Genomic DNA, 425,717 nt, shown 5'->3' with positions numbered 1-425,717 from the left:
AACACTGCCAGGGAGGGGGCAGCCACAGCTTCTCTGGGCAACCTGTTCCAGCACCTCACCACCCTCACAGTAAAGGATTTCTTCCTTACATCTAATCTAAATATACCCTCTTTCAACTTATAGCCATTACCCCTCATCATATCACCACACTCCCTGACAGAGTCCCTCCACACTTTTCCTGTCAGTCCCCATTAAGTACTGGAAGGCCGCTACAAGGTCTCCCCAGAGCCTTCTCTTCTCCGGGCTGAGCAGCCACAAGGGAGGTGCTACAGCCCCTTGATCATCTTCTTGGCCCTTCTCTGGACTTGTTCGAGAAGTTCCATGTCCTTCTATGTTGGGGGCCCCAGAGCTGAACACAGCACTGCAGGTGGGGTCTCACAAGAGTGGAGTGGAGGGGGAGAATCACCTCCCTCGACCTGCTGGCCACACTTCTCTTGATGCAGCCCAGGATACGGTTGGCTTTCTGGGCTGCAAGTGCACATCGCTGGCTCGTAGTCAGTTTTCCATGCACTAATACCCCCGAGTCCTTCTCTGCAGGGATGCTCTCAGTCCACTCATCGCCCAGCCTGTATTTGTGCTTGGGACTACCCTGACCCATGTGCAGGACCTTGCACTTGGCCTTGTTGAACTTCATGGGGTTTGCACAGGCCCACCTCTCAGGCCTGTCCAGGTCCCTCTGGATGGCACATCCCTCCCCTCCAGCGAGCCAACCACACCACACAGCTTGGTGTTATCAGCAAACTTGCTGAGGGTGCACTCAATACCACTGTCCATGTCACCAACAAAGATGTTAAACAGCACTGGTCCCAATACTGACCCACTTGTCACTATCTCCACTTGGACATCAAACTATTGACTGCAACTCTGAGTGCAACCATCCAGCCAATTCCTTATCCACTGAGTGGTACATTCATCAAATCCATGTCTCTCCAATTGAGAGACAAGGATGTCATGTGGGATGGTGTCAAATGCTTAGCACGAGTCCAGCTAGATGACGTCGGTTGCTCTTCCTTTAACCAGCAGCACTGCAACCCCATCATAGAAACTTTATATTTACATTATTTTAGCAAATGTTGAATTACTTCTTCCATTTTATCAGATACTCAGTATCATGAGATTTTTCTGCTATCTTTAACACTTACCATTTTTTGTTAGAGAACCCACCATAAGCACAAACATTATGCTACTGTTTACCCCTCTTTAATTGGCCTTTTACGTATCTGTTGAGCAGCAGAGTCCTGCCAGACTCCCTTAGCAGCCTCTGCTTGTTGGAAATACTGGTAATTTATTCCTCTACAATTTGTATTCTATTTTGCAGATACCCATGTAACACTAAGGGACCTATACTCTTCAAACAGAACATCACTAGTTTTTAAAGAAACATCAACCTGGCCTTGTCTACTCAGTGACGCTTTACAATAACTCTGATGATGACAAGGCAAGGACTCTGCCAATATGTAACTACTTGCACATACACTAATTCTAGTCTTTATCAGTTTCTATCAATGTACAAAGAAATAAAACCTAAGCTTGTAGATCCAATTTGAAGCTTTTTAAAAATTGGCATTTTTTAAATTGCTTTTCATTCCCTTAGACATTTTAAAATGCATAATAATTACTCAGATACTCCATTTGTGAGTTTGTCTTAGGGCAGGTTTGGTCCCACCAATTTGTTGAAGACACATTTCTATAGGTGCCTTACTTTGAGAGCAGTCCTCAAGCAACGTGCAGAAACGGTCCTGCTATTCAAATTTGTCTAACCTCTTGCACACTGAAGAAGTCATTTTGCTTGTCTTGTAAATGTTCAGTGGTTTTTGCACCATAATAATGTGATGACCCTTAAGCTTCTCACAGGCTTCCTGTTTAGAACAAAACAAAAGCATGTACAGGTTTTATTGTTCTACATCTTTGACTTATGTATTACATTTTTTCCACATTTTCCACATTTGTCCATTTCTATTAACTTTGACACGAAATACTAACAAAGGTTTTTCCTCTTGTGAGTTCTCTAACTAGCTCCTCCATGACAAAATAATTTATATTGTCCAATGAAAGAGGAAATCAATGCTCGCACTAAAAATTGAAATTTTTATTTGGATTTGCAGTCTCTGCACCATCTTAGGTATGGTTACCACCAGTGAGGGATTTTGCTATATACGGGCTTAATTGCTTAATGGACTTCTTAGCCCATAAGACTTAGACATTCAGTCCAAGGGGAGTCTAGATTATCTGCTTATTTTATTGCTTATTTAACTTCAATTCATACCATGGCACCAGTTTCCAACAGAACAAATAAGTTTCTGTGATCTCTGTTATCTCAATAGCTTCACTTAAAACCAGGTACTCTAGTCCTCAAGTGTTTTTTCAGACTGAGATTTCCACAGAAACACATACACAGTAGGTTCAGTTCCCAGTTTTAACAGAACCTTAGTTACACTGCTCTTTGCCGTTTATTTTCACCAACTTCTATACTATCCTTTTACTAAAATCTATTTATCATCCAAAATCACATTTTCCTTCTCACACATCTACTTTTACCCAGCTCATAGATTTAAAATGCTTACTTTTTTCATTTTTAAGTAAATGCTGTGGCACAAGCCTGGTTTCATTTTGATTTAGGTAAAACCTGCATTTTCTACACATACTATTACTAATGAGTCCAACTCTTTTCATTTCCTTGACACTATTTGTGTAGCTATGCATTGAAATAATGCTTTTCTCTCTCTCTACTCCCCCTCTGCATGGGTTTGGAAATCTACCATGGTCATAATCTTCCAGCCTGACAGTCCAAAGAGCAAGCCAGGGCTACAGTAAAATCTTTATTCCGAAGGAAATGCGTATTTTTTTCAGCAGCAGAAGGAAGAAGAAAAAAAGAGTAATAATCTTGTTCTGTTCAGTGCTGCTACATGAAAAAGCCAAAAAACAACAAAAGGAATTTTCCAGTGAAAGGGAATCTACAAACTATGTCCAAAATCAGCAAGCAGAGGAAGAATATAGAAAATCTTTCCATTATATTTGTGGTCAAGGGTCTAATCTAAAGGTCAGTCTTCTGATCCTGTACTACAACGTGTACAACTAACAGATCCAACTATTTATAGGCCTGTATTTGGGCTTCCTAACATGATCCTCGCTGTCCCCCTAGGGATTCTACAGCAGGATGAACTATTTCTTCCTTTCCTCTTTCCTAAACTGTGTGTTGTTTTTTATATGAAAACCACTGGCCAGTAAGTAATAGGGCATCTGCAAGACACATGTACCATGGTTTTCCTCTCACCTTCGTATTTCCATCCATGGCAAGGAAATAGGAAGGCAATCCTGCCTGTAGATATCTGTTGACAGGGTAAGCGTTTTTATTTATAACTAATAATCTACATATTTTTATATCTTTATATAGATATTTAATATATTTCATATATAATTATCTATAACTAATAATTTATTTATTAATAATATAACATTTTTATTTATAACTATAGAACTACATGGAAAACAGGACTTTTGTGTCCATTTAAGCAGGTGCCACTTGTTGCCTGGAGACAGAGACATCAAGGCAAATGATATTGCAGCATTTGTCTATGTATGTATTAGTTCTCCACTATCAGAGAAATGTCCTCCTGTACAACAATCTTTCACATGGGTCACGTGTAACAATTTCTTATGAAAAATTAGCTATATTCTGAAACCATTTCAGGGACAAACCTTTTTTTGACAAATGTGAAGAAAACATTAATTTGAGGAGTTGAGGTTGTTTTATTTTAACACCTAATACAATTCAAATTTAAAGGATTACTTGCACAAAAAAATAAACACATTTGGTATAAAAATTTATCATCACTTTAACACCTTTTTTCCTCTTATGGCCTGTGTCTTCTCTGGAGCAGAAACATATAAAGACTAATGGCACAAGTTTGTTTTATTCTACAGCATTATTTTTGTTTTTACATACTCAAGTACCCTAGAGGACAACAGCCCGCTGTATACAAGAACCATTTTCTTCAGCCTGCTGAATTAAGTTTCATAAAGAACCAAAGCTATAAAGGCATTTTAAAAACCATTGTCTCATTTTTTTTCCAGAAGCACTGACTTTTTGCACCATTTATATACATAGTGTTACATAACAGCTCTTGAGTACAGTACATGCAGCAGAATATATCTGTTGAATATAAAACATACATTTAAAATCTTGACTTATTGGAATTTTTTGAAGATTGAATAATTGTAGAATGCCCACTGCTTAGAGAAAATGGTTTGATAGTACAAATGTCTGCATATGTTGGCCACTGGAACAATCCAAGGCTCACTGGAATATTATCTGTAGCACATCAATGTGCATAAATAATTTACTTACAATATTAAAACACAACTAGCAAAATCAATAGTTCAAGATCTTATGACTGCTATGTTAATCCTTAAGTGGTTGCAAGGAAGTGTGGTGGGGGTTCCTCCCCCTCCCAAGTCCTCTATAAAACCTTTAGTATGTAATGTGTTTTCCAAATGAACAAACTTATTTATGTCTACTGCCTCTTCTCTTCATTGCAGCTGTACACTGTGGACAGTACCATTTCCCTTTCGGTGCTTCTGTCAGTCCAACACATCCATAGTGGAACCACTCAATAGGGCACTGTAAAAACAGAGTTAAAGAGAGGGTTTCAGATTTTTTGAAACACCTATCACAAATACAATTCTATGAAAATGAAGCGTGAGTGAAAAAAGCATGGATTCTGATTTTCAAACAAAGTCACTGGACAAAACAAGAAGAGAGGAGGATCTCACTTCCTAACATACACTGAATAGACTAAGGAAAGTCATAAAAATCCTAGGAGTCATATACGGACTCCCATAACTAAGTAAAGGTAGTATGCTGTGCTTTGAAATACTTAATCTGACATTATGTGACACAACAGTAATCTTATCACTCACTTTGGTTTAAATTAGTATCTCAGTAACGACATCATTACATTCAACTGTTCTTTTAAAACTTTTTTATTTGAAGGGGACAACTGATATTAGTAGTGACATAGCTGAAGGTTCCTAGAAATAAATGGCATTTTAAAGATGGCAAACTTCCCAGTAAAGGGTGAAGCCTTCTAAAAGAACTTGAACTGTGGAGACAGATGAAGAGGTTTCCTGAAGAATGCTTCAACTCATATGCACACTACCCTAAAAAAACCTCTAAAGAAAAGTAACTCCTGCAAGCAACAGCTACATGCACAAGCCTGTCATGATCTTTTTGAACTTTGTTACTTACATCTTGGTTATCACAGCCTACCATTTCACCATAGGACACCTAGTAAATAAGAAAAAAAACACCTTAATAATGATTATATTACTAATTAAAAGCTATCAATGTTTTCAAAGAGCTAAAGTTCAAGTTTCTTCCTTTGAGGAGTTTTTCCATTAACAGCAGCAACAATATTTTAATTTTTCTTTTGATGCACAACCCAAGGCACATGTTCACAGCAAACTGATTTTTAAAAATCTTTTATGCAAAAGAAGGTATTTCTGCGTATTTCAGGTTGGATTATAAAGGTCAGCATTCAAAATCTGAATGAAAAACATTTTGGTCTAAACAACAGTGCTCAGCACACTATCAGTCTGATTTTCAATATTACGTTAATGTTCGGCATCGCCCTTGCATACATGACAATTTCAAGTACTTTATTTGAAACAATCATATACTTTCAAGAGAATTACAGAATTCTATAAACTCAAAAAAAAGCCAACACTCTTAAAAGTATTTGAAGTAAGAACAGGTATTTTTAAATACAAGTTTCTCAGTTTGTCATTCAGGCTCTCAAGTTTTCAGGTGGCTTTATGTGTTTCGTTGTTTTGGTTTGTTTTTTTTGGTAGAGTTTTTTAGCTTTTGTTCTGTTTGCTTTGTTTTTTTATTAAAGGAAAGTAGGAAAGACAAGGCAAATTCCTTACTAACTTAGAATTTTAACTAAATTCACTGTGAACCTATTCGATTTTTAATTTAAGTATTCCTGAAGTCTTCATTAAAAGATTTCAAACTCTCCAGGCATGTCACATCACTGGAAAACTTGCTTGTTTTTAGATTGAGCAGTTGAGTTCATTATTCATATTACCAATAAGTAAATAAAAACAGATCAAAGCTTCAAAAAAATGCAAATAGAATGTTTTTAAATTAGCAGTTGGAGAAGGAAGTTCAATTACAGTGAAATAGCAGCTCTAGTTGCATTTCAGGTTGGAAGCCATCCTTACCTGATTACAAATACAGTATCGTGGCTCATTTGGATCATAGGTCCAGTCAACTTGGCTATTAGAATCAGACTCCGGTATTACTGCTGTTTGCTGAGACAGTTCTTGTGCCAGTGCAGATGAAGAAGAACATGATGACAGAGATGAAGAAGAGGAAGATGATGAGGACTGCTGACTTGAAGATTTGTTGTTGTTTCTGGAAAAATTAAAAAAAAAAGGAAAAAAGAAAAATAGCACATCATAATTTAAATTCATTTCCTGCCAAGTGAAAGGATCACAAAACAAGTACTTTGTTGACTCTTAAATACTGCAGTATGTAAATCCCAAAGCATCATTCCCTAAGATTTCATTAAACAATTGCAAGAACTGAAATGGACACACTGAATGCTCTTTGGAAAAGGAAACAAGTCTTACCAGCTTAGAAGTGCTAGACATGCTATTCTAATCAATGGCTTTAAGGAATGTTTTTCTTCACAAAATTTTCCATCAACAGCCTTGGTGTAAAGGCCCCATAAAAATTATGTCACCAATAAAACAGGAATTTACATATAAACGATATCATGTGTCATGTACAATAGATAACTGTGTTTTGAAGATGACCGATTCAATGTTAATCTCCACTCAAGCATCACCAATCATTCCACAGGAACAGTGCCAGAATACAAATTCTATACTTTTGCTTATAGGTCAGATCTGACCACCCAAGATATCCACAGATGAAAAATGCTTCTAAGACAAAATCACTAACTGAGCTGTGAACACACAAATTTGTATGAAGAAAAAGCACCAGACAGTTTAAAAGGATGGGCATTTTAAGACAAACTCTTTCAAGTACAACTTGTGATCGTTGTCACAATGTGTTGTGACATTGTGTTGTTTAAAATGTTGTTAAATTTCATTTTGATCAGAAACAAAATTAATTCTGTTTCCTGTCCTAGATGGTCAGCCATGGAAAGCCCTGTGATTATTTGTGAAGTGGCATGAAGCAGATCTCCAGATTGTTTCAAAATCATCCACAAACCACTGCATAGCAATTTCTAACATTTGCCATTAGGTCAAATCTTCTCTCCAGAATACAGAAAAAAAGAGGGAGAAACTAGACTATACTACAGATGAAAAAGCAAATCAAGACATTTATTTAAAACTTTGGAGTGCATTTGCTTGAAAAAGAAGTAAGAGAACAGAAGAAAGCCCTGAACAAAAAAAAAGCCAGCAGGCAATACCTACCTTCTGCTGATCCCCCTCTTTCACCGATATTAAATACGAGCTATTTCTAATATGGCCCATGACCTTTAAAAGAAAGCTTAGCTGTCTTAAAAGCTGTAATTGCAGTCAAGTAAAGAAAACCTACTTGCTTTTTCTGCCACTTCGTGAATCTGTGGTTGATGAACTTAATGTCTGTGTTAATGTAGATGCCAGAGCTGATGATGAATATCCAGTTGAATCTCTGGATAATGAAAATTCTCTTCCAAGCTGAAAATCATTGTTCTTAAATGCTTCATAGCTGGCTTTTAGACTGGATGTTCGTCTTCCTTCCTTCATCTAAAAGGAATACTGATACTGTATCAGATTACACAGTAGAGCTCTTACATAAGACATATACCAGGCTGCTAACTCCTAATTATTTGCATAGGTTCATTAGTTACCCTGTTAACAAAATGATGTACACTAAGTGGCAAAAAGGTGTAAGAATATCCCACAGGAAAAGCTAGAAAACAAGCTGTCTCTTTTGCAAGTTTTACAGGATGAAACTGTAGCATATAAACAAAATTGATGAGAACTGAATCAGGTCAGCTGAAAGTGATCATGGAAATTCAGATTAAAAAAAACCCCAACTAACTAGTCTTTCTTCTTAATCGATAGCAGATGGCAGAATGACAAGAATGTTCTGACGTTACCTGCGCCGTGGCTTGCACTGCTTGAGCTGCTGCCATGGTAATTGCACCGGCCCCAGATCCTGAAGATAATGAGCCCAGGTTATATGATGCCAATGGTTGAGAAGAGTTTGTATTGTATGCATTGTTTGAAGAGGATGATGAATTACTGTTTCGACACCCTTGATGAACAGAACACATTTATGAAATTCAAAATGAAACTAAATTCCTTTGCATTTTAAGAAGAGTTATATATGACAACCAGTGAAAGAGTAGGAACTCCGCTTATGCATCTGACCAATCTGATCATTTGGAAAAAAATTTAAAAAGTCATTTGACACAGCCAGTATTGGCTTAAAGAAAAAAAAAAAGTTTATTCCCCAACTATCCTCATGTGCAAGTAGACCTATTGGAAAGACAGTCCACACTATCATATTCAGCTATCAAAGAACAGACACAGCTGCTGTGCCTATATAAAACCGATCTCCATGGAAATGATGCCGACTACTGTAGCCATCAAGAAAAGGATAAGAATCTGACTGTACACCTATACTGTTTCTGAAGTGAAACTTTTAACAGTCTTAATTCTAAAAACTACAAATCACAGTTTTAAGGCAATGCAGACTTCCACAGCCATCTACAGACTGACAGCTGTTCAAACATAGCCACATTTTATTTGCCATCTCATGTGAAGTTCCTTCAAAAGAAAAGTAAAATGGATATGAGGGGCACTACTTAAACTTGATGAACAGCACTAAATTCCAAAATGTAAGATGGTTTACTTACTAAGACATCTCACAGTCTTCTATTTTCAGGAAAGAAACTATGAAGAACCCTAAAATGGTCAGAAAGTTGTGGGGTATTTTTTTATTCACTACTCAGAAAAACTTCTCACCTCTTGAAATGGACAACACACAAAATTACGTTTTGTTATAGCTGAATGTCATGTCAAACCAATCCTTAAAAAAAGAAAGAGGGAAAATTCTTTTCCCTTATTTTGGAAATTGTTGCGTGTGTTTCTTTTTCCCAAAATATTAATGCATTGATCTCTTATATTTCTACGACTGGCTGAATGAAACTACTGTTATCGTCTTCCAAGCAGTGTAAATAAAGAGAAACAGCCAACATACAGCTGTTAAATGACAACAAAGCTGATGCGCTTCATGGACAACACAGATGAGTAACAATGCCTGCAATTTCTCATGTTTCAAATGACTGAAAATCCCAGAGGAATGGGTATGATTTCAAAAGGCAGTAAACTCACAAATATAACTGGGTTTCTCTTCTTCCAATCAAAAAGCAGCAAAATGCAAGACAATTAAGATTACCTGGTGTATTTTCTTTAGAAGCATCTGAAGTCAGGGTAGATAGAAGAGCTTCAGATTTAAACTTCTTTTCAGGAACATGATCTGTCGTACTATGGTGAGAAGATGGATTGTGTTTCCTTTCTAAATGAAACGAAGGGAACTTAAATGTAAAACCTTTCAGCTTGAAAGTCAAACTATAACTAGACATAATGAAACAGCACTTTCAATTAATCCCCATCAGCAAAACCTTATTATTCCATTCTTACACTTCTGAATACACATTATTATCATTGCATTGTGCCTTTTTTATTTTTCCTCCCCAATGTTTGGAGAAAAAGAAAAAAGTTCTGAACATTTTTTTCCCTAATATTACTCAACAAAAAAAATAAGGAACCATTAAAAGTGGACATATTTTTAAGACTCAAATACTTACTCTCTACTGGAGTGTGCGAATGGGCATGATGGTTATTCACAGGCTGTGATGGTGTGTCCAGCTCCAGAGACCCTGAGAGGGAGGTAAAAAGGATAGGAAAATTTCAGAGACATCACTGGCATGGTTTTGACTTTTATATACTAAATGAATCTTTATAATATTAACCAAACTGCTAAGCAATTATATTTATTTTACTCAGAAGGATTTTTGCTAGAGTTGAAACCCTTCCCATAGTACAACCAGAAGCCAGTGAGAAAGAACAGTTTTAAAATAAAAATTAGTGACTGCTGCTGTTCAACTGTTGAAATCAAGAAGTTAAAATCCAAGGCCAATAAGGAGAACAAACAGCAACTTTGCCCTCAATGTGCCACTTACTCAAATGAGTTGCAGACAAGCTGGTGACAGTTAGAGATTGCTTCAGCAAAAGTACTGGCAATCTGCACCAATATGAATTGAAAAGAAGATGGTAACAGGCAAACTGTATTGAGGCATCTTGTCACACTGAGTCAAAACACCCAAGCACTAGCAACTTCTTTCAAGATGAACTAACATTCAACAGGAAGGGCTTCAGATCAGTATCCAAATTTTCTTAGCATTGAAAATACACAGAGCAACAATCCAAACGCAAATCTATGTCTAAGAAAACATTTCTTATAGTATCAGCCATGAGGCTAAACAATCACAGTACAGGAGAGATTTTGACCATAAATTTCCTTTAGCACAATATGAAACAATCTGTGTATCAATCTTTGGCAAAAAGACTTTGAACTAGCTGCAATAGTTCCCAACTTACATTTATACAGAATACAATTCAAGAAAGTAATTCACATTCATTTTTCAAAATCTGTGGCTTCAACATTTCTTTACCTCTTTTTCAGTGCTTTCAAAAAATACATGAGAGTGTATTACAACATTTCAAAGAAAATTATGCTAGAAGAGATTCAAAGCATAAGGAGGTATTTTGGCTGAGCTAACATCAATCATGTTATGAACTAGCCCAAGTGCTGCCCTCTGGCGGAACCTCAACCATATGTATTTACTCTTAAAGCTAAACGTTAAAATGCTAAAATGTTAAAGAGGCTCACACTTTTCACTTTATTAAACACAAACACCAACACACACCAACCGGAAAGATGCAACATGCAGTCTGGCACGTTTCTATTTTGAGTTCCTGAAATTCTACCTACCTCACCAAACACAAAGCTCAATTGAAGGTAGCTTCGCATCTTAGAAACCGCAGCTGGGATTCCATCTAAAAGATACTAGTCCTTCTCTGTAGTTGCTAGTTCATTAAAAGCACTTACTCTGCAGGGGTCTTTTTGTGCCTGTTATTTGTAATAGCAATTACAAGTAAAATATCCAAAACCTCCCAGCTTTTATGATAAAGCCCCACAAAGTTCAAAGGAAGAATATTTATTCCTAATCTCCTCAAGTGATTTAGGTTACTTTCCGCTATCCGTGGGTATGAGAACAGTCACTGCCTCTTAGCACTGTAACCACAGTAGTTAAATCAACTTAGAAATTTAGAATCAACTTAGAAATCATAATTGCATTTGAACTTGATGTCTAAATGTAGATTCACACAGAAAGGCCAGATTCTTCTACATCAAATTGGTAAAAAAGCTGTAACGTTATGTTTTTGTCCATGTTCTGGATACCAGCATTGCTATGTTTGTTAAGCATGCAGGTTTCTTACCCAAAATGCTTCTCCCTCGCTACTTGCATTACAAAACAATCCATTCTCTCACCTTTAAAAAAAGAAAACTACTGAGTACCTAACTTTACTTGACATTTCACACCCGTAACTAAAATAATGACCTTCCTCAACTTGGTGGCAATCAATTCAAGTAAGAAATGATACACTTCCAACTGGGCAGGAAGCAAGCTTAAGCTCAAGTACATGCCTGAATATCTACAGTCACTAAAAAGAGGTATAGAGAATTCTGTACCTTACCATAAAAATTCACAAGTGCAACAGTTGTGTGAAAAAAGTTACTCTAATTACTCAGTTGTATTTTGACTTCACTGGTAAAAATTGATGTTGAAACTACAATTTGAGAATCACTGACTGATGAAAAGTATGCAGGTTAAACACAAATACTGCCAGCCACAAACAAGTGTATGATATTTTAATTTTGCAAATTGACAGAAAATCTGTCAAGTTCTTTAAAAAAAAAAAAAGTATACGTACGTCTCTCTAATATTTCTGTAATTCCAGCATTATCTGCTTCAAGTTCCATTTTAAATTTAGCGAGTTCTTGGTCCAATTTTCTCAAATGACGGTCTACCTATTTTTGAGACAAAGCAACAATAAATAGCATCCAGTTCTGGAACATGAGTATCTACATCCTTAAACTCAGACTTGATAAGTACTTCCCTTCCAGCAATTCTCTTCCATGCAGCAGTAAGCACAAACAAACACACAGAAGCGTAACTTCTCGGTCACCTTCATTTCCCTACACTCAGCAGAGATACTAGAGTCAACACCAAAATAGTGCTGTTGCTCCTAAGCTGCGCAGTCAACTACAGGATACAACAAGGCTGCATATTGGCTCAGCAGCTAGAAGCCCTCTTCTTACTGTAGGCAATGTTCCAAGACACAGCATTAAGTGATTATTTTGTGAAAAAAGATTAAGACGACTTGGGGGATGTTGTGGGTACGCCTACAGAAAAGGGAAGAGAAAGAACAGTATATGACATGCACTTTAGAAGAGGTTGGCCAGCATTGGGGAAATTTTAAGTTTACTGAACTGCAATTTGTACTGATGTACACACACATCAGTAAACCCTAAGTACTGAGTAAAAGGGTCTCTAAACTGAAAGTGTAAAGACTTCTGTGCATTTGAGTAAACTATGACATTCTCTTGGGTACTGAAAATTAACCAAAATCTCAATATCACAGAAAGAAACACTATGCTCCAAACGCTTCTTCATCTGTGGTCACACAGCAGAATGTACCTGTCTCTAAACTATTAAAAACTGAACAGGTTTTTGCAATTACCAGCTAACCAAAAGAGAGGGGTAAGTTCCAACTTTTGTAACCAACTTTTGATTAGCTGAAGTGAAAGAAAAGCAGACAAGAAATATTTGGTTTATGTCTACTATATCTTAGTGCAGTCTGTCTTGCAGGTTCTGTTCTCTGAGAAAATTTAAAATAAATATACTTAAAATTCAAAATTCATATGCTAAAAGGAAGAGTAACTTGCTTGTGGCCTCTTTACAGAAAAAAAAAAAAAAACAAACCAAAATCAACATGCATGAAGACCTTATTTCTGTATGTTTTGTATTTGTGAGCTTGCTACCCAAAACAACAAAATCCTTAGAAATCAATAAAATACCAAATGTTTACTTAGCCAGCAAAATATCTGTATGAAGCTAACATAACAGTATAGGTAGCACAGCTGTAGAGCTTATCAAAATGTTTAGAACTCCTTAGGGCATAAATTTAGGTAATTCAACACAAGCCCTTTGTGCACTTACCAAATCATATATTTGATTAGCCAGTTGCACTTTTTCATCTGCATCTTCCAAAGCCTTATAATAATCCTGTTATAAAGAGATTTTTTAAAAACTATGAATGTCAATTTCAGTCATTTCAAGCTACTGTTATCCAGCACAAAATCTAAGTTAAAAGGAGAAATTCAAGTCAGCTTCAGAAAGACTATGAAACTCTACTGTAAACAACAATCAGCTAAAGTTTAGATGAGAGATACAATACATACCAATTTATTGTTTGTGCCTTAGAAAAAGCCAAACTACAAGATGTGGACCCTTTCTCCTAAAGTGGTATTGAGATTTCTGCAAAAAATGCTACCAGGAAATAAAATAGTCTTGGATTTATTTTGTATTACACAGCATAAAGTTACAGACTCAAAATGAGATGATGTCTTTCACTTCGTATGGATCTTTATGACCACTGCAGATACTACTGTCCTTCAAAATTATGCCAAACAGTGCTGTGAGAGGAAGCCTTTCCAGCACAGTAGTTAAACAGAGATAAGGATGTCTATAGTTCATAGTTTAAATTATTTTAAAATACATTTATATAACTACTAAGTGTTATAATTTGAATAAAGCAAGCCAATTTTAAAGTCTGCTCTAAGGAAAATCCACAGACAAAACTTTTTTTTTTTAAAAAAAGTGTGTTTACACATTTTTACTCCAGATTTAAACAGGTTTAAGTGCTTATTTATTCTCTATTTCCACTGCAGAGTATCTTCTTTAGGCGAAAACTACTTGAAATTTTGGTTCAACTAAAGTCAAACCAAATTTTTCATTTACTCCAGTGAAGTCAGAGCACTGACTTTTTCTTTTTTTAAATACAGGAATCTATTTGTATTAAGGAAAAAAAAATACCTTGACCAAACAGTGGGCTGAAGTAGCAAGTGTAGGAGACTACAAAGGACTTTCTCCCGACAAAATGATGGACTACCTTGCTAACAATACTACCACCAATGCCCAAGTGTTGAAGGATAAAATGGAACACATCCATCTTCTTATTCCTCCCTTCCTAAAGCTACGTATACCATATTGTACATAATGTACAAGTACATAGACAGAATCATAGAAAATGCTGAAGCTAAGCCTGAAAAATATCCTCTCAAAGAAAGACAATGAACTTGCACAACTTCATGTCATGCAAGCAGAAAAAAAAAAGGTCTGAGCTGAAAATTTAGTACCTGGTTTCCTCATAATTTCAGGGTCACAATTTTTAAAATGCTAGCAGATACTGAATAAAACTTGAGAGAAATACTTGATCAAATAAACCTTTCAGTCATTTTTCTCCTTCTAGGTAGTTCTATCCACCTCTGTGAAAGCCCAAGGGAAGTCACAGTTCTGCATGAAGTCTCCATCAATCATAAGCTATTTTTTCCTAATGTTATCTTTGTTTGCTAAAGAAAAATGTGACCCACTCCAGTGATATCCTTACTTTTTTTATTGATGTCATTTGTTCTTCCCTCCATTCAGGTTTGTTTTTCTTTGCGTTCATAAAAAATTCATTTACCCTCTGCTCAAGCTGATCCATTGCATCTGTATCACAGGAAAAGAGTAAGACAAACATTATCTTCTCATGTACATAAACATTATGAAATAAGGTGGATTTTTTTTCTTAAACAAAGCTGACAGGACTGAGGTGCAAACTATTAGAGGAAAAAAACTAAAAAAACCAAAACAACCAAGTGACAGTAGACAGAGGAGGGAAATATTTACCTTAATTTCCAAGAAGCAGAATTGCATTCTGGTAGGATTCTCATCAAGGTTCTTGTGCTCTCCAGCATGGGACAGGCAGGACTCCAAGTTCTAAAGGTTTTTTGTCCCTAAGAGCAGTGGTAGTGACTTAAAGCACGACCCCAACTCCTCACCCAGGGCTCTAGACTGCTGACTTTGGAACATTCTAGCCAGTTACAAACTGAGCAGGAAACAAAATGTTCTCCTAAGAGAAACAGTCAAATACAAAACCAAATAATTGAAAAAATTAGTGCCTCAAAAAGGTAGAGCAACTGAAGAGTCAAGTCACTGCCTTTAAGCCAAGGCCCTCTCCATTGTATGCTAGAAGGGTGAGGGCAAATTGAAAGCACTCACAAAGTTATTCCCCCCACCTCCACAGGGTAGCACTAAGGGGTAAATGCTCTGATGAAATACTAGTTGGATAGGATTCTCACATGAAGTTGAGAAATGTCATAAGAGAAAACACAAAGCCACCAACTCTCTAACTATCATAAGAAAGGAGAACGTCAACTGTAAGTTAATTGTTTTGTTGTTTATTGACATAGGAATGGGGATTCCCTTCCCTTTCCCTCCATCCTCCTTCAAAAAAAAAAAAAAAAAAAGAAAAAAAAAAAAGGCAGAGTTTACTATTTCGACTGCTGGACACTTGTGCATGCAACAGCTTGCATATTTCCAAAACCATTCAACTGCCTCAGTCTGAGTAGCTCTGACATCCTTTCTAGTCTCAGGATAGTTGATAGTACTGAAAATTTTTTCACAGCACTCTCAGTGATACTGTCCAGACAGCAGTTTCAAATTAAAGGTGACAGTGCACCAATTACCTACAGACTTTAGGCTCTGGGTCTGAAACACTTCAGGTACTTTCAAGAAACCACCATTAAAACTGGATCACAGGATGGCCACCATCTCTTCCCCCTCCCCCCAAAAGTTTATTAACTAGGTCAAGAAACTCATGAATCCCCAAGTATTGTTAATTCTTCAAATCCAACAGAGCCCAAAGATCTTCTCACTGTGAAAATTCACAACTAGAACTAATTGTTCACATAAATAACCAAAAGTCATTCATACTGAATGATCAAAAACATTTATAAATCTTCCCTATGCTAGAAATGTCCGGCATCAAAACCAAGAGGAAACTAACAAGTGACTGGACAGAGCACAATTAATCCCAAACCAGAACACTTGTGACATAGGCTCACGTCAACTTTATTTAGATGTAGGCAAATGAAGTAGTCAGTCTTGGTGTAAAATGGGTTGAGGTAGGAGAATCTGTACAATGAGCATTTTCCACTTGGAGGGTGTTTTTCAGGGAGATTAAGAAGCCTGATCAGCAAACAAGCAGCACACACTTTTTGTAGAGGCTTCTGAAAGCTTTGTTTGACCAAATTACTATAATTTGGTCCATAAAACCAACAGACAAAATGTTCTACCTCCTATTCTCAGAGTGCAAACAGCTTATTCTAATGGCTCCATAAACATGAAGAAAAAAAAAATTCTTCCCTTTTTATTTTTTATTGAGGACACTTATCAGTTCTGTGTGAAACAGCATAAGGGAAAACCTCCATAGAAACCTGGTCTCTCCTAGAAGAGCAGAAATGGCAAAGGGTAATATAGCTCAGATCTAAATTATATGAAAAGTTCTCCCTGGTACCCTCAAGTTCCTTCACCTTTTCTCCCTCCCACTACCTTTTTCATCTAACTGTGATACTATATTCTGAGATACTCATTTCTTAGATCAGATTTCCCAACAGAGGTGCCAGAAATTCTATTACAAGAGAGGCCTTTTTCCAGAGCTTGACATTTTACCGTGGAGGCCCGATAATCCATGATTTGAACTTAAATGGAGAAACACATTTTATGCTTCGTGCGGAACTCAGTTAAACCTCAAGAGTCAAGTCACAGCTCGGAGGGTCTTCACTTTTTCCACAGCAGCCTGATCAGGACATATAGTAGGTACAGCTGGTTTATCATTTCTTCCAACCACAAACAGCAGCACCTACCTGCCCCATTAGAAATCCATGTAATGCAAATAGGACTGAATATAAAGTTAACATTGACTCTAAAACACAGCAGCACAGTTACGTCTGAACTACAACTCACGTAGGTTTCTGGGAGAGCATCACTCAAAGTACTGTTTTCAAGTACTCCCGAGACACTGAATCTTCACAGCAAGTCACTGTGTCACAGCATGAGAACAATCTCCAGGTTGGCATGTAGCATTCAGCAGCCAGTTTTGCAGGTGATGTTGGAGAGATGCTAGTCAGAAGTTTTGTACATGCCTTTGGATGTTTTGTCACTCATTGTGCAAGAATTACAAAAGTACCAAGATCTGAGAGAATTTTTCCTCTGGGCCTAAGATTAGTCTTAGTATACAATAGTCTGTGTGTTATTTGCTACTTCCAGTAAAACAATATGGAGTCTTACTTGTAATTTCCAGTTAGAGCAGAGGAAATGACCCTACTGCAACCTTGGCAGCGCTAGCTGGGTCAGTTCTGAAACACACTTCGAAAAACTACTAGCTTCTTTGCCTGCCTACTGAACAAAAATAAAATTTGTTAACTTACCTCAGAACCATCTGAGTCAGTGAGCCACTTACTCCCTCCCCTGGTGCTCCCTAGTGATAGTTCAGAGGCGTTATCTCCCATAAGGAGTCATTGCCCTGTTCCCACAACTTTAAGTACTGAACTCAAGACAGCACTTCGGCAGTAATATCCAAGAAAATCATATAGCCACTTCAGCATGTGTCAGTGAAGTCTGATAAACACACCTGCTGCGTCCACTAAAGTAATATCCAGGGGAAAGCCTGAGACCACACTTCAAAGTATTATAGGTTAAACTGGTGTTGCCAAGATCTGTGCTGCATTTTGTATTCCTGTACAGCATTCACTTACTATTTCAACCCTTGCGCTTTCTCTCATTCTTCTTTACAATAGTCTGACCCTTCCGTATCGATGATTTCTTATCTTTTGTGCAGTAACTGCTTCATTAACAAAGACCTTTTCATCACAGTTATAGATGAACGTATCAGTTGTGTGTTTAATGACAGCAACACCTAACTGAGCGTTACGGGACACCTAAGTCCCAGACGAGATTACATTAGAAAAGATGAAAAGGCAATGCACCGTATCAGGGTATCAGCAGAGCTATACGAAGTGATCTACACAGAACCTCAGGCAGGCTGTAGACCTGGTTACGTGTCAGCTAAAGCACGAGAGGCTAAGCAAACAGCGCCTTCACACAAGCTATTATGAGGGGACCTGGCTGGAAAGTTTCAGAGACGGCACACCACCACCTGCTCAAGGAGCGGGACATAACTCATGTTCCAAACCACCATCACTGCTCTTAGGGATCAAAAATCTAAAGACTTTGGGACGTGCCACCGAAAATGCCTTTAGGAGCAGCACAAGCCCATGAGGGAAACTCCTGTAAGATCCTACTCGCGCCGGGGCTCAGCGGCGGGCCGCGGGCGGGGGCCGGGGCTCGGCGGGGTCGGCTGACAGAGCCGGGCGAGCGCGCCCCGCCCCTCGCTGCGTCCCGGCGGCTCCCCGCGCCGCGCCGGGCCTCCGCAGCGCCGCCTCCCGCAGCCGCGCCAGCGCCCGCCGCCCTGCGCGGAGGATACGACGCCCGGCGCCGACGAGACGCGCCCGGGCCCCCGCCCCGGAGAGCCGGGGCGCGGGGTGGGGAAGGGGCGCCAGCGCGACCGGCCACGGCGCGGGGGGCGGCGGCGCGGAGCGGAGCTGCCACACAGGTCGGAGCGCCCCGGCGGCGGCGCCGCTTCGCCCCCTCCTTCCCTCCTCTGCCTTCCCCTCCCTCCTGCCCACACCGCGGGCCCGCGCCCTGCGGCGGGGCGCGGCGACCGAGGCGGTGCCCGCGGCCGCCCCCCGCCGGCGGGGCGGGGCGGGGCGGGCGCCGGGGCGCGGGGAGGGGGCGGGCAGAGGCGGAGGGGGCGGGACTCACGTACTCTGCACCTGCAGGTCCATCTCGCGCATCTCGGTGAACCTGTCGCGCAGATCCATGGGAAGCTGCTCGATCACTGCGGGCACAGGGAGGGGCGGGGGAGCGGGGAGAGAGGGGGAGGAGGGAGGAAGTCAGTCAGTCAGTCACCGCCGTGGGGGAGGGGGGCGCCGCCTCTGCGCCGCGGCTCCCCCCCGGCTCCCCTCCACCGGCCGTGCCCGGCCGCCCGGCACCCCCGTCCCGCACACACTCACTCTCCAGATAGTCCTCCAGATACAGCATGGCGGCGGCCGGGCCAGCGCCAAGGGGCTTCTCGCTAACGGGGGCTCGTCCCTTCCAATATGGCGCCGGCGCCAACAACACCAGCGGCTCGACTCAGCGAAAACAACATTGGCGGCTGACGGCGCTCGCTCCGGCCGCGCCGCGATTGGCTGCCCGCGCCGCTGACGCACGCGGCGGTTCGCGCTCCCGCGCGCGGCCTCGCGGGAAATGTAGTGCGGGCGCGGGCGCCGGCCAGAAACTACGGGCGCCGCCGTGCACCGCGCCTCCCGCGGGGCTGCCGCTGGGGCTGCGGTGGGCGGGCGACCGCCCCGTCCTGCCCCGGCCCGGCCCTTACCGTTTCGTCCAGGAGGCACCCCCGCCTTCTGGGATCCGCGCGGTTTTTCTCCGGGAGCCCTCCTTCGCCAGGCGGAGTCCGGGCGTGGGGCTACCGGCCCTCCAAGGGTCCCCAGGACCCGAGCGCAGCGCCGCAAGTCTGGCGAAATGAAGCGAAAAACTTGCGGCTTTTTGGACAGACTTCATGCTTTTGTTTGTTTATTCGTTGTTTTAGATGCTCACAGCTGGTAATAGTGCGTAAAAAACATAAGAAACGAGAAAATAATGGAGTTACTCAAATTTCTGTGTCTCTTCACGAGTGACACAAGGTGGAAGGAGCTGCTCTGTTCTGCACGCATCGGTAACAGGGGTAGTAACAACGTTACAGGCACACAAGAGCATAAATTCCTGTGGGCTTTAGAATCGCTGTTCAGAGTAGCAAAAAATAATTAGCTGATAGCAGTGATTGCGATCCATTTACAGTACTTCTTACTGTAATTTCTTTTGAAATGCCTGGGGCTGAGGTTTTTCATGCAATCTCCCAAATAGTTTATTTCATCACTGTTTTATGACTATCTAATATTTATTGCTCTAATCATGGACTGATGGTTTTATTCATTTTGGTCTTTGACTGGGGAAAGGAATTTTTAGGGTTTGCATGATGTCAGGTGTAGGTAGAGGAGCATAAGAACTGCGATAGCAGAACGGGCTAACTTTCCGCCATGCTTTTTATCTCCTTTTCGTGTTCCCATCTGTGCCATATGTATCCAAGCAAGAAAAGAAAGTGTATGCTTAAGCCAAGTCTGAGTAAAAATTTGTGTGGGATGTTTTTGAGTGTTGTCAGGACCGATGGAAAAAGGCATTTTTTTCTCATGTTTTACGTTCCTATATTGTGAGTAGTTAGCTAAGGATGACTGCATTTTGGGAAGTGAAGCATAAATTTTGTATGTGGCTTTTATGAAGACCAATGTTACCTATGTCTCGAATACACAGAGTATAGATAGGCGCTTTTTTTAAATTTATTTTTTTTTAAATTCTGGTGTCATTACAGATGGAAAAAAAAAGGTATAACAATGACTATCAACTCCATGAAAAAAGTGCTGTGGTCAGTTTCTGTACTCACTCCATCATTAGCCGTGTAGTCTGTGCTGTCAAAACAGAAATACCAACTAGTTTCATACACACCAGTGAACAGTTTTCAGATGGTCATTAAGCTCAGTTAGCCTTAGCTGAAAGAATCTGTGTATTATTGCTCATGCAGATCACTCTTTAATGTACAATTTCTGACACACGTATAGGAATTTTTTAAGTTCTGTGTGAGAAATTGCTTGGCCCCATTTTGTTATGTAGAAGACCAGACTGACCCTTCCTGGGAAGACAAATACCTGCACTTTTATTGAAGTGAAAGGGTTTGATGTAGCAAGACAACTTGGCCTATGCAAAACCACAGCAAAGTAATGATATCCTATATTCATTAGGAGAATAGCTAGGTGAATTTAGGGAAATCTGAATCAATAGGGTCACCGTCTTTTACGCTCATTGGTGGCTTTAATGCTTTTTAAAGAAAAATTTTTTTCATAGACATATTTGGGAGTGCATTTCATGCAGCAGAAGTCTAAAAGAACAGCGTTGTACACAAATACCATACAAAGACTGCTGTTAGAACCCCAACTGAAACACAGTCATACAATAAGTTCTTAACATTTGCTTCATTACCAAAATCATAGGACATGGGACATTGGGACCTTGTTACTTCTCCTATGGTCCAGTTTTCATGCCTGAGTTTGCCACATTCTCATCTTTTCAAGCTTGGGAATAGCCAGCAAAATCTTCACTGAGGGCTATTGTGCAAGGATATTTTTGTAGTGTCGTAGAATGGTTTGGGTTGGAGTGGACCTTAAAGATCATCCAGTTCCAACCCCTCCTGCCATGGGCAGGGACACGTTCCACTAGACCATGTTGCTCAAAGCCCCATCCAGCCTGGCCTTGAACACTGCCAGGGAGGGGGCAGACACAGCTTCCCTGGGCAAACTGTGCCAGTGTCTCACCACCCTCACAGTGAAGAATTTCCTGTTTGTTGTGGTGCCCAGATCAGGCAAACCAAGAACCACAGCTCTTGGGTTTTGTGTCTCAGTCATTCCCTTTAATAATAGCATGTGCGCTGTCTACATTAGTGGAAAAGGAAAATGAAACTCGGGCATGCCAACAGAATGACAAAGACAAAATACTAGCGGGACTGGCTGCTGCCTTCAAGGTGCCCTGCTTTATGTTTCATGGTTTATTGGAACATGCGAGAGGCTTTTATAAAAATAGGAACCTTCTTCAAAAATTGTTCATTGTAGTGCTTTACAGCAGGGGATAGGAGGGGATTATGTAATAGAATACAGATGAAAATACAATTCAACTCTGTTGAAAAGCAAACAAGAATTTATTTGTCTACCTGTAGCCTTCTTCAGCATTTTTTTTAGAGAGATGGAGAAACTGTCCCATTTTTTTATTTCTGTCAATGTTAATTCATATTGTATAGTCAAATGAGTAGCCACACCAACTTCAGTGAGATTGTGTGTATAACTGGTGCTTATCGTGACATACTGATGGAACTGAGTTTATACTGACATTTAAGAAGAGATTATCCACTCAAGCCATAAAAAATAAACTCTTCTTACAATGGAAAGCTACCTGTTGTGTATAACTGTAAATAATTAACTCTATTGATTAACCCAACTTTTAGAACAGCCTAATTAGAATAGCTCCTTGTAAGGAAATGTGGATTAATTACAGTGTTTATTGGGATGCAAATACAGTGAAAAAGAACTAAACACCAACAGTGAACTCAAGGTAAAAAGAAATTCAATTTGTGAATTGCAATTGACATTGTACAGCAAGGGACCTGCTTAGCACAAAGAAAGGAAGAGAGGCCACAGGAGCTGCTGTTTTCTCCTATTGATATAACGTTATTAATGTTGATGGCATTTCTCCAGCAAATGTTTCACATAAATCATGTATCATCACTTGTAACAGAATGATGGCATAAAGGAATATTACAGTTTTCCTGTGATCTACATAAAGCTAATTTCTTGCATAGGCTTCATTAGTTTTCATCTGACAGGAAAAAAATATTAAAAACATGGATTTATGTTCTGATGTACACTACTCATATAGAGTTAAGACTTTTAAACCTTCTCCCTCTCTTCGGTCCTTACCCGTTACAGATCTCTGTAATTTCCTTCTTCTATTATTCCAATTTTTTCTACCTCTTCTCATATGTAGGGTAGTTTGCCACATATCTCACTCCATCCTTCCCATTTTTGTATTCCATCTGCTATCAATCCGTTGGTCTTTCCCTTTCCTTGTTCCTTCCAGATCCATTATGTTCTCGAAGCTATATGGTTTCAGGGGTTTTCTGTACCCATTTAGGACTCTCACTGTTGCGTAGTTTCTACAGTACTCTGTTTTTTAACTCTTGCCTAATCCAGTGTTTCCAGACCTGTAGTCCTTGTTTTGTTACTTTGTTTTCAAGGAAAGGTTTCTAATGCTTTGATTGGAAAAAATCAGGAATGACTTACCTAGCCCATCCCTAGATTGATCCTCCAGGTCTCCTCTACTGCTGGTAGGTTCTTGTGCTTTGATTTCTCATAAGGGACCTTCACTCCCTGTTGGATGCAAAGATTGCTAATGTATGGAGTGCAGAAAGCAGAACCTGTCTGTTACTGAGGGCTAGCCTTTAAGACACAGTGACAACTAAGTGGCACCAGGCAGTGGTGCAACAGAGCCTACGTACAACTACAAGGTAGCTCTCAAACCACTAGAGATGAGCATTTTGATTTTCTTTGGCACCTGCCACTGCTGCACTACAGCAGTCCTGTCTGCTGTGCCAGAATCCATTCACCACAGTTCACTGCTGCGAGCATGTGTTGCACATGACATCATTCCTCGTTGTCTTGTCTGCCAGTGTCAGCATCAGGCCTGCTGGTCTCCTGAAGTGCTAAGGCTTGGACAACTGGCCCAAGCCAGAGTTCACCTATATATAGATGAATCCTGTATATTTTATAACTGAAAACCATTGTGGTAGTAGGTATTGTACAACCCATTTATGCTGATGTAAAAAGTGCTAAAGCATTGAAATACTACAGCCTGAACAATAGGCCCCAAGCTGAAGCTGCTATAACTTAGCATGTAGTCATTAATAAAATATCTAAACTCGCTAGTGAAAGATGCAGCTCAGACAGAATATAATCCATAGTGAGGAGAGAATGTATCCAACTTCCCTCGTTTAGCCTTGTTCAAGGCTGAGAACCCAAGTATCTGGCCTTGTTAGAAACTCCCTTGGTTCTCCCCCTGAGCCCTGGCCAGGCTTTGGGTGGAATCCAACAGGAGAATGAAACCAGAAATTCTCCACTCAAAACAAAGGTGCCAGCTATTCTGGCTTCTCGATCTCTGGTATATAAGGCTGGACCCGCTCACAGCGACTTTGTCAGCCTCACCTATGGGGGACGCACCGCGTAGGATTTCCCCCTTGCCGGGACAGGCTCTCCAAACCCTCGCCGTAACCGGGGCTGCCCAGCCACTGCGGGGCTGGATGATGGTAACGTGTGCAAGGGGTGATGTGTCTTTCTTAATCACTATTCTCTCTCTCATGTAGTAAGGATTTGATGCATTACCCTGTATTCTCCTGTTTGTTGCTTTAAGTGCACTATTCTGCCTTTTCTTACTGCATGTTTCTGTAATACACTGTTACATTGGTTATCACCAGTAAAATACACCTACTCTTTTCACTCTGGTGTCTGAGTTTAATTGGCATGCTTAATCAGCAAAACATCTCCTCACACACTTTCAACTATTTTGTTGTAATTCCTTCTCACTTCCTGTTTGTTGCCTGCTATTTTTCTGCTGTTGCTGCTGGTTTTCTGTTGTTTCCAGTTATCCCAGTCTCACAGTCCAGCTGTCCCTCCCAGCTGCCATGGACTTCACCATCTCCCATATTCCACCCCTTTTGCTGCTGCAGGGGTATCACCCACAACCTCACTCTCCCTCTGCAGGAAATAACTATCATTCCAGCTGTACTACACACCATGGTTATTGGAGGACATTAGTTAAATAACTAAATTGTCTGGAGACTGAGAACCATGTAAGGGTTACAGCATGATCGTATTTGTTCTGGGCAATCAACTCTATGTAATGGGAAACTCCATCCAAAGCTGGATCCTAGGAAAATGCTGGGTGAGACTATCAAATACATAATGTTACCCTTGTCTAGTGTAGCACTCTGCAGAAACTTCACTTTCATGACATGATCCTCAGGAGGGCAAATTTGGCCCAGGAGTATTATGGCTGGATGGTAATCTATCTGAGAAATCACTTTCCTTTTCTAATTATTACAAAACCTTTCAAATACTGAGATTTGCATTTCTATTTCTGGAAACAAATCCATGACCCCAGATAATTAATTTGCTTTAACAGTCAACAGGAAAATGGAACTGCCATTTATTTGTGAGCTTGACTTTGTGTACAGACTCAGGCAATTATAACTTCATCTTTTAGTTAATTTTATCTGCTACAGACTTAGTTAAATTTAGTTGCAGATTTCAGTTATTTCCTGAAAGTCTGCAGGATATGAGCAATTGCTGTTTATGTATTAATCACTGAAATATTTTATCCTGGCTTCCTAAGGAAAAAAAGCTTATATGAGCTATCCATATGTTTGTGTGCACACTTGTTTATCTGTCCTTTCACTCTGCCATGTCTCTATTGAATTAATCGACTAATTTCAACCTATATCTGAAATAAAATTTGTTATTTTAGAGATGAATTGTGTACTCCTTAAATGCTGTGTTGTCCCTAATAGTTTGGGTTTTTTTCTTCCTTTCACTGAAGGAAAGGTTGCAGTATGAACCTGCTACCTATTAGACTCAAGAAAATCCACACACGAGAGCAATGAGTTCCCCAGTCATGGAAAAAGCTTCAGCTGGTGAACACAATTTACTAGGCATTGTTGTAAGCCACAAATGCACAAGGAATCAACTTAAGCAGTTTTCCTGCTTGCAGACTGGTTGATTTTCATAAAATCCTGAATGCTGGGTCATATGGCATGCATGGAAATAAAGTTTGAAAATAGTTATTTTAATGATTATTTAAACACTTCTATTAAATTTTAAGTTTGAAATGCCTTTAGATGTTTATCTGTAATGAAAGACATTTCTTGCCCTTTTATAATTGTCATATTTACAATCATACTTTTTTCCATGAGGTCAGCACATTCTTGTGGCTGGAAGCGGTCCATATCTGCTAGCTTTCCAGAAAAAAAATGCTATAAATGGCTGCTACGACATTGGTAGCACAGGAGAATGTGGGATAGGACTCCATCTATTCCCTGTGCTGCTCAGAGGATGTGTCCTCTGAGAGTCTGCAGATGGAGCAGGTAAACAAAAAGAAAAAAAAAGCTGAAAAATTAGGAGATAAGAGTTCAGTTGTATTACCCCCCACCCAAATTCATTCCCTTGTAGCCTCCTTTGTCCCTGGAGCAAATTCAAAGAAGTTGAATGCAGCAGTAGGGGAAGGAAATGCTCTGAGAAATTTGCCAAAATAGTGACATTATGATTGACTGTAGGAGCACAGCTGCCACAGGAGAGGATGCAGATTTTGAGAGCAGTCATGAATCTTCACTGCTACTGGACATACGCTGTCAGATACATGAGGATAACCAAAAAATAACCTTCTCCTTCATGATCGTTAAGCAGGAGCTGTGCAGTGATCAGGGCACCCAAGAAACTGGAGTTCAGACTTGGAGGAATTGCAGGAGAGGACAGATCCTTGTGTCAGAATGCAAATACTGTAACTTCTTACAAAGGGACAGAAGATCTACTAGGATTTAGCACAAGACTCAGGTCTACCTCTTTGCTGTGATAATGTTGGGTGAAACGGGGAAAAAAGGGGAGAACTACTTACTTTCTTGAAATTTTATCACTGGATGTATTTGAGATGGAAATCACATTGTAGTTGTGATGATCTAAAGATACAATTAATCTTTCTGGGAAAGCTAATTTACGTGATAATTATTTTACTAGACATGTATACAACTGATGAAAATACAGACAATTTGGAGAGCGCATAAGCTTTTCTCCAGCTGTTCTACTGACATTTTTTTGGTGATGTTTTTAACTTTTACAAATATTTCACAAGATTTTAACATCATCTGTTTCATATACTCTCAATGAAATTTGTAACACAATTAAAATTATATCTGCTTAGCTTACAAATAAACTAATATTATTCCCTTCTGACTGGCATCAGCTTACTTTAAGTCTATTGTTTTTAATTTTTGTTCTGAAATGTAAATTCATGGTCCCACCTGTTGGTTACTACAGAAATAAAGAATAAAAGGTGGTCACAGGCTAAGTTAATACCAAATACACTTTTCACCTCATGCATTGGTGGAATAACCTTACTGTATTTTTAGATGACTTCTAAATGTTTGCAATCAATACATAGTGTAATGATTTAACAAATTGCCTAATGTTTGCATAAATGCAAAAATCCTCAATGTAAGCATGCCCAAGGTTATTTGAGATTGCATTGCTAAAACTGAACAGGCAGTAAGTGCCACTGCAGTCCATTTTAGAAGGACTGATCTTGTTTCAAGTTTTCAGACACATACACAATTCTTATGTATTTCAAGGCCAATTCTTTCCAGAAAAGAAATCTAAATCTGAAGTGTGAAATATATATTTTTTTTAGTGCATGTGGAGAGTTTGTCTGTTAGACATCTACTTTGTGTCAGTATTGTACCTCAACAAAATATGAAGAGAGTTACATAGTCACTTTGGACTTAACAGGCATACTATTAGTTGGCAATCATTACAATGAACAATATATTTCCAGTGTAGCAAGTGGTAGGAATCCCAATTCAAAACCAACTTTTCTACTGTGAGCAGGGTATCTTACTCACAAAAGAATTAATTTTTGTGAAGAGGTTCTAATTCAAAGATTTTCCAGCTCTCATTTCCATGCATATTGGTGGCAGAACTATCTGGTCTTTTATATTCACATATGTTTCACCCATTAAATTTGTTGGTATCACAGAAGTTATAAGTATTAAAGGCTTTACCAGAAAAGAGAGCTACTTCATGGAAGGCCACAAGTTGAATTTACAGCATGTCAGCAGCTATAAACTAATGTGGTACAGGAACATATTTTTTTTAAGAAAAAAGCTCTTTATTGTTAATTGTCAATAATTTATAAGGAAAATAATAAATTTACTGCCTTTTTTACCCCAATTCAATTTGAAAACAAAAAGTATTTCTTCCCCATTAATGAGAAATCCTCTATCCCACTTAGTTACAATCTCAGATCTTCTCTGCTATTCTGTGTGTCTCTGCCCTTAAAAATTATGGGAATGCAGCTGACCAGGAATTCTTTAATGATTTTTTTTTTTTTTTAAGCTGGAAAATACTCATTCACTATATACTTGCAAGAACGTATGTGCTTCAACAGGACTTTTACTGAACTGCAGAACTCAAAGAGAATGAGAGGTATAATAAGTCATAGCCTCATGATCATGAAACTCTCTTGGGAGCAGAAAATTCATGAGGCTCTCCTGCCTTATTTAGGTGTTGGGCCTGAATTTTTTTGTTTGTTTGTTTGTTGGTTTTTTTTGTTTTGATCTTAACTTAGTCCTGACTGCTGTGTGTGAGAGAAACTGCTATAGAGCCAGTCCAACGATCATTCTATCTGGGATGTTGGGTACTCAACTTCACAGCTTTGTTGCAGAGAATTTAACCAAAATGTATCAAACACAACAAGCTGCAATTCATCTCCATCTTAGGAAAAACACTGCAGGGTTGATTTCCTAGTGGCTGGAGCAGATTTCTGGGACAGGCAGGAACATCAGACCTGCAGACTGAACCTGAGTCTTTCACATCCTAGGTCACTGTCAGACTATTATCTGTGCATCCATAAAATTGAAAGGGTTTAGTGTCATTTAATAAAGAAAAAGAACATTTAAGAAATCTTAAAAAGTTTCACCAGCTCAGAAAACATTTCCTGGTCTAACCTGATATTGAGCATCTTTCATCAACAAGGGACAGATTTAATAAAAAATATTTATGATTATACATGATTATAAAGTTGTATTATTTCAGTCTCTGATTATATTTATATCCTGATATCATTAACATTAAGAATAACTTTTGTTAGCAATGAAATCTGGTACTCTATGATTGAGTACAACGTTCTGTATATAGAAAGGGACAATCTCACTTGAAAAATTTGACAGAAAACTTGAAGAACTTTATATATCTTCCAAGACAGTGTTTTATAAATTTGTGAGAAAAGTTCAATGGCTCTTGCAATTCTTTGCATAAGATTTAAGTTTATAATCTTAAGACTATCAGGTAACACAATGTTGTAATTTTAAAACAACGTTTAGCTGCTACTTAAGATAGTAACAGATAAGTATTTGGGAAAAACAGAAAGAGGTCTTAATTCTTTTATATCACAGATGTCAACATTTATCTGCTGTGATTACATCTGGGCTATTTTAACATTTTGAGGCTAAACATAAATTCAGATTACAAATGTTTGCTTCTAAAGACTATTTACTGGAAGAAGAAAAGCTTAAAATAGTATGTCTTAACAGGTCTCTTCTTTTGTAAACAGGATTAACACAAATGGTGCTACCACAGTATGATGATTAATGGTTCTAAACACTATAGATCTGCATTATGTAATGCATCTCATATCCTTGAAATGAGGAATGTAATTTGTCATTGTCTAGAGCTAAAATTACAACATGTAATTTAGGGGAATAGATTGTAGTGTTTTATAATTGCATTTTTTTAATTCATACCATCTTATATTTGAATAAATGTTGTATCTCAGAGCAATGCATTCATTTTCTGTGTAGTGACATGCAATGGCTGGATAATCAATTATACATTTGTTTAGCTAAAATGAGCTCTGTTGTATTTCTTATACAGTGTATACTGTTGTATTTCTTATACAGTGGTACCTTATAAATAGCAACACAGAATAAAACCACACTCTTCTCACCAAGAGGCACTCATTTTCTACTTTCATTTCCACATCCCTACTCAACCACGTGACTGGCAGGGTTCGCAGCTAACCCTTGGAGTTTAAGCACATTCTGTCTGCTCATAGGATTTACCTTCTGGTCTCTTGTCACCATGCCCTTACACGGGGATGCTTTCTCATGGGCCCTCCCTGGCAGGTCTCCTTGCCCCTGCTGTGTCCCCCAGTTTTAGACAATGAATAAATTCTCTGACTGGCCTTGGCTCATACCAGGTATATAGCTCATTGTAAGCTGCAGCATTCATTAAAAGGCTCACAATATTTCATATTCTCTGTACTCTTTCATGGAATTACAAAAAATTTATGTAAGAGATGCCAGACAGAAAAACCTGATTTATGGCATTTTTTTGTGGGAATGCACTAAGAATCCAACGTTTTGGCTCATGAAATGGTCGTGATATGGTCTGATCACTTGAATGGGAAATTCCATCAAATTGCTGACTTACGGTTCTGGAATTGCTCAGTGACCTCAAGTGTTGGAGGACAGATGCAGCTTGCCTTCTCTATTTACTGATGCTGGCTCATAAACATATCTTGCTAGCTTGGACAACAGAAACAGCTCCCTTGTGGGCCACTTAGTTGAACTTGACTGAAGAATGTCTGCCCCTGGAAAGAAAAATATTTGGTTTCCAACAGAGATCTGGAAGTTTCTGTCCCAAATGGGACAGTATTCGGAACAAGCTAGAACAGAATGGAAATAAGATTAAATTATCATGCCAGGACTGAAAGTTATTATACAGATACCTAAAACCAAAATACACCTATGCGGGTAATTGTCTACTGTGAATGTTCTTCCTTTTCTATTTTCAATCAGTGTTAACTACTTAAAACTAATGTTTAATCACTCCTTGGTACCTCCTTTCAAAAATATAGGCACATTTTGTTAAATGCATAACATAGGCAGCAAGTGGTATGGTCATGTCAAACTGTTTAAAAGAAGACAAGTGCAGATCAGATCAGTCTTCAAAAACTTTACAGGCTGCAAAATTCATAGCAGCCAGAGCTAAACACCTTTGTATCTACTGTCACATACAATTAAAGTATAGTCTGGAGGTGCTCTGTGTCTGCTGCTTGTCTCAGAAATGTAAGAATTTATTCACTATTAAGAATCAATATATTATACAGCTTTTAAGTTCAGAACCAGCATATTTGAATCAAGGACAAATATTGTCATCTGGCGAGGATTTCAGCTTTAATCACCCACTCAGATCTGAATTTTAATCATCCCATTCCAAACATATGTCCACTCCATATATGTACATGTGTTTGAATGTGTATGTATACATATGTGTGTTATTTTGGCAATGGTACTCAGATCTTGTTCACGGTACTGTTTTCCATTAACTGTCCTTACATTTCTCATTTCAGCTGACACAATATATACTTGTAGATTCAGAATTTGAAAGTGATAGGAAAATAAAAGAATGCATATATTCGGTGAAGGCATCTGTGGGGTTTTATGTAGGATTTTTATAAGACTGAATTGAAAAAGGGCAAAGAGAACATCATAAAGGTAAACCTATAGAATTTAATGGAATGTTATAACTTTGTTATATTTTTTATTTAGCCTACAGATTTCATTAGGAAGTGACAGTCACATTATAGAATGATGTAAGATAATGTCAAAAATAAAAAGGACACATACTTAGATAAATTCTTTAAGTTTTAAAGCAATTTCTGTAGAATCCTACCAGCCTTCTCACCTCTGGTGAGTTCTGAAGGATTTTCTGTGGATACTCTCTTCTTCCATCTGTTCACAGGAAGGCTGAAGGCATGGATACAGCTGGACGATACATGTGTCTTATTCAGTGATTTACTAGTAGCTATCATTTGCTGCCTTGCCACAGCAAAACAGTAACAGAGAGCAGAACTCCCATATCGGGTAACACACACATACCAGCTGTCCCTTTAACCCACTGCTCTCCTCTTTCTGCATATAACCTTTCTTTTCTTTCATGTTTAATTATTACATGTTTTTCACTTACAAATAATACTTGGTTTACAATGTCACATCTTAAGTGACACAGGCTTCAGAATAGTTTTACCTTAATCACCTTCAATTTTTCCATATGTTCCAAGTATTTTTCTCTGCTCAACATAGACTGAACATGAAACATAACAAATCTGTGGGCTGAAGGAGGATACACTTCACTTGCACAACTTTTCAGGCATTGCCATCATGTTTTATTAATAAATTACTTTTGTTCCTATTATTACTTGTATAAAAAAGACAAGTAATGGACAAAGCATATATGTACTTTATCCACATATCTTCAGAAGATACTGTAAGGCAGATATCTGCCACTGAAGCCTTTAACACTTTAAACACTGCTTAAAGTAATGGTGATCCTATAAAAGGTCCATCACTGGTGCCACACTGTGTTTTATGGAATAAAGGAGAATGGTTACTCTGAGAGAGGACCCAGAACCTGTGGATACTTGTCAATTGAGCACAGCCTCTATTCTATCATGTTAAGACCATTATCAAACAATGCTTTCTTCTCTGAATATAAATTTAATCATATGAATGAGCTTTTATTAGATTCTTTGTATTGTAAGATGTTCTCAAAGGAAAAAAATGTACATGATATAATGTACATAAAGAAGAACTCTTTTCTAACAGTAGTGATGACTTGACAAATGTGTCAAATGTACTTATAGAACACAATTCAGATCAATACCTTTTTTTAATCATATCATTCAATCTTATTGGCTACCAGAACTAAGAAAACATTCTTGAACATTTATGCTCTCAGATTTAGAAAGGAATAAAAAGCAATGGTGAAAAAATGTCAGTGTTTAAGAGTACAACATATAGTTGCTATGTATATGTGTTTAATACTGACAATAACATGAAAAAACACCAACACAACTGTAAGTATACAGATACATATTTAAACTATGATCATGTCACACATAACTCCATCTTTGCTGTTCAGCCACCTCAACTTCTGTTTTCTTTTTTGGGCAGAGGGAGTGTGTTATGTTTTCCTGTGTAATAAAGTACATTCTTAACACAGCATATGTGATGATTTGAAAAATACTGTCCAGTCCCAGCTGCAAATGAATCATCTCATGATTTCAGAGAAGGAAGGAACCAGTGTGGACTGAGAACAGGCAGATAGAGAAAGGGAGGAATTTCCAAGAGATGGATTTCACTTGCATCAGCTGGTAGAAGCAAAGTTTTACTGAGGAATGCTTACAAGAAAATGTAAGAGTCATCTGACCTGATGAAAAAATAAAGACAGAGCACATAAGAAATAACAGTATGAGAAATAAAGGAAGAATGGAAAAGCTTACAGTGAGGACTTCTAAGTGGCCATAAGATTTGTCTAGTGAAATTCAGGATACATAAAATGAAAGGAAATTTCTGTTAATAATGTTGGGTGAAGAACAAAAAAGATTCACGGGTAAGAAAGAGAAGAGAGGAAACATGGCAGATGAATAATGCTGGAAGCAGAAATGAGAGAAGACTGAAGGAGAGTACCGCAAAGTGATGGTCACTCATGAAAAGCCAACATACAGCCAGTAAGCATGTGGGAAACAATGGTGACTGGTCAAAAATAGTTTGGATGGCAATCTCCTAGATGGATCTGCATTTAATGAAGAGAAAGCTAAACTGAATGGACATTTTAGTGGGAAGGGTAGTCAGTTCAGAAAAGAAAATCAGAAAAAACATGTCATAGGAGGAGGGAAGAGGTCAAATGAGTGGTCAGAATCAAAAATGCAGTTTTCTTCATGCTTAAGAAATTAAAATGTCTCATTCTAGTGTTGAAATTGTACTTCCACCCAGGCACTTCCCTTTACCTCTGGTCTTCTCAAAACTTGTTGCCAGTGCAGCTTTCCCCTCTCAAGAAAATGTTCTGTGCTTGTCTTGGCTTCTTTAAAAGTCAAACATAACATCTGGCATAACATGTTGCATTAGATTTTGACATGGGTGTGGACTTGTTAGTTCATATGGCTGTATAAATAAAAAGGATGAAATGCACAAAAATTTCACTGTCATTGTAGTTAGTTATTACTTAGTTATGTGTAGTTAGGACAGGGATTTTATAGGCTATAGAGAATTTTTTATGAAATCACAGTCGAACATTCTTCAATGACACCTGCCATCCCAAGTACCAGAAACTAGTGAGGGAGGAGAGCATGCTGGTCAGTAGCTGTGTGCAGTGTGAGGATGTGATTAGCCCTAATCATTTTAGCATCAGTACCAAGAAGTTGTTATCATGTGTATTGGGTCTGGCTGAACTGGAATCGGTTTTCCCCTATAGCAGCCCTCACGGTGCTGTGGTTTATGCTGGGAGCTGCAGGGTGTTGATAGCACCCTGGTGTTGTGGCTGCTGCTGAGCAGTGCTTACACAGCACCAAGGCTCTTTCTGATATTTCCCCCAGTGGGACGGGGTGGGCAAGATCTTGGGAGGGGACACAGCTAGGACAGCTGACCCAAACCGACCAAAGGGATATTCCATACCATATGACGTCTGCTCAGTATAAAGCTGGGAGAAAGGAGGAAGGGGGTGGGGTCACCCTTGGTCCTCCGAGGCAACTACTACGCGTATTGGAGCCCTGCTTCCAGAGAAGGCCCGACATCGCCTCTTCATGGGAAGTAGAGAATAAATCTGTTTGCTTTTGCTTCCGCGCGCGGACTTTTGCTTTGCTTTGCTTATATTAAAACTGCTTTTGTTTCACCCACAAGGGTTAGTTTATCTTCTTTCCCCTCTTTACCCTGTTGAGAAAACAAAGGGAAGGGGGGGGGGGGAAGTGATAGAGCGACTTGGTGGATACCTGGCATTTAGCCAGAGTCAAACCATCACAGTCTATTCTGGCGCCCAACGTGGGGCAAGACAACGGCAGTTTTATATTAAATGTGCTGTAGCTATAGTAGTTATTAAGCAACAAGCTCTTGTGCTGGTCACGGGCTTGTTTATTGCGCTGCTTATCTTTATTTTGTTAAGCTCGGGAACATGCTGCAAGGAATCGGGAACATCATGAGTGGTTTTATTTTGCAGGCTCCCGAGGTACTTAGTCATCCTTATGTTAGTGCATTGATACTCTTTATTAATGCTGTTCGCCTGTTGTGGGTTGTGTGGAGCTCGGTATGCTCTTGGTGTAAGAGAACGCAAATTTTGAGTGAATCGGTGCCAAAATGTGCTCTGAGGCGGCCTGTTCCTGGGTGGCAGGGAGAGTGGAAGGAGTTGGGCAGATTCCTAGGACGGTTATCACCTCCTGTAGCCTGGGATCTCACCCCTGAACAGGCAAGCAACCCCACAAAATTGACACATCACCTGATAGAGGGGTGCCTTGCCTATCCCAATGAGAATCAACAACTTCTAGCACTTTACTGGGGCCTGGCCTGTGCTTATCGAGCTGCAGTTCAGCACTCTCAAAGGGCTGTGGTTGACATGGGAACTCAAACAATAACAACAACAGAGATTGCCCCAGTAGTAAAAAAGAAACAATGGACAAGGAGAACAACAGGCCCATACCCTCGATTAATAAGGGAGGAGAAAGAGGAGGAAGAAGCTGGTCCTTCAGCAAAGGTATCAGAAGAGGGAATAACAGAACTGAAACAGGAGGCAGAAACTACCCGGTCCCTGACGTCATCAGAACTGCGAGATCTGCGGAAAGACTACTGCCGCCAGCCGGGTGAGCGGATCGCTGCCTGGCTGCTGCGATGCTGGGATAATGGGGCAGATGCTCAACAGCTAGAAGGTAAGGAAGCCCAACAGCTGGGTTCCCTTGCTAGAAATCGAGGAATTGAAAGGGGAATTGGAAAGGAGACAGCAATTTGCAGTCTGTGGAGACGGCTCCTTTCAAGTGTTAAAGCAAGGTATCCTTTTAAGGAAGATCTTATGGACCACACCCCAGGGAAGTGGGCTACTGCAGATGAAGGTGTCCAGTACCTGAGAGAATTAGCAGTGATGGAAGTCATCTATGGTGATCCAGATAATGATGAAGCCCCTAAAAATCCAGAGGATGTCCCATGCACACGGGCCATGTGGAGGAAGGTGATTAAAGGTGCGCCATCCTCGTATTCTGCCGGCTTGGCCGCAATGTACTACCCAGAAATGGATGCAGGAGAAGGACTAAGATGTACGCCAACTGCGGAGGCAGTCTCTTCCTGGCTTCAGAACTTTGAAGAGAGTCTTGGTACCTCCTCATCTCTACGGGCGAGTGCCCTGGATGTTAGGAGCTCCCCAAGAAATCATTTCTCTTCTGTCCCAGTCAGGGGGAAAGGAAAGCCAAGGCGCATGACACGTGGCGAACTCTGGTTCTTCCTGCGCGACCAGGGGGAGGACATGAGGAAGTGGGATGGTCAACCCACCTTTAAGTTGGAAGCACGTGTACATGAATTGCGAGGAAAGACCCCTGCCAACAAGAAGACATCTAAGAAGGTTGCTAATGTAGCTGGTGTAAAACCACAAGGAAGTAACCAGCGATCTCCCAGATACAGAAAGACTGAGATCACCTCCCTTGATCCTGAAGAAGGAACCTCCGGCCTGGCACGGCAAGAGTCAGACAGTGAGTACTCCGACCAAGAACAGGAATAGAGGGCCCCTGCCTCCAGCCAGGAGGAGGAAAGGGATGATCGGGTGTATTGGACAGTGTGGATTCGATGGCCTGGCACATCAAATCCACAGAAGTACCAGGCTTTAATTGACACCGGGGCACAATGTACACTAATGCCGTCAAGTTATAGAGGGGCAGAACCTATCTGGATCTCAGGAGTGACAGGGGGCTGTCAAGAACTATCAGTATTGGAGGCCGAGGTTAGCTTGACTGGGGACAAGTGGGAAAAACATCCCATTGTAACTGGCCCAGAAGCCCCTTGCATCTTGGGCATTGACTATCTCAAGAGGGGATACTTCAAAGACCCAAAAGGATACCGATGGGCTTTTGGTGTGGCCAGTGTGAATACAGAAAAGGTAAAACAGTTGTCTAATCTGCCTGGCCTCTCAGAAGATCCTTTTGTTGTGGGACTGTTGCAAGTTGAAGAACAACAGGTGCCAATTGCTATGAGGACCGTGCACCGACGGCAGTATCGTACAAACCGAGACGCTCTGGCTCCCATCCAAGAATTGATTCGTCAACTGGAGAACCAAGGTGTCATCAGTAAGACACATTCGCCTTTTAATAGCCCAATATGGCCAGTGCGGAAGTCTGACGGAGGGTGGAGGTTAACAGTAGACTATCGTGGCCTGAATGAAGTGACGCCACCACTGAGTGCTGCTGTACCAGATATGTTAGAGCTCCAGTATGAACTGGAGTCAAAGGCAGCCAAGTGGTACGCCACAATTGACATTGCCAATGCATTCTTTTCAATTCCTTTGGCAGAAGAGTGCAGGCCACAGTTTGCTTTCACGTGGAGGGGTGTCCAGTATACCTGGAATCGACTGCCCCAGGGGTGGAAGCACAGCCCCACTATTTGTCATGGACTAATTCAAACTGCACTGGAAAAGGGTGATGCCCCTGAACATCTACAATACATTGATGACATCATTGTGTGGGGCAATGAGGCAGAAGAAGTGTTCAAGAAAGGACAAAGAGTAATTGAGATTCTTCTGAGAGCTGGGTTTGCCATAAAGAAAAGCAAGGTCAAGGGACCAGCACGAGAAATTCAGTTCTTGGGAATAAAATGGCAAGATGGACGCCGTCATGTGCCATTGGATGTTGTCAACAAGATAGCAACTATGTCTCCACCGACCAACAAGAAGGAAACACAAGCTTTCCTAGGATTTGTGGGATTCTGGAGGATGCATATTCCAGGTTACAGTCAGCTTGTGAGCCCTCTCTATCAAGTGACCCGAAAGAAGAACAATTTTCAGTGGGGTCCTGAGCAGCAACAAGCCTTTGAGCACATCAAACAAGAGATAGCTCGAGCGGTAGCTCTTGGGCCTGTTCGGACAGGACCAGCTGTGCAAAATATACTTTACACATCAACTGGGGAGCACGGACTCACATGGAGCCTCTGGCAGAAGATACCAGGTGAAACTCGAGGTCGACCATTAGGATTTTGGAGCCGGGGATATCGAGGATCAGAAGCCCACTACACTCCGACTGAAAAGGAGATACTGGCAGCATATGAGGGGATTCGAGCTGCTTCAGAAGTTGTTGGTACAGAAGCACAGCTCCTCTTGGCACCACGGCTGCCTGTATTACATTGGATGTTCAAAGGAAACATCCCTGCCACACACCATGCAACCAGTGCTACCTGGAGTAAATGGGTCGCGTTAATCACGCAACGGGCTCGACTGGGGAAACCCAACCATCCAGGGATCCTGGAAGAGATCATGGACTGGCCAGAAGGTAGAGATTTTGGAGTGCGGCCTGAGGAGGTGGCTCGTGCCCAAGAGGCACCGCCATATAACGAGTTACCAGAAGATGAGAGGCGTTATGCTCTCTTTACTGATGGATCCTGTCGTGTGGTAGGAAGCCATCGGAAGTGGAAAGCTGCTGTGTGGAGTCCCACAAGACAAGTCGTTGAGGCCACTGAAGGAGAAGGAGAGTCAAGTCAGTTCGCAGAAGTAAAAGCGATCCAACTTGCCCTAAAGATTGCTGAACGGGAAAAGTGGCCAGTATTATATCTCTACACGGACTCCTGGATGGTGGCTAACGCCCTGTGGGGGTGGCTACAGGAGTGGAAGAAGACCAATTGGCAGCGCAGAGGTAAACCCATCTGGGCTGCTGCATTGTGGCAGGACATCGCTGCCCGAGTGGAAAACGTGGCTCTAAAGGTGCGTCATGTAGATGCTCATGTGCCCAAAAGGCGTGCCACTGAAGAACACCAAAACAATGAGCAAGCAGACAAAGCTGCCAAAATTGAAGTAGCTCGGCTGGACCTGGACTGGGAGCGTAAGGGTGAGCTGTTTGTAGCTCGATGGGCCCATGAAACATCAGGGCATCTTGGCAGAGATGCAACGTACAGATGGGCTCGTGATCGAGGGGTGGACCTGACCATGGAGGCCATCTCACAGGTCACTCACGAATGTGAAACATGTGCTGCAATCAAGCGAGCCACACGAGTAAAGTCTCCCTGGAACAGAGGGCGATGGCTGAGTTTTCAATACGGTGAGGCCTGGCAGATTGACTATATTGGACCACTGCCACGAACACGCCAAGGCAAGCGCTACATACTCACCATGGTAGAAGCAACTACGGGTTGGCTAGAAACGTACCCTGTAAATCATGCCACTGCCCGAAATACCATCTTGGGTCTTGAAAGGCAAATTTTATGGCGACATGGTACTCCTGAAAGAATCGAGTCAGACAACGGGACCCATTTTCGAAATAATCTTATAAACTCCTGGGCAAAGAAACACGGCATTGAGTGGGTGTATCACATCCCTTATTACCCACAAGCGTCTGGAAAGATTGAAAGATATAACGGACTGTTGAAGACTATGTTGAAAGCATTGGACAATGGGGGATGGAAGCATTGGGATATAAATTTAGCAGAAGCCACTTGGCTAATTAATACCAGAGGATCTGTTAACCGTCCTGGACCTGCCCAAACAAACCCCCTTCATACTGTGGGAGGAGATAAGGTCCCTGTAGTACACACAGGGAGGTGGCTGGGGAAGGCAGTGTGGATTGCTCCTCCCTTGGGAAAAGGCAAGCCCACTCGTGGGATTGTCTTTGCTCAGGGACCTGGATGTACTTGGTGGGTAATGCGGGAGGATGGGACTACTCAGTGTGTGCCTCAAGAACATTTAACCTTGGGGGGAAAGTAATCTGTGGGATGAGTTGTATGTTGCAGGAAGTGATGGAGGAAGTAGGAACGATGAAGAGTGAACCAGACACGTGCAATGACGACCCAAACCTAGCCGGTGCTGGAGTCCAACGGTCAAGCATACTTCTGTCCTGAGCATCTATCTTGACAGATGGAAGCCAAGACACTGAACATCTGAAGAAGTGAAGAAAGCTTATGGAATAGATAAATGAATATTATGTGGGACCTGGGCATAACGTAAATGGTATGGAATAAGGGGTGGAGACTGTATTGGGTCTGGCTGAACTGGAATCGGTTTTCCCCTATAGCAGCCCTCACGGTGCTGTGGTTTATGCTGGGAGCTGCAGGGTGTTGATAGCACCCTGGTGTTGTGGCTGCTGCTGAGCAGTGCTTACACAGCACCAAGGCTCTTTCTGATATTTCCCCCAGTGGGACGGGGTGGGCAAGATCTTGGGAGGGGACACAGCTAGGACAGCTGACCCAAACCGACCAAAGGGATATTCCATACCATATGACGTCTGCTCAGTATAAAGCTGGGAGAAAGGAGGAAGGGGGTGGGGTCACCCTTGGTCCTCCGAGGCAACTACTACGCGTATTGGAGCCCTGCTTCCAGAGAAGGCCCGACATCGCCTCTTCATGGGAAGTAGAGAATAAATCTGTTTGCTTTTGCTTCCGCGCGCGGACTTTTGCTTTGCTTTGCTTATATTAAAACTGCTTTTGTTTCACCCACAAGGGTTAGTTTATCTTCTTTCCCCTCTTTACCCTGTTGAGAAAACAAAGGGAAGGGGGGGGGGGAAGTGATAGAGCGACTTGGTGGATACCTGGCATTTAGCCAGAGTCAAACCATCACATCATGATGAGACACAGATGAAAGTTCTTTTTGCTCGTCTCCCAGATCCAGTAGCTCTTTACAAATGTAAGATGCCCCCAGAAGTGTCCTAGAAGAAAGTTTATTAGTATTTTAGTTTGATAAGTTTTATGTATAAAATACTGCTGTGTGTATAATTTGGTTTTCTTCCATTTTTAAAGTCTTACTGGATTGAATTAAGTATTTTTCAATAGTTGTGAAGCATGAATACCAGTCTGGTTATTCAGCTGCTGATAAACCTGAAAATGAATTCTACTTTGGAAAACTGACTTATTTTTCATTCATTACAAAAAAAACACCAAAAAAAGAGGAAATCACACGCTGAAAAAGTTACCTGAGGCAGGTCTCATTTGCAAAAGTAGCAGCAATATAGACATATATTACATAAAAGCCAAAGCGATTAATATCTGTAAAGTGCATAAAGAAGTAGTTCATACACAATGAGAACCATGGCTATTAAACTAGTCTATTAATCTATAAAGCAAACTTTGTAATCAGTCCAGCATTTTTTCAGTCTCAAATAAGCCCTTTGATGTGAGTCTTAATTAGATTTGTGTTTCAGATCTCAGAATACCATTGTGTGCACTTTTTCTACTGCTTTATAGGCCATAACAAGTTGTTCCCAGGACAATTAACAGACAAGTCACATTTTCATCATTCACTGAAGCCTTGAGTACATTTAGGACATGTCCTGCAGAGCTGTTCATTACAGTGGCTCAAGGACACCCGGTGCTGTGGAACAAATGCTTTATTTACAAATACAGATTTAATGAGTTTCTGATGTGCAGTAAGATATCCTTTGATCCTGAAAAAGAAGAGCTGATACATACTAATGTGATGCAAACAGAGAAGACAACTTAAACTAAGGCATGTCATACCTATCAAAAGCATCCCAATGCTGTAGTACTGAAGTTCTTTGATAAAGAATCCACTGGAACTGTAATGTCGCTTTAACACTTTCCATGGAAAATTATGGATAAATAACAGTAGGTGAGTGTCCAAGTCACTGATGCAATAGCTCAGAGCAGACAATTCTCTTTCATAATGGTGTTTTATTGTTGGACAAAATTGAGCTTTATGGCATTTGGGTTCCTACTGTGTTTTTCAGAATTGCTTACAATGTCTATTTATAATCACTGTGGCATTGCTAGGATGTTATACTGAAGTTACATAGCATTTCTGTACCCCTGGTGTGTGCCCAGTTTATCTTATCTGGTTGATGATGTTTTTATATGTTTTCAGTGCCAATGGGTAGTGGCACAAGAACTGATGATCTCCAGTACCACTGAGTGGCAGTCCAGTTCTATGTCCCTATGTTTGCATTGAAAATCCATGGCCTTCCCTCACCAGGGTGTTTAGTCCTTGGGAGTAATGCATCAACATTTCAATAACACATTGTTTACATGACAAGCAGCCAATTCACCCACTTGAAAAATGGGCTACATTCAGGAAAGGTATTATAAAGAGACTCTTCATGGTGGAATTTTAACAAATAAATGCCATTCATTCTCATCTGCCAATTTAAGATTCAAAATACTTGAGAATTACAAGTGCTTGTGAATATAATGACATTTTGTGTTCAGAGGAAGCTGTACAATGATTCTGCTGTGTATATTTATGAAGTATTGCTGTTTGTCTTGCAGCAAGTGTATAGAGGCTCCAAGGAAAAATCAGAGCCTGTGCAGAGTACAACCTACAAAAAACTAGCACAGAGATGGCTCAGATCTAGGGCACAAGCAACCTAATTCAGATAATATATAGGAAGTAGAAAAAAAATTGGTGAGGAAGTCATAGTCATCCTCTGTCCCATGAAAGATCATTTCTGATTCTGACTTTAATGAAAGCTAGTTACTTGCTGACTCTTGTGATATTAGTGTATTTTATCACATGAAGAATCCTTCATATTGCAGCATGAGAGACTGATTACAATGTGAAGAAAAAATATGGTAGCAACCCTCGTCTCATCATTCCGGGGAGAAAACCAGTTTTGTCTTAGCTACCTAAATATTTTCACTTCTTCTGCACATAAGTTCAAAGCAATTAAAGCCTGCCACTTGACAATTCAAGACATTCAGCAAAATAAATGATGCTTTGAGAGGCATCCTTCTCATAAGGACTTTCCTTGCCTTTTATCTTTTTTCTGTTTAGATAAGTATCTTGGCAGGCGTGTACCTTTGTCCAGTACAGATCTAATTATCACACGTAAGAGTTAAAAAGTCATGGTAAAAATCATTAATGAAGAAAATTGCAGCCAGACAACTTACCAACTAACTCTTTCTTTCTTTCTTTCTTTCTTTCTTTCTTTCTTTCTTTCTTTCTTTCTTTCTTTCTTTCTTTCTTTCTTTCTTTTTCTTTCTTTCTTTCTTTCTTTCTCTTTCTTTCTTTCTGCAACGTACAGTTCACATGTCTTCATATCCCTTGATTTCTTTTTCAAGCCTCAGCACCCCTCCATCATTCTACAGATTTTTACATTCTTTCATCTTACCCATTCTTAATGTTTTTGAATTTCCACTCATTTCTGGCATTTCTGTGTCCTGCTTCATCCTGCATCTCACTGAAGCCTCCAATAACAGTTTCAGCAGCAGTTTTCATGGGAACTGTGAGCCAGTCATGGGGTCTTTCAGATCCAAGGAGAAAAGAACACCATTTGTGTTAAAGCATCTCACACATCCTAGCTCCAGGCTTTGTCATCAGAAGACATTGGTGTAAGCGATCCAGAGACAGCTGTCACCCTCAGACACTTCTTTTATTTGGCTCCTGACTGTCAATCTCATAGCAGAGAAGAATCTGCAGAAGGGGCTGAAATTTAGGAGGAAAAACAGGTTTCACAGCAGAGGGTATTTAGAAAAGAAGAAAGCAAAAACTGGAAATAAAAAGAAGGATAAGGAGAAAAAGAAGAAGGGGAAGATGTCTCCCTTCCCTGTAAGGCCACCGGGAAATTGATGACTTCTTAAGTAACACCAGACTTTGCTTCATTGCCTCTAGTAAATTCTCTGCTAATTCTTAATCAGAGTTGAGCTCTGATTGTCATTAATTTCAGACCAGAGACCTCTATTACAGAAGATAATCCCGTAAGGGTATGTGTCACCCCAACAGGGTGTGACAAGCAACTCTGTACCACAGAGCAACTATGTGCAGAGCTGCACATTCACCTTAGCTAGCAAGAGAATCTTTTCTGCAAACCTATTTCGTATTCACCCTGACCTCCCCAAAGAAAAACTGCCCTAAGAGATAATTTATCAAACACTGAAAAATAAGGAAGTGTCAAGGATGTCTATGAATCTTTAATTCCTTATTAAATTATGAAGCCAGCTTTAGTTATACAGTCATACACATTTTTCTCCTTGACCCCTGCTTCATTATGTGCAAAGAATGAGATTTTTAGTATATTCCTTTAGCTTCATTCAGTGTTTGGTCCATTCATTTTCTACTCTTCAGTCTCAGCTGTGAGGACCGCCATACATTTCCTGCTGGCCTGTTCTGTGGCTCTCATACCACATATATGTTTCATAAACAGTCCTCTCCACAACACCTCCCTGAAATAAAGTTTTATCATCTTCACCTCACAGCTGTGAAACTCAGGCTGTATGATACAAGTATCTGAGAATTCAGGCTGATCCATCTGAATAGTTGACAATGGGTAACATTTCATATTTTCAAAGAGCAGTTCCCAGTAGCTTCAGATACAGTAGTGAATGCTTCAACATTTCTGCAAATCAGCCTGTGAGATCTCAAGCTGGACAACGAAAACATAGAACAAAATAACCACCCGGGAAAAATGTGATTAAAGGAACTTGCCACACAGGAAGTCTGCAGTGCAGACTGACTCCAATTCTCCAAAGCAGCTACTGTCTAGTGATGAGATCTCCCTTGTATTTCCCTATGGCACTAGGGCTTTATGATAAGAAATGTCACGCAATCTTGATGACTAGCAGTGCTACTGGCACATCACAGATACTAAATGTGCTCTTTGCTCATATAAAATCCCGTTGTGCCTGAAAAGGAAGTATAGATTTTTATAAACAAGACTCTGAAGATCACTGTGCCTCTTCTCGTTTCTGGAGTAATTACAAATGCTGAACACCTCCTTACAGATTTTAACTAGAAAAGAACGTCCAGAAAAAACTCTTGTGACTCCCATTATAACATCAGGCACCATGTATTGAAGCAAAGCCACCAGAAACAAATAGAGCAGATTTTTCAAACTGTGTCTTCTAGTGCAGGCAAGATCCTTCTGTTGAGCTGAATCCCTACTTAGGAGAGGGGAATAAGACAAGGAAGAACAGGCACAAAGTGCCCTAGGATAAACAGCAAAGAAATTAATTCTATGGCAGGGATAAAACAATCCAACTGTATTTTTTAGGTCCTCTAGCTGGACTCACATTGGGAGCTCTTTTAGAGCACTGCTCTTTTAGATCCATAAAGCATTCTTCTTCCTGAGCCCTGTGACACATGGCTCACTGACCACATGACATTTTCTTGCTTGCTTCTAAGAAATTCACAGACATACTGTCTACTTAAATACTTTTAGCCATTACTCTGGAAGCAACCTTCCATCTCTCACTGGCTGCGCATAATTTCTGGAATGGATGGGATTTCCAGGCTGTCCTAACAGGGAGTTAACTCCTAAAGAGTTGATATACACCCCTACTAAGGATTCTCATCTCCTGGCTTGTGTAGTGCATCCCAAGGCTGTTGACCTAGAAATCACAGGGACAGATTCATCTGTTTCTGATTATCAGATGCATCATTTTTGTTACTCCTAACATATTATTTTTGATATCAAGGACATATTTTTCCAGCTGAATTAGGTTTTCACATAATTTGACTGGCAAATTTTTATTCATTTTTATGAAAAAATAAATACTGAAAAATGTGAGTTGGTCTTTTTCACTTAGTATTAAGAGCAAATTTGAATCTTCTCATTTTTCATTTTCCCAGCTGCTATATGGTATATTATTCTCATTTTTTGAATATGTAATATTGTTTCTCCCCATTCCTTTTCTTGGTCTAGATGCCCCAACTCTGAAGAATCCATTCTCATCTGTACTTGTATCTATATTCATTTTCACAGAGAAACACCAAAACACATTGTGATGGATGTTATAACTTTTCATTTTCTTGCTCAAAATGTACTGTGTACAAATTATATATTGTGTGTTTTGTTAAGAAGAGTTTTGCTGGCTGTGAAGAGGAAGACTGCCTTGTTGCTGCTGCTGTCCTCTAGTTAAGGAAGAAAGAGGAGATTGCTCCCCAGCCAAAGGGTGACCCAGGGGAGCTTCCAGAGGTACACTGATGGCCAGGACAGGAGACAGAAAGGAAACAGGTAGAAACATAGGCTTAGAGGGTAACTCAGGTTGGAAGAGGCCAGGTGTGAGGTCAGACCATGTTGCTCAGGGAGTTATCCGTCTTGGGCTTTGCAGCGAAGCCTCTGAAATGGTGGAGAGAAGGAAAATTGTCCTAGAGTACCCCTCAAAAAATCTGCTGAGGTGTTATGTCAACTCACAGAGTCATGGAAAGTTGTTGAACTAAGAAACAGGGAAGCCCATCTCCAAGAGCCCATTAATCCAGAGTGTTTTTAAAACTATGATTTCAATCTTTTAATCTTCTGTATTTATTTCAAGTGTTACCTTATTCCAGACTGTTGTCTTCATGTTCAAATAAAACCAAGCTTTAGAAACCGGAAGAAGTTGGTGTCTTTTGATGTCTTTATTTCAAAAGAAAGAAGGGCACTTTTAACTTATGGTCTTGAGCAATGCTGGGTCATATTATAATACAAACATGCATTTACCAGACAGGTTATTCCTGAGCCAAGCAGTACACCTTCAGTTTTATAGATGGATATTTGTGTATCTGAGAATGTTGTTCTTTAAACAAAACTCCATCCTGCCCTTGACATTAACGCTGTCATTAGGGAGGGATATTCATTGAGCAGTCATAACCAGTGCTGAGGATCAGGCAAGAACCAGGCTTAAAAGTAAGGTAAACCAAACCCCAGAGAAGTTAAGAAGGGTACCAAGCAAAGAGCAGAAAAAATGGAAACATGGACAGAAGAGCTCTAGCATAAACAGCTCAAGGAGCAAAGAAAAGGAAACTAAGTCTGAGTCTAGGCTAAGTAGCAGACAGACCTGGTGCAAAGCTGAGAAAGAGCTAAGCTGAGCAGACAGGACCAAAGTACGTAATACCATTACAATCAAGTAACACACTGAAGAAGCAAGACCAAGCAGTGAGATGCCTACCTGAGTTACTGACAAGCCACCAGCTAGCTTTAGAAATCCATCTTCAGAGGTCAGCGTTGGCACAGTTAGTCACATAAAGTACTCATTACAGACAGATGCCGGTTACAGAACTTGTCTGCCCAGGCAATACCTGCCAGGGGCTTGCAATTAAAAAGCTGTGTATAAAAAGGAATGACTTAAGTATCCTTGACACTTTACAAATACAGCAAAACCAAAAGGGATCACAGAATGTTCACGTCTAACAGACAGTGTGGCTGGAACAAATATAGTAAAAATAACACATTAAGAAATTCCCTGGTGCTATCAAAGACACTTCTAGCTTAGATTAAATCTTGTAAATAAATCTGTACATGAACAACTTGCTCATGGGAGTAGACCAAGTTGAGAAGATACCACACAATTAAAATGAATATGTGCCAAAGCACATCCACATAGTATGTTCCTCTGTAGATACTCATCTGAGTAATTTTAAATGTTATAGAAGCATATAAAAGGACATTAACTTACTGCTTTTTCAGTGATAAAGTTTCCTGCCATCTAGTATGAGGCAATTATCACCTATAAATTTACACGCATGCCTAGTGCTATTCCACTTGATCAGGCTATTCATGTAGTTCAAATTAAAGACACAGACAGCTATGTGCTGGATGGGTATCTTTAATATCCACTCCTCTTTTAGTTGGTTTTCCTGATGAAGAAGGACTTAGGAGATAATACTGTGGTATTTATGCAGATGTACATCTGTCAATACACACTCTTCTAATAGCTTTTGAACCTGTTGGCCAATTTCAAGCACATTTGAAAAAGAGGAGCTAGTTTCCAGATATTAAGTTTCCAAACATGAAATTAAAATAGTCAGTTAAGCAAAGGAAAGAGAGATTATTAGAGTTACTGGTGTTTCCATCCCCCTCCTCTGCCACTGATGAAAAGGCTGTAATGAACATTTTATTTAAGTCTACAGAATTTATATTAGAAAGCTATTGTGGATGACCTGTCACAGAAAAAAGCTTCACAATTTGTAATTTATTAGATACTGGAGAATCCAAGCAGACAATACCAATCCACAAGGCTTCAATACTTTCCATGCTCATAAGTCTCTGTGCTACAGGTTAAAGCATTGCTTGCTAACAGCAAACTTCTGTTTCAATATATTATACATAGGAAGAGCTTTACAATTAGACTTCTGTTTGTAAAAAACACTCTCTTGTCTTGTCCTAAATAAAATCTTAAGTATTTGGTTTAAAGGAAAGCAGAAAAGCATATACTGAAGCAGCATAGTAGCTTCCCTGATTTTTTTTTTTGGGTGATCAGCTAATACTTCCAGTTTAGTTACTGTTTTGAATGCATGGGAACTTTCCGTGTATTCCTTTCCCAGTGTTGACATCACGGAAATTTCACAAAGTTTGACAGCCTGGTAGAAAGCAGTATTCCAAAGGGGCCTTTTTCTGGGCCCTATAGCATTTGGCAGACATTCATAAATGGACCTGCTTTCTTTAGGTTCTGAGCAAAATATCTTCTGGACAAATGATGATTACGCTAACAGCAAAGTGACAGAAAAGTTCTTTAACCAGCTAGGTCTTTATGTTTGTAATGGAATTATTGTAAGAGAATTAAAAAAAAATTAGTCTGAGAGCATCTTATGACTAAAGACCTCAAAGAATGGAAACTCAGAGACATAAATTCTTGAAGTGTCATTTTTAGTAGGATTTTTAACAGGAAGTCTAAGAGACTTTTCTTTTTCCTTTCCTCAAATGTCTTATGCACTAGGAACAGTTGAGCTCTAAGCCAAAAAATATCTGAAACAAGTAAGAGAACTTCTCATTTGCTATTTTAGGCATGTTTAAAGGAAAATCACTGTGTGTAAGATAATTGAATATTTTTGTAGTGCATTTTTTTATAAAACCTTTCTCTGGTAATTTGTTTTCTCCCAAGGAACAATCAACACAAACACAACCTCAATTATTTTTAATTTGGTTTACAACAGACTGTATTGTCCTCATCCAAGGCTCAGCTGTAAACTGACGATATTTTTGTAAAGGGGCATGGGTTCACTGAAAATACCGTACCTGTTCAAGATCTGTCTCACTGACTGTGTTCATGTGAAGTCTTCAGTACTAAGAGGAATGAATGGTATGTAAACAGTACAATGAATGTACAATGTCACTTTTTAACAGTATCTATCTTAGCTCAGTTTGCCTTATTTAGGTATGGAATTAGCAATATTCACTGATGATTAGAAATGCGGCATACTACACTTCCTGGAGGGGCTCTTGATTTCAGAAAAGAGGGTCCAAATGGCAGTTAAAGCTTAGCAAATTTCAAGGAAGAAAAATCTTCACACACCCCATTTCTGCAACATTCTTGAGTACTTTCAATTTACTACAATTTTCACATCTATAAATTTAGCATAAATTCCCTGTTTCATGTCCATCCACGTACATTTTACTTTCTTTTTAAGGAGAGATAAATCCACCTGAAGAGTTTGTCTGCCCTGATTCATTACTAATGGCATGAAATAATGGAAATTAAAGCTGAAGTGAAATCCCACCAGCAGCCTCACTGATAAGCATTTGAACTTATGGAGTTTGTGGTTTTTTAAAGTAATTGTTTCTACTGCTTCAAGAAACAGATTTTTCTTCAGCCTCACAAGAGCTAGTTTTCATCCATTATATCCTTTTTCCTCTTTCTCAGCTTTTGCTAGCAGTTTTTAATTCAGTCTTTATAGAACATGTAATGAAGATCCTTTTCCTCTTCTAGTTAAGAAACATTTGTCAGTGCAGTTTCTTCTAATTTTTGTGATGCCTTTACACGTATTCATGGTAAATTCTTTGCTAATCTGCATATAACTATGTTTTAAACTATAATTCTTCCTTTTGAAATATGGAGATATATATATGTATACTGAAACAATACAGATGTCAATAGGAAATAACCATCCTAATCACCAGATGCATGCACACTTGAATAGATTTCAGAGACAGGGTGAATTTTTCAGTTTAGTTGTGACATCTGTACGTACTATGCACAGTATGGGGCAAATCAATGGGCGTTTTGCCAAAAGAGTAACTGAAGATTTTGCTGGTTTCTGGAATAATTTAGCTCCAATATGGTTGCGCTTCTAAATTTGCCGCATAGCAGTGGGGAGCGGGTGCCGGGCAGTTAATGACCAAATTCGGGTTCGATGTCAGCAGGGTTTAATTTCCGACACAACAGCGCTGAAACCTTGCGAAATGTCTGTGAAATCTTGCAAACAGCCCCCGTGTTTTGTGAGGTACTTGCCACTCTGGGCCAACGTGCCGCAAGAGGGGGGTTTCGTGTGCTTCAGCTCGTCTGAGCCCGTTGCTTAACGTCTCCCCCGAAGGGAAAAAGCAAACCAGCCCCCAACCCCGTTACAACCGGGGTTCCGAGCATAGCGTCCGTCTGCGGGGAACGCACTGAACGGGGTTGCCCCTTCGGGCTTTGCCCCAGAGGCCGAGCGCCAAACCCACCCAGGCGGGCGCAGCTCCCCTGGAGGAAACCCGCGGTCCCTCCCCGGGAAATTCGCCGGCGGCCCGGGCGGCCGCTTGCAGGCAGCCCCGCGGGGAGGTTTCCGCACTGGGCGAGCGCTCGGCAGACCGTCGCTGCCCCGCTCCAGGCCCTCAGGGGCTCGGGCCCCGCAGGCCCTGACGGGGCGGGAAGCGCGGCGGCGGCGGCGCTAGGACCCTGCGGGCGGCGGCGGCGGGCGGCTGCGCATGCGCGGCGGTGTCGGCGTCTCTGGCCGCCGCCGGGCTCGGCGGAGCGCTCCGGGCGGGGCGGCCGCCGGGACCTTCCCCTCAGCGCCCGCACCGCCGGGCATGGGCGCCGCGGCTCCGCGCCGCGCTGCCTCGCCCCGTCCCGATGAGTCCTCGGCGGAGCAAGTGAGTGAGGGGGGCGCCCGGGCGGTAAGTGGCCGCTGTCCCCCGGCCGCCCTCCCCGGGGCAGCGCGTCCCTCCCGGGCGGGGAGGGAGCCGGCGCCCCCGGGCCGTGCCTCCGCTGCCCTCAGCCCCGCTCCGCGCCTGGCGCAGCCCGCGACTTCTCCCCTTCCCACGGTTATGTTATTTTAATTAAAACTCGCCCATCGGTATCTCTGGGAGCGGCGGGCGGGACGGGAGAAGAAGGGCGGCTGCCGGGGGTGGGCGACCGGTGGGCGCTGCGGGGGTCCCCGCGGGGCTGGGCCGCTCGCGCCTGGGCGCGGCCGGTCCAGGGCTGCCCCGCGCCTCGGCTCGGCCCCGCTCCGCCGCCTCCACCTGCGCGCGGGTTCCTCGGCAAGGGGGACTCGTCCCTCTCCGCCCTTTCCCCTGCAGGGCGCTGGCGGCCCGGCCTCGGGAGGGAGGATGTGGTGAGAGGATGGGGCTGTCTCCCGCGGGGGCTCGCCATGGCCAGGGAAGACTCGGTGAAGTGCCTGCGCTGCCTGCTCTACGCCCTCAACCTCCTCTTCTGGGTGAGTGGAGCGACGCGGGCCGGGCCGGGCTCCTGCCGCCGCCCTAGCAGGTGGCGACCTGGCGCGGCGGGTGACGGGCAGCGCGGCGGGCACGGCCGACCCGGCCGCGGGGCTCCCCGCGCTTGGTGGAGGGCTAGAAGTTGCCCGCCTCGGAGCCCTTGGTGTACCCCCTGTGCCAGGCAGTTCCCATAAAGGAATCCTGACCCTGGGGGCAAAGAAGAAGGAGAAAAAAAAAATCCGTTGGAAACTAGTGGGAAGTAAAATTAGATTTGGTATTAACCTAGTGTTATAAATACACGTGTGAATTTGTGCACCTGTAATATGTAGAGAGGGAAGTATTCACGGGTTCTGTGGCTTCCTGACTGCATGAGTTTCAGAGCATCCTGTGACCTGAGCTGAACTCCAAGCTCTCACAGGTATCTGAGCAGTCACCTGCTCTGTAGAGGCCTTGCCCAGAGTCTTTTTTTTTTTCTTTTATGTGCTTTCAGTGGCCACATCCTGACTGGCAGGCAAGGCCTGGGGTGATTTATTTCTTTTGTTTTCAGCATTTCAGTCAAAGCTGTATTTATAGCAGCAGGGTTTCTCACTCTTCAGCACAAGTGGGTGTGATCAGCACTTGCTCCTCAAGTTTCACAGCTCTGGACAAACAACACAGTTGAGATTGCTGAGTCCTCCTCACTCACTTGCACCCAATGAAATATGCTTCACCTGAATAGTGGAGGTTTATGCTGGATAAGCGTAAGGGGATGAAAGGGCACAAGGTGTGACATCCCACAACTGTTCACAATGGCTGAGTCCTGAAGTGCTGTAGACTGGAATGATGCAGGGGTAATACATGGGCTGGGACCAAGCTTAGTTTAAAATGGAATTGAAGCCCCATGATTACTGAAAATTAAGTGGAGATCAGATTATCAACAAGAGAGAAAGCCGCATTTGGTACAGAATGGTACTTTTTGTATAATGCGAGTGATCTGAAAATCTGTTAAAGGTATGTATCTTTGTATATTATGTTTAATAGAGGTGAAAAATAAGTTATTTCTGTAGGGCATATAGGAAGAAAGTCCTTTGATAGGAGATGAGGAAATCTTTTTTTAAAAAAGGAATGTGTATTTTTTTTCACATCATACATGTTTTTCATTGGATACTGTACAAAATTTAAAATTTTCTTTTAAGATGCAAGTTGTCTGGGTTCAGATGACCTGAGTTCAACTTTGTATTTTTACACATATGCTGTTAATTGAGCGAATGGACATCCACATGCTTGAAAACATCCTGTCCTGCCGTTTGCCTGTCAGCTGCTTTCCTCTGGTTTCCATGATTCCCACCTTGAGCTGTCCTCATCAGTTCCCATTCACACCTTAACTCACCACTGTCTCTGTCCCCTTAAACTTTGCTCTTTTCCCTTGATCGCCATGCTCATTGCCTGCTGTATCCCACCAGATTTGTTATTCAGCGACAGCTTTTTATAGTTGAAGCAGCCATTTAGGTGGTACCCAGGTTACAAATGAGGTTATACCCTCACACTATGTCAGTTGATCTGTTGTGTGGTGACTGGGGCCTTGATGCTGGAGCAGTGTGCTTCATTTCTCAGTACTGAGATACTTTCTTTGTGTGGGAAAGCCTGCCCTTATCTTTTGGAGGGAACTAGTGCCTTGTGTTAGAGTTCCTTTCTAGGGAGATCAAGGTGTCACCTGGGAGATTTAAATGCATCTGTCCTCTTTGCTCAAATTTTAAGTTCCTTTCTATGTCAGATTGCTCCTTCCTACTTTTTAAATTTTTTTGTTCATGTGTTTCTGTTGTGGACCTCAGTTGTGGAGCTGCACAGCAACTTTGAGCCTGGCAGTGAAACTGCACTAACTACATCTGTAATACGGTGCTGCTGTTAACTTTGTCTATTCTTAATTCATGTCTCGATTTGGTTTAAAGTATTCATTGCTAGAAATAATCTGTCATTCTTTAGATTTTGTTGTCCTCTAAATAATGATGTCTTCGATCAACCTCAACTAGAAACTGTGGGTTTTTGTTGTTTTGTTTTTTTTTTTCCCCTAATCATATAGGAAAAAGTATCTTTTGAGTCTATTGTATGACAAGTCTTAGGGAAGAATATGGTAACTTCCCATGCTTGTCTCCAAACTATAAAAAATGTCTGTAATTAATTTTATAGCTGAGGCCAGGACACTGGAAATTATACCCAAAGAACTAAGTGAAATCTGTATAGTACTGAAGCACTGAATATGAAATTAAATAATGCCAGTATAGGAGATTATTTGCACCACAGATTTTTGCAAAGAAATAAAGCTGAGTTCCATAATGTGTATAAAATTAAAGGTGTTGGAACTTAAACGAAAAATTGGCCAGTCCATTTGGAGTTCTCTGCATTTTACAAAGCAGAGGAATGTAACGGTTTGGTTCAAAACAAATAAATAAGCAAAAAACCCCTGAGTCTGCCAGAATTGTGTGGTAAAAAATAGTATGCGTGGTGGGTGGGTTAAATGTATTGCAGTTACATCAGAATTTTTTTGAGGAATGTGTGTGTTAAAGTCTTTCTGCTTCCTATCTGGTTCTGTTCAGATGTGTATTTAACAGCAAAAAAAAAAATCTGCTACTCAGTGCTTGTAGCAATGAAATCTGCCATATCTCCTCTGTCAGAGCTTGAATTTTCTCCTGTTGGGCTCAGTGGGAGTTTTGCCACTGCCTTTTCTGTCAGAGCATGACCCATGTGGCGAAGTTTTCTCATGAAGAGTTCCCCAGGCAGTAGGTGCTTACCCACTGGTGTGGGCATGGGAGATGTGATTTCCCCATATCGCTACTCTTCCTTCTGTTTGGAAAGCTTTAGTTTGCCTGTTGCTTATGTTAGTTCTTACTTGGATAAATACCAGCCCAGGTTATGGATTGGATGTCAGGAAGTTTAGATTAGATCAGCCCTGTGAAAATGTACAGCTGGGTTCCTCCTGACCATGGTGGGTTCTGTCCCAGCGGGTAAAGACAAGAGTGATGCCATGATTTCAGGGTCTGTACAGACCTCCCTATTTGGGACATGTACATGTGATTCTCTTTAAGCTCAGTCTTGGAGGAGTTTTATACTCTTTCATGCTTCCTTCCTTCCCAAGAGCCATTGCCTCTAAATGACTTCAAGACTGTTGATAATGTGCCCAGTGGCTGTGTCAGTTATCAGTATTTGGCTGAAAACAGTGAGGATGTGCAAACAGCATGTGTTGACTTCTTAAAACCATTGTTTGATTGAGGGTCCTGGCTGGAATAGGGTGACGTTCTCTCTTTGTTTCATTGTGGTGGTTTTCAGCAGTTGGTCTAACCACGTGTTGTGCAGGATTGCTTTCTCCAAGTTGGGGGCTTGAAGCTTTTGAAGGCCTGCCAAAACTGCAAGAGCCAGTAGTCACTGTCTGGTACTGTCTGATTGTCAGACTCTTAGAAGGGAAGATCTAAAGTAAGCTTCAGGCGTGTCCTGTGTGCAACTGTCCCAGCATGTCTGTGATGGGCTCCAGCATTTGTCATTGCCACCCTGGTGAGGGCAGACTAGTGCACGTGAAGCTCCTTAGGAAGATGTTACGTATAACAGAATTTGCTAATCTCACCATCAGTATTGCTGAAAAACTTAAGATGTGAATGGTTGCAGCTACATGCTGGTGTTTTCATAATTTGGTTGCTATCAGAGCCTGCAGAAGCAGAGAAGTGAGAGAACTTCACTCTGCTGCCATACTTGTAGATTCTCTAGAGCATTGCTCATAAGTGTACAGCTGTGTGCTGTTTATTTGTAAAGAAACTTCTTTTACTGGGCTCAGCTGGTGAGCTGTGATGTGGAATGGTGATGTACCTGTGTGTGCGTGAGAGACAGGCAATGTGGCTTGCTACGCTTTTTGTCATTTTGGCCTGAAGGCTACTTAGCTGTAAGTAATTTGTAAGCAATCCACTGGAAGCCCAGGGCTCTGTGTTAGTGGTTCATCCTGTTTTGATAATGGACCGATAAATGTACTGCTTTTACTGCTCCAGAAAAACACTGGTTTTATAGATGTGAATGGATTGGCACTTCTGGAGCTGCAACTTGCAGCAGATCTTGAAAGGGTTTTTTTCTGAGGTGGGAATAAATCTGTTGTCAGTACTCTAATTGTTGATTAAGTGATAAATATGGTAATAGACCTGATGGTACCCTCCTGGAAGGTATCAGGTCAATTCCAAGGTCAGTTGAATCACGCATCTGACTGAAAGATTTCTCTTTCAGAGCAGTGGGAGTTGCAGTTTCAGGACCTGCTCTATCTTATAATTTCATAAAGGTTTTTGTGACAGTGCCCTAGACAAGCAATATCCTTCAGACTAAATCCTGCATTTAACTTCTGGTTTCATTCTTCTGCCATCCTCATGTATAAATGAGCATCTCTTCTTAAAGGAATTTATGAGACTAAGACCCAAATTGATTTCTGCAGGTTTCTCATCTTACACTCTGTAACACTGCTATTTGCAGCTTATTACATTCTGGACAGCCTAATAAAAAGAAGAGACCTCCAAAAATGCATGATTGGGTGTTTTGTAGTCAAGACTTAATGCTTAACTAAGCAGATTATTTTAGTGATGCTCAAGAGAACACATGCTCCTACCTCTTCCTATTTTTCTGTTCTTAGTGGCAATGCTGGTCTTCATTGTCTCTAGATAGCATATGTCAAGACTGGGAGAAATTTAGTTTTGATAGTTCTAAAAACATATTTATGCAGTTTATGAGACTATGGGTTCTTTCCTTCCGGTGAGGCTTTTCTGTATCAGCAAACTCCTGGCACTGTTCCAGCTCAGTATCAGTCATGGATGTTACGAACATCTTCATTCATTTTGAACACTGTATAACTTGTCCTCACAGAAATTTTCCTCATCACATTTTGTGATCTTATCATTATTCTTCTGTACTTTGCTGAAGTCTCTTTCACAATTAAACCACCTTGCAAGTGTTTGTGCTAGGGAGACCTTCAGTTGGAGAACATAGCCGGACCGTAATAATGGCACAGGTATAACAGGAGTGCCCCTAGGATTTGAGATAGTAGATGCAAGTAAAAGCAGCACAACTTTTTGCCGATTTTCTCATTTAAAAAAAAAAAAAAAAAGCAAAATATAGCTAGCATGGAGGAAAAAGTCTGTATAGACTTTCTGTCTTGAGAAAACTGCCAGCTTTTTCTTGTTTTTTTTTTCCTCCCCTGGTGAGCTTATGAGATGGAAAGGAGGAGCAGCTGCTGTTGTGTTGCTTGTAATTGAGGACGACTGTGCTGTAGTGGCTTGGGCAAATCAAGGTTGTAAGTTGCAGATGACTCTGTCATAGGTGGTAAGGATCCCTTAGTGGTTGATTAATAGTGTCAGTGGATGTTTGAGCCAAGCCAGCAATGTTGGCACATCCTTTACCTTGGGAGATTTTTCTACTTGGGGCTATGCTGTTTCTGTTGAGCATTGCCTAACGTTTCCTTCACATACGTAGCAGTACCATCTAATTTTGACTGTGTGGCTGCAGCCAATAAAATCTCCTGGCAGACAGTGGAAATTGTTTTGCGTCTATCTTGAATTTGTGCTCATGAACAAAAAAATCACATAACAGGAGCAAGCTTCAAGTTACTTTTCATTTTGTTTTGAATACTTTGCATGCTTAAATCTTCTAGTTTTGGCTATGTATACCACCTGACAACTCAGAGCAAGGGAGTATTAGTGTTGTGCAAAGAAGCACTAAGGCTGATTGGAAGCAGTGGTCTTGTGTTTTGTTCTTTGTCCAACCTCAAAGTATGTGTTGTATCTTGTAATTATTTTTGTTTCATTTTTCAAGGCTACTGTGACATGAGAAAGAAAGCAGTCTATCCTCCCTTCCATGGAACAACATTCTGCATAGAGGTTGTGTTTCTGCTGCTTTCCAGCTTCCACTCAACATCAGTGGGATTTGTAGATAGTCGAAACGAATAGAGTTAGGGTCAAGTTTTTAAGGAATTTAAGTGACTAGCAATACCCATTGGAATGAATGCTGCCTGGCTGGGTATGTATAGCAGTGTAAACATGGGGTTCATTCTAGGCTAATATACACTGATTTTAGAGACTGCGGTGTAGACATGCATAATTGAAACCTGATTTTCTTAGCATTCTTTTATAAAGAAAATACCTAAAAGCTGTGCATGAATAACTCCAGCTTCTGTGGGAATACAGTGTCTTTTAAAGGAATGTACTCAGCAGAGCAAGCTATAGAAGGAGTTTTAAAGGACCAGAAATACTTTTAATTCTGGTCTTTGAGAAATCTTTTCCTTTTTGGTGTCTTTAGGCTGCATTATTTATATAATATTATTACATTACCAGGCCATGTCCTAACAAAGTAGAGTTCAGCCATAAGTCAACTTTTTATCTACTTCTAGATAACCCTTTATCCCGTGTGCATCTTCGTAAGTGACATAGCATTTCAACAGTGAAGTAGTAGACGATTGTCTGCAAAATGGTTCTGAAAAAGAGTGAATTGATGTGGTAATGGAAAGGAAAAGACCCATCCTAATGTTAGAAATAACATTAATATGCTTAACTAACATTCAGAAATTAATGAGACCACAAACATTTTTGGGGTAATCCTCATGATTAACTGTGTGGAGCTCACTGCACCTATCTTGAGGACAAACCTGTGCTGACTGGATTTGAACCAGTAGCTGAAGGGGAACTGGTTCTACAAGTAAGCCATGATCTCTAGCAAAACTGGGAAGGTCCACTTGGCCCTGCCTTTTTTTTTTTTCTTCTTTAAATTCACATTTCTTTCTGTAGAAGAGAGGTATCCAGTTATTCACAAATCTGCAGGCACTTCTTCTGTACCCTGAAGATCTTCCATCATATCAAGAGTCTGGTAGACGCTAGGCAAGGGTTCATAGGAATAATAAAGATTTTTTTAATCTCTTGTAGCTGTTTCCCAAGGTAAATTTCATGTGATTTTATAGGAATGTGTGATTTAATTAAAAATGAAGGCTTATTTTAATCTTCATGTGCTCATGGGTGTTCATGTGTAAAACAGGAAAGTTAAGTGGTGTAGCCACAATGAGCTGATATGCAGGTCCTGTGACCACAGGAAATACATACCCTTTTCGCATATCAGTCTACCAGTTATATTCCCATGGTTTATAAATAATTTTCCTGCCATCTGTGAGGCTGACTACCACCTGTGAACAAAAGCAAGGTCTTACAGAAACAAAATGAAGGGTATATTGTGTATATGTGAAAATATATTGTATTGACAGTGGTGTGTGTCTTGTGATATGGATCTGGACACTTGGGCTCTGAGCATTGCTGCAAATTACCCACGATCAGCAGCACATGCATTGCCTCCCCAAAGGCAAGAGGTCCCCTGACAGTGAGATGCTTACTTTTGAGGGAAGAGTGTCACAAATCATGTCTTGGCAAGAAATGCAGTGCCTGTGTAGTCATAGAGAGGATGGATGCAGAAATATATGCACTTTTTACCCCTGTTTGCTTCTAATGTACCGTTGTGCTACACAGCCTAGAAGCTGGTATGTGGCTCTGACACTCAGTAGAACTGGCTGATAGATGAGCTGTACCTTAACCTGTTTGCATATTTAGGCTCTTTATGCTGTGCTGCTGTATGACTGAAAAACTTGCTTGCATCTTACAGGAGGGTAACCTGTTAGCAGCCTGTAAGTGCTCCAGCAGTTGTGGAAGTCCAGCCCATGCCAAACCCCAAGCAGGTTGTTAACTCCCTGTTGCAGCTGTGCAAGCAAATCCAGATTCAAAGTGCAAAGAAGTACGTGCTTCAGCTGTTTGCAGGTGGGAGGGGACCAAGGCATAACCCTGTGTAGGAAACGTAGCTAAAACTAAATATTGGCATGTCTGTAGCATAAAAGATGCCTTAATGGGGAATAGGGGAATTTCCTTTTGTATAGGCTGCCCTTCTTTCTCTAAACATGTAAATGCTTTTTCTAGGTAACACAGAAAAACAAGATCTCTGTCCTGCTCTCCCCTGCACTTACACCCCTTCATTCTAAAAAACTGTAGTCCTCTGTTTATCCAGGGACCTGAGTCATCTGTGTTTGTTCAATGATCTGAATATTGAACCTAATTGTGAAAATCCTGTGAAAGCATTGCAGCATGCTCTGTTCATGACCTTGTAGTGATTTATCCTCTCCTGCCTTTGGTAAGCCACAGCTCAGGTTACCCAAATCAATTTTAAGTGGAAAATTTTCTCAAGGTTTATTTCTTTACTAAAATCATATATTCTGATGAATGTTGTCATATCTTGAAAGTAATTTTGTTGGAGCGGGAAACCTTTTTCTGCTAAGCCAGTTGCTCTGTAGTGTTGCTAGTCAGCATTTTGCACGGGTACCGAAGCATAGCCTGAAGTTGTTTACCTCATTTGTTAGAATAAAAAGAACAGTGTATGATTTTTAATATGGAAGGTACTTTTAATCTTTCCTCCAATTTAACAATGAAAAAAACCCTCTTCTCTTAAATTTGAGCACAGCAACTTCCATTGTCAAAAATTATGGTGTTAGAATGTTTGAATGAAAAAAAAAAAAGATGAAGGAATGAAAACAGGTGTGCAAATAGCGACAGCAATTGGTCTTGCTCCCTCTAAGACAGAAATCCATGTTCATTTATTAATTGAAAATGCAGATTTATTTTCCAGTTTAGGTATGGCCTCAAAGACATTGTGAGTACGACTGTCACAATAAGGGCTTAAAATACATACTTAATGAATAAAAGATGATTTGATATTTTCATTTTGATGCATAATTTATGTAAAAGAGTTCAAAAGACAGTTTAAACTATTATTGGAAATGACCACTCCTGATAGTTTGAGTCCACTGTAATTCAGTTGTCTGAGAAAGCTCTAGTAACTTTAAGAACTTTGTTATAACTTAGTTTGGAAATTTAGTATATTATTGTGTGATCTGCATATTGCTTGTATATAAAAAATATAATTTATTACCTTTGTTTAATCAGTGTGAAAATATATTTAAAATGGAGTATGACAGCAGGCAGTTTTGTAAACTCTTCAGTGTCATGTTGATGGCTATATAACATACTGTGACAGTTGAGAATGAAGCCCATAGTGACTTGTTCAGTCAGCTGCAACAAATAAACATGTTTTACTGCCTACAATCATGTTATGTTTACAGCACAGCAGACTGGCTGTCTGTCATCAGAGAAGCTTGGATGAAAACCTTTTGGTGAAATAATGTAACTGCTATTGTGGTGAGAATTATCTTGATAGTTTTATTTTATATAAACTTGTGTCCTTTCATCTGATTGCTTGATACAGATTTCTAACTGTATTTTACATTTAAATTAGTTACAAAACAAAGGCTGAAGTAGGGGCTGCCAGTTTTTTAAGGCTGCCTTTTTTCTATCCTCCAAATGAAACAACAAAAACTGTAATCAGGACCTTGCCCCTGCCCATGACTCCTTGAAAATCACGTGGCAGTGAACTGCGGCAATGTGACTGCTGTTCTTTGCCGCTAGGTTTGGATGAACACCAAGGTTTTTGGGGAGGTTGTTATTGTTCCTGCATACTGAATGCATGGGTCGAGTTATACTTTTGATGTTAGTTTAATTCCTGTGCTGCTGGTGAGGTTCTGCCTCTGCCATAGGTGGTGTGAAGTGGTGGGTGCCTGGAGCCTCCTTGATGTCAGTTGGCACCTGGGGATGTTTAGCACTTTTACAGGGCAGCACATACAGATGTTGAGTCATAAGCAGGAGACTGTGGAGGTCTGGTGTGTGTGTGTTGTGTTCTTGTGATTCCTCAGTGGCTGTGGAGCAGGTGAGCATGTCGGTTGATCAGGGTGTGAGTTTATGTTTGATAATCATTTGTCACTAAACATCGGTCATTATTATGCAGGGCAGTTTGGTGTTGCAAATGCATCTTTCATCCTGTGGGGTGTTTCTGTCCAGAGGCTTGCTTTTTTCTGATCAGAAGGGATACCAGTGCTTCCCTTTGCTAGTGAAGAGGTACCAAGCATTTGCAGGGTTATGTGCAGTAAGCTATACCATTTGTAATCAACCTACTGCGAATTGCTTTTTCAAGTTATTGAGATTTGCTCTTCCATGGCCCTCTTTGTTCAAGAGGAGCTTCTTGAGTATTTGCCTCTTTTTATTCTGAGCCATGTCTTTATGCTGCCCCTGTTCGACAGTGTTACTGACTTTGCGGATGTGAATCCATTGTGTCACAGCACTCTGTCTTTCAGGTCATTTGAAGTAATAATTCACTTTGGAATTTCTTCAAAATAAGGCGCCTCCCAAGAAATTTCTCTGGCTGGCAGGAGGGTGTTGTACAGGTAATCTCTGTGTAACACCTGTGTAGCAGTGAGGTAAGGCATTGCGTGTATACGTTTTCAGAGCAATGCTGAGTGAGCTCGTGTTGATATCATACGTGAATTGTAAGCATAGCAGAAGTCAGTAATACCTGAAGGAGTTAATGATCATGAGATCATTCAGGATAGGTGAGCAGGTGAGCTGTAGCCTGGCTATCAGGGGTTACAGAGGGATTGCATGTAATTTACGTCCAGCCAAAAACAGTAGGAATTGGCTGTTAGCTATTTAACAGCGAAGGAGAACAGCCAGGGGGACCTAAATGGCTAAAAGCTTTTTGAATGAAGTGAGAGACCTTTCATAGAGAACTTGTTCTTATGAACTGAAATAGTGTTCATGTAGTTACATTACTGGTTAAGGTTATGTTTCCAAGGTGAAGGGAAGCAGTCCTTTTCTTCCAGCTGCTGTTTATGCTAAGTGAACAGTCATGTTCCATGATATGGTCATTAAGTGTTTCTGTAGAGGTCATGTGGCCCACATGTTGGCCACAGCTTGGAGATGTATCTGCCGAGACTTTCCCCTTGCTGATTTTATGTGGGTAAAATACATATCTAGGTAGAGAAAACTCAATTTAGGCAGACAGTAGAAGTAAAACTTCTCCTTCCTGATTTGCCTTTGTAGGCAAGTCTTCTAGCTAATTGAATGATTCTCTCAGTGGCAGGACTCTGTTCATTTCTTTTGGTCTTTAGGAAGTCCTTTCTGTCCCCTCTGCCTTTTAGCTGGTGGCTCTGTGATCTCTGTTGTCTCCTAATAACCTTCAGGCTTCAGTTCTTGTGATGACTCTTTTGCCTGCCAAATCTTACCTCTGCTGAAAAAGTGATCTCTTGCCTTCTTCCAAGGAATCCACCTTGTGTCATTGCTGCATTGGAATGTATCACTGCATGCTGAAGGAAGATGAGTGCAGCCTGTAAGTTCCTAATGGAGAGCAGCGACTAGGCAGACTCTGGTATCAGTGGAAGGATATTATCTAGCAAGTGAACATTTTTCTGGTACAGTTTTTGTAGCAGAACATCTTATTAAAAGTTGCTGCGGAATGTGGTTTTGATGGACTTCTCACTCCTAGGCACCACTGCTGTAAAGCAAAGTAACCAAATGTGTCTTTAAATGTTTTGCTATAAACGGGTGCAAGCTAACACTTTCTTTATGTCTATATTTTATGTTGCTTTTTGACCATAAGAAAGTAGGCTATCTGCTTGTAGTCTTTTTTACCTCTCTTTGTGTTAGAAACATGTTTTTTATTAGTTGTGTGGCATATTTGCCTGATGCTTTCTTCTAAGGAGGTAGCTGTTGTTTATCTAGGAGGAGATTCTAGTCATCTTTTCCTTGCTCCTGCAGCTTCCTCTAATAACACAACAGAAAATGCTTTTCACTCCTACTCTTCCACTAGCCGAAATAGATCCCACAGAGCGTAAAAGACATGCATGTACATAGTAGACTTGTAGCATGCACTAGCTTTCAGGACTATGCTTGCAGGATGTCAGATGCCCAGGGCTCTTGCTGACATCACCCATAACAAAGGCAGTGACTGTATTTTGTGCATGAGTTTTAAAAAGCAGGAGGAAGCTGTGGGGTAGCCACTAGGACTTCTCGTGAAATTTTAAAAGCAGAAGTAGCCAGCCGTGGATGTGCTGCAGGCAAAGGAGTCAGTAAGGACACAGAGTGACTTTTCTTACATGTTTGAACCAGTTAACTTGTTCTTCATAACAACTTTGGAGAAATATGAGGGCGTGTTGGAAGTGAGCTGTTGAAGGCAGCGGGAGATTAGCACTTCTCACTGATTTAAGAAGCTGTTAGTATAATGCTGAGGTTTCCTGGCAATACATCTATACAACACATGAAAGCAGTAGTATTCAGGAGAGCCAGCATGCTTAAGTCTCCCTCCCTCCTTCAGCTAGACACTGGTGCTTCTGAAGTCCTGAGTCTGCCAGGTTCAGACCCTGAGTGGTGGTTCAGGCTTAGGTGCCCAGGTGATATTCCAAAATTCTCCTTTGAATGTAATAAACTGGCTGAATTCCCTGAAATGGTTTGAGAAGTGGTGGCATTAGTAACCTTAACTTTGCTCCATTTTGTGGAAAAGCTTAGTGGTTCCCACCTCTCCTCAAAGGAGTTTATAGCTTCACCTCTCACCTTCTGTTTGGGGAGCAGTGCTGTGTGTCCCATGAGTGCAGGAGGAGATGGGGTGCTCCTGGGGCCAGAGAGCATGCACAAAGGTAGGGATGGCTGCAGCTGTTATGTGAGCCCTCATCCTGGAGGAAGGGCATACTGACTTACCTAGCCCAGTGCAAGATGCATTGATAAGTGCTGTGAAGAGTGCCTTTTTCTCTAGCAGTACCTGTGTTACAGCAGCACAAGACCTGTCACCACCATGTGGTGTGTATGTTCTCATCACATCGTTTGGATTTGGCTTCTCAAGAAAATTAGAGGCCACAGCTCCTGTTGGTAGATCCCAGGTGTGCTGGAGTGCATGATGGCATCAGGTGACAGAAACCAGGTTTGCTGAGGTGGTGACTTTATCTGAATGAGCGAGAGAATCATATTCTTCTAAATTTAACCCCAAGATAAATCCCTCCCTCCTTTGTGTTGGTGTATCAGTACTGTTGTATCCCGTTTAGGGCATCAGATAATTCTTCAGTGACTGTGTACCTGAGGGTGGCCTCATGGTTTCATACAGACTGGTGGATATTGTATATGAACCCTGAAAGAGTCGCTGATTTTAGCAGCATAAACTCTCTCTGTTGTTTCTGTGTTATGTTGTGCAGTGATGGGACTTGAGCCATCAGTGGCATCACTGGTGGAAGAGAAGATATGCCAGGCATTAATTGCATACACAAAGAGAAGATTATTGACACTGGCTTCATAAATGCTTGGGCAACAAACCAGCTCTAAGCATACAGAAGTACGGTTCTGGGCACAGTATGCTGTTCAGATAAATGAGTGCATGAAAGATTGATCTTCTTAAATTATGAATGATCTTGCCCATTTTTTTTTAAATGCATGATAAGTAACTTCACCTTTTCTTTTTAGTTGATGTCCATCAGCATATTAGGTGTTTCTGCCTGGATGAGAGATTACCTGAATAATGTTCTCACTTTAACTGCGGAAACGAGGTAAAGCTTTCTTTAAACCTATTAATCTGTGTGGGTGATTGATTGCAGTATATGTTGTTCACTCTGTATGGCAGGTTTCCTAATTAGCACTTTTGGAAGTAAGAAGCCTTCAGTTGAGCTAATTACTGTTTTGTTGAAAGGTGTATTTTTGCCACTATTTCTGGCATTGGTTGAAATTAGAGAAAGGGGAAAGATATGAATTCAATCTTGTTTTATTCCTGTGCCTTTTTCTTCTAACAGGGATCAGGTTTTGGCCCTTTGCCAACATGTAGCCATATTATATTACTGTTTAGTTTTGAATACTTTAATCAGTCCAGAGATTTAGGAATGCTGTTAGTTTTATTACAGCAGTGTGTATGAGCCCTAGTGATGGAACAGGGCCTCATTGTGCTACATACTGTACAGGACAGGAAGATTGCCTTTGCTCCAAAGAGATTTTGGATGGTGCATTACTTTCTGGTACCTGAATGCAGAATTTGACTTTAAGAGCATGTAGAAGAGATTTCTGTGTAAGACACTGGAAAAAACTCATCTGCTAATCCACCGTTTTCATTTTAATGTCTGTATTATGTTTTTCTTCTGTATCCTTTTTGTGTGATTATCCTTTTTTTGATTATGGTTCTGATTGGTTTTAGGGTGGAGGAGGCTATCATTTTGACTTACTTTCCTGTGGTCCACCCAGTCATGATTGCAGTCTGCTGTTTCCTCATCATAGTTGGAATGCTGGGCTACTGTGGAACAGTGAAAAGAAATCTGTTGCTCCTTGTCTGGGTACGTTTCATAACCTCTAAAACCAGCTAATTTCTGCTTCATTTCAACAGTGTAAGAAAGTTTTGATCCACAAGCACTAGATAAATACTGATTATTTTTTATTACATTGTTGAGTTATATCAGTGAGGAATTGTAATTGCAAAACACGCAGTAGGAAAGACTTTATTGCCTTGACTGCATTATGCTGTGACTGAAAGACAAGCAGTGTTCATTTGCAAAGATCCACTTCGTTTAGGAGTTGCTGAAGAGAAAAACAACTCAAACTCTTAAGTACTAATAATTATAGTAACGTGAGTCTGAGTGCTCTGAAATAAACCCTTATGCTACCCTTTGGACTCTTGGCTGTGCAGTAGCTAAATAACCTAGACTTTGCTTTATTCCCACAGTTGATTGTGTGCATAAAGTAACAGCATTTGTAGCTGATGAAAGTTAATTCTGAGGGTATTTAGAAGCTTTGCCTTCTCTTGCATGGCTGTGGAATTTTGCAGTTGCATTTGATTGTGAGCAAATTTTAAAATAAATTCCAAGTATTTTTCCTTTGTTTAGAGGCTATGTAACTGAGTCAACAGCAGCTGAAAAGCCATAGCCTCTCCTGCGCAAGGCTTGATATGCAATTTAAATGTGATGAGACTTTGTCTGTTAAGGAAGTTAAATGTCTTTTTCTTCATTTGGAAGTCAGTGATTTTGAGGACAATAAAAAAAACCAACTAACCAAAAAACCCCACCCCAAAACCAAAAAGCCCATCTAACTTGCACAAATGTTAAAGATTTAGAGTTAAAGAATACTTAGACCACTGGCAACACTGAGATCAAAGAGTGCCATGTACCCATATACTTCTGTCCTGGTTTTGGCTGAGATAGGGCTAATTTTCCTTCTTAGCAGCTAGAACAGTGCTGTGTTTTGGATTCAGTATGGGATTTGCTATGAGAAGAATGTTGATAATACACTGATGTTTTTAGTTGTTGCTAAGAAATCAAGGATTTTTCAGCTTCCTTTGTCCTGCTAGTGTGCAGGTGTGCAAGAAGCTGGGAGGGAGGAGAACCAAAGCAGTGGACCCAAACTGGCAAATGGAATATTCCATATCATGTAACGTTATGTTCAGTATATAGACTAAGGTTGGCCAAGGAATTGGTGCCATCTCTTTTCTGGGATTGCGGTTTTGGGTTTTTCCCTCCGAGATCACTGGCCGGGAGTGGGCTGTGCATTGGTCGGCACGCGGTGAGCAGTCACGTTGTGCATCACTTATTTGTATATTCTATTACTACTACTATTATCATCATTATTATTTCAATTTCTGTTTGATTTCAAATATTGAATTGTTTTTATCTTGATCTGTGAGTGTCCTTATCCTTACCCTTACAGTTTTCTCCCCTGTTCCCTGGGACAGGAGAGGGTGGGTTGAGCAGCTGTATAGTGTTTGTCTGCTGGCCAAGTTTAAACCAGGACAGCTTCTAAGAAGTCTAGCTGGTAACCCTTTGCAGAGTTGGGCATTGTCTTTCAACGTGAGGAGAATAATGATTCCAAGCAGTCTGTAAGCCTGAGAGAGTGGGAGCCGTGGATGTGAAAGGTGTATCAGACTTGACTACCGTGATTGCAGTAGGAGAAAGTGGACAGGTAAAATCCTTCCGCCCTTGAAAATATCCAGGAGTCTTACACAAGTAGAGTTGGGCTCCTGCTGTTTTTTCACTGCTGTGTGTGTTGAGTTTTCCCAAAGTGCATATGCTTTCATTTTTCTTATGGATCTGTGTGGGCTTAAGTATGTGATACCTGGACCTCACAAATTTTGCACAGAATGAACAAAAGAAAGGAGTGAGAGGTTGGCTGAGATTTATGCAACCTTTGCTTTTCTCTGATAGGAAATATTCTAACTGCAGCTAAAACAGTTGAGAAACTGTACTGAAGTTTTGTATTAAAATGTCTTTGCTTTATTAGAGAGGGTTGGAGTAAGCTTTATTTGAGATTTCCAGTTGAAGGTCTGCAGCAGAAGTGTTGCGCAGCTGGAAGAGGATAAATGCTGTTTAACCTTTTGGATATTTTGTTAAACCTGAATAGAATATGAATATTGTTGTTTCAAACCTATATAGTTAGGAAAAACTCTCATTTAAATCTGAATACTTTATAGTAATATAATAGTCATGCATTTTTTTATTTCTAGATTTTAACCTTGCAATATTAAAGTAATGGGAACAAGTTCTAAGATATTACTTAGTTAAGAGCACTTGCATTTAAAAAAAAAAGGATTAATGTAATTACATACCATATAATTATTTATCTAGTAATCTTTCTTACATAGCTTAAAAGGCCTTTGCATATATTTTTGTTTTATATAAATAGTGAAAGTATTAAAAGATAGTGAATTTATTAACTCTTAGTTTTTGAGGTAAGGTTATAAGATTACTTTCATAAAGTGTTTTTTATAATGGTGATAGTTTTTAATGTGAATTAAAAATTACTAAAATGCAAAAGTAACTAAATGATGTAGACCATTGCTACATAGTATCTGGAAAAAAAGTTAGCATTTTTGGTATAAGCCTTTAAAAAAGTCTGAACTAATTCAAAAGAAAATGAAGTTAAAACTGGTTTTGGCCTTCAGTTTATTTAAACTGCCAGTGAAGACATCGTTTATAGTTTTTAATGCCATCTGGAAATAAATTAATTTAAAGTGTGTTTAGGCAGTCAAATTATACTAAATCAAAGCAAAACATTTTTATCATTTTATGTTGCAATATTTCATTTTCAGGAGCCTGAGAATTTGCTTGTTGCTAAGCAAACTGATAAGCAAAACTGAATGATATCTTCCTAAGTATGTCATTGTCTTTGATTAATTGTTAAATGAATGCAATCGTGTTGTACCACAGAAGCATGCAGACGTAAGTCAATGCTTCATTCATCAGACTAATCAGAAAAGTGATGGATCAACAAAATGAGCTTTTGTACAACCAGATGAACTAAAAGAAAAGAACCTTCATGTAAAACATTAACAACCTCTTCAATCATGCTTTTAATCTTCTTTTTGAAATACATGAACAGCCATAATGATGACATGCAGAGATATTTGGATACAAATCTTGATGTTCCTGGCAGCATGCTAATTTCTAGTGCTAATGTTGTTTATTGAACTGGATTTTTTTGAAAATCTAATAAAGCATAAGGACCATAAAGTATATATATTATGCTGTTAGATATTTTTAATACATCTGTATACATAATTATTTTAATTTGTTTTTGAAATTTTATCTTGCAATTAAATTCTTGAAACCTTCCCAGCTTCACATGAGGCATAAATATAAATAGAACTAATGTTTACTCAGCTTAATAATAAGGAAATATAATACCTCAATCTTCCGAGGTGCATGCTCTGAATTATTTGTAGAACTGGCATTTTAAAGCTACTTGATTTTAATTGCCCCAAGAATATGTAGTCCTGAAGTCTAGTTGGTATAAAGAGCCCATGTGTACCTTAAGTGTCTATAACGTAACTTTGTCGTGTGTTGTGAAAGACCGATGTTGTCATGTAGAAGTGGCTGTGATGCCAGCCTAACTAGAAGATTTAGAATCCTCCAAGTCACTGACCTGAATGTATAAAAAGCCCAAAGGTGAGAAATTAGAGTCCAGGTTTTATGGTGCTTCTTACAGTTTTTCAAATGAGATTCTTTAAATTACTGTTTTTCAAATCCAGAACCATCCTTGACCTCTTCTCTTCTGAGGATCTGTACATTTTGGATTGGTTTTGAAGTCTGTTGTGCATGTAGCCTAACTGAAAAAGAAAAAAAGAATCAAAACAAACTCCACACATACATATATCCTTTAAGAATAATAACCTAAAGGGATGTGATTTTTTTTTTTTTTTTTTCCCCCAAGTTCTTGTTTTATTACAAGAGTAAACTCTCTTGCTTGACAAGAGGAGCTTCATGAAAATCCCACTAGAAAATATTTTCCTGGCTGGAGTTTTCATTGCAAATCCTGGCATTTGTAACTATGAGTTTTCTGTAATTACAGCATTCAAAACAGCACAGGATTCAAATATGTTTTCACAAAGGGAAAAACTGTTAGAAATATTTGATGGTCAATAGGGCAAATCCTTTTACTGATTTTTATCATAAAGTTGGCAGAGAAATCAATATTCCTAAATGTTGTTAGACACTGTTGCTGTGTGGTCAAAAAGCTTGTTAATTCAGTTATGGCAGAACCTGGTTATAAATTGGAACTTGGCAAACTAAATTGTCTGTTGAGTTGAAACACAACCAGACAACCCATCATTAAACTGAACTGATCTCTTTAAAAGCAGGCAAATAAAGAGAAAAAAATTAAATGATAATGTTTTGGTTGAAAAGGTGAACAAGACATGTGACAAACCTAACATGAATGTGGCTGTTTCATGTAGGTAGTTCTCACCCAGCTAAATTCAGTGTTGGTGGAACTGGTTTCTGTGAAGTCCACCTGAAGAATGACAGGAAACTACTGACTGTATCGCCACTTGGGGCAGATTATTCTATACCGTACACCCATTTCAGTCCATGTGGATGCAGAAGTGATAGGCTGATTAAATCTGGGTGTCTGCTATGTTGCAAGATATCATAACTGCTAATGTCTTCCTGGAAGGCACTCTGTGTGAAATGTTAGCTGCTCAACGGTACTACAGCACCAACTATTCTACAGTACTGGCAGATACAGTTGGCGTGAATTAGCGTGAGCGTTTAGTGAGGATTATTTCTTTGTCTTTTTTTTTTGTGGCAGCATGTATTTCTGCAGTAGTACATAATACAGGTCGTTTGTTCTGTAATAATAAAGGATATTTTTTCTGACCCATGTGGACTCTTATCACAGCCACAGCTGCTCCAATACCTTGTACTAATATTTGGCAGTGGAATTGTTATTTGCCAAAGCGAAGTAGTTATTAATTATTTAACTATGAAGCATTGAAAGGGAAGAAATAAGACAGACATACTTGGTGTAAATCCATGCAGCTTAGAATTAGACAGGACAGAGACTGAGTTCTCGTATTTTGTGCCTTTTATCAGCCTCTCATTTATGAATGTGGTGTGAGCAGGAAGAAAACAGATTCACAAGACAGGTTGGCCTGCCTTGTTGAAAGACAGTCTTAAGTGGGTTTATAATATTGTAGTACAAGTTTCTTAGGGAGCCAGTACTGTGTTAAAACTAAAATTAATATAGCTGGTGGGTAAGTAAGGGGTTATAAACATTTAGCTTGTGTTTTGAAGTGCTGTTTGTTTGACATTCCACTCATAAGAGAAAATACACTTAAAGTTCACCAATTTTTATTATATCCCAGTAGTTTCAGATGGAAACAACTTTCTCAAGAAAATAAGTACAGAACTAGTTTTTATTTCTGTATTTCTAACTTCCAGTTCAAAGGTGAACTGCTTGGAGATGCCTGTACTAATCATTATTAGACATCTTTTTTCCTTGAAATGGGATAGAGGGTAAGCTTCTTTCCTGTTCAGATCAGGATTTTTAAGGTTCAAACAAATTGTAAGGCTTTGAAATCAGTGTTGGTGATGCCACAGTGTCATCACAGATCAAAGCTTGGCTTTGCAGGAGGGTGTGCGTTCTGCCAGGCTCTCAGTGCAGTGGAGTGGACTGCCATGGCCCTGTGGTCTAGTGCCAACCTCTCTGCCTAAGTATGAGGTGCATTTTGTTGACCTTGTCTTCTCCAACATAATTGTACAGCACTGTGCATGTACTTGAAAGACTTTCAGAGGCAAGTGCTTTGAAACAATGCCTAATTTCCTTAAGGAGGGGGAGCTTACAGTTGAGAAATACAAATTGCCTAGCCTTATGGGGTTATTGGGAGGCATTTAGAGATGAAGGGTGCTGCTTGCTGAACAGACCGCAAGCAAGAGCAGCTATGTATGGGCAGCATGGACGGAAGAGTGTTGGGGTAGAGGAGCATGACAGGAATTGAGCTGGTGGGAGTGTCCAGGTCTGCAAATGCTTGGCTTGAATCCAGATGTTTGCTGTGGTGACAGTGATGATCTGCTTCCTTCATCCCAGCGCTTAGCAGCTGCCTTGAACGCTCAGCCATGTTGTATCAGAGCAGAGACAGCATGTTACTCTCTGGTGCAGTTATCCAGCACCTCAGAGTGAACTGTCCAGCCGCTATTCAGGGAAATGCCTTTGACTTATGACAGAAAGGTTGGGCAGTGCGGTTATGATGCTGTGAATTGAAATGTTTGGGGTTTTTTTGTGTACAGCTGCAGTAGTGAAGAGCCACTTGCTCATCCTTTTGGAAAACAGTGCAGTGCTAAGTTAAAAGGTAAATATCTGTTGACAATAGTAATTTTATGGTTGCAGTATGTTTTCAGCACGAAACGTGCTGCCTGGACTTCTGTGTGATAGTTGTCACTGCATGCTATACTTTTAGGCTCAGATGATCAGGGTGACTACTTTGTCTATTCTTGGGGATGTGTGTCTTTAGTATTGGTTTTACTGGGTGTCGCCATGTCTGGCTCCATGATCCAAAACTTCTGGAGAAAGCCTTGTTCCTTTTATCTTCCTTGTTCCTGTTTTACCCATTCCCACTTGTTGCAGTGTTATTATATCTTGCTTCCTTCCTCCAAGTTCCTGAAAGTCATTGATACCCAGTGCAGTAGAAGAGACTGAAATGGCACCAGAGCTGAAAAGATCTGTGGAGTAATACTCCCTGGTGAACAGAGGAGGGAAGATAGAAAGGTTGGTGAAACGGAATGCTGAAAGTGGGAACCAGCAAGCTACTGAAATGACAGGGACTGATACGGGAGTAGGGTCAAAGGACTGGGGGTTTTTTGGCTGGAGAGCTGGGAGCAATAGCAGGATGGGAATGAGAGGTGCTACATCTTGACTGAGAAAAGAAGACAGAGAGCTGCTGAGATGATATGTGGTCTTGCTGCCATAGTGCTTTATTCCTCTGTCCTTCCCAGCTCCTTTTTTCTCACTGCTTGTTTACAAGCTTTTTTTCCTCTGCTGAAAGGAATAGGGAGTGGCAGAGTCCCTGAAAGCAAGGAAGGAGTAAATAAGTAAACAGAACCACAAAACCCAGCCAAACCTCCATGTCTTGTCTGAAACACAGACCAGCCTCATCAGTGGGGCATGCCTTGACACTGTGGTTCAACTGCATTCTTGTTGCCACAAACTGAGTGTGGAGTGGATGTCCTGTCAGGGAAATTAATCTCTCTTTCTTGCCCAATCTTGCCCTTTTGACTAATTAACCACAGAGGCACTTTACTTTGTATAAAACCGCTGCACAGGGGCTGCAGTTTGGGTTTTATATCTAAGAGCACTTCCTCACACAAAATGGTGAATGTTCAATGTTCAAAGCTGAGGCAGAGTTATTGTGTGTATCACCACCAAAATTGGTCTATTTTGAAAGGAAGAAGGATTTTCTTGACTAAAGAAGAATTTTTATGGTGTTTAATTTCCTTGGTAGAAAATAAAGAAGTAGTAGAGAGGTGAATGGAGCTGTGTTTTGAAAGTCTGTGCAGAACAGGAGACTAGTTTTTTAATATTAAATCCTATGAAATAAGGGGGGAAGAAGGGTGAAGGTAATATTGTAAGCTGTGAGGAAATTATGGTCTGATGTCTATCTTTACCTATGTCCTGTTCAGTACTTTACTATGACCTTGCAACGACACTTATTCCTTGGAGTTCATTGCTTGAGGTAATTGAACCTTGAGCAGATAAATCCTAATAACTGTCTGAAGTGTGCATTTGTTTATTTCCAAAGTATACCTGTTTCCTTATATAAGCAGAAGTTAACTGTTAAATTAAAAATTAAAACAGGTCATTAATATCTCACAGAAGAATTGAGGCTGTAAACACAGTTCTAATTATTCATAAATAATTTTGTTTAGTTTTTAAAGCAGAGGGGTCAATCAAAAGCACTTGGATGCATGCCTTAGAAAATTAAAATGTTCATAGCCATAAAATTTTTTTTTTTATTCAGAAAATTAGTTATGAAGGTTTTGGAAAAAGTGGCAACTATTGGACTTTACAAAGGTCAGAGGCTTTAAGACATTTTGATAAAGTTTTGTGATCTGGGAAACCAAATCTAAAATAATAGAGATATCTGATCATTTTGCTGTGGAATATATTTATTTTGAAGAAGTGGATGACATTCAGTAGCTGATGTTGTAAGTTAGTGGTTTCAGCCCATTTTCTTGTTGAGTTGTGACTGTATGTCTCAAATTTCTACGTTGTCAAGCAAGTAAACCAAATTTTAAATCAGAATGACAAATGAACTGTTAATCCCTTTGGGACAAGGCTGAGGGATCTGGGGAGGGTGGAAGGGGTGAGCAGACGAAAGTTTGTGCTGCTGGAGTGGATAAACAGAGGATTTCAGTTTTCCATGCAACTTGTCTGACTCCATTTAATAAGTGTTTGCTCCATTTAAAAAAGTAAAGATAGATTAGTCATTAAAATAACCTTGTTAGTTTGTAATCTGTAACAAAAATAAAGGCAACGGTATCTTATAATTTATTGAATGGGGAAGGACTTCTTACTAGGTTTTGCACAGAAAGAGTCTGGTTTTGGGTGTTGATCCTCCAGTGGTGGTGGTCATCTGAGGTTTCTCAGGGTGCAGACAGATGTCTGTATGGCTTGTGGCTCAGAACAAGGCTGATGCTCTCAGGCTATTAGCCATTGGGAACTGCTATGCATGACCCTTTTAAAATCTTCTGGCATTTGTTTTACATACCATATACTCCAGTCTTTTAGAGATTCCTGTAAGCTTTCATTCTGCAGCTGCCTTACCCTTAGAATTTCCTTCAGCCCGTGCCCTTCCCTACTAGAGCTTTCCTTGACTTGCTTACATATGGACCACATTGCCCAAGAAAGTGGTGTGAGTGCCAGATAGCAAGTCTGAGGAGGCTGAACTTGCTGATCAGCTACTCTTCATTTGCTCTGACATAAAGGTTGTGGTTTTTCTTAAGTATGAGAGGGGAAAAAAAAAAAAAGTTTTATATCTTCTGGGATAAAAGAAAGATGCTTGGGAGGAGAGTGGTAAAGCTTGAAAAAATATGTTTAAATGAAATACAGAGCACATGAATGATGATTCATTAATAAGTACACTTTCAGAGAAAGGCACACTTCCTCAAAAAGGAAAGGATTACTACAGTCCTGTCAACCACATTCTCCAAAAGCTGCAACACCTACTGTGCTCTCACTTTACTTCACCATGTTGCAACTTCTGACTCAAGTTGTTAGCCCATGTTTGCAATTACCCTTTGCTTTCATATACAGAATGCTCTCTTGCTTTCTCAATCTCTGGAAGTAGGCTTAAGTAGTCAGTATTTTGAGTATGTTATGTAATGGGATATATTTGTTTTCTAGGGATGTGTTCAGTAGCCTGTGAAGTCTTCCTCAGGTTTTCTAGGATGACAGTAGTTAACTAGGAAGCTGTCAGAACAGATGAAAGAGGGTCCTAATGCCAGTAACAGGGGTATCATGCAACATGCGAACCAAAAGGTCTGATGGGGGAAAAAGATTAATTAAGCCACTCTTGTGCCTTTCTAGTTCTGATGAAATTTGGGTTGCTGCAGAACCCTGTCTCAGTTCATGTTTTTAGGAGTTGCCTAGACTCATTTATAAATCATGCTTCCAAATCACACTTCCAAACTGCAACAAAATGATCATACCGTGTTTGGTACAACTAGGATCAAGAGAGCATGACTGGAGATGTGTTCAGGTCTTTGATTCTCCTTGTGCATGGGCTAACAGTCCACTGATTTTACAGGTTATAGTAGCTGAATGCAGATGAGGTGTTCTGTAGGTCATTTCCAAAAAATTACTGAACCTGTCTGTGGCAGAGCAAAAAACCCCGTGTGTTAATCACTTCAGGAATACACTTGGGCATGCACGGCTTTGTAGTACAGCTACCTTTACCTGCCTGGGCTGCTTGGCTCCAGAAGGCCATAGTGACTCATTGGTCACTAAGTACCCTAAGTCGTCAAATTTTAATGAGGGCTCCTGCTCTTAGCTTCATTTCTGGCATAATGCTTACACTAGAGTTTGGAAGGGCACCTTCAGAGGACAGTCGTGGTTTTTCTGTCTGTGCCAATGGGATTATCACTATGGCTCATAATAGGGCACTGGGTATTCCCACTGCCCTGCCTATTGCACTGAAGAAGACTACTGGATAGTAGAGTTTTAACTCTAGTTTTCCTTTGCTAAATTTAATTAGAATTTAATATTTCCACTGTCAAAAGATCTCTGAAAAATTCTCTGTTCTTGGAAATACTTTGGAGAAGGGCACTTAAAATGTGGTGGGAGGAGGAGCAAAATTTTTTACAAACTCTCTCCATGTACTGTGTTTTCTGAAGTCCCAGTTTTTCCAATGTCTGTCTAGTTGCCATGTTTGTAACAAAAATAGAAGGTTATTTTTCCCCTGTTCTTTCCACCTGTTGCCTAAAAAGCACAGAAAAATTGTATTAAGTGATTAATTGCAGGAATTGTGTGTCATATTCAAGATAAACAAAAAGTCTCTAGAACTACAGTAAGAGTTTTGTATTATATCTGTGCAAAACCTGTAAAACATTGTGCTTCGTGCTTTATATCCTTCCTTGCAGTTGCCCATGAGTGCAACAAAAATATCCTGTAGTCTGCAGGCTAGAAAGCCATGAGGGAGAGATTTTATGTTGAGAGGCACTTAATGTGTGTGCCATTCACCAATGCTCTCTGAACAGAAAGGGCATTGTTGGAACAAACAACTTTTAAACAAATGCAAAATATCTTTGATTTGGTAATAGTGATTTTGTTCTTGTATTTGCTGTTATTTTTGGTTTTATCTAAATGGTTGAGTTGATCAAGAAAGAAATGTGTTTGGTGGTGGTGGTCATTTGCTTAGTTTGTTAGAACAAACAGTATAGCAAAAAAAGGTCATAATTAAGATTAATTAATTTTGAGTTTCAGTTTTTAGCTTTAGAGGAAGAGATAGGAAGACATTTTGGGCATATGCCAGAGCGTATATATTTCATGTATGGAGCAGTGGCATATATGGAGCTAGTGCCTTCTTATAGGATGCCACTGTGGTGTGCAGGAATTCTGTTCAGACTAGCACTTTTGATCCTATTTAGACAGGCCATACAGATGTTTCCAAAAATAGTTCCAAATTATTTTGATTTTTTTAATGCATATTTGAAAATACTGTGCAGCTTTCTAGTGGCTCATCAGGTTCAGATAGCCTTTGTGCAGATAGCTATTAGAATTAGAAAGCCTGTTACTTCAGTGCTAGTACCCATTTTTGGTTTCTTTTTTCTGTCTTTGATTATTTTCTTGATGGTTACTTCTCTTCTGTGATGTCTGTCATCATCGTTGGATTTCCATTCAATATGTTCCACTATTCCACTGTCCCTTCTATCTTATATATTAGTTCTCTGTACAAGTGGACTTGTGGCTGTGTGACTTGCACAAGAGCAAGACCTCTCTGGAGACTGTTGTAATGGATGAGTATGATCTGGTAGTATCTCTGCAGTAGCAGGTAGTATTCATTGTGATGGGTTTCCATGCTGGTGATATGTGTGTGGTTCCTCCACTGGAGGTTTCAGGACAGGACGAGTGTGTCGTCTGTGGTAGGTTTTACACCTGAACCACTAGAAGAATATTCCAGCAGAACAGAGTCTGGTGATAACATAGGGAGTATTTTTAATATCTTTTCTTGTTCTGTCATCCCTCTGTCTTTACATCTTTCAGAAAGTGGTTTTCTTTCTTGTTGACTTTCTTGCACCAGAAAGGAGAAGCATTCTCCTGAACTCCACAGTCCCCAGTTCTTTCAACTGTCTTTGAGGACTGATGTGCTGGAAAAGTACAGTTGTTAAAGCCTCCGCAGGCTGTCAGTGCTGCAGCTCTGAGGATGGAGCTGCACACGTACCAATCCATTGCTGCAGAAAACACATCCAGGTGCTTCTGCAAGGTTCCAGGTATTAGAGGAGATGCTCTGATTGGAAAGCTACTGCCTTAATGAGCATCCGTCCGTCCTTCTGTCTGTCCTTCCTTCTGCTAGTTGACAACATCCATTTTACACTGTGGGGATGCTGAAGTTTAGGATCCTGGTCACATGCGTATCTATGACTTAATGAGGAGCAGTAAGTGTCTACTGCGTTATTTTTATATTTTTTAAATTGGAAAATATTATACATTGATGTGTTACTCTGAGTGTTTTCTGGAAGCATTTCAGTCATTCATCTCTCAAGGAAGCAACGTTTTATCTTTTTCACAACGTTGCTGGAGGAAATCCTTCATTGAAACTGGTTCTGCCAGGTTTACAACAGAATGAAGGCACCACTTCAATTCTCTGACAACTTTGCATAGACTAGGGAGAGAATTACTGTGATTAGCAATTGCCTAAAAGGTCTGCAGTTCTTGAAGTGATTCTGGCTTTGCATTAATTGCTTGTAGAATTTTTTTAATTTGAATTTTTTAAAATGATAAACTGTAGATATCTTTGCAAATCTGTTCACTCTCTTTTGTACCTTTCTCTATCCTACCATCTCCCTGCCAAAAAAAATCCCCCAAAACCCAGTAGAAAATACCTCAGCAATGACCAAGTATGCCCTGAGGGAGGCGTGCTGTAGAAGGTAGTATCTGTGACCTGCTAGCACAGTTTTCAGTGCAATGCACAATAGTGCTCCTCAGTGAGTTAATCTCCTTTAAAAAATGTAGCCACTCAGCTCGTAGGAAGAAATATTAAGACTTGGTTCAAAACCAAGTCCCTGTTTCTGGCAAAAAGCAGAGTGTGTAAATGCAGGAAGATGCATTTAAGCATTCAGACTGCTGTGGGAATTTAACTGGGGACAAGGAATAAGCATTGAAGCCAGTAATAATTTATGTATTTGGAAGATAGAAATTAGGGGTAATAAATTTAAATAATGGTTAGAGGGTGGCGCCCCCCCCCCCCCCCCCAATTATATGAGAATTATTTGTTTTGTAAACCATTACAGTTTCAGTACAGAGGTATAAATACTCCCTTTTAATAGCAGAGTGAAACTGAGGCTCCAGTGTGCCAGTTTTGTGAGCCTGCTGTTGCTCAGCTCCTAGCCTGTGCTTACATGTGTGTAAACTCTTTGTGTCTTTTCTTGTCTTTTGTTTTATGGACAGAAGATGTGCTTTCTCAGGACAAGAAGGCTTGGTTCTGCAGTGCCCTGATGTGTCCAGATGTCACTAGTCAGGAGTGCTCAATTCCTGGCAGATCCAGAAGTGGTTTATGAGTGAATCTGGATAAATAGTTTTCTGTCCTGGGCTATATTCAGTAACTGGAGAAAATCTTGGTTTTAGCTCTTCTGTCTCAACACAGACTTTTTTAACTATATCCTGACAAAAATGAGGAAGTTTCAAATGTTAAGGTTGGTGAATGAATGAATGAATGAAATCTTACAAGGAACTGCAAATTAAGAGTTTTCCGGAGAATGCCATATGTACACCTGATCAGTGAGTTTTGTGTAAGATTTGGGGATAGCAGGCAGTTCCAGGCTTGTTACTCAATTAGAGTATAAGATCACTGAAATTTCCTTTGACAGCTGAGAACTCAAATTCGCTTTTCACTGAAATGTTTAGTTGTTATCCCTCAAAAATGTCAGTATTAGCCATAATGTCCTTAAACATTTTTTTTTCTATGAATTAAAAGAGCTAAAGCATGTGGCATTCTCTCCTCCTTTCAAAATGAATATTTTGCAGAGTAGATTTGTTTTTTTAAGGAATCCTTTGCATAACTGCAGTGATAGTGATACATTGTCTGCAAGCTCATGAGCTTATTTTCTAGAGAAAGCATCATTGTTCTTACAAGGTAGGACTCAAGTTTTTTCCTCTTTTGGACCTTTGGAGGATGAATGTATTGCTTATTGAAGGCCTGTACTGGAGCTCTCTGTGTGCTTACAATGGTGATTTGTAAGGATATGTGATGTGTTATTCAACTATAATGACTATGAAGAAGCAGGGTAATGTGGTGGAGACTAGTAAAACAGGACCTCTTCTCTTTTAACACCATCTATATTGAACAGACCTTTGTAGGGGGAAGGTGTGAGTACAGATTTCTCTTGAAAATTCACATGAATATTTTACATGCACAATTTTAATTTGGCTGTTTGCGTCTACAAACCTAATTCAGGGAGTTAAATTTGATCAGCAAGTAGAAGTTAAGGCAAGACACCTTTCAGTAGCTACTAACATATCTGAATTCCTCAGTTCCAGACTGGATGAATGAAAAAGTGCTGTATAGGTGACTGTTAAATCCTAGCACTTGTGGATTTATATTCTCTGTTTTAAACAATACAGTTTATTGACCCTTTAATAGGAAAAAAAAATTCACTTACCCTGAGTACATATTTTGTCTGTTATACCTGTCCTAAATAGATTCCAGAATGAAATGACTAAATTAGAAACCTTTTGGCATGTATCCTACTAATGGAATTACATATTTATTCTGTTCTAGTCTATTTCATATTCTTTGATTTCCAAATAAAATCCATGAAGACTGTAACTTTAAATCTTGTTTACTGAGAACAGGGAGCTCAGTCCATTGACATGGAAGAAAGTTTAGAGTTGAGAGTGAATGGGACTATATTTCTGCTTTAAATAAAAGATAAATGGGGTAAGAGAATACCAGTTAAAGCAGTCTTAATTTCCATGCAGCTTTGTTCTGCAATTCAGAAAGGGTTTGTTGATGCTATTCAGAAGATAGTCCTGCTCTTTAATTGCAGCAACCAGTTTTTCTTAACCATCATTACCGAGACCTGTACAGCTTCTTCATTTATTCATGTGTTGTCTATTTTTAAATAGTTCAAGGATTAGGTCTTGTTAATAGCAAAGATACTTCAATCCATCGCAACAAATACTTGTACATCTGTGCCTGACCTGGGACATCTAAATCACCTTGAGAAGAATGTATCTTTCAAGAACCTTGTTTGTTTCCATCTTGTCAATTTTCTCTTTTTTATTTTTGTTTCTTTTTTCCCTCTTTTGGCTATTAGCATGATTTAGATATGTTGCTTAAATGAATAGAACTGATAAAAGAGGTTTTTTCCATGTTTGAGGTGAAAAAAAAATTTGTTCTCTCTGCAATTGTTTTACCATAATGTGTCATGATAGCCTTGTACTCTTGGGCAACAAGGAAATGAATTTATTTTCCCATTGTAATGTTCATATGCTTCATGTTGAGTTATTAAGGAATGTCACATGACTTAAACTTTTAGAGTTTGTTGCATGAATATTTCCTATTTTGATTACAAAAATGTATTTCAGATTCCATGTCTTCAGTCATGTGAAATGTTAATAATGTTTTGAGATGTCCTTTGTAATTGCTAAGTCTTTTTTTCAAAGTTAACCTGAATATCAGAAGTAGCTAAGACCATTCTGTTTTCTGCAGTACTTTGGAAGCTTGCTTGTAATATTCTGCGTTGAACTGGCCTGTGGTGTTTGGACGTATGAGCAGGAAATAACGGTGAGTCAGAAAAGGAGGCTGCATTTTTTCAACAGAAGAAAACAAAGATTTCCATTAGCTAGCTGTTTTCTAATTGCTGTAGTGTTTATCTTTGTTTATCATTCCGACAGTCTAATTTCAAGTGACTGGTTTTTGGTTTTTTTTAAACAGAGAATTTTCAGTTTGTCTGGAAGGTCCTATCTGGGTTTCTCCCCATCCCCTCTGTATTTAAGAGCCAAATCCTGCAGCCCCTGATTTAAGGACTTTTTGTTAGTTCTTGCTTAGGCAGATTCTCATTGAATGAAATCCATGGAAGTTTTGGGGATGAAGTATGAACTTCAGGCTTAAGATAAGTATTTTGAGAGAGGAGATGTGAGAATTTGAAGGGATTTTGCCCCCAAAGTTCTTAATGTTTTAAAGAGCTGTAGCTGAGTGTGCTGTGTTGTAAACAGTGTGTTCTTTCAATAGAGGACTTGCTGTCTGCTGAAATCTTCACACTCCTCCACAAGCTATAAATGCCAGTTTTAAGCAAAACATCTTAGCTATAAAACACTCTTCTGTACATTTGTTAAGAGATTTTGTCTAGTTTTTATAACTGTACCAACCTTTAATTTTCAAGCTGAAGACTAACTATCATGCAAGAAAATGGGTAAGTGTTGAGCAGAAATTAAACAGCAGTGTTACTCTGCTGGCTGCCTGTAGCCTCACATCTTGTAATCAGTCTGATACATTTTTATGACTAGAGGGACAAATATTTTCTCTGAGCTGCTAAGATATGGCCAACATACTGGTCTTTCCAGCAGTGAGTAGCAATTACGTTGCAGTAGGATGGGAAGGAGCCTTCTTGATATTTACACAGTACTGGGACCAAAGGATTTTCTGATAGATTTGAAGTCTGAAGTTACATGGCAGCACTTTGCATCAGCGTTCATTCTCTTGTGGTACAGATTCCAGCAGGGTGTTCTAAGATAACAGTGATTAAGGCTTATCCCTTTTCTTTAAATGTCAGCTTACATTGATGCATTTTAAAATTGGGAATGCAGACAAGAGGCATGCTTCATCCTATGGGCCCTCTGGGGGGGTTTTGCCAAGCATGACAGTTATAACTAACATCCATCTTTTCACAGAAACCTTGTCAGTGGAAACTTAAATAACATAGCCTTCAAAGCGCTGGTACATGTGTTCTTCAGCCTTCACTGTTCAGTTAGAGAACCTGAAGTTATGGTGTGTTTTAGTGTGATCCTCAAGATTTCAGTTACCTAGTATGCTACTGAAACCCAAACCTGGGACAGTTTGATAAAAACTGGCATAGCCTTGTCATATGTTAAGGCACTGGTGATGCTGCTTCCTTCCAGAATAAAACACACCTGTCCCTGCACATCTTTGCCAAAAGAAGCAATGCTGAGATCCATGTCTGCACCTTCTACAGTGGGTCACAGCAGAGCTAGATACTCCACACTCCTCTGGTTCTTCCTGTTTCTCCCAAGAGTTAAGAGTGTATGAACATGAGCATGCAAATAGAACAGAAAAAAACCCAACTCTTCAGCAACTGCTTTGCTTTTTTTGCCTCTTTTCTCCCTTTATATATTTTTTTATTTCTTACCCCCTGAAATACTGGGACTTTTTGTTTTCTCTTTCCATCCGAATTTCTCCTCTTATTCCCTTTGTCTTAACGCTGCTGCTCTTAGTGTGATGGGGTGGGCCAAACTCGGGTTTCATGCAGCTGAGACCTTTAGGGAATGTTGCAGTCTGGAAGAGCACAGATATTTTTCAGTGGTTCTTTGATACCTGTTCAAGTCATTTTCCTAGAGCATGCTTTCTCCAGTTCTACTTGATAAAGATAAGAAGACTCTGTCTTATAGCCATGATGTTATGTTGGTTTCTGTGTAGCATGAAATCACACGAGCCCCTGGTGGGTTTCAGGGAATTGGTTGGCATTAGTGTAGGTGGGTTGTGGGTGATTTTGTCAAAAATGTCACTGCGGCATAACCACCTCTGCTGATTCAATATGGGCTCTCCTTGGCGTGTGGACAAGTTTCTCTCAGAGCCCTTGTATAAACAGTTTTCCTTCCAGCTCATGATAGCTCTGTGTGGAGTGTGCCTCATGACTAATTTATTCCACCTGCAAGATTGAAAAGCCAGTGTGGATTCTTGGCTTACTTTAACATTGGTCAAGCCTTGATACTCATTAGAAAAATAAAAATGAGTAAGCAGATCTCAACGGCAAACCAAGCTTTACAGAAATTATGCTAAAATCAAACCATCATCTCTAGCTTTTGTTTGTCTACACACTATGGAAAAGTGTTGGTGTATAGTCAAATGATGCAACTCAAGATCATGTATTATTGTGCACTACTGTGCATGAGATGACGGGAAGCTATTAAATAGATATATATTGACGTCCTTAGTGTGACATGTTGGCATTCTCGGAGCAGTCATGCATACAGATTCCGATATCCCTCCATAGTTCCAGGATTCAAATTGCCTTCTTACAGTGGGGTTTAGTTTGTTTTGACTTGCTTTTAATTTCCTTTTACTTCTTGATTTTTTTTCCCCCTGCTTTCCATTGTTTTCATAAAGAAGTTGGACGCCTTGTGTTACGTGTGTAACCTTGGACTGTATTCAACTCAAATAAGATAATAAAAAAACAGTCTAGCAAATATGAGCTTAATTGCAGCGATATCAAATATTATCCAAAGAAAGCAGAATGCTAACTTCCAATGCAGTGGAAAGAGAAATGCATTGAGTACAAAACCAAACTACTTTATTATAGTGACCAGTGTAATTGTGGTAGAAATATTATGTGATACTGTTTTTAAGTGATTTTAGTATTCTACTGCTAACATAAAAAATATGAGGACAACTGTGAGTTCAATGCTTTATAGCTTAAGAAATAAAAATTTCTGCTAACTGAAATGTGCATGAAATTTCTGGGATATTATTAATATATTCATATTCATGATATTTGAGCTTTACCAGAGTGTCAAAAATGTAGTATAATTTAGCAGCAGTAATGAAACATTATCAAATGTTCTTAATTGGATTATGGGGTCAGTCAGGCAGAGATTGTCCGTATATTCTTGTAGAGCATCTAGCATAACAAAGACCAGGCTCCTTGGGAAGTATCTTGATAATATTTTTCTTAGATAACATTTATTGCTATTGGCAGAGTGCTCTTAGTGTTCGCTCCAAATTGAACAGGATAGCTAAGTCACAGCGTCTAGAGGAGATGGGCTTCCCCACCCTCCAAATGAAAGCTGATACTGCAATTGTGATTTCTGTCACCGTGACTATTAAAGCTATTGGGAACAAGGCAAAACTCAGCATGAATGGTATATGTGCCTAGAAGGGCAACTGCAAAGTCTTCAGTTCCTTATTTTAGTTTGGCACACTGAATTTTGTAATGCTGAATGGAAGTTAGTTTTCTATCTTAACTGTATTGTATGCCAGGTGCCACAGCACTTGCTTCTATTGGTTTTAACGAATTACTAATGGAGAGTCATAGTCTGACAGTGTAGAGCACTGATACCTCACTTCTGAGTAGTCAAATTTACTTTGAGAATCCTCCTTTCAGAAGAAAAGATTACAAGGCCATGTGTGTATGTGAAGAAAAAAAGTTCATAGGGCCTCATTGTCTATGCTTCCTTGTTACTGTTCTTGAGCAAGATACTGAAATCTAGTACATTCAGGATACCTGTGTGCAGGACTCAAGACAAAGCCAGAAAGCCACTGAAAAGACTCTCAGGGTACAATTAGTTAATTTTATATATTTAGAAGTTAGATGTTTAGATCTAAGTTTGTCACTTTAGACAGTGAAGTGGATTTGAGACTTCAAGGGAATGATTAATCTGCTCTGTTTGAAATATTTATCTTGAGATGAGTTGCACCATATGGCTGCCTGTTTCCTTCAGTTGAATAAGACGACACCAGGGAGACACCTTAACTGGGGCAGACAGATGCCATCCATGATGGCTTGGATGGGCTTTGGTTCAAGTTTTATACCACGTAAAAAAAATCTGGTAATGATGTAATCAAATTGTGCCCAACTATCTCTGCATCTCTCCAAAATACAGCTCCTTTTCCAGTGTACATTAATTTGTAAGCAAATGATACAAATAACTTTTCTTTTTATTATTTTAATACAGGCTTGTAAAGCTTTAATATAATAAAATTTGAAGCACTTGTTTTCCTGGTTTGTTTGCATACAAAGTTATTTTGGTCATTGCACTGGAAAGATCTCAGAATAGATGGAAGTTCTGGGTTTGGAGCCACAAGCCAACTGATGTGTTGTGTGAATCATTTTTTTTCGTTCTCCAGGTTCCAGTGCAGTGGTCTGATATGATCACACTGAAAGCCAGAATGACCAATTATGGCCTACCGAGGTACCAGTGGTTGACTCATGCTTGGAATTTCTTCCAGAGGGAGGTAAGAAGACAGTTAATTCATGTGCTGAAGTAATACATGTTATTTATCTCGTAAAGAAAAAGTTTTCGTTTTAAGTGAATAGGTAAATAAATGCAAGTTCATTCATGTGAAACCCCGTGTAGTGGTGATATCTTTTAACATCACATGGTACCCACCTTTTGAGCTTTTGTAGGCCCTAGACACTAAAACACAAAAAAAAGGAATGTTACTAAAATAAGTTAAATTGCTACACTGTCATCTTTGCCAGTAAGGTTATTATAACACTTCATAATGTGAGATATATATATATATATATATATGAAAAATTAAAAATCTGCAGGTAAAGTAAAATGAACATTTCTATATTAAACTCTGCTCCTTTTCCTGTAGGCTCTGTTCATTCCTTTCATGGAGCTGTCATGGTTAACATATGTGTTTAGCTGGAAATGAGTGGGAAAGGATTTCCAAAAAGATGCCAAGGCTGTCTCTTTGGCTGAGGTTTGAGAAAGTGAGAGGGATTTTATTTCCTTTTGACTGAGGTGGCAGGAAACAAAACCAAAAAGCTTCCTTGTGTATTCACAGTTTTGCCCTCTAGCCTACTAAAATTCACAACTGTTTTTAAAGAATGAAGTATTATGTTATGAAAGTATGAAATTGCCAAAGGTAAAACCCATTAACTCCAAATATAACTCATGTGCTGGAAGAGAACTCTTTAAGTGCCTGTCATTGTGTTGACCTTGTTGAAACATTGAAATCTCTCATTGTTGCACAGATTTCCTGTTTATTTAAACATTTCCTGGCAGCAATTGGTCAGTCTGTATTTATACTGAACCCTGACAGAAACAGTGAGGACTGCATGAGGCTAAACATTCCCCCACCCTCCCCAGTCCCCTGCCCTGGCTATGCAAGTGCTCTGTGAAACAGTAATTCTACATACACAGGTAGAGTGTTTGCATTTGTTCTGTACCCGAGATAATCAAATGGTCTCTATTTCCTAGAACAGAACTGATACTGTATCTTGGTTTAGACATACAGGTTAATTAAATTAAAAGCTGCCTCATATCCTCCTGGTTGTTTCAGTGTCATCATAACGTCTGGTTTTAATATGAATATTATTAAAAAAGGTTCAACTATGCCTTAACTCTTCCAGGGGAGAAGCAGTTCCTTTCCAAAGTTAGATTTCTAAATTCCTTCTTTGACCAGAGGAAATATTTGGGGAAAGTTTGGTGGACTTTCATTTTATTCCATCTACTCATGACTCAGGTGGTGGATGCATGAGCCTGGTATGTGCTTTATGCCTGAATGAACACTATGTTTGGGACCCTTCTTCAATCAGCATTACAGGGTTTTTTTCCTAGAGAAAAAATTTGTAATTACAATTTTGTTTCCAGAGAATCAGTCCTGATTACCTTTGTGCTCGCTCTTCTCTATCTTTTAACTTCCAAGAGAAATGTATTTTTCCCCACTAATACCAGAGTTGTGACTATGCTAAGGAAGATGGTGTGGGTCAGTTGGGGTTAGGAAGGAAGAAGTGGGCAGGGGAAAGAAAAGGTTTGAGAGTAAGAAAAGGATGTTTAATGAGGTGATCTTTGCAGTTACAATGAGCCAAGGTCTGAGCTTTTCTTAGAAAGTCCTGCATTGGGTGGATTTTGGCTAATGAACTGATAAAAACAGACGTTAAAGCTGTGGTGAAAAAGGAATAGGTGAGATTTGTAAGAAACCTGGTGAAGTCAAGGCACAGTGTGTGCCAACATGGGGTCTGGGCGCTGATGTTGATTGTGACTGAGGAGTGGTGTGGTATACAGGACTCTGGTGCTGAAGTGGGTCGGGGGGAGCAAATGTTCCCAAGCCCATGGGTCAAAGGAACCAGATGATGACTTACAAACACTCAGACTGGTACTGATGAACATCCAGACAGAGAAAAAGCAGCATATTGTTCCTACAGCAAGGCTTTTTTTGTTCATACCAAGTCCCCATCCAATGTCGAAGAAAATCTAATGTAGCTGCTTCAGCCCTTTTTTATGTGAAAGCAGCTAGGAATGTGGTAGGCTGGTCATTTGGCTTTAAATCTCTTGGTGTGCTTTGCAGAGGAGAAGACAGGCTGTTAGTCTTGGTGATTTTTATAGCCAATTATGGCTCATCTGCTTTGCAGCCAGACTTCCTACTTTTATGGCTGGTTCTGTTGCAGTGTTTATTTTACTGTGATACTTCTTCCTTACATTTTCATTTTTCCTTTCAGCATTTGTAATTTCTATACTTTTTTGCTCACTTTTAAATTTTTTTTTCTTTTGTATTCAGATAAAGCTATGTTTTTTCTCATCTGGTTTTCAACAGATGTGTCCATAGTTGTAGCCTTACAGGAATGAATAGTCCTCACTAGTAAGACCTTAATCATCTTTTCCTACAACTTCCTTCAGCTACACATATACTTGTTCATTAGTCACCCTTTTGACATGAAACTATCATGTGTTAGTTCCTTGTAGTAAGGATAGCAGAATTACAGGGTAGGACAATTTCTGTGAAGCATCCTTTGAGGGAGCAGTTGAAATGTAAAGCACAGAGCCATATCATCAGCGGTTTCTGAGATTGCTCACTACACTACATTTTCACATTGCTTTTATGTCAAAGTACAGCAAAAGAAGATGTGGAAGCTCTTATGGATGATTTTAGTCCTACTTAAATATTTTTAAAGTTGCTAATAGGAATTTATTTAGGTTATTTATGACCTACTTTTATGAAGAAGTATCATCAGTATTGCTGATCTTGGCTAATCCTTCCTTTACAGTTTAAATGTTGTGGGGTGGTGTACTTCACAGACTGGCTGGAAATGACAGAGATGGACTGGCCACCTGACTCCTGTTGTGTCAGAGAGTTCCCAGGATGCTCTAAGCAGGCACATCATGAGGATCTCAGTGACCTTTATCAGGAGGTAAGAGGAAAAATGTGGGTATTTCAGAAAGCTTTGTACATTCTTCCTGATCCAGTCATTTTGCAAACTCATCACGTGCAGTGCAGCAGAAAGGTTTGTAGAGTAATTGTGTTTGTGGAAAGTGTTTCTTATGTTTATTTAGGTTTATTATTAATGCTGAAGTCAGGGAGAGGGAGGGAGGGAGGAAGAAAAAAAGTACCCCCACCCACCATTACCTGGAAGTGAGATAAGTTAGTAGCAATGCATAAGTTAACATCGGAGATGTGCTTAAACAGTGAGGTATTTGTTTTATTTTGTTTAGGTTGGAGTTGAAATTTGCTCCAGTCAGAAAATAAAAACTTAGTTTTGGTGTAATGTCCAGTCTTTGGCTTGTCAAACTAAGAGAAATTCTATTTACCCTGTGCTAACAAGGACTCTAGTGGTATGTACAGTGAAGGATGCTTTTGAGAAGTTCTTTGGAACATGAGAGCTCTCTTGTTAGCAAGGCTCATGCAGGGAGGCAGGTAATTCAGTTGCTCCACTGTTAGCATGCATAGAAACTTTGTGTTAAAGTGCTTGTTACAGTATGATGATTATTTTAAAAGATTTAAAAAAAAAAAAAAAAAAAAAAAAAAAGCCTTAAAACCAGGAGAGGACAGGACCTATTTGAACTCAAAGTGCATAAGGGAAGCAATCATGGTAGCAAGTCATTACTGTTCTTAGGGTGAAAATTATAAAACCAGTTATGTTCTCTATTAGAAGTCCACTATTCTCGTAAAAATGTTGTCTAAAGTCACCTTTGTCTGGAGATTGCTTTGCGACCTAACTTTTTTTTTAATGCTAACAAACCTCTGAAGACTTTTAATTGTGCATTCAGTAATACCAGAATGACAAACAGTCCAGGTAGTCCAGTAGTCACAAAAAGCATATCTCAAGTAGTTATGAGGATCTGAGAAGAGCTGCATTCTTCATTTGCCAGTTTTAACAGTGATATAGGGTGTTATAGCAAGAAGGATAGGTCTGAGAAGCATGCTTTCAAATGCTGCAGTATGTCTTCAGTGGACAGCACAACTCTGCATTATGGAAGAGCACCCAAAGAACCATTTTTTGTCTCGTCCCAGTCTCTTAGCACTGTTCAAGACTCTTTTCCTTCAAGAATCTATTATGGGGCTCTTGTTCAGGAGCTAAGGAGAGATACCTCAGAAGCAGGGGAGGTTCACTATGTAAACAAGTCAAGATGAATATTAGTTGTTGCCAGGAAACAATTAAGTTTAGGGGAAATGGCTTCACTGATGAGGGGTTATTTGCTGGATATGTGTGGAATTGATTCTATGAGCAGAAATCATATAATCTGTTCTGGACTTTCAGACATCCATCCTAGGCCTCATGTGCTACCACTAGGAAGAGAGAGGGCAGAGCTGCCAAAAGGCAGGTTCCTCAGAAGGCCAGTCTGTGCTAGGGAACCTTAAAGACAGTGACAGAGGCTGTTTTCTTTCCACCAGCTACTTGTAAAGCCTCTCCTGCCTTATGGCAGGGCTTGCAGCACAGACAGCACTGGTTATGCTTTGGAAGCATCAGTCTCTGAATGGGAAAGCCATTCAGGCTTCTCCTGGGGCCTGCCAGTCTCCTACATGTTCTTGAAGAAAGGCGAAGTTGCTCCCTTGCAATAATGGTCACTTTTTGTAATACTGCTGCCAATGTTGATTCCATACAGAGCAACTGTCATAGAAAGCCTTCAAGGAGTGTAAGTGTATGGAAGCTGCAGAATACTTCATAGAATCACAGAATCATCTAGGCTGGAAAAGACCTTGAAGATCGTCTCGTCCAACCATTAACTGAACATTGACAGTTCCCAACTACACCATATCCCTCAGCGCTATGTCAACCCGACTCTTAAACACCTCCAGGGATGGGGACTCCACCACCTCCCGGGACAGCCCATTCAATGCTTAACAACCCATTCTGTAAAGAAATGCTTCTTAATATCCAGTTTAAACCTTCCCTGGCACAACTTGAGGCCATTCCCTCTTGTCCTATTGCTTGTTACTTGGTTAAAGAGACTCATCCCCAGCTCTCTGCAGCCTCCTTTCAGGTAGCTGTAGAGGGCGATGAGGTCTCCCCTCAGCCTCCTCTTCTCCAGACTAAACACCCCCAGTTCCCTCAGCCGCTCCCCGTACGACCTGTGCTCCAGACCCTGCACCAGCTTCGTTGCCCTTCTCTGGACACGCTCGAGTCATTCAATGTCCTTTTTGTCGTGAGGGGCCCAAAACTGAACACAGGAATCGAGGGGCGGCCTCCCCAGTGCCGAGTCCAGGGGTCAGATCCCTTCCCTGTCCCTGCTGGCCACGCTATTGCTGACACAGGCCAGGATGCCATTGGCCTTCTTGGCCCCCTGGGCACACTGCTGGCTCCTGTTCAGCCGGCTGTCAATCAACACCCCCAGGTCCCTCTCTGACTGGCAGCTCTCCAGCCACTCCTCCCCAAGCCTGTAGCGCTGCTGGGGGCTGTTGTGGCTGAAGTGCAGCCCCCCGGCATTTGGCCTTGTTTGTCCTGAGAATCCTTCCTGCTTATGTAAGCAGTGTTACTCAGTGAGAAACTAATTTTTGAGCTCAGGAAGCTCGAAAAGTTCTGAGAAAGAGTACTAGTCACTGGAGTGCCTTGTTGACACTGCAAGGTTTTCTCATCTCTTCCGCTAACATTTCATTTCCACAACCATATTCCGGGAAAGTGGTTTTTTGCACACTTCACGTGTTCAGGTTCTTTTGGTTCTACTTGAAGAAAATTAATAACCAAATATGATGATGATGTAGAACATAAGGGCTCTGTTAAGACCCACTTGATAAAAAGGATAGCTGCCTGGCTTTTTTCCTAAAAGATAACTGGTTCTTCCCCTACTGTACTCCAGAGTATTTTGGATGGGTTCAGCTCTTAACAGAAAAATTATTTTTGGTTCTGTAGTGCTGAATCCATTCCAAAAAGGGACAGGCTATGTTCTGTTCCACCAGCCACAAAAATACTCCATTGCTCTTTGAGATATGTACAATATTTGGTTGGCAAAGCATTTTTTTCTTCAATGGTGCTTGCCTGTCAGTTGTTTCTCAGGCTCATACAGTATACTTGCTAATATGTTTATCAATATAATGCAAAACCAGCTTACACTTGCAAGGCTAATCTGCTTGACTTGTACTTTGGAGAACTGAAGGAGAAAAGCTTTTTTAAAAAGTGATTCAAAACAAACTTGCATAGTCTGGTGGCTTGATAGGGAGCCTGATGAGATTAGTCTCGCTAGCCTGAAATTGGCTTATGTGAATACTTTGCAAGTCCATTCTGGTACTTCAGAAAAACTCTTTGTAGTACTTCAGAAAACTGAAGTTTGGTTTGGCTGGGATTGATAAAATTGTTTTATTGTAGTTGTGCTGTGATTTTCTGCTGGCATCTCAGAGCTTTCTGTAGTCTAAATTGGAATCCTTCACAATACAATTTTTGTAGAAAGAAAGGTGGCTTACTTATAGTTCTGCTTGAGAGTATTTTTGGCAGAATCATGTTTCCCCTGCTGGATTTTAAAAGCTATTTTCCAAATGTGTTAGTCTTCTTGGATTGCTTTTATTGTGACAGGCTTCAGCTTTGGTGCAGTTCTGGAACAGACTAACCTTAGAAGGAGTGTGGTTGTGAGAGAAGTGTGTCAGATGTCAATGTGGCCTTGAAGTTTGTTGTGGTCTGAGGACAGTGGAGCTCTGCCCAACTTGTGATTGGGAATTGTAGCCTAGATAAAATGATTGGTGGGAGTTGATATCTTAAAAAAAAAAAAAAAAAAAAAAGGTGAGTTCAGTATTTTTTTCTTTTGTTTTCTAGCATAATTTTGAGTATAGTGAAAATTTGAGTATACGACAGATCTGTTGAATATGCTGATGGTTTCTCTTTTCCACTCTGAGAAGTGCCTCATTTAAGATCTGTTCCTTATTCTATAATGTTGTAGTAAATCAGAAATACAGGCTTTGTTTCCATTTTAAGACTGAAAATATAAAATAGCCTTTGTAATAAATATGAATCAGGCCTTTAATGCATAGCTCTGTAGGAGTTTGAAGCTAATTCTTCTGAATGATTACTGCAAAGTTTTATACTATTTTTGAGTTGTCAACAAGAGCTCCCTGTTTAGTGACAAACTTTTACTTTAGCTGAGGAAAGTATATTTATGTACTCTTTAATTGCAGGCTACCAACTATGAATGTGTCATATAAGCAGAAATAAAATGCATGAATATGAGGATAACGGGGGTGGCTGGATATTTCTCGATTTTTGAAACTGATTTTGAGCATGTATTAGAGCAGAACTGTAAGAACATCATTAAATGAAGGGAGGCAGTCTATCTAGATTGGGCATAATTTGTCTCAGTTATGTGTCTGTACTGCAGGAGATGTAGGCATTAATGTTATTGCTTTCTGTTAATAGATGTTTCCTCTAGGCAACGAATGAACTGAATTTGAATACTGCTGTGGTTAAGCATTTTTAAATTGTGACCAGCATGTACCTTCATCCCTTAAAGTTATAAAAAGTATTAAAATGCAGCCAGTTTCTCTGTAATTAAAAACAAATTTGGGAAGTAGTATAATTACAACACTGTCTTCTATGAAGACAGACACCAGTGTGAAAAATTTTGTTCCTCACTGAGTTAAATTACACTGCTTTTGCTACAGTGTTTTTTTCTTTTCAAGTTTCAAAGAATCCACATTTACACCTTGTTTTGTGTCTAAACTATGTTAATATTTAGAAAATGACACAGTAAAATGATGAACAGAGCAAAGACATTGAAATCCTTTAACTTTAGTACAATTATCATTTAGTACATTAATTTTATTTATATCCTAAATGAAAATCTGTTGACTGCAGTGTGAGTTTTGTGTGTGAGGCAAAAATCTGGCCTTTTATCAAATAGATTCAGGGCTGTAACATTTGAAATAGTTGCCTTTGGGGAATTTCAGTTTGATTGAAAAGTTTTATTTATCATGTCCTCTCTTCAGACTCTGTCACTTTAATCAATTGTTTTCTTTTTGTAGAAAAGCTGTAAGAGATACATAGTAAGAATATAAACACAAAAATGACATTTTGATGACAGTGCCCATTTTGATGGGTTCCTGACGTCGTCTTCGGGGACCAATGCTTATGGTACTCGTGATGTTATCCCATCCAGTTTGTTACTCTGAATTTTCCCTTGGTGGCTGTGTTCCTTTGATTTTTTGTGCTGTGAAGCCCTGCAAGGTTTAGAATAGAGAATAAACATTGGCTGGAGTAGCTAAGGGCCTGCTCTTCAAGATTTTATCATTTCTAAGACTGGGCATCACCTTTCCTGAGCAAAAGCTTTGTAGCTTGTGTTTGCACTTGTTATCCAGTAGTTCCTAGAGCCGGTGTCTCTTTGTGGATCCTTGATTCCTTACAAGGGCTTGGGAGCTTTCCTGAAGCCTTGTACAGTAATTAGTTGTCCATGTAAGCAAATTGTGGAGCATGCATTGATGATTTGGAAAGAGCTAAGTTTCCATTTCTGGGAAGCATCCTCTTGTGATGTTTTAACATAGTTTTCATCAGATTTTTTCTGTGTAAATAGCAAGTATTATTACTCTGTAAATAAGTGCAGAGGTGGTGTATGTGACCATCTTCATAGTACAGCATGTGGATGTTCAGCTCTTTGGATCAGGGTCTAGCTGCCTGCCTAGGTTTGTGCAGAGCCTGATGCAAGGCAGGTTGTTAGAGCTACTCGCTCAGCACAAGATGTGAGGCAAAACTGGCTCTTGGTATAGTAACTGTCACAATATTTTTCAAGGAAGTTTCTACATTCAGACCAGAAATTATGCAAGTTAATTTTAAAATGTAGTCTATGGATAGGAGACATATGCGGAGCGTAACTATCATAACTGGATATTTTGCAATGAGGAGATGCTTCTAGTTCAAGAATAAAAAGGAGCTATGCCACATATATGAAGTATAATTACCACTAAATACTAAGGAAAGTCTGTTTGTACCCACTGCATTCTGGAATTTGTCAGAAGTCCTCCATTAAAGGTTTTCTGTTTGATGCTCCTTACTCAGATGGCATCTGGAATGTAATGATTTTTCTACTCCCTGGGGTCTTTATGTGGAACTAATAAACTGGCATACAGTGAGTCCAGATAAAACACTAAAAGAGAAAAGGTAGGAAGAAACAGTGAGGTTATGCAGGTCTGTAGATCTTTCCTAGAATATTCTTTTAGCTTCAGATGGTGATATTTTGTAGAAAAAGTATAGAGTTTAAAAAAATTGACAGCCTTGAAGATCTGCAATATAAGTAGAGAAGAAAGATGATTAAGAGGACTTAATGGCTTTTAAACCTTCACTAAACCAGCTGAGTTTCTTTAAAAATCAGTGATAGTTGATATGAACTCAGATCAACTTTGATTTCTGAATTTGAAGAGTAGCACAGATCTCTTGGAGCTTGTAACATGCAGGAGACTCTTAGTGTAGGTGAAAACTTAAAGATGGCATTATGGAGGAGATTAAAAAGCAGGCAAAATAATTTTCGAAGTATTCTTTGAAAGAGGTGAGAAATTTTGGGGAGCCGGAAAAGCCAGCACTAGGTAGGATAAGCTAAACCTTGGAAATTGCAAGCCAAATAATATTGACTAATTTTTTTTAATCTATTTTTGTTTCATAGGGATGCGGTAAAAAAATGTACACTTTTTTGAGGGGGACAAAGCAATTGCAAGTGCTGAGATTTCTAGGAATCTCTATTGGAGTAACGCAGATCCTGGCTATGATCCTCACTATTACTTTGCTGTGGGCTCTGTACTACGACAGAAGGGATCCCGGGGCAGATCAGATCATGGCCCTGAAGAGTGATACCTCACAGCAGCTGTCATGTCATTCTGTGGAGCTACTAAAACCAAGCCTGACAAGGATCTTTGAACATACATCCATGGCAAACAGCTTTAATACACACTTTGAAATGGAAGAGCTATAGGTGATGCGATGAATCTGAGAAGTCACTAAGGATTTTTACCGGGTTTTGTTGTTTTTGTTCTGTTCCATCAAGTATGCCAAGTATACCAGTCTTCGTATGCTTCAGAAAGCAGTGAATGAATGGACGTGAAGGAGGCCAGCATAGAAAAAATAATAACCCTGTCAGTCTCTTAGTCATGGCCTCAGCCATGAAACAGAGTTGGTTTTGTTTGGTTGATTTTTTTATTTTTTTTTTCTTTTTAAAGGCACTTGTTCACTGGGCACAGTAATAATTAATTTATTGTCACAAGCTGTGTGATGTGTAAAATACTGATTCATTCACAGGTAGGCAGACAACCTCTAAGGAAGCATCACAGGAAAAGAAGAAAAATACTCATCTTCTGAAGAAACGACTCTGCTTTGGACAAACAAAATGTGACTTCAGTTGAAAGTGACTTTTACATTTTTAATAAGCCATTTTGCAAATGTCTTAATCAGGGATCTATGTATATATAATTGTGTGGGTTTGTGTGCATGGAAAGCAGAACTACAATTCAAGTCAATACTTGGATTTAAAAATTTGCAAGTTGTGTAAAAAGAGCAAGATTTTTCTTTTTTGCTAACAAAACCTTTATCTTAGCTGTTATTGTTAAAGATGTTCTAAAACTATTTTTATCTAACATAACTGTTTAATTTTTAATTTTAAATATATTAAACAGGGATTGAAAACAAAACTATAACTCTGGACAATAGTTTTAAGTCTTTTTGAGTAATTCTGGAGAATTCTTGTTTGAAACAGTTTGTTCTATGGACTATTTCTTAGTGAAAAGAAAAAAAACTTTAAACATTCTTTCCAAAATGGGAATCAATATGGGATTAGCACATTTTTATAGATATATCTTTTCTCCTGTCTGTGATTCCCCCAAAGGTAGAAACAAAAGACTACAAGGAAAATGCTTACAGTTCTGGATGCTGTGGCAATAATTGTAAAAATACATAAGGAGAAATTATACTTTAGTGACTTCTTCATTAAGAGGTCTCTAGTGGCTTAAAATGCCAACTGGAAACAGCGTTAAAATGTATTTATTGAGGTGGGGAAAGTGCATTTTACTGTATTTTTATGAACAATGTTTATTTCATAGGATTATTTTTACAATTGGCCACGCTCCTGAAATATATATTTGTTCCACCGAGTTACAGTAGTTTGTGGCATTGTGGCAAATGGGTTTTTACGTAATATTACATTTTAAAAAAATTTCCTTTGTTTTGGAATTTGTAAAAGAAAAAAAAAAAAGGCAAGGTGTGATTTGGTAGACAATAAAATTACTTTTGTCTTAAATTCCATAATGACTGTTTTATTTTGAAGTCCTGGAGCGTGAATGCTTTGGGTGGGAGTTGTGAGGGTCCTCCTGCTAGTGAGAGTTAATTTGATGGGTCTTTACCTATTCTACTTATTCTTTTGTGGAGAAACTGCATTGTGAATTTCATTTTCTTTTTTTATAGCTTCTGAGAAAGCTTCTTAAAGGCTCATGAAATTAAGCTCTTCAGTTGTGTGGGCTGTTTGTTTTTTAACAGTCTATGTGTGGGTGTAATTATTTCATGGGTAGTATTGCAAGTAAGATTACCTTTCTGCTTTTGTACCCCTCCTACAGATGCTAATACTTATTTTGGGAGATAAGAAAAAGGCTAACGGATAGACCTTCCCAAAATTTTGCTTGGAGTATCTTTGTCAAAAATATTTTCTTGTGCACTGTTCGGAAAGCCTTATGCCCAGTGATAATGCACATGCACAGCAGACTTCCATCCTTCCTGCTGCTCAGCCTGGGCAGCGTTGCCATAGCTAAGGGCAAGGGTCCTTTGTAGAGAAAGAGAAGGTGTCCCAGAAAGATGTAGACCTGCTCTAGACTTCAGGGTGCTACAGAGGCCTGTGATGCTACACAGTGAGATTGAGTCATTGGGGTTTTTTCCCTGTTTAAAAAAAAAAAAAAGCCAAACAAACCCACAAACTGTGGAATCTTTTGATTGTGGATTTCATGGATTGCATGTACACAGCTACATTCAGCTGTGAATTACAGCTGAATGTAGAGTATTTCACCAAAACTAATGTAAAAAAAGGGCAGGATGAAGTCCTGCCCTTTGTCTCAGGAAATCCTGACGGTTAAAGTTTTGAAGCTCCCTTGGCCATGCTTCAGCTATCCCGAGTCCTGCCATGGGAGGATGTCCCAGGCTACCAGTGAGGGTTGCTTGTGCATCTTCTTGTCTCCAGGTTAGAGCTCGTGAAGGAACAAATACAGCAAGGTGGGCTAGGGAGATTCATTGAAGTTCATAGCTAGAATTAGAGACACTGACAGCCCAGGTCATTTCAGTTTAGGTTTCCCAGGTGGTGAGGAAGTGCTGGCATTAGGTGTAGTCAGTTTATTTTAAGAGCAGAGGGATTGTTTGGGGCAGGGCTCCTTTGATACAGGACCAACCTCCCAGACCAGTGTTTGTGGACCCCCACATCAGTGAACATCCATGGTCAGGGTAATTCCACTTGGGCTTGACTACCCAAATGCTGAGCCAGTCCACATTCAGTATGGGGCTAATTTCATTAGGGGAAAGACCCACATGTCGGGAATGATAAAAATATTCCCTTCCCTAGTAAGGACTACTGAGAAGTGTTGTGGGAAAGAATGCTTCTACTTTGACCACATTTGCTGAAGCAGGTCTTGGCTGTAAATTGGAACACTTTAAAACGTTTTTTTTCTTTCACTGTCCTCAGGCTATGAGGTGTCTGATTTTCTAGGGCTTGTTCAAAGAGCCTTAAAATTGACTGACTAGGCTGCTTTGAGCCTGTTTTTTTTTTTTTTTTCCTGTAGAGCTCTAGGATACATGTAGGAGAGGCTGCTTGGCAAGAGGGGGAAGTTTAGAGATACTTGCAGCAGTGAAAACTACTTCATCCTTTTATTTAATTTTTCCTTCAGTTTTGCAGGAGTACCTAGAGGAGAAGGGTGGTGTGTTCTTTCTTCTCTGCAGCATAAACTGTATTGAAACAAATCTTTCTTGTTGCAACAAAACTACGGAACTGCTCCTTAATGTATTTTAGAGATCACTTGATGTTGAGGAGAGCAACTGTGTTAGAAAACAGGTCACCCCCTGCCTGCATCAGGTGTTTCTGTTAAGCCCAGTGAATCATGACGAGTCTTGTGGCTCTCCGCCTGTAGCTGTGGAGCCAATTAAGGTTTGTACCACGCGCTCATGACTTGGGAGTATGGAAATGCTTTTAGGAGGCAAAATTCACTATTCCTGATCTTTGGAAAAGTATTGCCTCATCTGCCAGCAGGTTGTATGACAAGGCTTTCTGTCTATGTTTTTTGTTCTTTATAACAGTTCATTTTGTAAAAGCAATCCATAACTATGAGGGACTTTATAAAGAATATATAGTAAAAAGACAGGCTGTTAGTCACAGTGACTACATAGTTAAATAGGATGGAGTAGGGGATTTTCAGATAGGTTTTGAAGTACCACAAAAGCATTATATTGGGTTTACATGACAAGGTTTTAGTAGCAGTGGGGCTGCCGGAGTGCCTTCTGTGAGAAGCTGCTAGAAGCTTTCCCCATTTCCGATAGAGCCAAGATGGACCCACTGCTGGCAAAGGCCCAGATCATCAGTGATGGTGGTGGGGCTTCTGTGATAACAATTTTAAGAAGGGAAAAAACTGCTGCACAACAGCAAGCGGAAGAGAGGAGTGAGAATACATGAGAGAAACAGCTCTGCAGACACGCAGGTCAGTGAGGAAGGAGGGGGAGTTGTTGCTCCAGGCTCTGGAGCAGAGGTTCCCCTGCAGCCCGCGGTGCAGCCCGTGGTGAGGCAGCTGTGCCCTGCAGCCCGTGGAGGCCCATGGTGGGGCAGATCTCCACCTGCAGCCCATGGAGGACCCCACGCCAGGGCAGGTGGATGCCCCAAGGAGGCTGTGACCCTGTGGGAAGACCACACTGGAGCAGGTTTGCTGGCAGGACTTGTAACCCCGTGGGGGACCCACGCTGGGGCAGTCTGTGCCTGAAGGACTGCACCCCCTGGGAGGGAACCATGCTGGAGCAGTTCGTGAAGAACTGAAGCCTGTAGGAAGGATTCACGTTGGACATGTTCACAGAGGACTGTGTCCTGTGAGAGGGACCCCACGCTGGAGCAGGGGAAGAGTGTGAGGAGCCCCCCCCTCCATGAGGAGGAAGGAGTAGCAGAGACAACATGTAACAAACTTGACCACAACCCTCATTCCCCATTCTCCTGTGCTGCTGGTGGGAGCAGGTAGAGATACCTGGAGCAAAGCGGAGCCTGGGCAGAAGGGAGAGGCGGAGAAAAGGTTTTTTTAAAGATCTGGTTTTATTTCTTATTATCTTACTCTGATTTGACTGGTAATAAACTCCCCAAACCAGTATGTTTTACCCATGATGGTAATTAGTTAATGATCTCTCCCTGACTCTATTCTGACCCACAAGCTTTTAATTATATTTTCTCCCCTGCCCAGCTAAGGAGGGGAGTGAGAGTGGCTTTGGTGGACACCTGGCATCCAGCCAGGGTCAACCCAACCATAAGCATTATATTTAATCCATGTGAATTGATATTATTGAAGTGAAATTGTACCTAAAACTTTAAAACTTGTGTATGATTGACTATGTTTCTTTTAAAAAAAAATAATTGTGATGTCCTAAATACTTGAAAATTTTTGTGCATCTATTTGCTTTTTATTCAGTTCTCCTCTACCTACAGTTGTTTCTTGTGCATAGGTATTGTGAAAACGACTACCTTAAAAATAGATAAATAGATAATGCAAGAAAGAAACTAAGCTGTCCAGATAATTATGTATATCTTACCAACTTTGTCAATCTAAATGTTGTTCACTCCTAACTGCTCTTTTAGCCACAGATTTACATATCCCATCAGCTGATTGCTATTACAAAACATCTGGTAATCTTCAGATGTTTCTGTGATCAATGGATAAATAAAGTCCTGGTTCACCTCAGATGCAGGAAAGAGCACACGACCTTCTAGGCACCCTCCCTGCCCCAAACTTAATGATCCTGTGATTTCACTAATTTATCCTCCTCCAGACTAGTTTCCTGTCTGAAAGCCACCCTTCTTCCTGGAGCAGCTGAGGTGGCACCATGCTCTCCGCTGAGAAAGCCTTCTCTCAGGCAGTCAGTGTGTTTCCATAGCAAGTACATGCAAAACCTCAAAATGTAAAGTGTACATTTTCAGTTTGTCTCCTGTGGCTATTTTATGGGAGGACAGTTGTTCTCCTTAAAAATGCTCCGGGGTGGTTGACAGGCAGGTATTACTTTTACCTGTCCCCCTCACGCGAGAGCAGTAAGCTCCTGGCAGAGGTGGCCTTCATGTGTGTCAGTGCTACGGTATACGCAGCTGATCGATCAGCATCATCCGTGCACTAAGATTTTATCAAAGAATTTTGATGTAGGGTTTGAGGAGGTTCTGTAGCCTGGGAGGTTCATCAGACCAGTTGGTGTCTGTGTGGAAAACAGCAAATGCTTTTTTAAAAGTACAGAGGAAGAGTTAGAGTTTATATGGCTGAAAATAATATATTGCCCCAATTTTCTCTGCTGCTGCAGGCTGGGAAGGGAAGGGTGATGGCCTCTCACACAGGGGAAAGGCAGCTCTGTGTTACAGAGCTGCAGCATCCTGGTCTTGGTAGCTCTGGTATGGTTTAGATGTGCTCACGGGTTGCCTGAAATTAATGCTGGGGACATTTGCTGCCCTCACATTGTGCTCCTTCAATCTTAGGGGAAAAAAAAGTTTCATGAATAAGTTATTGCAAAACCAGGTTGACCCATTCAAGCATGCAGATGTTTTATTTAAATATTCCTCAAATGTCTATTTATTCAGCATAACGCATGTATTATGCTGCCTTCTGAAATACGATATATGACTGTCAAACAAAATTGTCAAAACAACAACCTCGGTTTCTTTGTATGATACACAGAAATAATTACATTTCATGTACAGTACAGATGCATTTTACACAGTCATCAACAGTCATTCACTACCAAAACAGCATTTAAATCACCTAAAACACCAAAAGAATGTGTATTTCCCAAATTCAGAATAAATTAATGATTTTTCATGTGACATGGAAATAAAAGACAGGACTGGAATTCTGCAAAATCATACTAAATTATTCCATAAGCTGCATTTTAAAAATGAAAGTACAAGTTGCTTCAGGGGTATAACTGTCATGCAAGTGTATTGCTGTAGTGTTTTCTTTTTAGCCCATATGAAAAGGAGAATAAACGGATTTTAAAACACGTGACCTGACAGAGTCTGTAGGTTTCCTGGGTTGTAAGTAGTTTGTCCCAAAGTGGGTTTATTAACTGCCTTTTTGCATTATTTACCTGATATAACTAGTCAAGAAGTACCATGTGGCATAAAGAAGTTGTTACTAATATCAAGGCAGTTTGTATATCAATAACTTTGGCAAAAGGTGGGGATCAAGCCATTTTCTGTGTGAGTAACCATGGGTAGAAGTAGGATGCAAGTGAAAATTCTGGGTCCATTCTGCCTCTCTTTTAAGCGTTACGTTAAAACTTACGTAACCCACCAGCATCAGCAGATCTAGTGCTATTTTCCAACAGTGTAAAAGGGAGGAGAGTAAAGTCAGGTTGCAGAGTTCCTCAGAAGGAGCCCTCCTCTGGGTTAGAGGACAGCCTGCACTTCTGCTCTCTGTTAAGGTTTGAAAGAAATGTAGAAGCTCAGTTTACAATGAGTAGGTTATTGTGATTTGCAGAAGAAGTGGGAAGTTAACTGCAAAGTAACCAAGTTTCTGAATAAGTAAACAATAAGAGAGTAATGCATGGCATCGTATACTCCTTTTAATTGCAGTTTAAAATGTGATGTTGTATTTTGGTGTATATACTGTAGCATGATAGTCCATCATCTACTTTTCAATCTCTATTGACAGGTAGAAAGACCAGTATTTGTATGTAGTAAAAAGTGTATTATCAACAAGTTTCAGTTTTTAGTGGGTGTTTTCTCTTAATGTAAATTTTTATGTCAGTAGAATGCTAGCAAATACTGTACTGAAACATATACTACTCAAACTATTAAATAACTGTGTTAATCATTTATTGTAATGGCATCTAATGCACTGAGCCTTTTGATTTATATGCATATTTTATTTTGCAGACATGCAATTATTTCTGATCCAGAGTTTTTCATGTATATATGTATGTATCAATATGCACATATTCCATGTATATTTGATGTATATGATATGTGGTATGCCATGTATATAGGAAGCATTATGATACATCTCCTAATGCACTCTCATGAAGAAAAATTACACTTTTTATCAGAAAGGTTTCTGGTAACATCAATGTCTTTTAAAAATGGAGCCAAAACCCCTTAACTAGTGGAGCCTTCATATTAGCTTTTAGGCCTGTCCATGTGGGTAAATTCCAATTGAAATAAATTATATTTTTATAGTGTTAGGACCCAATCCATTATTCTATCAGTATTCTTAGGTAATTAGTCACACAGCATAAATTCTCAAAAAAATTTTAGGATGCAAGTTTACAGATAATTACAAAAAGAGTTTTGCAATCTTTTTTACTGAACATCTTTTGGTGTCTTCCAGTGTAGCCAATACTCTGGATGCTGCAGAATGTCAACAAGGAAGGTTTGGAGATAAGTGTTAGCTGATCCCCAAAACACCTTTATTGTAATTTTAATTCAAATAGGATTGATCCTGCAAGAGTACACTGAGAAGAGAGGTTTGTTCTGCAAATAAAGAAGACAGAATGTCTATGGAAGAAAGGACTGTGTTGATTTGTCAGTAGCCTTGCAATCCCAAATAGTACAGTAATGTTGGAGTGGACAACAAACTGTCATAGAAGTAGAGGGCAGTGGACGAAAAGAACAATAACTGAACAGTGCATTGGTGGTGTTTGGCTGTAAAATTATTTAAATGTTTGCCATTAGAAGTTTATAGTGTAGAGGAACTTGTTTAAAATACTTTAAAAAAATAAATCCTGATTCCTGATACAACAGGTGTACAATGACTTATTGCAGTTGTAACAGTACCTAGGAAGCAAGGTAAACCAATAGTAAATATTGAACTAACTGAACACCTTTAGTTCACTAATGAGTGTTTGAATAAGGAATACTGCATTTTTCAAAGGGAAGTTATTTGTACAACTACCATGAAACATTAACAATCAGTTTGTTGTAAGTGCACGGAAATGCCCCTTTCTACAGTAATATTTTATCATGCCTAATCTGAAAAACAACAAAAGTAAACTGAGATCACAGCTCCAAATAATCAGCATGCATTATGGTTGTAGTTTCAGTCAGTACAAACATATTTCATATGAGCGTTTTTTCTTTCATTTTTCGATAATTTCTCAACAAGTTTGTGGTTTATTAACAGGAAAAAAAAGACACGTTATCAAAATGTTTCTTGTTTTGCATTCAGCAGGAACACAGGTTTGTTTCTATTTTTGTTTTGCATTTTTTTTTTCTAAAAAGAGCTTTCATGATAAGAAGAAGCATCAATGGGGACATTTCATTGTGCTCATAAAGTAAGTCAGGATGGTCACAGAAGATTCCACCACGTGTCAGTTTGGACAAAGGGTAAGAAACTCCTTTTGGTTCACACGCTATGACATCGAAACCCACAGTGTGTTTTGTTTCTCCTGACCCTCTCGCTCTGCGGCCGCTGGCGTACACGTCAAAGGGTGTTGTCTTTGTCAGCTCTCTCATTCCTCGTGACTCATTTCTCACTGCTGGAGCTCAGCTTGCAAGTGGTCTTTATGCTAATTTATAAATAATGCCTTATTTTATAAAGCAGATACTCTGACAATGTTTCCTCCTGAATACTCAGGAGACTCTGGCCTATCATCTCCTTCAGGTGTGGTGACTGGAGGTGTTGGGATGCTAATTATTGCTGTAGTGACGTAAGGCTGCTCACAGTTTAGTTTAACGCATTCTTCCACTTTGGCATTTAAGCTGGAACGGCTGGAGGAAGAAACAAAAATCCATGAAGAAAGAAAGTCCATGCTACTTCAAACTTCTTGTATGCCTGAATCTACTTCCTCAGCTAGCCATCTCTATCCTGCTCTGTTAGAGAGCTCAGAGGTGCAAAGCACCACCACCCCGCACCCTGGCAGCTAGTGGTCCATGACTATATCCATGGAAAGGCCCCCTTTCTCCCTTCCTTCCTACCACTTCAGCAGTTCTAAAAGTTTCTCAGCCCATCACCCAAGTGTTTCTGAACAGAAGAGGTGTTTGAGCAAACTCGGCATAGCCGAGTGACTTGCTATGCAGGAAAGTGGAAACTAAAGGGCAGTCCCAGACTCCTCCATACCATGCTTATTTAAAACATTTTCTATGTTCTGTATCCTCAGTAGTAAGGCACTGTTATATATGCACTAATTAGGGCTGAGTTAACATGTTTGTGGAGTTGCTGCAGTACCTCAGCATCATAAGAAACTTGTAGAAAGACCATTTTGAGGTGAAACTGGCATTTTGTGCTTGTGTTTTTAGCTTAGCTTGTTTTCTAGCACAAAGCTGGTGCATTGTGGTTTTATACACTCTGTCACTGTAAGTATGGTGCAGAGAAAGGATGGATCCAGGCAGAATATTTCCTGAAAAGCTAAAACAGATTGGAGCTTTGTGCTGGCCAGGACGTCTTGCTACACAACAGCAGAAAATCTTCAGTAGCTACAAGCTGCTGTTCATGGAAGTGCAATCCAAACCCGGTAACTATACAAAACAAGCTACTCAAAATGTAACTTAATGAGGCAATCTCTATAGAAAATAGTGCTGAAAATGCTTCTTTTTTAAATGGTGGCATGTTTGACTTCAATAGAAAACCCTTCTGAGTCTCCTGAGACCTTGCTGTGTTTTCATATACCTGAAAGCCAACTGGTTTACTTGTGAGAATACAGAGATTTCAGTCAATTACAGACTCTCAAGCTGCACTTTCCTCACTTTTGTAATAACTCCTCAAACTAGGAATTACATTTTTCTTATCCATTTCATATTTTTTAATTAGAAGAGTCTTTCTTTTGACCATTACACTTAGGACTCTGGGAATCAGTTTTATTTCTCTGCTCTGTGGAAATGTGAGGAAGTCTCATCTGTTCTATACTTCTGAATCAAACCAGTAGAAACAGCAGGGACAAACCTTTCTTGCTCTCCCCACTTGCTCATCTTGTATATCTGAATTGCACTTTTTTCTGTGCTAAATTTTTCTTGTTATGTGTTTGTCCATGGCATATAATATTTGTTGCTCTATTTAATTTGGGGTCCGTGGATGCTATTCACTGCAAATAGCACACAGTAGTTTGTGGGGAGGGTGTGAGAAGGCAGAAATGGTTGTAAAGAGACTATTCTGTTATCTTGGATTAAGCTTGGAGCAAGCAAATGCAGGATGGTTCAGTACTAGTATCCATTTTTGGATGACTATTTGACTTTTTAGCCTGACAGCCTACCCGCAGAGGCCACACCACCTCTACATCTCTAACGAAGAAAGGGGCTTCAGCTCTTGGTGTGCTGGTGCGTGTGAAGTACCTGTTAGACAGAGGCGTCCTCTCCACACATCTGATCTGGATGGTGCTGAGCTCTTGTACACTGCCTGGACGGCTGCCAGTGATGGTGGTGTTTGGGATGCGGTAAGTCTTTTTATGTCTTCGTGAGCAGCAAGTGCTGGTAACACCTTGTTGAGATGAGAGAGAGGGGCTGTGGCTGGGGGGTCTGTTGACTGTGGAAACCTCCATACAGCTTTCTTCATAGACTTGCTCATCCACAAACTCATGATTCTAGCCCAGAGGAATCCAACAATGGGACAAAGCACACACAGAAATATAATTAAAGTGAACATATTAATCATGATTCTTTAAAGGCTTAAATTGACACAAATGAATAAACTGGGAAAGTTAGACAGTTTATTCTTGATTATATTGTTTAGCCCATATTAGCCTGGGCTGAATACCAATACAAATGTAAACGTTGGAACAAAACACCCAGAGCTCTAAATAAGAAAATGTTAATCCAAATTATTTTGTAAAATAGCATGTGATTGTAATGTAGTTTGCATTATCTGTACAATCTATGAAGTGCCACAAAATAGAGGATTATGTTTATTAATAAAAATGCAAGTGGTGCTTATGTAAATTCTCTAAATGTCATTTGGAAATAAATAAGATTTATTATATTGACCTAAAATACAATAAAACTCATAAAAATTTTCCAGATGAGTTTATAAGGCTTTCTTTTGCATTACATGTTAGAAACCAGGATCTGAAACAGTGTGTTTCAAGGTATGCATTTATGTGAAAGAAAAGATTCACTCAAATAGAAATTTTGATTAGAGGAGACGAGATGGTTAAATATGTAAAAGCATCCAAAAAGTTCCTAATTACTGTAGATGGATGTATCGAAAGCAGTTTAGAAGACTGAGCATTTAGTTAAATGAAGTACTCTTTATTCATGCAATCTTTGCTTAATCCCAGCATAGACACAGTAGTTTTGCAGGGTTGTCATAGAGCTGAATCCAAATTCACACAAACTGATGGTTAACATTGACTTAGTAGGTGATTAGGGAGTGTTTCACACACAGATGTGATTTCCACATTTTATTTGTGTGCGAAAGTGTGAAATAGTGGTGTAGTGGTGTTGCTTATAGGGGGAGAGGGGTGGGAATTTTTACAGTAATTTTAAAATAGTAGCCCAAACCAAGCAGAGACTAAGATATGCTCATTTGCAGTTTGAGAAAGCCTCCTTTTTAAACAAAATCTTTCTAGTTACTGCTGGAATCAATCTGCATATCCTGAGGATGGTTTAGGGAGCATGTTCTTGATTGTTTTACACTCAGTTTCACTCACTTCAAATTTGTTAGCCTCCTGCATATCTGTGTATGAGAATGAGAAAAAAGATTTTTTTCCCTAAAGAATAATGCACTAATTGCACAAGTTGCTGATGTTTTTCAGAATTACAGTACAGTGCTAAGATAAAATGCGCGAACAAAGCAAATAGAGTAACAACTGTGGCCAAGTGCGATAAATGGAAATACCTTTATAGGCATAATATTATTTCCCTTTCTTCTGTTCTTCACTCAGACATAAATTTGTGTGGAATTGAATGGTGTTGAAAAATGCCAACTTTAAGTGATATGGAAAGAAAGAACTTGCCTGAAAATTGACTTCTATGAGGCATATGTCAGTAAAATTCATAAAATTCAGTGGACATAAAATTCAGAGAAAAATGACCTAATTTCCATCTTTAGATTATATTCAGTGTCTTGTGGTATGTTTGCCAAGAACTCTGCTAGTTTTCTGATTAAAAGTAACTTTGTGCATTCTAAAACTTTTATGGAGCAACCAATAAGAATTCAATTTGTAGGATCCATTAAAGAGGGTTATTGAGTGACTTTTAATACAGACTGGAAACATTTTGAAATTATATAATGTCTCAAGTTAATAGATTTAATTATACTTATAAATTAGCTGGTTTTAAATTAGCTAAAAGTAGCCTATAAAATATAACTTTTAGTGCAATTGTGTTAATTATTAATATAATTTTCACAGAATTCCATAACATTGCCCACTCTACATTTCTTAGAGTGGAAGAGTTCTTATTCTGTTGACTTAAAAGTGTTGGAAAAGAGGATATATATCTTTGCTTATTATCATCTAGACTGATGTTTATACCAAATGATATTTCAAAGGATGATGAAAGGCTAAGAAGATACCTCACCCTTGCTGTTATACCATGAACCAGCAACTGAACATATTCCACAAACTGATGCCCCAAAATTTCAAGTTCTCACTAATATTTTAGGAATGCATGATCTGCAGAATACAGCTTGGAACTCCTACATACATTTTTGTGTTCATGTGCCAGTAGCAGGACCCAATAAATACGGGAAAAAGAAAGTAGTTTATATGCATATTCAGGAAACAAGATAATACTTCATAGACATTCTTTTTAAAAAAAAAAGAAAAAAAGAAAAGGCTTACATATACCACCATTATGATTAGAGGAAATATGAAACTTTGGGAGCCAAATCCAACTTCCACCAAACGAATAGGATTTTTTTTTCATGATTTCTATGAAAGTTTGACAAGACCTGTGGCTACTACTGGCGTTTAAAAATATGTTTTTAGTGTTCAACTGTGGAACAATTTTTAAGACAGATTGCTATTATCAGGTTCTAGTACAAAATGTCTCAAAAATGTTCCAAAAGGACTCAGCCTGAATCTTGGCAAAGAAACCACATTATACTCTGAATAGGAAGCAAGATATTTTGTCCTACAGCACATTATATAAAAATGAATACTCCAAAAGTAAGAATGGAGGAGACATAAGCACCTTTGGGGTGACATATTACTAGGTGATGTAACAATTGTGCCATTCTCTTTACGAAGAAATGCTGTTGAAAGGAGAACATTAATTTATACATATACATACAGAATAATCTCCCCAGTGAAGTGGTGGATTCCCAAATATTAGACACTTTTAAGATTCAGCCGAGCAGGTTGCTGGGCCATCTTGTCTAGATCGTGCTTTTGCCAAGAAAGGTTGGACCAGATGATCCTTGAGGTCCCTTCCAAACTCATATTCTATGATTCTATGAACGTATTTTAATTTAACAATGTCTGTTGTGGGAAAACTTTTAAATCTCTTTCATTTTTGAGACAGAGCAGAAAGACTTTCACACTATTCATCAAATATAGCAGAAGCATTACTGGGTCTTTTAGTGGAAATCTAAAAGTAGACTATAAAGGTAAGACAAAATAGCATAAAGTTCCTCTAGGTATACAAAACTTAAAGAGAAATCATATAATTTTTTACACGCAACTGGAACTTACATAACTAGATGTAAATTTGTAAATGGTTGTTTAATGGATATTGACCAATTTGCCTACAATGCAAGGTAAATTCTACATGACGTTATAATCCCCACAAAAATATAAAAGTACAAGGAGATAATTTTTGCGTGCCCTATGTGGAATTCCCAAACATACAAAGATTAAATTCAATATAACTAATGTTTATGTTCTTAGTTTCCTTAGGAAATGATAAAAGAGGAAACACCATAAATTTAAGGATGATTAGGATTATTGCTGTGATGTTATCTGTTCAGAAATATACTATGAGTAACCATGGCACTTAGTTATTACTGAATCATAACTCTGCTGTAGTTTACTATCCTTTATGGTTGTATAATTATTCAGGTATTGAACAGGGAAAAATATAGAGAGGACATAATAAGTAGTCCTTCTGATCTGTAGGGAGTTTCAAGTCTAGATGAGCATATTTGGGCTGTTGTGAATTACATCAGTGATTTCTATAGGTATATCAGTGTCTAAACTGAAGTCACAAGACTTTGAATCTTTCCACCTGCATCTAGATTAAGCACTTGAAGTTGCAAAATAGGATGCTTGGGGATCCTCTTTTACAGTCACTTCAGTGAGAATCTCATTCGTGTCCGAGGAAACACTCAGCAGCTCTCCCTGTACAAAAGCCCTACATTTGCTCAGGCAAAAACTTGCTTTGACTGCACTAAGTGTTGAATGCCTAAGGATAACAAATTGTGTTTTATGAACTGTACTGCAGAAAAGTGCAAGTGATTACATTATGGAGTGTATGAAATCCATACTGAAGGTCACATGTACAGTTTGCCTATACTGTGATATCATCTCACTGATGCCAGTGTTTTTCACCCTAGATGAGGCTCTCATCCAGGATCTCTCCGTTATTTATATGCAGTGGGTATAATGCCTTATTAAAATAAGATAAAATGGGTTTTCTTCCCGGCTAACTGCTTTCATATAAAGGCTTATTAATTAGAAGAAATAACTTAAAACGTTCAAAATTAGGCTGGTGTTGGAATTCACAGGAAAATACAGCTCTCTCTTCTTACCGTAGTTTTTTCCAGACAGTGAAGCAGGTGGTGGTGCTGCGTTTCAAAGGAAGAGCCAGATTTGCTAACAAAGGCCTGTTCTTCTTCAGTGGAGGACTGTTAATACATAGAACTCCATATTATTCTCATTTGTGAACAAGAGGGCTCTTATCCAAGTATTTGGTCAGAACTAATCTGGATTGTATATGGTAGCATAACTGCAATGCTCCATCTATACACTATAACCCAAATTGTTTTGGACCTGAGTTCTCTTTTGCTTATTTGTTTTTTAATCAAAATAGTTTCTTTCCTTCCCTTGCACCTCCTTTAAAATGTTTGCATCTTGGGTCTTTTATGAATAGATGGAATAGTACAGTTTACAAGTGCAATCAACCTGTAAGCTTTGAATGTTTAATCAATGCATACTTAAAATCAACATAAATTTAAGTGACAGTAAAATATTTTTTTTCCTGGGAATGTGCCTCATTTGAAGGAAATTAAACATAGTTGTCCTCCTGGGATAATTTCATAGCACTAAAGAATTTGTGGTATTTCTGCTTACACAAAAATTCATGTCAGTGATCCCAATCTGCTGAGTTTGGAAAGCATATAGCAGATGTTACTGACACAGAATGAAGAATTAAGTAGAAAGCATCCACTGTTTATTAATTGCTTTCATAATTATTCACTAGAAAGCAGAAAACTAAATAGGAAGGAAGTGGGATAATAGGAAAGATTACAATTCAACTTTGGGATATTTGAAATCTGCATGGCAATTAAGCTATTTGGTGTCTTTGTAGTTCAAAGCTTTGAGTTCTTTCAAGCAGAAGAGGAAACGAGGGCTCTGACTGCTCATCTTTTGTGCTAGACAGGACAGACAGACAGCCCCTTCCTCCTCTTCTGGCTATAGGTTAAAGCATTCGGCTTTTTAACACATATTGAGCAGAAAGGGCATAGAGGAATGAAAGCCTTCCTGTATCCCTCAGGGAACTGTCTAAATGCCAGAAAATGGCAGGGATTAAAAAACACTGTGTCTTCAGTCCTTCTCAGCTGGCTATAGCTCCAAGCAACCAAGGGGCTGTCTCTGTCAGCATGGGTCGCTGTGGATCCCAGTCCTAGACGCTGCCCGGAGCTCCCACCCCTGGTCCTGATTTCCTCAGCAGGGGTAAGGAGGGAGTCTGCTTCAGGTAACGTTAGATTTCAATGCTTTTGAAGTAATCACCGAGATTCTACTTAGAGCAAAGTAGGTGCTTCCAGGAAATGCTCTGCAACACCCCTCTGTGCAAATGGTACCCCCAGAGAATTACCTCTTTCCCTCACTGATGATGAAGCCTGTTTTTGTCATCCATGTTCTACCTGTCTAAAACCAAATGAGATAAATCCAACATACCTCCTGAGAGGCAAATACTCTACTTTATTAATGAGGTCTTCTACAGAATCTAACTCTAAAAATGTAGGTTACATTTGAACCCAGTATTTCTACCTGGCCATTTCCCTCATCTTTTAATACCTTGTCATCAACTCATATAAGCTTCAATAATAGTAATTGTCCAGTTTATCCTTCCTTAAACTACCTCTAAAGATAACCTTGCCTGAAGACCCAAGCTGACTTGCCCTGGTGATAAATAGAATAAGCTACTGCTGGGCTGTCATTAAGCTGTTTCTCTGGAGATGGAGAATATAAAAACATTACCTGCTGCAGCTGGTTACTCAGTAAGCCATTTCGTTTGCTCTGCATGTAGGCATTAGCACTCCCACTCTTTGCTGCACGAATTCGAGCCAGTCTGGCTTTCTGTGTAAATATACAAAAAGAAGAGTGTCACTTGTACTCATATCCATTATTCTGTTGATCTAAAACTGCTAATTGGAATCAGCTGCTTATGAATACCAATATCATTATGACTGAAAGGCTGCATTGCATCCATCCTCCAGGTGGAGCAAATCATGAGTGTCTTCCCATTTAAAATGCAAATTACAGAAGTTTGTATTTGTTTGAATGCATCAGCTAATATGAACAATGATTTTGGAGAAGGGATTAGACAGATCAGCATGTAAGTGCCTCCTTTTTTTTTTTTTGCACTGCTGCAATTGTGCCTCTTCTTATGTCTTGTGGGTCAGGAGCATAGGCATTCATCTCTGCTGCTTCTGCAGTGAAAATCTCTTTAAAGGGGAATAAATGTTTCAGAAAAAAAACGTAATATTACAGCTGCTGTGAGCTGGTTTCTCAGAGCCTTCTAGGTTTTTAAAGTAGCAGAATGTGGTAGTGGTTTTTATGCTGTCTTCCAGCTAAATTCCTGAATGCTTGCCAGGTCTTTCAAAAGCCTTTTTACTTCTTCATGTCTGTTGGTATAATTGGACTTAATACTTGTCATCATTGGTCCTAATCTGTTCATAACCTGATTTTTCAGAGACCGCAGGCATCAAATTGCTGAGAGAGATTTGAGATTTCTCAGGTGAGCTTCATTGCCTGTGAAAGTGACTTTAATTCCAGAGTTGAAGGTAGCTCTCATCCCAGAGTATAAGGTGGCTCACAAGTGAAGGACACTTTGCATCCACTTTTGTACAGCATTTAGAAGCCAGCGTTAGGGGAAATCATGAATAAAAGACTCTCTCAACCAATAATATGGAAAACAGAAGCTTTTATTGGATTTCTAGGATGGCATCCTGGTTGTGTAATTTTTGTGGCTGCTTACATGTATAAGTGGGAAATCTGGCTTTATTTTCACAGTTAGGTTTCTGATTCTGAAAGGCATATGCTGAGCATCATCTGGACTTTAATGGCTGCTGAAGAACAGAATGAGATCCAGTGAAGAGCTTGAAAAATGGACTTTGATATATTAATAAGAATTTTCATATCTGATAGTTACTCAGTTGATATTTTCAGAAAATCTTCCTCTCCTTCCCCCAATTTCTGTGGCATTAAATGTCAGCATGAAATGATTGAGATTCTCTGAACATTTATAGAGGGAAGCAGCCTGGACACTGCAGCCACCAGATCTCTCTGGCATGATTAATAATTAACTGACTATGAGGAATGGCTCAACACCATGCTGCTTTGCACTCACAACCTCAGATTCACAGATATTCTCAACAGTGAGCCAAGAAATTAATGACAACTAACAGCAAACATGGCTAGAATCTGGCTTATGTCATGTATTTATTATCTTTTAATTGTTCTGAAAGAAAATAAGATAATGCTGTGCATGTGTGCATCACTGAGTCAAAAAGCTCACATGAGAGGCTGTTGGCCTCATTTTGTGATATGTTGCCCTTTTTGGAATAATACTTTGGTTTGTCACCTTCCTTGGTGCAAACAAATTTTCCAGCAATGCAGTTAACCTTATTCTAGTGGTAAGGAGTGAAATGTCTGGGTCACCTGCAGAGGTGAATTCCTACCTTCCCCACACTCAATCACCCTGAGCAGGTCCCCAGAGGCTGGACAGAGGGTAAGTGTCCAGTCAGGGCTGTTTCACTGAGCACCATGGTTGACCAGCCCTGGGCAGCTCGGTGTGTTACAGAGAGCCATCTGAGTGAGGCAATGCATGGGGCTGGCCTGGGGTCCCCAGGAGATGGCCAGTGTGGGGAACAGTCAACAGCTCCCACCCTCCATGCTCACACGGGCTACTTGATGGCACACCCAGGGCAAGTGATGTGGCTAGGACTGAGTCCTCAGGGCTGGCAATTAAAAATACCCTTGGGCAGACAGAAAATAGGTTATTTTCAAGGTGGAGCTCTTGACATGCAACACCAGCATGACGGTCTGAAGGCTGGGGGAAGAGATTTACCTGCACTGCAGAAGAGTTATGGGTTGGGACATGTGCACTTGTTTGTGTTCATAAATATGTTAAAGGTCTCTCTTAGCACTACTGTTTAGCTTTAGTTGCTCAAGATGCTTTAGAGATGCCTTTGCATGGTGCAACATGATGGAGTACCATAAATAAGTGATTTCAGTCAGGTACTTTTCAGTGTGCTCTTTATACAGGGAGATTCATTAGATTTAATGAACAAACATTTTACATACATTAGTTATGCTTTTTCTTTTAGCATGCATATTCATTTTATCTTTCAGTGATTGAAGCAATAATTATTGTGCAGCACCATTTAATAAAGAAATATAAAAATATAACGGTTCATCAGACTATCTTAATATATCAATGTGCTGCAACATATATAATACAAAGGCGGTACTTTTCATGTGAAGATTTTAAATTGCTTGGCAAATATGAATTTATTGCATCTTAGAAGGCTTTTGTGAGGTGGAAAGTAATAGCTTACCTCTTTCTAGCTGAAACTCATTCAGATGGCCTGAATTTACATCATTTACCAGAGAGCCAATAAGTCTGTTACCAAGACAGGAACCAGATACTGTGGTTTCCATGCTTATACTTCAGTTTATAGAAAATACTGGAAAACTGGAGGGATTTACAAATCTGTTAGAGTGATAAGATTTCTTCTCAGTGCTTCTGCCTGATTTATATCAGAGCCTGTAACACGAGTAGTTTTGTGACTCCTCACATTTCCTATCAAGGAATCATTAAAAGCTCATGTCAGCCACAGGAATCTAAAAGCTGTGTGCTGGGAATTGAATTCCCATGAAGGACATCAAAATGATGTGATGACATCAGGAAAACTGTGATTACAGAAGAACTGTATTTTCCTTTAGTCTGTGAACTGCATTCTCTGTCACCTACAACAGAATAGAGTAATAACTGCCCCTTTCAAGCCCTATAAAGCCCTTCGCAACTCTCCCCTTTCATGGAACAGCTAGCAAAATGAAGAAAGGATTAAGTTATCCTGCAGCTTATCACCGTTGCTATGAGGTTTTCCCTGTTAGCCACTGAATGTGAAACTTTTTTTTTTTTAAATAATTAATTTTATTAATTTTTATGTTGTCTAGGACAAAACCAATATAGCTCAAATACAGTTCTTTTACTTATTCTGATGCAATTCCACCATAATAATCTCATCTGAAACTTCCTAAAGAAACTGATCATGAACTCTAATTCTTACTGCATCCCTTGTAATTGCACTGAACTTCTCTTTTGAATGAATTGCTTTTTTTCTAGCTTCAAATTTTACAATTTAGAGATGGATCCATGTCTATGACTGCATTTATAGAAAACTTACAAAGGGAATTCACTCTTACTCAACAACAGCTAGCTCTGTTTTAGAAATATAAACATTTATTTTCACAAGGTTTTAAATGGAGCTAAGTGTAGCACTGTGGTGTATTTACAACATTCAGCTTTTAACATTCAAGATGCCCTCAGCTGTCCAGCTGTTTTAAGAGACAGATTTTATCAGGAACACTTTAAGGCAGGGCTTACTGGCAGTACTGGGAATAATATCTGGCAAGAGCTTCTCTTCAATTTGCTATGCAAGAAGTCTGGATAACCTAGGTAATATAGTAGTTAGCTCCCGTTGTCTCTCTTGGGCTGCTCTCCAGGCTACATAACAATCTTACCATCAAGACTCAAAAATTGCTAAATATTTACCTTATGGGTGTGATTTTTGAATGGTCTTTTATGATTAAAATATAAGAATTCCTTCACAGTCATTCTGTGTGTACTGGTTTTGGTTGGGACAGAGTTAATTTTCTTCATAGCAGCTGGCATGGGGCTATGATTAGGATTTGTGCTGAAAAGAGTTTTGATATTAGGGGAATGTTTTAGTTGCTGCTGGCAGGGCTTACACAGAGTCAAGGCTTTTTCTACTCCTCAGACTGTCCCACTGAGGAGGCTGGGGATGCACAAGAAGTTGGGGGGACACAGCCAGGACAGCTGACCAGAGGGATGCTCCATATCATATGACATCATGCTCAGCAATAAAACTGGATGGAGGTGGAGGATGACAGCAGCTGTCCTTGCTCTGGGACAGGCTGGGAATCAGTTGGTTAGTGGTGAGCAATTGTTTTCTTTTGCATCACTTTTTTTGAGGGGGGGTGTTTTTTTCCTCCTCTCTTTATCTTTTTTTTCCCTCCCTCCTTTAAAAAAAATATTAAACTGTCTTTATCCCCACCCACGAATTTTTGTACTTTTACCCTTCTGATTCTCCCCCACCATCCTGCTGGGAAGGAGTGAGCGAGCAGCTGGGTGGTGTTTAGCTGCCTACCAGTGTTAAACCACAACACTGTGGCTCCTAGAGCAATGTCCAAAATTGTCCAAAAATCCTTCACATTGCTGTTTACATAATTTTTTATTTGTTCTTTCATAAATCCATCCTGTATCTTTCCTTTCAAGTGAAAAATCAAGCCTACACTTCATGCTCTGATTTTGTAATTTTCAGTAACTGCAAATAATTGACTTCAGATTAATTGACAATAATTTATAAGATGTCAGCATGCAGTAGAGAAGAAAATGCTGTTTATTTTGTACATTAATGGATATGGAATTAGAGAAGGTTCATATGTTTGTTCATTTGTGCCTTGCTTTCACAATCTATTCAAATTATTGTTCAGTAAACACAAATTTTACATGCTTTTGTGCTAAATGCAGAAATCTTGGGTAAGTTATTCTGTTAGTTAAGTCTCTGCAACCCCACTGAGATTAATAGCCTATCTTGTTTAAAGAAGTCATAATGACTAGCAGACTTCCCTACTACCAACGCTCAGCTCTAGACTACCAGGTGCTGTTAAGCAGTTGTTGTTGCAATTTATTCTAGAGCTATTTATATTTATCTAGTAACTAATTATTCATAACTTGACAGATAAATACATCATGTACAATCAATAAATAATAAAGCCAAGCCAACCTTCAGGATATGTTTTGCTATGTGAAGATAGAAGACCATACCGACATGAAAGATTCAGGTCAAATTTTACGTATTAAGTTAGGTTTTGGAGCTGATGATAACTGTTTGTGTGTTCTGTTGAGGCACCATGCAAAATAACTCTAGGGAGAAGGTGCTTGGGCAACTAAAATTCAGGTTCCTTCAGTTATCAGGTAGTGAACAATAAAGGGCAAATGGACCCACACTAAGGACTTGCCAGCTAAGAGAATACAAGGCTCTTTGCTTCAAAAGATGCAGAAAAATAGATGTATGGAAAACAGGGAAGGCATCTAGCAAGGAATGCTTCATTCATAGTAAGGACATTGTCAATCACAAGAGCTGCTGCAATGGAGCTTTGCAGCCAAGCTGCCACTGAGAGGCCCCGTTCCAAGGGGGTAGTGACACCTCCTCCTTTCCCTTCCTTGTGCTGCTAGTCATCCCAGTGACAACACATCTGTCATTAACTTTGCCACCTGAAGGCACTGATGGTCAATCAGAATAACTTAGCCTCCTGAAGTTGTCTCTAGCTGAGAAAAGCTCCACAAATAGGATTCCTCAAAACTGTTTTAGTAGTGATAAGGCTACTTGAGGAAAAGGCATAGTAAGACTAGAGGGCATAATTATTTCTGCTCTGAATTCTAATATCTGTTTTCGATTACTTATTTATTGTCAGGATAGGTGACATCTTTGGACCTTATTATCTGATAGAAGCAAATGTTCTGATGTTCACAGATGATTTTTCTTTATTTTTTATTTTCATCTCTTTTGTTTATGTTGTTTCCCACCCAGCTGTCTATAGCACAGTGGAAAGCTGGCCTCTCCTCCTGACATATTGGCTGTATTACAAAGTTGGATTTCAAGGTAATTACAACAATGTATTTCCATAGTTGAAGGCAGGAGCTTCCTTTAAAATGCATTCAGAATGATACGGAATATAAATAAATTTCTCTCTTCCATCTTCTCCTGACCATTAATGTGCAGCATCTTTTTGCCAAAAGGAAACAAATGGCATTGTCTAATCTTGAATGACTGAGCAGAACTCAGTAAATGCGTATACTGATGGTCACATGGCTCTTGAACAAACCTAATATAACTGACAAAATTTTTCTGCTGAAAATTGCCAGTGCTCATGGGACTAGATTTCAGCTCTTCAGCCGAGAGTTTCTTTCTAGCCCAAATGTTTTGCTATTTCTGAAGATTACTTTGATTAAACTTCTGTATGAGATATTGATAAAGTAAGTTGCACAATTCAAATATACAACTCTCAGTAAAATGGAAGCTGTTGTAACCAGCAAGAGGTACCATCGCCTGCAGGGGTTCATGCTGTGCTTCATGATACTGCACCTTCTCTCAAGCTTATGTTCTTCAGCCTTAGAGAATAGAAATAATGTTGGTGCCTAGGAAAACATTTATTTTAGAAAACTGTGTAAAGCTTCTATTTTATTGAATGAAGAATGAATTTCAAACTTCAATAATGTGACCTTTTTGCCCAAATATTCTTATACAGTGCAGTAGAACCCTCCTGTGAAATGCAAGGCTATACTTCATGGTTAAATATGGACTATACATACCAAGAAGTGCTTTCTGTTGATTTTTTTTTTTTTTCAGTCCATCAGACTGAAATATTCAGTTCAACATCTTAGTCATTTTAGATTGAGAGACATTAGCTTTGCAATATGAGATATCAATGAAATACACATCCAGTGCTAAGTTAAGCCATTGTCTCCAAAGCAAGAAAGGCATAAACAGTCAGAGGAAATCTCTCATCTTTACTCTTGGCATTGTCCTGGGGAGCAGAGGAAAAGACACTTGGCAGGATTGCCATTCATCACTTCATATTCCTGTTTGAAACATACAATGAGCTCATTGTTTTGCAAGGAGAAAAAGTCAATTATTAACTCAAGCAGTTTCTATTCAGGAAGGGATTATGGGGAATAGCAGTCAGTGTGCCAATCTAATTTTTGCAGGGTGTTTTCTAGTGTCCATCTCTTTCACTGACAAGTGTAAAGCAGGCATAGAAAATTCTGTTTCAGCATAGGCAGTAGGAGACAATTTCTATCTGAAGTAAGGCTGTTGTGTCTGCAGTTATGAAAGCCCAGCAAAGGCACATTGATTGCTGGGATCAAGCAGATGTGTTGCCCATGACTGGCACAATGCTCAGAGGCACAGTAATGAAGCACTGTCTTCTGGCTGATACATACTGTCCTTGCCATGTCTGCTGCCAATACACAAACAGAAGTGGAAAAGTTCTTGACAAAAGCAACATAGTGCAGAAGTGATGTGTTCTCGGCATGTTCCATGTGGGAGAGGGGAATGCACAGCTGGAACTAGCACATGGGACAAAAAGGCACACAAAATGGTGGGTGAAATTAGTAGATAGGTAAGATATGGTATTTGGATCACTGAAGCAGCTTATATTTGAAATCAGGTTTCTAGAAAGGTATGACATTTCTGTGATATGCCTGGTTTCTTTTATGGCCATTTTCCCATTAAAGGGTGCAATATCTTCAGCCTGGGCCTATGACTGACTTTCTTGGCCACGTACCTCTATTTTTCCCGATTTTAATATAATCTTGCAATAGTGTCATTGCATACATTTACTTCCTTTTTCAGAAGAAATCAGTCATAAAGGTGGCCAGAAAGAAACACACAAACATTTTATATCTTTAAACCTGGTGTTCTTGACTATATGAGGCAGATAGAGCCTGCGGCTGCCTGTGTTCCCTGGTCTATATATGTAGTCCCAGCCATGGCCTGCTTGCTCATGTCTGCGGGCAACAATCCTGCTCTCTCTGAATCACTGGAGACTCAGGACCTCTGAAGAGAGGCCGTGGGACCACAAAAAGCCCAAATGGTGACACCTCAGCCTGGGCAATCTTGCAACCTGTGTTGCATTTCAGCTCCCTTATCAGGGGTTCAGGTGGCAATGGGGGCTCTCTGAGCTGCTTAGCATTACAGGGTTGGGTGAAGTGGATTTGAACTAGTACATTGGCAGTGATGTGGAGATAAAGGTGACAGGCTTGGCTGAATCTCTCCTGGTAAATAGTTCTTGTTGTAGAGCTAGTTGTTATTTTAGTGAGAGACTCAGCAAATCACAGAAGCTGGAAAAACAGACTTTTGCTTTCAGCTTTTCCTGATTAAGCTCTTTTTCTGAAGTCTTTTAAGCAAAGTAGAGCTAAGGAGACAAGTTCCCCAATAATCAGATTCCCCAGAGACTGAATCTGGGAATTAAACACATGGATTAGTGAAGTAGACTGTGAGGACAGACATTAGAAATAATTCTTTTTTTTTTTTTTGTCTGGCTGTTTCTTTTCTCAGAAGACTCCAGTGAAAGAAAGTCTGCCTGAAAAACACAGAAAAATCTTCAGTGGGTAGGACTGCAGCCATTGTCTGAAAATACTAGATCTCACCTAACAAGTGGGATGGATTACCACAATAATCTGTAAATTTTGCCAGAAAAGAGAACAGTTTTTGTTTTGTTCCCCACCTCCCCCACCCCCCCTAAAAATGTCACAGTATTTGCATCTAGGACATGGACTATGCATGTAGCACATACATACAGTAATGCTTTTGCTAAGAAATACGTTGAGGATGCACAGCATATAAAAAGTCGTATTTTATCTATTGCTCAACAACAAAAGGGGGAAAAATTAAGAGCTCACCTTTTGTGCCCTGCGCTTGTCTGCTCGTTGATTCTGGTGGTAGATACGGCTGAAGTTGGAGACAATTACAGGAACTGGCAGAGCAATGACCAAGACCCCACTCAGGGAGCATATTGAACCAAAAATCTTGCCAGCTATTGTCTTCGGCACCATGTCACCGTATCTGGGTTAAAGAAAACAAAACACTTAGTAAAGACAAAATCTCTTCTAAGTATTGAATTTCAAGATGAATTAATTGCAAAATAGCAAACAAATAATACTTGCTGAATATAAATAATACTTTATATACGTATGCATACATACACAGCATGCCTAGTGTTGTGCATGCATAATTTTAATTTGAAGCTGATGTTGGATATCCTGTACATCAAACTGTGGGTATCTATGTTCTACCTCCTGAAGTCTTCTCAGGCTGCCTCTGTTGCAATGGAAAGAGAGTGACCTTGCTAAGGAAAAAAAACAAAACATCAGTGTTGAAGTTAAGTCCTTACTCTGTTTTCTTCTTGGAAGAACTCATCACTTTCCATTGGCAAGATCCTAGGCAGACCACTTGGTAAGTCAGATGTCAAGCTGAATAATCTGTTGTCTCATTTAAACTGATATAATACTTTCATTTAGGATTGTAGCACATTTTTGGAACAGGTTTCCCTGAGTATTCTGGATTTTCTCTCCCTGGAGATTTTCAACAGTTACTTGGCTAGACAGAAGTATGGCTGACCTAAGCTACTGTTGTTGATAGACCACCTTTGAGCGAGAGAGTGGACTAGCTGACCTCCAGAGGTCCTTTCTACAGTCTAGCCAAAAGCAAATATGAAAAACTCAAGCAACAAGCAAGCAACCAAACAAATTCTAACTGCAAATCCTGGTAGTGCTCAGAATTGCTAGGGTTACCACTTTTCTTTATGATGCCGGATATTGTTTTGTCCAGCAAGTAAGAACATAGTGCTACTGAAGTATAGAGTCATTCCAGTGACAGCTTATTAAAAGATACCAGCTTTTTGAACTCTGTAGAGTGCCATATTCTACAGGACAAGTATGTAATTACACACTACAGAGTTTAATAAAGAGATAAATTACTTTCAAATACCATTTGTTTTTTAATTTTACTGGATTTTAAGTCATTATTCAACACTGATTGTAGCATGTGAGTTTAGTATGCTTGTGAGCAGAGAGAGCACACATTCCCTATTACACAGAATTTATAGACTCTTAAGAAAATGTAAGAAATAAAACTTCAGGAGGGGCAGTGTTTGGAAAATGCTATCTGGAAAACAAAACCTGTCTGTTCAGCAGGAACTGGAAAAATAATAGAGAAGATGGGGGGAGTCTTCAAGTCACATGGTCCAAACTGTACACTTCATCATGAGAAGGAGGGGAAAAAGGAATGAGGATATCAGATGATGGAGAATGTATATGGGGTTAGAGAACACATTCTAGCAATTCAGCATATGTCAAAAGGAGATTACATATAGCCTTGTAGGTGAAGATGAATGGTTTGCATTTTGTAAGATAAGATGAAGGTGTTTAACATAAATATTCAAATAAGTTGCCATCCAGGCAGATATAATATAGATGACCAAGTCTTAGACTATTGACAAAAATTATGTTGTGTAAAATAATGTTTAGTTGCTTTACAAAGCATGCCCAAGTGTAAAATATTCACAGGAAAAATATACATTAATATTTCTACTAGTAAACCCTCCCACCCGCTCAGAATTTGAATGCTATTTGTTTCTGATTTTGTGACATGCAGGATTGGAATCCATTATGCAATAAATCCATCTTCTAAATTATTAATATAGCTGTCCTTATTTACAAGATATATAAAATTGAAAAAATACTAGATAGTCATGATTTCCTTCACATCAACATTTACACCTTATAACACAGGCATTTTTAGTGCTTATCCTCCTAAAGCCGGAGCTGACTATCAGCTGTCAGGAGTGATGCATGCCCAGCTGTTCTTTCCTTTGGGCAGGGAAGTGAGTAAATGACCTTTCAAGGTCCCTTTGACAAATGGGATCCCCGACACCTAACCAACCCCAGTTCTTTTCAAGCAGAGGACTGGGCATGGGGCCAGGGTGGTGAGCTTAGGAGAGAAGTACTAAGATCAAATCACTGATAATCGTTGCTGGTTTACGGTATTTTATTGGTTTACTTCTTTCTTTTACATACAATCCAACTATTTTCTTAGATTGAATCAAAGTTTATCAACAGAAAGCTATTTAAAAGGCAATATATATTTACACACACCTGACACAACCAGATCTTCAAATGCAAAATTTACATACACCCAGTACTACTGGAACAGATGTCTTAAATTAGATTCCTAAACCTATATTTAGATATCTATCATTTGAAATGCTAAATTGTTCATCCTTCATAAGCTCACATCGTCACCAATGGCTGCTGTGGACAGAAGGCATTGCTGCCTCTAATTAATTTGGTTTGAAGTTGTTCAGGGATATAGTTCATCCTGTTGATAACGTGATGCTGTAATTATGTGACTCAAGTGAAGACTGATGCTTTAGGAACAGAAACTATTAGCTGATCTGTTCCTAACGTTTATGTGTGGATCTACCTACTGACATAAGGCGGTGCCTTTTCATGTTATTTTACTGTTATATAAAATAAAAAAATTAGGATTGTTTGATACACGGAAGTATTTTGCAATGTTTTTCTTAGCTTCTGGGCAAAATGACAGGTAGATGGATATACTGCTTATTTTAAAATAACTTTCTTTTGATTATTTTTCTATTTCAGTTCGAGTAAGTTGTAGTACGGTGACATTTTCCAAATATAATATTGTTTGCCCATTGTTTAGTGCTAATAATATCTTCCACATCTTTAATAAGTCTTATATAATTAGTTTTTCTCCTGTTGATAAACACTGTGTTGGAGATGTTTAAATAAAATTATGATAAGAAAAAATTACTTTCTAGAAATTAGTCTTCCTGAAGAGGGTGAAAAACATATTTGCTCACTTTTGTGACAAAATGGAATTTTTATTACATTTACCCTGGTTAGCCTTGATCTCTTTGAGGACAGTGACACAGATTTTAGTCTAGTGTTGGCACGACCAGAATTGTTAATGAAGTTGCTCCTGATGGATTAAACATTACCGTTAGTTATACCTCATATATCCTGAATGGCACAAATGGAAGTGGATGACATAAAATTAAGGGAAAATTTCTTCCTTTACCCCATCTGAAATTGCTTTATTCCTTGGAAGTCTAAACAAAAAGAACATAACTCCATTTTCAGATGACAGGGTAGCTTTGTGGTGCTTGTGTTTCAGAGTGGAAAAATTATACTTGATCTCTAAAACAAATTCTGAAGTCTGCAGAAAATCTGATCTCTTCAGTCACGGAGACAACAAATATGGAATCTTATTAAACAATTTTCACAGAGTCGCTTTTCAAAACAGAACTATTTAAAAGTTTTATCTAGTGCTACCCTGCTTGTCTTACTGCTCTTCACACTGTAACTGCAAACATATTCTCCTTTATGTGTTTTTTCCCCAGTTGCAGTTTTTTCATGGCTTTGTATACAGTGTATTCCACATATGTCTATTATTGTGGCCAAAGCTCCAGTTAGTCTTTGGGCATTTACGATTTGTACTGAGTCTAATCCGGTAACATCAGAAGTGTCATCTCAATATTGTATGCTCTGGGTGAGTTGAAGAAAAAGAGATGTTGTACTGATCCCTGTTATCAGTCAGGTGCATTCTACTTCATTGGCCGAAAAGGGAAGGCGAAAGGCTATGACAAACTAGATGTGTCAATCAAGTTTTATCAAATCAGAAGTCAGAAGCGACACAATCAAACTAATGCCTAGTTTATACTAGACGTAGTCCAGACCGGTCAGAAATGTGCTATTGCCTGCAGCCCGTGGATATCTGTTCACTAGGTGACATCATACAGGGATGGATGCATTCAGTGGCATGTTTGTCTCAGTTGTTTTTATTCAACAGGTAACACTTTTACATATTTTTACTGCAAGGCAAGACAGCAAGCCAGTGGATTCCTTCATTTTGCAAATACTGGAACTTTTGGAGTACTGTACTGAGTAACATGGGCATAATTTAGTGCTTTGCATGGCAGATTTGGGGGCATGAAATGCAGCTTGAATCACACACAAAAAGCTGAGCTGTTGTAGGAGGCTGGGAAACATAAATGTATTTGGATTTACAAATGACCAATGTGTAATCTAAGCATTGCCACGTCAGAGTTTATCCGTTGCCATCCACCTGCCTGCTTTTCTAACTAATGAGTAGAATCTATCTGATGTTGCGTACCCATAATTCAAGATCAGAGATGGTATTTGTGGCATCATTGGCTACTTACCTTATTCCTGAATCTAATGAAGACTGTTTTTTGATGGCTCTAAGATGGAATATTTCATAAGACAAAGGTTTGAATTGTAATTGAAACGAGCCATACTTTTTGGCTGTTTTTTTCTTGATGTGAGCAGAGAAGGTATTTTCTTTAACAATCTTAACAAATGAGAGGCACAATGCTGCTTATTTAGTTTATGTTTGTTTGTTTGAAAACAGGAGCAATTTTTATCAAGCAATGAATAAATGTATTTGGACGATAGAGTAAGTAACCACAGAAATTTTAATTTAGAGAAATCTTTATGTGTGTTTGACAGATCAGAAATTCATATGTGTATTAGCTTACTTTGGATAGAAACAGGTGACCTCTACACCAAAACTGTAGGACATATTAATAGGAATAAATCCAGGATGTGTATTTTTACAAAGATCAGTAGTTGAGGCTGATACTGACAGATACAGTTAAGGTAAAAAATCGACAATATTAAAAAACCAACTAGCTGCAATAACGTTTTCTGACACAAGAGGGCATAAACGCCATTAAGAATAAGTGCAAATGCAAAGACATTTTAAAATGCATGTTACAACTGCATGTATTTTCTCCCACCTCCTTCGAATTCATTTACATTCTTTAAAAAAATATTACATTGATTGAGGTCTATTGTCTGCTCCAATCTTATTTCCTGAAAATGAAAGCTAGTAATATTTTTGTTTTCAAACATGTAAAACATGTCAGAAAATAATGGAGTTGTAAAATAAATGAAAAGTCATTACAATTAACTTGCTAATATTTATTTTAAAAACAAGTGGATTTATGGCCACAGAACAATGAAAATAGTATGAAATCCATGGAAACTAAACAATCTTTGCAGAAGCCAACATGGCACATTTTTTTCACGTGGCATACAAACCACGTTTCCCAGTGAATTTAGCATGTCAACCCGGCAGAGTTCAAGCTCTCTGCACTGGAGGTGGTTAACAGAATGGTGCCCTGTCTTTCCAGGACAAGGTCTGTCCTTCCATCTTCCAGCTGCTTGCTGGCTCTGGGCAGGGTCATTTTTTCACACACCAGGGTGGGATGATGATGATGATGATGATGATGCATCTGTCCTCTTGCTTCCCCTTTCAGCTAATGGCCATTTCCTGCTCTCCAGGAGCCAAAGGCAGAGCCCCAGAGGCTGCTCTGCTGGGACTCTCAGTGAAGATTATACAGCTGCTCATCGGCCCATGCATTCAGGCACCCAGCCACCCAATCTGGCACACACTTACATGCTGGCATAGAGGAGAAGGCAAGGAAAGCAGTTCTCCAGCCTCTCTGACACTAACAGTAATCATGATGAATCTGCAGCCTTACCTATGTTTTAAAATAGACTAATGATTTTGGAAAAGTAATTTCTAGTAATACAAAATGTTGCTGTTAGTGTGAGATGCGGAACATTACATAGATTATTCCAAATTTTATTCCAGCCTAGGGAGATTCTGCATGGAAATGCAAATAATCTTTCCGGCTGCTTTTACTGCTGCGAAGGGCCTTCTGTTGCAATAGCCCTCTTTTCTACTCAGCAGTGATGGACATGATCCCCTCTGAGGTCCACAAATGTTCCTCCAAGCGCTGGCCAGAATGGTCATTCATGAATGACGAAAACCACATCTGCTTCTCAAGAGTGGCAGTGCTCCCTGGGCTTTCCAGCCTGCAGGGCAAGAGTCAAACTACTGCCCTAGCACCTGGCTGATTAACCGGTTTCTGAAATACAAAATTTCTAGTAACGTTCAGGGATTTTTTTTTTTTTTTTTGTATGTGCACCGGGGCTTTCATCCAAAAAGATAAAACAGATTTGTAAAGGTGGGCTTTAGTACTTAGAGGTCAAAAAAAGGAACTTTTCCATGGAAAAATTAAGACTTGCCCAAGGAAACGGTCCTGGCTGCTTGCAGTCAAGACAGAGATTCAGATATCTTTCTGTTTTAATTTACCATGAAATATTAAATCCAAAAAGGTAAAAAATACATTTTTTTGTCATCTTTTTCTCACTTTATAGGAAAAGCTAGTATCCTATCTGTTCCTGAGCTGCAGCAAAGCATCACAGAAGTATGACGTCTGGTTCATGTTGTACAGGGGCTATTTAAACTACCAGAGCTACAGCTCAGCTAACTCCTAACAGCTGTATAACATTACACAGGCATACTACTGAGGTGGTGTTATGTTTTGTTTTTTCCCAGATTTTAGAGGTAAAAAATGAGCATGTTTATTTTTAGGAAAAAGAATATTTCTGAATGGATCAGACACTTTTATGAATAAAGAAAGCAACATAGCAGATAGCAGCAAAAATGTTCTTGATGCAAAAGTTACAAGCTGCCTTTCCTAGTGTTATCTAACGCATGGTGGTTCTCACAAGGCACTGGCCATCATCCACACTCATAGGTGAAAATGGGCCTTTTTTAGAGTTTGCAAACAAAGGGATCTTTGCACAACCTTGGTAACAAGCTTCTGCAGCAAGTGCAGGTGCCCTCCCCCTGCATGGCCAGTGCCCAAGCCCTCTCCTGCTGAAAGGTGACTCTGAGACTGTGACAATCACTGCTGAAGGTCTGTACACCAAGGCAGGCATTGGCTTGTGCCTCCAACCCCCTTTCTGACTTTTTATAAAAATGATGTAATGTCACAGCCCATTATGAAGTACCTCAGAACTCGGGCTTCTAGCACCAGCTTCTGTGATGGAGACGCTTACCTGGTGAGAGATCTGCCATGTATTTGGTGGGGTTTTATGCTTAGTACAGTGGATGGAGGACTATGTCAGCAATAAAATTTGTCAGCTGGACTGCCACATGCTCTACAAAGGAGGAGTGACTGGTTAAGCCCTGCCTTTGTGCTATCATGGGTGTGTGAATAAACTGATCTCAAATAACTCCCTTCACCGTGAGGCTAGCTCTAGACCTAAAGAGGATATGCTGCAAGGGAGCAAACATCAGTTAACCACTTTAACATTGAGGCCAGTTAAAAAAAGACCATCAGTGAAGAACAGAAACTATCCATTTTGAGAGAAGAAAGAGAAGTGCTATGAATAAAGCAATATTATAGAGATGTCAAATTATATCTGACAATTGCAAAATGGTGTCCTTCTCTAAGGAGGGTGCTGTAAATTGCTATAAAGCTGTCCCTAGAGCTTCCGTGCTGCTTGATGACTAAATGCTGGCAAGTTGACAGTAATTAGTCATTTATTTAACATTACATCCAACAACAGATAATTTAAATTGCTACTGGTAATAAGTTTAAGTGAAATTTCTAAATAAGCATTTGAACTGTGTTGCCTTAAGGATTCAACCTGTACATTTACAATTTGAAAAGTATCTAAGTTGATGTTTAGGAGCTAATTCTATTTTTAAAACACCACTGTATGTGAATATGAAATGATCCAGGGCTAGATTTGGAAGAATGAGACAGAGGTAAGGAAAAATATCTTCGTTTCCTAAAATCATCTTTAGTCCCAAGAATACTATATCTAATTAACATAGAATTAATTTATTACTTTGTTGAATTACTTCAGAATTCCATGTTTTTAAGATACCATGGTGATAAGCAGAGAAGAAATGCTTGGCTGGATAATAATTCCTAAAATGGTACAAATGATTACAGGAAGAATATACATTTCCTCCATCGCAGAAATACTCTGCATTTTTTGGGGCCTGATGTAGACATTCATATTTTCATTCTGTTTCAGGTGAAGACAAAAGTGACTTAAAGGAAAAAAAAAAAAGACAACTTGATCTCTGCTGCTGTAATTCTAACTTCCCTAAAAGAAAATATTCCAAGGTCTTTGCTCCTAAAAATCAACGACTTGTGTTAATTATTTAGTGAGGACCTAATTTTTCAACAGTTCTTTTGTCAGTGCATGTGCCCACACACAATCACATATATAGCATGAACTGACCAGGTCTTTCAAGGCTTAGAAATAAACAAAAGAATACCAGTAACAGGTCAGACCAAAGTTTAACCTTGCCTACTATTCAGCCTCCAAAATTTAACCTGAAGCAAACAAACATACAGGGAAAAAGAATAGGCTGAATACATATGATAATAGCCTTGAATGCTCTTTTATCCTCCAACCACTTACAAATAACTCTAGAAATACCAGAACTGAATTTTTTCTGTAGTTAGTGATCCTTAGCAAATTGCACTTCCATGGGTTTTATTATGTCCCCTTAAATCCGTGCACATTTTTGGCATTCACAACACTGTTTGGCAGTTCCTTGGTCAGTGTCCTTTTGACTGTTCTGGCTGCGATTCCTTGCTTTGTATGATGCCCCCAACCAGGTCCTTGTATTAAAAAATGCAGCCGGTGTGTGATCTCTAGCTACTTTCCTCCTACCACTTGTGTTTTCATACCTATTTACCTTATCTCTTTTCTAGCCTGACAAGTCCTACTCTGTTCATACAGAATCTATGCCCTATATTTGATCATACCTTTTGCCCTTTTCTGAATTGTCTCAAATTCTTTTATACTATTTACCAGAAAACAAGACAAGAACTGCACACAGCTTTCAAAGAAGAGGTATAGACAAGTTCAGAATAGCTTATCTTCCTGGTGCCAGCTTGGACAGTGAGCCATTATTATTCACAATGTTAATAGGTGATTTCTCACCCTTGTTATTTCTCTGTCCAAATCTTTATTGGTAGGAGCTGGTAAACTTGCCTTATTTCCTAGAACTCTATCACTGGCAGAGGAAAATGAGTTGTTAGCCTTCCAACACAACATGGGCGTCTTGATGACTGTCATGACGTAATCCTTACAAAATAATTGTTGAAATAGCATAGCTCACCCAGCACCTGTGCTAAGCAGAGGAAGAAAATGCACTCCTGGATTTGTACTAACATTTAGGTTAAGAGAAATGCATTTTACTTTGTCCTGTGAATACGATTTTTTAGGGTTTTTTTCCTTTTTTTTTCTTTTTTCTTTTTTTTTTTTTTTCAGAAAATCCTTTCTTGGGAGAACTGAACTAAAAAGCAATACAAAGCTAAGAGACAGTGTTTTATACATCATGGAGAAATAGGAACTAGGATGAATGCACACCAATCCCAAGTGCTCAGCATTTTAAATAAATTGATACAAATACAATAGAGTATAAAGAATTTCCAACAGTTCCTACATGAGACATTAACTGGAAGTGACATGAACATCAAGATAGAAAAAGCTCCACCTTCAAAAGTACCACCACCTCTAGCCACTCTTCACATTAAAGGTTAGGGGTGAAAGATGGGCAATGCCTTCAAGTGAGAGTCTGGCCATAGTGCCTAGTGAAGACTGAATCAAGAACCCATAGTACAGGTAGTAAAGGAGAGCAATGAGAGGTTTATTGCCTGTGCCAAGGTTGGCTGTAAAGAGACTCAAGCTGCAAATTCCATTGATTCCCAGCAGGATGGACTAGGGTTTGACACATCCTTCCTGGGAAACAATTCCAAAGGCAGCTGCTAAATATCACGCATATCCCCCACATGGCCTTGGTTCATGGACACCCTCTGGTCCCTCAGACACCTCAGGATCACATGGAAGATGACAAACCCACACATTTCTGCATTCTTCTAGGAACACATTGTTTAGTAAAACTTTTCAGCATCGCGACTAAAATTAGTATTCAGCTGTGAAGTACAGATTTCAGTGCAGATTCAAATGCACCTTTCTGAAGCCCAGAGTCCACCTTGCTTCAGTGGAGGGAAGGATTTCCCTATTAGTGGTGTGATTAGGTACATTGTGGGTTTAGTGTTCATCTCAGAAATATTGTTGAAAATTTTACTTAATTAACTTGTCCTATAGATTTCTTTTAGTTGCAATACCTGTGCTAAATAACAGCAAAGGCAAAACAAAAAAGCACTCATTTGCCAATCTGTTCCTAATTTTCTCTTCATTATATATTATCCATCAGGTCAAACTGCTGCAAGTATAAATCACATTAAACTAGAAAAACACTGTGGAAGTTTGCAAGGACAGCCATGCCTTTTTTGTGACAGCTACTGGGCACAGCACTGAGATCAGTGAGATGATTTTTCTTGGGAATCAAATCCAGCTGCTCCCAAGTTCAGGTAAAACTCAGACACACAGAGGTTTTATCCACTGCTGGCTTTAATGCTGTACTCTAATGGGCAGATCAAGATCTAGGGATGATTCCCAGCACATTTAGAACTCCTTGTTATGTGGTTTTTTTTGTTTGTTTTGGTTTTGTTGTCTTTTTCCCTTTGTTTTGTTTTTGTTTTGTTTTGATTGTTTGTTTGTTTCGTGGGTTTTGTTTTGTTTTCTTTGGGTTCTTTTTTCAGCAAAGTGTTAACCAAAGTCCCCAGTCTTGAAGTACAGGTTTGTCTTTGACCTTTGGCACATGGTCCAACTTAAAAACATTCTTGTTTTTCTTCCACATATTTAGTCCCATTAGATAACACTGGAGTTTTACATGTTAAAATACTAATAGTAAAAATATTTCAAAAGTGTTCTTGAAATAATAAACAGAATTATTTCCTTTTATTTTAAAATAATCAGAACTCCCCATTATCCCAACTTGCTCTTAATTACCTGTTTTGCTTCAAATATTTTCACCTTATTTGAAAATAGTCTGCTGTGTCATATTCCACACTGGCCAGTTAGGCCAAGCTCATTTTTTAGTTGTCAGCACAACCACTGACAGACCAGTATTATTTTTACATTACTTCAAGCAAAGCTGAAAAACACAAAATAGCTTTGTCAGTGTGACACTGCTACTGGCCTAACTCTCTAGGAATCTCTGCCAAATATTGAATACTTCAGTTAATTTTTATCTAATTCTTACTCTAAATCTGTTCAACCAAGAGTAAAACTAACCTAGTATATATTATATGCTCACACACATATATATACACACTTAGATAAGACTAATAACTTTCCTTTTAAGGTAATTATAATTCCTTTGTACAATTTTTGTGCACTAGAAGATTTATCAAAGTCCAGAATCTTAGTGTCCCTTTCTAGCTAGCAGCCAATAAAGTAATTTTTCTGAGAACATCTACAGTTATTTTGCCTCCAAAATTCAGCCCTTTCCTCTTTCATGACATTTTTGATGCCTATTTGATTTCTATTTAGAATATATTTGAGGAAACACGTCAGTGGAAGTTACTAGTTGTAATGGACTATTTACTATATTTTCCCTTGGTCTAATTGTCTTTTATTTTTTTCTTTTTTCCAGTTTTCAGGGATTTCTGATCTTGCTGAGATGAATCCAGAAAAATGAAACAATTCATGTACTTCAAGTCTAGCAAAATAAAAGTCTCTTCTGAGTGCACTCAAGGCTCCTCACAACTCAGCTTTCCATCAGTGCTAGATCACCCCAAACCTTGAAAGAAGGAGGGGGTATTATAGTATTCAATCCTCTTAAAGTTTCCTGGCACAGTAATTAGTTTCAGCTGAGCATATCTATATCCCCTTTCCTGCAAAGAAACCAAAAGCCTGTGTGAGCTGCTCTGTCCACAGACAGCTTAACCCTCACCCTCCCAGCTGCTGGGCACAGCCTCTGCAGGCTGTAAAAGCTTGGCATTGCATAGTTTATATAATTTAAATAGGAAAATTTGCAATTATTACACGAGAAGTATTGAGTCAGTGGTTAGGAGACTAAAGCTCTCTCTTCAGATTGTGCAGTGTGGACTTTGAATCCTTAACCACACAGGCTTTGAGTCTTGACATGACTTTGAATGGGTGACTTTGGATATGGAAAGGTACTAACCCCATTTCTGTTTGAATTCATGTCCCATAACTGTGAGGTTCTGTATCTCACTACCAGTTCTCTCAGTCATTCAGGCATAAAGCTTCACAACGCTGACTACTACCATTCTTTTCATAGGTGGTAAAGAAATAAATTTTCCACGTGTTTTCTTCATTTTAGAAAATGTATCCCTCTCTGTTATGTAAAACATTTAAAAACTTTGTGCTAGAGCCTTTTCAAAATCTACCTTTTTGGAGATCACTGATAACTCTTGAATTTTCTCATGGATTCAGGAGAAATGGAGCTTCTGGACCACTACACATCCTCTCCACCACACTTTTAAATGCAAACTCTAAAATGTCATTGTTCATTAAAAAGCCTGTAGCTCTGTGGAAAAGTTGCCAGATACCCAATAGTAAAAGCAAGGATTTTGGAAGGTCACATGAGACTTCTCTGCCCAGAGAGATGTGAGTATAGATACCCCACACGTGTACTCAAGAAATCATGTTATAGGGAATTTTCTCAATCTCTTCCTGTGCAGCCTGTGTTTCATAAAATGTTTAAATATTCAGCAAGCCAAGCCTGCAATTTGGTACTGTTTTAAGTGAACAATCAAACTTCAGCTACAAGAAGTAATTTTTTTAAACTAATTACTTTTCATTTTTAAACTACAACATAAAATACTCTACCCACCAACAGTGAGTAATGCTTTTGGAGACTGCAGCTTTCAAGGGGGGTCAAATCCCTCATGCAGAAAATCTTTCTCATTCCAGCTCTCCAACAGCTGGTTCGACTGCACTAAACATTGAGACTGGAATTCAGAGGGAGCACCTGCACCTCCTTCCCTGACTTCTGGAAGAAAAGCCTTATCCTTTCCTCTCCTTTCTTCAAGTTTTGAGCAACAAACATGTTTCACTTAAGAAGATGGCTCAGTATGTATTCCTGGAGGATGTAGCCCTCCTTGTAGCACGGATCTGGATTCTGTGAGTGGATAGGAATTGAGTCCCACAGCACTACTTCGACATTTTTTCCCACCAGTTGGCTTACACTGACCTTCCCCAGACAGCAAACTCCACTTTTAGGTGTCTAATTCTCCCCTCATTATTTGGCACAGCCCATGTACAAATCATTATGCCTAATGATTAGATACTGCAGTTCTCAGGGTTGTGACACAAGACTCTCTGAATCATTAATATTATGCCTCTGCTATAACTCTTTCCCCTTCCAAAGGATGTGTGTCATGCTCAGAGAAATGCTGTGTTACACCAGACATTGGCATGGAAGCACTGTAAAAGTTGCCTTTTCAGTAATGGTTTCTGTGCTGCAAAGAAGAGCTCCTTCTGCTTATGCACCAAGTAGTGAATTCCCCAAACTAGTGATTCTTCAACATTTTTAAACCACACACCAGCTTTCTTTGAACTACTGTGAACCTTTAGAACCACATTGTTAATTGAAAACATTATAAAGGCAATATGCTGCAGATCATTTATCTTGGCCTTGCAGGCTGTGTTTTTGGACAGCGTGGTGTAAATAATAACTAAGCAAGTAAAGCTGCTCCTGACCAGCACTCTGACCACAGCTGAAAGACTATTTCTGAGCAACTGTCTCCAGCTTGACCTCAAGGTCCACAACAGCATCAAGTAATAATCTAAGAGTCTCCACCTCTCTCCACTTCAAGTATAACTATGTTCAATGTATGTATTTTTCTGTTTGCCAAAATCATCAGGAACTGTAACCAATATCTGACAATTTTTGTGCTTAATTTTGCCTGTGCAATTCACTGAAAATTTTGTCCTTGGATTTTAAATTTCTACTCAACCTTTTGGTGCAAACTGTTTCATTTACTTCTACAACACACAGAATTTAATGAGGACTGCCAAACCCTCTCCTTTGTATGCATTTTCAATTAGTTTTGCTTCTCACTGTGTATAAATCTCTTTTTAGAGACCTTTATAGAGCAAGTCTTCTGTCCTTTTCTGCTGTCAGGTTTGTTGCTTTCAGTGTGTTGAACACTGTTTTCCTTAATTTTCACCTTGACTGTCTTATTATAGGTACTTTCTTGTTTGTCCCCACATTATAGCTCCACAGCTCTGCAGATGAAGCAGAAAGCAGTTATTCTGGGAGAAGAGAGTCAATACTGCAATCCTGGTGCAAAAAAGATCATATATCTCAGAGCACTACTTCTCCATGAACTGGATTGGGGCTCTATGACAGTTGCCCCCTGGGTCTGTACAGAAGTTGTGTGTCTAGGGAATGGATGAGGAAATGACCTGCTGGTCTTGAGCTGTTACACTCCTTTGGAGGCAGAGGAGTGACAAGTATGGCTGCATGTCACTGCTGCAAATGTGTTGTGTTAGACACACTTATCCTCAGAAGTTACTTCTGGTCTCCTGTGGGAGATGGGAATTGATGTCTCATGATTGCAAGGACTCTTAAACTGGCTTTCAGCCCAGAGATTTAACACACTGGGTCACTGTAGCCCGAAAATCAGAGATGTTCAATTTTTTCAAGAGTAATTTTTTTAAAAGTAATATTTTCAAGTGAAATATCACTTATGATGAGGACTGGGTTCTGGCCTCTCTATTTGCAACAACAGTTTTACTCTAGTAGGGATTCTTTTATGAGTATCCATTCTCAGCTGTATGTAAGTATCTGATGTCTGTGATCTGGCTTACAACCCATATCTGATTGCAGAGGAGATCCCACCAATTCTGGTGTTAATGCTGCTTCTTCTGATGATAAGGCACATTACTTAATGATATAATTTGCATCATTCCTAATAATTTATCTCCTGCAAGAGACCTCACCACTTTCTCCCATCCCTTTTCAGAATATGCTCTGCTCTCACATTTGTACTGGCTCCTTGCACCCTACTTAACTCCACCTGGTACCACACCAGAGGTTCTCCATGATGCTGTGTTTCTCTTTTCAGTACCCTGCTTTCCCCACCACTGTAATTGCAGCACCCTTCTCAAAGGAAGAGGTTTCTTACAGCCTTTCTTCTTCAGGAAGAAACAGAGAAGGTAGGTAGGGCATGGATCTACCCCACTATCACAGTCAAAATGCATGGCAGTGGGACAAACCATTCTCATCTTTTTCACTTCCATAATTAGGATTCCTTCTAACACTACAAAAACTGAACTAATAATAATTTTTCATAGAAAGAGTAAAATTATTTCGAGCACCTCAGACTGAATAATCACATGGTCTTATTACTGTGACTCCTGTCATATTTGCTGGCTTTTTCTCTGGTGCATTTTAGGTCATCCTTCACCCTGCTGGTAAACTTAGACCATGAGATCTCAGAGTTATTGTGCTGGAGAGCATAGATCAGTTCTGGGTGTTAGCTAAAAAGTGACTAAACTATTTTTCATTATTTTCAAAGTTGGGTGAATTTTGGTTGTAAATATTAGGAGAGTTTTCCTTTATTTTTACTCAAAAGTGTCCTATTACAGGCTCATATGTCAGATAGCAATTCAAGCCCTCTCTCCAGGGCTTTCTTTAATGCGTTCATCAGTATTAATCATTAAATGCATTTGCCTTAGGAGCAAGAAGATCTCTACTTTCTATTACTGACATTATGTCTTTAGTAAGTAGGTGTGCAGGTATATCACTGGCCTGTAGTATATCACTCACCTGAAGGAGTGAGAAGGAATGGAGAAAAAAATCAACAGGAGGTCAGCTCTCACAAGGAATAAAATAAAAGATCAAATTAATGGAAGCTTCTTTGAGAATAAAGCAGCAATTCCCATGTGTGCCAACAATTATCTGAGTAGTATTTTTTCCATCTGATTTTATGTTACTCCACTTTGCTTTTCCCCTCTGCTCCCCAGCCTGAAAATGTTCCTTCTGTGTGGTAATCTCTGATTCTCTCAGTCATAAGAACTACTGTCCACTCATTCAACCGCAAATTTCAGTTTGTAGGATCATGACCTACAGGCTTTGGGATCTTCCCTTCATTTAAATCTGTCACATGAAGATAACCTCAGAGAGAGAGTGAAGAACACGGGGCATAAAGGAAGAGAAGAAAGAGGTGCCCACGGACATGGTTCCTCAGGAATTATTATAGACATGTCTACGAGGACAGACATGTGTGTGGTCCCGCCTGCTCAGTGATTCAGTTCCATGGTGAGGGATCCAAGTGGATGCGCCGGTCACCTTTTCAAGAGATTTATCAGCTTTATCTCAATGCTGTGCTGGCACAGGCCCCAGACCAGGACTGGATTTCATCCCATCAGCTCAAGGGTGGGCAGAAGAGACATGCAACCCGGTGGCTTTACCTCCAATTTGTTTACTACTCGTTGATGCTGGTATCCAGCAGGGAGAGGGACACTGCTTCTGCTCTGAGGAGAGGATGGTCTGTCAGTGGATAATATGGACCACATTTTAGGGTGCAGTTGCAATGACCCAGCTCATCTGCATCCATTCTGTCCTCCTGACATAATTATACAACTATTAAAAATGAACAATCAAACAAAAAAAGTCAATGTGGTTAATTTTCCTGAAATACAGAGCTCATAAAAGTTTAGGAATGAAACATTGGTGCCAAATTCCTGTTAATGCAAATGTTTGCTGTAGTAAGAAGACTAAGCTCTAAATAGTGCTAGAGAAACACTAAGACAATCAAAACTTCATGACAGTCCAAGTAATTGATGCATTTTAGCCTGTAGCTAAGGGATTGAGTAGATTTACTTAATCCTTAAAAAAACCCCCACCTTAAGTAGTTTATAAACCTATAGAACATATTATTTGAAAAATAAATCAGAATGTGACATAAAACAAGTATAATCAATGCTGTTGTTCTTCCAAAAATTTTTTGAGCACGTCAGATGTAATTACATTGATACTTATTTTATTCTATTCCCATAAAAGGGTTGAATTTGTGGAGGTCATGTACTGCATTCTATCTAGCTCTTTTTACTCAGCTGAGCTTTTACGCAAGAAATGCATTAGGGCTACAGGGTAGCTCTTGCCAAAGACCGAGTGGCACCATAAAAAAAGAACACTTAGCAGTGGAGACTTCATTAAAATTTTTCTCTTCCTTTTACAGACAACAATTTTGCCTTGTTGGATTAAAAGTCCTGCTGTTACACAGTCATGGATGCTGTTTTTGGTATCCTAGTTGCTGAAGGTCTTAGGGTAACAGTCATGGAAGCCTAACATAATCTTTTTTGTCCTTTTATGAGGAATGCCCTTGAACCCCATTTCAGATCCTATCAGCAGTATTTGAGGAGCACAAGAAAGCTTAAGAAGGAGAGGGGTATTTTCCCAGCTGAAGCCAATACAAAGGCAATATAGGTGCAATTATGTGTACTATCCGATCTTATTCATTGAATTAGTAAGATCAGAATTAGACCCATAATAGTCTTTTAAATTGGCAGGAGGTGTATTAGGGCTAAAACTACTGATAAAAATCTTATTTCTTCAAAAAAAATCTGCACATGAGTTTTCAGGATTTAAATGCACAAAATATTTGTAAGCACTGTAAGATACTACTTTTCAGTTGAAATTAACTAGGACGATAATTCCATAATGACCAACAATTACAAGTCTTTGTAATGAGCATTCTTTAAGCTCTGGAGATACATTCTCCTTTGACTTCTAATATAAAAATATGTTGTTTATTAAGTAGAGCTTTGAAATCAATGTGATGTGGAACCTAAAACAGGGGTCTTTAATGAAGACAATTTCGAGGTAGTGAAACAAAAAGTTTTGCTGTGACATGGCACTGCATGATCACTGTAGATTAAATTCTAACCTCATTTACACCAGTGAAGTCCCACTGGAATCAATGGACCAGTGCCACAGAAAAAGGGGTAGTAGATTTAAGTCTGAAAGTCTTTCAAATAAGATAGCAAATAAACTCCCTGTGGTGTTGATAAGGTTTTATTACTGTTGCAATGCTAATAATGTGTACTTATAGACAGATATGAAGGCAGTGCCTATGCTCCAAAAACCTTATCAGAGTTTATAGAGACAGGAGATGAAGCTGAAATGGAGACAAACCTGAACAGGGATTAAAGTACATATTGATGTTTTTACAATTTTTGAGAATGCTGTTTTGTAATGGGAACACTCCTTTCTGTAGAAAGAATGGTGGTACACGTGATATATGTTTGTGTAGACCATCACCTGGATTCCCCTCACCACCCTTTGGAAAGCTATCTGAGGAATCTGAGTCAGAGAGCTCTCAATTCTCAATGCATAACTGATCCATTTCCAAAGACTTCAGGGTAACATCATTACCTGAAACCCTAGGTAAACTCAAGTGCTTAATTACAGAGAGCTAAAAAGCAGAAGAGATGTATCTAGTCCATACATTTATGTTCTCAGAAGCAGTGTTCAAGAGGCTCAGAGACCAATGATGGAGTTTTTTAGAAGTTCCTCATATTCCCTTTCCAGTTGTCAAGTTCAAAAACATTTCTTCTCAATAGATCAGTAAATATTCAGGGAAATAAAACCTGTCTTTTGCCCTGAGATGATCAGAATACTTCAGTTGTTCTTTTTTTTTCTTCTTACTTGACTGTGCTTACCTGTCAGTGCATGTGTACTTGAGCATTACAAGTTTAAGTGCATGTATATGTATCAACTTTGGCCAGTCTTTCAGGTAACCTAATCAATAGTATATTTGCTTTTTATTAAAAAGTCTGATATTTGTGGTTGGAGGATCTAATGCCTGGTATTAGAAATTATACTTCTGACTTTGTTTTTGGTTTACAGTTGAGGTTGACAGGTCATTTCTAGTCTAAAGATATTCTACTTCTTTTTATTGCACTTTTTATTATTACTCTGCCTTAAGCAATGGAATATATACTTCAATATTTCGTGTACTTGGTCTATTAAGATACACATGCTCTTTTCCCTTTCCTTTTCGTTTTATATGCTCATACATTTTTATGATACTACTGTAAAGGATTATCTGTAAATCAGATCATGTTCAAGTTTTATATTAGTATGTGCTAATATTATAGAGAAACTGCTCAAGCCTATTTAATACACCAGACTGGAAACTCTTTACTGTGAGGTATCTTACTGGGCAGTTCATAAGTTTCTAATCTCCACTAGCCTGAATAAACAACCACAACCCCCACAAAGCAGCTAAATCCAGGACTGGATTGCTTACTGGGGCAGAAAAATTAATGTTTCTGCAAGTTGGTGTTAGCAAAGTCAACAGAAAATTTTATGTGTCAGTAATATATTGACCAGAGATTGAAGTACTTTCTTATTTCTCTACTTGCCAAAATCATATTTAAAAGAGAATAAAACATAAAGCACTGCTTCACTTACAAGAGCAGCCTGGATGCTCATCAGCGCTCAGCTCAAATGATTTCCTCCAGCAGACAAAACTTTAGTGAAAAATAATGCCACTTCTTAAGTATTTGGAACAATTATTCCAGGCTGAAAATATTATGCCATGGGATTTTTTTCATGATCTGAGATGCTAGTCTCTGTAACTGCTACTAGCTTTATAAAAAGGACCCACAGACAGCGCCTGAGAAATGGAAAACTATGATGTGAGCTGAAAGACACCAAACAAGGCTCCTGGAGCTCTTCAGGGCTTCAGTCATATCCAGTGGAATCAAGATGTAATGCCCATGTTGACGTAAGGAATGGCATGATGTCTGCTGGGGCCTGCAGGGTTTGCAAACCAGAACTCTCTGCAGAAAGTGAAGCTGCAAGTTACATTGGTTTGTGTGTCCCCTTGGGCACAGGCACACTGCTAATGCATCTTCAGTCCAGCAAACCCAGGCAGCATTTTCAGCAAGAAGTCGTATAAAATACCAAGCTGGAGAGAAAGAATGGGATAAGGGAGTGGACAAGAGTGCTATTCCAGACTGTACCAGTGTCTTATAGTGTGAAATGGGTCATGCTTCTTTAGGCCATGCTGTCCATTGTGGCATGTAATGTAATGGAAACAACCCACCTGGAATCACCTGAACCAGGCATTATAACAGGCAATGTGAATGTAGTACCAAACTCCCTCTACTTTAGCAGCGCTTTGGTGGAAGAAGGAATACTAAGAAAAACAAGATCCTGCTGCTGGGTATGTGATGGAGTATCAAAGAACAAGGAAAAGGCTGAGATACTCAATGTCTTCTGTCCTGTGTTCTTTACTGACAATGTGCCTTTGCAGAGAAGAGCCTGTGTGTTGGTGTGCAAGCTTAACATGAGTCAGCAGTATGTTCTTCCTAACCACACGCAGAGCTCCATTAACAGAAGTTTAGCCATCGGGATAAGTGAAGTTATTATGGACTTGTATTCAGCAATTGTGAGATTGTATCTGGTGTAGTGTGTCTGTTTTTGGACTTCCTGTGGCAAGGAATACATTGGTAAACTGGAAGAGGGCCACCAAGATATCTAGGCTGTGGAGTCTCTGCCCTTGGATATATTTGGAATTTGAGTGGAAATGGCATGAGCAGTGTGACCTAACTTCAAAGTCAGCCCTGTTTCAAGCAGGCTAGACCAGACAACCTCTAATGACATTTTTTTCTACAATTCTATAATTATATAATGAGCCAGCAGCTCTTTACAGCAGATGGACTCTCAGCACTCTCCTTGGGTTGAAGTACCATGAGATATGTAGTCTGTACTTCTATTTCCCCTCCCTTTCCTTGACCCTTCCTGTGGTTTGAGTTGCTGTGAGGTTTGAGGTACCTAAGCCACAGGAAAGACTTTTGTATTTACAGAGTGACCATGGAGCACCTAATTACACACTCTGGGGATATTGTACAAATAATAACATAAAACTCTTTAAGACTGCAAAAAAGTGAAGCTTTGGCCCAGAAATTCTAACTCTAACTAACGCAAGGCAGGTAATGTGCCTGGTTAGCATCAGTATAGTATCTTCACTTTTGCTCAGTGTCATTATCTATTTCCTCATCCCCTGCAAAAATTAAGAACAGCTTTTGTTTAGCAGTCAGAGATGACTGAAATACTGATCAGGCTAATACCGTTTCTGAACTGTTACCCTTTTTTTTCTTGCTCCAGACTAACTTTCCCAGTGAGATTCTAAAATTAAGCAAATGATCTGACATAGTACTCAAACCATGACTGACTTTTAAACATGAATTACTGAATTCCTCTTGATTTTATTTCTCATTTAATTGTAAGCCACCTTTTTCAGCTTTGCTGTAGCTCAACACATTTTTTTATACGTATTTATTTACATTATGCATCATAAGACTTTTATGTATTTTCTCTAAAGAATCTCTGCACTACTGAATATTGCAAGTGTTTACAAAAAGGTCTGTTTAAAAGTGTAGTCAGGTTTTCATTTTTGGTAAATTAGTTAGGATTTGTGCAAGGTATTAAAAGGCAACCAAGTTTGTGTCTGCAGGCTACATAAGATCCAGCTGGACTTACTTGGGCCCACCTGAACGTAACTAAATTCTGCTTCTAATGCTACTTTGGATATGGACACAATACAGTTGTATTTGTACAGCACTGGTTCAGTAACACCTAAACTGGCTTGCCTGGAACATGTTTGGACACCACTTGAAACCCAGAATATGGTGGGTTAACCTTGACTGGCTACCAGATGCCCACCAAGCTGCTCTCTCACTCCCCTTCTTCAACAGGACAGGGGAAGAAAATACGATGAAAAAGCTCATGGGTCAAGATAGGGTAGAGAGACTCCTGATTCTTCTACCTCCCCAACCCAAGTGGTGCAGCTGGATGGGGAATGGGGGTTGTGGTCAGTTAAGAATTTTTTGTCTTGGCTGCTCCTTCTTCTTCACACCCTTTCCCTGCTCCAGCATGGGGTCCCTCCCATGGGATACAGCCCTTCATAAACTGGTCCAGCATAGGTTCTTCCTATGGGCTGCAGTTCTTCAAGAACTACTTCAATATGGGTCCTTTCCACAGGGGTACAGTTCTTTAGGAATGGACTGCTCCAGTGTGGGTCCCTGATAAGCCACAGCTGCTGCCAGGATGCTGCTCCTACATGGGTCCTACATGGGCTACAGCTTCCTTCAGAGCATCTCCATCTGCTGTGGCACTGGGTCCTCCATGGGCTGCAGCGTGGATATCTGCTCCAGCATGGTTCTCCAAGGGCTGCAGGGGCACAACCTATCATACAGCAACCATGGTCTTCTCTAGGGCCTGAAGGGGAATTTCGTCTCTGGTGCCTCGAGCACCTCCTCTCCCTCCTTCCCTGACCTTGGTGTCTGCAGGGCTGCTTCTCTCACTCCTCTCTCTCACAGCTGCTGTGCAGCACTTTTCACTCTTTCTGAAATACATCATCAGAGACATCACCAGCAGTGCTGATGGGCTCAGCTTTGGCAAGAGTGTCTGTTTTGGAGCCGGCTGAAACTGTCTCTGTCTGACATGGGGATACCTTCTGGTGTCTTCTCACAGAACCCATCCATTCCCTCCCCTTCCCCTTCCCCTTCCCCTTCCCCTTCCCCTTCCCCTTCCCCTTCCCCTTCCCCTTCCCCTTCCCCTTCCCCTTCCCCCCCATCCTGCTATCAAATTCTTGCCATATAAACCCAGCACAGGGGAACATGGTGATAAGCCCCTGAACTGGCTCAGCTGGAACCAGTATAACCAGAACAGATCTTACTAGCATAAGGTGAATTGTCCTACCTAGACCCATGACTTCTGCTGCACTGAGGCTTCCCATTACCTCTCAGGGGACTATGGAGTACTGGTCTCTACCAGTCTCGAAGTAGGAGATATTTCTGCATGACATATGGCAGCTCTGCATTACAGCAGCTGATGGCAAGTAGCCTGCATGTTGATGCTTCTTACCATGATCTTCTCGGTCTTGCCCTGAACTGGTGTAACTGTGTTCACAGAGATGGTTCAGGTGAACAAAAAAATAGACTGGAACTTTGCTATAGAAGAGTGGGCTAGATTATTTTCAGACTCACTTGGAATGACTAAAACTGTTGGCTACATAACAGCTTGCCAAATACTTCTGAATTGCTTGTCTCTTTGTCGCTTCCACTCCCCTGAGAACAAAGCTCAGAGATCAACACACACAGGTGGGTGGCCTTACAGACAATTTCTGGATTTTGAAAGAAGACAAAGTCTGAAAAAAAGAACTGAAACAGATATATTTTTTTTTTTTGTTCAATTCAATTCACACAAAAATTAGACCTGGAAGACAGGAGAAGAGCCAGGGCAGTCTTTCTGAAGCTTTCCTTAACTGGATGGCAGCAAAGGCTTTCAACACCTCATCTGTTGATAACCACTCATCACAAAAGCAAGGCCATTACCTGCTCAGCTCTAAATTAACTCTCACTAAATTGCACAGATGCTATAAACTCTCACCTGCTGACCAGACTGTCAGAAATAAACCAGCAGAAATGGTCTCCAGTCCTGACTATGAGCTGACACATCCCAGTTCGGCCTCTATTTTTTTTTGTCCTCTGGTCCATAAACCTGCTGCCTTGTTGTGTCTCAGTTTTCTGTTCTGGCTTCCCATTAATTCTCATCAGATGGATTGATGAAATTTCTAAATTTTAAAACCTGCCTGCTGAGAAATTGCATGCCCTGTGCTAACCATTGCCTCTGATAACATTTATGGTCCTCTGAAACAATGGAACAACACCAGGCTGATGTGTGCAGGGAACAAAACTTGCAGAGGATAATGGACATTATCATGCCCTCTTCTGCACAAGATAAGAATATCCACATTATTCTAAAAGCTTTCAGAACAAAAGATAACACTTAGTTTATTTTCCTTCAATAATTTATTTACACATGCATGAGACAAGCATTTGCCCCTTATCACATAAATACGTACAAACACAAGCAAATAAACAGAAACAAGCAGTTTTATCTCTGGGCTTGGGAGGAAAAGAACAGATATAGTTACTGTTCTTCCTGTTTCAGAAAGCCAGAGGGAGAGCCAAAGTCTGTGAATATAAGAATCATTCAATATCAAGACGAAAGTGAAAGAGAGAGAACAGTAATATATATGTAATATGAATCAGAAAGATTTCAGCTAGATTTTCAAATCCTAAAATGTGTTTACATGTCTGCCAGAAATAAAAATTTTATTTTGACCCATAAACTGAAGGAACTTGACATGAAGGCATGTATTTCTTTGAAAGAAAAACATGGACACCAAAGTGTCACTCTGAGGAGAACTAGGCTGTCATGACACCCAGTCAGGTGTGTAATTTGCTGATGAATAAAATAATTTTGTAGACTTCTTTTTTTTTCTTCCTGATATTGTGTTTTTCTGCCATGAATAGGCATTTCTTACTCTGTTTTGCGCCAGGCCTTAGATATGTGAAAGGCTGCCCCAAATGTCCATACATGTGCTTTCATAATTTCTTTCAGCAGAGATGGTTGCTCAGGGAAAATGGGATTATGAAATAATTCAGCCTCTCTACTACCTTGTGGCAATGGAGTGTGCCAATATTAATGGTTCACACCACTCCTTCTCCCCTCCAAAAGCCATTACCAGCCAGGGATCATCAAGGCTCAGGAATTATAAAGCTGCTTGCTGTCGAGGCTGAGCAGACCCCAGGCTGGCACTGAAATGGTCTCTGCTGTTCCTTTCTGCTGGGCCATTTTAGTCCTCTCCATCCAGGTGCTCCCATCATCCCCTGCCCTCTATTAAAAGAAGAATGCACTACTGTTCATTTCTTAATGAATATTCAGATGACAAAGGTTCATTTGGCTGCCTTTATAAGGCATCTTAATTCTGCAGAGACCCAGGTTGACACCCAGTGCTACTCCAGCCTGCGCTGGCAAGACTTGCAGTCCACCGGTGTGTGTACACGCTTGAGGAACAGGGGTCACAGGCGGTACAGTGTTATACAATGAGGCTGTGACTCCCTCCTCTGGCGATGGGAAATTGGGAAATGTTGTTGGTGCTCGGATGACTGAATTATCTTCCTGCTTTTGCTGGAAACATTTTGAGAATATGAAAAAAAAAAAAAATAGTAGAAGCTGATGTGACATCTGATCTATGCCCCTCGACCTCTTTCTCTCTCTCTCTCTTTTTTTTTTATTTTTTCCCCCCCCCCCAGTAACTCGAGGCTGTATTTGCCTGTACTTGTTTTGTCTATGTCTGAGTGTTTTCAGTTTCATGCCTGGTTGCCTGCCTACCTGAGCACCGCTGAGAGCATGTTTTTCTGTGTGAAAGGAATGTATATGTTTGCCTGCCTGCTTGAAGCAGGAATTATTTCTATGGGGAAAAAGAACAATTGCTGTTGAATTACAGGCAGGCACTTTTTTTCTGAAAATTGTTCTTCATGTAGACAACAGCTGAGGTTCACTGAGGTAGATAAAAGGGTGTGTAATGTATTTTTACCTGCTCCAGCCTGTTCATTTTTTTCAGGGAAGGAGGGACTGCAGTTTCTTACACAGAGAGAAGGGACTCTTCAGCTATCCTTAGGGTTAGTTTAGGGTTAGAAGGCATGAAGTTGTGAATGGAGGATTCTGGTTCCTTCCATAATCTCAGCTGCAAATTATTCCATTTTATGCTGGATAAAACCAGCAAAAACCTCACCAAGAAAAGTGCAGTTACAGCTGCTTTCCATGGCTGCAGCTCCCCACAGTTGACTTTTATCCTCAAAGGCCTTGAATGTGATCTGTGTCAAGGGTAATTTAAAGATTTTTTTTTTTTTATTTGGTGTCAAATGGGTTTGTGATTCTACCACCAGAACTGCAGCAAGACTTGCTGTGTATTCCTTCTAGCTTTGTCTTATGTTTTTACCATGTGTATGAAAAGTATGAAATAAAAAGTTCCAGCACTCCTTCCTAAAGGCAAATACTGAACAGCACATCATTTTTAATCTACAAAACTTTGCCAAGAAAGTGGAAAACAACAGGGAGAAACAACATAACCTGTGTTATGCAGAAGCTTAAATCATGGCTGAAACTAAAATGTTCTCAATCACACATGTACGTAAAATGTCCTATTCTGAGGAAACAGGCATATCCATAACTAGGAGTCATATCACAATATTTATTTTTTTAAAAAATATCCACTGTACAGCCTTCCTTGTAAATTCTGTGAATAACTTCAAGACTAAATTAATACAAAATATATGGTTGGCCATATGGAAGTCTGAAAATTTTCTGTGATTAGAGCTCTATGGTAAAGGAAGGCAAATAGAATTGAAGATTCTCAGTTTTTTTAGTAAGATTTCACCTAGAGGAATTGGCTTTGCTCCTTTTTTTTTTTTTTTTTTTCTTTCCCTGGTACTCTCTTTCCCTGGTCAATGAAAACTGATCATTCCAATTTACTTCCAAGTTTATGCCCTGTAACTCTTATCTTACAACAGCTGTCTTTTTCTCGTCTTTGTTATATTCTCCTTTTCCTTAATATACCACTGATCTCAACATACACATTTCCTAAACCTGTTCTCTATTCCTCCCACCCTGCTTTGTGTCACTGTGAAATCAAAGTTGTGAAACATACATTTACACTCTTCACTGACCTTTTTCAAGTGGTCTTGGCTGGTTTTTGTTTTTAGGAAACCAAATGTAGAGCACCAACTGAGGGTAAGTCTTTTGAGCAGGAGGTGGAAGGGCAAATCTTAGTTCTAACCAGAAATTCGGGCTGCCACCTTGTGGGATTCTCAAACTATTTTTTCTCTACCCTTATTTGTGTGTCTGTCCAAATCACTCTGTTAACTCATTTGAAGCTGGACCTTTACAGCATTCTGCTAGGAGAATGCCTGAAATTCACCCAGAGTAAATCACAGACATTTCTCTGAAATTACATTACATTTATAAGAATAAAACACCTCTCCAATCACTTTTCAGGTGTTAATAGCAAAGACTGTTATCACAGACCTAAACTGGGCACTGAGAGATCATGTGTAATTTGTCTGGTCACTTTTGTGTAGTGTTTTCTTGAAGATTCAATGATCATCAATTCAGTTTCAGCCACAGGTGACATGATGCTGTTTATTAATACTGTGTCATCTTCTGATGACTGCTCAGACCTGCTCCTTGTCTTTTCTATGTATTGATTCAATGCCTGTTTCCTAAATGAACTTCCTTCATTTTTATTTCCCATTTGAACCTATTTTGCATAATTTTGGTAGATATTTTTGGTATTATTACATTTAGTCCTCAGCCAACATTTTCCTGGTTAATCCAATCTTCTGAATTGGAAAGAATAAACTTTCCATTTTGTTATACAATGAAGTTAGAGTATGTAGAAGTCATTTTCTTAACTGGTACAGGGGCCTTTTCCTATTTATAGGGCAGTATTTTTAACAGTAATAAAGAGGTCATTTAGGAAGTGAAGCATTTCTTTGCCTATGAACATTTTCCTTGAACAAATGGCAGCTGGGACAGAAACTCCAGATTAGCATATCTTTCTGACAATCTTTAAAATGATCTGGTAAGATCCGGGCTCTTCCATGTCACCAGCTAGGGAGTGTGCATCTCTGAAGTATTTTTACCAAGTTTTTGTGATTTTTGTTGTGAGCTGGAAAATTTTTTTCTGAGTGAAATTTAATAATTCCTATTCTGAATTATTTTTTATTAATTTCTCCCACTTTTTGATAATATTGTGAAAGGGATTGTAACATGTTTTCAATCCCAGATTTATAGATATCTGAAGCTGCATCTCAGTTCTTGGAAGAGAGGTATTACACACTATGATTCTGGATACTGTGTCATTTTGATGTAAATTGAACTATGCAGTTTCTTTTTTGTTTCCTCAAAACCATTATTTTCTTCCATCTATGGGTCATTTCACTTTTTTTTTCTTTCTGAGAACAGATATAAAACCAATTAATATTGTTATATTTGCCATGAATATTCCATAGTCCTATCTAAGCAGCAAAACATTCTGGGGTATACTTTGGACATCTAACATCTAAAGCAACTCTCATTCTTAAGAAAAATAAAAATTAACAAATCATATTTTAAAAAATAAACTCTCACAAGTCATTCCACAGTGTGCAACGCTGGGCCAGTATAACAGACTCATCCCTTCATGCCCTCACAGCATCCAACATCTAGTTCCTTTAATGGCACTAATGCTCAACCCTGGATAACTCTTAAAGGTCCTATTTATATTACATGTATACTGGGTTTTAATTTTAATTTTTGGAAGATATGCTGCCTTAATTTTCAGCCCATATGCTACCTTACCTGGCTTGGGGGTGTGGGGAGAGGAAATATTTAACAAAAATAAGCACACTAATCTTTGTTAGCTTTAGAATCACATTTTTGCAATTTCTTTCAAGCCTCCTCGAGGTTTTGTAAATGTTCATCTCAAATCTTTCCAGTTATTAGCATGTCATCCAGATAACAGACAACACCATTTACCCCCTGCCTTATGTAGCTCATTATTCTTCGAAACACAGCAGGTGCTTTTTCTGTTCTTACCTAAATAGGCCCTTATGTGTGTTTGTTGTCAGAATTTTTTTTAATAGTAGCTGCAAAGCCACCTGCTGGCACTCTTGGGACAAGCCTTGTTTGATTATGTCTTTTCTGCTCAGCACTTTGCAAATAACTCTTCTGCTCTAGGAATCCAATATTGTCCAGTCTGAGCCAACGAGTGGTGGTGATTTCATATTTCTGACACACTTTTCTCTACCGTTGCCCCTGAAATACAGTTTGCTCAGCCCATTCACTGACATCCAGAGGAAGAAACAGACTCTGATTTCCAGTGCATTAAGCTGCTTTTCCACAGGCTTTCTCAGGGCTTATGGCACAGGTGTCCTCCCAAAAAATGCAGAAATGATTTTATCACTAACAGACAAGACTGCAGTTATAGATGTTACTAAACCACATCTGTAATGAACAAAACTATAGTTTGAATTTTCCTACTCTGTTACACAGCTGATTAGCTGTGTAACACTATCCACTATAATTTAAGTTTAGGGAAGCAGTTTCTGCCCACTACTTTCAGTTATGATTGCCTTCAATGTTAACAAAGCATATCTATAAATTACAGTGACAGGAAGACCTACCTGTTAATCATTACTTGTCCTTACCCTACCACTATACACTGCTGTATATGTACATCTTCTACTGTGCACAGCCACTGCTCAGTTATACACAGACAGTTTATTTAGTTGACAGATTAATTGTGCTACAGATGCAGAGACACTGGGGGAGGCCAGCTCAGTTCTGGCAAGATTATTCATGCAAGTGAGGTTCTGTGCAGTTTTTGGTACTTTACTTTCACTGGGAGCACAGTGACCCAGTCAGGGAGGATACAAAGGACAACAGACATCTCTGGCCTGCTCCAGCATGGGCAGGACAAACTGTAAGCCCAACCAGGCACAATATGGATGCATGTGGGAGATGACCCCAGTGCTGTGGTTAGGGCCCACTTACCAGATTGAGTAGGGTAGAATGAACTTGCCAGCCACCGTGGGTCCGGTCCTCGGCAAAAGCTCATAAACCCTCAGAGAGCTGTGGAGCTTAATGCAGAGGAACTCTAAGTAGTTCCACAAAAATCAGCTTAGAATGAACAGGAAACATTAGCTAAAACTGAGGACCAGCCATACCACCCTTGTAATCACAGCCAACTTGCTGGGATGCTGGGATGCTCTTCAGGCCTATGGCTCAGGTTTCTCTGATACCCGTTGTGTTCCAGTCCCTACAAGCACCTGCCCTTCTGGCACTGCAGCTTCTTAAATGAGTGATGCTCCTGCCTTGGGCTGTAATTCCACAGGCACGTTGGTGGAGACACAGTGACCTGACTCAGAGAATGGATTCAGGTTCAAACATCTAGTTTCCTGAGTCAGTTTAAACCAGATTATTTAGCAATTTGGTCCATGATTGCCCACACCTTCTTCCAGTCTAATGGAGTCAGTGGCATGGAGGTGGAAAAGAAGGGCTGGGGTGAGAGGAGGACTGACTCTTTCGGGTGTAGCACTGTTTTGTGAAAATTTAAAGTGCTTGCAGAATTATGAAGTTACTTCTAGACATCAAACTGATTTTTAAGAGCCTTCTGCAAAAGGTTACTGAAACAAACAGTAGCAGCAAACATTTTTTAGCCTTGCCAAATAACCAGAGTACTTTAGCCTTCTAGATATTTTCCAAGATAAAACTATTGTTCTGTTAAAAAAAAAAAAAAAAAAGAAAAAAAGAAAAAAGAAAGTATGGTAAGCTTTTAATGGTTTCCTTAGAAGATCTACGTCTTTATCTCAGTGAGTTCCAGTGTAAAGTATAATTCTTTAAGGAACATTTGTGCTTCGTATCTGGTAATGTCAAGAAAATAACTTTTATATAATGAAACCTTCCATACTGTTTGTATAAAAATGCTGCCAAACCCTGAATGTCTTTGAAAACTTTTCTTACTTGCGTTACATATAGTCCTTTTCACCTAATGCAAACAGCTTATTTTTACTCTTTTTATTTCAAGATCCAATCCTTTGCCAGTTTTCTTGTTCGCGTTTTGCTATATGCAGAGGAGTTAAAAAGTAAAGAATCCACTGATTTTCGTAAAGGCAGGTTCAGAATATGGCTTTATTTTCTTAGGCTGCAAGACAGTAATGAACGCAACTAGCAAAGAGGAATAGCTTTTCTTCCCTTGCTGCAGGAATTGTAAATCATAACTGAAATTAAAGACTAAGTCTCGATCACACACTTTTTATATCCTTGCTCTACAAGAGAAGAGCAAATCCTTGACATTTAGAGTTGAAATTGGGAAGCTGAAATTGTTTAGTACCTGTTGGAAGTGCCTTTCTATGCAGTTACTCTCTTTGGTCCAGTGGCATCACTTAAGGAGAATTTTGTAGTTGTACTCCCCAAACTTGTTGTCCCAACTACCATATGAAGATTTTAAATACAGCTAGAATAAAAATCTCCTTCTAAATTTAGAGAAAAAATATAAATATTGAAGGGAGGTTGAAAATGTGGGAATTAGAAATTTGATCTAGATCTCATTTATAGTGGCAAAAATCAAGAAGTACTCTCATTTCTGTAATGTACATCTGGTAAGGAGCCGGCAATGGAGGTAGAAATGTAACTGCTTTTCTTTTTCTCTGGGCTACATTATACAATCCCAAGCAAGAACAGAACTGTGAGCTGTATTTATTAATGACAAATCTGTGTCAGTACTTTTTTACACCACTGTAAAGAGGTACAATTATAGAGGTGTTGCATTGATCTAAATCCACAGCAAAATCAGATTCAGGTCCCACTTTATAATTTGAAACACTGCTTAATTTGGTCCAGAGATTTCTCACCTACTTTTAGCACAATAAATAAAGGATACCAAAGGATGTTGATGCCTGTTACAGTCTGGCCTAGACAGCTGTGATTTGGAAATGAACAACTTGAAGAACTGAGTGGCAAAGAGTTAGCAACAGTGCTGAGGGGGGGAAAAAAAGAGGAAAGGAAGAGAAAATGGAGTAGACAATCAATGCAGACTAGGCAGAAAAAGAATCCTGATAAACTAGTAAGAGATGGGGTGAGTTTCATCAAATAGAAAAATGTATGTTCATGTGAAATAAAAGGATAGTAGGGATTAGAAACTTGCACTATTTTATGAAGTGTTTTCTGAAACTATGTGGTGAGTATATATTTGAAGAAATATAATATCATTGCTTGTATTGCCATACAGTCTCCTTTTGGGTAGATCAAAGGAATCTGCTCTTTTCCCTTGAGTTTTTAGCTAAAATCTTGTCTTGGGGCAAAACCACTTGTTAGGCTTAATGTCACAGCTGAAGAGTCAGGAAAGTGGTATTCTCTCTGCTGATTGTGACCTTCTGTCTATGCAGCATAAATAAAACAAGTCAGGGGAGAAAATATCCAGCTACATATCCCTGATTTCTCTTTCTAAAGGAAATTATCTGGGAGACTGAAATCCACAATGGGCTGTCTGAAGTATGACAACAGATAGATGTCATTTGTCATTATTAGATAGAATGCATACAAAATAAAGAGGATGCATATCTATATTTGCCCGAGTATAATCTCAGGTCCATTATCTTCAGTAGAAAAATCACCCACAACTTCAGGTCTTTTTAGACTTTTTAACCTCAAAAGGAAATGGCTTAAAGCCCTGTTTCTCTGATTTTTTAATATATGCTCCAATTTTTGAACCTCTAATATGTTTAGATGTTTTCAAAAGACAGCTTGATTACGCATTAATTACAGAAATTCTTAGAGAAAATAATCCACATATGTCTACTGGCAAAGTCAACATAGCTACATGCTATGTGTAAGTGAAGTTCATTTATTTCAATGACTGAAAATGTTAGCTTTGCTCCAGGTATGGCCAAATCATGGTAACTCTTTCAAAACTAATATGCAGGAATTATAATGAAGTTTAAGTGTAGTGCACTGACAGAGTCCATTTAACAGACAAGGTTTATTTTGAGAAAATGGAGCTGAGAGGATGCTCAGCCTCCATTCACAAAAGCCACTTGTTGCACTGATGGCAACAAAAAATGGCTAACAAATTAATGATTATGGTCTCACTATAAGGTATACACAAAAATCCTGTTTAAAGTATTGGACTCCTGATTTGTTTCATGTGCCCAAAAAATAAAACTCAATACTTCTGTATGACATGGTAAAATCCCTTTTTTTTTTTTTTTTTTTTTTTTCCTAAGAGATACAGGTTACATTCAAGGCAATGGGATATATTTAATATTGTATTCTTTTTCTAAACTTACATGTCTGGAAGAACAGGCCAACTTTTTGGTCATGGGCATCCTAAGGACAATCTGCTCCACACAGACTGAACACTACCACACACTATTCAAATGTGCAGTGTTACAGCACCAGCTCCCTGTCTGTTCAACACCTGAACAAGACTGATGCCATAATGAGCAGAGATGAAATGCTCATATGAATCTTGACTTTCTACTGCATCCAGGCTTTTTCATTTGAAATCCAGGTCCAATGAATGATTTCTGACTAATTGCTTCTAGACATTTTTCTCTTTTGAGAAGTTTCAGGTTTTGACAGTTCTAAACTGAAGGAATTATTTTTAGCGGCACTTCATTATAAAACTTCAGCATCTGTGAACCTAGTGGTCCATTATATTTTCAAAGATTCAGAAACAAAGAGAAGAAAAGCATGTATGTAAAATTTAAAATGGTCTGGTTACCATGGCAGATATACATATATGCATTAATATTCCCAAGGAAAAAAAAAAATCCATTGATCGGGGCACATGTTATTTTTTATTCCTTGTCATCTGTGATATTTTGGAACATGTCTTCCTTCCGGCAAAATAGATGGCATTCATAAACACTTAAAACATTATAAAGTAACCATATCTTCAGGATTTTTTTTTTTTTTTAAATAACTGATTTGTGAGATATGTACAATGCATTCCAGTATCTCTTCACTAAAAAAAAGTGAAGTATTCTTTATAAAATCTAGAGAATCTGTGGAGTTCATTTAATTTGTAGTAACACTACAAATTACAAAAGAAAGTCCTGTGATCTGTAAAAACACAGTGCAATTGCAATTAAAAGCTAGGGAGAAAGCTCTTAGATAAAGGAGATATTATTAGAAGTATAGCACAGAAAAGGTCAATTGATTCCTATTTACTTGATAACATTAAAAGCCAATGCATCTGATTCATGCTGGCATAGTTCCACACTTTTCATGGAGTTGATGGTAGCATAATAAAGATCAGGAAGTATTACTTACTGCACACCATGTTTTTGACTGTACCAAAAATGCTGAGTAGCAACAAATACCAGATTTTTGAAAATACCTCTTTTTTTGACTAAACAGAAAGGAAATGAAAGCTCACCATGAAACAGTTAATCGAAGGGTGTTACAGACCTGTAGAACACCCATCTAATTATTGCTATAAATTGCTTCATGAATTAAAATTGTACCAATTGTAGGAACAATGCAGAGAAAAGGGATATCCTGAAGAAGACAGGAGTCCAGTATTATTTTGTGTACTATGTGCCATTCAGAACAGTACTGCTGAAACACTCCTTGACAGCTGCGATACACCTTTTCAGAAACAATCCTTGCTCTCTCCTTAATAAGTACTTATGCAAAGGAAGAAGAACTCTGAGGAACAGTCAATCTGTTGCTTAGCTGGCATGACAAATTGTGCTCTCATCACTCATGCACTTCTAATTTACTGAAGCTAACATGGATTGCAGAGTTAAAAATTGAAGCAGAATATGGCTCCTCAGTAAGTGCTTTTTAAGGCTCTCCTTCTTAATTGCCTACCCTTTTTTATATTTCGTTAGTTCATAAGCACACTTTGTTTTTCATGCAGCTTAGTTTTGAAGCTTAAGATACTCTAAAATTGAAAAGGATTTTTGTTATTGAACTCCAAGAGGTACATCAAGACACTTCCCATAGAATGCATTAGTATTTGGAATATTTTGATAATGAAATGCATGGCATGTTGTGCTTTAGTTACTTTCTTGGTTTATTTCCTTTTTAAGTGAATTTACAGGTAATTAAAGGAACTCTGAATGACAGCCTTGCTTTCTACTGCTGTTTACAGAACAGGTATGAATGTGTGTTTCTTTGCTGCAGCCTTATGCTGAAATATCTTAGCCAAAGATGGGACAAAGTGTTTTACAGAACTTTTCAAACATTGTAAAGCTGGGGAAAAAATAAGTATTTATTAATACCTGCTGCCAACATCACAAGGAGACCATTACCTCTAACCAATACTGAGCTCAAAGTATCTGACAATTCAGTGTATTCCAGCAAACAAAAATCACATGACATTGATACTTTAAAGATATTAATATTCATTTTATTAAAAACACGTTAATAATTAGGATACATATTTACAATACTTATATGTTTGTGATAATTTAAGTAATGTTGTCCTGTGCTCAGGTTCTCTCTCTCATGCTCCAAACATATGAGCCATATGGTGTTTGGGATAAAATGTTATTTAATTTAATCTCTCAAAGCCCATGTATCGTATTACTTGTTTTTTAAAACCTATTCAGTCTGCAAATAAATGTTAACAACTTTTTTTTTCATTCTCATCAGATATCTGGAAGGAATGTCTTAGGACATATTTAAGATCTATTTGCCTTCTTTTGATTTTTGTGGCCTGTCTCAAATTTTATACACATCATTATTTTCTTTCTTCCTTTCTTTCAGGGGTGGGGAGAGGGCCAGGAAGGGTGAAGGGCTGCCAATGCAACATTAACCTCTAGCAGCTGCTACCTTAGTGACCTATAGCAGAAGAAAGGAGGTATCTTGAAAATCATTACATTCCTTTATGCCCTTTTCAATTTGTTGAGACAAGAATGATGTTGGCATGCAGCCTAGTCCTGTCCTAAGGTTCTTGCTAAATGGTAGGGTCTTCAGTTACTGGGACAGTTTTATCTACTGCTTCTGCTTATAGTGGTTCCCCCATGAAAAACATCCTTTCTTCCTCTGTTTCCAGAGAAAGTGGCCTGAAATTACCTGAAAAAATCCACTTTGCTGTCTTTTATCCTCTTCCTCTCTATTATATAGCCTTTTTCATCAGAGAAGGAACTGTCACTGGCAAGCTGGAGGAGTGCTGCCTGCACTCCTGAAGGTTACACTGAAGCTCTGGAAACCAAACTTCTGGCATGTTTGGTATGCTCACTTTTGCAGAGCCTTTGCTAGCAGATCTAAGGAATGGGAAGATGTGAAATGATGAAAGGAGCTCAGCAGATATTTCAAATGACAACAGTGTTAGAGTTTTGTCCTAGTGTGAGAATGAACCAAGAAGGCACTTTATTGTTCACTTGCTCCTGGCTTTAAATACCTTAGTCAGTATGAAACTTGGACGCCTATGCTTAATTTATTGTCCCGCTACTGGAAATTGAGCTTTCTTATGCATAGTGAAACAGTTACAGCTAAGCATGCTTGTCTTTGCTAGCCAGAGGTTACAGGGTCCTTGTTACTGTCAAGGCCCTGAGGGCACTAATAGCCTTTCTTGCCTCCCCCTACTCTGACATGGCCCTGGACCACCCTGGGGCTGTCAACCCCTGCCCCAGTGATGCCACAGCAGGGCTCGTCTCCAGCTTCCCACAGTCCTACCCAACCGTGGGTATACATCCTGGTCTGGTTTAGTCCATCCCCACCCTGATGGAGGTGCTCAGTGCCTGGGTTTGGGGCTGCTCTTTGTGCCCCTCTGGTCTGCCCTACTCCCCCAAGGGCAGGAACATCCAGCCAGAGCCCATCACACTGCTGGGGACCCTGCCCAGCCACACCTGGGAGCCCCTGCCACTCCCAATGGGAAATATAACTTACAGGTATATGTAACTTTTAAGTCTGACAGATAAAGTACTGAAAAGGGGGAACAAGCATAGTGCTGACCATGAAACATCTGCAGTTATTCCACATGAAATTGGCCCAGAAGATCAATTCTGGTCTTGCTCACCTCTGGCAATTACATTTTGCAATGGCCCTACATCCTCACAAGAATAGGTTTGAAGGTACGCCTGTATGTCGTCTACAAAGAATGGGTTGTAAAAGTTAAAGATCTTCCATTGAACAGCTGTTGTGAAACCTGGAGCTGCTATAAAATATTTCTACAAGAAGCTGATCATGCTTTACAGAGAAATAACAGAGAAATGACTATACGCGAAAGATAAAATTAAATGATGTGGTATTTGTATCATCATATATTTCTGAAAAGACCATAATTTTAGAGGTGATGAAATTGGCACTATATTTTCATTGATTTGCTGTATCTATTCCAGTTCTAAGTGGCATGTATAAAATATCTTTTGCCAAAGATTATTAAATGCCTATCTGTAATTTCTGAAGTTGGTTTGCATCTGCTCCGTGGACCTAGACTAACCAGCAAGAGCAACAAAATAATTAGGGGCCTTTTGATTAAGAATTACAAAGAACTTAATTTCTTAGTAATTGACTGAAATTTCTTGTCTAAATTCGCAGAATGGTGAATTCTGTATTTTGTCTATTAACCCACTGAACGCAAAGTATTTAATATGAAAAAAAATCAGAACAATTCTGAAATAATTAATTTTGTTGCTTATGTTTCTTCTCAAAACAACGATTAATAATAGTATTATTAATGAGTTCTCCTATGCCTAAGAAGGCATTCCCTCGATTAAAACACACTCCTATGTATTCTAAGATTGCTGGGAAAAGACAGTTATGTGTAAAAATTATTTGAAGTATTTTAAATTCCTACCCTGTTTCTAATGATGAAAAACTGCAGCATTACACATAGTGACAAAGACATAGGATGAAGGATAATTACAGAATGTGTTACTACCATTCATGTGTGAAATCTTTTAGGCTGGAAAATGCATGCTCTTAGATAGTAAAAGAGACACCAGTTAAATGGATAACCTTGATGCACAGAAAAATTCTGAACACGTCTAGTTCTTCACTAGGTATTCATCTGAGAAAGCCCCTGTGTGCTGCACTGTTTTTTATTCTGTTTGGCTTTTTGCTTTTTCAGCACAATGATACTCTTTTGAGAAGAAATACCCTAAAGGTCAAATTATTACTGAAAATGAATTCTTAGCTAATATATTTTTAAGTAGGTGGGGTTTAGGCATTTTTTATTATTCAAGTCCTGAGTTCTTTGCTAAACTACGTATTTTACCTTGTCAAGGAAATATTTTATTTTATTTACTCAACTAAGACTCATATATGAATACTTGGATTATTTACAACATGTACGTGTAAAATGATGCAGCTATCATATTTCACTTGATATTGCACTTAGTTCTTATGAAAGAATATTCACTTAAGGTACACAAATCTTTTAAGCAAAAATAGACCCATTGTTATCCAGCAAAAATTAAAACCAAAACCCTACTATCTCATTCAAAGAAACAAATTAATTTTCAGGTAAATATTGTGTTTGCATAAGAAGCTGCTGGAAATAAAGAGTTTTATCAGCTACTACCATGAAAACATTGTGTAAGTAAAAAGCATTTTGAAAATTCAAAATTGAGATCAAATAATTAAGAATGTCACCAAAACAAAAAGTATGATATTTTCATAGGGCTGATCTACAGTGAAGCAAGATTTTTGAATTATGTGCTGTGCATGTTATAGACCACAGCAGGTTAGAACACATTTTCCTTCCTCATTTGTATCGTGTGTAAGTTTATTTCACTCATCTTTGCTTACTCCTAGTTATAAGGCCAGTCACTGCTGATTGTATTTCAGTGGTTGTACCAGCACTGATGGTAAGTTGCTCTCACAACAACTTCTCATGTTCTTCCATCCTCTACCACGTGTTTACCTTCCCTGCCAGACTGTAACTGAACTGTCTGTCAGCACTATCTGGTTCTGCTATTCCACCCTCAAAGATGCTTAGGAGAGAAAGACAGAGAAGAATGGGAGGAAACATCCACACAATATTTGCAATTATAACAAAGAAACTTTAATTTGAATTTTTAAAATATTTGATATTTATTTCACTCCACTCTGTGTGCAGAGCCAAAATGAATTTTACTCCCCACAGCAAAGGTGCAGACAACTTCACGAGTTAACATGACACATGGAGTACCACTGAAGTCACTAAGAACACTGAGTAGTTAAAATTAATATAAGTTTTTGAGGGACCAAAGCACTTTATAGTAACCTATTCTGAGCAGGGATGTTCTTTTTTGCTCCAGTGACTCTTTCTAATTTCCTACCTAAATATTAAACAGACATGTAACTCCTATAATGCAGTGCTCAGGGAGAGAGAGATATTATTAGCCCCATCTAGGTGAGACTCACAAGCCAAAAGATTCAGAATAAGAACCTGAGTGGATGGGGGTTAGTCTTTGGAAGGAGTCTCCTCTTCCATCTACTGCAGAGGGACTCGAGGGAGACCGGGCTTTGTAAAAAGCATATCTATCGTGTAGAACCACCAGGCTCAACATCTGAGTTTTTTCACAGGCTGGTTGGTTATCTGGAGCAAGTTAGTGAATCACAACTACTGCTTAGTCCAATGTGACCTTTTCTTACAGTTAGAGCAGTTCAGTGAGGCCTCTGCAAATTTGGGGGTTGTGTTATTCCTACCAGGTTTCTGTCAACAGAATGTTGTTAAACTACAGAGCAGCATACAATTATAGCTTATTCCATCTGTCTTTCTCTTTGCTCTGGAAGATTTTTTGAGAAATAAATCTTTTAAAGATCCCGTATGAAACAATCTGTTAGTCAATTAATATAAACAGGAACGGAAATTATATTACTGTAGTATTTTTTTGAATAGTAAAAATGTTCCATAAAAACTATGAATTCCCTAGGTTTTTAACTAATTTTATTTCAGCTTTATTGGCAACAAAGTTGCATGCATATTCAACACCTTTTCCTCAAGCCCTCAAGGAACAAAAGCTGTTAAAAACATTATGAAGAAAGCTTTACGGCTTAAATCTGTTGTGTTTCTCCTAGTGTTATGCTGGCAAAATACTCTATAATAATAAAATTAGTTAATGAGGAGTTTCATCGATTTAGAACAGCAAAAATGCCCTGGTATATCATGTAAAGCAGAGTTCTGCTTTGTTGCTGCAAAAAAGCAAAAAAATTCAAAGTACATATTTGATTAAGTATATTTCAAAATACAAAAAAGGGTGAAATAATAATAGTCTGCATCTATCTACCAGTTGCTTGGAGTATGAGTTATAATCAGTTGTAATGAAAATCAGTGACAAACTCACACTTTAAACTGAAGGTTAAACAATGGGTAGGAGTATGTCATTTAAGAGTAAAAGCTATATTCAGAGAAGAAAGGGGTGGGGGGAACTTCAGCATAGCTGATTAGGAATCATGGAATTTGACAAGAGATTCCAGTCAGTAGTCAGGGCAATGGGTGCCTCTGGTTTCATTGTGGTCAAGATTTCTACCCTAATAGCAGATTTGAGGCCCATTACTTCTTACTTCAGTTTCAAAGTAAATTCTATGTGAAAGTGGAAATGTTGCATTCCCTAAGCTGTGACATATTATAACTAATGTTTACAGATGTGCTTAGCTTTTAAATCAAAGTACTTTTGAAAGAACTCTATTTCCTTAATGGGAAGAGAAACCTCTTCCACATCCACTTGATTGCCGCCTCCTAAAAGTATATTCAGAATGGCAATATTTCTTTAGTCAGAGGAGAACTTTGATCTTCAACAGGGACAGAGATTAGAGAATGCCATGAGTTAAACTCCATCCTAGAATTTAAGTCTCACCTGGAGTCAGGGGTTTCCATAAAGGAGCGGTAGAAATTCCCAAGCAATTACCAGGTACTGCCTTTGACATTGTACATCTTCAGAGAATTCTTCACCCCACCTCCTTACAACAGGAAAGAGTCTGACTCATACAACAAAAGAAAGGAGAATCAACAGGATGAAGCAAGAGTCCTTTCTTGCTCTCCCTAGTAGGATCCTCTGTGCTCAGACTGATTCAAAATGTGTATAATACCAAGTAGGCACTAGAAACATTGTATTTTGATTTTCTTTTTTTTAGAATTGAAATATTTGCCATAGTCTGATGTGTTCATTACTTGGAGAGGAAGCCAGTTATCCCACTGAGTTGATTTCAGTTTACAAAACTAAGAGAATAACATTGTTCTGTACATAGTCTGTTGTGGCAGTCATGGAGCAGAAACTTTAAAGTTCTCCTTGAAAAGATAACTGTGTTGGTTTAGTGATGAATGTTATAATTCGCATTACAGACACATCAATGCCTGTGGTGACCTCTTAAGTCACTTCATGAGAACCCAGACAGTCTGTTTCAACTTCGTAGATTTATATACAACATTAAGGATGAATTTCCCTTTGCCCCTGCTGTTAAAACCTCAGAAGAGTTTTTGCCTTCTGACTAGACACTCTGAGACAAATATTTAGTTTTGAGCTGAGGAAAGTTGTGTCACATTCTCAGCAAACACAATGACTGTCTCAGATGTTCCCTTCTATAGAAAGATCTCTGCAAGTTGTTATTCTGCAGAACTATGCCTGATTTCATTTGGTTTTGCCATGCATTCAGTTTATCTGTGTAATGATATAAGTGGTTCTTTACAAAAATCACGTTTCTGCATATGAAAGATGGCAAGAGGCTGCAGTAGAATCAGGTTCTTAAACTAGATTACACACTGAGGTGAGTCTACTCATGACAGTAAAAGGACCCTGTAGCCTAATTGCCATTGATTGTTTGTGTTAAAACATCAACTAGAAAACCAAATTGTGTAGCAGACTGATCACTGTCAATAAGTGGAAAATGCCATTATGTCTGTCAGTGTGATTTTTTTTTTTTTTGAAAGGATAGGGCAAACATGTAATCTGAGTATGCCAGAAGACTCAAAGTCCTCATAACATACTTTCAAAAAGAAAATCAGTTCTTTGACAGGATTTAAAGAGTAAAAGGCTGGGAACAAGAAGGACATTTGGAAAAGGTGAGATTTATTAGTAAAGGAAGAAAACATGAGGGAAAGTTTGGGTAAACAGAAAACAATATTAGGAGAACAGTGAGCAGAGAAATGGAAAACAGAAAAAATCATGGAAACATAGAATCATAGGATCATTTAGGTTGGAAAAAAGCTTTAAGATCATAGAGTCCAACCATTAACCTAGGGCTACCAAGCCCACCACTAAACCATGTCCCTAAGCACCACATCTACACTAAATACCTCCAGGGATGGTGACTCAACCACTTCCCTGGGCAGCCTGTTCCAATGCTTGACAACGCTTTCAGTAAAGAAACTTTTCCTAATGTCCAATCTAAACTTCCCCTGGTGCAACTTGAGCTCATTCCCTCTTGTCCTATCGCTTCTTACTTGGTTAAAGAGACTCATCCCCAGCTCTCTGCACCCTCCTTTCAGGGAGCTGTAGAGGGCGATGAGGTCTCCCCTCAGCCTCCTCTTCTCCAGACTAAACACCCCCAGTTCCCTCAGCCGCTCCCCGTACGACCTGTGCTCCAGACCCTGCACCAGCTTCGTTGCCCTTCTTCGGACACACTCCAGCACCTCAATGGCTTTTATGTAGTGAGGGGCCCAAAACTGAACAGCCTCACCAGTGCCGAGTACAGGGAGACAATCACTTCCCTAGTGCTGCTGGCCATGCTATTTCTGATAGAAGAAATATTTCTGATAGAAGCCAGGACGCTATTGGCCATCTTGGCCACTTGGGCACACTGTTGGCTCATAGTCAGCTGGCTGTTGACCAAGACCCCCATGTCCTTTTCCACTGGGCATCTTTCCAACCACTCTTCCCCAAGCCTTAAGCATTGCATGGGGTTGTTGTGACTCAAGTGCAGGATCTGGCACAAATGAGAGCGCCTATCAGCTTCACATCCTTTTCTTTTTTTCAAGTTGTAATTCTCTATAACCCTTGGGATGTCCCACCTAACTCCTTCTCCCTGATGAAGGTGTCAAGATGCAAGGCTCTGGCATCACCTAAGGTAGGTAAGCTCTTTGCCTTGCCTTCCTCCTGGCAACTGGGATTAGTCTGTTACCTCTTCTCATTAGTCAGGACCTCAGTCATCTCTGCCATTTGCTCTCATGACAAGATGGAAAGGAGTAGGAGGAAGGAATATGTATGCTCAGAATGACTCTGCCCTCCATGTGAGTGAGAATTAAGGTGATTTGGGCATTTCAGCGCAGTCATTTCTTCTTTTAAAAGATTTGAATACAAAATACAGAAGTAACTCTTCACTGCCTGGTAGTCAAATTTTTCTGAACACACCAGAAAATACTGAGAAAAGCTAATTCTGTGATACTGATTTTTTTTATTAACATGAGAGTCTTCTAATTTGCAGAGGTGCTGCCAAGTGATTACAAAGTGTTGCAAGCTCTGAGAAAATTGGAAACAATGGGTGTTTATAGGCATGTTTAAAAAAAAAAAATCATTAATTGATATGATCAGTATCTTTAGAAAAAGAAACAAGCAAGCAAACAATACTGTTCTGCCCTCTTTACTGTATTCTGTAACTAATGCATACAGTGTTTTTAACTAGGACAGACACTTCTGATATAAATTAGTAAATTAAAAGCAAGCTTGATTTATGTAGGAATTATTTAATGTTCTGTTTTTGCAGTTTATTTCTTCTTCATAAGTTAGTTTTGGAATGAAGCACACACCATAACTTTTATGTTATTGTTGTTCAGCCTTGTTGTTGGACAGTTAATTTGCTATAAAATCTGCACTATATCATTGTTATTAATTAGGGTAGCCATGAACTTGACTTTCAAAAACTATTAAATGCAAATGTTTAGCCACATAAAAATATAAATGTGCAGTGATGTTCTTCAGCAGAATAATGTCATGGAAGAATTAATATGATGTAATTAAATCTTCACTGAAAGGAATCCACTTTACCAAGTGATGAACTTAACTCACGGGATAAAAACATAAAAAATGAAAAATACTGTGTCAATTGACAAGAAAAACTGCCTTTTGTGTCTTATAAAATTAACAGGGTCAGAACTGTACCTTTACAACTTTATTTATCAATGTTGTGGTTTGAGCTCAGAGGGCAACTGAGCACCATACAGTCACTGACTCCCCTTTTCCACCCCAGCTCTGAGAAGGAGGGAAGCAGAAGACCCAGGAATTTGAGATAAGGACAAGGAGGGATGATGTCATCCTTTAAGGCACAGGCAAAACCCAGAATTGTTAAGGAAAGGAAAAAAAGAACATAAATTTAATATAGACACTAACAACAACAGACAGAGTAGGACTGTGAGAAGCATTACCACATCCTGAAAACACCTTCCCTCATCCCTCTCTTCTTCCCAGGCTCAGCTTGGCTCCTGATATCTCTGCCTCCTTTCTCCCAGTGGTGCAGGGGGCAGGGAATGGGGGTGCGGTCAGTCCTGCTGCTTCTTCCACCGCAGGGAGGGGAACTTGTGGCATTCCTCCCCTGTTCCAGCGTGGTCACCCTCTCAGAGGAGAGCCCTCCACAAACCAGCTCCAACAGGAGTCACTCCCATGGGTGTGTGGGTCACCCCCACATGTTGCAATCCTCCCAGCACTGAACTTCAACAGTGGGGTCTTCTTCCCAGAGGGTCCCGGCCCTCTTCGGGCACAGTCACCTTGGTCGGTGTGGGGCCCCCCACAGACCACAAATCTGTATCTGCCTCACCATAGACACCCATGGGTGGCGGGGGGTGTGACCCTGCCATCTCACCATGGGATACAGGGGAGTCTCTGCTCCCATGCACTTCCACTCTTTCTCCTCCTTTCCTCCACTGACCTTGGTGTTTGCAGAGGTGTTCTCCTCGCAACCCCTCCTCAGAAATCCCCCAACCTCTCCCAGGTTCCCTTTCTTAAAGATATTATCACATAGGCACAGTTAACTGGCCCAGTCTTGGAGCAAAGGTGGATCTGACTTGGAGCCAGGGGAGCTTAGAGAAGCTTCTCACAGGGGCGACCACTGCTGCAGCCCCCCCCGACCTGCTACCAAAAGCCCCCACCACTCACTCAAACCAGGACAGCTGAAGAAACGAGTTGGTGTAAGTGAAGTGATCTGTACTTTACAGTCTGCATTGTGAAATATCAGGGTTTGTCATAGCATTAAGAAACATGGCAGATATGATATCACTAAACCCTAGCAAGAAATTTTCTCAAATGTGCAAATGTGTACCTTTTACAGACAGAAGCACAGAGCACTGTAAAATATTAATGGAATTATTCCAGCTGTGCAAGCAAAATCAAGAATTTAACTAAGGTTTATAGTTTCAGAGATTTAATCCAGAAATCATTTCTTAATGGGAACATACTTATAAATGTGTTTAACTGAAATTATTTGCATAAGTGCTTTTCTGAAAAGGGAAAATCTTCATAGACACTTAAATGCATTTCTGATTTATAGCCTAAGATTTTAAGAGGCAAGGTTTATCATTTTGTACAGCAGTTTATAGAATACTAGCCTGGTTTCAAGTGCTCCTAGAATACCAGTAGACAAATAATAATAAGTATGTATTAAAATAAGTGATAATGTTAATCAGAGAATGTATATGTGTGATCTCATACCCTTGGAACCAGAAATACCAGTGTCGGTTTGAGGAACTCATCTGAATTATGCTGTGTTGGGAATTTGGTAGGAGATTAACATTTTTTAAGTAGCTACAGAGAATTCCTGTAACAAAGGCTGGAATAGTAAGTGAAATTTTAATTCGCTGTGGTTGTAAAAAACTTATAGGAAAATATATTATTGACGAAGATGTCACATGTCATTTAAATGAGAATTACATTTGTTCTAGTTGCACAGAATGAAAAAGACTTGCCAACCACAAAAAAGCAAATAAATTCATATGCAAACAAGGCTCAGGAATGAAAACTGTCCCTGGGAAAGCTGCATGGAATAGGCACAACCATTTATGGGATTAAAATACAGCTAAGGTGATTTAACATTAGTGCTTTGCCAGGAACCCAGTAAAAACTTGTGAGCTACACTAAGTACTCCTGGCACAGATATTATACTACTAACTTATTTTGAACTATTGCAGATGAGTATCTCCCCTTCTTCCCTTAACATGATCTCTTGTATCTGGTTTTCATCTGGTTAGTGTACAACACATTTTCCACCAACTTTAAGCTAAGAGAAAGGTCACCTCTCAATGTGGCCAGGGCTCTGTAAGAGAGGCACTTCTGTGCGTATTCTGATTCTCTAGTTGCACTCTGTGCAATCTTCTAGTTGCACTGTCTATCCAATTTTTCAAGCCAAGCTGGCCTTTTTCAAGCCCTTACTGGGAAAGGAAACAACCGGCAGTTTACGTTGCTGTAAACTCCACTCCAGCAGATTTTCAGACCACACACCTACCCCTGGATATCTGCCAGTAGAAGCTAACAAACAGTTTTGACTGAAGGCAGGCAGGAGACTCATAGAGATAAGTTGTTTAGGAGAGTTTTAACCTCTATTACTTTAAATAAGGGGAGAAAACAGTTTTTCTCAACTACTCCTTCCCTTTATGATTAGTGTGTGATGATGGCCAACTCATAGAAAATACTTCTGATGATCATGTTGGAAGTTTGCGACCAACATATCTCACTCACCATGTTAAGCAAAACCAAACCACTGGTGTAAATGAGGTTTCCAGTTGGCTTGCTCTGTTTTTTGCAGTTATGAAACACTAAATCTTGGAGCAGTTTGAATTATATTTGAATCAATGAATTGGACACATAAATATTTAACTAATCTCTGATAGATGCTGGTATGTTATTTCAACAACATACAATAAAGACACAGTAATGGGATTCCTTTGTTGCACAGAATTTAAATTCATTATAACTTGGTCAAATTTAATAATAAAAAATAGTAGTTTAGAGACCCTACCTCCTTTCTCCTGTTATTTCTATCAGTTCCTTTCAAAATATGCAAAAATATGAAGTATTCCTCCAAGAAGCATGTGCTTCTTTAAGAAGTACCTTAGTACTATTTCTACCACATTATCAGGGAAGAAGTAATTTTTCTGACGCACAGTTAGGAATGCAAACTTGAATAAGAGTTGGCATATAAATGACTAGCATCCAATAGATCCAGTGGCTTACTTAGATACTTTTTACAAAAATTTTCATTTTGATTATGATGTCTCATTCATGATATCAAAAATGGAAATAATTCCTTTTGTGTTTTTCTTTTTCGTTTTTTTTTTTTTTTTTTTTAACAGCTCACTACCATTTTGGAGTAAAATATTTGTAGTTCAATGACATGCTGCAGGAAAAACAGAGTATAGTGAATTTACAAAGTATTTTTACCATACAAAATTATAGTTTTCCCCATAAATGTATAGAAAAGTCTCAGATATATTTTTTTGGTCAGTCATACCTAAAATGAAACAAAATACATCTGCAGGGACAATCGCTAATATTATAAGTAGAAATAGGACTGGTAGTAAGGGTAGATGTTTTTTGCTTGGTCGATAAAAAATAGTTTGGTTTTGATTGAAATGAGATATTATTTCTGTAAATGTTGGATAAGATGAAAAAAGAAGAAATATAGAATTTGAAGTAAACCTGAAAAATGCTATTGTGCATTACAAAAGCTTTTAGAAACATTTATTCTTTTAAATAGTAGGTCAATTAAAATTTTCATTTTGGTATACATATATTTTTAAGATCTGGTGAAAACCAATACTTGATGTTTTGGAAATTTACACCCAACATTTTTGCTGGTATTTTTGGCTAGATCCTACTTCATTTAGAGAATAGCTCTAGGCTCTTCATAGATATATTTTGGAGTAAATCTGCTGTTCATCAAAAAGCAATCTTTTAACTGTATTTAGAAAAAATATTGCTGGTAAGTGTTCATAATTCCTCATGAAGAAAATGAGTGTTCATTTAAAGCAGAAGCAAAAATTGTAGCTTACAAACTTTAATCATAGCTGGTAAAGTAATTTTAGCTGCAAAACTACGTATTTTAATTTCTTCTAGTGTATGCATCTTGTCTGACCAGGCTCAAAAAAGGCTCAGAAGAGAATTATACTATGGGGTTGTGAAACACATGGAAAACTCCAACTCCAATTACCTGCTTAACCTGGTTACAAACAATTTAAATCAAAATGTACTTAAAACCAGGGAAACCCCAGAAGCATACCTATCCACTTGTCATTTAACAATGGGTAGACACCTTCCAGCATGGTATGAGGAGAGTTTGGAGCCAGAAAATGCAAACAGGTTTTCACCAAGCTGAACCACTCCCCAGTATTGAATTGAAGCCATAAAAGTACCTTTCATCCACAGCAGTGTGACAAACAATGAAGCAGTTAGCTAACTAACTAGCTAATCAACTAACTAGCTAATTATTCTTAGCCTCAGAGCAGAGCAGACATCTTTCAGCCATTATTCAAAAATAGAAGATTTATTAGATCAAGAAAGGCTAATGTTTCTTACAGGTTAAAGTAAACACAGACCCAAAATATTACACTCAAAAAATAGACTTCCAAGTGCATAAACATGCAATTCCTCCCCCTTTTTTTTTTTCCAGTTGCAGGTGGAGTCAGATGTTTCTTATCAACTAGTTTTCCTAAGGTATCAGGTGGGAGAGGGAATTGACAAATCTATTTGCTAGCAGCATCTGTCGTGCTTTTGACCATCATGTTTCAGACCAAATGGTAAATAATAAAATATGTCTAGGGTAGTCTGTGTTAATAATAATTATTACCAGAAACATTTTAGGCATGAAGCTCTGTTTTAGCTTCAGTGGGGTCTGTCAAATCAGAAAGTCTAATAGGAGGCTGTGACCTGTATCAGTGTTCTCACAGAGCACAGGAGGTGCCTCATGCAGTTTGCCTAGTATCTTGTTTGAAGGATCTGGATGCTCAGAGAGCCTTCCCTCCAGGGCCTTCCCCTTTATATTATTTTTTAAATTCAGCAGTGGATTGGATGCTTTCAAACCAGCATGAGCTGATCTAACAAGAGAATAATGTTTCCTCCATAGAGGAGGACTTTATGAAGATGATTTGCTTAATACATTCAGACCTTCTTACTATAGCAAAGGTTGAAAACCTTTTATTTTTCAGCCAGGGACAAAGGGAAAACTGATTCCCCTTCCATCAGTATGTGGTTAAGCACCCTAGTCAATAGAGGAGCTGCTGCACATACCAAAGCCTATCTTCAACTTTTAGTTCTAGCTCTTTTTGCAGTCATTTCTTAAAACACCCATGGTGCCCCTTCACCCATTGTTTCCCTCAGAGTTACTGACATCAGTGTAGCTGGCTGAAGCCTGGTGTGCCAGTGAGCTCAGACAACAATTTTAAGCTGCAATAGTTTGCTCTACAGTCTCTCTCAGAACTGCTCGCCTGCTGCGGTTGTTCCTCATGCAAACAATAGCAGGAAATCATGTCAACTGAATGATTTCCCTATATTAAAAACTTCAGGATTTTTTTTCCATGTCATTTTATCTGAAAATTGACCATTCAGAAAATACAGGAACAAGAACAATTCATGTGTCAGACCATAGGCAGTCATATACTCCCGAAATAACTCTGATTGTTGATGTTATTTCCCCTGTGGTTCCTTGCTCCTTCTCTGCTGCCAGAGGTTACTGTCTCCGAAGCCGAGTGGCTGGGACACGGCACGTAAGTGCTCCTCAGTGCACCCCCTGGCAGCTTACCACAGCAGTTTGAATAAGACTGCCAGAGTCTGCACAGATCTAGCTGAGCACAGAGATATATTCTGCCCGGTAGTGAGGGTAATCATTTCATGTTCAGTCCCTAGGTAACACCTAGGGACAGTGACGTCAGGCGTAGCTACAGCCTTTTGGCAAACATGGCCTCACCTTTGTAAGATTACCACCACCCTGGGCACACTCTATATCTACCAGCACGTTCCTCAGGTGAAGTGCCTTCAGTATCTTTTGAGGGATCATCTGAAATGCACTTTGTATCACCATCTGCATTTAGCTTAGGTTTAGCCATTTGCCTGTCTTATCTGACCTTATTAATTGTCTACCAACACCTGTTGAGAAATGGTGAGGATGCTGTTCATTTCCTTATTGGATTCAAACTAACTACTGATGAGCAAATTCCACTCCATCTCCCAAATGAAAGGCAATCACCTGCATAGGAGAGAGACACTGTATGTTTTATATAGTCACTGACTTATGTAAAGAAGTTAAACACATTTGGCTCAGTATATTCCCCTAGGTTTTACCAGAAGAAATTGGCCTCTTTAGTAGAATTTCACAGGCGTAAATACAGAGTGACGTGAGCAAGGAAAAATTCCTGGGTTTTAACTTTAGAACACTATGTATAATTTTACCACTTTTACATTCAGACTATCAATTCCAGTTTAGAGTGCACTATTTCCTGTAGAATAAAAAAGTACATTAACATGAAAGTGCAGATAGAGATGCATTTCTGGTAAAATGAACATAAAGCAACATAAAAGAATATACCAACCAAAGTATGTTGAACATATCAAGAGAATAGTATTTTACCATTTTTTTCACTGCTTATTTTTTATGAGCTTTGACTTAAAAGACCAAACATGAATTCTATTAATGAGATCAAATATTCTATGTTAATTTTTCTGCCATTTGCTAGTAACAAAAGAATGCTAATATGAATGTACTTCTGAAATCTAAAAATGTAAATGTAAATTAATGTATAATGAATACCACAAAGCACTGTAGCTAATAAAAGATCAAGCTTACTAGAAAGCCAGTAGCAGGCTTCAAGGCAATCTGCTAAATTAGAAAAACGCTTAGTTTAAAGTTAATAGAAAGTAGTAGGTAAACAGTCTAAATTGCAAACAGTGACAACTTTACAGAGAAAATAGGTTAAACAACTTTTCTGCTTATATTTTGGGGCTATGTAGACTGGTGTCCCTGATTCCATATCACTTGTCAGTTATCACTGATTTTCACTAATTAGCTTATTTCATTCTGAAGTTCAATATCAGAATGGAATCAAATTTCAGTATACATTACTGGAGCAGAAAGTCTGAGAATGTTGGATAGGCAGCTGCCATTTTCTGACATTTCCATCAGATTTTTATAGGCTTTGTATGCTCATGGCAAAGATTTATGACAATTTGAAATCAATGGCAGAGCTGTTGCTGACTTTGGGGAGTCTGGGAGTTCACCTGTGCCAGTGAAGTTAAGCTCCAAAAAAATGGCAAAGCAGAGATATAGTTGGAGTCTGAGAGATCTGATTTTCAGAAAATGCTCAGAACTCAGCTTCTGACAGGCAGGCCCCAGTGCTATGCTTTCAAGTCAACCACTAGAATCATCAATCACTGATTGAAAAAGTTGGATTTGTTTGCGGATGTTATGACATGCTACAGGAACTAAAACTTCAGCTAGGATATGAAGGAGATGGGGAAAAATAGAGCTTTTGTTGCAGGGAAGTTTATAAGCATTATAGACTAACATCAGAAAGGAAATGTAAGGTCACATAACCTAATTTTGGCATGGCAGTGTAGCATCCAAGACGACTATGTGCCACAAAAAATGGCACTTACAGTGTGCATGGGGAGAATTAGGCACCCAAATCTGGGATAAATCAGGCAGCCATAAAAGGCTGGGGGTAGCCTTTAAAAAAATGCAGGCAGAAAAATATGAATCTCGAAGTCTGTCAGTCTCCTCTTGCAGGTAAGCATTTCTGTCCAGGCAGGACTGATGTCCCAGAAGCTTGTTCTGAATGTAGGTGATGATTACCTTTCTTTAAATGAGAGAAGATTTTGTAGTTTGGATTTAAAATTTTTTTTTTATTGATCATATATGAAGGAAATAAGATGATGTGATTCAGTATTTCTATTCCTGCTGTGGAAGCTGTTTAGGTCTTGCTGATCTACAGAGGAGGCTGAGGGAAGCAAGTCTGTTGAGGTGAGCTCAGCTAGGAGTTCACATGAGAACTGGAGTTTCTGCTCTAGACCCAAGGGTTACTCATATGCTAGTCACATACCATCTGTGGATCTGGGACTAGGCAAATAGATGAATTTCACTCTAGAACCCACTCAAAAGAAAGGCCTAACAGTGTCCCACCATTGCTTACACATCCCTTCCCAGGAGATGGGGGTGAATCCCCTCAGCCCAAAGGTGGGAACTGATGCTTCATCTGTTATGAATCTGTGAGCGTGCTAACCATTAGGCTGTGGTTGGAGCTCAGGAATGAAAGAGCATAATTTGGTCATGTTTTAAAAGAAAGTAATTATCAAAATGGTGCTTGTGAAATGTGACTTCTCCAGTTCCTGGGAAGCCCTCCTAGAGCAAGACAGCAGGACACCTGCCTTCTCAGACCACAGAGATGTAAGAAGGACACCAAGCTGCTCAGTCTTGTCAGGACCGAGGTGCTGCTGGGGAGTGGGAGAAGAAGGTCTGCAGTGGTCTGAGCTCTGCAGGATCTGAGACAGAAACCTGGTTCAGGATGTGAGTGGTCCTCAGCGCTCAGGCAACGGGATTTTTCAGAATCACAGTTGTGTGCACCTTAAGTTCACCTGAATTCTCCTTTAAGTATTTAAGTCTTTCTTTATGTGTGGCCTTAAGTTTCATATCCACTAAAATTCACAGGGATTAAAATCTAATTATTGTACTGTTGTTAATTCTGAATTTAAAATGCTCTCTCTGGCAGTTAAAAAGAACAGCTAATCATGTCAATCCACTCGTGCATAAATTCATGGAGGTTAGCAGAACTGTTCTGGGGCCTACTCAGGTACATCAGGAAGTGTAAGAGGCATCTTTTAATACTCCACTTTGATTTGAAGGATTAGAATTTTAATAGCCAAGGGAATACGCCACGAAATTTAACTTCCAAACAAATGACTGAGAGGGAAAGCTGAGAATGTGTAAATTGTCTGGGTGCTAGCTAGCTGTGATAACTGCCATTTGCACAAAGGTGGCTCCTGGTAAAGCCAAAATAATTTAGCTGTTCATGAAATAGGGAACCATATCTGAGGGTTTCATACTTTTGGCTTTGCCATGCCGAATGACTATGCTCAGAGAAATTTTTCTACAGAAGGGTGGGACGCAGATTTATATGTGACATTTTTCAAAGTTATATTTTCCCCCAGTTTTAGGCCTCAGATAAATTCCATTCAAGATTCAGCTGTGAGACGAAAGTGGTCTTACAATAGACAGAAATAAGATTATTTAGTTTTGAGAAGGTGGATCCTAGATTAGCAGCACTGATTTTGCAAGTACTGGAAATAAATGAGTAATGCAAAGGAGTATGAGGGAAATGGGGAAGAGGGCTCAATTTAGAAATCTAGTACTTCTGGAAGTTACCGACCAAGTCACAAAGCAAAGCCCTGCACAGCACAGTCTAAGTGTGGAAGAGGAAACCATACATATGCTGGTTCAAAGTCACAGCCACTTCGCCAGGTACATCTGTTGTACATCACCAAGGAAACTGTTCCCCAGCATGCTTGTCAAAGCAACCCGCCAACTGCTTGTGATTTCAAACATACCTTGGGCTAGATTCACCTGGGCAGATGGAACCCATTGTCACACTAAGGTGACTAGCACTGAGGGACAGCAGTGGATGTATGTGCGAGTTGGTTCGTCTTAGTGTAACTCTTATCTTTATTGCTGAGGGCAATTTATGTTCATGAAGGACTTCACAGCAGACAGTAAAAGTTACTGAACTGTTAGTATTTATAGTACCTTCCAAAGTACGAAATAAACCATTTCTCCTGTTGCTGTCATCACAGTACCCTTATACCAGAGTCACCTGACATTTGGAGGAGTAGGATGCTGTGAGTAGGGTAGCTGATTCCCTGCAGATGCTACCCTGTTAAATGACTTGAATATGAATCATGCAGGGAAGGATCCATAAGATGGAGATTACATCCCCAAAAATCGTTTTCCTAGTGACTTCAACCACACTTAGAGAGGCTGATGGCACACCTATGTCTACTGCACCTGTCTCTCCTAGAAAAGACCACCGGAAAACTGAATACTAGTCCTAGAGAGTCATTTCATGAAGGTTAGTTTTCTTTCATTATGTAAAAAGATTTTTAAAAACACAGCTTATGTGTAATGCACAGAACTTTAACATAGAGAAATAATGTCCTTTCACTGCTAGAGCTCTTAGATTCCAATTGAAAAGATCAGAATTAAGTAGAAAATGTTTTAATTATTACATTTTTTAATTTAAGAAAATAGAAAAAAATAAAACATCCTTTCTTTTGGGATAGTATTATTCATTGTGAACACACAGCATGTACAATTTAAGGCTGGCAGAAGCAGACAGCTGAAAGAACCTTCAGTGATAAGGGCAATATTAATACATTAATGATTTTTATTAATATATCAGAATAATTTTATCATATTCTATAGAGCTTTATAAATCTTTTTGTAACATACAGAGCTACATAATGGTGGCATAGAGGATTTACAGCATCTCTTAACTTTAAGATGTCTTTTTACACAACACAAGCATTTAATGAAAGTGTTCAATGAAGCTTATTGACATTTACTTTTCCCTTTGCCATACATTTATTAAGTTTGAATATCACATTCACATTAACATCAAACACATAAAATATGGAATAGCTGGAGAGAACAGAAGATGTATTTTAGTGCTTTGATGTTGATGCCAAAGTTTTATTTAAAATATTTATATGTAGCCTAAAAAGGCTAATAAATTTTATTGAAAGCTCACTATATTACTAGACTTTTCAAAGTCCACAGGGTAGACCGAAAGTACCAAAAGGGAAAAACAGAAATACTGCTGAACAATCAATCTTCAAAAGTAATGAATATTATTAGGAAACCACATTTAAGATATCTGTAATTTAAATTTGATTTCTGAAAAGTGGAATGACACATACACAAGAGTTTCAGATTAGACATAAGAATGAGTTCCATTAACTTTTTCTGTTTTCTTACATGGGGATCATTTGTTTCAGAGGCATTGAAAAAAAGACTATTGTGTACAAAGTACTTGCTATAAAGTACAATATGATTTAGTAATGTAAAGTATGGTCAAAGACTGAAAAAAGCAAAGACAATTCCCTTGACTGAAGTGTTTGCCAGTTTCTATCTACTGCTACCTACTTGAAATTAAATTCATCCATAGATTTGTAGCAAGAACATGAGTAACTGAGAAAGAAGGAACATGTACTTGGTAGATTAGATTTATCTCTGCTGTATTTCTCCATTCACAGTTCGTGCAGGGATGAATGAAATATTAGCTATGAGCAAACTGTATCAGATTAAAAGAAAAGTAAGCTATCCATCTCAAAGAAAGATGCAACCAAAGATTTTATAAAGAATAAAATTGCTTTGGCAACTTTTGGCATTAGACAGTTACCATTTATTGTTAAAAATAACCAGTTATGTAAATTGGAGGTTATCACCTGAACACAAAATTGCATTGCCAAAATATATACACATATACTTTATTGCAAACTCAGATTTAATTTGTTCTTGATGGCATTCAATTCAGACAAAATCAGAGATGAGAAACTCAGTCAGTTTTTCCCATATTAAAAAAGTATGCAGACCTACTTTGGATTAAATGTCATGCCTTGGCATCTCTATCTCAGTTTTGTAAAACATCACAGGCAGAACTAATTTTTGATTCACTTTAGCTGTGAAACTTTTTCTGTAGGCTTCTGTTTAGATGCTTGAACTTTCATTGATATATTTTAATTGACCTTTAGACACCTAAATACCACTGTGTATCTTCTCTTTCTTATTACTTGCTGACCATTCCTACATGAAAAGTCAATGGAAGCTGTTGGATGCTCATTACTTGCAAAAAAATCAGTTGTATGACTGACAGCTATTATTGCACCAAAGAAATTAGGAGTCAGGTCAATTACAGGATCAGGACTTAAACATACACCAGAAAGCCAACTGTATGTTCTACTTTAAAAAAGGACAAAAGAAGAAACTTGCTCTCTGCCTTTATACTGTATTACTTCCTCAAACCATTGAGGATTTTGGAGTCTATTCCTGAGCTGTTATGTGTCAGGTTCAGCAAGTTTGCTCAGTTAGTATAAGAAACTTCTGCTGTAACACCAAGAGTCACAAATTCTCAGCCTGACATGCTCCTGAAGAACACGAGAAAAGAAAGATGAGACAGAGATGATAAAGTTATCAAGATACAGGATGAGGCAGATGTAATACTTTCCCACAGTCATGACATTCAACATATTTCTATGGTCATCAGATTTTCTTGGTTCTGCCCCATTGCATATCCATCAGTCAATCAGAGAACAGCACAGCTTTCTGTGATTGAAAAAGATTCCCTCAGGTAGGCTGAGATTACAGCCCAAAGGGTAGATTATCAGACCCATACCATACTACCTATATTTCAGTAGCTATCTATCATTAGTATGACTATACTAACAACGGCTTGATGTCCAAGTGGAGATCAGTGATGAGTGGTGTTCCTCAGGGGTCGGTGTTGGGACCAGTGCTGTTTAACATCTTTGTTGGTGACATGGACAGTGGTATTGTGTGCACCCTCAGCAAGTTCACTGACAACACCAAGATGTGTGGTGCAATCAACACACTGGAGGGAAGGGATGTGCCATCCAGAGGGACCTGGACAGGCCTGAGAGGTGAGCCTGTGCAAACCCCATGAAGTTCAACAAGGCCAAGTGCAAGGTTTGGCACATGGATCAGGGCAATCCCAAGCACAAATACAGACTGGGTGATGGGTGGATTGAGAGAAGCCCTGTGGAGAAAAATTTGGGATGGAAAACTCAGTATGAGCCAGAAATGTGTGCTCACAGCCCAGAAAGACAACTGTATCCTGGGCTGCATGAAGAGAAGTGTGGCCAGCAGGTTGAGGGAGGTGATTCTGCCCCTCCGCTCTCATGAGACCCCACCTGGAGTACTGTATCCAGCTCTGGGGCCCCTGACATAAGAAGGACATGAATCAGCTTGAGTGGGTCCAGAGGACAGCCAAGAAGATAATAAGAGAGCTGGAGCATCTCCCTTATGAGGACAGGCTGTGAGAGCTGAGGCTGCTCATCCTGGAGACCTTATAGCAGCCTTCCAGAACTTAAAGGGGGCCTACAGGAAAGATGGGGAGGGACTTTATCAGGGAGTGGAGTGATACGATGAGGGGTAACGGTTTTAAACTGAAAGGTGGTAGATTTAGATGAGACATAAACAGGAAATTCTTTACTGTGAGGGTGATGAGACACTGGAGCAGGTTGCCCAGGGAAGCTGTGGCTGCCCCCTCCCTGGCAGTGTTCAAAGCCAGGCTGGATGGGGCTTTGAGTAACCTGGTCTAGTGGAAGGTGTCCCTGCCAATGGCAGGGGGTTGAAACTAGGTGATCTTTAAGGTCCCTTCCAACCCAAACCATTCTATGCTTCTATGACTTTGGTTCACATTTCCTCTTTTGGGCCACACCCCCCTCAAAGCAATTGGAAACCTTTGTTCTTGATGTCCTATGAGAAAAAATTGCAATGAAATCTGAAAAAGTGCTTTCTTATATTCATATATTTATTTAATTTCATGCTATATTCTTGGTCTTGAGCTAAAATCTTGGGCTGAAATCTGGCCCAGAAAGCCACTTTGGAGGGTCTCTCTGAAGTGCCTCAGATGTAAAAGCCTTCAGTGCAGTGCCAGAGATGGGCATTTCCAGAGTGCAGTAGCAGGCTTAGATAATCTATTCTTCCTTCTTTCTGTTTCTGCTCTTTGTGTGCACTCCTGGGGGACTTCTGACAAGGAGAATTCTTAAATACCTTGTTTGATTGGCTATTGTGATCCCTTTGTATCAGGCACCATTAACCTGGTCCAGACTCTGGTCCAATACCTCCTAACATTAAAACCTGAAAAGTTCTGACATCATGGAGATGTGCAACCTCTCACTAGGAGATAAGTAAAGAAATTCCTGTTATCAATATGAGAGCAGAACTAGTTATGAAACACAAGTTATTGGAAAATCCTAGTTGGCATCAATGTATCTGCTTTGGATCTAGGAGGAAAACCATATTTTAAGGTGCTTCTCCAGTATTCTATATAAATATTCCTAAGGGGTATTGAGCAGATATTAAAATCTTCCCTGTTTGGGTCTACATTATATTAGATTTTATATCCTACCTTCCAGATAATTTTATCAAGTAACATCCTAATTATTTTGTTTCAAATGTCATTGAGCTCCCTACTCAAATTGTACTGCTGTGTATTTATAAGCTATATGAGCCCTGCTGTTTAGAAACAAAGGTAATATTCTTAACTATGATGAGAAGGCCTTGAATAGGGAATGACTCAATAGATAAAGTTTGTAAAATCACAGAATCACAAAATCATCTAGGTTGGAAAAGACCTTGAAGATCATCTAGTCCAATCATTAAGCTTGAATAAACAGCATTTTATGATCACCCACATTTGTTGTAACTCTATCTGGGTGAAAATGGATCAAAAATGTTACCTTGATCACATTTTGAGATCAACCTTAAGATATTAGACCATGCATTACCTTTCTGTCAACAGCTTTAGAAACAGTTGTTAGCAATACATATAATCTCTTTTAAACAGTAGGCCCTTAAATCTGATGTGATCAATAAACCAAAAGATTTTACAATCTACAGGTTTAGTTATTAGATGTAGTTAGCATCACTCATGTTAAGCATCATAAACACCTAATTTCAAATTCTGCCATATGAGATTATAATAAAAGTTTGCTTCTGGCAAGTATAATTGGCATATTAATATACTTTTAAAAAAGGAAAATGAGATACAAAATTTTTATTTTGAAATTGTCCAGAGCTACTGGACTTTCTTCAGAGAGAGACTGAAAAACTGCATGTTAAACAGTCATAACATATTTCCAGAGAAGACAGTAAAGCAAACAAAGTGAAGAACAAAACAGAGGAACTATCCTAATAACTTGCAATAAAGTGAAGACTTTAGAAATTTAAAGCAGTACTTTGATGGAGTGAGCAATCCAATTCCCTGCATCCTAAACAGCTCTTTTACTGGAAGTCATAGTGTTCAAATATTAAATCTCCTTATTATAAAAGCAAAGGAGAAGTGGACAGAGGCATTATCCTATCAGAAAACATTCTGCAGAAGACATAATATGTAGCTAAGCACATACTGGAATGAATTCCGGTAATGAAAGTCATTTGATAACCATTGCCCTCAGATGCTGGCTTAGTGTAAAAATAATCTTTGACAATTAAATCTATGGAACCAGACTGAAAACAAACAAACAAACAAAACCCCCAACCAAACAATCCACACGCCCCTCCCCCGAAAATTTAAAGGAACAAAGAACATTTTCCAAAGAAAATTGTAGAAATTTCCTGAAATATATGGAGACATTTTGCTCTTTCAGTCCATATATTAGGTCCAGAGCTGCCACGTCAATTTGCTTTCTGCATCAGCGATGGATTTATTGTCATGAAATTACTTTTACATTGTGGAAAGGGAGAAAACAGCTGGTACCTTTCTAGTTCCTTTCACAGGAAATACCACTATGAAGATGATACTATTGATAAGCACATGTAAGAGAGGAGTGTTCTGTCAAACACAATGTTCCAGCAGTGGGGTTTTTTTTAAAAAGTTGCAGATGATGTATTCAGCTTCCAATCAGAGAGCATGCCAGAGTTTTTTTGGCACTGTAGAGTCTGAAAATCAATTTAAAGTTATTCTGGTTTTGCTAAATTTTGCGATTTTGCTAAATTTGAAGGTGTTTGGAAGCCAACTGAAATGATGATGGATATCCTTGGAAGTGATAAAATGAATGTCAGTATAAGCATGTAGGTAGGTAGCCACTGTAGACTAATTAAGCATTCTCTGTGTTCTTAACACCACAGCATTCCTTACAATAATTTGTCTAAGTGCACACTTAAAAGTCTTAAGTCTAGATTCAGAGGAGTACTGCAGTTAGAGCTCCAGTTTCCTATTCTTAAAAAGGAGAATGCTAGGCTGTGAAAAACTTTTTAAAGGAAAATTTAAGAGTTTGAGTGAGTCATGTGGTAGTCTTCTTTCAGCAGGAAGGTAATTTCCTGAGACTCAACCTGAATTATGGGAAGCTTAATTTTCTTAGTTCCTGAAACTTTATAGCTTTGATTATAGATTTGATAGGGGTTATCAAAATGTAAGACCCAGTTTCTTAAAAGACATAATGTAGGCATGTAAATTTAATGGAATTTTTTGAATACTTTGGCCTAAACGCGCCAAGTGAGTAGATAGATCAAAAGACTGCAGTTTCATCATGTTTCTACTAGTTTAGGTCGATGAAAGCTAGATTGGAAGGCAGGCAAGGCAGACAATTGCCTGTAGAAAACTGAGAATTAAGAGAAACAGCAAAAGGACAGAAGGCTAAGATACAACAGCAAGAGTTGTAATTTTGGATAGCAAGAGTTGTAATTCTGGATCTTTCAGAGTGCCTAGGACTAACCATTTTACCCCACCTTTACTGAGGACGAAGGGCCAGCTCAGTTTTATGGTTGCGATTCCTTTACTCTGTTTTTCTTTTGGGATACATATGTATGTTGTGCACCTTCTACTAAGACGAAAAGAGAATGTGGATGAAGTCAGAATGTCTACATAGGAACTGAGTGTCAGATTGAGAATTTTTTTCTGGGAATATTTAAAAATATCATTACATTCTGCTATTAATATATACTGCTTTGCTTTGCTGTTTTTCTAGTGTTTCTTCAGCTGACTAATTTGCTTCATCAATTTCAAGTGATAAGAAGTGTTAAATCATTTGACACTGTGCACTATGATAAGGTATTTATTACATATATAGTTCCATGTTACTGCTATATAATATAATATAATGAAAAATGGTATAAATACTCTCCTTTTTTTCAAGTAATAAGACTTAATGGGAGATGCTGTGGTTCTTAAATATCCTGAGTAATTACTCTCCTTTGTGAATGAGACATTTAAATGCCTTATTTGTAATTGATTGCTGAAGGTTTATTTCAAACTTGTTGACCCTTTGCTTTGCAGTCATTACTGACTGAACTTACATTAAGAATAAAGAAGTGCACCAATGGAACTTAAATGTAAGTCTCAGCTTGCTGCTTTCTCCTCCCTACTTAAGGACAGCCTATGATGACTCAATGCTGCCTCAGTAAAGATCTGACAAAACAGAGGGAAAGCAGATGACTATGTCTTTAAGAATTGTATTCTTAAGTAATGATGTTACTTGGCTTATTTTAAAAGAAGGCATTAATATTTTCTATTAAAACAGGCCCAGGACCTGCCCACTGGTCTGATTTTAAAGATTAATTTTACAAAGCTCCTAATGGGAGTTTTCACACATCTTACCTAACATACTAATTATTTTTTTCAAATGGTATTTTATTATACAGTCTTATATTTATGTTTCTGTGCCCATAGAAAACTAAAAAACTGTCTGAAACAAAAAAAAAAAAATCTGGAATAATTCAGAACTCACTTTTCATCTATATAAGAGATAATACAATAATCAGTACTAAAAAGTACTGATCCCATAATAAAAATTTCTTTTTTATTTGAAAACAGTTAGAAATGGAGGTTATTTATTACTGTAACTAAATGAAAAAGAAATGCAACATTAATAATTTCTTTTCCAGGAGTTAGAAGTCCTTCCTTCTACAGAGAGAGATGTTGAGAAATCCATATTAAAAAGCTTTGTCAGATGGTTACCAATTTTTGAAAGGCAAAAGCAAAAAATGTTAGTATTATTTGTATTTACCTCTTCAATTCACTTTGAAAATACTAATGAAATTTTCAGCACAAGAAGGTAGATGTGTAACACCATTTGCAATAAAAATTAATAAGAAACTACCTTTTCAAAAGCTATAAGGGTAACATTGGAAGACACTTGAGAATTCTTTCTGTGATCATTCCATTAACAAATGCATCTTTTTATTCTGAGAACTTAGGGTGTTGCTAATTATGTCTTTAAATTGCTCACATCTACAAATGTACCTCTTCATCATCTTTTATCAGTAAAGAATTTTTCTTTTGCTGTTTCTTGCATGAGGATAGCAAGGGCTGAAAATGTCTGAGGTATGAACTGTGCTTTTCATTGGTTTCAGAGGAGTGCCTGCTAGTTTAGTTTGCAACATTTGCTGCTAGTTTAGTTTGCAACATTTGCTTAGTTTCCATTTCTCTCTTTTGAAATCAATACAAGACAAAGGTGATGCAAATATTTCCCAGCATTTATTCAGCATCTTAATTAACATTCAGGAGATTTGGCAATGGGTGCCAAATAAATATTTTAAAAGATGCAAATGGCACCCTTTTATGTGAAGTCAGAAGAGCATCTTTTCAAAAAGAAAAATCAATCTCTTCAGTACAGACAGATTAAGTATTTTTAGTTCAAAGTCATTATGTTTGGTTTAAAAGATGTGAGGCTGTACTAACTTCTTGGATGCATTTTTCAAATTTCTCTTTCTTGGTGTATGATAATGTAAAGAGGAAATTCAATCATCAGATTGAGTTTAACAAATTGACCTGGTAAGTTTTGTTTCATTTCTAGGTCCATCGGTTCACTGGACTGGTATCCAGTAGTGAATGGTGCTGAGCACGGCTCTTCCACTGAAATGGAACCTAAAGAGTCCCTATTACTGATTTAATTTCCCTATGTGCTGTTAAGAGTTTTGGGGCTATGTTTCCTAAAGCAGCTTCATCTCTCAGCAGTTAAACACTTCATATAATGTAATTATAAGTTGTGTTCCATTTAGGATCTTATAACTTTTGTTGCTAGAAACATCATAAATGTGTGCTTAGTAACTCTTTTTTCTAGTGACGAAAATCATAGAACGACGTCAGGCAAAATTAGCACCCTGGACAGCGCTGCCACCCCGGAGGGTGCGGCCGATGCCAGGACCATTCGCCTTGGAAGGGACCTCAGAAGCTTTCCAGACCAACTGCTTGCTCAAAATAGATTCAGCTGCGAGATGCGACGAGGTTGCTCAGGGATTTATCCAGTCTGATCTTGAAAATTTCCAAACATGGAGGCTGAACTACCTCCCTGGGCAACCACTGCTTGACTGTCCTCATGGGACTTGACTGTTATTAACATCCAGCCTAATCCTCTTTTGATTCTACCTATGCCTCTTGTCCCGCATCCCCCCACCATGCAGCACGGGGAAGAGTTTGGTTCTGTCTATTTTGGTAACCTCCCTACACATATTGGCAAACTGCTATTAAACCTTTTCAGCAGACGGAAGAAACTTTTCCCTCAGAAACTGCTCCTCAGAGGGCAAGTGCTCCTGTCCTCTGACCAGCTTCGTGGACTTCTGCTGTATTTACACCAGTTTATCAGTGTCTTTCCCAAAACTGGATGCAATACTTTTGGTGTAGTTGTCATGGCTTAACGACAGCTGGCAATTAAGCACCACACAGGCACTTGCTCACTCCCCTCTCCCTACGGTAGGAGGCGGGAAAGAATAAAAAAAAAAAAAAAAAAAAAAAAAGAAGTAAAATTTATGGGTTAAGTTAAAGACAGTTTAATAGGACAGGAAAGTAAGGGAAAATAATAATAATAATACAATATACAAAACAGGTGATGCACAATACTATGGCTCAACACCTGCTGACTGATCCCCAGACAATCCCTGAGCCATGGTGTTTCCTGGCCAACTCCTCCCAGTTTATATACTGGGCATGATGTCATATGGTATGGAATACAACTTTGGCTCATTTGAGTCAGTTGACCTTGCTGTGTGCCCTCCCAGCTTCCTGTGTCTTGACTGAGTATAAACACTGCTTAGCAACAACTAAACCAGTGTGTTATCGACATTATTCTCATCCTAAATCCAAAACACAGCACTATACCAGCTACTAGGAAGAAAATGAACTATTCCAGCCAAAACTAGGAGAGTAGTCTAACAACTTCCGATTATGGGGGAAAGTCACTTCCCTCGATCTCCTGGCTATGATTCTTGTAATACATTCTAGGAGCAAATTGGCTTTCTTAGCTGCCATGGTTTGCTCATGTTCAGCTTGTGCTCCTCCAAGACCCCCACAGTCCTTTCTGCAGAGCTGCTCCCCAGCCAGGCAGTCTCTGCCTCAGACAGGGGTTCTTCTTTCCTTGCTGTTGGACTTTAATACCAATAACTCAGGAATTCTGCTGGCTAGTAAAATAAGCAAGCTCAGAAGATTTCTTCTATAACTGTCTTTAAAAGGAAGTAGCTTTAACACAAGTATTTTAAGGAGTGCTATTAAATGTAATGAGACAGTCGTTCATGATTTTTTAATTTCTTAAGCTGTAGACGCCATGCAGGATGTGTCTGAATCTTGCAAAGTATACAGTTCATGGGCTAAATGAACTCAGAGGAAGGCAATGGACACTGGAGGAATATGCCACATTTGAATAGCAAACAAGATAATTTTATTAATTGCAGATAAGGAAGATATGAAAGAAAGAGAACCAACTTCCATCTGCTTTCATTTTATAATTTATAACTGAAGTAGAGAGCACAGCACCATCAAACCCAAACACATTGATTCTTTTTCTTTGTTTCCAGCTAAAATAACTTAGGTATATGCCCCCTTGCCAAACATTTCTATTACTTTCTCAGCTCAATATGTTTTCAGTACCACTTTCCTGTATAAAAAATTAATCATCACCAGCTGTTCTATCCCTTATTTCTCTTGAGTGTACTGTGTAAAAGTACAAAATATCTCTAAACTAGTATTCAGTTAGTAGATATATTGAAAATATATGCCAAGGAAATCAGGTATTGTTCAAGAAGACTTAGATCCAAGGTCAGGTATGTATTCATGTGAAATAAATTTCTCATTAAACTATGGTTATCTACAGGCATTTAAAGGGAGAGACCTGATAGCGGTTACCAGCCTGAAATGAAATGTACCTGTACATGCATTCTGGGAATTAATATTTCAGAGCACTTCTCATAAGTGTATTTCCACTCAAATGAGAATATAATCAATATTTTTAAAACACATAACTCAACAAGGGAAGTTTTAATAATTCCTTATTCAATACTCTCCATTGGTCATGAATTAATAGGTTCATTTTCGTGTTAGTTATGAGAAAGTTTTTAGGGATCTGAAGTACAAGATGTTGCAGATGACAGTAACGGCCTTCTGAATGTGCAGGGCCCTCCAACTGGAGATATGAAACACTTGTTTCCCATTCATTATCTGAAATCATCCTACCCAAATCATTGTACTAGAGGACTGCTATCATCAGATCTGCAATTTTTACTACATATTCATGCAGAAAGTTTGTCTAAATTTGAAGTATATTAATAGTATTTGCTTTATTTTCCTCTGGGATATGCACATACACACACATACAAAACTAACTTTTCTGTCTGCTCCACTGTCAACTTACTCTTCCTGTACTCCACCCCAAACTGGCCTTTAATAAGAAAACTTCTGGTTCACTGAAAGCAGAAGAGAAGATGCAAAGGGCAAATGCATTAATGAATTACTGTGTATATGTGAGGCAGAATCAAGGAAATACATCCTCTGTACATGTTTGTGTGTGCATGTATGTGTGTGTGTGATGGCACATGCATGTGTCCTCTTTCGCATGTCTTGGTTTGTGGTACCATGACAATACTATGGAACCATAGTTGCCCTGATGAACAGGGAAGGGAAAACCTCCTGGGGCTCCAAAACACAATGGATTCAGCCACTCCTTAACACTCACCACTGATATATAGACTAGGCAGATCAGGATCCATTCTCATGGCTTATTCACAAAAATATAAAGCCATAAAAATGGAATTACTCAGGGCAGATCCATATTTTTATATATAATGGGAACAGAACTTCTGTAGGTGTGAAATGAAGAAAACAGGATAAAACATGTAAAACAATAAAAAAGGGGGGAAAACAGGGCTTCCACACTGGAAAGAGAAGGAAAAATTCTCACTAATGTCCAGTCTTACTGGTTGACAACTCTCTTCAGTGGGAGCTGGTAAAGATGCAGTATTCCTTTGCATGCCATAAACTTTTTGCCAAACTTTACCCAGGGGAAACATTTTATTCAGTGTGCTGGTTTAGGCCCTGCCGGGACTGGTGACCACATTGCTGTTGTCCTTCCCCCACCCTTGGACCGAGTAGGGCACAAACCCCGGGGTTGAAATAAGGAGAAATTTAATACAACAGTGTAATAAATAACAATCTGAACAACAACAATAACAATAATATCAACAATAAACAGTAATAACAATAAACAAGACAAAAGATATACAGAGAAACACTGCAGTGAACACAGCCACCCCGCCACGTGTGCTTCCCCGGACCAAAGCCGCAAAGGAAAGCTTCCTGTGCTGCTGTGCCTGATCCGACGCCAGCATGGTATGAATAAGCCGGCTGGAGATCCCTTCCCCCTCTCTGCTGGGGAAACTTAACCCTATCCTAGCTGAACCAGGACATTCAGACAGGGATAGCCATACATATCAACCATGTCACAGGCAGTACTCTGCAGTCACACCTCTTTCCTCCTCATGTATCCAGTGTTTTTAGCTGAGTAGGAAGAAAAGTGACAGATTCTGCAGGGTTGGTGCAGTCCTTTCAAAATTTCCCTGCTCTGGTGATTCACTAAAGACAGTGTCTTCATCTCACGAGATTTTACTTTGCTCAGGAGTATGATTTCAGGGCACAGATGTGCTCTATTATGCCTTTATATGTTTTGATTCCTAGCACAACAGATAAGAACTGAAGAAAGGTGTCTCAAGGAATTAGAGGAATTGGCATTGAAAGCTGACAGATATAATAACTATTCTTATTGTTGTACGTTATTGTACCTATTACGTTAGATATTGCCTAGTCTTCATCTGGCCTCAAGATCTGTGCAATAGAAATATGATGTAAAGTCATCTTGCATTTTGTCTCTTTCTTAGCTCAGGCTGGATAGTTTAGTCAGATCAAGAAACCTGGGCCTAATTTACCTGTAAGAAAGTTTTCCAACCTGTCAATCTGCAGAGCAGTATAACTACAGAGCAACTTCACCTCTATCATTCAGAGCAACCTTTTACTCTTAGAATATATAATTGTACTTAAATATATACAGCATATCCAGTCTGTCCCTGCTAATTTTGTACTTGAATTTCAGGCTATTTTGTGAGCAAGGTATAACATTAAAAGAAATTTGAATTAAAAAATTAATCTTGCTTTGGGCAAGATACTACAGAAGAGGAAATGTGTGGAAAATCAAAGAACAAGCTAGGAAAAACCTTCAAGAAATAATTTGAATGTAGTTCATCTTCATTTTGCTTTTATGGCATAGGCAGATAGACTGGGTGACCTGAGATCTGTTCTGGCTTTATGTTCTGTGAGGCATTAAAAATCCTGGAGTAGTGGTCCATAGAAAACACAAGGATCATCAGCTGGGTACTAATGGGAAGCTTGTGTATGGAAGATCAGCTTGTGAAATGGAGGGGACAGCTTCAAAGGTCTGTAGCACAATCTCTAGGCTTGTTCCTGCAAGTTGCATGCTTTGTTACACCCAGTGTAGAGCAAAGCTGAAGCTTGACAAACGAGTATACTCTGCTTTCCTTTGTGCCAAGAGTTTAATATTTTGCCACAGGCAGAATCTCTTAATGTTTTCCCTCAGACTTTCATATTGCCTTGGCAGATATTGGTGGATTTCAACAAATCATGTTATCCTAATGACAACTTTCTGTAGATCATTTCAGGGTAGTTGGGATTAATTTCTTAAATTATTTTGAGGATTCTTTTGAAGCACACAGAAAAGTGATTTTTCCAGTGCCTCCAAGGCCTCACAGTACTCTTAGAGATTTACTTTCTCAAACTGGACCCAAAGCAACAATGATATTACAAAATAAATATTCTTTCCATTTAAATATATTTGATATGGGTCTGGTCTCTTCTTTTAACAGTAATCCATTTCCTGTGACCCAGCAATCCAATCAAGTATGAATCAGTCCCACAATCCCCTATAGTGGGAGCATTGGCCTTCAGGCCTGTAATTGCCACTATAAAAATATGCTAATAACAAATAAATGAAGTGAGCTACACAAACAACTAGGTTCAATGTTATCAGCAAGTAGGTAGGATGACTTGAGCCAAGATCTTTGATAGGGTCATTAGTAAAGAAAATTGAAGGATACTTTCAAACTGTCTCACAAAATACATTCTTTTAATTTTAATTGTGCTTTTTACATATCCATTTTGTGGGTTGCTAACAATTACGATAATTATTTTCTCTTTAAGCAAGACTGTGCAAGTCTGGGAAGCAATCACTATGATGTTGATTAATGGTTGTAATGTACATTAGCTTCTAATACACAAAATTTAGGAAAGTTCCACATCCAAGAAAGTTACTTGAGAAACTTTAAAAGTAAACTTATATACAGATACAACAATAGAGGAAACTCTATATTTAGATACACCTGTACCCTATATTTAGATAAGCCTGTACCCAGGCACATAAAAGTGGTGCAGACTTTCCCTTCTTGTACACAGATGGCCTGTGATACATGTCTAAACTTGGCATTAGTGTGTTTTTAAAAACAAAGTAAGGCTCCTTCATCTCATGTCTGGACTGAGAGCATAGATATCGAACTTAATCAATAAACTGTTGCCAAAAAGAATAAAAAGGATTGTTTCTGTCAACAGAATGATTGCTGTTAATGAAAGCATTTCTTTCGGCAGACCATGCAGAGAAGTAACTCAGAAGTATGAAATGATAAAAAAGCCTATTATTTCCTTTTTACTTTCATTTTTAAATGAAATTAGCTTCTTCGGTGCTATCTGCTTCTGTGTTAAAGGCTACTGCATATTACTACCAGCTGCAACAAGCCATATGGCATACTTTCTGTTAATATTCACTGGATCACTTCTGCAAGCCAGCTACAACTCATTTCTAAGCAGGCACACAATATACTTTCAGTGCCATGACTATAAAGGGCATTGGGTACAGTTTGAATTCTGGCCTGGATTCTTAACATTTAAGTTCAGGATCAACACAGAGAGAGAGAGAGCGCAAGTCCCCAGTCACTTACTGAAGTGGGCTGAATTGCCATCTAGAGGTGTCTGCCTGCATCTATATTGATTGTAAAGGCAACCTACTGCTACTAGTTTCCTAATTTAGGAGGCTCAGTTAAGTCAAACAGGATGAGCCCAGATCTCTATCTCCACCAGACCCTATGTTCTTTCTGTTCTTGTCTCATTCCCTTGTTGTTTGTACATGTGGTAGTTAACACAGAGCTACAAAGAGAAAAGGTGAAGTTATCACACTCCTGTCCTTGTATTCATCTTGTGCAGAAATGAAACACAATGTAGCCCTTAATCTGAAATACTTTATCCCTGGTATAGGTTGTGAGTCTTTAAAAGCTGGACTTCGCTGCTTGTAAGTGAAATCTCTCTTCCACAAATTAAAGGTTCTGAGCATATTCCAGTTCCCAGTATTTGACAATAACCTTATTGTCATTACCATTCTTCATACTTCTAAAGTATTCACTGTACAATGCATGTAAATGCAGTAACAATTCATAAATATGTAAATGTGGCTTACAGTGTTTTTTTAATTTATTATAAGTTTTATGAAACTGGACAGATTTATTTTTGGCAACTATTTTTTTAAGTTATTCACATATTAACATCTCAATGTAATATTTAAAAAATATGTTCAAATGAGCCATGTGTAAACCTGATATAAACAGAAAACTACTTGATGGATTCAGCTGACATCAGACTGGCAGGAAAGGAGTCTTCCTACTACATTAAAATCCATCACATGAGGAAAATATCAATTAGTGGTTAAAAATAACAGTCTCTTGGCTCTTTAAGAAATCAACTTTCAGATATATAACACAGATTACTCAGGACTGTATGTTTCAGTTAAATTAAAGTGTATGCATCTGTAAGCAATCTGGATACATGTGATTATTTTAAGAAGTACACCACAGTGGCATTCCATGACTTGTATTCCTGAGACAACTGAACCCTTAAAATTGAATCCTATTATAAATGTATTATCTCCCTGTCAGGAAATATCACTCACCTCAGAACTGTCTTACCCCCTTCCTTGCGTGCTATGCAACTCCCAACTGCTAAGGGACATTGCCATTTAAGAGCTTTACAAAATTCAGAATAATTTTTGCATAAAGATATGAACATACGATGAAGTGCATGCTAAACTCAAGAGGCACAGAACTGCATCCTGCCCAAAAGGCAGATTTGTGGGGTAAAGGAGCTGGCTGAGACTGATAACAGAGTATGAAGCTTTCTATTCCTTGTCAAAGTCAAATTTATAAACTTGAAGCAATTCTGACACAAGGGAAAGGATCATCTATAATGTGTATGAACAGAAGAAATGGTGGTGTAGGGTATCTCCACTTTTTTAATCTCCCCTTCAAACCTTTTATTAGATTAATATCTTCTCTTGGCACTGGGCATTGCAAGTAGAGAAGAGGTGAGGAAAGGTGCAGTTATTTCTGTTGTGTAAGAGTTATGTATATCCATCTCACAATGGTTGCGCTGGCATGCAGAATTAATTCTTCTGTCTGCCACAGGGTGTTGAGACAGTCTGGTAAATCAGAACGATCTGTACTGGTTTTACAAATAAACTATACAATAGTATGTTTCCTAAGTTTTGCAAAACTAATTAATATTGCTTAAAGAATCTTGACATCGACCATGTGGGTTAGATTGAAAAAATGATTTTAAATCTTTTTAAAAAGTAGGAAATAAAAGTAAGACAAATTATTTCCTTTTATTTTGCTGTCTTACATACAGGTGGATTTTCTTTGCATTTGGAGGACAGGAAGAGGATTATCTGTGCTATTTATTGTTTTAATGTAATGAAATAAAACACACATATACACTTGAGAAATTAATTCAGCCAAAGGACACTTTGATAAGTCCCAGTAATGGGACATTGTCAAATGATTGCTGTATACCAGGAAGTGAGAAACTTAACTGTATGGCTATATAAGAATGAAGTCATATGTATTCTTGGTAAACTCAGGTTTGTAACAGAGAACAAAATCACTGAAAAAACCTAAAGATAAAATATCTTCTTAAGATCATACACTACAATAAGGATCTTTCTCCCTACTCAGTTTAAGTGGCTGGATAATGGGCAGATTATCCTGGGCCAGGATATGTTTTCAACACCACTTTTCCTCATGTCCGTTTATTTACATTGAAATGCTCTTTTTTTGTTTATCTGTCCTTCATTGCCTGTGATTTGTTACTGTGACGTTGTATGATAAAAGATTATGTAATCCCATTCTATCAAACATTTGTTAACACCCTTGATGTATATTTTAAAGTTTTAAGTTGCTTTTTCCTTTTACAGTCACTGTGAATCCAAATCTCACAACACTTCTGAATCACATACATGTTTAGGAATGTTAATGTAATAGTTTAATCACAGCTAGTTGTACAGTTTAAACATGATGGAGAGAACCAACTGATGAGCATGACAGAATGACATCCCTGCACCTCCTGTTAACTTCAATGAACTTTCAGGTTCCCATCATGGTCTCCTGCATTATGCAGGTATGTTGACCTTGTTAGGCCTACACTTTTTTCTGAGCTTGAGTATGATTTAAAAATTGAATCTTAAACTCTTGTCTTCAGTTTGATACCCTATAGCAAAATGTTGGAAGGCGATAAGTTTTCCAAAGTTGAGAATGGATTTCTCCGTGTTAGGAGTCCTGACAATGGGTTGGATGGAAAATATTGATATCTAACAACTGGTAGACAGAAAGGAACAGGTTTTTACGCTTCTCGGAAAGAGCTCAGTTAAACCTGTGAGCTTCAATCACCATTTAAGCTACTTCTTACTGACTTCATTTTATAGGCACTTGTTATGTGCTACCTGACCATGTCTTACTCTGGAAACAGTAATGCTGGGTCAGAAGACTTCCTAGGCCAGACCTGTAGAACCAGATCTGAACCAAGTATAATAAATTAATGTGCTGAGAAGTGTGCACAGATATTTTAAACTTTTTAAAAATAAAGATTCACACATTCAATGTATTTAGGCACTTCAAATAAGAGAGACGCATCTTCAAAGCACTAAATCGGGGGCAAACTTACAGATGGACTTCTATGTTTCAGTGATCAGAACTGCAGGGTCTAACATTTACATGCCTTCACATCTAGTGGAATTCTCTGTCCCAAGTAAGCTTTCCACAGGGCTTCTCAGAATAGGATACACAGGAGATAGCAATGTGAGCCGCGAAATGCAGGCATGATGCAGAACTGATTGGCAGAATGGGAAGTTTGTATTTCTGCCCTGTGAGAAATGTAGGCAGAATTGAATAAATGTTCCTACTGATGGCTTCTAGCATTTTGAAAAACATATCTAATGCATTGAAAGATATTTGTACTGTTGGCAAAGCAAGTCCTTATATGTCTTAAAATGATGGGCAGTGAGTGCTGCAGCGCTTTTAAAAACCCCATTACTCACTGTTGTGGGGTTTTATTGTTCCTTTTTTTTTTTTTTTTTTCTCTTTCACATGCTACATTATTTCTGTGCTGTAGCTGATTGTGATAGAAAGTTGAGAAATATAGAAAGTTGAGAAGTACTGTCAAGGGAAGAACTAGGATATCATAGGGATACTATGTCTAGACCTATATTGTGACAGATCAAAATGTGACATGCAAAGATGTACGGTTAAGGACAAGACCCAGAAATCTCTGCCAAGATCTAGCACTTTACCAGCTGGAGGTGACTAAAGACAAAAAAGATCTAGTAGCTATGCTGCTATCAGGCACCACTTGTATAATGCTGTCATGTGTTTGTATGTGTGTTGAAGTACAGTCAATGACTGGTTTAAATAAAAACAATAGATTGTGGTATGTGCCGCTGTCATAGGTGATTTTAGGATGCACAGCCATGTGTGCAGCTCTGGTCACCTGTGACAAAGAAGATGAATTCAGAAGCAAAACCAGAGCTGGTGTATTGGTGTGGCCAGTTGAGTACAGAGCCTCCCTACAGGTCAGGAGACATTACCTTCTCATTTACTGCAGGGAAAAGCAGCTGTGGGGGAACATGAAACTGCTAAAAACATATAATAGGGTAAACACTGGAAAGGGTAAATGATCATTTAAACAAAAGGATAATACAGGCAAAAGAACAATTGAATATAAACTGTTTATGAGTAAATCTAATCTGAAAGTTACATTTCTAATCATCTGAATAATCAGAAGAAAATGAAACAAGCCTAAAGCCCAAACTTCCTACTTTAAAATGTAGGGTAATTTGTTATGGTAGTGGTTGGATCTGATGTTAAAGTACTGGGTCCTATAATCAATGCATCCAGTGTTTCTTAATGGGCACCTGGGCACTTCTGTGAAAACATCTGACTATCTAATAACTACAGCCAACATCACACCTGAGTGATCCTAAGCTTCATCACCCCTTGGATTAAATATTAACAGCAGGGTAAGGGCAGATCCACTCAAAGAATAAAGTAAGACACCTGAATCCCCTACTGCAAGAGAACAGAAAACAAACTTCATCCTTTCAGTTAAACTTTTGAACAAAAACCAGGTAGATTTACCAGTGCTATAGCACTGTCAATAAAATCATACATACCATTGCAACAAATACTTGAAAACATATATCAAATGGAAGTGTATTTATGTTCTAATATATATGGCAAAACTATACTCTTATTAAATATTCAGGGTTTTTTATTCCATAAAATTGCAGCATAAAAAGAAATCTTTAGAATTGTACAAAATGTTGACACTGAAATGGCATTAGTGTATAATTAGACCCAGCTATTACATACTTTGTGTCTTATATGACTACCTACTGCAGTTATAAAGTGACTTTATTAAAGATTAAACATTAATGGTTACTTTAAGGGCCATATTTCACCACTTTTACACTGTTCAGAGAAATTGTCATTCTTATGAGAATTCAAATGTAAAATTGCATTCCCACAAACAGGAATCAAATATTTACACAGCTTTTCTTCCTGTGGTTTTGTTTCATAGTCTTCTGAGAGGAAATGTAAATTATGTATATATATATTGTAGGTATTGTATCTAAAGTATGCATATATAAACATATTATAAATTTACAGGCTATCAGATGTAAAACATTTGTCTGATGGTTCTAACTGGCTGCTGCACTGGTTCCCAAGGTGGATTTTTAAATCTATTTACATCCAAATAAAATCTTTTAAAAAGTCATGAGAAAATGTACTGCACAGAAATAGGCATAAATAGCAGAGCTATACACTAGAAAACCCCACATTTTTTTCCATTTCTAGTTGCCTTGGTCATTTTCATAGACTTGATTAGTCATAGATACCCTTTTTTTTGTTATTCCATCTGCTCTCCATAGGTTAAAAATAAAGAATCTATATAAAGTCTGGAAAGATTGTAGGGTTTTTGCTGTTGGATAAATTGGTTTTCTTCTTTTTAAGTTTTCTGACTGGCTTCTGATTATGCTTATCTATTTCTGGTATTCTGTTCCATCTGTTTATTTATCAGTCCTGATTCTTTTTACAAAACTACAAAAAAGAAAATGATAGTGCCCTATAAAAGGTCACCAAGCAGGTTATTGCTTTATCTTTGCACAGTCATATAAATCTGATGCAACACTGTTTACCATCCTTCCATAGCAGGCAAGATATTCACACTGTGTGGCTTATTAAACAACACTGCCATCACACATGACATTATAGTGGACTGACATAAGAAACTAATGAGAATGAGCCACTGACAGACTTTAGGCACAGACCTAAACATAGTCAATAAAATCACATCAGAAATAAGAAAAGGACCAGTACAAAACCCCAAAATCTCTGAGCTATCAATGCCTGGTTGGTATTGCCTTGAGCTCTCTATTAGGATTTCTGGAGTGCTCTGGTGGCTGAGCAGACTCCCTCTCTGCGTGTCAGTCTGTGTCAACATGTCTCTGCAGACTGTCACATGAAACTTGCTTATCCCTCCCTATCTGTACAGAAGGTGTTATTCTGAAAACGTATGGGTAAAAGATGTCTCTTTCCCTTTATATACCCTTATTTTTCTGGTATAGTTAATATTGGCTTGCTTTCTACTTTCTCTCTGAAACTTAAATTAGGGAAAAACCTAAACAATCCTGAGACAAGATGCTGAATGTCACCAAGGTAGTGATCCATCCATAGCCAGTATTGTGAATCCTCATCTGCAATGTTGCTTATTGTCCCATGCTGGGGATGAACACTCCAGGGTCATGTTAAAGGGTGTTCATTGCCTTTGGTCCATGGCTCTCTGTTTTAGCCATGGTTATCACAGTCAGTTGTAATGATACCAATTGAGTCAAAACAAGCACCTGCGGAGATCTGTCTCTCTTCATGAAGTATTCTGAATGTGTCTTGTGTGTGCCTTCTCAGAATCCACATACCCGAAATTCAGCCCATTCTCCTCTGAGGCTGCTGGAATACAGTTAAAAAATGCATGTTGCCCCGGGAACATGACATCTATCAGAGGTGGAACAGTTCCCCTCCTAATTACAAGTAAATATGCATATGTATACACATGTATGGAATAAATTTGGAATAAATAAATAGATATGCATAAATATATATGTACAACTTTGATATTCATTAGTACTTTCCTTTTCTACTGTAAAACTGTTTGTTTTGGCCTGCTGGCTTCATTTTTACTTGCCAACAGGAAATAAACAATAGCTTGGGTCTCCAGTGTCATTTTTTGTGCAGTGGTTTCTTTTCTGAGTAGAAAGACTGAGTAAGAGCTCTGCTAAGCACCTCAGCACAGCACAGATGAAATAGTTTCTGATGTGCTTATTCCTTCTGCAGCCTATTCAATGTTGTTTACTTTTTCCTCATTCTGTGCCTTGAGTGATAAGCAATACCACAGCCTCACTGCCCTGAGGGGAGAACAGGTAGTTTTCTGCTTTCACAAATTTTTCACTAAAGTATACACACGAGCCTCATTCTGTAATAAAGAGACTGATTCACAATAGAATTCCACTATTTCTTTGAGATACTTTTGCAACTCTCTGCTCAGTTCTGTGGGTGACAACTGAAAGCTATGTACTAGATACTCAGAAAAGACATCTATAAGATCCTGACAAAAAGAAAAAAACAGAAAAGAATTTCAAGTAACATCACAAAATATGGAATACAAAGTGATAATTTCCACCAATGTTTTATTGGATGATACCTGTGCCCATCTAATCCGTTTTGCTACATAACTATAACCCTGTCTACAAATTTTTAAAAAACAATTTACCTCCACAGACTGCTGATTTCCTTTTGAAAGGACATTTATGAGACTGTGTGAAGTTAAAAGCTAATAAAATATTCAGTCCACTTTGAAAATCCCTAGAGTCCCTGGGCAGTCTGTGCTCTCATGTCCACAGCTCTCCTGGGACAACTGGGCTGGCCTCAAACACCAGCCAGGAGGACCCTAGATAAAGGTCTATATGGTCTAGAAATGTGAACAAAGATCTCTGAAGGAGATACAGAGTCATTTAGTGTTTAGTCATGAGACACTGTTCAGGAAGGTAGAATCAGTCACCAGGATTCTTATATTCTTCATGTGTGGTTGTTTGCCTCTTTTGCTGTTTTCCTGAAGCGCATTTATTGTGCTAAAAACGTATCTTGCATCAAATCAATATGCATTCAGTATATTAAAGGTTAGCATGTAAAATGATAAACATATGTTACACATGAGAGGTCACTTGTAAATTCCTGAAGCTTCAAGTATAAATCTAGCCACCACAAATTAAAATGGTGGAGTAAATCTAATGACAGCTAGAGGCAAAAATACGGAGCGAGCAGATTTTCTTAAAGGAACTTTGAGACAATATGTCATTTTTAAAAAAAGTTTGTATGTACTTGAAGCTTTTTGCAATACAGTTATAAGTAATAAACATGCATTTATTCAGATCATTTTGTAGCAATGTAAATTTGCAGGAATATATCAGTAAGGAAGTAGTATAGTTCCTTGTTTATTTTGGAAATGCTTGGACTTTGGACAGTCTTTGAGGCAATCTGAGTCAAAGCAAAGGAAAATGGAGTACTATAAACAGGCAGAATTTCTGTTTTCATATTAAGACTACCAGTCTTGTTTCTCCATAACACAGATGCAGAAAGTACAGGATGTTAGATGAAACTCAGATTGAGATATTTTGCAGGGCTTAACTCAGTGGAAAGGCTCCTATTCACACCAGTAAACTGAAAATCATTACAGTTGGGGGTGCTAATGAATTCCACCAAACAATCCAAAAGGCCAGGCTTTCAGTCTTAGAAAGACCAGTACTCACAACAAGGTGCACAAAGGGAATTTCTAAGCAAACTAGAAAGCTTCTCACTGAGGTCTAATAATTACTGATTTCTGTATTGTATAAACCAAATTACTTGACAGAGAAAAATCTGAGCATTAAGAATTAATGTCTCAGGGTGTTTCAGCATCTGTTCATATCTAGACATGTTCCAAGTTATGTCCAGAAATGAAATAGAATAATTGGGTCTGATCCCAGCCACACATTTGCCTAAACTAAAAGGGAAGAAAGAACTAGCAGTCTTTATCATCATACAGATCTGGATATTCAGGAGAGCAGTTAGACCTTTTCCATCAATTTCCTCTTAATTTAGTTACCAGCCAAAGGTTTTTCTAGTGCAGAGTGTTATTATGTTTAACACCTGCTGTGTTATTACACAATTTTCTTTATGCTGACATTAAAACAGGGAGAGAAGAGTGAGTGATTATGTTCTAAGATACAAGCTATACTTCTGAAGATTTACTTCTTGGCAATTAAAAAAAGAAAAAGAACATATCTGCATGTTTGCCTTTCTCCATACTGAGGTGAGGAATACCCCACTCAGTGCCTTCTTATTTCTTATGCTTATTATCTACCTCCACAACCTGTGGAAGTTCTGTACTGCAAATTGCTTCCAAGCAACAAAAAAACAATTGTGGCAGTGTTACAGTTGTAAAAGTAAGACCTAAAATCTGTAGTTATAGATAACTACTTTAAATACCACAGAGGCCTAAATTTGGCAGTGCTTTCTAAAAAAGGCAATGAAGATGCAGCAGTGAAATAATCTGCCTGGCTGGCTTCTGAGAAACCCTTCTGGGGCAATCACAGGCAGCTGTGTGGTCCCCAGCTTGTGGGGGACTTGTGGACAGGTTCTCTGGCAGATGGCTTTGGGCTGTGGGCCAAAGCAGGTGAGCAGGCAGAAACACACTCAAATTTCCAGATCTGCTGGGAGGCTGGTTTATATAGTCCCTGTTCAAGGTTCTGCCAGAACAGTGCTGCAAAACATTTCCATTTTACCTAATACAGGTACAGTTCACATTTTCTTACAAGCTCTAAGTAGACTACCTGAGACCTAAACCTTCCTCTAAAATACAAGTTAGGTATCGGTATCTGTAGGTGTACTAACTAATGGAGCATTTCTAGCAGGAGGTGCCGAGTGGATGTACAAAACAAGAAGATGCTCAGTGTTGGACTGACTGCAAAAAAGAACATGAATTCTTGTTATTGTGGGCATATAGGGATGCGACTTATCTCTGACATTCACCTGCAGTGGACACCAAAGCTAGCACTAATGTACATTAATGGGACTCTGATGAGATGCTGCGTATGCTGCCAGGGTAAGCCACAGTCATGAGAAAATACACCATTAGCTGGTAAAACGTAGACCAGTGTAAAATGTGGATGAGGATGCAGACAGGAGGGAGGAGAAAAGATTTTTCCTGTTTTATCATGCCTGCAATGATGTTTTATATAAACACACAGGTGAAAGCTGTAGAGTTAGAACACAGCTTGTTTGTTCATCAGTGTAAGGGCTGTACATCTGATAGCTGCATCTGCCACTTTTGGCCTCCATCAGCAGTTTGAAGGGTGAAAGATGTCTGATTGAATTAAAATGTGATTTATCTTTAAAAAACAACTTGTGGAAGGCTTTTCTAGCTAGACAGTTGATGGAGAGTCCTTGTTCAGCTATTTGTTCAGTGATTGCCACCAGGCTAATGTTTCAAGTGTAGTCAACCATTTTTCAGTGTTTGAGGTTCCAACCTCCTACTTCTACATATAAAGAGTCTGGATAAAAGTTGTGGAAAAAAAATGATGGTAAGACTTTTGGGGGGTGGTGGTAAGAAAACAAGGAAACAAAGGGAAACACTCAGGGAAGTTCTCTCACCCTGTCAGATTTTTTTTTTTTTTTTAATTAGTCTGAAAAACTATGAAGCCTTTGCCTTTTTTTTTTTTTTTGTAAGATTAGAGCTATCAAATGAGCTTGCATTTTAATCTTCTATAGTCTATTTATAATCTATAATTTTCTACAGCAAACCTAGAAGATTAATGCTTAGTATTACTTAAAATTCATGTGAATGTATGATGTAGTAAAGGAATTTATGAATTAAAGGATGATTGACAATTTAAGAAGGTCTTGCTGATTTAACAAGACAATTCATTCATTTTTCAGTTAATTTCATAGTTTATTTTATCCAAGATAGGTTAATGGAACATTCCATTCCATCTTCCTTTTTCTTTATGTAAAAGGGGTACTGACACTAAAGTGTTAATTGTTTAATGTTATGGTTAGATTATTGGATTGATTAAACTGGACTATTTAGATTACCGGCTCAGAAACTTGCTATCATGCATCTTATGTTCCTTCTGCTTTGGAATATATTAGAGTTCACAGCATTAACATTTTAGAAACCACATCCATACACAGACACATTTGGAGGTTGTTATTGTAAACCGAAACTTAAAATACATTCCTTAAAGTTTGGTCAGAAGGATCCAGGGCTGATTGTTTGGTACAGCTAATACTTTTTTTTCTCTTTCATAGGAAGTACTTGTCACACATGTAACTTGGTTGCAAAGTGTAATTCAGAGAAAAACAAGACCATGTTTAGTACTAATTTTCGCCCAAAGTAGTTTAACTAGTTTGCAATGGAGATCTATCAATAAATTCTGCAGTGCCAGCTCCACCACCTGAGTTCTCTTTCTGTGCTGCCAGCTGCTCTTTGCTGAGTGATGAACAAACACATGTTCTCCACTCCTCTGCCTGTCCCTTTCTGCACCACACACACCTAGCACCATCCCTAGGAATTAATCTCATGTTTCTGTGCAAGGTGATAACTGTGAAGAGGCACATGTTCTTTCCTCATTTTAGCAGATATTAGGAATTCTAATCCTCTTTCTCATTGCTCTTAAGAAAAGACACCACCTATTTCTCTTGACTTCTGGTCTGTGAGGATCCCTATTAAACAGCTATCTGAACTTTCACTAGGAGCTGGCTGTCTCCACCTCTGCTGCTGGATTCCCAGACTGGTGACAATTTTGTTTTCCCAGAGCAGACAGTATGATATTCATGAATCATTCCTTCCTTCAGTGACTGGTATGTCAACTCTTACAGTAAGCAATCACCAACTTTCATGTTTAAATCAAAACATCTGGGCACTTAACCTTTTGCCTGACTATAAATTTCTGAAGGCTAGAAGGGTTGCCTGGCAAAACCTCTGCTGTACACTCTTGGGGGAACCTGTACTCTGTAGAAAAGGTTCCAGCTCTGCTTTTGGCCTTTTACTCCCTAACTTTTAACACTATTCTTTTATTGCTCCCAAGCTCTCAGTGGTTATTCACATATTCACACACCTCCCTGTTCCAATAAAGGTAAAAGAAGATGGTTTATCTTGGATACATCCTTCTTGCTGTACCAATTCAGAACTGCTGTCACCACTGAAGCCTAGCAAAGAGCTTCCAGGAAGATCCTGCTGGTGGTCAGTGAGTTACATGTACACTCTGTGCTAGTCTGTGGGGCCGCCAACTCATTTTCCCATTTTTTGTTTTGTTTTGGTTTGGTTTATTTTGTTTGTTTGTTAGTTTGTTTTCATTTGGAAGGTTTGTACTTTTGATCTACTAAGTGGCACTCCTGATGACTGTCTTCCATATCTTGTCTGAATTTTGCAGAACCCACGACCAGAACTGTCTGTCATGTCTGAAGCTCTGCTTGAGTGGAAAGCACTCTGATTTTAAACCAATGTTTCCCAATCCAACAGCAAAATTTCAGCAGTCACAATGCCATAAACTGAATCTTGTTTTTCCAAACTACCTTTCTGTACTGTGAAAGCTGTTTGGTTTTGGTGGGGGGACTGCTTCCACACACAGCTACTTTGTGCTGGCCACTTCCTTCTCTTCCCACTTTTTTTATACTGTGCTCATTCATTTTACCAGCTCATCCTTGTTGCTGGTGCTCTGCAGGCCTGCCGAGCCCCACAGCACCTGTATGAACTCATGATTTTGGAATCTATTTCCATTTCTTTGGCACATCCATTTGTTGAGCAGGGCTACAACTTCTTCTGTCCTACAATCCTGACCCCAGAGTAGCTGCATGACACTGCCTTATGTTGAAACACCCACTGGAGGGCATGTCCCGTGAGTCTTGTCATGGGACTCAGTACACATGGCACCGTTCTTATTTCATGGCCCTTTGCACACCTGTTAGTCATATGAACATCACATTACACAAGATGCATCTCTCCATCACCTGAACTGGCATGTGGAATCTCAGATAGCTGTAACACAGATCCTCTCTGATCTTTTTCCTAAAAAGGCTTAATTACTGTGTGAAGGGAAAACTTTAAGGTCCATAAAGCTTGGAATCACTCTACCAAATCCATGACTTTTGCTTGAATCTAGTATCTTTTCACATTCTCCACATACAACAACACATGAAATCCACAGTCATGGTTTACAGAAGCAGCTGAGTTGCTGGCAGGATGGAAGGCTAGAGTGAAGATAACTCACAAGACTGTATGTAACTAACTCCCAAGGGTACAGACATAAAGGTGATCCCTCCAGCACCCAACCCTAGAGAAAAGTCCATCTTTGCATGAGATGAACTTCACAGCAACCATAGCCAGTCTTATGGCTGGGAACAAGAGCTGGGCAACCAGACCTTATAGCTGCTCTCTGAAAGTCCTAGAAAAGAGAATGTCTGGTTTCTTCACAGTCAGAGATTGTCACTCTTTCCCCTCTTCCTTCTGTCTTTGTTTAATTTCTGGCAGGGAAGAAAGGCATTTGGGTAGGAAAGCCACAACTAGTCCTTCAAACTTCATGTCTCACATCCCTTAGTCCTGTCCCCACCAAGTTTGAGAAAGTGCTGAGGAAGATCAACTGGGGATCTTCTCAGCACCCAGTCATCTCTTTCAATGGATGCAGACCTCCCTGGTCTAGATCAGTTCCCTTTCGGTCACAGCTGCTGCAGGCTGGGTTCACACTGAGCTGTTGGGTTTTAATGGAAACCTGGTCTCCCTTCAACCTTCTCCCTTCAGGTCAGGAAGGGAGAAGGAGACAGGTTGTCATACTGCTTCCCAAAGCTGATTCAACTCTTCCTGCATATTAGGCATCCCCAGAAAGGTGCTCTTGTACAGTAAAAAAATAAAATCAAAACAAAGCCTGAAAGATTAAGCTGTTTCTGTTGCAAGAATTACTATTTCTCTCCCTATCTCAAACAGGTGAAAGAGCTTGCACATTTTTTTCTTGCGCACATCAAACTCAGAATTGTCTGACTCATCAGCTTCAGATCCCTGTTTCTCATCAAGTGCATTTTTGTGTATGAGGTGGAGAGAAGGTGCTGTTAGTAGTGGAAATTCATTACTTGCTATAACAATCTTCCCAGCATTTGTTGCGTATTCTTCCCCCTTTTTCTTTTTGCTCACACTAAGACACAGTGAATTTCTAGTGCAACCCATAATCTCATTAGTTAAACAAAAATGCATGTTCTGTCATATGACAGGTTTCTAACTCTGGAATATGTTCTTAACTTGATTAAACTGGCTTTAGCTGTGTAACCCCTATTAACATGAATGTCAGCCACACAGCTGAAGCATTGAATATGAACTTGAGAATAAATCATTAAAATGCAATTGTTTAACTTCTATTGCCCTGCATGTCAGTGATATCAATTGGAGAGAGGATTGGAGTCTTGCATGTAACGGAATAGGTGATTAAATACATCTCTTGATATTTTTCATTAAGATGAACCTTTTTTTCAGGTTCTCTATATCCCAAATAGTTTTGACTCAGAAAAAAAAAAAAAAAGTTAAAGCTTTAACTAAATAGTTGTGGATAGGTATAAATGGATATATGTGTTCAGTGTTTCCACAGTCTTAAAACTGAGGTAGCATAATAATTTTTTTTTTTTTTAAAATGAAAAGCTTAAAAATCTTAAAATTGTTTCCAGATATCTAAATAGACTAATAATGAATAAATAAACATGTCTTTTTTAAAAAATATTTTTCCTTGTTAAGAAATGGCCTTTTTTTTTTTTTTTCCAGAAAACACTTTGTTTCAAAGCCTAGACTAGATTTGCACTTTGCTGAATATATTTTTGTACCATTAAGCAGTCAAAGTGTGTTTATGTATCCAAAAATAACATTTATTGTATCTTTGAATATAAATCATTCTGTAAATAATAAATTAACTCCATGGGTAAAAATCACTTCATATCAAAGAGCTGGTTAAACCTAAAGGTTTACAGTTCATGATTTCCTCAAGTTCATACTAAAAGCAAAGAGATGAAAAATCTGCTCCAAAAGTCTACTGAAGTCAGTGAAAAGGTTGCCACTGACATTAATAGGAATTGGATAGAACCCACCCTGGAATAAAAACAAAAAACAATAGGCTTTGAATGTGCTGAGTTCATACACAGGGCACATCCACATCTTGCAGAATGAGGCACTGACTTCCTCCAGCATGTGTAGGAGATACTGTTTGGATTTTAATTTAATCCTTTGTTGATTATTCATTGGTGTGAGGCTGAGGAGTGGATAGAATACCAAAACAGACACTTTCAAAGCCATACACAATTTGTTAGCCACTTTAAAATGTGTATTCAAACTTAAACAAAATATACCGTGCATATAAACACACTACCCGCACACACACTATTGTTCTCTCTGTGTGTTTGTATACATTCATATACATATATACCTACATATGTATCTGAGAGAAAAAGACTCTTCAAAACATGAAAAATTTCTATTACAATTTTACATCATAAATGACTCTTCTTGTGTGATTTTTTTTTTTTTTTTTTTTTGTGTGAATGACTACAAGTATCTATACGTCTGGATAGAAAAACACAGCAGGCTGGAGAGGGGAATAATGCACACTGAGAAGGTAATGTGGGAAAGTTTCCCAAGGACTTGGACTCTGTTGAGTCTGCTAGAACTGATAAACTCAGAACACTGTGAGCCTGCCAAACCATGAGTGCACACTGGTGTCAACAGCTCACAACTGTGGTCCGTGGCTGCCTCAACTCAACTCCTAAACAGGAAAAAGGAATTTACAGCATTTGTCTTGGGAGTTTACAACACATGATAAGGCTAAAGGATTTTTTTTTTTTTTTTATAATTGAATATTAAGACATTAATTTTTCAGCATTCCAGCAATCCTACTTTCATGTTAAAATGTGACTTTCGTATCCTTTGGTTTTCATATAAGAGTTTCATTCCTGCTACGGCTAGTTTCAAGCTTTACTTTCTGTTAAATGCTTGCCAAGTAGCACTAAAATATGCAGTTTTGGTGTTGACTGACATTTGGTATTTATTTTATGTTTGGTTCTGAAATAAGTAGATATGATATCTCCTGGCCACAGAAAGAATCAAGATGCATGTGGCATACTCAGCAGTGATGTCCTTCACCTTTCTTCTGCCATTTCTTGGGAAAAATCATCAGGGCAAGAGAAAAGAAGAGGTAATGGTTTCCTGAGGGTGATAAGCTTTGCGTGGGTAGGTTTAACTACAGGCAAACTGTAGATAGCTTTGTGTGTAATATTTGATCTGAAACCAAATCCATGTTAGTAAAGTACTAGGCTTATCCTGAAGTCTGAGGTCTTGAGCGTCAATGAGGGTAAAGGCTTGAATACACATCAAGCATTGTGTAAAGAGGCAATGCTATAGATTCATGACACGGGTGTTGACTTTTGTACTACTTGGTTTTCAGAGGATTAAGTTTAGCTATTCATTCACAATGAGGGGGCTTGAGGACTCACTGAGCAACCTAACAATCTGCATTAGCAAAGATTTTTAATAAACTTCATAAATATGCACTTGCAGGGCAGAAGGGGAGAGATTAAAATTGCCATGGTAAAATTAATCTTGGCATTTCCTACCTTCTGAGTATTTTATTTTGTATCATGATTGTTTTCCCAGTATATGGAACACCAGGGAAGTGTTGCATAAAACTGAGAATAAATAAGAGGGAAGCAAGTTCAGACAAAGCAGTCTGTCGCCCCTGCCACAGATGGTACATGGTTTCTCTAAAACGTTAAAAACAATCTGAATCTTGTGAGCTTGAGAAGATATAGTACAATGAAGACTTTTTATGGTATGTGATTTATAATGTTTTGTAATGGTTCTGAGAGCAGTGTGATCTCACAGGAAGGCCATTTAAGGCAGGAAGATTACACCAGTGAAAAGTGCCAAGTGAAAAACACAGCAGGAGTGCAAACTAGAGGAAATCCTCTGAATAAGGAGTGTGAAAGAGTACTCACTTATTACATTTGCATTGAACAGCAGTATGAATCCATTTAGGAATAGAATCAGGAGGGAAAAAGGGATCCATGTTGATCAAAGGGACAGGACATGGCGAAGAAACAGCCACTGAGAGCTCCCTACCTTGGCTATCCCAGGTGGCTGAGCAGGTCACCAGTTCTTCAGGCCCCCTGTGGAGGTCAGCTCAAAAAGATCAGGGAGGGAAAAGCTACTGTGTCAGCCCATCAGCTTTCACATCAAAGGCAAACCTCAGAAATCCTACATGGTAACTCAGAAAGAAACCTGATTCCTAGTACAGTCCGAGGCTAGAGTTAATTATTGGATATTGCTTTCACATTTAATGTAAGCAGGAATGTATTATTTTGGTGTTGGCTGTAATATATTTTTTCACATCTTTAAGTCATTATGATATTAAATATGAATTTTGATGAATTTGGCAAGTGTGTATGTGTGCGTGTACATGGGACTCTTCATTCATTCAGGGCAGCAAATGCTGTTATAAAATTGTGGGTAGACCGATGATGGGAAGGACCTGAAGTCTAAGAGATCAAAGAAGCTGCCTCCCTCCCAAGGCCAGCTTACAGACTCTTGTGGCCAGGGCTAGCTCTCAGGGAGAAGCTGTTGCCATGAGGAACAAATTGGGGCCGTTCTAGCAAGACTCAGACTGAGCTCCTGTGCCCACCCTGATACAGTGATGCTCCCTGCCTGTTTGCAGGGATGTAGAACTGGAATATGTGGTGCTTTGGGTGAAAATAAAAGTGGAAAACACTGCTGAAATGTAAAATGTGCTACTGGCTGGATGGAGGAATTCACTGTGGAGGAACACTTTTTCCCTGCTCTTTCCAATCTTTAATACTCACTAAAGGAAAAAAAATGGAAAAAAAAAAAAAAACAAACCCAAAAGCTGCAACACAGGAGACTATGTAAAGTGGAGAGTAGGCTAACAGGGCTGTAGGGTGTAGCTGCAGGTGCTGCCATTCTCCACTGGAACTCCCCTTGAGCTCCTGCTATGTTCTCTCCAATTACGTTCACTCCTCTCTTTTTTCACTCTGCTGTGCCTCTGTCTCTTCCTGCAGACCTTCTCCTCCTCCTTCCCTCTAACTGCTGACCATTTTCTCCACCTCTGCTGCTTTGCTTCCCCACCCACTGTGAACTGCTGCATCTCCCCATGAGCTTTCCTCCCTTTTGCTTGTTTTCCTCTGTGGTTCCTATCCTTTCTCCCTTCCCTGTCTGTCTCCTGTGTCCTCCTGTAGCAAAGTGCATCCACCTCCACTGAGAAGTCTTTCTGCTGCTTGATCTTGTGCTCTGCACCATGGTGGCCTTCAGTGCTCATGTGGAATCATTTGTAGATGCCTTGTAGCTGCCAGATGGAGCTTTCTCATGCTTTTGTTGGGGTGAAGTATGAGCAGTCTTGTCAGGGAAAAAGAGCTCTGACTTGAATCACCACAACTGTTCACAACAGTCTGTGGAGAATTCATCTAGTAAACTAAAGCTTCCATCCAGCCTATGAAAGGTTTTTTTTTTTCCACTTGATGATCATATTTGGGCAGCTTGTCACAAGGGCAGTCAAAGACATTCCTGCTTGAGGTAACCCCCAGCCCTCCTCAGATCTCATGTACTGTTTTCCCACATAGAAGTGCTGGTTTGACTCCTAAACTTTATCTACCCACTCCCATTTACCAGCTGAAGTTCCTATTCTGAAGAGGACTGATTTTCTATTATTTACACAGTATACTCAGCACTGAAAATATAATCTGAATGCAAAGGTAGAAATCTTGGGATTTAACAGAGAGACCAATTATTGTTTCATATGAGGTCTGAGCCAAAGCGGAATAAACCTAGATTTTACAACGATGTATCTAAATAGTGCTTTAAAACTTTCATTGTATACACCATCTATCAGAAAGAGATCTTCACCCTTTACCTGAAAGTTGAAGACTCAGTCAGAGAGGAGCACAAATACTCATGTAGTCATTATAAAATGCCTCTGATTACTAAACAAACTATGTTTAAAAGGCAGAAATTTATCTTGAAAAGTAAAATAATCTGTCAGTATTTTGTGCGATTCTGCCTTTTATATAAGGGTTAAATTAACTTAAAATACAAAATGTCAACCTAACAGCAAACAACTGCTGTGTGACTGTTGTTTGTTTGACAACAAATGCATACCTGGACCAGATGCTGCCTGACAAATAATTTCTCTGGCCTGCAGCACCATGTGGCTGTAGGAGCTTGTTTGGGTTGTTGCAGCTCCTTGATGCCAGGACAGTGTGCTGCAGGAGCAAAAGCTGCCAGCTCTGCAGGGGCACTCTCATGGGACAGCCCTCCCAAGGAGGAGGCAGGACAGGGTGGTTAACTGGAACATATGGGAGAGCTGGGGCAGCTCAATGTTGCCCATGAACATAGGCAAAACTGATTGCTACTACCCAAAGGAGCAGGTGTTCTTGCAGACATCTTCGGGCAGCTTTTCAAGAGTGGCCTGCTGGTCAAAGGGGAGAGGAGAGATATTAGGGGCGATCTGAAGGTGTTGGTGTGGTTTTCCAACAGTGGGAAAGGGTACAAGGTACCTGGCCTGAGGAGGGAGAGGGCATGGAAGGAATATATAGTTACTGGAGGGGGATTTTGTCAAATTGTTGAGATATTGGGAGTGTATGAATCAGATAGGGGACAGTAAGGAGGACTGCATATGGTTGGAAGAAATCAAGGGCTGGGAAGGATCTGGAAAATTTTGTAGAGTCCAGGGTATCTGTGTGTTTGGATAGTGTGTTTGGATAGTGATCTTTTTCTATATTCTGCCAGTTCTTCCATTTAGGAACTATCTCTTCATCTTCCCTGCAGTAGAGTACATTTTAGGGCCCATAGATCTTCTTTCTCCATCCTTACACAACTATGTACAGCTTTCCAAAAAAACGTGGTCGTCTCCTGCCAAATCTCCCTTTTTTTTCCTGCAACAGCCCTTACTGACCTGCCTGTATTCCTGCACCAGTGCTGCATGCCTGGTGAGGGGAGTCAGGGAAGGCAGTACCAGATCAGGTAGCCCTGGAGATTCTGGTTGTGTGTTGGACATGCCTGGTTCCTTACTACTTGGTGAAGGAGTGGCAAGCATTTCCTCACATGCCTGACCGTCTCTCAGCAGCAGTAGCTGGATACTGCTTAAGTGCATTAGTTATCACAGGCAAATGTGCTATAGACAGTTGTTCTGCCAGCAAGCTTTCCATAATGGACAGGCATCAGCTGCAGGACTGGAGTACCTAATACTCACTTGCCCAAAGGTCTACACCCAGATAATTTGGAAGTGTTAGAGTCTTTTCTATTGTTCACAACAACCAACACAATGAACACTGGGGCATCTGCATTAAGTAGTAGAAAATATTAAACTTTCTCACTTCAACACAGCTTAAACAGGACTCAGAGCCAGGAGCCTGTTGAACCGACACCACCACCTCTCCTACAGTAGCTTGGAAGCTAGGAAATAGAAAATACTGAGCTCTAAGCCCTCTTGAGCCAGAAGAGAGCACAGCTACAGAAGACAGCAGCACAACTTTTTTCTACAGTGGAGAAGCCATGAGCCCGAGGTCCCTCAGGATGAAGGCCTAGAACTCAAATGTGCCAGATGATAGGAAATGTACTTTTGCTGCTGAGGTGTTATGCAAAAAAGTGTCCACCAGCACCTAATGTCACCAACAGAGAGAGACTGGCAGAAGTTCCAGGTGAGGCTCCCTGTATATTTGCAGGAACACACATGACATCATCACCTTAGGCACAAGAAATCTAATTTTTTTAATTCCAAAAGGCTTTAGACTGAAAAGTGTCCTGCCCAGAAACAGCAAGATCTTTATTCTGCACTAAATGTCCTAAATGAAGGACATTTTCATGTAGGCCTGGAACTTGAAGTAAAATTTAGATTTTTAGATGGGAATCTGACACTTATTTCAGTTGCACTTACTTTCTGCAATGTATTTAAATAAAAAGTGAAGTCTCAGGACTTAATATAAAGAATGCTACAAACTTTCCAATGTTTCCCAGAAAAATACAGTTCTGAGAGTTCTTGCCTAGGATTCTGGTTCAAAATGCAGCCTTTATTGATAGTGGCAGAAAATAATTTTCATATTACAATTCTTCCAATAACAGGTAACAGCAATCAAATTTTTAGTGAACAAATGCTATGAAAGCATAGACAATATCAACTCCTTCACTGGATCCTGGAATGCCTTGATTTCTGATAGCCACACAACTATTAATGAACTCTATTTTCCACAGTTGTCTATATATCCTAAGTTGCAAGCATGACATATGTTGATCCTTATCCTAGACCCATGCTGTTTTAACATCCATCTAAATAGATCTATAGCAAAAGTATCTAAAGGTATGGTAGTTGCTTCTCTCTGCTGAGATAGATAACCAGGAGAATGAACATTAAGAATTCTGAGTAAAGAATATTATAGCTTCAGTGGTATAACAGTACATAAAGCGTTATGTAGTACAAAAGAATGGCATTGACAATTTATAAAAAGATCATAATCAATACTATAAAGTCACTTAAGTAATACAAAACTATATTTTGGGTCCTGCTTAGACAGAAATTCCTAAACAAACAAAAAGGAAAACACCTATGGTGAATAAGAAAATTTCTATTTAGTAAAATGCTAGTAAGCTACCAAATAGAAGTAAACTGAAAGAAAACAAAATTGAAAGCTTAAAACTGACATTTCAAAAGAAAGCTGGAAGATGGGTGCCAGTCTGGGAATATGTGTCAGAAAGCAGGTTGGAATTACAGGCAAGAGCATTCTGAAATATCAGAATCACTTGCTTGTCACAGTCCGGAGTTCTATGTGATAAACAACATGAAGAATTAGCCATAATCTGTCTAAATGTGGACAAATCAGAATGATACTGCAGATAAACAGCTGAAGAGATGAGTGACAAATAATTAACTCAGTCTGACATTAAAGACTTAAAGAGCTTAAAAGGCTTTAGCTAGTCTGCAACTGTAATTTTCTTTCCAGTGAAACATCCTAAAGAAAAGGTCCCTCACACCTCCACCTGCACAGAACAAGTTAAAGCAACATAACAAAAAAGACAAAAGACTTCATGCAGTCTCTGTGGCACACAATTCTCTTCTTCAGGAGGAATAGCACAAAGGGAAAAGAAATCCTCACCACACTTACAGACTGTGAGAAAACAGCTCTTGCAACCTGGAAGAAGAGCCAAGCTATTAATGATGTCTGTACGCCAATAATAACAGTTCTGTGAATGTGCCACCTGCAGGATGATCAAGTCGTGCTTTTTTCTTCAACAGAAAGTTACACTCACAGGAGCATTTAATCTTAAAAAAAGTTAAGGAAAACATTTCCAGCACTTTTGGGGATAATAACAGAGCTTTTTGCCCTTGCTATTCAGTAACCACTGATAGTCTTTACATTTCACTTCAGAAGAATTGTTTCATCACTTTAGCCAGTGCATCGCTTGTTTCTTACAAGGTACTTCAACTTCAAAATAAGAAAATAATATACACTTAACCCTTCCCTGTTCCAAATTTCTGCCTGAAATAAGTCCTTTTCATAAACTGAAAAGTCACACTGTTTTTTGCTCTTATTGAAAAGATTAAGATCTTTCCTACTACTGGTATAATTAATGAGAAAGAATTTCACATTTTACTTTTATAGACAGCAGTGTGGACCCTAAGGCAACAGAAAGTCATATGCTAAAGTTTGGTAACTCGTCACTGGATTCTGATCAGCAGCTTTTACAGAAAGATTTAAGCAAGCAACAGAAGAGCTGTAAAACTAAGAAAAAGAAATGCAAGTTTACATTGAAACCTGGTCAGGGAAAGGGGATGTCAATTTTCACTTGGCAGAGTGGCTGAGTATGTATACTTATCACTTACTAAGAGACACTCTTCTGGAAATATGTATTGGTTTATATACATATATATAAATATAGAGTCAGAGTCTTGGTAACTCTCCTAGCTGTGATTGTTGCATTACTGGCTGCAGGGTGAGCTCCTCTGAAGAGAAGGAGAGACACACATTCATCCCTCAGAATTATCAGTAAATGTAATCTGGAAATTACTTCAGCGATAACACTGCACATTAATTCAGGTTTACTCACTCTGTGTCCTGCAGGCTACATCCTTCCCTTGAGAATAATTAATCTGGGACACTTTCTAAACTAGTTAAGGAATAGCCTTTATCACACTTGCACTGGATAGTTGTTTTGATGCTCTACACTTTATCATTCTTTTTTTTTTTTTTCCTTTCCCTCCCAACACACAAAAACTGTGTGCTGTCATATATCTTTGTGCTGTCACATACCCAGAAAAGCTCCTAGCATGTGACAGGAATGCCTGCATTTTTGTTGTATGCCAGTCACATCTATGGATATATAGTAACAAAGAGTATATGGATTTGTATCCAGACTAGCTTACATGTACTCAAAACATAGTATCTTGTTCAGGCTCAGAATACACTAAGATTTAAACATTATCTATATGATTGTTCAAACAAGAATTCCCTTGCTTGATGCCTTTGAAAGTAGCTTAAAAAAAAAAAGGAAATATTTTTTTCAAGTTTTAGGGTGGACTTTATGAGACTTAGTGTTGAAAGTGATTGACTATGTGAAAATAGAAAGATGTAAGCAGAAAGACAGCTAGTGCTTCTCAGTCTAGGGAGGAAAACTCTTTTGCTCAAATGTTCATCCCACTGAAAAGGATAACCTAAACAGTATATCAGAAATTATGTATGTGCCAATTTGCAAAGGATATTTTACAACAAGCACATTTCATTTAAACAAGTGTCCTTCAGTACACAGAGAAAAATCATGACGACCTTTTCAAGTATCCCTATTTCTAGAGTCTCCTTTACCCTTTACCGTATCCATTGTTGGTCTATCTGGAAAAGCCTGAATGAAAAGCTATAAACCACCAAATGTCAAATGAAATGTCATCATTAACTTTAATGTGTTACTGTTCATCATAATAAATCTAATCTTGGAACAACTCATAGCTATAAACTTGTGTAGCTTCACTGGTGGTGAAGCTTCTCCTAATTTACACTCATCACAGGAAGACCAGGACTGTATTGTGTGTCCCAGATGTAGCAAAGTTTTCCTTCTATTTAAATAGTTTCCTGGCAGCTGTGAGTAGATCTTGCAATTTTTACTGTCTACTATTCCTTAAAATGAAATACTTTGGTAAGGACGTTTCTTCTTTTAAACTGAGCAATCAGTATGAAATATTCCAGTTGAAATGAACACAGTTTGTGCCAGCAGATAGAGCAGTCAGGAAGAGTAAAAAGTCCAAAGTACAATTCATTTTAAGGCCTTCAAAACAAGAATTAATCACTTAATAACCTCACAATAAGAAGCCTTGTTGTATTAAAGTTTTACCATAAAGTTCTTATGATCCAAACACTTTTCATCCTATACTCAAAATAACCGGCTCATTTGCTTATTGTTAATATTAAAAAAGAAACAAACAAACAAACAAACAAGAGTTTATGTTGCCTTTTTGGAATTCACTTGAATTTTTATATTATACATTAAACATTTTGCTAGAATCTGTTCTGAGGTGTTAGCCTTCGCAGGATGGACACTGCGTAGATAATGTGCAAGCAGCATTTAATTATAAAGCTGTGTTCTCAATACCCAAATCACAAGGCACATAGTTCTTTTTGATAATAGTTTCTTAATTGCCTTGTGTAGTCTTGAACAGAGATTTTGAGGCACTGCAAAGTGCTGGATTAGAATGTCTTTCTGAAAGCAACAGAAGTTATTTCCTTTCTCCTTTGTCTTCTTCACAGGGCTAGAAATCACACCCCTACTTCTTCCATGAAGATAGTTTAGACCAATACATCTTACATAGAAGAATTCTGCTTTGGTCTGGAAATTGATAACCCATGAAGAACCTAGAATAACTCAAAGAATATGGTGAAGTTGGGTCCATCAACATTATGCCTTCTTCTTTCCCTGTCTCTTCAGATTTCATCTTTGTTGGTAAAATGATGTACTGGAGTCACTGCTTGCCTGGCATCTATGTAACCCTGATTCCAAAGCTGCCTAAACTTACTCAGCTCTCAGGTGGTGTGGATAAATGTCAAAAGTTTTCTTTTCATTTTCTTGAAATTCACAGTCTAAGTTATCAAAATAAAATCTGACTGTCCTGGTTCAGCTAGGATAGGGTTAAGTTTCCCCAGCTGTGGGGAGGGAGCTCCAGCTGGGTTATTCCATACCATGCTGACGTCAGGACTGGGAGCCCAAGCACAGGAACAGTTTCTGGGGGTGCTTTTGTCCCTGACGGTACCTGTGATGGGACTGCTGTATCCTTGTTGTATATCTCAGTATGTCTCTTGTCCTGTTCATTGTTATTACTGTTTATTGCTATTGTTGTTGTTCAGTTTATTATTTGTTACACTGTTGTATTAAATTTTTCCTTACCTCAACCCCGGGGTTTGTATCTCACTCCCTTTCCCGTCCGATCCAAGGGTGGGGGAAGGACAACGGCAACGTGGTCTCAGCTCCCAGCAGGGCCTAAACCACCACACTGACAAAGAATACTTCTTCTATAAAGCCTTTTTGCAAATTTTGTTATGATTAAATGCTTTTTCCTTATCAGCTCCTCTGTCTAAAAAAGCCTAAAACCAGAAAAAAAGCGCACTGCGATACACTCAGAGAACAGCAGCAGTACTTACTCCTCTTCAAATGCTCTGTTTGGTCCTAGGAGAATACACCTGCCTCTCTGAAGCAGTTCCATCCACTCCCCAAAGAAGAGCCTGAAGAATGTGGCTGCAGTTATATTTAAACCTCACATGTAGGTTCTCCCGGTCCCTGAAGAGCATCATGAACTAAAACAGGCTTCAGGGAAAACAGCATATTTGATAATTAGTCCCTTTGAAACAGCATCCGTTCCTCTAAGTACTGCATACTTCAGAATATTTTAATGACTGTAAAAGGAATCTGAAGATCCTGAAGTGCCAAAAATTGTCTCGTGGAACCATTCAGCATTTGTGAGGACCTACAGAGCATCTCAGCTGTCTTCAGGTGACACACCAGCCTCTCTGCACTTGTCTCTCACTTCACATGCTCAAGCTATTAAAAAAGATGCCATGTTCAATTTAGGGTGGAAAATTATAGCAGCTTACTCTGCTACCAGTGCTTATCCTCACAGGGTGTTGTCCTCATATCTTATCCCCCAATGCAGGAGACTTCTCTACTGTTTTGAAAGACTGATCCCCATAACTTCCTTTAAAAGTAAGTTGTTGGCTACATCTACATTAGAACCTTGAGCTCAGCGCATGGCTCAACAAGCTCCAGACTGCTGTGTTCCCCTCAGTCAGCCACAAATCTCAGCATGGAAGCTGCAGCTAGTCACAGCCTGGAGCAGGTGAGGCCTGAGTCTGGAAGCCTTCTATTCATCTGCAGCTGTTCATGGGAGGACAGGTCTGGGATCAGCTGGGTTGTAATGCTGTTAGCTGTCTCCATTCAGTTCAGCCTTAGAACCTGCCTTCCAGAAACAGATGGCAGAATAGGTCCTGAAATAGATGACTTCCTCCATTCTCAAGGTTTAGGGTCTTAACTCAGCTGAGCTGTGACCCTGCTTAGAACTACTTTTCCACCACCTTCCGTTCCTGGGAGGGTGATGTCAGACCTGCCCACGCCGCACACAGGCCCAAAGCGCACCAATGTGCACAGCACCATGTTAAAAGGGCAGCAGACTTCTGGCTGGTGGAAAGAGAGAGCAGCTCATATTTTCTTATTTTCTGGGGAAAACAAGCGTGTTTTTGAAGAATTCTGTTTTCACATTTTCAAAAGCTTTCCCATTTTTGCTTTAAAAATAAGCAGTCCTTAGCAACAGATTCTGCTAGAAGAGAAATATCCAACCTGAAAAAATGCCAAGATAACCTTAGATCTTAAATGGATTTGCATTTTCTTACCAATATTTTGCCTGGTATTATTATTATTATTACTTCTCAAGTGAATTAGTTCCATTTAGATATACTTAAAATCTGAAAGGTTTCTTTTTAGTACTAGTTCAATTAACATCATGGCATATCCTAGCACTCTGAGATTAGGGAGGCAAAATTTACTGGTATCCTGCCATCCCTAGCCATCTTCCAGTTATATTTATAGCCTAGGGGAGTCCCAATGCTACTTTTACCACATATGTGCAGTACAAGTGAAAATCTTTTGTGTCTGGGTTTCTCTTCAAAGCTGTTAACTTGGGACACTACAGTGGGACAGATAAACCTCCCAGGGACAGCAGAGAGATCTAATGAAAAGTCAACTGAATGCATTGCATCAGTTTTCTCTTTAAATAATGCTGCTGTTTGACTGAGGCAGAAAGTGTGAGTTAGACTGGAGCTTTCATTATAGGTTTTAGTTTGTATTTTGTAGTTTGCCACAAACTGTGTTTCAACACAAGATATGTATTTATTGTTCTTAAATCATTTATAATACATGCAACTCTAAGGTGAACAGACAATGTATGCGTGTCTGTAACACAAAGCTTTTGCCTAGTAAGCTATAAAATAAGTAACCCAGATATTCACTATATATACTGTGCTTAACTATAGAGACAATACAAGGTAATTTAGTTTATTGTTAGAGGCGGCAAAATGTATTGAACTATTTTATGTCAACAGAATTCTGAAAACAATTAAAACATTTTAACAGTGCACAAACAAATACAGAAAACATTCCCAGGACTGCTATTGTAATTTACTTTGATATGTTCTTAAAACTAATCTGGACCATGGCAGGTTAGAAATCACAGCACAATACACATTATTAAGCTCTTGCTTACAGACTGGCTGCTGTAGTTTTGCTGTCATGCAAGCCTGTTATTTGAGCAAGGACAGGACAAGAACTGTCCTTCAAAAACCTAGTAACAGCATGCAGCTTGGGTTTTGTTATGCTTTGCTGGGAGAAAAGTAAATATAGACTATAATTTTTTATATGTTGTATTTAATATTTTTTTATTTACAAAACTAATGTAGATAAGACTTTTTTTCATGTACAGATATTTTCTTAGGAGTTGAAATGCTGGAGAAAAGAGTTCTTACATAATGCTGAGCAGTATGTTAAATTTTGCTTAGCACAAAGGGCCCAAAACAGAAGTCTGCAAAAGGATCCCTGGCTATCATTATGATAAATGTGTAAAAAGGAAGCAATAGAAGGTAACAGCAGCAGCAGCAGTGATGTAGCCATAATGTAACATAATTTAAGTGAAAAATTAATTACTTCAAATTAGAAACTGTTGTACTAGGCACCACATTCATGACTATGTGACAAGCTGTGTGTGTTGGTTCATCATACAGCAAAAGTGCAGTTAGTATTTTTCATATGCTACAGTGCTTCAAAAGTGTTTTAAGAATCCAGAACTAGAAAAATAATTCTGCCATTAAAAATGGGACTGAGTGGTGTTGTGACAGTGTTTTTGGCTGTCCTAATGACACATAAATATCAAAAGTGTGAGGCGTTTCCATACCTATCATATTTTTTAGGAAAACAATTATCTATTGTTTACATGCCTGTTTTCTGAAGTGTGGAACTGCACACAGCACGCAGAATCCTTTGGAAATACAGTATTATACAGAGCATGGAAAGAAGATGTTGTATAAATCTGTATTTTGCTAAACAAAGCTCAACCCCCTAAACAAAATTCAATTTTCTTTGTAGTTAATTTTCATGCTGATGAATTAAGCAAACCATAAAAAGAAGCAACAAAATTGTCTGTTCAAAAGCTACTAGCACTGTACATATCTTAAAATAGCCAACTTCTAGAGCTCTATAAAGAAAGCAGAATGATAATGAAAATGTTTCTCTTTATGGGGCTGTTCAAAGCAAAGAGAGTTCATTTATAGGATTCTGAGTTCTATTCCTATGTTGAATCAAATGATGTGTTTCCAATTTACTAGATTTTTGCTTTCCTGCTCAGAAATTCACTTTTGGTGCTATTAAGATGTGACATTAATTAATCTGCAGACTATTTAAGATTCTTGGATGGAAGATCTTATGCTGCTGCACACATTACTACTGAACATATGACAACTCAGAAATAGAAAAAAAAATCAGCACAAAACCACAGATTTAAAATTAGCATAAATGATTTGTTTACTGCCTCTTCTCCATCTACAACATGATATTTAAATGTATCTCCTATCATTCACTAATCAGATATTTCTTTCTAAGCCAGGTAGCAAATTTTTTAAAAAATTTCTATCTACAAATTTCAAAGATTTATTCAGATCATTTGCAAACTCAGTCTTTGTCAAACTTGAGGATAGTACTTTTTATAAAGCAGAAGCCTAAATCAGTTGCAAACAATGGTGTAAACCCAACAGAATTTAAAAGCGGACCTCTTTTGTTACCAGATAAGTGGAACTATCCTTGAGGAAATCTCAGCTTCCAAATTCATTGTCCTTCTTTGTTCACTGTTAGCTTCAAGGTGTACCACAAGACCTACATTTTTATACAAGCTTATGGGATGTACAGGGTAAGGAACAGGGTGAAAGACTTTTATTTATAATTTTTCATTATAATTTTTCTTGTATTTCAGAGGTTGTCTTTTATTCCTGCCCTCAAGATCAGCTTAAGCCAAGAACATGGGAGTTCTTTTATGAAGCTCAAGAAACACATGTGATGAACAAAGGTATGTAAAAAATATTTTAACATATTCTGCTGTTAAAATTCATTGCAACATCTTTTCAGTGGAGCAATACTATGTCAAATAGAGTTCTTGGAATTTCTACAAACCCCAAATATGTAAGACATGAAACTACAAACTTCATTTTCTGGTATGCAACAGACAAAAGCAAAATCTGAAAAAGTATGTCTCCCGTCACTCTTCTGGCAAGTAACTAGAATGAGATTTTAAGCAGCTCAGTTTCATATTTTAAATCTCCAGACTTTCACTAAAGAGCCTGCATCAAATCAGCAAAATCTGATTAAACCTGAAAACATCTGGATACTAAAGTAACAATGTATGTTCCCTGTAACTGACTTTAAGTTTAAAAGACAGGTCAGGGCTTGCCTGTTTCCAAATGGTAATATTTGCCACAGTTTTGCAGAAAATCCCACATAGTGTTTTGTTGTCCTGTGCTTCTGTTCACCCATACAAGGTGCCTTTTGATATTTGTTGTTCGTCAGGAGAAACTGCTATGACAACTACTGTTTTTAATGCCAAAACACTATAATGGGACCAGCTCTTTAGGAAATTTTTAGAGGTTCTGATAATGTTCATGGGTGCTTCACAGTAAGACTGGACCTCTCTTTGCAAGCATAACAGTACAAAAGTAAACATAGTAAAAATAAAACTCTAATACCTTTGAAAAAGTATTTCTGCTATCACATATCATAACACATATCATACAGAATATCTGTAAGTGCAATAGCATTCAAATATTTATCAAAGTCATTGAGAACAGTATGGATTACTCATTTCTGTCCACAAGGAAGTGAACATCTGAGTTTGGATGACCAAAGCAGGGATAGCCTCTCCCAATGAGGACAGCCTCTCAACAGATTGGGCAACTCATTATAATGCTGGAGAAGTAGTTGAAAAGTGTTCTTGGAAAGTAGAAATCTAATTTTTCTGACACCTGACATTGACAGTGGGTTGGGCTTTGCTGCAAATAGATGACCATCTCTACTAGCTCATGACCCTATGAAAAGATATTACTGAGAATATAATTCAACAGCAGAGAGGTCTAAGCTAAACGAATGTTATATATGTTTCAAGTTTCAGATATATACAGATACAATTACTCTGGAGAAATAAAAAGGTCCTTGTTGATAGGATGCACTTTCCCTGTCTGTTTTTGTTATCCACTTTCTTTTCCTTTTCTATTACCTCCCATCTCTTACCATAATTTTTTTTTCTTCTCAAGTCATCAGATTTATTTTCTTTTTAGTATATTTCTCTCCTATTTTTTTACACTGCCCTTCTTTTTCTTCCAACAAGGTGTTTCTCCCTTATCCAACTGGTAGTTCCCCCCCTTATTCCTTATTAACTGACTAGAAATTTAGATTTTTTGAACTCCGAAAATCACTTTGATATTAGTGATATTTTATTTGCTGTATAAGAAAATGGAGTTCAGCCTGCGATGTTTCTTCGTGCTCCTATGATACAGCTCCCCTTGATCTCAACAGTGCATTTTGTGGTAGAAGTGTGGAATTGAGTTTATTTTCTTAGAACTCCATAGATAGTTTGCTAAGAGCTTTGTACAGTGTACAAACCCCTGTAATTTACACTAATTTGCTATACTCTTCAGTTAACAGCATGCTACCAATTTAATACTGCTCTGTGCAATCTTGCAGCCACCAGGAAAGATGAACAACTGAAACAGAAAGAAAAGGCACTGCTGGAGACAAGTAAGGGGATAACATTAACCCTGGTGGACAATGTTCACTAGGTCTTCAACCAGAAATTATCTATCTAGGGACAGAACTATGATACTAACATATAAGGAATTAACAAAATGCTGGAAAAGGAATAAACTATTAAAAATCAAGGACTACTTTTCCATTAAAAAAAACCCTTAAACCAAAACTATTTAAAGAACTGGTACAAGATATTTCTTTAAGATTTTATGATTTTTCTTTATACTATGGTTTTCCCAGTGTGTCAAGATACTATGCTGTATTTGTGATTTTCAGGAATTTATTTAACATAAACTCCGTTATGTTTATTGATAAGTTCATGAAGCTTTGTGATAAGCATACAATACTTTGAAATATGAATAGGTAATTTCAACTCTCTGTGAAATAATTAGCAAGCATTTTAGTGTTATTTTATAAAATGAAGATGACCTAAATTCTTCAGATTGATTAATCTTTTACAAGTTTTGTGTAAGAAAACATTCTACAGCATCATTCCAGGGCCTCAGAAACAAGATTTTCTGTGGAAACCAGCCATTTTTATATCAACATTGAATGATTTATGAATATGCTTTGGGGCAGAAGATAATTCTGAGAACCCAGAAAAGTATCTTGCCAAGATCGGGGGCGGGGGGGGTGGGGGGTGTATGTTGGAATGTTCGCCTTCCATCAATCATATCCTCATTTTCCTAACAGAAGAAGATCAGATATTCAAGTCTAATCATGTGCTATGAAAAATCAATTTAAACTTAATGCACAGAATTTTTTTTGCCTTAATTTTTACCTTTATTTTATCAGTGTTTTTACTTGGTCAGGATTACATAGTACAGTGCCCGTTTTCACAGTAGTCTCAATATCTAAAATGGTTTTATTTGGGCTTTGTTAAAAGAATTGTTTTTCTTGTAGGGACTGCAAAATTTTCCTGTGGTCAAATAATTGTTAAGCTCCAGATTACTATGTCAAATAGAAACAGAGAATATTTAAATGCTCCCTGCTTTAACCTTGAGAAATATAGACTGTAGTTAAAATAAATTTATTTTATTTAAGGATTCCAGGAGAAAGCTTGTGTAATCTTTACCTTACTGAAATAATACTAAATGAATATGAATGTGATAATGGAGTGGAGAATGTTCTGTGAGGACTACATCTATTGCTAGAGGGAGTAGGATTTATCTGACTAATTGTAGTTCATGCGGTTTTTTTATTGTTTTTTTTTGCAGACATCCTTTAGAGTCACAAAGACACGATTGATAATACAAGCATGAACATCTGGGGAGATGTATTGCAACCTGCAAATGCCTGTTTCTCTCTAGTTACTTTAAAGAAATCCTACATTCAGTAATTGTGATACTACAGTTACAATAGAGACTATTATACATTACACTAGTGATATGTAGAGGCAAAGTCCACCTTATAGCAGCAGCTGGGAGGCAAGGTGGAGTAAAACACAGCAGATCACAGATGTCCCACAGCTGTCCACAGTGGGAAGATGAGTCAACAGAGGGAAAAACAGCAGAAGACTTGCACAACAAAAGGCCTTTTGGATGGTCTGATTCAGTCAGAGACTGCCTCCATGCTTGTAGCCGGGGAATATGGAGGGCTTACCTCAGCTTTTAGATGCAGGGATCCCTAAATTTGGAAGGAAACAAGAGCTTCTGTCTTGAAACTTTTTTCCTCTTTGATATTTGAGTTGCCAAAGATTTTTGTTGCCAACAAAGGATCTTTGCCTTGTGATGAGACTTTAAATCCAGTCTTTATAGAACTTAGTGGCTAAACTCTGACTGAGATCTATGGAAGCAGCATTTTATACTGTTTACTTGTAACTGCATTAAAATGATACTAAAAAAGCATAGGAATAGCACAGAAAGTTTTACTCTACATTTATTTCTATGGTTTTGATGTTATTTCTCTAAGTGCTGTTTTGGATTTTTTTTTTTTCTGCATTATGAAGTTACTTAAATTACTATTAATTTTTCTTCCAACAAAACAATGTGTTTAAACCCCCCGGTTCAACTTTTTTAAATGGATATTTTCTCCTTTTTATTTTTACTTTGCATGGTTTATTTTCTTTTTCTTTTCTTTTTAATTAATCATGTTCTTTCTTTATTAAAAGCCAGAAGCATTGCATTTTTCTAAGTGAAACTTACATTAGGGCAATTGTAACTAAACGAGTCCATAAAGATAAATATTGATTTAAGACTTGGTTGTACAAATAAGGAAAACACTCTCTTGCAACTTCATAAAATCTGTAGCTTTAACTGACTCAAGAAGAAAAAGATTGATTACTTTCTTTAGTCTACTTAAAAAAGGAACTCAAAATGTACTTTTCCAAATATGCTGTATCTGAGGACCTGATGGCCACTTTCATCTCCATTTGTCATGTAGAACAAGTGGCTAAATGTTAAACTTCACAGTAAATTTAACATCTCAGTAAGAATGCCTCGAGGAAATAGAAACGTGCTTCTGACAATGTAATGTGATTTAAAAATTTCAGTGTATTAGATTACCTCTTCCCCTGAGGGATTAAAAGGGAAAAAAATTTGCAACAGCTATACTTAAAAAGTTTTCTGAACAGCATTATCTCTGAAGTTAAAACTTGGTGTGGGCTATTGGGAGTGCTGCCAATTCATAATAGGAGCATCAGCTCCTGCAGTGAAGTGGACCTGTGAAAAAAACTAAAATTCAAATATGTGAAAACCAAGCCTTGACTGATCCTGGTTTTAGGTGCTTCATTTAGATGATAGACTCTCTATGTTTTCTCAGTAGTTTATAGTTAGAAATAGACTTCTGAGCAAGATGCATTTTTACTAGCTTTCTCTTTCTACTTGGACTCTTGTGGAGCCAGTCTTTCTCCTTCGACAAGAATGGAACCCTAAAAATTGCCCCTACATTTAGGGCATCTGAGTGTTATGGCTTTGAAGAAAACATTGAAGATTAAATCAAAACAATTGAAAACCTAAAAAATTGGACTTGGGTAAAGCCTCCTATCTACTTCATTAAAAAGTAATGTTTCTTCACAGAAATTAGACAGACAGTAATCAAGAAGAAAAGTTTAATTTATGTATATCTTACCTTTCTGAATAACCTCAGATTCTAGTTTCCAATATTATATTGGTAGGCTCTAGAATACATTGCAACATTAAACTACTGTTGACTTGCATAATGTTATGTTATGGAAGTTAATGGTTTAAGCCAACCATTCATCTAAAATAATCTCTTTCTCTAATCATCATATTGATATTCTGACTGCTCCATTGATGCGTAAGAAATTGATACATTCATTGCAGTTGTGAAAGTTAGACATGTAAATTATATATTATACAGAAAAGGAATCCTAAACCTTAAAACATTCCTTTTATTTTGCAGTGATAAGGCCGAATGTCCTTATAACAAGAAAGAGATGACCCATATTGTCATCTTTTACTCCGCAATAATTTTTCTTCCACTTATCATTATGATAAAGATTCCCATTTGCAAATAGTGTGACTTACTTTAAAACTTAATCTAACACCTGATTGGATAAATAAGTTCAATTTAGGATGAAGCAAATGAATACTATTACACTGAACATCTGTCACTCTCTTGCACTGCAATTCATCTGATAAAATGGTTAACTAATCATCAATTTCTTGACATAATAGGAATGAAGTCATCATAATAGAGCACTGTCATAAGATCAATGTTTCTAACTTTGAAAATAAATGTCTTGGCTCTGCCTCAGCATTAATGTGGCAGCTGGAGACCATTAACCTAAGACAACTTTCATTTCCATTGATATTATCTCTTAATTAGAAACATAACTCTGAGAATTTTTTTGCAAGTATCAAGTTTTTAAAATTAATTTTAAGAGTATAAAAACTTGTGTTGTATAGTAACCATGTTATTTGACGGAAGCAATTGCAAATGAAAGAGACGTTTTTAGTAAGAGTAACTATATATGCAAAATTAAATTACAAGTACAAGAAATTGCAATGTATAAATATGAAATATTAATAAGAAAATATGCTGAATGATACAGTAGTGCCAATAATGTTTTAAAACTATAATACTCTAGACATGATCTCATGTCTCTAAAATTGTGTATGTAGAATGAATATTAATATACTCATTTAAGATATTAACCTTATTAAGATTAATGATTTAAGACATATATATCACTGAAGTTAACATGGTTTTTATATTCTGAATTTTATTCCTTCTTTGCTTCTGGTTAAACCTAATTTCTAAGGTAATCACAAATAATGATAACATAGTACAAAGATTTATTGGCGAAACACCAAATCTAAAGATTTTTACTGTCTAATGCCATGGACAAATTCTTAAAACCTCTTGTAACTCAGTAGTAGAAGTTGCTGAGTATTTTATTTTCATCATAGTTCTTTCACTCCTCTTTGTAAATTGTGCATGTATTTTGCAATATGTTTGAATATGCTGGTTATTCAAAAGCAGTCAGTAGTATCTACAGTAAATTACTGTTTGCCTGTTGATAGTTACACAGTCCTGTTTTACATTTCCTGATTCCAAGAGAGCTATATGACTTAACATAAACAGTACCATATGACTGATGTAACTAGCCAGCACATAACAGATTGCCAATAGTACAAGCTGAAATTCACTTTCCGGAGATATCCCAGTATCTTGTTTAAAATTTGCATGAAGTGATGTTAATATACCAATAAAATCTAAGCATTGAGTAAAAATGGAAAAAGAGTAAGAATCCACCACAAAGATAGACAAATCATTTTTTCCCCCCTTCACTTACGACATCCAAATATCTCTCCAAAACAGGAAGCAAAAATTAATACACCCAGAAACACTTATCTGCTTCTGGAGTAAAAACATATTATCAGAATGCCTGGAAAACTTATGATCACCACAGTGGGTGAAATTCTTTATGCACTCAAGTAAAAGACCAACCTGCCACTGAGCATAAGGGACCCAAGAGACTGATTAATTCTAATACATCAGAAATCTCCAAGATGTGTGAAAATGTTGCCTCATGTCACGATAAAGGCAGTTCACAAGCAGGACACACCAGGGTATTCACCCCACTTTAATATACACAAAAACTAATCCTGACTGAATACGTCTATATTTACATACTGCTCTTAGTGGCAACTCTGTATCTGTACGGACTATACATGATAGTCGAGGCACCTAATCAGGACTCTTAATTCAGCAAAACATTTCCTCAGGTGTAAGCATCCTTACACAATCTCTAAAAATACTGGAAAGTCACTGGTTATTATTACTTTCTCTTAATGATAACTTGTTTCCTCTCCAAGGTTGACATAAAATAAATTAAACATAATTCTAACTAGATTTTTTTTCCCCCTTAAAAGACATCAATATTCTAACCGATTACTTGTATTCCATATAAATTAATTTAGCTGGGATCATAGATGCAATTTTTATTTTCAGGAGCATTTAAAGTCACCTAACAAGGTTGATGTGCATTGTGGCACAAAGAACTTTCAGAAATCTTGATTCCAGTAATGCCCTAAGAACTTTTGTTGTGGATGGTTCTTCTTCAAGAGCAAGAAGAAATATGGAACCTCTTTATTCCTGAGATGACAACTGCCAGGAGTTTTGTCTTATTCTGTTGAGAAATTAATTGTACAAAGCACTACAATGGAATTAGTTAAACAGAACTATTTCCTTTGTGTATCTCTACTGCAAACACCTAAATCCAGAGGGAGCAGGCATGATGGTTTAAAAGAGAAAAGAAGCAGGGCTAATTGAGACTGACAATTCCTTTTGTCATAGGGAGATTTTTAACAAGAGTTTAATGGACTTTAAAGAAAATAAAGCAGTTACTTCCTTTATTAACTGTTTGTAAACCTAAAGAATTTACATTGACATAGGAAAATGGATTCAGTGTAAGGTTAGAGCTTTAGGGTTAAGTTTTGCAAGGCAGATTAGATCTTAAATGTTGTTTTGACAATTGAGTGCAAAGTGTGTACCTGAAAAAGACTCCTTCAGTTCTGGCACTTAAGTATCTACTAGCAAAGCTCCTAGGCAGTCATGTTTCTGTGGCTGGCCCTACACATGGCTTGTTTCAATGGTTTTGGTGCCAAATTGTCTGGCATCAGCCCCAGTGGAAATACAGACTAGGTGATATCTCACTTACAATGGTTGCTGGGTTGTATCATCCTTAAAACACTGAAAAAATCTATTTAATTAGTAAAAAGTATAGCATTTTAAAAGAAAAACTGGAAGCGTGTCAGCTTCTGTTGCCTTTTATCTCAGTGAGTAGACAATTTACATGTGGGGGAACTTGGTTTGAGTCTTCTCGCTGCCTGGGGTAAGCAAAGATTTGAGAAAAGATATCCCAATTACTAGGCAAATGTTCTACCTATGAGGAGGGCTGGGGAAGGGAAAACAGCATAGCCATTGTGATGACACCATGCTGGTGGATGAGCCAGGGGGATCTTCCAGTCTATAAATATTGTTGGGGATTAGGGAACAAGGTGTTCAGTCATTTTAAGACCTGCCCAGCATCACATCTAAAGTTTCTGCAGAATTTTCTTGGTAGGACTGAAAATACTTCAGAACTGAGATCACAGGAGTGTAAGGATTACATGATCCAAATTTTGAATTTATGTGCCTAACTGTCAGTTTGGTGTCCTAGCCACGAGTGTACGGAAACCTAATATAATGAGATGAATAAGAAAAAGACTGACATGAACTAACTTTTTACTGGTAATTATAAAGTACTTAGTTTCGTTGTTTCTGATTTTTTGGAGTTTCTCACATTATTTAATTAATCCAGCCCTTAAGGTTCATTTATACTTCATGTAAATCAAATATAAATGAGCTGAAGATATTACCATGGGAAATGGAATGAAATTAATTAATATACTACTTGATTAGTTCTTATCATTAGTTATTAATAATTAGGTTTTTTTCCGGTACAATTAAGAGATGTCTGTACTATAGGCAAAGCCATGAAAAGTTAGTGTGTTTTGTTAAACATCATTCCTGGCCTCCGGATACCCCAAATTACGAGCTATTACAGAAGGATTCACATTCCTTAACAGCCATGAATTAATACTGTTAGTCAGGTGCCCTTGCTAGGGTGTTATTTCTCAATGGTATATTGATTACCAGGGAGAATTAGTATGCTCACCAGAAAGTGCTGAGATTTTGGGGATGTGAAACAGATGCAGGTTTGTGCACAAACCCAGCCTGATAGTTAAACACAGGTTCTGAGACAGTATGTCGTATGTTGGAAGTATTCCTGTGGAATTTTCTTCTCTCATCATTCATGCTTATTTCCCTCTTTTATCTTCCTTCTCTCAGATAAGGTCTAACAACTAAAGTGGCATTAAATAGCATGACAGCCAACCATACCAAATTGATATTTTAAAGGCTGTATACCCCAAAAACTATTAAGTTATACAGAACCAATGCAGAACATCATGAAGACACCTGCGTATGTACTCCCTCCCCTCGTGGTGTGATTTCTGAAATGACAAACAATGATTATGCAACAAGCTTTCACTACATTGGTGCATTTTGTCCAGTTATAATGTCCTACTGCGCATACTGTAGTACTAAAGAAAAAACTGATCAGTGAAAATATTTTACAACTCATGAATTGAACTTGGCACATAGTAGGCATAGCTTATAAAAAATCTATTAATATTCACTTTTATTATACAGTATGTATGGTAGACATGTACTTTGACAGAGGCAAAGCAAAATATTGTAAACATAGCCTACAGATGTCCTTTTTTATTCTTTTTTTTCAAAGATGGTGAAATGCTAAATGTTCTAGAAAATAAACAATTTAGAAATTTCATGTAGGAAAATTAGAGCTATGCATGCTAAAAAAGACTCTTTTAACATTGGAAGACTTTTTGAATCAGTATCTTAAAGACTTTTAAAACTATATAACTAACAATACTGAATCAGTTAATATCCTCTTATTAAAACCTCAGTTTTATGGGGAGTGACATTTGCATTAGTCTCCAATCATTATAAGCACCGTAAAAAAAAAAAAAAGAAAATATATTTTACAGTACCTCAACACTGCTATCACTTCATCAAGAAAAATTCACCATGAAATATGCTGTTCCCAGTGGAGAGCTAATACAAGAAAAAGCCTACTCCGTCCTTGCAAGTGTCATGTTTAATGAATGTATTTGACAAATTCTGAGATCTTTAGTAATACATAACGACACCGAATGATTGAAGCAGACTATTAAATACACTCTTACTATTCAGGTTCAAATTAAACTGCATGAATATACAGAACAGGTACATGTTTCATTTCAACTGGTGATATGAAAATCCCAAAGCAACATGTTTATCAATTTATGCACACTGCAATTAGAATGTGTTACACCGTTCTACCAACAATGGAAGCTTTAAGAGAAAATTAAAGAATCTCCTTTTCTTGCTGCTGAGTACGTTAAAATGAAAACTGCGTGTAAGGAGTAAGGCACGATGTTAACACACAAACATTATCAACTATACCTTAACTGTGTCCCCCAGTTTGTGTATAATGAAGAAACAAGCACCATCTTTAGGAAGGACTTGACATTTGCCACTTCTGGCCATTGACTGAGATGAACAAGAAAATTCCATTATGCATTTACATAAATGACTTGCATGCAGACTTTTATATGACCTTAATGGTTTAATGTTTTTCTGTATTAACTGCTGACAACATAAATATTCAAACCCCTGAATTTTCATTGACTTAATATACACTCAGTATAGGTTAATAATTTAATGAGTGGAAAAATTCACTTTTTGGTTAGCGTGAAAATTTGAGTTGTTGGCTTTTTAGGAGATGCAAATAAGAAAATAGCCAATTAAACCATGTTGAGCTTTGACTTGGTAATTTTTCTTCTTCCTTTGTACCTTCGGGTTAGGGTTATCAAAATCACAGAGTAATGGGCAGTTTCATAGAATTCTTAGCTGATATCACTGAAAATAATGTTAGGCCAAAAATGGATGGTTTTGAAATACTATCTAATACCATCTGTACCCAAAAGAACAAAATGAGTCTTTTCTTACTGGATAATTTTCTGTCTTTCTTACCCCATTTATGTTTACTATATTTAGGATTTGGAATAATTTCTGTGTATTTTATATACACAGTAGACATGATGAAAAGCTTGGTGACATCCCCTACAACCGTAAGAATAATAATGTAAAAAAAATAACACCCAAAGAAATTTGTTGCCAATTTGAAGAATTTTAAGTAAATCCTTACTATAAAGGCATGTCCTTTACTTCCTGAATCTATTCTGAACATTTGCTGTAAAAACCTTGATTGTAATGTGCTTCAGTATTTGCATTTTCACAGATTTTGAAGCATTACTGTTATTAATATACTCAAACATATGAAAATGTATAGTTAAATTAAGTCAGTAAAAATTCTACTGCAAGCAATGTACTTTCCATATGGATTATTAATAATAAAAGAATGATGCCTGTCAATGATTAAATGTTGCACTCTACTGTATTAGCGTAGCAAGCAGAACATTTCATATACTGCACATTATTTTTCCTTTTCCTTATTCAAGTCTTTCTAGTAAGCACACACCATGACAGCAGGAAACAGAACAATGACTGAATATGCACAGATACCCCTAGATCATTCTTCCTCTATTAAAACCACATTGCATGTAGCAATGATGTTCTGACAGCTCAGTGTTATTTCTGGGTCAGCATCATATCTCTCCAGGAAAGGTGTTTTTGCTGTTTGCCTGATTTTCCCTCTTTCTGATTTAACTGGCGTAGTTGAAGCCATGCCAAGGTGAGAGAGCATTTCAAGTTCAGCAATGAGGAAAGCAGCTTGGGTAAGTGCCATGAACATGTAGCTTTCTGAGAGATGTGGAATGGAGACTCAGTGCATGATATGCTGGAAATGAGGAAGACATGCAGATTTGCACAGCGAATGCTGTTCTGCCCCTTCCCTCCTCTTTCCCTACTAGACGAAATAGAGACGAAAGAATGTGTATTATATGTAATTCTCCCCAAAACACTACTCTAAATTTTAAATTAAAATCTGAAGATGGAAGATTTAAATAGAGTAACTTTTATGGTAAATCCTATATATAGACAAACTTCTCAAGGAAAATAATTCACCTACTTCTAAGTAAAATAAGATTTGCTTCAGACAAACCCAGAAAAGAAATAACTATCATAGCATCTAAGAAGAAAACAGTGTTGTTTCAATAATACCTTCTTCTGTTTCCCTTATGAGCAAAATAATCTAGGTACCAAGTACTTTTAAATTATTATTGTTGTTTATTGTAAGTATAAAATCTCAAAGCAGCACAGTCAGGGTTTCTGTGTCTGCTGCAGTAGGTATTGTACAAACAGAGGAACAGAGGCAGGCAATTTAGATTTAAGACAGCTCATTGGGAAGTGCAGGCAGACAGACTGCAAAGACACAAAGGGGTAACGTTAGTATGAGTGACAACAGTTTTGTCAGGGGTTGTGTAAGCATTGCAGCAAAGGAAAGGCAGAATTTGTGATTTGAAGGAAAACAGTGAGTCAGGTTGGCAGGTACTTATGGGATGTACCTTTAGGTTATGGATGAAAACACAAAAGCACATACTGGAAAAGTCTGCTGAGAGTGTGAGGGAAACAGCTGGGGATATACATGTCTGGGTGACTATGTGCATCTGAACGGACCTAAAACCACAGAGATGTTACATTTATGGGGGTCAATAAAGTGGCTCAGCAACAAAATACAGTAATATATGGTGACAGTCACTGTGACTTTAGGGTGTTTTAGCAATCCAGGATAAAGTGAACAGTTTAGCAGGGGAGGGTTTGTGTGTACGTAGAAAAATATCTGAGTGATTTATGTTTTCATTTGAAAAGATCTTCCCCAATACATTTCCTCCAGTAAAAACTAGTTAGACTGGGGTAATAGGCCTTAACAGAGATCTGCACATGAATAAATCTCAGTGTGTACTTAGTAATATTAGTCAAAAGAAAGAAACAGCACCTAAAACTCTCAAAGCTTCCAATCTGATGTTAAAAAACTACAGTGATGTGAAACACAGCAACAGCCTGTGACATGATTTCCCCAAGAATAAATAAATAAACATTTTTTTGCCAGAAGCTTTCGGCTAACAAGGAAGGAGACATGACTGAAAGCCAGAGCAGTAGCAGTGCCTAGTGGGCATGCTCTAGGACAGTGGCTGGCCAGCTAGAGCTTCAAGGCAGCTGGGAAAAGCAGTAATTTTTTAAAGGATGGAAGAAAAAAAGTGGCAGGGGGAGGGAAAAGGAAAAGCAGTAAGACAGAATGTTTGGAGAGAAAAATAGGATGCAGATTGGCCCTGGCAGTTTTGCAGTTTTCTTAAAAGCTTTTTTGGCTATATTTTTTTTTTTTTTTTTTTTAAAGAAGACATTATTGTGTCGCTGTGATTATTTCTGCAGTCTTCATTTCACCAGTTACAAAGGGTATGATCTCTTCAGTACAACTTGTTCATTACACTGGCACAGTTCCCAAAATAGCCTCCCAATCAGGGTCAAATATAGTTGTGATTTGCAGTCTGTATTGACTGACGAGCCAGCTGACTGAGCCAGCTGGTACATGATAGTCAGGCTTTAAGGCATTCCATAATTTCAATTTAATTTCAAAGGGTACACTATAAGTAGGCACAAAATAAATAATTTGCATGAGGACAAAGATAATCTCCTGAAATAACTATGGTATTCATAAATTATACAGTTATAGAACAGCCTCTCATTATTTTTTATTGTCTGAGCACAGTAGAGTTGGTGTCAGTATAATACAGTAATATGCATACAGTATCATTACAAATGCATGTGCAGAAGGTTTACTGGTAGTACTACTGGTACAAATTATGAGAAAACACCATCTATGTTGTGTCCATGTACATGGTTATGTGTATATATAAAACATATCAACAAACTCCATAGAATTTAAGAAGCCCATTTCAGCCTTACCATTAACAAATATGTATGCTTAAATATGCCCATGTTTATGGGGCCGGCTTCATTGAAACTAAGCTGTTAAGGGTTCATTAACTAAGCATAAAATCGGGAGCATATTTCAACGGCCACTACTTCTTGAGGGTTGTCACTAATCCTAGTCCTAAAGCCACCTATGTTCTACACAAATCCTGAATAGAAATGTTCACAGCTAATAATCGTTTCTGTCTGTGACATGGAATCATGAGCAGAGATTCTCTTTGTACTGAATGGTTAAGCCCACAACTCAGGCAAATACCACTTTCTTTGATATTTGGTAAGTTTTTGAGAAACCTCAGATCTAAATAATTCTAGTACAGCTGGAGGATATTTGGGATTTTTAAGAAGTAGGCTTTTGGGACAAATCCAAAAGACAATTAGAAGGGACTAGAGCATAATTAATAGGAATAATTAGGAAAATTAAAAGTGTTCTTCTATAGTCACTTATTGAGATGAGATGAATAAACAGTCTGTGAGCTTCTTACAAAGGAAGGCAAACCCTTACTTTTCTGATATTCTAAACCTCACATACAAGTTTAGAATACAAAACCTTTGCAAAGTTTAGGATTTGGTGAGATTTTATCTTTGCGGCTTCTCCTCAGTTTGTATTTTAAAATCAAGCAAAGCCTGATTATATTTCCTTGGCACGTGAGTGCTAGAGAACGACATGTGAAAAATGCCTCCCCCTTTCTGCAGGCATGAGAAGCTGTGCACAATGGCATCGCTTCTTCATTTGCTATGTGACAGGAGACCTCTGTGCCAGGCCCTGACGGGAGGAGAAGAGCCCTCCCTGATGGCTGCTGTCCCAGGGGCTGAGCAGCAGCCTACCCAGAGCATGGGGAGAGGAAGCCCCACCATGCACCTCAGCTCTGGGGAAGCTGCATGCATCTTCCTCAGGCTTTCTGACTCTGTTTTTTTCAGACAAGGCAAATCCATAAAATGCGTCAGCAGAATATAAAGTTAAAAGGCAAGAGGATAATTAAGAAGCCTGTTGTATTCCTGTCCAAGTCCTGTCCAAGGTGGATTGGACTCAAGATATGAGTATGAGCAACTGAAGATAGAATTGTATATGTACTTAAATATCATTCTATTAGAAATAAAGCTACTCCTCTTTTACTGCTATTTCAAAAAATCACTCAAAAAGGTCAAGTCATAAACTGGCATATGGAAGCTTTCTCATAAAATAAATAATACATGGAATCCTCTTAGAGTTAATGAGACAAACCATTACTTCTCCAAAAAATATTTTTTCTCCATGCAAATATTATGGTCTTTAATAATTATGTTAATTTGTAATTTATATTCACAGCTCATCTTATAAAATCATTATATGTCTTAACATTAACTTTGATTGCATAAATATTAAATTAACTTTGATCACAGAAGTATTGCACAATCACCATTTTAAATAGTTACGAAGGTGACTGAATAGGTTCCAACTGAGTTTAATTTAACTGGATTAGGAAATATTTTTCTGTTGATTTTTGAACAATACTTTTGATTTAGTTATTTTATATACAGAATGTTAAAGTTTTTATACATTTATTAACTCATATAAAAACGCTCACGGGAACATTTCTACACTCAAGTGAGAGTTTGAGGCTACCACATAATTATGAAATTATACTGATGTTATCTACCTGGACTTCTGCAAAGCATTTGACACTGTTCTACATGACATCCTTGCCTCTAAAGTAGAGAGACATGGATTTGATGGATCGATCACTTGGTGGATAAGGCATTGGCTGGATGGTTGCACTCAAAGAGTTGCAGTGAACGGCTTGATGTCCAAGTGGAGAGCGGTGACAAGTGGCATTCCTCAGGGGTCAGTACTGGGACCAGTGCTGTTTAACATCTTTGTTGGTGACATGGACAGTGGTATTGTGTGCACCCTCAGCAAGTTCACTGACAACACCAAGATGTGTGGTGCAATCAACACACTGGAGGGAAGGGATGTGCCATCCAGAGGGACCTGGACAGGCCTGAGAGGTGAGCCTGTGCAAACCCCATGAAGTTCAACAAGGCCAAGTGCAAGGTTTGGCACATGGGTCAGGGCAATCCCAAGCACAAATACAGACTGGGTGATGGGTGGATTGAGAGAAGCCCTGTGGAGAAAAATTTGGGATGGAAAACTCAGTATGAGCCAGAAATGTGTGCTCACAGCCCAGAAAGCCAACTGTATCCTGGGCTGCATGAAGAGAAGTGTGGCCAGCAGGTTGAGGGAGGTGATCGGTCCTCTCTACTCCACTCTCATGAGACCCCACCTGGGGCAGGAACACCCCAGCTCTGGGGCAGGAACATGGACCTGCTCAAGCGGGTCCAGAGGAGGGACATGAAGGTGCTGGAGCACCTTTCTTAGGAGGACAGGCTGAGAGAGTTGGGGCTGCTCAGCCTAGAGAGGAGAAGGCTCTGGGGAGACCTTATAGTGTCCTTCCAGTACTTAAAGGGCAGGTGGATAGGAAAGATGGGGAGGGACTTTTTATCAGGGAGTGTAGTGATAAGACGAGGGGTAATGGTCTTAAACTGAAGGGGGGTAGATTTAAATCAGATATGAGGAACAAATTCTTTACTGTGAGGGTGGTGAGGCACTGGAACAGGTTGCCCAGAAAAACTGTGGATCCCTGGCAGTGTTCAAGGCCAGGCTGGATGGGGCTTTGAGCAACCTGGTCTAGTGGAAGGTGTCCCTGCCCATGCCAGGGGGTTGGAACTGGATGAGCTTTAAGGTCCCTTCCAACACAAACCCTTGTATGATTCTGTTCTATGATGCTATGAAATTATAACTGGATCTTCCCTTCTACGGAATAACCCAGAAACAACCTCAGCTCCTGACACAGCAGCCATTTTAATGATTGTATACCATAAGGATGTGATTAATTGTCATGATTAAGTTCACCTGAATTACTTTGCTGTTAAATGGTTCTTCCATGCTTAAGGCTCCCTGTTTTGTTGGGTAGATTTAAGCATGTGTTTAATATTGTTCTAGACCCTGGCTGCAGCAAGTTCTTGCTGATAGAATTTCCAGCCAATTCCTCTATGGCATGGAGGGCTTTGATGCCTCTGAACAAATGGTAGGATATGGATTCACAGAAACTAGGGGCTTTTACCTTATGTGAGCAGCAAAGCAAAGCTGTCAGCAACTGTCTTGACTGTGTATTAGCAGAATCACAGGGCATAGAGGAACTTCCTGGTAAAGTAATACTGGTATTATAAATCGCTGTTTGTTCCCTCACTACTTTGAGGAGACAGAATATGGCTACCAGAGTGTGATTTACTCACAGTACTTGTTTGATTCACTTACCTGGCCTTTTAGAACACAAAATTTGGTAATTTTCACCCTTCAAGAGTGATTTCTCCAGGATGTTCATGGTGGGATGCTGCACTTGTGGAGAAAAGCAGAACCACATCTAGTTCCTTTTTTCTGGAGGTGCTATCCCTGGATACAGCCTCACTTTGGTGGAAAAGGGACAAAGAATCCTTGATGTCTGACAGCTTTATTAAAACCATGTTCATGTTTTACAAAGTTATATATCATCGTGGCAAACCTCTCCTAGGACAGCAAACATCCAAAGCTAACACACTCTTCTTCTGAATCTGGGAATTCTTTCCTCAGATGTACATTAACTGCTTCCCTCTGCAAGGGAAGTATCATAAACTCCTCCTGTTCTTCACTGGACATATTCATATTAGCAAGTCCCAGGCAGTGGCTCAAATCTCTCAAGATACTACAGTTCTGATCTGAGCGCAGTGAAGAATGAATGAGAGTAGTAGTCCCAGATTTATTAAACATCATGCTTGGTTGCTCCATGATCTGTTCCCCTGCTCAAAGGTGTTGCATGCCACTTCAGGACCCAGTCCCTTTTCCTCCTATCTGGCTTTGGGTTATTTTCCCAATTTGCAAAACTGTCGTGGGTTTTTTTTGGTTTGTGTGTGTGTTGTCTGTCGTCTGTGTCGTGTGTCCCCCCCCCCCCCCCCCCGTCCTCCAGTCCTCCCCCGTCCTCCCGTCCTCCCCTGTCCTTCCCCGTCCTCCCCCCCTTTTCTTTTTCTTCCAGAATGAGAAGTGGAATCCCTTCAGATTGCCCCTTCAGACTCCCCTGCCTCTGTCTAGCCCTTTCCTCCTGTGGCAGCCTCGGTGTGGAAGTCTGTCGACCACAAGAGGCTGGGATATATCAAACAGGTTTTTCCATTGCAACTAGCTAGCAGGACTGGGTTTTTGGTTGAAGCCATAGCAACTATTGGAGAGGTGCTAAATGCTGCCCTTACAGATGATCTAATCCAGTAGGGATAGGAGATTTCTGTGTATGTGTATTGGGATAAAATCTACTGCAGGTTTTTTAAAGTAAAGAAGAGTTGATGTGTTGTTACATTTTACTTATGTTCTTTTTAGAGAGAAATGCATGTTTTTAATTGGTTGCAAATTCTGTTCTTGAGGCAAAATCAAAAAGGAACAATTAAAAAATTACTTCAGTGACTCTAAATTGGCAAATGTTGACACAGATTCCTGCTAACATTTTTTTTTTCCCTCTTTTCCTCTCTTTCTTTGGGGTAATTATGTCTCTTTTAAATTCAGACAGTGTTTTCAAAACACAGGTTAATATATCCAATAACTTTGACTTCATATTGTATTTTTGAAGCCTTTAGAACATTAGCATATAAAACTGAAATAATGCTACTTAACTGCCTTCATGCGTTAAAGTCTGTTTACAAGTATTATACTTCTTATACTGCAGAGTTCTTCAGGAAGCATGAATAACTCAAGTAGACAGAACAGCAATTGACAAACAAAACTAAAGAGCAAATGGGAACAGATTTCAATGTAGCAAGATGAAAGAACCCTTTCTCTGGAGGATATAGTGCTGACAGATTTTGTATTAACAGCTTCGTTTACAATACTTTAATAGCAAAGATGCTTTAAATGAGTCTTTACCTTGTTATATTTCAACAGAAAAAAACACATTCACAGTGATGTAAGTCATAATTGATCATAACAAGCACGTATTATCTATAAATAACCTAATCAACATTCAGCAAGGAGTTGCATAAATGAGCCCTTCTACATATTGCACTTTATAATGAGCCACTACACAACTAATGACTTATTAGTGCCATGGGCAATGAATGATTAATTAGTCAATTCAAAAGTGACTTTTTAAGGGTATAATTGCTACCTTTTCAAATTCCTGAAGGTTAGACAGAATTAATGCGATGTTGGCATACTAGACCTGATAGAGTAACACCTTTGTTTGTCAACAATGCACTGAGAGCAAGGGTTGCTCCTGAGAGCTGGTTGCACTAAACTGAGTATTCACTCTGGTTATGGATTCCCCAGATTACAGTCAAGTACTTTACAGTAAATCCTGCCTGGTGAATCTTGGGGAAATTTAGGAGAGCAGCTAGCAAGTGAGAGCTGGAAGTGCCAAAGAAGATAAAGCATTTAGATCCTGCACAACTGCTGCTGTGCCAGAGTGTGCTGCTAGCTTCCACTCTGTCACATAACTCATTCCCTCCTCCAGCTGCTGCTGTCCTCTACCTCTTCTTGCTTCCTATCTTCCCTCGAGACATTGCTCAGCACCTGAGTGGAGAGAACCCCACTGCTTGAAGATTTGTAGGAAAGGGACATAAATATGTGTGAGACGAGAGACAACTAACAATAGAAGAATTTTCTTTAGAAAAATTCCGTTTGGTGTATATGCAGTTCTAGGAAGGCTTTCAAGATGTCATTATACAGTATTATTCCTGGGAACATGCTGACTTCTGTTTGTGTGATCCAAATTCCACACAAGGCAATGGAAAGTGAAAGTGTTCTGCTGAATCCAGTGGCACTAGGTAAGGCAATAAGTAAAGGAGATGAAGAAAATCTTGACTTGATTACAGTGAGCTCTGTATGGGAACAGAAAGCTGTAGTGATGAAAGGAGCAGATTTCTCTGCAACATTTCTGTTTTCATGTAGGGGAGTCAGTGGAGGGACCAAAAGAGGCAACATGAAATCTATAACTATGTGACCATTTGGCCCTAATAACCCTAAGGTTATGAGGCAGGAGCTTGAGCAGCAGACAACGTGTTCTGTGATTCAGCAGTCTCACAGGGCTAACGAGAGCAAAGTGTCACTTCCAACACCCATCTAACGCCCTCTTTGAAAAACCTCTGGGCACAAATGCTGACATGACATCAATTAATAAAATGGTATCTTCAGTTAAGCAAAGTTGCTGCATACGTGAAAAGGAAAAAAAAAAAAAGTATGCTTGTTAAAACCACACAGAACTTTATTAGAGTTTTTTGTTTGACAGAAGTTCAATTGGAATGTTTTTCCTACTAATGTTAGTGCAGAGACCAAAACAACACTTCTCAGATTAACACATCTAGCTAACATCTGTGCCCTCAGTTTATTCAGGTCAGTTGCTGAAGAAAGTACTGAAATTATCAGTGGACAAGCATGAAATATAAAAACATTAACAACCAACACATAAAGGGATTGCATCTCCGTAACACTCATACACATTATTCTAGGTTATTAAAAAATACCTTGGTGGTGGGACACAGTCACTCAGCTGATGGCGTTTGGCTACCTCACATCCCTGGATCCGCAGCACTGCTCCTGGCTGTAGGAAGCTGGGAAGTAGCCACTGCACAGCATGCTTCAGTCAACAAGTCTAAAGGGAAATCTAGGCAGAAATTAATACTATTCTGAATGGCATTAACTCCTTGTAGCTTTAGTGTTCGAAGACAATAATTTTATTTCTTTTGTACAGAGCACGTTTCTTTGGAGGATCTTGTTACCATGTGGGTTGTTGTCAGCATCAGTGATGCTACTGCCCATATTAGAGTGGAAGACTCTTCAAGGGCTGAATGGCATTAAGGATTGATGAAAAGCTAGAGCTATATAAAGTGGAAAATTAACCCTAATTTGTCATCTCTCTCCTGTTCCTGAGATTAAGTATCACTCTCATTTTTTCCCTCCAGTTGTCAATGATTTTCTTCCAAGTAAACAAACATTAGCTACTATACACTGCTCATTTCTAGTGCATATAAAAACCACCATTCTCCTATGACTTTCTTAAAGTAATGGGAACATTTGTCTTAAAAAGGAAACTTCATATTTTATTTTAAAATATGTAAATACAGATTTATTTATAATTGAAGTCCAATATAAGCTTTAAAGTAAGATTTATGCATCACCTAAAAATTATGTCCTTTCCATGCTTTTATTCTCACTAGGGCTTGGGTGATATTTAGGTTCCCTTCATGATTTTTATTAATTTACATAGGCCATTCCTATGACCTTTCTTTTTATTTCTTACGGTTTCCAAACAGGTGGGATACTTTTGTGCATGATTTCCCTGCATAAGAAGCTATCTCACATACTTCTTCTGTGTTAATTATGCCTCTGGGTCTTTATTCTTTGAAGATTATTCAGTTATCTCCCCCACTTCCTGAATATCTGTTTGTGTCAGAGACATGTTTGTCCTATTATTTTACAATTTTGAATATGAAGAACTACACCATGAACAGTCTAGTTAATATAATAGTGAACGTACAATCTCCTGCCCTATGCTATCACTTGAATCTTTGCTGGAAGTAATGGACCTGCACTGGGAACAGAATTACAATGAGAGTATCTTGTCTCATGCATATTACAATATTATGTCCCATGAATATACATAATAAAAGTTGTAGAGGATTATCTAAATATGATCCATCTAAGTATAAAATTATTCCAACCTAAATGATTCTATGATTCAACAGCTGCAGTCCTTACTTGTACCCACTAGCCATTCATTGCCTGAGAGGTTTATTAGACTGTTGTTACATTTGCTGTAGGAAATGTAAATGTAAATGTTGCAACTGAGACCAACAAGGAGATAAAAATTTCATGTTGTTCTCACAGCATTTTCCCCTTTCTTTTGCTGTCCATGGGCTGGCAAAGGTTGTGACAATGGCTATGCTCTAATTCGTCTTTTTGACAAAACTTAAGTCCTTATAAACATAAAAACAACCAAAAGCAAAACCTCTTCATAAGGCATATGCTTTTTAAAAGTAATTAAAAGGGATTTGTCTTGCCTTCTGATAACCATTAGAAACAATATTGTTCAAAATCTTAATTAGGACATAGGTTGCTTTTATGTTATTTTTTTTCTTGAATAAAGCTCTAATTAGTAGCTAATACACAGTTGCACTACACTTTGCATATAACTGAATAGACAATAAAAACACTGAGGTTCATTAAAGTGATCAAAGAGAACTGCATACTCTCCACTCCTTTTAATAACTATTCTACAGAGAGCTAGAAGGTTTTTAAAAAGCCTGAGCAGTCCTTGCCATTAACTTACTAAGTGAGTATAATTACCTAAATCAAAAGAACACAACTTATTTCAAAGGAATTTTCCAAATTAAAATCAACATTTGACTACTAACACAAATGAGATTCTGCTCACGAAACGATCATTATAATTAAGCAAAAACTATTACTTTAAACTATCATGAACCCTTAGGACAATGACCTGAGTTTGTAAGAACTGTTCTTTGTAATACTGAAACCATGAGACTATGATTAGCTGGTTTTCAGTTTAGAGAGATTTTACTCAATAGTATGGATCTAAATCCACATTATATTCACTGTGAAATTTATTGGGTGCAAAGAGATTCAGAAATCTTTATACGTTGCCACTGAACTGAGGAAAAAATGTGAATCACTTAACTGCAGATAAAAATTGCTGGGGAGCCATTCTGTCCTGAAAAACACCAGTGAAGATTCAACATCAGAGAAGCAGGAAATAATATAGGCAGAAAAAAATAAAGCAAAAAGGTGAGATGTCAAAATGAAAAGAGAGAAGCCTCTGAGATCCATGTCTAGATCACTAAAAACAGAAGGGCAGAATAACACTAACTAAGAAACCACCACTCTGCTGTTTTTCTCATGGGCTTGTTAGTATAAAATGATGGTTTAGATTTAATAGAGCAAAGTAAACAGAGACACTGATATGTATTTGTCTGAGTAAAGATGGTTTAAGACCATGCTTAACTACTTTGTTATATCCAGATAAATTTCTAACAGGTGAAATCCCTGAGAGTAAAGCCAGCTCTTAAATTTGAGAATCTGGCTTATCATGGTTTAATGAAGTAAAGCACTGAGGGAAATGTCTGTGAAAAAATAGAGAAGTTCTAAAGGGAGAAGCTGAATAGTTTTAACTCTTAAAATATTAATTGTGTAATAAATAAAATGCCAGATTTGTTTAAAAGCTAGCATGAATAAGAAAATGTCAAATTTCAATGAACATTGCTGACTAAATTCAGGCTCAAGATTGCTATATTAAAGGCCTATTACGAAGCCTATTTTTGGTTTTGTTTCTGAAGGAAAAAATAGTGTCTATTTTGTTTAGGTTATTTTCTGAGCATGTACAAACAATGCTAGCCATTTTAAAATCTCAGCTAAAATATAGTAAGAAATAAGTAAGAAAAAGTCTCCTAAATTGTTTAAGTCACAGACTTACCTGGAGAGAACTGGAGGTGTTTGGTTTAAGTGAATAGTTTTATAGTTTGATGGAGTCTTTGGTGTGCATATTAAGATGTGTTTCAATGAGACAACTATGTCAAGTTGTCTTATTGTTTATATACTGATTATGATGTGGTATACTGGAGTACTACACAACCCAAACAGAAGTATTTTGTTCCTACTGGTAGTTACTTTGAATGCAATTTAACATGAGCAAAAACTTTTAGCTTTTCTTACAATAAAGCTTCTGCTTGAATGCTCATGGTATATTCTTGTCCTAAGGAACTTTCAGCTATACATGTATTTATACCTATAATTTGATTGAAAGCTTTTCCATTTGTGTTGATGGTATTTCCAAGTTGTTTACATTATACACTTGACAATATATTGTCTTAAGTGATAACCGTTTACTTCACTAGTCCTAAATAGCTTTCTAGAGCTGAACATTTTTTTCAGGAATCAGTTTCCTTTGTGAACTCCATGTAAATATTTCTTCTGATTCATCAGAAAGGTCCTGAGCTGATTTTTGCTGTGGCAGAATATAAAGCTGACCTCAGGTAGCTCATAACCATGTAAGACATCCTTTTGTAAATCATGGCTAATTGTTTTAAAAAATTTTAAACATTTTTTTATTACTTCAATTGCATCTTAATAACAAAAGTATTATAGCATTTTCCATTACAGCAGAAATTTGCACAAAGTCAGCAATGTGACAATTCAGGAAACTAAAATTATTAATTCAGCAAGTCTTTGTGGGATCAGTCTCTGAGTTTTTCTGGTCCTTTGCATGGCTGCTTCTTCAAGTAATAAGACTTAAAAATACTTAAAAAAATACTCTTATAAAATCATAAATGGTTCCAGAAAGGCTTAAATTAACCTATAGTTATGCTATATCTCTCTGTATCTACATAGATATTTATTGCCTTTATACATATTTGACTGCATCTGCACGGTGCCTCCAACACCAAACATTATAATATAGTCATGGTAGCTTTGCATAAGTAACTACAGTTAACCAAGGACTTCGTCATGGTCTAGCAGCTCAAGGACTTACCTAGCTTTTCTAGTAGGCCCTCACTGATGTCACTGGCCTGTGTAAGAACCTGTGCCAGTTTTATTTCACCTCAACTGTTTGAAACACTCAGCTGAGAAGTAATGTTGTTCTGAGGACAAATCCTGCTGAACAGCTGCTTCCAAAGCAGTGGGGTGAGCTTTTTCACACCTACACATGAACTTAAAAAAGATTCAGAAGGGTAAGAAGCCATTGTGCTTTCTGTCAGCAAATGGAGCAACAGAAGCGACACACTGCTGTTCTCATGCTCTTAATTTTGAAGTGGTTAGGAATTACAGTAAAAGTCAAACCAAACCTCAAACTTTCATCAGAGTAATAGCACTCCGTGGAATAATGTCAACCATTTATCTCCCATTATTCATAATCTTAATATGCATACTAATATTTTCCTAATTTTAATAACAATTGTTTCACATCGTCTTGAGGATGGCATAATGCCTGGAAACTGTTTCACTAAATTGCACACCATGATGATCTACTCTTTGGATAGTGTCCAGGACAAAGGCCATGAAGTATAATTAAAAGCAACTAATAATTAACTCCCATAAAATGTAACATGAATGAAAAGAGTGATAAATTTAGATATATACTATAAGTAGCTTCAATACTTTTCCCCTGATGAGCTAAAATAGCTAGCTGTCTGGCGATTACCTTACTGGTGTATGTAAATATGCTAAGATAAAACCTGAGAAAAGTGGCTTATTCTTTACTTCAGTACATCAAAGTAATAGAATTAGTACATCTTAATGAGCACTTACTATTTTGTATTTTGTGGTACATGCAATCTATTATCAGAACTGCAACAGTGCAATTTATATGGAGAAGTTTCAGAGGCTCATTTCACAGAAGCACAGAAACACAGAATAGCTGAGGTTGGACAAGACCTCTGCAGATCATCTGGCCCAAAACCCCTGGTCATGCAGGGGCACCTACATGCAGCTGCTGAAGATCATGTCCAGACAGCTTTTGAATATCTTCAAGGATGGAGACCCCACAACTTCCCTAAGCAAGCTGTACCATTTCTCAAAAAATTCAAAAAGTTGACTTTAGTGTGAGTAAAAATTTTCATAATGCTGCAATACAAAGAAAGAAGAGGAAGCTTAAACAAACTAAACATACTTCTATTTAATATATTTCTCATATATTAAACATATTAAATGTACTCTGTCAAGCTGTGATAATTCTAGTCATATTATATATCTCACTATACATATACATATATTTAGGGAGAGCCTGAGTGTTTTTCTTGAATTACTATATACACCGGCAGGGTAATAGTTTTGCTTTCACTTGAACCTAAGTAAATTAAGAGTAATTCTACTGAATCGCTCTCTTGAATGGAGTTATGTGATGTGGTGAAAGCAAGAATAATGCCAGATCTACTTGTATTTAAATTACCACCTTAATGACCACCTATTTTTAATGACTATAAATACCTAAAATACTAGCATATCACCACTAAAGGTTACTCATTAATGTATCCACACAACCTGGAAAATAATGCAGTAGAAAATTCCAATGTCTAAAAATATGCCAGTCATAAATAACAAAGTATGCATATTATCTTAAATTCCACTTGTGTTACAAATCTTGAGAAACAGGTGAGCAACAATTCATTTATCTTTATGTCTTTATGAATATGGTCCATACCTCAGAATATTTTTGCAAGTAGTGATTTATAATATTAATTGCAAAAATGAAACTTCTGAATTATGTGAAAAACATCTTCTGCACTATTAATTTTGTGAGGTCTAAAAGTAATTTTGGAGGCAATCACGGTACATTTGTGTCTGTGAAACAAGACAAAGAGTGAGAAAGTAATTAAAGATATTGCAAAAGAACTACAAGCTCTGATTCCATCCACAGAGAAACTGTTGTCTTCTTAATATGCGTTTAATCTTTCCTTCACATCTACCTCTACCTTAAAGGACCTGCCATATAAATATTTCTAATGATCAGTCAATACTGCCAGTGTTGTCATCAATCACTACAGAACAAGTACTCTTTTACACAGTAATCACATAAATCGTCTTCCAAGAAATTATAATTCTTCCAGACACACCTCTTGATCTTTGGCAAGGTCATCTCAGCTCTTGAAGCCTTCATGGAAAGACAGAACATGTCAAAACTCAAAGATGGATGAATGGAAGGAAAAACTAGATTCATTTTAAAAAACTCTCAGAGCAAGCAAGTCTATCTCTTTAACAAGCAATGTATCAGAAGCATTTGTAATGAAGAGTGTGATATTTCCTGATAATATCTAGTAGTACTAATGCTTCTTCTACACAGAAATAAATCACAAATTCCGGTTTGGAATATTGCCAGAAATTACTCAAAATTTTGCCACAATGCTCTGGAATGAGATTTGAACTTTTAAAAATAATTCTTGGGAGAAATGTGTGTACTTGGGTAACAAAACTATCTGTGCATCATTTCTGACTACATGAAGGAAGGAAAGATGCTAAAATTAACTTCAATTTACAGTTGCTGCTTCAGTGTCTGAGATGCTATTAAAGGTGTTAGTATTAGACAAACTTTAGGGCATTTAGGGCAAATCCTTGTGTGCCTTTTCCTTTAAGAATTTCTGTTGTCTTCTTTTGAGCACAAAATACAGCCTTTACACAGCGTTTTGCCTTTATGTCCATATATTAGGACCGTGGTTTTTGCTTGTTATATCTTTTCCTTTTAAATGTTCTTTTGTCCATTAGATGTAAAAAAATACTGAAACCAAAACAGCACAAAAAACTTTCATTGATTGCTGCTGTTTGTCTTAAATGTCAAGAGAAAAAAACCAATAAAACTTATGGAGAAATTGTTTCTGCAACAGCATAATTATAAACCAATTGCTAAGAAATGGCTTTATGTAAAACTGCTTTACAAGAGAAATGGTCCACCAGTGAGAATTATTTCAGCTGATAAAAACCCAAGGATAATAGAAAGGCACTGGGACAGCAGGCAATTAGGGTCTGATTTACGAAAAGATGACACATACAGATGAACAGTTTTCCTCCTAACATGCTATATGCATTATTGAATTTACAGGTCACCTCAGCCTATCAATAAAGAACAAATCTACAGACATAAAGAGACATAAGTGAGTTGGAATAGTCATCTTGAAAAATCCAGTTGTTACCTGAATAAAGTTTAATGGCCAAATCCTGTCCTGGGAAAGGAGCTGCTGGCTCCTTGAAATGATGCTACAGTTGCAGATAACAGTTAGCCAGATAAGAATGTGCCAGGAACCAGAAATGAAGCAAACTTGTAAATTATATCTAAGGGGCCAAATGTCTGACTGGATAGAACAACTACTTATTACCTTTATCCATAACATAAAAGGTTTAAAAATTGTCAGAAGTTCTAAATAAACAAAGCAAAAGAAGAGCCATTTTCTTCACTTAAGGGAACTAAGCTAGATTTAGATGAATGCTGGCGCACAACAGAGGAATGTAATAATCCTCATATTTCCCTATGACAACTAAACATATGATAATAATTCAAAAGAGATTTTGCAGCACAGCTGAAAGATATTACTGGTAATCAATAGGACAAGGTTATTCTCTAGAGAAATAGCGCCCACTTAGTCTGGAAATAAAGCCCACATACTTAAAGTGTTTACTGTGAGATAGCACAAAATAAAAAATATGTATAAAGCATATATACAAGCTGAACAGGAACACCTGGGCTCCTGATGTATGAGAGGTGTTCTGGAACATTTAAGTGCCTTCACTGCAATGTTTCCTTCATAATATTATATCTTATCTATACTGCAGTAGCAAAGGAGTATTCACTGCCAGCCAGCTTGATTCAAATTAGGAATTCAGTAAGGCAAACTCATCTGAATTCCAAATAGTTTAAATTGATATATACAAGAGAAGGCTGGTTCTGTGGCTATGTCACAAGACAGAAATCAGGAAAACAGATTCAGACCTCTTCTCTACCACAGACTTTCTCTGTGACCTTGAGGAAAGACAGTTATGTCCAGACTGTTAAAGAGCTGGAGAATATCAAATATAATTTCTAGACAGGTCAAAACAAACAAAATCAGATTTATTTTTTTCCAGACAGAATGCTGATAAATTCATTGCTGAATGATGATGTGCACGCAGAAGGTGACACTGGATCAAAAAGTGACCAAGTGAATTCAAGTAAGAAATATGTTACTAAGACTATTAAAACCAAAGATACAGCTACTGGAACTAGAAGTCTCTGAGACTCATATTGCTGCTATTTTTGAGGTTATCCCATGGGAGATACCACAGCATGTTGACCCTGCTCTGATACTTTTTTGCAGACACTGATCCAAGTCATGGGTAGAAGTAAGATGCCAGACTACATGGATCTTTGGTGTGGCCATTTTTGAGTTCTTACATCAACTTTTACTGGAAAGTACTTTTACTGTATCTACTACAAAATGAAATTCATCTGTTTGACAAGCTGGGTAAATACTGATGCAGTTAGCTCACAGTGAATATTATATTGCCATAGTTTCATTGTTATCACTGCAGTTCACATAAAGCTGGCTTATATATACATAAGCTGCTATTCAGGATAGAAATAGCTTTAGATGTACTTGCACAAAACAATTATGAACTTTAACGTTATAACACATAATACATTTTGAGACAAGCTACAGGTTCTGTAACTCTTGGTGTGAACACAGTTGCCCCGTATGAACATGCGCCATAACATAGTGAAGGGGATACTCTGCCACCTTGTGCCAGAGGGTTGGAGCAAAGACAGGGGCTGTCAATGATAAAAAGCTGACACAGCACAAAATGTAATGTCACAGAAACTCATTATTCTATCAAAGTTCCAAATCCTATTGATTTCCAAATAGAAAAAATCATCCAGGGAACATTGTCATATTACCACGATTTAACAAGATATACTGAATCAGCTGAGCAATTTTAAATGTTTGTGCACTCAGTTTTAGCCAGTGGCAAATATAATTTTGTTTAGCCTAGCCTGAAATGATTGAAGTTCAAGCTAAGCTGATGAATGGTAACATGTTAAGCAGTAGTAACCTAATTGTGTGTCTGCGTTCTCAGGCTCCTAAGTCTGCTTAAGTCACTTTGGAAAATTGGATTTTGCTGTCATTTATAACAAGGTTTTTCAAGGTATTTAGACATTTTGCTCTCATCAAAATCAGTGGGAGATAGATGTCACAGAGCCTTTAGAAATCTTGCTGTAGAGCCTTGCACTGCAGAGCAGAGAAGAAAGAAAACCAGACCTGCACCTGCAAGTTGTTTTCAGACAATTACTGCCTCCTGAGCACAAGAACACAGTGATGATTAATCGAGGACAGACACAAAAGGACTCACCGTATAGAACCCCAGAGCAGGATCAGGCCTTAACTACACATAGTAAGGGAAAGGCTGGGAGGGAGAGGCTGGACTATAATAAGAATACTTACCTTTGACTGATTCTGAGTAAAATTTTAATAGTTATGAATCACTTGAAAGTTAAAGCACACAAATAAGTATGTATGTTACCTATTGTTATTTATTTCAAGGCAGTTGTAGCCCGTTGGTCTTTTGGCATCACAGCAGACATGAATAAACAAGATGCTATTTCCTGTACTTTGGGTTTCTGTATTTAAGGAAAGTCCAAAGTCACGACAGAGGTGAGCTATGGTCCGCTTTTTCCCTGCTCAGACGGTGACTGGAGAGATACTGACAGTGCTTGGAAGTCTGAAGGAGTCCATATGTCATTCCTGGTCCTTAGAGGGCAAAGGAAGAAACTGCAGCCCAGCAGAAGGCTGGGCAACCAGGCTGGCTGATGTTTGCAGCAAATAAAAGCTAAAATGAACAAATTCAAAAAATAAACAGTGATCAGGATATTTCCATATGAGCTACATGAAGAAGAGAGACCTGAATTTTTAAATTACTGACCTCTGCCATTGAAAATTATCCTTTACTTTTCTCTGTAGCCTGACTTAGAAATGAGTGGGAGTTATACACCTGTTATGTGAGAACAGAGGGTGACCATAAAGCACCTCTCCTTAGTTAGTTTAAAATATTATATGAGATGTAAAATAAAACCCTGCTTGTTCACATGCTTAGTGTGATTACAGATGTCTACAGTGTATTCCCTTTATTATCTAGTTATTAGGAAATGCATTGAAATTACCTAATAAAGTAGAGCTAAATATCAAAAATTGGACTATTCAAGCCATAAATGCAGTTGAGTGTGCCAGCATTATTCTCTTCACAAGATTTGCTACCTTTCCCAGTCTTTCAGCAGAACTAAGAGAACAGCAGGAAGCATGGCTGAATCTCTCTGCAAAAGTGAGAACCCTAGCTAGCATTACAGAGCATCCCAACATAATTTTTAAATTAATCCGATTTTTAAAATGTAAAACACACAGAAAAGAGTAAAAAACAACGGCATTTTTTATCTCCAGGGTTGTGTGTGTTTGTCCTGGTTTGGGCTGGGATAGAGTTAGTTTTCTTCCTAGTAGCTGGTATAGTGCTGTGTTTTGGATTTAGGATGAGGAATAATGTTGATAACACACTGATGTTTTATACTGTTGCTAAGTAGTGTATAAACTAAGTCAAGGACTTTTCAGCTTCTTATGCCCTGACAGTGAGAAGGGTGGAGGAGCACAAGAAGTTGGGAGGGGACACAGCCAGGACAGCTGACCCAAGCTGTCAAAAGAAATATTCCGTACTATATGATGTCATGCCCAGTATATAAATGGAGGGAAAAGCTTGCCGGGGACTGCTGCTCGGGAACTGACTGGGTATCGATTGGTGAATGGTGAGATACTGCATTGTTCTCACTTCTTTTGTTCTAATTCTTTTATTGTTATTATAATTAATAATAATTATTGTTGTTGTTATTATTAATATTTTCTTCTTTTGCTGTCCTATAAAACTGTCTTTATCAGTACACACAAATTTTACCTTTTTTTTAATTTTCCTGATTCTCTCCTCCATCCCACTGGTGAGGGTGGAAGTGAGCAAGTGGCTGTGTGGGGCTTAATTGCTGGCTGGGGTTAAACCACTACAGTCCATTTTGATGGCCGTGTGGGGCTCAAAGGGTTTGAGATAATGAATGATTTGATCGGAATGTGGTAGATGGAATTTATAGCTATTATTGTTATTTAGCTATTAATTGGCAAGCTCCTGTGCTTGCCATGGGGCTTGCTCGCCTTACTATACATTAGAGTGTAGTGCTCGTTAGTGGCTGCTTTTTGCTTTTGTGGCTTGTTGTACTGATGTACTGCTTATCATCTTACTCTGCTGTGCCTGGGAACATTCTGATAACAGCAATGGTGATGTGCCTGGGCTGGCAGATGCCCAGGGCATCGCTGCTGTTTCTGTGCTGATGTACTGGACAGGCTGGAACTCCAGTGTGAACTCAAATCGGAGGGACTGTGACCTGTGGATGAGTCCATGTGGGAGCAGGACGCCCTGAAGCATCTGTGACTATGAATATGTCCACACCAGAGCAGGTACATCTCAAAGCATCACTGGCCATGGTTATGCCTGTGCTGCAGCAGGTATACTCTGAAGGGACTGTGGCCCAAGGGTAAGTCCGTGCTGGAGAAGATACACCTCAAAGCACAAATGTACACAAAGCATCAGTGTCTGTGCATGAGGTCATGCTGGAGCACCTCAAAGCATGTGCCGTGGATAAGCCCACAACAGAGCAGGTACACCCTTGGAGGGACTGTATCCATGGCTAAGGCCATGTTAGAGCAGATTTACTTCTGAAGGGACTGTGGCTGTGGGAAAGGCCACAGCTGGTACAGGTATATCTCTGAAGGCATTGTGTTCCATGGAGAAGGCCATGCTGGAACAGGTGCACCTCAGAGTGATTATGGATGTGGATAAGTCTATGCCACAGCAGGTATATCCCTGGAAAGACTGTGATTTATAGATAGGGGTCCAGCTGGAGCAGGCATATCCCTAAGGGACTGCAGTCTGTGAATAAGTCCAAGCTGGAGCAGGGCCGAGGGTAGGAGTTGATTGCAGTGTTAAACCCTATGCTCTGGTTCAACAGGACCAGGGGTGAAGACTGTAATAGAAATACCTTTAAATTGTTGTAACCAATGATTTGAGTTGCATGTTATAGGAATTACTATAGCAGGAACCACCTGAACCAATGGAGGAGAAGTCTTACAAGAAGTACAAGTGCAGTAGTGACCCAAACTGAGCTTGCTTTGGCGCCCAGTAACTCCATGCAACACACCACATCTCCTGTTCTGAGTTACCACCATAACAGATGGAGCACAAAGCCACGGACTAAATTAACTCAGTGGACATTTTGTGGACATCTGTGGACATTTTACAGACATTTTACTAGGGTGGTCCATAGACTAAGGGAATTATATTTGTGTATTATATGAAAGGATGGGAAGAGCGGTGGTGCTTAATGAAGATGTATTGGATAGTGTGGGACCTGAGCATGATGTAAATGGTATGGAATAAGGGATGGAGAATGTGCTGGTTTGGGCTGGGATAGAGTTAATTTTCTTCACAGTAGATAGTATGGGGTTATGTTTTGGATTTGTGCTGCAAACAGTGTAGATAATACAAGGATGTTTTTGTTATTGCTGATTCAAGGCCTTTTCTGCCTCTCACATCACCCCAACAGCAAGTAGTCTGGGGGTGCACAAGGAGATAGGAGGGGACACAGTGGGGGCAGCTGTTCCCAACTGTCCAAAGGGATATTCCATACCATATGATGTCATGCTCATCATGTAAAGCTGGGGGAAGAAAAGGAAGGGGGGGACATTCAGAGTGATGGCATTTGTCTTCCCAAACAACTGTTACACATGCTGGAGCCCTGCTTTCCTGGGGATGGGTGAACACCTGCCTGCTGATGGGATGTGCTGAATGAATTGCTTGTTTTGCTTTGCTTGTGTGTGCAGCTTTTGCTTTACCTGTGAAACTGTCTTTATCGCATCCCACAAGTTTTCTCATTCTTCCCCTGCTGATGCTCTCCCCCATCCCACCAGGAGGAAGTGAGCAAGTGGCTGGATGGTGCTTAGTTGCTGGCTGGGGTTAAACCACAACAGTGTTGCAGGTTTGAGGAACTCCACATCATAAATATATGAATAATTCCTCCATGGTAGAATTAATTCCTATTTGTGATTGCTGAATTGAAAGAATTGCACATCTCAAAATACTCAATTCATGGTACTAAGAAAATAATAAAAAGGTAAAGATTGCAGAGTGTTCAGAAATGAAACTATGATCTACAGGAAGTATGTTTTTCTTTTTCTCCCCACAGTGTCTAAACTATCTTGCAACCTGTGATAGAACTTTACTCTTAATTATGCTATTCTTGAAATGAGACTCTGATAAGTCTGATATAAAAATCATATATAATCAGAAGAAAGACAATCTCAGAAATATTTAAAAGGAAATGAAAATATAAATGGAAAAGGAGTTACATTTTTACTCAGCTATTTAATACCCAAAATAGTCAATGAGACAAACTCCCATTGATTTATAGATCTTTTCTCTGTTTCAGAGTTCCAAGGTTTAGAAACAGAATTTCAGAAATAGCAATAAATTAATGTTTTTCACCCTTTCCTATATTCTTATAGATGAGAATTACTAGGTAAAGTGAATATTATAATACTTACGCATGCTAGGTAGCAACTTCCTTGTATGAATGGAATTTATTGCATGTATTAGTGTGACACAGAATGTGTCATTGGATGCTGCTTGCGAGTCAGTGACATTCACTACGAATAGAGCTACAGAAATCACTATCTAATAGATACAGTGCAACATGCTTTAAACCACATACTAATGTTCAGCAGTCACAATTTGGAAAAGAATTTCAGAGATCAGCTCCCTTTTAGATGAGAGGATGCATAATTCCTTGGAAAATCTGATCCTAGCAGACAGTCAAATATCAGAATTATGAGAAACTGAGAATCTAAACAAGCTCCTCAGAGTATCCACATCTTTTTTCATAACTGTATCATTTCCTCATATAATATAGTCCATTAATAATGACCTTAAGTGTTGCTATCAGTTCAATCTTTATCACACAACTACACAGCAAAGCTGACTAGTGAGATGGGAGATAAAAGTCTTGACCCTTCTATGGATTTTTAGATTTTTTTACTCTAAGGTCCTCAGGCTGGCTCTTGAAAATATAATGAAAAAGAGTTCTTTAGAGATGTCTGTAGATGAGTAAAGAGCTGCTTGCCTCTGAAGTTCAGCTGATGTCCTCAGCAGAGCAGCTTATGAAACTCTTTGCTACCAGAGAGAATTCCTAAGAATTCAGGATGTTGTGATACCCTTAATTTCTCCGGCTCTCCTGTTGTAGCACTGAATATCTGTGGATTTCTATTTTTCATGCAACCAGCAGTATTCAAAATTTCTTGAGTAGGTATAGGGGGAGTATTTTGAATGAAACTCCTATTGACAGTTGCAGAATTTCCATTAAGCAAATGATGACTTTCAGTCCTACTTTCCAATGTCCTATGCTTTTACACATCTATCTGTTGTCTGTCTGTCTATCTATCTATCCATTCATCCATCCATCCTTCTGTTTCATTAATAGACAGATGTTAACACAATGCTAAGTTGGCACTTGTGAAAAACTAAAAGGTGTTTGCTGAATTTGATTTTTAGTATGACTCTGCATATTTCTGTATAAAAATTTTTGTGCAGGTATTTATGTCTATATTTTAGAGGCAGTTGAGAGAATTCTTTTCATTTCAAGATGCCAGAAGCTGGTGGATATAATTTCACAAGAAGTGCACTTAGCTTGCTCTCATACTCCAACCTGCAATACAGGCAGCTTTGAGCTATGCTGTGGAAAAATCACAATGTAATTTTAAGAAAATAGGTTGAAACTATCACACTGCAGTGTTTTTAGCTATGACTGAGTGTATGTTATGTGATTTCCATAAAGTTTTATGGAATCCAAAACATTCTAATGATGATTGCATCTCTTTACACTAATTATGTAATTATGCCAATTGCACGAAGAGAAGGCAATACATATCATTGACTGAAGCCAACAACTAATTATCAAAATAAAAACAACATGAAACCAAGCTGGGAGTAAACCTGAATGAAAAGTTAGGTGTTTATTCTTCAAGGACATGCAAGAAACATGCACAACCTCTCCAGTCCTTCTCCCCTTCTATTTTCTACACAAGAGAACTCCCCCACTTAGACACTGTCTCAGAAAAATTGCCTAAAGCTTGTTCCATATACCAAAACTGAACTTAAAGATATGCCTAAATGTTGTCCCAAATAAGAGCTGAATTACATAATCTGGGTGCAGTACTGTTTTGCAAGTACCTTAGGACAGAGGCAGAAATCTTTCCAGGAAAGCATGGAAAATCTGTTTTTCTTTCCAACAGGAATTTAATGTTGCTGGTAGAGATGTGAGCTCGGAGCCTGGGGTGTGTGTCAGTGTGAGACAGGAACTTCTGATCATAAAGATTTATCAGTTGAGCAAGACCTGGAATTTATACCTCCCCGTTTTTTTTTTTTTTTTTTTAGGTGTTATCTGTACTATGGATATGGAAGGCTGTTGTCACCTTCCATGGTATATTGCATCAGTGAAGTCTTACCCTATTTGATGTTTTGTCTTACATCTCTTGCTAGTGTATGTGGGATGTTGTATTTCAAGAATCTCATGATAACATATAAGTAAACATTTAAATAAATAAATAAAAAATGACTAATCAAGTACTTCAAGGGTAATTATACCTTAATACATCAGTCAACTGAGGGTCATACTTTCCGCACACAATCAACCTCACAAATATTTCACTATATGAAGGTAACATAATTTAATTTACTATCCTTTCCAATGCATCTTTCCCCTGGCAGATCACCTACGCGTTTTTTCTTTGGGGTTGCAGAAACAAGATGAGTATTTCAAGCATGTCATAAATCAACTCTAGAGTGAAGTAACTGGTAAGACAGCCTAAAAAAGCATCTAAAAATTACTAAGCTGCTCTAAAAGGCCACTGACAACTGTGCTTGATGGACTCAGATTTCCCAAATTATTTGGAAACTTTTGCTTTTGTAAGGAAAAAACCTATTTGTCTTCAGAAAGAAAGTATGTCAGTGCTGTCATGATGCATAGATTTGGGCTTAATGTGTCTTATTAAAGAGAGGACTTCTAGTGATCTAAACATTCATTTTCCTCTCTTTATGCAGAAAAAAGACTACCACTGAGTTTGGGTGTGGATGTAGGGAAAAGAAAATTACTATCGCTTCACTAAGTCATGTCTCTGCTCTAAAACTTTACAGATTGTTCTGATAAAAATGTGGTGACACTCATTTGGGACCATGTTAAGCAGAATCACTGAAGTCTGTGGACCTCTTGCACAGCACACTATTTCCCAAGCCTGAGAGAGTGACTGACTTTCCACATTTGCTTGGCTGTACGTGCAACACAGGGCACAAACGGATCACTTGTAAGCCATATTGGCCATACTAGTTTAAAGGAAGGGAATACAATTAATGGTAAAATATTCTTTATATACGCCAAATTACTTATTACAGTTTCAAATTATTTCTGTTTTCATTCTGTGGAATTTCATGCATATATGTGTCATGAGAGTGAGTATTTAAAGCACAGTTTTACACTTTCTTTTCTTTCTTTCTGTACTAAGGGATATTAACATACACTCCTAAGTACAGATACCATTAACTTTTAAAAGAGCTGTGGTAGTTTTAATTAGGGCACTCAATGGCATTTGCTAGCAACATTTAACTTTAATCGACAACTTGTCAACATGATCTAACATTTCCTATTTTCAAATGACTATGGGAGAAAGAAGTGCAAACACCACTAAATGAAACTGCTAAAGCACTTGCCATTAGTTCATGCAGCCAAAGAAATCACTTTAATGAACAGCTAGATTTTCAGGTTTCCTTTGACTTCGTTATTGTAACCTGTATTTTTAAGCAGGAAGAATGGATTTCTAAACTTCAGGTTTTGCATGAGGTTTTTTTCTGTCTTTTCTGCAGAACACTGAAACATATTTAAATTAGATCTTGAAAACAATACAATTTTATTGACTAGTGATTTATTTTCTGTAGTAGTAACAAGAATGATGATGTATATGAATGACTTTTAAAAAATTATTATCATTATCACTGGAATGCTTGGAGATTCTAAGTGACCCAAGTGATCCATTTTGTGTGGCATTTTTTTGACAGCTGTTGCCTGCATTCATTTAAGAAATGCTCATAATACGAATAAAAACTCAACCCAACCTGTACCCCCTAAATAGGTGCATAGAAAAGCAATAATGAATCAAAGCTCTAGTCTGGAAGGAAGAAATGTTCTCTCCTTCTCTGTTTTCTGTAAAGTCCATTGAAGAAAAACAGATTATCAATTAAGGAAATTCTTAAGAGAGGGAATGGAACTATAAACTGCGCAATTAAGGAAAGATCATTATCAAGTGTTTATTATAACATCTGAAGATGAATTAAGTTGTCTAGCAAATTTTAAAGTCATAAACCAGTGGTGACATCCTCATATTGCAGCAAACTATCAAAGTCAAGATAGAACAGTATATTAGGGTAGATAACATAAACATAATCAAAAATGTGGAATAGCAGAGTTCATCAAATCATCATCAGAGACAGAAAAATTGGATAATTGGATAATGTTTTAGGTGACTTATGCTGAATGAAAAATCAAGTTTGATGGTCATTATAAAAAAAAAAAAACAAAAAACCTGCCTGCTATGAAGCATATACTGTTTTGTAGGAAATAAAACATCTACCTATGCCTGCAGAGATGAACTCCATTTGCAAGTGTCAAGAACTTTTGTTGGGATTTTAAGTGGCTGCTAAAGGTCAAGGAATTTATATATTTTAAAGACAATATGAATAAAAGATGTCATAGAATAGTCCCTAACCAAATAACCTTCTTAATCCGTGTTATATCATTAAGGCTCAAATTTATCCTATTCGAACTAAATTAAGAACATAGCTTCTACATATTTTCTGTTTCTAGCCAAAGGAAAGAAATAGAAACCCCTAGAAGACTATGCCACCTAGGCTCCATTGTCTACCATTGGAGCTAGATGGAAAAAAATCTAGATCCAAGAACTTTTCTGCTTTGGAATATAGTTTGACATAGCTATGCTTCAGTTGGTCTTCTACTCATAAAACTCTGAGATGTTCTTATCCCTCATTTGTGAGGAATAACCACATACTTTAGAAGTGGATTAATGTAAAGCACGTTAAGAGTTTGATGTCAAGTTTTTAGGCAATATTTACCCTAAAAAGCCTCAAGAGACAAATTTACACTAATGCAAAGATTTTATGAAGACCACAAGTGATCTGATCAAGTTACCATGCATCAGCTGATCTTGGATAGCTGTCACTGCATATGGTTTTACCTCAGGACACAGTATGGTAAATTTCTTTACGTAAGTAATTACAAGCAGAATTTTAAGCACATGCTTGAATCCCTCTGAGACTCAGTACAATTTGAAGTTCAAAGTTAAGCATATGCTTAAATATTTTCTTGAATATGCATGAGCTGCTCAGCTGGGCCCTTCAGTGAACATGCCTCCTTTAAAAATTGTTTGCTAGAATATTTGCAGAAAGTGAATCCAGTGGGGCTGCAGCACAGCCAATTTTTTTTTTTTTTTTTAGTTCAAATAAATGTTCATGAATAAGTTTTGCAGTATATGCTTAGAATTTCTTAGGGGAATAATATCTGCCAACTGGCCTTTCCATTAATAAGGAAGTAACTAGATGCAAAATGTCAATATATATTGCTCTCTCCAGAGTAGACATGTCAATGAAATTAAAAGGTAAATTACTGAACATCTGGCCAGAACTGTATTTTCAAAAAGCCTGTTCTAGTTCAAGTCAGAGAACTGGGAGAAGAATGTCTTGCCTCTACTCAGGCATCTGCTGTATTCAACAGCTGCCTATTCTCAAAAGCTTTCACTGAGCTGGGAATCTAAGCGGACATTTGAAGATTCAGCTTGCATGAAAAGAGTGGTTTCAGGGCTGCAAGTCACAGCCATAGATGAGGTTTTCCATGGTTCAGCAGCTGCACACATGGACTGCAGTGACCTGTGCCTGTGCTACAGTGATCAAGCGACCTATGGAAAAGAAAGGAATCACAGAGTGGCTTCAAACCTGTGGCAGAAATAGAGCAGAGACAAATCTCAACAGGATTTTCTTATGAATTCCAAAACTAAATATTATTTATTACTTTGTTAACTATTTCTTCCTCATTCATATTCTGTAAGATAAGAGCAGATGTGATACAAGACTAGACAAAGGATATCAATGTCATGACTTTTACCTATGAGACACTGCTATGAAATCAACTTGGGCTGATGTTTGTGAAAAGTCTTTACTAGGAAGTACCTACACAGTGATAGGATAGAAAAATGTCTGATACTTAACACGTACCACAATATTTAGGAAAATAGGATTTTAATGAGTTTATATTTACTTATTGAGTTTATTTTTATTTATTTATTCAGTTACATAACTCAATAAACACAGTTCTGAATAAGTAGTATTTCCATTAAAGGAGTGATGTCTTAATTTCTGTCACCCCTAAAGCTCCTGGATTTTCCTAGAGAACTGAACCCCGTACCAGACAAATCTATGCTTGGAGAAAATAGCACCCGTAAGTGTTGTACAATTCATCGTGCATTAACTATTACTGATTGTTATACATGAATCTGGTTATTCTCAATCTTATTATTCTGCCTAGAATATACTGACTAATTATCCAAAACTCATTAAGCAACACTGTTCATCATGCTACTTAAAATTATATGAAGGATACAATAAGGTTTAAGATTCTTATTTTTATGGTAATTCTTGAATGTTAGTGTAGCAAATCCAGAAAAGAGGGACAGGGAGACAGGAACTCTAGCCTGGGTTTGCTCCTAAACTTCAGTAATGCTGTAATTAGTGTTAACAGATAGTGGTTTGTAAAACATGATACAGGGATAAAGTGGAAGAGAGTGATTTGTTCTTAAGTGTTACTATCCTGATATTGTGTATAAAGGTAAAACACTTATGAGACATACTGATATGCGCTGCTGGTCATGTGAATTATGATCCACCTGGAAACTATGTTTATGAGTAAACAGATCTGCTAATTAGAGTTAATTGTGTCAGTTGCATGGCCAACAAACATAATTAATCTAAGCTCTCTGATTCCATTGGGGGAAAGGTATTACTGAATGCATGAGGTGAAAAACATAAATAAACCTCAGAGTGGAACGCAAATAAGTGGTGAAGTGTGAAGAAGCATTCAGCTTAAGCATGGTTGTAAGCACAGAACATATTAGAGATTTTACAGAAAGTTAGGTGATAGGGAAATACACAGGCAAAGAGGAAAAAATTATACTGGTTTATCTATGGTGAATATAGGTAAAAATGACTGATTTACAGTTTTTACATCAACAACAATTGCCACATGGCTGCTAATATTCCATTTGCAACCCTCTTGACATAACATAGAGAAAGCCACTCAAACTGTCTAAATTAATATATAAATAAGTAAACTGGTTACATATATCACCCTTCTTACTGACGAAGAAATATAAACTGTTCTGAAAATCCTGCTGTCTGCTATCATTGCAGGTAGGGAAAGATCACTGTTCTAAGTCACCGTGGTTGCCATCAGTGATCAAACGCCTATCCAATTAATCTATCTGAGGGGCTTCCAAGCCATGCTTTCCTATTGATGTTCATGCTCTGAATTGCAACGAAGAGCCTGGAAGGCTGTTAAAAAATTGAAAGGAATGTTTACAACCCTATGATTCAGAATCCTTTTCCTGAGAATAAACAGGCCATTCTGTGGAGAGCAAAGCCATCAGCAAACACTTGAAATTTATTAAATACTTTTCTACAGCATTACTCCTCCACCTCACTAATTGCTGCAGCTGCTGCCACAAAAGCATTTCAATTACAGCTGAAAGGAGAGGTGGCCCATGCAAATCTTACAGGGAAAAAAGACCCCTATGATACTCCTCTGTGATGTGGTCCAACACATGAATGTTTGTGTGACTCTTCTGCTTTCCACACTCATTGTTGAGTGACATTCTGGCTGTTGTGGTGCAAATGAAAAAACTCCCATTATCTTTATCAGAATATGATTTCACATTTTGCCTTTTTACATGATACAACTGCTGAGCTTCATTGTAGGAGTTAAGAGTTGTGAATCTTTTTCTTCTCAGTTACAATCAATTTAAACTCAGCCAGGATAACTATGGCCTTAATTCTAGGTGCCACTTGAAAACAGAAACCAAAATAGAATGGGGAGGGGTTGGTTCAATTTCAGTTGAAGGAGTCAATGAGCATGCATAACAAACCAAGAATGTGCTGTGGATTGCTTAATTTATTCTGTGCTGGGGCAGATTAACTCTCCTGGACAGTGTGATCAGACCACACATTCTGGGAATTTTTTAAGTTCCTCTTTGCAATGACCCAGCTGACACAATATAGATTTCCAAGTTTTCATTTCAGAAGCATAAAGAAACTTTATCACAGGCCAAAACTCTTCTCTGCATTTCAAATCCTGGAAATGTTTCCAGTCACATGGGACTTGCAAACGAGGTGGATGAGATCTGTTATATTAGTTTTTTTGACTGCTTACTGCACATGTGCTATGCATAGTGTTTTCTAAAAGAACCATCAGCAAGGAGGAGGCAGCTACTTGTTTCCTTTGATCTGGGTTAGGAAGAAGACACTCAAATGTGCCAGAGATTGTTCCTTTCCTGGAGGCAACTATGAGAAGCTTTGGGAGTCCTCACTGGGATGGCACACAGATAGCCTGCAGCACAAGATCCCCTAGGAGTCTGGGGTGACACAAGAGGGAGGTATCCCTAGGGACTCAGAGAAGATGGTGTGAAAGGTTTTGCTGTCCAAGCAGCCTGTGAACACTGGTGATGAGAAAGTGTGGCTGTAAGAAAGATTTAAAGAGGAGGCAGGTTTCATAAACCTTTTATTTCAAACTTACTCATTGGAACTGAGCTTTCTGTATTTCAGTTACCTCACTGTAGTTTGTCTTCTAATAGAGCATGGCTTTAAGGAATGTTTTCACTGGGTTTTGTTTGCCCATGTTAAAATAAAATAGGATATTTGTACCACAAGGCCATGATTATCCCAGAGTTGTCAAAAGATCCATTTTTCCCAAATATTACTGTATGAATTAAAAATGCTAGGCCCTTTTATCTCCCTTTTCAGCCATAAGCAGCAAGAATCTGTGTCTTGCTGCTCCCAGATGAGTGCCACGGCTTTCTGGCTGTCTTTTCTGCATTTTGTTCTGCACCAGAATCTTTGCATTTCATGTGCTTCTCAGGGATGGAGGTACCGAAGGGGTGGGATTCCATGTTACCTCTCTTTGTCTTTTCTTAACCCAGAGTCTAATGACTTAGCAACAGCAATGGAAACTTTAAACCTGGTGAATAGGCATAGGAAGAAGCAACTACATATCTTCTCACTATATTATTAACTCACCCAGAGTGGAAATATTATCTTTTAAGCTCCAGATAAATCTTACAAAGTTTTGTATAGATTTTGTCTAGTAATATCTGAAAGTGGTCTCATGTTTCATTAAAATGTTTTCAGCCTTCTAGAAAACTTTCTATGTATTCTGTGAGTAGGATTGAAACTGAGATTTTTAGAAAATTTTCTCTTCTTTCTAAACAGTATTCCAGTCAAGAAAAATAGTGATTATTTCTCCATCTGCCAGGATTAAATACCTTTATCTCATTCTGAATTACACTGTAAGAGGAAAATAAAGATGTCTTTCTTCAGTAGTATGGTAGGTAGATTGACAAAAGATTGTTAAGCACTGAAGAGCTGTATTGATCCTTCAACAGTACTAATTAGAGAGGGAAAATTTAGCTTGTGTTGAGATGAATTATAAGAGCAAAATTAGCAAAGGGGTCTTCTTTTTTTATCTGGAATAATATAATTAAAATGATTGCCTAGATATTTTTATTATTCTGCTTTTCCCTTCTTCTATTTGTAGTTTTACTACTTGGAAAATAATACTAGGGATATGTTAAAAACTTTCATATAACTCAGAACCCACCTAAAATCAGATAGTTTCCAGAAGTCTCTGGACAATTGCAGTACTGAACAATTTGATTTTGTCTGAATAAACATTAATCCAAACCACCTTAGGGTGAATGGAAAGTCAATGACTTCTGTAGTACATGGGAATAGAATCTGGTTTTCTAACATTTCCAAAGCTATGTCATACTGTTGTTTGTCTGTTTCTCCTTCTATTATCCAGTCTTCTAAATATTTTAAAAATAAAATATAACAAATAAAAAATACCAAAAAAACCCCACTACAGCTATATATATTTATAAAGAATCAATATTCAAACTTGTGAAATTCCAATAGCAGCAAAAAAGTTCTAAAATAGAAGTTGAATTAGATGCTGACCTACCATTTATAGACAGAATTAAACATTAAACCTATGCCACAAATGTGCTCAATAAATAAGAAGTTTCTGGATGCTGTACACTTATTTCTAAAGGTTTTACCTTATGTTTATACTATTTAATCCTCTGGCTATTTATATTATAAGTATTGTTGCTTTATTTTAAGTTCATGAAACACTGTAATTAACTGCATATATATACAAATATGTATATATATAAATAAAAAGTTGTGCAAATAATGCCTGAAGTAGAAGAAATTATTCCTCACATTAGGCAACCAGTGAGACACTCTGACTGAAAGACTGCCATTATCTTTCAGAAGAGTTGGGCTGGGCTTAATCTTCTACAAATCATGTACTTAAAAAAGAGAGAAATTGTGATGTCTGGTTTTACAGGAACTGGTAATAGAACAGAAATAAAACATCTCCTATTGGTGCAATAATGACCCACAATGTGATTATACAGCAGTTAAATATATTTTAGTGTGAAACACACATCTGATAAATTATTTGAAGATTAATAACCATGTCTACTTCATAACAGTGGTATGACAGAGATGAAATGCCGAGCTCCACAGAGGAAAGATTATAATTCATTTATGTCTATGCTTTACCCATGCTCAGCATCTAAGGGATTTACACAGTGAAGTGCAGAATGAGTCAAAGCTCATAAATCTGTGAAGTATTCTCTAAACAAAGTGGTATATTCTCTCATAAAATTTGCACATAGATAATTATGGAAGATAGAATATGATACACCAGTTTGGGTAGAGATCGAGTTCTGAATCTCCTGTGGTCTGCAGCCAGGTCAAACTACCATGACTGTCTGTGGAAGATGATTGCAGTTATTGTTGTCTAAAAAAGAAAGATTTCAAATAATACCTTTATATAGTATATCTTATGTGTAAAGCTCATTGTTTTGTCCCAAGCATACTAATCACATTTATTAGTTGTCTTTTCCCTTCACTTATGTAATAACTGGAACTTAAATAATATCAAATATGTTTAAAATATTGAAGGACACATCTTTCTAAAAGCTGTGAGCATGCTCATGCCAGGTAAAGAAATTCTTGTATAAAAGTGTTTAGTAACACACCATAATGTACCTAACCATCTTGCAAAACTAATTCATCATCATTATTCACCTTTCCCAGTGCAGTTACAAAATACACTGAACCTTCATACAATAACTTGTAACAACCAATAAACTCTCATTCCTTTGTTGAGGTGTTACTGCTTCATGTTTGAGATCTGACAATAAACTTGAGCATCTGGGTCTGTAACAGGCATCTTGTAGTATTTATCTGAACTATAAGGTTTCTAGCATGTTTCTGAGTTACTAGAGTGCAAAATCACTATCAGATGTTAAGAAAGGACAATATATGATTAGAAATAGTGTTTATTAGAGGTTAAAAGAGAGTTTAAATAGAAAACTATTACCATTAAGCACAATCTGAAGATATAATATTTTGCCGGGTAGTTCAGCAGTGAAATAAGATCTGCATTACTGTCTTTGCTACTTTTTGCTCAACTCACACAATACATTTGTCTATGCTATGAGATATTCCTATTCTAAGTGCACCTTTCCAAAAGGCCTTTCCCTGAAGTTTTCTCTTGGCAAGGGAGGTTGCAATTAAGGGCAAATTTCAAAGTTTCTTTCGCACTGACCATGACATCTTTAGCTCCAGGGTGATACCTTTAACATAAGGCCAATTCCCATCGAAGATTTCTCTATATTTTGTAAGAACTCTGTGACCATTTCTGTATTAAGGCAACATTTAAGGGACATGTGGCTTCTGCCATCTGCTTAAGGGGATTCAAAGCCATTTAATTTTTTTTGCCCAGCCTATTTTTTTAGTTCCACTTCCTGGTTTCATTATTGAGTATTAATGTTCTCAGGTTCAGCTTGTTGTATTCAAGTAGTCATACAGAAAGTGAAATCAATGTCTCTTTGTAATATTCCACTTCAGATGTCAAGTCCCAAATAGAATTTGATAGTCTAATACTTGAGACTCTTGGGCACTGAAATTAAGCCTTTTCTCCTTGATACTTGCAGAAGTAGTAAAAACTGAATCAGCAACAAAGAAAGAACAAACAATTGCATCATCTAGTAAAGAATCAAGAGCAGTGTCAGCAATGCTACAATAGTGCGACCCTCTTTGTTACAATGCCATTATGAGAATTTACTTAATAGCATGATTATTTAACATAACATTAAACATTATTTAACAATATCAAATTTCAGAGCCAAAGAGGAAAACAAAAGATCTTTAAAACTCTTATAATATTAACTTATTCAGAATTAATTTCTGTGCTGATTTTCTAACTGTGCACCTTGATAATAACCACTGGGACTACATGATTAGAAAGCCAGCCAGAAAGTAAACCCTACATTTCTGATATAATCAGATTTTCACAACAATAGCTGTTTTTTGAATCAAATGATACTATAGTGAAATAAAGAAAAAAGGCTGCTTACTGATGAGTTTAAAGAATTTCAGGCAAAAAGAAAACTGTGAGCATTTAGTCCTACCTCCTGCCTAATATAACCACAGAACGGCTTTAAATTATGTCTTCCTATTATTACTAGTATTTCCAGTAGTTTTGGTTGAAATACATGTGTTCTTTTTGAAATGAGAATCTCATTTCAATATTTCAAATTATAGCACATACATTATATACTTCGCTAAATCAATCTAATGTTTATTTATAGACTGTTTGAAAAAATGTCCACAAAAAATTATCTGGAAAACACGAATTAGTTAAAATAAAAACCAGATGGGCTCCCTATAAACTCATCTTACTTATAGCCACTTGTACAACTTGGAACCTGAAAGTCTTGATTGAACCTAGATCTCCTTGTGGCTTTGTGTCTCCTCCAGCACAGTGAGGATGTCAGAACCTCTGAGGAGCTGGCTTGGTTTAGCGTTTGCAAAGTGTCAGGTAGATTTCAGACTAGCCCACAAACCCCACATTCCAAAAGCAAACAAGCAAGAAAACAAAGGAAAAATCCAAACCCTAGGTGGGTGTTTGTGAGTCTTCACTTCTCAGACTGTAATCTGTTATAACTTTTTCTACTGGACTGAAAAACTTCCTGCTATCAAATTTTTCCTTTGAATTTCTGTTGTAAACTATGATCAAAGTATTCCTCTTCATGACGTGAATGGACTAAGAGCCTACATTTTCTCTCTGTTGTGCATGTTCTCCATTAATTTAATTGTCCCTTTGTCATTTCACTGAAGTTGATTAATTTTTGAATGTCTTTCTGGAAGTTTGGTGACAACCGAACACAGTAGCCCAACAGAAATGGTCTCAGTACCAAGTACAGACATATATTATTGGTATATTTTCTAAAAAATGGGTACATATTGTACAAGCCTACATCACCTTTGTGTCTCCATTCTCATCTGCAGTAACAATAGCATGAAAATTGTTTGTAGAAAGGTTATATGGAACACACAGGCCCCAAATGTTGAACCAATCTTAGTCCACACAATGCTCTTTGCCGAGTCAGCAAAAGGGAATTTGATCGAGGGCTAGAAATGAAAAATATTCGCTGTACAGGTATCAGCTTATAAAATCTAAAGTTAGTGCTTTATATAGTTCCAACAAATTCCATCAAATGGAGAGAAAATTAATAGTGAAACAATTATAATATGACTGTGCGGCCACATCTTTTCCATTCACTTTATCGCCAAGAAAAGGACCATAAATCACTTCATACGTTACATACCAGTATGTGCTGAAGCTAATGATTTGTGCTTCACTGAAGTACAAATTGAGTTTGGCCAAAGAATATCATCTTGAAAAGAATTCAGACCAGATCTGAAGACATCTGGCCACTGAGACTCTAGTATTTTCCTGTAGTTTTTCCCGGCCACTAGCTAATCTCATTGTTGTAAATTTGGGGCCAGTTTCCTATTCAATTTAACTATCTTCCAGTTATGAGTTTCTATTAGGGCTTTTTTTCACACTAAAGAGACTTTTAATAGTTAGTTGTTTCTTTCTGTGAAGAAATTAATCCTCTGTTCCCAAGTCACCTCTCAATCTGCTTTAGAGAAGCTAAAGGGCTCACTTTTAAGTGTTTAACAAAATTTCTCTTTATCCACACTTAAATAATTCTCAACACACTTTTGCAAACATGCACACCATTAACTTTTAACCTGTGAACACTGTATACATCTTCAGCTAGAAAATGCTAGTTATGCCATCTCCAGCAGTCCTATGGAGATGTGTACCATTCTGAGATGCCATACAGCTACATGAAACCTGTCATCTAAGATGAAACCATGGATTTTCTGAATTCTTACCAACATTAACAGGTCCAGAATTTCCTTCAAGAGGAACGAAAATCAAACAAATGGGGAGAAACAAACATTCAAAGCAACAGAAAATGAAAGTGAATTGCTGAGACATCTAATACTGGGCCTGTAAACAAAACACGACAGAGCCTCTGTAATCTATATTACATGTGGATACACTGATGCACTGTATTGAAATAATATGCACAGGATCTTAATGGAGCACAAGTACTTTCTTTTGAAAGAAAATACTTTCTGGGGAATTTTATTGCGAAAATTATGAACTCTTTCAGCACCATCAAAATGATAAAACTGATTAAAAAGCATTAAGGTGTGGGACATTAAGAAAACAAACAAATCCCCTAGTGCAAAAATTCAATTTTGTAACAATGAAAACTTGCATGTTAGCAGTGTAAATGAAGTTTCCCCATTTCCGGGATGTTTTGTGGGCTATCATATGTATGTCTACTGCAGGTAGAAATTCCCATGTTAGTAACACCATGTTAGAATTTCCCATCAGTAACACTGTTTACTTAAATTATTTATTTTTGCTTCCCAGACGCCAAAGAATGATATAATTTAGACAGTCAGGGTGAAAATCTTCCCACCTAACTTTACACATTTAACATGTGGATGATCTACAACAGACCAAGCCATCTAAACCCCTTATAGGTGGTGAAGTGCTGAGAGGAATGTTACCCAGAGGTACAGCAGTGACTAACACAGGAGAGAGGGACTGGCAGATAAATCCATTGCTGAGTACTCTTCTCTCTTGATGTCAAGTAATGTCTACGCTAGATGTTTTATCCATGTTATAGATACCGAAAATGGTGAGATGCATTCCATCCATATTGCTATATAGATAAAGGAATTTTTCAGAACAAATGGGAGTTAAGTCAGACTTGTTCTTTGAGAGTCATTCCCAAGCATTTTAATTGGTGAGGGGAAGTAATTGAATTTCCTGGGAGGGGGAAATGTGTATTTAGGAGCTATGGTGGAAGAGGAAATACTCATCAATCTCTGTGCTTGAAAATTAAAATTATCTTCCAAGTATCTCCACTGCCCCTAACTGCCCCAACCAGATACCGAATGAAGATAAAGTAGAAAGATGTTGAAGTGACTTCAGGAGATCAAATTACAGACTGAGAAACCTTCTTTTTCCTCTTTGACAGTTGATAAGTATTTTCACTCCAGGTAACTTCCAAGAGGGTGAAAGGAAAGAGATGAAGTGGTAATCTTCCCTCAGGGCATCACAGATTGTTATTGTAGTCAAGGATTCATAGCTGTATGAGTGTGCGCAGAAGATGTGCAAGCTGAGGTGAAGGTAGAGGGTTAAAACTGTCTTAATGAAGAAAATCTATTATCTCACCCATGAAAAGTGCCCAGTTTATGTTCTTCTCTGTGACAACTGGAGTCTGTTTGACTCACTCAAGAACAGCATTTGCCTGCATTGGAACAAATGTTCACAAATTCCATTTGCTGTCAAAGTATGGCAGTCCAATAATGGTGTGGGTTTGGAAACAAAGTGACAACATTTAACTGTTTTCAAGACAAAATATGCTTGCCTGTTTGCCTACTTGCCTAGGGAATAGAGCAAGGGCCAGGGATCCTTTGCTGCCAGACCTCTGGCTGACTTGCAGACTGAGCAGCTGCACCATGGGCAGGCTTCCCAGCACACAAATATGGGAAGATTATCAATAAAATTGGAGATTATCAAGTCCTTATGCAACTAAGGTCCTCCTAACAAGCATAATGGCTGACAAAAAGCACTGCTATCAATTGTCAGAAGGCAAAAAGCACAAACATCCTGGTAATTAGAGGCTGATAGGCTGAGATGGCAAAACTCTAATGTTCTGAATTAGCAAGGGATTAAATGGAATTTGACTGATGATAATTAGAGTATAAGCACTTGACTGAGGACACATGTCCTCAGCTAAAGCAAAGATATTTGAAAAGTAGGGTTTCAAAACTATAACGATAAGAAGGAAAATGGCTTGCTCTGATAAAACTGCAAGGCATATTTGCACTGAATTAAGACAGGGTTAAAGAAGCAAAAGTTTCCACATGAAAACATAAGTACCTAATACTCATCTTACTGCATTAAAAGTTTTTTAGTGCTGGCTCTGAACATTAACATGCCATCCAGAATGGTGGCTGGGGTGTGTTCATCCTGGTTGGATGCCACCAAAGCTGGTCTATCACTCCCCTCAGCTGGACAGTGGAGAGAAAATATAATGAAAGGCTTGTTGGTCGAGATAAGGACAGGGAGAGATCACTCACCAGTTACTGTCATGGGCAAAATAGACTTGACTTGGGGAGTTTAATTTATTACCAATGAAATCAGAGTAGGATAATGAGAAATAAAGCCAAATCCTGAAAACACCATCCCCTCACCTCTCCCTTCTTTCCAGGCTCAACTTCATTCATTATTTCTCTACCTCCTCCCCACCAGCAGCACAGGGCATGGGGGTTGTGATCAGTTCTTCGCACGTTGTCTCTGCTGGTCCTTCCTTCCCAGGGGGAGGACTCCTCACACTCTTCCCTTACTCTAGCATGGGATCTCTCCCACAGGAGACAGACAGTCCCCCATGAACTTCTCCAATGTGAGTCCTTCCCACAGGCTGCAGTCCTCCATGAACGACTCAAGTGTGGTTCCCTCCCACAGGGTGCAGTCCTTCAGGAACAGACTGCTCCAGTGTGGGTCCCCTGTGGGATCATAAGGCCTGCCAGCAAACCTGCTCCAGCGTGGGTTCCCCACGAGCTCACAGCCTCCTTCAGGCATCCGCCTGCTCTGGCGCAGGACTGAGTTGGAGGGGCAGCAGTTGGAGATCTGCTCCATCATGGACCTCCATGGGCTGCAGGGGAACCTCTGCTCCAGCACCTGGAGCACCTCCTCCCCCTCCTCTCTCATGTATTCTCACTCCTCTCTTTGGCTACAGATGCCATTATGCAACTTTTCCCCCCACCTTCTTAAATATATTACCCCAGAGGTACTACTGCCATCGCTGATGGGCTCGGCCTTGGCCAGCAGTGGGTCTGTCTTTGAGCCAGCTGGCACTGGCTCTGTTGGACATAAGGGAAGCTTCTAACAGCTTCTCACAGAAGCCACCCCTGTAGCCTCCCTGCTACCAAAACCTTGCCATGCAAACCTAATTCAGTGGCCAGTGGGTACTTTGAAAAACAATTAGATTTTTGCTGCTGTAAGAGTAAATTGAAAATTTTTCATCTTTAAAAGCCCTGCAGCAAGTCACATGATGTAATGACAAAACAATTCATTACTCTATTGTATGCATACCTGTTCTTCTACTGTGCTAGAATTGGTTATTATTTTGGAAATTGAGAGTATGAAACATAAATTAATGATTGCACCTTCTAAGTTCTTTGGAACACACCACTCTAAGGAGACCTGACCTAAGATGAGCATACGAATTGTCATAATGGGTCAGATCAAAGGTCCACTTAGCCCATTAGCCTGTCTCTGAGAGCTGCCAAGAATAGAGACTTAAGTAAAAGAACAGATACACAGTAAGAATAGCTTATGAATAGTGTTCTTCCTTCTGGTGTACCCTTTCATTTTCCATCCATAAGTAATAAAGCCCTGAGTCATGAATTGCATCTAAACCATTAATACCCAACATAAGACATATTCTCCATTAATTTAATTATTGTTTCAACTTATGTATATGACCAATCTCCTAATCACACAATTTAAATGACATACTGGATGAAAGCAGCACTTTCCTTTGATCAACTTAGAACTGTTGCCTCATATTTTAATTTGGATGTTCCCTAATTCCTCTGTTGCAAGAAACTTAGATAAGTCTTTCTGCTTTGCCTTCTTGCCTTTCATAAATTTAAAGAAAACTATTGTGTCTCTTTTTCAAGATGAAGAACAACAATCTATTCTGTCTGCCCATTCAAAATCTGTTCCTTGACTCTGATAATACTTGTTGACATCCCTGGTAGTTTTCCTTTGTGCTGCCCTGTTTATGGCAGGTCTCAGAACTTCTCTGACTTTCCTGTGTCCAGCTCAAACTGTCAGACTAAGCTCATGATATCTTTTATGAAATGTACTAATGATTTTAAATGAAATCATATGTTAATTTTTATGTGAAAATCTTTTAGAGATACACAGGTGTGTGCAGTATTCAAGATAAAGATGCACTATACGTATGTATTCTCAAATTCTACCTAAATACATGGCATTTATTATGACACTTTGGTTTTTGGTGACTTCCAACCACTGAGTTATATTTTTAGAAATTTATTGATAATGACTTTTCTGATTTGCAAAAGTTAATTTAGAGCATATCACTGTATAACTGTGGTTAGATGTTTGGGGCCAGCCCCGTTTATATCACTTTGCACCTATCATTATTTCACTGAATCTTTGTTTTTGTTGTCCTGTTGAAATCAAACACCAAGAGGTGGGTATAATGATTATTATTCATATTGAGATAGCTTTTTGTGCAGATTTTCATTAAAAAAAATTATGAAAGCAAAACATTTCTGGTTTTTCGTCCAAAGATATGCCTCTTCCTAATATTGTATACAACTTAAATAGATGTTTTTAGACACTGCCATACCATGCTTTCTACAAAAATGCATATTCATTATTAAAAACTGAATTTCCTGGAGAGTAAAGCCACACCAACTGCATGAAAAAAGCAAGAGTAGTAGCTATTTAAATTTTCCTAATATAACCTAACATATTTAATAGCCATTTATACTTCTGAAAAACAAATAATTTCTCCAGTTGTATTAAGGATGACCAATTTTATCTCACTGTATTTCCTATGTTCTGATAACTAAATGTTGCATGAGTATGACAGGGATTGTCATAAATTTACTGAGACATCACATCTCTGAAAGGATAAAGTGGGCTTAATAAAATTGCTTATTTTTTCTTGTAAATTTTATTTTACCTTTCAGCTCCTGCTTACCCTTGACAAAGATCTCCCTTGCACAAAGGTGCCTCTGCACTTACCAAAGAAGGGAATCGATATGGATGTTCAATGACTCTTGCTATCAAGATCTCTTTCACTTCAGCTTAACAGCAAATACGTAAAGGAACTGGAGTGTTCATGATTTTTCCATAGTCATCTGTCAGTGACAACTAAACTTAAATAAAGGAGTTGGAGACAGGGTAGTGATTTTATTGGCATCATGGAGACATGGTGGGATGGGTCCTGTGACTGGAGTGTTGGAATGGATGGATACAGACTCTTTAGGAAGGACAGGCAGGGGAGATGAGGAGGGGTTGTCATCCTCTATGTCAGCAACCAGCTGGAGTGCATGGAGCTCTACATGGGCATGGGTGAGGAGCTGTCTGAAAGCTTATGGGTCAGGATTAAAGGGAGAGCAGGGAAAGGTGACATTATAATGGAAGTCTGCTACAGGACACCTGACCAGGAAGACTGAGTGGATGAAGTCCTCTATAGACAGAAATAAGCAGCCTCACATTTACAAGCCCTGGTCTTCACAGGGAACTTGTTATCTGTTGGAGCACAACACAGCAGGGCACAAGCAATCCAGGAGGCTCCAGGAATGTGTTGATGGTAACTTCCTTTTCCAAGTGATAGAGGAGCTAACAACAAGGAGAGGTGCTATGCTAAACCTTGTTCTTACCAACAAGGAAGGGCTAGTGGGGAATGTGAAGCTCAAAGTCAGCCTTGGCTGCAGTGACCATGGAGTGGGGTTCAAGATCCTTAGGGCACTGAGGAGGCTGCACCGTAAGCTCACTGCCCTGGACTTCAGGAGAGCAGACTTTGGCCCCTTCAGCAATCTGCTTGGTAGAGTAGGATAAGATAAAGCCCCGGAGGGAAGAGGGGCCCAAGAAAGCTGGTTAATATTCAAGCATCACCTCCTCCAAGCATCCAACTGATGCATCCCATCAAAGAGGAAGTCAGACAAAAAAAACAGGAGTCCTGCATGGATGAACAAGGAGATCCTGCACAAGCTCAAACACAAATAGGAAGCTGTCAGAGTGTGGAAGCCAGGACAGGTAGTGTGGGAGGTATATAGAGAAACTCTTTGAGCATCCAGGGATCAGGTTAGGAAGGCCAAAGCCCTGACAAAATGAAATCCATTCAGGGTTTCGATGACAATAATGTCAACAAGAAAAGCTTCTATAGGTACATTGGTGATAAAAGGAAGATGAGGCCCTCTCTGGAAGGAAATGGAAGACCTGGTTACCTGGGACATTGAGAAGGCTGAGGTACTCAGTGACTTTTTTGCCTCAGTTTTCTCCAGCAAGTGCTTCAGTCACATCGTCAAAGATGCAGAAGGCAAAGGCAGGGACTGGGAGAATGAAGAAGCACCAGCTGTAGAAGATCAGGTTTGAGATCATCTAAGGAACCTGAAGGTGCACAAGTCCACAGGACCTGATGAGATGCATCTGTGGGTCCTGAGGGAACTGGCAGATGAAGTGGCTAAGCCACTATTCATCATATTTGAGAAGTTGTGGCAGACCAGTGAAGTTCCCACTGATTGGAAAAAGGGAAACATAAGCCCATTTTTAAAAAGGGAAAAAGCAAAGACCCAGGGTACTACAGGCCAGTCACTCTCATCTTTGTGCCCAGAAAGATCACGGAGCAGATCCTCCTGGAAGGTATGCTAGGGCACATGGAAGATAGGGAGGTGATTGGTGACAGCCAACAAGGCTTTACTAAGGGCAAATTGTGCCTGGCAATTTTGGTGGCCTTCTACAATGGGGTCACAGTGCTGGTGGATAAGGAAAGAGCAACTAGCATCATCTACCTGGATTTGTGCAAAGCATTTGACACTGTCCCGCATGACATCCTTGTCTCTAAATTGGAGAGACATGGATTTGATGGATGGACCACTTGATGGATAAGAAATTGGCTACTTGGTTGCACTCAATGGCTTGATATCCAAGTGGACACCAGTGATGAGTGGCGTTTCTCAGAGGTTGGTACTGGGACCAGTGCTGTTTAACATCTTTGCTGGTGATGTGAATACTGTGAATGAGTGCACCCTCAGCAAGTTTGCTGATAACACCAAGCTGTGTGGTGCAGTCGACATGCTGGAGGGAAGGTGCCATCCAGAGGGACCTGGACAGGCTTGAGTGGTGGGCCTGTGCAAACCTCATGAAGTTCAACAAGGACAAGTGCAAGGTTTGGCACATAGGTTGAGGTAATGTCAAGCACAAATACAGGCTGGGTGATGGGTGGATTGAGAGAAGCCCCGCAGAGAAGGACTTGGGGGTATTCATTGATGAAAAACTGAATACCAGCCAGCAATGTGTGCTTGCAGCCCAGAAAGCCAACTCTATCCTGGGCTGCATCAAGAGAATTGTGGCCAGTAGGTTGATGGAGGTGATTGTCTCCCTCTACTCCTCTCTTGTGAGACCCACCTAGAATACTGCGTTCAGCTCTGAGGCCCCCAGCATAAGACAGGGACCTGCTCAAGTGGTTCCAGAGGAGGGTCACGAAGATGACAGGGGGCTGGAGCACATCCCCTGTGAGGACAGGCTGAGACAGTAGCGGTTGTTCATCCTGGAGAAGAGAAGGCTCCAAGGAGACCTTATAGTGGCCTTCCAGTACTTAAAAAGTGCCTACAGGAAAGGTGGGGAGAGACTCTTTATCAGGGAGTGTAGTGATAGGATGAGGCATAATGGTTTTAAACTGGAAGAGGGTAGATTTAGATAAAATATAAGGAAGAAATTCTTTACTGTGAGGGTGATGAGACACTGGGAACTAGATGCCCAGAGAAGCTGTGGCTGCCCCCTCCCTGGAAGTGTTCACTGTCAGGTTGGACGGGGCTTTGAGCAACCTGGGCTAGTAGAACGTGTCCCTGCCCATGGCAGGGGGGTTGGAACTGTATGACCTTTAAGGTCCCTTCCAACCCAAACCAGTCAACGATTCTATGATCTTTTATCTCCCCATCTATCATAACTGCCACGCCACCTGACAGAACAGAGAAAAGATTTTCCGTACAGTTTTAGATTTCCATATCCCAGGGCCAGTATAGTGAAAGGTTAGGATTAACTGCCATCCAAATTCAATACTTTTATTTCAAAACAATCCTTTTCAGACATCCTTTATAAACACACTCCCTCCTTTTGGCCTTTCCACCCTGAAAAGTCAGTTATAGTAGTTACTTTTACAGAAGTAACTCTGACCCCACAAAGAAGAGTAATACAATGTCCTGTTGCTATTCTAGCTGTTTAAATACTGCTTGAAAGTATAAGCAGCAGGAACAACAAAAGAGATGAAGTTTATTCCTTTTTTTTTTTTTTCTTAACAGCTTGCAAATCCAAAAATGTAGTACTGCAGAGTCTGTTTAAGCATGTATCACCTCTAATGATTTCCTGGATGATTGGTTTCCTAATTCCTTTAGATTTCAACACTGTACATCATTCATCTTAACTAAATGTTAAACTGCTTACAAAATATAAAAAGACAACTATAATTACTCCATTTAGTCTAACTTTAAGTTTTTACATGAAATAAGGCATGATGTTTATTTGGAGAATATGCTTTCAAAATGTTAAAATGTAGGGAATATTGGGAAGAGTCAGAAGGGAGGAGATGATTTTGGTGGTTTTAGAAATCACTATTTTAAGATAAAATCTAGAATTTTTAGTTGGACATTTTCTTCATTCAGAGTACTGAAAAACTTTCTACAACACGAGTTTAGAGACTGTGGAAGAAAGGACAGTCCCATTGCAAATTTAGGAGGGGTGGTGTTCATAGGAGAGTATATTACTACAACAGGTATTACTAACATTCTTGGACACCCAGTTTGTGCTCTAAGCTAAAGACAATATTTTAGAACAGAATTTCTTTGCTTGTGAAAGACTCCCTTAAACTGTTCACCAATGGGACATAAGCCCAGGTTTTAAGTATCCCTTTTAAATACCTCACTGAATCATAGCGTGGATGTTTCCAGGAGCCTAAACTCATCTGCTTTATATTGAGCACTTATTCAGTTAATAAAAGTGCTTTTTACTCTTGTATAGACTACCTGATTCCTGAGTGCTCTCTAAGTTTTGTAATAGTTTAAGTAAACGATCTGTTCAGGCAGGTGGTTGAACTGAGGGAGGAGGTAGAAAGATTGAGAATGATCAAAGAGTGTGAAAACTGGTGGAGCCACACTCTGAGGCAAAGGTAGGAGGTAGAGGCTCTACAAGAAATACATGACTCCCTCCCCTCCTCTCACCAGGCAGAAGGAGGGCATGTGGGGAACAGGGGGGAATGGAGTCAGATCCTTCCTCGGAAAGGCAAGTGAAAAACTTTTCAGCCCCCTTCACCTTCCCAGTTGTCATTATACAAGAGGTATGAGGCCTTGGAACTAGATGGCCAGGTGAATGAAGATGGAAATGAGGATCCACCTGGTGAGTCATCCACAGCTTGTCCCTCTGCCCCACGACTTGTGACTTCTTCAATTAAGAAGGAAAGGAGCGTAACTGTAGTAGGTGACTCTGTTCTGAGGGGTACGGAAGGGCCCATATGTCGACCAGACCCAGACCATAGGGAGGTCTGCTGCCTCCCTGGGTCTCGGGTCAGAGATATTAAAAGGATGGTCACTGCTCTAGTGCAGCCCTCTGATTTCTACCCTTTGTTGGTTATCTAGGTAGGTAATGAGGTTGCATAGAGAAGTCTAAAGTCACCCAAAAAAGGACTTCAAGGCACTGGGATGGCTAGTTGAAGGCTCGGGAGCTCAGGTAGTGTTTTAATCAATCTCTCAAGTGGAAGGGAAAACCACTGAAAGAGGGTGGAAAACATATCTGATTAACACGTGGCTCAGAGACTGGTGCAACCGTCGGAATTTTGGGTTCTTTGATCATGGCAAAGTTTATAAAGTCCCTGGTCTGCTGGTGACAAATGAGAGAGGTGGGATGCAGCTGTCCCAGAGGGGGAAAATTATTCTGGGGCAGGAGTTAGCAGGGCTTATTGACAGGGCTTTAAACTAGATATGAGAGTAGAGGGGGAGATAACTGGGTCTGTTAGGAATAAGCTCAAGGGAAGCATGCCATGGCTTGAAAGATGGTGGACTATTGAGGGCCCTCTGTCATTTCATTTGAGAGAAGGGATAGATGTTTAGAAACTGTGGAAGCACCTGAGAAGGGTTTGGTAGGAAATGGGGCCCACACAAACAAAAAGGTGTTGGATTCATTAGCTCATCTCAAGTGCATCTACACCAATGCATGCAGTATGAGCAACAAACAGGGGGAGATTGAAGCCATGATGCAAGACGAGAACTATAACATAGTAGCTATAACAGAAACATGGTGGGATGCCTCACACAACTGGAATGCACAATCGATGGCTACAAGCTCTTCAGGAGGGATAGACAGGGAAGGAGAGGTGGTGGAGTGGCCCTGTATGTTAGAGAATGCTGTGAGAGCTCAGAAGTATAGTGGTAATGGGGCTGAGAGTGTTTGGATTAGGTTAAGGACCAATGAAGCGGATCTTGCTGTGGGAGTCTGCTATAGACCTCCCGACCAAAGCAGTGAGGTGGATGAAACTTTCTATAAACAGTTGGGAGAAATCTCAGAGTCACTTGCTGTTTTTCTTGTGGGGGACTTTAACCTCCCAGGTGTCTGCTGGGAACACAACACAGCAGAGAGGGAACAGTCCAGGAGGTTCCTGGAATGTGTGGAGGATAACTTCCTCACACCGCTGGTGAGTGAGCTGACCAGGGAAGGTGCCCTCCTGGAACTGCTTCTTGTGAACAGGGAAGAGCTTGTGGGGGAAGTAAAGGTTGGAGGCTGTCTAGAGTGCAGTGATCATGAGATGATTGAATTTTGGATTCTTGGAGAAACACAGAGGGGTTAGTAAAACTGCCACCTTAGACTTCCAGAGGGCTAACTTGGACCTGTTCAAAAGACTGATTAACAAAATCCCTTGGGAGGCTGCCCTGAAGGACATGGGAGTCCAGGAAGGCTGGACATACTTCAAGATAGAAGTCTTAAAGGCACAGGAGCAGGCTGTTCCCACATGTTGAAAAAGAAGCAGGAGAGGAAGGAGACCGGCCTGGCTAAACAGGGACCTTGGGCTGGATCGCAAGAACAAAAGGAGAATCTGACATTTGGAAGAGGGGCCAGGTCCCTCAGGAAGACTATAAAGATGTAGTGAAGTTATGCAGGGAGAACATTAGGAGAGCCAAAGCACACCTAGAGCTCAACCTGACTACAGCTGCTAAAGATAATAAAAAATGTTTTTATAATTTTTTTAACAACAAAAGGAGGATTAGGGAAAATCTCCCTCCTTTACTGGATGCAGAGGGAAACATGGTAACTAAGGATGAGGAAAAGGCTGAGGTGCTCAACGCCTACTTTGCCTCAGTCTTTAGCAGTGGAACCGGCTGTTCCCTGGACACCCAGCCTCATGAGCTGGGAGATGGGAAGCAGAATGAGATCAGCACAATTAAAGAGGAACTGATCAGAGACCTGCTATACGACTTGGATGCACACAAGTCTGTGGGACCAGTTGGGTTCCACCAAAAGGTGCTGAGAGAGTTGGCAGATCTGCTTGCCAAGCCGCTTTCCATGTTTTACCTGAAGTCATGGCTAACTGGGGAGGACCCACTGGGTTGGAGGGTAGCAAATGTAACACCCATCTACAAGAGAGGCAGAAAGGAGGATCCAGGAAACTATAGACCTGTCACTAACCTCAGTGCCAGGGAAGGTCATGGAGCAGGTCATCTTGAGTGCCATTAGAAGTCATATAATGGACAACCAGGGGATCAGGCCCAGCCAGCATGGGTTTATGAAAGGCAGGTCCTGCCTGACAAACCTGATCTCCTTCTATGAAAAAAGGACCTGACTATTGGATGAGGGAAAGGCTGTGGATATTGTCTACCTGGATTTTTGAAAAACATTCAACACAGTTCCCCATAGAATTCTCATAGAAATAAACTGGCTGCCCACGGCCTGGATGAGTGAACAGTCTACTGGATCAAGCATTGGCTGGATGGACGGTCCCAGAGAGTGGTGGTCAATGGAGCTAAATCCAGCTGGTGGCTGGTCACAAATGGTATTCCTCAGGGCTCAGTGTTGGGACCATTTCTGTTTAACATCTTTATTGATGATGTTGATAAGGACATAGAGTGTATTATCAGTAAATTTGCAGATGACACCAAGTTAAGTGGGAGTGTCGATCTGCATGAGGATAGGGAGGCTCTACAGAGAGACTTGGATAGATTGGATTGTTGGGCCAACGTTAACGGGGTGAGCTTCAACAAGGCCAAGTGCCAGGTCCTGCACTTGGGCCACAACAACCCCCTGCATGGCTACAGGCCTGGGGAGGTGTGGCTGGAGAGCTGTCTGGAAGAGAAGGATCTGGGGGTTCTAACTGACAAGCAGCTGAACATGAGCCAGCAGTGTGCCCAAGTGGGCAAGAAAGCCAACGGCATCCTGGCTTGTATTGGAAATAGTGTGACCAGCAGAAGTAGGGAGGTGACAGTCCCCCTGTACTCTGCACTGGTGAGGCCACACCTGGAGTATTGTGTCCAGTTTTGGGCACCTCAATACGAGAGAGATATCGAGGTGCTGGAGCGAGTGCAGAGGGGGGCAACGAAGCTGGTGAACGGCCTGGAGAGTAAATCCTATGAGGAGCGATTGAAGGAGCTGGGACTGTTCAGTTTGAGGAGGAGAAGGCTGAGGGGAGACCTCATCACTCTCTACAACTACCTGAAAGGACATTGTAGAGAGGTTGGTGCTGGTCTCTTCTCACAGGTGATTAGTGACAGAACAAGAGGGAATGGCTTTAAACTGCAACAGGGGAGGTTTAGACTGGACATTAGGAAAAAAATTTTCACAGAAAGAGTGGTCAGATGGTAGAATAGGCTGCCCAGGGAGGCAGTGGAGTCACCATCCCTGGATGTGTTTAAGGGTCATTTGGATGAGATGTTGGGGGATATGGTGTAGGGGAGAACTTTGTAGAGTAGGGCTGATGGTTGGACTCGATGATCCCAAGGGTCTTTTCCAACCTGAATGATTCTATGATTTTATGAATATACATCTCTCTACAGCCCATCCAAATAAGATTCTAGCTTTTAATCACACCCTGAGCCTGGAGCAGCTGACGATCATGAGACACCAAATGTCAGAGAAAGGCAAGAATTGTCTTTTATGTGTGAGAAGGAAGATGGGAGGCTAGGCATTAAAGACAACAATTTACTTAAACTCACCTAGTAATAATATGACACAAGTCATACAGTACAGCTCACTATTCCTTCCTTAATTTCTTCCAGTTGGTAGAAGACTGCCACCTCTGCTTCAAGTAGAGATTAACTGAGGGGCCTAAGGTGAGTCTGCAGGCAGCCCTCTACTTCCTTCTCCCATTCGTTCTATCCAGTGATGTGCATGCTTTGTGTGTCAAAAGATATAATGAATATATGTCTGGACAGTCCTTCCCTAAGAAGAGATGCATGCCCCATTCTGTTCCTCATCTTTAATTCCATCTAGGAACATCATAGCTGTGATAGTTTTAAGCCCTGCCGGGACTGGAGACCACGTTGCCGTTGTCCCTCCCCCATCCTTGGACACAAGTAGGGCACAAACCCCGGGTTAAAATAAGAAGAAGTTTAATACAACAGTGTAATAAACAATCTGAACAACAACAGTAGCAATGATAACAACAATAAACAGCAATAACGGTGAACAAGACAAAAGATATACAGAGAAATACCACAACGGAAACAGACAGCCCACCACATGCTCTCCATGACAAAAGCCACAAAGGAAAGCTTCCCGTGCCTGACCTGACATCAGCATGGTATGAATAACCTGGCTGGAGATCCCTTCCCCCTCCCTTCTGGGGAAACTTAACCCTATCCTAGCTGAACCAGGACAATAGCCTTCACCGGTTTCTTCTTAATCCCAGCAGCAATGCATTCATCATAGTGTCTTTCATTTTTTCCTGCCCTTTGGGAGGATGACTCCCCTATCTCTACTTCTATCTGTGGATGCCCAGAAACAAGTGTATCTGTGAAACACAGATATCACCTTGTAAATTGCAACTTGAACCAACCTACCTCATAGCAGTTCCGGCCCTACTCTCAGAAAGGTGGAAAAGTATGCCTCCTCTTATGACAAAAGTAAAAACCTAGTCCTGTTCTTCAAAGCTCAACCAGTGTGACTGATTTAGCAGACTGTAAAACCAGGTTCTATGTCAAAGGGAGGCTTGAGCTGCTCCTCTGCAAGTGACAAATCTAGTTATATTAGGGTTGTATAACCTCATCCAGTTGTCTGGGTGCCCATTGCTTAGTTAAGCCACACTGGCCAATACACTTGCTCACGTGGTCTTCAGCTTTCCTCACCTGATAACTCCCCATTTTCATTCCTCACATGGAGCAAAATTTAAAATGACATGTTTTGTTGGTTTTTGTTTGTTCTGGTGGGCCTCCTGTTTCGAGTTCATCAGATCATCAGGTTGAATTGAGAGCCTAAACAGACTTTTCAGTGCATCATGGATTTCATCTCGTACCATGCAGCCTGACATTGCAGTCCATATGGAGGGCTACATAATCCAACGCAGAATATTTTGGCTGAAATTAGCACACCTGATGGGCATTAACTGTGCAAAGTAAATTCAATAGTATCACATGGGTATCAGGCAGGACAGACTTTGACCTAAGAATTTTATGATGGTTTTACATATTAAATGTTGCATTATATTTTTCAGCTTCCAAATCCAGTTTGAAATCTGATGTGTTAATGTGATACAGAGGTTTGGGCTGGTTGGCTGCACCCTCATCTGGCCAGCCAATTCTATTTCCCCTCCTGTGGATATTGCTGGTTTTATAAGGTGATGTATCATGATAAGAGTGCCAGCTGCATCATTCTACAGCTGTGCTAAATCCTTCTTCACACAATGATGTCCATTATGGTGTCCTGATACTAGTAGGCTGAGTTATGAGCTGGACATGGAGTGTTTGGAGTGCTGAAGTGGTCTGGCAGCCAGCCAGGGACATGCTACAGTAGTGTGTGTTTGGTGGAGTGTAGCAGATGATAGCCTGTCGCTGGAAATTGCAGTTCTCTCATGCTGTGCAGAGTTATGATAGGGTGTGATATGTTGGCAAGTGTTGGCTATGATTTTATGGTAAAATTGAACTGCAGTAGGAAGCAGGATGGAATTTCTTAACAGCTTTAGTTTGTCAGGATTTGACTTAAGCTATTTTTTCCAGTAATGAACTAGGTCAGAGTGCTGTGGTTCAGTACTCCAGGAATGTGGTCATTTACTTCTTCAGCTATGAGTCTTAGAAGTGCCTAGGCATTTTTAGTTTAATTTTGCCTGTGTTTTATCTGAAGAAATAACATAAATTTAGAGCAGATATTTTCATGGGACTGTCTTGTATATGGTACTTCAGGAGAAAGAATATTAGGGTTCACACAATTTCTATCTGTAGGTGTCTTCTGTGGGCTTTCAGCATTTAATACCAACTCCTCAGTGGGTTACTGCTGTATGTATGGCCACATCCTAATGATCTAGTTAGTTAGGCTTCACTGATTCCTTCATACAGATGGATTTACTCTCAATGAAACACAGCTGGCAATTTCTTTGATGAATTACTTTATGGGCAAAAAAATTCTCACATGAATCTTGAGAGCTGTGAAGGAACGAGACCTTGAGACATGATCGTCCAGATTCTCTTGCTCTATTCCTTATTTCAGTATTTTGAAAAAAAAAAAAAACAAAACAAAACAACTATCTATATGGAATTTCTTGAATTTAGGTGAAGTTTAGGAAGATGATGTTTGGGTTTTTTTTCTGGGTTTGGCTGGGGTTTTCTTGTTTGTTTTTTTTGTGTGTTTGTTTGATTAAGACAGATTTGGAGAAAACTACTTGATAGCTAATTATTTTACATTTTAAAGAAGAATCCCTTTAACTGTGGACACTGCCTGTACTCTATAATGCAGAAGAGGACAAGAAATTAAAATTGGGACAGAAAGTCTTCTTCCAAGTAGGAGAGATTATTTAGTTCTTTAGTGATCAAAGCCAACATTATGTCATTCAATATGTAAACTGTAGAGTTTAGTGTCTAATCTTCACAGTAACAAGTGGTCACTAAATTCTCTACCATTTATCTCTTCAGTCCACAATAAGTATATTTAACTAGTCTTGCCTAAAGGCAGCAAAAGCATGGGCCATGATACTAAGGTCCATATCTGAAAAGGTATGAGAATAATGTGGTCTTTCATGTGAAGAACTTTAGATTTTATGTTTTCTATTTGCAAAAGTTTCCAACAGATTTTCTCAAAACACTTGAAAATGAAGGAAACTGCAATTTTTTTTTTTTTAATTGTCCAAATATCTGGCAAATGTTCTAGATTTGGAAGACTGTCAAAATACCCACATGCCACCATTACCTTCTCACTTTTTACCTCCTTCAGGCCTTCAGGCATGAAAAGGCAATTTGCTTTCATCAGCATCCTGACTGATGTCAGTAGAATATTTAATATAAGAGAAAGATGTAAAACTGGGCATCATTAAGATGCTGCTCACATTTCAGCTGACATCTCCTCACCAAATTCTAGCAATATAATATATGCTTAGACTTAAAAAAGGTGACAGCAGCTTGAATCTTAAGCATCTTGTGAGAACCTTTAGTGTGAAGAAATTGTCCAACATTAATTCCACTCAGAGGGCAAAGAATGAACGGAACAGTAGGATAACTTTGTCCACTCTCACATGCATGCCTACACTAACTTTAGGACCCAGACTACCAAAAGTACCTAATGGTTCCATAACAGCATGAACATCAGTGTTTAGTTGACGTCAAGAAATCATCTAGCATTGCTAATGCACTTCAGCTGGAACCCAACAATCATGATTAGAGAGTTCAGGTACATTTCTGTCTGTCCTACCCTTTCCTTTCCTATATTTTTCCATAACCTTAATAACAGAAATAACAAGAGATAACCGAAATCAAAGAGAAGTGGTTAAAAGTCACAAAATCACAGAATCAAAGAATCACCTAGGTTGGAAAAGACCTTGAAGATCATCCAGTCCAACCATTAACCTAACACTGACAGTTCCCAACTACACCATAGCCCTCAGCGCTATGTCAACCCGACTCTTAAACATCTCCAGGGATGGGGACCCCACCACTGCCCTGGGAAGCCTGTTCCAATACTTGACAAACCTTTCAGTGAAAAAATAGTTCCTAATATCCAGTCTAAACCTTCCCTGGTGCAACTTGAGGCTGTTCCCTCTTGTTCTATTGCTTGTTACTTGGTTAAAGAGACTCATCCCCAGCTCTCTGCACCCTCCTTTCAGGGAGCTGTAGAGGGCGATGAGGTCTCCCCTCAGCCTCCTCTTCTCCAGACTAAACACCCCCAGTTCCCTCAGCCGATCCTCGTACGACCTGTGCTCCAGACCCTGCACCAGCTTCATTGCCCTTCTCTGGACACGATCGAGTCATTCAATGTCCTTTTTGTAGTGAGGGGCCCAAAACTGAACACAGGAATCGAGGGGCGGCCTCACCAGTGCCGAGTACAGGGGTCAGATCCCTTCCCTGTCCCTGCTCGCCACGCTACTGCTGACACAAGCCAGGATGCCATTGGCCTTCTTGGCCACCTGGGCACACTGCTGGCTCCTGTTCAGCCGGCTGTCAATCAACACCCCCAGGTCTCTCTCTGACTGGCAGCTCTCCAGCCACTCCTCCCCAAGCCTGTAGCGCTGTTGGGGGTTGTTGTGGCCCAAGGGCAGCCCCCGGCATTTGGCCTTATGGAAACTCCCCCAGTTGGCCTCAGCCCATGGCTCCAGCCTGTCCAGGTCTCTCTGCAGAGCCTCCCTACCCTCGAGCAGATCAACACTCCCACCCAGCTGGGTGTCATCTGCAAACTGACTGAGGGTGCACTCGATCCCCTCGTCTAGATCATCAATAAAGATATTGAACAGGAGTGGCCCCAAAACCGAGCCCTGGGGGACACCACTCGTGACCGGCTGCCAACTGGATTTAACTCCGTTCACCACAACTCTTTGGGCCCGGCCATCCAGACGTTTTTTTTACCCAGTGAACTGTGTGCTCATCCAAGCTGTGAGCAGCCAGTGTCACCAGGAGAATGCTGTGGGAAATGGTGTCAAAGGCCTTACTAAAGTCAAGGTAAACAACGTCCACAGCCTTTCCCTCATCCAATAAGCAGGTCGCCCTGTTGTAGAAGGAGATCAGGTTTGTCAGGCAGGACCTGCCTTTCATAAACCCATGCTGACTGGGCCTGAGCATCTGGTTGTCCCCCATGTGTTGTGTGATGGTAGAAGTCAGCATGAAAGGTTCCATAAGAAAATAAAAAAATACTGTAGTTTATAGCTGTTACCTTTCAGATCTCATCTTAGAAGACCTTGACCTCACAAAATAGTAATGATCAACAGTATCTAAAACTTCATTGTACATCACTTGCTTATACTGTTATTTTATTAACAGCTGTTATTTCTTTTTTCTAGGTACTAGACTGTAATCAAGGGGATGAAATGTAAATCTGATTTTTAGTCTTATTACCATTAAGGATATTTTTTTGAGCTTTTATTTATCTTGTAGTTAATCAATATATGTATTTTTTTTTCCATTTATATGTATGTAGATTTTGACTTTTATGACTGTGTTAATAGTTCCATTCATAGTTTCATAGTATTCATAGTATCAAGTATTTTGAGGGCCCACCTTGTATGTTGTCATTTCTGTGCACTGTAATTTCTGTGTGAGTGGTGGACATTGTCTACCTGGATTTCTCTAAGGTTTTCAATACAGTTCCCCACAGCGTCCTCCTGGAGAAACTGATGCATTATGGTCTAAAGTGGTGGTCTGTGCAGTGGGTGGGGAACTGACTGACTGTTCCCACCCAGAGGCTGGTGGTAAATAACTCTTTTTCAAACTGGCAACCTGTCACAAGTGAGGTCCCCCACAGATCAATATTGGGCCCAACACTGTTTAGTATTTTCATAAGTGGCCTGAATGATGCCATCAAGTGTACCCTGATGAAGTTGGCCAATCATACGAAACTGAGTTGGGAAGTGGACACTTCAGAAGGGAGAGTCACTCTGCAGGAAGCCCTGGATACGCTGGAAGAGGATCTTATGGAATTCAACCATAATGTTGTATGGCTTACAAAGCTAAAAAGGACCTTACGAAGTTCAACAAGGAAAAGTGTAAGGTCTTGCACCTGGGAAAAAACATAATACAGGAGTGCAGCAGACTCTGGGGTCTACCTGACTGGAGAGCACCTCTGTGGAAAGGGAACTTGGGGTCCTGGTGGACAACAAGCTCAATGTGAGTGAACAGTGTGCGGCAGAGGCAAAGAAAACCAACAGGATGCTGGGTTGCATCAACAAGGACATCACCAACAGAGATTAAAGTCATTATCTCGTTCTACTCGCACTTGTCAGGCCACACCGGGAATACTGTGTTTAGTTTTGGTCCCCACCATGCACAAATGATGTGGACAGGCTGGTCCAGAGAAGGGTCATAAAGATGATCAAAGGGCTGGAAAGCCTGTCATATGAGGAAAGTCTGAGAGAACTGGATTCGTACAGCCTTGAGAAAAGAAAGCTTAGAGGAGACCTTATCATCATGTTCCAGTATTTAAAGACTGGCTAAAAAGAATGTGGATGCTCCCTTTTTACAAGGAATTACATGAAAAAGATGAGGAGGAATGGGTACAAGTTACTCCTGGGGAGATTCCAATTGGACACAGGAGGAAAATTTTTCACAATGAGAACAATCAGCCACTGGAATAATCTCCCCAGTGAAGTGGTGGATTCCTCAACATTGGACACTTTTAAGATTTGTCTGGACAGGGTGCTGGGCCATCTTGCCTAGACTGTGCTTTTGCCAAAAAAAGGTTGGACGACATGATCCTTGAGGTCACTTCCAACCTAGTATTCTATGATGCTATGATTGATTCTATGATTTTTGTGTTGTAGTTATCTACTCTGAAGTTAGTTGCTAAATTTTGGTCTTTAAAAACTATATACATGCACATTTTAATTTTAGTCATACACTCAATTTTTATACCTTCCAAGACAGTCAAGAACCCAAAACATCATGAGTCCTGCAGCTGAAAGTACTACAGTGGTATTCAGAAGCTTATTGAAAACATCGGGCCTCTATTCCGAACATGACACTATGGTCCAAACAGGAATGAAATTGGACTTCTATCTCCCCTTTCAGCAATTACACCACAGTGCAGCTTTTGCTTATTTAAAGTTTTCATGTTAGGACAAAAAAGAGTTTGGACTGTAACTGCAGAAGACCTTGAATTTTCCATGGATCTTGGGGAATTCAACCTACAACTATAGCATGGAATATAAGTACACTACCCTTCCAACAGAAGTTTCTGACTGAATGAGTGCTAAACAAAAGTCTTAGTTCCTGAATTGATGCCTATCCTCTTGAAATGTTTATTGACTAACACTCAGACAGCATGACAAAATGACAACACAAAGCTTTGCTATCAATCATGGTTAAAAGAAATTAAAATTTCAGTATACCTAATGAGACAAACAATATTTTTTTTGGTAAAAGATGGTTCCCCATACTACAGGAAAAAAAAAACAAATATGGAGATGGTACATACCGTGGAGTAGAGTCACAAAGAGTATAAATTATAAAAAGCATATTTATGAGAATGGCACTACGCAGAAATCAGCTATTCCAACAGTGTTATGTATTGGTTAAAAAATACTTCTCTTCATGTATGCCACCTAGCTTTACAATACTTCTCATCTTTCAAATAGTCATATTCCCAGAGGTTTTTTCAGGATTACTTATGCAATAGCATCCATGGTCTACCCCTCAGTCATGAACCCATCTATATGTTGCATCTCTTCCCTGATGGCCTGAGGAGTCATAGCCCAGCAAGCCATAAATTGTTCACCCTTATGTTGCCAGTCCAGATCTACTTGACCTACCTTAATCTTAGCAGCCTGATCTGCCTGTTGGTTGTTCTGATGTTCTTCAGTGGCCCAGCTCTTGGGTACATGAGCATCTATACATGGCATACTTTCACAGATTCTCTACTCGAGCAGCAATATCTTGCCATAATTCAGCAGCCCATATGGGTTTGCCTCTGTGCTGCCAGTTGCTTCGTTTCCACTGCTGTAACCACCCCCACAGCGCATTTGTCACCATCCATGAGTCAGGACAGAGGTAGAGCACTGGCCACTTTTCTCACTCAGCAATATCCAAGGCCAGCTGGACGGCTTTCACCTCTGTGAACTGACTCGATTCACCTTCTCCTTCAGCAGCCTCTGCAACCCGTTGTATGGGGCTCCACACAGCTGCCTTCCACCTTTGATGTTTCCCCACAATGTGACAGGACCCGTTGGTAAACAGGGCATATCTCTTCTCATTATCCGGTAGTTTATTTTATGGTGGGGTCTCGTCAGCACACATTACATCTTCCTATGGTGCCATTCAAAATCTTTGCCTTCTGGTCAATTTGTAATCACTTCCAGTATTCCTGGACAGCTGGGGATCCCTGTTTGAAGCCATTGTGTGATTGATGCAACCCATTTATTCCACGTGACATCAGTTCCATGGTGTATAGAGGGGACACTCCCTTTGAACATCCAGCTCAGCACTGGCAGTTGGGGGGTTGCCAGGAGGAGCTGTGCTTTAGTCCCGATCACCTCTGAAGCAGCTCGAACCCCTTCACATGCTGCCAATATCTCCTTTTCGGTTGGGCTATAGTGGTCCTCAGATCCAATGTATCCCCGACTCCAAAACACCAGGGGTCAACCCCAAGTCTCCCCTGGTGCTCCCTGCCAGAGACTCCAGGTAGGGCCATTCTTCCCAGCTGCAGTGTACAGCACATTTTTAACATCTTGTCCTGTCCAAAGTGGCCCAAGGGCTACTGCATGAACTATTTCCTGCTTAATCTCTTCAAAAGCTTGTTGTTACTCCAGGCCCCATATAAAAACATTTTTTTCTGGGTCACTTGATAGAGAGGGCTTACAATCTGACTGTAATTTGGAAAGTGCAGTTTCCAGAAACCCACAAGACCCAAGAAAGCTTGTGTTTCCTTTCTGTTAGTGGTGGGGACACAGCTGTTATTTCATTAATCACCTCCACTAGAATCTGATGACATCCATCTTGCCATTTTACTCCTAAAAACTGAATCTCTTGTGCAGGTCCCTTGACCTTACCACGCTTTATGGTGAAATCAGCTCTCAGAAGGATTTGGATTATTTTCTCCCCTTTCTCAAAAACTTCTTCTGTATTACCCCATATAATGATGTCATCAATGTACTGTAAGTGTTCTGGGGCTTCACACCGTTTCAGTGCAGTCTGGATCAGTCCATGGCAAATGGTGGGGGTGTTTCCACCCCTCGGGCAGTTGATTCCAGGTGTACTGGACACCCCTCCAGGACAAGCAAACTGTAGCCTGCATTCTGCAGCCAGAGGGATGGAGATAAGTGTGTTGGCAATACCAGTCGTGGTGTGCCACTTGACTGCCTTCAACTCTAGTTCATACTGAAGTTCTAGCATGTCTGGCACGGCAGCACTCAGCAGTGGCGTGACTTCATTCAGGCCATGATAGTCGACTGTCAATCTCCACTCTGGATTAGACTTTTGCACTGGCTATATGGGGCTGTTAAAGGGGGAGCGCATCTTGCTGATGACTCCTTGGCTCTCTGGTTGACGAATCAGTTTATGGATAGAGATTAGTGTCTTGACTGGTGTGATATTGCCATCGGTGCACTGTTGTAGTGGCAATTGTCACCCGTTGTTCTTCAGCCCTCAGCAATCCCACAACAGAAGGATCTTCTAGACCAGGTAACAGAAAGCTGTTTAATATCCACTGTTTCCAAGGCAGCTATACCAAAAGCGGACCAATACCCTTTTGGAACCTTAAAATACCCTCTCCCTAGATAATCTATACCAAGAATACCTGGAGCTTCTAGGCCCGTCTCAATGGGGTGTTTTTCTCACTCTTTTTCACTTGGGCTCACCTTGGCCTCCAATAGAGTCAACTGTTGAGACTGCCCTGTTATTCCTGAAATACAAATAGATTCTGCCCCTTTAAAATTTGACAGCATTAGGGTGCATTGAGCACCGGTGTCCTCTAAAGCCTTATACTGCTGGGGGTCAGAAGTCCCAGGCCATCAAATCCACACGGACCAATAAAATGGATTGTCCCTGCCCTTCACCTGGCTGGAGGTGGGGCCCCTCTAAATGTTGGTCATAATATCCGCTGTCGACAAATGAGTCAGTGTGGTGTGCATGAGTTTCAGTCTCATCTTGATCACTCACTTCTTGTGAATACAAATCAGTTCTTCTCATAGGATCATGAGCAAAGTTGATCTTTCTGCTCTGTTTGGGCACTTGATTACTGGAAACCAGAGCAGCATTTCTCCTGAAAGAACCCCATTTTGTAGTCCTTCCTTCCAACTCACATACCCACTCTTCTAGGAGGTAAATAGGTTTTCCATCCTATTTCGTCATGTCTTCTCCATGGTCACACAGGAGATGCCACAGCTCCCCCCACTGGTTCTCTCAAGTAGAGAAATGACTGCTCCTAATACCTGATATTCTAGTCTGTGCAGATGGGGAATAAGACATGTCCTCTTTAAATTGCTGGAATTCTTGAGATAATTTCTACACAGTCACGATGAAGGAGGAAGAGAGACTTTCTTCATATTGTTGTAGTTGGCAAGCCAGTTCATCCACTGTTGGTCCCTCTTTGTCTCTCCAGTCCGTTACTGCTAATGTATTGGCATATGGTGATGGTGTGCTCTGTACAAACTTCTGCCGCATGGGCCAGGTGCATTGGACTTCATCTGGATCTTTGGGTAGCCGTGCATTATCTGGGTCATAATAAACCATCTCCCACATGGCGAAGTATCCCTCAAGTATTGAATACCTCTCTCCATAGTGGTCCACTTGCTTGGATGACATACAAAAACTTCCTTGAAGGGATACCTCTCCCTCACACTTGACAGGAGTTGCCTTCAGAGTCTGAGATTTTGTGTCTTCCTTCTAATTGCTTCATCAATGCCCCCTTCTCTAGACAGGGATCCTAGCTGCCTGGCCTCCCTACCCTCTAGTTCCAAGCTACTGGCCCTCCTATCGCAGCATCTGAGCAGCCAGGTAATGAGTTGCTCACCTTGAAAGCAGCTGAAATCTTTTTGCATGTCTCACAACTCACTCAGGGATAAGGATCAGGTGACTATCACTGGCTCTGCCTCCTCCTGTTCTCGTGATGGGCCTTGGTTCATCATCACCTTGTACACTGCGAGGGGATTTTCTTGTGTATTTCTTCTCATGTATGGGAGCAACTGACACTGTCATGGGTTGGTTCTCTGGCTCAGCTGAAGTGCCTGGGGGCTGCAGTGGCTGCAGTTTCTATTACTTTGTTACTAGATCCAGAGACCTTCTCATTCTCTTGAGCATTCTGAGCAGTGTTTAATAGCACTCAGTAGGTGTGGGCTAAGCCCCAACATGTTGCAGTGATCTGTGCCTCTCTGGAATTACCCAGGTGGCAACATACTTTTTACAAATATTTTACTATTATAGTTCTTCAGGATTCTGCACCTGTTTTGGAGTGAAATTCCAATACGCTGGAGGAGCCCACTGGTCTAGGTACTTGCCCATGCTACTCCACAGCCCCAGCCACTCACAATTCTCCAACCTTGGGGTAGGTTTCCATGTGATAACTCTTAAATAGTCGCTTTGAACAAACCCTGAACCACATGCAGGAACACACTAGCTCCTAGCAGTAAGACGACCATGTTAATGTCAACATTCCAAGGATATTTGAAATTCCTGAAATTGTCAAACACAATTGTAAATAGCGCCAGGGCTGATGCACCCTATCATAGATGAGCATCACACAGTACAGCAAAAACCAAAATCTTAACCCAACTCTCATGGACTGTGAGTAACATCATGGGAAATACATATTGCAAACAAGGTGATAAAATCTTAAGGAGCCAAGCAATCAACATTTTACCTGTTCTGTCATTATCTCAAACTTCATGCCGCACACTGAGCGCCAGAAACTTGTGGTGCGAACTCAGCTGTCAGCCAACCGCCACATGGCCAGTTGTTTACTTCCCCCGCCCCCCTTCCCAGTGAAATAGGGGAAGGGCCAAAAGAAGAAAACCATAGGTTGAACAAAAGAAATTTAGTAATAGTAGCAAAAACAACAGTAACAATAGTAAGTTCAAACCAGGTAAAATGCAGCATTGGCTTACCAAGTGCAGCAACAGGTACGCAGCCCGCCCCCCCCCAGGAGTGATCTGACTGCACCAGAAAATCCCGCTACACTGACCCGGAAACCAAAAAGGGACATGAGAGCCCGTGTCCACCTATATACTGAGCATGATGTCATATGGTACGGAATACTCCAATGACTGATCCAGACCTGGTCGTCTAGCTGTGCTCCCTCTCAGCCCAAGGAATGTTAACTCTATCCTGGCCAAAACCAGGACACTACACAAAGTTAGAGCAATAAAGTAATTCGTCTAAATGCTTAATGAATTTTATGAACACTTCTGATATTGGTTCATTAAAGTGTTTCCCAGTATTTCTCTCTCTCTCTCTTTTTTTTTTTTTTTTTTTTTTTTTTTCCCCCTGCATAAAGGTTGAAGAGTTTATTTAAAAACTGTCTTTTTATTTTAACTTTTTGCTTCTCCTGGAACCAAAGGAGAATGATAGCCTCAACATGAGGTTTAGTGCAGAGAGAAAGAAACATGAGTTAGAGACTGGTAGATTACCCTAGTGTATATTCAGATAAAAGAAATTGTTTTAGGAATATTTTGTAACATAATAAATCAGTTTCAAGAATAAAACAGAAGCATTTATTGTTATTCCACAAAGCCTCTTAAGGATAAACCAGTTTCTACCATATACATACAAAAATATAAACTCAAACAATGACTATAATAGCAGAGAAACATTTTTATTTTTCTTGAATATTCAAATAGATTATTTTAACCAAGAAGCTGCCAATATCTATTTCCAGTCATCCTGTGGAAACCTAACTGTGACAGATGGCATCCAGCCTGCCTGACATGAATTTTACCTGCTGTATACTCACTGATGATTTAAATCAGTGATACCTATCGGTGTGTGCTTCTACATACGTATCTCAGCCTATCTTTCCTTATCTTGAGTTATGCTGCATATAAACCACCGACTCTTCTGGCATGATAATGATGGTATAGTGCAAATCTTTTATACTGGGACATTTCTTTTTTTTAGAATACTGGGACTTTTTTAATTTTTAGGCAGAATCTGTGACCTATTCTTTTTGGACATCTCAGTTTTTCTGGATGAACATGTCTCATGCCTCTCGGTCCTCTGAGAAGAAGCACTGGTACAGCTATGGCATTCAGTCTATTTCCTTTTGACCTATTCCATTTTTCCACTTTTTCATTTTCTCTAGGGAATTTGAATTCCTTTTATTTTTTTGATACGGTATTTTTGTTTGCTTCTCACTTGATATTCTGCTATGCCAGCTAAAACTTTCTCTTCTCCATCTACACATTCTCCTACTCATTAACATGTTGTCGGTGTTCAGCATTCCTCCCTCACCTCACACACGTGGAGGTGCTATCTCTTATTCACCTCCTTTGGTGGCAACAGTCATGAAAGTTGAGCAGGAAGGATGCCAGCATTTTAACTACTGTGTTGTCTAAACCTGAGCAGATGGTCTTCTAATCTCCTAGGCAGAGGAGGTTTAAATGTGTGACAGATAACTTCTTTGGGGTGAATTTGTGGGAAAATGGAGGGCTCTGAAATATGTGGTGCACTAAGGTCAATGTTGTGAGGGGAAGCTGAGAGGTACTTTGACTTTTCTTCATCTATTTAGAGTTTCATCCTAAAATTTAGCCATGACAAAGGTGGGGCTTTGGCCATTTTAATATCATGTAAGTCTGGCTATTGTACAGCTGGGGATGAAAAACACTTCATCCTTTCTACTTAAAAACATAGAAGCTTTCCTCACTAAATAGGTCAGTCTCCCCATGTCACTGGTGTGTAACCTCTCTCCTAGGGGTCCTTGTGGAGCTTTCTGCAATTCAAGGATTGCTTTCAATACAACATGGTTGTGTAATCTTGGCTCAAATTTATGAGAAAAATGCTAAGTTGTGAGAAAGACCTGTGAAAAAGTACTAAGCTAGTAAGAGGAGGGTAAAATGACAGGCAGAGGTAAGATTGTTGTGACAGGGATAGTTGGCATCTCAAGGATTCCAGGAGAAAAACACTGAAATACAAAGGTATAAAGATGGCACATCAGCAGCACTGAGGATTATCAATGGAGGCTATCCCTTCGCACCTGCCATCAAGCTGATGGCCAGCACAGACACAGCATATTTTACCGGGGGTTGTAAGCATACTAATACTTGTTCTCCTTTCTTGTTTGTCCAGATTCTCTCTTGTGTGTAATATCTAAAAATAACTGTTTTATACTCTTTGGATGTGTACATCCTTCTTTCGGTGTCTTTGTTCATGGTAAAAGTTGTCCAAACAAAGTGGTGCAGAGAAGGCAGGGTACAGACATCAGCGGAACAAAGAAATCAGCCCTGTCAAAGCAAAAGGTCGGGTGGTGATCAACCAGGGAGATTTACATAACATCTACTGTGTGGGAAGCCTCTCCCTAGAAATCAACATCACTGAGAAAAATTTGGGGCATGTAAATTCTTACTATATGTAAATGGAGACCTGAATACTTTACCATCATTATTTTCTCAGTGATCACTAGATCATTACGCCACTAGTAGAGAAACCAGAACTTTGTGCTAAGGAAGCAAAGAAAATAAATTTAATTTGCTGATCAATTCCATTAATTGACTGATATGAACCCTCCTTGCCCCAGTCTATCCAAAAATACTGGCGCAATATAAAAAGTGAAATACATTTTCCCATTGCAGTCATATTGTACCTTAATTCTAAGTAGCTGGATGCAGAAATTTCTAGGCAGAAGTTTTTCCCTCCTGTACTTGATATGACATCAAATGATGATCCATTGGGCCACTTCCACCCACAAGTCCACAGATGAAATCCTGACTCTGTTAGTAGAAAGGACAGAACTCTCTTTCATTCAAATTTAAAAAGTCAGAAGACCACATGGATCTATGAATTAATAAGTATTTAATCAATGCTTATTCAAGTATATTGAAAATAGGGAATTCTTGCACAATGATCGGAAAAGATTTTAGTAGGATACATCTGTTTTAGCATTTTATAGTGGTTCCTGCCCTTACATTCCCAAACAATTATGAAATAATTAAACTGGGATTAAATCTCATTATGACTTTGACTCTTTTTCTCTCATTAAGGGATGTTCTTTTTTGGGGTAGCCAGATGTGACAAAATCTTTTGCATTTTAGAAGACAAATGTACCCAAAAGAACATTTGTGACTGAAAAATGAAAACAAACAGGAAACAAATGTATTTGCCCTCTTTGAATCACAAGTCGATATCAACAAAACCATGAAGGAAACCAATTAAGACTGAATGCAACTTTTATTCCTTGTATCACATAGTATTTCCCATTAGGTTGTTTCCTGAGATATAAAATATTATAGTGAAAACATACTGCATACACTAGTTCCATTTTCTATTTCATATACGTCATGATCTGTCTCTAGAAAGAGGATATATCCATAAAATGACAGGTAATTTTTGTAACTGTCTGTTGGAATTTAGATGATTTTTAAGTTGTTCTCTGCAGTTGCAACTTGGGTTTGTCCAGACACTCTGGATAATTTTTAATTGATTATATCACAAGACAGATTTAAAATTAAAAATTATATATGGCTACATGTATAAATATATGCTTCTGGTACAAAGATAATAGGGAGTTTTCTAGTATTCTAGCATTTTCTAACAAGGGTTGAGGCCAATTTTCTCTACCTTATTTTTATTTTAATGCCTTTTGTATTTATAAGATATAAGAAAAAAATCCTGAGGTCTGCCTGTGTTTGTTTTTATACAGATGTGCTCTTTCATCAAGTATTGATATTACTATAGCATATGAAAATGATTCAAGTAATACTGTCAGTCTGCTCTTGCTGCCTGTTATTTCAAATACATTAGAACACTCAATTCCCCATTCAGTGCAGCTTCACCTACAAAACTAACAACTTACTATTGCCAAAGTATCCAAAGAAGCCAAGCCAAATGGGATTCATGAGGAGAAACACTTTCAAAACATAGAATTCTAATAATGCACAATTAATAGGATTTAAGATGGAAATGAGAAATGAATCATGCCTTTGTGTATTCAAACTGAACCTAATTATTGAAATATAGAAACAGTTAAGAAATTTTAATATTTGAAACCACATTTATGTATTACAATATAAGGTTTCTAAAAGCAATAGTCAGTGAAGATACTGATATTATTTTCATCCACACAGAAAACTGTGAATACCTTCAGTGCAACTGCCAAAATAGAAGTCAACAGTTTTTATGCTGCATGTTTCTTTCATAATGATTGTTATTGGAGGTGGTGAGGTCTCCATCCCTGGAGGTGTAGAAGAGTTGGGTCAACTTAGCGCTGAGGGATATGGTGTAGTTGGGAACTGTTAATGTTGGGTTGATGGTTGGACTGGATGGTTGATGGTTGGACTGGATGATCTTCAAGGTCTTTTCCAACCTAGACAATTGTGATTCTGTGGAAGGACAAGAGGGAAGGAAGAGGGAAGGAAGAATAAGAGGGAGAGGTTGCTTGAGGTCTTCTTGTAAGCATTGTTGAAAAAAGAGGGGAACTCAAGCAGTTTCTCAGCATGTAAGGTGGAGAGCAGCGATGTGGAAGGATGGCAACATGGGTGCTGTGGCCGATGATTGACTGAACATTGCATCAGGATTAATAGCTTGAGTTTAACTGGGATGAGCAGCTGAAGTAGTCTGGGACAGGGGCATGCAGGAGGAGCAGGGATTATAAGGCCTTTAGCGTAAAGGAACAGGTACAGTGAGGTCCATACTGAGGCAGGATTTTTCTTTCTGTATTTGTTAGAGAAACTAGAAATCCTAATGACACCATGTCCATGTTTCGAATACCTTCAAAGTCTTACACTCAACTTCAAAGTGTATCAATGTGATTCTACATCATTGGGTTTTTTTTTAACTGTACTTTAAACTTGAGAAATCAGAAACAAGAGACTCAAGCTGCCTTATAAAAATGCTATTCTTTTCAGAAAGTCAAATACAAGAGGCTTATGTAACAACATAATTAAGATTGTACTTACTGCCTTAGCTGAGATTCTTTATGTGTTAATATGTATGACTTATTTTGTTTCCCCGTCATCAGGATGTTGGACAACTTCATAATCTTTCAGATTTTTATCTTCACAGCATCCTTGTGAATCTCTGCTCCACACTGGCAAGGCCACACTGGGAGTGTTGTGTCCACTTCTCCAACTCCCCATTACAAGAGATACATGGAGCTACTGGATATAGTCCTCTAAAGGGCCATAAAGATGATTAAGAGACTGGGAGCATCTCTCATATGAAGAAAGGCTGAGAAAGCCGGGGCTGTTTGGCCTGGAGAAGAGAAGGCTCAGGAGGGATCTAATCAATATGTACAAATAATCTGAAGAAAGAAAGTAAAGAAGATGGAGCCAGGTTCTTTTCAGTGGTGCCCAGTGACAGGACAAGAGGCAATGGGCAGAAACTGAAACACAGGAAAGTCCCTTTGAGCATCAGGAAATACATTTTATCTGTGAGGGTGACCAGGCACTAGCAGAGTTTGTCCAGAGAGATTGTGGAGTCTTTATCCTTGGGAAAATTAAAAAGCCATCTGGATATGTTCCTGGGCAACTGGCTTTGCTTGAGCAAGTGGCTTGGACCAGGTGACCTCCAAAAGTCCCTTCCAACGTCAACCATTCTGTGACTGTGTGAGAATAGTACCTTATAGTTTTTCTCATTTCTGCATTTAGAAATTCGAGGTAGTAAGGATAAAATCCAGACCACTTAAATTCACCAGGCATCTTCCTGGTGTAACTTTCCTTAGTAACTACAGGTCACCTGTATTTGACCCCCTTACATTAAAAAAAATATATATTTGACCTTCTTACATAAAATCCTGTTTGTTTGTTTGTTTAATTTCCTGTGTCATTACCTTCTCTATTGGGCCTCTGTATTCCATCTCATCCCTCATCCCCCTGTAGCCGTTCCCCATAGCCTCCCCAGCCCCTTGCTGCCACTTGCCACCTGGCAGGCAGGAGAAACAGGTAAGCCCCAGGGCTCTGTTTCTCTGCTGTTGACAATAACCATGTGTGCTAATTCTGTCATGCATGCCATAGGATCGCTATCACTGCTTATTATAAACTGTAGCTGTGCATGTAGACTTGTAATTTGAATCCCCATAACCTAAAGGTTTGAATAAAGGTGGACTGATTTTTAGAGATGCTGCACATCAGCAGCTCTCATTGACCTCAGTGGTGTTTGTTTAAAAGTATGCACAAGATACTTTTAAAGCCAAACACATAAGGAAACATTAAAAACCAAGATGAGTGGCCCTGAAAAACACAGTAAAATGACTAAAAGGAATGAAAATATAACCAACTTGTTTTAACTTCATTTGCTGAAATAAAAAGTGGCAGTTTGAAATTGAGAGGTGAGTGCTGAAAATGTTAACTATCACATATAAATAAAATATATATTTTACACATATGTTTCCATGTGTTTCTGCCTTTAGCAGAATGAACTGTGTCCAGTATTTGACATTTGCCATTTGCGACTTTATGCTTTGATTAAAATGTGTATGTTCATCCAGGTACAGCATTTTGATATAATCTCTGACATACTAATAAAGATCTTGTATTATGATTTAGTCTAATTGCTTGTCACCTTTTCCAAATAGCAGATATTTAGGGCTGACTAGCTCTATGTGGTGCCTGTTGGAGCACCACTAAGTATGGCACCCACAGTCTTAATTTAGGTCCCCAAGTTAGATGCCAGAAGTTACACGGTGTGAATTACCCCCTCAGAGAACAAGCCATATAAAGGAACAGTAGCTATGTATAGAATGCAGAGCAATCTAATATAAATCTCCTGAACAAAAATGCTATATGTCTATATTTGGCAAGTGAAAGCCTGCTCCTGAGAGATGCCTGTGCCTTTCAACTCCAGTGAGAACTTCAAGAGAAGCTCTGCACCTCCCAACATCAGGCTTTAAATGATCAAGCACTTCTACCCACTGCCATTCTCCACCTTGCCTGATCTCGTGAGGTTATTACAAGAACAGGGATTACACATCATTTCCCTCTACAGTACTTTGAATTATTTAATCAATGTGCTTTATTCTGCAAGCCATTCTACCCATGCTTGTGAGGGTTTAAATCAAAAGATTGCATTGAGCAATCCTTAAAGGAACAAAGTGCCCTGCTGTATTCTCTGTGGCAACAGTTAGAAAAATGGCATATGCCATTTAGACCGTGGCACTAATGATGGCTCCCAGTTTGATGTATTATTCTAATATTCTCCACAGTTTCATTATGATGTCATGTTGATCATGCTGCTGTTAGTAAATTTTGGAAAGACTCACTTCCTGCTGGCAGGTACAGTAAGAGAATATAGTGCTACAGCTGACACTAGACATCTGTCATTAAAACTGTCAGGAAGCTAAATACAGAAGAGATTTACTAGTCAGACAAAAATTCCCAGAATTTTTACCTTCTATATCCCAGCTGTGTCTCTTGCCATTATTAGTAACATTACAATGGCTACTTCAATTATGAACATGAAACAACACTTTTTAAAGCAAAACAATAGTAAAAAAGGATGTAAATTTTTCTTTATTTCAACAGTATCATTACAGTCTCTCTTTCACCATCAACATTAGAGATAATTTCCAAATCTAAACCCCATACTACTATTTATAAAACAGTTGAGCTTGTACTTATATAGTAAAACTAATATATTTTTAGCTTTTTTTCAACTTTTAATTCCACTTTATAATTTACTCTACTTTTAATGCTTTCCTTTAAAAGTGAAACATTTATCCTAAGATAAAATCACTGCTTTCTGATGTATAAATAGTATTTCAATTGCTTAACAGATAAACCTTACTATATCTTTTGAAACAAGATATGCAGTCTAAAGGGGAGACACAGCAATTACAAAAGAACTTGTGATGCTAATACAAAGCCAATTTATTCCAACATTAGTCCTAGAATTTCAGGACAGGACCCTATTGTTTGGGTTCACTTGAGATTATCAATTTATAAGTGGGTTTCATTTCAATATTTAGGGCCTGTTGCCAAAGGACCTCTTTAACTAAATCAGAGGCCATATATAAACCCATTTGTTTTGGAACATTTATCTAGAGAGACTGTAACCTGCTAAATTGGCCTGATTCCTCTTGGAAGAGAAAATAATAAATGTAATAAGGAACAGGTCCATAAATGGTGTATGTATTTTTGGACTGAGTTAAGAAACAAATGGCTTGTGATTCTGCCTAATGAGAAGGAAAGCAAACAAATAACCAGATCTGTGAAGAGGATGAGCCATAGTTTCCTTGTTGTGCTGGCCAGGTTCATAGGACTTCCAGCCAGCAGAAGTAGTTTACATCAGCATCACATGTTCTGTTATTTACTCCCAGTTTTGTCACTGCCCTTCTCCATGATATCAACAAAATTACTGAATTTCTCTCACACATCCTTTGTAAAATGAGACGACAGTAATACATATGTCTCTAATATCAGGAGAATATTTTTCTAAAGTATTCTGAGATCCATTTATATAAAGCTTTAAAAATGTTTCATTGTATATCAATACACAGAGAGGAAGAGTTTTAAATTTCCTAGTTGTAGAGTTTGAGAAAAATTTAACCTAAGTTAAATATGGTATCTGGTTTACGTGTTGTACTTTGCCAATGTCTTACAAAAATGCTAATTTGAATACTTCCAGCAAAGTGGTACTCTCTTTCTAGGCCATGTTAATTTGTCACCATTCTCCCTGAGAAGAGGATCTCTATTCTGTGTCATACATTTCTTAGAATAAAATGATTTTTAGAAATTAAATTTGGTGGTTTTTGGGTTTTTGTTTTGTTTTGTTTTGTTTTTAAATTATTTTTCTTGTTTTAGTATCAGAAACAGAAAACAAAATGTTAAGGGTTTACAGGATTTGTCAAAACATGATGAGATTTCAGCATTGAGAAATTAAAATGCCTGAAATATATTTTTCTTCCCTTAATGTCCAACATGAACAGTTTACCCCTACGTAGCCTTCAGTATCACCTTCTAGGCTTTTTAAATATTAGCACTGGAAATAGATTTCTGTAATGGTATTGTGGCCAAGCTGTGTTCATAAATTCCCAGATTATAAACCCAAAAGGACCTCAGCAATTATTACCACTTATACAGATTGTAGGGCTTCTGGGCTACTCCAAGGTTAGTTTCTGTCCAAATAACATGTCTCACAACAGATGATTACTGTTGTTTTTAAAAGCACTTTTCATAGAGCATCTATCTCAAATCCTTGGGATTTGCTAAAAATGTTGAAGAAACTTTTTCTAGCTTCAAATTTAGCCAGTGGAAAAATTAATTTCTCTTTGTTAGATTACACAGCTCATGCTTGTTACCCACAATATCAGTATATGCCATGGACAATCTTACCTAAATTTTTATTTTATAAACTGAATAATTAGAACTTCTCCAGTCTTTTAAAGTATATTTTGCTTTTCACTTTATGGAATTTCTCTGAGCTGTTTCTGTATCAATATTCTTCATGTAGTCATCAAACAGGCACAGGACCACTGGGGAACTGTATCAACACTACAGACTGAATCAACTTTACCTATTGCTTGATATAGGTCTGTGCACCTGAGGACCATATTTGGATTTTCCCAGCGCACTTTCTATAAGAGTTACTACTTATTTCATTTTTTATCAGTACCCTAAGTTCTGTGTCAACTGAAAAATTTGTTTTATATTTTTTCACTGTATATTGATTAAAATATGATGAGACTGACCTCTTTAGAATATCAGCTTTCCTTCTACATGTCTATTTGAGGTGTGTCACCTAGCTAGTACTTAACCTTCTTGATTTTATGGTAGATTTTTATTCCCATATTTTTAAAATCAAAATAATTAACAAAGCTAAATCATTGTCTTAGACTATTTTAAATATATGAACAAAATTTCTGAACAGATGTTGTCTTCTTATTCAAATGAAACTGTATTTGAGGGGAATAATTTTTCTTTTATTTTTCTGAGTGTCTTATATTATCCTTGTTTAATACTTTATCCACTGAGGTCTGTATCACTGTTGCATTGCTTTTTCTGTAGGCTTATTTACTGTTTTACTTTATTTACTTTTACTTTATTTACTGTCCTTAGATAAAACTATAGTAATTAATATGCTCATTCTTATGGAGTTTCTCTATTTGTTCCAAGAAAAATAAAAAATCAGTAGTAATAATCCAGAGAGGTTTCAAGGCTCTTAGATGCAAGGTATTTATGGGTGGTAGCTTGAAATTGTCTAACTTCGGTAGCTGCTTTTTAACCTGTAGTTACAATTGAAATAGAAAATGTTTTTCCTCATCCTGTGATATAACTATAGCACTTGGCTTTTTCCCCAGAACAGAACTATTTATTGAACATTTTTCTTTTTGAGAACTATTAACATGATCAGCTATTTCCATTTTGAGTAATGAGTTTTCTGAAATCATATCTGTATCATAATGAAACTACAGTCCTGAGTTTATTATGTTAATTGATGAAGCTATACAAACCAGTTTCAGATATTTTGATTCAAATCCTGTGCAGCTTTGTGCATGTTTGTGAAGTAATGAATATTGTCTGTGTGACAGATAATCCCATAATCAATATTGCTGAGAAGTTAAGAACCATTAAATAAATATTTGTTTACAGATATGCACCCTACACACATATACAGCCACTTTCCTTTTATACCTGTGACTGACAGAAACTGAGATCTTGCCTAAAAATATCTTTCAAAAGACTTCAAAGAGGTTAGATTTTTGTACTAGAAATACAGAGATGTCCCCATTTTCCTTCCATATGCTGGGGAGATATGAATCATTAAAGTCCAGTTCATGGGTGTATAGCACCTAGTGCAAATATTCACAGATATTATTTTGATTTGATAATAATTTTACATTTGCAGTGGACATGAAGTGCAGGGCTCTAGAGACTCACTACACTGGAACACGAAAAACAAATTAATCAGCATATGTAGGAAGCATTAACACATTTATAATGTTAGAGAAACGCCTGAAATTAACCTGAAATAAGAACAAAATAATAAACAGACAACATTCAAATGACTCTGGGAAACACAATGCCATACAATTTAGGAGGAAACTTGGATAGATGACAATAGCTAGAAGCCAGAGTGGTTTTGGATGCACCTGTGCAAATAGTTTTTTTCAGGGTGCTAAATATAAAAGATACATTCATGTCTGATATAATAAAAGATCAGACCTTTTACTTCAAAGAATCTAAGGGGTATAAATAGGAAGAGAGAAAAAAAAAGAAGTGTATATGTATGTGTGCATGTGTGGTTTCAGTTTATAAAGATGCAAGTCCTTCTGACGCACAAAGGGATAAACTACTGACAATCTGCAATGCTAAGAGACAGGAACTCTGGCAACATGTGTTTAATGCTGGATACCATGTATTTCTTCTTTCTTTATTGGTGTGGTTGTACATATATAATCTCTGTGTTGTCTAGATAAACAGATAGCTTACGCTTAGGGCAGATATGATTTCACATTTTTATTCTTTTGAATTGATTTGATAGAATCCTCTCTCATTAATTAGCAAATAAGACTGTTACTGGAAAATCCTTAAAAAGCCATTTATCCTGATGAAAATAAAATCAGACTTCCAAATCTGAGCTATCTTGTAGTTTTGTGAAAACCACTGCTAAACAGTTTGATACCATCCTAATCTGTGACCTGTGATGCAATCAACACAGGGTGTTAAAACCCCCCTGAAATTCAAGCCCTTATCCTGCAACCTTTTGGCTCAAGTCTGCTTGTCATGGTATATTTACTTCTAAGCAGGAAGGACAGTCAGATATACATGCTCTTTATAAACTGGAAAAAATATGTTTAATGTCCAAAATGCTTCACTTCATCATTTTCAACAACATAGAAGATGTGATCAAAAGACAATATTTTTCCAATAAATCCTCAGAGGACACTCCCCTGAAAGAAGGCTTTGCAGCAGCACAAAGACCCTATCTAGGTGACCAAAAGCAGCTAGCCATGGATTAGACTAGGGCAGCAGGGGAATGTGTATGGACAGTTCCTGAGCAGTGGATGGCCTTTGGCTGCCCCTATGATCCTGAAGCTGCAGTTCAATTTTTCCATTTCATCTTCACCCAGTGAACAAGGTCAGCCCATACTGTCTGCAACAAATTGGTATTTTGGATGCACAGCCATTTCAGGAGGTGCAGAGGGTTCCCTTATATAATCCCTCCCTTCTCTTTGTTGGGGCTTTCTTTGTTCTTATTATTAACCTACTGTTCATTCTTTCTAACATCACGTATTTTCAAAAGACATAATAAAAAAGCCTGATTTTAACAATAATTTAGTGACAGCTTTAATGACGTGATATAGCACCTTTTTAGTTTATTTTTAAAGCTTAAATTCCTCACTGTTGCTGCAACAGGGTAATGTAAATGCTAGTTAAAATGTTGACTGATGAGGCTGCTATACATCACTTCTGTGTGATGCAAAATCGTTGTGGCTGTTTTCTTAAGGGTTGTTCTTTTATGAGACTGAATTACATCATTGCTTCACAGAAAGCATTTTTTTGCACTATCAGGAGGAACACAGGGTGTGAAAGAGATGAATGTCAGCAGCCAGGTGGAGATGCTGCTTCTTACCATTACTCCGTGAAGACAGGCTCCTAAGGGCATGTTTAATTTTGAGCATCAGTGGCCCCACTAAAATCTGGAAGAGTAGTCACGGGATTAGTGTTCTTTTAGGATGCCTTTGTGTATTTGGGACATTTGGGGGACAATGCCATTTACAAGCAGGTTTGTTCCCCCTTCCTTCTCTTAACCTTCTCTTTCACAAGCTTATAACATACCAAAACAATACCTTCAGTTTGGTCATCTCACCTACAAGGACATCAGGGACAGGAGTTCTCCTATTCCCCTAGTGCAGATATCACTCATCTGGCCATATACCACCATGTGTGTTTAGAGGAAAACTCTGTGCCCACACCAGACTCACTATAATAATGCCTCAGAGAAGGAAAAAGACAACTTTGTAAATCAGACATACTTCTGATCATATAAAAAGTTTTCCTTCCAAAACTCAGGATGACTGGCAAAATAGAAACAAATTCTGTCACTGGCAGTGTAGCATAGTATTTCTTAACAACGGCAAAAAATACTTAAAAGTAAAGGAATTACATGGTAGAAATGGCTGAAGGGTATTTAGTAAGAGTTTGCATCCACAAGGTGCAGTCATTTGTTGGGGTAGTATAGAGTTCTGTCCTTACAAAAGTAAAAGGGTCATAGCAAAAGGCTTCAGAGATAAGAGCTCATGGGCTTTTATATCTTCATCTGCAATTAAGTTTTTTATCTGCCACTGCTACATGGTGCACAACAAAGAAGGCAGAACCACAGCTCCCCTTCACAGACCAGCAGATTTTCAGAGGGAAGGAGAGGAGAGGGTAGCAAAGAGAAAATGAGTTCTGTGTGCAGAGCCAACTTTTTGGCAGACAGAACAGGTGAAGACAGGGATAGAAAGAAAAGGTTGTTTGCATATGCCAGCTGTGCCTTTAGAGCTCCAGAACAGCATATGAGCTAATTGCAAACTGCCCTGCATGGCTAAACTGCACTGACAGACAAAGAAACTCTTTTGCAATGTGATATATGTCAAATTAAAGCTGTTTATAATGGGCGTAATACTGAAAAGACGTATTAGAGCTCAAACACTCAGGTATCTCTGCTGTCTTAATCAATACACTAGAGACGCCAAGGTCATGCTTCAGAAGCAGCATACAAATTAGAGCCTGCTTCCTCTAAGGAAAAATCACATAAAGCTGAAGAACCTACATATAGAAGAAAAAAATCTGACAAAATCTACTACTAACAAAGCAATACTTAAGGCTTTGAAAATTATTGAATATTCTGTTAAACTAAAAACATTGCAACATTAACATTTATACTGGTGCGGTGCATTTTTCTTCTCAGCCCATTTCTCCTCCCCACAAAGGGATATGGGTGAATGGTTGCAAGAGAAAGAGTGATTACAAGGAACCTGCTTTGATCAGGGCAGATCTAACTACGATCCAACATGAAGAAAATGTGAGAAGTAAGCCTATTATCTCCTATAATTTAATGTATTTCCTTCAGATCTGAATCAACCAGCTTGTTCTGGGTCACTGTGCTCTTTTATAAACCTTGACAATGGTGAGTTCTTTTTTTTCCTCACCATCCAACCCTGCAACTGCCTCTGAAACCCCTGTTCCCTGTCAGGTTTCTAATTCTTGGTGCTGTTGCTTCCTGCAGGTCTTCTTTCCCGTACCACTGGCCACCCAGTAGCAAACTCACTCACCTGAGTCCTAAAGGAGGTGCAGTAAAAACGCAGCAAACCATGAAACAACAATACAGAGTAGTAGATTAGGATGGAGGAGTGGTTTCTTGGGAAGGATAATGCCTTCCTGATCTCACAATAATTTTTGCTCCCTCTGTGCAGTAACATGGACTCCAAGATAACAAACCAGGTTGATCTTGTATTCAAGGTCTTATCTATGATGTATGTAGATAAGGCTGGTATCTGCTGCTCTAGATGCATGTAACAGGAACCAAGTACAAATTTGCTCCCTTGAGTAAAGGCATGGAAAAGAAATCTATACTGGCTTTCTGCAGTGTTAGTTACGTCTGTCCTTCAGTGGATAGATGAGTGCAGGGGTGCCCCAAATCCTTGTGTGCTCCATGAACTGCCCCAGCTCTGCCTGAAGGACAACCTTTAGACAGCCTGCCTCGTCATGTCCATGTTTGTGTACCAGACTATTGAGTGTGCTCAGACTTGAAAACCAGAAAAGAACATTAGTTCAAGATGTAGCATAGAAATTGTACCCAGCCAGACTTTATAAAATACCAAGAAACCCATCCCCACTCCCTGCCTTTCTGTGACATCCCAGCCAGCAACCAGCATCACACAGCTGTGGGCTACCACTGATCCCATTAGGGCTGCTCAGCTCCTTATCTGCCTCTGACAGGATGTGTATGGCAATCTCTTGCTGAGCAACTGGTGGAGCTCTGGCCACTTCGAGTAACAGTCTTGGAGATTGACAGCCTTCTGTGCCTGAAGGGATCAGAAATACAACTGGAAACAGTTTGAATCCTAGGTCTGACACTGCCTTCCTGTATGACATTAGCCATATCAGCATCTTACCTCAGGGTGCTGCGTAGGTGACTGTGGAAAATAATAATGCATCATCCTAAATTCCCTGGAGACTGGCTCAGACATCTTAAGCCCAATTGCCTCAGAGAGAATACTTAAATCATATTCTAGGGGGTATTAAACTTTGAAAGATATGAGTGTTCATGAGGTTTACGCTGAGGACTCTTGCCAATTCTATTTTCAGAATAAGCTCTGCTATCTTTTAAGGAAATAGTTTGGAATGACACAAAAAGGAACTCTGAGGAAGTCCCTTTGCTTTTTGCTCTTTGCTACAGTTTGTCTGCTGAATGGTGCTAACTCAACCCCAGAGGACTGTAGTAGACTGAAGCTTGGTATGAGAGGCATATTGTTCAAGGGCAACATGTCTACCTAACAGCTTTAAATAACAGTTTATGTTCCGAGATAATGTATTATTATATATACTGTATTCCTATATTCATTTATACTCCTAAATGTATTCTTCCTATATGCCATAAAGCGGGTCTGCCTGGTTTAGCAGAATTAGGAAAGAGCAACAGCAGTTGTAGCTAAAAGAATTTCACTTTATTCAGAAAGATTCAGGTAGTTTAAAAGACATTCCTACCCTTTAAAGTGGTTTTTCTGTGCTTCTTTCAAGGAGCCTAAGGACAACAGATCTGGTTCTCAGAAGATGAGAAGGATGAAAATTCAAGGGGAAAGCTATTCTGTTGAGCCTCAGAGGAAGGAAAGTAGGAACCTGAGATCTCAAGAATGAGAAAAATATATATGAAGAAATCTGATGGATTAGACGAGTATAAGACAAGTAGAGAACAGGGGTATGTTTGGAATGACAACAGTGATGGGAAGACAGTGGGAATCAAAACAAGTTTCATGTCCTTCAACATAACTTTGTGCTCAGAATAGCTTCAAATGGAGATTAAGTTGCTGTGCTTCACTGAGACTGATTGCTATTTATAGACCCATTATTTGTCCTAGTTCTGCAGCATTTATGCATTTTTTTCTTACATTAGAAGAAACAATAAAACCTGAAAACATTTGCTTTCAATGTATAATGTACCATGGAGAACCTATTTGACTTTTTAAAAGGGTATTTCGATACTGAGCTACTTTCAGTGATTTTTAAGAATTTCTAGTTATGTAGAAGACATACAGGTTTTAGATCACATAGTGTAAAAATTAGTATTTCTAAAATATTTCAAAAAGTCAGATTAATGATATCTTAATTTTTAGGAAGTAATTTTTTTATATTAAGTATTGTGCTGCTTATTTTTACACAGAGAGAGAGACCTTAATTTTATCATTTTGTTCAGGTTTTTATCTTTTGTCTAGAAATGACCATCACTGTTCAAAAAGTTGATGATTCCTTAGTAAAAAAATTGACAAATATAAAAACTATCAATTTGCTCAGTGTCATTGATGAAGTTATTTAACTGTATTATATATCAGTTTTTAATCAGAAATTTTCATCAGTATAAAAAATGAATTTTAACCTGAAATAGCCTCTTTTAAGAATCAGAAATAGAGGCTGTGCATTCACCAGGCAATCATTTAGTATTTTTCTGGAACCATTCAAATAAGAAATGGAAGAGCTCAGTTTATAGGTAACCTGAAATAAAATGAAGCAATCATCTTGAAACTATCTAAATCTTAAGACGCTTACACAATCAGAAGTTGAATGAATTAAATTTTACACTAGCAAAAAAGAAAATAAAAAGGCTCTGTAGAAGAAAACAAAGCTACAAAGAGCAGAGATATGTAACTTAGGTTGTGACAGGTGATCTGCATCAATTACTAAGAATTTAATACTGGCTTCAAAGTTAGGTGAGACAAGAAAGGCTGAATTTGTCATTGGCTGAGAAGTCCATTCCAGCACACAATTTTAATATCTGAAAGTGTAGTAAGATATTATTCAACCTGAAAATGGAGGTGGGACCAGCAGTAAGGAAGCACTGCAGCAGCAGACAGGAGGTGAGAGGAGGTGGTGGGAATGACAAAGTCAGGGAAGTGGAAGTGAGAAGGGCCAAGCGTAAATGCAGAAATATAAGATGCATAACCACGATCGAGAGACTTCTCTTAAGAGGAGCAAGATATAGTGCTAGGAGAGTTTAGATGAAAGGATATCTATAATAAATAAAAATATGATAAATTAGGAAAAACATGGGTCTGGTTTCCTATTTAGGTGATTTATGACCTTAAAAACCTGAAGTCTCACCTTGTTATTGTTCCCGTAAGGGGACAGAGGTGGAAAAGCCTTATGCATTATTATTTGCCCTGCTATGAACAAATACAGCTACAATCACTCATTTATACCCTCTATTTATAACAGAAAGTTATGCTTATAATTTTAGGGACCAAAAAAAAAAAAAAAAAAGTGGTCATCTGGAACAGTGCCTAATGATTAAATAATGTAATAAACTATTGATACATCTTTTCACATGTAAAGAGAAAAATGAAGTGTTACAATAGCATGTATCAGACATGAGACACATCGAGCAATTTCGACCCTATTTGAGAAACACCCTGCTCTCCTGGCTGTGCATCCAGACCCTTGTTGTGTGCTTCCTACCCTGACTCACCCTTGTAGTTCGTCTCTGGTATTATGAGGAATGAGACAACAGTGAGCACAGGAAGAGACAGGAAGACAAGGAATGGAGTAATAAAGGGTGAAGATTGAAAACAGTAGAAAAAGTGCATACATCTAAAGAAAAATTATTTAAGACAATCTAAAACAGTATGTCTTGCCATGGGAAGATAAATTTACCCTTGATAAAAGTATTTTAAAATCCACTGTGATTTTTTCCTGTGAGCTCCCAGGACTAAGCCATGTAGTAAATTGTGGTACCTTACTGTAATCCTTGATTTCCTCTGTGATTTAGGGATATTTCTCACATCTGTTGTGGATTTTTCAATTTGAGAGTATGAGTTCCCTGAGGACTAGGAATTGAGGGCCAGATTCCCAGATAGTATGAAATGTTGGAAATCCACTGACTCCAGCAGCACTTCTGTCTCAATTGCACCACTGAAGACTGGTCTTCATGTTTCTTATTTGCTGCCTGGCACTCTACAGGGTATGAATAGTAATAACATCACAACAATGACCATCTAGAGTTCAGAGCATATCATGCCATTCAAGGGGGAAAAAAAGTAAGAAATCTACACTGTGTAGTTACACCAATTTTTCACTCAACTCATAAAAAGATTTTGTTGCATGCATAAAAACACGCAGTAATTTAAACTTGATCTTCACCAACGTTTAGATGAGTGTCTTGAGTAATTTTCCTAGAAGACTTCCCATTTAAAAATCTACTGTCAAAACATTTTATAATGTTCTGGACTTTCTGTTCTCTGTGAAAAATCTACAGAGATATACTCCAAAAATACTAGAAAATTTGTATGAAAATTATAGTTTATAATTGCTTTTGCCCTTTTCACCTTCTTACAGCACTTTGAAGAACATCTACAGTTATTTAGTCATGTCAACAAAGTAATCTTGAGGGAAAAAAAAAAGCTCTGCAATCTTTCCTTATAAAACCGTTATGATTTCATGATGTTTTTATAACAGTCTCCATAATAAAAGCTCACAGAAATATTACTGCAAAGACTTAAGGTGTTTCAAAACAGTTTCTATGAATGGGTGCATTATACCCACTGGGCATAGTATGGGATAACAAGCGGGGAATTGAGTATTTTTTCTTGAAAAATACTTTCACTGCAAAACCAAATCTAAAAATTCAATTTTTTAACCTGATTGTACTACGAAAGGCAATCTCATGAAAAAAAAAAATCTTGTAAGACATGTTTTGCATGTAAGACATGTTTTACATTGAGTCTATGGTATGCCAATATGTGGTAAAAACACTAAACCCTTAAAATAATAAAATAAAGGGATACAAGATGACCTTTTTATGCTCTCATAGATTAATGGATTTTTAGTTATAATGCTAATACAAATAAAGGTCATACAATGCTAAGATCCATAAAATGCCTTACCGTAACAGTCATATTTGAGGGATTTATATGATTAACATTACAGAAAAGTGACCTTCCCTTTAATGTACTGGTATTATCATTCCCACTGAGAATGACCTCACTCCGAGATATCTTATCTTATTAAATCACAACATTTTAGAAGACACCCCCTAATTTTCTTCTTAATGTAATTTTTGAGAAATTGTAATCCAATGACTGTTATAATAGCTCTAATGCTTCCTTTATGCATCTATAGGTGACCTACCCATACTGTTTACCCTGAAAGCAAAATGAAGTTGCCCTCCTTCAACAATTTGTATTGTAACATGACTTTTCTGTTTCTGTGCCACAGTAACCATAGAAGAACAACAATTTTAAATAGCCTCAGCACTAAATTATACCATTCCATACCTGGAAGGATGTAAAGTGAAAGACTCTTTTAGAGGGTACAACAGAATAAACATACAGCAATATAAGTGAATTTGTAATTTTTTTATCAAAGTCAAAACCCAAGCAGAAGCAAGGTCCTAACTTACTACATCCTTAGGTCCTAAAATTGAGTCCTAATATTTACCAACCTATAATTTTATGGTTTCTTGGTCATTACCAATGAAAAAGAAAATCTGTGAAAATAAAGAATTTAAATGAGTAGACCTCAGAAAAAGAGAATCTCAAAAATACAAGCATGAGAAACAGAAGTCACAGCTGTTCTAAGTTGTACGTGATATGCCTCTTGTTTTTCTCCCCTAAAAGTATACTTTCATTAACCTATTTCTCTACAGAGTAGAGCAACAATAATTGTAGAGCCCAATTTACCTTCCCAAGTAACCTAAAAGGGGTATGGACAGAAGGGAAGACAACTGTGTAGCTGCCTGGAATATAACACAGATTGCCTCTAGCAAAGGAACATAAGGAGCTAATTACCTTGAAGGTGCAAACTAATAAAGTTAGGGTGATAGCCAGTTATTCACATGAATAGCCCAGATGAGGTTAGTGCAAATTGTGAGAAGTTGCTGATGAAATAGATGGTAAAATTTAAAGACATATGCCCAAAGGGGCTGGTCCTGAATCCCAACCCCCATTCTGTCTTACTGATCCTAAAGTTCAGATGTCCTATCTAACACTGCATCTGAGCCGAGCTCTGTGTATTACATAAAAACCCCATATGAAATTGTTCTTTCCCCATATGTTTGTGGCAGCCTGCTGCTTTTCCAGCTGTTCACCAATCCCAAAATGTAGCAACTATCTCCCTGTACATAAAGCCCAAATAAACAAATCTGTATATCATGGGTATGGGTTAAGATGGACTTGTGTTTTACACATGCATGATTTATCTGTTTGGGACTGAAAAGGATCTTGAGCATCTCTCTGACAGAGGTGTCTCATGCCTTAAAGGGTAAAACCATGTCTTGAAGAAAAGGATCGTTTGTGGATAGTGCCTGCTTTGGTTGGGCAGATCTGCACCAGATTCCTCCAGCATCCAATTACCTTCCTATTTGTATATATACAAATATACTTGTAATTAACAAAGTTAATTGTTTTCCAGAAACAGGACAACTCTGATTTTCCCTTCCAAGCTGTTTTGAACTAATGAAATTCCCTTCAGAAAAGTGATTTACATCATCATAAAGAGGAACAGAGTCAGTAACTACTCAGACAATAAAGGAAATCTTAATAAGGCTCCTGTGTGCATTTTTTTAAATGTTAGGTGAATAATCCCAAGAAGTGCACAATTAAGCACCATTAAATTCTGTTGTTATATCAGCCTGAAGAGGCTGGAGGAGGTTTGCTTACTACCATAGCTGGGACAGACAAGTCTGACTGTTGCTTGCACTGCTCTCCCTACACAGCAAACGCTTGGCCACCAAGTATAAAAGCTTTTTGCTCACTGGATAAATAAATTACGATGAAATAAAAGGGGAGGGGAGCACCTTTGAACAACTCACCCTTTTCCCAGCTGCCACACTTGAAAGGAGTAAGAACTCCTGCTCTGCTGAAGATACTGACCTGGAACTTTTCATAATGGGTAAGAGAGGAAATAAATTCCCAGTTTCTAAGATGTCTGTATGCACTGATCGTCCCTCCCACTTCTATTTGGCAAGACCGAATCCAGTATCATACATGTTAGGGGGTTTTTTTGTTTATTTTCTGTTTGTTTTTTTTTTTTTTTTTTTTTTTTTGGGGGGTGGGGTGGTGGTGGGTGGAGGGGTGTTAAGATTTGTGTATTCTGAGAATTTAAAGATGATCAACTCATGCAGCAGGATCAGACTATGTCAACTGGTGTATCATCAAATTTGGATTAAGATAATGCAGTATTTCTTTTCTCCATCTGTAAAGAAGGAACTGTATTTCTTTAATTGTCCCTCAAGTAGGTTGTGAGTGAAGTTGAGCAAAACGTTTCAGAATCTACAATCTATTGATTACATATAATCAGCTATACATATCTTTTAATTATATACTATTTACCAAAAATGTTTTATTGGAATTACTTGTGACATTTTCAGATTTTGGGTCATTTCAGATGAAAAGTTGTGTTTTAAAGATAAAAATAAAATGGAATTATTTGAAAACAGCTGCCTGGAAAACATATGAAAAATACTTTAACTTTTCATTCAAAATTTTCCCCTTTTAAAAAACCCCATCAGTTAAAGATGGTATGAACCTCACTCAAAATCAGTGAAACTTTCAATTATTGTCATATCAATATTTCAGTCAAGCTGAAAATGTATTTTTTTCTGGTTTTCAGTTTGGCTAAAAAAAATTGAAAGGAATAAATTCTTTCCTCAAGCCTTCTTGTGATGATAAACTTCATTAGTATGAGAAGTCAGAAACACATGGGTAGAATGCAATTATTAACTGAAGGCAATGTGTATTAATTGTCTGAAAATAAGCAGTAAGGGTTTTTTATGTAGTTTGGTGTGTATCCAACTCTAAATTTTCAAGGAGATTTAAGAGTTTATGTCAGAGATTTAATCACTTTTTCAGAGATAAGGTTGCTTGGAGACAACCTTCAGCTGTTCCACAGTTTCTTTAAACTTTGATTTGTCATTAGGAGAATGATTTAAAGTCTGTTCTATTCCTGAATACTTCCATCTTTGGTATTCATCAAGGAAATGTGTACATGCTTTGGAAAACAAACAAGCTGCCATTGAAATTTTTGTTGTTTGTAAAAACTGATCTACTTTAAAACAAAGGTGGAAATGGTAGAAGAATAAATTATACTTTTTAAATTGGTTTTATTAAGAGCTATGTTCTGTATATTTTGCAAATGTATTAAATTTGAGACACATGGGAATAGTAACTGCATTCTTTCTTTCCTTTAAAAGAGGCCAGACTCTGTTTATTCTTCAAATAATAATCACATTTTAAGCTCTGCTTTCATATATTGACAGTTTTAAATTTCAGTGAGACACAATGCACTTTTAAATACCTAAAATATTTTCTTGATTGCCTGAAAACACCTGCTTCCTGATGGAGGAAAAAGTAGAAATGACACAGAAGAATCCTCATCTGTAATTTGGAACTCACCAGAAAATGTCACAGCTGGGATTTACTGGCTACAACAGTCCCATTAATTTCAGTGCATTTTGAGGGCCATCTTGAGACCTGCTGAAAGACCAGATCTGCTGTGTCAGTAATTATATTATGATTGTGGTGGCAGGCATAGCCAGAGCCTGGTGGGATGCCACATGCCTGCACATATCTACTGGCTTCAGTGAGCGGTCGGAAGTGTTTTGCAAGGGAAGCACCTGGCAGGTCTGAGTCTGGAAAGCTGGTGGCCCACCATGGTGCTCAGCTCATGTGGTTTTCAGGCCAGCTAGACATCAGGGCTGTCAAAGTAGACAGTATGTCTCCACAGGCCAGCTACTGATAAAGTACTGATTATTCAGTCTGAAGGACCATAAATTGGTTTTACTGATTAATTCCAGTTTAAGCAAAGATTGAAGAAAACCCTAATCTTTCTGAAATTTTCAGATAGTCCTCAATTTTGCATTTCTTTGGCAGTTTCTGTAAGAAAAAGAGTTTGCTGCAATAATCCCTAGTGTATCTGTCAATTCCCAATCAATGCTTGAACCCATTGTCCAAAGTCTACCAAATTTGATACAGAAATAATGATATCAAGTCTAACAATTTCTTAATTTTTTTTTTAATTGCTACTGCTAAATATGAACAAACTATTAATATATACACCAAGGGAGTGACTGGAGTGTGAATTAACCTCAAACTGGACATGAATGAGAAAATCCATGCAGGAGAGAAAGATACGTTATGAATGCCCCAAACCAGAAAAAGTTTCAATTAGAGATAACAACTCAAGGTGTTAGAAAATCCAAACATCACCAGTTGTTCCACTACTTCTACTACTTTTGTCTAGCCTTCAGAAACAGAAAATCTGTTCTTGTAATGAATTTTTTGAGTAGCCAGTTCATAGTTAACACTCTAAAGTTTTCTGTAATTCCATGTATAAAAACAGTTACAGAAACTGAAAACAGCAGTACTGCATAATTTCACACTTAATGAACTACTATTAACATTGCAGAATTGCTAATTCATTATAGGAAAATCTCTTTCTTCAAGTTGTTGTTCCAGTCTGAAAGAGATATATTGTTTCACATTCAAAAATTATGCCCACAGCTATCAGGTACAGACCTATTGCATTGAAAGTGAAAGTGTACAGAACTGGTATTTGAAGAGCGGGACTAATTTATATGACTAGACCAGGTGTTTGACATGAGTGTGTACCATTTAGTAGCTTAATTCTTTTGCTAATAAAAAAAAATATGTTTTTTAGTGTATTTTTTGTGGCACTAGTAAACTAAATGTTTGTTAATTTTAATTTCTCATTTACTTGATTCACACAGTATTGTTAGCTGCCAGGGTGTGTGTGAACATACAAATGATCCAATGCATGGTTTTGTTCTACAGTCCAGTACTGTATTTCTTTCTCATAGTAAAACATGGCTCTTCATGTGCCTTAGCATAAAATTCTGATCCACAAACATCAATGGAGTTTTCCTGTTGAGTCTGATGGGACCATATTTTCCAGGAATTTACACCTGATTAATTATTGTAACAGTGAGACAGAACAAGGAGTAAGTATGATGACGTGTGTAAGAAAATAAAAACTAACAACCGAAAACTAATAGTAGATTAGTGATCAACAATATACCTGGAAACTCATTTCTTACAGAACTAACACCAGATGTCCATAGACATGTGTCCATTTTCATGAATACCTAGGACTGCCGCCTTGGTGTAGCTTTTACATCAGTTTTCAGAACAACACTTCAAGTTAGAACTGCAAGTGTCAATACGCTGGACATCAGTGAAATTTCACTGCAAATGATCTTTAGATCCATTTTGAGTCCATGTTTATACAATCAGAGCAATTACATTTAATTAATTATTCCTACTGCTGTTTTGCCTGTATTCTTCTGCTAAGGGTCTACAAAACTCAGAAAGACTTCAAAAGGAGCTCTTTAACCAGAAATAATGAATGTTAGCAGATGCCCAAATCTACATTTATATCATGCATCTCGATAACTTCACCAATGATCCAGTTTACAACAAAACAGAGCTGGCTTGGCTCTGCTTTAGCCCTTGGTAAAGCAGTTAACCTTACAGTGCTGAGCCTTTGGAATATTATTGGAACAAAATATTTTCCATTTTGAAGAGTCTGTCTTATTTTCTGTAAGTGACTATTACAATTTACTGGCCATTTATTTCAGCTTTATTTTACTTTCAGCTACAAATGAGCTGTTCACTTAAACTGACATAAATTTTCTGCACAGATTAAAGTGGAAGACATGAAGCATTTACTGCAGAGAAATGTAATATTACAACTATGATTATATTACCCCTTCAGTCTAAAAAAATCTTTCAATGTGCCAGATTTATTAAAAAGTTCACATGTTTATCAACATGCCAATCAGCTAACACCACTCATTGAGAGGGGAAAAAAAATGTGTTGTCTGGGAAATACTTTTGGTTTAGATTTCACTGTACTTAACAACAGAAGATATATGATAATGTCTCAAAAGATGGACATTCCTGGCATTCACTTAGCTTTAAAAACACTGCATTCTGCTGTGCCAAAGGAACTCTTACTTCTTTCACAAGCCAGAAAGTCCTTGAGCCTAGAAGTTCAAGCCTTATTCTTTGGCCAACCAGAACCAGAGCATTAGGCAAATGCATATAGACTGTCTCCATCCCTTTTGTGCTCTGATATTTTAAGAGAAATTACCTAAATTCAGTTACCTATTCATGCTCAAAAAGAGCACACTTTATACATAATGTGACAGTTACCAGGCCATGAATTTCAATTCCATGCAGATTCTTATTCAGGATGGAAGTTAAGTTTTCTTGCATTTCTAAATTTACTTGCATGTTTTAACTGCATAAACCACTGCCGTGTTAGAGCTACTTGGCTGAACTCTACGCAAGAACGTTGATGCACGCAGCTCATCGTGACACAAGAATGTTGATGGCACCATGCTTGCATCTGGTAAGCAACAGTGGTGTGGTTATGCAGCACAAAAAGGTATCAAGTTAGTTGGCCTTGAAGTTTGGGTCAGATTAGATATTTGCTTGTGTAGCACTGAAGTGTGCTGTTTTCAGTGTGTAAATCTTTAGGCAACTCTAACATGTGGGTTTGTGTGCTGTGTTTTATTGAGCATAAGAAATATGACTTACGAGCAAAACAAGATGTGTTCAAATTCAGGAAACCAAATTCCTTAAAGTGTGGAGTTGCAGAAAGGAACAGAGAGATTATGACAGAGTTGGGTTTTTTTTCCATTCTTAAATTTTAACATTTACATTGTAATACAAAAAAAAAAAAAAAAAAAGACAGACAATATCAGTAATAGCTCTGTATTTTACAAGATTCAGGCAGAAATGTTAAAATAACATATACCATGCAGTAAACCCTTTTGATGGATTCAAGCCTTTTGAAATGGAAAGGTCTGCATTAAAATCTGGTTTGACATCATACTTAAAAGTAGTCATTTCCGTGTTAGGGTAAAATAGTTATACTATGTACAGCACAAAACAAATCAACGAGAATTCTTGCCTCCACTGGTCTCTGATTCTTGCATTCTTAATCTTTTTATTCAGAACACTGAAATAAAATAAAAACAATGTAAGTTTAAATTGGCCATCTGTTCATTTTGCTTTCTTCTATTGTCTTCACAGCTTTTACTTCTTCATTGTGTTTTCTTAAGTCCAACACTCAGTAATTCATAAAGCCCAAAATGCTGGGTGGTAAACAGAAAAGAAGGTGGTGTGTTACAGTATCTTTTATTGTACTTCTTGGGAACAAAGCAATGTAAAACTTACTGATCCATAGTGCAGGAGGCTATCAGACCGTAAGGACTGGATCTGTTGCACATCATTTTAATCCTTCTAAAGTTAGTTGCTTCATAAACTTCAGTCATCTATGCACCCTTTCTAATCAAGGGAGAGAAACAGATACTTCCAGAGGGTAATAAAAAAATATGCACCCTCAAAAGATACCTTTTTCCTTGTTCAGTGATGGAAAACTTCCATGATTTACCTAAAATATGTATACTGATATCTATAAACTTAACTGAGACGAACCCCAAACTAAAACCTGAAGCTAAATGCTTAAGTATGCCATGAAATTGTATGCTACTAAGCTTACTTACATTTCTTTTTATATAATTCTGGGGTACAGGCTGAAAAGCCAAACTTCAAATGAGTTACAGGCATAAATCATGTACCAATTCCTGTACTAGGAATAACATGCCAGTTTTATTGACAAACATCTGCCTGCTTGTATGGATGTGGCTTTGATAGAAACTTCTGTCACAATTTCTATTTTGAGACACGCAAAGACTTACTTCAAGATTGCTGGGCACATAAAAGCCTGAAACTCAATTTGATCTTGAGAATGACAGGGAGACACCAACACATGAATCTGATTAGGAGACTCTTGTGTTCTTTATTTTGTTATGAACAAAATGGTTATGAAAAGAAATCTGATTTTAGAGCTGTTAAAGAAGCTAAAAGAATAACTAGTCCTTAGTTTATTTGGTTTTAAATTATGGTCTTTCTATTACTTTGACTTGGTGTTTTTTTGTGTTTAGCATTCTCTTTGGATGTTAGGTCATGATTATTTCAGCACACTGCTGTGCTGACTTTTTAAAGTATATTGTGAGTCCTAAATCTTATTTTTATATTTTTCCTGAGAGAAATGTTATTTTCTGCATACAATAAATCAATGCAGAAGATCTGATTTTGAAACCAGAAATATCTCCAAACCACACAAAATCATAGCCCCTGATGTGAACATCGAATTACCATAAGTACTTAGGCAAGCTGGGCTTTGTGTGCAAAACTGTTCAAATTTATAAAGGCAATTATTATAGCAAAGCATGCAGATTTACAATTTCACTCATGTTTCGTGTATTGGCCCTGGGATTCTGCATATATCAAAAATCAGTGGTGAATTTTACTATTAGAAATACAGCATTATGAGGATAATTTGGTATCTAAGGTCTAAAATTAATTTTTAAAAAACAGTTATATTTTTATAAAGGTATATTTTATGGAAACATGATGAAAATGTTGGAGCTATTCTTTCTGTAACCAGGCCCAGTCCCATGCTAGCCAATTTCATAATCTTTTTACTTTGCATTATCTAGCCCAATAAAGACTTCACAATAATTTAAAAATTATATTGTATCGAAGAAGTAGAAATTGCTACTAGGGTGTACAGTTTTCGTCTTCCTGTAGTTTCTAATTTTATATAAGCTTTCTTATTTCATTCATTAGCTGTTATAGTAGAACCTATGGAATTCCTTCAACTCTTCCTATTTCTGTGATTTCATATGCACTAAGCTTTTGGAGGGGGAGTTGGATCTTGCTTTTGTCAAGAGTACCGATGGGATTTCTTAGTGGACTTCACCAGGCCAGCTTAGTAACTAAGAAAGCATCAGACTTATCCAGCTCTGTGCAACCTAGCTAATATGGAAAATAGTCCAACCAAATGTGCCTCTATTTTCACTGGAGGCATCTGTATCTCTTGTGATAATAAAGGTAACTCTACACAAAGTGCACAGTATGGTGTGGTTCTAGCCTTAGGCATTTTTTTAAACTGTCATTGTTTTGCATATGCATCTGTGTGAACAATGGTTTATGACTAGGTTACTCAACAGTCTGGGGCTGCAGTAGATTGCTTTGTTTCACAGATAAAATAAATTTTCTAAAAAGGTAAAGTGCACAAAAGTGTATAAAAAGTAAAAAGTGTAAAGTTTGTCTGCATGAAAGTAAATTTCTTAAGGCTAATCTGAAGAGGTGGACTGACATGAAGACATGGTCAAACATACAGATCAAGATCCTGTAGAGACATGGAATAACAGAAAACAAATTGCCTCTCTGAACAGAGGATTTGAAGAATGAGGTACATTTACGTTATAAATGGCAGATAACTGAACTAAAATACTCTTGGATTGCTTAAATACTACAGAGATGGACACAGTACAAGACACATAGAAAAAAAAATTCACAGGCCTTCCTCCATCTTATTGAACATGGATAAATCCATGAAAACTGTGGAACTATTGCCTGCAAATTTTTTTTCAAAAAACAGTGGCACATAACTGATACATAGATATTTAATATTAAAAATACTATAAAATATTAATATGAAAGATTATGATGAGAAATTGTACCTCCTGCAAGTGTAGGATTTCTTCAGAATTTAAATCTTATTTGGACTAATAACCATCTCTTTTCACAGGGTAATCTCTGAACATGATGCACAGACTCTAATATGGCAAAATGATTATGTAATACTTATGATTCAAGGTTATGTACAAAATAAAAAGGAGAAAGTGATTTCAGCAACTCTGAGCAATCTTTTGATGGGAAAAAACTTGTTAACTGGATTTTCAAATGTTAGCCCACAGTTCATTTGGTTTATTTTAACTAATCATGTAATACAGAAGGTAATCTTAACCTACACAAAATTTTGTTCTACCACCTTTTGGGTGTATAAAAATACACCTCCTTTGATTAATTCAGTTCCAATTTTTCTAAGACAGCATTATGGACATAGTGTTTTAGTAGTGCTTTAAACTAACATTACCCATTGAAAGATGCATTTAATCATCCCTTGATGCTTAAAGATTTATAGTAGGTCATACAGTTATTATGATGATAGCTAAACTTTGATAATGGTGAATAACCTAGATTCCAAAGACAAGAAGTGTGGGCATACAATTTAAGCAGTTTTAAGACAGCTCCAAACACCAGTCAACTCCTTGATGGTCTAGCTAACACAGAAAGTGATAGAAAAGATATTCTACATTTGCTGTGAGAAATTGTGACAGCCTATGTCATTTAATCCTTTGAGTGTAGTGATCCAAAGCTTTAATAATTACTGTAATTAAATGCAATTTAATTGTAATTATTGATTCTGAAAAGGATTTTATGATTTTATTTCATTGCTCCTTTCTAAAAATAACATTTGAGAAGTGGGGTTTTTTTTGTTTTTTTTTTTTTTATTTTTTTGTTTAAATTAATAATCATATAATGCTGCTAAGAAATACAAGCAAAACAGTTTAACAAGGCTTTCACAAAGCCATCCTGGCTCTAGCTGGAACAGCAGTTTACGCTTAAATTCTCTAAGAAAACCAGTTACCTTAATTCAAACGACATCAGGGGGAGCTTCTGTCTTTGTAGATCAGTGCCATTAAAACTTAAGTCTCACTGACATTTCCTGAAATCTGCTCTTAAGGACTGGATTCAGGGATGTGCCTGCATTGCCCATTCTCTTCTCCAGCTGTTATGGTTGTTCTGAAGACCACATTAGTACTGGCGTGTGAGTTCTCCTTGCTCCCCTGATGAGAATGCTGATGCAGAAGGGCAGGCAGCGCTTTTGCTGGTCTTGTAGGATGGGGCAGTTATAAAGGCCACCTTCTCAGCAGTGGCACTTGGCTTAGCTTTGGCACATTCACCTTAAATCTCAGCAAGCCTGCTTCACTGCAGACTTATGCTCCGATTTCCTGCCTTTTATCTGTATATCCTCTCCCCTCTGATTTTAAGTTTTTTACGCTAGGGCTTTGATTTACCTTTGTGGAGCAGTTCTGTTTTGCCTAAGTAATTATCTAACAATTGACACAGAGGTTTGAACTTGGGCTACCACTCCCTGGGGAAATGCTCTACAAATGAACCATGAGGTTGTCCTTCAGTCTTTATTATTTACAGAAAAGAAGAATGGTTCCACCAAGCAAGGAACTGCAGCTCATGTAAGAAAAGGCACCTGCATCCTGCTTAGTCCACCTTTGCTCAAGGTCATTTCAGGTCAGGTGAGCAGGGAGAAACTCATGTCTCCCACATTCCTTATGGATATTTCTCCCACTACAGCTTTTTAAATATAGGAAGGGAATCTTTCCTCTAATGAGATGATAGTTGCGAGGAACACAACTCACAGTTGAAGATACTGAGAGGGTGGAAGCATTACTGAGCTAACTTGGCTACACACATTTCCTCTCCACCCTTTTCACTTCCATTCACATGTCCAGCTGAAGCTGTTTTCCATGCCATGTTTTCCATCAGGCTGAGGTCCCTGACTCTCAACTTGTGATACGTCCTGGGCTCAGAACTTCATGGCAGAATAACATGATAGTGAGGCTACATGGTGCTGAGCTGGGCTTGCCAAATACTCTTAAAAGTTGTCTAAGTAATCCAGAACTGTGTACAGTACCTTTAAAAATCTAGACTGAAATATCTATATCACTGTCTGCAAATAGATATAATGATATCATTTCCTTAGAAAAATCTGAACTGAGAGATTTGCCTAAGCTAGTTCAAAAGCTTCGCAGCAGGGAAAACTGTTCTCTGGTTTCACCTTCCCCTTCCAAAGGATGGATCCATGAGCAGTCTATGAGTCAGGACAATGCCTTCTAACAAACATGATCCTGAAGAAATGCACTGAGTTGTGAAGCTTACTTGCAGGGGGTTATGCAATGGCTGAAGCACCAGGTAAGCTATCAGCCATAGAAGAAAATGTACAGATAGCCCAATTCAACGATCCTGAAGATTTACACAGCACTGAATGTAAGTTTACTACTATGGGAGAAAAAGCTGCCTCCATCCCTACCAATTTTTCTAACCTTCATTCAGCTAGCTAAAAAACAATCAATCAATCCCCATGCCTCCAAACAAGGACTCCCAAAACAGTGATGATTTCTTACCTGGAATTCCTGGATAATTTGTCCCCAACCCCTAATTTACTTATACTCAGCTTACCTTTAATGACAAGAAAAAAGTTGATATAAGATTTGGAATATAATCTGGTCCTAGGAATTTGCATTTTGTGTTAGAACATGCAACATCTTGTAAAAGAAACTGTGAAAATCCAAACTGGCCCAGAAAGCAGAACTATACTCCTGAGTGCAAATTCAGTTTTAGAATTGAAGAGCAATGTTAGTTTAGAGTGTGCCATTCTTGTTTGCTCGACATCTGATGGACATTTTGTTTTTTCATCTGGCCTCTTCCCAACACTTCTGTTCTGAGTGTTTATGTAGCACTCCAAGGAGTCAAGGATAGAACACTTTTATAAATAAAAGATGTGTTTGTATAATTACTAGGTAGAGAAGATAACTGTTTCTGGGTTTAGTTTATTTCTTTTTGAATGCACACAGAAGGCCTGAATTTTCCCTTTCAGCTTTCGATCAATGGCCTCTTTAGAATCTTGATATATGAACACTAATCTTGATGAAAACTAATTAATATGAAAATATTGCGTGGTGTGACAGTACTTATAGAAATAGTGTTACCTTTCTATATTTCTCTTTAGGTGGCCAGCTGGAAAGCCTTCTGGAAAAGCCTTCTGGATTCTGTGGCTTTCTGTAAATGGCTTGGTAAATTAAAAAATTGAAAGTTGGGTGTTTTAGCTGTAAAAATAAAGCCTTAAAGCATTCGATAAGACTGATGTTAGTCATTTTAGGGTTATGGTTTAAACAGCTTTTCTTGTTTCTATCATAAAATTCAGCTGCAGATGAAATGCTGAATAAGAATGGCAGGTCTCCTAGGACTAGCATTAAAACAAAAATAAAAGGATGAACTTTGAATATTTTTATGAATTATTTAACTTTTTCTTTTGTTGCTATTGAAATCAGGCTCTTAAACCAAGCACCTTTCTTTACTCTAGCAAAACAAGGAAGTAAGATGTGGTGGTACTCTTCACCTGTATCTTAATGACAAAATACTACAGCACCTACCCACCATACGGGTGAGCACATTCAGGTTCAAAGTTTATCTCTACTTGACATTCAGTAAATATTCATATTTTGCTTTCCTGTAAAAATATAATCTTCTACTACACATTCAAAAGTGAGGTGCTATGGAAGTGAGTTAATGCATAGCAAGTCACAGTCCTGACTACTAAAAATTCAGGAGAACATGTTACAACACTGACAAATTTAGTCTTTTATGGATCCATGTGATTTTCTCACACGTGAAAATTTCTTCCAATATACAGTGAACTTGCTCCTTGTATTTCCAGTCTGCAGTCTGAGCACTGCTTTTTCAGTAAGGATGGCTATAGCTTGATGGCTTAAGCATCACCTTTTGACTCCTGTGTTTCTGGTCTTAATCCCTCCTCTTGACACTGTTCCCTTTCACAGAAAACACTCAGCTATCACCCTGGGCAGTAACAAGCTGAAGCTGATTTCTGAAGTTTTAGGTAATCACAAGGAAAGGGGAGAAAGGGAGCAAAGAGGATGTGACATAAAGTGTACCAGAAAGGTTGGAAAAAGGTATAAGAAACTGGGTTAGGGTTTTGGTTTAAGGGAATTGAAGTATGCAGTAAGTATAGAAGGGATACTGAGACACAAGGATGGGTTCCTAGTCTGGGAAGGTGGGGAACTCAGAAACAAGATTAGTTTTTTGCTTTTCAGTAAAATCTGGGCCAGCTCTTAACATTTACACAGCCACAGAAGGAGGAATGAAGCAGTTAATGAAAGGAGAGAGGAAAGGATTTGAGGTCACTGCAACAGGGGAGTAGAAGGATGCAAAATGAGTACAAAAAAAGGACCTTCAGGTAGCTTGGGCTTTCTTCTAGACTGAGACCTACCTTTTAATCTAGATACAAATTCAAGTATCTGCCTTTAATCCACTTGTTGGATATTAGAAGTATGTGAGTGGACATTTATTTTTTAAATTAGGTAAGAAACAAGACACCCTGTGTGAGGCTAAAAGCCTATTCGATGCTACACTTTATTAATTGGTAGGCTGGGCTGAATTAATTTTCAGATCAACTTTGTTTTATTTCTTTCCTGTGGTATCATGTCAAGGTAAAAATATACTGACTTTTTTTTTTTTTTTTCTTTCCCTGGCACATTCTATGTATTTGAGTTAATTTATAAATGGGTTTTTATAGTTTGGTTTGTTTTGGCATATTACCTTGATAGTGACTTTTGAAAGGTACTGGTTAGTGCAAGTGCTGTTGAAACTCTTTGTGCAGCTGATACTTTAAACTCTTTTTAAAATAATGCAATCTGATGTAGCAATTCATTATTATCCTGCCATCCAGTAGAAAGATGATCCTTACTTCAGCATAGCTTTTACTGAGGAGGATTTACAATGATTTAAACCAGCTCACAAACCAGTCCTAACTTCTTAGCCTTGTAACTGTAAATTCAGTCATTCTAGGAAAGATGACATATTTGTTTCGATTCTACCATCCTGAAAACCTTCTGAACAATCTATTATCTTCTGAGAATAAATAATCTGGACGCAAAGCTTCATCTTTCATCTCTTGCTTTTTGTGCAGAAAATAACTTCCGTGCAAAATGAGTTGCAAATTGGGTATAATACAAAGCACTACCAATCAACATAGTTGTATAAGGCAAAATACAGTATGTAAGAAGGAAGGAGAGAAAAGAAGTAATATCCTATTTCACTGAACTTTAGTAAAATGTGATTCAAATATTTCAGTAGTTTAGCAAATCACAGAGAAAATAAGTTTTCCCCACTAAACAAAAAGAGGAAAAAATGGTGTGCATGAGTTGTAAACAACTTCAGCAATGAAAGGACTGAAAAGACAGAAAATCCCCATTTGCCAGTGAAACTACTCTCAGTCAGAACAAATTTCCAGCTGAAATTGCATTTGAATTGACACCATTACACTTCACTGAAAAAGTCTCTCTATATAAGCACAGCAAACTCTAAGGAATGGTAACACACAAGAGCCACCCAACAGCTTCCTTCCCTTGCTTTCAGGGGAACTATAACAAAGTAAAGTATCACTGGATCTTTTGGAAATCAGGCTACTGATGATTGTGCACATAGAACATTTGCTAAGAAAACGGCTTTAAATGTATGGAAATGTAAACATTTCTGTTGAAATCCTGTGTTGTTCATCTCCCTAGCTACTTTCCTACAGGGAAAGAAAGTATGTGCATTTGAGCTGAGCCCTGCCTATTTACAAATCGTGATATCTCTGAAAACAAACAGTCAACACAGAAAAAGAAGAGAAAAAAGGTGGATATGAAAAAAGAGAGGTAGAGAGAAATCATACCAACTAGAAAATATGGGTAAAAGATCGGAGGCAGAAGATAAGGAATGCATAAATGGAGTAAAGAATGACGAGGATGAGCAAAGTAGACTGCAGATACTGGAGTGTGGTACCAACTGTGTAATCTGTGACTGAGATGAAATTCATAATGTCTCTAACAAGAACCTTAGAGTTTAGAGTGGAGATACCAAAACGCATGATTTCCTTGCTTAAACTATAATGGCCAAGCAGATAAAATGTTATACTTGAGTCAGTAAAGCCATTATTTTGTTTTAAGCAGCTCTGTGAGACTCTTAGTGTCTGGGATTCTGGAGGCTAGCAAGTCAAATTATGTGCTTACAGTATAATAAACCAATGTTTTTATTCACACTAACGAATATAATGAAAAATTGGGGTTTTCACTGGGATAACTATTTTAAAATAACTTGGGGAATTCCAGCATTCTGTCTACATATATCTGAAGTTTTAACATGCAGTGATAAATTATAGGTGGGCAAAGAACTACATTTTACCAGATATTAGACATTATCCATAGTAACGTCAGTTCAGTAATATTAGATCATGCATAAAAGAGCTGATACAAAGTTCAGTACAGCGTTTTATAATTTATTTAATACATACCACTTTTTTTTCTTTGCAATTTTGTGATGTTTAGGTAAATAAATCCAGAAAGTCAAAGGAGAAAATTGAGCTGACATGACCAGACATCTACAGGTACACCAGCAGCAAAAGGAAGACTAGGGAAAATATAGCCCTGCTGCTGAATGGGTCAGGCTGACAAAGGACCTGGAAAAGTCTAATGCCTCAAGGCCTTCTTTTCCTTAGTCTTTACTGGTATGATGAGACTTCAGGAATCACAGGTCCCTGAGAACAGAGGGAAAGTCTTCAGCAAAGACGACTTATCCTCAGTGGAGGAGGATCTGATCGAGGAATATTTAAACAAAGCAAAATCCACAGAACCCAATGGGATGCACCCAGGAGTGCTGAGGGGGCTGGCCAATGTCACTGCAGGACCACTCACAATAATCTGAAAGGTCATGGCAAACACTAGAGATTTCTGAGGACTGGAAGACAGCTAATGTCACTCCTGTCTTCAGGAAGGGCAGGAGTGAGGATTGGCAGAGCTGCAGGTCAGTCAGCCTCACCTTGATCCCTGCAAAAGTCATGGAGTAAATAATTCAGGAAACCATTTCCAAACATAAGAAGGACAAGAATGTGATTAGGAGTTGTCAGCATGGATTTGTGAAGCATTCCTGACAGATCAGAAAGCCTTCTGTAATGAGGTGACTGGCTTGGTTCACATAGGGAGGGGGGTTTGATGTTTGTCTTGACTTCAGTAGGGCTTATAGCACTGTATCCCATAAAATCCTGCTAGAGAAACTGATGAAGTATAGGCCAGATAAGTGAATGGTGAGGTGGTTTAAAAACTGGCTAAATCATTGGGCTCAAAGGGTTGTGGTCAGGAGCATTAAGTCCAGAGGGAAGCCAGTCACTAATTCCAGTGGCTGATACTGGGGCCAATACGTTTTAACATCTTCACTGATGACCTGGACCATAGGACAGAGTGCACCCTCAGCAAGTCTGCAGATGATGCAAAACCAAGAGGCATGGCTGATGAATCACATGGTTATGCTGACATTCAGAGGGATGTCAGCAACCTGGAGAAACAGATACCTGGGAAAGAATAATGATGTGTACTGATACAGGCTGGGAGCTGACAGTTTGGGAAGAATCTTTTCAATGAAGACCCTCGTGGTCTTAGTGGACCCTAAGCCAGGAATGTTCCCTTGTGCCAGGGACGGACAACAGCCTCTACAGGCTGCATCAGGAACAGCATCACATTGTCTGCAGGTTGAGGGTGTGATCCTTTCCTCCTCAGCACTGGAGTGGCCACATCTGGAGTGCTGTATGTTTTTGTTAATTTTGTCATGATTAGATACCATTTAACCCTCCCATGGAACACACTTCTCTGATAGCAAGCTTTGGTTTGCTGGATATTTCAAAGGCTCAAAAGTCTTCCATTTGTTCTCTAATTGAGAGGAGAAATTGTTCTTTGTCAGTTGACTTCAGCAGACTCAGATGGAATGATTGTAAAAAAAATTGCTAGCGCTTTGGAGAAATTAAAAGAACTGTGGCATTTCTAAATGCCCTTGAAGCAGTCCTGAAGGTGCTGTGATTCATATTGAGATTCATCTATATATGTGCAGAGAATATTGGTGCGACTTTACAAAACAGGTTAGTCTTGAAATACACAACTCTTGTTCATGGTTTTCTTTGACAGCCTTCTTTTTCCTTTCCTCCCATTTTTAGTGAGGAAACTGGACAAGAATGTACTCCTTCCCCTCACCCCTGCTGCTTTCAGCACAGCTGTTGCTTTCTTCATGATCATTTAATGGAACTAAGGAAATAAGGAAGAATGAGAGAATGGAAGATGGCAAGAAAGGAAGAAGAAATCTGCATGCAGATAAGTAAAATTAAATCTAGGAGGAAAATAACTGATGAGGCAGGAATAGCTGTAAGCATTCCTGTAAATCCCACAAGGAATACTGGCAAACAACACTACAATTCTTAAGTGACTTCCCGGCGTATCTCTAAAAGATAGCATATGCCATCCAAACGCAGTAAATTGAGAGGTTTTTTGAAACCAAACATTTTACCCTGTAAGGAAACTTCATAACAAAAGATTTAATGCCCACTAGACTAATCAACTTTTAAAAGTGAACGGAAAACCAAACAACTTTCCCCTTGAATCTTTTAGTTTTCTTAAGTAGAGAGTAGGTTAGAAGACCTTTGACAGCAGTTCCAGGTCTGGAATACAACATATAGCTCTGATCTTGTACTGTCTGACAGTGCTAAGTTTAGCAGTTACATTGTTAGAGATTTTTTTTTCTCCTGTCTATTTTCTAGAACACTGGAGAAAAAATTTAGGAGGCCTGTCAAAGGATTAGGAAACAAACTTTCTGGTGCAGTGCTTTCTCTGTGTAGTGCCAATCTATTCTGCAGTATTAAGAGGCAAGAGAGAGGGTCTTCCTGAGTGAAATCCGATTAAAGTATTTTAATCTTTTAAAGGTTATGCATTATGCCTCCACTTTTACATCTCAGAGTGAATAAAGTTTAGGGCAGATTTTCAGTGAGGCATGTTTTTAAATGCCATGATACTTTCATAAGTAAATAATTAATAAACAAATAAAACATTTAAAGACTAGGTTGTGAGCCCTGCAGTGTGCCTGGATAGCACTTGCAGTGGGTGGAACACACCTTACCTGTGTCCGTGGGGTCAGGGTAGGCAGACAGCTGCTCTTTCTTGTCACCACTGCTGGTCTTTTCCAGTGATTAGAAAGGGGCAAGAAGTGAATAGAGACCACATCCAACCCGAAGCAAAAATCTCAAATTCAGCAGCTAGTATAGCTGTGGCAGAGAATGTTTTTGCTTGATTTGATTTTTTTTTTTTTTTTAACTTTTATTTCTTTTAAACCTACATTTTAGGAAGAACTCAAACAAACTGAAATAGGGAACTGCATCACCCTCCATCTGCACCCTTCCCAGAGCCATGATCAGACAGTGGACCACATGGGATAGACGTTAGCCACGTCAGGTACTGTTGCAAGATGTTTAGATTCTTGGTGGATGAGCACCTTATAAGGAGCAGAAACAGAGCCAGCAACTCCCGTGAAAGGAGCAGTGCCAACTGCTTCCCAGATCGAGGGGGTAGCACAGATCAGAACCAAGCTTCACAGTCTCTTTTTAAGGGACAGTTACCCTAAGGCCATATAAAAATCCTTGGTTTTCTAGAAGTTTTTACTGCTTTGTCAACTTTCCTCATGGCAGAATCTAACTCTAATTAGCACTGTATTAATGAGCCATTGCTAAAGATAGATGAGACCTACTGTTCTCACTGAATAGTAATTTCATCAGGCTGCACTGATACATTTAGGTATGGGTCACGGAAACAATATTAAAAAACCAGTCATGTAAAACGCTTAAATGAATATCAAAATTACTTACTGGTGTGATACTGACTAAGCAATACAGCAGATTTTAAATAAATCTGCACTAATTACTTCTGGTGAAAAGGATCATCTCCCAAGTCCTGCAGTTTTATCTGCCTAGTCATGTTCCTGGTCAAGCAGTTTTGACCCAAGGAAATGGGTCACTGTCTTACCACTTCAGACCAGGATTTGGGTGGTGTTTTCATTTGTTTGTTTCTAAACTCACTTTAAATCTGGTGAAATAAATCTACTTCTTTTATTTTGGACTCTAATGAAAGGATTATGACTTGGCAAAGAAGTGCAAGCTGGAATGTACGGACATGGAAAAAAGCCTGGAGAGAGTGACTGGAGACAAATGAAGCATTGAGACAGGTGTTGGTGGCATAAAGAAGAGGAATGCAATATGGTATATGGTTAGAGAGATAGCTTGGGGCAAAACTTTGAGGGTCTTTCAAGGCAAGGACACGGAGTCTGAACTCAAGGTGAGGAGTGTGAGTAAAATTAAATAGGACTAACCTCTGTGAGCTCTTCAAATACACATTATAACAAAATTTGTACTGACATTTTTTAGAAGTGCAAATTAAATAGACAGAAGCTCAGCATTTTTGGTCAGACGGATTCTGATATGCTCTCAAAGAACAATAAACATCTCTTGCCTGGCTTAATATAAAATAAAGTTTAAAAAATATAAACAGATGCACTGCAGAAGCTAAAACAAGCTGAGGAGAAGACACTCTAGATATGAGGCCCATGTTGTACAGTTTCCAATTAATCATTCCCTCAAGGAGTGGAGACTTCAGAGCAATGTACTCAGGGACAGCCATGTGCTCCAACACTCAGAACTTGCTTCTGTTCTCCCTCAGGAGCTGTATCTTCTGCAAAATCCAAAAAAAAAGAATGAGGGTAGGTGTAAAGCAAGAAGCAGTATGAATGTTGAAATAAATGCTTGCCAAACCCGGAAGAAAGCAGTTGCCACGAACCTGCAAATAAAACTAGTATTTATGGAAATACATCTGTTCCCCTCTCTAAACTACGCACAGCAACAATGGAAGATAAACTGCTGAAATCCTCAGCATGTGTTGAAACACTGGATTATGGCTTTACTGCTCCTTCATAGGGTCACTTAGTAATGTATAGGACAGCTTTGCTATGCAATTAGCAAATTTTGATAGATATTAGGTGGTGCATACTTTCAACTTTTCCCTAACAGAAATAGTCACCTGAAAATATCTGGAAATCTAAAGGAAGGTCAATCTTCACTCAAAACATTGGTACTGCTTCCTGAACAAGGTTCAAACTCACAAGAATATGTTTCAATTATGTATACAGTAAGTTACCACAGGCTTGTAACAGCCTTAAAGAAATCTCAAAACGATGGCAGTAGCTGGGGAACAAAAGCAAGTTAAAAGTTTAGAGAAGATATCCTGGTGGAACGGTGGTGCTGCTGCAGCAAAGAAAGCCAACAATATGCTGGGTTGCATCAACAAGGGCATCACCAACAGAGACAAAAAAAGTTATTATCTCATTCTACTCGCACTTGTCAGGCCACACCGGGAATACTGTGTTCAGTTTTGGTCCCACCATGCACAAATGATGTGGATAGACTGGAGAGGGCCCAGAGAAGGGTCACAAAGATGATCAAAGGGCTGGAAAGCCTGTCATATGAGGAAAGTCTGAGAGAACTGGGTTCGTACAGCCTTGAGAAAAGAAGGCTTAGGGGAGACCTTATCATCATGTTCCAGTATTTAAAGAGTGGCTACAAAGAAGATGGAAACTCCTTTTTTGCAAGGAATCACATGGAAAAGATGAGGGGGAATGGGTACATGTTACTCCTGGGGAGATTCCGATTAGACATAGGAGAAAAACTTTTCACAATAACAACAATCAGCCACTGGAATAATCTCCCCAGGGAAGTGGTAGATTCCCCAACACTGGACACTTTTAAGGTTCGTCTAGACAGGATGCTGGGCCATCTTGTCAAGACCATGCTTTTGCCAAGAAAGGTTGGACCACATGACCCTAGAGTTCCAACCTGATATTCTATGATTCTTTTAAGGAGGCCATCCACATTTAACACCCAAGAATGATGAAATGGTTGTATATGTTCATGGTATTTTTTCACCAGACTATCACTTCATATGAAAATCCCAGCTGCCAGAACTGAAACTTTCCGCATTGACATGCTGGGCTTTGGCTTTTATTGGACTGGTTCTCTATAGCTAGAACTAAGTTATCTAAGAGCAGAAATCAGCCCAGAACACATAGCCGTGGTACTTACTTATCAGTGCAGTCATGTTACATATGGAAAAATGGGTTTTCAAATCCTTGACCTAAAGGAGGTCATTTGCTGGAACTCTCTTACATCATACAATTACATCAGAGAAGGAGATTTTACAGCCCTGCAGCCAGAGTATTGATGTCAGAGACAGAGGTTGAAGTCCCTGCACTCTCTAAGACATGGGGTCAGGACAATACATCCCACATTACCTTTGAGCACTTCTGCTACTAGGCTACTGTATGGAAGTAGATGTGGCACAGATGACATAAATAATTGTGATCAGCCCCTTCACATGCCACTTTCTGTATTGTATAGCTAATTACATAAAAATCTCTGTTTTCACTAAGGCAGCTGGGACCTAGATATCAGAAATGTTTTTTAAATATCAACTCTAACTTGAAGAAACAAAGATCCTGAATTGTTTCTAGTTCCTACCTCTCTCCCTTCCCAGTTGCCACCTTTCAAAGCATTATGGAGACCTTTTTTGATGGTAAAAAATGCATCTCATATTTTTAATTCTGTCTAGGATATGCTTGAGATTTCTTTACACAGAAAATCCACAGCAATATTTAAAATTAAGCCTTTCAATCAACAACAAAATTGTGCATGGAAAAAAATTAGACATCTTTATAATTTTCTTGCAACTCGAGAGAACAAGATTTTTTCACATGAAATATTTGTTTGCCAAATCACAGCCGTTGTGCAAGATAAGAGCAACTCACTTGTCTGAAGTTAACTGTCTTGTGAAAGAGTAATGAATCAACTTGTAAACTCTGATCATGTGGGGCATAATCTTTCCCACCAGAGCAGTCTTTCTTCCCTAACCACACTTTTCAAAATCACTGTTCTTCAGCAACACTCCTTCCACTGTGAAATGCTGCCAGTGATACAAATTAATGTACATTTGTGATAGTATATTGTGATAGTAACAGAGGAGCTCTATTTCTCAGAATAGTTGGACCAAGATAAACACATGCAGGTATACATATATATTTAGAGGAGTGATAGGTATGTACACAGATTTATACATACACACACACAAAGACACTACATTTAATGTAGAAAAAATGAGCACTACCATTCTAGATCCTATCAAATGCCCCAACCTTGCTTGTTTTCAACTGTAAATGCTTTCATAACTGTTTCTTCTGAACAGCAAACCAGCAGCATCTTGTCTGGTTTAGATGTTATCAGCATACTTTAGAAGACATTCGGAATTGAGTATTGCTTCAGAAAAGCCACAATCTCTAATTAGTGATGTCAATTATATTATTAAAATGTAATTATAGAAAGAACTTTAATAATAAAAGACTAAGATGAATATTAGAGGTCTTTCTCAGTGTCATAAGCACAGTGAAAAAGATTTATGTTACGATCTTTTTTTATTGAGCCTGAATGATACAGTTTGAGGATTTTGTTTGTTTACCTATGAAAATCATCTTAACATAGCTTACAAATATAATTTTATATCTCAGTAAATTCAGCTGGCTTATAGGATTGCTAAATCATCAAAAAACCTTAACCATATTATTTGCCTTGATTGCCATCTATCTTTACTAGGATGCTCTCATATTAGAGAAAATAATCCTGCAAACTGTGTGCTTACTAAAAATGGAGAAAGCTAAGAACCTAACCCTAAGCACACCCATAGAGACCTTCATGGCAATTGAGAATGGACACAGAAATAAATAAATAAATAAATAAATAAATGCAAGGAGATAAAATACTGAGACAGGATGAGTCATTTTGTATCAGTCAGTGCCAGCTCTACATTTGCATTGTGGAAGGTCAATTACCTCACACTGAAGTATATCTGAAACTATGAACTCAGTAGCTCTGGGCACTTAACACTGTTTAGATCTGTACTTTAACACTTAATTTAATATTTTTCCTGAAGGGAAATGATTAATAATTGCATTCAGTGAAGCATACACTTTAAAAGATTGACCCTCACAAGCTGTTGTTTTTTTTTAGGATTAGAAAAAAGTAGCTGTTTCCCCAGACACTATCCACTTATGTGACATTTCTTACACTTCACAAAGCTGCTGAATGTAACATGCTAAAGGCAAAATTTTCAAGATAACTAATTAGAAGAGTACTTTGCAGTTATGTTTTAGACTATTCAGCAACAAATAAGAGTGAAGTGCTATTTGATGTTGAGTCTGATATCGATGAAAGTTCAGACTTTCCTCCTGTTGAATCCAGTGTCATGTCTCATCTACATCTTAAGTGGAACCAGGAGCAGGCAGGAAATTATGTCTGTTAATTCTTCAGTTCACATACTCAAACATACACTCGTTTTGAAAGGATTTGCTCACTCATATGAAAGGATTTTGGCGTCAGCAATACTATGCTAGACCTGAGATATACCCCATGGATATTTTGAGAAACAAGAAAATTTAAGCAATGGGAGACTGAGACAAAGAAGTAATACTATGAGGTAAGAATGTTTGACTCAGTATCTTAGTATCAAGTTAGAAGGAGTCGAGAATAAATTTTCTAAGTGCTGTTTAAGAGCTAGAGCACAAATCAAGTATGGTGAAATTTATTTACAATTTACAAATTAATGTTGGAAGAATAATATAGTAAATTTTCTCCTCCTCAAGCTTCTTTTGGTATTAAAATCTCAATTACAATAACGAACATTTCACATACTCAGAGCACATTGAAAACAATAAATAATTTTGGCAATGAAGGAGATAGGCATTATTATGCATATTTTACTATATTATAGGTCAGAAAAATGGAGCAAATTATGATTTAGAAATGGGTTTCCAAAGTTTTTTGGCATGTGAAGTTGGAGTTGGAAATCAAGAGGATTTTAAAAGTGCAAAGATGTTTAACTCCTATAGATTAAAAAGCAAAGAGCAAGCCACCCCTTTTCAGGTCTCCAAACCAGCATTCATAGTTAATGATCTTGTCCATAGAAAATGTTGACTGGGCAGAGAATGGTGCAAAAAAGGCACAGAGATATTGGTTAGAAACTAGCTACTTCTGCACAGAACAACCTAGCAGTTGCTATATCATCATAATATTTAAAAAAAACTCTGTCACGTTTCCCTTTTATTTCAAGTGCATAGCTCAGATCCTGCCAAGGCTGCTCACAGTCATGTTTGTATGGAAATGCACCAAAAGCTTAGCCACTAGCCTCAAAGATCTCCAGAGTCCCATTTCTTGGCAATAATTGTTGGCCCACATCTGCAATAGCTAATCTTAACACTGTGTTAGGTGCCGGAGACTGCTCCATGCCAATACTTTGAGAACATAATGAAAAGAATAGGCTGTTCAATCGACTATAAAAGCAAATATTGTTAAGCAAATGACCTTCATGTACTCTCTCAAAAAATATTCCCACTCTCAAATGTATAGAGAAGCATATAATGTCATTATTAACATGTGATCTCCTCTGTAATCTATGTAGCTTGAATATTCAGTAGAACTGAAAAGACTTTCCATCAGTACAGTGGTAAACTAAAAACTGAAACTTGAAGCTGGGTATTCGGTAGTAACATGCTTTTAAATAGAAGGGTAAGATTATGGTCAGTCAATATAATTAAAAAAACCACTTTATTTTACAGCTACTGAATGAAATGTGATGTGTGCAGAGAGACGTTACACAGCATACTGCATGTCATTTCACACATTCTCTGCTGTAAATTAGGCTTCATAGTTTGAAGTATTTACAATGGAAATGAAATGAAAAAAATTGCTCAAGAAATACAATTTACACTTCCAGTGTATAATTATCACCAGATTTAACAACACAGTCCTTTCAAGCAGTATTCCTTTAGTTCCTTAAAAGAAAGCCTAATTCTCTGATGCTTTGCACATGTTCAAAATGAGAACACCATTTCACAGTCTTGCACTTAGTGGTCTGCCTTATCTATTTCTCTCCCTCTGCACCAACCAGGTGGCACAGAGGAGTGAAAAACATTTCACCAGCAGGTGATACTCTTAGTGTGATCAATTCCCTGGCAGTTGGAGAGCTGGTAAAGCTGTTTCCTATCTCCTCTCTCCTACATATTCCTACTTACTCTGGGGTTAAGAAGCAAACAAGCCAGAAGAAACAAGCTCACTCTTCAACACACCCTGCTTTACTCAGCAAGTAAATGGGCCCATTTTCCAGCAGATAGAGACTAATGTCACTGTTAATGCATCATTTTTTTTTTTTTTACACAATTTGGAATTTGAATAAAATTCAATGGGACTTTAGAAATCCTGTAAAGAGATGGAATTTGGTCTCTGCTTACCTCACATCATGATACAGTAATCCATGAGGTGGCCTTGGTTAGCATTCTGATGCCTGAGGATAACAGCAGGCACCAAGACAACTATTTCCAGGACCATTAATTCTCATGAATATTTTTACAGAGATCCTGCAAGGATGTTCCTTGGCTTTGTCCATCATGCTATTTCTGTTTCAGTGCCCCAGCTAAACAGTGCTACTCAAAATGTATGCCAAGGGGGTTTCTGCTGTTCTGTAAGTACTACAACTTTCTGACTGAACTGTTAGTGCCCTACCTAGGTGATTTTTCAATCCTCTGCCCGTGTCAGAGACACCCAGATTATTTATTTTGTTTTGTATTAACATTTAACTGCTTCTATGACTGGTCTTCTTATTGAAATAACTGTAAATTTTGAACGTGTATGGATGGTTAGGTTACAGCAAAGTGGTGGGTGACGCTTCACTGAAGATTTTAATTTGCTTCAGTTGAGAAAGAAAAGGAAATATCATCTAAAATACCTTACAGAACCCCAAATAATCACTCACCAAATACTAACTCCTTTTAGTAAATCTGATCAGTAGAAATGAACAACGACTCTCTCCTCCATGATGCAGTCAGCCATAGATGTGTACTTATTAAATAAATGGATAAGACCTAGGTAAGTAAAGTATAAGTCCATTATAAGGGCACTTCCCTTAATATAATGATCTATCAAAGGTTTACTCCTGAAAGAATTCTACTGAAAGTACTCTTCAAAATCAACACACAGAATAACCAAATGGTCTGCACTTAAATATGGCTTTTACAGCCGTTCTACCCTCTTTCTGACAAGCTTGTCAAACAACATTTTATCCTATCTATCTTCTTTAAGAGGTACAATATTGATCCTTCCCAGTGTGCCAATTAATCTTTCCAAAAATTTTAGAGAGGAAATGTAGCTATATTTATCCCTAAATCAATATTCAGTTTTCTAGTTACAGTAATCAGGTTTGGTTCAGTTCATGCAATTTTAGATGGTTCAGGCTTATGCAGAAGAGAATTTGGGGCTGCAAATAGAGAATCAAGTGCTTATTTGGTGGTTATAGAGGAATATGGATGTATTTTGTAAGAGGAGGACAGATGAAGACACTAAGACGAAATAAAACATAAGAAACAGCGTGTTATCTGTAAACAAAATAAAGGCTTGTAGATTTCAAATGGTACTGAGCACAATAAAATTTTAGGGTATGTATATAAATTTAACATCCACTATAAAAAAGACATTTTCAAGAGAAAAGTACTTTTATTCCTTTGATTTTAGACATTCTTAGAAGTCATGCATTTGTACATTTACCAAAATTTATTATCAAAGTACTAGGATGTGAAACATTACAGTGGTTACTGATCATGACCTGTATGAGTTGACACTTTACAATAGAATCTTAAAGTTGCTCATTAAGCATTTAAGTTCTCTTGTCATATTTAAAGGTATGTTGTCAACTTTCATAGCACTTAATGATTCTTATCATGGACATGAATTGAAACTTAGGCTAACACTTGGAGGTATTTCTCATGTTGTCAAATGTTGCTTGCTGTGCAAATGAGGACTGTCAGAAACCATTCATTATATTTGTGTGTTTTAAAGTCTCATAAATTTTCTCCTCTCTCAATAATATTGGGCAGAAGGAGTCTTTTAGCTGTACATTTAACACAACCCTTCTGGTGACCAATGGCATACACATCATGACAGATCTCTAGCTTTATTCTCACCACAGTTCCCAAATATTTCCATCTTCTTGGGATATCTTTAGATAAAAAAGTTGATGAACACCAGTCTTATTTCTTACATATTGATTCAATGCAATATCTAGAATTTTTCAAAGGTGTTTGTTTTCAGAAGAAATGAGACTTGAGTCTATACTTTTGAAGATTTACATCCTTCACATCCACATCTTAAAATGAAAATAACATTTGAGCTGTAATTTTCAGAATTTGGTCTTTAAGTAGTAGATTTTCAAAAGCCTAATCATGTTTAAAATTTCAAATGTAACTACCATCTCTCCAACTGATACTCTTTTCCTTCCAAAACACCTCTACTGGTTTGAATGCTACTGCCAAAATATGCAAACTGCTTACATCCCTCTGATTTCTGAAGCAACACAGGTTGCAAACTAATGGAGCTCTGACTAGACACTCTGAGCTAATTGCTACTTCTACTTTCTTGGGACGTCACATTGGATTTTCTGATATGGTTAAGGAAAGAAGCCCTTTGCTCCACTTTAACCACCCTTCCACTCCCTGAAGACAGTGCTGAGGACTTGTAAAAACCTCAAGCAGTTTCTGTGGAGAGATCTCTACATTCAAATCTGTGCTCAAATGCCCTGGCATGGGACTCAGAGTAGAAGGAGCAGGAGAAGGAAGAGGAAGGGGCCTCCTTCCTCTATTCTATTCCATCCCTGTGACGGTCTGATGAAACCATAGTTAACATCTCAAGAATCCAATAAAGAACTCTGGTGAAGGAGATGGTTTCTATGAACATGCTGGGGTTGTGCAGGCAACAGCAGGAAGATGTGGCAAGAGGAGGGGGTCCCATGGAGGTGGGGCCACACGCTTCTGAGGCTGAACTTCCCTATCTTGAGCAGCTCCATAAAGAGCCAATAAAGAAGTTGGTTTTACAACACATGCACCAAGAAGAAAGATCAGACAATGGTCACACCTGCAGGAAGTGGGGAGTAAGTTCCCAATGACCCCCAAGCCCACTGACCCATTTCCAGAAGAATCTGAAGGTAAAACTAAGCATGCACGAAAGCAACGAGAATTCTAGCAATGCCTAATTAACCTAAGGAGTCCAAGTGCCCTCCCAGACGAGGGGCAAGGTATTATAAAAGGACATGAATCAAAGCCCTGGGTGGTTGCATCCCTCTGGAACTGGACCTCTAGTCTGGCTGGATCAACGCTGGAACAAGGACTGGTGAAATCTTTCTTTTTTGTCTTACTCTCTCCCTCCCTGCCTCTCTCACACTCTTTCTTTCTCTCCTTTTCTTTCTTTTTCTCTATCCCTGTATCCCTGTGTATAAGGCAAGGCTTGTCAGGGCAAATTTCCTTGTTGGGGCATGTTTATGGCTTGTTGGGGCATGTCTACCACTTGTTGGCATATGTTGTAAGACTTACGGTTTGTTGGTTTATATTATGGGATCTGCCACTTGTTGCCATATGTTATAAGATTAATGGTTTGTCAGTGTATAAATTTCATCACTTGTTGCAGAGCTTGCAAGGCTTATTGACAAAGTTTCATGCCAATATCTGTTGTGAACAAATAAAAGTTGAATTCTGTGAATTGAAGAATTCCTGGTGGCATTTCACCTTAATCCTGACCTGGGAATCATCAAATCTGAGTTGTCATCCTGAGAAATTGTGACGTGAAAATCCCAATCCAAAATGAGGTGGCACAGACGTGCACTCTCTTCCTCACAGTACGACAGAGGTGCATCCACTCTGCTTTCCTACTGATTATCTTTAGAAGAGCTCTAACGTGATCCGTATCTAGACCTTCTAGTGGGCTACGGATGAACTTTGTGATGCCTGTCTTGTATCCATCTACTTTTTTCCCCATAGTGAAGCCAAGAGCACTTCCAAGTAGAAGTAAGAGGGTACACATGTTTCTGTTGCTAGCAGCAAAGGTTATGCCAATGGATAACCCTCCTACCTACAACAGGACTCTTCAGGCATAGGCCTGCAGGGATGACTTTGCACAAGAGAAGTCACTACCTGCTTTTCAGTCGGACTTTCTTTGTGGTGGGTGTCTTTCAAGCAGCAAAACAGCAGAGAAAATATATTTAAGCTTCTAACTGTAAAGCCTCATGAATTGCCAGGAAGTGTCAGAAGCATATGCAATTTCTGAAGGTGGTTTTAGTTTGCTTCTCCTTTGCAGGGCAAAGAAGTATGAATTGGTTTCTTACTCTAGCGTCTGTTCAGTTGGTAGAGTGGGAACAGAAATGATAAGTTTCATGTAGTTTTCTTAACTTTAAGTTTTCAAGGGTGTATCGCTCTGAATTAGCAAAAATAATCCCAGGGAATTGATTTAAATCCTCAGCATGATCTCCCATCAACCTGAAAGTTGTCCACACTGCCCTTATTCTGCAGGGGTTTCTGTTAGCATGTGTGCTCTGGCTGTTCTTTTATGAATCTAGGACAGAGTATCAGATTGGGATGTCTCAAATTCTTCCTGGGATACTTTCTGTAGAATAAGCAACGTTCTCTCTCAATACTTGCACCTTATCACCTTGAAAAGAGAACATACTATTCATAAAGTTTTATGGGGTTTTTTTGTGGGTTTGTGTTGTTGGGTTTTTTTCAGAGATACACTAATTTTTTTTCCTTTATGTGCAAATTCTTTAGCTGGTAAAGCCTTGGTAATGCATGACACTACTGGGAAGGTATGATCTGTTGAGAATTTGGGATGATATGTGGCAGTTATGGCTTCTTCTCAGGTGTGTAGGGGATTATTGTCTCAATTATTTCTATTAGACAATAATCTGTGGTTTTATTCAGAGCTTCAGAACAATGAAAGTGCCTGCAGAAACTTAGTTCTACACGTCTTTCCTAATTCCAGATTTGTGAGACTCACATTGTGGATTACATGAATGGACATATACAGTTATATCAGATTGCAAGAGAGGTATATACTCAGACTGTGAGTGGTGATAGGAAGCAACCATGTTGCCTAGCAGTGTTGAGAGGAAGGAAGAGGAGGAGCAGAGGAAAGGAAATTTCTGGTGGAATTCATAAGGAAAAAGCCCTGTATCCTTTCTGTTTATCTAGCACTTCTCATCCAGGAACATCAGAGCCTTCAGTCTTTGATGGAAAGAGAAAAAAACTTCAGGACCTTACTGCTACAAACCTTTATCTCAAGGAGAATTAAGCCCGTGAGTGTTAGTAACAGGGCTTAAGTTTGAAAATGATCAAAGGCAAATGATCAAAGCAAATGAGCAATACCTCAAGCAGATTGGGATAGTGCCTTCCCACACACCTCTCTAAATTATTGTTAAACAATGTCCTTGCAATGGAGAAGCTATATTTCCCATGGAAAATATATGCTCCGAGAAAAGCATATTTTGACAAAATATGGCAAAAACCTCTGCCAGGTTTATGGAATGGCAACAAATTGCTAGTACACTTAAAAATTCAGTTCTAAAAACATGACATGTAAAAGAAGCATAAGTTGGCAAGGTGTGTCAGAATACTTTAAATTCATTAGCTGAGCTCTGTTATAGTCTCAGTGAGATGGGTAATGAACAGATTTTCCCTTTTCTTATGATTTCTGAAAGTCACAGTCCATAGCCAGTGATGCTTCCCCAGCATGATTAATACCTTCCTGCAGTGAGCAAAATAAGCAGGGCCTGGCTAAATTTTACTAGTATAAAATTGATTTGACATGCTATTGACAGTGCAAATAAATGTTGACTTGAGAACAAATCATGTCCTGATGACAAAACAAAGACATCTAGCCATGTAACAATGAAGAGGAGAAAAAGTACTTGCAAACAGTGTTAATTGCATTAAGTATTTAAACAAACAATTTTTTCAAAATGTTATACATTTTCAAAAGGGTCTCTTGGGTCTACTTAAGAGGGAGATTCTTATTTAAGCATAAGAACCTCGATTTAAAAATGCAAAGTAGTAATCTAAATCAAGTGTAAAGGGGCTGATTAATGCACACCTTAAGTACATTAGGGGCTCTCTGTGTTGGCAGCACCTTGTGTATGCATCCAAGGTATATTTTAATCAGAACTATTGCACAGTTTGTCATCTTATTTCTTCATCAGAGCCTTCCCTTTTGAGGGTTACGGCTCTTTGCTGATCATTATTGTCATTAAAGTATGTGCTTTTTAATGCCAAGTAATTAGGAAAAATTACAGTAAAAGGTTTCTTTTGTGGTTTCTATTGAGAACTGCACTACCTCTGTAGTAATATAGTTAAAATTTTAGTCTCTTCCAGTCTATACTATGAATGTAAAGCTTCTCTGAGGTCTGTGGCCATAAAATAATATAGCTTCTTTAATAACGTGCCTTACAACTTCTGTCAGTCTTGTGAATTTATTTTAACATATGAGTTGGTAGGACAGATCTAAGCCTCCAAGTGATAAATAAAACAATGGCACTAAATCCCCAATTCCCTTGACTAGAAGAGTATTCTAATTCTCAACAAAAAAATCGATTTATGGAGATTAAAAAGATTTCTTATTGGATTTGGGGAAAGTAGTAAGGAGGAGGAAGACTTTTTTACACTTGATAACAATTGAGATATACTAGAAAAAGAATAAAATAACTGTCAGAAATGGTAAATGCATTCATAGGTTTAAAAATAGAACCTGAAGATATAGTCTCAATGTTAAATGTATATTAGAATTCTGTTTTAAAGATATTCATTTATACACTGAAAATGCTTTTTCTGAATTATGACATTTGCATCTTATGATTCTAACCTTGTGATCTTCCTCTTGCCATGTAAGCTCAGTGGACTCTGTGATGAAAAGATATGTCAACATGACGAGTATGGTAGGGTCAAAGTACAAATCATGTTAACTAATGAATATTTATTTCAGATATAAATGTAAGCATACCAGCTGCACTGGTGATTTGCATTAGCACAGGTGAAGTCAGCAGTTGCAGTCTCCAGGACAAAGAAGATCACAAAATAAAAAGTATCACAAAGGGGTGATGATCAGATCTGCAGTATGGCAGTTAGAAAAATAGACAGAAAAACCAAAATGTTTTTGTTAATGGAACAACAGTTTGTTGAGTCTGAAGTGTTTCACTGGGGATATCTCAGATTTGACAAATTTTGCCTATCCTAAAGCAAGATAGTCATATGATTTACACCTAAATTTCCATTAGAAGCTGGGACAAGGACTCTTGTGTTTCTACAGTATATGGCCATGGGAGAGACCTATGAAACTAGTGCCTCCAGAGAACATGTCTGGACTCTCAGGACCCTCTCAAATACTACTTTCAGGCAAATGTTTTCCAATAAATTGTCATTCCTAGCAGTGACATGTCTGGGAAACTTAGTTATTCCAGACATGCCCCATTGGGTGTTTCTGAGAAAGGTATGTTATACTTCAGAAAATAAAAAAGGCTTGATGCACTTTGGATGGGAAGAAAGTCACAGAAGTGGGAACTCATCAGACAAACCGGATATATTTTTTCTCATATCAGTTCAGTTCATGACAGAAAGAAAACATCTATTCAAGATTGGAGAGAATTGTTTTAAAAACTTTGGGGTGGCCAGAATATCCACCACTCTGTTGAAATACTAGTTTGTTGACCTTCAGTCTCCTGTCTTTGAAGACTTTACAAAATGTGCAATTATCATCCCCAAATACATTCTCTATCATATCTTATTGCATAAATGAACAGCTTTCCTTCATCTATAGATAAAGAGGCATGGGAATTTCAAAGATGACACAAAAACAAGATGTGCATTTCAAAATAAACCATGAAAAATAGACTACACGTCCTACTCAAAGCTTCAACAGACATGATAAAATGGGTAAAAACAAATATTGTTTCACAAAGAACACAGATATTCAAGGCTCAGAAAAGAGAATAGACACACACTGAAGCTAATCTACAAACACCAGACAAATGATAAAACACATGATTCTTCCTCTGAGAGATAACTGTCATTATTGTTTAGAAATATTTTTAGAGAATTTTAGACCTATTAAGTGCTTTTGTTGATAAGATACATGAAAGTTTAGACAAAATTACTCATTTATCTGTTCTTTATGAATAGCCTTGTAGAATGAAATTTCTCCCAAATCTTTCATATTTTTTTAGCCTCAATCAGTCCTGTGGTTGCTCAAATTTTGATATCATCACCTGACAACATACACCTCATTTGTGCATATAAAAAAGGGAAAGATTTCTTTACCCACTTGCATAGAAATAGTGTACTAAACAGAAATTAAAGCAATATTCTTCATAAAAACATGCCTTACTTGAAGTATTTGATCATGTGGAGTAGCACTTAAGTAACCTGTTGCAGAAGCACTGATGTTACCCAAACAGCTATGTGGAAAAGTAGTATTTTGTAAGCTTTTCAAAAATAAGAGATATGTTTCTATGCTGAACAAAAGGGGTAGCTGAGTCTCTTTCATAAATAAAATAGAAGAAAAATCCCACTTCCATCTTCTATTCCATTACAATTTAAACACATGAAAACTGAATTTTTTGTCAAAACCTCTTTTCTCAGGAATGTTTTCACTGAAATGGTTTCACTGAGATTATACCTATTATGCAAAGTATTCAGGTAAGGCAATGTCTGTGGAGTCAGTAATACAAAGTGATGAGTACCCCTGATGTCTACTGGAGTCAACATGTGTTAAGGCTTAAAAATGAACTGTAAATGTAATAGAAAATTTGGCCCTTGTATGTCAGGTTTTTCCAACAACTAAAAAACACTTCTCTGCATTTCAGGAAATATAGGGGCAAGGGAGAACCATCTTTAGACCCCATTAATAAGGAAGGAGTGTGAAAGATCAAACTGCCCTATAGGTTGATGACAGGTTCTGATTTTTGTAGCTGCAGTAAAATCTTGACAAACATACTGCTAGTCTCTTTTCTCACTCACAGTAATATTTATCATTTATAATTTTCTAGGTTTTTGTTACAAGTTTCTCAAGTTGTGTTTTTTCTAACTAACAGAGGAATGTTTTAGTCCAATAATATTGAATTTACATTCCTATTTTTATAGAATCACAGAATCATCTAGGTTAGAAAAGACCTTTAAGATCATCAAGCCCAACTGTTAACCTAGCACTGCCAAGTCCACCACTAAACCACATCCCTAAGCACCACATCTACATGTCTTTTTAACACCTGCATGAATGGTGACTCCACCACTTCCCTGGGCAGCTTGTTCCAATGCTTGACAATGCTTTTAGTGAATAAACTTTTCCTAATATCCAATCTAAACCCAGTCCCCTGGTGCAACTTGAGGCCATTTCCTCTTGTCCTGCCACTTGTTACTTGGGAGAAAGTACTGACACCTGCTTCGCTACAACCTCCTTTCAGGTAGCTATAGACATTGGTAAGGTCCCCCCGTGAGCCTCCTGTTCTCCAGACTAAATAACCCCAGTTCCCTCAGCTCCTCCTCATAAGACACGTTCTCTAGACCCTTCACCAGCTTCGTTGTTATTTTCTGTTGGGCTTTACTAAGGACTGAACAGGGTTTTTGTAATTAAGATACCTTTGGATTATTTTCTCGGTTTTAAGAAGCCATAGTCAATTCAGAAGACTGGACCAAGTGGAACCAAGAGTTGCACCTGTGTGCAGGAGGACAAGAGGACACTAACCTCCAAGAAACAACAGTAGAGCTCTATATTCAGTTCCCAGGCCTGCCAGAAATTCAGCAAACACCAGCAAGCAACTTACTCTTCAGGTCTCAGATTTTTCTCCATAAAACAGAGATACTGCATCTTTCCCCCTACTGTCTACCTCTATTACTTAGTGTGGTTGCAAGCTTTTCAAAGAAGAGGCTGTGAAATAATATGGTTCTTAACCAAATCATTAGTGCAGTATGTAATGGGAAAAGTTCATCTGGCACAGGAAACAACTGGCAGAGAATCCATGGATGAATTATGCTTTTATAAGATAAACATTGCTAACTCACTATACACATTGGTTATTGGCTGTAAATATACTACTGGTTTGCAGGATAAGGCCAGGGGGCTGTTGTTTCCTTTTTAGTCAACTTTATGGAATAGGATGGGAGGAATATATTATTATATTATATGCTAATAGGATTTAATCCTAGCCCCACTGAAGCAGAACTCCCACTGACTTGTGTGCTGCTGTTACCCAGTGTGAAAATTCCTTCTCTGAATCTTTCCATTTTGATTCAAGTTTCCAAAATAGCTTTGAAAAACCAATGCAAATACCTTCATATGCAAGAATTAACATCTGCATAGAAATTGATTTATACCACTCGCCACATAACAAAAATGTAGCATGAGTATGTACTTATTTTCCAAGGCTGATCAACTAGAACGAGATACAAGTTTCTTGTTAGCCAAAGGAAAATAATGTGCTATCATTACTGTGAGTAAAGAAATCTCTTTACAAACAAGCAATAAATAATGTCAGGAAATGTCAGTTTCAGAGGGGATGTCACCATGGAAAATAAGCTTATGAAGTGCTAAAATTCAAGTGGTATTGCCTCTAATTTTGAACTTTGATAGTAGAAATCAAGCCGGTTTAGGGGTATATTTCACAGGAGACAGAGTGAGTATACCTTAAAATAGGAAATTCACATTAAGTCATTCCTTCAACATAAAATATTGAAGATGCAAATTAATGTCTGAGGATTTAAGGATTTAAGAATTTTAAGGATTGAAGATTTAAAAACAAATACAGCACACATGCTCACTGATACTTCACAAGTTCATTCCAATTCTCCTGATGTTAGAGTCATTGTCTTATTTCTTCAAGAGTGTGGCAAACTGGCTCATGTGAAGCAAAATCTGACAAAGTGTATTCTAAAAATATACAAACTCGTTTGGGAAAATCAGACTTCTTTCAATTACTTCTTTGTCTATTGGTAACGAGGACACTTTTACTGGGATTTTGTTCAGGCCCAAAACAATGGTTGGTCTTGTCAGTGGGAATATTTCTGGTGTGTGGCAGATTAGACCTTTACTGGGCATTTCAGAGGGCTCTGTTCCTTGTCAGACTTTTCATTTAGAAGGTTCCAAACATAATGCTTACACCCTGTACACTGCAGGGAGACTTCAGAACAGGTAGATTTATTGGAAGTCATGGTGACAGCTAGATAAAATGTAGTGAATTCAGAATGTGGCCAGATTCTTTTATCAAAGAATGCTTCTATAAGAGAAGAAAATAAAGGTTTTCTGCAAAGACATATTACTTATCTTTTAAGAATCACATGACAAAAATTTATTCTATAACAGAGAAGTTCTTCCTACAGAAGAGAAATCTAATGTTACTAAGGGAAAGATACCAGCAAGCTACATTCAAATAACTTATGCACCTTTTCAGCCATTGTTTACCATTAATAATATTAATAGGAATTTAATGTTTTAAAATGCTTTATTACAGCAGATGCATTATTTTGTTTTCATGTGTCTTGTTTACTATTTTGGCTTCAGATGGTAAATTTCCTATTTTTTCAATTTGCAATAAATTATGAAGACTTGTTTAATTTTCTCCAGGACACCTATTAATGTGACTAGGTTTTTTTGTTAATGTTATTGGAAACCTATCTTTTCTTAGTTAAACCTTTTAATGTGAACACTTTCTTTCCAAAATTGCTGGTTCACTAGTTTATTTTATAATATATAGAATATGCAGGGAATATACTTGGTCACATTTGAAGACTGACTTTTCTTGAAAGTATAAATCTTTAGTTTCTAAAAAGGACCAAGCACCTGAGAAGTTTAAAAAGGTAAAACTAAGTTTCTTCTGAACCTAACAGAAAAAAATAGATAATTACTATGAAGGACAAAGACTATTAAAAGTCATTTCTATGCCTGAGAAACAATGAATGTGTTGCATATGCACCGGTTTAGGTTTTCATTTCTAAAAGAAGATGCCTTTACTCAAATACGAGGGTTGAACAGATCTGTGATGGTGGTCTCAAGTGTAATTTTTTTTTCCAAAATTGTTTATTAAAAGTAAACAAAATATTCTGACTGTAATATTACAAGTTAAATATACATAGGAGAAATAATGTCTTGAATTACACATTCCAGAACCTTCATCTTCGAATAATCCCAGCAGAATTTCAAGAACAGTGATTTCAAAAAAGGTTTAAAAATTCTCAAAGGCTATCAAAGAATATTTATGCATATGCCTTTTCTCATCAAATTGAGGTTGCCAACTTTAAAAATACTCTACTCAAGAAGATACAGCAAATATCCAGTTTTCATAATTTGTATTTTTCATCATTTGCAGGCAAAGATGTTTTATGCTACTATGCTAACACACTATCAAAGTTGGAAGTAGTTTAAATTAAATGTAACTGTTCTTAACTAACTAGGTAATAAATTCATTATCCCATATATTGTGTAGTAGGTGAGTGCACTTAAACTTGACTCTGAAACACAACACTTACTTAGAAATAAGTACAAACAGCATAATAAGTTTAAAAAAGCAGTCTTTATATCAAGTACTAACAGGTTTACATGGAAGTTGCATTTCCAGTCTGAACCCCCATGCTTTCAATAAAGACTTAATGCACTTTTCTTATCAATAGCCTTATTGTGAACTTCACTCCTTTTCTATTTTCTGCTCTGGTTATTCCCAAGTTAGGATGGCCCTGTAGTTTTCTTTATAGACTCTCTAAAGGTGATTCTGTTGTCTAAACCTAGGCATGTAGTTCTATGTAAAATAGCCTAGGGCGTCTGACCTGGCTATCTGCTCTTCCAGAAAAGGGAATGGGCCTCCTGTAGACCAAAGATGTCTGTCTGCTAGCCCTGTGTGGAAGTCTTGGAAAACCTAGGGTGTCCCACAAGGCAGTCAGTCACAGTCCTCAGAAAACTAAAATAAGCTCTCTCTGTCCTGTCTCATGTCCTGCCTTGAGCTGGCTTTGGAATACTGTAATCCATTCAGTTTGAATCAGGTTTAAAATTAATATCCAACCTCACATGTCTACATACACTTGTCAATTGATGTTTAATTTCCCATTGCAGTCAATTAGTGAGGCCAGTAATGACTGCTGAGTGATTCTACTCATGTAAAGCAGACATAGTTTGGATGGTTAGTGCCGTTTGAAAGAGCTCTATAGAGTTTCTGTATGTAAAGGAAAGGTATAACATAATCCCAAAGGGGAAGCAGATGGCTACCATGCATCCTGTAGGAGGAGCAGATGACTACTGGGCAGGATGTATAAAAAGGCACTATAGGTTTCTGTCCAAGCAACAGAAACCTAAGTCAACTGAACACCCAGCTCTGTGGATACCTGTCAATAGCTACCTACGTTCTCTGGAGCAGTTTTTCATTTCCAATACCTATACTAACAGGTAAGATCTTTACATGAGAGTCAGCATCACAGAGCCTAAAAAGTGGGTGTCTGACTGTGGCAGGATTTTTGGAAAGAGATAGGCACATTTGTCTATCAAAGATCATCCAGATGTCAAGTTACTTAATTCCAATGACTGAACTGAAAGGTTGGTCAAGTCTGCAGAACAATTCAGTGTACCTGGATGCTAAGTAAGGCAATATATGGAGAAAATCAGTATGAAAAAATATCTATATAGGTGTTCACCTTGGACCCAGGGTATTGATAATGAAGCTGAGCTAACTTTACAGAGCTTAATATTTTAAAAAGGACTGGTGCTGAGGGTGTTGTGCATGTTTTGCATAATATTCTAGTTGTTATGAGCATCTCTCCAGGGAAGTGTAAGAACTGCCCTGGGAGGAACCTAATCTGAAGATTAGAAACTATTCTTGTTTGTCGTCTTAATGTTCCTCTTCACCTTAATCTTGAGTCTCTGGAATAGCCTGCTTCTTAGCACCTTGTTTTAGAATGCCCCATGTACATTGTATCCCTAAATATTGTGCAAATGGACCCTGATGCTGCTGTTCATATTTATGAATGAAGGTATAAAATCACAGAATCCTAGAATACTAGAATCATAGAATGGTTTGGGTTGGAAGGGACCTTAAAGATCATCTAGTTCCAACCCCCTGCCATGGGCAGGGACACCTTCCACTAGGCCAGGTTGCTCAAAGCCCCATCCAGCCTGGCCTTGAACACTGCCAGAGAGGGGGAATCTACAGCTTCTCTGGGCAACCCGTTCCAGCGCCTCACCACCCTCACAGTAAATAATTTCTTCCTCATATCTAATCTAAATCTACCCTCTTTAGTTTAAAACCATTACCCCTAATCATATCACTACACTCCCTGATAAAGAGTCCCTCCCCATCTTTCCTGTAGGCCCCCTTTAAGTACGGGAAGGCTGCTATAAGATCTCCCTGGAGCCTTCTCTTCTTCAGGATGAACAACCAATCCTCTCAGCCTGTCCTCATAAGGGAGGTGCTCCAGCTCCCTGATCACCTTCATGGCCTTATGTTGGGGATCCCAAAGCTGAACACAGTACTGAACGAGAGCATAGTAGAGGGGGAGAATCACCTCCCTTGCTAGCGACATTTCTCTTGATGAATCCCAGGATACAGTTGGCTTTCTGGGCTGTGAGCACACATTGCTGTCTCATATTCACTTTTCCATCCTCCAATATTCTCAAGTTCTCCTCTGCAGGGCTGCTCTCAATCCACTCATTGCTCAGCCTGTATTTTTGCTTGGCATTTCCTTGACCCTTGTGCAGGACCTTGCACTTGGCCTTGTTAAACTTCATGGGGTTTGCACGGGCCCACCTCTCAAGCCTGTCAAGGTCCCTCTGAATGACACCCCTTCTCTCCAGCATGCTGACTGCATCACACAGCTCAGTGTTGTCAGCAAACTTCGCCGCCGACAAAGATGTTAAACAGCCCTGGTCTCAACACTGACCCCTGAGGAATATCACTTATCACTGCTCTCCACTTGGACATCTAGCCGTTCATTGCAAGTTATTGAGTGAGACCATACAGCCAATTCTTTATCCACCGAGTGGTCCATCCATCAAATCCATGTCTCTCCAGTTTAGAGACAAGGTTGTCATGCAAGACAGTGTCAGGTGCTTAGCACAAGTTTGGGTAGATGACGTCTAGGTAATGCCATTTGATACAATTAGGAATTAATTGTGATGCTCAGAGTAGAAGAGGACTTTATTCTGTCTCACATTTAGAATATCTTTTCATGTTCCTTGAAGTAGATGTTTTGGACCCATTGATTATGACAGAAAGCTTTGGTCAATGAACATAAATGGGGTACTTCTTTGTATCTTCTTTGATACAAAACAGGAAGGGGATAAGGGTACACATGCCAGTTTATCTTGGTGCAGAGCTGGTGTATAGGAGGTTCTATAGCATGATCTGGTGACAAGTAAACATTCCAGAGTGCTATAATATGAAAGCAGTACTTCCAAGCTTTCATACAGAGTTCAGGGAATAAACAGAAAGATGACTTAAAAAAGTCCTGAATCCTTACTGGATATCCCAAGTCTGATAGACTCTTTAAACAAACAAAGATATACTCAAACATCAAATATATGTGCTGAGTAGTTTATTATGTGCTGAATTGTTTAGCTGTGATGACTTGTTTATCGTTCCTCAGGAATTTCAATAAATATCTCTCTCTCTCTCTCTCTCTTTTATCAAGATAAATGTGTATCGGGAGAGAACTATTTCTGTAGTCATATCAAGATGCCATCTGGATAAAAGAGCTCTAAATTCCCTTCAACATTGATATATAAAAGGCCCTCAAATTCTCCTGACTTTTCATTCCTCAAGGAGCAGAAGGATGGGGATGAAGGAAGGAGATTAAACTTGATCATCATTCATGAATCATGGGCTTCCTCAATATTTTACTCATTTGAAAGCACACTTTTCTGATGGCTAAAAAAAAATAACAATTCTTAAAAATCAATCAATTTGGTTTAAGCAAACCTGAAGAATTCTAAAATCCTTGATTCAATGTATTACTATTGTTCAATGTATTATACAAAGACACACTTTCCTTTTTACTGATGAGATTTTAAACAGATACTGATTACTTCGTAAATTATATTTTTCCCCTAGATTTACTTGACAAATCACTCACATCCAGCTTCTCTCAAAAGAAGGGAAATCTAGCACTGAGTGGTAAATTTATAAAGGTAAGTATATTTGCAGTCAAATGAAGACTCATTCTTTAAGTATATTCAGTATCAGTATTATCCCTGAGCCAAATATTATGTCTGCATTCAGTCTTTAATGAGGCAAAACTACAGATTAATTGAAAGAAGGGGCTACCAAGCAGGTTTTCTTATTTAATGAACATGAAGCAAGCCTTCCGTAATGCCTACAGGGCAGGCATTGCAGGGTAGGATTTGAATGACCATTTTCCGCAAAGTTCCTTGTAGCCCTAAAAGTGAATTTTCATGGTTTGGCTCTACTGGCAGTATCACTGCTGCTTGGCAAGGCTTTTGACCTTCTGTGGCAGTAACAGAAAAATAATTAGGGTAAGGCTTCTAAATTCATACATTTACTATGTCTGCAGAACTAAGGGACAGGTAAATGTGAGAAATACACCACAATAGGCATGGTCTGTCATCAGAGGTTACTTTTATCTATGCTGTGGTTCAGGCATCATCAGAGCAGTACTCTGGTATATGACCAAAGCAAAGAAGTGACAGCAGTGATCGTGAGCAATATGAAAATGTATGAATGTCACAGCTTACATCTTATAGTAGGTCAGTCTAGTGGTTCTTTTCAGGCTGTGAACGTAAAGCGGATGCTGTATGTAACATCCACTGGTAATATGAACTAGAAAGATCTACAGTTATTTTACTTGGTTCTGTACCTGGTGCAAGGTAAACAAAAAAAGTGATTTATTTTACCTTCTAAAGACAGAGAAATATGAGTTGAAAACTTGGCTTATATTCTATCAACACTATTTGCATTTTTCTCATTAAGGATATTCCGCATTGAGCTTCTGGACCGCTAAATAACAGTGTCCAGGGATTTTAATCTTTTAGGGACCAGTTTATGAAAGGACTTAACAGCTGTAATTTCATCGTCCTGCTGTTTTCTTAACATTCAATTTTGGTTTTTTTTATTATGCAACAACAGCTCAATGTTTACCAACTAGTGGACATATTTTCAGATAAACTCAATCTTTAATTAAATTAAATCTACTCAAAGATTTAACTTGCTGTAGGAATTCATGTGATATAAATTTATCAACTCAGTGATGAAAATAACATGTAAGAAAAAAAAAGTTAAAATTTCATGCTCAAACTTGACAGTTAAAATATTATTTAAAGTATTGAAAGAAAAACTCAGATTTATATAACCATTCAAAATTAATTGGGGGGAAAAGTAGTATTCCAGCTGTATAAGCAGTGCATAGCCAAAAACACAAGGGTTATTCTCCCCTATATTTTGCAAGACCAAAACCTTGGTGTTGGTGTATGTTACATATATGTTTCACTCAGATGAAAATATAAGTTTAGTGGAATCGATCAGATTCCATTATATTTGTCACCTTTACTGGCAGCACAAACAGTCTTCCTCACCAGAAACTGTTTTCAATAGCTTCAAAGCATAATTCAAGAACTAATTTAGTCAAAGAAAGACCAGGGAGAGCCTCCATGTAGAGCTAGATGTAGGAGGAAAGAGGACGAGTGCTGAGGAAAAGGCTGAGGTGCTTAATGCCTTCTTTGCCTCAGTCTTTAATAACAAGACCAGTTGTATTGGGGGAATCCAGCCTCCTCAGCCAGAAAACAGAGACTGGGAGAACGACCCCCCCGCAATCCAGGAGGAGATAGTCAGTGACCTGCTGCATCACATAGACACACACAAGTCTATGGGGCCAGATGGGATACACCCGAGGGTGCTGAAGGAGCTGGCTGGGGTGCTCGACAAGCTGCTTTCCATCATTTACCAGCAGTCCTGGCTGACCGGGGAGGTCCCAACAAATTGGAGATTGGCCAATGTGACGCCCATCTATAAGAAGGGTCAGAAGGATGATATGGGAAATTACAGGCCTGTCAGCTTGACTTTGGTGCTCGGGAAGCTGATGGAGCAGCTCATCCTGAGTACCATCACACAACACATGGGGGAAAACCAGATGCTCAGGCCCAGTCAGCATGGGTTTATGAAAGGCAGGTCCTGCCTGACAAATCCGATCTCCTTCTACGACAAGGCGACCTGCTTATTGGATGAGGGAAAGGCTGTGGATGATGTCTACCTTGACTTTAGTAAGGCCTTTGACACCATTTCCCATAGCATTCTCCTGGCGAAACTGGCTGCTCGAAGCTTGGATGGGCACATGCTTTGCTGGGTAAAAATGGCTGGATGGCCGGGCCCAAAAAACTGTGGTGAACGGACGTAAATCCAGTGTTGATTCTGTGATTCTGTGAATTGTTGATTCTGTGATTCTGTGATTTTTTTATCCAAATTAAATGATAAAGGAATTATTAACAGACATTTTCTAATTTGCCGTATTTTTTTTTCTACTGATGCAAGTATTTGTTTACATGTTTTATTCCTCCACCATCATATATAATGACACATTTAAACTCTACAAGAAATATTTACTTACAAATAGCTTTTTATATCTTATATTGGGTTTATTCTAATTAGTAGGATTAAGACTAGCATTGAATGTTTAATTGCTTAAAATATATCCATGCTCTTCAAGGTTTCAGAATCTGAAAACAAAACCAAGTATACAATGCTGGTTTGCATAATGCAATGCGTGCATGTGCCTCTCTCTGTGTGTGCATAATACAGAATTACGAGCAGGAGTTTTAACTTTAGTTATGATTGGGTCCTTGATCGTGGCTGCCTTCTTGGAAGTGCCTGCCATCAGAGAAGGTGGTTGCTGCACCTGAATGATTAGGCATAAGCTAGGGTGTAGGTTGTAAGGGAAACACTTGTTCTAGTAATAGACTAGTTGAGGAAAAACACATCCTCAGGCACATTCTTTTTATGTGGAATATTATGCAGCATTTGCAAGGTTTGTATTCCGTAGTTACTGAGTAGATTTTTCATAAGGAAAACAACACACAGAACAAAATTAATAGCTTCTGCTTTTCATCTGGAAGGCACAGGCACATTTGTGGTTGAGCTACAGTAGTTGCTGGTGGTAACTGGATTTTCATGGAAATAAATGATGACTCACTAGGGTTGGGTTCATAATAAAGTATAAGATTGACCTACTCAGTGGTCAAACTACAGTTCGTTGAGGCAAGATCAGCATAGCCCACAAAGGCTTCAGAAATCATGTACACTCAGGCAAATGGATGATAGTTGGCTCTAAAAACAACGACAAACAGCTCTTGCACACTGTAACTTCAGCTTATTTTTAAAGATAAAAAATAACCAGCACAAGCTGTATTATTTTGTAACAAACCGGAACAAAACAGTGGCAGAAAATACATGAAGGAGGCTATTGCATAGAACAGCTTTCCTTTCAGATATTTCCATTGATAATGTCAGAAGGTTCCACTTAGCTTTGTTTAACCAGATGTCAATGAACAAAAAAACCCTTTTCCTGATCTGTTCTCCAGTGTAAAGCAATGAAATATTAATTAATACTACATTTAAATGGCTATTCAATTTAGAGTAGTTCATTTTTTAAAGGCAGCAAAAGAGAAAGAGTAATTGACATCTATGAGCAGGTGTTCCTCATGCCAAAAAAATTGCTCACTTTCATTTATTTAAAAAGCTGGAAAATGCACATTTGTTTGAGAAAGCCATTTATTCAGAGAAATCTTTAATTACATGCACCATAAAACAGGCGCAAAATGCTGTCTGCTCAGACCTGCAACTTTAAGCCATTGCAAAGCATGAACTGCCTAATTTCACCAGAGAATAACAGTCACTACTTCACTCTGTTGCTGCATGACAGCTGTATATGAACAACTACTCTCCTCTATGAAGTGGAGGGATGCCACATGACTAGAGGCAAAGCACTGCATTGTGTCGATGTCATTTCTGTTAAAGATCTTGTAGCCTGACATCCAGAATGGAGTCACACATTAATGTACAGTGGATAATATTTCTGACAATATACTCTGGATGGCCTTGAGCTGATTACCACTACTTCAGAAAGCAGTTGTTACTGAATTGTTTCCTTTCAATAGAGTGCCTGAGGAAGCATAGCAAGAGAGACTGGATCATTAGTGCTGTATATATCATAACTTTGTAATTGCCCTACTTTGGTTCTTGAAAACAATTCTTTGTGAAGAACAGGAAACAGCTTGCCTTTAGGTGCTATAATGGAAAGAGTAGAGCAATCTAGATGAGCATCTCTAAGATTAACTCATGCTTATGTGCTAGAACTTCAGCTAGTTAATAGAACAAAGTCAGGTTAAAAGCAAATGGTATTATCAGGACTGATGCTCAGGGAACACAACAACTTTTCGATCCATTCAGACAGAATATTGCTGCTGATTTAGCAAAATGTTTGACTACAATGTGCTATCTGAAAGGTGAGAAACAACTGTCAGTACTGGTGTCCCACAATAATGCTATTATCTGGTACCAATCATGGAATTTGTGTTACAAGCATCTTGTGGGTAGTCTTTCAAACCAGAGTTGAGTCTCAGAACTGAAAGTGGATCTGTGCAGGTATGGGGATTTGGGACCATTTAAACCCCATGAAGATGTAAGACAATAGGGTGATGAGGTGACATGATCATTTGTGGTGGAACTCAACATTAAGTCTAACTCGGATTTCTAGGTGATGAGGGAATGTAAAGATCAGCTTTCACCTCTCACCTATAAACCAGATCTAAAGCATGCCCTTCCTTCAGCTTTCTGAGCTGTGCAAATGTTAGTCCTTAAATTTCTCAGTGTATGATCAGTAAGGTCAGCCAAGAAGGCCACGCTGTCCTACAGTTCTACAAGAAGCAGCCATATATATACACAGATACCTGTTGCTATTTTTAAAAATGCACTAGTAGAGATGAATTTTTCTGTGACATTTATTCCTCAAAGAGAGATTTTCATAACAATTTACTTCAGAGGCAAGAAACACAGCTCATCCAGAACATAAATAGCTGCTAGGATGTTGCCCGTGTATAGGAGCTCCAGCTGCGGTGATTTCTGAAGGATCTCTGCAGGAAACAAAGTTCTGAATACCAGCCCATCATAATGAACACTTAAACAAATAAACAATAACTTCCCAAGCATGAAATCCACCTCAAAACCTGAAATTCCTTAAGCAGACAAACTATGAAGACAGCAATTGCATTGGACTATCTGTTTAACTTAGGAAAACCTTGAAAAGCTTAGAAGAGTCACTGAGCACTAAAAGCAAAAGCTCAAATGAAAGCTGGATAGAATGGCTCAGAAAGGCAGGAGGTAAAGAACATGAGAGAATGTGGGAAATAACTGCCTAATGCCAACCTCCTATCAGGAGTCCACATGTTGCCTAAAAGAAAGTTGGGAAAATGTCAGGAGAAGCTGAACTCTCTGGTACAAGCACAGCATGTGACAAGACTTCATTTTTATTGGTCTTGGGAGTGACAGAAAATGTATTAACTGTTAATATCCTGAGTCTCCTCTTGTAATTCTTGTATATGTATGCTTTTTAAATTATCCATTATTTATATATTCTTTACTTTAAATTTATAAACATTTTTCCTGACAAACAGGATTTTGGATTAATATTTAATGTAAATCTATACATAAAAACATGTGTGTATACACAAGTAGTTACCCCTGTTTTTCTTGATACACATTTCCACATTGCAAGGCTGCATTGTTTAAGCTGACCTAAGCCTCTTTCCCATGATCACCTTTCCATTAGGTCAGATATTGGCCATAATCCTTATCCCAGTAAACTCTGAGGACATTTGACATCAGTTTCATTAGGAATAGGAGCAAACAATTTTTGTGTATCTTTGTATAAATCCAAACAGAATTTTGGCACCTGTAATGTAACAACCTTTTTCTTCTGTGTTTTAGTCCTATAAACAGATGACTAAATACCCCAACACATAACGTCTATCCATGCAACTCCCAACAAGATTAACAATCAAACTTTTCCTATTCATAAAACAGGATTCTCCTTCCTCATTCTTTTCCTTTAATAGTGGATATAATCTTACTGTGATCACTGTGCTTAGACATCAGAGATATAATGTTATATCACCTCATTAAAAAATCCCTTAACAGGGATATCTGCCCTGTTAAAAGGAATAGAAGCAACTGTAGACTTCCCTTTAAAGTTGCTACTAACTCCAGTCATCATTGTCTACTCAAGAAAATTCGCACTGTGAAAACCCTGACAGTCCTTACTAAGTCCTTACTCCAGGTTATATAAGATTAAGATAAATACTTCAGTAATGACTACATGGTTTTCTCAGTCTTGTACACAATACTCAAGGTCCCTCCCAATCTGATGGATTAACAAGGATGATGCTTCTCAGTGCAGATGATATTTCTTTATTCCATCATCTCTGTTTTGACAGATTTGTGCAATATAGATATTGTTCAATTGTCTTACTTGAAAGTTCTGTAAAACTCAAATAAACCTACAGCAAATACTTTTAAGGCACAATGCAAATATTCAATGCCACCGACACCATGCTTCCACAGTTCGTTGTGTCTCACGAAATCTCAATACCTTTTCACAGGGTCAGTTCAGCTGTATAAATATTCTTATTCTGGTTTCTTAATCCTTGCCTTAGTTACTTGAAATTAAACAAAACCTACAGTAGAGGATATAATCAGCTGAATATCTCACAGTTTATTGCTGTGAACAAAAACCCAACATGATTCTTCAATACATACATAGGAATCACAATTACATTGGTTATATTACTTGCAATTTCGGCTCTGTAAAGAGTGCTCTGAAAATATTACATACAGTTCTGCTGCACCTAATTCAAGACTAACGCTGAAAATAAAGGTTAATTCTTGGAATAACCACAAGAGTAACTGGGTTTGGAAAACCTGCTTCATAGTGAAAGTCTCCAGGAGCACACTGCCCATTTAACTTCTCAAAGAGACTCTATTAACTGCTGACTGATCATCGTGAATACTGCATTGCCAATCCAGAGAACACATATTGATGATAAACTCTTCCACTGAGCTCAGTGGAAATAAGACAACTTCCAAATGTTCAAAACCGATGACAGAGAAGCTTCATGGGATTCAGGTTTCTTCTGTTCAGATGCAGACATCTGTAGTATGAATAGTTGCCTAGACTCTCTTTACAGGCTGTGGACAGCTATGAACATTTCTATCATACTACTTTTTTCATCTTAGGTAAATGAACCGTGCTCTAAAGGGCGTATCACTCTCCACTGGAAAACTTGTTCAGTTGTAGATAGACATCTAAACTAAAGTTTGGTGAGAAGAACTCCTTCCATCATATTAGAAATGTCACACACATTTCAACAGATATTAAAAGACTCTTCACTGATGGTTCTTCAAAATAGAATAGGAAGCATTTCTTATACCGTACTCCCAAATTCAAACCAGAATTAAGTCAGAATAATCCTATATCTTATATCAGATATGAGGTCTGATGCAGTGATCACAATGGTCTTATCTGTCCCTAAAAAATAAATACAGTTCATTTAAACTAAAAAGGAATTTCCAGAAACATTTCTTCATCATCTTAACTCTTCTACTTTAAAATCATGCCATGAAAAAAGTGTCATGACGTGCATAACCAAACCTAGATCTTTTATTTCTGCTTCAATTTTTCATGTTCAATTTGGAGCTCTAGCTGAAATAAAATTAATTAATAATTAGTTCCCTTAAAAGTCTGTGTGAATAGACCATTTGTGAAAAAAGAAAGGAGACTTGTATAAATAACTTTATGTCACCAAACCTTTAATATTATGGTCTTGATATTCTTACAGAATTGTTGTAATTGCCTTTCACACATGCATTAACTTTTTATTCTTTCCTGATAGCAATGTTTCCATGCTCATGGGTTGGACAATACTATTTATATGTCCATTCAAAACACAAGTTTTCACTTTTGTCTTAGAAATCAAACTGTAAGAGATAAAGTAGGTGTCAGATGTAATCAAAACTGGAGAACTTCACTGCCTTCTTTTCATATTACCCTTAATTCAAATAAGATTTTCTCAATGTCTTCTGTTTAGCAACCTTTATTATATGCTTACAGAATTCACTACTCAGTGCTGAAATAATTCACTGTATGAAAGACTTCAGTACAAGTGGTGCTCATGCCAAAGGAGTTCTAACATAGAACATAAAAAAGCTCTCTGTCTAAAAATGAAAATGCAAGTCTTCAGCCTCATAAACACACTAAATTATAAATGCAATAGAATGCATCACATATTTAACATTGAAGTTCTTAATTCATTCATTAGTTGCAAATATTTCTGCAATGGTTTGAGTCTTCAGCATTCTCGAATCTCCTTCATTCCTCAGCCTTTTAATTGAGCTTGCAGTTTAGAAGATGTATTATAGACTTTTACACATACTGTAGATGTAGCTTTTTATGTCTTAAATCTACCATTTTAAACTTTACATGGTAAACTGAAGGTTCAACTTTTTTTTTTTTTTTTTAGTTATGTAGGAGTATCTGACTTAAACTCATAAGCGTGAAGCAGGTCCAGAGGTGCTTCAGATACTCACACACTCAACTTCAAAGTAGTAATATAAGTTTCTGCTTACAACCGTGTGGGACATGTTTAGCTCTGGGCACATTTCAGTATGTAACCTACATATGGCCAATGAAAAAGACCTACTTCTTTCCATAACCTATTTTCCCCTTATGAAAAGACTTTAATTTCCTATGAGTAATGGGAACCACATAAAATAATTTCAAAGCCAATTTTAAAATGGTAGACGTTTGACTGAAATAAATTATTAAAACTACTTTGCTTACCTCTTATTCTCATTTCTGTATTGTGAATCTGTCATTCTGACTTGTAGGCATTAAGTAATTTTCTGCCCTTTTCCTTAGTTTTGAAGTCACTGTTTTTCAGTACTGTTGGCTCCTACATTTGTATGTGATGAGCTTTGATTCTGACCATGAAGACAAAGAAATAAATAAGTCAGGAGCACCTGAAGGTACAGAGGCAGCCAGACCACTGCGTAGTGTAAAATTGTTTCAGCGGTGATACATCTGCTCTAGAATCTAAATGTGGCCAGCACTTAGTACAGGAATCAATGAGCTGTACTGGTCCAGCAAGGTAATGCTCCATAAATAAGAATGAAATTTGTCTCTACAGGTTAATTTTTATAAACTTTTGTATATGCTTAGTAGTAATATTCACCACAATTCTGAACCTTTTTTTTCCTTTTAAAAAACCAAAACCGAACAGGGCTCCCAACATTGTCATAATAAGACAATAATTTAGTTGCGTAACAGGTGATGTCACGGGAGACATCTATGTAAAAATAAATGTCACTATATTGACTTATGCTTGTTTAAACTGAATTCAGGATACTACCACAGCTTGTTTGTTTTGAGTTTGTTTGCAAACCAAATCTTAGTGGTTTGCAAATGCTTGAGTCCACAAACAGTAACAAGACTGTTGTTTGTAGTCTCTTCCAGTCTATCTATTCTGAAATCTATTTTATGACTATCTTTAAGATTTCTTCTGAATTTTCCCCACATCATGCAAAGTTATCAATTTTTATAAAGATTATCCAATCAGCACATTGCTTGAAGAACTGTATTTCTCTTAATGTTAATTATGTCTTTCCAGTTCAAGGAGTGATTGAAGAAATCAGTAAATAAATATAAAATAGGTTTATAGTTTAAGCTTCTTGTCCTGATTTCTCTCGAACTTATTTAACTTTGAATCTTATTTTTTATCAGCCACTAGAAAGTAAAGTATATTCACAGCTGTCATTAACATTTCATATAATCCATATGAAAAGGAGACTTTTGCCATTCCTGATATTTTACTGAAGTGTATGGGTTTCATATTCTCATTTTTATTTCACTAAAATTATGTGTTCAGTTTCTTCTAAAATCCGATTATTAGTCCCTAGTCTTTTTTTATGCTTAGCCTTGCAAAGACTTTTACATGTCACGTACTAGTAATAATCAGGGTTGAGTGGAAGTTATGCCATTGAGTTCAGTGTGAATAGGACAGGATAAAAAGGAAATTTTTACTGTTTTGATACTTAGTTTTCCAACTTCCTTGCTTGGTTTGAAGGTACTTCTGTGACTCCTGTGCAGTATTGCATTTTTAAGGATAGAGATTTTTTTTTCCAAAACAAATCTACCTCTGTCTCAGGATGATAATGGCAAATTAAATGAAAAAAACAGGGAGGGTGAATAACCTCTTTTTTAAAAATAGGGAGATCATGCCATTAATTTGTGTCATTCTCTGGAATTACAATATTTAGAAAAGATTTTGAAGGTTCTAGGACTTTTTTTCAGTATGAAACCAAGATCGGATGTTCTTTTGAAGTGGAATTGCCTTTGTTCTAAAGGCATTTGGGATAAAGAATTAAAATCAACTTATGAGAAAAGGTATTGTTCTCCCTTAGGGAAAAAAAAAAAAAAAAAAAAAAAAAAGAAATTCCACTTTCTCCCAACAAAAAAGACAAGTTACTAGAAAAGGCTGGAAATGAGATATTATTTATTGTGTTATACTTTTCCAAAACACAGTGAATGCAGTATAGCTACTGTAAACAATCAAGTGATACTGTATAACTTGTACTTAACAAGGACAAATATATTTTTTAAAGTTGTTTTCATGGCAAATAGAAGAACTACTATCAGAGATAAAGGAACTGGCAGACAAGTTTTACTTGGTTCCAATATCATAGATATCAAATCACCCACAAAAGGTTAGTATGTATAGTATTGGTCCTATTTATACTTTACTTTTACTTTACTTTAAATCTAATCTATTGGCACCTACCCAATCTGTTTCACTTCAGCAGGGAACATCTTCCTATTGAAGACACACAGCAACTCATAGACCTCTTATCCACATATAATCTGTCATTGCATGGTGTCTGGGCCATGGGAACAGCTTTCTACAGCTGGCCAAGACATTTTGCTGGACTTCCTTAGTACGTGAACAAACTCAACTAATGAAGCAGACAGAAACAACACCATTAATAAGTACCGAAAATGGCCAAGTAGAAACAGAGAATATTTGTTCCTGAACTTCCAAGTTTTCTTAGAAAAAGTGTTGTCTTCATAAAAACCTCTCAAAACAGATATCTTTTAAAATTTAATTGGCATTTTGTGACATTTGATATTAACACACCCAAAGATTCTTAACTCTCTAATAATCAAAGGAAAGAAAAGTTAATGAGCCCAACACCCACTCACAATACGGGTGTTTTAAACTCTTTTGATCATTTAAAAAAAGCGCCTTAAAGTAGCATAAATATACATATTGATTTTTAGAAGATATTTGTATATCATATCTACATATATATGTTCAAATGAACCTCCTAAATTAGGTAGCTAATATATTTATCTTCAGAATAAGAGTTAAATTCAAGAACAGCAAGACAGAGGATCTAAGTAACTACAAGCCAGTCAGCCTCACCTTGACCCCTGGGGAGACAGTGGAGCAAATCGTCCTGGAAGCCCTTTCCAAACGTGTGAACAACAAGGTGATTTGGAGTAGTCAACATGGATTAACGAAGGGAAAATCATGCTACAAGAACCTGAAACGATGAAATTACTAGCTCAGTGGATGACGGGATATTGTTTATCTTGAATTTAGCTAGGCTGTCAGCAATGCCTCCCATAATATTCTCCTCAACAAACTGATGAAGTGCAGGCTAGACCAGCAGTGATGTAAACTGAAAACTGGCTGAACTGTTGGGCCCAAAGGGTCAGCAGCACAAAGTCCAGCTGTAGGCCCGTCACTGATGGTGTTTTCCTGGTGTCAGTACTGAAGCCAGCACACTTTAACACCTTCAGTAATGACGTGGATGATGGGACAAGAGTGCACACTCAGCAGATTTGGAGGTGATATAAGCTTGGGAAGAGTATTTGATACAGCAGATGCTTGTGCTGCCAAAGGGACCTTAATAAGCTAAAGAAATGGGCAAACAGTAATATCAAGAAGTTTAAGAATGGGAAATGTTAAATACTGCACCTGCAAAGGAATAACCATGCGCACCAGTACAGGCTGGGGGTCACCTGGCTGGGAAACAGAGAAGGCTCTGGCAATACTAGTGGAAGAGCCAGCAATGTGCCCTTATGGCAAGGAAGGCCAATAGCCTTTCCTGGTCTGAATCCGGAACAGAATCACATCACCTGAAGGTTGAAGCCTTCCCCCCTCCTCAGCACTGGGGAGACCACTGATAGAGTTCTGGGTCCAGTTCTGGGCTCCCTGGTAGAAAAGGGCAATGAACATACTGAGGAGAGTTGAGTACAGGTCCATTAAGACAATGAAGGGCTTGGAGCATGTGAGCTACATGAAGAGGCTGAGAGAGCTTGTATTGTTCAGTCTGGAGAAGATGCTCAGTGGTATCTCATCCATGTACATAAATACCTGATGAGTGCAGAGGTTGAGAATATGAAGCCAGACTCTTCTCGACAGTATCTGGAGAAAGACCAAGTGGTAACGGGCCACTACTCAAATAAGGGAAGTTTCATTTAAATATAATAAAAAAAAAATTGAGAGTAGTCAAACACTTTCCTAGAGAGGTTTCCCAGAGAGGCTGTGCAATCTCCACCCTTGGAGATATTCATTAACTGTCTGGAGACAACTCTGAGCAGCGTGCTTTTGGTGACCCTACTTAGAGCAGAAGGGGTTGGACAAGAAAATCTCCAGAGGTCCCCTTCAATCTCACCTTAACTCTGCAATTTTGTTCTTCAAGAATAAAATACCGTGCTGTAAGGCCATATCCCCTACATCGTAACACTTCTTGTGGGTGTGGAGGTTTTACTCAGCCGGCAGCCAGACTCCATGTGGCTGGCCGCTCACCTCCCCCTCCCCGCGCTGGTCAGATACGGGAGGGACAAAAGAAGAGGATTTGGGGGTTGAATAAAAGAAAGAATTTACTAAATATAACAAGAGAACAAGAGTAACAATAGTGAGTTCAAAAAGAAAACGGTTAAAATGCAGCAGTGGCTTACTGAACGCAGCGACCGCGCCCACAGCAACAATACAACACGGCCTGAGGAGCAGATGGCCAGAGTGTGAGCAAGCCAGCCCGAGGGAGAGCCACACCCCCACCTGGGCACGACATCGCATGGTCTGAAATACTCCAGGGAAAATTAACTCCGTCCTGGTCGAAACCAGGACAGTGGGATTAATGGTAAAGCATCTTTTCCCTCACTTGTGACTAAAAGACAGCTAAGAGCGGTCTTAAAATCCATGGCACAGACATGGTGCGATGGTTGCCAGAAAGCCTGGCACAGCAATGTCAGGAAAGTCAGTTCAGATATCTTACAAGGAGAGAAGACTAGACTTTGCAAAACGTACATTAAGATCTTTTGAGCACTTTAGGAAATAAACAGTACAGACTGAGTAGTCATGGGTAGTCAGGGGACTTCAGAAAAATCACTTATGGGTCTGATAACTCATGACAGCCTTTAAAACAAACTTTTCTCTTGTATCCACATGACATATTGCTTAAACTAGAAAATTGTGATAGTTTAAACAAGCTCCTGCAATGAAATATTATGTATTTTATTCATTATCTGGTCTATCAAGTGTTCTAAAGTGTTAGATGTTTTTTATGAGATTAATGGCTTCAAATTCTTAAAAGCTTTTTAACAGATAGTTAAAAATGCTGGCTTTATCATCACAAGCAACTTTCAGTTCTTTAAAGCCTTAGAGACAAAAAAAGTTACATACACATTACAGGTATCTGAAGATGCTATTTAATTTTAAAGACATTTTCTGCAACTTTCACCAATAGTAAGATTTTCAAAGAAATCACTGGAAATAATGGTTGAGAATTTAACAACATTTTTCATGGTAACATCCACCCAACCCATTTTTCTGGTCAATGTACCTCTTAACTTTTTGCTAAAAAAGAAATGCCATCTGTGCTCATTTTTAATTAAAAACGAAAGTAATTGCTCAGATTAAGTATGCAATAAGCAACATATATACTGTTAATTAGAAACTTTGTGGCAAAAGTTTTATGTTGATATGATATCTGTGATGAGACAACATGATGAATGCAAAATATTTCATAGAAAATCTTAGGACTTCTGGTGAGTCATAAGAAGTAACACTGGGGACATTTGGGAATTTTGGAATCTTCATTCCAATAGCACACAGGCTTGATGCATCTGCCCAAAACACAGCAATTTCATGCTCCATTGCTTTTGAAGTGACATAAGGACTTAAGAATTCATACATCATATCAGATATATCTTCTTCTGACTGCAGAGAAAAGGGTGAAAAACAGACCAAACATATTTGATGTTTTCTGGTAATATTGTCTCATCATCCATCTATTTTCAGTTTGGGAACTTTAGGAAGCAGATAGCTTTTCTATGTACTTACAAACATAAATTAATTTCTGTTCCATAAGTTTGCCTAGCAATCCCCTTGAGTAAAAGTAAGTTTTTAAACATCTATTATTTGAGATACTGCAGAGTTCAGTGAGTTTCTGGTTTGCTGAAAATCTTGAAAAAAATGTTGAGTTCCTAAGAACTATAAATTCTTTTAATAAGGGATGAAAGTAAGGGTTACATACATCAAATGAAGCACTAAAACATTCATAATAAAAAAAAAATCTAAAACTGACAGGAGTTTTTTTAGATGTAAGTATTTTCCACAGATTTTATGCCAGCATAGCTGAAAATTTAGAACTATGTAAAATGTTCAAAGTTCCTAAATTTAAATAAAATAATAAAAAATTATTCTTCATTTTTTTACTTAGACATTGTAGCTTGACCTGCCATTTATCTGACACGTAATTTGATATATAATCATATTATATATGTTCTTGCTCTCTGTATTAGCCCAATTTTAGTCAACAAAATTTCCATCATATTTATTTCCTCTAATACATTTCTAAGGTCTTCCTAGTCATGACTATGTCTGATGAATATTGTTGAAGTCATATGATTGATGAGTAAGTTAACAACTAAAAAGTTTTCATGGAATAATTCTCCAGGCTTCTTGCAGAACATTCAATATGCAAAGCATTTTTATTTTTTCATAGCTTAATTACAGTGCTTCAAAAGATCAGCATTGAAACAGTTCTTGCAAATATTTCATGACATCGATCTGCTACAGACACATACCTTAGGCTCCCATTGTTCCTTCTACCAAAACCAGTGTTACTTTTTAGCATTTTCCCCTTATTTAACTGGAATAAAAATAGTACTCTTTGCTGAAATAAATGTAATGACATACTCTGCAAGTAATCTTTTTTCTTTCTTACACCCTGTACCTCAAACCTGATGAGTGGCTCTTGGAAAGCAAATTCTTCTTGGAATATCCGCTGATTAGAAGTCAGTTGAAAATAGGCACTTTCTTCATGCATAATCCCAAACTAGAACAGGTCTTCATGTCTTCCCAAGACTAAACATGTGCTCACACACAAAGGAACAGGAATTTGGACCATGGTGGACAAGAGCACCACCTGGTGATGCCTTCCCTTTTGCTACCTTACCCTACTGCTGTGCACTGAGCTTGGTATCCTCTTCTGTTGACGGTACCATGGGAAGAGAATCAGTTTTCAAAAGCCCCTTGGATCTTCTGTGTCCTAATAAAATATGCTTCTTCAGGTACCTTAACTTTCAACTACATTTTCAGGTCTTGAATTCTTGTTCTGAAATTACTTGGTTCTTTTTCCTCCACATTTGGCAACATTACACTGTCCGGCAAGGGTTTTCTCTTTTTGAATTTTCCAGAACTGAATTTCCATGATCACCTCTATTTTGGTTTTACACAGAATGCCAGGAAGCAATAATTGAGATATAAAAGGAGGAAGATGTTATACAGAGGCTACCTGTGAAAAAAAAAAGCATTTCTGGAAATGCATGTTTTAAAAATTCACAAGGACAAGACAATTTTAAAGAGAAATGTAGATCAAGAAATCCTCCTTTATTTTCAAGCTTTTTTTTCAGAAATTTTGCCCAAATCTAATAATTACTATGGCTGAAGATCAGTCTGTGGTGGAATTTATACTTCTAAAGATACCTACTTTTTCCCCTTTTCTGAGGTCTTTTTCTAGTAAAGATTCTTTATTGAGACATAATCCATAACTCTCTGAAGTCAACAGGATCCTTAATGGGCTTTGCATCAGCCACTAATTTACGTACCATTTGCCTAAAGGACCCAACTTCAACTGTGATTATTTTTCTGTCATTAATAGTCAACTGAATTTATATTCAAAATGTTTTAAAATGATGTTGTAAAAATGTATCTTTAGTTTTAAACAATGGCAAAGATTTTGATTAATTTTATGATTACAAGAACAAATTAGCATGAAAGTAGGCTAAAAATTGGGAACATGCCTTTGATGAAGAAAACTTCTGGGCTCCCTGCCAGTTTTAAAAGAGAGAAGTTCAAGGTAAAGATGTTACTTTTAGCTAGTGTCTGAGTCAGAATCTGGAGAGACCCTTACATTTTGAGCCCTTACATATGCAAGAAGTCTTACTGAAATTAAGTGGGGCAAAAATAAAGCACTCAAAAAAGGGAGATGTTTCTGTAGCAGACAAAAATAAGATGCAGACAGACAAAAATGAGCTGCAGCACTTTTCAGGATTTGAATACTCTTGTACACATTGAAGAATATATATTTAAGTCCTGCTACTAAAATTTATCATATAATTGCATATGACTTTTATACATATGATTATATAAAATACATTTATACTCTATGTGTGTGCATGCTTCTATGTGTATATACATATGTACAAACACACAGATACACACATGCACCATGTAATTATTTTTGGTATAAATTGTATATTGCACATTTCTAATAAGACCTAAAAAGTCTGTAGAGAAGAAAAATTCAAATAGGCACTAAATTAGCTTTCAGGCACGTTGTATGTGTTTTGTTTTGTTTTGTTTTTTTCCAGAAGGAGTCAAGTACATAACAGTGTAGTCTTCTACACAGTTGCATGGGGAACTACAAGCTTTTCAGGAAGAAAATAGCAAAGGTCTTGTTGCTTTGCAAGGAGTTACACATCTCTTATGGGTAGGAAGATACGTCACCATTTGGGAACAAAAATTGAGAACACCCTTTAGATTAAGATCCTGTGAAGCAATACAGCTCTGTTCTCCTCTCATCAGAGCAGAGAGTGTCAGACTCCTCTGATGGAACAATTCTACACTAGAAAGGCAAGGAGGAAGCCTTTGTAATTAGGTACCTTTTCTATTAAATATTTATAGAATGTGAAAAAGTTTCAGGAGGCAAAAGAGAGGGACTCACAAGGATATATCACCTGATGATCAGATCTTTTCCTGGAACTGGAAACACAGCAGAATGGTCCCACCACTTAGCTGAACAGCCTAATATCAATCTTAATTTTTTCCTCAAGTTATGTTCTACACATAACTGAGAAAATATTAGCATAACTTTTTTTTTTTTAATTGACTTCTAAAATTAACCCTTATTATTTTACAATTCTCCTGAAAAAGTGTTTAATGTTTGAAAAGTGTTTATTGCATTTTTAATACATCATATATATTGAAAAGAGAAAAAGTCCTTCACTGCACTTGAACAAGTAAATGCTTGAGATATGTTATGTAATTCATGCCTTTTAAGCCATAGTAAAATTTGCCATATAAAATAATGCTTTATTATGATTTTTAATCAGTTTATTCAAAACCTATAACTGCCCTGAGGAAATTAGATTGAGCTACACAGCAACGTGAATATTTTCTATCCATCTCAGTCTATAACCACTATTTCAGAAGAAAGAAGAGGCAAAATATACATTCAAAATATAGCTAATACTTGATAAGATTAATGATCATCTACTACTTTTGATGATCAGAACTGTTAGATGGTATTTTAACATATATCAAGTATTATTTTCAAGAAAAAATGAGCTAGAATTTACCAAATTATCTTAGGCGCATTCTTTCTGAAACATAGTATTTGGAAATGTTGAACTAGCTTATAACAGCATTAAATATGGAAAGTAATAAATGCAAACTTATTCTACCACAAACCACTTGTGGCAAAATACAACAGTGATCCAATCTACTACCTTTTTACTTGAAACTCCAAACAAGGGTCTCTATTTATTATCCTAAATTATCCACATGTGGCTGCTTAATTGAATAGATTGCTGATAGAAATAATCTGTTAAAGGCTCTGTGTCTCTGAGTCCTCCCAACCAGTTTGAAAAAGAAAGCTACAGTGACATATAGTATCAAAATTAGGCCCCCAGGTCACATCCTGGATCTTTCATTTTATTATATAAATATGGATTCAAGATGTAACTTCTTGGTAACTTTTTAAAATGTAGAAAATTTTATGTGAAAAGTTCACAGTTTGCTCACTTGGAGAACTGACATTTTTCAGGAGAACCATTCATTTGGGGTTGTTTTCTCCTGAAGGGTCATCAAAAATATGCAAACAAGGAAAATTTAGTTATAACAATTGTCCCTATGAAACAGCTAGCACAAATGGACAGATACTTCAGGAGCAGTAAACTGTCTTTTTGCTATGTATCATCACAACATTAATGTGTCTCCTCTGCTCTACTTCCAGACCAAGAATTCTGTAGTTTCCTAAAATTTTTGAGAGCGACTGTCTATAATTTTCTTTTCTGGAACTAAGAGATATTTTATCGGGTGGCTTCTTAATTATTTGAATAACTGGAGATAAAACACCTCTTTTTACAAGTGTAGTATGGATGACCAAGTCACCACTACATTGCTTAATGAAAAGGAACACTTAATTTTCTTAAGTCTTCATAGCACTGTTGGCCCTGAAGAGATGCTTCAAGTTACAATAATAATCATCACATAATAGTTGGAATGGTTGATGAAAATTGTTTCTAACCTTATATTTTTATATATACATCACTTGAATCACAGTGGAATTGCTTCACCTGTTTCCTACATCCCACTACTTCAAAAGAATTAAAAATGTATTTTGCTGTCAGTGCTAAGCATGACAGATCAGGCCTCACTCTATTTTCACAGTACTGTAAACTAGGAGTAGCCCATGAAACAATGGATTTACACTGCTGTAAAACTGATGCAAGTGGGATAAGCAAGCAACAAGGCTCAGCACCCCATACAAAAATGTTTGGAACTCCTCCAACAAAAAGGTCATGCTTCAGAAGACAAGCTTAGTCCTTAAGTTCTTTTCTCTTTATGTGATAATGGACACCATAAAACCATAAAATGCTTTGCATAGACAAAATTCACACTGGCATAGTGGCTGAGATCCACACATTTGGAACCTCAAGAATTGCCTGCTGCACCAACGTCTAAACTACCAGCCTTGAAGGAGATACTATTGCTGAAGGAAGAAGAATTTGTTCAACTTGTATGAGCATGTTTACAATATAGTTGCTTAGATACCATAAAGATGGACAGGGTATAGAAACCTAAGTAGAACCAGTCACATCCCTGTGGAGCTCTGTCTTCTATACTAGCTTTATGCTAAATGTTGAGTCAAACCTAGGGTAAAGAATTGTGGGGTATGATACTCAGAAATATTCCCAAGACTAACCAATGAGATTGCTACTTTTTTAATCACCACAGCCTCTAAGGAAGTTTGCAATATACTGCATGATAAATCTCTTAGTGAAATGAACAGGAATGAAGACGGGAGAGGACAGTGCTACTTCAACCGGAATCTCAGGGCTACAGGCGAACTCTAGAATAAAATACATATTCTCTCTTTAATTCAGACACACACACACACACACTCACACATACACACAGCTTTTATTTTAATCAAGTGTGCAAAGTTCTGAGGAGCCATGGTGGATCTCATGTATATGTTTGCATCCTGTTTCAGGACAGGACTTCCAATGAGAACAAAGGATGCATGGCATGAATGTCAGAAATGTTCATACTTTGTAGAACCAGTATTTCATATTGGGAATTTAAAAACTGAGAAAGACTATCTGTGTATAAAACAGAAGCGGCAAAATACCTAGAGAAAGAAGATTTATTCTTTACTAACTTCTGAATGTTACTGCAAACCTGGGATACCATTTATGATCTAAGACACCCACATTTCAGTAGCTAGCACACTAAATTGATAATTGTTCACAAAACCATCTAAAATGTATCTGTTGGTTTTTACATGTACCGGTAAAAGACAACTGGCACCATAAAATACTAAACTCCACAAGTCTTTAGCTTTTCTGTCACATCTGAGTGCATTTAATATCCTTCTGTCATATTATTTATGACTTCACAAAGAAACCAGTTATTTCCCATTATCTCTTCAATAAATAAGTAAAGCAGAGCATGCTGCAGCGCTACAAATCGTTAATGAGACGCCTACAAAATCGTCACGGTGTCTAGTCTCAGAAGCTTGCACAGCATCTAACTATTAGAATTTTCCTCAGACCTGAAGAGTAATTGCATTTTTTACACACTGATATGTTCCAACCTGATGGCTGAGACATGCATTTTGGAGTGGATTACATAAAGTAAGTAAACCTTTCCATGACACATTTAACATTTAAAAAAACAAAAATTCTAGCAATGTTTTCAGCCTTCATTAACATTTCCACCAGTCTATCATAAGAGAGTTGGATTCCTTTCTGTTAAGGAAAGCAGGTAAAAACTTTTACTTTGGATTTCTTGGGGGAAAAATCTAACAATCCAGTCCCCATTGGAAAAAATTCTTTTAAAGTTGTAAACTAACGACATAGAAATGTTAGATTATATACTGTAAGACATAACTAGAATCCTGATCTAAAGCCTGCTGAAGAAAATGAAAGCCTTTCCATTATCTCCCGTGGTCTTTGCCTCCAAATACAAATGCTGGTAGAAATAATTAACTTTCCTACCTATTTATCTATATTGATGCTTAGAAAAAAAAAAAAAAAGCCCAGGTGAAAAATGTTTTTTCTTTTGTATTAGATCAATAAGACTGCCACAAATGAAAAGATACTTGCATGAAATTACTTCTACCTTTAGACAGACAAAATATTTAACAATATTTTTCAAATACAGTAGGTAGAGGTTTCCCTGTAGTATCTAGTGGACTTTTTTATCACGAAATGTAGTGTCGATTGTGTGTATTTGCTTTAGGTTCTCTCCTTTCATTTCACTAGTTTGTAGTACAGTTCCACAGCATTCCTCTACATCTTTTTCTTCTAGCAATATTTTATATCTTAGAATATCATTTCAGATGTGTTTTCCACTGTTTATTAAATGCATTGTCAAGAACAGAAGATTTAAATGCTGTGATTTTTTTATGTTTTCTCTCTTTCTATTCAATTAGAAGAAAAATATTTACCCAGGACTTTAAAAAAATGTACAGAGGCTATTGTAATATAACCATAATGACTCAAGTGAATATGGGTACCCAAATTTTTCTGAGGTAAACTGTTCAGTATATTCTGTGTAGTTTCTCCTGAGAAAGATGCTGTCACTCTGAGTGGACAATGCCATTAGGAAAAAGCATTTTGGGGAAAGAAGCTTGAAAATGTAGTAAGGAGCATTTACTTAAACTGCATTAGATCCTTATACAGAACAGGACTCCAAATCTGAGGGGAAAAAAAAAAAAAAAAAAAGAATTTGTAGCTCTGACATAATGGTCAGTTCATTTTGCTGTCCTGGAATGGGTTTCAAGCAGACAGTTAAGACACTTTTGGTGTGTGCATGTACATTTTTTTACGAGTTAGTGTTGAAGATCCCATTGCAGTCATAGCAGTCAATGAGTCTAGAGAATGATTTAGCTCACCAATGGTAGACACATATATTTAAGCATCTCACCTAGGCTTATATATGGACACTCCTGAATTCTGAACTCTCTTTTTTAAGTATGTGATTCAACAGGAACCGAGAAAAATCAGCATTATTTATGTACAAGGTAAGAAAAAAGATTTCTCAGTCAGAAAAGGAAATCACAGAATCACAGAATCATAGCATGGTTTGGGTTAGAAGGGACCTTAAAGATCATCTAGTTTCAAACCCCCTTGCCATGGGCAGGGACACCTTTCACTAGACCAGGTTGCACAAAGCCCTGTCCAACCTGACCTTCCAGGGAGGGGGTATGAACAACTTCTCTGGGCAACCAGTTCCAGTGTTTCACCACACTCACAATAAAGAATTTTTTCCTTTTATCTAATCTAAATCTACCCTCTTTCAGTTTAAAACCATTACCCCTCATCCTATCACTACACTCCCTGATAAAGAGTCCCTCCCCAGCGCTCTTTAACTACTGGAAGGCCGCTATAAGGTCTCCCTGGAGCCTTCTCTTCTCCAGGCTGAACAACCCCGACTGTCTCAGCCTGTCCTCATAAGGAGGTGCTCCAGCCCCCTGAGCATCTTCACGGCCCTCTTCTGGACCCCCACAAGCAGGTCCATGACCTTTTTTTGTTGGAGGCCCTGTGAACACAACACAAGACCCCACACATGTGGGGTCTCATAAGAGTGGAGTAGAGAGGGACAATCACCTCCCTCAGCCTGCTGGACCCACTTCTCTTGAGCAGCCCCGGATGCTGTGGGCTTTCAGGGTTTTCTGGTCTGTGAGCACACATTGCTGGCTCATGTTCAGCCTTCCATCCTCCAACATCCCCAAGTCCTTCTCTGCAGGGCTGCTCTCAATCTACCCATCACCCAGCCTGTATTTGTGCTTGGCATTGCCTTGACCCATGTGAAGGACCTTGCACTTGGTCTTCCTGAACTTCATGAGGTTTGCACAGGCCCACCTCTCAAGCTTGTCAAGGTCCCTCTGGATGGCATCCTCTTCCCCAAGAATGTCGACCACACCACAGAGTTAGGTGTTGTCAGCCAATTTGCTGAGGGTGCACTCAATCCCACTCTCCATGTCTCCAGCAACAATGTTAAACAGCACTGGTCCCAACACCAACCCCTGAGGAACACCACTCATCATTGCTCTCCACTCAGACATCGAGCCATTGACTGCAGTATTTTGGGTGCAACCATCCAGCCAATCAGACATAAAATGATTGGTAAAATTCCATCAGAAAAACTTTTTTAGTCAACAACCCATCTCAGGCAATGAGGCTAAAGGTATGTATTTATCCACAAAACTCATTTACATATGCTATATGATTACTGTTTAATAAGCCATTTCCTTCCAAGAAACAGTTGTGAATATGCATAAAGTCACTCATACAATGAATCCATGCCAACAAAGCTGCAACATGCTCTTAAATGGAATAAAACCCAAGAATAAAACCTACTCTCCCTCAGTCCTTCTTCCAGGATTTTCAAAGTATTGGCATTTGTATCTCACAATAAAAAAAAAAAAAAAAGAAAAAAGAAAAAAAGAAGAAGTAACTGCAACTTTATTTGATTTACATTAAACAAATTATTTAGCTAATGGTCTGGTCATCATGTATGGAAGCAACCTAAGAATGTATAAGCCTTCTCACTGGGAGTGATGAATTTTAATTTGGAAAGGCAAGCAAGCATAGAAGTGCATATAATAATCATTGTGTCATCGATACATATGGGTCTTAGCTAATCATTAATTTTAACTCATTGTTTGACAGATTCTTGTTAGGAAACTTATTGTTTCTTCTTTATGCCTATTTTATATATGACCTTATCCTAATATAGTTAAGCAGGACAATCCCAAGGTACAGGCAGAACTACTATTTTAAAAGTACTGTATACCAACAGAATATAAATATATGGCACATTTTTCACCGACTATTTTAATAAACAGATAAACCAACAGATAAAACCTTTATTGCTCTAAACAGCACTGTTACACCAGTCCAAAATTAGTCACATCAAGCTCTGGCTGTCATGTTCTCTGATGCTATTAATGTGTGATATCCTTCAAGGTTGCCTGAAAGCTTCTGAGTTAACAAGGCTTTGGTAAGCTAAAGAAAAAAATATGCCAACTTACTCCCCTTTTAGCTGTAAGAAACTCTGAGCAAATTACCTACTCCAGTGTTGATTATGACCAATTTATGTTAAATACTCAGGGAGGGATCCCATGTATGACTCAACCTCCATGTTACCAGAGGAGATACTGTATTGTTTGCTTCTCATAAAGAGTTTCCTCTTGATAAACTGTGAACAGAATAAACCTGTTACATCAGAAGTTGGAATCTATTATCTCAGTGTTTTTCTGATGATGAAATTATGCTTCATTAAATATAACTAAACTCCACCTTTGCTTTTCTCACCCTACCTCTGTATAAGGTACTGATAGCAATGCATGGGAATCACTGTTGCATTTGGATTAAATCCTTAGAGTTTGAGATAATTCAAATAAATAATTGTTTTCCTGGTCAATATCTTGCTAGAGTTGTTCATACACAAGCTTGATGCAATGTCCTCTCAGGTCAGATCCAAGTGTCTAATTGATTTCCATGGGCTTTGGATCAAGTGAATAGCACTAAATCTGCAAGGCATTCAGCACTCCCAGGTGCTGCAGCATTTACTCATCTTCCATTGAAATGCTTAGTGAGTTTAAGTGTTTTGAAGCTGACATAATTTCTCATCACCTTGTAGATTATGACCTTTGATTATATAAATAGCTGAACAAAATAGAGATCTTAGAAATAACTGTGAGTTTAAAGCAGCTGTTTTCCTATTTGCAGTTTTCAAGCTCTAGGATATTGTTGGATCCTCTGAAACTTTGGTACTTAAGAATAGCTATCTTTTATCCATTGCCCAAGGCTCTTTAAAATAGTTTAGGAAAAAAGTATAAACCAGTTTATTTCCCTAATATAAGCCTTATCCAACCCACAGTTAAGTCATTTCCATTAACTGAGAACATGAGGGGGAGAGATGAAGAAGCCATGTAGCTCAATACTCTATCAGTGGCCAGAAGAAAATCACACGGGCAGGACTTAAGCAAAGGCAAAAATAGTGATACTTCCCCCATTATACTTTCTCAGCTTTCAGCAATCTGCATTGTAAGAACTTCCCAAAGCAGATGTTGGATCTTCTGTATGTGATATGCATTCGTGGACATTTTGCCATTAATTTTTCTAATTGTTTTTTTCAGGAAAAAAAAAAAAAAAAAAAGGGAACAGTAATGGCTGGAACATGGCCTTTCATCATAAGATGAAATTGTTCAGGCTGTGCTGCACAAATATCTCATCTGCAGAATAAACCTGACCAGATCGTTGGAACAGAGGAGCCTGTTGGTGATTATGGCACCTGTATTGGCCTTGCCTTCATCTAAAAGTGTAGCAAGAAGTTCTCATAAGAACATCCTTTCTGAATAGGGTTGTTTTATTGTATAAAAAATAAATTATATAATAGCAGAAAGGAACAAAGAAGGGGATCTTCTCTCCATGGACAGGGTCTGTGCAGCATGCCGTGGGAAAATCTAGCCAATGCTACATGAATGCATGGTTCCCAGAATCTGAATGGACATAAGATTTATTAGATATCTATATTCCTCTTTTACTCTATCTTATTAAACCAGCGATTTTATTAAGCCATTTGTTGTTGGTTCTTTCTTGTCAAGATGCAGAAAGAATCCTGCACCATCTCTCTCTTACATCACATCCCAATACCCCAACGCAGCACAGAACACCAGTCACTATCAGGCTGCTCTCAAAGGACTAGCAATTCAGATTTCTAAAACTATCTTCATCTATTTCTCTCTAGCAAACTAGTTAGGTAAATAATTTCTCTGCAGACATGTGGCATGATCCCTGTTCTCAATTTGTTTCTTAAGACAGTGGAAAAATGGTTGGCATATTAAAGTTATCACTTCAAGTCTCAGACATATGTAAATAAACTTGTCTTCATACAACTACTTCTTCCAAGGACAACTTAGAAGTAAGGAAGAACCTTAAGAAAGGCCCTACATTCTCTCCATCAACACCAGCACTCTTCAGGCTTGTAAAAAGCATTTACCTGAACAGCAAATGGGAGGAGCATTATTTTTTTTTTTAAACAATTAAATAAAAATTCATTTCACCATTTATGAAATAACCAGTGTTGACCCTCAAAGGAAAAGCAAACTTTCTGCAGTGGTGCAGGATAGCACTTTTGTTTTAGAACTTGTTTGGAAGTTTATTATAAAGCTGAATACATAAGGGAAAAAAATAAGAAATATTATTTCTTCTGTAGTTTATTTCTCTCTTACCACAAAAAAAAAAAAAAAAAAGAAAGACATTTAATTCATAATTTAATGAAATCTTACACAAAAAGAAACTGAAAGAAATGTCATTATTTCTCACTAGTATACAACTGTACAAGCTGGCAAATTTGAGATTTGCTGCTCTGGAAAAGCAGAATATGAAGATGAACTAAAATAAGTTAAACCAAATCACTGTTGATATAATGATTTCATACCAAATTTCAGAATTTCCTTGCCAGAGAGATCGGTATTATTTGCAGAGAAGTGAACAAAGTTCAGAAGGTAAATGAGAAAGATATAAAGCAGTTTTGACTATAAACCTCTCTTGCAGCCCTCAAGCTTCTGCAGTGCTCCAGTCTGGAGGCAGCTTTAAAGAAAATGGTAATTTTTAAATTGATTTAAATGTGAAATTGAATATTGCAATGAGGAGAGTGTCCCCACTGAAGTTTATTTTAGAGTGTCTCGAAGATTTTCAGTCTGCTTCAGAGCTATGCATTGCCAATGCCTAACTGCTGTCTAGAATAATGGCATGGGGGAATATGCCTGACACTTCTTCATTTGGGCATTTCAAAAATGGACATCAGTGGAACAGTTAACAAGACCAACATGTGAATCAGTCTTTAGGTTTCCTATTCAGAAGAATGGGATTTACAGCCCTGTGAAGTTAAGGTTTTCAAGCTCTCCATATCTTAATTCAAAGGCATTGCTATTTGAAGAACGACTTCTTTCCTGCAGAAAATTAGTGGATACTTACTTAAATGTTTCTTTCTGTTTTCTAGAGTCTTCTTCCAAGCATCAGAAACATTAAAACTCATTATTTTAAAATTTAAAATTTTTTTGGTGTTGTTTGGAAGAGGCCAAAAACTTGGCAAAAGCACTGAAGGGGCCTTGAGTGTTACACAAAACAGGAATATTTTGAGTTAAAATGTAGCAGACACATTGCCTTTTTGATAAAGTGGGAGTTATCATCAAATCCCAAGTATGTACTCTGCTGTGTCTTTGAAAGGAATATGTTACAGGCCTCTCAGTTATATAACTGGGAACAAGGAGACTAGACCAAACCAGCTAGACACAAGGGTTGGGATATATCTCATCCATTTCACTTGGTATTTAAATATTTAAGTGTCTACTAATCATAATAAATTTCATTTATAGTCAGTGCAGAGGAATGAGCACCTCCAGATGCCTGCTTCTCTTCATTATCTCCTAAGTGAGACAAGGATGACTAGTTCTGAAGGATTTACTTTTGGAGGAGTAAAGGCTTATAAATACCTCCTAGAGATGGTAAGCAACTGGCAAAGAAATAAGTTTGAATTCCACCTCCTGGTTCTTCTATAATAATTCTATTGTACAATATGTCCTATTGTCTCCTTTAAAAAAAGGGTGTCCTACTTGTCTCCTTTAAAAGAGTTGTATGTCCTGACTGTCTCTTTTAAAAACCGACACACCTAAGATACAATCTATAAATTTTATAACTATATCCTTTCACACAAGCATAGAGACTGGGAAAAAGAACTGTATACAGACAACATGAAAGACTTATTTAAGGAAACCTTTCTGCTATATTTGGATTTGTCTGCTTTCAAAACAAAGGAACTTTTGAGTATAGCTAATGAGCTGGAAAATAGGTATCAGAAAATATACTAAGGCAGAAGAATCACCACTGACACTAGAGAGATGAACCAACTGTTTTCAGCCTTTTGATATGAGTATCTTTCAAATCCACTTAAGTGGATCCAAATCCATAGTTCAAACCATTGTCCTGTCCAGTATTCCACATCACCTAGCACTCCTCTCTGTATTTATTTAATTTGTTTGCAAAGATGTAGCAAACAGCGTACACTAAATGTAGAGAAATAGCGAAAGCTCACATACCTTCTGGAAAAGTGTTGAAGAACCCACAACCTCTTTCCTACTGCACAGCCAGACCCACTGTAAATCCATTGTGTGAATCACTGCCTGACAGACATTGTGCTGTATTCATGGTGTGAAGGTGGCTCAGGGCAGACAGTGGCCAGAAAACAGTTGCGTCCAAAGGGATTTGTGCAGTTCACTCCAGGCACTTTTTTTTTCATCTTGTAGAAACCTGAAATAAAACTGTCTCCTATCTCCCCCTCCCACAACTAGGTTTTTATCTTACACGTGTGCACTGCTGCACAAAGGTGCCTGTATTTTAAAATCACTGGTTGCGTGTGCCAGACACAACTAGTCAGCATCATCTGTGGTATGCAGCTGTGCCTGTCCCCAGAGGAGGAGAGAGGCTGTCACAGCTCTGCCAGTACGGCAAGAGGCTGAAGGGCTCACCAGCATGACTAGCAACATTGCTTCTCCCATGAATGATTTAATGCATTCAATTTCAAAAGTTTGGGCCTCAGAAGGAAAGAAACTGTAGGTTAAGTGAATGGTAATGGTTGAAGTCTTTCAGCAGCTACCTTTTCTGCAATGATCTGACTGACACGGGGTGAAGGGAGAGAGGTGTCAGAAGTAGCACATGGACCTTTTGATACAGACTAACATCCTATAGGTTGATTACTGTGTTCACAAGCAAATCAGATAAAACTTGAGCTTCCCTTTCACTTGGAAAATACCTAATACTGAGGTTGTCAAATCATTAAGCCAATCTGTGGATAGATTTACTCTAAACTATCTGTCTGCAGGGAAGCTTCAATTTGTACTCTGAAGTTTTCCATCCAGGTGCCAAAAAAGTAATACTAAATTCTCAATCACTGGAGAGTTTACAATGCTAATATTCAATGTTTCATTTTATATAAATACATACCAAATAAACACAAGAAATAGCTGCACCTATAACTTATCTAGCACTCATTAGGTATATGAGAATAGGTATATATTGTTTGTCTAGTTTTGCCTGTTCCTAGTCCTTGATATCCATGTCTCAACATGGATTTGATCAACTGATGTAAACAAATGCATCAATAACCAAAGCCAACCAAAAACCTTAGAAAAGCTAAAAAATCTCAGTTCTGTAAGTGATACAAGATACCATGGTATTTAAATTACAAACTTGCTGTTAAAAAAAAAGAGTTGTTAGTAAAGATTTTTTTTGGTACTGCTTTCAATAGAAAGGCCACAATTCTTAACCTGCTATTTTCCAACAAAGAAGTGATTAGATATTCTAAAACAAAAAAGTATATACCACATTCACAGTCAGATCTGGAAAGCATCTTCAACCTCTCTGCTTTTCATTCCTCTGTGGGAAGCAGGAGAGTTTGGGGACCAGCATGTTGCAGCTGTAATCCACCATGTCAAAGAGCATCAATTTTGTTCCTAAGCAACCCTGCACAGTGCAGTAGTTGCTGTCCATAGCTGATAAGGATGCTCAGGGAATTATTAACTGGCTGCAAGTGGGAGACATGAAAGTTGCAGAAACGGAAAGTAAGGCCACTAACACAGTAACAAAATTCCTCTTTTGGATTATTAAAAAAGGGGGAGATGAACATTAAGAAGAATGAAAAGTTAAGGACTCCACTCACATTACATATGCTGTCATACAGAAAACTCTTCTGGTTCATCTTACTGAAAGAAGCAATGAGTTAGGGTGCAGCAGACACTTTCAGACTGTGAACTATTACACAATGCTAAACTATGTCCTTCACAACCTCACAGTCTGATCTCAGCCATTTACAAGGAAAGCCTGGATGGCGAAGCTTGCAAGTGATAACTTGAAAGACTGTTCTCTGTGTATCAGCCAAAATACTTTGAGAATCTGCCAGTACAATGCAAAAAACCCCATGTCTCTGGATATACATTTGAAGAAAGCTGGGGTTTGGCCTCAAAATCATTTTTTTCCAAAATGATAATTAATCAAATCATCTTAATGTATTCTTATAAAATTAGATCATTATAAGTACCTTTATGGAGTTTCATAGCTATTTTTTTATCCAAGGTGCTTTAAAAGTGCAGTGGAATATACTTACTTTATTTTAGTGTACCAAAGTACTCAGACTAATTAAATAAATTCCTAGAAGTTTATATTGTCTGTTATACCATAAGAAGTTTTATCTACCTAAGGAAACTGAGTCTTCAATAATCAAACAGCCAAATTTATTCATGCAGATACAGATTTCATAACATTTATGTTTTAATGTTCATATTATGTTATATTAGATCGTATTTTGAAAAAAATTGTACAAGTGTTAATATTGAAAGTTCTGCTTCATATGTTAATTTGTGATATGAAGCTTTAGTGCTAGTTAGTGGCAGTTACTACAAAGCTGAGCTAGACACAAATCTAGCAAATCACAAAACTCACAAATCACAATGCCTCCTCAAAGAGAAAGAACTGTGATACAAGATGATTACCTCAAGAAAATATATACAAAGAATCAGAGAAATATGATTTAAAGATGTTTCATTTAGGAACACAGATTAAGGGAAAAATCAACCAGCAGATCTATAGACCATGCTTACAAAGTTCATACTACTGCAAAAGAGAAAAAGCAAATGCAAAGTACTTCTCAAACCTCCCACTTATAGTCTACAATATACATTAAAAAATCAAATAGAGACAAAATAAAAACATTTGACAGCACACCAGAGAATGGGATGAATTTACAGTGGTCAAAAATTGAGAATTACAGTTTACCTTTTCTTACCACACGTCAGCATCTTAACAAATTTACTGTATATAAACTAAATGTAAGACCTATTGAAACCAATAAATCCTCAGGTTGGATGTTTCATTGAAAAAATGGTATCTTCTACCTGATACTGTTTTATAATTTTGCACATGGTTTCTAAAAATATTTTCCTTAATTTAATAATAACTGCACGTCATAACTCACATTTCTCTCATCTCTTCTAATGCTGAACTGTTGGCTTAAAAAACAGAGACAGAAAATTGGGATCAAAAATACATTGTCCCTTGGATGCTTTACATTAGTCTCTCAGTCATATTACCCTTTTTTTTTTTTTTTCTTGAATTACTTATTCCTCTTTCCTAAAAATACTACACACAAAACACACTACCTCCTTCTACAGTGTTATGTGAATATAGGGCACATTGTATTTTAACAAGACCTGACCCCTTGTAAGATCCATTTGAATCTGATAGGGGTAGGACATATGCAAAGTCTCAGTACGGTACTTATCTTAGCAGTCATTCTTCAGCACAAAAGACAATGTTTTCTAAGATGACTACGAATCTAGTTTCCCAGCTTACTTGTCTTCAACTGCTATCCTTTGTGTTTCTAAGCACCTAAGCCTCTTCTGAGAATTCAAGGTGGTGCCTATCTGCATCTCCAGATACCTAACTGACTTTAAAAATCTCCTTGCAGTGTTTGGCTCCTATAAACTAATAAACCCAAGAGATCTCTGGGTCTGTAAGACAATCAAAGAAACCAGTTAACATAGATGAAACCAAAAAACTGGGGATTAAATGCAAAATACTGCTCCTAAATACTCCAAATGTGCAAAATTTTACTCCATTCATATTAATAACATTTTTGTAGGTTTTTAGGCAACCTCCCATTTTCTGTAACAGTGCAGGATCAAGCCCTAATTAAGGACATTTACACAGTGGCTCTAAATGCTTTCACCTTCAGCATGGAGACCTGCAGACAACTAGGGAACAATACTGTGCAGTGGAATACAAGAAAGGAAACTATTCTCTAAATACACAGAGAATAATGCAATTGCTTATATGAATAATATCTTTGTCTTTTTAATATTTACACAGATAGCAGTCTTTTAATGTTTTGTTAGCTTTTGTAAATGCACTTAACTGCTAGAATCTGAACTGGTGGTAGTAGGAACTCGGTACTGATGACTGGGTATGTTAAAATATGGCTTCTCATAATGCATAAGGTGCATCTACGCTGGTATGAGAAAGAGTGCAGTCTCATTCAAATTATAGTAGAGCTGAATCTTGACAGATTATTATTATTTTTTATTAATGAAGCTAAAATATTCTAGGACTGATAATACTGGTCACATGATCTTCAGACATGCTCATGTTTAAATCTGAGTCTTCAGACACCAGATACCTGAGTAAATATTTGTATACGGTATTTTTCTACAGAATGCTTAACACCTGTTGCACATCAGGTGCTCTATTCAAAAGTACTATTTTGTATTTAATTTCAATTCACATTTATTTAAGTTTGTGGTGTGGAAATAATGCAAATTTCTGTGTGTACTTTGTTGAAAATGGATTTTTTTTTTCCCTAAACAAAACCTACAACTTTTTACTTAACAGGGGGATTACAGAATATTACCAAAGGCACAGGAAGATCAAAATCATATGCTTTAGCAAAAAATACTTAAGAAATAATGGTAGAATTTAGGCTACTAATTGTGACAGGGTTCAAAGTCCAAGCATGGCAACTATTACTGTTCTGCAAAATGTAGCATAGAGTTATCCATTCAAAGCTCTGTCTTTAAATTTAAAAACGTCTCCTCCACTGCATGAGCAATGCAGAAAAAAGAAGTTTTAGAGACCATGTCTTGCACAAAAATCTGTGCTCCCATCCATTGCCTGATAAGTGATGGGTACAGAAATATATATACAGAATCTTTTTTATCACTCTGTCAGCTCTATTGTCAGGTAGCTGATGAAACCTGATAAGGCTGAATCTAAACTTTGTTTCTTTATTTCTAATTTATATTCCCTCTTTTGAAAAATCTATCCACTTAACCCCTGCTGAACCAGATTCTTCTTTCATCAGTTTGCCATGATGCAAATTATGAACTGCTTCCAGTGAACTATAATGGCATAAAAATCAAGTAATAGGAGTAGCTCATTAGACCTTCTTTCAAATGTCTGAGAAGTTAATTGTCACCCTGAAGTTGCAAGATATCCTCAACTTATTTCAGATAATCATTTCGGCAGAATTTATAAGTTCCCATGCTCAGAGATAGAGTTTCCATTTCCAGATTATTTTTTTTTTTTTTGCACAGTAGCACTATTTCTAATACAGCATTCACAGATTTATATGGCTTTTATATTGCAAATTTTTCTTCTTAAGACAGAGGCACAATGATGTGAGTCAAGTACAGATTGTCATCACTCAGTTTGAACTTTTTGGGTTCAATCATTAAAGGATTTTGCTAAAATCACAATATCCACTGAGGATCAGTTGAATGATAGAACATAATTAATAGATCAGGCACCAGTCTCGTAATTACTCTCTGAGTCGATTTGTTCTGCTGTACTAAGTCAGCATATGTATTTGCTACATCCTGGCCTACACCAATCTCATTGTTCCTATTCCTGACTCACAATAACAACAAGAAAATGAAATTCCATCTGGTTCCACCAAAGGAGCAAATAAATTAGATTCTGAGTAGAAAGACCATTTTGTTAAGCATCACCTTCATGCTCTTCATAACTGAAGTAAGGAAATTCATGCTCAAGAAAATCGAGTGAAGTAAACCAACTCCTGTTCCTCTAAGATATCGTCAGGATTTTTTTGAACAGGAAATCTGGTCCCTAGTGCAACTAAATAAGAATATAATTACTCCTGTTCTCTGTCAAGCTAACAACAGTTTGAGTAATCTTTTTATTAGAGAAGAAATATTTTTTTTTTTTACTGCCATCAAAATGACCCTTACTTTTCAGTATTTCAAATTCTCCCTGGAGCCCTTTTTGAATATCTAGTAATGTGCTTTGAAGGTGACTGCACTACGTTTTATCCCTTCTCTGTTATAGAGTAGTCTAACTATTCAGGCTAAATGTCTCTGCTGTGAAGACAAAATAGATTGAGACATCAAACACATTTGTAAAATACAAAATTCACTACATTGTATACAAGAATACAAAAATAGAAAAATTCTATTTGAAACAGCATTGAAAATATCAAACACAAAATGCATGAATGAGTGAATATGTAGGTAGAAGATACAGAAGCAGCACTGTGTTCCTCACAAAGTATAATATATTTATATGATAAAACACAAACTACACTATAATTCTGCCTGATTTGGGAACAAATTACATCATCAAAACCTTACACGACCAAAACCTTACCAGCTACTCCAGCTCATTTGCTTGTTACTGACAGGGCAGAAGGAAGGTTATTAGATTATCATGTTATAAGGTGACAGCAGAAAGTGACATATCTGTGTCATTATGGGTACGGATGTTCACAAACCCCCATGTAAGTCTGCCAGTCCCAGTTCTATAGGCCTGTGCTTTTTTTCTCTGCCAGGTTTTACTCTACCCTCTTTCTTGACCTTTATGCCTCTAACTTCTATGCTTTTCATTGTTTACTTGAATCTCCACAAACTGCTTTATGACCTCTTTCAACTTTATTACTTTGTCCCTTCTTGTCCCTACGTTACTTTTGCTTTTGCTATAATTGATACTGATAAAACACTCATTTGAAATTTTAATCAGACAGCTCAGTTTCTGGCAGAGTGCATGCTGTTATTCTAGAGTCATCTTCCTCTCCTCTCTCTCTCTGTCAGCCTTTATCTCTTTCTCACTCTATTTCTTTCTTCCTTTCCTCCTTTCTCCCCTTTCATTTCTTTCCTATAACATCCCTGCATAGAACTATGTACCATTTGAGTTGAGCAGTCAAGAACAGTTAATAGCTGGGATATCCTTGGAGGCTAAAATGTAGTAATATTTGAAGTCACTGGCACTCTGCAGAAGAAAATGTAATCTATGTTTTTTAAAGACACTTTAATTGCTCAGCAATCATGCAGAACTGAGAAATATAGCTCTGCTTCCAAGATAATAACTCCCCAAATTGCAAAGGTCGCTTACTCAATACCCTTGCTATCTAGCAAAATATGAGAATGACACCAAGACTCAAAAATTCAACTTTATATTAATCTATTATTCAGTATTAGCTTTCTTTTATTTCTGTAATATTTCACGTAACATGCTGTGTGCTATTGTCATTTAAATAATAAAGACTTAATCTAGCTTTATTGCTAAAATAACGAAAGTTGTGCATCTAGAGTCCATTTGTATAGCCCTAATTCAGCTAAAGTAAAATTAAAAATGAACTGGAGTTCTGTATTAGTAAATGGACAAGAAGCTTTAGCACAGAGTAAAGGTAGCAGTACTAATTACAATCATCTTTCACTGACCCTTGCTGCTTTTCCTTGTAATTTTCCTCTCTTTTTGTGTAATTATTCCATCAACTAAAAAGAGTTCAAAGCTTGTATTATGTTAATTCTATTTAAATTATTCATATATATTTAACACTTAAACATAATCTTTGTATGGTTATCATGATGTTATGAAAAGGACATAATCTAGCTAATAGCTAATGCATTGATTAAAGATCTCCCAGATTTGTGATGTCTGTCATATCTGAACTTATATCTGAACTTCTGAGGGTAAAATATTGGATCTCTGTACAACCTGCTGAAAACTCTCTCTGTGCAAACTACCTTGAAAAATGAATCAAGCATAAGTGTGGTTTTTTAAAATCTTTTTCTTCCCCTCAGGACCTAAATATTGTATGGCTGCACACTTGAAAATAGGTTCTTAGGCTCTATTCAGAGAGATTTTTAATGATGTTCAAATCTCATCAGTACTTTTGAGGATTTTACTCAGAATAATACCTCAAAACCTGCAACTATAGAATAATTATTTTGTGTGTGTGAATAAAACAAACAACTCATATCAATGCCTAATAGATACTATACCCTTATCATAATCATCTGCAAACTGACCATAAAACTGAAGACAAAATTATTTTCAGTACCATGGATAAGTACTGCCCAAACTGTCCATGACAGCGAAAACAACTTACTCAGAAAACACCTTTTGTTACAAAAGACACAAACCAGCTCCTGCTCTTTTATACTAAGATTATACATTCGAAATAATGGTAAATTCTTAATGCCTAATTTGTTGAAATCATCACAGTACTAATTAAATATATGTGACAAAAAAGTATCAGTATCCGAAAACACAGGACTCTGGAACTAGTTAGCCTGTGTAACTTGTTCCTTCAGTTTGTAACTACCAGAGAAAATGAAAACCAAAAAAACCCCAGGAACCTAACAAGCAGCTTAAAATCCCCAAAGATCTTGTCACTCCTTTTTAGCATAACTTGCCCTTACAAGCAGTATGAAATATTTACAACGCACTATATTTATCTTCATTTGTTATATCACGCTGAAGATAAAAGCTCTGTATAAAAAATGGTGGCATAAGACAGCCCCTTTATCTTTTTCAGTATTTTATGTGTGCTTTTCCCAACTAAATTACAATTGCACATAATAAATCAACTTTTTCATAATAGTTTAATAATGCACTTTCATTTTGTTAAATTTAAGTTATACACGTTTCATAAATCTCAACAGTCCTAACCAGATGTGGCAAAATGTTTGACTAACAAAATTACAGACTTTGTCTTCATGAAAGTGAAAAGTTTGTCTTTTAGTATCTATAATTATTAAATAACTAGACAGTTTCTAAGGAATCAACAAATTTTCAGTTTCATAGATGATACTCTACATCTCAAAATAAAGAACAGGGCAAAAAATTGTCTTCTCAAATTAGTCAACCTTCTAAACCCATGTTATAATTACAGACAAATGCATTTTACAACTTGGTGCACAGAATCAGCTCATACAATATGACTCTACTGTCAGAGACTTTATAAAATAATACTGTCTCAAATATTTCCATAAACTGCACCGGAGTCTAATGTCAACATGGCATGTTTTAACACCTAATTCTCTGGAAGAATTTATATCACCATTAGAATTATGTTTTAAGACATATACTTGATCTGTCATATGCCTCACACTTCTTCCGATCGTTTTCCAGAGTCTGTCACCAGTCAGTGTAGCTTGACACCCATCATTTACAAGTTACAGCTCCATGGAAATCAAAGGAAATGTATCCAGTGCCTTAAATAACATCAGGAATAATTTCTGTGAAGATTAAGGTTATCTATACCTGGTTTATTTTCATGAAATCACTTTGTAATACCAAACTCAATATCTAAGTCTACATCAATACATCACTTCAAACAAAATGGCAGATTCACATACTTATATATCTTTGATCAAATCAAAAGATTGCACTTGGGTTCTCCTTATAATTATCACTACTTTAGCAACATTGTAACAAGTTCTGTCAGCAAACACACTACTCTATTAAAAATTCACTGATAACTCACATTCATATAAAACATTCCAATTTCTCTAGCTAAATCCAAACCAAATGTTAAGAGAAAAGTGCAAAGAACCCCAACAGTTTCAAGATCTCTTTGTTTTGTTTTGTTGTTTGATTTTTCAGTTTATCTGCATTTCTGGGGGTTGGATTTTTTTTACTTTCAGCAACACTTTTAACTCACTTGCATGTGTAAAACATTTCGAAAGAAGTGATAAGTTGTATTCATAAAGTTCTGTAACAAAAACTTGCCCTTGCATTTTTCCTATCAACTTTTTTTTTTTTTTTTAAAGTATTTTCTGTTTGTGCCAATACACTTGTTGAAATGTTGGCTGTAACCAAACACCAGCTGCACTTACCCCAGTGTTGTCATGGTGACAATGGTGTACCAGAAGGCTGCAGGGATGCTGGTGAACTTGCTGGCTGATGAACCTTTCTCTGCATAGTACATGACTGTGGCAAAGATGATGATGGCCATAGTGAGTGAAAAGAGGAGGAAGCCTAACTCCGAGGCACAACTTTTCAGGGTATAGCCCAAGATGCGCAGCCCCTGCGAGTGACGGGAAAACTTAAAGATCCTGAAGACGCGAAAGACTCGTAGTGTCACAAAAGCCCCACTGACATCCTCATTATCTGTCATCACCAGGCCAATATAATACGGCATGATGGCAACCACATCAATGATACTCATGACACTGCGTACGAATTTGTAGCGACTAGGGGCCGCCAGCAGACGTAGAAGATATTCGACTGTGAAGATCATGACACAAGCAGTATCCAGACAGAAGAAAGCCACAGCATAGCGCTCTCCACAGGGCAGCTCTTTGATGCGACCCGGGCTTACCCCACAGGGTACTGTCTCCACCACATTGGCAATAACAGAGACGGCAATGAAGAAACCAGTGACATAGTAGAAGACCAGAGCAAGCGTACTGGTGTGGGGGTTTTCAAAGGCCCGCCACATCCTCTGCCGAGCTGTCATTGAGGGCAGGGAGCTCTCAGCTGCGTGGTCCTGATCGGCATCATCCTGCAGGCGCTCAGCATTCTCACGCCGTCGATCCTTGTATTCCTCATAACAGCAGTCGCCAATGATCTCAGGGATGATGCCAAAGAAAGCCAGCTCTTCATCGTAAGCTGAGATGCACTCCTGGCGGGGGTAATGAAGCTTCCCGGTACGGTAGAAGTTGAGAATGTGGCGGAAAATGTCAGGGTCCCGATCAAAAAAGTACTGCTGTGTCTCAGGGTGGTAGAAGAAGTCCCGCTCTGAACTGCCCAACAGAGTGTCAGGGTAGCGCTCTAAGGTGTCCAGCCATGTCTGGAACTGGATGCCACTCACATTCAGCACAATCAGAGAGTCCTGGCTTCTCTTCCTCTCCTGCCGCGGAGCAGCTGGCATAGGACCTGTGGCCACTGGCATCCATCCTATGGCCGCTGCCCTGGCAAAGGGTAACCAAGCTGCTACTCCTGCTGCCATGGTCCCAAACACCTACTACAGCTAAAGGAGTCAATCTAGAGACAGTTCTGGTCCAGCCACTGAAAGAGAGAGGGAATAGAAAAATACAGATGCTCACGCACTTTCGAGGCAACAGAATTTCTGAACATTGTTGTGATTTCCAGTATTAACCGAAAATCTTTTTCCTTCCTTTTTGTTTCCTCCCCCTCTTCATCCCAGAATATCCTTTCCAGGCGTTGGTTTGCCAGTTAGGACGATAAATCAGGGCACGTCAGCGCTTTCAAAGCAGCTACTCTAGCAGGCAGATCCTTAGGATACCAGGTCCGTGTGAGGCCCCTGGATGGAAGCAACGGTCCACAAAGCACTAACCCCAGGAGCCGGCGAGCAGCTCTGGTGCAGCGGTGTAGCCACCTGGAAGCAGATTTTCTTCCACACGCGATGCAGCCGGTCCCTCCGCCCCTTCTCCGCTCCGCTCCTCTCCCCGCCGGCGGCCGGAGCCGGGCGGCTGCCGCCGGCGGAGCCTTCCCGGGCGGGCTGCAGCGGGGCCGCCCGGCGCCGCCGCCCGCTCGCCGTGGCGGGGCGGAGGGGCTGGGCCGGGCGGGCCGCCCCCCCCTCCCCGACCGCCGCCCTGAAGCAGCCGCGGGACGAATCCTCTCCCTGACCTTGACCGCAGCCCCGGGGACTCCCCCTGACCCCGGCCCAGGGCCGGGGGAGCCGGCGGGGCAGGGGGAGGAGCTCCGCGCGGCAGCATTAAACTTTAAGGCAAGTTTTCCTTGTAGGAAATGCCTTGAAGGGCAGAGGGACGCCGGGGAAGGGGCGCCGGGAGGGGGGCAGCGCCCCGGGAAAAGGAAGCGGGCGGGGGGGAGTCTCCCCGGGACGGGGCGTCGGGGCAGGGACAGGGGCCGATCCGGAGCGGGAGACGGGGGCCGGGCAGAGCCGCGGTGGCTGCGGCGGGCGGTAGGAGCGGGGGCTTCGGAGGCGCCCGCAGAGGGTGGGCTGCACGGGGCACCCTCGGGAGCGGACGGCGAAGGGCGAAGCCGGGGGAGCCCGGCGGCGGGGCGGGAGCGGGGCAGGGGCTCCCCGGCGGCGGGGGGAGTCCGGGGCGGGCGGGGGGGGCGCGGGGTTCGGTGGCGGCTCGGCGGTCGGCGGCGGGTCATCCCCCTCCCTCCCGCCTCCTTTCTCTCGCCCCTTCCCCTCGGCTCAGCTCTCGCACCCCTCCGGACGTGCCCAGCCTGCGGCACCTACCTGTGAAAGTCTGGCGAGAGCGCTCAGTTGCATAGAGACTTTGGGAAATACGGGCTCTGCCGCGAGCTCTCCGCGCCCCGCCGGGAGCGGCGGGGAAGTAGTTGCTCCTCAGAAAGCTTGATCGCATCCAAAGGGACATCGATAATAAGGCTTCCCCCCACCCCCACCCCCCTCCGCCACCGCCGAGCGCCAAGCAACAAGTTCAAGGGGTGGGTGGGGGGAAAAAAACAACGTAATCGCGCCTGGCAACTCGGCGGAGCACGTCCTTGCGGGGCGCGGATCCTGCGGCGCGGGGCTGCCGTCAGGCGCGGCCGCTCCCGCGGCCCCGGCCCCTGCCCCTGCCCCTGCCGCGGGGCTGCCGCGGGCTGCGGGCGGCGGCGGCCAGGCCCTGGCGCGGCCGGGAGCGGGGGGGCTTCCCGCTGCCTCCCCCGCGGCGGGCGGGCCATGCCGCCCTACCGCCGCCCGCGGGCTCGGGGCGCAGGGGCGGGCGGCGGCGGAGTGGGGCGGGGGGGCGCGGGGCGGGCGCGGAGGGCATCGCTCCGCGGGCGGAACAAAGGGGCTGCGGGCGGCTGCGCCGGCGGCGGCTGGGCAGGCTGGGAGCGCCTCTGTGTGTGTGCGTGTGCGCGCGTGTGTGTGTGCGCGGGTGTGTGTGTGTGTGTGTGTCCGTGTGTGTGTGTGTGTGTCTGTGTGTCTGTGTGTGTCCGCGCCCGTGTGTGTGTGTGTGTCTGTGTGTGTCCGCGCCCGTGTGTGTGTGTGTCTGTGTGTGTCTGTGTGTGTCCGCGCCCGTGTGTGTGTGTGTGTGTGTGTGTGTGTCTCAGCGGGGCCGGGATCGCGCGGTCCAGCCCCTCCGCCGGTAGCGCCGCGCAGACCCTCCGGAGTGCGCGGTGCTTCAGGAGGATGGGGCGGCGGGGATGGCGAAGGTGCGGTGTCCGGGGGCTCCTCGGGAGCGCTAGCTCCTATCAAGAGGAGGGGAACGGTTTACTGAAAGAAGCGGGGAATGAAATCCCTGTAAGCGGAGTGTGGCGACGCTCCTCACAACCCGCCCCGAGCCACTCCGGAGTTCTCGCTGCGATATCCAAACGGCTCTTACCAGCTTCGGGGAAGGCGAGAGCTGGGGCGAGCATGGGAGCCTTTTCCTCCTCCTCTCCTTTCCGCTCCCGTGCAAAGCCGCCCCCTTTTTCCCGTCGCTAGATGGCGCGGGGCTGACGGGAAGCGAGCGCCCCGCCGGGCTGCCGCTGCGGGGTCGGCCGGGCCCCCGCGCCGCCCCCGCCGCGCCCCCCGCACCGCATCTCCCGCACCGCGCCCTCCGGCCGCCCCCCCGGGCCGCCCCGGGCCCCGCCGCTCGCCCCCCGGGCCGCCGCCGCCTCCCGCCGCAGAGCGGCTCGCAGCAGCGGTGCGTCTGCGGGGAAGGGGCGCACGCCGTTCCGCCAGCTCTGCGGGCCGAGCTGAGAGCCCCGATAAACGCGAGGAACTATCTGTGGGTTTTAATTAAGATTCTGAAAACACCCGGTGTCTTCTTCACAGAGCTTGCATCAAGATAGCAGAAGGTATTCCTCCTTCTAATTTACGATTGTTTCGGCTTAGTAATAGGAGCCTTCCGAAGGAATCATGAAGCAAATAGGTTCCTTTATACTTGAAGATCTTCTGACCAAACATCCCACTCCGATAACCTATTTTAGGCATATGCCAAAGAAACTCGAAACAAAAATAAACCAAATATATACTGAAGCTTGAGAGGTAACTCTTTTCTATATTTTAATAATATGTTCAATATATATTAGCTTCTGTGCAAGTTCCCATGAAAAAGATCAACATTATCCATACTGCAGTCTCTAAGCTGTTCCTGTAAGAAATACTTGAAGTCTGGAGAAAAAAGCTTTAAAAACGTTTAAATGTTTAAAAACTCCTAGCTTAGGAAAACTTGCGGTGGTGATCGATCATATACATCAAATCATGTGAAAAAATACCACGTTAAAATAAAGGATACTTTCTGTAGTGTTACTGAAATAGTTTCTTGTTTGTTTGTTTGTTTGTTTGTTTTCTCTAGCTCAAATGTACATTATATCCTATTAATTAATCCATTAATTTGAAATTAATTGGTCAACTGTAGCTATTAAACTTCCAATGATGTAGATTTTCTTCTCCCATACCAAAGATTAGGGGGGTTTTGTGCTACAAAAAGACAGTCCTGTAGCAATTAATAAAACCCAATTTATGGTCCTGTCGGCTCGGCACTGAGACAATAACGCAGGACTTCCTTTCCTGAAAAATAATCAAATGAGGTTTCATTTTCAGCTATAGGTTCTTTTTGTAATCAATAACTGCTCTTATTTTTTAATTTGCCTAGCTTTACAGAAAACAGTTACTGCTTTCAGTTGTTTTTTTCTTTGCAGCTTTTCCAGAATTCTTCACTTGCAACAGTTCCCCACCCCCACCCCCCCTCCCGAGATGAGAATGGTTTCCATTAAAGAATCACTTGGATTCAGATTGTTTCAGAGACTTACACATTTCATCAGGAAATGGAGAAGGAACCCAAACAAACCCTATACATTTGGCCAAGTGGGTATCAAGTACTGTTATAACATTGTGTCTGTTTTAAATCAGACCTCTGAAACCAGTCCAGGTTCAAAGTCTTTTCTGACACCAGTTGACTATTTGGAAAAATTATCACCTCACCTTAAATTTTTGTGGACAGCCTGTGTATCAGAGAGATGTCTTTCAGAAACAGGTATTTTGGAAGGAAAAGACAGAGTATACTCTCTTACCTTCTTGTTCTAACAGAAAGTCCATTAATACACTACTGAGAAGTGATAACCAGGATCTCAAACTTTCACAGCTTGCGCCTTGTCTGACTGCAGTATTCCTTACTTTATACATTGCAGAAAGCCTAAATTCTGGTACATAAAGTGTACCTAAATTATCAGTTCTTCTGAAGTCAAAATCCTGCCTGTGACATCATAACTATCCACCAAGAGATTGGTGTGATGTGACAGGGAGCATTATGACTTTAAGCAGGGACTTCAATGAGACAAAAATGCTACTTTCAAGTGAAGAATCCTAGTAAATGTAGGAAAAGAAGAAAATGGTACAAAGAGGAATGCACAATAGACGCTGATAGGAGCTCTTTCTTAATTGTTTCTGTAGTCACGAGGCAGAAAGAACTCTCTAAGGATTAAAGAAGATAACAGCAGTGATGCATGTTTATATTAATGCGTTTAATTTTTTTCTTTAATAGTTTTAGAAGTATTTAGAACATCTGAAACCAAGATTTTTCTTTACAGACTGGATGTACAATCCCCTCTTCCTAATTCCTCTTCCTTTTGAGAGGAAAGAACACTACAAATATTTAAAGCCACCTCGTAAGCCTTAACTTCAAGATCCAGCTATACATTGACTTTTTTCTTTCTTTACTCTTTAGCCTATAAGATGATTTCACAGTTCCTGCATTCTTATACTAATATTTTTGTACACTCAATATAAATGTATAAAATAATGCAGAAATAAGTGGTTGCTGAATGTATGCTATTTTCCCCCTTCTGGATTAGTAAGAATATCTTCCATTAAAAAAAACCCCATATATTTATCTACCATTTGGTCAAACAATGCAAAGGGCTTCTTTGCTTTTTTTATTTATAGGAACCAAAATTACTTATTCTTCAAAATACAAAAGTTTCTTCCAAAACCCACTCTGGTTATTATTAGCAGAATATTTGACGCGTCTGCCTCTTCTACCTCATGTCTAGTTTGTTTGATGGTCTGACTGCTTCTGAGTCTGCGCAAGAGAGATTTGGGGTTTCGTGGTTTTGTTTTGAGGTGGGTTTTTTTCAGTGGAGGGAACATTCCCTAGATCTTCTAAGTAGAAAACGTCTGGTGTAAGGATTTCGGGAGTGCTGATCACAGCCCCACTAAAGAACTGGGTCACGAGATTAAGAATGTGTCATAGAGAAAAAAAATATTTGATTCTATAATGCAAATTTAAAAATAATGCTTTTGTCTAATATGCAATTAACACAAATATGTATAGCCATAGTCTGCAGTTTCCTTGCCTTCATAGATTTGGCTAAATCTAGCTGCTTTTTGTACTATGGGCCAGACAGAATAAGTGGGAGGCTTTTGATATGGGCGTAATTTTCCAAAGACAAAAAGCCATCTTTCTGGCTTTTTGCTAAAATAGGCTCAGGTCACTCTTCAGTGCAAGTGCTGGTCGTCCTTCTTTCTATGTAGAAAGATGGATTGCTCTGGATGTTAAAAAATGACCTCACTGGTCAAGGATTAAGACATACTGGGGGGGAACGGCACAATATACATCATTTCTTTTAAATTCTGAAGCCAACCTGAGAGTTAGTATGGCCATCATTAACCTAAAAAAAGACCCTTATTTCTGTGAAAAAGATTTTTTTATGCATTTATTACAGATTTAGTGGATGGGAAAGGAAGGCAGAGCTATCAGCAATGTGGTTTCTTTTTTTCTTAAATTGAGATTAAGTCAGTACTTGGAATCGCCTCAAGACAACCTCACATTCTTCCAAAGAAGGGGCTGATTTGATCTCAGATATCTGCACTTTATCTGCTCTAAACCAACAAATACTGATTTAGTAATTATATATGTTTTTCTTGATGTACAGGATGTTATATAAAAGATTAATTCTATTAAACTATGTATTAGTCGTATTAAGCTCTGGGAATTCCTCTTTCAATTAGTGATATATTACCCATCAATGAAATGGTAAATAAAAACTTTAAAACATTACTTTAGATAAATACATATTTCTTATTTTTAATTCATGTTTTGGCTTATGTAATATCTTCAAAGGAATAGATGTTTTGTCCATGTGAGGTCCAGTTTCAACCAATTTAGTTTTAGGCACCTGTGCTACCTAATTAAGAGCCTGCTCACCCTGATTTCCTAGAGTCAACAGAGAGAGAAACAATTGCAGAGAGCAATCCATCCTACTAGCAATCTCAACATATGTAGGCAGGTGTGCATTGACTATAAAAGGTAGGCTGGGATGATCGTGGTCCTTAAATCAGGAGTCTTAGATACTTTAAATTAGGCAGGATAATCCTGAGACTGAGAGCCTGAGCCAGTCTGATAAACCGGTATGAAAACTACCCTAGACTTCAACTGCTTTTAAGGTCACACTCCTAGAAAGAGAAACGAAGAGTGAGTTGTTGCAGAAAACTAACTACCCCCTAGAGTTCATACTCCTGGTTGCGCTGAAGCACTTTGGGAAGTCTTCGATGAGGATGCCTCTTGTCAGACTCTGTGTCACTGTAGCCACATTTCTAATCACATGAAGAATCTCTAGTATCATCAGATACCTTTCACTCCACAGGAAAAAAAAAACCCAAACAACTCTTAGAATGTGTAGCATGGATTAGAAACACTGTCTCATCATGTTGAAGTGTGAGCTACTAGTAAAGTACTTAGTTTCGACAAATCTCTGCATCGGTGTGTGACAACATGCCACTTCAACTACTTGGTTCTTTTAAGTATGTAGAGTTTGGTACTTTGCCCCTTTCTGTATACTGAGTCTCTAATACATGAGTCATCGTTTGCTTGAGCCAATGGGTAAAATAGATATCAGACATGATTTAAGTTATTTTATCTAATCTGGTTCTCCAAAACCAATGCACATAAAGACCACTTTGCATCTAGCAGACACTATCTGAAGAATTAACGGTCTATGATTCAGTCATGATCATTCCTTCATATGTTTCTTCTTGATTCAGAAGAAAGCTTGGCTAAACTGAAAGATCAAAGTGGTTCAAAACATAAACAAAATTTATAAATTCATGTCATTTCAATAAGGGTGCTGAATCCTACCTTGCACATTAAACTGACATTATTCAGTAAATTCTCCAGTCTTACAGCAGTGAAAAGGATAATTCAGATGAGAATCTCAGTCTCAGCAGAAAGGAACTTACCTGGAAAAGTTTATCAAAGAGAGGTACAAGATTTGCTAAACAGGAACTGATTGATTCACAGGGAGTAACACTGAAAGGGACATGAGCGGTCTGTGGTCCACTGATACAGACTGCTAGGGTGGTTACGAAGTCTTAGAGGACAGAATAAATTTGAACAGTCTTGGAAAATTTGAGCCCTTCCATTTTTAAATCAGGTTATTTTTCTTCTTTAAAAGTGTCCATAGACAAAGGCCAAGGTAAAAAACAAGTTAGTTTACATTTTAGTAGGTTCCAGATTCAAAGAATATAAAGAATGTTGCAGAAGAAACTTTCTCCCCCTTTACGTTCCTTACTCCAGGCCATCCATAGCCCCACTACCATCCTTGTTTATCTACTTATACTTGGAAAAAGTCACCTGATCACTGAAATTACTAAATCCCCATTGGGATGATACCTAATAGAATAGATGCCTAATGTTGACTGAATAAAGCAAGAAAAAGTTAGTTTCCATTATATTTGCTTCTGCTTTATTTAATATGGACAGTATTGCTAAAAATTTTGAAATTGTGGGAAATTTGTGGCAAATGTGGATAAGCAAAGCAAATTTGGTAAAACTAATACTTTTTCAGGAGTTCTCATTCGGATTTTTCTTACATCAGTCCTGGTAATGGATTTTGACAATATTTTGAGAGTTATAGATAAATTAAAATGTGATACCCTTTAGATTTTTTAAAGTTTCTTTATTTTGCTGGCAGACCTTTCTCTGTGTTCTGCATTTAAGGAGCTGTTTGCCTCATGAACAACAGATTGTACCATAAAATGATTTAACAGCCAAAACAAAATAAAAAATATAGTGGATTTTTTTTTTTTTTTTTTCACTTCATGGTATTTGACTTAGCCTTTTTTTTTTTTTTTTTTTTTAATTTCTACTCTATAGCATACTCACAGCATGGCAATCTTTCAGTTCGTATCCAAACTTTACCATTTTAGATATACTTCTTTTTCTTTGTATTCCAGGAAATGTAGGGTTTGGATGTCAGCCACCTTCTGTTCCTACAAAAGCCTCACAACGATCAATGGCTCCTTGCCTAATTAGTCCCATCTCCTCTCTTACACAGCGAATCCTTTCTAAACTGCTTTGTTACTAGATTGGATCTGCTATTCAGTACCTTACATGGAAGGTACCCAAAGAGGGGTAATACAGCTCCAGCTGAGAGCAACTGGAATTATATCCTACCTGTTTTTAATAACTCGCCTCTGTTCCAGCAAAGCTTCTACCATCTCGAGTCTCAGTGGCTTTATAGGAATCCTATATGAAAGAGTATGTGCAAAACTATAGTTAATAGAAACAATGTGTCATTCACTTGCACAACTGAATACAGAACATTTTTCAGAAGTTAGTAGGTTGAATAAAGTTATTATCCTGCGTGACAAATTACTTCCTTAGTCCAACCAGCAAAGGAAGAAGCCTGGGGTCAGGCAGACTGGCATAAAGCGGGTAACTCTTCAAACCTAAGAATAGCTGGAGAGCTGCCTGTAGGGGCACTTTTTATGCCAGTAATTGCTAATAGCCCCTGTACCACAGTTCAAAACGGGGAATAGAAACCTTCTTTCATGTTAGTGATTGCTTTCTAATTGCATAAACAATGAGAAAGCAATCCTTTATAGCAAGCCACTTCTCCAGCTTAGGGAGAAAATAAAATTTTTGTGGCGTTCCTGGTGGCATTGCTATGGTGAATGTGGAGTCCAAGCTTCCAACAGGAAGAAAGTATGAAATAAAATGTCTTGGAGTCTGTCTGCAAAAGTGGAGCATTTCTTATGACTACTTGCATGAAATTAATTTAAAACATTAAGCTCAAAAAATAAAAATCAGAAAAGCTATCATTTTTTTCATAACATCTAACCCAATTTCATTTTCCTGGAACATAAATGAGGGTAGAAGAGTGGATAGTTAACAAGTCCTGAGAAACATGTTAATTAGATGTGATGTCATCATATTAGTGGATGTCATCTCGACCTAGCAGCCATAAAATCCAGAAGTTAGCAGTCATAAAATCCAGAAATTATATTTGAAAACTGTGATAAATTAAGTCGTCATTATGCTCCACATGTTCCCAAAAGAAATATGTCACAGAGATACATTAGACATTCATTATTCAGCTTCATCACAAAGTTAAACAAATATTTTATTGCTTGATAAACAATACTTCACCTCAAGGGCAGTTTTCAGCAGAGGTTATTCAGTTATAAATTATGCTGCTAAGACAATTCGACAGCTTGCACAAAATTATTGCTGTCCAAGTTAAAAGAAGTATGTTTCAATGAAATCATACTTGCTTCGTAAGGAAGCTGTAGCTTTGTTTACCAATTTAAAATATTATTTTGCTGTAGTATCATTGTTCATAAATCAAATAGCAAGATAATATCTAATTTGAATTACAACCTTTTTAAAGCAAGATAATAAGGAACAAAATCATCACAATGGCAGATCTTTATAGTTTCCTTCTGGTTGTGTATGTAGCATTTCTCAGTCACTTGAAAGAACTGCTATATATACTATAACATAAAACAGCCTCAAGACTACAGCAATTACAGTCTAGATATTTGACATACACCATATGATTTTTATTTTTTTTTTTTAAATAAATCTGTTCAATCTAATTCATGTTAAAGCAATAGAAAGCAGAAGGGTGAAGCACCAAGCACTAGGGACATTTCTGTAAATACAGCTCTGTTAGAAAAAACAACTTGAAACCACTTGTGTGGCTCAAGGTCCCAGAATCAATGAGAGTTCTGTCATGGGCTAAAATCTGTTTGTATCTTCTGCTCTGCTCTTATCCACCTCTGCAAACCAGTCATATAATTCACAATGAGTTTGGTCATCTAATGTTATCTGTTATACTGAATGGAAATGTTGTCTAGATGGGACATCAAGCCTTCCAAACTCCTTTTAATTCATCCCCCGGTTATAACAATTAGGACAAAACATGGAAAGCTTTAAAAAAAATTAGTAGTACTGTGTGCAGTATAACTAATGATGTTTGGTTTCCCTCCTGTATCTGATGTCTAAGAAAGAGTGATCTCATAGCCCTTTTGAATAATAACAGGGTGTCTCTTCTCCATCCACTTGCCAGTTCTCATAAAATTGCTTATGTTTGGGCTCTTTACCCCTCTAAAATGATGCTCAAGAATTACTGTGAGTTTGACAGACAGACTGACATAGGAGATGATTGCATTCACTCAGTTTTGGAAATTTACTCAATTACCTAGAAAACCAGGCTACAAATTGCCATCTCTTCTTATTTTGATATGTTAATTCTGAGAATTTCTAGCCATCTTACTGTAGAAAAGAGAGACCTGGACATGCTCTTTTCCAGTCTCTTCATTATGGACTTCCACATTTCTCTCCCTGTAGGTGAAACTCTGGTTACATTGGGCAGTTACAAGGAATAGCGTGAAGGTTGCTCTTGCCTGGTTGTCATGCCCCTGAACCAAAAGAATTACAGTTGAGAAATGGGAATCCTTCTGCAGCTTTTCCACAGCTACTAATGTAAACAACTGCAGCTTCTAGCCCAGAGGTGTATGTAGATCCGGATCTGTTCTTGAACAACAGCTCTTTAGTGGGATATCCCCTGCTTAGACCCTAGTTCATGTCAGCTCAGACACTTTGTAGCTTATGGGGATCTCAGGAGAAAATTCGGTAATAAACTTGTGTGTGTATGTGTAGGTCTAATGCAGTGGAGGTTTAAGAGAACGTTATAATAAAAACCAAGCACAATTTAGTTTATTAATTATCACAATAATGCTAACAAGATGAGAGTAGTTATTGGGAAGAAACAAAGACCTTTAACTTGTAAAGGTCCTGGTAATTGCAGGCAGTCTGTCTCTGAGTTTGGGAATAGTCTGCAAAACACCCATTAAGATTTGGTGTGGAAGGAACTGTTGGCATGGTTAACAAAAAACATACCTATGGAACCTGTTGCTTGATGCAGTTTACATATTGGGGATTTGCCTGGTTATCCTCAGGCTAGCAGAGATAGGCAGGTGGCAGCTCCAGGTGAGTGCAAAATGGTCACAGAGGAGGAAATTACAAACAAGGTAGTAATCCACCCCCTGCCTCCCCCCATTTTCCAGTGTATAACAACTAAATAGTCTTGTTAGTATTGCCTTGTTAGTAAATACCTTGTTAGTATTGCCTTGATAACAAATAATCTATACAGTTCTTGGTTTGGACAGCCTTGTTGCATTCTGTTATTACTGCATGTTGCTTAGAATAACAAAAAAAGATCAGAGTGAGCTTCAGAAAGTTTGGATGAATATAGAGCTCAGTATTTCCAAGATAAAATCTATGCCCTATCCCAGTAACTTTTAGAATTGGAAGAACAGCAGTTTAAAAATCCCACATTTCCCTAAGCCATTTCTAGTCTATGAAAATATTAAAGGGAAACTCTATAGTTATTTTCTTGCTATTTCTTCCTATTTCCTGCCTGTTTTCTTCCTTTTTCTTCCATTTTGTGGTTGAGGCCATTGAGCAACTTTTCATAGTTTTTATTGTCATATTTTCAGTGACATTTCATGAATATTTAAGTGCATTCAGACCTTGAAGACCAGAGAGTGAATGAGCCATCTTTAGATATGGTAACAATTTGAACTGTCATTGCCAGGCATTAGAAACCTGATTTTGAACTAATGGTGAGCACCTCCTGCAAAGTGCCACACACCTCCTGGTCTTAATGAAATTAATGAAATTAAGAATGCCTAGCATCTCACAAGAGTAAGTTTTTATTTACCACCCAAGAAGATGCCAGAATGGGTCATAATTATGAAATTTAAGCCCTTATTTGTCATTCCTATTAACTTTAACACCATTAGGAATGGGTCCCATATGAATTATGTATCTATTTTCCTTTTACTGCCACATGGGTAAAATTACAGCTCAGAATGTGACTGCCTATGTGTAATTGGCTTTTCTTAGTCAGCATCAAGATGTATTGATCCATGATGCACTGTTTAAATTATATATGTTAATGTTTCAATCATTAAATTCATATAATACCTGACAAGATGATTCCCTTTTTGACTAATATATATGTACAGTATCAAAAAAAAGTTAAAGAAGGCATAAAATATCTAGCTTTTTAACATTAAAATACAATAAAACCAACTCAAAATTATGCTTACAGAAAAAAAAATCCCAGTAAGGATGCTTGTATAACTTAATTATAGAAAATTTCCTAGAATTAATTTGCCATATATGAAACACTTCACAATGATCAGACTCCATATTCTGCATGCAATATTAAGCAGGGAGATTCAGCAAGGAGTGGGTTTACTGTTGCAAGCCACATTCACTCTAGTTTACACTGCTGAACTTCTGATTAAAGCCAAAGAAGCAAACAGATTTAGTGGAATTTAAACTTGTGTAACTGGGAGAATTTTAATACCTTCACTTTTCATGTTGGTGGTCATGAAAAAGGGTTATTTCGAAGGTAGAACTACTAGTTAATATAATTTGTATCACTAAAGATATCTTTCTACTATGAAAGAAGCACTTTTTTTACTGTAAATATTTTCCTTTTCTCTTTTCTTTGACTAACAGCAACAAAGAGCAATAAAAATTCATGTTTCTTTTTTCTTTCTAAAGATGCAATGTCAGGTCATAAGTGTGCCTGCCTTCTGAATTCATAATCTCCTACTACGTTTCATTATACATGGAAAGATCAAATACAATATCTGGTTAAAGGCACTCAGCCTTTCAGGAAATTACAAAATCTAGTGTTATGTTTGAGTAATAGATACTTTGCTGCTTGTTTTGGTGGAATGTAAATATCATGATTCTAAGTAAAATAAAAATGACATAGGAAAAAAATGTACATGCATACGGTTTTATAGAAAAGTAAGAAATATACATGTTAGTGTCATTTTAAGCTTGAACTAAAAAAGATTTCTGTAACCAAGTACATTTTTCATGGTAAAACTGTAAGATAGATTACTGCTGTTGCTTTCTGGGTTTCTTTGTTTTGTTTTGTACTGGATATGTAGTAGACAAGCTGGTAGCTTTTCAAGTAAAATAATGTATGGTTGGTAGTAGAACTGCAAATAATAGGTTTTACTTCTTTTTTTTTTTTTCCACTTCACTGCCTGAACAGAAAAATTAAAACAACCCAAACCACTGTTTTATGTTGACCCAGAGCTAAAATTAATTGATTGTGCTACTAAAAGAAAAGAATGAAAACAAATTATTAATAAAATTTTGTTAGAAACATTTGTTTTTTTACATTATTTTTAAAATGTTCTCTAATTTTGGCATTTAACAAAGCAAAAAGTAAATGCAAAACAATAGAAAATAAATGTCTTACCTAGAAAATGCCAAAAACCAGATTTTCAGATTCACCCTTTCAGCCAAAACTGTTAAAAGTTATTTCAACACAAATGCTGGATTTTTTTCAGAAAATGGACTGTTTGTGGAAAAAAGGTCACAAAAACCAGATTTATCATTTGCTGAAGACTTCTCAAAACTCATTAATTAATTTAGGCTGTGATACAGGTTTCTCTGGTAAAGTGAATATTTAAATTTATATCCTGTATTTGGGTTTGAATCTAGTGACAGCTAATACAAATTTGCTGTCCTCATAAGTACCATGAGCTTCAGCAGAGTTTTGTGTGGGCACAGGAATGTTCAGTACAGAATTCTTACTGAAGGACCAAGGCCTGATTTTAAAAGTTCATGATTCCTCATGTAAGGACCCATGTGTAAACATGAATGTGTCCACAGTGAGTGTTTTCTTCCGAAAGGAACCCACAGAATATGGCAGCTAACTGTAAAAATCTGTAGTTATTTGAAGCAGAAGCTGCTTACCTTGCAGCTTTACGCTATGCTGATCAGTTAAGTTTATAATTGGGAAAGCTAACATTTTTTTAGACTTTGAACCTCCCTGTAATTGTATACATGATTAATGTTACACTCTTGAACAAGTATTTTGAACCATCCAGAGTATCTGCATTATTTTCAGAATGGTTATATATGTAAACTTACTCGTGTTTTGGACACTGTTTACCTCTGGTTTTGTGCTGGCTGAGTATTTCATGTTTTACAGTACAAGTAATATATTTAATAAGATAACGAGGGTTCTGATTATACTTCTGCAACTCTTACTCCTTGACACAAAGTCTTTCTCCTACCGGGTAAGTAAGATTAATTTGTAATCTTATGTGTTTACTTAATCTCCCACAGTGTTGAAAGTAGGCTTAATATGTAGCCTCTCTAATACAATTTGGGTGTAAATTGTAAAAATTAAACACTCTTGTCCATAAACTGCTGCCTCCCATTAATGATATGTCTGTGTCTAACAGAAAAGATTGCCTTACTGTATTGTTCAGAAAAACACATGACATCAAACGCTCCAGGTGTACTAATATCAACTGTAAAGAGCATCTTTTATTACCGGTGGCAAGAGGAAATCCTAATAATATTTAGTACTGTGTTGTGTATGAACTACTGAATTATCATCTAGTGAATCTTTAGGTATTTGACATGTACAAATATTCACAATTCCATGAGGTAAGTAAGCAAAAGGTAATTCTTTAGATGACACATGCTTATTTGATGGTATTGCAAGGTTATAATGAAGTCTGTTAGAAACGTGAAGTATTACCCAGGGTTAGTAAAGAATCAGCCCTGGGGTGGAACCTGAAGAGAGTTGCAGAGGGTCTCTAGAGGCACACTGCAAGATGGGATGCATGTTACCTAAGTTTAACCATCTAAAAATTAAGAATTTATTCTAAAATAGTAGTCTTAAGTTCCTTTTATTGTTGATAAAGGCAAGCAATTACATCTCCTCTTCATTTGTAGAATCTTTCAGTATATTGTTCTTTACTCTTACTATTTGTAAGACTTTTGCATAAAAGAATAATAGTAAAACAGATGCCAGGAGATTTTTATATCTGTAAAGCTCTTTGGTATCAAAAGTAGTTCTGTGAGAGCAAAGAGACATGCTTAAGATATTCCTTACTTTGTTAAGTTATACAAAAGGTCATGGACTAAAAAGTGAAACATGGCCTCACAACTGAAATAGTCTACTGAGGTACTGCAAAGCTCTTTATATCATGTGTCCTAAGTCAGCATCATTTCCATGTCATGTAATCGCTGTTAAAGAGTTGTATGCTATTGGTGGAGCTTCTGTGCATTTAACACGATGTAGAAAAGGGAAAATACAATTGTCTTTGATAGGATTAAATTATACATCTAATCCTTTTTGTTCCAGATGTCAATACATAAACGTCATATCAGAGACTCAAATGCAGAACCTCATGCATAATTTTAATCCCTCATCCTGTGCTGTAGGTTATAGATCTGGAAATTATAGCATATAAAAGCTTCTAAAAGTGGATTCCTTTCTCACAGCTTTTAAATCCACTACTGTTAATAGTAAATATTTTACTGAGTTATTTTGGAATACCCTGTGTGAGAACTAAATGAATTGCAAATTGATTATACAAAATGACAGAGGGAGTTCAGCATTTCATGGCAGGTGAAAAGCATGTCACACGTACAGACTTTCCATCTGTGACTGCATACCTAGACAGTGCCAAACTGAAAACTAGGCAGCATGTAACAGCTGAGAAGACAAAGTGTGATGTGCATTTAATTTTACCAGTAGAACTATCACATGCCACAAACCACATCAACTCCTATTGCTAAATATTTCATTTATGTATGGATATATATACATACATATATATTTTATATATATACACACATATATATGAAATATACACATACATATTGCTTGTTTGGATATATTGTATTTCTTCATTATAGGCACAATCTTGTGTTACTGTAACAGCTGTACAATTTAGGTATATGGTACTGTGCATGTTTTGCAGGTGCCAAATGACAAAAATCTATATAAAGTCTAATTTTCTAGTGCACAGAAATCCCTCATTGCATGGAGATTACCAAAAAAAAAAAAAAAGCAGCAAGTTGAAATCTATGTATCTATTTGGTTTTTAGACCACCAGTCTCTCAATAAGAAATAATAAAAAGACTGTGCTTTTGAGGAGCCTGAAATGCTTTATGCTTTGCTGCTGCAAATTTAGTCAGCAAAAGCAGCTGAACTCATCTAAAACTCATTTCTGAGTTGTGCTGACATTAATGAAACAAACAATGATACTGGTGAAAAACAATGACAGAAAGAAAAAAGTATTTTATTTTAAGCTTCATTGAAAATAAAAGACAGAACATTTGTCAAATGGGAACAATTTGTGATTATTAGAATTTTAAAACTAATCAAAATTTAAAATAATCATACTTCAGGTACTCAGTGGATCACAGGTAGGTGACATTTATTGCAACAAGAGATTAAAAAAGATCTATTTTATTACAGCAGGATCTAAAAAATATTATAAAGGTGACAGAATGCATATACCCCCAGACTTTTTGCCAAGGCTGGTGCAACATGTCTGTGATTTATTTTCTGCTCAGATTTCTGCAGATTTCAGATCCTATGGCTGTCTAGTGATTTGCCACATTCATAATAGAGTAACCACTGCAAAGCAGCTAAGGGAGCTTTCTGGAGATCCTTGATGTATACACCTGGCAGATGCTTGCAGTAGATCCTGACAAGGTAGTCTTGCCCTCTAGGATCACTTTTCCCTGTTTTCAGGCTGTCATCCCACACAGATGAGTAGTTCATCTCTCAGGTGAAAGCTACTGGTGGTCACATGGAGTCCTTTGTCAGCTGGAGGACCTGAAAAGGTAAAAAGGGCAGAAGGCACTTCAATTTTCAAGAGTAATGCTTGTCTCTGTACTCAACACTTCCAGGAAAGACGCTGGAAATCTTGTCAGTAAAGTTCCTGACCCAATCACTTTTTCATGGATAACTGGAAGGGAATAGGAAGGGAGTACTGAGGAGGAAGAGGGGAGCAAAATGGACTTCAAGGCAAATAAGTCCATAGGGGAGAATGAGGAGGGAGAGATATGGGAAGGGTTCCTTGGTGGGGTAGGTAAATGCACAGGTATATGTATAAAGAAAGATAGACCATTCAGAAGTCCATCTTAATGAGGTCACCTAGAACCTCTTTTATTTCAGAGTATATCTGCCAGCTTTCAGAAGAAAAAAGGAAGGAATTGTGTGCAAATCTTTTATCACAGAATTTTTAAAGCCTACTCTTCTCCTTGCTTTGATGAAAAATGTATTTCATAGCTTCTCGTAAACCCAATCTGCCTTACTTGGGTTACAGACATGCCCCTCTGATTTTGCATTTATGGCAATGTAATTAGTGGGAAGTGTATCTTCCCCCTTCTCCTCTTACTTTGTGCAGGCCTTGAATAAATATATTTGTGTTCTCATTTTCTTTTCTTTTTTTTTTTTTTTTTTTAAATATATATATCAGGAGGAAACAATACCATGCACCCATTTTGTGAAAAAATGTAACATTATGTGAAAGATGCTTATCTTCTGATAATCCAAATAAAGTCACTGAAAGAGGACTACCTTCATGAAATAAAAATTCCTACCTAGTTTATCTAATTGGGTATGCAAACTCCATTTTATCAGCAACAAGAATTGTCATCTAATGGTGTTCACACTGGTGTCCCTAAGGATGAAGTGGCAATCAGAGACATTGTTCATTCTATTGGGCTTCTGAGTTGTCATGCAAATCTGTATGCAGGTACAGGCTGGAGATGAAAGAAATAACCTCAGTGATGAAATGAAACATGAAACTCTCATTTGACCCTTTTGGTGTTGCTTTACTGAGCTTCACTGCCTAAACAACAGTATGCATATTACTGCCATAAACATTTGACATTGTCTCAGTTTTGTAATGCTCTGGTAGGGAGTTTGCTGTGATCTTATTATGTCTTTATATTTGAAGACCTGAAGAATAGTTTTGTCTTCACTGCAGGCATTCCATAACTATGTCTCCCCCCCGAAATTCCAAACTTACTCTTTAGAATGAGGCAGTTAATGCAGATATTTAAATAAAATTCTACTATTTCTTCAGCTGGTGTACATTTGTATACACAATGTACCTACACATGCAATACTGTTTTGGTCCTGCTGTGCAAAAACGATGTGGACAGGCTGGAGAGAGTCCAGAGAAGGGCCACAAAGATGATCAAAGGACTGGGAAACGTGTCATATGGAGAAAGGCTGAGAGAACTGGGGTTGTTCAGCCTTGAGAAGAGAAGGCTTAAGGGGGAGACCTTATCATCATGTTCCAGTATTTAAAGGGTCACTCCAAAGAAGATGGAGACTCCCTTTTTACAAGGAGACACATGGAAAAGATGAGGGGGAATGGGTACAAGTTAATCCTGGGGACATTCTAATTGGACACAGCCACTGGAATAATCTCCCCAGGGAAGTGGTAGATACCCCAACACTGGACACTTTTAAGATTTGGCTGGACAGGATGCTGGGCCATCTTGTCCGAACTGTGCCAAGAAAGGTTGGACCAGATGATCCTTAAGTTCCCTTCCTATCTGGTATTCTATGATTCCATGCATATATATAATTTATATATATATATATATGATTTAAATATGCATTTAAATTTGTATACACAGAAGAGTTTCAGAAAGTTCATGGTTTTGTGTTTCTCCCCATTCCTTTTCCAGGAAGACTTTCAGCCCTTAAAAAAATCTAAACTAAACTTTAGTTTTGAATGCACAAAAAAGGGAATACTTACAAGCTCCCTTTTTGTAGGTGTGTATAGCTAAGCAGATAATGAGGGGTGAATTCGACAAATATTTATTTAAATAAAACATTGATTTTTCCAATGCAATATTGTAACTCATTTTATATCCACTTTGCAGGAATATTCTAGGAAATTAATTTACTGAGAGGCTGCTTAATATATGTATTGTTACTGAGTGGTGGATCATGCCAGTAAAAGTCATACTTGAAGTTATAATATGCAATTATTGAAAATGAACAATAAGCTATTAGTTCTAAGATCTGCTCTGCCCTGCAGAGAACAAAAGTGAAAATGTGACTGCTGCTTATATGCTAGCTGCAATCCTTTACCTGTAATATCCCTCTCTTCTTTTCCAGTTATGGTCACATGACATCATCATCGAATATATAGTCTGTTCCTACAAACATTTTATATATTCGTAACTTAATGCATAGCCCAAATGGTTTTATAATATGAACAAACATGGGCAGAAATATTTGTAGAATGGGAGATTTATGAAGCCACACTTTTGGAGCAAGATGATAAAGTGCATCAAACAGAAAAACTATTTCTGTTTGTTACTACAGATAAATAATAAAAGTTCAAAGTCAAATTCATCTTAACTGTCTCCTCTGTCTCCTGTTATTCCATACTTGTAGTAAACTGCTTAGTACAGTATTACCAAGTATATTTCCAGACAGAATTTGGCTAATGTTAATGAATAAATAAATATTATTATTATATTTTGAATATAATTTTGAATAACATTTTAAACTAATCTCAGCCTTTTGTTCAGAGCTGTACCATGTAGTATGTTTGAGACTCACCCTGCTTTGTGCACAGCCAAACCCAGGCCTTCTGGGTCTCAGGTGTAGGCAGGAAAGAGCCATACTTCCTCAGGTGCTCTATAGCCCACATGTTAGCCTGATTGGGTCATAAATCAGCAAATACAAATGACTATACATCAAGAGGTGGGTAATCATGCAAAGATTTGTGCTCAGAGAACTCCAGCAAGGAGGGAGGCTACATAGGTGCAAAGTATATTATGGCCTCTTGCTCACCTTAAGTGACCCAGTGTGCCATTGCCTCTCACAGTTGAAAGGAAGATGCTTTTTCACAACTGTTCAAAAAGGAAGAAAGGAAGCTATATTCAGCAAATAAATTATTAATTCTGAATTATTCCCTCAGCTCTATGGCACAGTCATTGCTGCCCCAGTTTTCTGTCTTGCATATGAAGCATAAAATATCATTCTCATCCTCAAAGCCTTTTCTGATAGAATTTGATGAGGTGGCTGAAGTCAGAATTGGGCCTTATGATGTAGCATCTTTTGACAAATAATATATAATTTCAAATTTTTTTTGATTTTTTTTTTTCTATTGTTCTTGTATTGAAAGGGACACTTGACAATAACACAAAGGTGGGGAAGAATGGCCCTGCAGCTTCTCTGACATGGAAGGATCTACATAGATGCATACATCAACAGCAAAACAGTCACACTTGGTATGTACTTGGTAGAGCGTTCTCAGACTTTTAGCCCATTTAGCTGCTTGCTTGCAGGAGTTTGGTATAACTCAGCAGTGTGACTTTTCACGGAGGTCAAAGGGCTGAACAGAAACCTGTAAGACACCTACTTCAACCAATGCAGAGATTTTACTGGCTAATACATTGTAATGCAGAACCTTATTTACATAAGTGAGTATTTTTGGTGAACTGAGTAGTTTTACAAAGTAACCCAGATTATTTTCAGGATAAATTAAACTTCATACTGTCTTGACTCATATCACTTGTCCCAGCTCAATCATAGTAGAAATTTGTCAGGGCAAAAAGTACTTTGCTCTTCTATTACATATCTGTTCAACAATAGAACTCATTATCTCTGTCTTGCAAATACAGAGAATGAAATAAGAAAGGAACATGATCTTCTGAAAATAGGACAGTAAAGCAGGGTCAGAAGTTAAATTTGACTCGGTATCTTCTGAGTCCCAAATCAGTTTCCTTCTGCTAGACAGTATGTGTTTCCAGTTTCTGCTTGTATATCTGTATCTGTGCAAATATATGCCTGTATAGCTACCTCTCTGTATAACTCTTTTTAGAGGAAAACCAGGTGTTTTTCTAAGTGAATGCTACCACATCTGATGTGGTAGGTAGGTCCAGTAATATTTTGTTATTGAAAACAATGTTAAAACTGTTTGCTAGTGATTAAGATCACAGAGATCAGAGATTAAAGTAGATGTAGGAAATATTGTGGAGGAAAAGCTGTTTGGTTATGCAGACACCTAAGTGGATATATATGCCTGCATATATGCTTTTTGTATTGAACTTTTTCAGTGTAACAGGGGAAAACCTCATTTTATTAACAAAAAGTGTTGACTGAAAATGTAGTCAAAATGTAAGTCTATCAGGATAGACTATTAGGATAGACTTGCTCTTCAGAGAGACCTGGACAGGCTGGAGCCATGGGCTGAGGCCAACTGGGGGAGTTTCCATAAGGCCAAATGCCGGGGGCTGCCCTTGGGCCACAACAACCCCCAGCAGCGCTACAGGCTTGGGGAGGAGTGGCTGGAGATCTGCCAGTCAGAGAGGGACCTGGGGGTGTTGATTGACAGCCGGCTGAACAGGAGGCAGCAGTGTGCCCAGGTGGCCAAGAAGGCCAATGGCATCCTGGCTTGTGTCAGCAATAGCGTGGCCAGCAGGGACAGGGAAGGGATCTGACCCCTGGACTCGGCACTGGTGAGGCCGCCCCTCGATTCCTGTGTTCAGTTTTGGGCCCCTCACTACAAAAAGGACATTGAATGACTCGAGCGTGTCCAGAGAAGGGCAACGAAGCTGGTGCAGGGTCTGGAGCACAGGTCGTACGAGGAGTGGCTGAGGGAACTGGGGGTGTTTAGTCTGGAGAAGAGGAGGCTGAGGGGAGACCTCATCGCCCTCTAGAGCTCCCTGAAAGGAGGGTGCAGAGAGCTGGGGATGAGCCTCTTTAACCAAGTAAGAAGTGATAGGACAAGAGGGAACGGCCTCAAGTTGCGCCAGGGAAGGTTTAGCCTGGATATTAGGAAGCATTTCTTTCCAGAATGTGTTGTTAGGCGTTGGAATGGGCTGCCCAGGGAGGTGGTGGAGTCCCCATCCCTGGAGGTGTTTAAGAGTCATGTCGACAGAGTGCTGAGGGATATGGTGTAGTTGGGAACTGTCAGTGTTGGGTTAATGCTTGGACTGGGTGATCTTCAAGGTCTTTTCCAACCTAGACAATTCTGTGATTCTGTGATACTTAGAAATCCATCCACTGTAGAAAATTACTAAAATTTACAAATTCTGAGGAGCAGAAGAATATTTAGAAACTGCCAAGGAATAAAGTTACAGAATACATATTTTTAAGTCAGCTCTAGAGTAAGATGTTCTGACTGGTTGTTTTCTGTGTGAGACTTAGTATTCAGTAATTACTAAAAGAAAAAGAACACTTTACTTTGGGATTTTCTTTCATGTTTCTATGAGCATAAAATCTTTGTCTAGAATTCTAGTTAACTTCCAATAATTATTTTTTTCTCTATAAGTTTAGATACTAACATAAATATTTAATATAATTTAATAATATAGTTTAATGTAAATATAAATTTGTGTTTTACATTTACAACTTACAACATTATAACTATGTAACTAGTTACAACATTATAACTATGGTTCTGCTCAACTAGGAAAGTGTATATGGGATGATCTACCTGCAAAAGCATCTTAAATCAGCTGGTTGGTGAATGCTCTGTGCAGACACATATTACACCATACTTATCACTGGTATTAGACCCGAGCAAAACAGTCATCTGTCAGATGGGCTTGGCTCTGAATGCTTCCTGAGCAATTCAGAAGGCGAGGAAAACAGTTCCAAATCTTCGTTCCTCATGCTGACATCTTCTAGTCCTGTGGCAAAGCAAATGAAGGTACCAGCCACATCATGTGCTGAGGAGCGAGCCTGTTCCCTCAATGCAGTCTGTGCAAGTCTGATCAGATGCTGTTCTTCTGGAGACCAGGAGACGGCAAATGACAGAGAAACAGATATTTCCCATTGACTGAAGCTTCCTCAGTGAATCAGTATGGAGAACAACCAATTTAAATAAGATGCCATAGATAAGTAAGCTACTAAAACTCAGTACATACCCAATTTTAGCCTTCATACCGATCCCCTTATGTCCTTTCTACTGGCTTATATGGTCATCCCATAGACTGTTTGGAAAGTCATACAACCTAAATGCTATTACATAAGGTGCAAAGCAAGTTTGAACTTGGTCGTGGTAAATACATTATTAAATTGTCAGGAAAAATGCCACTGCTTAGCCAAGTATCACTATACTTTTTAAAGATCCTTTTTTAAGCTTTTTGTTATTCATTCTCCTATTATCCTATTTCTCTTTATCTGGATTTCACAGATTTTTTTTTTGTCATTTCAAGAAAGCCAGAAGCAGAACAAGAAGAAAATTCACTCAAGGCTCAGGCTTGAACTCATTTTGCAGTTAGGGATTTATTGCAAGGATTTTGGACTTATCCAGCCTGACACTAAACATGTTAATGTCTTTAGCCCTTTTTCTTCCTTGTAGTGTGACAAAAAGAAATCCTCCCCCACAATAAAAACTCTGAGGTATTCCAAATTGCTGCTATGTTTACCAAGAGCTCTGCTCTGTGACTTACTTTTTGGCCAACAAAATCCTGTTTGTTTTTCTTCTTTGTGAGTTTAATAACCTTTGTAAGTGAAGGGTTTAAATGGGTTTAGTTGCCTCAGTTAATTCCCAGGTAGTCAATGGTTTCCGTTCTGGGAATTAAGCTTCCAAAGTGGTTCACTGGAAATATGTGGCATGATCTGGATGTTACCAAAGGCCTCTTCACTAGCTGTGGGTTAAATACTACTTGAAGGTTTAGATTAAGGTTCTGAACTAACCTAAAGAGTATACTTACTGTAATCCAGAATAGAATATTTGTTTGCTAAGTTTTTTATGCCAATTTTCCTATTTGTCAAAAACTAATTTGAGGACCAATTCTTTTCCCAGATATTCCAGGTTAAACTGACCTTAGAGGAATCAAACTGAGATCAATAACTGAGACAAGAATTGGCTCTTATTCTCCACTCTGAATATATTCCTGTTGGTAAATATGTGACTTTGCAGGATTTTTTGGTAGTGCTTTAGTATAGTTAAGTCCTTTGACTAACAATGGAAGAGGACTCACTGGTTTTGGATAGTGTTAAGGTGTATTTTCCTAATACAGTTAGCAAAAGCAAGTTCAAACAAGATCTGACTAACCAGTCTAGAAAGTGGGTAGATGAATGCTTGATGAAATCGGGAACCCCCTGCATGTTGTGAAGCACATCTGTAGAAGGTATTGCAAATGGAGCAGTTCCTAGGAGATGTAGCTCTGTTATCTGTGTTTAGGGAATGCCAGTAAATGTCAGCAATCTTTCTCCCAGAGATCTGGTGAGAATCAGTTTTCCTACCCCCAAAGTACAGTTGCATTTTTTTTTTTTTTAATGAAGCAATAAAATAAAACTATGAGCTTGCAGCAAATTGTAAGGCAATTTTTAAGAGATTTGTAAGCTTTATCATCCTTCCTTGTTCTACTCGTGCTATATACTGATGGTCAAGACATTTGTTTGCCTGTGGAAGAGTCTGGCCCTCAGTTCTTCAGACTCGAGTCAGGAATTTGAATCCAAATGCTCTGACAGCCTGGAGTTGCTGCAGTTGTTAATTGCAAATACTAGCTATTCAATTAGATAGGCTTTTGAATCCTCCTTTTTCCTGAGCACTGTAACCATAAACTTCTAAAATCAGTCTCTAGTCTCTAGTCATGCTGTCCAAATGAGAATTACCCAAATTGTGATACTCCAACAGAAAGACTTACCAAGTCATGATAGCCCCGCTATTGCAGTCCCACCTTGTCTTAAGAAGATCCCACTTGAAGCCCAGGTGAATTTCTCACTTGAGATACTTTTCAGTACAAAACTAATAAATTTCACTCATGTTCTTTTCAACACTTATGCATTCTGCTATTCCATTTATGTATACAGAAATGCACAGGGAGTTTGTGTGTTATCAGCACATGAGAAAACACTTCCTCTTCTTAGCACAGATTCCCTTTTCCTGAGGGTAAGCTTTGAAATTTAATTTTCTTTCCAAAGTCTTCTTTCACAGAGGACCAGTATGCATTTGGAATAATGTAGGTTTGGATAGAAAGCAACAGACTGCAATTTAAAATTTACAGATGAGGTCTCATTTTGAAAAAGGAAAAATAAGAGACAATGAAAAAAGGAGAAACTGTAGAGCAGCCATGGACTGTGTAATAGTTATACAGAAGCAATAGTCAATATATAGAGGGCTCAGATGCACCAGTTTTCTAATATATTGAGGATGTCAGAAAGATTTAAGATATTAATGAAACAATGAATTAATTTTGAAGTCATGAATTTCCTGGCAGCTAATGACTGGACATTGGATCTGAAACCCCATGAATGGGCTCATTGCTCCACCTTTCCTGTCATTACCTGCCAAAAAGAGGTTAAAATTATTTTAAATCACAGATTTCTAAAATTACAGAGAGAAGTAATTACTTTTAAATATTTTGCATTTATTACCAAACTAAAATTGAACTTTCATTCAAAGCTCTGGCCTGCATCATTTCCTTATATTATTCTGTGGAAGAAACAGCATCATGCTTCTGTCAGTGAAATTCCCTGAACCAGTTCCCCCAAGATTTTAATAGCATCTGATTTACTGCATTTAGTGATCCTCTGTAGGAAGAAATGGATGAAGTGCTTTATAGTTTTAGCTTAGCTCCACTTCTCTCTGCCTTTAAAGCTGTAATCCCTTTTTATCTACGGACACAGACCAACAAACCCACCACAGTTCAGAAGAGATTTTTCCACACAAATGCAATCTCTCAGAACTGTCTAAAACCAGACCGTAAATGAAGATGATTTTGTACTGTGAAGCAGAGGGCCATATCCATAGCACATGTAAATCAGCATAGTACTACTGACTTAATTAAAAATCAGTAGAACTCTCCTCATTTGTTTTAAATGAGGGTCTGACACAAGGCTTTCTGTGAAGAACTGATGGTTTTCCTGTGCATGTTTAAGTTTGGAAGAATGCTTCCTGATAAAGGTAGTGATTTTTCCAACAAAATATTTACTAGTAGCAGCTGCATTAGTATGCAACTAAAATGGGCCAAGAACAAATCTGTGGTGGCAAGTTGCACAAAATTTCCTCCCTTCACTCAGAAGCTTCATGCATCCAACCTGTTGGGAACAGTCCATTGCCTAGACTGTTCCATGAATGCTGCCTGTTCACTGTGTAGGGCTGTCCTGGTTGGCACAGATCAAAGCTGTTTTAGGGGCCATGCTAAGAATTCAGTAGTATGAGTGACTGCATACAAGAGCTTTTGTCTGTGACCTGTTTAGAAGTTCCTTTTAAATATTGTGTCTTTCACTGTTGTGTAAGAATTCAGTTTAATTGGAGAAGTTATTTTTTTAGCCTTAAAATTGATACTTGTGTAAACTGGGTCCTGCTTATTTCAGAATTGTTCCAGAAGTTTGGTGTCACTTGCACTGCATTTTTTTTGAAGGTTGAGCTACTTAAAGTTATATTAAATTGATGACTGATAAATAAATTCTGTATTGTTTTCTGATAAAAGTTTTCTTCTGGAACATCAAGAAGATCACAGAATCATCTAGGTTGGAAAAGACCTTGAAGATCTTCCAATCCAACCAGTCCAACCTAACAGTGACTGTTCTCAACTACGCCAAATCCCTCAGTGCTATGTCACAGAATCACAGAATCACAGAATTGTCTAGGTTGGAAAGGACCTTGAAGATCATCCAGTCCAACCATTAACCTAACACTGACAGTTCCCAACTACACCAGATCCCTCAGCACACTGTCGATGCGATTCTTAAACACCTCCAGGGATGGGGACTCCACCACCTCCCTGGGCAGCCCATTCCAACGCCTAACAAACCCTTCTGTAAAGAAATGCTTCCTAATATCTAAGTCTAAACCTTCCCTGGCACAACTTGAGGCCATTACCTCTTGTCCTATTGCTTGTTACTTGGTTAAAGAGACTCATCCCCAGCTCTCTGCACCCTCCTTTCAGGTAGCTGTAGAGGGCGATGAGGTCTCCCCTCAGCCTCCTCTTCTCCAGACTAAACACCCCCAGTTCCCTCAGCCGCTCCCCGTACGACCTGTGCTCCAGACCCTGCACCAGCTTCGTTGCCCTTCTCTGGACACGCTTGAGTCATTCAATGTCCTTTTTGTAGTGAGGGGCCCAAAACTGAACACAGGAATCGAGGTGCAGCCTCACCAGTGCCGAGTCCAGGGGTCAGATCCCTTCCCTGTCCCTGCTGGCCACGCTATTGCTGACACAAGCCAGGATGCCATTGGCCTTCTTTGCCACCTGGGCACACTGCTGGCTCCTGTTCAGCCGGCTGTCAATCAACACCCCCAGGTCCCTCTCTGACTGGCAGCTCTCCAGCCACTCCTCCCCAAGCCTGTAGTGCTGCTGGGGGTTGTTGTGGCCCAAGGGCAGCCCCCGGCATTTGGCCTTATGGAAACTCACACAGTTGGCCTCAGCCCATGGCTCCAGCCTGTCCAGGTCTCTCTGCAGAGCCTCCCTACCCTCGAGCAGATCAACACTCCCACCCAACTGGGTGTCAGCTGCAAACTGACTGAGGGTGCACTCGATCCCCTCATCTAGATCATCAATAAAGATGTTAAACAGGAGTGGCCCCAAAACCGAGCCCTGGGGGACACCACTCGTGACCGGCTGCCAACTGGATTTAACTCCGTTCACCACAATTCTCTGGGCCCGGCCATCCAGACAGTTTTTTCCCAGCAAAGCGTGTGCCCATCCAAGTCGTGAGCAGCCAGTTTTACCAGGAGAATGCTGTGGGAAATGGTGTCAAAGGCCTTACTAAAGTCAAGGTAAACAACATCCACAGCCTTTCCCTCATCCAATAAGCAGGTCGCCCTGTCGTAGAAGGAGATCAGGTTTGTCAGGCAGGACCTGCCTTTCATAAACCTATGCTGACTGGGCCTGAGCATCTGGTTTTCCCCCATGAGGCTGGATTCCCTCAGTACAACTGGTCTTGTTATGAAAGACTGAGGCAAAGAAGGCATTAAGCACCTCAGCCTTTTCCTCATCACTTGTTACCATGTTTCTTCCTGTGTCTAACATGGGATGGAGGCTCTTCCTGGTCTTTCTTTATCTGTATAGAAACATTTCTTGTTGTCTTTGATGGCTGAAGCCAGATTAATTTCCAGCTGGGCGTTAGCCCTCCTGATTTCCACCCTGCATAGCCTCACAGCATCTTTGTAATCACTGTGACTGGCTAGCCCCTTCTTCCAAAGGCCGTAAACTCCTTTTCTCCCTGAGTTGCAGTCAAATCTCCCTGTTCAGCCAGGGTGGTCTTCTCTATTGCCAGCTTCTCTTACAGCACCTGGGGACCTCCTGCTCCTGTGCCATTAACACTTCCTTCTCAAAGAGTGCCCAGCCTTCCTGGAGCCCTGTATCCTTCAGGACCATCTCCCAAGGGATACTGTCAAGTAGGTGCCTAAACAAGACAAAGTCAGCCCTTTGGAAGTCCAGGATGTCAGTTCTGCTGCCCCCTCTCCTGGCCTCTCTAAGAATACAGAACTCTATTATTTCATGATCACTGTACCCTAGTCGGCCTCCAACCGCCACATCATCCACCAGCTCTTCTCTGTTCACAAAGAGGAGATCCATTAGAGCGTCTGATATTACAGGAACTAGATCTTACAGCAACTACACAAACTGAGTTTATAATTGTTCTTAAGGTCTTTGTTTCTCACTGTGTATACCCACTATTATATTATTAATGAAGCCCTTCAGTTAACTCAATAGTTACAGTCAAAGTTCTGTGCAAAAATGGTGAGCCTTATCTGTACACTGAAAACCTGCAGGAGAAATCAAATCAGGAAAAATAGTATGTTTTACAAATATAAATTTCCATTTTTATATGGCCTGAATATCTGCAGTTTCTGTAAACACTGCAAATTATGTATCAAGAGAAATGATCAGCCACAACAAATATATATATTTCAATCCAGAAAACAAACAAGCAAACAGACGTTGTCAGGTTATGCTGTACTGTAGTTGTTCTTCATGTTAAATACGTCACAATTCTCTACAAGAGCCTGAATTTACCTGCTCAGAGTAGATTACTAAACAAGTTGCTAGATTCTATTTTTCTGAAAGAATTTCTTTTAGGACATGGTGCTGTAATAAAATGCGCTGTCCTTCCATAGGTATGCAATCAACTGCATATAGGTAACTGCAATCCAACCTATGTGGAAGCTGGTCGGTCAGAAATTTGCTCCCTTTGATGCAAACCTTTACGGCAAAGGTGAGTGTATTTTTGATTTTGCATGTTTGTTTGTGTTATTTTGTTATTGTTTTCCTTTAGCTGAATACTTCTCAGCTGCTGGTAGTTTCATTATTAATTGGCTGATACTGAAATCGTTGCTTTCGTTAAGTCAGTATGGAGCTTGAATCCCACTGTTCTTTCAGCTTCCATTAGTAACTATTTAATTGAAGCTTTTCATACAGTGTCTGTTACTCTGACTGGGATCGTGCACAGTTTTTGAAAGAAAATTGCAGCTGTTGCATTTGGGCCATTTACATCTGTAGAAGTACTCACCTACCTATTAGTGAAATGGTGACACCTGAGGGCTTGTGGACTTCGATTTTTTAATTTATTTATGTATTTACATATGTAGAAAAATCCAGTTCAGTATGCCAAGAGCTACAGCTACAAATAATTGGGGGTCTTCTAATATCTATCAGACTAGTCTCAAATTTAGATCTTGAGCACATAACCACCCTATAAGTAAATGTTATCATGTTTCCTGAGGTGCTGAAAGTCTATTTCTGCAGTAAAATTTCCAAAACCAATCAGTTCTTGATAGTGGGGAGTAGATCGATGTTTCTCTTCTACTGGTACCCATTAGGAGTCATAATCTAAGGGACCTCTTTTAGCTTTTCTGCACAGTCTGACCCAGCAATTATTTGCTGCATGCTGAGCAGACTATGTTCTGTATACAGCATAGCCAAAAAGGCTGGTGAGAACACTCACTATGGATGCAGATGATATAAGTCCTGTTCTTTTTCACCCTTCCCCTCACCATGAGAGCATCTGAATGCGTCTTTTCCAGGAAAGTGATTTAACCATGAGAGTCTCTTTGGGTTTGCCTCTCACATTTCTTAAAACTATTTCGCTTGTACAACAAAACTTTTAACAGAGAGAGGAATACTTCTTTCACCCATCTAAGCTCTAAAATCTAGAGTCAATCTCTTCTCTGACTACGTTTTAAGAATTCATTCAAGGAGAAATATTTTCCACAGGGCAAGGAAGGCATATATCCATACTGTTTTCTTTAGGTGAGTAGAGATATCAGCTCAGATTTATGTGACCAATGAGGGATTGGAATGCATCTCAGGTGAAAAGGACCTATTGTTGGATAAAGGGAGAAGAATTCAATACCACAGATGACCTCTGAGAAATGGCTCGCTTAGATATAGTTTTAGCATTTTGTCATTGCTAGGATGTGAGTCCTGAGTGGCTGCTCTCTTCAGTCCTTATCAATGTAATAAGAGTATAGTTAGTGATTGCCTGTGAAACACCATGAATGAAAGGTGTGAGAGACGAGAAACCAGGCCTGTGAGAAACTAAGACAAACAACCTGGGAAAGCAAAAGTTGAGGCTGATTGAAGAAATGCCTCAAACACTCGCAAGACAAAACTCTGAGTCACAGGGTGCATTCTGTGGAGGCCCAAGCTGATAACGCTTCCCGATGTAGCTGGGGGAGAGAGCCCTGTGGAGACAGGACGGCTCTGCCCTGGGGCACCTGGGCAAATTTCAAGGGCCATGTGTCCGGTGAATGAACTTTGCTTCATTATCCACAAAATGCATATTAAAGTTGACACCCCTCATTATGCTAATGAGGGCTGTCATGATCATGCTAATGACATCATCCCATGAAACACCTTACCCCTCCCTGTACATGGGATACGTAGCTATGTGGGTCGACCTAGGGGACAGACCCAAGGAAAATGGGTATAAATCAAAGGGGGGAAGAAAGGGGTCTCTCTCTCTCTGCCCCCCCCCCCCCCCCCCCCGACCGTCTGGAGAAAGCAGTGAAGTGAAGAAGACGGATGCCAGCGAAGAAGACGGCCGCCTCCTGGAACCCTCGCCGGCGGGATCAGCGCAGGAACCCAGACCGGTGATCTGTATTCCCCCATTCCCTCTATCTCCCTCTTTTCCTTTTTCTATTATAAAATGCAAAGCATATTATATTGCTCGCCACAACTTGCTCTGTACTTAGCCAATTATCATGTGTTCAATTAGTGCATTGTAGGTAGTTAATAAATGCTTGAACTTGGAGACTTGTTGTCCGCTCCAATTGGGGATTTGCGAATCTGAGTCACTTGTCCCCCTCGTCAGAGCGGGACGTGACAAAAGGGAAAGAGGTTCTTAGCTTACTGATGGTTGCTGTGTGTAAGCATCGCTCTAAAACTGTGAAGAGATGTATCTGTTGCTAATGTATGTAGAGAGTGCATTTAACACTGTCAGGCACGGATACCAATTGTCCCATTTATTCTTTTGTGAATTCCTCAGCATCCCTATGTTACAATCATTGGGATATTACTTCAGGTTTTTATAATGCAGGTGTCATAGAAGTAACACTTTCCCAAATAAATGTCTATTTTAATGGATTTTTGGATGTCACATATGTATTAAAGCTAAAATAAGACAAATGTTATTGTACTTTTACTTGGCTCTTGCTAAATCTTTGATTGTATACATACTTCCTAGGTTACCTGCTCCTTTCCTACTCATATGGTAATTACAGTCTTTTGGAAAAATTAAGACGTTTCGGCCAATAATCCATTACAGTCTCTGCACCTCAGACTGCATTAGAAAAAAAGTCAATAATGTAATGATGAGACCTATTTAACCTTTAACAATATTTCTTTATTGGAACAGTATCTCCCAAACTTGGTTAGGATTGCTACAAAAGGGAGTTTTCCAAGGCCTGCTGACACTTCTTGTCTTGAGAATACTATGATGTCTGATACAAGAATTACTGTTTAATTAGCTGTGGAAAGCATATGTCTTTGCCCATGAGTAATTATTGTTCTGTAAATATAAAATAGAAGGCATTTTGCCGTTGCCATAAAGCATTGTTTTGTTTTGATGGCACAATGCAGATTGCATGTGTATGCAGGAGCTGTGCAGCTCCATGTCAGCCCTTGTCCCATGAGATGTGACTTGGACAGGAGAGGGCGAAGAGTGTTGCTTTCTTAGAACTCTTGCTGAATCTGCTCTTACTCCAGTAAGTGACAACTAATTCCATGTTATCAGCCTCTTTGATTTTTTTCATTTCCCAGATGCAGATATCAGAGTGCACCTGGAGTTGCTGATTAAGTCTTTTTTGTACTTAGCCTAAGCAGCTCACCTCCTCATGTGGATTGTTTAAACAGCCTCTGCCAAGTCATCTTTTATCATGGAAGTGAACCAGGCTTCTTCAGTATTCCTGGAACATAAGGATATACTGTCAATCTTTGTTTCTTAATAAAATTATCTGAAAAAAAAAAATCTACTTACGTTTGGAATTAAACAAAATGTCTAACATGGTTTCTCTAAGCCCATGTAGTATTTTACCTGATGTTCACAGCTGTCTTGCTTTGAATAAAGATTGTCCTGAATTAGTTTTTGAGGTTTTTTTCCTACTCTATTTTTCTGGTAATACCGCAGCATTTGCCCCATGTTAGTTTTAAATGTAAGATATAGCCTGTTCTGTTCAACTTTGAATACTACTGTATATTTTTTCTGCATATTTTGTCCCTTGGAATGTGAAATCATCATGTGATGTACACTGATGACAGGAATGTTTTCTTTGGATTCTCTGGGCAGCCTCTATGTTGTTAGGAAAGTAACTATTTTATGATATTTCCATCAATCCTCCTCTCTGCTGTTCATAGTTTCCAGCTGTTGCTTGTTATTGTTCTCCTTCCTCTACAGCTCCGCTGTTCTCTCTTGTGAAGAGATATTGTTCTCCCTGTCCCTACTTGTGCACTATTTTTGTATTATGAGAATGCTCCTGTTACTATTTCAGTTCTTTTTGGCTCATCTTCCATGTATCAAAGCCACCTGATACAGGACTACTGCTTTGGGAATGATAAGTAACATTGCCTGTGCTTGAATCTGAGTGACAGTGTCTCTTCCCAGAAGCAGGATCCTTTTATATTCTTTCTCTTATTAGTTCTCTTTTGAAGTCCACATATCTGCAGCATTCAGCAAACCAAACCTATCAACTTCTGTCATGAAAGCTTCATTCTTTATCTTTATTCCTAGTATTTTATTATAACAAGCAATCCTGTCTGAAACTGTTTCTTGAAGGAAGTCACAAGGAATAATAGACTACTCCAGATTTTGAGACATGCTTTCCTGTCACTGTAAACTTAGATATAATAATTAGGAAGGAGCCAACAGTTGCACCTTAAAAAATAGTTTGATTAGAGTTTGATTCTTGATTAAATTAGAAGATCTCTGTCAGCAGCTTACAACTGTTATTTGTTCAACTTGAATTGGTTTCCCTGAGCCAATAATGAGAATCTTTCCCTAGAAAGTTTGTCCAAGTTATTATGGTTTTGTAATTAGTCTAATAATGTATAATATAATATTAACTAAGACAGCAAGTCGTGATATTTATTGTACAAAACTGTTTTCTCAGAATGAAATATATTGAAATCCAGGAGGGAAGATAACTTGTTCTGTCACTAGCCCATGAGAACAGCATGTTATATAGGCCTGATGGTACGTAATCACATTATCTTATTTAAATCTGGATCATTAACATTCTTTGTGTTTTTATCAACTTCAGAAGATAACCAGCTTATGCTGGTATAGAATGTTGTATCTATAGGAAAATTGCTCTCCTGTGAAATGACAAAACTGGTTAATATCCAATATTGTAGCTTCTAAAAACAACCACACTATCTAGTTAACTATTTTAACCAAGAGTAATTATGTAACTGAAAAATAAGTTTAAGGAAAACTGACTTTTAATCAAAAAAATATTTTTAAGAAAAATGTTGTTGTCTGATTTTTTATGAAAAGTGGAAAAGGAAAGATTTAAATGTCTGTATTGTTTTAAAGAATTTGGTGAATGGTATATATCACAGCATTTTGATTTTTTTTTTTTTTTTAGTTTTTAACATATACATTTTTCACAACAATTATTTTTCTAGGTTTTTTCCTGCTCCTGAATTAAAAAATAAAACCAAACTCATGATGAGATTTTTCAGAAATTATTTTTCCCAGAATATTTTTGAATGGATTTAACACACAAAATTTTAAATGTTATCTTTTTCAAGAAACAGCAGTCCAACCCAGTATCTACTGAACTCAAAGGTGGTATATGATTCATAGAACAATACAATAATTTAAGATGGAAGGAAACTCTGAAGGTAATCTAGTCAAGGTTTTCCACAAAGTGGGACTAACTTCAAAGTTACTTTTTACAGGATACAGCTTTTCCCAGAAGACTTTATACGGGATCTAGCCATCTGTGATTGATAGTCTTTATACCTAGGGTGTGCTTTTTACATATATGTTGGGGCTCAAAATATGACTTGCCACCAGAAAGGAATGTGAAGTTAGCTCTCACAGTTTGGGATGGCTTCCTGCATGGCTTTCCAGTTGTGAAAGAGCTTTCAGTTTGAATCTCTAAGAAAATAAAGTTTTGCTGTTCAGTATGCAAATAAATACTAATTTAAATCCAGGTCACATTCCTAAAAATACTAATTTAAATACTTTTTATTTGGGTTCAGCTATGAAGTCTGTTGCACATGTATGGATGAAAATCATAAATATAAGATGTCCTCTACATTTTATGCCAGTTCTTCATTTTGTCAGATTCTGCATGTGAGCATGATGAAGAAGGGAGTGATACAGAGAAATGATTACTTGTTTTGAGATTTATTTACTTATTTACTTATAGAAAACTGATTAGCAACTTTCTTATAGCAAGTTATAGTATTACTTATAGTATTTTTTAATATTGCTAAGAATCCTGCTTTCCTAGACTGTTCTGTGGAATTTTACCAAGGACTACTGTGTTCATCAAAACAAAGCAGTTCACTGTGAAAATCTACCAAGAACTATAATGTTCAGCAAAATATTGTGCCTTTGTCCTTGGGCAACAGGTGTGTTCTAACTAGTTGGAATATTAGTAATGAGTAAAGATATCCATATATGGATTGTAGAAGTTCTATTGGCTCTCTTAGATAAGATAGAAGGAATAATCCATCTGAAAAACACTCTTGTTATTCAGGAAATTGGGCAAGGGAATCTGCGCATGATCCGGGAAAAAAACAAGGCGAGAAAGACTACGAGCCTTCCTCCCAAAGACCCCCAAAGGCGACCACCAGGAGGCAATGCGCAGGTGCAAAGAGAACATAAACTGTTGACATCAGCCTTTCAAACTAACCCAGCCTCACTCATGTATATGTATGTTTGTGTCATGTAATCCAATGAATATGTATATCCACACTCCATAAGTTTTTGGTACAATGTGTGGTGAGTGTGCAAGCTTTGTGGAGAGATCCCCTTGCACCCCAGTGCCAGAGTAAACATACCTGCTTTATAACTCTGTTCGAGTTGTAGAATCTTTCCGCAAATCAGGAGAAGGGAAGAAGTAACAGCTGTTGACCAACTTTGTCATTCATGAGGGTTGAATGAGAAGAAGGAGTATGGAGTCGGGGTTTTGTGACTGTCAGGAATACTGGCACAAAAGTGTGGAGGGAG

General features: G+C 38.6%; 3 protein-coding genes across 8 annotated transcripts; 1 reads left to right on the top strand and 2 right to left on the bottom strand.

The window, feature by feature from the left end:
* Positions 1 to 3,736: 3,736 nt before the first annotated feature.
* On the bottom strand, positions 3,737 to 19,415 carry ING3 (inhibitor of growth family member 3). Of its 3 annotated transcripts, none has more exons than XM_074903157.1 (12): positions 19,271 to 19,415; positions 19,024 to 19,095; positions 14,764 to 14,864; positions 13,314 to 13,379; positions 12,025 to 12,121; positions 9,834 to 9,905; positions 9,422 to 9,541; positions 8,118 to 8,176; positions 7,571 to 7,761; positions 6,223 to 6,415; positions 5,249 to 5,287; positions 3,737 to 4,621 (listed from the first exon to the last, which is right to left on the bottom strand). In XM_074903157.1, exons 1-12 carry the CDS (start codon positions 19,296 to 19,298, stop codon positions 4,505 to 4,507), a joined length of 1,155 nt encoding a protein of 384 aa, XP_074759258.1. In that variant the 5' UTR covers positions 19,299 to 19,415; the 3' UTR covers positions 3,737 to 4,504. The 3 variants fall into 3 exon arrangements, with proteins under 3 accessions (XP_074759258.1, XP_074759257.1, XP_074759259.1); XM_074903156.1 differs by having other exon boundaries at positions 8,118 to 8,275; positions 19,271 to 19,413; XM_074903158.1 differs by lacking the exon at positions 19,271 to 19,415 and adding an exon at positions 15,045 to 15,267 and having other exon boundaries at positions 8,118 to 8,275.
* Positions 19,416 to 50,284: 30,869 nt separating this feature from the next.
* Positions 50,285 to 96,212, top strand: TSPAN12 (tetraspanin 12). 3 transcript variants are annotated; one of them, XM_074901562.1, is made up of 8 exons: positions 50,285 to 50,429; positions 50,856 to 50,992; positions 64,346 to 64,428; positions 65,064 to 65,199; positions 80,553 to 80,627; positions 84,924 to 85,031; positions 87,796 to 87,939; positions 94,601 to 96,212. In XM_074901562.1, exons 2-8 carry the CDS (start codon positions 50,927 to 50,929, stop codon positions 94,904 to 94,906), a joined length of 918 nt encoding a protein of 305 aa, XP_074757663.1. In that variant the 5' UTR covers positions 50,285 to 50,429; positions 50,856 to 50,926; the 3' UTR covers positions 94,907 to 96,212. The 3 variants fall into 3 exon arrangements, with proteins under 3 accessions (XP_074757663.1, XP_074757665.1, XP_074757666.1); XM_074901564.1 differs by having other exon boundaries at positions 50,285 to 50,453; XM_074901565.1 differs by lacking the exon at positions 80,553 to 80,627.
* A 4,502-nt stretch (positions 96,213 to 100,714) lies between these two features.
* KCND2 (potassium voltage-gated channel subfamily D member 2) lies at positions 100,715 to 392,447 on the bottom strand. 2 transcript variants are annotated; one of them, XM_074903152.1, is made up of 7 exons: positions 392,366 to 392,447; positions 388,937 to 390,110; positions 120,212 to 120,374; positions 111,475 to 111,573; positions 109,803 to 109,898; positions 105,449 to 105,696; positions 100,715 to 103,891 (listed from the first exon to the last, which is right to left on the bottom strand). In XM_074903152.1, exons 2-7 carry the CDS (start codon positions 390,049 to 390,051, stop codon positions 103,714 to 103,716), a joined length of 1,899 nt encoding a protein of 632 aa, XP_074759253.1. In that variant the 5' UTR covers positions 390,052 to 390,110; positions 392,366 to 392,447; the 3' UTR covers positions 100,715 to 103,713. The 2 variants fall into 2 exon arrangements, with proteins under 2 accessions (XP_074759253.1, XP_074759252.1); XM_074903151.1 differs by lacking the exon at positions 392,366 to 392,447 and adding an exon at positions 391,276 to 391,611.
* Positions 392,448 to 425,717: the final 33,270 nt, after the last annotated feature.

Source organism: Athene noctua, chromosome 3 (genome assembly GCF_965140245.1).
Source record: "Athene noctua chromosome 3, bAthNoc1.hap1.1, whole genome shotgun sequence".
Taxonomy (NCBI): Eukaryota; Metazoa; Chordata; class Aves; order Strigiformes; family Strigidae; genus Athene; species Athene noctua.
The sequence above is the reverse complement of the archived record's forward strand: the minus strand, read 5'-3'. Positions and strand labels throughout refer to the sequence as shown.

Coding starts and splice junctions, on each gene's coding strand:
- TSPAN12 (XM_074901562.1), top strand. CDS start 50,927: ATGGCCAGGGAAGACTCGGTGAAGTGCCTGCGCTGCCTGCTCTACGCC. Junction 80,628..84,923: donor CGTATGAGCAGGAAATAACG/GTGAGTCAGAAA, acceptor TTCGTTCTCCAG/GTTCCAGTGCAGTGGTCTGA. Junction 85,032..87,795: donor GGAATTTCTTCCAGAGGGAG/GTAAGAAGACAG, acceptor CTTCCTTTACAG/TTTAAATGTTGTGGGGTGGT.
- ING3 (XM_074903156.1), bottom strand. CDS start 19,298: ATGCTGTATCTGGAGGACTATCTGGAGA. Junction 19,096..19,270: donor TCTGGAGGACTATCTGGAGA/GTGAGTGTGTGC, acceptor CTGTGCCCGCAG/TGATCGAGCAGCTTCCCATG. Junction 7,762..8,117: donor CAGTGCAAGCCACGGCGCAG/GTAACGTCAGAA, acceptor TATTCCTTTTAG/ATGAAGGAAGGAAGACGAAC.
- KCND2 (XM_074903152.1), bottom strand. CDS start 390,051: ATGGCAGCAGGAGTAGCAGCTTGGTTACCCTTTGCCAGGGCAGCGGCC. Junction 120,375..388,936: donor GTCACCATGACAACACTGGG/GTAAGTGCAGCT, acceptor TCTTTAACCCAG/ATACGGTGACATGGTGCCGA. Junction 105,697..109,802: donor ACTGTCTGGAAAAAACTACG/GTAAGAAGAGAG, acceptor CCTCTGGGCTAG/AATCATGAGTTTGTGGATGA.